General features: G+C 43.7%; 4 protein-coding genes and 2 long non-coding RNA genes across 12 annotated transcripts; 3 read left to right on the forward strand and 3 right to left on the reverse strand.

Annotated features, from left to right (window-relative positions):
• Positions 1-380: 380 nt before the first annotated feature.
• LOC116430230 (cell adhesion molecule Dscam2) lies at positions 381-299,174 on the forward strand. 3 transcript variants are annotated; one of them, XM_076368698.1, is made up of 29 exons: positions 381-733; positions 125,917-126,237; positions 144,273-144,434; positions 148,929-149,078; positions 175,484-175,601; positions 188,631-188,874; positions 191,302-191,506; positions 213,837-214,133; positions 216,380-216,490; positions 217,550-217,708; positions 239,012-239,362; positions 252,128-252,247; positions 258,817-258,996; positions 260,137-260,284; positions 264,111-264,409; positions 273,846-273,994; positions 274,181-274,335; positions 275,689-275,870; positions 280,685-280,990; positions 284,855-285,151; positions 286,224-286,356; positions 287,210-287,337; positions 290,387-290,815; positions 291,278-291,562; positions 294,826-294,962; positions 295,038-295,112; positions 295,635-295,866; positions 295,978-296,068; positions 298,033-299,174. In XM_076368698.1, exons 1-29 carry the CDS (start codon positions 598-600, stop codon positions 298,448-298,450), a joined length of 6,018 nt encoding a protein of 2,005 aa, XP_076224813.1. In that variant the 5' UTR covers positions 381-597; the 3' UTR covers positions 298,451-299,174. The 3 variants fall into 3 exon arrangements, with proteins under 3 accessions (XP_076224813.1, XP_031839913.2, XP_031839912.2); XM_031984053.2 differs by having other exon boundaries at positions 294,826-295,112; XM_031984052.2 differs by having other exon boundaries at positions 294,826-295,112; positions 295,635-295,870; positions 298,033-298,180.
• LOC143174647 (uncharacterized) lies at positions 246,211-302,119 on the reverse strand. Its single transcript, XR_012998863.1, has 3 exons — positions 301,990-302,119; positions 247,197-247,357; positions 246,211-246,880 (listed from the first exon to the last, which is right to left on the reverse strand). It is a non-coding gene; the product is annotated as an uncharacterized LOC143174647 (long non-coding RNA).
• Positions 300,459-333,358, forward strand: REPTOR-BP (REPTOR-binding partner). Of its 5 annotated transcripts, none has more exons than XM_076368699.1 (4): positions 300,459-300,497; positions 317,950-318,055; positions 327,812-327,933; positions 331,050-333,358. In XM_076368699.1, exons 1-4 carry the CDS (start codon positions 300,495-300,497, stop codon positions 331,152-331,154), a joined length of 336 nt encoding a protein of 111 aa, XP_076224814.1. In that variant the 5' UTR covers positions 300,459-300,494; the 3' UTR covers positions 331,155-333,358. The 5 variants fall into 5 exon arrangements, with proteins under 5 accessions (XP_076224814.1, XP_076224815.1, XP_031839915.1 ...); XM_076368700.1 differs by having other exon boundaries at positions 300,478-300,497; positions 317,950-318,043; XM_031984055.2 differs by lacking the exon at positions 300,459-300,497 and adding an exon at positions 300,746-300,978 and having other exon boundaries at positions 317,950-318,043.
• Positions 333,359-336,786: 3,428 nt separating this feature from the next.
• Positions 336,787-371,028, forward strand: LOC116430179 (uncharacterized). Its single transcript, XR_012998764.1, has 5 exons — positions 336,787-336,938; positions 337,249-337,390; positions 340,831-340,898; positions 341,006-341,074; positions 369,910-371,028. It is a non-coding gene; the product is annotated as an uncharacterized LOC116430179 (long non-coding RNA).
• Positions 345,400-469,007, reverse strand: LOC116430178 (dipeptidase 1). Its single transcript, XM_076368288.1, has 11 exons — positions 468,700-469,007; positions 465,862-467,658; positions 433,351-433,504; positions 422,299-422,431; positions 410,249-410,399; positions 405,496-405,565; positions 382,381-382,557; positions 381,908-381,992; positions 371,380-371,455; positions 356,596-356,731; positions 345,400-348,124 (listed from the first exon to the last, which is right to left on the reverse strand). The coding sequence occupies exons 2-11, from the start codon at positions 465,984-465,986 to the stop codon at positions 348,008-348,010; spliced, it is 1,224 nt and encodes a 407-aa protein (XP_076224403.1). The 5' UTR covers positions 465,987-467,658; positions 468,700-469,007; the 3' UTR covers positions 345,400-348,007.
• A 20,502-nt stretch (positions 469,008-489,509) lies between these two features.
• On the reverse strand, positions 489,510-493,051 carry LOC116430208 (uncharacterized). The gene is made up of 2 exons (XM_076368372.1): positions 493,040-493,051; positions 489,510-491,297 (listed from the first exon to the last, which is right to left on the reverse strand). Exons 1-2 carry the CDS (start codon positions 493,049-493,051, stop codon positions 489,510-489,512), a joined length of 1,800 nt encoding a protein of 599 aa, XP_076224487.1.
• Positions 493,052-576,716: the final 83,665 nt, after the last annotated feature.

Genomic DNA, 576,716 nt, shown 5'->3' on the forward strand with positions numbered 1-576,716 from the left:
ACGAACACACACGCTGGCCTGTGGAAGGGGGGTTAGAGGTAGCGGCCGGTGGTTCCCTGGTTGCGCGGCCTGAGCTGCGGTCGGAGAGGTTCCTCGTAACCCCACGGATAACCGTACTTAGGGGATAGGGGTGGGCTGGGGCGGCGGTGTTGGTGGTGCTCGCCGTGTATCTGCACGCGCTGGGCTGCCCGTGGTGGCCCCACGGGGTATATCGCGAGGCAGGATGTCTGTGAACCGACGCGGCGGCGGCGGCGGCGGCGGCTGCGGGGCGAGGGTAGCCGAGGCTGCTCGAGGACTACCGGCTGCGCACGAGCCGCGAACCACCGCGGGAACCTGTCGCGCGCCGCCAAAGTCGAACCAGTCTCTCACTGGCGCCCGACGCGGCGAGTGCCCTCGAGAGACTTGGTCGGAAGCCGACGATCGGGTCGCGACACGTCGTTCGATCGAGAAAACACGTACGCCACCGGAAGGGTACACGGGACCCAGGTGCGAGTTAGTCGAGATAACAGGGTGCTAGCCCTGCCGGGGGCTGGCGCGGCGACAGGCGTCTGTAATACTGGTTGCAAAGGACCCGGACCGATCCACCGGAGCCGCGCGATGACTGGAGAACGACTGGACAGTGGACGGTGCGTGCCGTCGCGATGGCGGCTCGGCGGCCCTACGCGCCACGTGACTACGGGATTCGTACACCTGCGGATCGCCGCTGCTGTGTGCTTGCTGATCATCGCGCACGGTGAGAGAAAGCGTCTTGTTTTTTGGTGAACCGTTGATGTTGCGTAGGGATTTGGGGTGGATTCTGGAGGGTGGCGGGTATGTTATGTCTCGGGACTGGATCTCGGGGTGGAATTGATGTAGCTGTTGATGGGTCGTTGAGTTGTGATTGAAGGACTAGAAGATTAGTCGGCTGAAGAGTTAGATGATTAGTCAGCTGAGGAACAATGAAACAATTGAATAGATAGGGGACTAAATGTCTGTGTAACTGAATAAGTAGAAAACTAGGTAATTAGGCAACTAGGCAACTAGCGAACTAAACAGCTTGATTACAGCTCGTTCCAACAACCCTCAACTACCCACTATTCGCTCTAAGTATCAACTCTAGTATACCAGAAAATTCGCCACTCTATGTATACTTTCATTAAGCATCATTAAAGCTACTTTCTGCCATGCCACACATCTTGAACACTACTCTTTCAGTAGACTCGATGTTTTCACGGTCCAAGATGTAGCCATTTATACTTTCGAGAATGAAAAGTTCAAGAGGAACGTCTTCCCAGCGTATAGTCGTTGCAACTGGCTTCATCAGGGATCAAAGCCGTACCGTTACCGGTTCCAGTTTTCTCCCCTTGATTCTCGATTTTCCGACTCGTTCCTTTTTGATTCCGCGCAGCTAGCGGAGGAATTTATTCGAGGAATTTATCGTGGAAATTACGTGACTCGGATGCCCTGGCTATTTAGCGAAGCTACCCGTGTTCTTCTCGTATTCCGGGGGTTGCTGGGGTGGCAGAGGATCGCCGCGAGAACGGAAGCGTGACGAGTAAGAGCGATCAGGTGGAGGGTGTTCGGAAACGATGTCCCGATTCGCTGACTGTACCCGTGTTCCCCGGCAGAAACTCTGAATTAGCGTTACTGCGAACTTGGCTCCTTAGAGATCCTTGTTCTCCCTGATCAAGCTTTTCGAATAAAAGTGGCGTCCTCGTGGTATGTCGTACACCTTGGACATAGAATTTTGATTGGTTTTAAAGGGGGGTATCTTCTAGTTCTAGGACCATTGGTCTTCTTTGAAAATCTTCCACTATTGGATTTCGTCTGAGTGATTTCTATAGCATTTGAAACGAGAATCGGGGAATCTTGATTGGTTTTGATGGTAAATGTCTTCTAGTCCTAGGACCATTGGTCTTCTTTCAAAATCTTCCACTACCTGATTTTCTCTGAGTAATTTCAAAAGCATTTCAGATGAGGATCGAGGAGTTTTGATTCATTTTGAAGGCAAACGTCTTCTAGCCCTAGGACTATTGGTCTTCTTTCAAAATCTTTCATTATCCGATTTCGTTACAGTAGTTTCTAAAGCATTTTAGATGAAGATCTAGGAATTTTGATTGGTTTTGATCGCAAATGTCTCGTAATGCTGAAATTGTTGATCTCTTTGGAACTATTTCATTATCTGATTTTGTCTAAGTGATTTCTATAGCATTTGATACTAGAATCGAGGAATATTGATTGGTTTTGATGGCAAATGTCTTCTAGTCCTAGGATTGTTGGTCCTTTCTCGAAGTCTTTTACTACCTGATTTTCTCTGAGTAGTTTCGAAAGCATTTCAGATGAGGATCGAGGAACTTTGATCGTTTCAGGTGACTTCTTTTTACTTCTGTTTCGATTTCTACCTTTTTCCATACAGCGTTTACCTTGCGGCTGTATTTTAGTTCGATGATTTATACAGCTACTCTACAGTTTGGTATCACGCGTAGCATCCATGTTTTATGGGAGAATATAAAATGGAAAGCAATATGGAGGATTGACTTTACTAGATTTATTAGAGGCTTTGCAGCGAGTAATTATGTTTCACTGCTTCCTCTGTCCGTTTCGTATAATCTTCTTTGAAATCATTTTAATTGTATTAATACACGACAAGGATCACCGTGCTTCATCCCTTTAGTTGATGATTAACAGATAGAGGATTCCTTCGCGGAATAAAATTTCACTACTGTTAATTTACAAAGGGTTGAATTACCGGGAAATCCACTTTGCTAACGGTTTCAATGTATCAACACCGATGTAACGCGAGGTAATTCCTCTCTCGCGTTTAATATAAAAATTCACCGGTGATCAAAACCTCCCTCGCGGAATTCTTAATAAGAAGAATCGAGATGAATTCAATCCAAACGTGAAAATCGCCCTCAGCGATAACTTTAAATGAATACAGATTTACAGCTGTAATTTCATTCGCTCGCTCTATCCCCGTCGCATTGAATATTCTATAAAAATTGAAACTTTATTACCGCGTTCCTCTACATTCGTCAATTCGTGTCCCCTTTTCACTGAAAACAATTGATCTCGGACTTTTTAGCGAATAGCTGGTATCGGTGGCATCAGCGAAATGCGCGTTTCCAAGTTATAGGTTTAAAAAGCTTTAGGTTACGACTCCGATAAATCCGGCATGTTAGTTACTGACACATCCGGCCCAAATGCGTTTTAAATACAGGTAAAACGTTTCAGTTTTAAATGACAACTCTCGATGATCTATATATCCCCGCATTATTGGGAGGATTAAACTGTAACTCACTCGAAACTGGTCTTTGACCCTGCCGCACCGTTCCCGTCCTTTTCCACTGAATCGGTCATTCATTTTACAAATCCTCCGAATATTCAATCAGTCGTGTTGCTTAAATAATATCGATGCTTTTAAAAACAAATTCCGAAAACGTCCCATACAAAAATTAGTTTCGCACGCGGCATCAATGCATTCCGAGCGATCAAAAAATTGCGCGAACTTCATTATTGCGTTCTATTCATCGTACAACGAACTAATAAACACCTTGCAAGCGCAGAAACGTCGGTCAAATACTTTTCTCGCCTGTTTAACGCGCTTCAATCGCGGCGAAATTGATTCAAAATTTTACCTCGACCGTCAATTTGTAATTTTTAATCAACAGATGCGACACTCGTACGCGAACGTTAATCAAAGTTTCAACGTCGTCGCGCGGGTTTCTAAAATTGTTATCAGCGGAAAAATTGGAAAACTGCGAAACCGGGGGAACGTGAATTAATAACGGATAGTTATTTATTCGCGCTCGCGAGATGGAAACTCGATATTAAACATACTTAAACAGTCGTTTTCCGAAGAGCACGCGTTCTAATGCTTCCGCACGATTCTTTTTAATCAGAAAGAAGAAATTATTCATTTCATTTTTGTTTGCAGCAGCCTTATTACGCGTGGCCTTATGATTTCCTCTTGCGCCGAGGAATACTTTTCTCGTGCGTTTCTCTGCGCAAATTAACACATTCGCGAAGTATTCTTCGTTAACGGGAAGTTGTTCGTCTCGAACAACGGTTACAAGACTAATATTCCAAAGCAAATTTTCTAATTATCGTCCTTTCAACGTCAGACATTCACGGCAATTAGCTTAACATTTTCTTCATTTCCATCGGCAACGAGTATTAGAAAAGCAATAAATGTTGTAGACGCGAATTCACATTTTTGTAAATATTCTTCGTTAATGAAAAGTTGTTTGTTTCGAATAACAGTTACAAGGCTAATATTCCAAAGCAAATTTTCTAATTACCGTCCATGTTTTGACGTCTGAAATTCGCGGCAATTAGCTTAACGTTTCCTTCATTTCCACCGGCAACGAGTATTAGACAAGCGAAAAATTCGCAGGTCGCGAATGTGTTAATTAGCTCCGCGTGAATCCAGTCAAAGGACACAGGCCGTTGTTCATTAAAAGCAGACGAAGGCGGATGCACAGAAAACATTCGCGCTCGCTATTATGTTGTTAATAAAACGCACTGTAATTCCTGCTCTTTCATTTTTTGCGTACAGCTATCATTCACGAGGGGAATGCTAGTAATAACAGTGTGCACCGGGAACATATCACGTCGGGTAAAGTTGTTAAAAGCGGCGGCCTTTGTTTGAACGATTAATAGCTCGACTGACATGTCAATAATGAATTTTTATCAGCGTAAATTTCCATAAAAGACCTAATTTCGTTAGAATACATCGCTGCCGAAGGACCGAAAGATAAACTGTTACGATCAATCTCGATGTTTCGCTTCACGTTTCGCTGGGCGAACTGCTTTAACCCTTTGAAATCGATGGGTAACTTTCAAAGTTATTAACCATCGTATGTAACATTAACTTTCCCATAATGCATCAGTGTGGAAAATATTGAAACTAAAACAGTTTCTTAATTTCCACATGTTCTCTTATTAGTTAGTTCCAAAAAACTCATCGTAATAAATAGAATACTATAATATTCTTCCATTGATAATTAACTCATAATTAACGTACCTTTACTATAGTCTACACATAAAAATACAAATGTCCTATTCCCTTCGACTGTGCTAGCACTAAAATTACCAATCACTTGATTCACTTCTCACTGACTTCTCCAAATTCCTCAACAGAAACTAAGACTGCACTTATTCAGACTTTAATTAATTTACAATCCACCCGTATTGGTAAATCTTCTTTAACAATCTCTCCGAGAAACGTCTGCCTTTTCAATAATTACAGAAAGAAGAAATCAGGAATCAATCAGTTCGACTCGTCTGTTTCAGTGTTAATTTCGATTACTTGGGACTTGGTTAGGTTCGATGAAGGGATTGAATGACGATAAATGACAGAAACACATCAGTGTATTACGTGTCACTTACCCTTTCCATAAGGATACAAAGCAAGAATGATTGATTCTTTGATAATTCTTATATAACCCTATTATCTAGTTATTACCGTCACAGAAAATTTGTACTCGAAATCAGTTATCTTCCAAATCATAATTATTTTCTTATAATTTGAAAGCTCCGGTCATCGGTGACCATGGCAGTCGAAGTGTCAACTGGCACGTGTTGCATAACGTCTATTCTTTAGACCGCATTCCGAGTCGCTTTATCGAATCGCCGGATTAAACAAGAAGGCGAAGAGGGCAAACCTTCCGCGGGAGACTCTGTAGCAGGCAAACGAATCCGCCTTCGCCGCTGATGGGGCAAAACGGCGCAAAAAGCTAACGAACTCGACCAGGAAGTCCGTGACTCGGTTCCGAATTGGTTTCGGTAACTTCGTGGGAACGTTGAAGGCTATTGGACGTGCGTTCGTAGTCGCGTTCCTATTTTCGCGGCTCGTTACACAGTCCTCTGTACAGCGGCGCGGGATTACATCGGCCAGCTGAACGTGCCTCCTAATTGAGCCGAATGACGAACAAGGAATCGAGGCTCCGCTCGTTTCCAACTTACTTCTTGTTAAGCAACCTTCCTTAGACACTCGCGAGACCTTTCCTTCATATTACTCTTTCGGATCATTACTGTTAGTTCAGTGATCATCAACAAGCTTGCTAGATGCTTCTGTTTTGGAGCTGTTACTGTTATTTCTTCGTCAATGGAATATAATTAACCGAATAGTTAATTAGATTTGAATATGTATAGACTAGTCGTCTTATAGCTTACACCTAATTGTCCATTTTTCAAATGGAATAACTTAGACTAAATCTTTTAGGAATAATAGCAGTTGTCTTCAGTTTAGGAATAATAGCAATTGTCTTCAGTTTATCAATAAGAGAAATCTTATCAATCTTTGATCCAAGCTCCAGCAAACCCAAATTCTCAAAAGAAAAACGACGATCCAAGTTTCGTTTATAAGTATAGAAAAATCCAAAAGTCCCAGTAAGTAATCGAATACCTCTGCAAAGGTCTTCCAAACCAGAGTTCCGGCTAACCGAACGTTGAAAAAAAAAAAAAAAACGGCCACTAAAATCGTCTAATTGACCAGGCGCAGTAACGAACCGTCGCTGGCGCGGGATCGTAACGCTCCGAACGACGCCGTTGTTCGTCGTGCCGGCGGATGGTACACGGCCGACGTTGTCGCCCGTTAAAAAAATAATGATCGGTAACAATACGCGGGGAACCACGCTGAAAAATATCGCCGATAAACCGGCCGGCGCGCAGTATTTCCTTTCGACGCGCGTTACGCACGATACCGCTGACGTGGTTTATCGCGTGCTCCTCTAAAATTTAAACTGCCGGCCGACCAGCCCTCCGCCCCCGCCCCTAAATCGCCGGCTAGATTTACAGCGCGCTGCGGCGCGGCTTGTACGAGTTACTCATTAACGTCGCTTTCGTTTCGATTCATCCTTCCGTGAATCACGATTTTTGGGAACGCTGGGAAGCTCTTTTCCAGCGAGCTGCATCGAGTACGTTGCATCCTTGGAGGCTGGAGGAGGAGTCCAACATAAAAAACACCTGATATTTTCGACAAAATATGATTATACATAATCAGACACCACTGTAATCAGTTATAAAGTATTCAACAAATTCATATATTCATTATATAGGTGTTTTTCATGTCTCCCGGCTAAAATGGCGAAATCCGCCACTGCTACAGGGTGTCTCTCTTCGTTCAGGAGCCGCGTCCGACACTCTATCAGTGTCGTGTATCGGGATAAACCGGGAACACTTGGTACAGGAGTCGCCCGGGCCGAGAAGAAGAGAAACGCGGCCCTTGGCGCGGGTTTAATGGTCGATCGCCGATGAAAATCCTTCCGGGTCGCCGCGCCGAGACGACCCGGTCACCGCTGATCCGGCCCGTTCCTTTCGTTACGACGGTTTCCGTTCGCTCGGACCGTGTTTACGTCGTTCCCGTCGGTTGTAAAGCGACTAACTTGATCTGCGGGACACGATAAATTCTGCCCGAACCCTTCGACTCGACGTCGGGAAAATTGTTTACAAAGAAAAGGGGATTTTAGGGGCTGCCGACGGCGGCGCGGACACGATCGCTGTAAAACTTACGTCGAGATTGTTCGGCCAGAGCTGGGTTTCTTTATTCCTCGGGTCGGGGATGAAGCGGCGACGGGGATGATGTTCCCTGCAGTTGAAAAGGGAATGAAGTATATGGAGAGCGAAGTTGTAATTGTATTGGGGATTAGGCGGGATGAAGATTGGGCGAAATGGGGTGAAGGGAAGGAAGAGTGAGGTCGTTGTATTGGAGATCGAGCGAGGATTAAGTAACGGGAGGTGAAGTCGAAGTTGTATCGCGAATTAGGTGAGATTGATCGGTCTGCGGTGTTTTGATTGATTCGATTAGTGTACTCGATTCGTTGCGTTGTTTTGTCTTATAGAAGCTTCTGAATGGAGTCGGATATTCGTTGATGGTTTTTAATTATGAAGTTTGAGGAGGTTACTTTTTAGTGGATTACGTAGTTAGATCGTGAGAAAGGAATTGGGTTAAGACACGGTTTTTAGGCGATGATAAAGTGACCTAGATTAAGGATAGGTACACAAGGTGGTTCAGGGAGTCTTCTGAAATCTCATTTTTCGCGGTGTTTACGTTATTAAGATACATTGCAAATTCATATCCTTTGCATGAAGTAGTCAGGTGTCTTTGTTATCATTTTAGCTGTCTATGGTGATCTTTCTTTCTCAGTTTACAATCTACTGTCCTTATCTCAGATTTCTAGTTAAAGAGTAACATAAAGAGGAACGATTAACAAAATTCTTATCAATTCCCAAATTTCTCCTTTTTCGAAAGTTAATTATCCACACGCGACTCGACACCAAAGCCAATCAAACAAACTAGGCAAGCCGCCAAATGGCACTGTGCTACGCATCTAGAGATTACCAGAGGATCAAGTAGCGACGCAATCATATATTCCTCAGTTAATTATTCCACGCACTAGAGACATCACAGTTTGAACGTCCACTATCAAGCCAGTAAAATCGTCGATCGCATACAGGATAATTCCGAGAGGAATAGTCGCGTTCCCTTTGAAACACATTTCAACGAAAACTGGAAGAACGATTACATCGTAGTCAATTCCCAGACAAGCTTCAATCACTCTTACGAAACGATCAATTAAAATGAAACTTACAAACGAGACATCAACTGTATCGATTATTCACGCGAGATAATTAAACTAGTCATTCACCTCGAAATCACTTGCTCCATCCGTCTTCGTATCGTTCAACTCATATCAGTTTCAACAAAAACTACAACTAAACTACATCTGGTTCGTTCTACGCGAACGAAAACAAAACAGAGTCTGTCGGCACAAGAGAAAACAAAAAGAGAGAAGCTGCTGTCAGTTTTAAAAATACATATTTCGCATAGCTCAACAAAAGAAAGAACAGTGACATTTCAGAACACAAAAGTATATATCAAGAAATTCAGAGATTTTTAATTCAGATCACGCAAATTGAGATAACGCGTAGAAACCACCGCGTAAAAAAGATTCGCGTGGAAAGAGTCCGCGTAAATAGAGGGTCAGGTATAGAATCACCAGTGTTTGCCCTGAAAAAGAATCCAACCCCCGAAGACGTTCATTTCCCGTGCAGCCCATAAAAATTCTCCGACGAAGGAGAAGAGTTTAACTCTAAGAGAGGTCAAAAGGTTGGACAGCTCTTCAGACGGACATATCGGGCCCCGAAATCCTCTATCGCCTCATCAGCAGACGCTGTCTAGCGTCTAGCCTGTAAGTCAGCGACGCGGGCTCCGCGGTGCGAGAAAACGATAACGTTCCAGGGGCGCGTAATCGCGCGATAAAACGCGAGAGGGTTGGTCCGCGACGTCGGGTGAATCCCGGCCAGCTAGAGATTGCCGGGATGAATTCCGCGATGGTGCCGGGAGTCACCTTAAACTTTAACTGCGCGGGAACCAACCGGGATACGTCGGTGCGCGCGTATTACGCGGCCGCCTCCTGAAATTAGTCCGCAGCCGTGGGCCGCGGGGGTGGACGGACGGGGGCCGCCTCGAGTGTAAAGTTAACTTCCGGCCTGAACTTTCGAATAGTAAGAACCGGGTCACGACTCCGTCAGGCGACGACCGCGAGGGGCGGGAAGACGAGAAGCCGGGGCCGAGTTTAACCCTAGAACTCCCGGGGGGATGGTTCGCCGAACCCGCACCTCGAAAAACACCGAACGAGAGGTGCTTCTGTCCGCCCGCGTCGGGACTTCTTGCAACAATTATTTTTACCATTCTTCCCTTTCCGTTTCTTTCTTTTCTACCCTTTTCGCGAACTTTCAATCTCCTTGGCTGTGGGAACGACGGGGTTTAGCTGTTCTTTGAGAATCGTTTTTTTTTGGGATTCTGCGAGGTTTACGCGTTAATTTGACTGTATTGGATTTTGTGAATGTTTGGTGAATGTTTAGGTTGATTGGGGATATGAATGTACGTTGTAATCGACTGGTTTGTAACTTGTGATTTTTTAGATCTGAGTGAAGGGATATTCATTCTGCTGGGAAGAATAGAGTAGATGACAATAGAATAAATAGAATTAATAGAATGGAATTAATATTATATATATAAATATATAATATCTCCAGATTAAAGATATTTGCATCTTCACGAGAAAACAACGCATTTCAACAACCCCTTAAAATTTACCATACACTATTAATTCTATTGTTCTATTGTAATCTATTATATTAACTATTAATAGAATTAATAGATTACAATAGAACAATATAATTCATAGTATATGGTAGATTGTAAGTTGTTGAAATAATGCGTTTTCTTGTGAAGATGCAGATATCTTTAATCTGGGGATGATATTTTGATTGGAAATGGAAGTATTCGGTAATTATGTACCGAATTATTACTAGTATGAAATTATATTAGTATTGCCAAGGAATTCTTATTACTGTTATGAAGTTAGGTTACTATTGCTAGTAAATTGTTACTAATATTAAGACGAAAGACCTTTTCCTCGCATGTTGCTCTATATATCGATGAAAATTAACGATATGCGGGACGATAAGCAATATTTGCTTGAGAATTTTTGGCACAAGTGGATGTCCTTTAAAGTCCCCTGATCTGCGGGTTTGACGAGCCCTCACCTGAGGAGTGGTAGAGTTAATGCGATCTCTAAATACACATCGGGGTGTCTTCTTTTGCCCGACAGAGCTCCGGAACGACCCGGTTCGCGTTTCAACGTGGCGCAACGGCTGGGCCTCTAGCTTTAATTTATCTTCTTATTTACATTAACGAATCGGGTTAGCGGGACGTTTGCGCACGCGGGAATCGGTCCCGTATACCGCGCGGATTTTTCACGGTTTCCGGCGAATGTTTGTTTATTCCCGGGGAATAGGGGATTGATAAACCGAACGCGAGAATGTTATTCGACAATCTGGCGGTTGCGTTTGGTGGCTGTTTAAACCATGGCGTAGTGCACGGGCACAGTGCTCGAGATTAGCTGTTAAGCGCTTGATCTATTTGAAGATAACGAAGTAGCAGGAATTTTGAAATATTGAAATATCGAAATATCAAAATATCAAAATATTGAAATATTGAAATATTGAAACGTTGAAATTTTGAAACTTTGAAATTCTGAAATTTTGGAATTTTGTGATCTTGAAGCTTTGAAATTTTGAAACACTGAAATTCTGAAACATTGAAATATTGAAATTCTGAAATTTTTAGATCTTGAGATCCTGAAACTTTGAAATTTTGAGATTTTGAATTCTGTTTGCACTTACTCTATAGTTTGCTGTTACGAAGCGTGTTATGCGATGCATGCTGCATAAAGGTCACGAGAAATTAATTCATCATGGCATTTCATTCAGTGTTTATATTCGGAAATTAATGAGAACGTACGAGTGACTCGGTAGTTTCAAGTTCCTCTTAAAATCTTGAGGAGCCGGACGATTCCGCTGACTCCGGAGAAATCGATAATTGGATCCGTTCGGACTTCCACACGTTTTTCTTCCTAAATAAATTTCCGAGCACGGTGCTGCGGAACACGACGATTTTCCAATCGGGGCTAATACAAACAGTTTTCCACCTCAGGAAGTTATTAACCGAGAAGTTAAATAAAGTTCTTATCCGTTTGGCTGGAAATAAACTCGACCGTCGATATTTAAGGGCTACAAGACGAATGTTTCCTACCATAGGGGCGTGTTATCACTTTTATGTCTTCCTGCTTCTAGCATTTATTTATAACACTAAAACTACCACAGAGATCAAATGACACATGCCTGATGTCTTCTTTTTGCAATTATTAGAAAGGTAACAAATGTTTCTCTGAGAAATTATTAAAGAAATTCATTCAGCACCACGCAAATTGAATTGTAGATCAATTAAAGTCTGAACAGATGCACTCTAGGAGTTTCTATAGCGAAATTTTCAAAAGTCAATTGAAGTGCTCGGTAGTTTTAATGTTAATGAAGTAAGGAACATACGTTTGAAATCTTACGTTTGTAAAAATATTCTTTCGCGTAGGAAGCGTTTAAAGTAATTGAATGTTTGACCATTAAGAAATAGAATAATTTAACATTTTATTGGAGAATTTGATAAATTTCTAATCATATAAAGATGATTTCGCGATTTCTCGTTACGCCACGCTACTTTCCGTCGAGTTATAAAAGTGACTCAGCAGACAGCACGTTAACGCGTGAAATCTAGCATTGAAAAGTATGCAATTCTTCGTTGAACCTTCGACGTAGGTATTTTTCGAGAAAATTTGTTCGTTCTCGCGAGTCATCGTAAATCACAATAGAAACTGCTTTTCTGTGTTACTTATCCGGGAAAGTGTGGAGGTTTTCAACCTAGGACCATATTATTCTCCGTACATCCTGTAATATATCTACGGATGTTACTATATACGTAATATATGTATAGCACAATATACGAGTAAAATATTTTCCTCGTTCACCGTGACATTTTTCCAGAAATCATATTTCAGAAATCCTTTCGGTTTGAAAGCGGTGTCTTGTCCCCGTCTCGGCCAATATATCTTTCGGTTCGGTCGCGTCACGGTCCTCGGACGCCGTTAAATCTCCTATGGAACCAATACAGTTACGTGACTCGGTCAAATCTATGCGTGACTTGGTGCAATAATGGTGGGAGATTATTTGAGATTTTGCCAATGAACGTTAATATCTGTGGCGTTAATTGGTGCATTTCGTTAGTTCTATAGTTCTATGGTTCTATGGTTCCATAGTTTCATAGTTCCATAGTTCCATAGTTCCATAGTTTCATAGTTTCATAGTTCCATAGTTTCATAGTTCCATAGTTCTACAGTCTCACAGTTCTACAGTCCCACAGTCTCATAGTCCCATAGTACCATACTTCTCAGTTGCATAATTCCATAGCTTCATGGTTCCACAGTCTCATAGTTCTACAGTCTTACAGTTCCACAGTTCCACAGTCCCACAGTCCGATAGTTCCATACTTCTCAGTTGCATAATTCCATAATTTCATAGTTTCACAGTCTCATAGTTCTACAGTCTCATAGTTCTACAGTCTCACAGTTCCACAGTCTCACAGTTCCACAGTCCCACAGTCTCAAAGTCCCATAGTCTCATACTCTCACACTTCAACATTTCTACAGCCACATAGTCCCATAGTTCTGCACTTCCGCAAGCCCGAAATGACACAACAATGATTATTTCACTCGTAAGTTTGAACGAAAGACTCCGTTTAGTAAAACAGCGTTTATATTTCCCTGAAGAGGTGCGTACCGTCAACAAAGTATTAAAATATCAACGTGTCTCCGGCTCCTGCCGGTACCATTATGAACACGATTTGCGATACATAAACTTCCGGCGTAATCCCCCGGAAGTTACCGCGTGTCGGGAATTGGGAACGGTCGACGGGAGAGATGAAGCAAATTTTCCATTAAAATTAAATAGAAAAGCCGCGCTAATAACGCAGTGCGGCAACTTGACCGTCTATTATCGCGAGTTCGAGCCTCGGCCGGAATTTCGGGAACCGGCCACGCTAATTGGCCGAGGAAAATTGAGGGACTGGCCGCGGAGACGATGAATAGCGGATAAAGGACTGTATTCGGTCATAGGGCGCATCCGAGGTTAAAGGTAACGAACGAGCATCTCTTAAAGCACGATTCTCAATACGCAAAGTATGATTAATAATATAATTAACCTTTCGGCTACGGCAGAATGTCGCGTCAACGCATTTTTAAGCAAATGTATTGAAACCATGGAAACACTGGATTGAGCTAAATTAAAGCAATCTAAAATAGATGAAGTGATTTGAAACTTTGCATTGATTATATTTATATATATATATTGCATCGATATTTTTGCGATTGCTCATTGATAAGAGAGATACAGCAGTTTTGATACAAGCGATTGATTAGATGAAACATAGAAAAAATACGAGGAACGAATACGAGAAAAAAGTTTCAATGGAAGTCACGCGCCACAAATTGCGATTCTTTTCGCGTGTTATTCGTTTAGGGGACGCGACGATTCGAGTTCTGTTTTGCTCGTAGGGAACGGTAGATTTTTGTTAGTTAATTTTTGAGTTCGTTCGAATGCAAATCGATGAACCGCGTCGTGTTCATTGCTCCGTTACACGGTGAATTTGTTTCGAATTTAAAAATATTCGTAGCTGCTTCGGGAGACCAATGTAAATTGATCGGGCGTGGACTTCGTTAAAATAAAAGTGGGTCAGCTACATGAGGAATTTTCGAAATAGTATGAACCTACGAACTCCTGCGCCTTCCATTATTTCGCAGATTATGCAAAATCCTCGTCACAAAAATACTCAAAATACCCTAAATTAATGACATTATTCTCTTAATCATTCCACAATTATCTTCGTTCTCCTTTAACTCATTCAACTGCTATCTACTTCTACTTTATAAAATACAACCGATCAATCTATCGATCATTCGTCTCAAACAATTCATCTCCGAACAGACAAAAAGCTAAAAATTATGTCACCTTCTGGTATATATTCCCACTCTGGCATTGTTTAACAACTGACACATACCTATCCTCGAATCGTATCGCCGCCATAACCTCGACGTCGACCGATTCCCCGTCAAAGGCGATTAGAGTGGAAAGTTGGTCGCCGTTGAAGGGGCGTTCCTCGAGTGCCTCCGCTGCCGGTTGCCTAATGTCACTAATGGAGATGGCGGTGGCGCTTTGCCCGTACAGGAATAATTGTCTAGGTGAATTAGCCTGTTAGACGCGTCGATTTCGCGAGACAGTTTCTCTACGGAACCACGTGTCCCATTCGCTTTTCAACGGAAACCGTTTCCTATTTCCGAGAAGTTTCCCCGATAAGTCGCTAACACGGTCTTCGCTCGAAGAATCAGTGCCACTACCATTGGTGCAACCTATTCAAGATGCCATCATTGAGAAGATCAACAATGAGAGTGTTTTGTTCATTGGTCACCTATGGCTGGTTATTTTAATTTCTCTGCAGTCGAAAGTTTTTCACTAGATATACTCAATATTTCATGCTGATGCGTAGACGACTTTCTTTGAAACTAAGTAACGAGGAAACATATAAGTTAATGAGTATGCTTCAATATTTCACGACGCATTATACAAAATCTAATGTTATTTATACGACTTTATAATTTTTTTTATATCAAACCTGTGAGAGTCGCCTCTCGAGGGTTAATTTCTTTGCCTAATTTTCTGTACTATCACGACGAAACAATTATTATTAAATTACTTATTACTAAATCTTGCGAGACGAGAGGATTAAAGCGTGAGTGCCAGTGGACACATTATTTATATTCCTTTTTTACTAAAAGAAGATTACGTTTTGGACTTCTCCTACCATGATTAGCACAGAACACCTTTAAAACTAAACCCGGCCCCACTTTCTTGATTAGAGACTGTGCAACACGTCTTGTATGCAAATAAACAAGATCGAAATTTGTATCAGACACCCAAGAAAACTGTTTTAAACCATGCATGTCCCTAACTTCTCGATCAGGAACTCCGAGTCATCTTGTATCCAAAACGAAACGGTTGAAACGCGAATGCCAGCGGATACTCAACATTGATATTCTTTTCCTCCTGAAACGGAGCAATCGCTCTTCCCTGCGAGCCTTTTGATCGAGACTCCTTATCGTTCCCAGCTGCGACGGACCTTCGGACGACGCCTTTCCCGATTCCAATTCAAGTGCGTTCGAACACCGAACCTCGCTTTCATCGTTATTGGATTAAAGGATTAACCAGCGGATGTACGAGGAATTATAAAGTCATCGGGACCCTTTCAAGGCTCGATAACTCGGTATATTTCGCCGACCGATAAATCGCGACTCCTTTAATCTGTCCCGGGGATGGGCGAAACTTTTGTCCGGATGAAAGCTTTTCCGAATAACGAACGGAAGTCCCGGCAACTTCTTTGATTTATCGGGCCGGGGCTGAAATTAAAATTCCCGGTGATATTATAATCCGCGCGGATTCGAGTTTGTTTCGATAGTTGCAACGACATTTCACGATTCCCGTGATTATCCTTGTGGTATCGGGTGCACCGAATTATTAAGATATTATAATATCATTTTAATTACACGTTAACCCTTTGCGTTCCTATGTCGATTCGACATCAGTTTTATTCATATGTGTGCTTTCTTGTGGAGATATTTTTCAAATAGATTATATTGTTATGCTATTTTCAATATTATTACTAAGAATCGTTTACTAAACTATCTGTTTTTTCGAATGCGTTTCAAATAAAATGTAATAATAGAGTCATTGAGGAAAAAGTGATCGCCGAATGATTTGACACAGAAACATCGTGAAAATTGAAGTTTAATATTACACTTTGCGTGATCAATATATGAAATATTAGAAGAAAATATTTTTCCCCTAAAAACTATCATCTGCATCTCATTAGAAAATATAGAGTATTTCCAATGAAAAGCTTCCGTAGTGCAAAGGGTTCATTTTATCACATTACGCAGTAATTAATTAATTCAAGTTAGCCCAGAAACGTTGTGTTCGAATAAAAACATTTTTTGATAACAAACGGACGCGCGGTGCTCCGTCCTCGAAATAACTACGGTTGTATTAATGTTTATTCAACAGGTACATCCGTTCCCGTAGGCACAGCATTTAGAGAATAAACTCTGGAATATAAATTTCCCATGAAATTCATTTGACCGAGGGTATTACGCAACGGCGATGTCTGTAAATTCCGTCGGTACAATAAACACGTACACACCGTCGACGATACAATTTATTTGCGCATGAATATTGCAAAGTAATTAGCGCTTTTTAATTGTTCCTGTACGGGGGAATTAAGTCGCGAGAGCGGATTACCGCGCTAAAGATAATGAAACGGAATTCTTGGAATGCTCCGTACGTCCGCGCCTAAACGCGAGTAAATTTAAACGGCAGACGTTACAAAGTGGTTACCTGGAATCCCAGGGGAACAAACTCAACGGCGCAAAATTAGAAACAGCCTTTTCCCCGCGGGAGAGCTCGTCCCGGCCGCGTCGCGTTTACCAAGACGAATTCGCCGGTTGCTCTATTTTTCAACATATTTCCCGGCCGCTTTGAAATTTCGCGGCGGGGAAAAGAAATCGCTTTAATACGCGAGCCGCGTTTCCCGGTCCGGGGAAAATTGTGAAATATTCTAGGATCTGGTCGCCCGCCGCCACTTCCTTCTCATTAGTCCTGCGCGTTAAGCTTAAGTAATAGTCCTCGCAATATTAATCTTACTACGAAGTAAGTCCTCTAATCATAATTTAATATTATCACGGCGCGCGAAGAAACGCAGACCGTCTGGAATATCGTTCTCTGAAGCTTGGTTCCGTGAGAATCAGGCTCGACGCGGCGAGTCGTATTGGAACGGGTTCGATCGAGGTGTCTGATCTTTGCTCGACGTTTCTACTTACGGTGTACTCTGATTCGAACAGCGTGCTATATTATTTCTGTTATACACAGCTATTTCTGAATTTAACAGGTTGATACTAGTGTGTACCAGAGGTTACAGACGTGTTGTTGAATTAGTAGATGCAGCAACTTGTTGAAAATTAACACTAGAAGTGCTGTACCAGTAAAAATAACTGGTTTCGATTATTTTGTTTCGCAATTATTAGTATCTTAAAAGCATTGGATGTTCGATATGATCTTAATTATTATATATGATCTTAATAATGATCTTAATGATTTTTATAGGGATTACATATCAATCGTATTAAATCCTCGGTGGTTCTAATGTTAATTTACTTATTAACGCTGTCAATAACAGAATTATAATGTGTACTCGTACGGAATTAGATAGTAGTATCTGTAATATAGAAGTGTTTACAAATAATCATCGTGTAATTGAATGAACTGTAGTCATTCGATCTGATTAGGGGTCACCGGTGACCCCACGGCATCCAACGTAACACTTTGACTGCAAAGTAGACACTCATCGAAAGCCCTACGCAATCAAAGTAATTTTCCGAATTCAGGTGACGTGGCGGCCGAAGTTTGATCTTTCTCGTTCGGAACTTTTCCGTCCGGCGATATTCGACGTTCCCGCAGGTATTCTTCCGTTTATCGTGCCGCGGGATGCTCGTTGCCAGCTGATTAGGTGTACTTCCCCTCTGAAAAGGGAGGAACAAGCGGCGGTAACGAGCGGCTCATTCCGTGAAATACATTTCCAGGGATTACGATCGTTCGCGGGGGCCGCGTTATCGGCCGGCGACGGGGCTAATTGATGGAACGCAACGGCGCGACGCGACGCGACGCGACGCGGCACAACGGGGATCGCTGGCCTCGCGGAAGTCGTTCGCGCGGCCCCGTCACTCGTGAACTTTAATTTCCTGCGTGACGAGCGATGAATGCGTGCACGGGCCCCGGCCACGCGCGTCCCTCCGACGATTTACCGAAGTGCAATCGTTCGACGTCAGAAGTTTTTATCAATGGCGTCAGCGCGGCGGATCGAACGCGTGCGCGTCTGTGTTCAGTCGTTGGCTAGTGTGTCCTGTTGCGTTTTGGTTCATAGTTCACAGCTGGAGTGTGGGTTAATGAAAGGTTCTGTGATTAAGGAAGATATTTATCTGTTTGGACATTCGTGTTTTCGTGGGCACATATGATGATTCGATTGCTTATTAATGCGCTTAATTATTCATCTGTTCAGCTGTTGAGTTGTTTATATATTGATTTAGGTATTTGTGGCTCTACTTTTCTATTGATCTCACTTATTGATCTAGTAATCTATAGACTTACTGGTCTATTTATCAAATAAAATATCTACTCCTCTATAGATCTACTGATCTATTTATCAAATAAAATATCTACTTCTCTATAGATCTACTGATCTATTTATCAAATAAAATATCTACTTCTCTATAGATCTACTGATCTATTTATCAAATACAATATTTATTCACCTATAGATCTACTGATCTATTTATCAAATAAAATATCTATGCCTCTATAGATCTACTGATCTATTTATCAAATACATCTATTCATCTATAGATCTACTGATCTATTTATCAAATCCATCTATTCACCTATATATCTACTGATCTATTTCTCAAATACATCTATTCATCTACAGCCCTATCGATCAATTAACAAACATTGGAAATTCACTAAACAAATCTAATAAAAAAATTGACGTTAGTCCAATCACCAATCCAAACAAAACTCGACGCTACTATATCTCTAGCCACCATTAATCACCTGTTTATCAAACGTATCGAATCTTGAAGATGAATAGCCGAAGAACGATGAAAGTTCGGAAAACAATAAGACGCGGGTTCTCCCGTGACCTGTTACATCGAAATTACTGTTTTTCCCGGAGCGATGAATTTCCAGCGGAAACTATCGATGTGCCGCGCGCAATATCGCGTCACGAGAATTTCGGTCGACGAAAGCAATACAGAGAAAAAGAGCCAAGGAATGCGGTTCACAACGGGCCGGGCCAATGAGAATTGTTTTCGCAAGCGTATCTCGCGATTGCATTTCGTAACCGCAGGTATTTACACGGGACCGGTTGAGCCAGGGCGCTCGCGTTTTTTCTCCCCCTCTATGTTTACGCGTCGAGATGATTTGATGGAGCAGTGGAGAAATATTTGTCCGCTACATGAGCAGCGGGAGCTGTGATCGTTATACGAACGGCGCGGCGGCGCAAACAACGCCGGAATGACGCAATTATAGCCGATACACTTGGCCAATGTTTATACGCTCGTTCGTATTGGCTCCGGCCTTTTTTACCGCGGTATCGTGTCGGCCCGATCGAAAAGCAATTTGTTTAATTATAATAGAAAAACGATCACGTTCGTCGCGACGAACTGGCCGGCGATGCGACGCGCGCGCGTTGTTCCGGAACGCGAGGGATGGGATCGGTTTCCTGGGTCACGTTTATTCGAGTGTACGGAAGGAATGTTTTAGGCGTGATCTAATGATTGGGAAATATGTATTATAGTGGTACTACATTATAGATGATGAATAAATATATGTATTTAACTATTCTGTAACTTTCAAGTTGCAATGACATTACACTTTCTCGCCTGAGCGTATAGTGCAAAACTTATACGACACTAGAACTACCGTGCCACTCAAAATGACTGGTTTTGATTTTTCTGTTCCGTAATTATTGATACCTTGAAGGCATGGAATATTCAAAATTACCTAAGTCAATAGTTTCACTTGACTATTGTAATGAATGTCTGAAGAAACTGAAAATAATCTATTGTTACAATTTTTATGGGAATTGCATATTAATCGTATTAAATTCTCGGTTCTAGTGTTAATTTATCTGTGAATTATCGTCAGATTAGGTTCAAACAACGTCTGTATCTCGGAAAATCTTAAATATTTCCAGTAATAAACTTTCGAGTGCAAAGGGTTAATACAGTATTGATTACAATATAGTATACTATCTACCACGATATTTACCAAGGTATTTAGATACTAAATGTAATATACCCAGTGAAAAAACACTGGAACGAAAATACTGCTCCAAAGCGAACGAGAATTTGGGAACGTCCCAGGTCGCGTCGCGCTCTTTTTCACGTGGCTTGCACGGCGCACGGAATAAACACTCAAACATTACGGCCCCGGTTTTTCGGAATCTCGGCTACGGTCGTTTAATTAACGGGACGATATTAACCGGTCGTGTCGGGGCTCGGCGGAATTTATGCGACCACCGGCTGGCAATCGGCACTCGTTAAAACAGTCGGCCGTACGAACATAAAAATCAGCCGGCCGGCGGCCTGCCTCTCTCATTGAATTTCGTAACGCAACGAACGGCCCGAATTAAACGGCCATCTAATCGAAATTCATATTACGCGCGGCCGTTCTCGCTTTTTCGGGAGGAATCCCCCGCGCTGGCCGACTGACACGATTTATGCGGATCGTGCGTGCACTTGGCAATGCCGGACAACGAGACACCCCTTTTTCATTGGTTTCCAGTCGCTTGTCCCTGTGTTGCGATCGCTGATACTGGGATTAGTTTCGTTTGGATAAATCACTGCTTCTAGCTTTTGACTATCAATCATTTTTCTGTAGCATATTGTTTTAGAATACTTTGCATAGAGAACATAGGAATTCATTTTTGAGTTACAGTAATGTTCTCGGAAAGATATATTTTTAGTTTCTGATCAGTTAACCCTTTGCAGTCGAGAGGTGACTCACCATTTGATTTCACACAGTAAAACTATAAAATTTCATATACAATATTAAACTTCAGATAATGCGCCAATTTGAGAAATATTCAAACAAAATATCTTTGTCCATCAATGTAAGTATGATTTCTCGTCGATTTAGTTTTATAAAATATTCTATCTCATCAGAAGATGTTAAAATATTTCTAACCGAAAGCTTCTGAGTGCAAAGGGTTAAGTTTCAATAGGTTTAAATAGGTAACTTTCGAATGACATATAATGAAAATAACATTAGTCTTCGAGTATTTGCATTACTTTGATCGAAAAGAAAAGATTCCTCATAAGAATTTTGATGGTAGAAACATATCAACAAATTTACTATATCCAACAGTAAGAATGGAAAACAATAAAATTAACTGACTTCTGAACAAAAGGAGACGCGAAAATAATGAATACGTTAGTCTTCCAGTATTTGCATCACTGTGCTCCAGATTCCTTTCTCGCAATAATTTTCATAGCAGAAACATATCGACTAATTTACTCGTATCCGACAATAAAATTGCAAAACGGTAAAACGAATTCACCAACGCTTCCCTCGTGTCGCGATACAGCTGTGCGCAAGTTGGTTCATCGCGAGACATTAATTCGGCGATTTCGTTGCGCGCGGGGCGCGACACAAGAAAAATCCCCGACGCGGAGTCCCGTGACTGAACTCGGCGGATCAAGCGGGACGGAACTGGCAGATGCAATAAAAATTCGATCAATCACGAGTAAAGCGATCCTCCCCCCGCCGGTGAAGTTGCTGCAACCGGGAAGTAGATAAGCTCTACTTATGTCAGGCATGCAGTCGAGCAGTAGATAAGGTCGCCCCGAGTCAGACACCCGTCAGACTAATAACGGCTTCAACTACTTTGCCTCGGAAGTTTAAGCGTCGAGTATTATGCGTATTAACGTTGAAGCGAAGGTTAAGAAGGAGACGTTGAACCCTGGCTGGTTCAGGAATTATTGTTGAACGGTTAATCCGTAATTCATTAGCGGCGCCCGGTCCCCGGATCGTTCTAGAGAACGCGGAGTGTGCATTCGTAATTAATCCGGCGGATTATTATTAAAAATTCGTCGGGCTATTATGCGTTCAAACGATTTAGCTGATCGGTTATACTGATCCAGAAGAATATCCGATGAATAGTTGTTATTAGATTACTCGAGAATAGTTTTATAAGGTTCAAACTCGAGGAATATATTCTAAATGGTATAAACAATTACATTGTGTCGTTAGCGAATTAAATTTCACGATAAAACCGGGTTTCCTCGACTACAAAGGCTTCGAAGTATGCGTTTAATGGTTCATTTACAGCGACCCACGCACGCGTCTGTTAATTATCCTTTCGCAATGGATTATCGTTTATCGTGAACCATGCTCGCCGTACAAACAATTCTGATCAAAGAATATGAACGAGCTCCGCGGTTATCGGGACAATGAAAAATTGTTTCACAATGATTTATTGCGAGTTGCGTGACCAACAGGTGTGTAAATCGTTTGTGCCCGAGTTTCTTTTTTCCCTTCTGCTTCAGACGACGGTCGTTCTGTTTCTGATTGAATAAATATTTACACTTAAACGGAATCCTTTACAGATAATAAATACACGGTGACCCACAAAGTTTCGGAACCGTAGAATTTTCTCCATTTTAATTAACCTTCGTCCATCCTCAAGTTTGTAGTTCCATTTATCACTGTTTAATCAACGCTCGAGCGGCAGTCTCATATATCGATCGATCGGTTGACCCGTTGTTCTATTTCCCACGGACAACATCTTCACGAAGAACCTCCACTTCGTTATTCCCACGAACCATACCTCTATCGACCGCTCCTTCAATTCCGCGATCGGAATTCGAACTTCACTTTAATTCCACTCGGTTCCCGCCTCGCATAAATTATATTTCCCGGCAGTGAGTACACGCCGCACACGCTGCAAATTTGAATATTCATTATCGGTGGCATCCAGTTCGGCGGGCCAGGTGGGAAAAATACAATGACGCGGCGAAACGCCCGTTTTTTGGACGAAACTCGATAACTTAGAAATTATCAGTGATGTACAAAGTAATGAGTAAGGTACAAAGCTATGCATGTGGTGGTTGTATTCTTTTTAACTAAGTTTTGTCAATGACAATGGATATTTTGCGTTTCGATCTCAACGTTATATAGGGAAACAGGATTTATTTGTATAAAATTGTTATCTTTCAAATGACAATCATTTGTATAGCAAGGACTACTTTCTAACACATTGGTAACCTTTAATTTTTGTTATTTGAATAGTCGAATAAGGGAATTTTGTTCACTGTGCAGTGAAGAGCGCGTTTTCTGGACAAAACTCGTTTCTCCAAGTTTCTCCAATGACAAAGGATACTTTGCGTTTCGATACCAACATTATATAAATATAGAGACTTCATTGTTTCGCAAAATTTGTATTATTCAAATGAACATCATTTAATGGACATTTTGCCTTTTGATCGCAACGTTATATAGATAGAGCAACGGGATTTATTCGTATAAAATTGTTATCTTTCAAATGAAAGTCATTTGTACAGCGGGGACTACTTTCCGACACATTGGTAACCTTGAATTCTCGTTATATGAATAGTCAAATTCCGGGGTTTCGTCCCCAGGCGAGCGTGCGGCGTGCCGCGCGTGAACGAGTAAAAAAGGCGCGACGCGGAGGGCGCGGGAGAATAATAAAACGGAACCGGGAGCACGAAGAAACAGATGGATACATTAATCAATATGGGATAGCCCGTGCAACAAAAAGAAACCGTCGGAAAAACGAGGAGAAAGTCGGAAGGGAAGGTAATGCGGGATGATGAAAATTCAATATCGGCGGGCGGCGGAAGAGCGAATGGTTAAAAAGGGCGAAAAAACGGGCAGGAAGAAGGAAAACGGTCGCGCGCCGTCGGAAAAATAAAGTGGCCGGGAAAATAATCCGAAGAGGACCTGCGCGCGCGATGCTCCACCTGGAAATTTCGTTTCGCTCTATCTCGCGTTGCGAGCGAAGGTTCACTTCTTAACCTCTTGCCCTAAAATGACGAGTCAGACTCGTGATGAAGATTTCTAAACTAATTTAACAATCAATGTTGTTCATTACCCACGGATCAAAAAACAACTGTTTTACTATTATCAGTTTTTTATCTTGAAACGAAATTACTTCAAGTAGAATGGAAAATTTTGCTGCATTTCTTCCGAATTGATGATAGAAAAATGTTACGAGCTTAGTAGCGGAAGTAAATAGTACGCCGTGGGGTTGACACTAGAGTCGCGTCAGTGTGTGTTGAACTTGAATATTTGAATATTAGAAATTAGATGAGCATAGAATTTTTAAAAATTTGATTGAAGTTAAAAGAAAATTAATTTGAATAAGTGAACTTGAAATGCTTCTGGTCTTTTAAGGGTTAATAGTGATAATTATGTTTAACAATTTTAATAACGATAATGATGACAATAATAATGAGTGTAATAATTACGACGACAGTAAGAATAACAATAATGATGGTTTGCAATTAATTGTTCGTGATTTTGTAATCGAAGATAATAGGATGTATCATCAATCTGCTTTCGCATTGCTTTTCATAGAAACGAGGTTTCGGTTTTCCATTGCTGCACCATTTCGTCAAATATATTCTTCCAAACAACTCACCAAAGTCCTCCAAAAAATATTCGGTCGTTTCAATTCAACAATTTTCTTAGCAACTAGTATATTTAAAAAATATTTTAATATCTTAATATTTTTTAAAATATACTAGTTGCTGAGGGTTAAACCGGAAAACGTCGCTCTGGAAATCACCGCGGCCGCGTTACACGGAATATATTTACAAGCGTTATTTTATGCTCCAAGGATTCTAGTCCGCGGAGTAGAAGAGAAAAAGATGGGAGAAAAACGGTTCAACGAGCAACGACGAGTCGCCTTTCGCCCGTTGGCTCGGAAAAGTCGTTAAACAGCGTCCGCGCGTGCCATTTATGGACTTCTGTTTTCCGGCGAGGGGCCGGCCGCGCGTTCTGCGACGGAACCGCATGGTAATCGTGTTTATGAGACACGATAAATCGGGGAATTGAATGAAACCGTGTTGCGCGGGCATCGAGCAGCCATCCGCGAGCAGAACGCTTCCTGCCAATGAGTTTTCTCCGGGAATCGCGAGCTTTCCGGATTTACTTGGTTCCGGTGTTCGGCTTGTTTCACTCGTGAACCTTCCGAATGCTGATTGAGATCTTTGTATGTCCTCTGAATGGGGAATACTGTCTGAAAGCGTGGATACTGAGAATTGACTGGGGAAACGAATTTTTTCTGAGACGCTTTCTATGGGCTGAGATTGATCCGAGGTACTAGAAGTGTTTTGCTCGTTTATCTGGTCGAAGGGTATTTAGCGAATGTTCCATTTTCACTTTGAATTATATCGCTTCTTCTGAATATCAAGACACTTGTGATATTAACCCTCGGAAGCTTTTCACTAGAAACATTCGACACTTTCCTATGAGACGTAGACATTATTTGAAAGGAACTAATTAGAAAACATACGTAAATTAAGAAACCTATTTTATAGAAATATTTCGAAAATGCATTATACAAAACTTAACATGATATACAACACTTTGTAATTTTATTGCATTGAATCAAGTGACTGAGAGTCACCTCTCGAGTGCAAAGGGTTAACCCCTTGACCTATGATTTCTTTCCTCTCGTGTCTATTTTGTCGTTAATGATTTATTGGAAAAAGAGAAAAATTCTAAGCATATGTTATGCCTATATTTCCTTTTTCTTATAATTCCAATTCTATGTAAAGTAGTTCAAAATATGGGACATGAAATGAAAAGAGTCTGCTTTCAACTACAATCAGTTACTTGTTATTATTACCCTCGTCTGCTGACGTAGTCGAAGTAATATGGATCACCTGAAATATACATAATTTAGGGTGAACGTATACCTTCGTTCTGAATAATTCAGCCTTTTAGAGCAGATGAGGTTAAAACTAGAATCACAGACAATCAGGGAGATATAAAACTCATACTTTTTTCTGTAACAGTATTTGTCGCACACATTGCATTTTTTAATTTACATCTCACGATTCCATGTTACAGTCGATAAGTCAGCGAGTTTAATTTATTTTAGATCTTGAAGTAGGTTGAAACTGGGTTGGTACCTGATTAGTAGAATTCTCTTTAAAATTGTCGTCTAATTTGATCGTAAAATCCTTGATGGAATCAAGTATAGATTTTCGAATGGCAATCTATTTAGTTAATTATATATCTTCGCAGATGACAGATTTTCTTTAACCTTCTGTTTATCAGTATCAATTATAATTTTCCTATATTCTTCAAGAAATAAATCAAATTTATTTGAATAAATGTTATTTTTTGATATTTCTTTGTAATAACACAATATCTGTGATCTCATTAGATAAGTACTTTTGTTAATTTTTTAGCATACACACCCAATCACTTTTTTGGTAAATATCCACAAAAGTTGTTTAGCATCCAAATTGTCACGTATTGGTACCTTTCCATTCTCATTCTTATGGGAATCGTTCCGTTCACCGCGCCCTCTCGACCCTTTCCAGCCGCCATGCTTCATTACCCGGAGGATTTATTTCGCGGAATAATTCCCCGTTGAAACCACGCGAATAAATGTCTTAATTTGTGCGCGTAAGCGGAATCGCGTATCTCGCGTCGCGAGGGGGGAACGAGCGCGTTTATCGCGGCGGATTTTTGTTGCCCGCTGGAGAAAAAAAGCGGTTCCGCCCGGTGAAATTGTCATAATCTCTTAAACAATCCCTTTTGCCGTGTCGACGCTGTTAAAATAATTCCTGTAATTCTCCGTTCCCCCGGAACAGAGGAAATCCCGTGCTGTATGGGGTCACGCGTTAAATCGGGTTTCCGTTGGAACTAACATTATACCGCACAACAGGATTAGTGAATTGTTTAATATCGTACAAAAATCCCTGATGAACGTCATTGCGTTCAGCAAAACGTATTCATTGTTTTATTCTCGATGGAAGAAACTTGGAACCCCTTTAACCAACCACTAATTACTGAATTTGAAAAGCGACTAGCACAATGCAGAACTCAAACAAACATTCGACGCCTCTCTACGTCCACAACTAACTTCGAAGTCTGAAAACTACAATCAGTTACTAACCAACCCTTTCTCCTCAGTCTTTCACTACAATGGAACATTCTCTATAATCCAAATATCCCAAACAATACAAACCCTCTACAATATCCTCAAATCCAAATCACCCTTCACAAGGACACGATTAATCTAGAAGAAACTAACCAATCGGAATACTGCAAAAACGAGAACTCAAAACTAGAATTACGTACCAGTCAAAATGACTGATTTCGATTTTTCGTTTCGCAATTATCTTTCAAGCGTTAAATATCCAAAATGACTTAATGAATACTTCGACTTGAACATAGTGAATGTCTCAAGAAACCGAAAATAATCTGTTACAATATTTATAGAGATTTATTTATTCTAGTGTTAATGAATCAAAGGAACCCTAAAATTATTCGATTTTCCACACATCCAAATTTCCTACTGAGAAGGAAAGTAGATCGAAGGAACGTTATAGCATTTGTCATTTCCACTAGAGATACTATAAAAATTAGTTGCTGATTACAAAAGCATCTGGAGTGCTAAGGGTTAATATAACGGCACTAGTGATGAGTTTAGGTTAGATTCAAAGATCACAAAGACCGCATCCAACCGTGGGACCGGAAAATAGGGGCTGAAGGATCTATCAGCATTCGAAATCTTCAAAACGAACGCACCTAGCTGAAAAATGTGAAACACGGTTCGCCGTCGGTGCATCAGCTAGAGATGCATAAAGGTCCCATGTTCGCCTAACCACCGAAACATCATCGGCCGACGCGATCCCCGATCCGCGAGGGGCCAGACATGCGTCAGACCGATCCTGGCTGTTCCCTCCCCCGTTTTCTAGCGGCGCGCGTTTGATATCCGTTGTCTGGGCGCACAGGCGTGCCGTTGCAACGGAACCGTGTAATAACCACGTACACGGACCGCGATACACCATTGAGGGGCCGGGGAGGGGCGCGAGGGCGACCAGCAACAGAGATAATTCAGCGAGCGTGTACGGGGTGCACACAGGCCGCGCGGAGCACGGTTTGCCAGCCGGAGGATCCGGGATATCGGGGTGGGGCAAAGAATGGGATAAACACGGGTAGACGAAGACAAAGAGACGGAGCTGGATACACCGAGCTGTGTAACTGGGAGGCTGAGAATGGGGTGGAACGGCGGGAGCTAGAGAGAGCCTGGGAGCTAGGGATGTACGGGGTGTTCTGGGTTTCCCTAAATGTCGATAGTTTACTCATTTTATACTCGATTATTTGGAACCTATGTTGTCCTTTTAATAGTTGCATAAAGAAGATATCTGGAATGAGTCGTTTAATATGTTGGTTGTAGTATTGAATAATATTTAGTACGTTGTAATCTAGTTGCGATTACTGAAGCATAGTAATTGGTAACAGGATTGATCTTGAGATATGATTTAAACAGATTAATATCTAGAACTTATTCCTTCTTACACCTTTCAATGCTTCTAATATGTTTCCATATTTTATCTGATATCTACTTAAAGACAAATTAATATTGTCTACATTTTCTTCTTCACACCTTCCAACACCCCCATATCATACGTTTCCAGTTTATCTTACAGCCACATTGCTAACAAAAAATACTCTTGATCTTGACATACAATCTAGAAACAAATTAATATCTACAACTTGCTCCTTCTTACACCTTTCCACACGTTTCCACATTTTCTCTTATACCCACTTAAAAACAAATTAATATTATCTACATTTTCTTCCTCGCACCTTCCAAAACCCCCATACCATACCTTTCCAATTTTCCTTACACCCACATTGCTAACAAAACACACTCTTGATCTTCAGATACAACCTAAAAACAAATTAGTATCGCCTACATATTCTTCCTCACACCTTCCAATATCCCCACACCACAGTTTGTCTTATATCCACCTGCGGAATACGCTACTAATTAGTTACCCAAACCCGGGACACCCTGTATACAGAGGAAAGGGAGATTTACAGTAGAGGGAAATTTACAGAAGCGACCAGAGGATGGTGGTACCGGTTGCCGGATTGTATGCGTTGAGTGCACCGATGCAGCCTCCTCCCGTCGGTCCCTTACGCTCGTCCCACCGCCAGGATCGGTTTATCCTTATGAGGTGGGATGAGCGGATAGGGGGGAAGGGGTTAGCATGGCACATAAATCAAAGTGTTTACTCAGCAACCGGACCGGCCGCGCGGAGGATGGAAACGACGCGAGCTCACGGCTAATAATGAGTACCGACGCTTCCCTCTGACCCGTTCAGGGGCCATCCATTCAGCCGAACCGGCTGCACGACCTTTCCGGATCCATTCACCGACCTCGACGGAAAAGCGGGACGGCCGACCGCATCCTTTCCCTCCTCGTCCGACGGACGCGCCGTTTTTCTTTGATGCCTCGCCCGGGACCGTATTACGTCCGAGGGTTCGCACTTTGAAAAGGCGGGGCCCTCGTTCTCGCGCTGTCCACGCGTGTATTTAGCAGCTATGCTGGAAGCCAACGGGGGAATCGAGAGTTACGGGCTCGACGATTCACCGGCGGATTCGACCGATTTGTCTGCGGCTCTTTCGACCTTTGTTTTCTCGCCTTTGTGTCTTGCTTATCGACTGCGCGACTGGTGTGTCTTTTATGGGGGACCTGTAGCTGGGGCGACGTGGATTCTTGGAGGTCAGTTGAATAAGGAGTCCTCGGGTCTCTGTGATTAGGGAGATGATGGGTAGCTTATTTTATGCTGTTTCCATGGCATGCGTTTGCTGGACTGGATGGTTAGAGTATAACAGACTCGCAGAGAATAACCGAAGGGATTTGTTTCCTAATTAGGGGTTCTAAAGATATCCTGTGCTCTATAGGTTGCATAATTCCCATTCACTGATTTCGGATTCATTGCGAATCCATAGAAGCTCTTGAATGAAGTGCACGTTGCATTCGTCTCGTTCCTTCGTAGTGTCAACTGGAAATACTTGTAATGTGTCCATATAATGAAGCCGGAGTATCTATAACAGATTCTCAGAATTAAGACAACGTGACAGAGATCCGATTCGTAATAACGGATTCCAATGAATACACCCCTTCTTCCGTATCCATACAATCCCATTTATTGGATTTCGTCTACAAAGCTCCCTTCTAACAGACACAGAAGTAACAATCTCGCTTTGCCGATTCACCCGCGAGAACCGTCGATCCCATAGCGCCCGTAGCCTAGTCATTAAACCGAAGCATGTGATCTATTCGAGGAATCCCGCTAATGGCGGGCGCGTACGTTAATCCGACGAGAAAACCGGGATCCACGAAACGACGTTGTAATCCGGTGCGTCGTTGGACGGGTTCGACCAGTTTAAAAGGCTCAAAGGGTCGCGTCCCGGGATCCGCACGTCTTTGACGCGTCCCGGCTTCGTTTTACCGCGCGAAATCCATAATGAGCGGCGCCCGGGGAATTGGGCGCGGAAGTCGAACGCCTCTTAACGAGCGGCCGTGTATTGTTGCCGCGGAACTGTGTTAAATTGATACACCGCAGACTCCCGGCGCTCCCCGCGACGCCGTTCCCCTTCGTTCTGCACCTTCTCGCCGGGGCTTTCGCGAGAACAAAGTTTAAGCCGCCCGGCGGATGCGGGGAAGCGCGTTGTTTACCGATCGGAGAGACTTCCGGGATCGACGAGCATTAAACGAGTTCCTTGATGGAAAGAACCTGACGCTGGCTGATGGACCCATCGAACGGAAATTGGTGTGCCGTGGGATAAATGTGTCGCGGTCGGGTCTTGCGCGAAGAGTCAATTAGTCTTCCGAAGGCGAACGCTGAGTTTCGTTTGATCGAAGTCTTTAGCTCTGCTTTAACCCATTGGTCTGTGATCTCGTTCGCAACTCTGATCGATACGGCTGCTTTGTCGTTAATAGTTTATTGGAAATATAGAAAAATTCTAAGCATTTGTTATGCTTATGTTTCTTTTTTAGTGTAATAGTTGATTACAGAGGAATATTTACTTTGCATTCGAATGAACTGAGTAATATATATGAGATCAAAATGTCTTCTTCTTGATATCTTGTTTTCGCAGTTATTAAAAAGGTGACAGATATTTCTGGAAATGATTAAAGACGTTAGTTCCGTGCAATGACGCGTGAGACTCGCGATGAAAATTTCTAGAATAATTTAACAGTCTGTTCATTACCCGTGGATCCAAGCAAACTATTTTGCTATTGTCACTGTATTCTTCAAATGAAACTTCCACGTGAAGTAGAATAGACAATTTTCTTACATTTATCCTAAATTATCGATAGTAAAATGTTATACGAGCTGAGTACGGAAGCAAATAGTACGCCGAGGGGTTAATTCAGCAGTACGCACTGAATTCTAAATTACTTACCATTCGAATATCCGAAAATATTAACTCACAACGCGTTGAACCTAAGGTTCACAATCTCAGTTCGAGATAAAACCTACATCCAACTTGCATACGTCTCCTTATTAAGCTGAAAAATTAACTAAACTTCCTACAATTATTAAAAAGGTAACAGATATTTCTCTGAGAAACGATCAAAGAAACAAATTCAGCAACACGCACACTGAATTCTAAATCAGTCACCATTCGAATACCCGAAACCCACAACGCGTCGATCCCAAGGTTCGCAGTCTCAGTTCGAGATAAAACCTCCGTCCGATTACGTCCAACTTGCAGACGTCTCCTTGTTATTAGGCCGAAAGATTACCGTTGAGCGATGTTTAATTACCGTTCCCCGGTTAATACGAGGACCGAGCGGGACTACCGCATAGAACTGGATCGGGGGAACGGCCGTCCATTGAACCACTCGGTAATCCTTCGGGCCACAATGGATCCACGACACGGAATGCAGTAAACCATCGCCTACACGGCCCCCAGCATCTATCGGCCCTGCCACGGATGGACGGCCAGAACACGCCTTTCGAGATGCCGTTTCCGCGTATCCGTGATTCCGGGCATTCCCTCGGCCGATTCCACCACGAAAGCTCCACCCGCTGGCTTCCAGCTTGGAAAAATATTCGACGTCGTTCCTCCGACTCCCTGATGCTCGCTCGAACTTCTGTCGCGGTGTTTGCGAGAAAAACACACCGCGAGAACACGTGCGATTCATTCGTGGAGAGAGGGAATCGCTATGGGTTTGAGGCTTTTTCACTGTTTTTCAGAGCAATATGTATCATGACACTTTGGGAGACTCGAACCCATCGCTTGTGGTGATGTCTGTGTCGTAGCATGTTGCAGCGTGTATGGGCACCTTAACTAGTTAACTGTGTTTGACGAGTATACACGTCATCGTGAAGCTTGACACGATACTAAATCTTTCAGCGATGAATTCTCTATTTTTTCATATAAACATGTAATTCTTTGTTTTGCTTTGATCTTTTATTAATCCATTTTTTTATTTTACTGCGAGAACGAGAGATTTTTCCAACTAAATTCCACAGTTAACTGGTTAACAATCGTACTTGTCGGATGGTTTTCGAGTAATTAGTACCGGTTTGGGGAAGCATCGTTTAAGAATGCAATGTCCGAGTGGATGTGCAATTGGAGCTCGTAGTAGACAGATTGGGGATGATGATGTTTAGAGGTTCCTAGTTCGCTGTTTTATTATTTTATTGTGTTTGAGTGGATGTGTAATGTTCCTCGTTTATGGAATTATTCTTTCTTCGTGAATTTTGTTGCGTTTCACAGTGATCGACGAAGAATTCAGAAATACACGAATGATCATCGTACGAAGGTAGATCGGAGGCAGTTACTAATTAGGAATTAGCAGAGGCTAATTAGGTATTTCATCTGTGAAGAGAGCAACGGATCCCCTTCGTTAGACTAAGCTCATTGATCCGATAAGTTTCGAATCGGTTTATCGCTCGTTAATTGCTATTTCAAATAACTCTTAGCTGTTCGAATCACCGTATTTCCATCGGAAGATCAGGAATCTACTAATTTTCCGTTTCTTCGCTCCCATCTCTAATTTGTATTCGAGAAGACACGCGTGTCCCATAGAATTTCACCCCGAGACCGATCAGAATCATAATCGAACACGCGTCAATTATTTGCTATCGCGACGTGTCCGCGTTCACCGGCTTTTACAGAGCGGCAGTTGCATTGAAACGGATCGGATCCGATCGCCGACATAATACGTACAAGCGGCACGCGGCGCATAATGGTTGCGCATTAATTAGTAAATTAACAACAGCATTATACAATCGCGGCGCATTGTTAAAAGCTGTTTTGTAGGGCGCCGATGTGAATCGTAATTCATCCCGGTTAATAAGTTCCGCTAACTAGCCCCGCTGCGAAGTTAATTCGCCCCTAACGGCGACGCTCGTCGGGAAAAAATCGGGAGACCGGCGCGGCTCGACAATTTACGTAACGAAGCATTAACGTTTCGTTTATTACTCCTACAAGTGGTTCACGTGGCTTTTCCGATGTTTCATTAGGGACGCACGCGCGAGAGTTTTCTTCGTTAAAATCGCGCATCGGCCGGATTACCGTTTCGGCGGGTTTTAATGAATTCCGCCGATAGCCCGCGGATGTCCGACAATCGACGATTTTCGAAAACGAGTTTCTAAAGGTTCGAGCGCGATTCAAATGTTATTGTACTTAATCCGCGGTGGTATAAGTGGATATTGAATCGCGCCCGATTTATCGGACGAAACCGGGCCAAATTTACTGCACGCGGTATTTCGGTTTGAACTGTTCGGATTGATGAGAGCCGCCTTTTGTCCCGAGCCAGTGGAAAAAGTTGGAGTGATCCGAGTTGTGTAATAGGATTTGAGATATATATATATAGTACCGCCGGTCGAGATTAGATTGACGTGTTTGCGCGTTGCTCGAGGTTTCCCGTTATGCTAATGTTTCCGGATGCTGGCGTTAGTGTTGTCCATTCTTCGCGATTGCCTGACGTGCACTGACAAGTCGGGGCGGTAGAATCGATTGGGTCAGCGAGAGGTATAAGTGGCATTTGCAATTAGCATCGTTGCCTTGTACATTCATTACTGTGTACTATTATGATCAATCCACTTATTTCATCACTGTTGCCATTCACGAATCTCTGATGATGATGAAACCTTCATCTCAGATATCCAAAAACTACCCTAAATTCTAGATAAAAGACGTTTATTTCACAAAAAACGTTCCCTCGGCTTTACAATATTCGACCAGTGATCTTGATTAGATCTCAGTGAACTCATATTCATTCTCTTATTCACACTTCTCAAAAAATACCCTAAAACTACCCTAAATTTTAGACCAAAAGCGTTCATTTCGCAAGAAATGGTGCAACGTCCTCAAATGTCGATCAGACCTCGATCACGTCACTCATTCCTTATTCACACCTCTCAAAAAACCCCAAAACTACCCTAACTTCTATATACCACAATAAACATCAGGCCTTGAAATAACGTAACAGCTCATTGCGCATAACGAGAGCCCGCAATCCGAGTCGCGCTCATTTGCCTCTCGATCATAACCAGCCCCGATGGTTTCCTTCTGGTTCCTTCCCGCAGCGAGCGGCCATTCATCCGGCCATTCCACGGTCCGGCCATTACGGAAGCACGTTGTAAAACGTGTCCGCGTTATCTGGCTCGCCGGGCCGCGGCAATGGCCGCCAGCGCGGGTCCAAAAGCGATCCGGGCATCTTTTCAAGCGGCCAGCGCCCCCGGAGTGGCACGTCCGTTCCTTAAATTCGCGGGTTAATGGCTGGCGCGGCGCGACACTCTCTGAAAGCCTGCTCGCAGCCAGCAGCGACGCGCGCGCTGGAAAGTCTCCCTCCCCGAGCGTAATCCCGTTTAAAGATTTCAAGAATCCCCGCGGTTACGAGCGGCATTATCGCGCGACGGTGCGGCTGCTCCGCGGGGCGAGCCGCATCGACGGACCGTCTTTCAGACATTTCCATGCGGACCGTCTCCTATTGAGCGTGTCCTCTCTCGACGCCATTCGGACCGATTGAAATGGGCCGGGATGAGTTTCCAGGGAGAAAAGGGAGTGACGTTTTCTTCGGAGCTTCTTGTCGCGGAGCGGCGAGGGCAGGGCGCGTTTAACCTTCGGAGTGTAATTAAAAATTTTAATTGAGCGCGTGAACTTGCCGTGGGCTGTTTGTTTTGGTGTGTTTCGTGGAATGAACCGATCTGCTGAGAATTCTGTTCTCTCGTCTTATATCGTGGTAGGTGATGGAAATTATCAAGCGACTTTGATTAATCGAAGTGTTGTTTGTTTAGTTTTATATTTTTATTAATATTTGATGTAGTAGGCGTTGGTATGGAAGGAGCATCGATTTTTTGACTTGTATTAAATTATTGAGGGTAAAGTAGCTTTATATTCGTGAGAATTGTAGGACAATTATTTGCGATTCTTACTTAGTATCTTATTATTCGCATGGGTGAATTGATCTAATTGTATCCTGTAAATGTAGTCAAAGTAAACGTTGGAAGAGTATTTTATAACTGGAAACAAGCTTGCCGCGTAGAGAGTTGAATTCGAAAATGGTGTCTGAAATGCAATTATGAACTCTGATAAGTGAATTAAGGAGACGTCGATGTGATAATTGAGTGAACCTAATGATTAATGTAATAATTCCATCAGGGATTACACTGCTGGCTTGACACATCTTTTATCCGTGCCCCCTCATCAGCTGGGCTCCTTTTTATTGGGTTCGCGACTGGGACGAGGGGAATACCCGGGATAAAAGCGACCCACTCCGCTGTTTTATCGTTTCGCGGCGATCACGGCGTTTTATTGACCCGATCCAGATTTTATTGTGCATCAACTATATCGGGGGGAATCTATTAAACTTTATTCCGGGGATTACTGTAGTTATCACGTGCTGATATCGGCGAACGCCACTGTTCCTCCCCTGCGCCGGGGTTTCTTTCATTTTTTTCGCGTTCAGCGGACTCCGGTCGCTCCATTCAGACACCGCGACAGTTTATCGGGGAGAGTAAAAGTTAAGGGGCTTGTTCGTTTGGAAATTTCGAGCGTTGATAGTACTTTACGCGTTTCCGTGGACTGATATTATCTTACGAAACGTGGGACAGTTCGCAGCTCTGACAGTAACATTGACAGTAGATCACGTGATATCAAAAACAGTTGAATATTTAACCCTTCGCACTCGAGGGGCGCCTTACAGTCGCCACCTGATTCGACGCAGCAAACTTATAAAATTTTCAATTCAATATTAAACCTTGTGTAACGTATCGACACATAAAACATCCAAGTAAAATAGTTCTGTCTCTTACTTTATATAAGATACTCAATTGTGTTAGTTGCGAAGAATATCGTTAACATTTAGTCAAAAAGTAATGAATATTTTTCATGAAAAATATCGTCGAGAGCAAAGGGTTAAATTACTTATGATACAAGTATAATTTCTTTGTGATTATTCTGATTAATACTGTACTTATTGACGTGATAAATTTTAAATAACGAATATCTAAAAAACTATTGAGTATCTGCCTTATAATGGTATACATCCATAAACAGGCGAACCAAATCTACCAATATGCAAAGTTTCAACGAAATCGGTGACCCGAAGGCCTTGCACTCTCCTTGTAAGTGTTAACACTTACCGCAATGGCCGCTCATTTCTCGGATCGCCATTACGTCGGCGAGATTCACGCAGGTTCTACTCCTCGCCAACGGTGATATTTACGCAATTGTTCGCAACATAGTTGCAACGATACGTCCGCCTATACAAACGTCGATACGAAGCATCGTCGTTGACGAGAATAAGTCACGCGTACGCGGCAGCGGCCGATAACGGTTGACAAAGAGAAGTCACGCGACAGCGGCTGGCGATGTGTTAACCTTCGACTCGCGTTTCCGGTTCCATTTGTCCCCGAGCGAGCGCCGGGTATTGCGAAATCGTTTAATAAGTAGAATGTCGGGTTCGCGGGCGGCACTCAGTCGATCCGACCCCTTTTCTCGCCGAGTTTCCCACTCGACTGCAGCGGAACTGCATAAAACCGGCGCGCCGTCGGTCGAACGAAACTCGCCACCCGGTTTCCCCCCTCGGATGCCGGTTCTTCTATCGGTTTCCCTTAGTTTAAACGTGCCGCGGCAAATATCAGTGGCCCCGGATCGGGCCGCGAGCGCAAGATTCCCTCCGCTAATTCCGTCATAATGGTCAGCCGGATTATAATAACCCGCCGGCCCCTATCCACCGATCGCGCGAGCCTTTCTGAAAAGGTGCTCCCGCCGGAATTAATTTATCGGGCTTCCGTCGATTAAAAGGTTCGACAGGTCCGCCGCAATCGGGGCCCGGGAATAAGTGAAATCGCGATCCGTCGATCGGGACAGTTCTCCATTATCTCGCGCGTCTAATTGTCGGCCGATCGATCGGCCCTTGAAACGCAACGTTCCCGGAATACAGGGACTGTACGGGGTGGTTCTGAATTAAACGCCACCATGGCGTCATTCTACGCGTTTGATTTGGTGGTTGATTTAACCCTTCGATGATCTCACCCATAAAATATCTAGCATTACAACTAATATATTATTGTGCGGTAACTTATTATATAATGAGTATTATTAAGCAACGTATTTAAATATTGATACCCTCTAATAATTCATCGTTAATCACTCGATGTTTAAAATCTACGTGTCTGATACGTTATTGTAAGGCGAGGGGTTAAGGAAGCAATCTGAAAATTCGCCGTGACCTTGAAAAAAGGGTTGAAACTATTTATTGGTACATCGTATTATACTTATCATAGTTTAAAAATATGTCACTATTATCGTAGCGTGATTATACTTCGATTTTATAGATACTAATTCCAAAACTGAACTAATTCGTTCCCTCGCAAATTGACTTTGAAGTTCGTACAATAAAGTGACGTCACATAACCGCGATATACAGTGTCTACAAGTCCTTAACATTTTCACAAAACAAATTCGTATAATCTACAATGAATTTTCGCACAAAAAAAATTCGTATAATAGTCTAGTAACTCATTCTGTAACAGAAAAGACACCGAAGACACTTCCTTGCATCCTTCACCATAAAACGAAAGCCATAGAATCACAGTCCAGTGGCGGCGACCCGTAATACAGGAGCACCCTGTACACACGAAGAATGTTACGAAAAATTCTATGATTCAGTGGCCGGTTGAACTCGTTGAAATCGATTAGTCCTTTCCCCGAGTGCTGGTAAAAGCTTGATTGCGGTTTCCGGACGGACGTATCACGCGCACCCGCGTTCCATAATTTCCCGGCGTGATTAACCTTTGTCCGCGAGCGCGGCTTTTATTGTGCACGCGTAAGATACCCCGGTATAATTAATGACACAGAAAATATAGATCGCCGCGGCGCGGAGGATACGCGTGTTTCATTAAAAATTCCTGGCTCCCGTTTCAGTTGTTCCGCCGGCGTTCCACGCTCCGCGGCGCGTGTCTTCTAATTTGCAACGATTAAATTAAATTAGCTGCGCGCCGCCTGTTTTCGTCCCCTTTTTTCCCCGCGTTGCTTTCCGAATTCATTCGCGGGCTCGGTACTCGTTCGAGCGACGGGCTCTTTTGAATCGAGCGCGATTGGATTGTTGGGAAACGAAAGGGATTATCTTGATCATAACGCGTTGTTTACTCTTCGCGCGGCCGCCTTTGATGAAATCAAGCCGAACGGCACGGAGGAAAGAGGAAACTTACCTGGAACGTTGCCGGAGGAATTCAACTCACGGCTGGATGTAAAAAGTTATTCTTTCCCGGCGATGGCTGGGTATTTTTAGAGGCAATCGGCGGATTTCGAGACGATGGCTTGGAAATGTAACTGCTGAACGAATCTATAGTCTAGCGACTTCTCTTTAATTTTACAGGTTATCGAATTCAATGGAGAATCTTAGGAAAGAGTTGAATAAAGGGATTTTTTCGTCGGGGGAAACTAGTTTATGCAGTTTTCTATGTATTTTGTGTATAGATGTGTTCTAGAAGAGAGATCGAAGGAAATACAAGGTTTAGTAGTGTTAGAAGTAGTGTTAGAAATTTTAATGTTTCTATCAGAATGTTTATAGATTTTGATTAGATTTCATGATTAACGCCAGCTTTACGAAGCTCGTCAATTTGACGACCAATTTTCGTAAATATTGTTTGCTAACGGTTTATGTCAGTTTTGATTGATGCAACTGCAGGGATAGGGATTTATTTATAATTACACGGACAGGAACTACATATAATTACGGGAATATTAATTATATATAATTACAGGAGTAGGAATTTATTCATAATTACAGGAACAGAAATACTAATTCCCAGTGTCTATATGAACAGACCTCTATTATTCCGAGAACATGCTACAACGCGATACAAATCAAAGTTAAAAAAACACAATATTCATTATCAGAACATTTATTATTCTTTTAAGTTTGTCTACACTTCAATAAGTCACGTTCACAGTCAAGACTTTACTCTTTGCACTTAATAGCTGACTCTCAGTCACCACTTGATTTAACACTAGAACTACCGAGCATTTAATACGATTAGTATGCAATTCCCATAAAAATTGTATCAATAGATTATTTTCAGTTTCTTCAGACATTCATTATAGTACTGAAATGAAACTATTCATTTTCAAAATCATTGCGAATATTCAATGCTTCGAAGATATAAATAATTGCTAAACAAAACAATCGAAACCAGTCATTTTGACTGGTACAGTAGTTCTAGTGTTAATACAGCAAAACTAAGTTGAATATTTAGTGTTTTAAATTAAGCTTTGTATCGCTATATGGAATATTCATATAAAATAGCTTCGCTGCTTAATTTATCCGTGAATTATTATTAAATCAGTTTCAAACAATGTCACCTGTATCTCATCAGAAAATATTGAATATTTCTAGTGAAAAACTTTAGAGCGCAAAGGGTTAAACACGCAATCGTAATTTGATGAAACGACAGAATCCTGTTACATCGAGAAGTCATTCATCCGCTTCGAGCGAAAACCAAAACGATCGTTTCCACGGAGTTGACGATTAACAGCTAAACAAAGACGGACGATTTCGCCAGTTTCTGTTGGTCGTTTCGCGGCGGAATTTTAACCGGCTCGTTCGATCAATGCGCCCTTCGACACCGGCTCGGACACGACCCGAGATCGCATCGCGTGCAAACAACTTGTAACGGTCCCGGGCCGCTCGCCGGTAATTTACTGAATTATTATACCGTCAATTTTCATTATCGTCCAATTTACACGGGCGATACATTATTCCGGGGAATATAGCGGGGCATAAATTTCCGCTGAACCATCAATAATAGAAGTGCCGCGCGACACTGCGCTGGCCGCGCTGCGCTGTCGGCCGCTACGGTGTAGTTAGGGTGTCGGTGAATCACCGATCTTCTCGTTTTTCCTCCTTTCTTCTGTTATCTTAACCGTTGGATGCTAAACAACTTTTCTGGACGTTTACCAAAAATGAAGTGATTGGGTGTGTATGGAAAAAAATTAATAAGAGTAGTTATCGAATGAGATCACAAATATTGTGCTATTACAAAGAAATATCAAAAAATAACATTTGTTCGAATAAATTTACTTTGATCTATTTCTTGAGAAATATAGTAATAAAATTATAATTGATACTGATAAACATGAAACGGAAGTTCTTTTTTACGGAGAGATTTTATTATTCGAAGGTTTTTGTTTATGATTTTATGAAGCTGTTTTCAAGAAGGCTCGTATTGGAGTTGTTTTCGAATATATTGTTACATAGGGAAATTGTTAAGTTTATTGGTATGGTTTTTGGAATAGTGTTGCGATTATAGTTCGAGATGTTTGGTGATTTATTTGATACATTATGTCAATTGTAAGTGTTTCAATATTTATGTCGTTGCTTTTGGTTCGTTAGTTTTTCTTTTGTTTCGGACACGATTGATTAATTCTTTTCATTGCAATGTAAACTATTTCACGGTTATTGTTTGCTCGCGTTTGTTTGTAAACCGCGTTTGGCGAATTCCGACGAGTGGATAAACATTATGGATTACCTCGAGTTTGTTTTACATGCGTACACATACTGCAAGTGAAAAACTGTTACCGCGATTGCAATGGAAGTCCAATTAGGTCAAATAGTTAATGGACATTTAATGCAGAATGTACGTTGTGCTCGGGGAATACAGAATCAATTATAAGACTCCACCGACACAATGTAAATATTGGACGTTATAAACAATACAATGGATTCGGTAATTTGATTGTTATTGAACCGGTGTATTAACCGAGCTCGAATGAAACGGAAGAAACCGATATTGTGTGTTAAGCTAATTGAAGCAGAAAACGCTGGACAATCACTGGGAAATCACAATTCCATGAGTTTATTGGAAATATATTCTTCTTACTTGTTCCAAATCAAAACCAACCGACGGTTTCCTTAAATCGCTATTCACAATTTACATCTGCATTAATTTTCAACTTTCACGAAAACCAACAATCGATGATATATTCCCTAATACCAATGAAATCCACCCTTATGAATTAACGAGTCATGAAACACCATGAACCGCAACAATCAATAATCAGCTGAAAGCTATTATATAAATTACTATTATGCAAAGAATAATTAGAAAAATTCGCAACACAAATCTACCATAAGCTCGCTAAAAAAAGCTTGCTCAATTCCCCCTGCAAACCCAATGGAACACCATGAACCGCAACAATCAATAATCATCTGAAAGCTATTATATAAATTAGAAAAATCCGCAACACAAATCTACCATAATCTCGCTAAAAAAGCTTGCCCGATTCCCCCTGCAAACCCAATGGAACACCGTCAAACTGAGAATCGCAACGACCAGGTAAAAACAATCCATGGGAATCAACTTGGTTCAATTCAATCTCTCAATCTGCTCCCTTTTCACGCGTCAAACAAAAACCACCCCTGTATCGCTTTACGGATGATGGGGGAAATTACATGGTCCGCGCGAACCGGTCAAAATTAATTCAAAGACAACCGGGCGGGCGGGTGTCGAAAGCGTAACGAGGCGGAAGGGTCGAGGCGTGCGCGAGCGCGCGCGTGCGGTTTGTCGATATTAAATAAAACCGGGCCGCGTGTCTGTCGGCTGAATGGGGGACGCGTCGCGCGGCGTGTGCCATTCGTACGGCCGTTAATCGGAAAAATGTAGGAAGGGTGGCGCGCGGCCGCCTGTTGATTTTCTCGCGATATATCTGTCGATACGCGCGGCTCGGGGGTGGTAAGTCGGCGCGGCCGGCGGTGGGCGGCGCGACGCGCGGTAACGGTTTCCTGGACGAAACTCGATAACTTGGGAAGTATCGGTGATACGGACAAATGCTTCGGACAAAAGTTGTACGGTATAAAGGTAAATGTATGGTGGTTGTATTATTTTTCACGTTATGGCGATAGGTAATGTTGTGTATATTATAGAAGTGTCTTCGAGTGATTGTCGTTTAGTTGAGTGAGTTATGGAGATTGTTGGTAAATAGAGAAAGGGAATTTGTTTGCAGGGAATGTGTAGGTTTGAAATGAAAGTCATTTTGTAGAGGAGGTACTACTTAGAGATATATTGGTGATCTCCAATTTTCGTTATGCAAATAGTCGAACTTCAGGGTTTTGTCTACAGGCCGCATTGTGCTGCGTGCTCTCCCGAAGCGAGCTCCGGCAAAATGTAATCTACCGAATTGACGATCTGCATGGGAATTTTCAATTTTCTAGACCCTTTCATAAAACCGTTTTATCAAGGAAAATGGATTTTATGGATTAAAAGGTTCCCGGCGATGCAAAGAAAGTAGAAACCATTGTTGGAGCTTGGTATTCGAACGATATTCCGGTTACTTGCAAATGCACGATCAAATGAGGGCTGCGTCCTAATGATATCAAAACGTAGCTCTCCTTTTCTCTGATATCTCTGAATTCTATATATAATTTACTTTGTTCTACTAATGTTATAATGCATTATAAATATTCAGCTTCCAAAAACTGCTTAATAGTTGAGTTCCGTGTGATACATTTGGAAACTAGAATACACGCGAACCTGCATCACATGATTGACAACGGTAGTGGATTATATACGAAAATATCAGCGAATGACTATAGTCACCAGTAGGACACAGTGAGCGTGCGTGGATGATTGTCACCGACAGCATCGAAATGATTAATCCTTTTAAATGAAGTTAAATTAAACATCCATTACTTAACCAGTTAACTATGTTTGATGAGTAAACTCGTCATGGAGAAGTTGCAGGATTTTGTGTCATGACGAGTATACTCAACTGCAATTTCCTCATGACGTCAAACACAGTTAACTGGTTAATTAATAGGGAGAAAGGAAACTACGAGCTGATCTCTTGCTGTCAAAGTAATTAAATCATTTCTCTGCGACTCAGCCTTCCAAATATGAATACACCGTCTCTCCAAAGTGTCATTCGTCCGCAAAGGGTTAAAAAATATTAATACATATTTTGACAAAGATACTTAAGTTAAATTAAACATCAATTACTTAATTAGTAGGAAAAAAGGAAACTACTGAGCTGATCTCTTGCTGTCAAAGTAATTAACTCATTTCCCTTTGACCTAGTCTTCCAAATATGAGCCCTCCGTCTCTCCGAAGTGTCGACACTCAACATTTAAAAAATGTTAATACATGGCCGAGCCTTGTCCCGAAATCGAGCGATCGAACGACGTACGCGCGGTATCTAATCGCGTAGCAATTACGGCCGAGGCCGGTCAGGATCGAAAACACGGGCCCCGCTGCGGTTTCGCGTTGTTCCCGGGCCGCTGTTATTGTTATACCGACAACGGCCGCGCTTAAATTATATTCACGTCCCCCGTTAAAAGCGTTTATGCACGCGCGCGACGCGCGATGCGCGTGACACGTGTTGACAAACCGCTCGGCCAGCGGAGATCCGACCGGACTTCCACTTTGATTGAATTATCGATCGCCGAGCGGAATCGTTGCCCGCCGCCCGGTAGAAAAACAAGGGACGACGCGGGGTAAATTGCTACTGCACCATTTTCTCTTCGGAAATTAATTGAATCAGAGATTCCAAACGACGAGCGACATCGAAGCGATGCTAACGATTTTTTGGGAAATTATTTTTTACTATTGTTCTGACAGCCGATTAACAGGTTCCGACGGGCTTTTCATTCAAGTTTGTCGAAACAGTGCCTTTTTTGGAGTATTCTGATTGCTTTGGAATGTTAAATGTTTGAATTCCGAACATTATGCAATTTTAACGGAAGGATATTCTCGTATATTAATTTTAACTGTTGTACACCGATGAAGAATGTTTTGAATTAATGTCAGTTTTCAGAAATGCTTGGTGATATATATTTTTGTGACATAGCTTTTTATTCAAGTTTATCGAAGCAATGATATTTTTTCGAATATTCTGATTGCTTTGGAATGTTAAACGCTTCAATTCTGAATATTACACAATTTTAATGGAAGAAAATTCTCGTATAATAATTTTAACAGTTGTACCTTGAAGAATGTTTCGAATTAATATTAACTTTCACAAGTAGTGTTACTTGTCGGTGATATCTACGTTCGAAGTTGATTGTTTTCATTGGATGTCGTTTGTGTTAATTACACGACGATTGCCGCGTAACGTTGGATAATTGATGCAATTACGCTCACCGTTACGCGTTGAATTCTATTGTGTCGATGAGAAGGTCGATGGAGAAAATTGCTGAAAGTTTGAATTCCTGAACGTCGTGTTCTTTGAAGGGGTGGCTTCACGATATCGATGTCGTTACAACTTCATCGTGATTGCGTTTACGTCATGGCAGTTTGGGCACAGAGTGTGCAGCACACTCCGCCTCGCCTCGGGGAGCAAGAAGATCCCGTGACCATGAATCGATTAGTTGGAGATGGTTTATGATCGCTGGAACTTGTTGTCGCTTCGAAGTGTCCCTTAAGGACTCGGCTAAGTAATGATAAACGCGATTGACGTTTCGAAAGTCGGGAACTAAGGTTCTCTCAGTCGACTATTAGAGACCTTGGTAGTTTGACTATCCTATTCCACTTTGGATTTCATAGTCATTGCAAAGGAATGATGGAAATAACTAATTTTCAAGTTTACTGATTAGTCACATACTTTCGTAGTCAGTTATCGCTGCACCTCTTTGTTATCAAATTAATTGAACCCATCGTAGACTGAAATTTTTCACCCTTTGCAGTCGGAAGTTCATTAGAAATATTTCAAGATAATATGATGCATTATACAGGGTATAATATTAAGTAACAAACTTCATAGTTTTACTCTATGAAATCAAATGGTGAGTACACCTCTCGAGTGCAAAGGGTTAAATATCTATAGAACAGATGATTCGCTCAAAATCGTACTATACAACATCATTACAACCACAAATCCTATATGATAACACAACGATAGATATACAATAACCATAATTCAAAGTCTACAGCAAAACAATCAACAAAGTCCACACCAAGAGAATCAACTCGTCCATCAAACTCAAAAAACAATGAACCTCTCAGCCAACACCCCACACCTCGCATCACCAAACTAAATTCCAACGGTCAATTCCCCATGATCCCCCTCGCAAGCTAGTTCTCCGATTCGCCTGACAATCTAAATAAACCTAAACCAGTCGCCTGCCCACCGCGAGCTGAAATTCCTCGCAACAAACGATTACAAGCATAATCATAGCACACATCGCCCTGTCCCTCGCAGTTGCGCGCAGCCAGACAGTTTCGTGGATCGCCGACGATCCCGTGCTAGCATGAATTTCACGGCGCGACACTCGTAACGCGAGCTGACGCGTAATGTGACAAGAATCATGGGGCTGGCTCGCAGAGAGCGGCGTCCAGGGTCCTTTCGCCGGGACTTCCCGCGACGGGGGGAAGATGGCGGCCGCAACAATGCTATTCACGTCGCTCCTGGGAATAGTTCGGCCCGCCAGGTATTGTTCCCAGGGTTCTTTCGCTCGCGAGGAACCGCGCGCGCTGGCCCAAGTTGGGCCGGGAGACGCGCCGCGGCGGGCGGATTCCGCTCACGCGCGTCCTGACAAACGCCTGACATAATTTCGAAGTAAAAGGCCTCGTCTTTTGCGCCGCGAACTTCGCCGGGATCACGTTAGAGCGCGTTACGCGGGACAAAATGCAGATTCCGTTGCGAATATAAATGGAGGAGCGACGGGGCTGTTCCGTGCACGCCGAGAGGGCGAAGGCAGACGCTCGCGCTGCTGGTTAGGTGGTTTAGCGGTTGCTGGGCGTGGAAGCCTGGCTGCGAGGCTTAATGTATTAGAGACAATTTTTTCTAATAAGGGGTTGTGGGATGGCGTTCGGCTTTGTGGGGTGGGTTGGGAAGGAGGGTTCATTGATTTGGAGAGGGTGGTTGGAGGTTGCGTTAATAGTGATATTAATGGTGTTGAGGGAGCTTTGTAGTTTGTTCTAATTTCTGGTAATTTTTTATCGTTTCTTCTAACTAATATCGTCTAGCTTCTATTTTCTCTAGTTCAGTTTTCTCATGTTCCTGTAATTAATTTCAAAAATATAGATATAGATATGGACATAGTTACAGATATAGCTATAGATATAGATATAGATATAGTTACAGATATAGATATAGATATAGATAGAGATATAGATATAGCTATAGCTATAGCTTTAGCTACAGATATAGATATAGATATAGATATAGATATAGATATAGATATAGATATAGCTACAGATATAGCTACAGATATAGCTACAAATATATCCACAGATATAGCTACAAATATATCCACAGATATAGCTACAGATATAGCTACAAATATAGATACAGATATATCCACAGAGACACGGATATAAATTCAGATTCGTATTAAATTTCTGCCAACTCCATTCGCGGCGAATACACATCCGACAAATCATAACGATCGCAGTTAAACAATACTGCATCTAAATACTTCCGAAACCTTCGAAGAAACAACTACATTCCCAACGTCCCGAGCAATAGCCATTATCTAACGTTTCAAAAAACCATTCGCCATTATCGCGCCCCTCAATTTCGCTAAAGACACGGCGGAACGGCGCCGGCAAAAGTTTCCCAGCCGCCGTCCTTATTACGCCCGTTTCATCGCAGCGGAACGAAGAAAAACGCCGACCACCGGCAACACGCTCAGACAGAAACTGCCGGGGAAATAAAGAAACATTAACTACATTTTTACCGGGCTATTTGTCCGCGTATAACGCAATTAAACAGTACCCCGGAAATTATTCTGCACACCCGAACGCTACCAAGTAACGATTCCATTACCGAGACTCTTAGACAACGACGAGCCAAGATCCTCGCCGGGACATTCTAACATTCTATCGTTCCTCGTAATTCCGCCCGCCCGCAATTTTCGGCCGTATTGGCCGTCGAATCGCGGTAGCTTTGAACACGCCGCGGTATCCTTTTAATGACGCATAAAATTCAATTCAAGAGAAGAATAGGGAGGAGCCAACGGAAGCTGAAATTTCATTCCAGTGTTGTAAAAACTGAGTCCTCGAAGTTTCAAGGCCGAACTTTAAAAACTTGCGGTTCTGTAAAGCATAGTTTGAAGCTTTTGGGATGAACCTTAGAGGAACCTTTGAAATTCAGAGGTTGAACCTGGAGGGCTGAATCTTTGGGGATTCTTGGAATAATCTTGAAGACTTCGATGCTTTATAACTCAATTTTGAAGCTTGGGAAACTCTATTTGAGTCTTCGAAGCTTTATAACTCAGTTTTGAAGTTTGGGAAACTCTACTTGAGTCTTCGAAGCTTTATAACTCAATTTAGAAGCGTGAAAAACTTTGAGTCTTCGAAGCTTTATAACTCAATTTTGAAGCTTCGAAAACTATTTGAGTCTTCGAAGGTCGACATTCCGGCGAGATGAAATTTTCATATTCCGAAGACTAAGTAACAAAAAGATGCTCTAATTACTCGAAAAGCAAGAGATCAGCACGTTTCCTTTCGTTCCATCAATTATACAATTGATATATAATTTAGCTTCATCTGAAGGTTTGGAACATTTCAAAGAACCTTCGTCCGCGAAAGGTTAAAATCCTGTGTCTCGAATCAAAAGCTAAGCTTCCGCTGCTTTCAACGCTCCAGACTCGAAGTTCACTTTCACACTATATTATCCCACATGTTTCCGGTCTGAAAACGGAAAGCAGACCGCGCCTGCGCCCCGTCTGGCGCCCAGGGAGAATGTGTTTCCATTACCGTGGGAAAGAAGCTTGGCTCTCGGTGGACGGGCCATCGACCTGAAATCTTTGAGCAATTCTATCAGCATCGATCTCGGCCGGGACCCGCCGTAACTTTCGCGAACCCCGTTAGGGAATTGGAAAATACGCTCGCGGACGAGCGTGACTGGGCCGGATCTCGAACTCACTCCCGGGCTAGCGGGAAGTTAGTCGCCGCGAGGACTCGCTGATACACGTCGAATAAGTTGTAAATACAATTTCAGCCGTTCCACGTCTCCGCGCCAAACTAATCGCAGCGAGTGGAGTTTCCGCGCGACGGCGATCCGCTCGAAATTTTTCGAACGGAATTAGCATCGACCCGCGACCGGATCGTCCACCGAATTCCAAGAAGCGGCGCTCGACGGCGGCGCGGAATTCGAAATTAGATTCGATCCGAATCGTGGATTTTATTGGTTCGGAAAGACGAGGGGTTGTATGGGGTTCATTTTTTTTTATATGAAAGCCGTGGGATAAAGAATTTTTTCTTTTTGCTCTCCGGTGGTTCGCGAGGATTGTTTTGGACAGCGGGCATTGTTTATGGGCCGAGCGTGCTTGGGAGCGTGTTTTAGGGATTAAGGACTTGCGCTTTAAGAATTTATTTTTCGATGGGAAATACGATTTTCCAGGGTGTCGCCGTGGAACGGGATTTCGGTGTCTCCGAACTGAATTGCGGCGACAATGGGGATGGATCGGCGGATTCGGTGATTAATGGGTTGGTGAATTGAGTGTGTGATTATTGGTAGATTGTTATGGAATACCGAATTAGTAAATTTGGACGTTTGCGAATTTAGGAATCTGCGAAGTTCTAAATTAGTAAATTTTCGGGGTATTGAGTTACCAGGTTACTAGGTTATTCAGTTATCAAATTATCAAATTACCAAATTATTAAATTACCAAATTGTTAAATTACCAAATTATCAAATTAGCAAATTATCAAATTATCAAATTATCAAATTATCAAATTATCAAATTATCAAATTATCAAATTATCAAATTATCAAATTATCAAATTATCAAATTATCAAATTATCAAATTATCAAATTATCAAATTATCAAATTATCAAATTATCAAATCACCGAATAACTGAATAACTGAATCCCTAAATCACCAAATCACCAAATCCCCAAATCCCCAAATTTTAAAATTCTCAAAACCCCAAAACCCCAAAACCCCAAATCCCCAAATCTCCAAATCCCCAAACCCCCAAATTCTAAAATTCTCGAATCACCAAACCACCAACAACCGAAAGAAAACCCGTCAAAATCCGGCTTCCCACCACCACCCTTACTCGACTCGCAAATCAACTCGAAATCCGCGGATGGTCTCACGGTTCTCCACTGAATCACATTCAAAATTGCCAAGAATCCCCGATAATACGGGAGCCGACAGTCGAAACAAGGTGGCCGCGTGTTATTAACATCGATTCGCGCACTCTCTCGATCAGGTTTACCGTCCAGCGGCCCGGCAAAATACACGGTACAATGGATATAACGTTTCACGCTATAGAGGTCCATTCATCTTGGCCCATTCCAGCCGGCGCTGCAGCTTTTTCGTTGTTCCATTAACTCTTATTTTTCCCCGGGACCCGCCCACAAGCTATCCCGTGCCAGCGTAGCCGGCACGAAGAAAACCAAGAACTTTAACCCCCGGGCACCGTATCAAGGCATTTCCTTCTCTTTCTCTTCTCCGCCAGACTTTCACCGACCGAAACCCACCCCCCTCGCTCTCCAACCTCCAGCCACCCTCTGGCTCCTTCCGCAGCAGCCATCAAAAGACAGTTCTTTCACCTGCACCGGGCATTGTGCGCCGGATGCTGCCGCGGCTTATCGCTTTCTCTCTCTCCTTCTCTCTCCCTTTCACCGTTCCACCCTCATTTTCTCTTTCTTGATCTCTCCTGCGTCTTGAGTCCCTCCGGCGGAGAGGGATCGCGATTTTAACAGATCGTAAATACGTTCGGTGTAATTAATTTTCATTCGAGGGAACGCGAAGTGCCCCGGCGCGATGAACCGGCGCTGCAAGGGAGATTGCACGGGGAGCGGCAACTATATTCGCGAGTAATTATGGCGGACGGCCGGCTGGTTGGTAATTTATGTTAACCTGATGTGCAATCACGGGGTCGCGTACACCGGCGAAAACATGAATGGGATTATATAGTGAAAAATTGATGGCACGCAGCCTCGGTCGGGGTAATAAACTCGATGGCGCTGTTGCTCGCCCTTGCCGCGCCGTGGATCACGGTGGACCCATTTCCTTTGTGCCTCCGCTGGAAATTCTGCTTTGTCACATTGTGGTTTCGGATTTGTTTTTGTCGGGATTTTCGAATAGGTTCGTTGAAATATTGAATTCTGTTTTGGATTGTTAGGCGATAAAGCTTTGTAGGGGTCTCTCGTTGGGTATTTATTTCTAATTGAAATTTTCTGTGGATTTCCTTTTCAGCCGCATCGATCGCCATGAATTTGTTACGAAGAATGATGGACACAATGTTGTTGTTACCGTTTATAAATATTGACGGCGAAAATAATCCGTTACGAAGCACCGGAAACCAGGTATCTAAATTAAATCATTTCTGGAATACGATTGTTACGAAAATATGGAAAATCACGTCCTGCGATCGTTGTTTTTACCGGAGTTCCGGAAACCGTTAAATCAACGATTGATATGATAACATTAGAAGTTTTAAAATGTTGAAAGCTTTCTCTGTTATGTTCTATAATATTTCATGTTTCATCTTTCCATCGCGTTCATAAAAATATCAGTTTTCACTATTGCTTTCCGTCCGCTGCCTCTGTTCGGTAATACGGGAAAATTCCGAAAATCCTCAACAACCGCCGGCCAACAGTATTATATTCGACTTTTATATGAAAAATTGTCACTATTACTTTCAGCCAACAATCTACCACTGAACAAGCAGCAAAAAACATTGCGCAAATGCTACGCATCGTCTCTAATTTCCAGGGATTTCACAAATGAACTGGTTCATTAACGCGTCACAATTAACGCATCGCTACACGACAGCGAGAAACATTGTTCGACGCGTTTGCGTAAGAGAACGTCAATAATTTGCTCCCAATTGAGGAAAAGATCAATGTTAAACTTTCAAATCAGAAGTTGGGAAAATTCAGGAGTATAAAAAGTAGGTTAGTCCGATGGAACACCACGAACGTCAATTAACTGTCAATATATAATGAGAAAAGATAGATTCATAAGTTCCAAGTTTAAAATTGACAATATTCATAATTATATAACTAAACTAGTTTGATTTTTAAAACTACAAGCACCAATCAACCCTTAGCAACTACCAAGAACAAGAAATTCACAAGTTCCAAGTTAAAAACTGACAATATTCATAATTATCTATCTAAACATTCATTCGTAATACCAAAAGCACCGATCAACCCTCAGCAACTCCCAAAAACAATAAATTCCCAAGTTCCAAGTTAAAAACTGGCAATATTCATAGAAAAATTATTCACCGCGTTCCCATAAGAGCGCAAAGCCGCGCGATTCTTTCGTGCGCTCGCGTTATTGTTATTTTCGGCAGGATGTTTATTATTTCCGGCGAATATGATTCGCGGGCGGCGTGCAGCGCGGCGGGACGTTATTAAAACGGCAACGTTATTTTATTCTACAATTAAAATTCTCATCTTCGCGCGATCGATAGCCGGTGAAAAGCGGTTAGTTAACCTGTACCGGTTTCATACATATTATATTAAACATTAGTTACGGTCCCGTACATCGGCGGGAACACAATTTCCTTCCGCGATCTATAACCGGCGTCGAAACGCGGCGGAATCGATTTTTCGATTTATTACGGACCTGTCCACGCCCGCCGGGGGTTCACTTGTTAATGCAGCGCGGTAGGTCGCGCATACCGTTTGATGAACAATTAATTAATATGGCAATGCCACGCATCGATGCTGAAACATTACTGAAATTTAATAAATACGACCCGTTTCGATTCCCGAACCCGTTTACCCCGCGCTAATTACGCCCGTATCTTCCTCTTCCGGGCATCGGTCCGATGATTTTCATTAAACTCGTCCCGGCGAACTTAATAATCGGTTCTCCCGAACTGGGACATTTCCATGGGCCGATTTGCTACGGGGAGATCGATTAAAATTGAATACCGGCACGCGCGTCGATTATCGCTTTTCTCGACGAATTTTCGATGTTCTATTTTCTGACGGACGTTCCTCTGTTTCTATTTAGTTCAGTGGTTCTAGTATGCGAATTTGTTATTGCAGTTATTGCAGTATCGAAACTATTTGGAAATTTTGCGAACGAAAATGCTGCATAGGAATTTTTCGTGATTGATCGGTAATTTTACTAGAGTATCGTTTAGTAATAGTGATAGTTTGATAGTAATTCTATTAATATAAATATGGAATAGTAATTTTACTAGCAAAATGGAGTTTTAGTGACTGCATATTTTCACTGGGTCTAATCAGTAAGGCTCGAATATTTGTTTCCATGAAGTGCTTTCAGACTACCCCGATCCTTGCCACTATAAAGTCGATATTTATGATAGTCCAGCAGAATGTCTGAAATGTAAATGGGAAATTTATGAAAATTACGCGAGTTATATGCATAATATATGCAAAACGAAGTACAACGTAACACAAGAGTTATACAAATTTTCTATTATCGAGGTAGTTACAGTGTCGCGTTACGTAAAATGACGTGAATTATAAATTACAGTATGACGTAAAATTGAATTCAATATTTTCGATGTTAATGGTAATATATTTAAATTACTGACGGGAGGGTGTAGGCGTAACAGTCTTTGTTAACCGGAGGAAGGATGCTTTGTTTTGCATAAAGATCCGCAGTCCACTCATCAGTATATTCGAGCCTTAATAGAGTATATTCAAATCATTTATGAGTGCCTCGAGTGTTTTCGTTTCCCGAGCATTCTCGTCCGCATTAAATACGTGTGCAGATAGAGGCGTAATTTATGCGCATACATTTTACACGCGTACGTACGCTTTGAAGCACATGTAAGTGTACTCTTGAACATTCTGTCTACCCGCCGCGAGTATCGAGAAGGGTTGAAATGATGTATCGAGTACTTGGTAAAAATTTAATATGGCCACATGCCTTTGAATATTAATCGACAAGAAGTCTTCGACGAAACAACCTCTGCGCTTGTTGGAAACAATTTTATAACAAAATGGTTCTAGAAAACTTTCCATTCAAATTAATTTTTCCTCGCGCGTTAATGAAGCTTGCACTATTAACTACATTTTAATAGTAATTACATAGAAAACGTAACTTTGAATACTCCAATTAGTGTTTAGTAGAGCACATCTGTGCCATGTGTATATAACATATATACAATTAATTGTAGTTTAATATATTGATGATGTTCCAATAGTTTCACTGTCGAGTCTATTACAAAGGTCATTATATGGACAAAACTCGATGACACTATTTCTACCGAAGCTGTCACACATTCCAAATTTTCACAAATTTACAACAATTACAAAATGGTAGGATCTATTCAAAATTCAATCGAGTAAACAATTAACTCCCAGTCGCCAGACGATTTGATACAGGAAAATTATAAACTTTGCACCAATGCGTGAAATATTGAAAGGAAATAACTTTATTCCCTACTTTCTTTGTTACATTCATTTCAAAGAATCTTCTCATCTAATCGGAAAGTATAGAATCGTTCAAACGAAAAACTTTCGAGTGCAAAGGGTTAAACGAAGAAAATATAATTTCAAGTCTTCCGACACCTTCGACACAGAAACAGCGTCAAGTTATCGAGTCTCGTCCAGAAAACGTCCGGCGGCACGTCGCAGATCGAAAACCGATCGGCGTCGTTAAATGGCGCCGGCGCAATGTAAATAATCCGCGGCGACGCGCGGTTCGATCGTCTTTTTTCGGTTTATCCGTTGAAATCGAAACGGCAATGATTGACCGTATCATCGGAGTTTTCGGTTGATACCGGGCTGCGATCCTGACAGCCGGAAATTCGCGCCGCGCCGCGCCGACATACGAATCGCTTAATTAATTTCCCCGCGGCACTCGCCGGTAAACGGGCCCGCCCCCCGCCCCCGCCGCGCCGCGCCGCGCCGCGCGACGAGCGCGTCGATGATGCTCCCGTGACGGACAGGTATTTTTCATTATTATTTCGCCCCGCGGTTTTTTAATACGCCGCGGAAACGCCGGCGATTGTTTTAACATCGAACGCTTCGAAACAATCCCGCGATAACGATATGCTTTGTTAGCGGCCGCGCCATTGAATTCGGATCCCCGCGCCGCGCGGCGCGGCGAACACGCCGAAGACAATGGGCAGCTCTAATAAATGTTGCGGCTGTCGCGCCCGGCGAAGGTGATTGAAAGCGATACACGGTGTTTCGTATTTTTCGAATTCCAACGAGAATCGCGCGCGAGTCTTTATCGTTCGGAACACTGCGGAATGTTTATTCATCATTATTGGGAACTTCGACCGACTTGGGCAGTGAATGTCTGATTTTATAATCTTGTTGGTTCCCTGTGTTTTGTTGTAGTTTCTTATCGCCGCTGTTGAATTGATCGGCTATGAGTCGACTTTGAAGCTTCGAAAGCTCTATGTTGGTCTTCGTGGCGTGTACAGCTTACGGGATTCTGTAAAGAGTATTTCTAGCAGCAAAGAATCTTTTTCGACTGAAAGTTGAGCTCGAAGTCTTCGATTTTTAAATATAGGTTTACAGCTGTTTAGTTTATTCTCTTGATTGTGAATTGAATTTTCTAGCAGTTTAGTTGCGAAGTCAAGATTTTCACGTTTATTATTCTACGTGTTTCTGATATGGAAACGGAAATCCTTGGAAATGTTGCGGTGTTTTCGGTGTTTGTTACCGTTGGGAATGTTTTGTGCATTCGTTCACCATTCATTTATCATTATTGGAAACATTCGGTTTGCTTGGGATTATTCGGGATATTGTTTTAACATTTTAATGAAGGCGTGAAAGTTAATACGACGGATTAATATTTATTTTACGATGTTTTGCGCTTCGAGCTATCCTGAAATTTGAGATTCGCGATGTTAGCGGAAAGGATGGGGTGTCCGCGGATTGTAACGTTCGTTTATTCGACGCCGGGCGTTGCAGTTGGATCTTAAAATAAATTTAGTAATATTCCGAGTGCGCATCTTAATGTGCAACAGCCGTCGGCCACGCCGAGGAGCAGTGTGTTAGAACGCGTATCCGTCGCCGTGAATGGGATGAGCAAGAATAATGTGGAGATTTGGGAAAAGACGGTGACAAAGTGCGGAGCGCGGAGTTCGGAGGTCGGAGAGCGGGATTCTGGAGTGTAAGCGCGGAGATCATAGTCCCCGGGCTCGTTTAATTCGTCTCGCAACCGGAAGTGAGGCTCGTTTCGATGCATAAAGGCAAAATTAAATGAGACCGTTCGTGTATTCCGCGTAGATTAAACTCTTTAGTCTAACCATTCTCTTTTATTGTTACGGTTCTGTTGTAAATGTGCTTATTTACAATTTCTAAACATCATAACGAAGATTCTCCAATAATTTGTTCACAACTGGGAAAAGAGAATTTTAGAGATTCAAATTGGAAATTGGGAAAATTGAGGAAATTCGGAAGTATGAGGTTAGCTCGATGGATTAACCGTCAATAAATAATGGAAACAATAGATTTACGACTTCCAAGTAAAAAACTGACAATGCTCGAAACTATACGGCTAACCCAGTTTCATTTGTAACACCGCGAACGCGAATCAATAACGGGAAAAATGGATTTATGAGTTCCAAATTAAAAACTGACAATATTGAAAACTATAGAGCCAGACTATATATGATTACAACAGCAATGACCTCTCATTAACCCCTTGCTGTACAATAGCGTACAATAAGGTTCGTGATGGAGATTTCTAGACCAATTTTACAACAATCAATGTTCATTACACACGGATCAGAACAACTATTTTGATATCATTGTATCATCTCCAAATGAAATTTCCACTTCAAGTGGAATGGAAAATTTTGTTGCATTCCTTCTACATTGTCGATAGCAAAATGTTACACGAGCTTAGTAACGAAAGTAAATAGTACGCCAAGGGGTTAACACTAGAACTACCGTACCAGCCAAAATGACTGGTTTCGATTTTTTTCTTTAGCAATTATTGATATCTTCGAAGCATTGTTGCACGCCGAGCTTGCTGACCTAACCAAGTACCGCAAGGGGTTAACCAACAAAACAACTTAACTCTCGCTTGTTCACAATCACGTTGACAATCCCTCATTGATCTGCCATTACCGGAACGCCAATTACCTTCGACCCTCCCGCGGCTCGTCGCAGAATTCCAAAATTCTGCGACGCGGCCGGCCAGCGTCGAAGTTCATCGGTTGAGACACCGATCGATCGGTCGTTAACCAATTATACCGTCCCTGTATTCGTTAGCGCGGTAATCACGGATCCTCCTCGGAGGGTGGGTATCCGCAGCCGGAGGTTGGGCGAGGGGAAAAAAATCAATTTGCAGATTTGCTCGGTCGACCGATCAAAGATCCCGGCGTAATTACGTCCAGTGCTATCGGGAACCAATACGCCTCCGCGCGGAGGCAATATCGTTTCCTCCGCCGCGGCGGCGTTACAGGGCCCGCCGGTCGTGCCGTAATATTACCAAGATCCCCCGGACCGTTTTGTCCGAGATAAACGGGTGAAAACCGGCCGCGCGTGCCGCTGACAGCGTTTAGTTAAAGCGACGAGATATCCGGGAACGTCTTCGGCGCCTGAAGAGGCAACAGGACGCGAAGAAAAACAGCCTCGAGAGGGGCGGCGGAGGGTTAAAAAGACGGGGGCGGGCGAGAGGGGAGAATTAGCAGTTCCGAGTGGTTGGATAAAGTTTGATGGCGACAGGTATTTCTCGTCGACCGAAACTCCGGTTCCCGCGACACCGTGGCACGCTGTTAAGGACATAATGAGATATCTCGTCTGAAATTTAATTAACTTTCCATCGATTGGGTCGACTGCGTATTTACCCGTGTATGTACGTATCGTATGCGAGTGTGCGTGCACGGGAAATAAATATCGTCCGAACGATTCGGGATTAATAAAATGGAAACGTTTAATTGTTCGATTGCGTTGCGCCCCCGTTTGTATCCGACGGTTAACGTAATTTTAATTAATTGTATTGTTAATTGAAATCATGGCCCGGCGAGAGTACGCGACGCGAATTCTGCGTTGAAAATAATGAGGTTTGTCGAGTATCGTTGCACGCCGCGGGTTTTTCTGTTGTTTAAAGGGGGTTTAGCGCGCACGGCCGGGTTCGGGATTATTCTTAGGGCGATTTTCGAATCGGGTGGACCCGATGATTACGAATTAATGGCCGGCGGTTACGGTGGAACGGAGTATACTTCAATCGCCGATAATCGATAACTTTCCCTGTCGTTAACGCGAGGCGATGCTCTTTTTCCGTGCTCGATGCTCGGTTTTTAGAGTAAACATGTGTTCATGGTGGGGAAGATCGCAGCTTGATGCGTTCCGCGGGAACGCACTGGATTTTAGGGGTAGAGAGACGTCGACGGGCTGATTTCCTGCAGTTTCCTGTTTAACACTTTCACGTGGTGACACCAACGTGGTGCCAGTTGCATCACGTTTATTATTTGTGGTGACAACTTGCTATTGGAAATTACACGTATTACACGTATCATTTAATAAAAAGCAGCTAAGTTTATGTTGTAATGAATTCTATATTTTAACGATCAACTTTGCAAAAGGTTCCAGCAACAGAGAAGAAAATTTTTGAACCGTCAGCCAACTCTTGATGAACCGGTGACTAGCTAACGAAGTCGCTAACAATCTATGCAACTTAAAATCCTCGCACAAATTCCTCTCGCTCGAAACGCTGAACGAAACAAGCCTAAAATTCAAAGCACAGCAAAAAGCCCAGCGTCCCCCGCTAGTCAAACGCCAGTGGAATAATACGAAATTCACCGAGAAACCAACAACATTATTCCCGATCTCTGAACTCGGAACGAAACGCTGACCAGCCACTGGAACGTACACTCGTCTCTAGTGGGTCTGCCGGTCCGCCGGAGAATTCGCCGGTCACACGGACAATCAGGATCGTAGCGGCAATTACGGTTCCCGTGAGCGACGCGCATTGTCGTCGGCCGACGATCTTTATGCAATCGCGGTCTATCGGTGGCGCGGGGTTCCGACAATATCCGTAGAAAGCGACGGAGAGAGGCGAAGGAAGAAAGACGGAGAGAGAGAGAGAATCCCTCGTTTATTCTTCCGCGGACGATAGTAGGAGCCGGGCAGCTGTCAGTGGCAGCATTTAGTTAAAGGAGAGCGGGACAGGGGATCGTGGGCGAAGAGAGACGCGAAGCGGCCAGAAGAAAGGCGAGCCGGAGAGAGAGAAAGAAAGAAAGCGGAGCCTCGGGTCCAGGTACAAGAGCGAGAAAGAGGGAGAGAGAAAACAGAAAGAAAAAGGGGAGCGAGCTTAGAGGAGCTTGCAAACGCTCCACGGGTCACCGCCGTCACACAACAATACAACCCCATCACCCTTAGCTGCAACCGCACGCCCCCTTCCCTCTGAGGCGGCGTTCTTCCTGCAACCCGCGCCTTCACCACTGCTCGTTTCCACGCTCGTTTCCACCGAGCATCCCGCCATCTTTTCTCCGGCCGCGCGGCCTACAACTCACCGCCGGCGACCCTATCCAAGGTGAAACTCACCCCTTTTTTTTCCCCCTTTCGCCGGTCGTCCACCCTCCCGCCGCCCCCTTTCACGGATTTCTCCGGCACTCCTTAGCGCCGCTCGTTTCTACCCCTTCCTGCCCGACCGTTTTCCTTTTACTCACCGCTACTTCTCTCTTTTTATTTCTCGTTCCGCGACGCCCTCGTCTCGCGCCCTCTCTCCCTCGACCTCGTTCGTTCGTTCGTTCGTTCGTTCGTTCGTTCGTTCTTTCGTTTTCTCCCGCTCCTCCTTGCCGAGCGCCGGGCTTTCTCGCGAACGTCGTCGCGGGTGTTCCCGCGCGTACCGCGGAAATAAATGAGAAGCACACGTCAAAGTGAAAAAGGAAACCCTTTTTCCGCGGCTAGACGCGGGGAGGGCGGCGTTCCACCGTCTTGCCGATGCGACCTCCGACACCGGGGTGGACGCGTTTTCACGCGGAACCCTCTGCGAGCTTTTCTGCTGGGAGCCGATAATAGCGGGAGGGTGAGGGTGGTCTGTTAGGGTGAGCGGTGGCTTTAATCCTTCGGCTGAGAGATGTGTTAACGTGTCTTTGGATGTTTCTGGGGATGTTTCGGAGGTGAATGATGATGTTGTGATGGAGTATTGTTGGGAATTTTATATGTTGGTGACGTCAGGTCACGTCCTCGTCTGAAGAGTTTACTTTTTTTAGAAAAGCAGTCGGGGAAAAGTTAGTCGCCGTTCCTCGTTAGAGCCACATCGCGTAATAAATATATTTAACACTAGGTTTACTGAACCCGTCAATTTGACGGATATTGAATTCTTTAAACATTATGCGAATACGCATTGCAATACTCTGATTTTGAAGCTACAATTTTTGCGATTTGTATGAACGAACACGTAGTTCTCTAAGACAATAGAATAAAGTAGAATAAACGTCCGTAAATCTAGCGTTAACCTGACTACGGACTCAGTTTTTATTTTACTAGCCCTACAGTAGGTATCAGAGAATCAAGGAGTCTGTTCGTTTGAGACGAGTCACTCGATTCGCACACGAGTTATCGGAAGAGGAGTTGCCAACGTAAATCAGGTCGACCTTCCGATGCGGTAATTTCTGAAACTCGATCCCGGAGTTCGTCGGGAAATATTGTTCCCGAGTAAATTTGAAAAGTCACAGATACCTCGGACCGCGGAAACATGTTTGTAAACAGGTATCCCGAGTTCCAGCGGCGGTATAATAAATGAAATTTCTGCGTCGGACCGCCGACTCTAATTTAAAGTCTTCAAACCGTCGTAACTTCGTTGCTAACAAGATTCTGCGAATGAAACTTCGCTAAAATAAACCACGAGACCCCGAGTTTTGAGACCCGGTAATTTTTCCGAACTCCCGGTGTGCGCAACCCCGGAAATCGACGGTCCGCGGCAGCCGAGCAGAGGCCGGGAAATTCGTCCGGCCGCTGAGAACGCTCTTTGTAATTCGTCTAGGGCCCTCGGACGAATCATTACCGGCTGCCTGTTTCGCACTTGCTACCCGTCTACCCGCGTCTTGAGCCAACTCCTGCCCGCTGCACGCCGTCGCCGTGAGATTTCTCCTTTTTCCACCTCCTCTCTCCTTTTTTCCGTCGTTCTTTGAGCTTGTTGCTTTTCTCGCTCCTCCTTCTCCCCTGCGCCGCTGGCGCCGCTAATGATTGCCGTGATTTCAGCGAGCCGGCACACACGCTTGACACTTTGAGCGTGACACTCGAATTCGGCCGACGACTTCGCGTGCATTTAGAAATGATCTTCGTGTAGCGAAGGAATAGAATTTCGTAGGATCCGATGGGAGAAGGTTGAAAAAGAAAACGCTGTGGAGAATCTTGACTGTTTAACGCTAGAACTATCGAGAAAGTTGACTTTTGGAAATTTCTGTATAGAAAGTGGAAGAGTGATTGCTAAATTTCTTCAATCATTTCTCAGAAACATCTGTTATCTTCTTAATTACAGAAGAAATCAACGGGTTTTGACTCGTCTGGCAGTTTTAGTGTTAATTTTGTATTTGTTAAGTCTACTATGCGTCTCAGTCACTCTATAATATATTAAAAAACTAGAAATACGTAGTCTAGTCTATTCTTGACGAAATGAGAGCGCGAATGTATCAAAGAAGATCAAACAAATCGATCGATGTCTTGTCACGAACTATTGCACTGATGTTTAGCAAGATACACGTGCAATATCAATCCTTTTCGAAAGTTTTTCACCGGAAACATTTAACATTTTTCGACGAGACAGAGACGATATTGTTTGGAACTAATTCAACGATAATTCACAGATAAATTAAGCGACAAAGTAATATTATTTAAATATTTCCCATAGCAACACAAAGTTTCAAAATACTAAACATTCAATTTCATAGTTTTGCTGTATCGAATCAAGTGGTGACTGAGAGTCACCTCTCGAGTGCAAAGGGTTAACAACGCGATCCAATTAACACTAGATTTACGGAACCCGTCAATTTGACGGATATTGCATTTTTTAATTATTTATTTAGTATCAGTTTAAGTCTGGTTTTGAAGTTATAATTTTTGCGATTTATATAGACGAACATGTAGTTTTCTAGAAACAGTAGAATAAAGTTTAAAATAAATATCCGCAAATCTAGTGTTAAACACTTCAATCTCCTACTTTCCTCGTTTCACGTGTTCCTCTTCGCGAAATCGTGCAACGTTCAACCCGTTAATGATAGCTGATTCGTCGGTCAACGAGATTAACGTGTCAACCTCCGGTCAGACTTCCCAGAAAAAGTTCTCTCAACAGTCACGCCGCTCCTTCGGGAACCGCCGTTGTTCCCAGCGGATTTCTGTTCGCCCCGGTTTCTCCGCGGCAGCGTCACGCCGGGCAGCATTCGCTGAAAGCTTCTTTGCACGGGAAACTTTTAACGTGCTCCACCGCGCGGATATACAAATTGGGGCGGCTAAGTCGTCGCGAGGCAAGAAAACCGCCGGTTTTCGGCAAGACATTCTTTTCAGCCCGCGTAGACCTGTTCAGGTGTCGCCGGGAGATTTCCAGAGGTTCTTTCAGCTCTTCATAAAGAGAAATTTCCGAGACAACATCTGTTTCTAATAGGAAACGCATTTTTCTAATTAAAACTCGAGCAGCATCCTCTGCGTTTCGAATCTTCGTAAATAATATAGTAATCCCGATGAGCCCACAAGTTTATAGTGGGGCTACTATTATTATAGACATTGAAAAGGAGGATCTTCGGTAAAAAGAGAATTAGGAATAAATATGTATTTAACGAGATAAAGAAACAATATGGACGACACGTAAAAATACAACTTAATACCACGAGGGTGATATTTATTAATTTCGTTACATAGATTTATTAAATATTAATAACGAAGGTTATTAATTTTGCTACATAGATTTTGTTATAATGAACAAAAATTCGGCCCATAGAGGGTTAAGTCGCGACCGGAGAATCTTCTGATTAGACTCATAAAATTTCACCGCTGAAGTTAATGCATTCACTGTGGGAATAAGTCCATTGGATGCATTAAATATTCATAAGCGGGAAGTAATGTTTCCCTTGAATTAAGGCGAACCGGGTAAGATTCGTATTTATTAAATTCCCGGCGGAATCTTCGCGCCCGATATCATAAGGCGGCGTGGCGGTTTAATGAATAAACTGTTTAGAAATGCGGCGTGCACCGAGAATTCGCGGAATGTCCAATATAATGAACTCGCCGGGGGCGGGGGGCGAAAACAAAATCCGGTTGACGTCACCGGTAACTACGTTGACACCGTTTTACAAGGAATTTTACGCGGGGAAGTTAACGAGTGACGTTAATTAATGAGTTTCTTTACGCTCGGCCGGCGTCCACGGAGAATGTTCCGAACTATTTGGAGCGGGATGGAACCATTCGACGTCGCCGATACGTTACACGCGCGAGGAATTTATCAAGGATCGAGGATCGTTCTTTCAGTTAACGGGTAAATAACTCGTTACTATTATTTCTTCGGTCGGAAACGGCCCTGTTGTCCGCGGAGACGTTTCTTTTAAAACAATATCATTAATCCTCTTGCAGACGTCTCTTGACGAGCTAACTCTAGATGCTTTGTATTCAGTTAAGTCTGATAGGATGATAATTGTCTTCAATATTAGTTATATCTCGTTGGAATTGTCATTCTCTCCGTTTCACGTGAGAGTTATTAACCCCTTGCACTCCAAGGGTGCAGTCACCATTGGTGCGTCAAAATTGTAAGATTTCGTATTTAACATTAAGTCTCGAGCAATCTGTCGATACGTGAAATGTGGAAATAAAGTACCACTGTTCCCCTTATTTTGTGAATAGATCGTTAAGTTAGTTTAAAAAGTCATCTATATCTCATAAAGGTAGATTGAATATTTCTAGTGACATTTTTGGAGTGCAAAGGGTTAACAGTATAACATATTGAATTTTACATAGTATTAATGTATTAAACTTGATAAACTATTAACACTGAATTTTATAAGCATTCAACAGACTTTTACGTTGATTTTGATAGATGCACGCAGCCATGAAATTTTAATATTGAATTATTAATATAATATAATCGACTCGATAATATTAAATTTCTTCATATCTAATTTACCCGATTCGACGCAGGAGAATTATAAGTTTTAATATTTCACATCAGAACCACCGCAGCTGTTTAATAACCGTTGGACATTTCTGACGGAATACCTTCGAGGTCAAAGGGTTAAGCGTTGAAGAAGAAACGATTACGTCCGGTTACGTCGGCGAATATTTCAGTTTTCGACGTGACGACGGTAGTTAGACGCGAAATTGCACGCGAGTACGTGCCGCGCTAGACGCACGTGTTCTTTCAGTGGCCGGAGCCGATAATATGACCGGACGTGGCGCTGATTCAGCGCCGAAATTCGCGACGCTGCGAGCTTTAACAGCCAAGAAACGATATTAACGCGGCCGCCTGACTGCTGACTGCGAGAACATTTTCGCGCGGAGCCCCGGTTCGACGCGTATTCCCGTCGCGAGAGCCCTCCGCTCTATTTCCGCCGGCTGCGAATTGCCGGGAATTATTGTAATTGCGTCTAGCGCCGCGGATAAGGCCGAGGAATTCAATCCCGAGATGTTTTATTGCGACTATTCAATGCGAAATGGAGAGTTCGAACGTTTCGCCGGGGACAAAGGTGTTCGGGATTGAGTTGGACTGCTTCGTACGGAGGCTTTCGAGGTTCTTCGTTGTTCTACGTTGCTTATTAACCCTTTGCACTCGACAATATTTTTCATTAGAAATATTCATTACTCTCTGACTAAATATTAACGATATTTTTCGCAACACAATTGATTATCTTATATAGATTAAGAGACAGCTGTTTTACTTGGATGTTTTATGTGTTGATACGTTAGACAAGGTTTAATATTCAATTGAAAATTTTATGAATTTGCTGTGTCCAATCAGGTGGCGACTGTAAGCCCCTCGAGTGCAAAGGGTTAAAGGCTGTGGTTGGCAGGATTATAAGAAGTTATATTTGATAGGTATAAGAAACGTGACTCGTCAGTTCTAGTCACAGGTGTGCTTCGAAAGATATTTTTCAATTTGAAAAAACTTCAATTTTCCCATCTGTTGAATCTCTTAAATCCACGCCAAAGAACCACGATATCATAAACTCAGTTCGCAATTAACGACGCTGAATAGTCCCCATTACACTAAAAAATTCACTCTAATAATCACCAAATGATTCAACACAGCAAACCCATACAATTACCACAGCCATCCAACAAACAAACCGATCTCTACCCTTCCCTGCTCCCACGAGCCAGAATTCCCCGATCTCCGAATCTGCTCGTAAACCCCAGCCAAAGAGCCACGATATCGTAAACCCAGCTCGCGAGTCCGAGCACACCGTCCGCGCGATCGATAGGCACACGTTCGCCGTTCGAATCCTCGAAATAAAGTTATTTCAATCCGTTCGGAACACGGAACCGGCGGGCGCGCGCGAGAACGGGGAGGGGGGTCGCGGCTCAAAGGTTATCGATCCCGCGGTCGATTCCCAGCGGAGGCCTCCACTAATCACGTCCGCCGCTTTTCTCTTACCTCGCCAAGAAGCTGGAGAGCCGGGCCTCCCCCTCCGGGAACCACGGGGTGGTTCTTAAAGTGACTGCAGTCGCGGCGCGCAGGAATGCATAGCGCATTCGCGGGGATAAATAAATTCCGGTCATGGACGCCGGTAATTCGTGTCGGCGCGAGCGGGTCTAAATCACTGTGAAAAGCCTGCCAGACGGTGAACTCGCGGCGCGAGGCGTGGGGCGACGACGGGGACGAAGAGGGGGTGTGTGCGAATCCAACGGGGAGACGGCTGAACCGTAAGGAACAAGCTGAAACGATACCGAACAATACTTCGCAACTAATGCGGAACGTTTGCCAAATGAAAGCTCAGCAGAGATCGCGGGGGACCGAGAGAGCGGTCCCAAGATCCTAGGGATCTCACTAATCACGAGGCTGCACGTGTCTGTCTACGCCGAGACGATTCTCCCGTGTATCTTCCCTTCGGAGACAGCCGGGAGCATGTCGGAAGGGTTGCGCGGAATTAGGCAGCGCGTTCGGAGGCGTGCAGGCTGGTGTATTGGGATCGAGGGGAGGTTTCTTCGTTCTACTTTGTGCGACGTGGGACCGAGACTGAGAATTGGTGTGATGGGGTGCTTGCTAATTTGTTTGGTTGCGCAGAGGTTTGTTTGAGTACTGTGATGGAGGGTGGATGTTGAGAATTTTATAACGGTGTGCTTGCTAATTTGTTTGGTTGTGCAGAGGTTTGTTTGAGTATCGTGATGGAGGGTGGATGTTGAGAATTTTATAACGGTGTGCTTGCTAATTTGTTTGGTTGTGCAGAGGTTTGTTTGAGTATCGTGATGGAGGGTGGATGTTGAGAATTTTATGACGGTGTGCTTGCTAATTTGTTTGGTTGTGCAGAGGTTTGTTTGAGTATTGTGATGTAGGGTGGAAGTTGAGAATTTTATGATGGTGTGCTTGCTAATTTGTTTGGTTGTGCAGAGGTTTGTTTGAGTATTGTGATGGAGGGTGGATGTTGAGAATTTTATGACGGTGTGCTTGCTAATTTGTCTGGTTGTGCAGAGGTTTGTTTGAGTACTGTGATGGAGGGTGGAAGTTGAGAATTTTATGATGGTGTTCTTGTTACTTCTTTTCTCGTAGGAAGATTGCTTTTGAGATTGAAGTGATGAAATGAGTACACACATAGATCACAACATAACGCTATAACAATATTATTATTATTTAATATTAATACCACAAAGTAATCGCACGATAGCATAACAATACTATAGCCTAGTAGTAATAACGAAAATAATATAATCGAACTACTAGTGTACACACAACCAGAGCTCAATCTAAACATAGTTTACCAGCGCACATATGCATTCCGGTTATGGAATCAAAGTAAATCGAGCGTATACATGCGCTAATGGAACTGGCTTAAACGGGTTAATGCACATTAACATGCTTGTAATACCGTAATTAACTATTGTGCACTGTTTCAACCGATCCAACGGGAACGAACTACTAAAACCTCTGTAAATCCTCCGAACGTCTGCAGCCCCGCTTCAAAGTTCCCCCTGAAAATCCTCGAATTAAAATCCCCCATCCTCGGCGCCGGCACGAAACTTCGCATCATCAAAATAATTTCCATCCCTAAATCGCCAGAAATTCGTCGGCCGGATCCGGAAATTAGCCAAGCCTCTACTTACTTCGATCCCCTCGGCAGTCCATCCGATGCTCTCCAATGAAGCTTGCGCGGAGGATGAGAGCCTTTTAATTCCTCGCGGCCGCAAACACCGTCGGTTTCATAAAAATCCCCGGCGGCCGGCCGGCTAACTCGCTCGCAAACAGCCCGCGAAGTTTGCCGATCGATTTTCCGCCGCGAGTTATCAAAGAGCCGTAGGATCGAATGCACGCTTCCCGGGCTAATCGTTTCCGCGTCCCCTGTCTCCTCCCTCGAGGAGGCACCAGGAGATCCAGGCAAAAAACCAACGGTCTTTTGTGCCGTTGGCGTGCTCTGGCAGCCCGGTAAATGAGTTCCAGTCATAAGCGCGCTAATACGGATCGCTGTGGGGGCTAAATCGCCTCGAAGAGACAACAAGCCCCAGCTAGAGGGGGAGAAGTCGGAGAGGAGTCGCGCGCCTGTACTCGAGGCGGAAGAACCGTTGGTGGGCAACTTTTTTCTTAACGATAAGTTTATTGGCAGTCGGAACAGAATTTGTGTAGGCTAATTTGTTGGCTTCACACGTCCAACGTTTTCTGGGTGAAACTTAGTAACTTAACCCTTTGCACTCGAAAGTTTTTCATTAGAAGTATTCAATGTTCTTCGATGAGATACAGATGATGTTCTTTGAAATTGATTAAGGAGGAAACATATATAAATTAAGAAGGAAAGTTATTTTATTTCAATATTCCATATATTGATGCATCATACGAAGGTTAATATTGTGAATAAGACTTTATAATTTTGCAAATCAAATCAAGTGGTGACTGAGAGTCACCTCTCGAGTGCAAAGGGTTAATACTCGATAGCCCAGAGCCTTCGTTCCACTTATCATTGACCTATACTACTAACTCACTTGGGCAATCGCCTAAAAAGAACTCTTCCATTATCTTCAATTGAACTCGTTCAATTAATTTGACTGAAAACTTTGTTTTGTAAAAACAGGGTTCGTTGATAAATTGCAAATAATCCCACTTCAAGACTTAAACAAAAGGAAAGATAAAATAAAGGCAATACGTTGCTAGGTGAAAAATGGAGATCTCATTCAATTGGCTAAGTGTTAAGTATGAGTGATAGAAACAAATGCTTCAACCCGTAGCAGACCTATGTCGAGTCAAACTCGATCTATTTTATTGCAACCTCTACCTGTTCTAACAATTTTTTCTATATTTATTTGTATCACAATTGTACCATTTAAAAGTAACATTCCGATAACTCCTAAATATTCTTGAATGAATAAATAGAGCGTCATATTCAGCTGTAATTGTATGAACTAACGTGAACGCAAGGTGAGAAACCAAGAGCACTTCGGACCGCAAAGGGTTAAAGGTTGTAAGTTATAGAGCTAGACGTATGGTATATACGTTTACATTACGGAGATATGAAGTGTCTCGAGTCATTGGTTCACATATTACCTCATCGACAAACAGCAAAAACAGCCACATAAACATCAACTTACCAACAATCCCAAAATCCCAAAACCAACATCCTCGCCAAAGAACTATCAACAATTTCCCACGAATCCCCTCCCGCCTCACGAGCTACACATTCAAACGACACATGACGCCTCCGTTGTACGCCCAATGGATCACACGATTCCCAGCCCACAACCGTATCAACTCTAATCCACGAACGCGATTCTCCCAAGCTTCCTGTAACTGCGCCCAAGATACTTCCCTTTACAGCGCTCGCTGTAATAGAGACGCAACTCGGAGAGGAGCCGTTGTCGAACAATAAGGAGAGCCCGAAGGTAGGCGGCGGGGTGTTTGCCAAGTAAAACTCGCCGGGGCTCGGGCGAAAAATAGGAAGAGCGGAGGCCGCAGCCGCAGCCCCGTATCCACCGCGTCAGCCCCTTAATCTCTGGCGGCGTGATAACGTCGACGCAGCATTTTGCATGCTAGACTGCCAGCCTGCTACATCCATTCCTGTCCTCCAGCTCCCTCCCCTCGCCGTTAGCCCCGAACCAGCTACCCGACCTCATCGGTGCCTGTCCCTCCCCCCGCCTCGCCTCCTCCCCGCCCGTTCAACCCTTAGGCATCCATCCACCGATTCTATCCACCCCCGTCTCGCTCGTCCTTGTCGTTCAACCGCGTCACGGTTCCTCGCGCCGACTACGGACGCAACGTGGCAGCCACGTAATCTACCCGCTACCATCTTACCCTATTCCTCTGTCCCTCACCCTTAGCGGGCTGGTTGGCTGCTTCGGCCGGCCCATCGTCTAGCTTCCTCTCGGCGCTCCCTCTCCGTATTTCGCGCCACTACCGCGGGGCAACCGGAGCCTCATCAATTACCGAACTCCCGGCGCCCGTCCCCCAGCCCCTAGAAATAGGTCTATCTCCGTAGGACGCGGAATTTCGCGGCGTGATCGGTTATCGAGGCACTTGTTCCGACAGGGTCGTGACCCGGTCGGCCGGGACTCCGATGCGGATACCCCGAAGGCCACGAATTCCATCAGGGTGAAGTGGACTGCGCCAACGCGACCGCTTTGATTAGCGGGGGATAATAATGCTGTCCGGGAACTGCTTAACGCGTCTACGCGGCACGCGTTTTGTGGGTCACCGGGACAATGCAATGACGTCGACGGTTTTCTGATCGCGAGTTACGGGCTGGTTTTTGTTGGACTCGTTTCCGTGTTTGATTTGACTTGATTCGAGTTGAGTTGAGTTGATTTGATTTGATTTGATTTGATTCGCCCGATCGCTGAGGGTGTCTTGCGCTGTCGGGGGATATTTGGGATTTTGGGGTTGATGGTTTGTCGATCGGATGGTTGGAGGATCTTCGTGCCGGTGACGAGGGTTGATTGATTGTTAATGGAGCTGCTGGTTCGCTGTTGGCAGTGTTGCTTGATTTGCTGGGATGTTTAATTGTAACTGCGTTGGTAGTTTTATTATTGTAAGTTGTCGGATGACTATGGAATAGAGATGAACAAATTGGATGATACATTGTTTTCAGTGGAAACAGAAGCAAAAGGGAGGATGAATATAGATAGTTCAGTATTAAATATTAAATTTCCTAATTTTACTGAGTCAAATCAAATGGTGACTGAGAGTCACCTCTCGAGTGCAAAGGGTGAAAGGTGGTTCGTCTGATTCGTGGAATAGTTTATGCGAGGAATAGATGTATTCGTGATATTCTCATTTTGTTCAATTTTTTTATAAATGGAACGAACTGTTTGGTTTCAATATTCCATATTGAGTTACATTGCGATGAATATGACGTTGGATGTAAAATTTCACAATTTTGTTAAATTACACGGCGACTGTGAGTCGTCCCCGAGTGCGAAGGTTTAATATTCTGAATACAAAGGGTAAAAGTCTTTCGAATTTCGGTGCCCGCAGAACGAGTTTAATGGAACTTATTTGACAAGCGCAACGAGAGGGTTATATACTAAGCCGCACGGAACTAATTCCGCCTTCTTTATGCAAAATAGGAGATTGCGGTTATAGCGAATTTGTGGCTCAGCCAGCGAACGTGCTAAACACTGTTTACGTTTGTGAGAAACGCGCGCATCCGCAAATAAACCATGACTTTACGCGTTGCCCTACCGAGCTAACAGCTGTTGATGTACCAATGATCCATAAATACAAAACTGCACCTGACACTTAGATTGTTCCTTCAACAAACCATTGCAATCTCCCAAATAAATGTCAACCCTTGAAGAACAAGAATTTCTCAAGTACTGGAAATCTTTTCCATTAAAGAACTAGATTACACATCAAACACTTGAATACTAAAATAAGAAAACCATAAATTCAGGTATATCTTTCACAAATGCTTCAGTTTTAACAAAATAAACTGTAACCAAACGAAAACGAGTATCATCTGCGTTTGTTCTCAACAAGAATTCTAAATAATAACGCTAAATGCTAATAATGCTGAAAAAAGTACCATCAGCGATGTCATTTGACCGGAAGGATGACTCGAGCCGGAAACCAGACATTTCTGGAACCATTATCCAGTTCCGCCGTCGTTTCCTCGAACCGAGCTGCAATTAATTTTCCCCGTATTTACGTTCCCGGCTGTCGAGTTTGGCAGACGAAGCGCGCACGTCGCGTCGGAAAAATAATTTCCTCCGTGGAAGACGGCGGGAGTGAGGAATAGGTGACAATTACCGGTAACAAATTTCCGATCGGCGAGTCAGCGGAACGTCGCAGCCCGCGGAGTTAGCTTCTTGCCGTATAATGACTCGCCGAGCTCGCGGCGAAGATTGTAAACAGATTTCGACTGGCATAAGCATTACTCGATTCTGTTAACCTTTGCACTCGGGAGGTGATTCTCTTGGTTTGACACAGTAAAATTATATATGACTCATTCCTGGTGTCCCCTTTTTGTAATTATTAAGATGAGACCGTCGGCTCATAAAAAAGGAATGGAAAACCTAACTTGGAAGGAATATAGAATCCAATGATTATTTTATGAAATATCCTTTTCAATTTAGTTTGTCGACGGTCAGCAGAGAATTGTTCAATGAAAAATACTGATTATAGAATATTCCTAATCCCAACAGTCGTACGTTTCATAGGTCGCGACCATTCATTGGTCACAGCCGAGGAATAAGTCATAGGACACGGGGTCAACGGTTCCAGCGTGGCGTTTAATTGGCCACCGTACGATCGCGGCCGTACGGCCGTTACGATAAGAATGGGAGATTAAGATGGCCGCGGACGCAACGCGGGCTCACGGTTAATTTATAGCCGTCGTTTATACGTCCTTTCCAGGGCCGGCCGTGCTCCTGACTCCCGTAATCCTCCCGACCGCGTATTTCATTGCGCCCTCTCCCTACAGTTTCTTCCGCGGCCGCGTCTTCTACGAGGGCATAAAAAGAACTGGGACCCACTGCTTCGGCTGGGGGAGGAGGGGGCGGGGACGTCGGAAGCAACGCGAAAGCCCTTGCGAAAATAATGACGCTTTTCGCGGAGAGATTACAACATAAATCACTTTGGAAACTTATTACTTTTCTAAGCCTCCCGGCGCTGTCCTCCTGTTTATTTCTTCAGCGCGCGCTTCGTGCCTCATCGATTGCCGATAAGCCTGTTTATCGAATTGTTGATCGCAATGATGGCGCCACCGATTTTAAGCTGTCTTGGAAGGTTCTGGTTGAGTCTTTATCATTCGACGATTTTCGCTGGGATTTGAATGGACGTTTGATCTCTTGCTTCGTTTTTGTATTTTTGGAAACCTCTTTTAGTAAGGATGTGTGGAAGTTTTGGAATTTTTTTGGATTTTAATGGAAACGTTTTTGTTTTCGATTAGTTTTGAAGCTTAGCTTTCGAGGTTTGAGAGATATTGTAAGATAAGCTGAACCTCCGTTTTTAATAAACAATTTTATGTATACGTGTTTGTTTTAATGGCAAAGCAGGATCTTCAATTTTTCACTATTGTAAACACTAGTACAATAGCTGGTAGCTTATAGTAAAAATGACTGGAGTTGTTGAAAGGTTATTTTAAAAATTGATCAGAATGCAAAGGGTTAAGTTAACGTACAACGTACCGTGTTAGCGTATTACGACGCCGAGCACTTCGGTCTCCCACAAATTTTCGAATTCGGGGAATTATGTAAAGCAGTGTGGAGGGCGCGCTTAAGGGCGCAGAGATTGCGAAAACGTAAAGAAACGATCGATTCTTTTTTACCCCCTAGAGCAAGAGGCACCCTTCGAGCTGTATGCTGACGGAACTTCTTCCGGTGCCCCTTGACCCTTAGAGTGCGGGGCGGGATGCAGCTGTGCACTTCAAAGGCCGATGTTTGCTGAAAACTAACAAGCGTTGTAATCAAAATCTGTGCATTCGGCCGTCAACCGTCGAGTCGCGCGATATAATTAAAGCGTTAGTTTCTAATTCTTCAAATGAGCAAAATCCCGAGTGAAAATAATTTCATTTTCAACGCTCGAGCGGGAACGGCGGCGTAAAACGCTGTAGAAGCAGCACTCGGTTCGTTCTACGCGATTACGTCTCTTTGCATCTTCATTTGAACTTCCGGGAAGAGATATACGAAACTAATTTTCATTATATTCCTCTCTGTTTAATTTTCTGCAGCATTTCGTTAAAAAATGCACGCAGACCCGGCTACGGGGAACATAGGAATGTACTTCGTTTGGCAAGCAGAGGTAGCTCCGCAGCTATTCCGCGTGATCATTTTAAAAATGGAAGCTTGTTACACTGTTGGCAAAGTAATATCAACCGTTCCCTTAAGCAACGCCATTTTTACTAATCAAAACATCCTTTCTCCGGCAGAGACTCTTCCCCAGTTTGCCCTAACCTAACCTCTTACTCCGTCTCGTATCGCAATTACTTCACATAAATTAAATCTAACTCCATCGTACATCCAAACGAATAACCATAAACTGATCACGTTCATATTCCGTTACAAAAATCGCTTCCAGCGTCACACATTCAACAAAACATTCCCTACCTTACATAAATAATCACAAAACCACTATCAGCATCCAAACTAACAAACTTGAAATTCCCTCCAATGTCATTCGTTCTCTATAAGGACAGCAACCACCAAGCCACCAACACTAAAACTTAAAGGTAGCATTTCAATGACTCCCAAATATTCTTGAATAAATAAACAGATCGTCATATTAAGCTGCAATTGAATGAACTAACGTCGACGTGAACCTCAAAGTGAGAAACCAAGAGCACTTCGGACCGCAAAGGGTTAAAGGTTGTAAGTTATAGAGCTAGACACATGGTATATTTCTTTACATTACGGAGATACGAAGTGTCTCAAGTACCAGTCATTGAAAAAAGCTGCCACACAAACATCAACTTACCAACAATCCCAAAATCCCAAAACTATCAGCTTCGTATCCCCACATCCATGCAAAAACCGATCAATTACATAGACTCCACCCCCGATTGCCCCGCAACTCGCGTGAAACGGTCGTAGAAAGGTCCACAAACGCGTGCCATTGTTCCCGGTACGCTCTCCGAGCGTCGGCTCGCGCGTAGACGCCGCAGGTTCGAGAATGGACAATTCCTCGCGGTAATGCGGCGATGGAAAGCGTGTTAACGGGCTGCGGATGTAGCCGCGGCGCTCGCAGGGGCGCACAGTCACGCATTAGGAAGTTGCTCCCCTCTAGGCTCGTACGTTTCAATTTGTCGCCGGCCTCTGATGTAACCGCGCGGTCTCATTAGTCGAGGGGCGAAGGAACGACAGCTCCTGCGCCGCCATCGCCTTGCTCCGGGTTCTGTCTCTCTTTACAATCAACCTTACCGCCGCTCCGCTACCCTCGACCTAACCGCCCGCTTCGCCGCCATCGACGGAGCCGGGTGTGGCGGCCGAAAAGCTGCCTTACGCCACTGGATTCCCTCGCTATTCTTTCACCGTTAACGCTGTCCTTCCGCGCTAGTCTGTTTCCTGTCATCGCACATTTGGCGACCAGACCGCGCGGGCCTACGAATTTTCCGTAGGTTTCCCAGGCCTCGCTCGGAACTGCCCAGTTCGAGGGCAGGCCCTCGCAGACCTGGAAACTTTCACCTTTCTTACAACACTCCTGTTTACTTGTCTCTTCACCATTATCCTTCTTCTTCTCTGTCTTCTGGATCTTTTCTCTCTTTCTCGATCTTCTCCTACTTTCCCATCTTTGTCTTTGTTCAGACGAGTACATATTTTCCGAGGAGAGTTTAGGAGCCTTAACGTCATCACGAACCTCCGCGACACCGACCTTCGGCAAACTGTATTGAGGGCCGTATTCTCAGCAATCATTTTCGGTTTAATTTCACCGGCCCCTCCACGCGGGCATCGCCGGGCCGCAACCTCGCCGCTCGCCGACCTATCCCGCAGCGCGAGGTACGAACAAACAATTACGGGAACTCCGCCGGGCCGATTGGTATGCCGGCAGCGGAGCTTCCATCCACCTGTCGGCCGGCTCCTCTATCTCAGACTTCCACGGGGAAACTTGAACTGGCCGGTGCCGGGTGCACGGGGTCGGAGAGGAAGACGGAAGAGGGAACGGGAGGAAAGGGGAAGGAAGAAGAAGTAGGAGGAGAGAGAGTTTTCTCCGGCGGAATCGGAATTACGGTTCGAACGCTCGCTCCTTTTTCCTCGCCCCCGTTTTTCATTTTTCCCCGAGCGATAGAGACGCCGCGAGGCCGGGAACGGGAGCGAGCGAACGGGAATGAAGTCGTGTCGGGGGAAATAGGAAATCCCAGGTTTGATCGCGATCCGATCGCGGTGTTCCGTTGCTATTGTGCGGGGTCACCGGCGGCCGATCGCGGCGGCGAGTTTTCCGGCCGAGCCGGGGGAGCTCGTTTGCATCTCGCCGAGATTGAGACCGGTTTCCGGCGGAACTTAATCGGGAAAAATTCGCTGGGACTCTTGTAGCCCGGTTGCCGGGTAATCAGGCATCTGCGTCGTCTTCCCGGGTTCTTGCTGGATTTTTCTTATCGCGCGCTCGCGAGTTTCAACGAGGGTATCTGGCGAAGTTCAGCTGGCTTCGGGGATTTGTCGTTCTAACGAGATGGCAATGATGTTTCGGTCTGTGGTTCGGTGCTTTTGGTTTTAATGGAACGTGGAGGATGCTTTTGCGGGGGATACTAATGTAGTTACTCTGGGATATAGTGTATTTGTGGGGATTGACTTTGGGGGATTTGTATTTAGGGCTTTCAGTGATGAGCTTCAGTGGAATGTTAACGCTTTGCGCTCGAGAGATGACTCTCACTACTAGATTTGGTGTAGCAAAGTTATAGTCTTATACATAGTGAAATATTGTAATAAAGCCTTGTTGATTTACGCGTGTTTTCTCGTTCATTAGATTCAAAGAATGTTCATATCTCATTAAGAAGTGTCGCACGTTTTTAGTAAAAAACTTTCGAGTGCAAAGGGTTAACCTTTGGACTCGAAAGTTCTTCACTAGAAATATTTTAACACTTTCCAATGAGACAAAGACCATATTTTGTGAAACTAACTCGAAGAGAAATCACACGTACATTGAGGAACAAAACTACTTTATTTGAATATTTCTAAAATTGATGCATTATACGAGGTATAATATTAGATATCAAATTTTATAGTTTTACGAAATTAAATGGTTAGTGAAAAGGTGAGTGCAAAGGGTTAATTTCCCCAACGATTCGATGTTCTCACGTGTATCATTACAATATTTACAACGTACCTCGCACGAGTGTGTTCAACGATTCATCGCTGTTTCTCCTACTACAATATTGCTACAAGCATAAATGATTTGTGTGTAAGATATTCGATCCATTCGAACGTCTCTACTAGCTTCACGCCTAACTCGATCCCTCGCCTATCGATCCTCTTTCCTCCAAGACGTACTACCCCGGGACTGCAACCGCGCCAAGCAGAACGCGCGCTGTTTATACAGGTTTACGGGACTGCACAACCGTTCCCCGGTAATTACGTCAACTGTAATTGTCGCGCGAGACGCCGGATCCGAATTGTTCCCGCGGACGCGAAGTTCCCCCGGCTGGGGAGCGAGAAGTTAATCGAAGACGGGACGTTGATGGATATCAGCGAATAGAGCCCCGGGAGCCTTCTGTTGCCTTTCGTCTCTGAGGTGATTCCGTGGAATTTATCATCCCGCCGATCCGATCCTATCATCGTAAAATCAGCATCCGGGGGCGACCGTGACTCCCCGGCAGCCGCTCTACCGGGTGTCGTATTCGAGGAATTGATCGCCTCCCGTTCGTCTCGCCTCGAGAATCATCCGGAAGCTGCCCGTTCGCTGGGATTCAATCTTTGACGAAAACGAAGTAGCGTCGAACTGCGCGGCCTAGTTATTTTTACGTATAACTTAAGTATCCCGCCCGAGGAACTCCGCCGGGGAACTTAGATAACTTCGCTTGCCTTTAGTGCCGGATGAAAACGTGCTTTACGCGCGCTTTCCTGTATCGGGATAAATAAGTTCCTTCTTCTTCTTCTTCAACGTGTTTTGCTTTCTTATTTCTCGTTGTTCTTCCCCTTTTCTTATCTGTAGCTTACACTTCTGCCTTCCCTCTTTCTCTTTTTCTCTTAACCTTGTTCATTCTTTGTTTACTCTTCTCTTTCCTCCCTTGATCCTTAGCTTGCTTCTTTTCAAACTTTGTCTTTCTTTTCTTATCTGTAGCTTCTACTTCTGCCTTTCCTCTTTCTCTTTTTCTCTTCTTAACACTAGAACTACCGAGCATTTAATAAGATTAATATACAATTCCTATAAAAATTGTAACAATATTTTCAGTTTCTTCAGGCATTCATTATAGTACTCAAATGAAGCTATTCATTTTTAAAATCATTTCGAATATTCAATGCTTCGAAGACATCAATACTTACTAAAAAAAAAAATCGAAACCAGTAATTTTGACTGGTACGTAGTTCTAGTGTCAACCTTGTTCATTCTTTGTTTACTCTTCTCTTTCCTCTCTTGATCCTTAGCTTTCTTTCCAAACTTTCTTCTCCTTATTTCCTTCTCATCGATTACTTTTTCATCTCTCACTTGTTTCCTAACTCTCTTTTCCTCTTAGTCTCAGTTTTATTTCTTCTCTTCTTTTCTCTCTTCATTTCCTTCGGTTTATCATCTCTCCTCTCGCTTCTCATCCTCCTTTTCCCCCTTTTCCTTCCGGTCAGCTCCTTTTCCCGAACGTCCATCCGTGTATCGATTTCGAAACACCTCACCACTGCGCCACCATCAGCTATAACTTTCACGGAACGATCCCGGCCCGCGCGAACCGCCCTCTTTCCCTCTTCAATTTTATTCCACGCTGCGCGAGTGTTCCCCGAAACTGCCGGCAAACCGGTCGCGACTTATTTCGTTTGCCCGTGCTTCAGAAAGGTTTACGGGCCCCGCTGAGAAGTCTACGTCACACGGTTCCTGTTTACTAGGTTCTTTAATCCTTTGGAACTAAATCCATATATTGATGCAACATACAAAGCTTAATATTATATGTAAGATTATCTATTATCAAACATTAATAGATCCATTAATTTCTGTACACGAAGCATTAACATTTAGTATTCATTCGTCTTTCACATCCTACCCTATATAACATCGAAATGATTACAATGGAATCCACCTTGACACATCCATTTAACACTAGAACTACCGTACCAGTCAAAATGTCAGGTTTCGGATTTCTCGCAATTATTGATATCTTCGAAGCATTGAATATTCGAAATGATCTTGAAAATAAATAGTTTCACTTGAATACTATAATGAATGTCTGAAGAAACTGAGAATAATTAATTGTTACAATTTTTATAGAGATTACATGTCAATTGTATTAAATGCTCGGTAGTTCTAGTGTTAAAACTAATTAATGAGAGAACACGTATAAATTAAGAGCGAAAGTTATTTTATTTGAATATTCCATATATTGATGCATCATACGAAGGTTAATATTATATATAAGATTTTATAATTTTGCAAATCAAATCAAGTGGTGACTGAGAGTCACCTCTCGAGTGCAAAGGGTTAATACTCGATAGCCCAGAGCCTTCGTTCCACTTATCATTGACCTATACTACTAACTCACTTGGGCAATCGCCTAAAAAGAACTATAACTCTTCCATTATCTTCAATTGAACTCGTTCAATTAATTTGACGAAAACCTTACAGCCCTCACAACATTTTTATCTCGACGATGTATAAGCCACGATACAAAATTACAATCCTGATGGAACTAAAAATTCCCCGTTCCGGGAACGCGTCTAACAAACGGGCGACTCGCCACAGCTCGGAGCGATAGATGACAACGATATAATGAGTAATCTTCTGTCTTGCGTGGGAGAACCGAGCGAGTGAACGATTCCTCGAGGCGATTTGTGTTCTTGGGTTTGCAGGGAATGGGAACTCGCAGTTGATGTTTGTGTTTGTTAAATGCGCGCCGCGTTGTGATAGCCGGTTGAATAATACGCGCTCAAGTATGTACCGAATTGCTTCGGATAGTTCATTAGCCGAAATTCTACGGCGAATTGATTAGTTCGTCGGACTTTTGCTTTAAACTACCACTTCAGAACTGATATTGTTAGGTAATCGATATTTAACCCTTTTCGGACGAAGATTGTTTTTAGTACACAAAACCTTTCGCGGATTCTGCTAAATTAACACTAGAACTACCGTTCCAGTCAAAATGACTGGTTTCGATTTGTTTCGCAGTTATTAACACGTTGAACGCCGCACGATTTCATAGCGCAAAATACACAGAACGGAAAGAATATACTATTAAATCATTTAATTGAGCTGAATATCGCCGCATCAGGTAGCATTGTCTATAATACAGAAATATCTTCAAATAATCGCCATTTAATTAAGTGATCTACAGTAATTCAATTTGGTTGGGGGTTACGTGTTGACATAAAGAAATATCTTGCATAAATTAAGTGACTATTTTACTTCAATGTTCCATGTGCATTACATAAAATTTAATATTGAATTTTTAATTCTAAAATTTTCTTGGGTCAAACCAAATGGCGACTGAAAGGCTCTCGAGTGCAAAGTGTTAACCCCTTGGCCTATGATTTCTTTCTCAACTCTGATCGATACGGTTACTTTGTCATTAATAATTTACTGGAAAAAGAGACAAATTTTAAGCATACGTTATGCCTATATTTCCTTTCAAGTATAATAGTTGATTACAGAGGGATAATATTCACTTTGAATTCGAATGTACCGAGTAATAAATATATTTGTTGAATCATGTTGAAAATCTTCACCACGAGCTTCACTCGGGCAAAGTGTTAATTGAATTAGCAGTACGATGCAAATCTTCGAAAAATCCACGTGACCCCGCCGTTCGACGGCATTAATATTCAACAGTGAAAATATTCGATGCACCGATAGTCGACGATTCAATCCACGATCCCCGAGATCGTTACGGCCGAATACCGAGGCAAATCGAGCGGCGAGAATCGCGCACGTTAGATCGAAGATTCCCGAGCGATCCGCGTAACTCGCGAAAACTTATTTCCGGCTGGGTACAGAGCAGACGTTATTCGGATTAAATCGTCGGCACGGTTTCGAAGGAGTCGAGCGTTCGTTCGGGGCCGGGGACAAGCCGCCGGGCTCGTATTCCGTGGGACGATCGCCGATTTATTCCTGACGGACGAGGCAATTGCCGGGAAACCGGGATAAACGTCTATCCGAGCACCGGCTCGACGGTCGAGCATTTTTGATCGCTGGATATCGGCGGGTATTAATTAAACGAGCGCGCGATAGGTATGATTATCCTTTCGCATTTTACGCCGAGACGAACGCACCGGCCGATCGCTCGATAATTAATACACGTCGACTTTTATGGAATTCCCGCGCGATACGAGATTTCGGGGAGTGCTGTTTGTAGTGTATTAATTATATTAAGTCAGTATTGTGTTACTGGTGATTACTGTCGTGTGGATTATTGTAGTATGATTGTATTATTAATTATTATATTGTTATTCGTACGTTGGTTCTTACTTTGAAATCGGTGGTGGACGGAAGTTTTCTGTTAATTACTCGATTCTTTGAGAGTTCGATGAAAATTTTATAGCTTTAGAATATAATTATTATATTATTTTATTTGTAACTCTCCTTGTTGATTCCAAGTTGTGTTGAAGAAATAAGCTCCTTCAAGCTGGACTCAAAATTGTATTTCTCCGATACTATTTCTAATATTACTATTCAATACTTGATATTTCTCTATCGCTATCAATATTATAAATGCGCTTTATTTTCCAAGAAATATTAGCGCCTTCATGGCGAAGGCAAATATATATAATTATTTGTCGATGCAGCTCAAGATGCACGAGTGTCAAAATGTTATCGTGGCTATAGAAATATAATAACATACAGTAAGAAAAATAAAAATACATAAAAAGGGAAAGCAAACAGAAGAAGGAATGAAAGAAATAAATCATAATAACTAAATAAATAACTAAATATATAGATAAATAAATTAAATAACTTAAATAAACGCAGAGAGACGAAATAGAGAATAGCATAGAATACACAGACGGTTAGAAAGATACATAAATAAACAGGTAAACAATAAAGTAGATTACAATCATTACTACAATAATTCTCAAGACAAACCACACGCTAAACGAGAAAGTGCAATTTCACGTGTCTTATCAACGTCCCATAAGATCCAACCACCGTAGGCTGCGCGATCGTTTAACAATTCACCGTTTGTACAATTAAATCGTTAATGGGTCGACGCGCCCCGTCGGTTTCGTTGGTACGACGTCAAACGCATCTCGCGAGACAGGCGGGTTAACGCGTGAGCGCGTGCGCGCGCGCGAAAATGAATACGGCCGCCGCCAAAGGGGCTAATCAGAGATGACGGTCCCGTCATCATATTGGATCTTCGCAATGCAGGCAATTAAGTGCGTAATTATACGAAACCGCACTCACCTACGGGCCGCGGACCCACAAATTCATTCGGCGCGGACCGCAAAGCAAATCACTGTCGTCCATTGCAACCGGGCCGGCGAGCTGGCTTGTCAACCGTCATTGAAAACTACGCCACGCCACGGTGATTGCGATCTCTCTGTTTGCTGCCGAATGTCCGCCCGTTTCTGCGCGCGTTCGGTCGTTGATCCGCTGGTCAGTAACCTGAAGCCAAGTTACACTGATACGGGATCACGTGGCAGTGACATATTCTAGTTTTCAAGAAACTTTGCTAGCTGTTGAAACAATATACCGTGCTCGTTCGAAGCCTACAATTAACCCTTGTTGACGGACGTCGACGTCTCGGCGAGATGAAATGTTCATATTTGTCGCGAAAAAATGATTCTTCTAACAATACGCTTTTTCTGATTTCTTCGGATATTTTTTGCGATAGTTAACACGTTCAGTGACACGTGTGGTATATGTTAATTTTCGTAACAAAATATTTTTAAGGGACGCATGGTCAAGAATAGCTGTATACGTTACAAAGCACCGAAAACATCAAACAACAAAAATCTTGAATATAACTTAATATTTTATTTAAAAAATCAATACAGTTCATAAGCAAAACGTTTTGGGTGTTGAATGCTTTGGGAATAGCAGTAATTGCGAAGAAAAATAAAATGTACGGTTTCTAGTGTTAATTACCTGAACAGTAGAGGTTAATATGTAGCCTCCTCTTTTTATTGTTTAAGCAATTGATGTATAATTTAGCTTCTGCTTTTGTAAATTTCATCTTAGTGAAGGGTTAAATAACATTGATTAGAGATCGCGTAGAAGTGCCATATGTACTTAATGGAACTCAATTATTGCAACAATGTATTATACTTGTCCAAAGCCCAAAATTAAGTATCACTCATTTCCTATCGTATATGTCCAAATTATATTATAATCGAATGTGAATAATCCTCAATATACAGAGTGCAAGGCACCTTTACATCAAATTAAAAGAAACTACCTTACCATCCTAAAAAACCAGAACTAAAAGAATATTATACACAACAAAATTATCTGCTCCCTCTCCAACAATCAATTCCTCAGATAGTTCATAGATCACAGAAAATCATGGCTTCAAATGGAAATTATAAAACAATTTCCCCGTTAATACTCAATAGCCCAAAGCCTTCGTTCCACTTATCGTTGACCTATACTACTCCAACACAAACGCGCCATAATCCCCAAGCAAGTGATCGAAGTCAACGTAAACCGTCACATCCGAAAGTAACCTGCATTCGCGAATTCCCAAGAGAATTCAAAGCTACATCCCAAGCTCCTCAGCGATGATTATCGAAGCGGCGCTCGAAGGTTTCAAGTTTGAAAAATACGTACGCGAGGAAATATTCCGTCGGCCGTCACGGAATCCTACATTCCGCCGCGACGGACCGTCGCTTTGACCCAGTTCCCCGCTCCTGAAATCCCGGGTACTCATATTTTCAGCGGGATGGCCGGGGAAATTGATCCGCGCGTCCCGCGGGGAACGCGGCGTCAACGATCGTCCGGAATCCCGTGGCCACGGAAGAATCGGCCGCGCGGCGGTCGCTTCGGTCGCGGCTGCGGCACGCGCAATTTATTTCGGTGCACTCCCCGCCGATTGAAACAACCGCGGAACGGCTGTTTGTTTTATGTTTCCCCGATGACGATCCCTTGGCACGGCGTATGGCTCGCGCTGCATGCGCTGTCCTCTTTCCTGTCGACTTTTTGCTCCCTTCGCCGTCCCGTGTACTCTCTCGTGTAACGGAATCTGCGTATCTCTGTTCGTTTATGGTTCTTTCGAGGATGGAGTACTGTGTTCGAACAAGTTCTCAGATTTACGAATTATCTTTGTTGAACGTGTCCGTTGGCAATGTATCTGTAGTGGAGAATTTAGCGTGGTTTTAGGATACTTTTGAGAGAATGAGTGCGAATGGAGAGATAAAAGGGAGTACACGGTGCAACCGTTTTTTTGGAGGAAATAGAATTACTTAGAAAGTGTGAGTGATATTTTGTTGTTAATGGACTTCGATATTTTGCTATTCTATTCTTAGATATTTTGTTTCTGTGTTACTGTCTATGTTATTCCTATCAACGTGCTTTACAGTATCTACTTAAACTTTGTTTTTGGGATAGACTGAGTTACTTCTATAGTATTAGTAACTTCTAGATTAATTTATTATATTTTCACTAATACATTATGATTCAAACGTTGTTTCTTCAAACTAAAATGGAACTCAACACTAGCTTAGAATACTGAAACGATATAGACTGCCTTATCGCCAACTCTCAGCTAATCCTCCAAACTGCACCACGCAAACCTACAGTCGCAAACTGCGATCAAACAATCCAATGAAATAAACAACAGAATATTGTAAGAGCCTGCGAGAACCGTGTTCCGTTAGGTAAATGTTTATAAAATTCAATCCGCGTAAAATTGACGCGTTCCGTAAACCTAGTGTCAACGTTCCCAAAAATCGTCCGCATAGAATCAAGCAGTCGACGCCAGTCACGTAGGTTTCCGAAAATCAGAAAACTCCGAGCGAATCGCAGGCGACGTCCGTTCGACGGTCCCGTTAACCGTTCGGCGCTCGCGGAACGCTCGAGTCTCGGGCGTCAGATTCTTCCCGTGGAGCTCGCCTCGAACCGGGGGGTTGTTTGCAGTGGTCGTGAAGGTTCGAGCCGGCGAATTTCTATTTGCTTTAATCGCGCCGGGGGAAGACGGGATCGTAATTTCCCCCAGTGCGCGCAAACACTCGTGCTCCTTGCTGTTTTCATTGCGCGAGCAGCGCCGCGCCGTTCCGACAGGTGTGCGTGCGCGCGGAGAACTGATTTCTGTGTCAAGCACCGCGCAGATGGACTGCTTTGAAAAATTAAACGAATCGCGGTGTTTACGCGGACGAGGCATTTCGATGGCCCTCGAACGGCGGATTTCCCATTCGTCATGAGTTTTTCTTGTTTACGCCGCGCGGGGTGTGCCGGGAACGCCGGGAATGATGTTGCTGGGATCGTTTACCGTTTAATGGTAACTTCGAGGTTTCTTGCGCGATGATTTCGAGTTTAGGGCTGGATTATGGATTAAGTTACTGATCTTCTTGTGGAATTAGAATCAATTTTAAATTGCTTTGTATTGTGTTTTAGTGTGTTTATTGTGTGTTTTGTGTGTCATGGAGTCGCTTGATGGAAATATGGAAATATGGGGGAAATATTTGGAATGGAAGGTTCATCGAATTTTGGAACGAGATTCATACGTGTATTTGTGTTTGTTTGTATCTGTTGAAAGTTCCACGTTGTTTTAGTCGAGAGATCGAAGCAGCCGATTTCCTGCGTTCGGTTGTTCGGTGTCTTCGTTCTCTTAAGCGTAATCATCATGAATATTGATCACTTGAATAATTCCCGAGGCGATTTCTTCGGATCAAGCTACATCTGAATGCTGAAAACTCTGCGAACTCAACGTTTGCATTGCCTTCATTCCACAACTTCTAACTCCATTAACTTCTTCGTTACCGAAGAGATTGCTGAACACTGCTACAAGTTCACCGAACTTCTTCATTGTTGAAGAGCGTCTCATTAAAAATTCTCTACTATCAGTGTACACTTGCTTCTATATTACAAGCACAAAACGAATTTTTCTAGGAGTAGTAGAATAAACCGCACAGTAAATGTCCGTAAATCTAGCGTTAACACATTGCCTACCAGTAACGAGAAATCTTGTTTTTGTGTAAAGACTCTTACCTATGCAACTTCCCTAATTACCACATTTAAAAAAACATTAAATTTAAAATACATCCCATAACGTTCTCTGAGTTTTTGTAATAGCGACATAAGTTGATCACTGAAAATTGCCATCAGTTTTCCGAATGTTATCCGGTACGCAGTGTTAATTAACCTTCATCCTACAACCATCAATTTACCCATTCACCGTACAGTCATTCCCCTCAACACCAATTCGATTCAGCAATCGCAAACCAAAAAACTCAGAAACCAGCGTTTCAACCTGCACGGTGTTCCCAGTACGAAGCCACGCTTAGTTTTTATCAACACGGCTGTCTCGCTCGTGCATGTTCATTAGCATTCAACGTATGCAAATTCCGAATTTCCGGGGAATTTTCTAAAGTACAAGGTAACTCGCAGGATGCAGGGGAGCGCGGTTTCGCGGGGCGAAACGGAGTTTCAGACGGCCGCTTGACGGCAAATAGACATTTCTGTTTGCGAGAGGAGCGTGTCTGCTCGTGATAGACAAGAATACCGTCGTTATGACGACGGCGCAGCCACGTTAGAGCCCGCCCGGCCCGGCAGCAGATGCGTAAACGAGATAGAACCTCCACAAAAGGCGAGCTGCCGCGCGCCAGCTCTTTTTCCCTTCTCGCGCTACCTCCCCCGCTCGCGCGCGCGCGCGCGCACGCTGTGTGTTTCGCCCGGCGAATCTTTAAAGAGTAATTGAACGTCAACGAACCTCGACGCATTCTAAAAAACACGCGCTGCCTTTTCCCGACCCGACTCGACCCGCGTCACTCGTTCCTCCGCGGGCTATTCGCGTTACCCGGATCGTGAACGCGTTCAATTAATCAAACGCGTCCGCGTTATTATGCACAATTGTTTGTGAACGCTGGAATTCTGAGTGCTCGTCCACTCGAGAACTTTCTTTTACAGCGCGCACTCGTTTTCTAATGAAATTGCCATCGCGTGTTCTATAATTAACCTGTTTCCCCGCGATTTCTCTCGCTGCGCTGGTTTTCTAATGAAATTGGGATCGTTTTGTAATTGACCTATTGTCTTGTGATTTGTGCCGCATCTGGGCTCGATGAAACTATATTTTTTACTGAAAATATAATAATTTGATGAAATTGGGATCACGTGTTTTGTAATTGACCCGTTGTCCTGCGATTTCTCTCGCTGCGCTGGTTTTCTAATGAAATTGGGATCGTTTTGTAATTGACCTATTGTCCTGTGATTTCTCTCGCAAACGGGTTTGATGAAACTATATTTTTTACTGAAAATATAATAATTTGCTAAAATTGGGATCACGTGTTTTGTAATTGACCCGTTGTCCTGTGATTTCTCTCGCAACTGGGCTCGATAAAATTATATTTTTTACTGAAAATATAATAATTTGCAAAGGTCTCTCTCTAAGATCAATTCAGAAAAATTCAGATCGATTTCGAATCCATCCGATTTCCAGATTCGCATAAAAACCGATCGGAATTTATATCACCGATAGAAATAATCATTCTCGTATTATTTATCTTGGCGAAATTACCAGCAGAGGCCAGACTCGCGCCTCGAGCATCGGATTCTTTGACTGCGCGTAATTCGCGGATAAAGCTCGCGGCGGATGATTAAATTCACGAGAGGAATTGAAGGAATAAAGGTGAGCAAACTGCGAGCCCAATGATTTGTTAAAATTCTCCGTAAAGAACCAGCTTGATTTACTCTCCCGCCTGCTTCTGAACTTTCGCCGACTATCTTCTTATAGACTTGAAGAATTACATCGTAATTCATGAATTTCTGTTTCTTCCTCGTTTGTTTATACTCGTAGAAAATATAAAAGAATTACATCATTGATTCCTGTAGATTTTTCTTTTATATAATTATTCTCTTCTGCATAACACCTTGACGTAAATGAATAAAACAGTATAATAATTTTATTCTGAAAATATGAAATCTTGAACTCCAAGAATGACTAAAAAGAATTGCTTTTCACCAAAGTGAGCGTCAATGCGTTAATTCTACGTCCACAATAGAAGAAACAATGACATTGTCGTTCATACATCTTTTGTACATTCAGTTCTCCTTTCTCAACGGATTACAAGTAAAACTAAGTGAAAGAATTACATTGCAACCGGCGTATATCTGTCTCATACCCTTTCCTTCTTTCTTATTCCATTCCACGTGGAAATAGTTCAAAGAATTCCATGATAATCCACGTAGGTTCTCCCGTTATCCAATTTGTCTCTCTCACTTAATTCTACGTCGAGGAAATACGTGAAAGAATTACACGGCGATTCGCGTGCATTTCTCTTTCATTCGTTCCTTATCCGCTTCAATCTGCATGTAGAATAGATAAAAGAATTACACGGTAATTCGAGCGGGTTCTTCTTTGATCCGTTCCTTCCTTCTTACCTCGTTATACCTCGAAACAGGTACGCCGGTTTTCCAGCGTCTCTTGATTGGGTTTCTGTTTCGAAATCCCGGGATCCGCGGTGAAATTACCCGGCCGGTTTTTAGGATCGGCAAGAAGCGCGGGGATCATTCAGCGACCGTTTACCATGGAGATTTCCTCGGTTCCGCCGAGAAAAGTGGTAGAATTACGGAATATTCTACGGTGTATCGATACCCGGAGCCTGGCCACGGCACAGCAAGTCGTGTAACATCCTCGCTGAATTATTCATGGGAAATATGAAGGGATACTTAATCGATCACGGTACACGCTGCAGGGCGAGCGGGTGTCGGCAATTAAATGTAAATTAGCATCGGGGGCCGGTCCGCGGGACTAGTTTGGACTTGCTAGACGTTGAGGATTTGCGAAGCTTCCACGAGGGCGACAGAGTGTTTCAACAGTAGACTTACTTTCGGTAATTCACTGTGAAGAACCTGTGCCTTGATGCAATCGTTAACACTAGGTTTACGGAACGCGACAAATTGACGCATATTGGATTTCAGAAATATTATTTTGTAAATGTTTACGCCGATTTTGATTGATGTCACACTGTCATGTACCCCAATTACTATCAAATCTCCAGTTTCCACAATCTAAATAAACGAGCATCGATTCTTTTAGGAATAATAGAATGAAGTGTGCAATAAATGCTCGTAAATTCATCGTTGATTACAAGCTTTCACCTTGTATGCTTGATATTTTTTACGCACCTCATTATAGCAACCATTTTCTACGATTCGTCTAATTGCATAATATACAATCTAATATACAGAAATATATAATTTTCCCGGAATAAATTTACCACTTAAAATACACAGTACAGAACTTACTGTATAACTGGAACTTCAAACTTCTAACGATAAATATTCCAAATGTCCCAAGTTCCTTAGATACTCTCCGTCGCAGCGAACTTGTCACTCTCATCCAAGTGGTCAGACCCAAAGGTGCACGCCTGATTGACCGAGGCGCTCGCGACGGAGAGTGGGGAGAGCCGTTCCCACTCGCCATTGGATCTCCCAAGCCCCTGTCTCCGCCCCTATCCGCCGCGAGCGCCAAGTTCCCAGCAACCAGTGACGCTCAACAAACCTCTCACTCACTTCATACTTCGCAACAAACTCATTCCCACTTCCTCCATCGCACCCCCGAAAACCAGCTTACATCAACGAAACACCCGTCCATAAAAAAACAATCCACCGATTCTCCACCCAACCATCAAACACACTCTTCCATAAAGAACCAACCCTCTGAGAAAACCGCTCCTAAAGACGGCGACCGAACGTGTCCGTTGTTCGAGCCGAAGATCAGATCAAAGGTCAGGTCGAATTCCGTGCGGTTTCGTGCGCGATCCCGTCGTCCTAAAACGCGCGTCGAACGAACCTTGAGAGGACCGGCTGGACGAAGACACACGCAGGGACGGACAGGCGGAGAGAGGAGGAGGAGGAGAGGAGATGGAGAGCGAGAGAGAAAGACAGAGGATCGCCGGATGAAACAGGCTCGCCGGGCGGCATGGTTGAGGGTCGATTTTACACGGACACCGTACAATCTCTATGCATGAGGCTCACTGGCGCTACAGCTTCCTAAGTACACAGAATACGTATTTGCATTTCGGTCTTTGTACCGGTGTGTCCCTGTTAGCGTCCCGGCCTGTCTCGCTCCGGCTTTCCCTGTTTCTCCGTTTCGATCGGCCGGCCCCTACCCTGCTTCCGGTCCTTCTCCGCGCCGCGCCGGCACCGATCTCGCTGTCTCAGCCGCCGGTGTTTCTATATTCCCACGTAGACCACCCTCGCCGGAGTTTCAACGTTGACCCGCACACCCTGCGAACCCACGGGCCGCGTGTGTGTTGGGTATAAAGGACACGCTCGCGTCCCGTTAACCGCACTGCGGTCCCGGCCTAAGTCCCCGGACTACCCTGCGAGTCAGTATTTATAAACTTCGGATTAAATCATCGTTAAGGCGTCTACTCGGGACACTGCGGGCACTGGGATCGGTGTAATAGGCGATGAATGCTGGAGGGAATATTGAGCGCGCGTTTTCTGTTTCGAAATTTTAATAGTGGAACCCGTACGTCGCGGGATGATTTAACTTTGTGCGACTGATTGGAAGTGGACTGTAGGAGGTTTCGTCGATAGCCCTCTTAAAGCGATTCAGCGGCGCGACGAATATCATAGGTTGATTGGACTGAGTATTCGACTTGTTTGTTGATTTTTTGGAAGCGCGGAAGATGTGTGGAGGTTTCAAATGATCGAGAGGTTTAATCCTTAACAGTCCTATGTCGAGACATTCTGTTTTATTGCAGCGTCTACTGGTTTTAACAATTTCTTCTATATTTATTTGTAGTATCACAATTGTAACATTTAAAGGTACCATTTCAATGACTGCGAAATACTCTTGAATAAATAAATAGAGCGTCATATTAACACTCTGAGCGCCGGCGTCTTAAGAGACATTTAAAGCCTGAGCGCTGGCAATGTATCGGCCACTTAGCCCAAATGATGGCGGATGTTTCTCTGAGAAATGATTAGAGATATTGATTAGCAATACGCAAACTTGTAAATCAGGTAAAGTCTATTCTTGAAGTTGCTATAGAGGAACTTCGGAAAGTGAATTCTTGAATAATTTTAATTGGTATGGATAGTTCAGGTTTGAATGGTAGAATAGGCTTTGATTGGAATATGGCATTATAGGGAAGTGAGGTTGGGAAAATAGAGAAGAGGAATGAAGGTTTATTTAATTAGGTTCATAAAGAACCTGGAGGAGGATATAATTTGTTAGGATCTAGTTAGAGATGTTTCATCTCATAGTTCCATTTTTAAATTTCATCCTCCATCGGTTCCGCAATTTCTAATTAACCAGTGCTCAACAAACATATTACAGTAACGGATTATCCAAGAACATCATTAAATTTCCAGACTCGAATTTTCCTTCGCTGTTACACCTGTAGCAAAGAGAATGGAGTAACAGCGTCTTAGTTCCTTAAAGAAAAGAGAATGCAATTTTTCTCGCGAGGCGGATAGTTCCAAGGACTTGTCGGTATTTCACGCGGACAAATATTCCGCGCGGTTGTTATTACACAGCTGCGTTCGTGAGACTGCACTGCGGGTCCGTCACTAAGCCCCTGGCGACCTACTCGCGAGAGTTCAGGAACGTCGGGGATTAAGACGTTAAATGTGTTCCTCCGTCGCGTTTGTTAGAATTATTGTTCCCGAAGTACTTGAATTGGCTCTCCGCCGCGGCAAGACGAGGCGGAAACGAGACTGGATGAATAGCGGGATCTCGGGAAAAATTTTGCCCCATTCAGCTAACAACGTTTCGCTTTTCCCGGCGCTCTAACAGCCCTCTGCGTGCGCCGTTCGAGTCAACAGTACCGACAGCTTGATAATAGACTTATAATGAACACTTTGTCCACCGGCGGTTAATCAATGATTTCTCGAGGATCAATCATTATAGTGGAGCATTTCTTACGGAAGTTTCTTATCGCGATAATAAGGTGTAATTCTAAATCGGTAAACCATCTTGTTCATAAAAAATAATAAAATTCTTATATAAAAGAAATAGAAATCCTATTTGATATACACGAGTAATCGAGAAGCAATAGACAATCAAACATTAATAGATCAATTAATTTCTGTGCACAAAGCATTAACATTTAGTATTCATTCGTCTTTCCTACCCTATGTAATATCGAAATGATCACAATAGAATCCACCTTGATTTCCATTTAACACTAGAACTACCAGTCAAAATGACTGGTTTCGATTTTTTTGTTTAGCAATTACTGATATCTTCGAAGCCCTGAATATTCGAAATGATTTTGAAAATAAATAGCTTCATTTGAGTACTATAATGAATATCTGAAGAAACTGAGAATAATTTATTGTCACAATTTTTATAGAGATTACATATCAATTGTATCAAATGCTTGATAGTTCTAGTGTTAAAACTAATTAATGAGAGAACACATAAATCAAGAACGAAAGTTATTTTATTTCAATATTCTATATATTGATGCATTTAACACTAGAACTACCGTACCAGTCAAAATTATTTTTTTTGTTTAGCAATCATTGATATCTTGGAAGCATTGAATATTCGAAATGACTTTGAAAATAAGTAGCTTCATTTCAGTACTATAATGAATGTCTGAAGAAACTGAGAATAATCTATCGTTACAATTTTAGGAATTGCATATCGTATTAAATGCTCGGTAGTTCCAGTGTTAACGTTCGTTCGACAAACTCGTCAAACTCCGACCCATAATCTCATAAAAAGCTACAATATTTGCCCTCCGTGAAATAATATTCTCCGTTTTACGACACAGCGTTACAAAAACTACCGAAAAAAGGGGACGCTCGAGGTTCTAATACCAAAAAACCGAGGCCGCGCACGAGAACCACTCAACCGACCGAAACGCATTACCCGAGCACGGTTGTTCATTTTCGAGCGCCCTCGTCGGCCGCTTCACGGATCGGAGAACTCTCTGCACCCGAAGTTTTTCATTACTTTAATGTACAGGATCGATCCTTGGGAAATATCCCGGGTCCTTCGGAATCATCCGTCATGTCCGCGTGAAACCGCCTGTTTATTTTCGACGCGTCCGCGTTTCTATTCGAATCCGGCGAAAAATCAACTCCGATACAGTTTTCATCGACTCGACGTTATATTCCTCGGCGACTCCATCGGAACGGCGAGTCCCGGCGTGCCGTTGACGTCGTTCCGTCCACCTGCGCCTCATAAATTCCCCGAACGTTCATTTTCGAGCGACCGAACTTCGCTTTCCGGCGTAATCGAAACAGAGGCACGGAGGCGGGCCGGAAACTTCTCGGCTCCCGCCTCCGGTCGCGCAACTCCGGAGACTCTTGTCCTGCTCGCCGGCGAGAAAAATATTGAATTTCAGGGAATTAAACTCTTTGAACTGCGAGGCGTTTGCCGATGATCGAGTGAAAAGTTCTCGGCCGGGCTCCAATGAAACTTGAACATCCCCTATCCGGCTGGCTGGCTGGCTGGCTCTCCGGCTTCCCGACGTGCGCCGACTTTCGAAACGTCGATCCGCGGCGGATCTTTGTTCGCCGAGTGTACCGGAGGCGAGACCCATTTGGTTTGCTTTAATTTCGACGGGGAAATTGAAAGTTGAAATTGTTGCGCTGTGTGGCCGGGGATATTGCGGCTCGAAGGCTTGAAGTCGCTTTTAGTCTTATTTGTGTTGCGCGGAACCGCTCGGTTTCTTGATTAGTCGCGCGTTTCTGGAGGAGTAAGATTATTTGGTAAAAGAGTAATCTAATCTATTGTTCAGTCATTCACAGACTTTCGAAGTGGAGAGATAAATACGTCGAATGCCGTACGATTTCGAAAATACACAAAATGGAAGACATCAAACATTAAAAAGCTCCGTTTCTTGATTAGTCGCGCGTTTCAAGAGGAGTAAGATTATTTGGTAAAAGAGTAATCTAATCTATTGTTCAGTAATTCACAGACTTTCGAAGTGGAGAGATTAACACGTTGAATACGATTTCGCGGAAAATACACAAAATGGAAAACATCAAATATTGAATTCGGTTGAATTGCACAATTGCACGTCCATCTAGCTGATCGTCGCCGCATTACGTAGCATTATTTGTAATATAGAGATATTTTCGAACAATCATCGTTTAATTGAGCTAAATAGCATTCGAGATTCTAGGTTTCATTCAGAAAGCTACCAATTACCCGTGATTTATGAAGTAAGCATCGTTTAGAAATTCTTTTAACGGAATCTATGGCTACGAATTGAAAAGGGAGGCTAAAGGGGTCATTAGCGCGACGTTACAGGGGTGTACCAGTGTTATACTCGTTGCTCCGCAGTTTTCCGGAGTTATCCCCCCGTTATCGAGTATCTCGGAACATTATTCACCGCTTCCGCGTCCAATCGATCGTTATAATCCGTGTCTCAAAGAGGCTGCCGCTGCTCGCGGACGTTTCATAATGGACTTTCTATCCCATTAGCATCGGCGGCTGGGTCCGCAGGATTCCCCGGATCCTTCGTCTCGCTCGGCGGGAGCCGTGGTATTTCGCGCGGCGTCCCCTAAATCATCGTTAAAGCGGCCGAGTTCAGGACTCTCGGTACGCGCAGCTTTCCGCGGCGGAGTCCGCTAAATTAATCACGAAACTGGCGCCGAAATACTCGCGAGGATTCGCCCGGCGACTCTACCGCCGGCGAAACTTTTAGATTGAACAGCTTTTATCTATTCCGTCCCCACCTAGGGCCTTGCGAAATGGCCCCGTAATTTCGCGGAGATTTTTCACTTGGCCGTCGCGGCTGACGCCTCTCTCTCGCGCCTCTCCTCTTCTTTATCGTCCCGCTCCTTTGTCGTCCTTCATCCTCGCTATCTTTTTCTCCGGCGGACGCTGTTATAGCTGCTTACCCGTTGTAGCAGGAATTTATGTCGACCGTTAGAAGCTTCGAGTCCCATTTGGTATTGTGGAACTGTGGATCAACGGATAGTTGGGAGGGAATACTTGCATCTGTTTGAACTTTAGGGTTAGAGTATTTCTGTGTATTTGTGATATTGATAGTTTTGATGAATGGTTAATTAGGATAAATGAAACTAGAAATAAAAATATTAAATGTAACGCTTTGTATTCCTAAAGGATTTTACTGGAAATCAGTTTCTAATGAGATAGGAGACGCTTTTGAAACTAACTTGACCATAGATCGAATATAAATTTTATTTCAGTATTTCATACATCGACGCATGATGCAAAGTTTAATATTAAATATCAAACTTTACAATTTTCCCGTGTTAAATCGATCGGCGACCCACAGGCGCCTCCGCAGTGCAAAGGGTTAAAAGTTATAATTGAATACTAAAATTTAATAACCTAAGGCTATCGTTCTGTGATCACTGCAAGAACTTACGAGTTGCTGTTTAACGATAACAACTAGAGTCTACATAATAACACGTGAAAATAATTTCCTAAGAAAGATCAAACTAATACCATAAGAAAAATCAGGCTAATCCAATCACTGTCGACACCTAAATTCACGTGAAATAATTTCTCAAGGAAGATCAAAATAGTACATCAAGAAAAATCTACCTAATCTAATCACTACTGACACCTAAATTCATGTAAAATAATCTCCCAAGAAAGATCAAGCTAATCCAATCAATATCGACACCTAAATTCACATGAAATAATATCCCAAGAAAGATCAAACCAACACCCCAAGAAAAATGAAGCTAATCTAATCACTATCGTCACCTAAATTCATATAAAACAATTTCCCAAGAAAGATCAAGCTAATCCAATCACCATCGACCCTTAAATTCACGTGAAATAATTTCCCAAGAAAGATCAAACCAGCACCCAAGAAAAATCAAGCAAATCCAATCACTAACACCTAAATCGAGAACATTCCAGAAACAAAAATCCTTACTCCAATGTCGCCGACAACGCAACAAACTTTATAAAGGTAAGCGCAGAAAATGATTACCCAGTCGCCGGCCGTCGACGTGAACGTTAAATCATCCGCCGAGCGAGCCTCGAATTCCGCGAGTTTACGATCCGCCGGTGTCTCGAGTAGTTCGCGAAGCGGTTAACGAAGTTCGCCTTGTCATAAACCGGCATCGATTCCGGCCGGGCGGCGAGCGGAAACCGAAAATTACTGGGGATATTCGGGAACTTTTTCCCCCGGTTCCCGGACTCGGATCCACTCAATTATAATTGCTTAACCGCGGCCCGCTCCACGGATAACGCGGCTCGCGCGGAAATTATCCTGACTATAGAGTCCCGCCACTCTCCGAAGCGGACGGATTCCTTTCTTTTTTTCCCCGCCCGCCCCCCTTTCTTCCCTTCTTCCTTTCGTTTTTTCCTTTTCCGTCCGTCGACCGGCACGAGAGAACCGTTTGAAAAACGGTCGCGGTTCAGCGGCAATTCTTCCCGGACGGTTATTCTTGAATTAATAAGTGAAACGGCTGGGATATTCAAGGGACCACTTGCCGGTGACAAAGGAACACGCGGGACAGCTTTCAAAGAAACATTTTCGTGGCCGTTAATCAGCCGGCCCGAATTTTACGAGATAATTCAGCGGCCGGTTACGCGCCGCTTGTGCAACCGGATTCGCTTTTTTCCCCCTCGTTTCCCAAACGAACCCGCGGCTCGCGCCGCTCATTTCATGGTCACGGCACCCTCCTCGAGATGGTCTTTATGCTCTCCTTTTTTCCGACGCGGGTACCGGCCGCCGTTTAAACCGCGACGAAGCTGCTACGCGATAAATCTCTACGAATTTCGAACGTAATCGCCGGCTGCCGCTTTTAACCGGTCTACTGTGGAATTTAGGTGGAGGAACCTCTCGTTCTGCGCGCAATGAAATCGAAAATTGGAGCGCGTACACTTCGAACGCAGGATTAATGCGCGTAGAGTATATTTTAATGAAAGATCGAACGGAAACAAAGAATTACATGTTTATTTGGAAAGATAAAGAATTCATCGCTGAAAGAGTTAGTATCGTGTCAAGCTTCACGATGACGTGTATACTCGTCAAACACAGTGAACTGGTTAACCAATGCGTGATTGTAATAAAATCTACATATAATGAGATGCGTAGTAGAATTTGAATGATGATCGATCTTGGAGAGTTGCTGGGTTTGAACTCTTGAACTTTATGAACGTAGTTCTTCTACAAATACAAACTATTTGTTACAATGATATAATATAAGTAAATAGGAACCTAGGAATACGTTAAGCTGTAGGGATACGATTTAAAAATCTGTAACATAAAATTATTAGCTATGTTACATATGTAGGTTAACTCTAACGAACAACTTATAAGCTCTCTGTTAGTCGCTAATGACCCAAGTGTCGATGCGACTATAACTAAATATAAATAAAAAAAAACTATTTCTATTTCCAACGAATCAAATAAACGTTAACTTCTCTATAAACAATAGAATACAATGCAACATTCGAAAATCTAACACGAATAATCTTCTCATTTCCAATAAAACAAAACGATCGAACGCGATACAAAACCAGTAAATAGGAGTCACCGTGAAGAATGAAAAGATGAAAATTCGAATAAAGATCCGAATGAAATGTTCGCTAATTACAGGTATGGTTAATGTTTAATACACGGACGAGCTAATAATCGAACCAAAAGGAGAGTCACGTGAAATCAAATAACGCGATCGTATGCCATTTATATATCGCTTTGTGCGCCGACAATGAAACGCCGTTCAAAGGACTCTATTTTAATATTCTCCGGTTACAATGGCGTAATTGTCAGACACCGGCAACAATAATACGTCTTTAAATTCGCGAGTGTATTTACAATCGCTCCCCCAGCGCAGTTCACGCGGGCTGGCCGGGGTCGGAGGGTTGAATTTCATTTACGGAAACGCTTGGGCAATCAATGGCGCGTGGCGTGAAATTATGCGGGACGTGTATGACCGTAATCGCATTACCTTCTATCGCATTACAACAGCGACGCGTTAAATCGCGTTGTAATACTTCGTTATAACGATTCTCGTGTTACGCCCGGCCCGCGTATTTTTACTTGGCGCGCCCCGATCGAACCGCTCTGCTCTGTGTAACGGGAAGCAGATCGCGTTCGCCGTTAGGCGAATATCTGATAAAAGTGTCGCGGAAATCGTACGAATGGAAAATCGAGCAGGTTGTTATTCGTTTTTATTTGTTTATTATTCTTAGAGTTTCTACGAGATAACTTGTAGTTGGCAGTCGACGTGGTAATGGCGGAAGAATAATATTTAATTGAAATCTGAGAAAATCGAGTAATATTTAGGCTTATTGTTCGTTAGGCGAATATACGACTGAAAAATCGAGCAGGTTATTATTTATTTTCAATGAAGAATTCGTTTACAGTAAAGATTGATGAATGAGAATAGGAGACGAAATGAATGAGCAAAGCAGTGTGGAAACATTGAGGAATTTTTCAATGAAAGGATAATAGAATAGTAGGATGAATCAGTAGAATGATGTGTTTTATTGTGTAGCCGTAGAAAACTATAGCTTTCCATTGTCTTTGATAAACGACTCGTGACAGTAATAATATTCATTCTCATTTGAATAATATCATTCTTGAATATATAAAATTAGTGTTAGCAATACTAATAATATTGATATATTATTAAATAGTATAGTAAATGACATGGTAGAATGAAGTGACTTTTATTGTCAAAACTATAGCTTTCCATTGTCTTTGATAAACGACTCGTGAAAGTATGAACATTCATTTTCATTTCAATAACATCATTTCTCGACTAATAAAATTCATATTGATAATGTTTATAATAAATTTAGATCGCTGTTTTCCAAGAATCTAATCTGTCTGCAATCTACTCACCCGATGATGTTAATTATAATGCGAGATACGTAAATAGTAAATGAATTTACTGTTCGATCGAGCAGCTTATCGGTTCGGTTAACAGAATATACGGAACTTCCGAGGGACTCTTCTCTCAAACAATTTTCCACGGTGCCTTGCATCTCATTTTCATGGTGCGACGTAGAAATACACGCCCTTGCGCGCACGTGTACACCTGCAGACGACGTCTATCGTAAGCGTTCCACGTTTCTGCCCGGGAAAGCGGCGAACGACCCTTTAAAATCAATTCTGGGAGAAGTTACGGTATCACCGATGGCGTTACCTTATCGCGTAGAAACTCGACGGTTCTCGTGTTCGAGTGTAGCGGCGGCGCAGTTTCAAAGGAACTCCGTAGTCGCCCCGACGAAACTCCCGTTGAAAAATGGGAAAAGAAAGGGCGTTAACATATTACGGACCGGTAACGAGACACACCGCGTTTCGCTTGCTAGTTTTAACACGTACGAATTTGTAAGCGCCGGATATATAGTTTAGCGTAATGTGGAACGAATTTAGAATGGGTTCGTATTGTTTGGGAATAATTTAGAATAATTTCGGACTGGAAAGAATTTAGAATATGATAGAACTGAATTGGAAAATTTGAAACTAATGTGGTACAACTTGTAAACAATTAGAACTAATTTAGGATAATTTGGAAGGAATTTAGAATGGGTTGGTATTGTTTGGGAATAATTGAGAATAATTTGAGACTGGAAAGAATTTAGAATAAGCTGGAAGTAAATTGGAAAATTTGAAACTGATGTGGAGCAACTTGTACAAAATTGGAATTGATTTAGAATAATTTGGAACGAATTTAGAATGGGCTGGTATTGTTTGGGAATAATTGAGAATAATTGAGAATAATTTGGGACTGACTGAAAAGAACTTAGAATAAGCTAGAATTAATTGGAAAGTTTGAAACTTGTAAACAACTTGTAAAAAACTAGAACCAATTTAGAATAATTTGGAACGAATTTAGAATGGGTTGTTATTGTTTGGAACTACTTTAGAATAATTTAGTTCACTATTTAATTTACTCTATCCACAGTCTATTCTATCATCATTCGATCCACCATATTTACAGTTTACTTTATAATAATTCAATTCAGTTTATGAATATTTTTCCTCGGAAGTTTCAACAGATGAATTTTCCAACGGAGAGCACATAGCCCGAGGGGCGGAAAATCGAATTTTTTCCGAGGAAAATGTAACATCAGGAAGCGCTGACTCCATCAATCAATAAACGTTCGTTGCAGTCGAAAGCTAATAACTACTACATTGTATCGCGGAAATTCCAGTGCATCGAAGATATTAATGGTTTCGGTTTAATTTCCCCGTGTTTACTATATAACCGATAGTATCATTAACAATCGAAGATTAGATTCGCTCCGAAGAGTTGCCTATTCCGTTGCCCCCGTGAATCACGGCCGCGCTCTAACTATCCGCATTGTGTATTGCGTTTGTAAATTTCCTGCACTTTAGGTAAATACACGTTGCGCACGCACGCACTGATATAATTTTATTGGCCAATACCGCGCCACCCCCGAGACGTGAGTTTAGCGCAACGCGAGCTGTATTGTTTGGCGTTCTGTTCGGGACTGTCCGTCCAAATTCGCGTTTGCGCGTGTTTGTGAGCACGGACGTGCACGTATGATTGACGTTACAGTGGATACCGAACGCGTTTAACACTCGAAGGGCATTGTGTGCGTGAAATTCCGCCTCGCGTCAAGTTTGTTTCGATATTATTAATAAACCGGGCGAAGGAAACGTTAGCTTAATAAAGGTGACGATAACTTTAATGCCACGTAGAATCGTTTTCTCATATTCCATCGAGTATCTTGCTACAAACGCGATGACGGTATTAACCCTTTGCAACACTTTGCAATTTTTCAAGCTCCTTTAACCCCTTGCCCTACAACAAGTGGGACTCGTGGTGAAGATTTTCTACATGATTCAATAAATATATATATTACTCAGTTCGTTCGAATTCAAAGTAAATATTCCTCTGTAATCAACTATTATACTTGAAAGGAAATATAGTTAAACAAAATAGCCGTATCGATCAGAGTTAACCCTTTGCACTCCGAAGTTTTTCACTAGAAATATTTCAACATCTTCTGATGAGATGTCAGTTGATTCAATTCATAAATAGCAGTTAAAGAGTTAACGCGCTTTCCTTTGAAGATAGATGATAAGAATTGACAAGATAACCTGAAGTATAACTGACAAGATAAGCTAATTAAGTTTCACTCGTTGAATAATTAGTTTCGCTTAAACTCCGACTGATCTCCGTTCCCGTTTCTACGTATTTATTATTCTAGGTCTTGAGAGATACAGCTCGCGGATGCTACGGATGCACAAAGTATTCGGTTCAATTAGAATCAACGAACTTTCGGATTCCCCGAGTAAACTCGCAATCGCCCCGCCGTGCCGAGTAACAATTAACTGACCGTAATCTTCGGACGACACGAACTCCGCGGTCCGGCCGTTTCCGCGTTCGGAATACAGAATGACAATCGCGGGGATCCCGGAAATGGTCCCTGAACCGATTGGATTAAATACCGGCCGCCATCGTAAGCGGCTACCTGCAGGACAAAGGGCTGACTGGTCCTAGGTAAACGCGAATGATTCATCATTCTGATACTGAATTTTATAAACATCATTTGGTAAAGACAAGGGACTAACTGATCTTAGATAAACGCGAATGATTCACGAGTCAGTTCGACTGATACTGAATTTTATAAGAAGTTTTTGGTAAAGACAAAGGGCTAAGTGATCTTTGGTAAACGCGAATGATTCACGAGTCAGTTCGACTGATACTGAATTTTATAAGCATTATTTGGTAAATATTCATCTCGATTTTGATCGATGTAGTTGTGCCAATGTGTGGGGCAATTAAATCATTAGTTTTCAACTTAGCACCCCAAACATGGAACTTTCACCTCATCAAAACATCGACATTCGTCCACAAAGAATTAAATCTCCAATCTCCAGGACCTAAACGAACGAATATCAATCTTTCTATCGGTAGAACAAACTGCACAGCAAATGTCAATGTCTATTCAAACCGAGGAATTAGTTTCGTAATCAATAGAACGATGTCGCACCGATTGATACGCGATTCTTATCTACTACTTAACACGAATGCACGATTCCACATAGCAAAATCTACAAACAGTAGAAAACATAATATTAAATCATCTGATCGAATCTCATTATTAACCTTGTCAAACAATCACAGTAAAACCGAGTGATACAATAATTCGATTTGGTTAGCCATGGTGACCATGACATTCAATCTGTCAAGAACTCAACACCAATTCTTCAATAAGAGTTTCCAAAAGTTCCACAGTCCAAAGAATACTCGTCCGCAAAGGGTTGATCCATCTTCAGTTCAGTCGAACGAAAGCATCGCGCGCTTGTCATTGAAATCAGCGTGGCCAAGCTCGGTACGCGCGTCGTTTAAATATTCGAGAGACGGCCGCGCGCGGCCTTTTTTCCCCAGTCGGCGCAGGACGTCGTTTAACTCCGATACAAGTGTACGTGGCGGGCAGAAAATTGGCTGCGCAGGGGCGGCCCACCCCGGGCCACCATATGAAAAGCACCGAACCCCAAAGCGAAAAACTTTCCGCAAGGAGGGAGAGGATTAACGTTCCGGCCGGACCGGGGAAATTTCGTGCCGCGTATAAAGCGACATCGTCGCGCATGCGGAAAAATGGAAGAATTGATTTTTTCCTCTTTTTTTCCGCTGCTCGGCCACCCCCCAACCCTTCGCGTTTTCGTTTTTCCATGAAATAAACTCCGCGTCCACGAGGAATTCTCCGTGTGTCCCGCGCGCCGTTTGATGCCCCGCGAGCCGCCGAGATCGCTGACCTTCCAATTAAAATCGGGGATGCGATTATGCGCGGCGCGAACTTTATTTCGCGGGGGTTGTAATGTGTGGCTTTTTTGTGGGAGTAACGACGTTTCCTTCGTTTCGCGGTTGTCGCGTTAATTCCTTGTCTTACGATTGATTTCTTAACCAGTTAGCTGTGTTTGACGAGTATACGCGTCGTCTTACAACTCTTAATGTGTTTCAACGATGGATTATTTGTTTTTTGAGACAAACATGTAATTCTTTGTTTCGCTTCAGTTTTTCGTTAGGATATATTTTAAGTGCATTTGACCCGCATTTAACGAGTATACACTTCATTATTTGATTTTATTGACAGAAAAGTAATGTCTAATTATAATTCAGAGTGATTGAGGAATATTTAAGCTTATTAAATTCTGTTTATCGTCACGAGTCTGACACGTTATTATGAGGCAAGGGGTTAATGAAATTTAGTGAGTATCTCTGCGACGCGCAGCTTCGTTCAGGGCGTTCTTAGATCGTTGAAGGCTGAGTTATAGGTTTTTCTGCTCTGGTTCGTAATTATTGAAATTATTTTAGCATGTGTAATGATCGCCGGTTTTCTTCCGTCGTTTTAATGGGCGGGTTGCGGTGCTTTGGGATCGTTTAGGCTTGCCGAGGTCTAAAATTATCGGAGAGTGTCTTTGAATCTTTATCATTCTCGGAAAGCTTTAAGGGTGGAACGTGGCGACATGACGCAATTGAAGATGTGTTAATGAAATCACGAAGGAATGAGAGATTATTTATCTTATCTAGAAATTAATTATATATTGAAGTGGGATTATTTATCCTAATCTATCCTAATCTTGTTTATCCTACCTAAAGTAAGTGGGAGATCACAGTTCCTAACTTTTTAACCCAGTTTAACACAGTTTTAACCCTTTGAACTTTGTAAGCTCCAATATTTCACCAGTTATAACATCAAATATTTTAATGAATCTTAAACTACCCTAAAATTATTCGATTTTTCACTCATTCAAATTTTGTACTAACAAGGAAAATAAAAGATCGAAGAAATGTTGCATCATTTCTATTTTTTGCTAGAAATACTATAAAAATCATTTGCAGTTGCTGATAGATAGAACAACCTAGAGTGCCAATATTTTCATATTATCTCCTTACGTTCCTGTTGTTTCTTTGACATTCTTTGACACGTGTCACCTAAAAATCTCTTACCAAAATTGCGCGTATAAATGGCGGCACGTGACGCGTTAATGTACCAAAAGAAAACTCGTTTCCGTTCGCCGATGTGTTAAGCCGAACAGATTCGCGGCCGCGCGTATGCACTCCCCGAAATGCATTGCTTCCTCAGCTGGGTAATACGCATCGATCGGAACAGAGGCGCGGGATCATTCGTGACAAGTGTGCTGGATCACGTTCGATCTGCAGTAAGCATGCTCGCTCCTCAGCTTTCCGTACTTGTCACTAGCGGATTTATCCGGCCACCCCTTCGCCTCTATTCCTCGATTCCTTATCGATTCCTACGTCCGCGAGGGAACTGTGAACGTGTCTGGATCCGACCTAGGATCTGGTAAGTCTCTTCCCCGCGGCTGCACCGGTGAACCATGGATACTGCGCCTTCCTCCCATTTCTTTCCATTTTCTGGCTGATCATAGAAAATAAGAACCATCCTGCAATCTTCTGGAAATCAACGGTAAATTAACTCTTAATGGTTAACCTATCGGACGGGTTAAATTGAGACACTTTAGAATTTTCATGTTGCAAGCATTTAAATATAGATACTGTGTCTTTCGTTTCCCTCCCATTTCTTTCCATTTTCTGGCTGATCATAGAAAATACCATCCTGCAATCTTCTAAAAATCAACGGGAAATTAATTCTTAATGGTTAACCTATCGGACGGGTTAAATTGAGACATTTTAGAATTTTCGTCTTGCAAGTATTTAAATCACGAAGGCATTATTACTAAAGATATTCAACTAAGTTTGTCATTTTTCATAGAATTATTCGTAATCTGCATCGATAAGATTTCACTTAATTTTACTATACTTCCATATGTTTATCACATTCCATAATCTCCACATTACAAACAAATCACTACACGATATGCATCGATAAGGATTTGATCACTTAATTTTACTATACTTCCATACGTTTATCACATTCTATAATCTCAACGTTACAAATGAATCACTACACGAAAGAAAATATTAAAACACGTTACAATACGTCGCGATTAAGTAGTGTACGAACTACTATATCAAATTACTGGAGCACGCTGGAATTCAGTGGAACACAGAATGGTAAGGTACATAAATCGGCGCAGTACACCGCAATTGACGTAAAATCGACCGTCCAGTCCTCGGAGCGGGAAAGGGTTAGGTTCTCAAGACCGGAGCGCGCGCGTTAGGAAGCGTGAGTCGATCCTTCCGAATCCAACGGAGCATTATCGAGCACGCCGGTGGAAGCAGTAAACACCGCTTTCAGCCCGAATCCTCCTTCAATCATGAATGACCGCAGTATCATCCTTTCTAATCGAGCCAATATCGTAAACAGATTCGACCCGTGATCACGTGAAAGCACCGCCGATTAGCCGGCCAGCTAGAAATCATGCTGATCGCGGAGACATGATAATGAACGGCTAATACGGCACGGCCATCCCGTGATACGAAATAATTAGTGGCGAATCGCGGGGCTACGGTTTAACTAAATCGATGGGAATCGCTGACGAGACGCGCACGTGTTACAACTTACGGTTCCAACGAGCCAATAGGCGGCTGATCATCCAGCTGATGATCCGTTGCTTGATCGTTTATACCGTTTCTAATAGCTTTATGGTTTCTTGTTATTTTCGTGTTGTTTCGGTTTTATTCATTGTACGATTTTATTTAGGATTGACGAGGCGAATTGGAGATGTAAATTTTTTAAGCACTCGGTGACTAGGTTTATGTAATTGTTAGAATATTAGAATGAGTCCGTAAAACTAGTGTTAACAGTAGAACTACTGAGGATTTGATACGATTAATATGTAATCTATATACAAATTGTAATAGATTATTTTCAGTTTCTTTAGATATTCATTGGTGTATTCAAATGAAACTATTTATTTTCAAGATCATTTCAAATATTCAATGCTTCGAAGATATCAGTAATTGCTAAACAAAAAAATCGAAACCATTTTGACTGGTACAGTAGTTCTAGTGTTAAAGATAAATGTTTCACGAGTGGAATTCAAGAAGCTTAAGATTAGAATGAATCGAGAGGAATTAAACTTGAACTGGAACTGATAGAAAATTGACACTGCAAGCGACAATTTAAAATGAATACTGAAAATACACTGAAATGAAGAACTTCGCGCAACGAAAACTAAGCTTACCAATACATCAGCTCAGAATCAGTTCAGTCAAAATCAGTACCAGTTCAGTTCAGAGCCAGAAGTAGTTGAGAATCAGCTCAGCTTCAATCAGACTCAGTTGAGAATCAGCTCAGCTATCGGTCAATCGGTCATTTAGTCCCAACATTGGGTGAGAATCAGTTGAGAATCAGCTCAGCTATCAATCAGTCATTTAATCCCAACATTGGGTGGACCTTCGAAAAACTCAGCATATACTCAAAAGTGCTCGTGACAATCGGAGTACTTTACGCATCGAGTTTCGTCCAGAAAACGCGCGTTCCGCGTTGCGCGGCGAGCAAGTTGAACCGATCCGAACGGTTGCGTGGCCGCGCTCGCCTCGATTTATTATGCAGTCCGAACTTTTTCGCCGTTCACAAAAGCGCGGCATTGAACGGGAACGGGCTCGAGTTGAACGCGAAACAGCATTAACCGGAATCGATGATTTCGCCTTTCAATTACTCGCCTTCTTTCGCGTCCCGGCCGCGCGGCCGGGCGGCATGGAAAACTGTTCGCCGATGAATTCGCGCTCGCTCTACAAAGACTCGGGGTCGGACGCAATCTGCACGCAATTAAACTCGATCTATGGCTCGCTATGACCGTCAGGCCGTCGGCAGATGCGATGCGATGGTTTGAAATTCACGGAGGCATCGATTCTCTCGTTAAACAGCGACCTCTCCCATCGGAAATATAGAATACATCGTGCCGGCGACTCGCTCGTCTTTTATTAAAAACGCTCTTTCATTTGGGGGAATTGTAGCTCGAGCTCCGGGATTCGCGCAGTTTCTAATTGAAAGTAAATGTAATCGGAAACGAACGGGTCGAGTCGAAAATCATCGATCCGCAGCCGATTCGCGGAAATGGATTTTTAGATAGCGAAGTCGGATTTTGCGTTCTTCGTGAACAAGTTTCTGTGTAAATTATTATTTCTCTAAACTCTCTAAATAGTTAAACTTAACTTTGAACTCTGTAGGCTAAAATATTGCACCAGTTAGAATATTAAATATTTCAATGAATCTTAAAGAAACTACCCTAAAATTATTCGATTTTCCACATATCCAAATTTTCTACTAAGGAGGAAAATAAAACATCTAAGAAATTTTATAGCATTTCTCATTTTCGCTGGGAGTACTATAAAAATTAGTTTACAGTTGCTGATGTCAAAATGACTGGCACCGGTTTTTTTGTTTCACAATTATCGATATCTTCAAAGCATGGAATATTCGAAATAACTTTGAAAATAAATAGTTTCACTTGAATGTTACACTAAATGTCTGAAGAAACCGCAAACAATCTTTCGTTAAAACTTTTGTAAGGATTGCATATCAATCGTATTGCTCAGCAGTTCTAGTGTTAATGATTCAGAAACTAAAAATCCAAGGTTCATAAAGATTACTCTATCATCTTTCCTACACCTTAACCCTTTGGCCTATGATCTCTTTCTCACCTTTGATCCATACGGCTACCTTGTCATTAATAATTATTATGCCTATATTTCCTTTTAAGTATAATTGTTGATTAGGAATAATATTCATTAAATTCGAATGAACTGAGTAATATATATTTATCTGTCAAATCATGTTTAAATCTTCACCATGTGTCTCATTCATTATCGTAGTGCAAGGGATTAATCAACAAAATTCAGTTCGATTATTCACGACTCGAATATTTAACGTTATACAAAAATAACGCTGAATACCGGAATCGCGACAGCGAACGTGTCGAGTCGTATAATCGAGATTCCACTGTGGTGGTGTTCTGTCCGAGGATAACGTGTGACTTCGGTCGGAAAAGAATTGCCAGTGAAATTTATTGTTCGGAGGATTTTAGTACGGTTAGATGAAATGTCTTGAATATCGCGCTCGAATGTCGAGCGATCAGATACGCGTTTCTTTTCCCGTGCGCGCTCTATGGCGCCATCCTTTATCCTGGCCGGTGCTTATCGCGTTGATCCGATATATACAGTGTTTCCCGGTTTCAAAGGGGAGGAACAATGAATATTTCCGACGCCGCTCGGTCCCCTGATGTCCCTCATTGTTCCGGCGGAGGATAAACAACGCGTCTCGCCGGAATGGCCGCCGCGGCGAGCACAGTTTTAATTCAATCCCGAACAAAGGGGAAAGAAAATCGGCCACTTCGAGTGGCCGGGTAAAACGACGGATCAAGACTCACCCCCCCTCGCTCGCTGCCCAACCCTCTTTCCGCCGTCGTCTTTCAACAAGTTGGCCGCTTGCGCCGCGTCCGAGTCGAAACATCGTTCGGCGCTTGTTGTGCGGCCAATTCATTAGGGTACTCGTTAGTAGACTGCGGATCTTTGTGTACTTGTCGCTGGTAAACGTTTTTGGGAAGTCATTGAATGCGAGGTAATGGGAATAATAGAGTATAAGGCAAGAGAAAATAATGGAACGGGAAATAATGGGATTTAAGATGATAGACAGTGATGGAATATGGAATAATAGGTAATTATAGAATAGCAAATAATTTAAGGGGCTGTAGGGAATAATGGGGGATGAAATAATGGGATTTATGATAATGGAGAATGATAGAATGTGAAATAATAGGTGATCATGGAGTGGTAAATAATTTGGTGTAGGGTAGGTAAATAATGGAATGCGGAATAATGGGATTTAAGATGGCAGAGAATAATAGAATATGAAATAATAGGTAGTAATGTAATAGTAAATAACATGGTATAACCCTTAAAATGCTGAGTGGGGCCCAGAAAGTATTTTTTCTTAATAATTTTGTAATTTTTCATATTTCATGTATTTTCTCTTTTTTCTATTGGATTTGTCTATTCTAAAAACATTACCGTTATTTTGTTCTTAGCTATAAATATACTGGGGTCTCCTGGAGGAACCACTCAGCATTTTAAGGGATAAGATAATATAAAGTAATGGAATATAAAATTATAGTGTATTCTACATAATTCCTCTACACAAAAATGTTATCAAAACATTATATACAATCTCAGCTAACTTATTTACTCAACATTTTAAGGGATAAGATAATAGAAAGTAATGGAATATAAAATTATGGTGCATTATTCTTCATTACTTTGTATTCTACATAATCCTCTACACAAAAATGTTATCAAACGTTATCTATACAATCTCCCCTAACTTATTCATAGAAATCATCATTAATAGTGGAATAGTATTACCACCTCCAACTTCGCCCATCAAAGTAAAGGTTTATGTAACCTGCAATCCGCTCATTAGCACTGCTCATCATTCCTTTGAGTACTATGGTATCAAACATGTATTCAAACAACATGTCGCCAGTATTACAATTTATTTCATGTCTCCCATAGCACTGATGCATCACGATTAGAGTGTATTCAGTGTATCAAAGAGGTATAAGTTCGTAACGCAACACGGTACGAATGTTACGGAAACGATTGGTATTCACAGCTCGCTGATTCTTAAGTACCACTCTGACGAGCGAACGTATAAATACAATCAATGAATCCGAAGCCCTCGGAAAAATCGTAAGTTCGAAAGCCCTCGCGAATCGATGGCCTGTTAACCGACGAGAACTTTACGCTTGTTAATAATTCCGGCGAAAGCGAAAGCGAATTTAGCGATTGTTCGGGCTGGATTATGCACGTGAATGCGAGGCTCGGGCTCGCGGTTTACCCCGGCTAACTAGTCATCGCAGTTTCGCGGCCTGACCGGAGTTGTGGATTATTTTACCAGCGAACGCTCGAGTCGCATCTCGTTCGAAAGGCTATAAATCCTATGTTAACGGAATTCACGCTAAAACTACCGGCAGTTAGAGTGACATATTCCAATTTTTTATGAAATTTGGAATAATATGTTTAATAGTGATTCAAAGTAATCTAGGGTTCAGTGAACTAATATTGAACAATCGGGAATGTAGTAACCCTTTGTATAGAGACAGTCGCCAAATGATTTGACACAGCAAAACTGTAAAGTTTGATATTTAATATTAAAAGTTGGAACAATACGTTTAATAGTGATATAAATTTGGTTATCTAGGGTTCAGTGAACAAATATTGAACAATGAGGAATGCATTAACCCTTTGCACAGAGACATTTAATATTAAACTTTGTGTAATGCATCAGTAAATATGAAATATTGAAAGAAAATAATTTTCTTCGTAAAGGCATGCGATTTCTTAACTGACTCTTAGAAAATGTCATCTGCATCTCATTAGAAAATAGTTTCCAGTGAAGAACTTTTGGAGTGCAAGGGGTTAAGTAATTGATTAATCAATAATTTATCTGACTGTATAACATTCCCCAAGTTATCTGAAGATCTTTTCGACCTTGCTTTCCTGTTACCAGACAATCTGCCCCAAATTTGTTTAGAACACTCGGTAACTTTCGCGGAAATTACGTCCCCACCATTTTCTACGGATGGCCCATCACGTCCGTACTAAACTGCATGGTTAGTGTTCGGCTCGTCGGTTGAGCGTCCAATGATGGACTACGGCGCCATGGAACCGATTAGACCATGGCTCTATATTCAGTTTGGACCTAGATAGATGACCGTTTGGCGCCACGGCTTCGATCGTCCGTGTCACAAGATATTATCGTGGTCCTCACAGTTCATAAACAATTAATTGAACGGTTTGACAGCCGTTGTCGCGTATGCTTGATTTCACCTAGCGATCATCAGCCAGCATCATGCACTCGTGACTTCGATTCACTAAAAACTGTACTAAGTTTGTCGAAAAAGAAACAAAACGTGTGTACAGTCAAATATTTCTTTTTATACTTGAAAGTCGAACCCTCTGTTCGATGATTCGATAATGATACTAAGGAAAATCGTGAATAAAACCTTTGCCATTTCTATAGAATTTTTGTTCTCCTTAGATGATGATTTACCTCTTTATTTATTTACTTTACTGTGATTCCTTCCTCACTTCTAATCGACACTACTTTCTCATGAATAATTGATTAGAGAAAGAGAAACATTCCAGGCATCTTTTACGTTTCTTTTTAAATATAATAATTGATTAGAGAAGAGCAATATTTACTGTGACTAAGAATTAATCGAGTAATATTTCTGTGTACTACATCACATTGGAAATTTCCGCCACGAGTCTTCGATATGACTATTTTCTCATGAATAACTGATTAAAAAGAGAAAAATTCCAGGCATCTTCTACGATTGCTCTCAAATATAATAATCCATTACAGAAGAGCAATATACACTTAGACTTCGAATGAATCGACCAACATTTCTGTTTACTAAATCATCGAAAATCACCACGAGTCTAACACGTTATAAATCAAGAGCTTAATTTCTACTAGCGTGTAATTTTCTACAATTTATACCACACCGCATCCTCTTTACCGAACAGAAGTTCGCTCACACTTGCTCATTCGAGTGAGCAAAGCTCGCCGCGTCTCGCAATCGTTAACGGTTTTTGCGAGTAGTACCGGTGGGGATCGATTCCCATCGGCAAAACAGCGGGACCGCAAACACGTCGCCGCGCGATACGCGTTCCCGGTGTTCCCCGTCGCGACACGATGTCACGGATCCCCCGGTCCCGGCCGCGTGGAACCGACGGATTCCCGCGCGTTCCTGTAATTTCATTAGCAATTGAAATTCCTTTACATGCGACGAGCGCCGCGTTGCGTGCGGCCGATTTGTAGCCTCGGTTTACGCGCCCGCCGTGATTCGGGCCCCGTTTCCTCGCGAGTTCCATCGAAACGCCCGCTATTCCGAGGCGGATTCGCCCGGAGGACGATACAACCGTCGAGATGGGAATTTTATCGAAATACCCTGTACTTTCGCTCGATTATTCCATTTCAATTTTGGAGTTAGCTGGCGCGGAAACTCTCGCGCGTTCTGTTTAGCTTTTTACGCGTGGATTTATTTTAACCCTCTATGGGCCGAATTTTATTTCGTGATTACTTTCGTGTACGAAAGTTCAAGTTGGTGAATTATTTAATGTCGTTTGTCATTTTGCAATAAAAAATTAAATACGTCAATTTAACTTGGTATATTGATGTGTGACTTCAAAGTCACACGAGTATATAGAGGGTTAACGTTGAATTCTTTGGGGATCATCGGTGAGCTAAAGCGAATTACTGTGGTATCAATGGAATTTAAATATGTTTTATTTAAAAAAACATAGGAATAGATAATTGATTAAAATAGAAGTAAATAGAAATTATATAGCAATTAATTAAGCAATTGGTATATAATTTATCTTTATCTCTTGAAGGTTTGGTATATTTCAAAGAATCTTCCTCCGCAAAAAGGTTAATATCAAGATTCTCCTGTGCTGATTGTTTTGTAATTATATTATTGATCGATGAGACTATAACTAGTGATCGAGAGTTAATTGGGCAATTAGTTCAAAGGTTAATTGGACAGTCTAGATGAATGGAAGTTTAAGAAATTGTAGAGAGCGTACATATATAGTTTAGGTATATACATTCCGACATCTGCTCAAGAATTGAATCGATCGAGTTCTACTTTAACGGAGATTGAGAACAAAAGACCGCGGAAAATGTCGACTCGGTCGATCGAGTTTCTACCGTGCTAGATACACCGGTTCGTTATTCAAATGATAATGCGACGATCAAGACGGAGGAAGAACGAAGTCATCGTATTTTTAACGGCGACCGCAAATTGCAACGTGAATTGGGGCAAACGAACCGGTGTTTTCTTAAATATTAATGCGCTGGAACCTGATGCGGCTCCTGTTATCGTTCTATCGGCGAACAGCCAGGCCGTTTTCGTCAGAACGGACACGCTAGGGTCTTCAATCGGTCGTGTCGGGTTTCGGGTTAACATCCCCGTACGATCGAGCGACGAAGTAGGCTGCGCTCGCTGGAATATCGTCGAAGGGAAATTTGATCTCGTTTTCGTATCCACTCTCGTTTGCCTGCAGCATTACGGGGACTCGATGAAAACAGTTTTCGTGTATTTACCGCGGAACAATCTTGGCAAATGGATGCCTGGAGATTGGTTAGCGTACGGGGTCGGAGTTGAGGCTTGTCTGAATTTCTGCGGGGTCACCGGCGACAGGAAGTTAATCTTCATTGTTTCGAACAGTGAATGACATAGAGCAGATTTTGACAATGGTAAGAGTCGGTTAACTCAGTGGTTAAAATTAAGTTACGGTGAGTTACCGACAGGAAGTTAATCTTCATTGTTTTCGAAAATATAGTAAATGCACTAAAATATAGTAGAATCTTGAAAATGGTAAGGATTAACTCAGTTGTTAAAACTAAGTTACCGCGAGTTACCGACGACAGGAAGATTAATCTTCATTGCTTTCGAAAATATAAATGCAGTAAAATATAGTAGAATCTTGAAAATGGTAAGGATTAACTCAGTGGTTAAAACTAAGTTACGGTGAGTTACAGGAAATAGTGAATTACCGACAGGAAGTTAATCTCCATTGCTTTCGAAAATATAAATACAGTAAAATTTAGTAAAATCTTGAGAATGGTAAGGATTAACTCAGTGATCAAAACGATAGAAATCAATACCAGTAATCGAATAATCCAATCTAACAATCAATTAACCTACTATAATCAATCTAACATCAGTAACTTAAAACACTTAGCAACTGCAACCAATACAAACATCTCACCAGTAACTCCTAATATCATTAATCAAGCACGAAACGATCTAATCCACTTTTAAACACTCGAATCCACTCTAAGGTCAATCTAATACCTCAACAATCAACAATCAATCATTCAACACGATGCTCCGCGAAGCATCCGAAACTCTCTCTCGCGATCACTTCGCCCTATCGAGCACCGCGGTCGAAATGGAAAGTCCAAGTGTCCTCCCGTCGGAATCGAGGCCATGGGAAAAATCGGGACAACGATGGTCGTCGTTTAATTGCAGTCCAGATTTTATTATTCCGGCCGACAAGTAATTGTAATAAAATTCATTCGTATACCCGTTGGGCGGGCCGAACGACGTGCAGGCCATTAAACACGCGACCGTCGACCGGGTTAAACGAGACAAAAGAGAGAGAGAGGGAGAGAAAGTCGAGCGAGAGGGTCGAAACGAGAGTCGAACAGAGAGAGGAATGGTTCGGCAGAAGCGACGCCAGTGGCAGCGAAACGTCCCGACGGCGTCGGCGCGCAGGACGAGTCACTCGTACATCCTGGCCGTTGGATGCCGCCGCTAATGGAGCACAACGAATTACTACTAATTAACGGCGGGCCGCGTGCCGGCCGCGTGACTCCGCGTCACGCGACAAATCCCGGGATTTCCCTTCGGCCCTGCCACACCAAGAAGTCCCGGCAGCATAATTAGAGTAATGCAGCCGTTCCCGTTGATGGGATCAGGCATTAAACGCCCGTAACGCGCACTTGTGCACTTATCACGCACGCTGCACGCGATGCGCCTTCATGGAGTCCCCGCCCCGCCTTTCAGCGCGGAATGGACTCGACTGGGAGCGTTGCTTCTTCCTCTGGAAGAGGAAGGAGGAGTGAGTTCCGGGAAATGGAAGGATGTTCGAGATGTTCGTGTCGGATGATGGTTGGATCGGTTTGGGATAGCCTGGGTAGCCCGAATGATTTCGCGAGCTAGTTTAAATATGGTTTTAACACGTTGAACTCTGTAGGCTGCAATATTGTACTAATATTAAATATTTTAATAATCTTAAAGAAACTACCTTAAAATTATTAGATCCACACATCCAAATTTTCTACTGAGAAGGAAAATAAAAGATCGACGGAATGTTGTATATGTTCTTTTACTAAAAGTTCCTAGATTAAAGGGTGGTAAAAGCAATATTAGCAGGTATGCTAAGGACACGACAATTTTAGGCGAGAATTCCTCTGGCCGGCCATTTTGCAACCGCCACACCCGCGTTGCGGTAGCTTTAGAGGCAGACTGTTTTATTGGTCGTAAAGAAACTCTTTGTTCCTCTGTAAGCTGAATCTTAGATGTACAGAGAGCGAGGGTTTTAATCCTTAACAGAATGCCTTGATGTGTTCGCTGTATAAAACATTCTCTGGCAACCGTACGCTTTCTTCGAAGTTATTTCCAAGATTTCCAGAGATCGAACGGAATTCAGAATAATTCGGAAGATTGTCAAGCCGCGCGATGTATTCGGAGCGCGTCCCTATTCAGCGAATAGTATTCATCAGTACACACCTAGCCGAATGATTCGCGAGTAGTCCGATTTCCCCCGTTTCCCGAGACAAAAGCAAAGTACTTAATCCGCGTGTAATAGAACTATCCGGCTCCGAATCTTCTTTCCTCTTGCCTAGGGTCCCGCTCCGCGAAAAATGTTTATGTCCACCGTTTCGAGATAGAGTCTTGGCTTTTTCCAGGCAATAAACTTGCACCCTTAAGAGCAGTTGTTTTGCGCGCTACCAGTCGCTAGCTATGGTCCCCGCCCCGCGAGTGCGCCACTTAAGTCTGTTTTTAAAACACGAAATCGGTTCGAAGTATAGTGGTACTGTATTATAGACAATGAAAGAGTGGATCATGAGTAATCGAGAGCTAGGAATAAATGATGAATTCTCGATTTTCTCACATAAACATGTAGTTCTTCATTTCGCTTTGATCTTTCATTAAAGTATACTCTACATTCGTCCTGCGTTCGAGTACACGCTTCATTTTTTTATTTCATTGCGAGAACGAGAGGTTTTTCCAACTAAATTCCACAGTTAACTTGTTAAGGTTGGCGATTCTCGAATTCGATTTCGACCAGAGACCACGGTGACCAGGATTCTTGTGATTTATCTAGTATAATCGTTTATCAATCGAGGCAAGTACCTCTGGAACTTCTAGATTTTTTATTTGAGAGGAAAGAGTTTCTAGTGAAACTTGAGTTCTTAGAATAGAAACAAAGAACTTTGTTGAAAGTATTTCTCATCTGGTTGGAGGGTTCTTATTTTTAACAGATCAGTGAACCGTTGTCATTGATTTTTGATTTATCGAGTTCAATCTTTCATTTTTTGATGCTCTACTTTGCTGGACTCTTTAAAACTGCAACAACATAAAAAACTGTAACCACAAATTATTTTCAGTTTCTTCAGACACTCATTATAGTACTCAAATGAAACTATTCTCAAAATCATTTCGAATATTCAATGCTTCGAAGATATCAATAATTGCTAAAAAATCGAAACCAGTCATTTTCACTGGTACGGTAGTTCTAGTGCTAAAGACAAACCTTAGTTCTCTAAGAATACCTTTTCGGTAATCAACTTCAAAACAACCCTTATCTCAACAGTCCCCGTATTCATAATCTTCGTTCATCAATCCTCCACCCGCACCAGAAAGTTCCATCAGTACCCACCGAACTCCAAAAACCTTCAAACTACAGTCCCTCACAGTATCCACATCAAAACCCAGATTCTTGAAAAACCATCCTCCATTCTAATTCCCTCCCCAAAAAATCCTCCCTTCACCCTTCACCGAGAATCACCATCCCCGACCGTCCTTTACCAACAAAACTCCGACACACCCTACTAATCTCTCTCATTAGAAACTCGCGACCGCGCCAAATAGCTGCCGAGCGAAGTTCCAAAGACCTTCCACCCCGAAGCGCGGCGGCGGCGGGGGCGGCGGAAAGAGTTCCCGGCGAAACTTGGGCTGTTCCAGCAACTGGTCGCGCGCGATAGTCGTCGTTGAAATTGTTCGTAATCTCCGGGAAGAGCTGCGCGGGAGGTTGCAAAGGTATCCGGGGCGTCGGTGGCGGCGGGCCGGAGGGGGGAAAGTTTCGCGATGACGATCGGCGTCGGAAAGTAGAGGCCGCGTTCCAACCCGCAGCGCGGAGTCCTCGCCGAGCCGCCACGGCCGAACAATGGAAACAATACATTGAAATGAGAAAGTTGGTTTGCATTGTCGGACAAGCGGGCAGGGAGGGCTCGGCTCTCTTGCTCCCGTGGATGTTGGCCCGCGTCTGTCTGTCCGTCTTCGTCCCCGCGCCGGTTCATCCCCGTTCTCTTTTCCGCGCGGCAGATTTTCCCCCTCGCCCGTCCTCCCGCCGCGCGCCTTTCGCCCCCTTTTGTTTGTGAGCCACCGTGTATACGGGTACATGTGTGCGCGCGGCTGATTCTGTCCTCCCTCGCAGGTTTTTTTCCCCGGGAGTGGGAGAGAGACGCGGCCCCGTCTCTCGTTTCCCATCGCCCGGCTGAAAGAAAGGATTGTAAACCGCCGGATGAGCCGCGGATTCCGGAATGGGGACTGCTCCATTCGCAGGCTCTCCCTCGGCCGCGCGCGGCCCGTTGCGGCGCGCGCGCGTCAGCAATTAGTCGGAGAGATATCTCCGCGCCTATCGCGCGCGCCTATCTTTCTTTCCTTTCGTCGCTGCGCTTCGTCCCTCGGTTTTTAATAAGTTAACCCTTCGAGGAGGACGTCTGTACGGTGACTGTGATGATACCCTCCGTGCTGCTCTCGTGTCCCTTTTTTTTTTCATTATCCGCGCATCGGATTTTTATGGCGAGTAGTTTCTGTGTTTCTGGGATTCTCGTTTGTGGAGCTCTTTTTAGGGTTGTATGTTCTGTAGTTTGGTTTTGATGTAGTTATTCTGTGGCACTGCTGTATTTCTATAGTTCGACAGTTTTCTGTAGGTTCTATAGGTCTACTATGGTTGTTCTATAGTTTCTATGGCTTTGATATAGTTATTCTGTAGCACTGCTGTATTTCTTCTATAGTTCGACGGTTCTCTATAGGTTCTATAGGTCTACTATGGTTGTTCTATAGGTTCTATAGGTCTACTATGGTTGGTCTATAGTTTCTATGGTTTTGATGTAATTATTCTGTAGCACTGCTGTATTTCTTCTATAGTTCGACAATGTTCTGTAGTTTCTATGGGTCTACTATCATTATTCTATAGTTTCTATGGTTTTGATATAATTATTCTATAGCACTGCTGTATTCTAAAGTTCGACAGTTTTCTAGTTTCTACAGGTCTACTATAATTATTCTACACCACTCCCATAACTCTACGATTCTATCCTACGGTCTCTATTTCCTACATCAACTTATATCAAACACAAAATCTAAAAACTACACAACTATCAAATTCCCATTGCTCCTATTTAAAACTTCAATTTCATTATGACCAAAAGATACATGCCACGATCAGAAATAATCCAAGGAAAACTTCAATACGAATAACACTTCGAAACAATTTCATTCCATTATACTCGAAGCTCCACGGTGCTCCGACAGCTATCAAAAACTCTCGACATCACATTACAGCAACGTCCATTACTAATTCAGCGAACAAAACAAAATGAGAATAAAACGAAAATAAAAAAACGAGAGCAGAAACTCCGCGTCGTTCCCGAAGGGTTAATCGCCAGATCCACGAGCAGCGGACCGTCCGCTCGTCGAGGGGATGGAATTTTTAAGATGTTCCGCTTATCGGAGGAATTCGAGCAGAGATACCGGACTCAGACAATGGCCGGCCCCGGGAACAATGCCACAGGATACAATAACCGTGTGTATCCTTTTTTCCCTACTCTCCGCCGGTTTTTTTCGAGGCCGCCTCTATTCACCGGTCCCGGCCGTTTGTTAAGTTAACGACACCGCCGCGGACATTATGCGCGCGCGGATCATTTCGGCTTCGGATGGAAATTATGCGTGTTTCCTAGGAGTCGCGTCGCGCGGCGCAGATAAAAGCCTGTCGCGCCGTAAATCATCCGGTGAATTATGCCCGCGTTTCGGCCACTGTTTTGTCCCACCCGGTTGATAAGGGTGGCGCGTTTTTTCCCTCGCCCGCACCGCGGGGGGGAACGGGTTATGCTAAATCGCGGGAAGTTACACGCTGTTTTTTATTACCCCGCGCACTCGATGGGAAATAAAACTTTCCCACCGAGTTTTTGCACTTTTCCGTCCGTACTTCCCCGTGCGAGACGGATTAATAAAAACTGGGGATTGACTGGTTCTATTATAATTCTCCCATGGCTTCCGGATGGTTTTTGCGGAGATGGGATTTTCGGATTTTTGGGATTTGCGAATTTGGAGGAATCATTGGGGATTGTTTGGAACCTGTAGGAACATTATGTGGGATGTTACGTCTTTAGTGCGGGAGATTAATTTGTTGTAATTAATGACTTATCAATGGAATTCATTATGGAGGGATAGAATTCAATCAGTTGCGGTTTCAGTGAGAAGAGAAGGAAATTAATAATACGGGATTTAGTCTATCGTTTAATTGCTACGCTCATGTAACATTTTAGATATAACACAAATCCAAAGTAAAATTTACAAAACTGAATTTCTTATTCTCTTCCGTAAGTTAGAAATTTAAAAATGTATCAATTCAATCATCGACGCTCGCATTTAGTATCTGAAATTTAGTGTTCAATGCGTTAAGAAGGCAGTGTATTGTTTCAAGAATAAGTTACTGGTTCAACGTGTCACCAAGAACGTTCAAACGACGGCGAACAATAATTAAACCAAAAACGACGAGACCACAGTCCGCAAAGGAGACTGTTTCCCAAATTCAAGCAGCGAGAAAGCCCGACAGGCGCATTACGCGCAAAAACGGTGGTAGCGTCCACGCCATTCGAGCGCGGAAAGATTTCATTCAGCATTCAGTTTCGCCGAGCCAGTCTTGCTCACAGTATCCCCGAAAAATCCCAGGCGTCCCGCCAAATTCGTGGGAAATTCACGAGCTCCGAAATTCGCGCGAAATTATTCGTGCTGGCCGTGCGTGGAGCTGGGGCCGCGATTACGGAAATTTACGCGGGCCGATAGCAACGTTCCAAAAAACAAAACCGACACACACCACACAACCACACACACACCCACATACACACAAACCCAAAAAAATAAGGGGCAAGGTAAAAAGGGGTACAAATCAGTCAGGCAATCCGAGCGATCATCCGAGTAGCCGGCGGCCGCGGCGTTTCATTTTTCACGCGCGCGTTAATATTTAATTTTAATTCGTCGCCGCTTTTCCCGCCGGACTTCGCTCGTCGGTCAAAAACAAAAGCGAGAAGCGCGGAGCAAAACGAGCAGAGACGAACGAGAAAAATCGAGGGAGAAACTCCTGGCCACGGGGAAACGTCGCGGCGGCCGGGGCCGAAACGAGAGAGCAACGGATGAAGAAGTCGAGGAAGACGAGGAACAAGAGGAATCGCGTCCGGGTGGGAAAGTGGCACGAAAACTTTGATCACGAGCCATTCATAACGGGACGCTCGCGTGGAATCGCGAGTCTTGCGGGGCTTGCCTAAAAGGTTGGAAGCGGAGTGGTCATTCGAGCACGCTTAAAGAAGAATCGCGAGCGAGGGGGATCCGGTAGGGCGGCCGGTCGTTAGAGAGACCGTCGAGAACTCCTCTTTCTGGCGTTCCCTCGCGGGGTAGGGGGGGTGGTAGGGGGTGAGTCGAGTTTCCGAGGGATGTTGACGCAAAGCATTACGCAGATGGTCGATGGACGGCTGTGTGTCTCGCGTCTCTCGAAGAGCCAACAGAGAAACAGAAGTGTACAGCTTCAGAGGCTCTCCCGATGACGTCGAGGGTTGACTAAGGTTAGGCCACTCGGCGTATCGCGTACAACTCCGAGGGGGTTGGGCTGGCAACAGACACATTCACCTACACGCCCGGACACGCGGACGTTCGGCATGCGTGACTGAGTGTGCGCCGGGGACTGTGTGTCGGCTGTCTGCCGAGCAAGAATCCGTTCCTCTATTCCTCCCTTTATTCCTGCTTCTTTTCTAGCTTCCCTCTTTACCCCTTTCTGTGTCCCTATTTATCCTCTTCTGTATCTTCCTTTAGTTCCTCTCTCTCTTGTCTTCCTGTCTATTCCCTAGCCTTCCCTCTTTACCTTTTGTCTGCCTAGTTCTATTAGTTCCATCTGTTCCTTCAATTTCCCTTTCTATTGTTTCTTTCTATCTCTGTGCTCCATTTTCTTTGTTTCTCTTTATTACTTTACTTCTACTCACCGTTTCGTATCCATTTATTCCCTAGCCTTCTCTTTACCTTTTGTCTGCCTAGTTCTATTTCTCAGCTCCATCTATTCCTTCAATTTCCCTTTCTCTTGTTTCTTTTTATCTCTCTGCTCCATTTTCTTTGTTTCTCTTTATTACTTTACTTCTTTCTACCCACCGTTTGTATCCATCTATTCCCTAGCCTTCTCTTTACCTTTTGGCTAGTTCTATTTCTCAGCTCCATCTGTTCCTTCAATTTCCCTTTCTCTTTTCTTCCTGTTTGCTCCCTTTTCTTTGTCTCTTTATTACTTTACTTCTTTCTACCCACCTTTAGTTCCTCCTCTTGTCTTCCTTCTGTCTATTCCCTAGCCTTCCCTCTTTACCTTTTGTCTGCCTAGTTCCATTCCTCAGCTCCATCTATTCCTTCAATTTCCCTTTCTCGTTTCTTCCTGTTCGCTCCCTTTTCTTTGTCTCTCTATTACCTTCCTTCTTCCTACCCACCGTTCGTATCTATTCCTTCCTCGTTCTACTCCTCCCTGCGCCGGCCGCAGACCGTCCTTCACTGTTACGGCCGCACCGCGAGAGGGTACGTCCAAAGAGGGAGGCTCGTGGAGTACCAGGCATAGGGTAGCGCGGAACCGAACTCACCCCGTCAAGGGTGGGCCACGGGACGGCTGGAGAGGGGTTAGTAGAGGCCCTCGTTCGTCCCGTCCTCCAGCCGGGCGTCTATTGTTTAGTTATTCTGATGAGCCAGTGCATTTCAAATACACTCGAGCGGCCCATTATATCGGGGAACGCTTCCTTTCGCGGAATCGGACGTGCGCCACGTGCTCCGCGATCGCCGAGCATCTACGCTCGGCGGTTCGGTGCGCGCTGGTGTTAATTGGACGCGACCGTCGAGACAAATCGCTGGCGCGTGTCTCTCGTGCCTCGGGAAGCGCTCTCGCGAGGGTCTTCGGCTGCACGTCCACTCGAACGCGGTTGATTCTTCAACGTAAACGATCGGCGACGCGATCACAAAGGAGACGTGCGGAATTCGAGGCTCAGATCCACGGAAATAACGAGACAGAGAGTCTTTCTGCGCTCGCGGAGCCGCGCGCTGTTCGACGGTTCCGCTCGTCCGCGATAATAACGCGGCGAAGGAACGCGCGCCGCGGCTCTCCAGCCCTTTTCGCGCCTTGTCTTCCTCTGATGTCTTCCTTTTAATGGCTCGCCGGGCTTTTTTGTTCCGCCGGTGATAAAGGCTCGCGCGGCGCACGGATGGAACGCGATCAAAAGCGTGTTTTCGCTCGTTAGCGCGCGATTATCCGCTGCGGTGTTCGAAATTAAAACTGCCGCGGCCGCGCCGGAACGATCCTCCTTTACAACCAGCCCGCGAACGACCGCCGGGGAATGGAATTATCGCGATTCTCGATTTTTCGCCGGCGCTAAGCCGGATTACGTTCACTTCGGCCGGGAAAACGGACTGCGGGGAATATGGAAATTACTCGTAAACTTCGATTAACGGGATGTCGGACCGGACCGTCTTCCCTTGCTCGATTTTCCTCCCTTCGCGCCCGGTTTTGCACGTTTTTCTTTCGGAATATTCGACGCTCATTGCGCCGGGCTATCGATCATCCTCGAACGTTGCGGGGACCTTTTTAGCTTCGGAGGAAAAAGATGCTTGAGATTCGAAGTTTGAAGTGACGACAATTAAAGATTCTATTTTGGTACAATGAAGTCTAATTCTCTTTACTGATATTACGATTTCTCTTGAATCGCTAATTAGTTTCTTCGAATTTCTACAACCTCCGATAATCTCTTCAAAGAACAATTCAAGAGAACAATCTCGTACACTTCATAATCTGTTGAAGCAGACAATCCAATGCAACATCTTACATCCCAACAACCACTAGCTCCCAGATCTACAATTGTCCAATAATCTCTTGAAACAAACGATTCAAGACAACATTTTCGCAAGCTCCAACGAGCAATACTTCTTTCCAAGATCCACAATGGTTGTAAAGTCCGCTGAAGCAGACAATCCAATACAACATCTTACATCCCAACAACCACTATCTTTCAGATCCACAATTGTCCAATAATCTCTTGAAACGAACGATTCAAGATAACATTTTCGCACATTCCCACGAGTAATTCTTTCCAAGATCTACAATGGTTATAAAGTCTGCTCAAGCAGACAATCCAATGCAGCATTCTTACATTCCAACAACCACTACCTCTCAGATCCACAATTGTCCAATAATCTCTTGAAACAAACGATTCAAGATAACATTTTCGAGCAGTACTTCTTTCAAGATCCACAATGGTTGTAAAATCTGCTGAAGCAGACAATCCAATGCAACATCTTACATCCCAACAACCGGTAGTTCCAAGATCCGCAATTCCAACGCGGAGCACCTCAATCCTCGCTCAATAAAACCTCGAATCGTCGACGCAGGAGTAACGAAGATCCGCAACAGGAACCGGGAGAAATCACGGGACGTGCGTCTGACTTCGGAAAATGAAGTTAGCTTTGCGACGCGAAATGGACCCTCCGCCTTCCCTGGAAATGTAAAATTACGTTTATGAGCCGAGCTCGCTTCGCTCTTTCCTTCGGGGGAAAAATTGTTGCGGCGCCGCGGCGGGGTTGGCCAGGTATCTGGGTCATGAGGTATTACCGGAAACGGGGGCGGAGCGGGGGATTCCTCTGAAGGAGGAACGGCGCGGGATAGAGAAATCTCGGAAGAGAATGTGGCTGCCGGTCTGTCTTGGAATAATACAACGGAAGACGCTACAATTTCCTTCTGGGCGAGGGCGGGAGCGAGGGTGGCGTCGGGGGTCACGGTTCTTAAGTTCTTTCGAGAAACAAGCGCAGCTAAAGAATTCATAACGGAATAGAATAAGAAATTAAATGAAAAATATTGTTCCGCGAGGCAGTTTAATCTCGCGGAACGGTTAATGGTGAATGTTGTGGTAACGGTTGGGTAGTGTGATGGTTAAAAATAGTGTTATGATGTAGATGGTAGTTGGAAATAGAAATAGTTTTATGATATGACAATAATTATGAGAATAGATATAGTAATAGTTAAAATAGGGTTGTGTTAATATAGATAATTATCTATAATCTTAACTATTATCATACCTATTTTCATAATCATTGTAAATATAAGGAGTTACAAATGCTGGTTTAATTAGTTTTCTCACAATGCTATTTCTAAGTATCACAATTATTATAATAGTTATAATATATGATATAATAGTATTATAATAGTTGTGATATTTAGAGATAGCATTGTGAGAAAACTAATTAATATAACAGTAATTATTATAATAGTTATAATATATAATATAATACAATTACAATAGTTGTGATATTTAGAAATAGCATTATGAGAAAACTAATTAAACCACAAGCATTTCTAACTCCTTTACATTACTCTCTGTCCCTAAAGTTTTCATTATCCTCACTACAATTCTACCTTAATTATCCAAGGTTATCAGTTGATACACACTGACCATTTCAAACAATGAAACAAGAGATAGAATTAAATATGGAAATCGCCGAGCACAGCGATTCTTAGTTGCATCCAGGAAAAAATCTTCCGCGTCTCCGGACGAGGATCGTCTACGTCGAGGCCAGAGCGAGCCAGTCTAGGGGTAGTTAATTAACGGCGGCTCCACTGGCGCGGAGACACGAGTGTGGGAAAAAAGGGAAACCGGAGAAACAACGGGGAAGAATTCCGAGAGAAACGTCCCGTGATTCCCTGGAGCGATCGATCAGGTTCTTGGTAACTTGATTCGGCTTTTCAGGAAATTCCTGCTCCCACCCGGGACAGGATGTCTCTGGGAGACTGGTAAACGCCGCTGCAATATTTAACGCGCGGCCACTTGATCTTCGAGTCGGAACGATCGCGAAACTTTTTCAACGGAATGCCTTTCTCTCTTATCTTCTCTAATGGAAGATATATTCCGCGAATGAGGATACGTGACTGCTGCACGTGGGACAGGGCAGTTAACGCGTTGAATCCTCGAAGAGTCTTCAACTATTTCGTTCAGACGTGTCAGCATTCAATATTAATATTTTACGTTACTAACTTCCGTCTCGTGGATCCAACGAAACTCGATTCCTTTCATTCCTTAAATCACTTACATGTCATATCTCAATCTCTTCGTGCATGCAAGAGTTAATTTCGTAAAAACATCTGTAAATTTCAATTAAAGGGTCCCTAAGAAAATTCGAAAACTTGAATACAACTTAGTATTTCATTAAAAAAACTAATACAGTCCATAAAAAAAATATAACCGAAATTTCCGTGGCATGGAAAGTGTCAACCCTATGATCTCTTCCCCAATTGTGCTCTTTTTGTCTCTAATTCATTAGAAAAACAGGAAAATTCTACATGCATTCTATACGTACATTCACCCAGAAACATTAAAATTATAAAACAATATTCAATTTGAACTTAGAAGAGTTAAATGACATTTATATTCGTCAAATTCCATTTGAAATCTTCACCGAGTCCGCCATGATATTCCAGGGCATGAGGTTAAGCGTGAACGCCACACCTAAGCAAATTTTTCAAGCTCTAATCACCGACAGTAGCCGACGGGTTAATTGGACATTATTTAGCGAAGCATCCTAACGCAGGCCTCCCCTCGCACGCGCGTTCGTCGCGCGTTCTCCTGCGGGTATTCCCCGATGCCTCGGGCCCTGGCTCGCCAGATAGGCAATGCCGGACGGAATGCGGAATACATCCGCGCCCCGGCATTCCTACTTAAATCAACATAACTCGGGTGATGAATGGTTAACTGGGTTCACCGGGTAGGGGTTGGCGGAGGCGGCGAGCGGGGCGGGGGCGAGCTGGGGCGAGCAGGGGCGCAATGCGCTCCGTTTATGGAAGCTATTACGGCCGAATTTCAGCGTTAAATGTGTGATTTATGGCCGGCCGTATTATCTTCGTTCATGTCCCGTCGACGATACACCGCTCCCCCCTTCCCCGACCCTTCCCGCCACCGTTCCCGTCCCCCGTTCGCCGCCGGCACCGTCCTGTCCCGCAGGCTCGCGGCCTCCGCGCGTAACCGAACGCCCGGCGCAGCGCGGGCGGCTCCTATTCCTGGGAATTGCTTCGAACCCGGCGAGCCAGGCGAAAAAATTCATCAACCCGGTGTCCACGGGCTGCGACCATGATTAATGTCCTTCTAACTGCCGATTGAAACAGTAAGGAAAATTTATTTTCCCGCCTACGCGCGATCGAACGCGCCCCCCGATTGGAACGCTCGGCCAGCGGATTCGCGGGGACGGCCGCTGATCGCGTTTCATTAAACGCCATCGAATCGCCGTTCGACTTGTCACGCGATACCCGATCGCTGCGAGGTTTCCTTTGGCCGCTCTCCGTGTTTTATTCTTGTCGGTGATTGATGAATTCAGAGCGATTCGAACGGTACCGTGGATGGAAAGCCGGGACGCTGTTTGTTTCGACGACGCGAATGTTGGGGTTTTATTTGGGCACTTTGCGCTCGGTGCTCGAAGTGTGCTTTGAAGTCGATTGGAATGATATTCGGTGTTTACTCGGATGGAACGAGTATCGGACAGGTATCGGAATAAATCGAAGTAAACGCCGAATCTCGAAAGTACTTCCCAATATGTATATCATAGTTACTTCGATACTCAATTTCTGAGCCTCGACGCAGACGAATCGAAACTACCCACAGTTGAATCCTGAACTTGTAGCGAGTGAATGTTTAAATTAGCACGAAGATGAATGTATGAAGAATGAAAGAATGCGAGTGTGTTGATAAATACGAGTGCGAGGAGAAGACGAGCGTCAGTTGTTAGTTGACCAGCGAAAAACAACAGAATAACGTCGAGAAGAGATTGCGACAAACCGAAGCTAAAGAAATCTATTCTCAACACTTTGACTGCCACGTCACCCGAATTCGGGTATTATTTTTTACAGAAACTTGGATTAATTCTTTTGATGGCATACCGAACAAACCGAATTTTGTCGGATACATGAAACATAAGAAAGATAGTGGTGCAATTATTAAGAAGAATCTTAATTTCTCAGTATCTGGTTAGTGAAAAAAACTGTCTCGAGTACACGGTAGTTTCGACGAGTGTCCACGCGTCAGACAAAGGGTCAATCGAAGAAGCCCTCGACCAGACGTTCGAAATTTAAAGAATTCATCAAGGCGAACCGCCCCGGCCAGCGGTAGCTCGAGATAACCGTGGCCCGCGGCGATTCGCCGCAGAAATCCGAAATATTCCCGTCTAAATTCCCAGCCCATTATGACGATGTCTGTCCCGTGTGTTTCAGGCGGCGACGCCTCGTACGAGATGCAGGGCCCGAGTTTCGTGTCGGAGCCACCGTCCCGCGTCGAGTTCACGAACGTGAACGGCGGCCGCGTGGACTGCATAGTCCGCGGGAACCCGGCGCCCACCGTCGACTGGCTGGCAGCGGATGGCGGCAGCATAACGAGCATCCCCGGAATCAGACACGTCCTTGGCAACGGGACCATCCACTTCCCCGGGTTCGAGGCCGAGGTGTTCCGGCAGGACGTCCACTGGGCCATTTATAAGTGTTCCGCCGTGAACAGCGTCGGCGCCATCGTTAGCAGAGACGTCACTGTCAGAGCAGGCACGCCAACGCAGAAACTTCTTGCTCGTTATCTACATTATGTGTTGTCCGCGCCGCCCCGCCGCTTTCCGCGCACCTTTCCCCCGGGTTTGTAGCGTCCGACCGTGGCCGATGGAATACATTTATGCGCTTCCTCCGTTGAATCCAGTCCGAACGTTCGGATCTTTGGGTCTCCGTCGGGGACCACTAACGGGTAACGACGCGTTGTTCTGATCGATGGTTCGGTATGGAAGTATTCGTCGTTCGCGCGGCCGATTGGTTCGGCAGAATGAGTTTCTCGGAGGTGGATCCTTCTCCGGAGGGTTTACATTAAACATCGGCCGGCAGCTGGCAGCTTGAACAGCCAGCCAACGGATTCTTCTTAGACGGAATAATTCATCCCCTCCACCGTGCGGAGGGCGGTACGTCTACGACGATATGAAATATTTATTCCCGTCGAGCCCGTGATTTGCTTCGCACTGTCGCCGCGGCCTCCCGATGCACCTGGTCGCCCTCTATTCCCGCTCCTCCGGCCCGGCGCCCTGTAATTCATAGTTTCTCGATAGTTCGTCGCGCCGGGACGGGCCCGGATGCCCGCACCCTGGAAATCGAGGCGTCTCTTCCTCCGCGGAACGGAACGCCGCTCGCGCGAGATCGATCGCGAGAATTATTCAGACCGGTGTTCCGCCGCGGAACGATTCGTTTTCGTACTCTTAGGATTGTCATTTTTTAGCCGCCGAAACTTATTCCCTCGGCCTCGGCTTCTTTTGCCAGGCGGGATCTCGTATTCTGTGTCGCTCAATCTTTCGATAACGTTACGCGGAACGCGTTTAACCCTTTGCGGTCCGAAGTACTCTTGGTGGAATATAAATAAATTCTTAGAAATTTCTTCGACAAAGAAAGCAGTTTCCATTAGTGTAAATAGGTTCTCGTTGATCGCGTTATTCGAGTTTCCAATGTTCAAATATTTGGGATATAAGAATTGGTTCTATTTTAACCCTTTGCGGTCCGACGTGCTTTTGGTTTCTCACTTTAAGATTCACGTCGACGTTAGTTCATTCAATTACAGCTTAATACGACGCTCTATTTATTTATTCGAGAATATTCGGGAGTCATTGAAATGTTACCTTTAAATGGTACAATCGTGATACTGCAAATAAATATAAAAAAAATTGTTAAAACAGACTGCTAAGGGTTAAACCGTTCTCTAACCTCTCTGTTCTCTAAATTTCCTTAAACGTTCTCATCAAACTACACTTTTAATTTCCCATGAAGTTCGTCAAAGAAAATCATCTTATAAACAACGCGTTCTACGAATAACCCGGTTCCATCTCTATCATCGAACAACCAAAATTTTCAACGAACCCAGAACCTACTATATACCGTGTCTCAACCGCTTCCTAATTCGCCGTCAAACACGAAAACCAAGGAGCCTTATCTCGAAGTTCTCCGGGTTCAGCTTACGGGGTCACGGAGTATCCACGGTCTCGTTGTTTCTCGTCGATGTTTTATCGTCGGGAAAGCGGACCTCAAAAACGGGTCTCAATGACAAGATCCATGGCAACACGCGGGCGGAGGGGGTTTCGGGCGAGAAGAGATACCGAAGCCGACGCGGCGCGGCGCGGCGCGGCTCGCCGGAACGATGGATGGGGGCAAAAGGTGGCGGTGTCTCCGCGAGGCGCCTTAAAAATAGAGCTTCCTCCGGGTCAACGAACCGGAAGATATCTTATCGACCTAATATGCCCGTAAATCATCGTCGCGTGAACGCAGCCCATACCTTTTCAGATTCATGCTCGCTACTGCCTCTGCCGCGTCAGCTTCTGCTCCCCGGTTCTCGCATCTGCCGGTCTCCTTTTTGCTCGATCGCTTCCATCTTCCGCCCCGCGCCCCCCGGCGGCCGCCCTTTGCCCCCGAGCAGGGTGGCGGCCCCCCTCGGAACGACCGGCATCGCTGATTCCGTCGTTTTCCGGCCGAGGAAAGTGTCTCCTCGAACGGATACACGCACGTACACACCGGCGCTCGCGCGCGCGCGCGGCGCTGTACAAAATGGAGGCGATTACGTGCACGTGCTTCGCCCGTAGGCTTACGTATGCACCCGTGAATATGTTGCTGACTACGTTAGACGCGCGAACCGAACGGCAACAATAGGGACGCCGACGATTCACGGTTTCCTTGATCCTCGCGGATGCAATCTCGACGGCGCGATCGATCGCACGTACGACGGCCATTCGTTCGGACGTGTCGCGGATCTTTTATGGATTCGTTTCTTGTCTTCTCTTATCGGCGCGCGGCTGCTTTGTTCCCTGTCGTTTCGTGAATTATTCGCTTACTGTCTGAGATGGTTCGTCGGTTGAGTCGAGTTTCGGTGAATGAGGATTTTCATAAGGGTTTCACCTGGATTGGACTGGATGTTCATTTAGAACCATCTCGGTTTTCCTCTCATCATCTTGAACTCTCATAGTTTATACTGTTGAGTTATGAATTCTATGAAGTAAGAGAGATATTCAATATAAATAATCGAATTGATTTATTAACGCGTGTTTAGTGGTATAAATCGAGTGAATCCTCAATCTTGGAATCTATTATATAAAAACTAAAGACAAGAATACCCCTTGCACTCGAAAGTTTTTCACTGGGAATATTCAATATTTTCCAAGATATAAACAACATTGTTTGAAACTAATCTGACGATAGTTCTCAGATAGTTTAAGCAACGAAGCTATTTTATTTAAATACTTCACATAGCAATACAAAGTTTAATTTAAAGTACTAAATATTCAACTTCAAAGGGTTATTTGCACTCAGAAACTTTTCACTAGAAACATTCGACATTGTTAATTCTCAGTAGGACTACCATCAAAATTGGTAGGAGTTCCTGACACGTTATGAAACCATCTGGAGTGCAAGGGGTTAATTCTCATTCACCTTCTACTCAAACCGTAAACGTACCGCAAAAGGTTCTCCAAAAGGTTGCCCAAAAAGTTCCCCAAAAGGTTCCCAAAAGGTTGCCCAGCTTTTCCAAAATCCATATCGTCATCCAGACAGAAAGTTCGCGGAGATCATACGAAACAGCCCTCGTCCTCCCCTGCGTGTATCTCCTCCGTCTCGAGATTTTATGCAGGGCTGGAGCCGATCGAGCGAAACTCGTCGGACCGTTGCTTCCGCAACCTCCGTCGGATAGCCGGCGCGCACCGAATCTCTCAGAAAACAAGGGTAACTGGGCTGATAAAGGGGATCGCGTCGGAAGGGTGGCCGTGTTTAAACGATTACCCTCCGCGGCCGCCTCGAGTGTGTCCGCGGAGGGAGAGCATTAATCGGGGTGTTAATTTCCAACGAATTATCTCTTTTCGTTGAGCCCGAAAGGCGCGATTAATTTCGAGGGCGACGCTTTGATTGGAACGAGTGCACACTTAAGTGCACAACGATTCTAGAAATCGTGCTCGATTGTATCGGATCGCGAGGGGCTGCCGGTCCTCGATTAAAATGCCACTGTAGCATCATCGATTAACTCTTAATAGGGCGCGGCTCTCGAGACATGGAAACCGCTTTTCTCTTGTTTCGAATGTCGTTGTGATCGATCATCGTTTATTCGACGACAGACGTTCGATACATGTTTTTTCGAGATATCAGCTCGATAGGAATTCGCCATTTTTCGGTTTTATCGAGTGCGCGACCGGTTGATCGTGCTTATTCGACGTCTGATTGTTGTTTCGGGGATAGATGTTCGATAGAGATACTCGATGGATAGTAGATAGTGACGAGGATAGATATTCGAGATCTCTCGTGTCTATTGGATATTGTTAACACATTGCCTACCGGCTAATTTTCAGAAAACTGAATTGAATGGCAATTTTCAGTGAGGTCAACTTACATCACTATACATGGGAAAATTCAGATATATTATTATGTAATATATTTTAAATAGATAATCAATTCGAATGAAATTTTATATTTTCTTCAATGATAATTAGCGAAGTAGCTAAGTGTCTCTATAGAAAAACGAGATTTCTCGTTACCGGTATGCAATGTGTTAATCAATTTAATCGAGATTTAGCTGTTGAAGATTTTCGATTCTGAATTGAGTGTTTCATTTGTATTTGGAGAATTTATCGTGTGCGATGGAATATAATTGTTATAATCGTGTATTCTGCATTGTATGTAACTTGTGATTTTTGCTATATCTAGAAGCAATATCCACTCGAGGCTAGGTTCAGAGAATCATCGTATTTATTATGTATCGCTTGTCACACGCAGCTCGTTCTTACGTCTGCCGGAGCTCAAGGATTGCCTCGACAAGCAGCTTTTGAATGTCACATTCGTACATCCTTTTCACCTGCTCGGATCTCGAGTATTATTTATTCCGTGCCCCGTTCTTCCGACAATGTATAATTCGCGTAGAAAGACAGCAAGCTCCTTCGCAATAGCGTAATTCCTGTAGTTTCTTATAAAATAGACTCGCATCTTCTGTAATTACTTAAGAAATTACAGTTCTAATTACACGAATCAGAACTAGTTCAATATAATTAGATTACACTTTGGCAATTCAATATGTTTCAAGTTTCCTTAATTAATATAATCTACTATATCTCAACATTTTACCAATACTTGATCCAAGTTTATACAATCAAACACTACTAATTAAAAACAGAAAATTCCAGTGAAGAGCCTGTTACGATCACAGCAATTAGCAGACGTAGAAACCTAGAATCATTCCAATCTACCTGACTCCTCCGAAGCGTGACTCTTTTTGCAGCTCGATAATGAGTTACATGATATACAAAAAGTCATACAGTAGAATATTCTATTTAAGCTTCCTCATCCAGTTGGCAATACTACGAACTAAACGAATGCATAAACAAGTGAAAGTAAAAATGTATACACGTAAAAACGCATTAGTAAGTTGTCGAGACTGTAGCGTTTAAGGTTGGCGAATCGTGGTGAATTCCATGCAGCGTGTGTTGTTTTCTTACTCAACATTGCACGCCTCAAAGAGTTAATCGACGCAGTTTCTAATTTCCCCCGAAGACGCATCAAACGAGGACGGGAAGCAGCAAGAAGCTCAATCTCATTCGTTTCGTGCACACGCTAACCATTCTCGCCGTCCGCGCGCTCATCCCGACGCCATCTCTCCTTTCTTTGTTGCCTTAATCCGGCCGCGGCGTTCCCCTTTAACGAACTATTTAAAGTACGTCCACTCCGTGGCCAAAGAACTAAATTAAGGTCCTTGGCCAAGGAAATTGCATCGCGCCGGGGAAAGAAGTAACGGCGGGTCCCCGATAATAAAGTAAAAATTACGTCTGCGTCCTCTCCGACGGCTCGCGGCATTGTTAATCCTTCGAGACATCGAGAGAAACGTCCCCGTTGGTTTAGCTAGGCAATCACGATGTTTTTTGCGCGGCCAGATGGAAGACGAAAGAACATCCTCGCTCCGGTGGAACTCTGAACGAGAAACGTCGGGCTTGTAAGAGTTATTTGCACGTGCGTGTCGCGAATTGAAGTTATTCGGACCGTTCTTTTATCATCGTCCGCGTTGTAGCTTCGCGGGGCGTCTTTTTATCGCGAGTGCTGTTTTCTTCAATATTATTCTACTGCGTGGAGACATTCTCTTGTTTTCTTCGTAATTTTACTAATTTCTGTTCGCGATGCTCTGTGATTAATATCTTTTTATTGCGATTGTTGTTTTTTTCAATATTATTCTACCGCGTGGAGACATTCTTTTGTTTTATTCGTCGTTGATAACTTGTTTGTTATGTTTACGATTGGTTAATCTTTGCAATTTTACTAATTTCTATTCGCGACGCTTTGTGATTAATGTCTTTCTATCGAAAATGTTTTTCAATGATTATCTTGCGTTATGGAAACTTACTTTATTCGTTTTTATCGTTTATTATCCTACGTTTATCTTAGATGATTATCAAGTCATTTTTTTATTTTTAACAAACAGACGGAATACAGAGTGGTCTAGTTACGTAGAAGCGTCGGTTAACTCCGAAGGTAACAGATGCGTCAAAATGGCCGATCCTAATTTCTTTCGCAATTAGAGGAAAGGCAACAGATGCTTCTCTAAGAAATTACTAGATTGATTCGGCAACACGCGAACTGAATTTTGAATCGACTGAAGTCGCATGGGAGTTTCTATAGAAAAATTTTAGGAAGTCAACTTGACTGCTCGGCAGTTTTAGTCTTAATAAACCGTGTTCTCTGTGGGAAATCCACCTCTAGGATGCACTCTCGAATAAGCTGCAGGAAGTTTAACGACGTCCAACAAAAATAACGACTAGCCTTATTGTTCGCGTCCGAAGGAGGGACGGCCGAACCCAGCTGCGATTCGCTCTAGTCGATTTTCACGAACCGTTCGTTTCCTTTCATTTACTCCGCGCAATATAGCGGCAGCCATTTTCCCGTAAATCTCGTCGTTTCTGTTTAACGCGACTGTCATGTCAATCCCTGCAGATCACTACCAAAATCTAATTCGTGTGTCATAATATTCTTCTTAATTCATATTTAATTATCTATTTCTATTTTCTTATTAATTCACATTTAATTATCTATTTCCATTTTCTCCTTAATTCACATTCAATTACCTATTTATATTTTCTCCTTAATTCACATCTAATTATGTATTTATATTTTCTTATCAATTTATATTTAATTATCTATTTCTATTTTCTTATCAACTTTACAAAGATAATACACAATTACCGATTTCCCGTCAATATTTACCTCAACCGTGTAAATAAGCAAAAATCTTTTCTCGCTCCCACAGATTTCTATTCTAATTATTTGTTTCCGGACAACGTGTTAATTTCGAGGCTTCAGCGACCGGTGGTTAATGAGGAATCTTAACGACCGCAACGAACAACACTCCGTGCTCGTAATGTTCGTCGATTCCGCTTTGAATATTTCGTCCCGTCGATCGCGTCCCCGTCAACGGTATTCGATCAATCGCGCAGATTTATCTTCAATCCCGTTCCGCTTTGTAACCGTCCCCGTGACTCGTTTTGTGGGTACACTCCGCGACAAAACGGTACACGCCCCGGTGTTTGGTGTTTCCGGAGCGCGGTGCAATATGTAGAAATTCTGTGCGCAGCATTGTCCTTCAGGAATTGGGTCGGTTTTCTAGTTTTTGTTTCAAAACAAATATACATTTCGTTTTAGATTTTGTAATATTCCGTTAGTCGCTGATGAACTATTTCTTTTCGAAACTGCTGCGAATTTTCGTTCGAATTTCATTCCAATCAGTAGTTTTAATTCTTTAACATATTCGATTTCGATTTTGTTCTCTGTTTAAATATGTCGAATCATGCTGTATTTAACAAATAACAATACGAATAACAGTCACAACCAAAACATCATATGAAATCAACGCTCGCATGATTTCTCTCGAAACTATTTCTGATTCTTCGAAATATTCAATTTTTCTTTTACTCTTCTTCAAAACAGAATCACACTCTACTCAACCTTCAACAATTACAACAACACAGTCTCCATTAACACATCATATCAATCAACAATTTCCCTTTCACTCTTCAAAACACAGAACCACACTCTATTCAACCATCAACAATTAAAACAACACAGTCTCCATTAACACATCATATCAATCAACAATTTCTCTTTCACTCTTCAAAACACAGAACCACGCTCTATTCAACCATCAACAATAAAAATACAGACACCATCAACACATCATATCAATCAACAATTCTCTTTCACTCTCCGAAACACTCAGAATCACGCTCCAATCAACATTCAACGCAAATAGCACGTACGCAATCGAAGGATCTCGGCGAACCAACGCTCGCGCGAATCTTCCCTGGGAACGATGCGCCCGAACGTTTCGCGCTCAAAGGATCACGGAGCATCGGATCCTTTTCACGGAAGAAATTCAACGACCGGTCGAGTATTTTCCCAAGAATTTCCCGCGCACGTGCCCGGCCGGCTGCGGCCTGGGACGGGGGGTGGATAGGGCCACTTCAATTATGCAATTACACGGAGGCTCCGCTGATCCGACAACAGCGACCGATTGGCAATTGAAATGATTATTTCCCGGGGCACGAGCGCCGCGATCGAATCGTTTGAATATACATGCGGCGCGGATCGCGAATTCATAGAACAACGCCGCGGGTGGATGTTCGCGTTTTCGAACGGCTCGCGAAGCTTCTACGGAATTTTCGTTCAACCGCACGTACGACTGTGCTCGGCGTCCTCGAAACAAGACGCTCAAAGCGATCGCGTCGATCTGAAATTTTCTCTAATTCTAGAAGGAAATATTGTTAACACTCGGAAGTATTTCGTTGGAATCATTTTCTAGACAGCCGACATTTTTTAACCCTTAGGACAGATGGTTTTGTGATCAGCAACTGCAGCTAATTTTTATGGTATGTTAAGAATACATACAATTAAGCAATAATCCCGTTTGCATTTCTATAGTCAAGGAATACTTAGTTTTTACAACGACAGAGAAAAAGGCCCGGACACATTGAATAAAACCCTAACCATTCGACACACCATAAAAAACGAATTCAGACATTTTCAATGCACAAAGGACGACTTAGCTTCACGACACTCTAACGGTACTCCTCGCTCCTACCGACGGTACCTGACTTGACCTGTCCGACTTACACTACAAGGCGTGACCACGAGACAGCTGATTCAACCCCCAACAACTTCATTGGACGAAAATATTTCCCGGCGCTGATAGACGACCCGTTAAAAACAATATTTCGCTTTGAATCTTGCATCGCGTCGTTATCATCTTTGTTCGCCGTATCGCGCCCGAGATCCGGCGGTCTGATAATTATTTTTAATTCAGGGTAATAATTTCGTTGTTCCCCTTCGACCCCTGTCGCGCGGCCGGTCGGCGCGTTTAATGAATCGTGGCGACGCGGGCGGGCCGCGTTTTTTCCCGGGTCGCTGCATGCGTTTTCGAAACTCCCGCTGGAGCCGAAATGAAGCCGGGATTAAAATTAAACGGGGATACGCGGACTGCTCCGGAGTATATAATTATCCGGGCCCGAGCGTCGAGGGCTTGTTTCGTGTGTTCCGGTAATGCGGATTGACGGTGTTGCCCTTTTTCGGGGCCGGCCGATGTTATTCCGCAACGCCCCGGCGCAACGGCGCGCCGCAACAACTGCATTCGACTTTCCACGGTTATTTCCTTGGTGAAATTGTGTCCTGAAATATCGCGGACAATATCGCGCAGCTAGTGACTGCGCCCTTTTGTAGCCGGTCCCGTTTCTCTTTTTTCAAAACGGAAACTGCTATTGCTGCTTTTATTAGCGACATCGTTGATTATAATTCTTGCGGTCGTACTCTAAAGAGCTTCAACTGAAAATCCCGTTCGGCGCTGGTTCCGCGCGTTCTGAATTGATTCCGGGTGGAACGACTTTTATAACTTTCCAGTTAGCAATTCTCCAGTGAAAAGAACGTGATTTAGAGGAACGAACTCTTTTCTTGCGATTTCTACTTGCGCGATCTTCCGTTTGAACGTTAGTATTCTGTTAAAATGATTTCAGTGCGTTTCCACCCATTGCCAACCGCAATCAATATCGCCATCTTAATTAAATCAGAGTTTCATAGTCTTACAGCTTAATTCTCATAGTATATAAGTATAAAGCTTCGATGAATATATTAATTGATCAACGTATTAACCCTTTGCACACGAAGATTCCTTGAAACGTACAAAACCTTCAAGAGATAAAGACAAATTATATACCAATTGCTTATTTAATAGAAAAAAGAGAAAATTAAATGATTTGTCTATGACTTAGTCTTCTAAATATGAACATTTCATCTCGACATTCGTCCGCAAAGGGTTAAACCGTCATAAAAAACGCACGGTGCTTACGTATTATACAGAGCACTTTGTCTTCAACAAATAAAATATTAACCATACCAGTAAAAACAACAAAAACAGTAATAATAATAATAATGATATTAACCCTATGCACTTCAGAAGTTTTTATACCGGAAATATTCAATATTTTTCTAACGTAATAAGAAGATGAAATGAAGATGAAAAAGAAATCTCAGATGCATTGAAGAGAACTATTTTCTTTCATTGATGCATCATACAAATTTTAATATTAAATATCGAACTTCACAGTTCTGCTGTATCAAATCATTCGGCGACCGAGAAGCTCCTCCAGAGTGCAAAGGGTTAAATTATCCACATAGTATTACATGAAATATACACCATCGCAGACCTAATCAAAACGACAAACCACCATGACCGTCATCTAACAAGCATCCTCCGTATAACACGTAAGCATCCAACGAACCTAATTGCACCGATGACATCCAGAGAAGAGGTCTCGGCTCGGTTCCGCGTAAAATTCGAGTCGCCGAAAGGGTGTCGCGTGCCGGGAGCTCTCTTTCCGGCAGGTGGCTGCGGACGGGACGGGTCAGAGGATTGCCGGCTAGGATTGGGACGAGCCGCTCGCTGCTCCCGTAGGTTTCATGGGTTTGTAAATATTACCTGCCACGATACGTCTGCCGAGTTTATGCTCGGCTTGGTTGCCGCGTAACCGAGAGCCGTGTGATACGGGGCGAGCGAGCACGTAGGGGGTGGGCGAGGCCGGAAGAGGGCTGGGAGGCAAGGCACGGGCGAACTCACCGAGTTTTTACCCCATTCTGGAGTCTGAGTGCCTCGCTCCGCTGACTCTCGAAACGGGTTGCAGACCCGGGCCCTACACACCACCGCATTTTCCTTTAGCCACCCCCCGCGCCCTCTCGCCTATACTCCGCGACCATCGCAGTCGCTCCCCTTGGTCTTTTTTTCTTTCCATCTTCGTCCCTTTCGCTCGCCCTCTTTTCTTATCTCCATCTCTCGTTTCTGTTCTCTTTGTTTCTTGTTTCTTTCTCCTCTTCCTCTTTCCTGTAGCTCTCTTTTTCTCGTTCCTCTAGTTTCCTTCTGAGCTCTCCGCTTTTCTGTTCCTATGACTCTCCGCATTCTGCACTCTGCTCTTTTACTCTATCTACTCTTTGCTCTGTCCTCTGCTCTTCTCTGTTTCACTCTTAGCTCTCAGCTCTCTACTTCTTTCTTTCTCTGGTCTATGCTTCTCTCTTTGCTCCGTCCTCTGCTCTTCTGTTTCACTCTCTGCGCTCTGCTCTTCTCTGTTCCTCCCTCTACACTCAGCTCTCAGCTCTCTACTTCTTTCTTTCTCTGGTCTATGCTTCTCTCTTTGCTCCGTCCTCTGCTCTTCTGTTTCACTCTCCGCGCTCTGCTCTTCTCTGTTCCTCCCTCTGCACTCAGCTCTCTACTCCTTTCTTTCTCTATGCTTCTCTCTTTGTCTGCTCTCTGCTCTCCGCTGTCCGCACTCTGCTCTCCACTGTTCGACTCACTTCCATCCTTCTCGCGACTTCCGGTTCTGCATCCTTGCCCGTGCTCCTTGAAGCCGGAGCTCTTTCGGCGCTTCAGCCAGGACCATCAACGCGCGAGAAACGCTAGTTCATGGTCGGATTGGGATAGCCTCGAGATTTCGGATAAGATGCCGCTACCCTTTCATCCCCCAGTAGGTCGCTCGGAGGACCCTACGTTCCTCCGGAGGTTTTTCCTGCGTCGATTAACCCGATCATGCGGGTGGCGAAAGGGCGATTCGAGTGGCAACGGAGCGAGAGGGTGGCCTTTCGTCGATGGGGCTGCAATTACTGGTTTAAATATTGAGGTCGCCTACAGGGGAGAGTTTCGGAGATAAGAGTCGAATCATCCTTAACCCCTTGCTCTATGATTTATTTCTGATCGATCTACGCTGTTATTAATAATTTATTGGAAATAAGAAAGTTTCAGTTTTATTCTATGCCAATATGTTCTCCAAGGTATAACCATTAATAACAGGAATAATTCAAGCAGATTGAATATTACTTACACTTGTTAAATTTCATTTGAAATCTTCACGTGTCTGACACGATATTGGTAGACGCCATGTCAGTCACTAATTAACGTCTGAATTACTTGGAAACAATCGTAACAAGATAATCGACGTCGAATCAAAATGTTCAATAACGTAACTAAGTTGATAATAATAATACAAAGATTGTAGGACAGAAAAATGGTCAAGATTTCCGTGGCGCTTAACGTAACTAGTTCGACTCATAAAAATTTTCGACGAAACATAAGTATCATGAGTTTAACTGGACGTGACATCGGTCGCCATAATTATGGTCCGGACTTTGACCTGCAACTATTCACTGGAAGGATAAGTTAGTATGCTGCGCTGGCGGAATGGAATAATAGAATTATATTCTCGGTTAAATCTACTCGCAGCTGTTCTCTGTTTTAGTGTTAATACAGTACAGTGCGATACTCTCTGCCTCTCTCAACATTTAATCAATATTTCATTCATCCACTGTGCCTCCAAGAAATAATAGAAAACCCTGTTGAATTCAATTGTTTTCGCCTCCAACGTCACGGCCGGGCGGACCTGTTTATCTCGCCAACAATAAAAATTGAAACAACGTTATCTGCACCCCTAAGAATTCTTCGTGGAACCTGGAAACACCCCCCTGGCTCTCTTTCCTGTGCTGCTGTGCACGCGCCTCTTATTCCTGGCCGGGTAGCTTATCTGTGTTGGCTAATTACAGCGCAACGTTCACGTAAACACTTCGCTGATGCGATGTGCCAATTACCTTCGTCAATTTTCATTAGAACCTTTTCAAGCCTCGCCAAAGATGGAATCCAACAAAACAGGATGTAGGACCATTCCCTAAATCTCTATTTTTGCAATTATTTTCTGTTCTATATTCGCGTCATTCCAGAGGTTAACGATTGTTCCTAGAGAAATCGATGTTCGTTCATTCAAACCTCTAAAATTAGACTTCAAAACACAACATTTACCAAATATCTACAAAACCCAATTAACTCACAATTAACCCCTTGGCGTACTATTTACTTTCGTTGCTAAGTTCGTATAATATTTTATATCGACAACTCGTAAGAAATACAACAAAATTTCCCATTCTACTTCAGGTGGAAATTTCATTTGAAGATAATACATCGATAATAGCAAAATAGTTGTTTACAACATTGATTCTTGTTAAATTAGTCTAGAAATCTTCATCACGAGTCTCACTCGTCATTGTACAGCAAGGGGTTAACGTCAACCTTTCAGAAACGAATTCGATTTAGCAAAGTCTAGCGCGAAGAACATTCATTTCACCCCTTGTATGTCGATATATACTCTAACTTTGCTTCCTAATCAATAATCATAGAACCATACACCTCAAAACAACTAGTAATCCTAATTCAACAAGACTACCAACGCCTAGAACTGACAATTACCAATTTTGGAACAGAAACGTCCAAACATGCGTGGCATCTTCCCATCGCGAGGTTTAATTCTAACTTTCTCGATCGCAGGAGCTGATTACCACCAATTATACTCGCATTCCTTTCGATCCTCTATCCGCGCGCATCGCGGAACGAGAGCGCACAAACGAACGGAGGCGCGAGCTATCGAGATGTTTTTAATTAAGGGCTCCGCCTCGCCTCATTTCGAAGGCCGAGGCCTTTTCATCCGCGTTCCGCCGGTTACCGTGAAAGTGGATTCCGTAGACGGTATCAACATCTTGTAGTTACGGCCGCACAAAGCCTACCTCCGGCTGGATTTAATCCCGCGCCCTCCATTTCGACCTTACGCCCTCGGCCGCGCCACTCGACTGCTTTTTCCACCCGCCTCCCTTTCTGTCTGTTTTTTTCGCCTTCGCCCCCGTGCCCTTAGCGGGGAGACAATTAAGCCGCGCAGACTGCGGCCAGGAACGGATCCGAAGAACGCATTAAAAATCGTTCCTTCGTCGTGCCCGACCCGGGAATAATAATAATTAACCCGTTGCACTCGGGAGACGCCTTTCAGTCGACATTTGATTTGACCCGTGGAAATGATAAAATTTAGAATTCAATATTGTAGGAGTTATTTTGTTAAACCCTTGGCCTATGATTTCTTTCTCGACTCTGATCGATACGACTACTTTGTCATTAATAATTTATTTCAAAAAGAGAAGGATTGATTTCATTGGAACATCGAAAGAAAATGGTTCTGTTACTCAATTTATGCAAGGTACTTCATGTTAGTTGTAAAACATATCATTGATATTTCATCAGAAAATAATATTTCTTGAGAAAAATATTCTCGACTGCACATTTTTCTGGAAATCCAACGGTTCCCGAGCTAACGTTTGTTTACGGGAACACGTTGGTCGGTTTGCTTCGCGTTGATGAATATTTCAAATCGAGTTTCCGCGTCGTAAACACCGCTAATGGCTCAACTTTCGATAATTCTCGATTTACGAGTGGAGTGCGTGTTTCGACGCGAAGGGAGACTGATAGAAACTTGGAGCTTGATAATGAATTTGTGTTTTCAACGTCTCGTTTGTATGTCTGTAACGGGGCATTTGAATAATGGCGAAATTTACGGAGGAAATTGCGATAGTTTATGGTTTATACCTGATCATTTATCGTTTATAGAGGAATCAACGGTACGATCGATTTTCTTCTTCAGTTTCGACGTTATTGAATTTTTTCGTTCGAAAGCGCACACGAGAGATTATTAAAAATATTCCCCTAGCTCGCAGTGCGTTAAAAAGCGGCACGTTTGAGAGGGAACTATTTTAATATGTCTAAAAATGTTCATAACACACGTTGAACTTTTCTGTCCTCCGATTAAATCTCGCAAATCTATTCTGCGCTCCGCTGGCATTGTTCGGCCGGTCCGTTTCATCGGCTGCAAACGACGCGTTTAAACATACAGGAATTCCTTCGTTTACTGCCTTATATGATGTTAATTCCGCAGGCACGGCGCGGGTATAATTACAATTTCATATCGGCTAATTTAAATTGCCTCGCAACGCGGAGAATTATGCGATATTTGAGATTCTATTTGTTAACAGAGCGCTTGATAATCGCGCGCAGCGGCCGGGCTTCATTGAATAATTCAATATCGATACGCTGACAATGGAATTGCTAATAATTGACAGTGGCGATAATAAAACTCGGCTGAAACATATTCCTTTCGCTTCGGGAGCGGCTCGTTCCGATCCGACCGGTAGTTTTAGTGTTAAATAAGCTCGCCGGAGGACACGTTGTATCGATTCCTCGAAATAATTCAGTCTCCTTCGCTAAATTTGGACGGTTAAACGACTCGGCACGCGGGTCAATAAAATCTCGGGTTCGTGACATCGAATCGTCTCGCTATGTAGACTAAATGATTTCTTCGTGAAAAAGGGCATCGAGGAGTATAATCATTAACCCTTTGCACATTTAATTTAATCCGTGAAAATGATAAAATTGAAAATTCTGTGTTAAATTTTTCTATAATGCAACACGTGGAACATCGAAGTGAAATAGTTCTGTTAATTTAAGCAATTTCTTTATGTTAGTTGTGAAACATATTGATATTTCATCAGGAATGAATATTTCTTCAGAAAAATATTCTCGAGTGAAAAGGGTTAAATGGTCGGAACGTCCTTGAACCAGATTAAGGTTTTTGCTCTTGCCAAGAGAGAATATTTTGTGCCAAGCGTCTGCCCACTAATAATCACGATAATATAATGGTCATAAAGAAAAATTCAATTATGAAGTTCAGTGCAATTCTCTTTATTTAACAGCAGCGGAAATTTGGAAAACAATGCAGTATATTTCCATCAATTTTTATATAAAACAAATTTGTTCAGGTTATAAAATCGATGCGTTTAATTGGGAAAACAGAGGCATAAATTTATATATTTTCAATGCAAAAATTAATCGCAGTGAAGATACTCGGAAAATTTCCAGAATTTTATCATAGCGGTTAGATTTTCTTCGAATAATCGATGGCAGAATCGAAATTTTGTTAACGGCGAAAGAAACACCGGGAATCTTGCTGTTACCAATGTTTCAATTAATCGCAGCAAACATTCTCATCCGAAAAACCATCGAAATATTCCGCAACATGTATTCCGCTACCGGCAACGCGTCAAATTTCCACGGAATTCCCGCGTGCACCGAATACGAGAAACGAAAGCCCGATAATCCGATATATCCCGGCAACTACCCTCCCGTCGAAGGCAGAGGATCGGAACTTACCGTGAAACGCGTTTTCAAAGTCGGCCAATGCGAAGAATGATCCGCCCTAGTGCGCAAAGTCGTCAAAATTAATTCTGAAATTAACCCTTAGCACTCCAGATGATTTTCTAATCTACCAACAACTCCAAGCCGTTTTTATAGTATCCCTAGCACAAATGAAAAATGTTATATTGTAACATCTCTTAGATTTCTTTGTTTTCCTTCTTAATAGAAAATTTGGATGTATGGAAGATCCAGTAATCTTAGGGTAATTCTAAATTTATTCATTAAAATAATTAATAGTATAACTGGTGCCACAGTGGAGCCTACAGAGTGCAAAGGGTAAACAGAACCTAATTGCTACAATTCTATCGTTCCAAACATATAAATACTCGGTAGTTCTAGTGTTAGACTTTAACAAACATAAATATCAGTTCTTGTGAATTCAAATGAAACATTTTTCTGTTATCAATTATTACAGAGCAAATTTTCACGTAGGATACACATAGAATTTTTCTCTTTTCCCAATAAGTTATCAATGACAAAGTTACGTTGATCGCCGAGTAAAAAGTCAAGACTCCGCTTAATGACTGCTCTAATATTCTTCTTATATCTCACATCCAACAGAATTCCGAATTCAGATTTTCACTGAGAGAATCAATGTTCCAGTTTATGGAAAAAATACTGTCACCCGAATTTGGGTGACATAGCATTCTTACACAGTGGATTCAGTGGTCCGTCGCATTTTCTCCAAATTCCCATTCATTCCGGGAATGATATCGCGAAATTGGGCATAGCTGCCGGTACTGTAATTGATACCCCGTGAATTCTGCGGCGCACAGTTCGGCTTCGCTTTAACGTTATTACGTTTACCCGAGTCGGGTTATTAACGCGGCGCGTTTGCGTCGGTGCTCCATATAATATCGAAACAAAATGCTCGTGCCATAATTAATCGGCGGGCGACGTCGATATATTCGTCGCTGCCTCAGGCTTTGTTCATAGCAACAATCAACTGTACGATTAGATCAGAATTAGTTACGATTGAGGATGCTAATGAGGTTCTTGAGTCAATAATTCGCTCAGAAGCTGATGCGGTTGAGTAGATTTCTTCTATTTTCTGATTTCTGTAAGTTTCAGTCGAATCAATGACATTCGTTTCTTTAATAATTTAAGTCATCAATTCTCCCAATTTTTCTTTCCTAAACATAACTCAATTCCTGAGCAAACGAACAGAAATCAAAAATAGGCTGTCCCCTAAATAACCTCGTTTCTCTGCCAACTTCGTAAAAACTTAATCCTAATCTTCTTTCAAATCGTCAACATATTACCAATATCTCATCTTTTCCAATTCTTCATACCCAATGCCATTCACAAAACACCATCTTCCTCCATCATTCAATAAATTCATCAACACCACTTTCCAAATATTAAAAAACATCCTACAAAGCAACATAAACAACATCATTTCCTAAACAACCCAACATACAAAATTTAATTAACTGCGATCGTGTAACGCCAACGTTTCACTTAAACCGTCGACGATAACAGCTGGCCGGTTGCCCGCTTCGTTGTCCGTTAGTGTGAACGAAGCTTAAACCTGCCGAAGTCTATTGAAATTTCCGGCGCGTAGACGGTCGTATCTGCCTGTCATAATTCCGCTCGTCAACGCGGAACGGTCGACGCGGCTCGTGGTTCGTCGGATGGCTAGGGAGTTAACCAAAAGAGGGTTAGGTGTGTGTGGGGGGAGGGGGTGGATGCAACCGGGTACAACACGGGAGGTTACCGAAAACGAGTAAAACGAAATTTCCTACGGCCGTCATTAGCATACGAAATTTTTCCCGAGTTTGTTCTCGCGCGGCGAACTCGAGCTTTTTTTCTGGACCAGCGAATCCGAGCCTGGCCTCGCCGGAGAAGGGACCGGGGGGCGGCGGGGGCGGCGCCGGTAGAGTTGGATGGTAGGGTTGCTAGTGCTTTAGCCTCGCAATTCGAGCGGCCCGCCGTTGTTTGTGTGTTGCAGTGGTGAACCAGCGTTACGATCCGGAAGTGCAATGTCCCGGCGGTTTCCTCGGCAACAACGTACTTATGCGATGCAACGTACCCAGTTTCGTTCGTGACCACGTCACCATTACGTCTTGGCTGCAGGAGCCGTCGTTCAACATCTACCCGTCGACGATGGGAGGTGAGTAAAACCGGCCGACGAAGATGTAGCGTTAACCTTTTCGGTGGAAGATGCTTTTCTTGGATATACGAGTCGCTTGGAGACCAATGCAGTAAGATTGGAAGAGAATTATTGAAAATTCTTGTTTTGGATTTTGAAATTGTACGGTGGGAGGTGAGTAAAGCCGGTCGATGAGGATGTAGCGTTAATCTTTTCGGTGGAAGACGATTTTCTTGGATATACGAGTCGCTCGGAGACCAATGCGGTTAAGATTGGAAGAGAATAATTGAAAATTCATATTTTGAAAAACCATCGAAATATTCCGTATACGAAAATTCATATTTTGGATTTTGAAATCGTTGGACGATGGATTTAGAAGCTATACGAAAGGGTCTTTGATGTAGGGAGAATGGAGCATCGAGTAAATTCTTGTAACATAGAAAAATGAGGAAATATCGAAGAACGAACCGCATTGGGTTTCGAGTCGCATAAGAACGTTAAAATTCTTGTTTTCCTCGAAAGTGTGGAAGCAATTACTTTAATCATGTTTCAGTGTCCTAGATTTTTTATATACTTTCCGAGTCTTTTCTATAGAAAGACAAATTTGATATCGAAATCTTAAGTAACACGAATAGGAGAAACCTATCTGAGTTCACATTGCACATGTAATCTTTCAGAATTTCTCTTCAATTTTCCATTTTCAATTTCCAATTCCCAACCGTCAACCCTCAGCTCCCAATCCCCAGCTCCCAATCCCCGATCCCCAATCCCCAAGCCGCAAAGCGTCAACCATAAACATACTGCGCGTAAACGAGTTTCCAACAAAAACAAGCCGCGTATTATTAAAAACCACAATTGCCGGGAACGCGAGCCTCCGCGAGCGCAAAAATTATACTAACAAGCAGCGCCGCGTTTTCGGCGCAACGCGAGAGAACCGTGATCGCGCTGCACACCGCACTCAAACGGTTAATGACGCGGTCGCTCATAAATACGAATGAGCCGGCGAAGGAACTACCGTAGAAGCATGGCGTGCGGGGGGGTTGAGTTTAGGGGTGGAAAGTGACGGGAGATCCTCTCGCGGCGACCGAGGAATATTTCCGACGCGATGCCCGCGCCTCGCCTCGCCTCGCCGAGACGTTATTTCTTCGCTGCTTGAATTTATTTGACGTCCGTTTTCATCCCCCTCGCCGTACGGTATTTCCGCGAGCGCGGCTCGAGGATCCCGCGGGTAAACGGGTTGCCGGGGCAGAAATTTTCATTGGGAATCGCGGCGCTTTGAATAACGCCACTCGGGGAAACGCGGCGAGAGGATCGCCCGCCGTGATCGTGACTCGCCGGTATAATTGAACGAAACCGAACCGGGTCGAGATACGTCTTGCGCAGATAATGCTCTCTGTCTCGCGGTCCCGGTGCCCGTCCTGGGAACCGCCGCTCCGGTGTTCGACGGTCACTTGAGCGTCCTGCTCGCTGAACGGTCGCACGGTATTTGTTGAAAATTTTATAGTAATCCCGGAGCACCAAGTTTATAGTGGGGCTGCTATTATTATAGCTATTGAAAAGGTGGAGCTTCGGTAAAAAGAGAATTAGGAAACAATACGGACGACACGTAAAAATACAAGTTAATGCCACGAAGGCCAACGCACGACTCTCTATCACATTTTAAGTTACTCGATGAAACGATGATTTTCACACATTTCTATATTATAAATAGTGCTATCCATTGCGGGGACATTCAGTTTGATGAACGTCCAATGATAATAATCCAATTCAGTCGAATGATTTAATATTGTACTTTTTCCATTTTGTGTATTTTGCTCTATGAAATCGTGCGGCGTTCAACGTGCTAACTGAACTTCGCGATGATTAATTATTTGTGTTAGATCTGGGTTAGTGTTTAGTTAATATTGTAACAGATTGTTAGTACTATATTGTTAGTAGTATAATTATTAACATCTTATTCACCAGAAATCGAAATATTCTCGTCCCAAATATTTCACTTCAATCGAGAATGGCCGATAAAACTGCCTCGACGAAAGTCTGCCGTTCGATTCCGAGTTTCACAGTCGAGAATTCTAAACACCGAGGAATTAGGAGAAGAGAGCGAAAGAGATTCACATCCGCCGTTCGATTCGGGGAAAAAGAAGGAAAGCGCGGCGCATTGTAGTCTCCTCCATCGACGCGAGCGCGCAAAGTTTCACCGTGAAACCGTTAACGAGGCAAACTTCATTAATTATAGGGGAGTTCGATTATGGTATGCGAAGCCGGCTTGAATGTGCCCACTAATAATCCAGACGGATTTGTTAATACACTCGTCGATTGGAGGAAGACGATCGATATAGCCGGCGAAACTTTTGCCATTGCGTGCCGCGAACTTCGGGCAACCGGGACCGAGCGAAAGAACGGAGCCGGTTCAACTCGATCTTCCGTGCTTCGATATTTATTATCGCGCTGTGTACGATCTCTTTCCTCCGAGCGGTTCGGATCGAGTTACAGTGGAGTGTCGATTATCCGGAAGAATGAGAAGACCAACTTGTTCCGACAGTGGATTTTTCGGGTAATCGAATAAGGAGAACGAACTGTGTAAACACACGGTGAAATAATTAACACTTCGAGTGCCGAGTTTCTTGAGAATCGTTCTTTGATGGTCGTCTATTCTTAACCTGTTAACTGTGGAATTTAATTTCAAATATTTCAAATGAAACCAGATAATAAAGTGTATACTCGTTAAACGCAGGCCAAATGCGTCTATAATATATTCGAAGAAAAATTATATGTTTATCTGAAAAAATAAATAATTTAGCATTGAAAGAAGCAGTGTCATTTCGAGTTTAAGATGACGCGTATACTCGTCGAACACAGTTAACTGGAAAAACTCAGAATTCAGACAGCAATCAGACAAACGTTTTACTTTTATAACATTTCAATCTTACGTTGTTCATTTTCAGTTAGAATTGATTGTAAGAAATACATTCGTACTCATTGAAAATAGTTAAAGAAAATTTGTATTCTTCAGTGGTAAATTTATTAAATTTCAGTGGTATAATTTAATGATAATTCACAGATAAATTAAGCAACAAAGCTATTTTATTTTAATACTCCACATAGCGATACAAAGTTTAATTTAAAATACTAAATATTCAAATTCATAGTTTTGTGTATTAAGACTGGAACTACTGTTCCAGTCAAAATGACTGGTTTCGATTTTTTCGTTTAGCAATTATTGATATCTTCGAAGCATCGAATATTCGAAATTGTTACAATTTTTTAATATTAAATGCTCGGTGGTTCTAGTGTCGAAGAAAATTTGTATCCTTCATTGGTAGAATTTTACAAATAATAAGTCATTAGTACTGCAGGAATGAACTCAGTTAAACGGTCAGTCGTTTAAGGGAAGAACGTTTCGATTTTCCGTGTCCTGTAACGTCACCGCCGGTTGCGCGCGGAAAAATGAAGTCCGAGAAACGGGGAATGAAAATTTCGTTTCGTTTTCGAGCGTGGCTTGCTTGAATTTCACGCAGCTCCGGCCGTTATTTACATTCCCTAGTTACTGCAAATACAGGAATATTCATTCGATTAATTTCCGACATTGATTTTCTCTCAAAGTTTGAATTAATATTTTATTTGCACCGTGTACAAACACGTTTCTGTTTATCCGCGTCATGTACGCTGATTATCATGCGCGTGTAACCAATTTTTTTGTTCGCTCGTATCGCCGAACACACGGAACACGCGCCGCGCGGCTACTCGAACTAGGTTTAATTACGTGCAACTTTAATTACCCGCGATACGCACTCGAAACTTGCGTTCGGGAATTCTGAGAATGAACAGTAAATTTCGAGAACATCAAATAAACCTGCAGTTCCCTTATATTTTTTATACCAACGGCTAAAAAACACCGAAAAGTTGAGGCACAAATAAAATACAATGCCACCCCGAAATATCGAGCAACATTTTTTCCAGTCGCTCCGAAAAACGGACAATAAAATCCCCCGAAACGTGTAGTTAGTTACCTCGCTAAATACTTTCTCGATATCATTTTTTATTGCAATTGCTTCCACACAATTTCGACGTTCCAATTACCGATAATCACCACGGCAGTTAACATGTTAACACCGGATTCGCCGAATCAATTCGGACATTGAATTTTTCGATCGCAATTCCGTAATAAAATAACTCGATCGTCGTTGCGGCAATTATACGAATGCGATAATTATATGAATCGCGATAACACGATTATCGTAACCGATATCGTAACCAATACGATACCGTAAACAATGGAGATCGTACGGACGCAACAATGCGAGTCGAGCGAAATTGTTACGCGTCCGAAACGTTGAATGCCCGTCGAATTGACGGGCTCGATAAACGTCCGAATCGTCGCGTCGCTTTTTCCGTCGGCGAACATTCGCGAAAGTGTTCGAGCGATCGGTGACTTTCGCCGGACAGGCGGCAGAGCGGCGAAAGTTGCCCGCGCGGCTTCCCGTCAGGATTGAAATCCGATGTGTCTGTTCTCAGATGGCAAGTATCACATGCTATCGAGCGGCGAGCTGATGATACTGAATATCACGCGGGAGGACGCGGAACAGAGTTATCGGTGCAGGACGCATCATCGTCTGACGCAGGAAACGGTCGTCAGCAGCAGCTCCGGGAGGCTCCAATTGACTGGTGAGTGCATTAAAATCCACTTCGCGTTCCGCCACGGATAAGATAACCGGCCGCTCCGCGGTTTAATTGAAAATTCATTCCGCGACTGGAGCACACTTGTCCGGCTTCGCAAGATAATTAGCGTGGCACCCTCGGGCGTTTTCTACTGTTTCTCCGATCATTTATCGGTACGCCGAAGGGAACGGGGATCGATCGTTTCCGTAATCGTTGCGCGAAGCATCGGAAGCAGAAGCTAGAATTGGATCGAGTCAGACGGGCAATGGACCGTTTGACGTGGTTTCTCGTCATTGGAACCAGGATTGATTTACTGAAATGATGAGAAGTGAGGAGTACGTGGTAATGTTGAGAGAGTGAATTAATCGGAGTGTGACGAGCTTCGATTTATAATTTTGGTCTGAGTTTGAGATAGGTTCAATGATTATAGTCTGTCATTTCAGTTAGATTACTTCGATTTGTAATTTTGGTCTGACTTTGAGATAGGTTCAATGATTATAGTCGGGCATTTCACTTAGATTACTTCGATTTATAATTTTGGTCTGACTTTGAGATAGGTTCAATGATTAGTCTGGCATTTCAGTTAGATTATTTTTATATTTAAATTACACCTTTCTATGATGAAACAGTTGAACTATTAAACTAACTGTAATTCAGATATTTCCACGAACTTATGTTTCTTAACAATAGAGAAATTAAACTATTGGAAATTGATTTCTAATTCCTTCTTTTGCAAGTATTAAGGAGTTATTACAATCAATTGATATTATTGATATTATTGACTATATTATTGATATAGAACTATTGTAACTATGAATGGTAGTTATAAAGTGAGATATGAATCGATCAAGCAAACGCGCTCTGACAATCTGCAAGAGACACGCAGTTCATTTAACTGCTGGATCCAGTGTAAAGCGTTTATTCGTCTTCGATAACACGAAAGAAGCAGCTGCTCGATAACAGCGAGGTAGCTGTGAACAGGGATGTTTACGTGTTCCTCGCGAAAAGGAAGGAAGCGAGTAAAGATCAAATACTACGGGAAAAACGTCGTTGGTTCGCGCGGAACGCGAACAATGCTTCACGGGCGGCTCCGGAATCGGCGTCCGCGGCATCCGACGCTGTTATCGGCGCGAGTAGCTCATAAATATTCAACGTTGCTCCGGAGAAATTTGTAAATATCGTATCGGCGTGTAATAAGTCTCCGCCTCCCGAGACTCGACGAGGCGGAAAGGAGTAACGAAAGACGTTATTCATCATTTATTACCTTTACGTTACAGTATAGAATCTAACAGAAAGAATTCCAGAAGAAGAAGTTTACAAAGTTGTGAATATTGATGCATGCAAATGTAAGATGTTTTTGAAAGTTACTCGAGTATTATCGCATTAGAAATAATCGTCGATGGAATCGTACGAAAGTTTATTACCTTTGCGTTACAATATAGAATCTAACAGAAAGAATTCCAAACAGACGAAGAGATTTACAAAGTTGTGAATATTGATGCATGCAAGTGTAAGATGTTTTTCGAAAGTTACTGGACTATTAGAGCTTTGGAAATAATCGTCGATGGAATCCTACGAATGACGTTATTCGAGATAACAACATCTCGTCCATAACATCTTATGAAAGAAAATGAGTCTCGAGGTATCTCGTCATCGGCAGTTAACGAGCAACCTCCGGCAGTTAACGAGCACGTTCCGAATTGCTTTTATACAGGTTGAATAATATAAGATAGTTGGTAATAGTGTAACGTAAGAATGGCGATGCCAATTTATTAACCGTCGTTCCTATTTATATTTGGTATAATAACTCTGGTATTATGGGAAGAACCAAAGACTACTATAATTTTAACTGTGCAACTACTTCGTCGTGAATAATTTATTGGAACAACAGAATTCTAAGGATATTCTATGCTTAGTATAAAGTATAATTATTAGTAACAAGATACTGGTATTTAATTTGAATTGAAGAGTTCACACTTGCCTGTTAACACTAGATCTACAGAACCAATTTCACGGATATCGAATTCATTAAACATTAGCATCACTTTCGAAGCTACTTCATGATTTATATATACGAACACGTTTTATAACAATAATAGTAGAATAAACCTCCGTAATCTAGTGTTCAATTCTGCTTCCTTTCGATCATGGCGTTCACATAAAGATATACTAAATAAATTCTCCGTAAATCTAGTGTTCAATTCTGCTTCCTTTCGGTCATGGCGTGCACCTAAAGATATACTAAATAAATTCTCCGTAAATCTAGTGTTCAATTCTGCTTCCTTTCGGTCATAACGTTCTCACATATACTAAATAAATTCTTGTATCTAAATTCAGTAAATTTTATTGTTTGCAACCATTGTCCTCCTACTATCTACAAATTCTACTTAACAATGGTGTCTCTCTCATCAAACTGCGTTGCCACAAAATAAAACTAAACACCATTCGAGAGTCAAAAAATCATTCCTGACCGAAAGGGTTAAACTCTTGATCGCGAATCCGACGCGTTACTGCAAGGAAAATCGTTAACACAGAAGAATAATCGAGTACTACCATCCACAATTGAGCCAACAGTGCGAAGGCGAGCCGAGAGGAGTTCGATCCAAGTAGAAATTCCGCTCGCGGATCGCGGGCTGCTTTTATTTCGACGATACTCTTATTAACACCGTCGTCGACGTCGCCTTTCCACTTAAATCAGCTCCGCTCTTATATCCTAACTTTATTAGCCGCGTTAAAAGGGGAGTTTTAAGTGGAGATTCCCGGCCTCTTAGAATGCGAGTCGACGTAGCCTTCGGAGACGGTATTGTGAACGGGGCCGGCGGGGGGTGGGGTGGGAGTGGCTTCCTCGCTGATCCACATTTATTCGTGCTCTTTTCGCGTTCGAGTGTAAATTGTATTCCTTCGAGGGATCGCTGGTACCGATACTCGGCTGAAACGAGCTGAGAGTGCTAGAAGATTTCGCGACTTTCCGTCGCGCACCGTTCGCCCGGAGTTAATTCGGTACGGTATTTGATTTAATTGGAACGATCGAGCGTACTTAATTCAACGAGGACGAAAGTCCAAGTATATTCTAGATCTCTGTGTACCCAATGAGCCTCTTTTGAGGTTATCAACTATTGGAACAACGTGGTTTTCAAATAATTAATGTATTCGCTAAATTTAAATGAGAAGGGAAACTTTTCAACCAACATACGTCGATTTTAATGAAACTTATATGAGACATAATCTTCTATAAAACTCGACACGTATCTTCTCATTAGCCAACGACCACTTTGAAGGGATGAAAACACCCCTAAAACATCAGGATTAACCCTTTGCAGACGAAGATTCTTTAAAGTGTCAAAAACCTTCGGCAGATGAAATTAAATTGTATATCGATTGCTTAATTAATAGGGAAAAAGGAAACTACGTGCTGATCTCTTGCTATCTGACTAATTAAATTTGTTTCCTACTTCGTCTTCCAAATACGAACATCCGATCTCGTTGAAATGTCGACATTCGTCCGCAAAGGGTTAAAAGGATATTATTTTAAAACACTTCTGAAGCTAGAGGTCGCGAAGATCTAAATTCATTTTCAAGCGAACAATCTAAAAAGAAAATTTCTTTTCCTCCTAGTTTGAGATAGAAAGAATATACTTTCAACAACCTGTCAAATATTTTTATTATTTATTAACAACAAACAATTTATTAATTAACAACTATCGCATGTTTCATCAATATCAGCGTATGAAAAGGTTCCCTCCTTAATTGAAGTAAATTTCCACTATCACTATTTTTCAAATTCATCTGCACAAGATGCTCAACACAATACGAAGTTCCTCAAAAACCAGAATCATTATAATTCTCCCATCCATCCATCATCGTCCTCCACTCGAATGTTGTTTACTCCAGAAGCAAAATATCACGACAGTTCCCGTTCCTACCCGCGTCATCCGTCCGTTCGCAGAAAGACGTTGCAGCAGCGTTTATTAAATTTTTTTCCAACAACAAACGCGTGGAAAAACAGAAACTCGAGAACGGGACCTCATCGCCGTGGGATATTCGCTTGACCTTTCACCGCAGAGCGAATCCCGGGTGGCTCGGCGCGCGGACCTCCGGGTACATTCGATTTCAATTAAATGTTTGCTCGCCGGACGTCGAATCAGCGGGCGGTCCGTCAATTATTATCGTACCCGCGCCGCGCGTACGACGACGCGGACCGCCCCACGGCGAAGAACGGCCGCCGCTCGCGGGAAACGCGCGGATTCTTTGTTTTCGTCGATTGTTTGCCCCGCCGCAAACGGAAAATTGGCGAGCGGCCGTTCCACGGCTTCGCTTTTCCAGGCTCTCGATGTTTATTCGCCGCTCGAAACATTTGCACGGCTTTGTGCTGGGAAATCGGAGCCGCGGATCAGTTTTCTGCGATACAAGTGTACGGGGAATATGGGGCGGCCGAGGCACGGTTATACTTCGGCTTCGATGGACAGTTAACCGTTCGCGCTCGGAACTGCTCTTGGATCTCCAAATCATTCGGCTAGGTGTGTACTAATGAATCCACTCTTTCATTGTCTATAATATAGTACCACCATACTTCGAACCGATTTCGTGTTTTAAAAACAGACTTAAGTGGCGCTCTCGCGGGGCGGGGACCTTAGCTAGCGACTGGTAGCGCGCAAAACAACTGCTCTTAAGGGTGCAAGTTCATTGCCTGGAAAAAGCCAAGACTCTATCTCGAAACGGTGGACATAAACATTCTTCGCGGAGCGGGACCCTAGGCAAGAGGAAAGAAGATTCGGAGCCGGATAGTTCTATTACACGCGGATTAAGTACTTTGCGTTTGTCTCGGGAAACGGGGGAAATCGGACTACTCGCGAATCATTCGGCTAGGTGTGTACTAATGAATACTATTCGCTGAATAGGGGCGCGCTCCGAATACATCGCGCAGCTTGACAATCTTCCGAATTATTCTGAATTCCGTTCGATCTCTGGAAATCTTGGAAATAACTTCGAAGAAAGCGTACGGTTGCCAGAGAATGTTTTATACAGCGAACACATCGAGGCATTCTGTTAAGGATTAAAACCCTCGCTCTCTGTACATCTAAGATTCAGCTTACAGAGGAACAAAGAGTTTTTTTACGACCAATGAAACAGTCTGCCTGTAAAGCTACCGCAACGGGGTGTGACGGTTGCAAAATGGCCGGCTAGAGAAATTCTCGCCTAAAATTGTCGTGTCAGCATACCTGCTAATATTGCTTCTACTACCCCTTAATCTAGGAACTTTTAGTGAAAGAATCTTCTCCTAATCTCAATATAATCATTAACCCTTTGCGGTCCGAAGTGCTCTTGATTTCTCACGTTGAGTTTCGCGTCGACGTTAGTTCATTTAATTGCAGCTTAATATGACGCTCTATTTATTTAAAGTTTGCTTTCAGCTTCTTCTACGTGGATGTGTAATGATTTTATTCATCGATGGATGATTTTTTATAGGAAAAGAATCTACGGAGATTTCAACGGTGTTCAATTTCGTTCGCGTGTTATGAAGACAATTCGTTGAAAAATTATTTAGAGAATGATTCGTTGTTTGAATATTTGAAAAACAACAGGAAATAGTCATTTTGAGCTGATCGGTAGTTCTAGTGTTAACCTTTAACGTTGTTGGTCTATTGTTTCGTTTTTTTTAGGAGGGATTAGTATTGTAGGATAATGAAGTAAAAATGTGCTTTGTTCGGCGGGATTTTCGATGCTGAGAGAGGGAACGCTGTTGCGAATGGCTGTTGCACGTGAATGGATGAATGTGGTCAAGCATGAATTGCCTCGAGATAGGAGTGTAAAGTGAATGAACATGCTTGCGGGAATAGAAACAAAGGAGGAGAATAACAGATCGATTAAAGCTCGATTGTAACCGGTGAGTGCTTGCACAGAGTCGTTTATAGTGAATTGTAATGAGTATTTTAATGTTAATATTCAAAATCGAACGGTTGGCCGTCTCTGTCGTTTTTAATAATATTGGAAATGTTTCAAATATAGTTTACGGAGTTTCAGAAACGAAATATTGTAAGTAGGAACTTCATTTTTTATGAGGGTTGCATGCTACTTCTCTTTTTAGGTCACGAATGTTTTTTTTATGCAACGGGATCATGTTCGTAACGGAAAGTTGCGAAACTAGTCAGCCTGTATGTCTAAAGTGATTTCACAATCATTTCGTAATGATTTTTAAGCTTTTAATGTTTATAACCTATAAATCTGCGGTCTGCGAATCTGTAATTTGGAAGTCTGCAATTTACAAGCTACGAATTTACAAATCTGCAATGTGCAATCTATAAATCTGCAATTTACAATTTCACAAGTTTGAAATGTGCAATCTATAAATCTGTATTTTACGAATCTACAAATTTGCAATGTGCAATCTACAGATCTACAAATTTCCAAATCTCCAAATTTCCATATCTACAAATCTACAAATCTACAAATCTACAAATCTACAAATCTACAAATCTACAAATCTACAAATCTACAAATCTACAAACCTACAAATCTACAAATCTACAGATCTCCCAATCTATAAATCTACAAACCCACAAATCTACAGATCTTCAAATCTCCAAATTTGCAATCCACAATCTATAAATCTGCGATTTACAAATCTGCAGATCCACAAACCCACAAATCTACAAACCTGAACGCCACAATGCGAACCTACTTCAATCCAAAAAACACACCACAATTCCAACCTAATTCAACACAACAAACACGCACTCCCCTTGCAACTATCCCCCAAAAAATAAATACTCCTCTAGAATCATACTACTACTCAAAATTTATGCCCAACACGAACACGCATCGCATCTAATATTTACCAAACGTTCCCCGTCTACACACTGACAGTGTGTCTTCAATATTTCGCGCATGCCACGACGGTGGCGGCGTTTAGAGCATCTCTTCGTAAAAGTGCACGCGTCATGTCGGCCGTGGGTAAACACATTCGCGGCGCATATTACGGTGCACGTGGAATTCCGCGATAAACTCACTTTGCCCCCACCGTGTGCACGGTCACACGCGATTCCGATATCGCGCGTCTCTTTCGGCCGCGAATCATGATGTCGATCGATCGGCTCGTCCACGAAGGTTGCGGTGAACGTAGAAATTTATACGTACGTGCACAGTCAGCAATGCATTCGCACAACATGGCAGAAAATAAACTATCATAAAACAATCGTACACTACATAGCAATTTAATTAAACAGCTTCCAATTATAGCAACGTATAATGACATTCAAAAGTTCCGAGCTGGATCAATTTTCGAACTTTCCTCATACAATAAACGCTTTGCGAACTTGTTATCATTCCACATGAACATATTATATGAGAATACTATAAAAAATCATCTATTCTTTATACACAAAACAAAAATTGAAAAAATTCGTCTCACACTAGTTTTCAACGTCTTTATTTACGTCGTTAAGTTGAAACAAATCTACAAATCTACAAATCTACAAATCTACAGATCCACAAATCTACAAATCTACAAATTTACAAATCCACAAATCTACAAATTTACAGATCCACAAATCTACAGATTAAGTTGAAAAAAGTGTCATCTATATCACAAAAATAAACTGAATATTTCTAGTGACTTTTCGGAGTGCAAAGGGTTAAATTAATCAGAAACGTCTATAAAGTCTTTCCAAAGGGTTCGCTCATCAACAATAGAATATCCTTTGTTCCGCGAACATCGAGAAAAATCAGGAAATATTAAAAAATCGACTCAACAGCACGGCTTCCACTCGTATAAAGCGAATATCACGCAACGTTCGACACTTTCATTACCGACTTTATACACGCGTACACACGGCCGTGCACGAAGGGAGAAAGCCAGGGTAGAAAGAAGGAAAGAGAGAGGCGAGTTTCCATCGGCGAGCGAAGTTCAGCGCCGGTTCATTAACGAACACGATGCAATTAGAGGCCTTATATCATGCGGCCGGGCCACTTATCGCCGATAACACGGCGATGCTTTTTTTCCCACCGCGTTTTTTTCCCTCCCCCTCCGGCCCTGTTTCCTCTCTTTTTTTTCGGGAAATCGTGCTCGTTGAATCACCGGTTGGCGAGAGGGCTGGTCTTTTAATAGGTACTACCGTTCTACACCGTTATTCGTTTTGTATTACGCCGCGTATACGCGAACACCGGCTGATTTACCGGCGCGTTCTTTGGAATAAAATTACTTGTTTTCACCCTTTATCGGCGCCGTATGTCGAAACGCTTTTCTCCCTTTGATTGAACGCTTTTTCAGCGCTTTGTTCGACGGGGATGGATTTAACGGGTTTCTCGGCGTTCGCGATATCTATAGGGTTTAATAATTTTTAGATAAACCACGGGCTGTGATTTTCATATATTCTCCTGTGATAAGCGTGATCGAGATTTTAAGATAAATTTGGCAGATGTATGTAGTTGCTTTTTTCGTGTATACATTAAATTTTATATTGTCAATCGTTGCTGGTAAATTCTGTTTCTTTTGTGATTAATTAACGGCGAAGTATCTTGATTATAGTTGATTATAGTAATTATAGGGCAAGGAGTTAAAGGAAAATATTTGTTTGATCATTTTTTGAGGAATTCCTGATTATTTGAATTATGATGATGGAGAGTTTCTGGTAAATGTAGAGTGAATATAAAATTCGATTTGTTAATCATGTTCGTTTCGAATAGTGTCAACAGATGACTCGATTCATCCCTGAGCGTGAGTGTCGCGATGTCTGTGTTGGTTTTTACAGACACCGATTCAACTCGTTAAACTTCCTCTAATACCGAACTAATATACTAAGATTAATTCATACCTTAAACTTGACGCTCGTGAAACGGGAGCACCGTCGAAGTATACTTTGATGCAGTTTCTTACGTGGATGCCCTTAATCATATTTATAAGCGTCTTTATTATGCTTGAAGAGATTAATCGAGTTGGAAAGCACGGCCGAGTCGTTTTTAACTAAGATCACGAGTTCCCGTAAGTATTTCGAAAGACCTCGCCACTTCCTCGGAAACCTTTCCTCATTGTCAGAGTTAACGTGGACCCTCGATGAAAACGAACCAACACAACTCTAGTGTTAAGATAGAACTTTCATTTCTATTATCACAACTCCCTGCATTACGGTATGTCTGACTTATCGTTGACTCATTCCACTGCCATCGAAGGAACCTTGTCTAATCCTTTGCGCTCCGTGGGCGCCTCTCAGTCGCCAACTGATTTGACACAGGAAAATTATAGAGTTTCACATTTAATATTAAACTTTGTACAATGCATCGACATGTGAAATATTAAAATAACAGCCTCTTTCTTTAACACTAGGTTTACGGGCATTTATTGTACACTTCATTCTATTATACCTAAAAGAGTTGATGCTTCTTTATTTAGATTGTGGAAACTGGAGATTTGATGGTAGGTAAATGGGATACATGTCAAAATCGGCGAAAATACAAAATAATATTTCTAAAATCCAATATGCGTCAATTTGGCGCGTTCCGTAAACCTAGCGTTAATTAAACTGCTTCAAATTCATATAATATTTTACTAATAATTTCCAAAACACCGAACATTAAGCAACAGAAAACAGTACAATCTATTTCTCATTATACTGTTCATTGCTTCATTTCTAATCCTTATCACCTTTCCTTCTTCAAACAAAACACAACTCTAAGCCCAATATTTCAAACCACAATCACAATTCCACAGTAAACATTCTCAACAAAATTCAAACCACACAGAGCTCTGTAAACATTGTTAACTCGATACATCGAATTACATACAGATTCTAATTCCCCAGTGCTCCACTCTAAACCTCGTTACCCGATGCTTTCAGTTACATTCACATCATAATTCCCCGATACGACTCTGCTCTCTAAACCTCGTTAACCCGATGCTTTCAATTAAATCCACGTCATAATTCACCGACGCGGAACACACGGAACGCTATATGCACGAAGCAACAACAAACCCGTGTGTATTTGTTGTTTTTTTTTCTTCGTCGTTTTCGGTACGAAACAGGAGAAAAAGATAGAGAAAATTCAGGGGTCACTCGAGCTAATTAAATGAACCCCGGTATCCGGGGCTGCTCGCCGGATTCCACGGGCGACGGTCCCTGTGTCGCGGCGAATTCCGAAAGTACGTGGAAAAACCGCGTGCGCGCGGTTTAACGAGCCTGCGGATGATCGACGCTCGCGATCAAAGTAAAAATTCCCCGCGCTCCGGTAATTGCCAGACTCTCTCCGGGCCGGCGGGAACCGCGATCGAGAGGTCGCTCGTCTGAAAAGGTTCCCCCCCGTCGTTTTAGCCGGGCACCCAGCCGTCGCTCGTTCCTGGCGCCACGCGTAACGTCTGCTTCGGGGTTAGACGCGCGATGAGATTGGATGGGAATGGGGCGAAACGGGCAAATACTGGGTGTTTCTGAAATCGCGGCGCGGCAGGGAACGCGACGGGCAAATGCGAGTCGAGGGGAAGCCAATGCGGTTGTCGATTTTTTATATTGTTTGATTCTGATAGGTTTTCATGGGATAAATGGTATTCTTTTTAGTTGTTCAAGCTTTAATGGAGAAATATGAGTCGCTTGGAAGCCAATGTGGTTGTTGATTCTTTTACATTTTCTGATTTTTGTAGGTTTTCATGAGATAAATAATATTCTTTTTAATTCAAGTTGTAGTGGATAAATATAAAGTACTGAAAAGCCAATGTGATTGTGGATATTCTGATATTTTCTGATTATTTCTAGAGCAGAGAAGTCTTTTTCTAGCTTCAGAATATATTCCATAATCATCTCGTAAGCTAAGCCATTAACTTCCTCAGTTTCCATTTCCTAGACCCACATCATCGAAAAGATGATTTCAAAATATAGAACAGCTAAAATCCTCCTTCACAAAACCTTTCAACAATCCCTACCAATTCCCAAACTCAATAACCACCAAACACCAATGAACATCGCAACCACCCCTAACCAAACCAAAAAATAACATCCCCATTGCCCAACTTCCCTCCCATCGAATTTCGAAAGCACCACGTATGCACGCGAACAGAAGACGCCAGAAGACGAGCAAGATGGCGAGAAGAAGACGCGGAGGCAGAAGAAGAGTAAAGGGGAGAAATCTCTACTCGAGGCTCGGCTAACTAATGATGCTTCTCTTCACGTGCCACACCTACCCTCCAGATTCAGGCTGAAGCCTCAGACGTGCCTATACGATGCGTACGAGCGCGAGGCACGAGGGGGAGCGGGGAGGCGAAAAAAGAGGAGAGAAAAAAAAGAAAACAGTTCGAAGACGTTCCGCACGTTCCCCGGCGCTCCTCCTCGAGCTGCCGCGTTAATCCGCCACGTAGCCTGGCGTCATAATTCATCCGCCGCCTTCCCGTCCGCTCTTATCCATATTTTTCCCCCGGTTTCCCGGTCTCACCCTTTTTCCTCCTTCGTTTCCCGTTTCCCCCCTCCCCCCTCCGCCGCGTTCTCGCTGGCTGCGTCGCGCGGGATATCGGCGACCTGTCAACCAGTCGATAAGCTTCCGGCCGGGGAATAATTAATACACCGACCGGCTTAATCGTAAACCGCGGAGCCGAGCCGTCGAAGGTAAACGAAACCGAAAATCGGGCTCCACGGGATCGAGCTGCCTTAGCGGAGGAAATTAGATTTGCTTTTATATTTGCTGATGGAAGTTCGGCCGCAGAAATTGTTTCTCCGTTTGAAATGCAGAGCCTGTGGTTCTCGTGAGCTTTGGTAATGGAAACTTGATAATTGGATGAGGGAGCAGTGATATTTTAGTTTTGCTTCTGTTTTTCGATTGTTTAGATTTGTGTTCTTTGAGTTGAGATTTGAAGCTTGAGGGAACCTTCGAGTTTTCGGAAGGGTTGTATGTTTAATTACTGGGGAATTTAGTTTGTTTGTTTTCTTGTTAGTTGTATGGATAAATTGGTGATCGTTAGAACAGTAGATTTTATAATGATTGTATTCGTGTGTAACTACTAGTAATTGTAGCTGAGTATAGTTTTCTCATTAGTTGTAATGGAAACTTGATAGTTGGATGAGGGAATAGTGATATTTTAGTCTTCTTGTTTTTGTTTTTCGATTGTTCAGATTTGTGTTGAGATGTTGAAAGTTTGAGGGAAGCTTCTTCAAGTTTTTAGAAGGATTGTATATATAATTACTGGGGAATTTAGTTGCATTGTTTTCCTATTAGTTGTATCAATAAATTAATCACTAGAAACCGTAGCGAATGAGAAACTTATATTAAGTACTAAATATAATTGTTTAGAGTAAAAACTAATCTTCGAAAGATCAAAATTTCTTCTCCTACGATTCTATTCTCATTTGGTCCAAGAAGAGCTTTCAGTTCCCAGTACAATGCAGCTTTAGTATCGACGCGTGACCGAATGTAATTCAGATTCAAGCAGCCCCGCGGTCCAAACTACAAATTTAATCATTACCGTGGCCGATCCGGTAACCGAATTCGTGCCTCGTTTTGATCTAAGCAAGTGTCAATTCAGTTCCAACTTACGCCGCGCCAAACTGTTACGCGATTCCGAGGTAACTCGATTTAACTCGGATTCATCCGGTCCGGATCGAATCCAGTTACGATTTTCCAAACTTGATCCGCACCTAATTGAAAGCTTCCCTGACATTTGCCTAACCGAATTCGAGCATTCTTTCCTCCTTCTGCCTCCGCCGCCCGCTGTTTGCCGAGTCTCTTGGCATTAACCTTTTCGTTGCGAAGAAGTTACAGGACAGTTCTGCCGCGATTCTACGGTCCCCGGTGAACCCGGCGGCAATACTTATTCATGTCGTGCAATTATTCATCGTTACAGTTCCCCATCCGCAGAATCTGTAGAATTATGCAAATAAAATAACTTTCGGTGTACTCTCCCATCCGATCTACTTCGAAATTCGAGGCGTCTTCAACGGTATCCTACAGCTCAGAAAGAATTCTTAAACAACACAACATTTGAATGAGTAATTCTAGTGTAGACGCGTCGCCCTTTCGCGTGTCGATACTTGGGGGCATTGACAAATTTATGACCAAGGGGACCACCGTGACCTGGCTCACGTACGCCCTCGTTTGAAGAGTTTTCCTTTTTAGAAGGAAACGCTAAGCCACATCGCGTAATAAATATATTTAACCAGTTAACTGTGGAACTTAGTTGGAAAAACCTTTCGTTCTCGCAATAAAATCGAAACATGGAGCGTGTACTCGTCCAACGCAGGACGAATGCGTAGCTTATAACTTATTTTAGTAGCCCTACACTAGTAATACTTAGAACTTGAGAATACTTGAAGCTTGATGATTACAATAAAACAGAGTAATATATAATTGAAGGATTCCTTTAGATTGGAAGATTTAGATATCGATTATGTGAACTTCAGTATTCACCAGATAAATATACAGAAATATTTTACAAATAAAGAAATCACTTAGAATTATCATTATACATAAATATACTATACTACTACACTACCACATCATCCCAGCACACAAACACTACGAACAAACCACACCAGCACAGAAATATCAAACTAATAGTCCAAACATCGCAGAAGCACAGCTACAAATCCCAAACAATCCTTAACGAAACACCACGCCATTCTTCGCGCAGGAACTCATCAAGTTCTATCAGAAACGAATCCGAACGCTCCGCGCCGCCGCTAAATCCCCCATTATTTTCTCCGGCGACGCTAGTCAAACCGAACGAAAGCGTTAATAGCGTGTGCGTCGCGCGAGCGTTTGAACGCATATTCCGTCGCGCGAAGTTCCGCCGCGAATCGGAACGGAGATTCCGTTTTAATGGGATACTGCAATTCGCGGGTAATCGTTTATCCGACGAATCCGCGGCGCCGGTTAATGTTTGCTCGACGAATTCGACACAGAAGACGGTCGCGAATGGCGACGAAGTGGGGCGGGGGGGTGTGGGGCGAACTTTCAAACCTCGAAAATTCACGTTATAGGAATTGCTTAGAATCGCTGCGTATTCCGGCCGAGTAAACGCTTGGTTTACGCCCGGCAGTTGTTATCTAAATACAGATTACCTCTAACGGGATTGCAAATTATTATTAGCCCGCGCCGCGCAGCTCGCGCCGTGCCCTGCCGTACGATTCACCGTGTACGATGCCGCGAGTGCAAACACCGCCGGTAATTGCTGGCTTTACGCACACTCCGCCGAAGATTTGTTTACAATAACCGGTTTCTTGTTTGGCCTGCTGCGTCCGCCGCGAGCTTCCGTAGCGCAACACCGTGCAGCCAGGGTTTAATGATTTTCGAAGAGCCCATAGTCGCTGTTGCATGGCCCGGGCCATGGGAATTCTGGTACGGGATACGCTGGCATTTTGGGCTCCTTTAACACGTTCCGTGCGATGACGAGTGAGACTCGCGATGAAGATTTGTAAACTAATTTAAGAAGAATCAATGTTGTTCATTAATTCATTGCTCTTTTTCCAATAAATAACTCCTTGGCCTATGATTTCTTTTTCTACTCTGATCGATACGGCTACTTTGTCGTTGATAATTTATTGGAAAAAGAGGAAAATTCTAAGCATACGTTATGCCTATATTTCCTTTTAAGTATGATAGTTGATTACAGAGGAGTAATATTCACTTTGAATTCGAATGAACTGAGCAATATATATATTTGTCGAATCATGTTGAAAATCTTCACGAGTCTCACTCATTGTTGTAAGGCAAGGGGTTAATGACAAAGTAGCCGTATCGATCAGAGATGAGAAAGAAATCATAGGCCAGGGGGTTAATCATTTATTGGAAAAAGAGGAAAATTCTAAGCATATGTTATGCCTATATTTCCTTTTAAGTATAATAATTGATAAGAATTCGGAAAGAATTCTATGAGGCACCAAACCGTAAAGAGTTAACATTAGAAGAAAAATAGAATCGAGACACTTTAAAGTTTTTGTTTTACAAATATTTAACAGTAACTGTACAAGCACCTTGTTCTACAAATATTCCTATCGTAACCAGTGAAGTAGCAACAAAGAAGGTGAAAGTAATATAACTAATAGAATCTATGAATAACAGCTAACCTACGAAGTATGAAGCAAATCGGTGATGTCACATTTCGCATGCATTCTAGTTGAAATTAAGAGTTACGTCAAGCTCAATAATGTTTTCATTTCTAAGTCCACGTTCCGAGAGAGCCGGGAAGATGTGAAAGTCGAAAGTTGCCGACCCGGTTGTTCCATTTTTCACGTTCAATTTGCGCGCGAAGCGAACTTCCAAGACAATTATAATCTGCGCGAGGATATCGCGCAGACAGCACGATCTGACAATCATTTTTCACTCGCGCCGCGAACACGGGATCCGTTAATTTCGAGACTTCGCCGCTAATTCCTCGAACGCTTCGTCTCGTCTTCCCGCTGGTTGCGTCGAGTTTGGCCCGCCTACCGTTACCATAAGCACGGCAAGCCGAATATCCGTCTGACGGGGAACACGATTGAACCACTTAACTGGAACTCTTAACGAAAACAAGGTGAAACTTGGTCGTCAGACGTTATCTCGAGGTGTTTCCGGTTTCCTTTCGTAATAATCCACCGGCGGAAACGTGTTCCGTCCCGTTTGCAAAGTCGAGATTCGTTCGCGACGTTCTTACCGTCGAATAAAAGCATCGCGGTAGATAGTGGACGATAAAGCGGATTTAGAATTCGAAAGTTTCCTCGACGTACTAGGGATTAACGCGACGACGACCATTGAATTTTCATTCTCCCGGAAAATGACTTTCGGATGTAAGTTCTTGCGAGCGTTCCTCTATCGATAATAGTCTCGGATTTATGAAGGTGTTTAGTAAATGTTTGATCGATGATTCGTGAAACTTGAACACGGTTCTGTTGAGTTTATGTTTAAGTTGGACTATCTGTGGGAGGAGGGTTGATGGAATTGAGATATGGAGGAAGTTACTTTGGAATAGTGTATCTTTGGGAAATATTTATGTGCAGTAATGTGGTGGATAGTAATATAGTTAATATCATAGTATGGTAGTATGGTAATATGATAGTATGGTAATATGATAGTATGGTAGTATGGTAGTATGGTAATATGGTAGTATGGTAGTATGGTAATATAATAGTATGGTAGTATAATAATATAGTAATATGGTAGTATAATAATATAGTAATATGGTAATATGGTAGTATGGTAATATATTAATATGGTGGTATGGTAATATAGTAATATGGTGGTATGATAATATAGTAATATGGTAATATGGTAATAGGTTAATAACGCAATGTGGTAATATGATAATGTGGTTTTATGCTAATATGCTAATATGATAACATAATATAGTAGTACAGTGAAGTGGTAGTATGATAATTTAGTGACACGATAGTATAGTCGCACGACAATACGAAAAAACAATAATATAATAATATAAAAACAGAAATACAGAGAAATAAATTCACCATACACTCCCATAATACACTCCTCATCACAATACACAGTTCACTTCCAAAGAAAATCGACTACACGATCTCCTCGCTCCAATTTCGCCAGTCCGGATCGCTTCACTAAAATGGCGGTGTCTTCGGCACCGCTAAGAACCGACGCTAAGCGTACTTACACGCTTATCAACTCAACAACGAAATTCACAATGTTTTGAGAGCCTTCCGGCCCCGCGGGCGCTCATCATTCCCATCTCCGCGTAGGATACGGCGAATTAACCGGATATGCACAGGTCGTGTCGTGAGTAACGAGCAAACTTTTCGCAATTATACGTCGCGCTGCTGTTCCGAAAATTCTCGGATCGACGGAAAGTTCGGTTCCCATTGTTCGAGACGGCGGACGGCGTGTTTACGCTCCCCGCAATAGGTTTTCGCGTTGCCGATGCAACGATCGCCGCTGTAAATTAGTTCCGTCGAACGCGTCGCTGTGCTCCGTCCGTTTAAAATCAAAGGCTGTCGCGCGGGGTGTTCAATTTCAATCGGTCTTCGCAATTAACCCGCGAACTGCGTTATTCCGAGCGAAGCTTCGAATATTCCGACGTATTTCGGGCGAATGTTTCTTATTTCAAAGATGAATTGTCCCTTAAACTGCTAACGATCGACCTGTAATTTCGAAAATGATTCTAGCCCTATATTGATAAATCATTGAAATCGTAAAAGTACTTATACCTGACACCATTCCCAAAAATAGTACTTCAACTTTGTAATGCAACAAATTTAAACTACGAAAATTATATTCCTACAGCCTTCTCAATTATAAAATTCTAATTAAAATCTTAATCATATTTCCGACCTCTCAATACCCATTGCAATCTTGCTTCAATTATACCTTTTGATTACTAAATTACAATTGAAACCCTTGTTACACTTTCCAAGTTCTAATTAAAATCATCGAACACAATGTCCAACTAATATACCTAACACTAAAACCACAGCACACCTCAGAACAACTCATTCCTGGTTCCTTCTTCCTACAATTATTCAAAACAACACGGAAACTGTAAATCAATTAACACGTCGAATGCCGCACGGTTTCATAGAACAAAATGCACAAAATATAAAAGATATAATATTAAATTTGATTGAATTGCGGTATTACTATAGCACGCTGTTCTTGCTCAATGTCGCATTTGGTAGCATTGCTCATAATACAAAAAATATTCTCAAATAATTTCAATCAAATGAACTATAGTAATTCGATTTGATTTCCACTGACCCCCATGACATTCAACGTGTTAAAGTCTCGATAGCTGCACTCCTGCAGTTTCCATAACGGAATTCCAAAATGTCAATCAGCTGCCGGTAGTCCAGCGTTGAGCAAACTCATAACACCGGTCCAAGCTTCATTCATTAACGCCACGATTACCCAGTTGATTGCGTAAGAAGCCCCGGCTTCATCAGAAACAGCAATTTCATATGCGCCGGGCCGATGCATTGTTCCCGTTGCAAACGAAATTTCTTCTTCAGTCGGTGGACCGTCAAAGGCGGCCAAGATATTTCTATGATAATAATTCCCCATCCCGCGCGCGCTCGCGCGCATTTATACTCGCCGGCGTTCGCATCGCGGCCGCCCCGAAAACGGAATACACCGTATTAATATACAAACTTTATTAGTTCCATTCGCGAAAAGAATTTGCAAACATAATCGCCTATACGGCCGACATCAAAGGCAGCCCGACGCGAGCTAAAGAGAAACTTTAATACGGTTCGAAATTGACCCGGGCGCCGCCCGACCCACCCCACTTCAGCGTTCAAGGCCAACTTACCCTCGCCGACACCCGCTAAACGAACATTATCGCCGCCAGATTTATTCCGAACATCGATAGGGTCGCGAACTTCGATTTATTAAGATCTCATCACCAATTATCTAGCTAATTAATGATATTTCTATCGAATCTGTCGAAAGACACCGGAAATTTCAACTGAAACCTGTTTCCTCGGTTTAATTGTCTTCAATGGAATTTTGGATATTCGTAGCTTATTTTATAGTTATTGGAAATGTCGAGAAGTCAATTCGGAATATATGATTATCCCTTTGGCCTGTGATCTCTTTTTGAACTCTGATCGATACGGCTAGTTTGTCGTTGATAATTCATTGGAAAAAGAGGAAAGTTTTAAGCATGTGTTATGCCTGTATTTCCTTTTAAATATGATAGTTGATTACAGAGGAATAATATTTACTTTGAATTCGAATGAACTGTGTGCAGTAATGTAGTAGGAGTAATATAGTTAATATGATGATATGGTAGTATGGTAATATGGTAGTATGGTAGTATGGTAGTATGGTAATATAGTAATATGGTAGCATGGTAATATGCTAATATGCTAATATGGTAGTATGGTAATATAGTAATATAGTAATATGATGGTATGACAACATAGTAATATGGTAGCATGGTAATATAGTAATATGGTAATATGGTAGTATGGTAATAAGTTAATAACGCAATATGGTAATATGGTAATATGGTAGTATGGTAATAAGTTAATAACGCAATATGGTAATATGATAATGTGGTTTTATGCTAATATGCTAATATATTCATATAGTAATATAATATATAGCACATAATATTACACGAGCTTAGTAACGAAAGTAAACAGTACGCCAATGGGTTAAGATAATCAGTTTTTCAATTACAACAGAGAGAACCAACGATTCATTTCGATCTATTCAGTAATTCCTACACCAATACGACCCACGTCCCATCGAATCGGCAACAAACACGTAAAACCCATGACACGTCGATTCCCCCAATTCCTCGTATCGCGGTGCCGGTTCGCCGGCCATCGATCCAACCGATGAATTCGAGCCGCATATCCGATCCCGCTCCTCGAGCGTCGACGCGTCGCTGGCGAACCTCGTTTCCGCGAGGGAATTTAATACCGAACGTAGCATTACCGCGCGCGGAGAGACGCCATTGTCGCGCGAGTCCGTGCACCCTCGAAAGAAGACACTCGCGGACAAGCTGCCTTTTAATCGTCGGCGAACGCGAGACACGGAAAGAACGCGCGCGTGCCGCGGCTGTCGCGCGCAGATCCGCACGGAACGTGACACGTTGCCGGCTCGTCGCGACGATTCGCGCATTCAGCCCCGGAGTGGCTCGAGATGTGCGGCTGACGTTTCTATGCGGCTTTCGCTAACAAGATTCCCGCGTCCCCGTGTAGCGAAACTTGCGGATCTTGTGTACGCAGACGGCACCGCCGTCGGCTGGCTGGCGCGAGTTACGTTCCGACGGGTTTTCCGCTTCTCTACGACGCCGCACTGTACGCCTCTGGATAAAACCTGGAAATTCGACTATTCGCGTAACGAAAATTGAAGGGTGCCTATGCGTTGCTGAGTAGTCTCTGCTGCACCATGATTTTTAGTTGGAAAATTACAATTTTACAGCTTTTGACTGAAGCTTTTGTATCACTCATATTTTTGAAGTTATCGAATTTCGTCCAAAAATGGCCGTTTGATCAAATCAGGGAATTCAACTATTCGCGTAACGAAAATTGAAGGTTACCGGTGTGTTGCTGAATAGTCTTTGCTACACGATGATTTTTAGTTGGAAAATATCAATTTTACAGAATTTGACTGAAGCATTTGTATCACTCATATTTTTGAAGTTATCGAATTTCGTCCGAAAAATGGCCGTTTGATAGCGCTGTGGATAAAACCAGAGACTTTTACTATTCAACAATTTTCAAATGATTGAAAACACTTCATAACATCTCTATAGTGTAACAAAAATTTGACTACCATATGCTTAGCTCTATAACTTACAATTTTTGACTGAAGCATTTGTTTGTATCACTGCTTTTTAAGTTATCAAATGTCGGTTATAAAAATTTTGTACCTAATAAAATAAAGTTTGGGTAACGACAATAATTCCATTGAGTTTGACAGGGATTTCTTAAGAAAAGTATGAACAGAAAAAATTGCTTACATATAAATAGAATAAACTAGAACGGCGGAGTATTAAATAATCTCTTGCTGCAGACGTGTAGGTTAATATTGATGTAAACTTCATGGACGTGCGTGCATACGTATGGGTCTAGATGCGTTGTTTTGAATAAACGCGAAAAAAGGAAAAGATATTAAAAGAAAAAACGAAAAAAAACGAAGTTTGTGTTGACAACGAAAAATATATAAAAATTGTCATCGTTTAAATAAACGTGTATATTGCCTCGTTCTATTTCTCTCTGTTTCCCCTGTGCAGTATACAAACCTTAACGATCTTGCTCGAATATCAAGGAAAAAGTAGTCGCAACATAATGGCATCGCACGCTTAAACACGTCTGGCTATAACCGGGTTATACCACTGGAAGTTTAAGGAACGCGGAGAACCGTACCGTCGAAAAACTCGAAAACAATTGCGCCCGGAACGACTAAATCTGGCAATGAACTGCCGCGAAGGAAATTCTCGGGGAACTCCGAACGTAATTGCGCATCAGAAATTTTCTATATAGACTCTCGTGACTTCGAGCAGTTTGCACTCGTATTAAGGAACTTCCGGAAGAATTGCAGCCTCACTGTTGCTATTTTACGACGCATTAAATATTTTACTGGAGTTCGCGGAACTATCTTACAGAAAATGGAGGCTGTCTACCGCAGCACAAGCTTCCCCCGAACTGTCGAACTTATTACAACTCACTGCCCATTTTTCAACCCCCTACGTGACCTATTTTTGAGTAGATGGAAACCTGATTCTTCGATAGGCAATTATAGAATTCGTTCGAAAGAAACCGTTCCAGTTCCAAATTTCAATATCATGCTTTTGCATACGAAATAGTAATTCTTATAACTATATTACAATGAAACATTTTTCTTATTAATATTTATACCGTGCTCCTTGCTGTTGATAGCTATTTAACCATTATTACTGTTTCATTGCGAGTTAATAACGTATCGATTAAATAGTCATAGCCTACTTTACCAAAGCCGTTCCCCGCACTGTCAAACACAGACCTACACACTACTGTAAGCTCGATCTGTCGTATTCCGTCATGACTGATTAATGTTTCATCATAAACCGAGAATCGATTGTCTATAGTTCATCGATATATCCACTGGCGCGGAAGTGGCATGGGTTATTGATTCCTACTTGAGACAAAGCAATAATTTTCCAGTTAACTATTATGCACGAGTTTGACAATCTTGCTATAATATATGTGGGCCATTGAAAATATCTTAATATAATTAGACTAATTAATCAATTATAACACAACACATTATAAACTATACAGAACATATGATACAAAATCACAATATCGATCAAAATTTCCTAAAAACCAATCTCAAAGAAAAATTGTAATTATCATTTCTTGCCTAATAAACCTACCTCATAAATCATAATTTCGTAAAGACATATTTTCCCAGAATCCTTAGCAACAGAGACACTTAAAATGTTCCACGAACCCAGTAATCTACAAACAAAGCTACTTTAATAATAATATTTTAATAATTTAATCTACAAACAAAGTTATTACCATTTCTCGCCTAACAAACTCGCCTAATAAATCATAATTTCGTAAAGATATACTTTCCCACAATCCTTAGCAACAGAGACACTTGAAACATTCCACGCACACACATTTCCACGAACCCATTAATCTACAAAGCGTACCCACGCCCCCATTAAATCCTCCTCGCCGCGTTAACGACTAATTATAACATTTCCACGCATCTGATCCTCTAAATTTCTACGGCGCCGAACATCTTGTACCCGTATCAATCGCGAAAATAATCTCCTTATTTCGAACAAAGCCGTTCGCTCTCCTCCTTCACTGCTCTTTAAACTCCTACTCAATTTTTTACGGCGACGAGACAGTGCTCGAAGTCTTTCGACGGTTAACGAGTTCTCGCGGATCGCGGCTTGGCGTCGGGCAACTTCGTTTCGCAGATCCGCGAAAGTTCCGGCGCCGTCAAGGTTGTCGCGCGGTTAATTTACATCGGGAAAAAAGAAACAGGGATTGCGAAGCTCGCGAAGAATCCGGCCGTCGGTCTCGGGGGGCGTCACCAAAGGGTTCGTTGAAAATTTAAAGCGAAACTTGCCCTCGTATTGAAGGAGGCGGGCGCGGAGGGGAACGGCGATTCTTCCCAGAGAGAAATTCGTTCCGAGATGGCGGCGAGCACACCCGGAATTTCATATCGCAGTTGCGTTTTTAAAGTAGACCTCGCTTTAACGGTAGAACTGCCGAGCAGTCGAATTGACTTTGTCCAAGTTTCCTGCAGGATCTCGAACAGCGCAGCCACCGAGACTACAATTGACTCGTGATACAGTTTGCGCATTACTGAATCCATTTCTTCGGGAATTCCTCGGAGCATCTGCTACGTTTTTCACCGTTGGGAAAGGGGAATTTAAGAGTGGGTCGATTCGAGGAATGATTCTTGTGGAATTGTATAATTAGGTTTACTAGGTTAATTGTGATTAGTGGGGGAGATTCACTGAGGATTGAGGTGAATTTGAACTGATTGTAGAATAGGTGTTTGATTATTATTAAGTAATATTTAATATTTATAATTGTATTAGAGATTGTGGGATATTGAAGCTGACAATTCTGAATACAATGTTTATGTTATATTGTAAATAAGCTTACTTACAAGTGCAAATATATTCTAACTTAAACTTGGTTACACTGTAGTTGAATTACTGCAATTGATTATGATTAGATCCAGAAATTAACTTACTACCAACACAACCTTATATTGTAGTTGAGTCACTGCAATTGATTATAATTAACAAGATCCAGCAATCAACTACTAATACAACCTTACATTGTAATTGAGTCAGTGCAATTGATTATGTTTAACAAGTTCCAAAAATTAACATACTACCAATACAACCTTATATTGTAGTTGAGTCACTGCAATTGATTATGATTAGATCCAGCAACTTACTACCAATACAACCCAAAAACCCCTAATTTCCATCAATCTCCCTTCCAATACTCATAAACAAAATCAGAAATACATAACGTTAACCCATGCAATATCAGAGTGAACCTTCCCCTGCGACAATCCCGCAACGATAACAGCGAACCTCAGCCGATTTCAACAGCAAGAACACATCCGTTCCGGCCGAGTAATCCGAATCACGTTAACCGAATGCCGATTCCCGGAAATTCGGAAAACCGTGTTCACTATCCGTAACAAAAGCAACGACTTCCCGCACGACTTCCAGTCAAACTATCCCGAACCGCGCTCGCCGGAACTACAGCGTGAGCTCGGTCAAAGGTCGAGCCCGTGCTTTCGTCGAACGAGGGTTAAGTACAATTTCCAATGTTCGCGTAGCGGCAACGAGATACCGCGGCGGTGGTTATCTATCCCTTTATGGTACGCCACGCCGTGAGACGGAGCCGCTATCTGCGGCCATAATTCCCCATTAAACGTCGCGGCTGATGCGTCGGATCCTGTTCGCTGTTCTCTCTCCGTAACCTTTGTGCTGGGATCCCTTCCTCTTCCTCTTCATCTTCATCTTCCTCTTCCTCTTCTTCTTCTTCTTCTTCTTCTTCTTCTTCTTTTCCAGCCCTCGCAGACGCGGCACGCTGCGGAGAACCCGTTGTTCCTCTTCCTTTTTCAGCCGGCGGCTATTTATGACGCGCCGCGGAAAACATTTCCCGTATATCATGGAACAAACTTACATGAACTCGTCGTGGGGAAAGCGGAGGGCGCGTCGGAGCTGCGAAGTAACCCCCGGATGCTCCTCCTACCTTCGTTACAGGGTGTTCCAAAGTTTGAACTTGTTGATTAGTCTTGCAACTGGGGATGAGGAGTTCGGTCGGTGTTGGATGAGGATTTTTGTGTTTTGGATTGTAATGTTTGTGTTAGTTTGAGATGATATTCATTATGTTTGAACTTGTTGATTAGTCTTGCAACTGGGGATGAGGAGTTCGGTTGTTGTTGGATGAGGATTTTTGTTTTGGTGGATTGTAATGTTTGTGTTAGTTTGAGATGATATTTATAGGTGTTTGATTGTTGATTAGTCTGGCAACTGGGGATGAGTTCACTTGTTTGATGAATGATTCTTGTCCTGATAGATCGTAATGTTTATATTAGTGCAAGATAATATTTAAACGTGAAAAAGATTGGAAAGATTTGATTCTTCTCGTATTGTATATTCGTAAATATTTACTCATTGATTATTCCTGCAACTGGGGATGACAAGTTCAGTCATTGTTGGATGTAGAATTTTTGTGTCTTGGTGGATCGTAGTGTTCCTGTTAGTTTAAGAAGATATTCATAATGTTAATACTCTTGCAACTAGGGATGAGTTCACACGTTCAATGAATAATTTTCATTTTAGATCATGTTACTGTAAGATCAAAACGAAACGCATCATAATATAAATAGCATCGAAACGGTTAAGAAACATAGAAAATATTTAATTCCGTATCAATTCCAAATTCACTACTAACCTCAGTTTTGAAGCACCTTATAGAACCGTACGCGTTCCCGTTACAGCGTCCGTTTCACCGAAGAAGAACCACGAGGCAGGATCACGGAGGATGTATTTCCTTTTCCTCGCTCCCTATCCTTCTCCCTTTCGCCGGGCCCTTTGTTGAGTCCGCGGCGATATTGTCACTATCAATTTTCCGAACAATGTGATCCAATACCCGGCTCCTTCGCCGGCTGTTTCCGTTATTTTTCCGGGGGAGCGTGCTCGCAGCGGAGCAACAATTCCGGCCGGGTACGATCGCGGCCAACCCGCGAACGCCGGATTTCATTTTGTAATTTACAACGGACGGTTTTTAATCCCGCGGCTGTTTTATTAAAACCACACCGCGGGCGATCTTCCGGAGTTTCGTTTGTTTCTTCGTCTCGTCTCTGTTTCGTCGGAATTCGTTGCGCGTCGCATGGCGCTAGCCTGAACCTTACGGGGTTTCATCTGCGCGGGGGACGGTCCGGGTGGCGACGCGGCGAGGGGTGCGTCTAGACGCGCAGTTTTTTTTTTTTGAGAAATATTTCAGCTTTTTTGTCTGCACGGTTGAATGAACGTGCGTTCCGTTTTTTTGTGCGTTTGCGCGTGGTCTTCAAGCTGGGGAATGAGTTTTGGATTGTATGGAATTTTTGGTTGATGGAAGTTTGTAGTATTGTAGTATTAATAGGGTATGGGACAGTATTGTTAGTGACTATGCTGTAGGGATGATACAATATAGTGCGGTATTGGTAGGAATTTTAGTGTTATGGTGCTGATATGGTGTAGTTTAATATTGGTGGTAATTATAGTACTACAGTGGTAATATGGCATAGTTCAATATTCTTAGTAACTATAGCTCTACAGTAATAATATGACATAGTTCAATATTGACAGTAACTATAGCTCTACAGTAATAATATGGCATAGTTCAATATTGTCAGTAACTATAGCTCTACAGTAACAATATGGCATAGTTCAATATTGATAGTAACTATAGCTCTACAGTAACAATATGGCATAGTTCAATATTGATAGTAACTATAGCTCTACAGTAACAATATGGCATAGTTCAATATTGATAGTAACTATAGCTCTACAGTAACAATATGGCATAGTTCAATATTCTTACTAACCATAGCACTACAGTAATAAAATAGTACAATTCAATATTCTTATTAACTATAGCACTACAGTAATAACACGTCATAGATCAATATCACCAATAACTACCAGTAATTACATGGCTTCGACCGAACGCCCATTGCCCATCAAACCACTAATTACCACTACCATAGTCTCATCTACTAATTACCAAGAACCTCATTTATCTAAACCCAATAAAAAGCATTCCAAACTCCCCGAACTACATCAACAACTAACACAACGGTACATAAATCACGTCCTCTCATCCTTTCACGAACTGTTGCGCTAAAAATTCGATGAACAAGCCCGGAAGGAAAGATTTCATTATTATTTCACGCGGATGCGATCGCCGATCTATATCACCGGACGATATTGTCGTTAGAGGATTTATGAGACCCCTTCGTTTTTCTGGTTGCAGAGATACGGAGCACGATGCCGCCGATGATAAACGAGAAGGTGGTTTATACGTCCGCGCGGCTGAAAGACACCATTGTGATACCGTGCGTCGCGTACGGCAATCCAACCCCCACCAACAGGTAAGGACGCCACCAGACGAGATACGTATGAATTTGTATGCTTGCACGTCCATTCCCGGACGACGCAATAATTCATAGACGTTCCCGCGAAAATTCCGACGACGATGCTCGTCGCTCTTCGCCCGGGTTTTCGATCTTCGGAATCTGTATAACGACCTGATTCGAAGTTTCATTGTACGCCACCGGATATTTATGGTTCGCCGTTTTATTTTCGGGATATACGCGTTATTTCTAAACTCTGGAAACTTATATGAAGATCATTCTCGGAATAAGTGGAAAAGATGTAAAGATTTTTGTTATACTCATATATCTTTTAACCCTTAGCAGTCCTATGTCGAGTCGGACTCGACATTCTATTTTATCGCAACCTCTATCTGTTTTAACAATTTTTTCTATATTTATTTGTAGTATCACCATTCTACCATTTAAAGGTATTTCAATGACTTCCAAATATTCTTGAATAAATAAATAGAGCGTCATATTAAGCTGCAATTGAATGAACTAATGTCGACGTGAACCTCAAAGTGAGAAACCAAGAGCACTTCGGACCGCAAAGGGTTAAAATAGAACCAATTCTTATATTCCAAACATTTGAACAGTGGAACAGTGGAAACTACTTTCTAACTTTGAAATTGAACGAGTATCCAAGAAATTTCTAAGAATTCATTTATATTCCCCAAGCAGCTCACGGATATTCTCAAAATTACCCGAACCATTTAAACGACTTCCCTAAAAAATATCCTTCGACACACAACAGAAGGCGAAGCGTAAAATCGAAAACTCCGATATTTCCTTTCACCGGGCACGCAAACGAACGTAACCTCGTTATCGCGGCGAGCTCGAAAAACGGGCCGCTGCAAACGCTCCTAACAAGCTTACGGATGAAACCCGGGCAACGAAAGGTTTCGCAAAAGTAAAACTTCGCGCATCGGTGACTTTGATCTTGCCCTGTCCGCGGAACAAAGGGGAAAACGGAAAATCCGACGCGGGAAACTCGCGGCGGGGGAGAGGAAATAATCAAAGAATTCCAGTCGGTGGGTCAGAGGGACGCGCGGCCTTTAATCGGCTTGTTTATCCCGTCGCGAGCGTGTCGCCTCGACTCGGCGAGCAACCGTGAAACGCCGGGCGCGTTACGCCTCGCGCGAGCGCGCGAATGATCGCTTTCTTCGGAAAGACGAACGCGCGCCGTTAGGGGGAGGCTTGAAAACTGTTATTCCCCGGTCCATAAAGCAAACGAGCGGGGAGTGTTCTCCATGAGCCCGTGGCGTGCGTCGTAATTGCCAACTTTTGCGAAACGATGCTCGAGCACGGTTCGCTTGCTTGCCATACAGTTTTCCGATACAACGGGGGACGGACGCATTGGCGAAGTTTAATTTAATTGGCCGCGGGACCGGGCTTTCTTTCCCGCGTGAAATACGGCGTACGTTTATCGGTTCCAACGATTCCACTATGCATTGCACGCGCAAACAATATTCTTGGCGAGGGTTGAATGGAGTTCAGTGGGTTGCGGAATGGAGGAATGACAATGATTTTGTGAATAGGGTGACCTTGATTTCAATGGATTTTGGATCGTGTAGTGGTTTCTTTTGGAATTGGGTTTGATGAAGTTTGTGGTTAGTTGTTGATTTGGAGAAAAGGATTTGATACTTGTTCTGTGTTTAATAATATGGTATAGTTCGATATTTTTAGTAACTATAGCTCTACAGTAATAATATGGCAGAGTTCAATATTCTTAGTAACTATAGCTCTACAGTAATAATATGGCATAGTTCAATATTGATAGTAACTATAGCTCTACAGTAATAATATAGCATAGTTCAATATTCTTAGTAACTATAGCGTTATAGTAATAATATGGCATAGTTCGATATTGATAGTAACTATAGCTCTACAGTAATAATATAGCATAGTTCAATATTCTTAGTAACTATAGCGTTATAGTAATAATATGGTATAGTTTAATATTCTTAGTAACTACAGCACTACAGTAATAAAATGGTATTGTTCAATATTCTTAGTAACTATAGCTCTATAGTAATAATATGGCATAGTTGCCATAGTTTTGATACTTGATCTATGTTTAGGTTCACTTTAGAGGTTAAAGAAAAAGTGAATAATATAAATCAGGATGTCGTAATATAAATATACTAATTTCGAAACTTCTTTTGATTAGGTGTGCGTTACTATAATTTAGTTTTAGAACTACAATTCTATGGACCAGTGTACGTGGAGGGTCAATGTAAAGGGGTAGCGTTTGAGTTTCCTCTGTTCTATAGTTGTACGCGATGGTAATTCGACTTTGGAGTTTCGTGCTACAGAGTCGTCTTAATAAATTGCCGATAGCGAGAATATGTAATTATTCGCTGGCTACACTGTTTCGAATGGTCTAAGTTCAAATTGATATTCATCCTTACGTTTAACTAATTCTTGTGATATAGTAATCAAATTATCCACCATAACATAACCAAAAAAAAGCAAAATCATCCAAAACTATTACTTCCTCAAAACTTCACATTAAATTATCTGTACATGCTTCGCTGAAACTCCTCGAAAATCCTCAATATGATAATCAAATAATCCAACAATCACATCGTTCGCCATCGACTAACGGAATCACCGCAACGAACCGAGCAAAGAAGTTCACGGGATCGTATCAAAGATTCGCGTCATCTGTCTGCGGTATCAGCGCGAGCGTGCCGTCAGGCGGTTAAACGTTAAGCATCCATTTACTTTCCGGCGTGGCCCAGTAATCCGTCGTCAAAGTAGAAGGCAACGCCCGCGAATCAAAGGGAGAGCTACGGATTAATAAGACATCCAGCCATGTCCCGGAATTACCGTCGAATCTCCGGCGCCGCTTCAGCCGGAGCCTCGGTTAAATCATTCACGATAATCCCCGGCAACAACCGAACTCGTTCCGCTCCGGCCGTGCCACCGGATTATCGCGAGCGCGTCATTGAAATGTAAAAATTTCAATTCCGCCCGATCTCTCCGCTCCCCGCACGCACGCGCGATTTTTATTCTCGCTGTTGGCCTTTTAAAATATTAAACGACGTGCCGGGAACAACGTTATCTCGAGGAGGTCCTCGGCTTCCGGTCGGCTACCGTCATTTACCGTAAAGTACGTCTGCGCACGTGATTCTGGAATATACACGGTGTTTCTGGGATTCTGGGGATTTGGGGATGTTTCTTGTGGTTTATTTGTTCGTTGAGTCGACGAGATAGTTTGTTTAAGTGTTTTATCTGTGGAGTTGGTGGAATAGTTGATTTGTTGGATATTTTATTGTTGCGTTTGATGAAACGGTTGACTTTTACATATTTCATCGATAGAACTGATAAAATAGTTAATTTCTAGATATTTTGTTAAAACACTTGATAAAATAGTTGATTTATTATCTACTTTATTAACACACTTGATAAAATAGTGGATTTATTACATACTTCATCAACTCCACAAGAGAAATAAATAACCTCTACAAAATAACATTAACAAACCCAAAACTTCACAATATTTTTCCCTAGTATTCCATGATCCTACACTTTCTCATCCAAAAATTACTATAATATACACCCTACAGATCACAATAATACTCTACAAACACCTCAAAATCTATCTTCAGACTTCCATCTAAAAAACTAAGAAGATCCACATTAATATCTTAGAAACAGCAAACACTCAGAACTCTTTCGAAATCCGTCTATCCCCTAGAACAAACCAATTAACAGTCTTAATTACTCCCAGTCGAATCGAAGGTATACATTGAATAGAGTCTTCAAGCGATCTAATAATCAACCCGCCTATTCACGACTGACCTACTTCCCACTTTCAATCGCTGAATCTCCTTTCCAAAACGTTCCCCGTGAAGATTCAATCGAACGAACCTTATTCTGCATTATTTATTCTCCGCGTAAGTAGATTAACCTTCCCCGGGTCCCGCGGCAATTTCTGAACCGCCATGCACACCGAGTCCTCTTTCCCTCCGGCGACTTGTATTTTCGGTGCGTGATTTCGCTTAGACAGAAACGGGGCGGGGGGTCGGTGAATGATAACAATGACGAGGGAAATGAGATCCCGCCGCCGTACCATTTCCGGCAGCCGAGTAATGCACGCTCGCGGGAACGCCGGCTCTCTGTTTTTCTTATATTAATGCTAATTTCAAACATAGCTCGGGATAAGGCGCTCCGCGTGACGCGGCCTTTCCGGGAGCGAACAGCTGGAACGCTGGCTCATCGATGCATGGGCGTGCATTATACTGCAAAAAGAAGAAAAATAAGAAAAAGATCCGAACAGGTCGACATGGTACGCGGCTCCGTCTGTTGTGTACGCGTTTTCCATTTCGAAATGTTATAGGAAAACCCGTACGTCGCGACTTAACTTTGCGCGAACTGATTAGAAGTGGACTGTATAAATATTCACTTTAATGAAAATAATTTGCTGTTTATTTTTGGGAGTTCAGTGATACTCGCCAGCGGCGTCTATATACTCCGTCTCGTGTGTAGTTCAATTTTTTCTTATATCCGCCGTCTCCGTACCTTGCATGGGTTTTTATAAACCTTTGGCTAGGCGTGTGCAAAATTGGAAGCTTCCTGATTTGTGGCCTTCCAGATAGTGGGCGCGTACGAACAAAAATTCGTTCGAGTGGGACTCAACCGGTGATCCTTTAGGGGTTACCGATTGCGTTCTTGGCACTGACCATAGCGAGTGATAAAACCAAGGATCGCCTCGACTTCTGGCAAACAGATGTAAGGCAAAAGTTACGGTAAATCTACGAAACTGGCAAAACGTGCCGAAGCAACTACGACTAAATTATCGAAGTAACGGTTCCTTGGGCTTTTGTTTCTGCTATGGTAAACATACTCAGGGCTCTAATGTGCCTCGTAGAAGTTTTCGTCGATAGTCCTCCTAAAGAGATTTAGCGACGCGACACCGTCTTTGATTTCGAGTTCTTTGAGCCGCGGATCGTTCAGTTCGAGAGCTATGATTAGACGTTGTATTTTTCATCCGAGTCAATAAAGATACGAGCCACCAAGAAGCCGACGCGGTTAAATCCGGAATAGGAAAATTGAGGAAGTTAATGGTTTGGCTCCTGAAATTATTATGCGACGAATTCGCAAGCTAAAAACGGGATTTCTGACCTGGAAGGAAACGAAGGAACGAGTGACTTCTTTAATAACTGAGGAGAATATTAATAATTATGGTAGAATTTACGGAATCAGAATATCGAAAAATGGACTTATGTGTGTTGAGATATCAGCGACATAATTATCTTATTAAATAATACTATAATCTTATTAAATAATACTTCGTTTCACAGTAATTGGTATTATATATGAAGGAAGAATATTTGGAATTTCAAATTGGAATTTAACATCGAAGATAATTGATTTCTTAATCTTATTGTTTATATAGAATTCTAAATATTCATCCGGTTTTTCCTGGTTATATAGGGAAAATTTATCTTTCGTAGCGAAGGATAACAGTGCAGACAGTTTTTCCGTTTAGAAACGACGAGGAGACCGATATTAATATTTTTCGGGACAGAGAACGTGAAACATTTTCGCGTATCGACCACTAGTCGCGAATAGACTCCGTTTATTTTGCACATTAGTCAAATATCCGATGAAATCGTGGATTTTTCCACTCTCTCGAAACAGGTCGGCCGTGTCGACTGTATTCCTTACGTACACAATGGAGCGTCGAGTTAAAAAAGCAGGCAGCCTCGTATTCCAGATGGTCCGCCGCGAATAGAATCCGGCGAGGGTTAAAACAACTGCGAGATCGAGTTCAAGAAATCATAATACGCAGTCGCAGGAAATACAAAGTGTAAGGATTCGGAAAATTCATTTCCCGTGAATCGTTTCGTTCCCGCGAGCGAAGCGGGAGGGAACGCTCTATGGATCACAATGCTCGAATAAACGACAAAGAGACATCATATTAGAATCTGAATGCGTTTATTATTCCATTGTACGCTCGGGATGGTAACTAAAGCTACGAATTCCATGGGACTTAAGCTGCTTCGCTGATTTATGATTTTATTTAGATTTTTCTCCGAGCGACTCGTGTGCGTCGACGAATTTCATTGAACGAAAGAATAGAAATTTTAATGAACTCCTCGAAAGAGAATTGATTCTGATTTAAAAGAAGTGAGAAACTGCGAGACGATAAAGAATGAATTTCTAAACCTAATAGTCTCTGCAACCCTTATAATACTCACTGCCAAATAAAATATATCACATGGCAACGGTCTATCTTGCCAATTTTAGCCATCAATCCCAATTTCTGCAGCCAAGAAGAAGAAAACCAGCGTTGTTCACCTCATAAAAACACGATTATTAACTAAACAATGAATTTCTGAACCTAAAGGTGTCTTCAACCTTTACAACAGTCATTACCAAATAAAATATATCACATGGCAAAGGTCTAACACGCCAATTTTAGCCATCAATCCCAATTTCTGCAGGCAAAAGGAAGGAAACCAGCGTTGTTCCAGCACACAGAAACAAAATTATCGCTCATAGTAAGCGTTATCGATGCGGCGCGTGCTCAACCTCAATAGAATCTCCGTTGACGTGACCGAGAATCCTCGCGGATGATCGTCGATCCGGGTTTACACGGGCCAGGCCGGCCTGTCCCTATTAAAATCAGCCGCGGACGTTAACGACCGTAGACGCGCGGCCGTATTGCGCGGCAGCTATCGGCCGCTGTCGTCGCCGGTATCAAAATTTTAACAAGCGTAGACCCGGGGCCGTGGATAATTCGATACCCGCTTTATTAACAATTCCCTGTCGCCGATGTTTGACAGCTGTAATTAATTTCGTCGGTTCGAGCGACGCGCCCCGGGTTTTCGTCTCCGCGATCGATCCGCATCGCGCCGACGGATAAATGGCGCGATAGATACCTGCAAAAGAAGAGCCTTTCACCTGCGAAAATTTCTTAACACTAATCACCGAACGAACAAACTGCCTGTTCGCACGAATTTCAGGGAGAATTTATTAAAACTTCGGTTCATTTTAATTTGAACATTAGGGAAACTATGTAGCAACTTCTCGAAAAATCATGTTTCAACCATGCTAAAAGAAGTCATCCTAAAAGACTTCAAAACAGGTTTCGAACTATCAGATAGTTCATTACGATTCATTTGCTGTTTCATTAAACTGGTTTACCAGTCAACGTACGAATATAGTCACGACCCGATAGCTCGAAGTTGAAACGCGCCGCAATCAAAGGACTAATTTCCCAAAGTCAATTGCATCTCCCTTTCCAATAATTTCAAAGAAAGGAACTCAAAATGGCTGATCTTGAGCCACTTGTTAGTTCTTCTTTTAATTTTAATATTCTTTTCAATTCAGTTTGTCGCATCGACGGTCAGCAGAAAATTGTTCAATGAAAAATACTGATTACTATAGAATGCTCCTAATCCTAACAGTCGTACGGTTCATAGGTCGCGACCTGTCATTGGTCATAGCTGAGAAATAAGTCATAGGACACGAGGTCAACGGTTCCATTTAATTGGCCACCGTGCGATGAAAATGGGAGATTATGATGTTAGTTTTAGCGTTAATCATTCCCCAGAGTCAATCGGCTTCGCTCTGACCTCAGAGGAACGACCGCGAGACGAGCCGTTCTGACCTACCTAGCAGTCGCGACGTTAAGATTCATCGCGGGATCTATTACGTAAAAACGTGGACGCGTGCCCCCAACAGACACCGCCACCCCGCGTCCCCCTCCGTCCCTCGCGTCCTCTCCTCTCCGCCATTCGTGCGTCCGCGATGCAGCGGGGACGAACGAAGGCGGCTGGAAGGTATATAGACGCGAGGAGTGTATGGGTAGCGCAAACAAACCGACCGCTGATTACAGAGACTGCTTCTGACAGCCCATCAAATATTCCGCATTTACGTGTACATCGACGTCACTGAGTATTCCGTGGCCGTGCTCGTCGTCGCCCTCTCGCTAACACGGCCCCGTCTCTATCCATCTTTTCCTCTATTTCTGCGCCGCGTCCCTCTTCCTCCGCGCGCTGCAGTCTCTACCTCTTCCGCGGCTCGACTGAGTTGACGGAGTCGCGAAGAGAGGGGAACCGCCGAGAGCGACGGAGAAATGTCCGACGGATAAGCTCGACGGAGAAAGTAAAGGTCTAGAGGCTCTGTGTGCTAGAGAGAGAGAGAGAAAGAGGGAGAGAGGTAAGGAAGAGAGACAGTCTGAGGGTTTGCCAACGCAGAGGTTCCATCCTCTGGGTACCCTCGCGATGCGCCCCTATCCCCGAGCTTCCTTCCCTCGCCAATTTCCCTCCGTAAATTCGATTATCTATAGGTATACTCTACTCACCGGTTCCTCTCTTCCTTCTGCCCCGTCCCCGGCCCCTCGTGGATCCCCGGCGCGCGTCCTGCGACTCTTCAACCTCATCGGCGTCGTCCTTCTGCAGCTTTCAGCACATCCTGCCCTACGAGACCTACGGAGACTGCTCTCCGAAACCGAATACACGATCGATCGCGGAGCTTGTACCTATTTGGCCGTTAATGGATTTCCCAGGATTTTTTCCGCGCCGGGTTTTCGGAGCGATACTTTTTAATAGCCTCGAGCGCTTTTTGGGGATGTTCGAATGCTGATGGGAATTGGCTCGCGGGGCGGAGATGAATAGTAGTTTTGTACATGTTATTCGAAGAGGTCTGCGCGCTTTCGGTGCGGATTTTATTAGCGAATTGCGGAAAATCTCGATGTTGCGGGGATACTGTTTATTGATGTAATCACTTATCTTTTTAGTTGATGCGATCGTCTTCCAGGTGAATAACTTTCTCAATTTCTCAAGCGAGAATTCTATTGAAAAATGCAAGCTTTGTTTCCTGATTGAAACGGTGTATTAACCCTTTGCACTCCAAAGGTCGCTCAGGCACCACTCGATTGGTGCATCAAAATTGTGAAATTTCGTATTTAACATTGTCTTGAGTAGTCTGTTGATACGTGAAATGGGGAAATGAAATACCATTGTTTCCCTTATTTTGTGAATAGATCCCTCGTTAAGTTGAAAACAAATCTACAAATCTGCAAATCTACAGATCCACAAATCTACAGGTCCACAAATCTACAGATCCACAAATCTGCAGATCCACAAATCTATAGATCCACAAATCTACAAATCTACAAATTTACAGATCCACAAATCTACAGATTAAGTTGAAAAATATCCCATAAAAATAAATTGAATATTTCTAGTGACAACTGTTTGGAGTGTAAAGGGTTAATAGAACTAAAATATCTAAATAATAAATATCTAAATAGTAAATAATAATAGAACCAAAATACCTAAATAATAAATATCCAAATAATAAATAATAACAGAACCAAAACATCCAAATAAATATCTAAAAGCACCTCATTCGTTCGCTTTGATTACGCGCCAGCCTCTCAAGACCCAAGGATCCGCAAGAGCCGCGGAACTCAAAGTTAAAAACCTAATACGATAGAGACGCGTGGAGCAGCGTTAGAGCGGGGTCGAGGATCATTTTTGGGCGAAGTTAGAGAAGCTGCTCCAGCCGCGGGTCTCCCGCGGGAGGTCGCCGTAGCCTCGAGATTGCCCCGGCCAGGAAATATTCGACGCTCGAGACCGTCCGCGGCCTAGATCTCCGCGAGTTTCTCGGAAAAAGCCTGGAATATCCTCGACTTTGCGCGGTCACGTTCATCTCCAGGCGGCCCGCTCCGCGCCGGCGGAGAGGGCAACGAGCTAGAAGAGCATCTTTCATCCCTCCCGCCGATTGTACATTGTCCGGCGCCGATGAAAAGGGACTTTCCCCGGGAATAAGATTCGAGTTGATCCTCCGCGACACCGGCATCGATGGCGACTGCGACGGAAAATTGATTTTGCTCGCCGCCACGGGCTCGGTGCACGTGGACCGCTCGGCGAAACGAGAACACAGGTTCAGGTGTTCGTTGAAAACGGATAAGGGCCGAGGAGAGTGTGATTGACAACGGTGTCGTCCGATGAAATCGGCTGGGATGTAGGCTGCAAAGGGAAAAACTTCATTGCGAGGCTGGGGACAATTACTTTGACGATGACGAGATTATGAAGTGTCCTTGATAGACTTGGAATCTGGTTGTTAACGCTAGGTTTACGGAGTGCGTCAATTTGACGCATACTATTATTATTATTATTATTGTTTCGTTATTATTTCGCTATTGGGATAAAGGTGGTTTCGTGAGAAATTTTTCAATGAATTCCTGCATTCGTGCAGTAGTAGGAAGTTCGGAGAATCTCAAGAAATATGCTTTTCTAATTGTTATGATCAAATATAAACAGCTGTCATTGTTTGGTAGTTCTAGTGTTAAGATAGACTATTGAAGATCGTTTAGATCGATGATCATAAAGGATAGACGTTAAAATTGGAGATGGAGCATTGGATTTACTAGAACTTTCATTTCTATTACCACAACTCCTTCCATTACTATATGTCTGACTTATCGTTGACTCATTTCACTGCCACCGAAGGAACCTTCTCTAACCCTTTGCACCGTAGCCTCTCAGTCGCCAATTGATTTGACACAGGAAAATTATAGAGTTTGACATTTAATATTAAATTTTGTACAATGCATCGACATTGAAATATTAAAATAAAACAGCCTCTTTCTTTAACACTAGGTTTACGGGCATTTATTGTACAGTTTATTCTATTGTTCCTGGGGAAGTTGATATTCGTTCATTTAGATTTTGGAAATTCTAGATGTAGAAATAGACAATCAGGATTCATATTCGTGCAATTTACCAAATAATGTTTATAAAATTCAATCTGCGTCAAACTGACGCGTTCCGTAAACCTAGTGTTAATTTACGTAAGATTTCTCGTTAAGTCAGTCTGAAAGGTCGTCGACATTTCATTAAAAAATCTTGAGTATTCTTAATGAGAAACTTCTGGAGTGCAAAGTAAAATCCAATCTACAAACCATAAACCTTCAACCATTCCCCCGCGAAAACCTCAAAACAAGCTCCAAAAATTCTCAACAATTTCCCGCAACTCAAAAATCCACAAAAAACCAACACCCAATCCTCAATTCCCAACCTCCAAGTCACGAAATCATTGAACCCTCAAAAAACCGAAACAAAACCTCTCTCGAAACCCGATCAACTCCGCGGCTCGTCTCTAAACGAAGGGGCCGCCCGAACCGGTCCAATTCCTGCGGGTCGGTTGAATCCGGCGAGGTCAAAGGTCGCGCGTGCCCGCGAGAGATCGATTCGATTATCCCGTCTGCCGAGACGCTTTAAATACAGCGGGCCGAGAGCCGTTTCGGTGACGAAACGCGGGTTTCTCCCGTTTGAAAACCGGTATCGACCCGGCCCGCCTAGGGGAACGGCGCGGAACCGATGAGGATAGAGCCACCGACGAGAAGGGGGGGGGGGGTCGGGGGTGGCGGCAAAGGGACGCGCGAATAATTTCCGGCGAACGGGCTCGATCCGGTCGCCCCGGCTCGTCGGCCGCGCTTCTTATTTAAAGATCCGACGGTGGTATTAACGATTTTCGCCTGTAACCGGCGCTGCTCCGCGGTTTATCCGGCTGCTTGTTCAACCGGGGAGTGTTTTGAAAGCGTGCCAGTACAGCCGGCGTACCGTGCGCCCTCCTGAAACGGGGGAAAAAGACGGGGCGGGCGAACGGTGCATGGCTGGAACACGGATAGAGGAAGAAAGGGTACAGACAGAGAGAAAGAGAGAAAGAGGGAGTGAGGGGAAGGTGAACAGAACGTACGAGTAACGCAGCACAATTCACGGCCGCGCTGTGTATTCAGTCTTCCCAATGAAACAGTTGTTATTTTGTGGTCGCCGAGTGCACTAGAGAGATACACCGGCGGAATGGAAAGGCTTGCTCGGATAGCGGAGCAGCAATATCGGCCTGTGTCCGACGCCCGGCCGCCGCGGTATGCGAGCAGCGTTTTCGCCCAGCCAGCAACGCCGGTGAATCTTGAGCGCTGATCGGACATAATGCAACTCCGTGTATCGCGGGCAACGCAGCGATGCGGCCGCACGATTTATCGGGCCTGGCCAGCAGCGGGGCAACCGACGCTTCGGCTGACATTAGTTTCTGTCCCTGCGCTAGGGCTTTGTAAGAACGAGAAATTTTCTGTTGTCGGGGATCAGCTTGGTTTGATGGGATACGGTTCGCTTGGGGATGTTCTGCTTGTTGGGAATTAGGGACTTTCATTTGGATGGCGATTTGAGTATTCTTTCGTGGTTGGAAGGTTAACGGGTGTTACCCCTTGCCGTACAATGACGGGTAGACGAGGAGATGAAGATTTCTAAACTAATCTAATAAGAACCTATGGTGTTCAGTACACGCGGATCAAAGACAACTATTTTGCTATTACCAATGTATTATCTTCAAATGAAATTTCTACCTGAAGTAGAATGGAAAGTTTTGTTGTATTTCTGACGAATCGGAGATAGTAAAATATTACACGAGCTTAGTAACGAAAGTAAATAGTACGCGACCGTAATCTTATGTTTTACGTAATGAAATTGTATCTAGGAACTCAGTGACTCATTTCAGTTTCATTTTTCTGATATTCCGTTTAGATTTATTGGATTGAAGGAAATATTATAATTATAATTGAGTGTTAATTTGTGGACGAAGATTTGGAATATAGAAAGTCTTCAGCACATAAAGCTAAATTATATCAATTGCTCGAATAATAGAAAACTTAGTCTTCGAGGTTACAACTCTTATTAGCTTCACGTACCTCAAAAACATCCAACAAAGCAGCATTACTCTTTCAAACGTAACCTGAAAATTCTAACAAGTCCACGTTACCTATTCCCAGCACGAGGAACATTTCCACCAGTCACGTGACGTCTGTTTCCCGGGTTCTACCACGAAATTTCTCGTTGTATCTTTAAAATCCCCAAACGCGAGTATTCAGAAATTCAGTAACTAAAAACGACAAGCAATGGGTCCCCGGGCTTCATTGCTGCTAGGATAGGCTCGCGAAAGGGTTTTTTACATCTAAACGCCTACACCACGATACTACAGATACTTCCGTTGTTTCTGCCGCAGGTGGTACTACAACCGGAACCAGAGGGAGGAGCCGATCGAGGACTCGGCGGGCCACTACGTGGTGCGCGACGGTTCGCTGATCATACAAGGTGTCCAGGAAAACGACACCGGCTCGTACATGTGCACCGCCAGTAATTCGGAGGGCAGCGAGTCCATGGAAGTGAGGTTAACGGTGTCCGCGCCATTGAGCGTGCACGTTCAGCCGTCGATTCAGACCGTCGATCTCGGGAAGGCCGCTCATTTGGTAATTGACGATTCTCACGGCTGGCAACGCGATTGATAGGGCTGGTTTTATAACGGCAATTAATGCCGGGCCCCGTGTGGCCCATTTGTCTCGGCCGTTTTACCTTCGCGTCAGTTACCGAGCTGCCAACGTTATTCACCGTTCGCCGGTGTAACTGTGCCCCATTATCGCGATTATCTTTGTTGTACGGGGAACGCTCGCAATTGCCTCGGATATCAACGGGCTAGGCACTGTTCCGCGGAAAAGTTATTGATACGTTACTTCGAATGATAGATTCGCCGTAGTTTAGCCTCGATGTGTATGGCGTTTCGATGTTAACCCGTTTTCCTACGATATCGTGTCGGACTCGTGATGATTTCGAATAGAATTTGACAAATATCGTTTGGTTCCTCGAAGTCTGAATTGAATATTAGTTTATTCTTTACAATATATTATAGAAGGAGGGAGATTCTACGCTTATTCTACATCTACGTTCACTTGAACACATTACAATCAGTAGAAAACTAATACTCAATTCGGAGATTCTTTATTCTTTACAATCTGTTACAAAAGGAGGGAGATTCTACGCTTATTCTACATCTACGTTCACTTAAACACATTACTATCAATAGAAAACTAATATTCAATTCGGAGATACTCTATTCTTTAGAATCCGTTACAAAATGAGGGAGATTCTACGCTTATTCTACATCTACGTTCACTTAAACACATTACAATCAATAGAAAACTATCTCTGTTACTCGTAATTGTGAAAGAAATCGTAGGTCAAGAGGTTAATGAAACTACAGTGAAATTGGATTCTGTAATTGTAGACACTCCAAGAGTCTATCGAGACTTCAATCGACTTACAATTCAGTTTCCGTGTTGCTGAGTCAATTTCTTTAATCATTCCTCGGAGAAACGTGCCATCCGTTACGCTCTCTGCCCGACGCTCCCCAATTACATAAAAAAAATCCTCCTTATTTCCATAAATTCCCGATGCAAGGTCCAAACCTAGCCGGACCGAATCTCAGGCAAGATGAGAATCCATCCCGGTGAATTTTTTGTTCATTTCCGTCGCGGAGTTCCGGGGTAATCCGATTTTTACGAGAACACGGATAGCCGGCCGGCGTTCTGAGGACCGGCGGGCGTCCCCCGCGTTGCAATCTTATTTTTGGAGGCAAGATGGCGGAGGGACGGCTGGGAGGTGGAAGATTCGAGGTCATTCTGTTACGGGCGGCCGGAAACTTGGCCGGTTCTCATCAGTCCCGTTTCTCCGAAGGAACTGATGAATAATCCACAAAATGTCGTTAACTCTGATACGTTTTTCGAGTCTCCTTCGACTCGGCTACATTCCCATTTCTCCCGAACTCGTCCAATTTACTTAGTCTTCCTTAACAAAGTCGGCGTGACCTTTCTCGGACGATATATGAATCTTAGAAGAGCAAACGAATATTTTTACTGAGGTGAGAATAGAATTTTCCCCATTTTCCAGGTGGTTGTGTAACCTATCAGCAACTGCAACTAATTTTTATGGTATCCCCAGCGAAAATGAAAAATGCTGTAACATTTCTTAGATCTTTCATTTTTGTTCTTAACGCAAAATTTGGATTTGTGAAAAATCTAATAATTGTAGGGTAGTTTCTTTAAGATTCATTAATCTAATATTATTTCTGATGCAATATTAATGTGTACATCGAAAATTGTAGCAGTATTACAGTAAACATTATTCTAGATTGTTACTGAAGCAACTGTTACGAAGAATTCTGACTTAGTCTTCACTCTATTAACACTAAAACTACCGAGCATTTCAGTGATCCAAAATCATTTCAAATATTCAATGCTTTTAAGGTATTAATAACTACGAAACAAAGAAATTGAAACCAGTCACTTTGACTGGTACGGTAGTTCTAGTGTTAAGAAAATTGTTTCGACTGCATGGGGGCTTTGACGAGTGTTTACTTAGCAGTCAACGTGTTGATCAACAGCAAAGGTCGCTTCGAGTCTCAAACATACCGCTTTAACCACTCGCGACACGGAATTCTAATTCGATATTTCTAATTCGATATTCAGAACTAATTTTATATATCAATCAGTTGTAATCATTACAAAGTGGTCGATTTTCAAACAACCTGTAATCACACAATTGACAATTTCGGAACAAAAACACGTGTCTAGCTCGTCTTTCGCGAATAGTTAAATTCCATGCTGTAAATAATTCCCTGATTAATCAGTAATTCCGACAGTAATATTTTCGAGGAAATTTTGTTCGTTAATTGTGATTGGTGGAGGATTAATTCGTGGGGATCTGGAATAGAAGTGATTTGAATGGGGAATAGTATTTTGGAAGATGCAAATGTTGTCGGTTAATTAGGACTGACGGAGAAGTAATAAAATTCACTGAGCGACCGACCCGTTTCGTTGGTGAATCCGTGAATTATTTTCCAGACGTGCAGCGCCAGTGGATTTCCGCAGGCAGCGTTGTACTGGCTGAAGGACGGACAGCCGCTGAGGACAGGCGCTCGCGTGAGGGCGGTTACCAGGGAGCGCATCTCCGTGATGTCGGTGGCGCGCGAGGACCGCGGCATGTACCAGTGCTTCGTGAGGAACGAGTACGAAATGGCCCAAGGAATCGCGGAATTGCGGCTCGGCGGTGAGTCTTTTGTTTGCTTAGGCGTATCCAGCGCCGGAACGGACCGGCTGCGGACCCGCACAGACCAGATATCACGTTCAATGTGTACCTGGGAACCCGAGACAAATTCCGCGCGCGGTTTCGCTGCTAGGATTATAGAATAATATTTTCCGGCGATGGAGTTTCGCTGGTTAACTGGGATTGATGGAGGGTTCAGTTGGGAGGATCTGTGGATCGAGTAATTCGAATGTGGGATAATATTTTGGAGGAAATTTTGTTCGTTGATTGGGATCGGTGGAGGATTAATTTGTGGGGATCTGGAATTGGAGTGATTTGAATGAGGAATAATGTTTTGGAAGATACGAATGTTGTCGGTTCTCTGTTAGTCCCTAATGACCCAAGTGTTGATGCGACTATAAATAAATGTAAATAAAAAAAAATGTCGGTTAGATAGGATTGATGGAGAGTTCAGTTGTGAGAATCTGTGGATCGTGTAATTCGAATGTGGGATAATATTTTGGAGGAAATTTTGTTCGTTGATTGGGATCGGTGGAGGATTAATTTGTGGGGATCTGGAATTGAAGTAATTTGAATGAGAAATATTTTGGAAGATACAAATGTTGTCAGTTGATTAGGATTGATGGATAGTTAATTTGTGGAGAGCTGTAGTTAGAGTAATTCGAATGTGGCATAATATTTTGGAGGAAATTTTGTTCGTTAATTGGGATTGGTGGAGAATTAATTTGTGGGGATCTGGAATTGAAGTAATTCGAACGTGGAATAATATTTTGGAAGAAATTTTGTTCGTTAATTGGGACTGGCGGAGAATTAATTTTTGGGGACCTGTAATTGAAGTAATTCGAACGTGGAATAATATTTTAGACAAATGAAATTCCGTTTAATTGAAATTGATGGACGGTTACTTTATAAAGATATAGAATAACATATTAGAGAAACGAAGTGCCATTGATTATTTATAATTTACAAAAGGTTAATTAATAGATATCGCTTCTCGAAACCATTTGTATTATATTCTGATCAAACGGGAGTAATCATAAACCGCAGAAACGAAGAAATTAATTGTTGCAAAAGTTCATCGTTGGCTGCTGAAGTTTCTCACGACCCAGGTTTCCATGGAAGAATTCTAGCGAGCCATTATGAAATGAAATTTAATACTCGGCCTGATTAATTCCCGGGAATTGAAGTTAAAACGAGCCGGTGTACATGTCTACGAACCTGTTCGTTTCGCTATTCTCCAGACATTTATGCGTATTAATTCCAATTAAGCAACGTCTCGAACAATTATCCCGGCATTCTTTCGCTAGAAATATCCCCGCAGTGCGTCCGTCAAAGCAACGGGCAAAGAATTCCGCGCGGCGGCGTACGCCGTTCCCTTCATAATCGACGCGAAACGGAACGGTCTCGTTAAATCGTCGTCTTGCGTCGTTAAAGGATATTCAAGATTGCCCATTTAATTCAGTTCCCCGGCTACATAATAATCGTTCCTTTTTCTCCGCGGCGGGGAGCCCGACCCGCCCCGTTCCGCCTCGTGTAATATCCATTATGCCGTTTAAACGATTTTAAGGAAGCCTTGCCTGTCTCATTTCTACCGGGGCCAGTATAACTCGCGGGAGCGGTTAACGAACGTTCCGCGGTATGAAACGTTTAAGACACTCCGTCGCGGCGTCTAATGACATCTGGCCGCAGCCGACGGTCGCAATTGCGTCTGATACGCCAACCTGCTATCCCCTTTCCCTGCGTTCACGATCCGGACGATTTAATCCTGGACAGTGCGGAAACCGACGACTCGAATTACTCGCAGAAATAAGTAAACTGATGGACAAATTTGATTTTTAACACTAGATTTACGAAACGCGTCACTTTGATGCGTATAGAATTTGATAAACACTATTTACTAAATGTTTACGTCGATTTTGATCGATGCAATTGCAAGAATATGTATCGCAAATGTCTATTTTAAAACCCCTAATTTCTAAGATTTCAACGAATGAATATTCATTTTGCTAGAAACCTAGTGTTAATGTAAAATACGAAAGCAAATTTTCAGTTTCACTGTATTCACCCTTAATGGATTGGAATATTTCAAGTTTACTTACGAAATATAGCAACAGATAAACGAATGAGATTCACAGAAGTGACGAAGATAATAAATTGATTTTTGCCAGTATATGCGCGGCTTGGATCTAGTAACTAAATGCCATGGTGATATGACATTGCGTTAAGGGTAACATAAACTATAAAAAGTTTCACCTATTCCCCGCCGAACCATAGAAACTACCATTTCCCTTAATGCACTGCCACAGAGTCGATTAATAGAACTATTTCCCAAGACTCACGACTTTCAAACATTCCATTTACAGACGTTTATTTGAACGATGACAATTTATTAATTTCCGTTGTCAACACAAACTTTTTTATTTATCTTTCCTTTTTTCGCGTTGATTTTACACATCCATGAAGTTTACATCAACATTAACCTACGCGTCTACACATATCCTCTTCAAACATGAATTCCTCTCCAAAAACTCAAGAATCCCCAAAATCTACAACCTATCAAACCCCAACCCTCAAACACCAGAGCAAATAACACCCAAAAAACAATCAACCAACCCCCAACGCGAAACTCCCTAGAAATCCTCTCAAATGAACCGGTCAGCCTCTGCAGGTAAATCAACGAACAGGAAAGTAATTGGAAAACGTCACGCGTACGAGAATGAAGCTTCTTCCTTCCATTACAACGTTCCTTTCGTTCTCCCTTCTCCTTCCCTCTTTCTCTGGAGAATGGCTCCTTGGATGATGGAAAACCGCGTCCGAGCCGGTGCGTTCGGAAGACAGACCCGCGGAGAACGGAGACGCGCGGGGCGAGGCGGGCCTGTTTGTCGAGCGAATGGTTCCGCGGTGATAGGTTGCCGGTGGTTAATGCAGTGGAACTCTTCCCCATACGATCCATTCCCGGTTTGCGTGCCACTCCATCGTAACGCGTTTTCCATCACCGGCGGCCGGGCTTTCCTCCGGGGGAGGGTACGCTACGTGCTATTTTCCCGCGAAATTTTCCACCCCCGCGCCGGTTCCCCGCCCCGCGACTCGTTCGTGCCGCGAAAATCGGTGTTCGCCGCACCGATAATCGCCACCGATGGTTCGAGCCAGCGGCGCTTTTAATTATGGAGCCACTCGCAGACCACCCCAGCGGCCGTTGATCACGTACTTTTCATCGGCGCTGATCCCGCGGGCTGGAGCGTGGATGCGGACCGCTTCTCCGGCGCTCTTCGATTCTGCTTTTTTCCTCCTGTTTGTTTGCTTTGCGTGATTTTTCATCGTTTTTCGGCTCGGCGGGGGTTTACCGATGAAATGGGCGTGTGGTATTCGTTCCTTGGGAGTGTTTGTTTGGTGGGGAATTAAGGTTTGGTATTTAACCCTTAGGGACTGATGAATAATGCGCGAAATGTTAACTCTGATACGTTTTTCGAGTCTCCTTCGACTCAGATCTAACTCAAGTTAACAGAATTCTTTATCATTAGAAAATTCTAGGTATCTGTGATGAAGGATTCGAGTATCTTGTTAACCCATTAGTAAAATTATCCAGAAATATTACAGTGTACTTCTGCAAATTTTAAACGGAGATCCAAAGTAGGAATTATTAATTCTTTAGTATGAAAATCCTTATATCACCCTACTATCTAGGTATTAACTTTACAGAAAATTTGTACTCGAAATCAATTATCTTCAGTCATCATTATTTTCTTGTAATTTGAAAGCTCCGGTCATCGGTGACCGCCGTGGCAAAGTGTTAAGGGTTAATATTAAACTCAATTTAATTTAAAAAATCTTTATCATTAAAAAATTCCAAATATCCGTAATGAAGGATTCGAGTATTTTGTTAACTCATTAGTAAAATTATCCAGAAACATGACAGTATGCTTCAAATTTTAAACGGAGATCCAAAGTTCTGTCGTTAGAATATCTTATACATTATTCCAATAAAAATCTCCACAGAATTAACTGTATCGTTTCCACTGAAAATTCAAAATCGTCACGAATAATAATCGAAAATGTTAACGCACTTCCGATCACATGTTTCCCATTCCCTTCGGTGATCCCGCGAATTGCTTTTCAATTCGAGCACACTTCGATGTTTTCCTTTCTCCCCTTCTTCCCTTTTGTTTGCCGGTTTCGCGTCGTCGTTTTTTCTTTCGCTCGGTTTTGTTTCCTTTTGGAGATAAGGTAGATAGGTACATACGATTAACGGAGCTCTCCCTCTCTCTCCCTCTCTGGGGGCCGTTCTAGCGGTCTCCGTTACGTTGACGAGGTAATTTTTTCGCGAACGGAAGAAGCTTCCGCCGGGGAATATTACCTTTTCCCCTATCGCTGCGGCGAGCAGTTGCGGTACATTAACTTCATTGTTTGCCCCTCTTCTTTCCCCGCCGCATTTCTGATCGCTTCGATGGCTGGGTTACGTAAAGCGGCTACCGTGCGCGTACATCAAGACGGGATAATAGTCGCGGTATATTGTAAATTGATGCCGCAGACGCGGGGGCTGTCTCTTTTGCGTCGGTGACGCGGCATTGTTTTTTTTTCAAATGGTTATCGTTTGAGGAAAGGGATCGCTGTCGGCCGTGCTCGATGATTTTCAATGACTCTGGACGACTTTCAATGACTTTGTGCGACTGCGAATAACATTGAACGACTCTGAATCACTTTGGATGACTTCGAATGGCGTTGGAAGACTTTGAATCACTTTGGAACAGCAACATGTTAAACAAGTTGTTCTTGATAGATATAGTTAAGGGAAAATATTTAAATATTTTATATTTTTAATATATATATCACTTTGGAACAGTAACATGTTAGAAAAGTTGTACTTGATAGATATAGTGAAAGGAAAATATATAAGTTTGAATTGAAGAATTATTGGAAATAATTCAACGTTTAAATTGGATAATTAGATTAGATTGAATTATAATTAAAAATGTAGACAGTTATAGGGGATAGTAAAAACGGAATTTTACATTTAGAAATTTGATTTAGGAAAAAATGGACATCTTAAAATAGTGGAAATGGGATATAACAATTAAGTGAGAATTGTATTTACTATCGATTCTATATATATCTGCGTAAGATAATGCTAGTGGTAAATGATTCGTAGATATTATTAAAATTAACGTTTGAAAGGAATCGTAGAACTGTACAACTGTAGAACGCGAAGCCTAACATGCACGTTTGCATAGAAGTTCCCATCTTGATATCCTTTTTAGAATGTTCTATAAATTTTGAATGCCGCACCGTTGCCTGTCTGAAACTTTTAACATCCGCCGACCAACTTTCCGGGTGTACATAATACATAAATGTTAGAGAATCCAATGGTGTTCTCATCAACGTCTAGACGCTCGGCCACGCTATCGCTCACAGTTATTCGAACAACTTCGGAACATTTATGAGACGAGTTATTATGCAGGATTTAATTTCGAATAGAAACTACATTACCGAAGAATATTACTTAATGACAGCGTCCTTTATTAATTACTATTTAAACCCTGATCAATATATTCAACTTCTGGAGTGCAAAGGGTTAACCTCTGAATTTTTTCTTATTACACTCGTGTCACTAAAGTGTGGCAACATAGTAAATATAATAAATCAAAGCAACTGTTGGTTGTAATGGAATAATGAATCAAGTGTCACTGAACTAAGACAATACGTAGACCGCATTGTGTCATAAATATTGTCACGGAGATCCGTTCTTCGTAATCAATTCTCATTTCATCCAGTCGAATCTCTACTACACTAACACTACAATAATACCATTAACTTCTCTATTCATTAACCTTTGCACTCGAAAAATTTGTCACTAGAAATATTCAATTTATTTTTATATAGACACATTTTTTCAACTTAACGAGGGATCTATTCACAAAACAAGGGGAACAATGGTACTTTATTTCCCCATTTCACGTATCGTCAGATTACTCAAGACTTAACGTTAAATACAGAATTTTACAATGTTGATGCACCAATCGAATGATCACTGGGAGGCACATTTGCAGTGCAAGAGGTTAATAATCAAACTCCAAGATATACATCATCACCCCAAACACCCACAAACCATCATCCTCTCCATTCCCGAAATCCCAAATAAAAATCCACCCCTCCCCCACAATACACGCCCACTATCCCATTTCCCAAGGTTGCAAAAAAACTTCAGCGAGTTTACAGCGTAACCCGTTGTTTATCGGTTTTTCGAGGTCCGTTTCCGGTATCTGTTGCTCCGGCGCGCGTCATATTTCGGCCGGTCGAGCGGCCCCGGCGCTTTTTCCATTACCCGGGACATCGGCGGTCGATGGTTTCGAGTTATGGCCACGAAGATTTCAATTAAAACACTTTTATCGAGCCAGATTGGGGCGCCGGTCGTCCCGCGGCCCCGTTACAAGCCCACCGTATCCCGGCCGTCGGACGATTTCGCGCGCGAGAACCCGCGTCGTCGGGTCCCCGGCGCTCCCTGGTAACGTATTTTCCATCACGAAGTCGTTTCGCCCCGGGGCGGAGCGCTATTTTTGCTCGAAAATGGCCTCGTTTGCCTCCGCGCGCGCTCTCCGGGCCCGCTTGCGTACCGTCGCTCGATCGAAAACCACGCGATACGCGAGCTTCGACCCTCGCCGCGCCGCCTCCGGCCGCCCCGGATATAATAAACTCGATTCGTCTCGCGTGCTTTTCCGCGAACACGACACGGTCGACGAGACACGTAGCGAGCCGGCTGCTTCGACGGCGGACGTTCCAATTTTCGAATCGTTCCGTCGGACGTATCTTTGTCCCTCCTTTCCGGCGTCGCTTGAGATCTCGCTTCGGTTTCCTCGGAGAAACACTCGCCGCTGTTTGCTGCTGGCGTTCGATTTTTACGGTGAACGGTGTTCGCTTTGCGTGGAATTAGGGCGGCTTCGCTGAGTGCTAGCCGCGCACGCCGGGATTTTGTTTGAAATGGAATTTGTTGCTGTATTGAGAATCGCCGGATTTTGTCTGATACCGAATTTGTTGTAGTTGCGGAATTCCCTTTGAAATTGAATTTGTTGCGTAGGCGGGCTAGATGTTTGAAATGTGTGTCAGTGGAATGGAGTTAGTTTGGTGGAGGAACTTCCTTGTATACTCGCATATTAGGGGAATCGTGTAGAATTTATATATATATATATTTATATTTATATTCGTATAGTATATGAAATTAGATATTATCCAAAGCAACATTCGATATAGTACACAAAATTAGTTACCAATTACCATTGCGTACCGGCTGATTTTCAGAAAACTGTGATGGCAATTTTCACTGAGTTCAACTTATATCACTATACATAGAAAAACTCTGATGTCATATTATTATATAATATATTCTAAATAGACAATCAATTCGAAATTTTACATTTGTTCAATGCTGGTAATTAGCAAAGTTATATAGCTAAGTATCTCTACAAAAACAAAATTTCTCATTACCGATACGCAATGTACTAACCTCCTAAGAATCCTAAAAATCCCACAATACAACCTGAATCTCAAACTCCACTCGTTACTCACATCCACATTCCAATTCCCCCAGAAAATTCCTAGACCCCCAGCAATCGTCTGAAGTCGTTCGAAAAGGCTCAACCGAGTAGCGCCGGGAAATCCCGCGCTCCCCAGACAGCCTTATTAACGAAGGTAAAGATAATTGAAAGCTGTCGTTGCCGGCAGCAGCAACTAAGCACCGAGAACGTTTTAATAAGACGCTGAAGAAGCTTTCGGTGTAAGAGTTCCGCGAGGAGAATTCCTCGGTGCGTCTCAAATATTGATCCAACAAATGGGACGGATCGACGTGACCGCCTAATGCATTCGAGCCTCATCGCCGATTCCCTTTTCGAGGCCGGCGCGCGCGGGACCCGCAGGTTTATATTCCGAATCGCGGCATCCGGTGCATCCGTTTCGTCGCAGCTACTTACACGATCGCGCAAACCCGGCCGCCCGGCGTAGCGAAAGGGTTCCGCAAGTCAATCACACCGCCCGTTACAGGGCTAGTTAATTATTCTCTCTTCAGCCGTCCTCATTTATGCCTGACCGGCACAGAGCCCGCTGGAACGTCCCGGAACGGTTTTATACGTTCTTCAAAGTCGCCGGTTTCATGGCCATTAAGCGCGCAACGGGCTTCATTGCTCGTCGGAACTTGGACATTTTTTCTGGAATTGTTTAACCCTTTCCGGGCGAAAGTCGACGTCTCGGCGACATGGAATTTTCGGATTTGGAAGAGTGAGTCACGGAATGATTTAAGCAGTTGAGTGAATTTAATTTGGAAAATCTCTCATTGTGCGCGCAATAAAATCAGCTTTGTCTCGTCGAGTTAGTTTCGCAAAATACCCTCTCTATCTCATCAGAAGCCGTTAAAATATTTCTAATGAAGAACTTCCGAGTGCAAAGGGTTAACCCTTAGTCCTATGTCGAGTCAGACTCGACATGCTACTTGATTGCAACCTCTACCTGTTTTAACAATTTTTTCTATATTTATTTGTAGTATCACAATTGTACCATTTAACCAGTGCGGAATTTGATTTGAAAAATCTGCCATTGCGCGCAATAAAATCGAATAATGAAGTGTATACTCGTTAAATGCAAGTGAAATGCACTTAAAATGTATTCTAAGGAAAAACTAAAACGAAACGAAGAAGAATTACAAGTTTGTCTCAAAAAATAAATAATCCATCGTTGAAACAGCATCATTAGTTATAAGATGACGTGTATACTCGTCGAACACAGTTAACTGGTTAATTACTCGAACAGCAAGAGGTCTGTGTATAATTTCTTTTCTTTCTATCATTTAAGCAATCGATACGTAATTTAACTTCATCTGCTGAAGCTTTAGCAAAGGGTTAAGCCTCACGTTTCCTGTTTGCAGCTAAAGGAAACTTTCACGAAACTCATCTCCATTCACTCCAGTTTCCTGCACGTAGTTCCCTTTTTTTGTATTAATCAAGCAGTTGATAGGTAATTCAGTTTCATCTGCTGAAGCTTTTGTTTCCAAGAAATCTTCGTCCGCAAAAGGTTAACGCATTCTTGGCTGGTTATTGGCTTTGATACAGTGTCGCCTGGGGCTGAGATTATTAGCGTGGTTGCGGTGATTCTTTCGGGAGGAATGAGAAGGGAGGTAATACTGCTGAGGGAATATTCTTATTCTTCGGATAGAACGGGAATGACATAAAGCAGTAATGATATGTCAATGAAATTTGGTTGAATGAAGCTTGATGAAACTTGTTAGATTTCCTCTAACGGAATTGACGCTAGAATCACAGAATAAATGGGTTATCTGTTTGATCTCTTATAGAAGTTGGATGACATTTGTTAACACTATATCTACCCAGTAGTTACACTTTTCGAAATTCCTCTATGGAAACTCTAAGAGTATTTTAGATATAATAGTTACTTTATTAAGAATTTTATTAAGAATTTTATTAAGGAGTTATTGTATTAAGAATTTTATCAAGAAATTATTTTATTAAGAACTTTATTAATTCGCATATTATTAATTCAATATCTTCAATAACTTCTCAAACATCTGCTATCTTTTCAACAATTATAAAAAGAAATCAGAAGTGAGTCACTGATTCTATCCACAGACACAAACACTCATTACTTCTCAGATTCAATTCCAATGGCAACCCTCGAAACTTCCAAATCATCTTCGCGATTATTCATCGAATAACTGCACCCTCGACTCCATAAATCTCGATCATTCGCGTGTCTTCAATTATCCACGAGCCTGTCACATCGCTTTCCTCGATGTACACCGTTCTTTCGCCAGTTTTCCCTTTTCACGGTGATATTCGATCCGAAGACCGTTATCAGAAACGAAACAGTTTCCAGCGTCTCGGCTGGCTACCGGGCGCAGTTGCCAACGGGTAATTGAAGAGCCGCAGGAGAGAAGGTACTTAGTTGGCCGGCTCGCGGCAGATAGAAACAAGAACAGGAGCAAACAACGGTAATGGATTCAACCTTTGAACGGTTCACCCGCAATTGCATCGGGCCGAGCAATAACTCGGCGGCCGCGAGTTAGCCGCGGTAAGCGATTTTTCATTAGGTTTAAACGGGACGATGATTGCGCGCTATTTCACCGAGCCCGGGTCCTCGACTCCCGGCGAGCCGAGGGAGGAAACCGAGCTGGCTCATTTTTCCGCTCAATGGGAACCGCTTCCCGGGGTTTCTTGTCGATTTCGAGGCATCCCACTGTTGCTGATGCGGCTGGGAAACTTGCGGAGCCGTCGCGCGGTGCGGTCTGTAGACAAAACCCGGAAATTCGACCGTTCGCGTTACGAAAATCGAAGGGTACCGAGCTTTCGCTGAGTCCCGGCTATACGCAATGATTTTTATTTGGATCATTCTATGCATTCTGCTTCTATGTTTATGTAACGCTCGAATCGAAACGCGAATGCTTTGTTATTGAGAAAACTGTAATGTGTGCATAATGTAACAAAAATATGATGAAAGTATGCTTAGATTGAAACACTTGTTTGTATCACTCATACTTTTTTAGTATAAGATGATTTTTATTTGGAAAATCATTCTGTGCAATTCTGCTTCTCTGTTTATGTAACGCTCGAATCGAAACGCGAATGCTTTGTTATTGAAAAATCTTTATAATGCATAATGTAACGAAAATATGAGTACAGTGTGCTTAGACTGAAACATTTGTTTGTATCACTCATACTTTCTAGTTATTGAATTTTTGTCTAGAAAATGAGCGTTTGACTGCACTGTGCACACGCAGTTTCGTTATTTTTATTATTGTTAGTTATTTAGTTATGTTGTATTTATTATATTTATTATTTTTCGTTATTTAGGGAGTTCGATGGTTGGAGACCGTTCAGGTGATCGTCTTTATTTAGATTTGGTGTTGGTTTTTATGTGATTATTGAGTTTGGAACTGTTGGAAGAGTAAAATCGGTGAATCTTGGATCTGTACGTGATTAAGTTTCGTGGGTCGATATTTTTGGGATTATATAGTTTCATATTGTAGCAAGTTTCGTTGTAGCTTTATAGGAAATTACGAATTTTGATTGCTGCAGCGTCGGCTGTTATAGAATCTTTTCCCCGAGGGGACGTCTGGTATATTTTTGAGATATTAAACGTATTCTGCACGTGACTATCGATTCTCCATAACGAAATAACCATAACCCAATGATTCTTCTCGTCTTCCACAATTGACCACAGTGCTCCACGTTCTACTTTTAGTTTACTGACGCTAAACGCATTTGATGCTATGGATACTGTATTTTTGATCAATTACTTCCTTAAACAAGAAACATGACACGGCAATTTTAGTCCTCGAACTCATCGCATAAAAATTGCATTCGCGCCGCTTGATTTAGAATGAATGTCAATATTAAAATCCAGTGAAAAGCTTCGCGTTCGTCGGTGATTGTAACTGATACGACGTCACTTGAGGCAGCGGAAAGGCGAGGAAGTTTCTGGCTGTCAAGTCAATCACGCCAGAGGATTTCACCTGTTAAAAATAAGATTCGAGCTGGTGGAATGCGCCATGTAATTCTGTTGCTGCAATGTAAGAGGGAAACTTGGAATTATTTACAATAAGGGAATTAATTTCGATCGATTAACTTTAATGGATAACGTCAGTCAACTTCACTCGTCGAACATGCGAGTAAAATTTTCCTGATTTCTGTCAATCAATAATAATTCCAGACGTTCAACTTGTAAGACTAACAGGCGAGACTTGTTTAAATTTCTGAATACCTCCAGAATTATGTAGACGTCAATAATTTGCTGAAAACAAAGGACTCCGTGTGTTAAAGCGTAACAATTGCTACCAGAAAAATAATATTTAACTCTTTACACTCGAGAACTGACTCTTGGTCACCACTTGATTTGATTTGCAAAATTATAAAGTCTTATATATGATATTAAGATAACATAATAGATATTAAGACAATTCCTTCTTAATTTATATATATTTTCTCATTAATTAGTTTCAAAGGACATCGTCTGTATCTCATCGGAGATCTGAATATTATTATATAATATTTATTATATAAGATCTGAATAATAATATTCAGATCTCGAATCCAGTTAAACAATGTTCTGACACCGCGTAACGTGTTTTAATCCCCCAATTCCCATCGACACAACGGAGGGAACTTTCTGCGACGGATCGAGGAACGGGAACACCCGAGGAATAAACCGAAAGTCGTTGCACGGAACTTGCCGGATCCTCGAGACCGTTCGGTTAACTTAAACACACTGCATTCGGCACGGTGGAAACGCATTCCGCAACTAGTTGCAGCGCGTGTTAACGTTCTCCGGGCGATTCTCTGTTGCGCGGCTTGTCGGCCGCGCTTTATCACGTTCCCTGTCCTCCTCCGTTGCTCTCCGGAGGCTGACGTGCCATCTTGCCTGACGTATCTATGACGCATAATAAATAGACGCGGCTAGAGCTGCAGACTGGGGCGGGATCGTGCTCGGCCGGCATGCAAAGCATCGGCAAAACCACAGGAATCTCGTTAGCGTATGCAAATCCAAGGTGGCGGTACTAACTATCTCGTCGTGCTGCGGGCAATCCCCACCTAATGTACAGTGTATGCCCTGCAGCTTAGAAATCATGCAACCGAGAAGAATCCTAACGACAGGCCAACCGGGACGCCGAACTTATCGACCCCGGAATTCACTGACCTGCTCGACTAATTGACGATGCGGAAATTTTGTTATGTTCTAGGTTAGGTCGTAGGTTAGTCTGACGTCGTGTAATATGGCGTTGAGAGGGAGATCTTGGATGTAAGCTGAGAGAAATGAGCGGTAGTCGGATTTTTGGTGAATATAGGGAGTGATCTTTTCTTTGATGTAGCGATTAATAATATTTTGTTTAAGTTTTGTTTTATTGAGTTAAACAATGTCGAGTACTAGTTGAAGAACGTTACAAGAAGATAATCAGATTGAATTAATGATTTACTTCGCAACAATGCTTGATGAAGCTACTTTATCGTTGATAATTCATTGGGAAACAATTCGATACTGTCTATTGTGGAGGTCACTCGAAAGATTAAGGATTCATAATAGAAGAGTAATATTTAATTTATATTCAAGAGAAGTGACACGATACCACAGAATAACTGGTTAAGAGAACGTTGCTTCGGGTAACCATAACGCGAGACTTTAATAACAGTATTTCGCGAGCCGGATGAATAGTGAAATCTGTATTATTCGTATAATTGAGAGAGCAGAATTTCGAACGATTGTATTCTGCGTGACAGTTTGATTAAACGATTCATGATTGGTTCCCGGCACAAAGGGGCTTAAACCTAGTCTCGTTTCAATTACCCTAATTTCAGGGGCGAACGTGAACGTTTATTATATTCTGTTTTAATATAAATATGCTTAGCTGCGTCCAATGTTTCTCGATTCGGAACGGTTTCCCATTCATACACGGAAATCGATTTACTCGTTCCCTAACCGAACAATACTTTTCTATTCGACTGGCTATTCGCTCAACAGCGAGGAATACATTATGCGAGCCGAATTCTTTTGGTCTTATTCATTAATCCTTTATCGAAACGAAACTCCGCTCTACCCTTTCATCTCTTTCAGCCACGGACTTCCGGTTCGTTCTTTTTATTAGATACAAATAAAGATTACTCCAGTTAATGGGGACATGAGCTGAAAGCTTCGTCCGTCGCTGATTAAACCGATGTATTCATTAAACGCGGATGGAACGGTCTGCGTCTTGAATTCACGCGAATTCTGGGATCGTCCGGTGAAAATTTATTCGAAACGCGGGCGGTTCGGAATATTCGGATTTTTCTTGCTATCGCGGCGGGGTTTATTAACGTCGTCCGTATCGCTCGGTCGCGGACACGTCAAACGAAAAATTGACGTGGCCCGGCGTCCGGCGAAACTGGGTCGATTTGTTCGAGAGACACGCGATTAATCCGGCGGAATAAAATTTGTTTAATAGCGGACGGCCGTTGATCACGGCGCACCGTCGTCGCGACGTCTCGTCGACGACTGCTGAAAGTTTCGTACGGGATTTAATTGTATGTTAATAATCCAATATTCCGTGATTAAATAATTAAATTTCTTAGTACTGTTTGATATCGTGGAATCGGACACTTGATTCACTGAAATTTCAATTGAGTAATTTGATTAAGTTGTTAATCGAATTATTAATAGTTGACTATTATAGTTGACAGTTATCATTCAAGTATTCTGCGTTTTTTTAACGTTTTATATATGTTATTATTATATTACTTAATATATTATTTCAAATGAAATATTCCTTTTATCAGAGTTATTGATTTTTAATCATTCGTTAACACTAGAACTACAGTACCAGTCAGAATGACTGGTTTCGATTTTTTGTTTAGCAATTATTGGTATCTCCGAAGCATTGAATATTCGAAATGATTTTGAAAATAAACAGTTTCATTTGAGATAAAATCGATATTTTGTGAAACTGAGTCGACGAGAAATCATAGAGTACATTGAGGAACAAAGCTATTTGAATATTTCTCAAAATGATGCATCATAGAAAATATAATATTAAATATCAAATTTTATAGTTTCACTGTATGAAATCAAGTGGTGAGTGAATCACCTCTCGAGTGCAAAGGGTTAACCTCTACAGTAACTATAGAATCATAATACGCAAGACGTCTCCCTTATTAGAATGAATTATCGCCGACGAAATAGTTCTAACGACTGCAATTACGAAAGAAATCGCGGAGCGAAGGGGTTAAAGAGCGACGAGCGCGTTCGTCGGGGACACTTAAAAAATTTGTCTCCGTCTAATGCACGGAATTAAGTTTCTCGAGGGCGGCCCGCCCCCGGGGCCGCCTCCGTTTCCGCAGATTTTTAATTTAAATTGCGACCGACTGCTCGCCGAGAGGAGACCGTCTAGATGTAGTGTATATATTTGCCGAGGGACTTCGCTATTATTTATAAGAGTCCGCCGGCTTTACTTGCCGCGTTGTTACGTCCTGTTTAGCGAGCGGCGCGCCTCCTTTTCATCGGCGCGGAGCCGTTCGCCCTGGGAATTCCTACGGAACGATCGAATTTTTACGCCGGACCTCTGTATTCCGCGCTGTTAGAATTTATCGGAGGACAAAGAGCGTAATGAGGACAGGGAGGATGCTTAATTAAGAGCGGGGTATTAAATTTAAGTACGAAGAATCACTGCCGCTCGGAAATAAGTAGAAACAGAGTAGCGAATCTGTTTGAAGGGGGGCTGTTAATGGAATCAGGAGACGCTTCATTAACAATTGCGTATCGAGATTGAATGGGGAGATTAATTGGCATGGCAAAGTAAACAGGGGAAGATGGGAATGGCTGTTTAAGTGAAACAAGTCAATAGAAAGTCGGACATAGTGCTCGCGGAATGTGAGAGAGGGAATAGATGAGACAGGAGAATGCGGAATAAAATATGAATTATGGAGAATGGGATGTCTAAGGAGGAATATGAAGGATAGACGTAAGAGAAATACTTGGTAATTAGTCGGGAAATAAACTGGTAATGGATTTTACGCTGAATCTATCGAGCAGTTAAATAGAATTGGAATTTCTCTATAACTTCAAGGGTGCATCTATCGAGACTTTAATGATAACTTTTAATGATTAATGAGTAAATTAATTCTCAACTATATGGCAATGTTTTCTAATTACCAAACCATTTTACGAGCCACATATTTGATGCAGGGGAAGATGGGAATGGCTGTTTAAGTGAAACTAGTCAATAGAAAGTCGGACATAGTGCTCGTGGAATATGAAAGAGGGAATAGATGAGACAGGAGAGACATTAATATTGAAATGATCAGTAAGTTAATATTAATTCAATAAGTTAATATTAATATTGAAATGATCAGTAAGTTAATATTAATTCAGTAAGTTAATATTAATATTGAAATGATCAATAAGTTAATAGGTTAAAATTAATTCTCAACTATATGGCAATATTTCCTAATTACCAAACCATTTGACGAGCCACATATTTGATGCTGACGCCGTCTAACGAGCTATCAATGGTACATTGTCTAATGAGATATCTTACTGTGAGCCACCAGTGGTACACACCGTGAACGTGTTTGATTTACAATTCAGTTTATGTATTAAGTTAATTTCCTAAATAATTTCTCAGAGAAACATCTATCTTTTTAATAATCGTAAAAAGAGAAATCAATGAGTCATTGTGACCAGTCTGGTAATTTTAGTGATCAGTGAAACGAGTCAATGATATGTCATACAGAACTCTACTTTTGTCTCGTAGAAAATGTCCCAAATTTCAGAGCTCGATTATCACTGACAAACTCAGGTGTCTCGGTAAACAGAAACATCGGTGGCCACGTCAACTTCAGTAGTACAGGTCAACGATAAATTACACGCATCCCTTCGCTCATATTCAAATTCGCCGATGTAACGCTTCAGGGTTACCAAACAACGATTGAATTCCCGTTCCGAAAATTCGCACAATTCCGTCTCTGTTATCGGCCATGGGGGAGCAACTGCGTCGAAAAGATCGCGGTAGACGCTTTCATATTCGCCGTGAGAGAATTGAGAACGGAACCTATACCGCCGTTCGTATCTCCTTAATCTGCATAATTTCGCAATAAATATCGAAGCTCCGGGGAGGTCCGAAGAAATACGGGGTGAACAGGTAATAATGCATTTCGTTCTTTCTCGTCCACTTTTCGAAATATTTTAACCACCTCCGATGCCGTGTTCACTCTTGAAACGAAGTTCACAGAATTCAAACCTTATTTTATATCTTCTGGTACGCCATTTTGAAATTTTCTGCTGTATAATTTATTAAAATTCATCTGAGTTTTTTCAACGATTTTTGTTTTGAAGGTAAAATTATGGAAATATTGGAATATTAAGATTTGATAGGCTGACATTTTGGTTGCTAAAACAAAGGTTAACCCTTAGCACTCCATGTTGTTTTGTAATTAGCAACTGCAACTAATTTTTATAGTGTTCCTAGGGAAAATGAGAAATGCTATAACATTCCTTCGATCTTTTATTTTCAGTGCAAAATTTGGATATGTGGAAAATCTAATAATTTTATATTGGAGCCTACAGAGTTCAAAGGGTTAATTACTCGATTCTTTTGAGTTTGAATTAAATGTTATTTTGTCAATTATTATACTTTATAGTAGACGTAGACATGGAATATGCCCAGAGTTTTTTCTATTTTCGATCAGTTATTAGTGATAAAATAATTCTATTGATTATACTTGAGAAAAAGTTATAGGGCAAAAGGTTAATCCAGCGAGCAGTGAAAAGTATTATTATATACGCTGTCAGCGAATCTTCGAATACGGATTTTCTTGCAGCGACGACGAAATAAGACAAGCCAGACTAAATACGTAATTGTACGGGCGAAATGGTTAATTCACTGGCAACTTCCTTCTTCCCGCTGTCTCTTAATTATACACCAACGAAAATAGTCACGGTGGTTCGCGCGATTTAAGGTTTTCATTAAGAACTTTCTGATTTGTCTTTCTTTCTGCCTGGATATAGGATTCTATATTTCATCTGCATTTTGGATCTTCCTTGTTATTAAGGTCATTTACGTATTTCCATTAGGGACCTCGCTCCCTAGAAAATCCCAGAGAAAAGTCGAGTATTTTTTGCCAGTTTATTCTCTGAGACACAAGATTTCCATTAAAAACTGAATATTCTATACATCGCGTTTATATTTGGAATTCACTTTGGAGTGGAAGGAAACTGAATTTAACTCATTTAATATTTTACTTAGCGACACAGTGGATATGCTTTTATACTGCAACTAATTAGTAACTAACCGGTAACGTTATCACTGACAAATCCTGAATAGAATCTTAAAATAAGATCATTTTTCCTCGTGATATTATCGAAAACTGGAATCTGCACGAATTCAAATAGGTAGTAATAATTATTCCAAACACGATAATTACTATAAGAATTACAATTATTATATACAAGTAATATAGTCAACAATCGAAGAACGCACAGTCAACTGACATAATCTCAAAATATTAATTACAAAAATTGCAATAGTAATTACAAGCAAATAATATACTCAATATAAAATCAAAGTGTGCACAGTCAACTGACACAATCTCAAAATATTAATTACAATAGTAATTACAAGCGAACAATATATTGAATATAAAATCGAAGAACGCACAGTCAACTGACAATGTAATCTCGTTAAAAGGTAAGTCGCAGGTTCGTTCCGGATAATTATCGACCCCAGCCCCCTTATTATCCGCGGATCGATTTTCCCGGGTCGTGTTCGGGCATCCAGGCGTGCCGGAATCACGGTATGCATGCGAAAAGTTGCAGAATGTTATTTCGTAGCCGGCGTGCCCGCGCTTATGAACTTCATGAATTCATTACCGTGGGCCAGGACTCGTTACGCGAGCCGGCGCGGCGCACCGCGTTCGTTTAGAGCCCTTCTGGAACTGGAACGCATGCCCGCGAAAGCGCCGCGGATATTTTCAATGTTTCTTCGTTAGACGCAGGGCCGCTCACTTAATCCGGCCGGATCTATTAATCGTCGGGCCAATTATTTACTACGGAGTCCCTTGGGCTCGTTAAAGTCCGCTTAATGAAAATGGATACCGCGTAACTCAGCCGATACGGAGAACCTCCGCGTAACACGGTCGTTGGCTATCTAAAAAAATACTTTTCCATGCGGATTCGCGCTACGAGAAACTGAGAAATTTAAATGCGAGAAACAGGGTTAGGTTCTACGTGTCGAAGGAAATTATAGTGTTTTATGAGTTAGGGATGTGTATTAATCCTTAGCGCTCCAATTTTTATAGTATTCATAGCGAAAATGAGAAATGCTGTAACATTTCTTCGATCTTTTATTTTCCTTCATAGTGCAAAATTTGGATCTGCCGAAAATCGAATAATTTTAGGGTAGTTAAGATTCATTGAAATATTTAGTATTATAACTGGTGCAATATTGGAGCCTACAGAGTTCAAAGAGTTAAAGGAGTGATTGATGGAAGGTATTAGGTTTTCTTCTGAAACTGATCGATACTGTTATAGATTATTATTAATCGATCGAAAGAATCACGTGCTGTTCCCCAGTTGATAGAAGACATTAATTCTTCGAAATAATTCCATATTGTTCCATAATTGAAATGATTATAACCGAATATTAATTCCTCAAAGGAAACATGTTCTCCTCCAGTTGATAGGAAACATAATTGATCATTAACCCTTTGCGGACGGACGTCGGCATCTCGGTAAGATGAAATGTTCGTATTTGGAAGACTAACTCGCGAACAAATGACGTTATTACTCAATCAGCGAGAGATCAGAACGTAATTTCCTTCTTTCTATTAATTAAGCAATCGATATGTAATTTAGCTTCATACGTTTCAAAAAATCCTCTGCAAAGGGTTAATTGCTCAAAAGAATTCTATTGTCTCAGTTCACCAATTATTACACTTCAGTACTAATTCCTCGATGGAATCATATATTATCAAGAACATTGTAGTCAATTATTAACCCTTTACACTCGAAAGGTGACTCAGTCACCACTTGATACAGCAAAACTATGAAGTCGAATATTCACTATTTTAAATTAAACTTTGCATTGCAATGTGAAATATTTAAATAAAATAGCTGTCGCTTAATTTATCTGTGAATTATCATTAAATCAATTTCAAACAATGTCTTTACCTCATCAGACAATATTCAAGTATTTCTACTAAAAAACTTCGGAATGCAAAGGGTTAATTGATCAAAACGATCTCATTCAATTATTAATTCCGCCACAATTCCACCGCAGTATTAAAGCGAACCTCTATTTCAGGAATGCTTCGTTACACAGAAATTGCCCGCGCCGGTTAATCTTTGTTGCCGGCAGTCAAACATCCGCGAACATTTCCGCGAATTCCACGTGAAAATCCGTCGCTGAAAAGGACATCATTAAAAGCCGGCGTTTTTCGAGGGGAAAACCGCCGCTGAAACGTCCGCGAATTCGTGGACGTTAACAGTATGAGCAATCGTTGACGAGTTCGTTCCGGGTCGAATTCGTTGTAAACTCCCTTTCCAGCGGCGACGAATTATGGAAAAAGATTTCCGCCTTCCGCCGTGCCATTACTCTTTATACCCGCCGCGGTATTTCTCTTTTCCGCGGGAGGTTAGGAACGCGTGGCGCGGACCCGGTTTAACTAACCTCTCCCGGCTTTACGATCAAGCGGACCTGTTTACCCCGCGATTTTGATAGGCGTTCAGCTTTTACGCCTTGTACCCGCCGCGCGGCGTTTAAATTACGTTCGCCGTTTGTCGGGAACTTTTACGGGCCGAATAATCGCGGTACCTGCGAAGGAAATGCAGTCGGGTCGAAGGTCGCCGCGGCCCGGAGGAATCGGGCTGCAGTCGAATGACGCGTGTAATTGTCTCGGAGACGATTTCCGTTCCCATTTAGGGCGCCGCGAAACTCGTCGTGAATGGTAACTGGCTATTATCTTTCTTGTCGCCCGGTAGGGGTCATTAGTAATCTAACCGATTCGATTACCGTTTTTACTTTTGGATGAGGGATTGTTATCGGTGAACTTTCCAGTGTTAGTATTTAATACTGTGGAATACTAATATAATATATAATATATGGAATAATGATATATAGACAGATGAGTAATAGAATGACAAAAGTCGATCAAGTCGTTCGATGCATCTCTAATGAGATTTTCTTGGATGGAAGATACAATTATCTGATACAGTATGATGAATCATATGAATTGTGATAAATTGAGTCAAATGAGATTCAATTTTGGAAACTAATTATTATCTCCATTAGAGATACTATCTCTATTGTCTACAGAAATCTATTCCAAGAGCAAAAGCTCATATTCCTATAAAACCACCCCGATGAGATGAGAATAAAATGAAACTAGTAATCTAAATGAAACTTACGGTAACCTACATAATTATCTCCATTAGATATACTATCTCTATTGTCTACAGAAATCTATTCTAAGAGCGAAATCCTCTTATTTTCCTATAAAACCACCCTGATGAAATGAGAATAAAATGAAAGTAGTAATCTAAATGAAACTTACGGTAACCTACGTAATTATTATATCCATCAGAGATGCTATCTCTATTGTCTACAGAAATCTATTCTAAAAGCGAAAGCTCATATTCCCATAAAACCACCGTGACGAAATGAGAATAAAACGAAACTAGTAATCTAAAGGAAACTTACGTTAACCTACATATTTCCTATACAAGCACCAGTGTCCACGGAACGGTGGTGAAACGAAACAGAGCGAACAAGCATGTTTGATTCGAAGCGAAGAGATGGGTGTAGAAGCGTGTCGACCTTTCGTGACGGGGAACACGTTTCGCGGTCCGTATGCTGCGGGTCACGGTGCGCCGGGCGTCTAGCTACAGCCCTGGGTCGAGTATAAATACTGCTGCGAGCTGACGAAATTGGACCCGAGGGGTATCGCGAAGCGAGGATGCGCCGCCGGTGGAAATAGAGGCTCGATTCACTTGGCAGCAGTGTACATTGTACACCGAAACCCAGTGCCGTATTCGATAGACGACACGCCCTTTGCCCCGCAGGTCAATTGTTTATGCCCGGCGAACTGGGGAATGATATTGCCAACTGGCGTTCATTATTAGCGACTCGGTTGGCCGGGGGATGATGACAGATGGAAAATCGAGGGCCAAGTGGCTGTTTTCTGGACGAAATTCGATAACTCAATACTTTTTATATAGTTAAGTCTGTCGAACGGATGATTCTACTACACAGCCAGTTAACACTAGGTTTACGGACATTTATTTTACGGTTTATGTGACTGTTCCTAGAAAAATTCGAGTTGAGAAATATATCACAGGCCAAGGGGTTAAGCGAACGTAATGCATCGTTAATAACGTAATGCATTGTAAATATTTGGATTTGAAAAATTTTTTAACACGTATCATGGAATTTCAGTTATATTTTGCTTCTGAATTGTGATTTTTTTAATGGAATATTAAATTATATTCAGTTTGGTGATTTCTATATATTTTGATATTGTTTCCTCATGCTTTTCAGGAGCGTGAGACATAATAACGTACTGTATTGTAAATATTTACATTTGAAACAATAGTTACAACATGAAATACAATTAGCTAATTAAAATACAGTACGAGTATTTACAATCACATTACAAATACACAATCACCAATCCAAAATTAACACAGATCATCAATAAATCACGTCCTCCCAAACGAACACAAACTGGACAATACAACATAAGACGTCACCAAACACCGTTCTGCCCGACAAATCGACAAAACGACCGTGCCCTAATGATCGTATCGTCACGTCTGTTAACAGAGATCGCGCCGCAGCTGGTGTACAGGTTCATCGAGCAGACGATGCAGATCGGGCCGTCGGTTTCCCTGAAATGCAGCGCCGCGGGTAATCCCACGCCGCAAATTTCCTGGCTGCTGGATGGATTTCCGCTTCCGCAAAACGACAGGCTCCTGATTGGCCAGTACGTGACTGTGTACGGGGACGTAATATCGCACGTTAACATCTCGTCGGTGAAGTCGGAAGATGGGGGCGAGTACGAGTGCATCGCCAGCAGCCGGGCCGGCGAGGCGCGCCACTCGGCCAGGCTCAATATTTACGGTGAGTCCTGCGGCGAGATCGAACCAGGGGGAACCAGGGGGAACCAGGGGGAATCGGAGAGGGAACTAGAGGGAGCGGAGACTGTTAAGGAGAAGAATCGCCGGCCGGTGTCGATTGAAATTGACTGGAAACCCCGGGGAATATTACGTTTCTCGCGGAATCGATCGGCCGGAATAACGGCTTGATGAGGCCCCTTTTGTCATTAACGCTCGTCCTGCGGCTCGCAGGACCACGGGTTCCTGTTAATTAAAAACCCTCCCCTCTCGACGAGTTGCCGCGATTCCTCTGCTCTAGATGGGGGTTACAGCCAGAGGGTTCTGTAAGAATTGCGGGGAATTCTGGAGGATTCGGTGATTTAATGAAAGTTCAGTTTTTTAGGAATTTGTACAGGTGAGTTCGAAGGACTGTGGTTGGATGTTTGTTTTTGGAGTGTCGGAGGAATACTAGTTTCTTTTCTCCTGTTAATTAAAAACCCTCCCCCCTCGACGAGTTGCCGCGATTCTTCTGCTCTAGATGGGGGTTGCTAGCAGAGGGTTTTGTGAGAATTGCGGAGGATTCAGTGATTTAATGAATTTTTAGTTTTTTAGGGATTCGTGTTTGTACAGGTGAGTTCAAAGGACTGTGGTTGGATGTTTGTTTTCGGAGTGTTGGAGGAATATTAGTTTTGATATTTTCTTTGACTGAAGGTAATAGAGATTATTCGCGAGAAATTTTATGTAAAGCTTAGAAATGTATGTTTGCTAATTATCACAGTACTGAAGAGAATATTGAATTTGATTCGAATTATTTAAAATATATTACATAACGTTTCGATATCTCAGTTTTTCGGTATATTAGTTGATCTAATTAAAATCATCCGCGCAATTTAGTTATTTGAAAATTAACCGAAAGTGTGCTCAATTAATGAAATAAATGTATAGATATCTTAGATGCATAGGAAGCTCCTGAAATTATATAGGAAAACGAGTTGAAAGGATGTTGCAACAGTTGCGAGTCTCTGTTCGCTAAGTAAATATTATTTATTTTCAATAGCGTCGCTGGGATATACTACATTACTATTAATCCGTTGCACAACTCGCGAAACATCAACGTCTATTTATTCCCGCCGTGAATATTCTTGTACATCACCATGCTAAACGAAGTAGAGGCACGCCACCCGGCGGATGGAGCTCCATCCTAGTGTAAATGGATTCGAACGAAATTAGAAATGCTTTCATCCAGCGGGGGCGGTACAGTGCCATAAACTTCAGTATAAACTCTCAAAGCGTCAGCCAGGTGGTTCTTATTTTCCCGAGAGCGGCAAACTGGAACGAAGAGAAGATAAAAGGTAGCCTTCTTCGTCCTCGTTCCTCCGCGGCTGCCGAATCGATTCCACACCGGTAACCTGTAAAAAACCGAATCCGAAAAAAAAGGAGAACTGTATACGTGTATAAAGACAAGTGCTGCTGGGAGATCACTCGATGGCTGGAATTCGATTGATTCGTTTTTTCTATTGTTCTTCGTTGATTTTATTTCTTGATTCTTGATATCTTCGATCGCTAATTAAGTCACTTGGAAACTAATGCAGTTTAGAAAAGAAAAATTCATAAAATTAATGTTGTAAGCTCTGGAATTATTGTTGAACGTATTTAGAAGTCAAAGGAAGGAGTGAATGCTTTGGTAACTAAAAAGAATATTGTTTATTCCATTCAAAACGAGAATCAGAAAATATCAGAAAGTCTACTAAGTCTAACCAAGACCTAAACACTGGCTTAGAAAAAACGAAGAAACGAGTAAATTTGATAACTGAAGAGAATATTATTTATTCCATTCAAAACGAGAATCAGAAATATCCATCAGAAATATCAGAAATATCTAGAAATTATGAAATTATAAATCAAAAGGACACCTCTTGCTCCTGCGCTGTTCCATTAAACATCAAGTCATCTTCCAACTGCATTGTTAAATCACTTGGCAGCCAGACTGACAAATTCTGATTGATCAGTTCTCATTTTATCTTACCCCATTTTCTATTAATGTTTCCTAATTCCTGAGATTTTCCATTATTAATTACTATTCATCGATAAAGTGACACGTGACCGATGAAAACTACAAGACCGTAAGCCGAACAGCTCATCTGCCGATTCGTTCAATCGGTGATCGGGTCGCCTCTGAACGGAACACGGAAGGAAGAGGAGAAAACATTAACTTGTGCGGCCGGGAATTATTTATTCGAAACACACGTATTATTTGCTTGTCAATTGCAGGCCCGCCATACGTCAGACCCATGACCACGGTTTCGGCGGTCGCTTGGAAACAGTTTCACATCAAATGCCCGGTCGCCGGGTATCCCATTGAATCGATCATTTGGGAGAAAGGTGAGTAAAACGGGTTTTAGTTTCATTGTGCGGCCGACGTTACCTCGCTCGCGTTTCGGTGGTCGGGCCGAATCATGAGGTCCTTTTAATCGAAGGTAATATCGATATCAATTATCGCGGACGACCGTACGGAGCATTGTTTCTCGTCGCGTGTTATCATCAAATAAATTGCATTCTGTAGTATTCTTAACGTTCGTTAAAAGTCATCTTCGATCGCTTGACTCGTCAAAATTAGGAAGGTTCATATTTAATGTTAAACTTTGTACAATGCCTCAGGAAGTATTGAAATAAAATCATTTTCTAACTTATGTATATCAGGAAACGTTGAATATTTAATGAAAAACATTGAGTGAATCCAACTCAAATTATTTATAATTTTCATTTGTTTGTTTCATTTCGTCTTGACCTCTAAACATTTTAAACATATTGAAATTTACGAGTATAATTTAGTTTTCGCCGGAATTACAATTTAAATATCAAATTGTGACAAAATTTTACGCGTGACGGATATAATCGTCATGACTTAACTGGTTAACCCTTTGTACTCTAGAAGTATTACACCAGAAACACTCAACATTTTCTAATCAAACATTACCTAAAACTTCCCAAGAAATCACACAAATCGAATAGAATCATTTCCTCTCAATATTTCACCTATTGATCCACCATACAAAGTTCAATACTAAATATCAATCTTTATAAATTCCTTGTCCAATCAATTAACAACTGACAGACGCCTACACAGTGCAAAGAGTTAAACATTGAAAACAACATATCAAAACAAAGCAGAATTACAAAAGTATATATCTAAATAAAGAAGTAATCATTTATAAAACTAATCTAAACTTAACGAAAAGCTTCGCGCAGCAATTTCCCGTTCGCAGTGAAAGTAGCTAGAGGCGGCGGCGTATTTAGTCTATTAGGTGAGAGAAATTATCGCGCCGTCCGGATTAACCGGAAACCTGTCGTTTCGGCCGGGCAGCCTCTATTTTCTCTGCAATTTTGATCGATCGCGACTGCCATTCCCGTATACTGACGCATTATTGTTGTTGTTGTCAGACGGAGTGAGGCTGCCGACCAACATGAGACAGAGAGTGGCGAACGGCAGTCTGTCCATCGATAACGTGCAATCAGACGCGGATCAGGGCACGTACACGTGCACCGCGAGGGACAAGCATAACATCACCTCCCAACGGTCGGTCGAAGTGCGGGTCCTAGGTGAGTGACCAGAAGGCAAATATTTCCCGATACAGGTATTTTACAGGCTTCGCGGGCCCAGGCCGATACGATTTAACCGGCCGTGTGCGGACTCTGTCGCTCACGTATGATTAACCATGGAAAAATTCTTTTCTGTCTCGCGGAATGTGTTTGGAAAGTCTCGACGATCGTCAGACGACATTTGTATCTTAGTGTACTCGTTAATTCATTTTCTTAGTAATATATATTCCTAGATCTTTGATCTAATTTTGTGTAATTAAAGTTTGATAGGTTTTATATGAAAGAGGATAGGATTTGTATTCCGAGGATTCTGATCTAATTTTCTGTTTGATTAGATAATATCTTTTAATAGAAGAGATTTATGTTTCTAAATTTGTGATCTAATTTTGTGTAATTAAAGTTTGATAGGTTTTGTATGAAAGAGGATAGGATTTGTATTCCGAGGATTCTGATCTAATTTTATGTGTGTGGAAAGTCTCGACGATTAGACGACATTAATATCTTAGTGTACTCGTTAATTCATTTTCTTAGTAATGTATATTCCTAGATCTTTGATCTAATTTTATGTGTAATTAAAGTTTGATAGATTTTATACGAAAGAGAATAGGATTTGTATTCCGAGGATTCTGATCTAATTTTCTGTTTGATTAGTATCTTTTAATAGAAGAGATTTATGTTTCTAAATTTGTGATCTAGTTTTGTGTATAATTGAACAGTGACAGGTTTAATGGAAATAGAAAATGATTTATATCCCGAGTATTCTGATGCAGTTTTATATAATTAGACTTTGATAAAAGGTTTGAATAAAAATAGAAGCTTATTTCCTGTTTTCCTCCAATTTTATGTGGAATCGAAGTTCGATGTTTTCGATAAAAATAGAACAGGGATAGTTTTGGATTCTCGAATGAAAAATTGCGTGATGATAGAAGAGAAAGTGATTCATTAATTATATTCAGGCAGTTATAACAAATGATAAATTGAAGGAATATAGGATATATAAAGTGGAATCCAGTTCTGTTTCCGTTATAATCGAATACGAACATACTCGAATCACTGTCGGAGGAAATAAACTTTCCCTTAACCCCGGCGTTCCCGAATTATACTAAGAAAATTGAATTCCGTATAAAGATCCGCAGTTCGTTGATCATCTTGTTCCGCGCAGAATAAACTGCACGGTGTTTCGCAAAAGTATAGCCGCGAAACTTTCCAGACACAGTTCGCCGGAATAGTTCGAATCCACCAGAGAGACTTACAGAGGCTGTTTCAGAAGTTGCCCCCTACGATTTTAATGAAATTTGCTGGGACGATAGGTTTAGATCCAGGATAATCGTAACCATAATTACACCCGTAGATACGCGGCCAGTTTAGAAAGCTGTACGTGTCCAAGTTTGGCAAAACTGCGAAGCTACGCGCGTTCGTGCAGCGAAGCGTCCTTGTAGCAATAAACATTAGCTGGAAGGAACACGCTGCCAAACGAATGCACCTAACCGCACAGTATTCCCAAACTTTCCATCTATATTCGAAGAGTTACTTGTGAAGAAACATTCTAACTGTCAAACGTCAACTCTTCTAGAAAAAATTTATCTAACGCTACGTTGAACGTTGCACTATTTTCTAACAGATTTACGAAACCCGTCAATTTTACTGATACTGAGTCTTTTTATTTCGTAGCAATTTTCGATGTTAATTGCAATTACACATTAGAATTCTATTCTTCAAACCCTAATTTCCACGATGTATGTGAACAAACATGTAGTCTTCTAAGGGAGATAGAATAAAATATAGAATATCTGTAAATGTCAACCCTTTGCCATACAATGACGAGTGAGACTCGTGATGATCTCTCGATTAATTTAAAAATTACCAATGTTGTTCATTACTAATTTACTCATTAAAACTATTTTGCTATTACCGATGGGTTATCTTCAAATTAAATTCCCGCTCAAAGTAGAATGAACAATTTTATTGCATTTCTCCCAAATTGTCGATAGTAAAATGTTACACGAGCTTAGAGAAAGTAAATAATACGTCAAGGGGTTAATATTATCAATCTTAGACGACTGTTTACAAAAAGAAAATTCCACATACTAATACTAAAACCATCTTCAACGTTGGTATTTAGAATGTTCCTCACAATAGCTCTAAATTTCTGAAAACTGCCGGCTTATCGACGGCCAGAATCATGGCTACACAGATCTGAAGCCCTCAGCCCGTCAAATTTCATGGAAATCAAGCAATGCAGCATCCCCTATCAGCGAGCCGTCTCGAAGACGCTCAAAGACGGCGCTGCACGTGAAGTCACGCGAATCCTGTCCCCTACTAACCGTTCCCCGACTCCCGTCATCCCCCGCGCCCGACCACCCCCAGCAATCGCGTATTAACCCGTTCGCTACCAGATTCTCAAAGGAAAATCGACCAGCGCGAAGCAGATGTTCTATCATTCCTGACCTAATACGACGAACAGCCACGAAACTGTATCGGAATCAATTAACCCTTTGCACTCGAACATTTCGCTAGATATACTCTTCATTTTCTAATGAAACATCAATGGTAAGTTTCATAACTAACGTTAATACAAATAATATAGAAATCAAGGGATAGAACTGTTCTATTTTAACGTTTCATGGATAATCATGTTAACCCTCTATAGGCTCATGTAACTTTGAAGTCACGTGTCATTATAGTGGCATCTGGTTGATTTATTTCATTTTCAAAGTGGTGAATAAAATGAAATTTAACGTCATTGTAACTTGAAAGTTACGAAATATATTCGTTTGAAATTATTGAGACTATTGAATATATTGTTCATTCGTATTCATATGTGGATATTTATTAATTTTGCACTACATAGAGTTTGTTATAATCGTGAACAAAAGTTCGGCCCATAGAGGGTTAAATGAACTATAATATTATACAACACACTGAACTTTGTAAGTTTGCTAGTGTTAACAACAATCAATGCTAATCATCACCCACGGATCAATATTTTGCTATCATCGTATTATCTTCAAACAAAATTCCCACTCGAAGTAGAATGAACAATTTTATCGCGTTTCTTCCAAATTGTCGATAAAACGATACACGAGCTTAGTAACGAAAGTAAATAGTACGCAAGGGGTTAATTAAGGATACAAGTGACATCTTCCTTGAGTCCAACAAGGAGGCCACCCCGTCGAACGCGCGTGGCGCTGGTAGCGTAAGGGTTAATTACAATTCGTGTGTGCACAAACGTCCCTGCGTGTTTGACGCGCGCCGCCCAAATTTACCTTCATGCAAAATGTTTCTGCATTAGGTTTACGGACCGGGCTCCGTGTACATTGCACATTGTTTACCGCGAGGCGGCCGAGGGTGGCGATCATCGCCGCTCCCGTGTTTCCGGTCGATCGGCCGCGCGAATATTCGCCGCGACCGCGAGCAACAAGCGTTTATCGCGCGGAAACCGACCTTTATCGTCTTCCAATCGTTATCGCGTCAACGGTGATCGGGGCTTACACGGTGGAAAGCCCCGCTCGGTTATAAATTCCTGTCCGTGAGCTGATCCGGCCGAATTCTCGATTCTCTTCTGTTTTTTCTCGTCTTTCGGTTTCGCTCAACCGTCGTCCCGATTTCCTGCGCGGAGACAGGATAACCCCTTGCCATACGATTCTCTTCCGTGTGAAATGGCAGAGTCGCTTTCTTGCCACTGGACTGCGGATTTTTATGCAGTGGGAATAAGTGCGATGTGTGCGATGTGACACGGAAACGTGTAAGCGAATTTGTTAGGGAAGATGTGTTGTTTGGATGACAGTGTTAGTGATTTTTAGGTTTGGGAGAAATCGTTTTCTGTCGATTTCAATCTGCTTAAGGATCCGCAGTCGAATTATTCTCAGGAGAGAATGATTTGTTCGTTGTTCAGTTACGATGATTTCATAGGTGAAGTATTGAGATTTATTCAACTGAACTAGAGATCCTCGTGTCTCACGCGTCGGTATATGACAAGGGGTTAATGTACGTGGAATGTCCGGTGGATATTTTGACTAATGACTCTTTTGTCGCTCTCTACGTGGATGATAGTGGTGGAATTTCATTCTATACAGAGATGAGATTTCTTTTGAGGTTTCGATGCTTTAACACGTTTCGTCTTGTCTGGCGTTGGTAATTAATTGTGTAATATATATGAACATTTCAGTGAGGGGATGTATGAGATGTTATTAAAGTTCAAGTTGAAATTTTAGAAATTTCAGAAAGATACAAAAGTTGTGAAATTTGGAACGATAGTTTACTACTGATTATATTGATACATTTTTAACCCTTTGAACTCCGTAGGCTCTAATATTACACCAGGAATAATATTAGAAATTTTAATGAATCTTAAAGAAACTACCCTACAATTACTAGACTTTCACGCATCCAAATTTTGCAGTAAGAAATGTTACAGCATTTCTCATTTTCGCTAGGAATACTATAAAAATTAGCAGTTGCTGATAGATCACAAAACCATCTGGAGTGCTAAGGGTTGAACGTCAATCAAACCGAAATTTGTAACTTACGAAATAGAGTAAGGAATTCGGTTTTATAATTTTACTTTGGATTTGTGTTCTACATATCTAGAATGTTACATTAATTTGGGACTAGCAATTAAAGGATAGTCTAAAAATCCCTCATTATCGGCACTCAATGTATTAAGGTATCTCCAATCCGGGTTTTTCAAAATTTCACTTACATAATCAATATCCCATACATCCGGACGACCACTCTAAAAATATCGGGCCGAGAAATATTGTCTCCCGGCGAATGTTTCTTTCCGCCGATGAGAGCCGATGAAACCGATCCGAGGTTATTCTATGCAAAAATAATTACCACGGATGCTGTATAAAACACATCGGTGTATTCCCGTCTCGTTTGAATGAAACGTCTCATTTCGTTCGTTCCTCATTCGCTCGGGGACAAAAGTTCTCAGCCCGTTCCGCTGAATTCTATATCCGGTGGTGCAATTTCGCGATCCTCCCGATGAATCGCGGGAGCAACGCCAGCGACGCGGGGTCAAAGACGGGCGTGTTAAAGCAGAATTCTGGTAGTTCGCGGAACGGGCTCGGGTACCGGGTCGAACGGCGCTTTAATCGGCGAAGAAACGCGAGGAATCCAGTCCTCTGATTACGGAGCCGGGAAACTACGGCGGAACTTCGAAAAATTCGGGATCTTATCGTAAGTGGTCACAAAGGATCCTCCAGCTAATTGTCCAGTGGAGTAGGAATATTCATCCGAGCCGGCGAGCTGCATTTCGCGGATATACAGGGTGTCCCGTCTAATCGAATCTTCACTTGAATTTCGATCTTTCTCGGCGACGAAGTAGATACAGTACACTATGATTTATTTTATAGAAACGAATACAGTCGAGTTTGTATTTTTCTATATCTGAAGATTACATTTTGGACTTCTGTAATTAGTGACATTAACAAAGAAATCGCAGGTGTTCCGAATAATATCCAGCGAGTTTAATCAATTTTACGATAATTGGAAGATTCTCTTTTTAAATTGTGTTCCTAAGCTTTGAAGCTTTCCTCTGTCAATCGTCCAACGATCGAAACACGTTTATTTGATCTACCAGAATTCCAGTAATTAGGTTTCTGTGCTTTAACACTGGAACTACCGAGCATTAAGACCGAGCTATTTATAATTTGCTATGATTAGGAAATCAGATTTCAAGATTTAACACTAAAACTACCGTACCAGTCAAAATGACTATTTTCGATTTGTTTCGTAGTTATTAATACCTTAAAATTATTGAATATTTGAAATGATTTTGGAAATAGTTTCACTTGAGTACTATAATGAATATCCAAAGAAACTGAAAATAATCTGTTACAATTTTTATAGAGATTACATATCAATTGTATTAAATGCTCGGTAGTTCTAGTGTTAAAGAGCTTATTGCTTGCACAAACGCAGGAATTCCAAACCTCTTACAAAAGCGTCATCTCAATAACGAAATAAGAATCTCGAAACCGGTCATTTTAACCCATCCGACAGTTCTACAATTAAAACATAATCAATCAAACCAATATAACAAGATTTGAAATTAACTTCCAAAAACGACAAACCTATACAACCACAGTACCAATCCCACAAAATACCGAAACCCACATCAATCATCAACCTCGATCAATCCCAAAGACCATCTTCTCAAAAGAACAACTCTCGTTTTCTCAAAGAAACACATAAAAGTTAGTCCCAATCACAAGCATCGAGCAGTTCCTCAAACCCCCATCTCACCGACACCCTGTATATCCGGTACGCGAGAAGACACGAACGGCGGGCACAATCGCGAATCCGCTTCCTCGGGATCAGTCCGACAAAGACGTAATCCACTCGCGGCAAAGATAGAACAAGCGACGATCGGGAATCCGCGCGCAGCTAATTAATCCCTGAATGAACTGTCGCCGGGGCGCAGACCGGCCGAGGGGTGGGGCGGTAATTATTCAATTTCGTCGTTTCTATTTACCGCGGTGACCGCGTTCGAGCGTTAATTACCGTGAACGAGGCCGGGTATCCGTCTTATTCCTACCCCGCTGGATTCGCTTTGCGCCGAGGCGAAGCAGGAGACAATCAAAGGGACCGGTGCGCGAGAGTGCACACGCAGAGAGACTCGCTCGATCCGTCTCTCTATCTCTCTCTCTATCTTTATCTCTATCTCTATCTCTATCTATCTATCTCTCTATCTGTCTGTCTACCTCTATCTCTACTCGATTTCTCTGTCTTTCTCTAAATCTATCTGTAACTCGCTCGTTCACCTTTCTCTCCGTCTCCGTCCGTCATTCGATGAGAACGCGATCATCCGAGGTCCGCAGTCACGCGTCTCTCTCCGCTGCTCTCCAGGCATAATCGAAAAGTTTCGGAACGGGACTCCTTATCGGAGAACCTTATTGCGCGATAGATGGATGTGTGCGCAGTGTGCACTCGTTACACTACCGTGTACGTGTGTGCGTCTCTTGTGTTTCTCTTACTCTTCCTCTGTGTCTGTCTCTGTCTCCGTATCGTTCTATGATTCTGTCACCGTCTACGCCTATCCAACTGTGTCTCTCTCGAACACTCCGTTTCTCCGACTATATATACATCTCTCTCTCTCTAACTCTATCTCTCTCTGTCTATCTATATATCTATCTGTCTGTCTATCTTTCTCTCTCTGTCACTCTACTTCTCTCTGTCTCTGTCCGTCTTTCTGTCTATGTGCGTCACCGGATATCCGTGCGTTTGACAACACTCGCGAACGTACCCCAAGCACCAGAGCACAGCACTTCACTGCATCGCTCAAGCATCCGTCCTTGCACGCGCTCGCCTAAACTGCTCTGTATATTAATATTCCGTACGTGTCGACTTTTGTACAGATGAATACCACATCAAGCGGGGCGGCCCCTTATCCGAGACGGTAACGGGGACCGCTGTGCGTGTCACGCGGGGCGGAGCGCTGGGTCTGCTCGTTTCGCGATGTGTGTCGCCAGTCGTAGGATGTAATAGTAATAGTAACAATCCTAGACTTTATTAATGCAAAGAATAACAAGTGATGACGAAGGATGATAAGAGCTTGATTAAATTGGAACTATCCAGTCAAATTGACTTGTATTTCTGGAGATATAACGGTGTATTCACTGAGATTTTCATTGGCCTATATTTTAATTTCTACATCGAATCAGGATATTTAGTGATTTCTCTGAGAAACACTCGTATCTTCTCGATGATTGCAAAAGAAGTCAGGTAAATTTTGGTCTCTGATAGCTATTGTTAAATCTGCCCTTTCACTGAGACTAACAAGTTCGAATTATTAATAAAATTATCTTATAGAGTATTCAACAATTTTCTAAATTTCCTTGATAATAGTCTTCAAAATACAATATCCTTAGAATACACACTTTTCAATCGCCGTGTTATAATACTACGCGAAGTAGATTACCGAGCCATAAAACGGCTATGAAATAAAAATAAGCCACAGGCAAAAATTGAGTTCCCAGCAAAGCGGATTAATCCAATGAGAAGTTCGTAATTACTGAAAATGGAGGGTATCTTCCCGCGATACATTAATACTGTAACCTCTATCATCAATATTGCATCGTCCTTATTACGCGGTGCTGAAATATTCACGTTACAGAGATCTTCGAGCATTATCCCATTCCAAAGAAAATCTCCGGAATACTACGTTATTCTGTCTCCAGAAATTCCAAGTGTCTCGCTGATCTATCCGAATTTGTGTAAAAATTCTGATTCGTCCGAACGAGAATTTGTCTCGCTATTCGTTTAGCTCGTCGCGCGACGGGTCACAGGGGAGACACTCTAACGAGACCGCTGCTCGCCGCGATCGAGTGGCTCGATACGTTTTAAAGACGAGCAGCCCCGTGTTCGGGCCCGTGTACACGCACTTGTACATAAACACGCTGTTGTCGAAGCATCGATATTCTATTACGTGACACAGTCGCCCGCCGTTTCTTTACGCGCTGTGTGCACTTCACTCGAGGCTGTGTTCCCACCGCAGAATCCCGATTTTATCGGCGATCCCTGTAATCGAGGGGCAGGAAGCGAACGCGAGCACGCTGCCACCGAATTATGCTCGCTACACGCCGATAGGAAGCGATGATAGATTGTTCTCACCTTCGCGGCACGATTTTCCATTTTTTCAGCGATCATCGACGCTGCTGTCGATCGCTGTGTCTTCCGTTGGAAACTGACGCGTAGAATTACACCGTTGACCGATTGTTTGTCCTTCCGATGGAGGATGTCCATGGAAAGTTAATGCATCGAAGTTTATTAACGCAGTATCGATTGACCCGTTTTTTCGCACGGAAGGAAAATGTTTGTAGAACAGCAACGCGAGCGAAAATTTGTTCACATAGAAAAATATACGGTCTCCTCGTTTCAAAGGAAATTTTCCGTAGAATAGAAACGGGATTAATGAACGCTTTTTTCAGTAGATTTTGCAACGATTTCTTCTGGGAAGTAATCTTAGAAATTCAACGCGACATCAATGAAAACTTAGGATTCGTCAAGCTTCTCTCTTCCCAAGTGAAACCTCCGTAAAATCAAGGTGATGTCAGTAATTCGCGAAGCATCAATCGTCGCGATTAAACTTTCCCGAGCGTCATTTCAGTGGCGACTCGATAACGACGGAATCGGCTGAAGGAAACACGCAGCGTCGATCGACGGTTCCACTCGACGGGAATTTCCGTGGAAGATAATCGACGCGGCGCCGATCGATCATATCTCCATACGCGAGAAAATATTCGCGGAGTTTATCGGCGCGATGCGCGGCTCCGCCCGGAGCGGGAATTAATTGCGAAAGCTTGTCGGCGGAGCGGAAGTGGGATCCTTAACGAAAAAATGCGGTGGAACGGTTCGGCTGGCGCGTTCATTAATGCGGTCCGAGCGGAGGGAGCGTTTTTCGAGAATTTTCCGCGGCGTTCGAGTGCGAGCGCCGTGGAAAACCGGGATGGGGAGGCCGATCCGACGGGAGAATTTAACGCCGTGGTTAAATATTAATCGCCGGTTCGCGTAACGGTCGACCGGTTTATCGCTGAACGGATCAACGGGCGAAAGAAGCCGCGTTACAATCGTTCCGAGGCTCGGCGGATGGAAAACGCGAGCTAAGTGGGACGAATATGATTACCGGCCGGAACGCGTTCGCGAATTGCGTTTAAACGATCCGGCGAGCTCTTTGATTGGGCCGCTCGCGTACCGCGGCGAGCATAATTCCGGAAGGTATGCGCGGGCTCCCAGGGATTCCGCCGGGAATTTCGTCCCTGTAAGGAAACACGATTATTCTCGATTAATTATTAATCGAGCGTTCTTTTCGCGGCGCTGCGCGACCTTTGATGCTGATTAATGGACAGCGGATCGGCGGCAGATTTATTAATCGAGTCCATTAAACCCGGTAATATATTACCTTCGACTGGCCGGACGGAACTCGTTACACGCGACCCGCGGAGAATGATTCTCGTACTGTTGGACAAATATGCACTTTGTATTCCGGCGCACACGCGACGCGGTAATACGCTGTGACACTGCAACGGGACGCGATCCGCGCGTTCCCGTTCGACGTTTCTGCCTGTGCGCGCATATTTTTCAACCGGTTATCGCGCGGTAGAGGAAGCACGCGTTTCCCGAGTTTCCGGGGAACTGGGCGAGCTGCGAATTAATGGGCGTTTGTTTTTGTTATTGCGGTTGGTATTCAAACATTCCGACGGAGGCGCTCGCGAAGGGAAGCCGGGAGCGATAGCTCGGCGATTTGCAATTCCGATCGAGGGAAGAATCGTAATCGACGCGTCTATGCTGTCACTTGAGATTCGAGGGAACGTTTTAAAAATCAGAGGTCGACGGGCAGTTAGTAACTCTAGTCGATGAAAAAATCATTGATTTTTCTATTCTCCATACTGTAGATAGAGGCAGCTAGAAACGAACAAGCTGCTAGTAACTCCGATCAAAGAAAGTATCATAATTACCGTGTTCCCGTGCAGCCGCTTGGAGGTTTACACTAATTTCCGAGGTTCGCTTCCAAACACGCTTTCCCGGAAGCAAACTCCTGGCAACAGAGGATCGCCGTCGCGACCGACTCTTCCAGCGGCGGAACAAACAGCGCGAAGTCCGAGTGAAGTCCGCAACCGCGCGTCTCTCTGGATCTCTGTCCGTTTACATAGAAAACCGCAATAAAACGATATCCTTTGTACCGCCGCGTATTAGGAAGCTCCGGAGGCCGAGGAGCGCGCCCGCAAAAGGGTTTTCCCGGAGCAAGAAAATATTCTTCCGGTCTCTTTGCAGCGCAGCTCGGACTTGGACGCTGCCCGGCCGCGGAAATTTAATTAACGCGGCCGTAATTGCGAGCGGCACGGCGCGAAAGCTCTTTGAGGCTCAGCGGCACGAGGCGCTCCGTGGAATAATTCGGTCCAGGTATCGGTGTCATCGAGAATTTTCCTAGGGAAACGGATCTCTCGCGTTCCTCGGCCTGCGGAGCGTCCTAAAACTAGCTTCTCTCTGGACCGGCGCCGTCGGACTCCGCCGATGCCCCGGGATTAACGAACTCCATCCGGGAACAGCCTAAGGCGGCGCTCACCTCCGAGGAACTGGGTTGAAACTGTTAAACGTTCCGATAGCGTAATCACGGTTAATATCGAATTAATTACTCCGGAGGGCAATTATCGGGTCCGACGGCGCCGGTGGACGATTACGACCGTCCGTTCGACGTGCGTGCTCTTTCTCTTCCAATCTTCGTTGTCCCCGAAAGAGTCTTCGCCTTTCCCACGCACACGACGAACTCGAACCTAACTTTACAACGATTAACCCCTGAGATCAAACCCCTTGACCAACTACCACCCCCCCGCCCCACACCCCCGAATACCCCAATTTGTTTTACTAAACGCGATTCTCTAGCGAATCTCAAACCGCTTTTGACTGGGAATGCCACCTTTTGTCTTTGTATTGTTCTTTCAGTGCCACCTAAAATCACGCCTTTCAGTTTTGCTCGCGATTTAAGCGTAGGGGACCGTACTAGCGTACAGTGCGTGGTCGTGACTGGCGATCTGCCACTGACGTTCACGTGGCTCAAAGATAACGTCCCGATAGAGACGATCAGGACGTCGCTGGATGCATCGTCGTCCAGCTATAGCCGCGTGCAGGCGCCGGCCAGCGCTGGGGACGCGGTTAAGGGGCCCAAGCGGGGCCCCAGCGCCGACGGCCACGGCGGCGAACAGTCCCCGAGAAAGGCCATTACCGTCCGGCAAAATGACGCTTTTACCAGCGCCCTGAGCATTAGCACGATCGCACCCGCGCACAATGGCACGTACACCTGTCGCGTGGCCAATGGCGCTGCCACCGTCGCTCATTCTGCACTCCTTCACGTAAACGGTAAACGCACACCGTTCGTGGACTGCCTCGCGCCAAGCCGCACGCCGACAGAGGTGACCGTCCCACGTGGGAGGTGACCTTTCGTATCCTTGCCCCAGGTTCGCCACGTGTGTCGAAATTTCGATCATTAGGGGTCTAACTTCGTGTAAGACGAAAGCTTCAGGATTCGCTGCGATTCTATCGAACACTAGCTTGAATTTGAAGATTATTTCTGTTGCTCTTGTTAATCAAATAGTATTCCGTACACACGTGGAAGCCTAGTTTCCTCCGAGAGGATTCTAACCCATTTTTCTATCGATCCCGTCGAAGCAATCCCGGCGCGCCCGCATGCCTCGGCGCGCCGCGCCGTTGCACGTTCCCCGATCTATGCTCCGCGACGAGATTAGTTCGTTTCCGTCCACCCTATCGGCGCATTGATTGGGCATTAAACGGCATAACACGTCTCGCGTGTTAATCTCGAAGCGTGCCGGGCCCGATCAATGCTCCGATGCCTCGCCGGCCGTGCCGAGCCTCGAGAACGGCGAGGAAAAGCAACGCAACACGCCCGCATATCGATCCTCAGCCATCCTCTCCCCCGCGCGGCTTCCGATTCCCGGGATGTAATAAAGACAGACCGGCAATTTTCCAGCCGGCAGGGTTATACGCGGCCGGTGGAAAAGCGGCTGATTGATCGGCCCGCGGAACAGCGGCCGCCGCGAATCGGCGTGATCGATCAGTCGGCTCGCCGCGGCGTATCGCGATGATCGATCCTCCTCCCGGCGAAAGGAGAAACTTCCGTTCGACCGGAAGCCCTCGAGGAACCTGTTTCCCGCGCCGATCGGGAAACACCGAACGATCTTTGACCTTTTTTCTCGCGCGTCACCTCTGTCCTCGTCGGCGGGCCGAGTTTCTTAAGCACCGAGTACACTGGAGAGATCGTTTTGGATGATTTCGCCGCCACCTCTGGCAACCGGAGTCATTCGACGCGACCTGTTTTCTGCTACATGCTAGTCCGAGATGCACGCCTGACGGGCACGTTCAGCGGGCGACAGCGGGACGCAGTTCCTTTTTTTCAACCGGTTTCGAGCGATCCTTCATGGAGGAATTTCCTTCGGCGTCGTCGCTGCCGGGCTCGGTTTTTCCATGGATTTTTGCGTCGTTTTTCAAAGTTCACGCCGGGTTTCGAGCGCGGCGATACGTGCCTCGCGTCGCCTCGTCGCGGATTATTAGATTTCAATTTAGATCGTCGGACACGATCGCGGCGACGGAACGATCCGCTGGCACGAGTCCTCCGCGGTGTCCGTCCCCCTCAGCTCGCTGGACGTGCCGCGAATTTTCGATTCTCTCTTTTACTTCCGGTTTTGATCGTTCTCCGGTTTTACTCTGCCTTTCTCTTTGTCTACTTCTTTGTTTCACAAGCTGCCTCCTTCTGCCTCTCTGTCTGACTTTTTCTGACTATCTCTCCCCCTCTGATCCTGTGATCTTTTCTTTGCCTCTTTTCCCGATCCTCTAACTCTCTCTTTATCCTCTTCTTATCCTCTAACTCTTCCCTTGCGCTTCTCTGATCCTCCAACTCCTTCGTCTCTCACTGATCCTCTATTTCTCTATCTCTGGCTTTCTGAATCTACCATGTTTGATTGATTCTATTTCTCTGGCCCACTGTACACTTCTCCGTCTGACCTTCTGTTTCTCTGTCAGACTCTCTTCGTTGCTGCCACTCTTCCTCCCTCTGACTCTCTTGATTTGTCTGTGATTCTATCTTTCCATGCTTGATTCTCTTTCTCTGCCTGGCCCTCTATCCCTCTCTGTTTCTTTGCCTGACTTTCTCTGTCCCTCTTTCTCGCTCTCCTCTATCTCTGTCTCTGTCTCTATCTACTTCTATCTCTGTCTCTCTCTATCTCTATCTCTTTCTCTCTATCTCTCTCTCTTTTTCTGGACCTGGACACACTCAACGATCCTGCACGCTGTTTCTCTCTTGCACGCCTAATTTGCACGCTTCGATCAGATTTACTATACGGATACCATATATAACTCTTGACACGTGTATCATACATATATATGTGTATCTATATATATGATCTTCTATATGTACATGTAACGGTATATATACCACTTTTGCCAGTGTTTCATACTCTCGTTTGTGCGAACGTAATTTCTTTTAGTGTGTATCGAAGTCGACCAAGTATGTTCCGTAGATCGTACTTTATCTGTGACATCGAAGCGCCACGCGAGAGACGTTTCTAATTCCTCCGACCCCCTCCACGCCGGTCGCAGTCTTTCTCTGTTCCGACAAAATGGCGCTCGCGAGCCGTCCTCGACTCCCGAAATGACATGTCTGCTTCCAAATTCAACCGGAAACCGCATTGAGACTTCTCGTTTAACCTTCGGAGGGTGAAAGTATACGTAACTTCGATATAATTAAAGTAAAATACACGCGTCGAATTCGCGCGTCTCTCATTTAATGAAAATTCAATGATCGATCTCGTAGCAATGATAATTACAGTGCCGTAATCCGACGGACAAATATTAAACATTCAAGGGAAAAAGCGTCACCTCTGAGAGATTAATTTTTAATTACATCGCGCGTAAATTTCAATAACGACGAACGGAGTAATATTATCTGCATAATTGGCGGCGTCCGTTCACAAAGGGTTAATAGAATTTCAATAATTACCAGTGTTGATTTCATCGCCGCGATTTTACCGGTACCGCGAGTCGATCGACATTTCGAGAAACGGAAATACTGATTAAAGTCGCCTGCTAATGGGGCCGGCACGGACCCAGCCACCGTCGTCCGAAGGTTAAAACCGCGCGGCGTTGTCATGGCTCGATGTCACAGGCGTGATACCGCTTCCACGTAAAAGTAACCGTTCGTGACTGGTTTTAATCTTCGCACAGAGCCGTGTATGCATCGTTCAGCATTACCATACATACATTATATTCGAGAGTTACCTACACGTAATGTCTTTCTTTTTCTATGATTGAGTATCGTGACACGTTTCTCCATCTCTATGGTAATTTTTTGTGAACCGACTGGATCGTAGACGCGGTCCGGTGTAGTAGGACTCCATATATCTCTTTTTGTCCCGTTCGAATGAACTTCACCGTCACCATTGTTGCTCTCGATATATACGGGGCGGCGCATGGTGGTGTAGATTTTCTAATTAGGAAAACGAAAATTCGAAGATCCTTGTTAATCGGTACTTACTTCATTCGATTTTAATTGGTATATTCTCGTGCATTATAGACTGAATTTAGGCAAAATCAAATCATTAATATATAGTAATTTTCTAATAGTATAATTATACCTTAATCCATGAATAATAATAAATATTTAAAGAAACAGATTACATAGTAGGAGGATTATATATTAATCACCATTTACTTTATTCGATATTAATTTATATATTCCCATGGATTATAAATTGAACGCAACCAAAATTTAATTGATGAGGTTATAGTAGTTTTATAGTAGGATAATTATATTCTAACCTATAAATAACGATAAATAAGTAAAGAAACAAATTATATAGTAGATATATATTTAAAAGATTCGTAATTTATTAATATATTTGCAGTGGTTAGACCTGTAGCACTTGTCATTGTTGATTAATAGAACAAGTATTTCTCTATCGTGAATCCTGGACGTTTTCCCTCCTAATTATACAATCTAGACCGCCGTGCTGCGGGAAACTTCTTCGGCGGCGCGATTATTCGCGGAAGAAACCAAAAAAGAAAGGAAAATCAATATGAATCGACACCGATGCCGAAAACACATTCAATCTCGCAATTAATTCGAATAATTCCTGACCGTGCGCGTTCAATCCCAAGGAAGATTTCCACCGGGACGGCAATCAAATTCCATATTTACGAGCGCAACCGGTCGTATCGGTGGATTGCAACGGTTTCAATTGAATTCTCCGCAAACTCGGTCTCGGAGAAACACTTCTTCCGTCGCGATTCCGCATGCAAAACCACCCGCACCGTCCGCGATTCGATCGAAACCCACCGTTGTTCCTTTCCAAGCAATAATCGAGTTCGAATTAACCCTAGAATTACCGAGTAATTAACCTACAATCCGACCAGATATTACTACGAAATATCTAACATCACGAAATAAAATCAATTCGATATTAACATCTGACTCTAAACATCGGAAAATCGATTTCCTCTATTTCTACCGATATTTAACACTATCATATCACTCCCGAAATCAAAGTACCATTTAACACGGCAATTCTAGCGTAAAATTCGAAGTACGCCCAACGATTCCGTCTCTCCCCGAGAATCTTCCGAAAGCAACGCGTCCCGCAATTCTCCTGGCCCATGCGTTCACCGATAACCGTGCTGCCAAGAAACTTCTCCAACGCGCTGTATCTGTGTTGTATCGTACGATCACGTTTTTTGACCGATATATTCTGACCGAATTTCATTGTCACTATTACACTAGTAGTGCCAGTACCTTGTTCTTCCTTTTCTCGTATACATATACGTATACATACTGTATACACATATAAACATTATATACATACATATAATTTATATACGTATACACAGTATATATACGTATATTATAGAGACTATGCTATGTTTCACGCTCGAGATACTCTCTATGATTTTGTGTAATAATCACCATCATCATCATTGCTCATCGTATCATCCGCCATTGAAAGTTTCACCATTGGGACCGTAGTAAATTGTGCCGCGGGGGCGGGATCGATGCGAGGGACCTCCGGACGGGTTCGTTACTCTCCGCGAGTCTATTTCCGTGTTCGATCTCTGTTCTACCCCGTGTCCGGGCCATTTAAATCCGACCCGCTTGCGAGATTCATCGATCGGCTCGAGATCCCTCGCACTCCCCCCGCCCGGCCGCCGGCATTCCCGCTCGTTTCGGTTTTATAATCCGCTCGTCGTCCTATAGAATCTGGTAAGTAACTCAACGACAACCGGATCGCGGTGCCATTCATAATTCGCCGGGCACGAGTGCCCGTAATTATGTGGAAATTAACGTCGCTCCGTCCGTTAATATATCGGGCAAACTGAATCGAGCCGCGTAACGCGACTCCTTTCTTCCGCGACACAGTTCCGTCTTTTTCTCTTTTATTTCCCTGATTATTGGAATTTTAATACTGTTTCTTTCTGTGTGTCTGTGTGTGTGTCTCTTTTTAGGTTCGCCGGTTATATTTCTGCGATGGCTACTGGATTTTAATTTTATTTTCTGTGTATGTGTGTTTGAAGGTTCATTGATAAATGGAGTTGATGTTTTTATAATGATTTTTCAGGATGAATTTACACGTTTTTTTTCAGGGTTTCCGTTTGGTTTCCATAGGTTCTTTCCGGTGGTTTATTTATTGCCGATTGGAGTTTCCGAGCGTGGTAACGGTCGCAAACTATGGCGGCCGCAGGATGGTTCATTAGGTTGCAGTGAAATTAGCAACATGAGTACCACCGGTATTGTTTTGGCCAACAAGAATTTAACCGAGTTTAACCGACGTCGGTGTTAATCGACAATATTGATCGACTCCGCTTCCGAAATACCGCCGCAACGGTTTTAATTGCATTCGCAATTACCTTGTTCCTTTATCCGATTTTCAAGGTAACTTTGTTCTCGGCGGGATTTTATCGATCACGCGGGGGAACTCAATTAATTTCTTTTTTCGAACAATTCCGGCGTTTCCATCGAGCGATTCACTCGCGTTTTCTATAAATTCCGACCATATTTTTAATCTTCGTTTAATCTCCGACTCTAAACTCCTCGCGAACCTCGCGTTCCTCTATAAATATCTCAAAAACCGATTCAATCACTTCGATTCACTCTCAAAAATACTCAATCCCGACACATTCAATTCAATCTCAAAACCACTCGAACCGGGCGGCATTCAATTATTTTTTAAAAACATCTAAATAATTCAGCGTCTAATTAATCCCAGAAAACCCAATCCTAGCACATTCAATTCAATCTGAAAACCACTCAAACCTCGCGGCATTCAATTATTTTTTAAAAACATCTAAATATCCCAGCGTCTAATTAATCCCAGAAAACCCAATCTTCATGCATTCAATTCACTTTCAAACCACTCAAACCTTGGGGCATTCAATTATTTTTTAAAAACACCTAAATATTCCAGCGTTCAATTCACCCTCGAAAACCCTGAAACCTCGACACATTCAATTCACTCTCAAAACCACTCAAACCTCGCACCATTCAATTATTTTTTAAATCTAAATGCTCCAGCGTCTAATTAATCCCAGAGAACCCAATCCTAACACCTTCAATTCACTCTCAAACCACTCAAACCTCGCGGCATTCAATTATTTTCAAAAACATAAATAATCCGCGTTCAATTCACCCTCGAAAACCCTGAAACCCCGACACATTCAACTCAACCTCGAAAACCCTCAAACCCGGCAGCATTCAGTTGACTCTCGCTTACGCGGGAACCTTCGAGCGTTCAATTCACCCTCGAAACGCCTGAAATCTCGACACATTCAATTCAATGAATTCCCAAAGAGGCTCGACCGCCCGTCGACTTGCGAATGGCACCGCGCGGAAAGGAGCCACGAGTGTTCCCCGCAATTAACTCATCCCTCCGGCGCGGGGGTGAGGCTAATCCGCGTAAAAAGTTGTCCGCGCCGGGGAACACGGGCAGCCGGGTCAGGTGGGACAGCGCTGCGGCTTCGAAGTTTCGATCTCGGCCAGGCCGGCCGTCTCCCGGACGCTTTATCGCCGGCCCGGCAAGGGCTTACCGGCGAATTCTCGGCCCGGTCGCCTCGTAAAGACGCATCGACCGACATTAACAGTTACTCCGGGTCATAAATGTTCATTTTCTAGCCGGCGGCGCACGTGAACGGCCCGCCATTTTTCACGGGCTCCGGCCTTCGGAACCGAGCGCTTCGCACCTGTCCCGTGCTGGACCTGGGTCACGTAGCGAGGAGAACGCCGGGGGAAGCTCGGCGTGAGCGGGTTTCCTCGGTTAGTAGACTAACCAAACGAAATTCGACGGTTCTCGCGATGGCCTACGTGGGACAGCTGCGTTTCGCGGCGGAATATATTCCTAACGCCTTGATTGCCGTGGCACTTTCAGGTTTTAAACCTGATGGTTGAGATAAGTTTTCTGATGGAAGGTTGAAGGTAGGATCCTTCGTATCAATTTCTGTTAAGATTTGATCTGTTTAATGTAGCACTGATCATGTAATTTTCGAATTTTGTTCAAATGTTTCTAAGTTTCGAGTCTCTTAATTTCCTAATTTTCGAGTAATCTGATTTCAAGCTTCCATGTAATTTTCGAATTTTAGTGTTCACGTGTCTCTAAGTTTAAGGTTTCTTAATTTCCTAATTTTCGAGCAATCTAATTTCAAGCTTCCGTGGAATTTTCATGTAATTTTCGAATTTTAATGTTCAAATATCTCCAAATTTCAAGTTTCTTTATTTCCTAATTTTCGAATAATTTCTTCCAAATTTCCATTGGAGTTTCTTAATTCCCTAATATTTAAGTATCCATATCTCCAAGTTATCTAATTTCGAGCTTCCAAACGTCCAAACTTTCTTAAATTCCCAATCTCCAAATATTCCAATTTTGAAACCTACACCTCGCACAGCTACATTTCACCATTACTAACCCATTAATCACCACATCCGTATCACGCACGTTACATCGACGCCATTACTACCACCCGTGTCCATAAGAACTATGTCAACCGAATGCGGGTGCCGCGGCAGTCGAAGCGCGATAAATTCCGAGCCGATCGAAGGGGAGAATGTCGAAGAAGCAAACGAGATCCTTGTTCCCGGCGATCTCCTCGCTCGGGCAGCCGCGCGACGAGACTTCGAGTTCACAAAGGCCCGCGAACAAGACGAGTTTTCGCGTTGCGGTGATATTACAGGCGGCCTGGGTCGCCGGCGGCCTTTTTGCAGATCGTTTTGGACCGTTGTTCGCCGCCGAGGGAAACATTAATTACGCTCGGAGCGGATTAAACTGCTCGCGCGCGCGGCCTCTCCGGCATCCAGACGCTGCATTTTAATGTTAATTTCAGACGTTCGGGAAGAAGATTTATCAACGCGCGCCGTTGCTTTCGACGCGAGGCCGACCGTTAATTCCGCGCCGCCGAACGACTCCTCGATTCCGACGTAATTATCTCGGCGAACTCTTCCCGGCGTACGATGCACCCTTTAAAACATTATTCGCGTTCGATGCTCCGGTTGCACCGCGATCCTTCGCTGCGCGAGTATTCGACTGCGGAGCTTCGCGCAAATATGCATCATTATCGGCGAACGAGAGGGTGGAAGCCGCCCTTGAGCCAAATTAAACTGATTTCGCGATGGTTAATTATTTAGCGATAACCGATCACTTGGCTTCCCTGTATCATTATATTCTCCACCGAGCTACAGTGGAAACTCAAAACAACAAGCTATTACGTTCACCCTATATTTAATTCACTACCCAATAATGAAAATTCTGAATAATACAACAAACTTAAATTTCAACCGTTTCATACGAGCTTCGTATCCATCGCAAATGCACGGAGTTCCTCGTCTAATTCACATCCGATCGCAAACCTCGACTCACCTATGAGTATACTCGCGTTCAACGAGGTGTTCTACATCGCGAATGCGCTCGTACTTCAATTCTAACGCGAACTGTTATTTCAATTCGGAATTTACCAACGAAATCACATAATACACCCCGACAGCGAATAATTTACACATCTGAAACTTGTTTAAGCCTTTCGAAACACGTGTCCTATGAGGTTCATCCCAACGTATCCGCATCGTTGCAGCTGGCTAAACGATAACAGCCCTCAGCCAACTGTAACAATGCCAAAACGTTGATAGTTTCCTATAGTGCACAGCTCTCAGCCGAAAGCCTCAAACACGAACAGTCCAATCCGCGTTGAATCTAAACTAAAGATCTGTTCGCGATTGATCTGTTTTCTACTTCCTATCTGTTTTGCTTCGTTCAGTTTCACCAAAAAAAATATAATTTCGCGCTTAAAAGTACAATGCTGAAGTAACAGTGATTCTAACAATTCCATCAACGCAGGTTGATTTTGAATGCGTTTCTACGTTTATTGTTGAGACTGGTATCGATTACGCGAGCCGATGTTAACTGATGCTAAAAAAAAAAGTCGGCATATTTATAGGAATCGCATCTACCGAGCCAATCAGCGCGACTTTTGTTTCTCGCGCGACAGCGACGGTGTGTCATTTTCGGGCGCGTAACTGTTATTGAAAGAAAAATCGAAGTCTCGTCGCTGCACCCCCTGTAAGGCGGTTGATGAAAGGCCCCGCCGGCCGATATTCCAGCCACGTGCCCCGTAGACACCTCGGCTAGGTCGTAAGAGGTTGTCGGAGAGAGGAGGGTGTCGTCCGTTTGGTCGCGCCACGCGTTGTAGGAGTGTGCGGTTTTGCGGGCCGGTGTGACCAGGTATATGCATACTATTATCCACACGTCACGTTTATAGTTCCACCGCGGATCCCGCCGTTTTATTTCGAGAACGGTGTCACGGAGGGGATGAGGACACAGCTAATGTGTTCCATGAGCCAGGGTGACCGGCCGTTCAACGTCACGTGGTTGATGGACAACAAACCGATTCAGGTCAGGCCCGGTGACGGCGCGTCGTCGACGTCTTCGTCGGGCGGATCCAACCCGGCCATTGTCGAGACCGGGGACAACATACAGATAAGCTACTTTCCGCCGTTTTCCAGCATCCTGACGATAAATAACGTCAGCGCTAGGCACAGCGGGAACTACACGTGCCAGATCAGCAACGTCGCTGGCCTGGCCGAGTACTCGGCCAGCCTCTCCGTTGCTGGTTGGTGTCTCAAACGAGCAAGAACAAAAATCGACATGGTAGCTGTAAGAACCTGTGTACATAAGACCGTGTGGCGGCGATCCGATATATACTCGTCTATATCTGTTCCCTCGCGCCCGTGTCGCGGCGCGCGCGCGCGCGCGGCTGCTGCGGATCTCTCTGCGTCTGCCTGTTATCTTTGATGGATCGCGTTTCGGGGACACGCGGGGTGTCTGACGCCATTGCAAGCCTCGATGAGGGTCCGTTGAGGATTGGTTTGTTGCGCGATTCTTGGCTTCGATTGTTTTATACGGGAGATGAATGGAAAACAAGTTTTGTGATCATTACTGATGAGTCTGAGAAGTTCGTGTGGGAATCAGTGTCGAGGTAATTTATATCTGTTAGCGTTTGTTGGATTATTGTTTAACTTTTCTTTCGAGTTTTCGTAGAAGACAGCGATTGCAGGGAACGAGGTTTACAATGTTCTCGATTAATACGCAAATTGAATTTTATTTTGTGATCATAAAGTAAATGGACACCGGTGTTTTATAAGAATTCGATGATCTCGCGTTAAAGATTGTGAGAATAGAGGAGAGAAGGGAATGATAAGGTTAGTAACGATCTCGAGGAAGTTCCCTCGACTTTATCGAAGGTAACGGGCATACTCAGAGCGATCATTCCAGATGTTCCGCGCCGTGCGTCCGCGTACACGCGCACACGTGTATATATATGTGTATATATATACATACTACCGCACAGAACCAAAACAGCCATGAGGAGCGATCGGAGTACGGTGAGTTCCCCGAGAAGCGCGAGATCGATTCCGCGTCGCGACGCGACCCGCGCCTCTTATCTCAACGCGATCCCATCTTCCAGCAGTCCTCGCGATTCCTCACCGGTGACGCTCCGCGTCCGGATTTTCAGTTTAACAGAGGAATACTCGTAACACTTTCAATCTAACGGTGTACATGTGTTGCGAAAGTTTCGGGAAAGACTGATGATAAGTTTACACTAATGGTTTCACTGTTCTTCAAAATATTAACCCTTTGCACTCGAAAGTTCTTCACTAGAAATACTCAATATTTTCCGACGAGATATAGAAGACATTGTTTGAAACTAATCTAAGAAAATTCACAGATAAATTCAGCTACAACGCTATTTTATTTAAATATTTCACATAGCAGTACAAAGTTTAATTTAAAATACCAAATATTCAACTTCATAGTTTTCATCAAATCAAGTGGTGACTGTGAGTCACCTCTCGAGTGCAAAGGGTTAACACTCGCATTAAACCGTGCTTTCAAAAGTTCTCTATAAAAACTACAACCGTGAATTTATTAAGATCTCAGCTTAGGTATTAGCAAATCATTCTCTGATCGTTCCCTAAAGAATCATCTGTACAGCCATTGTAAAAGAAATTAGCAGTCATTTTATCCACCCAGTAGAAAAATCTACATTTACGGAAATAGTCAGCTGAACTTCTCGAAACTTTCGCTGTAACCTCCGTACCAAATCAAGAGTAGATAGAGTAAATCACTGCTCCTCAAAATCGCACAGCTGAAACCTCAACCACCCCTATCAGAAACCGAAAGCTCCCCATCCCATCCAGAGCAATAACAATAAAGACGCAAAGGCTGTTCGATCCCACCGCGAAAGCGAGTGTCCCGAAGCCAAAGGGGCAATATTTCATAAACACAGCGAAGTGGCATCGACGATGAAGACAGCAGTAGCCAGCAAACGGTCGGTTCCGAGGGAACTTCCCTCGCAGATGTTCCCGGACGATTCTTCGAGGGGCCGGGACAGCCGAGTGCTCCGCTCGCAATTACAGTTTCCCAACTACGGCCTTTCCGTGCATGCACCGAGACTTCCTGCCCGGTAAGCGCGGAACGATGAACACGTTTTTTCAACGAGCACATTCCCCAACTCGAATGCTCATTTCCTGGAACGACGGTCGTCCGCCCTCTGTTCCCATCGAACGGCATTATAAGCCTAGTTGCCCCGCGCGGAAGTTAAGGGGGACGCTCGAAGTTCCCCCCGCGGCCGGATCGCGGCTCGACGCGGCGATCCGGCCGCGCAGGGAAATTAGTTTCGAGTTCTCGAGGTGGCGCGGTAATGCGACTTTTCAAGAAGTTCCCGCCCGACGATTCCGAAAGTCGGCGACGTCCATTTCTTAGGCGGCGATCGAATCTAAATCGCGCACGCTTCGACGTACGACTGAGATCGAGCCTCTGCGACAGGAAACGAAAGAAGAGGATCAGGGCAGAGGAAGAGAGCAGTTGAAACTGACTTCTAGAATGCGATCGTGGATCGCTGGGATGATACATTTGGTTCGAGTTGTCGGGATCGATACGAGAAGACTGATGAAATATGAATAAAACGATATTGATAATGAATAAAATATTTACAGGGTAATATTAACCCTTAGCTCCAGAAGTTTTTCATTGGAAATACTCAAGATTTTTTAATGAAATGCCGACGACACTTCAAACTGATTTAATGAGACATCGTACATAAATTAAAGAAAGAGGCTGTTTAATATCAAAGTTTAATATCAAATACCAAACTCTATAATTTTGCTGTGTCAAATCAATTGGCTAAAGAACCAGAGAAATAGTAAGATGCTGAGAATCAACAGTAGCAACAGTAGCTCCTTCAAAAGAAGATTCCACGCTCCACAAACACGATCCAACGAATTTCCTTCGCAAAGTCCGCATCGCTACCTCGATTCGATTTCTCTGGAAGCTGCAAACCCCGGCGATCGCGGGAACAATTCACTAAACCGCAACAAAGCGGCACTCTAATCTCCGCGCGCGTTTATCAGGGAGACCAGGAATCGCTATAAAAATCACGGTAAACAACAATAGCCGCGGAATCCGGGAAGCAGGAAGGGAATCATGCCGCGGCTCGCGTTAATCTTCGTTAAGCTGGATTCTTTCGGTAACGATAGAGGCCATTACGGAGCGCGTTTCCTCGGGCCGGGAAGAGGAGACCGGTGTTCCAAGGTGCGCGGCCGCGAATGTCAACGGTATTAAGAGCGTGACAAGCCGCCGCGGCGTGTAATGTTCTTCCCCGCCATTCATATTCACTAGATAGCGCGAGCCAGCGCCGGCAAAAAACCCCGTAAATCCGCGTTACTCGCCTATACCGGGCCGGAATCAATGGGCGCGCGCGTCCGTCGTGATTCCGATAGCCGGCTTTTTCCCGTGGACCCGGGTCCCATCAAATAACACCCGGGTCCGCGTTTTGTCCCGCTAACGAACAGTTTTCATAGCCGCCCGCGGTCCGGCGCGGCCTCGAAAATACGAGCCGTCCGCGGAACAATGCGCCGAACGTAGCTCATTACTCGCGGAAATAAATTTCGCCGGAAACCGAGCGAACTGCACGCGTGCACTCGGATTTCCCGGATAGTTCTGGAAGCCGGGCTAGGGGATGCCCAGCCTCGGGACGGGTCTGCGAGCTATCGATTCCACCGGCGGCCCGAGCGGTCGCCGGCTCGATCTTAGCGGAACAGCGGAACCGTCCTCGTGATATTGACGGATTCGACCAGCTCGAGGGTATTAGGAGGACTCTAAATCTGAGAGGCAATGGGCTGGATACTTCGGAAACAAAGGCTCGTAAATTAAGCTGCGGGAGCAGTGGAAGGGGCTGGGCTGGACGTTCCGCGTTGGACCTCGCTTGGACGTGTTTGTGACGAGAGGCGACGCTGATTAATGATTATTGTATTGTTAGTCGAGAGGACTTTCTGGCGACCTTTGTGTGGAGGTAATAGAAGATTCTAGATTCTAGCAGATGAAATGAAGAAATTAATTTCAACATAGATATATGAATAAAAATGTGTATATCGATAAACGGAAGCAGTTTCGAGTGAAAGACCCACGGAAGAAGCTGTGTAAAGGGTAGTAGAAGATTCTAGAAGATTCTAGAAGATTGACGATGAAACGAAGAAATTAATTTCAAGCTAACATAGATATACGAATTAAAATGTGTATATCGATAAACGGAAGCAGGAGTGAAAGATCCACGGAAGAAGCTGAAGGTGAAGACTGGACATCCCCTAAACGACACGCTTCGAACAGAAGCGAAGGAACCGAGACTGTCGCAATAACTGGAAGATCATAGGAGCCCATTTCAATCCCCAAGCTCTCGAACACCGATTGACGGAAGCATTAAGCCCGATTCTAATCGTCCGAATCGCAACAGCGAGTCCGATCGCCGACACAACAAACTTCCCGGAATCCACTAGAGGGCTCGCGATAGTTCGCAACGCAGCGCGATCGACTGGAAAATAGGGTGGCGCGATTTCCGGCGATCAGCGGAACGTTAGGAGCGATAAGACCCAACGATGGCGTCCTAGCCGCGGTAACGATAACGGGCGAGTGGCCGTGCGGCGGCCGGTATCGGCCGACCGATAAGAAACACCTGACTTTCCATTTGTTTTCCATTATTATAGCCGCGGCAGCCGGTCCCGCCGCGTCGTTCCAGTATATCCGGAATACGGCCGATGTCCCGAGAATCGGACGACGATACGAGCAGGAAGTGGGCAAACGTCTGGGCGGGGAAGACGCGGTAACGGCGGCCGCGCGCAGATAAACGCCGCCGTCGCGTTCACTCGCGCTATCGGATACACGTGTCCTAATGTCCATGAAACGACCGTGCGAGCGGTCTCGTCATTTCAGGAGCGTTACAGCGGAAACTTCCCTCCCGGAGCTGGGTAATTCAAGCGTTTCGTGCTCGAGAAGGAGCAGGAGGATCGAGCATCCTTGAAAAAGGCTTCGAAATACTGGTTGAACTTGGAGCTTTTTAGCAAAGTCTGTGTACACGCTGATGGAGGGTCCTGTTGGCGTGGTTCAGAGGATTGACTTTCGTAGCTTTTTGCTGGGTATTTAAGGGAGTTAATCTTGAAGGAATAGGAGAGAAAGAGTTTGGAGAAACTGGGGAGCTGATGTGTGATGATAGGTTGATCTGGAATTGTTGTTTTGAGATCCATCTTCTTGAGACTGGTAGCTAACGAGCTAACGGCATGTCTCTGATCCCTGTAGCTCTTCGAGTTTTCAGGAGAAATGGAGCTTCTGGGATATAGTTTTGTGGGCAGTTTTGAAGACTCTATCTAGTCCCTAGCAAGATAGAAAAAGAATGGATTTTCATGGATAATGTTAATGATACTTTGATCAATCCCTAAGTATCTTAGCACTAGGTTTGCAGACATTCATCGCAGTTTCGTCTATTGTTACTAGACAAATTGATATTCTTCCTTAGAAATTAGAGGTTTCAAAATAGATGATTTTGATACGTGTTCGTGCAGTTGCGTCAATCTAAATCGATGCAGACGCGGATGATCAGAAAATTGTATGTACACGCGTCAAATTGACGACACAAACCTAGTGTTAAAACGGACACGGGAGGATTCACGACACGATACCCCGGTTAATGTAAACATTTCACGCTCCCGAAGGAGTACGAGGATCAAGGATCCTCTCGCACGTATCCGTGCACGTGCGGCCGCACAGCGAGTTATTACTGATGGGAGGCTCGTGCCCGGAGGATTCAGTGATTAAGCGACTCCCCGCGCGCGGGGAAAGCGTTTCGAAAGAAGATTACGCGCTTTGAGGACGGACGCGAATTATTAACTGCGCCGCTGCGAGCTTAATCAACCGAAGTACCGTCGTGTGTGTTTGTTGTTCGACTACACCTTGAGGATCGCGGGACCGAGTCTGGGATCCGGATGCGGTCTGTTTACGGACGGATGTGAACTTTGGAGATAAGTCACTCGTCTAATGAATTAGTGCGGATCGCGGGGACGGTCGAACGTTGACGAGTTTTGAATGCGGAGCTGTTCGGGCTTAGCTGATGGCTCCGGGACAATGGTGTCTGCGGCTGACAGGTACCGAGAATTGGGAAATTACTTCGGGAGAATGTTTATTGTACATTCGTCGCGAATTACGTGTGTTGCTGCTGTTGACCCGCAGTCGTTAACCCCTTGCACTCGAAGCTTTTTAGTGGGAATATTCAAAATTCGAGATTTAGGTGAGATCAATAGAACTACTGTGCATTTGATGTGACTAATGTGTAATACATATAAAAATTGTAATAATAGATTACTCTCAGTTTATTCAGACGTTCGTTGTAGTATTCGAGACTATTTTCATGATCATTTCGAATATTCTTTTAAAATTATTGCGATTATTCTTTAATAATTGCGAAACAGAAGAATCGGAACATCGGAAATAGATGAATTAAGCAATAGAGTTATTTTATTTCGATATTTCATATATTGATGTATTATACAAGGCTTAATACTATATGCTTAAATTATCCTAATAATAGCGAAACAAAAGAATTGAAACATTGGAAATACATGAATTAAGCAATAGAGTTGTTTTATTTCAACATTTCATATATTGGTGCATATATGAATATACGTAGCTTAATACTATATGCTTAAATTATCCTAATTTTGCTATATCCAATTAAGTGATGACTAGAGTCTCGTGTGCAAAGGGTTAAATTACAGACTATTCATCGGAAAATATTATTATTCGATTCATTGATTACTCAGACTCGTTGAAGGCTAGAGCTATTTTCAAAACTGTGTAGAACATTACGAGTGTAACACGATAAGAATCTATTCTATTCCGAAGTGGACTTCGATTTCTATTCCAACAATCGAATGCCAGCCGAACGTTACTGCAACTTAAAACGCAGTGGCTGGATTGAAAACGGGGCCGAGATTTCAGTAATGTTTGCCCATCTCGCCGAGTGGAAGGATGAGCGCGTTCGAGGTCCTCTCCGCGTTCATCAGCGACCGCCATCTTTGCTTTCTGCAACAGGTTTACGAACCAGCCGCCTTTTATCGAGAATTTTGTGTTTGCTTTTGTCTTTTGTCGTCCCCCACCGGGGGGAAGTGGCGAGCAAACAGCCGCCGCAAATCCTCCTTACCAAAATGTTATTTCTCGAAAACTAAGTCGTCGCTCGATAGTTCTCAAACGGAAGCAGAATAAGGTACTTGACAGCGTTGTATTTAAGACTGATTCTATTAGCCTCTTTCCCCCAATGAAATCTTCACGATTGTTATTGAAACAGTGCTCATAGTGAAATATTACAGTTTATTCGAATCCTATGAGTTAACACGATTGTCATCGATATATCATTTACATTTATCGTTATCAATTATCATAGGTAACGTCAATCTTCAAACAGGACCCAACAAAGAAATTTAAGTCTTCTAGCTACGTCAGAAACTAAAACTTCCAAAGAGAAACAATGATTTTCTTTAAAATGAAACTTCCAGGTGTTCCATTTATAGTCTCGAAAAAATCACGTCGAATCATCTCGTGGCCACCGTTCCATCGGACCAAGTCATCCGAGCAATCCCAGCCATCCAAATCCCCGAAAGACTCGATACCGAGCAGCTGAATTCAGGTTACTGGGTTCGAGGACTGTTTCCTCGAATGCCACGAGGTCCGCATTGCGCTCTGCATAGTGATTCCGTGGAACTGAGGCGGATGGGGGTGTCTAACCGGAAGTAGTCCTCGAGACGGTCTAAAAAATCAGAAAATTTTGGACCTCCAATACAGCTGCAATCACGGCAGATTATTGGGTCAACTTTCCTAACTTTCCTAACTTTTCTGAAATCCACAAATACTAATCAGTAGTATTTAAAAAAAATCAGAAAATTTAGTACCATTGCTTTTTGACCCCCAAAAAAGACAACTGCAATCATGGAAGATTGTTAGCTCAAATTTCCTACCTTTCCTAATTTTTCTAAAATCCACAAATACATTAGTATTTATTAGTAACCTTATTCATTAGTACTCATCAGTAGTCTATCCATTTATTTAATACTGCAATAATATACCATCATTGCCAATCGTAAGCAATCATCACCACAAAATTCGCCTTAAAACGAAAGTCACAAGCAAAGGAAACCGGCGATCCAGAAAAATGACGAAACCGGTACTCCGATGATCCTCATGGCAGCAGCACCTCGCGAAGCAGCGACGAAAGGGCTGAGAGCGACTGTAAAAAGAAATGAAATCAGACACGACCAACCCGATAGGCCTTATATAGCACACAACCGACAACCGGAAGTCCAGGGGTTCTCTTTCACGCACGAGAGCAGGGAAGGAACGTTTCCTAGGGGACGCAGGCTTAAACCGTGAATCCGTTTTCCTTTGTTTCTAATGCATGACCGACACGATCGGGTCCGTCCCGTTGATCCGGCGGACGCGGGTTTCTTTCGTTGCAAATCGGTAAACCGGGACAGCACGTTCACTCTACCGGCGGGCCGTTTAATCAGCGCCAAGCTAATCCGTCGACGACGCGGTAAGGTCACATACTCGAAATGAGAGATAAAGAAGAAAACGGCGCAGAGTGAACCAGACGTATTTTTCCTTCATCGCTGTTGCGTTCGTCTTCTTTCGTTTCGGTTGTTTACTTTTCGTTTCGTACGCACGCCGCGGGCTGTCCCGTCGTTCAGCGACGAAGCACTCGCGGCGCACGGACCGCGACGCGAACGAGAACGTCGCGGAAACGGTTCGAGAGCGCTTCGTCCGAAACTGTAATTTGCGTGAACCGTAGGCGACGTTGCATTAGACTGGTGATCATTTTTTTATTTTAGCTACCTACATACGACGGTGTCCTGATATGCGCAACTCTGCATGACTCGATCGAAACTATTGTTTTTCTTAGCGATTTTTGTTACGACACTCCGGCGGAACGTTCTCGAATATTCCGGCGAACGTCGGTTCGCCGCGTCGGTGCGCGCGAGCTCGACGCGAAACTTCGGGACCGCCTGCGAGCCGATACACCCTCATGCGTATCATCTCAGCATTTTCGAAGGGAAGTTCGGACGCAGATGCCGATAGTTCGAGCTGATTTTCAATTAGACTTTACAGAAGTTTTTCGTTTTATTTCGAGTCCGTCGTTCTCGTGGCATTCTCACGCGCATTTGGTTCGGAGCGTTTCGTTTACCATTCTTCTTTTACTTTCATTCACGGCGCGTTGTTCATTAGCTAGACAGTATCATAACTATCTTATTTAACTGTATTAATTGTAGCGGTTTCGTGTACCGAACAGATTATTACTTTAATATTGTGCTCGTGCAATGCAACCCGGTATGTCTGTGACAGATCTGTAAGAAGCATGCGATCGCGTAGTTAAACGTTTCTGGTTCATACGTTTCTCGTAATCAGTTTCTTTTCCCTCGTTCATGGTTATATTTATCTTCTGTCTCTATTATACGTATAATAATATATACATATATCACATGGCAAACGTGTGCACGCGTGTAGAACGGACCCGAATTCCGCACGTGTGCACGCCTTTCAAGAGCAACTTGGAATGACGATGGAAGAATGTTGGAAAGCAAACGTTTTTATTATATCCATATATTTACTGTGTGCCTCGAGTTTTCTGCGTGCCTTCTTCTCCACGAGTATACATATATACATATCTATATATATATATATATATATAACAGTAACATTGAGAAACCTAGATTTGCGTTGCTCGTGATGTTGTTTCTTTTCATTCGATCGAACGCAATCACCATTATGTATTCTGGATCTTTTTCATTACTTGGAATGATGCCTGCCCGTGTTTCTTATATTTTTCCAATAATTCGTGCATGCGACACGTTTACTCCCCCACCCCCCTCCCTTCGATCATCACCGCGGTGTATACTTTGTCCGAGCAACCGGGAATACTCGTTACCGACGAATGCTTCTTATTTTACCGTTACACCCCTGCGTTCTCGATTCTCGTTCTATTCATTTCCACCATTAACGCACATTATATTCTGACCGGTAATGAATACACACTCGGTACCACGCGGCTCCTCTTTAATTTCATTACCAAGCACGCCCGCCTGTTCTCTCCCCGCGTTTGTTTTTTCGTTCCCCCTTCCAAGGATGCACGACGAGTCTTGTTGATTCCTCCTCTCAATGGTTTTATTCAGTGGTTCGTTCGTTATTTTAATTGCTGCTCGAAGCCCCCTGTCCCAGGTAATTAGTTGGAGCCCCGCCCACGTTCGGACGACGAGCGAGCATAAAATATTTTTCATCCCTTCGATATCGACATCGTCAATTCAAGTAGTCCAAACATCGTCACACGGAAACGAGACACGCCCGTGTACATATACACACATACACACACATACAGACGTGTCAGAACAGAGAATACTACACGTTGTTGTTTCACGCACACACTTAGCGACCCCGTAAGTATGCAGTAAATACAATCGAACCCGTTGGACATTGCATGCGAGTAACGGACACGCACACGAGTGTGGACCTGTGAACGCACCGACACTCATGCGCAGAACACATACACATGCATACGTGCATACACACACGACACGACACGACACGACACGCGACAGTAGAGACAATAGTAGATCGGGGGCCGGTCGCGACGATCCCCGTCGCCGGAAGCCGACGTTCGATCTTCCGGCTCTGACCGACGTCCGCGGGAACAATGGCTAATTAGCGCGACGGAAAATCTTTCGCGTCAGTCGACGTCAAACGACGCGACGCGCGTCGATTGGCCTCCGCGATTCTGTCTCGTCTTCGCCGGTGTCCGACGTTTCCCGCCGGGATAATGGAAGGAAACGATCTAACGTGCTTCTTTTCACAGATTTCGTGGATTGTTCGTTGGGGAATTTTAATTGGAAATTGAATTTGGGTATGTATGGGGCTAGAGTGGGTTAATGTTACGGGGAAATTTTGTTCTCATTTTTGAGGAATACGGAACGAAGTTTAACCATTATGATTTATTTCTTAGCTATGATCGATACTAATGATTAAGAAAGAAAAAATTCTGATGCTCATTTCATGTCTACGTTTACTCCAAAGATTAACAGTTGATAATAGGAAAAACAAGAAATAACTTAGCTTTCTCAGTTTCATTTTCGTCACGATTCTGACACGATATAGGTCAAGGGGTTAACCCTTTGCGGACGAAGATTCTTAGAAATATACAAGACCTTTAGCAGATAAAGCTGAATTATATATCAAACGCTTAATTAATATAAAAAAAGGAAACTTCGTGATGATCTCTTGCTGTTCGAGTAATTAAATCATTTGTCTGCGACTTAGTCTTCCAAACATGAACATTTCATCTCGTCGAAATGTCGACAGTCGTCCGCAAAGGGTTAATTCTGAGATCGAATTGAGTTTAACGAGTCTTAGCGAATCAAGTGTAATAAATGAAGATTCTTATGAAATTGTTTAACAAAATCGTTCGTTAAGCTTTTGTCTATCGCGACTGATTAGTCTCGGAAACGTGAATCTTCTCAGAAATCGGTCTATCGATTCAAGTTAAATAATTCCTAGCGCGCCGAGGCTACCGAAATAAAAGTTCTCACGGAATTTCTCGGTAAGTCATTCGTTGATCTGCGATCTAGTTTCAATCGCGATTGACTAGCCCCAGAAACCTAAATTCCGGCGGAGCATCCGCAGTCAAATCACGAGCCCGCATTTTATTTACAATTCACGGCGCCCAACGAATTCATCGATATAAATTCTGTTCAATATCCCCGGCAATCCGGCGCGCGATTCTATAAAGGTGAGGCAAGTCCGCGCAAGTGGAATGCAGCCGTACACGAAACGAACTTGGCATTTGCCGCGCGTTTCGGCGTAAAAGGATCAGATGTTTCGGGACGAGGCATTGTCGACTCGGCCGGAATACGTTCCCGCGGACAAGGCGGATCCGGATCGAGATCAGGACGTGAGGTGACACGGGAAAAATGGCGGACAGGCGAGGTATACCTGCCAGGGAGCTCAGGAGATGGCGTTCGGCTGTGATTGCTTCTAGTCTGTTCCAGTCTATTGGAACGACCTTTGTAAACGGATAAAGATACAGGCATTTTTGGGATTGCTGGAAGTTACGACAATTAGTGACTATTCAAATTTACTGATCGTAAATTAGTCCGACAGCTGAAAGGTTGCAACAAGCTAAAAGTATTGAGGACAAGGAGAATTAGTAGCATTTGGTTTTTCCAAGCGTAGGGTTTCGTGAATATCAGAAACTAACGAAACTTTGTGATAATATTCGATTAATTGATATTCGAAATTTTGTGCTAATATTAGATTAATTGATATTCGAAATTTTCTGCCAATATTAGATTAGTTATAATTCTAACCACCCTATAATTCACTGAGAACCCAACGCAGTTAAGTCGATCTCTGGATATTCTCTGATTTTTATAAATTCTAATGGAATAAATAAAATTCCTTTCAGTTATTAAAGGATTCTCTACGTCAAAAAGCTCTTTTTATAGCTTCTGAATCCTTTCTATAACAATTTCTAAAGCCACAACATTAACTCCAATTTTCCTCTTCTGAACTAAACTACATTAGCTTCTAAACGACTCAGTTAACACAACCATGATAAATAAAAGAATTCCCTGTAACTTTAGCTTGCGGCTAACTTACGATCAATGAAATAGCTAACTATCATTCAATCGAAAACAAGAAGACAGGGACGAAAGAGGTCTTTCGGCATGCATTTTATTCATAGTTTCGATTGGTTACGAGCAGGTGTGCAAACGAATCTGAAATCGACGTCATAAACGAGACGAGAAGTGAACGATCATCAGCATTCCTCAGCCTAGCCATCGAGCGATCTCCCGACGGTAGCTAGCCGTAATTGATGGCGTTCTTCGAGTCCTCGGATCCTGGAGAGGCGTCGCCGACGGGGATCGGTTCGAGATCAGGCCGCGGATGAAACGCTCGTCCGAAGCGAATCGGCGAGCCGGAAGATTTTAAGCCAATTGGATCGTATTTTTAGTGCCGCCGCGGTGGACGGTGGAACCTATCGACCAGAACGCCGTTGTAGGTCACGGCGTCTCCATCGCCTGTCAGGCAGAAGGATTCCCCGTTCCGACCGTGACTTGGAAGCAACCGATTGGTAAGTCATGACTTCTTCAACGATCGTAGCGTAGCTCGCCAGAAGATGGCGGTCCCTTTTCAGACCGCTTTTTAATTAATAATTAATACGGTGGAACCTCGGATACCCGAACCAATCGTTTACATTTCTACTGTTCCGTTTTATGGTTCAACTATGGGAAATTTATTTGTTCATCGGAATCATCTTGGTTGTAGTTTAGGTAACTGAGGTTCTTGTATTAGGATTCTTAACCCTTTACAGACGGAACTTCGGTAAATATAGTCTTTTAACACGTTCTGTGCCTTGGAAATTTTTGTCATATTTTGCTTATGAAGTGTATTAATATTTTATTTAAGAAATCAATAGTTTTTAAGGGACACATGGTTAAGAATAATTGTATACGTTACAAAGCACCGAAAAAACCACGAAACGATATCAAAATATATAAAATTAAAAAAAACTTGAATATAACTTAATATTTTATTTAAAAAATCAAGTTATATTCAATTTTTTTTAAATTTTATATATTTTAATATCGTTTCTTGTTTTCAGTGCTTTGCAACGTATACAGCTATTCTTAACCATATGTCCCTTAAAAATATTTTGTTACAAAAATCAACGTGTACCACAGTGGCACTGAATTTGTTAATGAACTGAATTCTTCATAAGTTTTACATTCTAGGGGAAAGATATTAATATTTTGTTGTTTGAATAAACTACCGGAACCCAGATTCCGATTTTAGATATTAAAGCTCGAAGTCGTTATGAGAACATTCGACTGCGAATGGTCGAAGTAAGAAATGAAATTATTTATGGGTACTTGAATCTTGTAATGCTCGAGCGCGACGTGGATTTCCATAAAATTCTGCAGCTTAATAATGAGCGATCGTGTACTGTTCAGAAATGGATGAGCTTTTGCTCGCGTTCTGTTTTTCTTCGTCGGGTGTAATGCAGACTGATAAGGGTGCTTTGATGCGGTACATTTTAGCAGTCGATTTATTAAAGAAACAGAAAATTCTCTTCGACGAAAGGAAGATAAAGTGGCTGCTCAGGAACACCGAGTGGCCATTCCCACAACATTTCTCACCCGTCCCCCCATTTTTCTCCCTTCGCCGTGCATAAATCTACTTTATGTTTCTCGGCCGTTGCATGAAGGCAGCGTAACCTATGGTTTAAACCAACGAGGTGTGTGTGGATGGAGTTCGTTTACTCTACAAAGTGGAATATCCTCTGGAAACGATGTCAGTGATCATCCGAATGAACTCTCAAAAACATATATTTCCATATGTTATTCTCCATTCTTAAACCCCGATATCTCTGCACTTCGTCCGATCCACGTGAATCCCTTTAAAACACCAATCTCGAGCTGCCATTCTCAACAAAAATATGAATCTTTAACCCTTTGTACTCGACAATAGTTTTCATTAAAAATATTTCATTTAAAAATATTCTTCATTATAAATATTATACAATTGATTATCTTCTGTAAATTAAAATTAGCATTACAAGCGCCATATGGTGTCTCTTTCTAAAATAAAACTCGACAAAAGAACTTCGAACCAATCAATCCATGAAACAAGAATCGTTTGCACTCTCTACAAACTATTTCTTTAAGTGCATTTCAAATCGAATATCCTAATAATACAGTTATCAAAAAAAGTGTAAAAGACATTCAGAATACAAAACATTAACACTCAATGCCTGTTTAACTAATTTCGAACCAATCAATCCATGTAACAAGAATCGTTTGCACTTTCTACAAATCATTTCTTCTAACCAATCAATCCATGAATGTAACAAGAATCGTTTGCACTCTACAAACTATTTCTTCAAATGCATTTCAAATCGAATATCCTAATAATACAGTTATCAAAAAAAGTGCAAAAGACATTCAGAATACAAAACAGTAACACCCAACGCCTGTTCAACGAACTTCCACTCACGGTTTCTCCCCAGGAAACTGTTATTCCCCGTTCGACGAAGCTCTCATCCCCTTCGTCAGACATCAACCCCCGAAAAGACGAGGTTCCGTCTCCGTTCCCGTCATCGTCGTCCACGTTTATGAAGTACAGCCGGATCGAGTCGCGCGGAACGACAACGGTGCTCGCCGCGTTCACGATTCAACTTTATTTCCCGTCGCAGCCGCTTAATAAGCGGGATCCGATGCTTCCGCTTTGACGGGCCCGTCCCCTTTGCCTCCGTCGATTTCACGGAGGACGCGACTGCTGACGGCTGATCCTTATTACTAGTCCCTGCTCGTTTCGCGCAAGTGAGACGTGGCTCCTTTCCGGCCCGGTTTTTCCCGGGCCACGAGAAACTCTGAGCACCTTATTCGCTCGGTCCCCCCAACCCCTGCCCAGCACGCCTAATCCTGGGGTCTTCCTCTGGTCTCGTTTAATTGGCGAGATCAAGTTGTCCTCGTTCATGCCGTCGCGACTCGTCGACAGCGGCAACGTGAAATTCATCGAGACAAGAGCTCGAAGGATGCGCAGTGATCTTGCTCGCGAATCGTCGCGATTATTCGTTGATCGACGCGAGGAACGAACTTCTATTTCGAATATTATCGTTGTAGTAATCTATAATGGGGATTACTATGAATGGAATTTATAATTTTCCAGGTTTAATAGATTTTAGGATTCTAGTTAAAGGTCGTTAAAGAATCAAGGCAAAGGTTAATCAATAGTCTCTATTCTTCTGTATCTCGATGACTTTCTCTGAAACTTAGAACTTTTCCATCTCAAATACTAGGACTCTACATTGCATTGGTCCATAGGAAATCGTTGCAATAATGTATAACAGGGGTTCCCACGAATTGAATTTATAACTTTCCAGGTTTAATGGATTTTAGGATTCTAGTTGTACTTCGGTCGTTAAAGAATCAAAGCAAAGGTTAATCAATAGAGTATTCTTCTATATCTCGATGACTTTCACTGAAACTTGGAACCTTTCTATCTCGAATATTAGAATTCTACCCAAAGTGTGCACAAAAACGAACACACGGAAACTGCATTAAGTATAACCTAATTAAACATGAATCTTCCATTGAAGTTCATTCACGATTTATTATCCCATTCTCAGCTCTATTACCCAGCAATAATTCTACACGATACGACTATAAAACTGTTGAAATACGCAAGATGTTCCTATTATCCCCCACCCCCTCTGTATCAGCGTTCATCGATCGACGAAGGGATAATCCAGGGAACGTTATAATTCGAAGCATCTGTTCCCGTGGGTTATTACGGCGTAGCTCCAGCGAGGGGACACTGAATCGTTTCGTCGTGGAAACCGTTCCTCGCTCTCTACGCCTTTGTTTCCCCTTTATATTCCGTTGAAGGGGACCAATAACTTCGGACGACTTCGAGCGTCGATCGCGATGCTCGTCGTTTTCATTAAGTTACACCTATCTGGTGTATTTAACCCCGGGTAGACGGATCCCGCCAGAAATTCCGCTGATCGGACGTATTCACTGGCACCATTCAGCCCGAAATGAGCCGTCCCCGTCGGAGGAGCGCCGGCGTAATTAGTTCCATCGGCTCGTTGATCGTGAACATTATAAACCTTCGATCGGCAATGAATTCTTTCGCGAACCGTTCTCCATCCGTGAACGTGCTTGTTTCGTCTTGGTTGCTTTCGACTTCGTAATCAAACGTTTATTGCCGAGATAGATGGCAATAATCTCAAATGGTGATGCACATGCTGCGACAAACAGCGAAATAGTTGTGCGAATGATTTCGTGTGTGACATTCTTGAAGATAGCAACCTTTCTTGAGTCTTGTATTTGATAACTGGTGAGCTAGATTTCGATTGAGATAAGTTTTTCTTGTGGATAGTGGAGTTTAACCCTTTGCGGACGAAGATTCTCTAAAGTATAAAACCTGTAGATTCTATCAAAACACATCGAATGCTTAAATAATATAGAATAGGGAAATTATGTACTGGTTTCTTACTGTTCGAGTATTTGAATCACTTGTTTGCAACTTAATACTACAAACATGGAAATTAGATCTTAAAGTGTCGACGTGTTACAATGATGTGTTATAATTTTAATATTCTTAACACCTCAGCCAATTGTTATCTGTCTCTGTTTCCATTTAGTGTATTTTCTATGAAGTGTAGCATTGAACGTGTTAACCCCGTACAATGACGAGTGAGGGTCATGATGAAGATTTCTAAATATTTACCAAGACTCAATGTCGTTCATTACCCACGGATCAAAGCAAACTATTTCGCTATTATCAATGTATTATCCTCAAATGAAATTTCCACCCGAAGTAGAATGGAAAATTTTGTATTTCTTACAAACTGTCGATAGTAAAATATTACACGAACTTAGCAACGAAAGTAAATAGTACGCCAAGGGGTTAAAGGACAACGTTTGTTTCGCTGAATCAACGTGTTTCACCAGAGAGATAACATCCCCAACAACCACTCGATCACGAAAGAGATCATTCCGCCGGCTAACAAAGAATAATAGCCAGTAAAGGGTAAGGAAGAAGCGAAAGAATGGCACGGCGAAATTCAATTAGACGCCGGGGATCGATTTCATTTTTTACGAGGGGCTGATTCCCCGTTTGTTCGGGGCGTGACAATACGACGCCGCGAAACAAGGCTGAGCAGTATCTTTTCACGCAGCAGCGAGCTTTCTTTGGGCGTTCGCTCGTTTCCCGGTGTTTATTGTATCGGAAAGAATGTCGGGTGACGTTGATCTGCCGCCGCGGCGCGACGCTCACCACCGTCGCGAAAGAGGGAAACGCGACACCGTGAATTCCGACCGATACTCTAATACCCGGGGAAATTTAACGTCATAAACGCGTATTCCGCGACGCGGATTCGCTCTCGCGTAGACGGTCGACGGCGGAGTCGCGATTTACACGCTGAGAAATCTAAACGAGCGACTTTTCGCGGCGTTTCGGAGCAACGTAAATGTTTCGCGCTCGAGTAATGCCTTCGTTCGGGGTGTACGCGTTGGTAGAGACCCTCAATAAACTGACTGCAAGCTATTCTCCGCTTAGCGTAGTAAACAATATACTAATAAACAGGTTGTAATTTAGTGCAATAGGTTTTTGGATGTTCTTGCAATGTAAATTACTGGTTGAAGATGGAGTCATGAGCCAATGAAGTCTAGAAAAGGTTGAGAAAATTAGTTTGGATTCTGAAATTGTAGAATATATTCAGAAGCTATAAGAAAGTTCTTGCAATGTAAATTGGTTGAAGATACGAGTCGTTTCGTCTCGAATCGAGAAAATTAATTAAGAAAGCTTTTGAAATTATAGAATATATTCGGAAGCTATAAGAAAGGGCTTTCTGACCTAGAGAAAACGAAGCGAGTAAATTAATAACTGAAAGGAATATAGTTTGTTGCATTAAAATTGACAGAAATCAGAATATCCAAAAATCGACTTAATCATATTGGCTGAGTAATTAGTATGATGATGAACCTTCTTTAACAAGATTTCCCCGCAACGCGAAGTGCAATTGCTAATTATTGATTAAAGGTGTAAATATTTTCCCAGCTTAGATACCGAGAGAACTATTTACAGCGAAGATCACGGAGATTTCGGTTGAGTATTTAATAAGGTTAGAAAGGTTAAATACTAATAATTAATATTCCCAGCGTTACGTGCGATTTATCTCGAGAACGAGGCGCCAGAATGCGTACGTGGACGAAGGGACAATTCGAGGAAGATTTGCAAGGAACTGTTCTCGTGTTTGCTCTGCGAGAACATATAGATCCCGACGTTTCTTTCTCTACTTACGTCTAGCTGTCGGCATACTTAAATATTTGCTTACATTTTACCCGGCCGTCCGCGGTTCCCATTTCTCGTGTCAATATTCCTGCGAGCGGGATCTTCGGACAGAATTTTATCCTATGCGAGGAGGATTCGAGTGGTTCGGTTCCGAGGTGGCATCGAACCAGCTGAATTTAGGTTTCGAACCTTTTGTGTTAACCGGTTGTTTGGATATTGCATCGCTTCCACGTATGCAGTCCTCCGACTGCTTTGTCCTCTGCATACTCCAGCGGATGGAAACGTTTGCCGTCTTCTTCAATCGTATCGAGGGATAATTCTAACTAAACACAGATTAATATTAATCCCATGCTTCTTCCACCGAATACAAAAGCAACGATTCTCTGAACAGTACACGGGGACCGAGGAAACAAGTTTCCCTTAACGAAACCATTAATTCGCCGAATCACGTAATATCCTAGAGTATCAATAATTATAAAAAACAATACGTGTCATACAACAATATGTGTCAGAGAGAAAGAGATAGAGTATAGGGCAACGATCTTAACCATTTGGATGCTAAACAACTTTTGTGGATATTTACCAAAAATGAAGTGATTCGGTGTATGCAAAGAAATTAAGAGTACTTATCTAACGAGATCGCAGATATTGTGTTATTACAAGGAAATATCAAAAAATAAAATCAAAAGCCGGTCCATGCGGGCCTGAACGAAAAGTCTGACGCCGGTCCCTACGGACCGGCGTGGCGTTTAGCGTGTTGATAACCGGAACACAGTCGCTAGAATTAGCGGAACAGAGTCCAGTTTCGGATAATGGAGCACACTCCCTTGGAACGTCCAGGTGGCACGCCGGGCGACTACAGAGAGCTGGGATACAGCGGCACGGAGGGCGTCGGTGTCGCGGAGAACGGGTCCTTGGTGATCCCGAGGGTGTCCAGGGAGCATTCCGGGTTCTATCTGTGCCAGGCGAGCAACGGGAACGGCCCCGGCCTCAGCAAGCTCATTCGGCTAACGGTCCACGGTAAAATATTCACGCAACACGGGAGTTACCGCCGGCTGGATCTGTGTCAGCCGCGCGGCCCCGCGGACTTGGGATTCCGACCACGAGCGGCTGGCCCGGAATTCTTCGTTTCCTGGCCGAATTTCTCTTCCCCAGGCTACTATACGTTCCTGCTGGGAACGCCGCGGGATGAACATTCGTCGGACGACCGTCTGCTCGCTCCGCTCGAGCACGTGCCCCGGGCTATCCTTAATCTTTCCTGTGAATCGGGGCCGGGATCGGGATGCAGCCCCGCTGCATCTTAATATTCCGAGCTCTCGCGCGGGGCGTTGTGAATCTTTCCCAAAGCTGTTTGCCTTTTGCGTGTTTTAGTCGGGGATTGTTGTTAATTTGACGCGATTAACGGCGTCTGAGGGCGGTTTAGTGGCTGTTGTAGAACTGATTTTATTATTCTACTTATTCTACTTCTGCTATTATTTCCTCTGTTTCTAATAATTATACTTTGTCTGCTACTACTTCTGCTATTATTTCTTCTGTTTCTAATAATTCTACTTTGCTTGTACTACTTCTGCTTTAATTCTTCTGTTTCTAATAATTCTACTTTGCTTGTACTACTTCTGCTTTAATTCTTCTGTTTCTAATAATTCTACTTTGCTTCTACTACTTCTGCTTTAATTCTTCTGTTTCTAATAATTCTACTTTGCTTCTACTACTTCTGCTATTATTTCTTCTGTTTCTAATGATTCTACTTCGTCTGCTACTACTTCTGCTTCAATTCTTTTCCTTCTACCACTTCTTCGTCCACTTCTACTCCACCTACCGATCCTCCCTCGACCGGGAACCCACCCCCTCACCGACACAACCCTAAATTCGACGATCGATTCCGAGCCGCAACACGAAAAGTCTGAAACACGCGAAATCGCGAGGCGAGGCACGAACCAGTTCAACGTTCCTTCGATTCATCTGATTAACATATCACGGTCTACAGGCCGCTCGTTGTCTCGCGTTTCAGAAAACAGTTTACCTCCCCGGAATCGATAGTCGAACATTGTCCGCTAAAATCCCGGGCGCAACGGCCGCCGACAATGACGACGCGCCGCGGCGTTCCCCGTCGGATGGGAACCCGCGCGGCCGGAAATTAATGCGTGATTCGTGAAACAGCGGGCCCCCAGGTATCGGTGAAAACCGAGCAGAAGTCGGTGCGCCGCGGCGAGAACGTGAGGCTGCGCTGCGAGGCCGAAGGGGACGCTCCTCTCGATCTGAGCTGGCGTGCACGTGACAGCCGGATCGATCCCAACTACGACGTTAGGTTTGTATCGAAATTAATCAACCGACCGAACGACCGAACGACCGTTTCACGGCCGTGGCATCGATCCGACAGGCTGACACTTCGATCTCCTATCGGGCGCATGTTAATTACATCGGAAGCCGCTCGAGACGGACTGACCCGGTAACGTGACTGCCACCCTCCCGTTTGGGGGCCGAGGGGAAATTAACTCGTGGCAGGCCGTTTGCGCGCCTCGCACGGGTTTCTTTGATCGTTGTCTTAGCCGCCCGATACGGCGGATGCCTCGGGATAGAATGTTTTGGATATCGCGATCGCGCGGAAATTGGTTGAACCGTTTGAGCGCCGCGTCAGTCACCGATGCTCGACGCTTTTGGATTACTTGGAAGATCGTAATTTGCGTGTATTGTGATAATGTAATGGGAACTTTAATTCTTTGCGACTACCCTTAACCCCTTGCCTTACAATAACGTGTCAGACACGTGGTGTGGATTTTAAATAGAATCGAACTAGCTTGATCATTCGATCCCTTTGAATTAAAATTTAATATTATTCTTGTATTATTAATTGTTATACTTTGGAGCAAAGATTGATATAGGATATGCTTCTAAGTCTGTTATTTTTCTTAATAAATTATTAATAGTAAAGTAGTTGTATCGATTATAGTTGAGAATTAAATAAGGCGAGGGGTTAACACTAAAATTACTGAGTTAAACTGACATTTGGAAAGTCTATAGGAACTCCAAGAGTGCAGCTATCGAAACTTTAACTGATTTACTAAAAAATATAAAATCGAAAAATGGAACGTCAAATAATTCATAATTGTTTGTTTCCTTTGATATAGTGGAATAACTAAGGGAAAACGGAACGATCGCGCTATTTATTTTTTATGTGAAAATGGGAAAGCGTCATTCAGTCTCTGAATGACCGGGATTTAGAGACCCATGGCACTGAAACGGTTAATTGGCAGAATTTGTGAAGGAAAAGGAATTGAGTAGATGTGAAGTTGAAGTTTGAAAGGAATATAGTATTGACAGTGATGCTGATAATATTATTGAAGAGTGTTATCGTTAATATTATTAATATTCTTATTATAGTGTATTGATAATAATACCTATTAATTATATTATTTAATAGTATTATAATATTACGTAGCAAGTTTATTATGCAAAAGGTTGTCGGGAAACCGAGCGACCCTTTTGATAGTCTTACGGTTTAAGAATGAATTTCCTTAAAAGTGTTTCAAGTCATTGTGAAATAACGGTCTGTGCGAGTAGGTAAGGGAACTTTGTGTACTTAGTGGGCCACGGTAATATCAGTAAGTTAGCGGAATAGAAAATTCGAGAGACGTTTTACGCAGCCTTCTATTACAGTTATGCTTGCGGAGGTATTAAGATAGGAAGTAATATTTCCTCGAACTTTATATCCGGTAAATTTATCTGCGCAGCCGCGGATTTACATAAACATCTGCAGTGTAGTCGTAAGTTGCCCTTATTCAACAAGATATTTCACGGAAATGCGGGATATTTTTATTCATATGGCAAACCTGCTGCTGCTGCTGCTGCTGTTGCTGCTACTGCTTCTACTGCTTCTTACTTCAAGTTTATTGATTTATGTAGTTCAATAAAGCGAACTTGGCACAGCACCTGCTTGCCAGTGATGTATAGATGCACTATGAACATAGTCGTATAGTCGCTCACCATTCAAGATCACAAATCACTCGATACAAAGGAGATATTTGGTGTGTATCGAGCGAACTGTTTACGGTGACAAATTGCTGACACGGTCTGTCAAGTTTTCTGAAATTTCGATCCCTTGCTGACGAGAGGTTTTCAAACGTTTAAACACAATTTCCATACGAAATCTAATTATGTACTGAGATCTTAAATATCGGGTGAAAACACCATGTTTCAATCTATCTTTTGAATAATTGAATTACTCATTCGTAGCTGATTTTAGATGTGATAGCTCGAAGTCGTCATGGCGACGTTCGACTGGAAAGGATTGATAGAAAGTCTTTCGATTGAATATTTTTTAAATTCAACGTAAGCTGTCTTGATTATTTTTGTGTCAAGAGAATCGTCAATTGTTTAATAGAAAACGTTTTTAAAAGTCAGCAGAACCTAGATTGTTAACAAAGACAACAGAGAACATCTATCTCTGAATTGATCACAGAATAAATCTAAGTTACACTTGAAAATCCATGGTTCCCGGGTTTCGAATATTACAAAATGGAAACGAACGAATAAATACAATTCGTATTCGCTGCTAACTGTATTTAACCATGCAGCGAGCGAGAGATTTACAAAGTACACGCAGGATTTTATAGAAGCGGGCAAATTCTTATCTCCCAGTTTCATCTCTCGAAATAGAGTGGTACGCTCTCAATATTATCACGTCTTTCGGTTCAAATATTTCATTCCTTCAAATTGCATTTACCGTCCAAATTGAATTCTGTAAATATTCTTTCGTAAACATCTGCGCCAATTTCGATTGATGCAATTACACGGATGTATATCTCAATCACCAATTAATCGATCTCTCCAAAATCTAAATAAAACATCAGTGTTTCTAGAAACAATGGAATCAACTGTACAATAAATGTGAACTAATGTTGACACTAGAACTACCGTACTAGTCAAAACGACTGGTTTCGATTTTTCTGTATAGCAATTATTGATATTTTCGAAGCATCCAATATTCAAAACGATTTTGAAAATAAATCACAAAAATTTTAGATAATCTATTGTTACAATTTTTACGGGAATTGCATATTAATCGTATTAAATGCTCGGTAGTTCTAGCGTTGAACGACGCGCAAGAAGCAGTGTTCGAAAAATGGAGGATCGAAGAATTTAAATTAGTACCATTGAAAACAGTGGAATCAGGATCGCGGGGAGCGAAGGGAACTCAACTGGCAGCAGCGTGAAAATTATTCAACCCCGTATCCCGAAGTTCGCGATCCGACATCGAGTTCGACGAGTTTCCCCCGAACATTTTCCCACGGACCGCGCGCTCCCTCATTACGGAATTATACCGTTGATCCGTGGTCAGGTTTCCTCGGGAATTTTGCCTCACGCAAAATTACCGGAGTATCGTGGCAGGTGTTCATCAATAATCCGGTGACGTAGCCCTCGTCAAATATCTATCAAATCCGTTGCGTCTGCCTCGTTGCTCGTCCCACGGAGTCAGAGCTGAGTAAGGGGTTGAGTGTCGGATCGAATGAAAGGAAAGGAATCAGTGAAACAGGTTCGAATCTAGAGACGATCCGGACTATTTACGCGATAAAGTGTATGCTTTGAATTTCAATTCTACGCACTGGAAGTTGAAGAAGTTCTAAGGTGATCGATTGAAAAATTATCCGCTTCTAACAGGTCACCTTAGACAGGTTCTTCTTTATTTTGATTATTTCCACGTTAAACAGTATACGTTGAACTTCAATTTAATATATCAGACGTTGAAAAAATTCCAAGTTAATCAATAGAAACATCGATCTATTCCCAATAAATCAACTTCAACGTCACCTTAGACCTTCGATCTCAATTCTCAATGAGTTCTCTTAACTCTCTTTCATTTACGCTACTCACATGTTGAACTATATACTTCAAACTTCAATTTAATACATCCAAAGTTCAAAAGTCTCAACCTGATTAATTCAAAGATCAATTCAAACCCGAAGCGGACCAATGTAAGCCGCCAACAAAGTTCCATCACAATTTTCAATCTCTAAACATAATTACTCTCGATCTAAACCACTTGCATCCAAAAATATACACTCGAAGGTTCACTCTCGTGCATCGTAAATCGAGGAATGTTCGATTCAATCAATTCTCTACATGCTTCCCGCCAGATACACGATCGACAACCAGAAGATCTCCGACAAGGTGATCTCCGAGCTGCACATCGTCCAGGTGAACAACATCGACCGCGGTGATTACGTGTGCATCGCGACGAACGCGTACGGCCACGCGAGGGCGACGATCCACCTGCTGGTGCAGGAGCCGCCGAATTTCCCGCGGAATCTGCACGTGGCCGAGCGAGGCAGCCGATCGCTGTTGCTCGCTTGGTCCTCGCCTTCCAGCGAGCTGGACCCAGCGCACGCCAGCACGCCGATCATCAACTACATCGTCCAGTACAAGGAAGCGCAAGGTACGCCACAACAGGTTCGCTTTGCACGGTGTCCGGTACACGACCGCCGCCGATGTATTCGGTAACGATTATCGATCCAGGAGCTGGACCGTCTATCGAACGTCAGATGTTCGGTTCGCTTGGTCGTGGAAGCTTCTTGGCCTTTGGTGCATTGATACGCGATTCGGAATTATTTTCTGGAATTTTGGTGTTTTTTATTGGTTTGTTGTATCGAGGAGTGTGGTGTGAATAGTGTTTATATAAAAGTAATTAATGAATATGTATAGAGGGAATATTTTTGAATTATTGGAAGGAAACAATGATTTCTAATAAAATTATTTTCAGTTTGATTTTTCAGTATAATATTGTAGAATATGTTACAAGGGAATCTCATCATTTTGTACAGAAGTTGCTTTGGATGTAGAACAGTTTTATACTGGAAATAATGAACTTTCAAATATTCCAGTTTTTGGCTGTATCGCTCGCAAAATTCTGAAAGTTAATCCGAAAGAATTCGCCCCAATTTCCAAAAGCAGTTATGGAATAATTACAATCTTCCATGAAGCTATATTATATTATATTACATTATATATTATACTACATAACATATAATATACACTATATTATATTACATTATATAATATATTATACTACATAACATACAATATACACTATATTATACTATATTATATTACATAACTATAACTACTACTGTATTCTACAAACACTATATTTCATCAAACTACACAAATAATAGTCTCACCCTAATGAACTCAAAGCAGAAAGAAAAGAAAACTATATTACACAAATATCCTATTATACAAAAACATTATATAAATACTATATTCTACAAACACCACCACGTCGTAAACAACAGTCCCACCCTAATGAACTCCAAATAAGACTCCCAAAGCAAATTAACGAACAAGGAGCTTCCACGCGAGCCGTCTCGAGGCGGATAGGCGCGTCACGTGTACGCACGCTGCGGCTCCGACAAATGGCGAGCGGATACGCGTATTCCGCGCGTGTCGCGGCAGCTGAGCGTGGCAGGGATCGCTGGCACGTCTGCGGCTTTCGTTTCGGGATTGTTAACCGGAGCCAGATCCAGCCGGGACGCGCGTAGATAACGTTAGATCCCATTCTCACTAGCCACGCATATTCATAGCGCACTCGTCGACGTTCCTCGCTGCGCGTTCATGCCACCCACGCCTCTCCATGGGACGGGCCGGATGGAATTAGCCGGGAAAACCCGCCGCTGTTTTTCGAAACCGCGAAGCTCGGAATCGCGGCTCTCGCGCGAAATTACGGTCCGCGCTCGTCGCGGGGCGGTTATCGTTTTCAAGAATATAGGACAACGCGGCGTGCATCAAGTATCGCGCGGATCATCGGGAACTGTGTCAGTTATCGGGAATTTTTCACTTCATTCCTGCGATCCGCTGGATTTTTCGACTCTTCGGTCGCTCGGTCTATGAATGATTGAGCACCGGTAATGGAGTATGTAAATATCTTATCGTCTGGTTAATTGCTAATTTCTGGGCAAGCGAAATTGTATTCTGAAAGACGAATTGGTAATAGCGAACGATTGCAAATATAGAATTTTTCTATATCAGCGTTTGCTCTGGATATCTAAGGATTCGAAGGTGATGTAGGAATTCGGTGTACGTTTGCAATTATTTTGACTCCATCGTTTAAAATTTAGTTGCTTCTCGAAGAGAAGTGTGACGATATCGTCTGGTTAATTGGTAATTTCTAGGCAAGAGAAATTGTATTCTGAAAGACGAATTGGTAATAGTGAACGATTGTAGATATAGAATTTTTCTATATCAGCAAGTTTTAAGTTTTAAGTTTTCAAAGCTGATATAGAAATTCGGTGTACGTTTGCAATTATTTTGACTTCACCGTTCAAAATTTAGTTGCTTCTTGAAGAGAAGTGTAACAGTTTCTTATTATACGACTACTCGAGTAGCTTCGGAGTATTAGAACATGAATATTATAGTTCTATTACAGTTTCTACATAATTTCTTAGACAAATATCGAGAATGAAAGACTCAAGGCTGTTTGTAGTTAGCTACCATCAAGCTTCACTCGATCTCCCAGAATCTCTTTTCCCCAACGCATCCTCGCGGTCCATTATGCGAATTCCGGGAACTGCAATCACTAAGGGCGCAGGGGAAGGTACAATGACTGCGCCATGTACTTTTAAACCGTCCCAGTGAATCGTATTCCACGCCTCGGGCATAATTAACTGTTGAAACACGGTTTAGCGAAGTTCCAGGGTACCCGGCCGTCCACGTTAGTCGCGGCAACTTCCCGGGGATAGGACTTAGCAATTACAAGGATCGTCGTGACTCCGTTACACACCAGCGCAGGTTTATTTTGACGGCGTGACGCGGAGGTCGGGCGGCGGAGCTGCCAGGAACACCGGGCGACGCTTTAGATGTTGTTTTTGGGGGTTCCTTCGCCGGGTCTTGACTCGTTTCACGCAGCTTCTGGCCTTTACGTGCCCCGCAACGAGATGAAAGCTGATACGACCGAGGAAATAGATATGCCAGAGATCCGGGATTATAGTCAGCTAGTCTAACCCCTGGCAACGGCATACCAGACGCGAATATCGTCTTCGGAGACGCGCCACTTCGAGATACACTTTATCCGCTGAGACCGTGACAGCGCAATTTTAATCTGATCTCGTGCACCGCGCGAGTTGCGGATAAGTTGGCTAGTCTAATGCCGGATTCTTGACGTTGGCTTATCAGCGTGTTATTTTGTCTACGTTATCGTTTGTAGCTGTTGAGTAAAGTTTGGGAATTTCAAGCTGCTCTTTGAACTTCGAGGTGAAGTGGATGTCTGATTATAAATTGAAGATTGAGGTTCTAGTGGAGGAAATGGGAAATGGGAGACAGAAATTTTTAATGTTGAAAATAGAGCAATTTTAATCTGATCTCGTGCACCGTGCGAGTTGCGGATAAGTTGGCTAGTCTAATGCTGGCTTATCAGTGTGTTATTTTGTCTACGTTATTGTTTGTCTTCGTAGCTGTCGAGTAAAGTTAGGAAATTTCAAGCTTCTCTTTGAACTTCGAGGTGAATATCTGATTTTACTGAAGATTGAGATTCTAGTGGAGGAAATGGGAAATAAAGTTTCAATATTGAGAATACCGCAATTTTAGTACTAAATAATTCAACAACTTCAGTATTCAGAAATGGAACAGTGATAATATCAACGAACAGAGCAACTTCAATATTAGGAAATGGCATAATTTTAAAATTAACAAATACCACGACTTCAATATCAAGAAATAGAACAGTCTTAGTATTACTAAACTCCAATATGGTCAGACAGAACAGTCTCTATGAAACTCTACTAAGGCTAGAAGCGTCGTCGGAAAGGCTACTCAATGTTTCTAGATGTCCAGATAAAAGTGTTGGCCAAGTGGCCGCACGTGTCTCGAGCTGAATGATCTTCATGGTTTCCCCGAGCAAAGCGACCGAGGGGCCGGCCGGCAGTCCGTCGAGACTCGAAATGGGGGTTAAGATTGATCGGGAGAAGGTGTTACAGGCAGGACCTCTGCTCTCGCTCGCGCAGGATAAGCGAAGATAGGTGACTTATTGCTTTGACATCCGCGCCAGGAAAAAGACTCTCGGTGAGATGCTTTGGAATTCAAATGGCGACCTATTCCGCGGCGTCGGTGTTATCCATCGCATTCGACGGCGTCTCAGGTATTTCCAGGCGTCCTTTGACCCATTCGCGATCACTCCTAAAGGAAATACTTGAAACGTCGACTCGCTGATACATCCTAATCCCTTCGAAAAGTATGTCTACGTCTCGACCCACTTCCTCTTTATTCTCGCAGCTCCCAGTTCCTCTTCAATCACGATATCTCTATTTCTGTAATCGGTTCCAGAGATAAAGCGATGAAAGTGTTCGAGATGTTTGAACGTGAACTGCGACTCCTGTTGCGTTTGTGGTACATGTGAGTCGAGGGCTAGAGTGTAATTTCAATAGCAGAATTTAATGTTATGAAAGTAGGACTGGTTTGGTATTGAAAAATAGAACATTTAATATTGAAATGTAGGTTACTTTAGTATTGAACGGAAGATTAATGTTAAAGAGTAAAACAAATTTGATACTGAAAACTGGAGCACGATTGATACTGGTGACTGGAATAGTTTTAATATTGGAAAATAGAGCAGGTTCAGGTTTGGAAATAGAACGAGTTTATCATTCGAATGTAGGACACTTTAGTGTTGAATAACAGAACGAGATTAATATTGAAAAATAGAACAGATTTGATACTGAAAAATAGATCAAGTTTCATATTAGAAAAGAGAATAGTTTTGCTATTCAGAAACACAATATTTTTAATATTAGAAGCTAGAATAAATTTAATTCTGCAGAATAGAATATCAATATTTGAAATCTCAAGTTCAATTTCGAGAAATAACAACTTCAATATTATACAACCGAACAAATTCTAGTTTGAGAAATAGAACAACTTTAATATTATACAACGGAACAAATTCTAGTTTGAGAAATAGAACAATTTTAATATTATACAACGGAATAAATTCTAGTTTGAAGAATAGAACAATTTAAATATTAAAAAAGCGGGATAGTTTTACTATATGAAAGCACTGTCTATTGATACCGTCGATGGTAAGCTTTGAAAAAACAGAAATCTAGGATTGCGACCTGAAATTTTCGGGGCGCCGAGGCACACGTACTCTGAGCTAGGCGCGATCGATCCCTTGCCGGCACGTAGCATCGAAAAAGTCCTTATAGATTTTTGGATATTTAGGGCAATATTACAGCACGGAGCAGCCGACCGTGCCGGAGAACTCGGCAAGCCGAAGACTCCGCTCGACTTCTAGACCTACATATTTCACGGAAGCAAAGCCGCCGACTTTCACGGCGATTTTATACGCTCCGCAAACATTTCAAGGGAGCGGCGGGAAGAAAAAAATTCGCCGGAGTTTCATTTGATCCTGTGCGCAGGATTTCCAACGAATTATACTATAACTCGCGCAATGTAAAAGGATACCTCGGAGTAATTGGCAGAGCTCGCTGATAGCATGACGAAATTAAATAAGAGTATTATTTCATTGGAACGTGTCGAGCAACTTTTTATACTTTAACGTTACCGAATTCCTTCCGTCGTGCCTCTTCGAAAGAAATAAATAATCTACGAATATAGTTTCTTCGTGTAAAATTCTTCTTTAATGTTACTTTGATACTAGAACTATAGAATTGTCTCTTTCTAGTCTTTGCTAGGAAAATCAAGGAGTGCCATCGAGATCTCAACTGATGCATAATTCAATTCGCGTGCTCCAATTTCTCTAATAATTTTAACTCTTTACGGGCGAAGATTCTTCGAAATATACAAAACCTTTAGCAGACGAAGCTAGATTATATATTGATTCGAATAACAAAGGAACTCACTAGTCTCTTGCTGGTCGAGTAATCAAATCATCACGTACTGTTCCAAATAAGAAAATTCTCACCGAAACGTCGATATTCGAAAATTAAACAGAAACCGATCCGTATCGAGGCATCCAGTGTACTAGCGTTAACAAAATCGAGTCGAGCAGAAAATTTAAATCACACAAAAATTCTCAAGCATTTCCAATAAAACCCGTAATTCAATGATTATCGCGAACCCAATGCTTATGTCCAAGAAGCATCTCTTCCCATATTTAATCTGTCCCTGCATCATTCGTGCAGCATCATCAACCCCTAAACACACTATACAATTTCAATCGAACCCACCAACGAAGCTTCCACATCGAACTTTCACCATATTTTAATTGCCTCCGACCCCATCGCGATAACCGTTTCATTAGAGCGGTCCTGTCGGACGGAGTTTGATTAGTAACATCTCGACGAGGCCGCATTAAGACTCCATAATTGGACTGTCAGCCTCGATCCGCAGCCGGATCGATAGCAGCGGTCGGGGGCAGGCGGGGGCAATCGAGGAGAATGAAATTACGGCTCAGCATGGCAAACAATATATAATCAATCCACGTAGAAGCGGCGCGCGGCACGGGATCATTGTTTTTTCGGCGTTTCACCGAGAGCCAGGCTCGATTCGCAGCTTATTGCCCGTCCTATTCTACCCCCAACCCCGCCTCCCCTCCCCTCTTTCCCCTCCTCACGCAACGTTCCCGTTTCCCGTTCGATCGCAGCTCGATGGACGCCCCGTAGAAGCGGAACAGAAGGGAAAAACCGGCGGAAGAACAAGAAAAATCAGTCGGAAGGAACGAAAGCGATAAACAATCCCGGCGGTCTACGCCGGCGAAGCCAATTCGCGTGGCACTCGGTTTTTACATTTTAATGGAAAAATTAATTTCCTCGTTCCCGGTGCTTCCTTTCGTCCCGCGAGTCCTCCTGCCCGTATCTGCATAGCCCGGCCGGGAAAGTTTTCCAATTTTCGCGGAGAGCGCCGGCTTCGATGCTCCGCCGTCGGATCGGAACCTGTTGTTCGAAGGTCCGAAGATCCCGGGGAAACCCCGTCTATTATGCTCGCCGATATTTAATTACCGCGGCGTCGAATGACCTGTTTCTTTCGGTCCGCAGCGAGGGAGAGCCGGCGAGCGCCGGGGCTTCCCGGGGTCGCGGGGTCGGTCGGGTTACTTTTCATAAAAGCCTCGAACGCCGGCCAAGGAAGTCGAAGTTCGCCCGCGAAGTCGGCGCGGGGCTTCCCCCGACCTGTCGCCGGTTTATTTTCGCGCCGGCAAAGTTCCCTTTGAAAGCATCGCGTCGCCTCGCCTCGCCTCGCGCCGCGCGGGGCGCAACGACCCTCGTTAACTTCGGACGTCCTCATTTACGCCTAATCGACTCGAATCGCCGGGCCAGCCGGGCTGAATTATCGGAGTTAACGCGTGGAGAGGCGTCGCTGTGGTGGCGTTAACGCGCGAAACACGTTTCCAGGCGAATCATCCTGCCCGGGACACCTTTTTTTTAACGATTCCAGCTGGCGCTTCGAACGGCCGCTATCGAATCGATCGTACGGTTAGAGTCGCTTTTATTTCCTCCTCCTCCGCCCAGGATTCCTTCGAGCGAATATTTTATTGATTTAGGATTGCGGAGGTGGGAATGTGCTCTTTTTTTGTTTAGACGCTCGGAGATGCGAGCGTTCTGTTGGTTTAGAGATTCGGGGACACGGGTGTGCTCTTAATTTCGGGATCTGTAAATATTCTGTTGATTGGGAATGGTTTCTCCGCGCGAACCTTCGGAGACGCAGATCATTGATAATACAGAAATCTAGGATTTCCGAGCTTAATCTTGTATAACTTCATATTTAATGGATCAACTAGTAACGACGTTAATATATGAAGCGACCCAAATTTCATAATCTGGAAATGTCACTGAAATACAGCTGAAACGCTCGGATCTTATCAATCGCCAGTGAAATTCTGTTTCGCAACACTTGAACGAATCCTGAGTCATTCACCGGGCAAAATCGCTTTACATCGGTTTTTCACAGGGTGACATTGATTCGTCGTCGATGATTAGACGCGATCGCTCGACGAGTGATCGTAGGTTGATATTAACGAGCATTAGGGGCGGGAGGGTGTAATAGAAACCGCACGGCCGACGAGTTTTCACTCAATCGGAGCGTAGCATGCTTGATTAAACTTGGAGCACTTCCGTACGGCGCGCGGGAACGTCGAGCTACGTGGCTCGCAGCTTTCGAACAAGTTGCCCGTCCTTCACCCGCTTGAACTCTGCCCTTTCGTCGAGCGGTCGCGCCCCCGGCAGAGCCGACGTTCGCCCGGTAATTCGGTTTTTCGCTCTGACTGCGGTACGATCGCCGTACGTTCGATTCGAGACGGATCACCGATGTTCCGGGCAGCCACGGTCGCGATGAACTGATTCTTTCCGCCGGGATAATCGAATCTCGGGGGCACCTAACCTCGTCGTCCCCGGAATCGCCGATGCTTCGCGCGTAACTGCGTCCGCAGATTCGATTGTTTCGGGCAAACGATGATTCCCTGCGAACTACATCGCTGTTCCGACTGCGGCTCACGTTTCGCTTGAACAATGGGATGTTTGTATGCTTCGATTTTAATTGCTGCCGAAAAACTCCGGGAGTTAAGTATCTACGAAATGTTGCACACTCGCGCTGGAATTCAACCGGCGACTGCGGCCCGCGTTTCGCTTGAACAATGAAATTTTCATGTTTATGTGTCTACCTTAACAATGGGCAACATGTTCTAGGAATTAACCATCCACGAAATTTTATTTAATTCGCGGCTCACGTTTTATTTGAAGAATGAAATGTTCATGTTTGTATGTTTCTATTTTGGTAGGCAAAAGATCCTGGAAATGAACTGCGTGCGAAGTTTTATGAATTTCTGTTGTATACTTCTGTTTATGTTTCTTGTGAAGATGTTTATACATTTCTGACCGAATGGCGAACAATTTAGTTAAATACGGTATTAAATCCCGTTGTATACTTGGGTTAGAATTTAATTGATTATACAGCTTCTATTTAATTTTGCGATGGTCTAGAGATCTCTGAGTCCATTGAAGTTATTGATATTACCTTTGCTTACTCGGATTTCTCGAAACCGATGAATAGGTTTCCATAAACGACTTCGCTGCATTTTAATCGATCGATGGACCGGCTGTACAGATCGTGGGCAACGATAAGAACGTTTAATGAGGCAATTTAGAAGATACGGCTTTTTCCGCGGCAACATGTTTCATAACTCGACCTCTCGGACTAATGGCGAACGGATATTAAATTAACGAGTACCGTCTAACGAGGTGATAGATGTACAATAAACCGTAAACGACGAACGGCAGACGGTAACAAGACTATCAGAACTGTTCCTTCAACATCGCCGGTAACTTACTAAAACTCGAATCGATCGATCAAACTAAATGGTTCAATCACCTAAATGGTTCAATCACCTCGAGCAATACGCATTCAAAACACTATTCCAAATTTCCTCCGAAAACAGATCCCCGTCGCAGGAAAAACATTTCGCGGATAAAACGTTGGCAAACTCTCATTACATCGATACGAATCAAACCCGCACGACGAAGCACGATAATCAATTCGAATGATCAACAAAATATATTCCACATTTTCCGAAACACGCTAAACCGGTGGAAGTTCGAAGTTCCAATTACGTTTCCGCCGGGCAACGCGAAACGCTGAACGCCAGTCGCCGGGGCGCAGCTCGAACTAATACATCGATCATCGAAAAAATATTCATCCCGCAAAAAGCGCCCGAAGCGAAACGGTTAATCGAGCCGCGGTCGAAGCGCGAGTGCAATCCCGATGAAACAGCGACCTAACCGCGAGGTGAACGAAGAGAAGGCGTCCGCGATTAGTGAGCGTCACGCGGGAGAACCGTGCGCCATGAATTCCGCGGCACCGTAACCCCCCCAAAATCCACAACATCTATGCACAACCAGCCATCTAAGCGTTGTCGTTGCCTTTTGCTGGGAAAGACGTGTGGCATGAGCACAACTCGCAGAAGATGATGGCCGGGAACAACACGGTCGCGCTGGTGTCGCCGCTAAAACCGGCGACCTCCTACGACTTTCGGGTGCTTGCGGAAAATCACTTTGGAACATCAGCGCCAAGCGACATCCTTCATGTCAGTATCAAACATATCAGCATGCCTCGAATCAAATCGAAAGTGTACGAATGAAAGAATGAAACGAGACTGTGCCATTCTGTCGCGCGTTCGTTCATCGCCTAGCTGCGCCGGAGCGATTCACCTCGATTGACGGGAGTTTTTCTTTCTATCCCGATCGGTGCGCGCGCTCCGCGAACACCGTAGGCCCAGACCGACGGCGAGATACCCGGTGGACCGCCCAGACACGTCGCCGTGAAGCCCCTGGGACCGCAGCAAGTGAAGGTCACCTGGCAACCACCGGATCGATCCCTCTGGAACGGCGAACTTCTCGGATACACCATCAGCTACGCCAATCTCGGGTATCGTTATCCGTTCACGGCTGTTTAGAATAGTTTCCAGTGCACTCCGGGACCGTAGAATCCGGCGAGGAATCGCCGGATCGTCGATGGGGCTCGAATCTTCGCCGATTATCGCGACAATGGGCCGGCCCGCGCGCCGCGAGCGGAAACGCGGACGGTCGCGGCGCCACGGCGATTATCGTGGCCGCCTTTGTTCCGGCATCCTCGAAACCGATGTCGGAACGGACGCCCGATCGTTTTTCGCGTCTCTGTATCTCAGGGGAGATTCCGCCGGGATTTATTGTGCCGCCGCGCGGCCGAACTGCGCGCGCGGTGGACGGACTCCGTCGCGGTGCTTGATTTGATGAACTCGTTACGGGGGACTCTATTGTCCTTCGACTGGCAGATTGCTCGCGTTGCTCTCTTTTGCGCGCCGCGGTTTCATGTCGGAACTGCGAGAATATTTCACGCATCTTTTCTGTTTCTTTTTTCTATTGTTCCAGTCTCCTTGTTTGTGTCGATAGTCTCCTGCGCCATCGCTGAATCTGATTGTAATTTTCAGCTTCGGACTTTAAACTTCGAGTTTCAACTTAAATTGCAGTTCGAACGCGAGCAACCTGCCGAAGAATCCTCAAAAACAGTCTCCCACTCGCGAACTCCCGAATCGCTACATTATTAATTCCAAAGTTTAAAGCTCCCAGGAAAATCCCAGCAGCCCGATCCCTTCCAATTACCCTGCAACAATTCGACTTCCACGATCCGAGTCCGAAGAGAAGACGGACGCCGAGAGGGAAGATCTCCGAGTCGAGGAACCGATAACTTCTCGAACGGCCGCGACTCGGGGCTAACAAATTCCCCTCCCGGGCACAATGGAAATTAATCGGTCGATTTTAATATTCGTCAGAGCCGGCGGACCCGTGCTCGTCAGTCGGTTCCGTCGAAGTTTCGACGTCGCGTTTCCAGTCGGAATAATCGGATTCCGCGAAGTCCCCCGATCCGGCGGATTCCTTTTTTGATCTTCTGGCTGGTAATTCGGGATGAATCGCGGCCGACTCGTCAGGAACCGGCGGAAACGCGGCGCGACGCCCCGGGATCGGTTGCCTCCACCCCCTTTCTTCGTCCTATCCTCCGGACGATCGAACTTCCGGGGCGTTCTCCGGGAAAGAGAGAAATGTCATATCGGCGGAACGACTGGCAGGGGCGGGGGAGGGGAAACACGAGCGAACGGGGGGGAGGGAAAAGTTTCCGGGAATCAGAAGACCATTTTTCGCTCCAGTTTGCCCGGGATGGCTTTAAGTATCGTCAAGTTCCGCGCGTTCCTTCCCGAGCTTTATCTTTCCGCCTCGTGGAGCATCGGTCGTGGCTTTATTTCAGGGGGAATGATCAATCGGTGAACATCACGAGAGTGGGAATCACGGGAAACGGGGACGGCTCGTACGATTACAGGCTAACCGGCCTCCGAAAGTACACCCAGTACAGCGTGGTGGTGAAGGCGTTCAATAATAAAGGCGACGGGCCTGGATCCGACCCGGTTACCGTGCAGACCTTCGAAGACGGTGAGTTACCGATGTGGAATTATCTCTTGCTTGTGCTCTTGTTCGGTAGTGTAGCATCTAGAATTTTCACTGTAGGTTAAGGTATTCTTAACACTAGATTTATGGACGTTTGTTCTACACTTTATCCTATTGTTCCTAGAAAACTACGTGCTTGTTTATATAAATCGCGAAAATTGTAGCAAAACCAGAGTATTCCAGTGTTTGCATAATTGCACGAATCAAAATCAACTTGAACTGTTACTATATAATGTTTAAAAAATTCAATATCCGTCAAATTGACGGGTTCCGTAAGCCTAGTATTGAGAAGAGTGAATGTAAGAATTGACGGAGACGTGTGCTACGATTATGCTTGTAATCGTTTATTACGAGAATTTGAGTTCGCGGTGGGCAGGCGACTGGTTTAGGTTTATTTAGATTGTCAAGCGAATTGGAGAACTAGTTTGCGATGGGGATCATGGGGAATTGATCGTTGGATTGGGGTCTTCGATATTTGTGGAATTTAGTTTGGTAATGCGAGGTATGGGGTGTTGGTTGAGGGGTTCATTGTTTTTGGACTTTGTTGACTGTTTTGCTGTAGACTTTGAATTATGGTTATTATATATCTATCGTTGTGTTATTGTAGTATCTAGAATTTTAGCTTGTTATCTATGTCACGGTACTTTTTGGTAAGTGAGATTTCCTGTCTGTTAAGGGTTGTTTAGTAGTGGGCTAGTTTAAAATTAGTAGTAGCTTTAACTTAATTTCTGCTCTAGATATTGTGAAGTTAATGCTGGTGAGTTTATCCTCTTGTGATTTACATGTGCAATTTATACTTAAGTCGATTTTCAAAGGAATCAGATAAAGGGTTTGATAGAACTTGATTTTTCATGAATTTTTGCGTTAAGTTCTTAAGTACATTTATTATTGCTCTAAAAAAAGCGCTGCTTTCACATGAATTTATATTTCAGATAACTTAAACCGCATATAATCCATCCCTTACAATTTCTATTTCTCCCGTAATAGAAAATTAGCAGCGAAACTCGCATGCAGAAGCTCAAGAGACGGATTACAAGAATTATACTATTGTACATAGAAGTCCTTCAGCGGCGCGGGGACAAAGAAAACGAAACAAAGATTGCAACACGTTCCCCGAGGCGGAGCAGCAGATTTACAATCTCCGCCATTCGAAATGATCTGCCATTCCAACTCGCCTGGTCCCCGGAACAAACATTAACGCTCCGTTGACACGCGTGGCTCCCATTTGAAACAATTAAACCTACCGCACGCGACCCCGTGTACAAAAACTACTCCCATTATACACAGTGTCTCCCTCGATGCCAGAAAGTTTCCGCGGGCTCATTCATTCGTGTCCCGCCGTATGACATGCACATTTCAGGGGTGCGGAGTTGTTGCATTATCTCGCGGAGGGAACGAGCAGCAGCTGGAAAATAAATTGTCGATCTATTTAGCCCCCTCGTTCGCTGTTCCATCGCGCACCACCATGGAAAATGTATCTCGCGTCTACAGCGTATTCGGAGCATCCGAACGATGCTTAACTTTCGACGTGTTTTAAAGTAACCCAATTAAATTTTCTTAAGCAAAACGATGAAACGTATTTACGTATTTCGAACGATCATTAAAGGAACAATGGAAACATGAATTCCCAGCGAGTACGTCGTTCCCTTCGCGAACTTTACGTCTCTAGAACCATTCGATGTTTAATCTCTATCTCGAAGAAAGTTTCTCGAACGACGGAACGGATCCGCGTATTTCCGAACTTGATCGTTAAGGCAAACGATACATTTTCAATTGAACGGGGAATCTCCTCGAGACAAATGACCTCCCCGTATCATCCATAAACCGCATTTAAATAACTCCCAGGGACAATCCAGTCCCATTGTTTCATAGGGAATCTCGTTACTGCGTTTTCGTCGAATAAAACTCTCCAATCCAATATCGTTCTGTCTCCGAAAAGAGGAGATCAGCCCGATAACTCGTCTTCGTCGCCGGGAGACACGCTGAAAGACGCGGCGAGCTTCTAAGAAGTTCGCTTGCATAAACTGCAGACACTCGACGGAGGAAGAATTGCGCCGGGCAAAGATGATCCCCGGGCTTAACCCATTTCGACCCGTTTTACTAGTGGTTTACTTCCTTTAATTCGGCCGTGTTCCCGTTACCCTCGAACAGACACGTATAGTCATTAACGCTTGAACACCGAGGAATTTAGGGTTGCGAAATACGCGGCACGTTTCATGGAATTTTTACTGAAAATTCATTCTCTTTCGATACGCTGGAAACGGATCGGTTTTGCACCAGATTCACAGAACCAGTCATTTTGACTGATCAATATGTATTGTTCAAGTTGATTTTCAATTTTCTAGCAGCTTTCTGGGAACAACAGAACAAAGCATAGAATAAACCTCCATAAATCTACTATAAAAATTGTAACAATTGATTATGTTCGGTTTCTTCAGACATTCATTATAGTACTCAAATGAAGCTATTTATTTTAAAAATCATTTCGAATATTCAATGCTTCGAACATATCAATACTTGCTGAACAAAAGGGTCAAAACCAGTCATTTTGACTTGTACTGTAGTTCTAGTGTTAAAAGGTACACGAAATATTACGATCGCAACATTAAAAACACTCAACTCCCACTAAATCAAGAAATCTCTACAAAAAGGAAGACGTTACTCTTAACCAGTTAATTGTGGAATTTAGTTAGAAATAAAGTAAAAGAATGGAGCGTGTACTCGTCGAACGCAGGACGAATGCACGCAGAGTATATTTTAATGAAAGATCAAAGCGAAGAATTAATATCGTGTCAAGCTTTACGACGACGCGTATACTCGTCAAACACAGTTAACTGGTTAACTTTCCAGAACAACGCTTCGCCAGCAATCGGTATTTCCGAAAAACTTCCGCGTATTATTCCCAAAAGATACTTTCAACAGGGAAACAGCATTCGCTTGGAACGTTCAAACAAGAATATATTATTCTCCGCGGGTGTTTTCGATAAGGGAAGACGATTTCCCCGAAATTCCCAGAAAAGAATATGCTCGCGAGGGCAAAATGGCTTAAAAATATTTCCACCGGCGGAACACTGGCCCGTCACCCAGTTCTCGAGGAAGCAGAGTGCATTTGCCGGGCGCCGCTCGACGAGGGGATGCCTCACGACCGCGTTCCACTTTCCGTTCCGCTCCGTTCCGCACCGTTCCGTTCCGTTCCGCGGTTCGAGGGGCGGCTGGGCCGCGATCCGTCGAACGAGCTTCTTCGCGAGAGGCTTTTTCGCGACGCGCTATGCCCCGCCAGGAGAAAGTAGATCCCCTTTGTCGCGGTAACGTCGATCGCGACGAGTTGCTCCATATCGCGGCCGGCTCGACGCTCGACCGAGTGAACGCTCCTCGGGGGACGGGGCTGAAAGAATCTCGACGGATCTCTCTACCCAGCGGACCTCCAGCGCGTTCTCGATTGTTCCTTCCGCGGTGTTTACCTCGTTCCCTCTAGACGAACCAGCGTTCGGGAAGAATAATGTGTTTCGACGTTGAACCTTGTAGTGGATGTCACTGCACCGCGATCGAGAGCGATTCATCGAGCAATCTCTGATTTAGAGGGCCTTTGAGCAATCTTTCGAGTCTTTGTCTTTGCGCGGCTTTCGCGACTGTAAGCGCTTTGATCAGTAGCTCCGAAATGGATTTGGGTTAGTCGCGATTGCAGTGCTTGGATGATTATCGAAAATATTCGAAACGATTTTGAAAATTAATTGTTTCATTTGAGTACTATGAATCGAATAATGAAATTTCTTAATACTATTTGATATCGTGGAATCGGACACTTGATTCACTGAAATTTCAATTGAATAATTTGATTAAGTTGTTAATCAAATTGTTAATAGTTGACTATTATAGTTAAAAGTTGTATCATTCGAGTGTTTTGTGTTTTGTTAACGTTGACAATGTGTCTACGTCGATGAGATGAATGTCTGAAGAAACTGAAAATAATCTGTTACAATTTTTATAGGAATTGCATGTTAATCGTATTAAATGCTCGGTAGTTCTAGTGTTAAACATTGTTACTTAGCTGGTTTCGGTGTAAGTTCTGAGGTAGATGTATTTGTACCGTATTATTTTAGTATATGTAATATATTATAGTTTGTTACTTGCTTGGTAGTTGGATGGTAGTGTAAGTATTAGTATAATAAATTTATTTCTATACTCGAGATCCACCCTTTCAGTATTTATACTGTAGTAACACTATATTATTAATAATAAGTTAACCCTTTGCACTCAAAAAATTTGTCACTAGAAATATTCAATTTATTTCTATGAGATATAGGTGACATTTATTTCTAACTTAAAGGAATTCACAAAATAAGGGGAACAATGATATTTTATTTCCCATATCGACAGATTACTCAAGACTTAATGTCAAATACGGAATTTTACAATTTTGCACCAATCGATTGAGAGGCACCTCTGGAGTGCAAAGGGTTAATATAACTTCTCCCTCCTGTTACTCCGATAACACTTCAAACTCCAGTCCATCCCTCGCACGCCAAGCTAAGTCCCAAAAAACCTCCCTCCGTCGCAAAGATCACACAAGAATCCTGTAAGAAGCACGATTAACATTCACCCTCCGTGAAAACATCAGCTCCACTCCAAGAAGCACCCTCGAGAGGCCAGCTCCTCTGTGGCGTCCCGACGAGAAGGGGTTTCCCTCGCCGGTCAATCCTCTCCCGGCCCGGAAAACCGCGAGAGTCCTCTCGCATGCGCGCTCGCGTGCGAGCTGCCCGTCCGTTTTCCAAGCGAATTTACGATACGTTTTGACGCAGTTCCAAGCGCCCCGCCGCAGAACGTGGCTTGCGCCGCGCTGACCGGCCAGAACATCCAGGTGACCTGGAAATCGCCGCCTTCCGACAAAGTTCACGGGGTCGTGCAGGGCTACAAGTTGCTGTACGAGGCCGGCAGCGCTGTCCTGGAGCAGCAGGCCGGCAGAGAGACGAAGATCAGCCATGCGTTGAGCACGGTCCTGCACGGGCTCAGCCCGTACACCAATTACACGGTGCAGGTGCTCGCCTACACCAGGGCCGGCGAGGGTGTCACCAGCAGCCCGGTGTCCTGCACCACCGAAGAAACTGGTAAACTACGAGCCGCGGCGCATCTGTCGGGGACGCCCGCCAGGCTGCGAGTAAATTTCGAGCCGGCGAAGTCGTTTCAGACGCGGGCCAGCTCCTACGGGCAGTTTGCCCACTGCTTTACAGCGGACCCGTGCTGTTGATGTTTCGATTGGCCAATACGTTCCGGCGATTGTTCCTCTGCTCCTCTGCATTATGCCTTCTGGCCGCAGGCACGGTATCGGGACTTTCGGCCTAGATTCTTCGCGACTCTGCGCTGAATGCCACTGAATTTTGTCTGATAACGGATATTTTGGGCTCTGGTTTTTAGTATTCGGGCTTTGTTTCGGGTTGGACGATGAATTATGGGTTCGGTAGCTTGGAAAGATTGGTTTGTATGGGGTGGTTTGAGGGAAGTTGAGTTGTTCGAGTTGGAAATGTAAAGATATTGGACAGACTTTGTTTCGGGTTGGACGATGAATTATGGGTTTGGTAGCTTGGGAAGATTGGTTTGTATGGGGTGGTTTGAGGGAAGTATTTTGAGTCGTTCGAGTTGAAAATGTAAAGATATTGGGTTTTTAGTGATCGTTTTCATTGTTTACTTCAGTTTACTGGTACACATGCCAGAAATCGTTCCTAATTCCCGTCGCGATTATTGAATGGTTCTCTAAGGAATTACTAAGAAAGTTGATGTAGCCATGCGCAAAGTAAATAGCAAATCAACCGAAATCTTAACAGCACTTCGAGTTTCCACGGAGAAACTCTAAAAAATCAGTTTGCTCGGCAGTTCTAGTGTTAGATTCGAAGATTGCTCGCGAGCTGAGCAGTGTTTACGGGCGGAATAATTAAAGAAAGTTGGTCGTTCCTTTGAGAAATTACAGTCCTCTATTATCAGGCAAGCACGGCTCCATTGTGCGCAGTCTGAATAACCACTCCTTGCTCGGAGCAAGAGACACGGTACAAGGCGGACCCTCATACGCTGGTATTATAAGTATACAAGAGATGTGTTTGAAAGCAGCATTGTACTCTCGGTATAGTTGTACACCAGACACACTGGGAATCGCGAAAGTCTCTTCTCCCCGGCGCTGAACACGGCCAATAAACCACGTCCTCGAACCCGCAGTTAGACGGAGAACCAGGGGAAATAATTAAACAGGGAAACGCGTCACGTCGGCCGATGATTCGCGTTCGTTATTCGCCATTTAAACGAGCCAGTGTTCTCCTGTTAACACGTTAAGCACTGCATCGATCGTCGGCGAGCAACTACTCAGAGCGTAAGACACGCTTTGTTGTTATTACAAAACTCTCTCTTGATTCTGAGATTGTGGAACGGTTCCCTATTTTCACCAATGCTGCGAATCGGAAGCCAATGACGTTAAGTGCAGAATTAAAAATTGAGAGGATTCATATTTTAATTTCTAACGATTATATATATTCAGGAGCTGTAAAAACAAGGGCTTCCTGACCTATAAAAATTGAGTGAATGCTGGAATAACTTAAAGGAACATTATATATTCCATTAAAATTCACGGAGACCAGAAAGTATCCAACAATCGAGTTAACCGCGTTGGCTTCTGAGCGACTCGTATTCCTACCGATGAATCATTAAAATTAAACGATCAAAGCAATCAAAGTATTCCAGCTATAGAAGATCCAAGGAAATTAAATAAAAATCTATATTCAAAAATCGGAATATAAAGGAACAAGAGGATAATCGTACAATTTTCTCAAACGCTTTGCAGCAATAGTACGCAGCAAATGAGAGTGCAATAAAGTTGGTCAAGTTGAGTCATGTGAAATTCCATGGTGGCCACTTTCCGCGCGAATTCCGACGAGTTCGGAGAAAATCGCCGGGGGAGACGGAGCTGAAAGAGTCAATGACGGAAACTTTGGCGCCTTTGAAGTAACATTATGCCAGCGCTCCCGTTCTCCGGGACACGCGGACCGTTTTCCATTAAACGCGGCTCGCAGGCCTCCCCAGAAACTCCGTGAAATGGGTCGCGAATAATTGCATGGTTATCTCGAAATTCATAATAATGCCGCGACCGCGGCGGAGGCGGCGTGATCGAAATTCCGTGTATCACAAAGAAAACGCGGACGGACGGCACGCTGCTGTTTGTCAACGGTAGAAACGTCCGGCTACCCTCTGACCCGCCCGTCGTTTCGCTTTGTGCCGAGCCGCGTGTGAATTCGCTCGGTGACGGGTCATTTGCGTCTTGTGCAGCCGATCGTGCTGCGCGGTGATTCTTTGTCGGTCGTCGGGGAGTTCGGGGATCATTTTGCGGAGATTAATTGGGGTAAGTAATATTCGAGGTTCGACGCGAATGAGGGTACTTCGGGATAAAAGAGATGAGAGTTTTCTCGTGAAAAACAGGTAGAATATATGATCTTTGTGAATTGTTTCGGTTAATTGATAATCGGTTATTGAAATATGAACGTTGAAGTGCTGTGTTCAGTGTTAATGAATGAGATGTAATTTGTATTTACATTCGAGGTTTCGTTGTATTGAACGAGTTACGTCGATAAGTGAACGAGCTTTTATCTCAGCGAGAAATCGCTAATAACGGTGTAATAATAATAAAGTAACAATTGATCGCGACTGAAATTGTAAAGCAAGAGGTCAATTGTATACATTAATACACGGAGGCCCGATAAATTGGATTTATGTGGGTTTACGGAGGTCTTCACGGGGCATCGGCAGGAATTAATTGGTCCTTGCTGAAAGCGAACAATGGGCAATTGTTCGGAAATCTCTTATTACTTCTACCATGGACGAAGGAACTTTTGTTTTTAAATTTCCGCCACGGTTTCGAGGAAATTCGCCATTGTACGGTGTAAAAGTTTGTCTCGGAGTGTTCTTCTCCGCGAGTTTCTCGCCAAGAGACGCTTTTACTTTTGATAAATGTCCCACTTCCGAGATGTGCTCCGCCGAGATCGAATCATCGAAATGAAAGGTTCCGAGAAGTTTATTTGCGGGACGGCCCTGGGAAAGTTCCTCGCCCGCCATCCTTCATTTCTTTTCATAGAAAATTGAACACGGAGGGGCTACGTAATCGACTCGGCGGTTTAATGAAATTAATTCACCGTTCATTTATTCGTTAATCCGTGTTTATGGCAGTCGGCGAGTTCCATTCGCGCTCGGCGGCCCTCGTTATCCTTCCACGGGGAACCATCGATTCTACGTAAGATCCTAGAGTCTACCCCCGCACCGTGAACTCGCTCGATTTTCCGAAATTTCGCGAACAATGCGACAACGAACTTCCGGTGAGACGTTCCTCCCGATGGAGGCTCGAATCGGTCCTCTCCGGCGAACCTCTCGATCGATACAGTGCTCTCTCGTTCGTATGATACACCAGACGCCTCTTACACGACAAAATCCAACATAATATCTGCAATTATATTGCAATCCACTCGTTTGCTTATATATCACAATCAACTCCACTTCGCAATTCAGTAGAATCTACAACTCATTACAATCTCCTAATATTAATAATCCCTAATCCATACATCTTCAATCAAACCCCAAATTTCATTCAGTAACCAAATTTTAAATTCCATTCAATTCTAAAACCGAGACCAAATTCCAAACGTCACTTTCAACCCGAAAGCCTGCATTAAAAAATTGCAATAAACCCCAATAAAAAGATCCTCCCCGTTCCATCGACTCTAAACAAAGAACACCCAAACTACGCACAACAGCGACCGAATACCGCGTTCAATCGAGCATCCCGAGCAGCATAATTCATATCAGGAGCGCATTCCGCGATAAAACAGCTCCGCGGAACGGGGGCGTGTCGCGCGAGCAAGAAAACGACTTCCATCCGGGCGAGCTCGTTCCCCGACGCTCTCTCCGTGTCCTGGGGATGACGTTGCCCGTTCTGATCGCAGTTCCGGACGCGCCGGAGCGTGTGAAAGCGGTGACCAGTAACGAGGACGCGGTGGTGATATCCTGGCTGCCGCCTCGGCGGCCGAACGGCGTGCTCACCCAGTACACCGTGTACATCCGCGTGCTGGACCAGGGCCAGGAGGTGAAGATCACCAAGAGTATGCTGCCCGCGCAGAGCCTGCACCACGAGGCGACCGGCCTGAAGCTGCGCGAGTCCTACGAAGCCTGGGTTACGGCCTCGACGAAAGTGGGGCAAGGACCGAGCACCCCGGTCATCAAACTCCAGCTGAGCAACACCGGTCAGTAGGCTGAAACGCGAAACTTTCCGGCCACCCGCGGCGACCGTCCGCTCCTCCTCCCTGTAGAATTGATCGCACAGGATCGGGTCGGTCGCGCGAAAATCGAGCCGATGAACGCGAAAGTTTTATGAAAAATTCGCGGGAGGACTCCCCGGGGAGCGCCCCGTGATCGCGAGCCGAGCAATTTTTGCTCGCCCCGTCTCTGTCTTCCTCGTGTTTCGGTTTCCCCTTGTTTCGACCGCTGCAGCTCTGCATGGGAATCCGCGCGGCTCTTTTTCCGCGTTTTTTCGGGAGATTCGGGCTAGCTTTGATGGGATTGCCTGTTGATTTATGTACGATTCGTGTTATTGTCTGGGGTTCTGTGTATCTGGGAGGTTGAATTCGATCGAGGACTTGGTAATTGGGATTTCGTTACTAGGGATCGTTGAGTTATCGTTTACGCGCGAAATTCATCGCGAGTCCGTTTCTGCGTTAATCAAACACTCCGCACTCGGTTGTCCCGACTGGCAACGAAAGAGCAAAAACTAACGATCGCGTGAACTCTCGCGAAGCCGATACTCTATATACAGCGAGAAGTTAAATCGACGCGCCCTTTACGATTCCCGTTTAAGTTGCGACGAAGTTCGAAGTTCGCGGATCGGTCGCCGGGCGGGTAACAGGAATCGGAGCCAAGTTTCCGATTACCTTTCCTCCCCCAGCGAGGGGCGCGGAATTATGCATTTTAATCGCGACCCCGCGGAAGTTTTCGCCCTCGCGCGGAAAGCATCGCCGGTTATTGAAACAGTCGCGGGGCTGGATCGTCGAAGCGACGTTCGGCCTCGTTCCCAAGGCATCCGGGAAAAATTCCCAGCCGTAGCTCAGCCGGAGCTGGAGCGGGAAAGGTAAAGAGGGAAAAATAGCGATCGCGAGGAAGAGAAAGATGGAGAGCGAGAGAAATACAGGGAGAAGGAGAGAGAGTTTTGCGAAGCGAGGAAACGCGCAAGTGAACTTTCGGAACTGAACTCAAACACGGATCACGGCTCCGGGGCGGAAGTTTAACGAAGAGCGAGGATAACCGGGACCGTTTAATTAGTTCCAGCAGCTATAATATCGTTCGGAGTGGCACTCGTGGTGCCGTGGAGGGTGGACGTCAATATGGCCTGCCTGGCCGTTGGTAATCCGCGGCCGACGGTCGAGTGGCGACGCGGGGACGTCAAGCTGCAGAAGTAAGTGACGAGACCAGTCAGCTCGGCTGCATGCTGTCAGTCTGCTGGGTACTTCTTTGGTTTCCTTTCGTTGTCCGTTGTCTTTGATGAACGAAGACAGCGGGGTTGAGTTGAGATTAACACTTCGCCAGCCGAATGGGGATCTTCCACTTTTTATTTAGCAACGTGTTTGCCTTTTATTCTGTTTTTCTTTTCTTTTGTTGTTTAGTAAGTATTGATGTGGGACTATTCGCGATTCATCGAATATGTTTCTTGTTTTTACGAACACAGTTTATAACCGAATTAATTGGACGAGTTCAATTGAAGATAATGGAGGAGGTTGTAGTTGTTCTCTTGAATGTTAAAAATAAAATTAAATAGTTTTGAACCAGTGCTGTGATGAGTCTGGAGCCTTGAGTCTTGAAAGCTGTAGAGGTAGCTTTAAGAGATGCAGCTTAGAGTTTAAGCTTCGAGCTGCAGAAGTAAGTCTTCAATGCTTGAGTCCTTGTGATTGACAATTGAGTATTGTTAAGAGTGTTGTATTGTGGGATGATTGAGTATTTGGAGTTTTGAAGATTAGGTTTGAAGAATTAGAGTTGCTGGAGTCTTAGAGGATTCAAGGATGAAGTTTAAAGGCTGAGTGTTGCAGTTTATATGTAGGTTTTATTTATTTGTTGTTTATTTATCGTGGGATGATTGAGTATTTGAAGCTTCGAAGACTTAGCTTTTATGGTTGAGTCGTGCAGCTTCGAAAACTCCAGTTTTTCGGAACACTGGTGTGAACACTGGCAGAGAACCAAGAGCAGACCGACAGTGTGTATCGAATTTATGGGAGAACGAGGTTCGGGGATTTAATGTGTGGATTGATCGATAGATCCGACGTCGGAGTGGACAACGCGCTGACGCTGAGGAACGTGCAGAGAACCCACGAAGGGAACTATGTCTGCCACGTGAAGAATCCGCTGGGGTCGGACGAGATCGTGTACACTTTGCAGGTTCAAGGTATGTGGACCAGCGATTGTAGACTTTGGAATTTTTCGATTTGAGGTGAATATGGGGGTTCGTAAACATTGCTCGTCAGTTTGGATGTAATTGTTGAGTAGTCAGTTGTTCAGGGTGGCTTTGTGGAAGCTTGGTTGTAAAAGGTTTCATTATATTTCGACGGAAGGTTCGGCTTAGGAAATTGAATGCGCAGGGTTTGCATGGATAAAGCGACTCGTGTTATCTGACTTCTGAGCGGGGACAGCGATGTAGAACACAGACTCTCGTAATTACTCAAAATCCGTTGGTAATCCTAGGAAAATGGAGCCTCGGGGCGTTACGTGGAAGATTAAGGGCTGGAGAGCTACAGAATCTCATTATAGTAATCACACTTTTGGTTAGGAATATTTTATACTGCATTTGCGAAAGAAGTCCTTTATAACTATGAATCTAAGTAATCTAAATTCCTGGCAACCGCAAAATACATCTAAGATACCACATTCATCTCATAATAATCCATACATTCAATAAACAGTATTTCCTTAGTACGTCTGACTATCGTTGGTCTATTCTACTTACAATTGAGTCGCTCGGAAGTTGCAGTTAAATCCATTTTTCGATGATTTATAATTATTGAATATTTCAATGGAATAAATAATGTCCTACCAACGCTTTGATATTTTCTGATTTTTGTAAACTTCAATAGAATAAATAATATTTACAATTATTTACTCGTCTCCTTTTTTCTAGGTCAAAAGCTCTATAGCTTCTGAATATATTGCACAATCATTTCAGAATTCAAAGCATTAATTTTCTCAATTTTTGTTTTCTGTACTTTATTGATTTCTCAACGACTCAATTACCAAAACCCTAAAAATCTCCAAAAAGACGCTCGAGACGTAATTCTACTAATTTCACTGAACTTCCCATACACTATTTCACCTCTTCCTCCATTTCCTTTCCTCCCCATTTCCTCCATCGACGAGCCAACAAATAATCAACGTTGCCACGTCGTTTAGCTCCTCTCGCCCGATCGCAGATCGTAACATCGCTCCCAGCAGACGTATACCGCCTCTGCGATGACCGCAACGTTTACGACCCCACTGATTTTTCAAAAGCTGCACCCGGTCACGTTCGCAGGGGAAAAGTTTCGCGCCGGTATAATCGGCGACAATGGCCGGCGTGGCTCGACAGGAAAAAGCCGGGTTCGTTAAAAGTTGCGCTAAACTATTTTCCGTGTCGATGCTCGCCCGTTATTTTCCCCGCGAATTATTCGAAACGGCGCGCAGCGCGGTCAAACGGCCGTTTTCTCGAGAAAACTCAACAACTTAAAATGTACGAGTGATACAAACAAATGCTTCGAATAGAAGTAGTAAGATACAACGCTAGACATATCATTTTTGTTATATTCTATGGATATTAGGATTAATTTTCAGTGACAATAGATATTTTGCGTTTCGATTCCAACATTAAAGTAAAATGTTGAGTTTTCAAATGAAAATCACTTTGTTTAGCAGAGACTATTTAGCACATTGGTAACTTCAGTTTTTTACGTGAATAGTCGAGTTTTGAAGTTTCGTCCACAGGCGACGCATTGAATCGATATAACAGTAGACATATGATTTTTGTTACATTCTATGGATATTGGGAAGCTTTTTCAATGACATTGGATATTTCGCGTTTCGATTTCAACGTTAAAATAAAATGTTGAGTTTTCAAATGAAAATCACTTTGTTCAGCAGAAACATTGAATCGAAAAATGGGAAGTATGTTATCTCAGATCAAACGTTTTTCAGACTAGTCTTAGGTAGATCATAATTTACCGATACGTTTCGCGTCACAAGCGAAAAATTCGAGGAGCACGCGTCGCGCGGAATCTCGTCCGGGAATTCCTTTGGCATGGTAATCGAACGAGATTCGGGAATTCGAGCAGCGAGCGGGGAATTATGTATTTTAAGGATTGCGTTAATGCCGAACAATTTAATGCCGGAGTTCCGCATCTTGGGAATGCTTTTGCCATTGGCTCGCGTTGCGAGCCTTTGACGCAGGTGCTCCAGGAACGAGTGGCTGAACGCTCGCAGCCCGTTCTACTCGCTTTGAAGACGAAAAAGAGCGCACGCTCGGCTTCTACTGCGGGATCCTTCGGGGATACCTGAGACGTGCTTCTGCAGGATCCATCGTGCAATAACGGGGATCGTTCGTCGGTGTTTGTTTAATATAATTTGAGAGAGATTAATCCTGAGAAGGGAATCCTGTCAACCAACGTACGCCGACTTTAATACTAGAACTACCGTACCAGTCAAAACGACTGGTTTCGATTCTTTTGTTCAGAAGCATTGAATATTCGAAATGATTTTAAAAATAAATAGCTTCGTTTCAGTACTATAATGAATGTCTGAAGAAACTTGTTACAATTTTTATGGGAATTGCATATTAATCGTATTAAATGCTCGGTAGTTCTAGTATTAATGAAATTCATTTGAAACAGTTCTCAGGAGAATATTTGACGCGTACCTTTTCTTATCCAACATCCATTTTGAAAGGATGAAAACACCATCAAAGTTCAAGATTGAAATATTCTTTAAATGAACTCTTAAATCAACTCTTCGAAATGAACAATTCAGATTTGTCTCGGAATCCTCAAATTTAGCTTGAAATTGATAGCATATCAAACATTAAAAAACCTACAAGGAAACAAAATAAATCACACATTCGTACCATCTCCGATCAAAGCCACCCCTAACCAGTAAGAAATACCATTCACAAAACGCAATGTTAAGAATCAGCCAACGAAGACCTTCCTCCGCAATAGAAAATAAAACGAGCACGCCATCAACCTACGAAACTAACCCCTGAAATCAAACCCTATCAAGACACAACATTCAGAACTCCCGTACACAATGTCCAAACAATGCTGGCGGAACACTCGAGCAGCCATCATCCTCGCGACGATCCTCGCGCGGCCCGGTCCGCCTCGTTGCTCCACTTATCGCGGGGCGGCCGATTAATCAGCCGACCAGACGTTTTCAAACAGTCGAGCCCGCCGCTCTAATTGACAAACTTTCCGCAGTGCCGCCGACACCGCCGACTTTGCTGGCGACGGGCACGACGACCGACGCCGTCCAGCTGCAGTGGAAGCAGGGCGACAATGGGGGCGCCCCGATAAAGGGATTCCTGCTCGCTTATCGCCGCGAGTTCTCCGAGTGGGAGGAGGTGATGCTGGACCGCAAAGCGAGCACCCATCTGCTGGAGGGGCTGCAGTGCGGCACCAGGTACCAGTTCACTCTGGCCGCCTTCAACCGGATCGGCAGCGGGAGCGCCAGCAAGATCGAGATCGCCAAGACGAACGGGACCAAACCGGTCTCGCCGCCGAAGCATCAGCTCGTCAGGGTCAATCAGACTTTCGTCACTTTGGAGCTGACCTCCTGGCAGGACGGCGGCTGTCCGTTGTTGTACTTCGTCGTCGAGTACAGGAGGCTTCCTGGAGACTGGTTGCTAGGTAAGGTACCTTTAAGTAACGTCCACGTCGATGTTACTGTGGATGGAAGTCGATTTTTCAAACTTAAGGGAATTACGTGATTTGTTTGATTAAGTCTACTAATATGGGTGTGAATGTATAGTGCAATCACGTGCAATCGATGATAGAATGAATTGCGCGGCTATAGATTCTTATTGCTCCTGCTGGAATTTTGTTTGCATTGCTGGATTCCCCTATGTTCGATACTTCGATACTCCAATATTTGAATATTTTAATATTTAATATATTATAAGACGATTAAGCCTAGTTTAATATTCTTGTTAAAAGATACATTAAGATTTTCATCGCATTTTTAACTCTTCAAGGCCAGATACTCGTTTTTGTACCGGAATGTATGGAAAATGCTTGTTCGCATAATAAATGAAGCATTCCGCGAGAATATTGATTCGAACGAATCACATGGGAAACGTAATTCGGTTCCAGTGTCGAACAACGTCCCGCCGCAGTCAAGATTTCCGATCGTCGACCTGGAAAGCGGCACCAACTACGAGCTCCGCGTGACGGCTTACAACAACGCCGGGTCCACGCAGGCCGAGTACCTGTTCACCACGCTGTCCCCGAACACCGGTAATCGAATGCATAACGATCCGCCGCCGGAAACCGAAGAGTCGTCCCTGTTTTTCGACGCGCACGTGCTAGCGCCGAGCGTGATCTCGCTTCTGGCTGTATTCCTGGCAGTGGCTGGCATCTGCTTTTGTCTCAAAACACGTAAGTAATATTAATACCATTATAACACCATGATCAAGATACAAAGAAGATGGTTCTACGTGAAGCAATAAATAGAATACATTGTATAAAAGTTCACGTGACACTTCGTTTTCGAAACAATTCTGATTACTGAACAGTATCCAGCTTCGTCTGACTATAGTCTGACTTTTCTACTTCTATTTCTATTCCTTCGAGTTTCCAGATGGTTGAATGAATGCAAACCATCAAAACAGTTCGTAATATTCCAGTATTATAGTAGTACACTCTAGTCGACATCAAAAAATTCCATTCCAATTCCAATCGCGCATACCTCCATTCACAGAGCAACATAAAATGGAAATAAAAGACGTAATATCAATCTATTCAATTGAACTTCGCTATGATGACTCAACGTGTATCTAAAACGTCGCTTCAAGCTCCATCGCTCGTAACGCATCGAACTTCCCAAATGATAATTAAATTCAATCAATTCTATTCTATTCTATTCCCAAAAATCCCAGTCAACAAAATTTCCTGCGAACTGCGTTCGCCGAGACTAACCAGTGCAATCCTCGATCAGTTGACACTAGAACTACCGAGCATTTAATACAATTGACATGTAATCTCCATAAAAATTGTAACAATAGATTATTTCCAGTTTCTTTGGATATTCATCATACTCAAGTGAAACTATTTATCTCCAAAATCACTTCAAATATTCAACGCTTTCAAGGTATTAACACGTTGAATGCCAAATCGAATTACTACAATTCACTCAATAAAACGATGATTATTCGCCACATTTCTATATTACAAATAATACTCCCCATTGCGGTGACATTCAGTTTGATGAACGTGCAACGATAATAATCCAATTCAGTCGAACGTAATACTGTACTTTTTCCATTCCGTGTATTTCGCCCTATGAAATCGCGCGGCGTTCAACGTGTCAATAACTGCGAAGCAAACGACTGGTAGTTCCAGCGTTAAGTGAATCCGGTAAACATCCCGGGCACGGAGCCCCGATCAAAGTTAGCAAGTCGGAAGGATCGATCGGCGGGCAAGGGACACGGGGTAAACGATCGATCGAAATTTACGGGGATAAGACCGAGCGTGGATCGAGGCTCGGCCGCATCGGCGTCGTTCCTACGGTGTAGATAGGATTTCACCGGTACCGGCAATTTGCATTAAGCCAGAAGGGCGTGACGGCGCCGCTACTCGCCGTTATTGAGTAGCTAAACGTCGCAGGATTGTATTCCAATTACGGGGGCCGGCTCGGGGAAGCCTCGGTTGGCCCGTCGTGCCACGAAACATCGCTCCGGGGACGAAACTTGATATCCGGTCTTCGATCTCTCGCCGTCTCCGTGCTCGACACCTTCTTTCCGCCGCCTCCCTCTCGACGCCGCTCGCGCGCCCCTAAGCTCGGCAAGCACTCGCGCGAGGCACGTGCGTTTTTATTCCGGCGAGCTCTTACCGGCCTCCGATATATCAGCCCCGCTGAAATTCGATTAATTAAAAGCTCCGCCGACGAGGCAGCGGGACTCCGCGCAATTATACCGCGCGCCGTCCGCGCTAACCGGCGCGAAAGCACGCCCGGAATCCGAGCGCAAGCGAGGAATGACACGAGCAACAAACATTTACGCTCGTCCGTGCCTTTCAGTTTCTACGCTTCGTTAGTTGACTTCCTTATGCAGTCACCGGGATTCGTGCTGTGGGAGCGTTCGCCGCTTGAACTGTTTGTTGAGATTTGTCCGGGTGAATATTTTGTGGCTCGAGGTGATCTTGGTTTTGGCTTGGCTTGTTCCGAGTTCGGTTCGTGTGGGATTTTAATGGGTTGTTTGAGGATTATTCGTGAAATAAATAAATGGAGAAGAGAATTTCGAGACATTGGGTCTATTGGCATTGTGCTGTAATTTTATAGTGTTGAGACAGATAGAATCTGACGATGGATGTGCTAAGTTTAGGGGGTGATTCTTGGAAACTTCCGCTTGAAGTAGAATGGAAAATTTCGCTACTTTTCTTCTAAATTGCCGATAGTAAAATGTTACATGAACTTAGTAGCGAAAATAAATAGTACGTTAAGGGATTAATCTATCGTACTTCGAGATGGTTCGAGAGAAATTACGAGTTCCTTTGAATTCATTGAGATTTCCTTCGAATTTCACGAAGCTCCGGGGTTAAATTCACGAAGCTGGTTTTCTATACATCGCGGGAGTAGAAAGATTCTTCGAACGAGACGCACGCACGGTTCGATTAATCTCGCGCGTGCTTTAACGAGGTTGTAGCTTTTCGACAGAAATTGTCTGCGCGAAATTCCCGTTTCGGCTAGACGGAACTACAGCCGACGTACCTTTGTGCGACGAAATTCTCGTAACACATTGTCAAAGGCGAGACACGCGTTGAAATTCTCCCAATAACGCAATCTAGAGTCACGTCAAGGCTTGAACGTCTGGAAAGCGGTTCGGAACGTATGCTGCACTTTCCGAGATCGGTTCAACCGCGTCGGGAGACGTTAATGTGCGCATCGGGAGTAGCGACGGCGTTCCACTATACCTCGTGCAACAGATAAACATTAAAATGCCACGGCGCATAGTACAGAAAACTTTAATTCTTCGATGAATCTCGAAAACAACGTTTCTTTATCGTAATCGATCACAGGATATAAAAATTCTAAATAAAAATACGAGCTACATCTCTAACTGCTTCAACAGTTATCAAAATAAGAATATTCTTGTTTCTCATAACTCAACTTTTATCAATATTCAACTAAAATTGACACTAGAACTACTGTACCAGTCAAAATGACTAGTTTCAGTTTCTATATTTCGCAATTATCGATACCTTAACACTAAATCTATCAGATGGGTCAAAATGACCCATTCCTGATTTCTTCTTTTTGCAATTATTAAAAAGATAATAGACGTTTCTCTGAGAAATTATTCAAGAAACTGATTTAACAATAAAACTGAATTGTAAATCGATTAAAGTCTCGATAGATCCATGAAGTTGCTATAGAGGAATTTCAAAAGGTCAGTTTAACTGCTCGGTAGGTTTAGTGTTAAAGGCATTGACTATTCGAAATTTTGAAAATAGTTTCAGTCGAGTACTATAATTATTGCCCGAAGAAACTGACAATAACCTATCGCTCAGTAATTCTAGTGTTAAGAAATAATTCGAAATATCGAGTTAGATTCACCCATGAAAACATCTTCCGTTCTAGAAGAATATTTCTACTTCGAAATCAGCTTGTAATTAAATCAAAGATCGTTTCCGCCTAATTTCAGACGCAGAACGAGCCGGCCGAGCGAACGATCCGAACTCGCAAACGCAGGCCGCTCTAGAGAACAAACACAACATGGAACAAAGGGAACAGTACTATGCGACCGTGAGGAAGCCCGGCCAGCAATCGCCCTGTCGCGAGGTGAGCGCGCTGGAAAGAATTCCCGAATATTCCGAAGACATTTATCCGTACGCCACCTTCAATCTGTCCGAGCAGGAAAATCTCTCGGCGAATCCGATACGACCGGCGTTCTACTACGAACGCAGCGAAACGATGCTGCAAGGCAATCAGGTATCAGGATCCTCTGAACATTCACCTTCGTTCAGCTTTCGTTTATAGTAAACTGGTCTATCAAGGTTCCGCGACAATCGAATTCCTTCTCTCGCATTAATCCGAGGAAGCGTGAATCTCAATGGAAACAAAAATGTTGAATACATACATTCGAATTCAATTGAATTGATGTATATTATTTTGACTTATTTCTTTCTCAGTCTTGTACCGTTGCTGGAAACTTGGCACTCGTGACGTCATAGGGCGGAGACAGTCGCTCCGAGAGATCCAATCGCGAGTCCGGAAACGACTGCGTCGTCTGTCGCGCAACTCGATTGGTGAGCTTGAGCGTCTCAGCCAATCAGGCTGCGTTTTCGAATCTGCCACTCAGACGAGAGTGCCAGGTTCGCTGCAACAGTATTCAAACTTTGATAGACTAATGTCGTTTCCCAGATTGTCTTTGGTTCCATTGAGCGATTGTCGTCTCCAGTGTCTAACGCGATTGCACCGAGGACGTGTGTTCTAATTGGAGAAACATTTCAGTGCGATATGGACCAGTACACGAAGGTGCGCGGCAGAGCGCGTCGCAAGCTGAAGTCCTTCAAGTCGGAATCGGAGGAGTACGACACCCTTGGCTCCGACACCGAGACGGACGTCGGCAACAGCAGCCGCACCGAGTCCTCGAACCACCAGGACGATTCCCGGCCAGCCTCGAAGAACTCGATCGGGCAGAGGAAGCAGCTACTAGCCCTGGTCCCGAAGCAGGTTCATCATAGTAAGTTAGTATTCGATTTTCTATGTCGACGCCGCCAACAGCCTTAAACAGCATCCGGTCGCCACTAACGACTCACCTTTCTCGCATCAACGTCTCGCGTGCACCTTCCAGATGTGATGTACCACACGAACGAATCGAGTACATCAACCGAACCGTCACCAATTTCTGAGAGGAAGACTTTCCCGAGGCTCGAGAAGCAAAGGTGAGACAGTTCAATCCCGTGTAATCGATATTTATTGATTCCTTGGGAATTAGTGGAAATGACACTTCGAAATCGGCGATTCCTATGTCGGATAATTTCGACAATTCATAGAAGATATTGTAAACTTTTGTTTAGTAAAATATAAGCGATTAGAGCGAGGATAAAAATAATGTGATTTCGTACTAGAACTATTGAGAAATTAACTTTTCAAAAATTTGAGACTTCGATCACTCATAATTTGGTTCACGTATTACTACAACAATTTCTTTAGAAACTTTCGTATAGAACGATCTAGTATCTTTTCAATAATTGTAAAAGAATTTATTTAATTTGGTAGTTCTACTGTTAATATTTCTCGTTGCCTGACGTAACGTTGGAACGTCTGCCACTTGGTAGAAAAGTTGTTCAGTGGTCTATTAAAATGGAAGCCGTAAGAAAAAATGCGAGGAATATTCTTGTTAAATTAGTTAGTAAAAGTTTAAATCCCCATAAAAATCCAGCGGTAAAAAATGTTCAGGATAAATGCAGAACGATCCTGAGCGAATAATTTCCTTATCTTAATTATGAATAATATTTTACGACTCCTTGGTCCGTTGTGCTAGATCCCTAGCCTTTATCACCCACCACACTATCCCTCTATCTTCCGCGTACACATCTTTCCCGATTCATTTTTTTCATTTTCTGGTTATACACGATATATTCGACATTTGCATTTATATTAAACTCTGGACATAGCGCGCTCCGTCCTTTCGCGGAAGCTTTGAACTTCAGAAGCCGCGGAACGGTCCCCGTGAACTTGGAATGAAAAAGCTTAGCCGAATTAGTTATCGATCGCTGGAATCCGTCAAACCGATTGATTTCAACCGTCACTCTCAATTTTACATTTCTATTCTACACTTATTCCTACGAGCTTAACAAACCATTAAGAAACTATCATTGTTCAATAACATGCGCTTTTCGAAACTAGACCGAACTGCGAAGATGAAAAGTTAACTAGACGAAAGAGAAAGAAACCTCAAATCTAGTAATCCTACCTCCCATCGCAGATTTCCAATATTTCACCGTGCCATCCGCAGAAATTAAATTACGAACGAAGCTCCACGAAGATCCAAAAAAACCGAAACGAACCACGTGAATCCCACCATTTCTCTTGAATCAAAAGTCTCATTTTACAGAGTAAGATGAAACGATACAAGTTTCATTTTTCCAAGAGAAAAACCGGTAAACAGAAAATTGCATCTTTCGCGAAGAAGTTGAAGCAATAATATGAAAGTTTCATTTCCTAAGTAAAAGATGAACCGATAAAAAGAGTCTCACCTCTCGAGAAAGGCTGAAACAATGACAATTAACCGTTTGAGTGCTGAGCTGTATTGTGCAAAAATTGCGGAGAGCGCGGAGGCGCTTCTGTTTATCGGTATTAGTTATAATTTTCTTACCATATTCTTCAAGAAATAAATCAAAGTAAATTTATTTGAATAAATGTTATTTCTTAATATTTTTTTTGCATTAACAATATTTGTGATCACATTAGATCACCGGATTAATCATATTTACGCTGTTATCGGTCCGGTTTGCTTCTGCATATTGAAAAACAGAAACTAAATATCCACAAAAATGTACCATCCAAACAGTTAACCTCTTAGGCACGACGCGCCACTATAATGGCTCCGTCGCTACCAATACGTCATATATTATACCCAATTGTATTTCTAATTATTATTCTAAACTGTTAGAGTTAAATTATGTGTATCATATCTTTAAGAAAAATTATAATTTAAAAACTTCATTCCAATGTACTAGAGAACAGCATTGTCCGTACAGAACTCTGCCGTACAGAGAAACGGCCCCTAAATTCAGCCGTGCCTAAGAGGTTAAGATCGTTGCCCTATACTCCCTCTCTCTCTTTCTCTCTGACACATATTCTGACATGCTCTCGCTGACGGAAGGGTATTGGGAACTTGCAGGAATCATGGAGCAACGCCCGACATCGGGATAGATGGTCGCGTGCCGGGCATCTTGCGGCCCGTGATGAAGCTCTCGGAATCCGGGATGCACTGTTACTCAAGGGGAGCGTCGCCGAGCCGACCGGCGAGGCCTGGCTCCTGCGACAGGTTGGTCAAAGAGCCGAGCCCGAGGAAATCCGTGGAGTCGTTGTGCCTGCTGGAGGAGCCCGGGTCGTTCAGGCTGGCAAGACGGGAAGAGGACTGGGGCAGCGAGCTGTCTACGTTGGAACTGAAGCCGCCGACAGGTTTCACGGACGCGCACGAGACCAGCGAGGCCGAGTGCGACATCGACATGAAGCTGAAGCTCCACAGGAAGAGGACGGGTTTTCCTTCTAACTCGCTCTCGAAATCGCCTAAAGACTTCACTATCACTGTCTAAGTGTTAATCAAATATCGAGACGCAAATGAAACCGAAAAGAAGAAAACGATGACGATGAAGAAGAAGAAGAAGAAGAAGATGGAGGAGGAGAAGAGGATACACGAACGTAAACGAAGCGAACGCGAAACGAAATGGTAACTATAAGAAGACGAAACGATATACGCACGTAAATAAAAGAATAAAGAAAATGCATCAAAAAAAAAACATTAACGAATATAAAGCTGCCAAGCATGATGAGTGTTAATTCAAAAGAAAAAAAAAAAAACAGTAACACGTAAAGTAAAACGAAACTCGAGATACTTCCTCGCCGTTGAGATTGTCGGGATCCCCCAACGCTTCTCTGTGGATGGATGACTGTCTTTCCGTGTAACTACCGTCGACGATCCATTTACAATAAAGAGGTATTTTTGTAAGAAAAATAAACGTGACTCCTGATTGTTCTTCTTCGTCCTGTACCTGTCCTGTTATCGCTGTGTCGTTGTATTGTTACAGTTCCCCGATCGTTGAACTCGTATTTTTGTGGTTTAAAGTGATCGAGAGTATAGGAATAAAGAATAGAGGAGTGTATAGCGTGGGAGGATCGATTTCCATGGAGTATACGTAGTAAATTGTCTTTAGAGGTCTCCACGGACTGCACGGTCGCTGCGTATCGTCAGCGATCGATTGCATTTCCGGTTTCAGCAAGATGGTCGTACGTTAAAATGACAATTCGTGGCTATAGACACGGCCATAAACGACACGTCAATCAGCTTAATTGCGAACGCTTATCAGCTGCACGTCAGTCGCACTTCCGTGAGGCAGAAATACGATCCTGAACCGAATCTAGAGGCAGCGTTGCTGTACACGGTGGTCGATATACAGACCGCTAGAATAATTTAATATTCTATTCTAACTGGTATTCCGAAATTATAACAATTCAAATAGCATGAAATTAAAATGATCCTAAACAGAGCTGCATAAAAAGGCAATTCATCAAATTAGAGTTGACGTGAAATTGCATTAAAGTTACAATGAAATCAGAACTGAATTGAATTGATTAAATTTTAACTGATTCTTCATTAGGATTGTATTATATTAATGGGATGGTAGAAAGGATTCAATGATGTACACGTCTTCCAAAATTAACCCCTTTACATTAACCCTGTTGAAATAAATATCTCATTTTAAGACCACAATATTTTTAGTTTTGGATCAATGGAAGTGCTTCTGTATTGAATATAATTATAATCATATAATTTATCCTTACTATATTCATTTCTTACGAAGCCAGTTCAACCCCTCAAGGACCACGACCTTCCAAATCAAATTTTCATCTTTATATAAATATGTAGTGTATACTTTAAATAAAAATGATAATCCTATATTCCCACATCCTATATAATAATTTTCTTATGTTATTTTTATAAATAAAAACCGTCCTCCGGGGCGAATCGGTTCAAGAATCGCAGAACAAATAAAATAACTAATCGCATTCCCACTGTTAAGCAGGAATTCGCGATTAATCGATAATGTGGAGCACAACCCCAAAATGCTACAGGGATTTCCCGGCTTGCTAGAGAATTCTGGGACTCCTGAGGATTCCCCGAGGTATACACAATTCAAATACATGCACACGTGTACGGACAATAAATCTGTAACACTGCACCCTCTAGAAATATGGATTTTCAGCTATTGTGGCTCCCTCCTATACTGGACGCTGAACCTCATGACCCAACGACACAAGATAACAGTGACCATTCGATAAAAGTAATTTCTGGCTGATCTGAAACAGGTACTGTACTGATTATCATCTAAAATTTCAATACTCTTCGCTCTCATTCCCATCGCTTACAGCGCTGCAATGCAAAACCACCCTTAACCGATATGACAGAGCGTGACATGAAAATGGTAAGGGGCACTAGAACCCCTGAGAGTCTGCGACAAAATTTTCCACTGCATGCTGTGTCTATACTTCATCTGTGGTCTGTGTTCCTAGTGTCCTACATTACCCTGAGAGTAAGATTCACCTGAGACAGGATAGACATCTTATGAGATCTGTTGTCCGATGGTGAGAAAAATTTAATATCACAATAAACAAAAAACAATGTTCTCCATTTAATCATTTGTATTATTCTATACTCTGTTGGTAAATAACGGGATTGGTAAGAGAGTCATAACCTCTCAGTCTGACAAAATTATCCAATCTCTCATCGGTGCGTATCAGGATTGCTGCGAGTCATTAAGATCCTACCGTACCTCGTCGGTGGCCAAAGTTCAAAGTGTTTCCGGGTTCCGCCGTTAGGGGCGCGACGTTCGATGGTCGTGACGTAATACGATATACTCGACAGTCAGAGGTCTGGGGGTCTGCTGTATGACCTTGCAGTGTTTGTAAACAGACACACGTTGTCGTTCGTAAAGTCTCGAAGATAGGAGTAAATCCGGATCGAACGAGGCCGTGTCACCGAGGATCGGACCGGGAAACTTGACGAAAAGGCCCAGCCACGGAAAGGATGGAGGTAGAGCCCGCGTGTATCGCGGAAAACGAGATGGTGAGTCGACAATTTGTGGGTGACGAGGAGGTGACAACGTGCTCGCGTGACGCAAACTGGCATGGGAGACGGGCAACGAGATTACGCGCGTTAGACGGATTACACCATGTTGTGCAAAGGGGGCGCGCGGGCAAAATGTCTGCCTTTTCTCCGCTCCGCGACTCATCGTTACGGGCTCGAAAAACAAAGGGCGTTGTTTCGTCGCTTTGACGTCAGGACCTGTAGGATCGAGGGTTCGCAGGGGGTTATGGTGGGGGTGGGGAACGTCACGGACCAACAGGGTAGCTGTTTTCGCCTCTCTCCGAGCGTTGTTAACGTGCTGTTCGTATAGTCGGTTCGTGTCGTCCGATGTCGCTGTTGTTTTCCGAGCAGTTTCGCGTGTTTCACGGTTGATAGCGCCACGCGGTTTTAACTCTAGTTCCGTCGATCGCCGCGCGAAGACGCTGGCATCTCCATGCGCGATCACATGATCGTCAGGCACGAACTCTGCGGGAGCTTGCTTTGGTAAAACATTATTCGATGTTGAGCGTTGATAAGCAACGCTGTTATATGATTAATACCATTGAATACGCGATTCAATGGTTATTTGTTATAGTTTGAAAATTATATAACCCTATGATTTATTTTTCTCTTATGATCAGTACAACTCTATGATTTATCTGTTTCTTATGATCAATACAACTTCCTCAGCAATAGTTTATTAGACAAATTTTATTCATATTCTATATCTACGTTTGCGTGCAATATAGTATAACAGAATATTTCATTAGAATCCCCAAGAACTGAGTAACAGTTTAAATTCCGTTTAAAATGTTTACTATTCCAAGGCAAAGGGTTAACTCGCCTACCGAGATTAACACAGAAACACCCAAAAGAGTATCATCTTCAGTCATGCACTAACTAGAAGTACACGATAAATAAATATTTATATCAGTCTCATTTAACTCGTTAATTAAATTCAAACAATACAAGATCCCAAGCTACCTCCAACAGTAAAAACAATATACATACCTCCAGAGTCTCTGCCGAAACAATAAAAATTGTTAATATCACCGGAACGCAACCAAACATTCGTATCAACCACCAGTCACCACTCGCGCATAGAAATCAATGAACAAACGGGACAAAAAGTACGCGCACTTCGAACCGCTCGATCAGGTGCTTGATCGCGCTAGTTCCCGCGGTTCACCGTCAGGTGCCGCCGCGGTTGTTCAGCGCTACCGGTCCCACTGTTCGGGCACCGGTACCGCGGCACCACGTCCCTGAACGCTGCGTTCTGAGCCCGTCAACTGCGCAGTTGACACAGCCCGCACGTCGCGTAGCACCGGTGAGTTTTCAGCAGAGACACTCTTCTTTTTTCGTTTCCTCGTTTTTCCTCGCTTTTTCAACACCCGCCGACCCGTCCGCTGGCCGGCTGGGTCGCGTGTGCACCGCGCGGTTCGTTCACCTCGAACCAACCCAGTCATCGAATTATAGCTGTCCGTCCCGGAACCGTGTTGTTCCGTGCTGGTACGCACCGCGATATATTACACTTGCATTGTTGATTCTCCACTGACCGGCTCGACGTGCCGCGGAACACGGTATCGGCGGATCAAATCGCCGAAAAAAGGCGATCGAGGAGCCACTGAGCTATCGCGAATTAACCGCTTGAGTACCAGGCAGCGCGACACTGCCTAAAAGAGCCAGCCTATCGGTTCGTAGAGTCGAATTAAGTTTACGCACTTACGTTTAACCGCTCAGTTTTGCTTTCTTTATTACTTGAAATGGAACGTGTTCGTATTCAGCGTTTCTTTAACCCATCGCACTCCGAGAGTTTTACTGAGATACTCAGTACTTCTGAGGAGGTGTAGTTCAGATTTGTTGAGACTAACTTAATGAGATATCGTACGTAGATTGAAGGAACGAGCTGTTTTATTTGAGTATTTTACATATTGCATCGTACGAAACTTAACACGAATGCCGCACGATTTTCAGGTGCAGAGTATCGAAGGAATACAGTATCAAATTGTTTAATTGAATTGCGTTGTTATCGCAAGTGTCTTGCTGAATATCAGCGCATTATGTAACGTTATTTACAATATAGGAATGTTTTTTAAGAAGCTTCGTGTGATTGAGGGAATTTTGGCGGTCACCGGTGACCCCATAACGCTCAACGTGTTAACACATTGCGTACTGACAACGAGAAATCTCTTTTTCACATAAAGACACTTAGTTGTGCAATTTCGCTAATTAGTACTTAGAAAAATATGAAATTTGATTCAAATTGATTACCTATTTAAAATACATTATATAACGATATGATATCTGAGTTTTTGTATGTATAGCGATATAAGTTGATCTCACTGAAAATTGTCATCACAATTCAGTTTTCTGAAAATTAGCCGGTACGCAATGTGTTAACATTAATTATACTTCATTCCGTACCAAATCGTGTGGCGACTGAGAGGCTATGGAGTTAAGGTTAAATGTGAACTTTTCTCAGACTCGAACTTGAACGGTTCAATCTTTTGAACTGTGGGTAGATCGAAACTGGCGTTGAACCTTTGTTCTTAGGCTATGACGCAGATACTTTGTCTTCGTGGAGACGCCAATGTTTCGAAAGTATACGTGGTATTCTTCATGGGAATTCTTAGACGAAGTTCTTATGAAACTTGCCCTATATCTTTGATAACTGTCCGCTAATATTACTTGGTCACTAATAGTTTGCTAGGATCGAAGAACTATTGATCTATGTTCACGTTTACTTTAGAGCATGATAATCAATAAATAGTAAATTAATGATTGAATTGAATTCAAGGTGATTGACTTCTGGGCAAAACTAATGGGTAGAGCTAACTTATAACGAGATCATGTAGTAGGGGATAATGATTGATTGGGAATAAGGGAAAATTGTATTTCCGACGGAGGATGTGTAAGATACCGGGTGTCTATGTTGGAAAGTAATTTTACGATCCCCCAAGAAGATTACAGCGATCGCCCACGCGCCAGGCCACTGCGCAATTCGACGATTCAGCGTTCAGCGCTAACGAAAACGGTGTTCCCGATTGGGAGAATTTGGAGCACGTCTTTCGGATAGGTTCTATGGTGTACCGCAGCCGAGTTTGGTCAGGAAGTTTGCGGCTGAAATGATGTCTACGTCTGTGGCCTTCGTTGCACGCGAAATTACTATAAAGAAGACATTCTGCTCTATTCAACTAGTTAACCGTTCGACGAGTACAGGTCGTCTTAAAACTCAAAAGGATACTAACCTGCTCAATAATGAATTATTTATTTGCAAATAAACGTGTCATTGTCTTTCATTTCGCTTTTCGTTTTAATATGCATCGTATAAATTTACACACTTTCACGTAGCTTATAAGAGATTATTGAAGCTAAATTCCACGGTTGACTGGTTAACAATGTACAGTATTACTGGCAGTGGCTCAATCGACGAATTAACCCTTTGCACTCGGCAATTTTTCACTAGAAATATTTTAATTGCCGATGAGATGAAGACGATATTTTGTGAAATTAACTCGAAGAAAAATCACACCTCCATCGAGGGACAAAGCTGTTTTATTTGAATATTTCCAAAATTGCATTGCACGAAGTTTAATATTAACCCTTTCACTCGAGAATATTTTTCTCGACGAATATTCATTCTCTGATGAAATATCAATATTTTTTGCAACACAAGGAAATACCTTGCATAAATTCAGTGACAGAACTATTTCATTTCGATGTTGCATGTGTCGATACATTATATAAAATTTAATATTGAATCTTAAATTTTATCATTTTGCTCGGTGAAATCAAGTAGTGACTGAGAGTCACCTCCCAAGTGCAAAGGGTTAAAAGTGTACGGGGATCGACGCACCGTTCCGAAATATGATAATGAAAGGAACGCGTTCGAGAAGGAACGATTCTGCTGTGCAACGTTGGCCTTCCGGCGATAAACGCTTCTGCGTTTCAGCTCTCGGAGTTTTCGCATGCCTTCCCACGACACGGTTGAACCTGTATCTATTCAGTACTCCAGTTATCTATGAACCGCGTTGCTTTAAGTTCCCGCATAATTTTCGTTATCTATCGGCTCGAACTTTTGAATCATGTTCCTCTAGTCCTCTTTCTCTTTGATCCTATTCGTTTTCGTTATATTCTCCACTTCTTGAAATTATTTACCTGCACCGACGTGGCAAGACGTAGTTCGTTATGTTCATCACGTTTCGCGATCCTGAAATTTATTGTCTGTTGATTTGTGTCTCCACTCGCTTCATGGCTGCGCGAGTGCCTGTTACATAGATAAACTGATGTTTTGCGTATTTTATAGATGTATACTAATAGCTCGGATGCTTTACAGCGGCATTAGTGTCGTAAACCCATTATAACACGCATAACTATCTCGGTTACTTTATGGGTGCTTCGCTGGCTCGAGTACTTTAACCCTTTGCACTCGGAAATTTCTCGCTAGAAATGTTTTACATTTTTTGACAACACAAAGACGATATTTGGAACTAAATAAGAGAAATCACAAATACATTGAGCAACAAGCTAGTTTATTCCAGTATTTCACGTATCGATGCATTATGCAAAGTTCAACGTGAAATATCAGACTTTGTAGTTTTACTGCAAACCAAGTGGTGAGAGTCACCTCCCGAGTGCAAAGGGTTAATCTTAGAAAGTCTTCAGAGAGAGGGGGTGGTTACCCTTTCGAAGATCATCGATTACTAGACACTAAAGACGCATCGCTTCTCTCGCGTAGAATATTTCCAGAAAATTCTTTATCGTCGCTTATTTTAGCCCTCTGCACTCCGTTGGCTCCGCTACAGGAACACTCATAATTAGATCACGGACCTTAATGCGATCTCTCGTTCTCACGCGTTATAATATACGAATCGAATCGCTTCGTCGCGTAAGATTTGCAAACCTACTAATACCATAAACCAACTCTTTGACTTGAGAGGTGACTCAGTCACTAGATTCGATATAGCACAATTGTAGTTTTATATATTATACTCTATAATGCATTATTGAAATAAAATAGTTCTTTCTCTCATTAGTTTCAGAGAGTCGTTCATATCTCACTAAAAACTGTCGAATGTTTCCAACGAGAAACTTTCGACTGCAGAGTTAAACACTAACTATAAAAATTTAGTCTGTACTCTAAACCTTCGTAAAGCTCACAGGAAGAGAATTTCAGAATCACATCTCCATTAAATGAACTTCAACCCTTAGCACTCCAGGTTGTTCTGTAATCTATCATCAACTGCAATTTTTGTAGTATTCCCAGCGAAGATGAGAAATGCTATAACATTTCTTCGATCTCTTATTTTCCTTAGTACAAAATTTGGATGTGTGTAGTCTCTTTAAGATTCATTAAAATATTTAATATTATTCCTGGTGCAATATTGGAGCCTACAGAGTTCAAAGGATTAAAGACGTTTGTAGCTTCTAAAAGCTGCCAGTAACATAGCATCAGGAATCTTTTATAATACAAATGCCTGTCGTTTGCTTTGAATATAATGAAGATAGTCTGTCAGAGAATGAGGTATCAACGATGAATTGTGATGTGCGCAGATAATTTACGCGCGGGCAGGTTCAATAATCGCTGACAGAGGTGCTCGAGCAACGACGATCGATATAGTCCGCTCGTTCCCGAATAAGACGGGCCAGCTGTCTATCCGTTGCATAAGAAGTACAACGGCGAATTCGATCGGTGGATGTATGACGCCCGAAAGAATCAGTCGCAGCAAGGTGTCTCGCGGCGGACGGCCGTGGCCGCCGCGGCGTCTCTATCGCGGGCACGACACGTTTCTGCGGGTGCAATCGGAGCGACATCGTCGCGACAGATGTTCCGCCCGCCGTAAATCTCTCGCGGCGGCTGCTTATCGATACGAGCGCACGCCTAGCCCGACACTTTCTTCTACTCCATGCGTTCGTTCCATAAATCCTGCGTTCAGACAGGGATACCGTGTTACACGTTCGGTTATCTCCTTGCGACGCGAGGTGTTCTCGGCGTTCACTTCGAAACTGCCATCGACTTAATCGGTTCACTGTGGAATTCACTTCGAAAAATCTCTCGTGGGCTTTGCAATCGAATCGAATATGCACTTCGAACGTAGGGCAAATGCACTTGACACATGTTAAAGTAAGAGATTAAAATTAATGAAGTAGAATTGTTTAGCTGAAAAGATAGGTGAGATACGGTGTACTCGAATACACCACTTGATTCGATATAAAATTGTGAAGTTTGATATTTAACATTAATCTTTCTATAATGCATCAACACGTGGAATATTGAAATGAAGCAGCTTTGTTCTCTGATTTATGTGTAATTTCTCTTTAAGTTTCCAAAATATCGTTCCTATCTCGTTAGAAAACGTGGAATATTTCCAGCGATAAACTCTCGAATGCAAAGGGTTAACTGGTTAATAGGTTTGGCACTTAGCAACAGAGACTTCAGAATTAAAAGAAATTGAAGCAAACTGAAATAGAATTACATGTTTACTTGAGAAAATAAATAAGGAGACATCGAAATCGAAACGTTTCTTCGAATAAGACAGACTCAAGTTTCACCATTGCTGCTGCTCCTTCAATTATTCAGCAGTTCCAGAGGTTCTAAGTGAATTTGGTTTAATCGGATACGTTAACATTGATTTCCAAGTATAGATACGGTATTTGTGCCACTCGTGTATGATTGATGCCAGTCGAAATGTTCGTTCAGTTATAGTTTAATACGGTACTTTAGCAATTCATTGCAGAACATTCGGGGAGCACTAAAATTGTACTTGCGTACAATGCGATTACATTACGAATGATACAGTAGTAATTGGTAGAATACATAATTAGGGGAATGAAATCGAGCGTCGAGTCAGCCTCGACATCGCCGCAAACGGTTACGCGAGCCGAAAATCGTCGCGACGCTAATTTTCACGGCCACAGCGACCCAGAAACGCTCGGTCTTGTCACCGGATACTCAAATATTTGTACGAACTTGTTATCGGCGAATTGAATTGACTCGTTGTTGCGAACAGCGACATTACCCTCGACAGACGTGTACTTTTCTCCGACTCATCCGTTAGCGGAGGTTCGAGTTCCACGCTGTAAACGTCGGCTAGAAAATAACTCCGTATTTCGCGGACGTTCCGAGTCTGATGTTTATCGTCCCTGCTAATTAGCGAAGAACATGCCGCGCTAATTTTTCGTTCGCGAGCAACTTTTATATAAAGTTTCGCTGGTTAATTGCTGGAACACTGCGCGCTGAAAACTATCTCTTGCGATATTCTTCGGAGCAGTTTCGTTATTTACTATTCTGGGTTTAGAGTTACTAGAAAAATGTACGGAGGCTGCCTCGCGAGGCCTTGCGACCTCTCGAGAGTTAACTCTTCAGCGTTCTTGCTCCATTTTCTCGCAGTCTCAGTCACGCGAGTTAAAAATGTATTCTACGTAAGGTTTCATATAAAATTAGTTTCACAGTTTTATGTTATACAGGGTTAATTTTATATTCGAATATCTTCACGGTTTTATTACCTAAAAATTGCTCGGAGTGCAAAGGTCTCTCAAAACTCTCAGTCGCCATTTAATTTCATATAACAAAATTACAAAGTGTTACGTGTAATATTAAGATTTGTTTAATGCATCAATATATGTTTCATCGAAAATTCTCGAATGATTCTAGTGAAAAGCTTCCGAGTGGCAAGGGTTAACATTTGTCTTCAAAATCGTCACCAATATGGCGGCGTTATCTTTTCTAGGTAGTGTTATTTCCCTGAGCTATTATAAGTACTTATTATTCTCTACAGTACATATACTTAACAAAATACAAACTTAGAAAAATAATCCACAATTTTTAACTCTTTGCACTCCAGAAGTTTTTCATTAGAAATACTCAACACTTTTTAATAAAATACCAACGACATTCTTTCAAACTGACTCAACGAGAAATCGCACATAAATAAAAGAAAGAGGCTGTTTTATTTTAATATTCTACACGTCGACGCATTGTACAAGGTTTAATATTAAATATCAAGCTCTATAATTCTCCCGTGTCAAATCAATTGGCAACTGAGAGGCGCCTATGCAAAGGGTTAATATCCATACATCTATTATAAATCTATAGAAAACTAACTTAAAAAATATATATTTGCTTCGACTAGTTGATACCAGTTGGATACATCATTTAGCTTCATCTGCTGACGGTTTCGCATGTTTCAAAGAATCTTCGTAGACAAAGAACGAACATACGTCGATGAACAAATTCGCGAAGTCCTCGCGTTATTCACCCTCCAGTCGATCCTTCCGCGCCGCTGCCGGTGTTTATCGGTCCCGGACGTAAAACCGCGGCGGATGTGTCGCTGCTCGAGCGCAAAGTTCGGCGCAGGTCGCGGATTCGGCCGCGTCCGCGCGAATTTACGGGATTTTCGCGGGTGTGCGATGATTCCGCGGCGGCGCGGCCTTGCCATTGTGTCCGCGGGACCAGCCTCGCTCATTGTTACACGGCCGGCGTCGGGTGGCGCGGCTGGAAAATTACGAGGCTCCCTTCGCCTCTTCCTCTTTCGCCTTCCCTCATCCGGCCCGGCTCGGCATCCGCCGAACAATGACGTAGAAAAGCCCAAGGAGGCTCCGACGCCGCGCGTCCGCTGCGTATTGCTTCCTCGTTTTCTCTTCGTTCGCGGGTTTTTTGTTCTTACTCCCGAAGAACGGAGATTATCTTCAGTCATGGATTACCCGGAGGTTAGTTAGCAACAGTAATTGGATATTTATGTAACACCCGAGATTTATGAGTCTCGGGAAATACATTTTTTTCCTCCGTGTCCTCCGATTTATGCATCATTAATCTAATCGATGGTTGTCCCGTCAGTACTGATTGCGGTCTTCTAAGTGGATTATCGATGGTACTCGTTTACTCGCATTGAGCAACCGCTAGAACAAATGCATACTTATTGCCTTCTTAACCCATTGCCCTAGGATTTATTTCTCAAGCGTGATCGATGCGACTTTGCCATTAATAATTCATTGACGATTCTAGGCTTCTGCGTCCACATCTGCTCTCGGGTAATAATTAGTATCAGGATGATTTGATAATCCATTTGTGAATAGTATTCTTGTTAGTTGGATTCTGTTTGAAATCTTCGCCACGAGTCGGAGGATTAAAAATTATCTTAGAGTTCAAACGCGACCCAGAATCAGTCAGTTGGGTTCTGTTTGAAATCTTCGCCACGAGTCGAAGGGTTAGAAATTATTAGAGTTCAAACGCGACCCAGAATTTGTTGGAAATGTGTTTAAAACTTCATTGTGCAGTTCTGAGAGTATAAACACGTTCGATCAGTATACAAGGGACACAAAGAGGGCCAATTATCCTAGATCTCCCGAGAAAGAAGGGCTCCGTTCTGAAAGAAGAATCGTTTATCGAAGATGTATCTCGCATCGCTCCGCTTCAAAGCCCCGGGTCCAAAGCATTGCTCCATTTCATTTGAAATACACCTCTAAAAGCAACATTCCCATCGCCGCGACAATCAACCGAACAATCTCCCGGCTGCTCTTCCGCGACGCGAAGCGAGAGCGAGTCGCCGGATCCTCTTGCGAGACTCGGTTTGTAGGTCATCGCTGAAAGAGCGGCGAGGATCGTGCAACCTTCGCGGAACGCCGGTAATAATAAGGTTGCACGCTCGCCGGGCCCGGTAATCGCGGCGCGCATCCGCGGAGAATTTCCATCGGCGACGAGTGCCGTCAGCCCGGGAAAAAGAGGATTCTTCGAGCGGTCCCGTCGAGTGGTCTCGGCTCGTTCGGCTGCGGACGAATTTCGTCGCGGATCCGCGAGATTTCTCACTCGCTAATGAAGTGTTTGCGCAACCGTTCGATTCCGTTCGGCCCCCGAGGTGAGTCGACTTCGTTCCACCGTTGTCATTTTTGTGGGATAAAAATGTAATTGACCACACATGAGAGAACGAAGAAAAAACGAGTGAAACTTGTATTTACAAGAGAAATGAGTATACAAACAGGGGAAATAGAGGAGAAACTCTCTTTTAACTTTGAACGCACCTCGCAGGTCGAAGTTCGCTTATCTGCGCCTTTCTTTCGACTGTCCTCGTCGTAAAAATGCGTCGAGCACGCTCATTTATTCAGTTCCTTGAAATTAACCAGTCGAACTCTGGTTTTCGTCCAAAAATGAACGAACTTCGCTGTACACCACGCTTTTGGCGCAGCTATTTTCTTCATTTCGACTTTTTAAAATTTTTGTAGAGGAACTCCAATTACCCATTGAGACAATTGACGTATGATTCAGTCTGCATATTGCTAAATCAATTTTTTCAGTAATTTCTCAGTGAAGTATCCGTTATCCTGCTAGCAATTGGTAAATAAGAATTTAGGAACGAGTTAATTCGATCCGTTTGGTAGTTCCAGTGTTAACCAATAAATAAACTTTAACAGGGAAATGTAATATTTCGCGCTGGAACGCGATGCTCGAACTTGGAACATCTTTCACGAAGGCTTTGAACTCCTAACCTCGCGCGATTCGCGTATTCCGTTCCTTCTGCTATCGCGGAACAACTTTCGGACGATCACCTCTCGAGTGGAAAGCCTTTAATTGCGAAAGGTACCGGGGACGGTCTGCGTTTTGCTACCGAGCTGGTCTGGTCCACGGTTACGCCCTTAGACCGCTCTCACGTTTCACGGAAAGAACTCGTTCGTTCAATTAATTTTCATTATTAACGGAATTACTCCCGGGTTCCCTCAGCGAGGCCTCTCCCTCTCTCAAACGCTTTACAGTTAGCATTCGTCCTCTGATTCCTATTATTTCCCTCCGTTTCTTGCCCTCTCTCTGTGCCTGCCCCTTTCCGCTGTCTTTTCAACCGTGTCGACGTATTTTGAGTCGGGTGGCCGGTCGCTCTCGGTACCGCTCCCTTTTTGCGGAATGTCAACGCACGGTGGCCTGCTTCTTTGACGCTTAGGGAATGTGTAATTAAAGGGATGAGTGCGCGGTCGTAGCCCACACATGATACTAAATGCGCTGGATACCGAACATTTATATCCCGAAAGTTAAACATGGACATTGCAACGATAACGCGGGCATCGGACGTAAACGTTAATATTCTCCAGAAGTTTAAATCAGTTGCTAACGAAATTAACGGGTCTCCGAAAAAATCAGAAGATTGCTTCAAAGATTGTTACTAGGATAAGTAAACTACTCATTCCACTTACACTCTCAAACACACCTCAACAAAAATACCAAACCATACAAAACCATAAAAAATCGCCTTAATCTCCTCAGGCTTCCACACATCCAAATTTTCTACTAACAAGGAAAATGAAAGATCGAAGAAACGTTACAACATTTCTAATTTTCGCTAGGAATACTACAAAAATTACAGTTGCCGATAGATCACAAAACAACCTGTAGTGCTAAGGGTTAATTCAACGTTAACGTCCATGGAACGGACACTAGAACTACCTCCGTCATGCGAACCACGTCAATTCGATCGAAATAAACTGCAGCGAAACTAAACTCATCTGTTCTCAAAAGGAACTCGGCTCCAAAGAGGCAATAAAACCCGACAAATCCGAACTGCCCATTACCACTACCATCCGCTGCTCATCCGAACACATCCGACACGCCGTTCCCCAGCGGAATCATCAAACCTCGTGCAACCGGCAGCAGGAGTCCCCTTCCAGCGTCCGCGGCACAGTCGTAGAGCTGGCTTATTGACCGCCGCAGCTCGACCACGAATCCCGATCGTCCGTGGAACGCGTTCCCCGGAGCGTGGGATCAGCTTTGTCGCGATCGGGCGTCAACAAGCCATCGCGCCGCGTCGCCTCGTTCCGTATCAAGCAAGCCGTGCTGCCGTGGCGACGAGTCGCGCCGCGCCGATTAAATCACGGTCGTCCGCGCGGACATCGTGGACGCCCGGGGTCTGAGCGCGATCCGCGTTAACGCGGCCTTTGCGCCCGAGGAACACGCGTAAGAGGGAACCGGCCGCCGCCGGAACTACAAAGCCTCCTCTCTCGATTGTGTGCCGTGTGGTTTACGAGCTTCCGGGCCCAGCCCGAGCGTCCGGCCGCGTCGATGGAATTTCTCCCGCGCCGATCGCCGCCTCTCCTCGCCCCGTTATCTCGTCCGAGAATGAATCAGGCTGGCCCGACGCTAGCCCCGAATCCTCTGTACACCGGCCTCGTTGACAGGATCATTGTCCTTCGTCCTGGTATTCTAAAATGGATACACCTTCCAACGGTATCGGCATTGCTGGTCGCATAGAGTCGCTCGTAGGAGTTGCTATAGGATTCACAGCGATTTCCGGATTTCGTTTGTCCGCGGCTGATGTCCTGGAAGTCATTGGCCGCGTTTCGCTTCTTCTGGGTTCAATGTTTGCCGATGCTGGACTGCTCTGTACTGCTCGCTCGATTTCCCCGTGTTGTTTGGGAGTTCGGGTCTGTTAGGTAGCCTGCTATCTGTGACACGTTGGTGACGAGGGTTTACTGTGTTAGGATATGTAGGGCGGTTTATAAGTTTGCTAAGTTCTACATTGATCGATGGACTGTTGGGCTGTGGGTTTTTGGCGGTTTTCATCTTGGGTAGGACTGCCGGGTGGGTTGAAGTGATCAATTCTTAGTTTTTTCTTTTAGAATGATCGTAATGGTGCCGATGCTTCTTTGAGGAATGATCGAAGAAGCTGATTTGGCGATACCAAAATTGAAATCTTAATATATTCACGCTTAGAGCTTTTATCGGTTGTTCTAGAGTTAATATGCTTTGCGTCAAGCCATCGACTTAAGGGAGGTTCTGTCATTTAAATCAGAGTTTGATTTATACGATTTACCAATGCTTCCGTGGAAAAATGTAGATCTACGTGAACGTCCGTAGCTTAGTGTCTATTGTTTCCCGCGCAAGAGTCCCGTTTGCCTAGAATGTCACGGGGAAGCCGGATCAACGCGTTTGATCGCTGGTTCTAATATTTTGGCGAGTAGACAGCTGACAAGAGCACTGAAACCAAATGTTGACTGCACGGATGCATCTTGTGTACGTTTCAAAGTCAACGCTCGTGCCAGCATTGGATTCAAGCTTCAACGTACAGTTTGTTGCTCCCGATTATGACTTGTAGTAAAGAACAACCGAATGTCTCCTTCATTTTAACACTTAATTCACTAAATTTGCAAACTTCTATCGTCATCCATGCATAACAAGTATTCTCAGCAATTATATATACAAAAAAACTGCGATGAACCTTGGAAAACATGGAAACTAGTCCAAAAACTCGAAGAATTCGTGTAATCATTATCGAAAAAAAATTGCAGTTATTTGCCAGTTAGTGCCTCTATTAAATGGCACACATCACAATCACCTTAGATTTAATTATACATTACTGAAAATTGAAGATTACAGTTGATATTTCGTGGCTGAATCAACACACCAAGAAATCACAAACATACTTACTCAATCATCCCCTAAAACATTCATTAACCCTTTGCGGTCCGAAGTGTTCTTGGTTTCTAACTTTGAGGTTCACGTCGACGTCGGTTCATTCAATTACAGCTTAATACGACGCTCTATTTATTTATTCAAGAATATCTGGGAGTCATTGAAATGTTACCTTTAAATGGTACAATCGTGATACTACAAATAAATACAGAAAAAATCGAATGTCGAGTCTGACTCGACATAGGACTGCTAAGGGTTAAAATCTGCCCTTTCACGTCCCCGTGGCGAACCCGTTCCGAGGGAAACAATTACGATCGTCGACGGCAGCGATTCTGGAAATCGACAATTCTTCCCTTCGTCGATCAAAATTGTCAGGCGCAGAAGGAGGGGCGGCAGCCGCCGCCGGTGCCGCGTATCGCCGGCCATGATACGGGTCGGGGCCAGGGAATCGACGGAAGTGTCAGCGTCAGTAGTCGATCGACGCGGGTTCCCCGGCTTCCGGGACACCGGGGACACTCGGTGTTCCATGACCCAGATCCCGCTCACCCGGAAGTGCCGCCGCGGAGCAGCTTAACCCCTTGTCCCATGATTTCTTTCGCATACGAGTCACCCGGAAGCCAATACGGTTAAGTTCATCTTTTTACATAGGTTTTGCCACTGAAAATTCACCCTTTTGCATCTCAAATTCTTCTCCGTGTTCCATAAAGTCGCATAAAAGTCGTTCACAACTCAACGCAATTAATTCCAAAAACAAAACACATTCATAATTCACAAAAACGACTTTCCGACCTAAAAAAAAAAACAAAGAAACCTAAATCCTCGAATACCTAAACAGAACATCATTGCGCTAAAATTCCCAAAAATTCGTAAATATCAAGAAATCGACTTAACCCTAGACCAACCGAGCATTTAATACGATTAACATGCAATTCCTCTAAAAATTGTAACAATAGATTATTCTCAGTTTCCTCAGCCGTTCATTATAGTACTGAAATGAAACTATTTTCAGAATCATTTCGAATATTCAATGCTTCGAAGGTATCAATAATTGCTAAACAAAAAAATCGAAAGCAGTCATTTTGACGGTAGTTCCAGTGTTAACCGCTTTGGCTTCTCAGCAACTCGAATAATTCTCTTGCTGCCACGATTTCGGAAGCACTCTGTATAGAGTAAGATGCAGCGATAGTGCGAGAGAGAGAGAGCGGTAGAGAGGGGGGATGGGCAAAGACGTCGGAAGCGGCCGAGGGAAAGAAAGAGGATTCGAGGAGATTTAATACCAGATAGGATTGAGAGGGAAGGATAGGGCCGAAGGTAAACAGCTTCCCTAAAAGGGGGCTGAATTTGTATTTTGTCACCCGCGAGCACATGCATAGCTAAGCCTGCGGCCGCCTCTGCCTCGCCGTAACAACCGTGCCCCAGGGACGTGTAAATTTTAACGGGTCGTGTGTGGGGTCGCCCGTGGACACGCCCACGTTCCACGAGCTTCTCCGCTTTCTTTCCCTCCCGTGCGAGTAGATCGTTTCTTCGATCATCCCCCTATGGATTTAGCCCCGGCATCTCCGCCGCCTTCTTTTCGGTTACTTTTCCAACGGATCGTGCTCGATGATTCCGTGCGAAGTTTGTTGTAATGGGATGACAGGCGGAATAGCATTTGCCAGCAGCGCCGAGCACAATCGTATTTGTAACGTTACCGTATTACCGGAGTCCGGCGAGTTGCGTCGGTGTCTGTTGACTCTGAGCGCACCGGAGATAGGGATATTACGTGCTCGGACCTTACCGTTGCAGGTGGTTGGATAACGTTGAACTGCTCGGCGCGATTGGCTCGAAGTTTTAGGAAATAGCAGTATCGCGATGGTAGTATCGTGTTCTTTCGAATATCGATTCGCGCTGCGAACGGGGCTAGTTTATGTCTATAAATAGTAGTGGAATTGTATAGTTCATTATGCGGTTGCTTATTCCGAAGTTTCAAGGCTCGCTTCGAGATATTGAATCTTTGAAGCGGTCCTAGTTTCGCGGCTCTGCGAAATATTCAGTTTCAAGCATCGGGGTATCAGGTTTAAAAGCTTCCACTGTTATTGAATTTGAAATTGTAGTGTTTTAGCTTGACGGGTTCGTCAAATATTCAATTTCAGGCATTAAGAACTGTAAGTTTAAAAGCTTCTACTGTTATTGAAGCTTTGAAACTGCGTTCCGCGAATCCTCTGAAGCTACGGTAGCATACGAACTGAAAACTCATTGTTTTTCGAAAACAGAACCGTTGTCGAAGCCACGAGGGTTTTTCTCTCCTTGTTAGTTTAAAGACAACGATCTCCGAGTCAATTACAAGTATGAACAGCAGCTTCTGCGCGGAGCGAATGAAAATTCCTCTAAGCCTGAACGTCTCCGTGATTCATCCACTCTATGCTTAGAACGCACGAGCGCTAACGAACGCGACGGCAACACGCCGTTACGGGATCAGCTGAGCGAGGACCGCGAGTCTCGACGTATCTTCCGCGAGCGTTATTCGACGCGCGGTTATCCGTCGTCGTATATTCGCCGGCGTTGATGGCTGCGAACGCTCAGCCGGCCCTGATAGAAAGCAGTCCCGCGCGAAGCTTTTAACGGATCCCGGGCGGGCTGTTCCCCGTGACTCGATAAGCTTTTGTTCCCATTGAAAACGTCGGCTGTTGTTCCGCGCGAGCTCGAACCAACTCGGTCGAGATATTAATCAGCGCAACGGGAAGAAACAACGGATTCGGCCGGGTGTTACGTCGCCGTGGGGACTCGCGTCATCCCTTTCCCAGGGGGATGAACGTCGCGGATGGTCTTAGCGTGCGGACGGCTGTCGACTCCGAGATCCGGAGATTCCTGGTGGCGTGTAGAACATGGGTGTGCAACCTTTCGGCTCGTTTCGGTGGCAACGAGGAAAGGGATAGTTGTCTTGGGTCGCGTGTAACATGCGTTAGGATGTATCATTGATGATGTCGTTTCTTATTTTATTTTGTAAGACATTCTTCAGTGCAATTTTGCATATATAGATGTGCAACCTTTTGGCTTGTTTCGGTGGCAATGAGAGAAGAGACAATTTTCTTGGGTCTCACATAACATGCGTTAAGACATATCGATATTGTTGTTTCTTATTTTATTTCATAAGACATTCTTTAACACTAGAACTACCGAGCATTTAATACGACTAACATGCAATTCCTATAAAAATTGTAATAATAGATTATTTTCAGTTTTTTCAGACATTCAGTATAGTACTGAAATGAAACTATTTTCAAAATCATTTCGAATATTCAATGCTTCGAAGATATCAATAATTGCTAAGCAAAAAAATTGAAACTAGTCATTTTGACTGGTACGGTAGTTCTAGTGTTAATTCAATTTTTAACCCTTAACAGTAAGTAAAAGTTATTGTTGTAATATTTACAATTAACGCGTTAAGCATTGTGCTAGGTCACTTCAGCGAATCTGTTTCTGCTTGTTATCTGTGTCACGGTATTTTTTGGAAGTGGACCGTTAAATGTTAAAATGAAATGTTCGAGAAACTTGTTATTAAACATTCTGTGTCTATTAACAGTAATTTTGTGTGATTGCAGGAGGGATCTCGCGGTGATCGGAAAGAGGGGGGTAAGAGGGGACGCAAGCCTGGAAGGAAGGCGTCCGATAAGACGGATATGAAAGCCAAGCTTGGTAAGATCCTAGGTAACACACTTTCATAATCTTACTTACTTCTACTAATCCTTATTATTAATCCTTAAGCACAGCTCGGTGTTCAAGATGAGACTCTTGAAATTACCATTTTGATTAACACCATCGTTTACTCTGAAGCTGGCCGCCTACTAGCAACTTCCAGTTAATTGAGACAGTTGTTCAACAACAGCTTCCAGTTAATTGAAACAGTTGATTCCATCGTATCAATCGTTCAACAGCAACTTCGATGTCCATAATTTTCAAAATACATTAAAGTAGCTTACAGTCTTCTAACAGACGATTTTTCAAATATTCTTCAAACGATGAAAAACAACTGTTATGCTAAATAGACAGCGGCGCGCGTCCGACCACAGGATTTACAAGGCATTGCACCAGACAAATAATTCTAAATTATCGCGGTAGATAGTCCCTTCCTCTCCCGATACCATAATATCAGCATAAATCAGGGTTGCGATATTCGTGGACCTGATCCTGCATAAACAGGGGATTGCCGAAGTGTTCCGGCGAACTTTCCCATTATCCATCGGAACGACATGGGCCGGGGCTCGTTACGGTTGTTCCGGCAGGTCTTAAAGGGCTATAACTCGGAAGAAAAGCATTCGGCGAGCCGTGCCGCAGCCGATTAGCAGACCGCGTCGATGTAGCTCGGTCTACCACGCGAAAAGGGTCACGGGGCACAGTTCCTGTTCTCGTTTCGAAATCAAATAGTATTAGCCTATTGCGACCGAGGAGTCCGCTCGTACCGCCGCCGTCGTATTAACTCTGTCTATGTTGGACAAATTTAGTGTCTACGATATATCTCGGTTACTCTCAGAAATGTCCAAGAAACGATTCCAGGAAATTTCCCAAGGCTCCGCCGAGCATCCTATAAACGTGATAAATCACGCAGGGAAAAGTTCAACGAAGGTTGATATTTGAAAATAAATTGAACCGTGACAGCACTCTGGAAACATTAACGGGAGACTGTCGCTTGATTCGACGCGGTGAAACTATAAAGTCGGATATTTAACCCTTTGAACTCTGTAGGCTCCGATATTGCACCAGTTATAATATTTTAATGAATCTTAAGGAAACTACCCTAAAATTATTAGATTCTCCGCACAACCAAATTTTGTACTAAGAAGGAAAATAAACGATCGGAGAAATGTTATAGCATTTCTCATTTTCGCTGGGAATACTATAAAAATTAATTGCTGATAGATTACAAAACAACCTGGAGTGCTAAGGGTTGATGTTGAACTTCGTAATGCCTTGATACGTGAAATATTATAATAAAATATCTTTGTTCCTCAATGTACTCGTGATTTCCCTTCGAGTTTCAACTATCGTCGTTGCTCCGTCAAAGAATATTAAACATGTCTAGAAACTTCCAAGTGCAAAGGTTAATTCTCTCAATTCATCGTTTCCAGACTTCACCGCGTCGGCTTTCAATTATAACAAACATTACATAGTATTCCAGTAATCTACTCAAACCTGACGGCAGACTCTTTCGTTAGAGGTGATAGCTGGATATTATCCGTAGACACTGATGAACATGTACACTTGGCCGTAGCGCCAAAAGGGCTAAGCGCGAGAACAGGATGTAACTGGCCGGGTTACACGGAGCCACGTGAGAAATACAAGTCCGTTGATTGCGGTGCGTCGGCCGGTTCATTCGAGAGCGGCCCGGCGCCCGTGATATCCTGCGAATATTTATCTCCGACGCGGAATGAATATTTATGCCGGGTCAACCTGCCGCGGGGAACCGATGCTCTCGATCCCGGTGGCCGAGGACGGAACGTTCCGCGTGTTTTGCAATTCCGCCGCGGTCCCAACCCCGAAGACGGGCTCCGAGGGAAGCGTGGACAGGTCTCTGCGACCTGAGACCGTCCGTCGTCGCGGGCTGCTTCAATTAAACATGGGAAGGCTGTAACTTGCTCGGCCGAATAATCATTTATTCCTGACGCCGTTCCTGATGAGCGGCGTTTTTAGTCGGCTCGAGATGGTTTTTGAATAGGGATTTTAGCGCAGAGTTCAAAGTGCCAGAGCAGTTTTGGATGTGAGTAGGGTTAGTATTGCCGGTGTTTCTAATGGACTGATGAGCTTTTGAAGAGGAATTCTGTCCTGTAGTCGCTGAAACGGAAGTGTCTTTGAGTAGCAAGTAGAATTGACCAATGTCGCTTATCTAGTGATGTTTCTGATAATTTTTGAAGAGTTCACTATATATTTGTTTAACCCTTTGCGGACGAATGTCGACATTTCGGCGAGATGAAACGTTCATATTGGGAAGACTAAGTCGCAGGCAAATGATTTAGTTACTTGGACAGCAGGAGATTAGCATGTAGTTCCTGTTATCGCTATTTAAGCAATTAATATATAATCTAGCTTCATCTGTTGAAGGTTTTGTACATTTCAAAGAATCTTCGTCTGCAGAGGGTTAACTATTGTCGTACCAGAGCTTCGAAATTGGAAAGAATTATAATTCATAAGACAGTCGAATAATTCAGTAACGTAAATAAGATAATATTGTAACGTAAATATTGTGGTAGCAGATAATTAATAATTATTCCTATTTATCTTTATTACGAAGGTAGCAGCACGTAAAGCGCTGTTTTTGGCAGTCGAGTTAAAAGAGTATTCCAATTTATAATCACTACAAACGTGAAACTACCTAATGCGCAAGTAGAATGAGTACTAGTCAGACATCCGAAACACGGCAATTCAGTCCTCCGTTCTTCCGGTGAGCCCAGACACAAATCCACCGTCACCCAGTTCAAAAGCCTCGGTTCAAACAAACTTCCTCCTCCATTGTCCTCCGTCCTGAAATGATCCACAGCCAATCTGTTTCATCCGTGTACCCAAGAAAACCGTCGAACGAAACTATCCACCGGATAGTCGATGTCGCAGTCAGCTCCCGCACCGCTCCACCGCCATCATCCCTCCCCGGTTTCAGTCCGGCTACATCCGAACTGGTTTCTAACGTCACGGAGAAAGCTCCGTGGATGGTCGGAGGGCTCTAAGCTCGTTTTACGACCGACGAACTTTCGCGTCCGCAATCCAGCGCTATTCCCGGCTCTGCGGCCGAACCGCGCCGCTCCCTCTTATATTCTTGTTGTACGCGATTCCGTAATTCCCCGTTCGCGAGTGCTTCCCACGCCCCCGTTCCTCATGCGCGCCTCGTCGAATCAAAGTACAGCGGGCAAGATCGCAGTTCTACCAGTCGAAAGCTCGAACATGCGAGGACGAGTTAATTTTCTCGTAACAGTGGGATGCTCCTTGGAAATTTAGAATGATAATTATCTTCTATAAGGTGATTACTCGTAACAATTAACCTTTCAGCTACTGTACGTCATTGCAGTGGCTCTCGTGTACATCGTCTTTTTGAACGGTGAATTGAAATTTAATATGGAAACCCTTTGCAGTTGAGGGCTGACTCACCGCTTGATTTCTTACAGTAAAACTATAAAGTTTGATATTTAATTCTTTGCACTCGGAAGCTTTTCACTAGAAACATTTGACACTTTCCTATAAGACGTGGACGATTATTTGAAACGAACTAATTCGAAAACATACGTAAATTAGAAGACAAAGCTATTTTAGGTATCTCACATATTGATGCATTATACGAAACTTAATATTATATATAACACTCTGTAATTTTGTTATATCGAATCAATTGGTGCCTGGGAGTCGAGTGCAAAGGTTAATATACCACGTATAACGCATCAATTTGAGAAATATTGAAATTGAAAGCTTTGTTTCTCGATGTATCGTCTCACTATCAAACGTTAAAATATTTCTAGCGGCAAACTGGCGAGTGCGAAGGGTTAAAATGCCATTATAGCAATTCATTGCGTCATCGATTGCACGTAATTGCACTGTACATTCATTTCCCATATTAGTAGACGTTGCTTAATCAAACAAATCATGTAATTCCATTAAATTTGAAAAATCGATTTCCGGCCACAGTAACATCGATATTTCCCCATTGAGCGACGGTGTATACGCCCGGTGGCCGTTCATCGGCAACTCGAGCCGCCGCTCCCAACTTCTCCTCGTATCTTGTCGGTCGCAATTTCTGCTGTTGCGCCCGATCGATCTGTTTCCCGGACCGGCGTGTAAGAGTCGTAAATCCAATTTCCTCGTAATTTCATTCGCGCGGACGGACGGACGGGATCCCGCCGGGACCGCCGCGGTTTCGTTTTTCCACGAGCGGACAGACTTTGTTTAAGCCCGGCGCAATTCCTCGGCCCCGCGCGGACGACGCAGATTAGCTGCGAATGGAGTTGCAAATTCATCCCCTAAGGATGTTAGCTGTGAAGGGATTGAAGACTGGTGTCGCGCTGTGATTCCGTCAAGCTTGCGGTCCACGCCGGCGTGGATGTTACTTGACTCGAGCTTTCTTCCTTTTCCGCAGCTTTCGATGCGATTTCACTTGCGCCGATAGTGGATTGTCTCTCGCGCGTTTGCTGAGCTAGACGATGTAATATTCCTTTTCGATGATTCTTGAGTATTCCGTATGGATTCAGCTGGGTTAATAGATCTCGTGTTTAAGTTTGAGATTAACATTTCACTTACGTCTGCATTCATTGGAGTGGAAGGACGTCGGTGATACGTATCACTTTGCTTCGATGCGATCGCTAACAAGTGAACAGTGACGAGAAATATTTCGGAGTGTTTATATTTGACGTAATTAGGACTACTACTGTTCGAATCCTAGTAGGTTAATGAATTGAATAATTGATGTCGAGAAATATTTCGGAGTTTTTATATTTGACGTAATTAGGACTACTAGGTTCCAACTTCTAAGTTCGAATCGAAACATCTAAGAGTATTTACACAAGATCTAAAATCATCTGCATCCTTCAAGTAATTCCGTGGCCAAGATCTAAACAGCATCAGTCATCTCCCACGTATAAAAATGAGAATCTCGGTAAACATCCTCGGTCTGCCGATACTCTATCCGGCCGGGGGATCACGCGAAGCGTCGGAAGCAGTCTACCACGCTGCTTCCCGGGAAAGAAGGTCCGCGACGGATAGGAACGTTTATTGGCGCGTAAAAGGCAGGCTTAGTGAGCCGTAGACGCGATAATAACCGCGACACTTGATCGTAAAGGGCTTTATCGCGCCGCGGTCCCGTGCCGAGCTGGGATACGCGATATACTGCCGCGGCGGGTTATTATCATCGATTTTGTTTCAGGCTTTCATAGCCGGGAATACTATCGTCCATATTTTTCGGAGATTCTGGGTGTGAGTCGTTTGCATTCGGAGGAAATGTCGATCTGGTAGTCAAATTAAGAGGAGAAACTGAGAAACGAAAGAAACGAGCGAAGATAGGGGAGAGAAATGGGAAGAAAGAGGAATCAGAGGAAAATGTGAAAGATGTTCTTTGAGAATGATTTCATGTTTCGATGGAATAGTAGAAACTTCTAGCTTTTCCTGACATTTCAACCCTTTGAGATGATTGTTTAAAGTGCGCCAAAATTAGATACTGAATGCCTAATTAATAGAGAAGAAGGAAACTGTGTACTGATTTCTTGCTGTTTCAGTAGTTAAATCGTTGGTTTGCAATTTAGTGTGCTAAATATGGAAGTTTGATCTAGTAGTACATTTTGATTCTATGAGAAGATTAAGAGACTAATCATTAAAAACCTTTTTAGCGTCTATTCCATTAATATTGTCTATTATATTGTCAAAAGGACAGAAGACTTTCTTCTACAGAATTTCGTTTCGTTCTAGTTAAAATTAGCCGATATTGCTTTCAATTTATATTTTCTCGACACTGTCACGTCGATTTTAGCTTCGAGAATAAACGATTCATGTAAGAATGTCATAATAATGAAATTCCTATGGATTCCGACATTTCGATTGCCGACACAGGGGGTAAGAAACTAGTTTCAACTGTACGGGATACCGATGAATATCGATTCGGTAGTGGACGCGTTAATGGACACGGCTCGCGGCCGGAAACTTCGAAGGAAAATCATCGATTTCACCCCGTCGCGCGTCTTCCGGCGTACCAATGACACCCGCCCCCATTCGTCAGGGTCCGTGCACTCACCGTTCACTCGGCCGCCGGTGAAAAATCGCGCGTCACATTTTGAGTTACGCGAATTTATCGCCCGATAGTGTTACTCCGCGCCCAATATGGCCGTTCGCATTTGCCCCTCGGCTTCGTTTTTTGTAATTTTCGCGCGGGAATTTATGGGAGTTCCGGCGGACGGGCCCGTGAATATTTACCGAGGCTCGTTTTTTTCGGTATCGAACAATTTCCGGTGCGTCCCGCCGACGGGCCGGCCCCGTAATTTTAGTTAATGAACCGGTTGTTTAATTGCTCGGTTGATTATTGGGCACTGCGTTCGCGATACCAAAAGTTAACTGCTCTTTACCGAGGGAACAATTGAGATTTATGATTCGGAACGTTGGTTTTTTAACTGAGAGATTTCGAATGTTGATCGTGGTTTCGAAAATGAAATGAGAGTGCAGTGCAACGTTTTTTCTAGGTGTCTTCAACCCTTGGCTTTTGTAGTCGAAAGTTTTTTGCTAGATATTTGAAACTAAGTAATGAGAGAACATCGTAAGTTAAAAGGACTTTTATTAAAGGTTAAGGGAACTGAACGAAAGAACTTTCTTATTGTTTCGATATTCGACGTAGTGATGTATTTACTAAATTTAATATCGTACATAGGATTTTATAATTTCGTTATATCAGATCAAGCGGTGAGTGATCATTTCCCTGGAAACCGATCATGTATTTTCAAACGCGAAGGTAGATTAATGCAAACGAGAACAATCATTGATAATCATACACGGGAACGAGCGAGCGTCCCCACTAAATACCCGTCAAAACTCATCTCGACGGGAATAAATCCTGCTCCCGTTAAAAATTTTTATTCCCGCGCAGAATTACGACCTATCTGTTCAGTACCATCTGTGGCTCGGTTTGTGTATTCATTTCACGAGCGTCGCATTAAATTACCGTCGTTCGTTTCCGCGATAAAAAGAGCAACAATCATTTCTAAAGCTCGTTTCAATGCCTCCGGGCGAAGTCGCGCGCGAACTTCGACGAAGTTGGCCCGCCTCGTCGCAGAAATACGCGGCGTTGTTGCGCTCGTTTGTTTTCTATCTCAAACAAGAATTTATGCAGCGTTGCGCGTAAGTATTTAATCACATTTGCGCTGTTCAACATTCCTGAATATTACGTATCTCTTTGAAACTGTGACAGGTTAACAATTTCTTGAGCGGATCTAAAAATTCATCCTCTCGGCGATGTCTCGGGCAAACTGAGTTTTGCTGAATACTTCTGCGAGCATTGTTGCTAAGTAGTCCTTGCCATACAAAATGAATCTTATTTCAAAAATACAAATTTTCAAATATATTCTGTTTCTCTATTTACACAGCATTGGAATCGAAGTGCAAAATATCCATTGTCATTCAAAGTACTTGATAATATCGTAAACAAGAATAACCACCATATGCTTAGCTCTATATCTTACAAGTTTTATTTAAAACATTTGTTTCTATCGCTCATTCTTTCTAACTTTTTAAGCTCGAAAATCACCACTAGATTCGATGTATCAAAAACTACCGTCTTATGTATAACATTATCCTCCATATAATCCATCGATATGTGAAATATTCATATAAAATATCTGAGTTTCTTAATGTACATACGTTTCGTCATTTGTCAGTTTGAACATTATATCTCTCTGAAGATATCTGTATCAATCTCTCTGATAGTTTATATCTCCCTGAAAAACGTTGCATGTTCCTAAAGAAAAACTGTCAAGTGCAAAGGGTTAATTATCGAGTTTTGTCCAGGAAATGGCCGTTCGGGTGGCTCAGCCGGGTTTCCGGGTATCATTAACCGGTGAATTTTTACAGCCGCGCATTACGCCCGTCGTATTTCTTGCGACCCCGCCGGTTTGACGTCGAGAACCGCGCCGCGTTATTTGCGTTTCGCGCGGCCTGCGAGGATCCGGCCCCGGAAAAATGCTCTCCAGTTTCACCCGTATTTCCCATTCTACTTATCGCGCGACGCCAGGGTCCACTTTTGAATTATTAAGTCCGCGTTATTGACTCTTGGCCCGTTGCGATTCGACTCCGCTTGAAAAATTCAGTAGGAGAGACTCGCGTGACGGCCTCTTGTTCTGTTTCACTTACGTTTCTATGTTGTAGCTGGCAGGAATTCTTCTTGACACGTTCGCGACCACGCGTCGCATACAATCTGCTTAATCGATTCACTCCAATGTATCAATTTTTAAAGATTTCATCGTTAAACAGGTTCATTCTTAACGCTAGGTTTACGGAACGCGCCAATGTGACGCAGATTGAATTGTATAAACGTTATTTGGTAAATGTTTCAATCGGTTTTCGTTGATCCAGTTACACGAATGTGAATCCTGATTGTCTATTTCTACATCTACAATTTTAAAATCTAAATGAACGAATATAAACTTCCCCAGGAACGATAGAATAAACTGTACAATAACCGCCCGTAAACCTAGTGTTAACTCTTCGGTGTTTGAAAGAAATGTCCTTGTTATCCAGTGTGGTGGCACGAAGCAACAAATATGCTGCGAAACTTGCGATAATAAAAATGACTTCGAAGTTGCTCTGTTTTATATGATCTTTGCGACCGTTTAATGATTGACGGTGGAAAATGGAAAACGCTTCTGCGAGCGGGAAAGAGTAATGCGAGAATATTTCTATGATTGGAGGTCATAGCACAATCGTCTCTGCGATTGTGGATTTTATTAGAATTCGTAGTTTGTATCAGATATAAAAACCGTAAGGGTCCATAAAATTCCCGTTGACGCGTACGACGCCGTGAATCAGATTCTCTGCTTGAAATTGAATTTTAGAGCAGACAGTAGAGTTCTGTATTAAAAAATGCCTGCGCGACTGCAGTAAACAATCGTTGTGAACGTACAATTGAAACGGAACTATCAAGCATCGATATATAAAATACAATTCTAATAAAATGCTACAGATTTCCTCACTGCACAAGTGCACGTCGTTATGCACCTAATGCACATTCACACGTTTTGCAGGTAGAATTACCATGCAAAGTATATGTAGCATCAAATGCATACTGGGTTTATTAAAATCCAACAAAATTCCTTTTAAAAACAGCGCACGCGCGTGCATCGCCAACTGCACATCTAATAAAGTGCCAAAAAGTTTCTTCCTGCAAAAGTGCATGTCATTAACACGACCGAGTCGACTTTATAAATTTTCCCTGTGAAAACTAAGGCTACATCCGTTCAGATTTCTAAATTAATTTCTTAGAATAATCTCTGCAACAATATATTACGTATTCCCTTAAAATTGAAAAAATCAGACATCAAAATTCGACTCAACCGTATTATCGTCTAAACAATCGATCTATCGAGTGCACATGCATTTAAAAATTGAATTTAAGAGAAGCGCACTCATCAGACGCATACCGAGTTTATTAAAGTCCAACGAAACTCGTATCCGAGAAAGGGCAGATCCGTGCACGCAGCTTCTACGTTTCACCGTTATAAGAAGCGTGGGATTAGAATAATAAATATTCCGCATAACGTGAAGTGGAGTCGGGGCATAATGAAACGCTGAGAAATTTAAAATTCAAATGCTCGTACGTCTTGGTGTACGTGCCATCGGTGGCACGAAATTAGAACGGCGGCGGGGGCCAGTGCGCGCACGATCAACCGCGCGAGATGTTCTTAATGGAAACTCTCTCAGCCCTCTCACTCGCACGCGTTGCCACGTTTATTTTCGCAGAGCGAAGTCGGCAGAGTGCGAGGGAGTGTCGCGCTCGGAAGAAGCTGAGGTATCAATACCTGGAAGAGTTGGTGGCCGACCGCGAGAAAGCAGTGCTCGCTCTCAGGAAGGAGCTGGAGATGGTGAGTCACGTTTGGAAATTCTTATGTCTCCTTTATCCCACGTCTCCCGCCATTTTCCACGGCGGCTCCTTCTTCTTCATTCCTCGCACGATCGCATCCTGCCCTTTACTCGGCTCGCTCTTCGCGGAAATTGTTACGTTTTAAAGAATTTCTTAATCCACGGTCGCTGTTCCCATGGCTATTGGGAAATTTGCTTCTTGGCTTTCGGAGCGCTGAACTTTTCTACGAGACTAGTCGCGAACCTATACCTCTAATTTGTCACTGTGTACTTATATCAGATGTGAGCACTATAATGTGCATCGATGATTGAAAGAATGAATGAAGCTGCTGGTGTATCGTTCATACGATATTCACGAAAGCTATAGTGGCATATAGTAGGTAAAATTAAGTAGTTTATAAATAACTACCAATAGTTAACCCTTTGCACTCGAGTGGTGACTCTCAGTCATTTTATTCGATATAATAAAGTCACAAAGTGTTATCGTATTAAGTTTCGTATAATGCATCAACCTGTGGAATATTTTTATGAAATAGCTTTGTTTATGAAAATAGCGTCTGTCTTATTGGAAATCGTCGCATTTTCTAGTAGAAAGCTCCCGAGTGCAAAGGGTTAATGTGATCTCTTTCGTCACAACTGAAATACAACGATTTCCTAATTTCTACTCAAGGTAAGATTCCCCGTTTAGAAAACCGAAAGATCCCGAAGTATCGATTGCTCTCGAATGATTCGGCAATAAGAAAACCGTGTCCCTGATCGTCTAATCCTTATCTTTGCAATCGTTAGAATCCCGCCTCCAGAACGCTCCACGCGAGCTGGAATTCGGCCATTGCACCTCGGCCCGCTCGCCGGGCCAGACATTCTATTTGTCCCGCATGTTCCCGATTAAATAACCGCGCCGCCTTCTTCCTCCACGGTCCCGGAGGAGAGTTACAGTTTCCAGCGGAATGGTAGCGTTCCGTCTGCTATTTTCTCCGCGTTAATATCGTAAATTCCAAACGCGGGGCAGCGGGGGAACCCCGGGACCGAACGCGAAGTTTTTCCCAGGGAATCGTAAACCAGCCGCGTTTTACTATTTCCCTCTATCCTTTTTTCCCTCCCGCCGTCCTTCCGCCGGTTCGCGCGGCCCGAAGTTTTCCGGAATTAGCTCTGGCACCTAGGACACGCTGGAAGACGCGCCGCGGCCCGCGAATGTAGTGGAAAATCGTGTAACTTCCGCCCGCCATTTTTCACCCTTACGATTGCATCGCGTTTATCCTGTCACCGGTGCAAATTTCGCGGCGACCTTTTAAACGTCGTCGTCGTCGCTCCTAACGGTGATTTATGGAGGGCCGTATTAATGTCTTCCTCGGAATTATCGGCAGCCCTCTGGCCGCCATTTTGTTCCGTGCACGCGGTGTCTCGATGGCGCGGGACAAATGCTTTTCTTGCGGGTTCTCGTGCCCAACGCGGGACACGATTCTTTGTGTTAACGTAAAGAGAAGATTTTAATACTAGATCCAAAGAACCTGTGAATTTGACGGATTTTGAATTGTTTAAACATTATTTAATGACGGTTTAAGTCGATTTTTCATCGATTATATAGACGATATGATTTAAAATTCTGCGTTTTCTTCGGTTCATTTAACTGTTTATTAATTGAATGATCAGTTTCCGAATTGTTATCGTTTATTTCTGTTCCTACTATGAAGAATTCATCGTTCCACTCATTTATCTATATTTTACAACCAGTTATTTGACTGGTTGCGGTAGGAATTGGTATGCATAAAGCGCCGGTACGTTTAGTGAGATGTTTTCCTATGGCGCCGCGTCCTCCGCGAACGAGAATTTGATACTTTATAGAACGCACGTGCTTTTGGACATAACTTATTACTGTCTTTGATCACGGTTCGCCTGTTCTACTCGCAATAAACACGGGTTGCGGTATGATATTACATATTACCGGTCTCTATCATGTTATGGTACACATATTGCGTCGTGTTGCAGTAAATATTTGCGACTGGAGTACGAGTGTTTATTGAGATTTTTATTTTGTATAGGCTACCTTCTAATAGCTCAACACTAGAACTACCGAACACGGCAATTTACTTCTTCAAACTTTTCTATAACACTAGAACTACCGTAACAGTCAAAATGACTGGTTTCAGTTTTTCTGTTTCGCATTTATTGATATCTTTTAAGATTCGTTCCATCTTCCGTAACTTTTTCACGAAGCCCACAATAAAATCCGTTTCGTTACCAACGAATCCAGTTACACGCCATTCTTCGCCGTTCAACGAATCGAATTTCACCCGACGCAACCAAAAGTAGAAACGTTCAACAAAGCCGAATACGCGAGTCGGATGCTTCATCAGCCTCCTGTCAAAGTAATCAAAAGCAATCCGAAAAACGAGCCCCGGCACGCGGCAGAGAGAAAAACACTCTGTTCCCTTTCGATTTTTATTTTCCCATGGAAAATCCCTTCGTTTTTCCAGCCGCAGATTCCGTCGCAGCGGAACACCCGCTCGCTCGCTCGCTCGCGAAATTCGTTCCCGCGACCCGACCGCGGTGATCCCGGTTTCCCCCGGTGTTTGGCTTCGATTCCCCGCGAGCCGGGCATTAAAAACTCAAACCGAGCAAACACTTCAAAGCTGCCGGCGGCGGGTCGCGGTTATCCGTCAGCCGGCGGAGCCGTGTAACAAATAAAATTTAAAATAACACCGGCTCGCTTTGAACTCGTTACCACCGTCCGCTCAACGGTATTATCGAGGAACGTCTGTCCGTGTTTGCGGTCCCCGATCCCGTTCCATTTCAAGAGCCGGAAGAACCCGAAGCCCTTCAACTGCCGCCGGCCACTCCGCGCCGTGTCCCGGACCTATTTCCTGGATTCCCCCAGGTATAACCTGTAGATTGTCACCTGGAAGCAAGGCGGGAAATGTAATCCTGTTACGCGTCACTGGCGATGTTACGAAATTCCGTTGGTCCGACACCTAGAGAATGAACATTTTACATAAATAATGATGACATGGCAGTCGGCGACGATAGGCTCGCGGTAGATCGTTGACGCGTAATCGGATTACATCGCAGCCTCTCTGCTCGAAAGCCGTGTAACCGGGATCCGTTGCTCTTCCTTTTCCAGTATCGACAGTGGGGACAGGAATTGGACGCCGGACGAGTTCCCGAAGGGCTGCAGGCGATGCTGGAGGACTTCGGCTCCCTGAAGCGGGAGAAGATGGTCAACTAACCCGGAGAGGAGAGGAAGACACGAGTCATGAACGTCGAGCCCCCGCCATCTCCTTCTTTCCCTCGCCGTGTGCACTCCCCTTTTCTTTTTGTATTTTTACCGCTTTCGCCGCGATCCTCTGGTGGTCGGTAGCTTCTTCTTCCCCCTACTTCTGTACAGTGTCTTATATCGAACGAATTTGCCGGGGGCCAGTCCCCGCGGCCCGAATTCGCCGCCAGCGGCTCGTTCGACGGCCGCCTCGCGTCTCGCCGACGGTCGATCCGTCGGGACGCGATCGACACGTTCGCTACCCGACGTCGCATACCTGTGGCTGCCACGGTTGCGCGTCCATTCGCGAAGGAAAATGAAATTGCGCGAATATTGTTACTTAAAATTGTAAGACGTTGCATTTAGGAGTTTAGCGATTAAGCTTCTAGCTTGATTCTTTTCGATATTTTATTTGGAAGATTGAAGTATATTGTTATTGGAATATGTACGATGTTGTATTTGGGAATTCGATTATTTTTATGGGGTTCAGTTCTCTTTGAATGTTTTATTTATTGGAGTATTGCAACTGAGAGAATAGTTAACGAAACGGACGGTATCGGTATTGTTATTTAAGGGTAGAGGATACGACTTTATGTTTAAGAACTCGATAACTCTCTTTTGGTTTCAGTTTTGGAATAGTTTATTTATGAGATTTGTTGGACTTCGTTGGGTATTGGGACTGGGAAGATTACCGAAACGAATGGTAGCGAACGTGTTACGGAGAGAAAAAAAGGAAAAGTGAAATGATCATTGTTCCGTTCGAACCATAGGTTCGTACTTCACGCCGGTTCCCCGCGTTTCTGTCGCCTTTTTTCGGCTATTACCTGTTTTTTCCCGGAGAAACTGATTTGGCGTTGTTGTTTCTCCGATCGTTACCTCTATATAGATATATATATATATATATGTGTATGCGCATGTCGTTTTTGTTTTGCGAACGGAAAAAACGAAAAAATTAAAGGAACGTTGTTTGTATCCCTTGTTATCCGCGACAACACGTTGAGTTGACTTTTTTTTTAATTAGTTTGTGTGTTTCGACGACGGCCGACGATGAAGCTTCGCGCGCACCGCACGGTGCCCTCGACGTACTCATACTTACGTATGTACCTAATACACGTACCTTTTCGCCGCGCAGTTTATTAGAGAGAGAGAGAGAGAGAGAGAGAGAGAGAGAGAAAGTTTATACAAAGAAATAAAGAAATAAACAAGCATTGTTAACCCTTTGCGGACGGAGATTTTCAAAAGTATTTCAATTCTTTCAGTCTTCGTAATTAAAATAGAAATCTAAATCGGAACATGTGTTATACAAAGCTAGGTATCAATAAAACATTAAAATAGAATCAAAATAATTAAAATTACAGTCACAATTACAATTGAAATTAAATTAAAATTGAAATAGAATCAAAATAATTAAAATTACAGTTACACTTACAACTGAAATTAAATTAAAATTGCAATAGAATCAAAATAATTAAAATTACAGTTACAGTTACAATTGAAATTAAATTAAAATTGCAATAGAATCAAAATAATTAAAATTACAGTTACAGTAACAACTGAAATCAAATTAAAATTGAAATTAAATTAAATACTTTAAGGAAAAGGAAACCGTATATCTTTTATTATTTGAACAATGAAATTGTTTCCAACCTTCTGTATTACACTTAACGCGAGGTGTCCGTGCGATGACATTCGTCCTCAAAGGGTGGCTATATCAATGTTGAAACCACCGACGACGGACAACGACGATTCGTCAGGTGTACGTAAAAGAGGAGGAAAAGTGAATACGTTGAACGCAGTATTCAGACCGCCCGGTGGTCTCGTTCGTGCGTGATTCGTAGAGAAATAGAGAGAGAGAGAGAGAGAGAGAATTTCGAGAATCTCTATTCCGCGGACAGATATCACTTCGTAGGAGCGTCTCCGTTCTTTCCCCTTCGTTCCGCGTCCACACGTTCGCGACGCGACCGGTCGCCTCTTTACCAGAAACGGTATTCCTATACTGTTCGACGCTGATCGCTAAACTTTGTACAGATATCGCCGATATAGCGCGTGCACTCGATTTTATAGATATATACATATATATTGACACAGGACGCGCAACTGGAATATATATATTTATATATTTATATGTACCTGGAAAAGTATCTAGAGACCGAATAAAATGGATATTTTTCAAGAAACCTTACCTCGTTATTCCTTGCATCGATTGTATATTTTTAATATCAGAGCCACTGTGTATAGGTCGAAGCTAACGTCGAGGTTTATATATTACAATTTTATTAACATTACTGCGAGAATTTCTCAATGATACATTTATATAGGATCAATAATAAGAAACGCTTCGAGTTTCAAGAAATGTATTCTTTCAATTGTAATAACAAACTAGTCACTCGTACCGTTCCGTACTTCTAATATTAATAAGCGCGATTGAAACCAGATTGCACCGTAAATATCGACAATGAAATCTGTTTCGATTCGTGCTGCGCAATCTCCATTCGTACGTTCTAATGAAACGATATTGTTATCGGGCAATGGACAAAGGAAACTGAAAAAAACAGAGCGATACACGGAGCACCGGCGATCACTCGCGAAATCTGGGGTATCGAACTGCTGACCTGTGCCCTTTCGACTGTTCGCTGATCCTTTTCCAGCGAACCGGGCCAGGGCGAACGGTAGCGTTGCGGGTAATAATAATTGAACGACACAGGTGACCCAGTAACAGGAATAACTTACTTTTTCTTTCATTGAAGTGATGATTAAAGATGAGATGCGAGGACAGTATAAAAATGTGATTAATGCATCGCAGGTTGAACGGTTGATTTGTTGTTTCCGTAGCGGGGTATTTGTTGTACGCTATTAGCGACTATAACGGCGCACTGCCATGCGCACAATGTACGCCGGAAACGGTTGTAGTCAGCTGACAGAATCGCAGTCGGGCAACAATTAATTATACCGTCGGGTCAAGCCAACCATCTTCTGTTTAACCCTCTCGCTACTGTGGACGCATATATACGCGCCGCATGAAACGCTCTTCGTGTACCGTGGACGTATATATTCGATCGCTGCGATGCGTTGTTCGTGTACCGCGCGCGCGTGTATGTTGCGGGAAATATTTATTGCACCGGCGGACTGTAGAACGCGTTGTTACGTGTACTCCTTACTGCAAATTGCGGGAGAATATTGTTGTGTCACTCTCTACTGCGAATTCGATGCTGGTTGGTTATTTAACACTTTGCACTCGAAAGTTTCTCAATGGAAATACTCAACATTTTCTGACGAGATATAGGTCGTATTGTTTGAAACTGATTTGAGGATAATTCATAGATAAATTAAGCAGAGGTGTTTTATTTAAATATTTCACGTAGCAATGCGAGCTTTAATTTGAAATATTAACCCTTTGTAATATTAAAAACTTATAAAATTTTCAATTGGATATTAAACCTTGTGTAATGTATCAACACATAAAACATCGAAGTAAAATAGTTCTGTCTCTTAATTTGTAGAAGATAATTGTGTTAGTTGCGAGAAATATCGTTAATATTCAGTCAGAAAGTAATGAATATTTTTCATGAAAAATATTGTCGAGTGCAAAGGGTTAAATATTCAACTTTTTAAACATTGGTTACAGTTCACATCAGTTTCGATTGATCGGTAATTACGAAGTTGTTTTATACGTATAAATATCTGTTCCTTTAGAACCAGTAGGAACTAGTGTACAAGAAATTCCCGCAAATCTAGGGTTAAGCTCCCAGTAAATTAGTCACGCTAAGTTTCCACTTAATTACTTGAAAAATCGGCGAAGAAGCCCGCGAGTCACTGTAAGTCTTCCAAATTGGAGCCAGACGGACTAAAGATCGTTCCGCAGTTCTAAAGTTCATCTAAAGAGGATTACCAAGCCAGCCGCGCAAAACATTAGCAGCACACGCGACGATCGTAAAAGCGGAGTCGCCGTTGCACGCGTCTCGCCCGGAGGATAACGATACAGAATTCCTCGCGCCATGAACTGCGCTCATTCAATTTCTTTTTCCCGGGAAATCACGTTCCCGGGGAACGGTGGTGGCCACCGTCGCGCCCACGTGTACAGGGTGTCAAAAAATATATTCTGACCTTGGAAACAAATACAGCGATGTCCAGTGTCCATGAGTAACTAAATAATTGTGTAATTTGGGAACTGTGATATCGAATCAATAATTCATTCGGTACTTACATATTTTACGAACTATCTTTGTGTTTAAGGAATAAAATATTAACCCTTGAGGGATCGATGTCATATAAGCGTCATATGTATGGCAGCAAAAATTATTTTATTATTTTTATCACCGTTATTCTAATATTTACAATATTTACAACACGTGTACAGTAAAACTACCCAGTAGTATAGATTGACTTTCTGAAATTTCTTTATAGAAGCTCCATCTGTTGAGACTTCAACCCTTTGCACTCGAGCGGCGCCTTTCAATCGCCATTTGATTTAACCCAACGAAATTATAAAATTTACAATTCAATATTAAATTTTCTATAATCTACCAACACATGGAATAATCACAAAATGAAGAAATCAGGAATCATTTTGACCCGTCTAGTAGCGTTAGTGTTAAATGAAAGCTAACCTGCGCCGTGATCGTGACATCTCATTTCGGGACACCCCGTACACGTGTGTACGCACGCGACATGGTCGGGGGAGGGAAATAAAAGCCTGTTGGCGAGAGGACACGGGAGCGCCAAGGAAAAGTGTATGGTAATTCGATAATCCGTACAATGGTTGCTCGCCGGCCCCGCGTTCGCGCGGACATAACTCGGCCGCGTTATGAATTTAAGGTGTTTCAAGTAGATTAAAAATTCCCGCGCCCTTCCAGCTGAATCAAGCCGGTCTAACGCTATTAAGCGAATATAACGGACCTCGTGAATACCCCTGAAATGCGTTTATTAACGGAGTAATCCCTTTCATTCCGCTAATGTTGCGTTTCGATATGCAAAGAGCTCGGGGATTAAAAATGTCTTCGGTCCGACTCCGGGAATTCACTTTCTTACGGTGTTTAACCTTTCGGCTACTGTTGCCTAAAGGCGTTTTAAACGTTTGCGGACGTGGATTTTTTGAAGTATTAAAAACCATTCGCAGAGGCAGTTAAATTGTATAACAAATTTCTATATGTCGGAGACAGAGAAAACTGATCACTGATCTCTTGTTATTTCGCATTCTAAGTATCAGAGCTTGATGTCGCCAAAATGACGACATTCGTCGTCAAAGGGTTAAGCATTTGGTTTTAGTGTACTGTTGGCTACCATAGGTTGTACAGTGTTATTCAGAATAACTGCATCGAAGCTTGCTTAGACTAAACGTAAGTGAATTCTAATTCAATTACACCTTCTGTTGATCGTGTGTTATATAAATGTGATTACTTTAGATCGGTTTAATTTTGTTCAATTCAGTCAAATGAATTAATGTCAAAGTCGAATCGAAATTGAAGCGATTTATTTAGTCGAATAGAAATAAGAAGTAAACACTTCTTGTACTTGTTTTTTAATAATCTAAATCGGAAATGTTGGTTCAACAGACGTTCTAGGTTCATTTAAAATCATGACTACACCCTCACGAGTCTACGCCATTTTCCGCATAACAATTGCTTGTTGATGTACTAACCGAGTATTCTGTTTTCAGGAAACAGGAAGTCCCCGCGCAAAGCAGACTTCGGTACACTGAATAAACACAATGGCGTTCAAAAGTTCCCGGACAGATTTTGGATCTTTCCTTACACAAAGGTTTAAGAACTTTCTGTCATGATATATAAAGAACATACTGCATGAGAGGATTACAAAAATCAATCCCATCTATTCATACATATTTTCTTAGAAATAAATAATTTATCACTTTCAAAGGTTTTCTCCAGAGAGTTGAAACAAGAAAATAATCCTTGTTTACTATTACAATAATTCAATGTATAGTACTTTGCATTAATCACAGCATCGATGTGACAGATTCAATTAACCAACAACCTGGCCAAAAACCTTTGACCACTAGCATTCGTTGCATCGAACCTGGCACTCTCGTCTAAGTGGTCAAATTTTAAAGGCCACGCCCTATCCACACGGATTCTCTCTTCTGGAAGGTGATTCGCTGCGACAGAGTGGGGACAGCCGTTTCCCGACTCACAATTGGATGTCTCTTATCCGCCCCTATGACGTCACGAGTGCCTGATCCGCTGCAACGAACGGTACGTATCCTACCTGTATCTAGTAACGCAAAAAAGAAACAAAATGGCGGGTCGCTTTCGTAGGTACCTTGACTGATATTGCGGTGGGTATTACGGGGCCGGGATAGGTTGTTCCATTTAATTTGTGTGATAATGCCGTTACCGTTACGAGCGGCGCGACCGGATTTGCGTTTCATTTACTTCGTAATTTATTCAATGACCGACAGTTTTGTTTCCCGATTCAGCGAGCCGGGCTAGTTTGTATGCATCCACGCCGGCCGCAAGAAAGGAGGCGCCGTTTAAAACTTCCGCGAGCTGATCCTGTTCCGCTTTGCATCCGTTCTGGAATCTCCCCGTGGCTATGCGCAGATCTCGAAACACGGGAACCTCGAAACCCACGCATAATACTCGGGGACAACGGAGAAGGGTTGTTCGCAGCACTGTTCGAGCGGTGGAAAATGTTAACGCGTTCTTTGAATTGCGCGAAGCAACGTGAAAACTTGAGACAATTTTACGATTATTAGATTCTTTCTCTAAATCACGATGAAACGTTTAACCATAAGTGTTTTTACAGGAAAAAATACGTTAACCCTTTGATCTCTATAGGCTCCAATATTGCACCAGTTATAATATTGAATATTTCAATGAATCTTAAAGAAACTACCCTAAAATTATTCGATTTTCCACGCATCCAAATTTCGTACTAACAAGGAAAATAAAAGATCGAAGAAATGTTATGACATTTCTCATTTTCGCTGGGAAAACTATAAAAATTACAGTTGCTGATAGATTACTAAACAACCTGGAGTGCTAAAGGTTAAATGTTGCGTTGTTCAGTAGTAAAGGTACCAGCCGGATACGCGTTAAGACACCGGATTCCAGAGTGGAAGGCTTATCTCTCAAAGGCCGGGTGCGCATAAATATTTCAGTCCGTTTCGGATCCCCGCCGTTTGACTGGCGCCATGATCGGATTCGTCAGCGTGAGATAAATTCTTGAGTAGCTTAAATTCGAAAGTTGGGGCGAGGGAATGATGCCTCGTCGATAATTTAAAGCCTAGAAACGTGGGAGGTTTACGTATATTTACGAATTTTTCCAACGAAAGCTGATACACTCTTCCCAATACACCTTGTTCCATTTTGAAAAACACAGTTCCATGATATTGCATGATTTTTTCACGCAAAAAGAATGGAAAACGCTCGTGAAAACGGAGGATGTATGCAAAGCCCCTTTTCGATAGTGTTTTCCGGTGATCACGGTTGCTCGGATTTGGATTACTCGAAATAAAAAATTCGATATTTTCAGATTATACGTTGCATCGTACAGGATTCGCGAAGCCAAATATTTCAAAACTGCATTCCCGTTAAAATAACAGGAGTCAACAATTAAGGTATCGATTTCCAGTTACGAACTTACTCGCCTCTCCAACTGCCAACTGAAAATTGATCCCAGAACGAAATGAAAACCTTTCGCGCGCTAGATTTTCGCTTCGGAAATAAACTTGCAATCTCCATTACTTTTATTTCCAGATACTTCAGCCATGCGCCCTGAAAATGTCGTTCATAGTTGTTGCACCGAATACTTTAAACCCTTCAAACTTCGTCGATATCGCATTCACTCGGAACTTTCCGAAGTTCCGAAACTATAAAAATAGAAAATTTCAATACTTCCATGCTGGCTCCTAAAGTTCACCCTTAAATTCACCCTTTACCAGTAATTTCCCGAGTCAAGATACCGACGAAACGAGTCAAAGAGCGAATACACCGCGACGAAGATCGGTCGACGGAAAAAAGAATTCTCATTCCCGCAATTCGTCTTTCCCGTTATCCTCTCGTGTCATAAATCTGCCGTTCTTGTTCCACGGCCGCTTTTGTTTCTTATCGTAATTCTTATTTCTGTGTTTGTTGCGCGACAGCTCTTGTTCCTTATCGTGATTTATATTTCTGTTTTTATCTTGCAACGGCCATTGTTTGTTGCCATGATTTTTATTTCTGCTCCTCCTTCGTTATTCCTTTCTCCTTACAATTCCCATTCCCGTAATTTATCTCTTCCACTTCCCTTTCTAAACATAATTACAACCCTTATTTCTGTTTTCGCACCGCGACAGCTTGTATCACTTATCTTGACTCATATTCCGTGATTGTCTCGCGACAGCGTTTGTTTCTTGCTACAATTCCCATCTCTGCAGCTTCTCTTTCCTATTTCCTTCCTCGCTGTAACCTTTATTCCTGCGATCTCTTTCACACTTCCGTCCCTTATCAAAACCCTGCCCCTCAAATCCATCTTATTGCTACGATTCCTCCTGTTCGTTCCACAAAAAAAATATGATTTCACACTTAAAAGTACAATGTTGAAGTAATACAGTGATCCTAACAATCTCATCAACACAGGTTGATTTTGGATGCTTGTTTCTACGTTTGTTGAGACTGAGTGGTTTACGCGAGTCGATGTTAACTGATGCTCAAGGAAAGAAGTCGGCATATTTATAGGAAGGAGCATCTACCTAGCGGCCAATCAGCGCGACTCGCCGGACACGCATACCGATTGGCCCGGGGTAGAGGCTCCTTTTGTTCCTCACGCCATAGCGACGGTGAGTGCCCTACTGTCATTTTTGGGCGTAACTCCATCCCCTCCCATCATAATCCTTATTTCTATCCCTCTTCCTCGTCAACGTTTCCTTATTACAATCTGTTAAGGCCACTCATAGCCAAAGCTCGATCACCATTACGGTAGCCCGAGTACCACGAATACCTAACAATCCTTATTGCCACGATTCCTCCAATTTCCCTGTCTCATCGCAATTCTTATTTCTGTTCGTATTTCAGAACCACCTACTCCACTCTTCCTTCGGCAAAAGGAGCCCGGAATCCTTCGACCCTCGTTCACCGGGGTTAATATCGAATCGAATTCCTCCGGCGCCGGCATTGATTCAATCACGTCGGCGATATAATATTCACGAAGAGGGATTCTGTCAAACGTTGCCGCGGTCTTGCGGTCCGGCGCTGGAAATGGTTTCCCCGTGCGGCCCTCTCGCTCCCCCTTTCTCTTTCTCTCCGTTTCGCACACTCCCGGTCCACCCTGTCGCCGCTGGACCTGGATAGCACGGGGGCCAAGCTATCAGGGTTTACGATTGACCGAATCGTAAAGCCGTCCCGGCCGGCCGGCCTGCCGGCCGATATTTGATTCTTGATCGTGTAAGCCGGGACCGATCCCGACGGCGCAGCAAATTCCACGCAAATGCGGCATTAATTCACCCTCTGCCGGCCACCGCAACCCCTCCGGCTACTTTTCCTCCTGCGCGCGGTCATTACTCTGTCTTCCACTTGATGCCTCATCTTCCTGCGGCTCGAGGACCGGTATTCAGGCCACCGATATTCGATGCTGACCGCTCGGACCGCGCGATTGGCTCGTTCGATGTTCCTCCGACTGATTTTACTCGTTTTTCTTCTCTGTTTAAATATAGCGGCCGCTGGAGTCCTTGAGAAGAAGAGCTAATTGCCCGCGGGAACGGAAGATGCATTCTTTCTCGAGGTAAGCGCGATTCATTCGTTGGATGCAGTTGGAAATTGTTTTACGCGATTTATGAGTTTGTGATAATGATGATATTTTCCTCTTATTTTCTTTTTGCTTGAATATAGGGTTGCTGAATTCTTGAGTCCGGGAAGAAGCTAATTGTCTGAAGAGGGAAAGACGCGTTGCTTTTGAAAGTGAGTTTAATCTAGTCTCCTAAGATCAACAATATTCTTCTGTGTTCTATTACAGTGATTCTCATTGAAGTACAAAGTACAAAGTTGATTCTCACTGAAGATTTCCTATGGAAAATCGTTAAATCGTCCATGATGTTCTTTCTCAGTATTCCTTTATTAATGTTAACGTCCAATCACAGAAATTGCGGTCACTCGGTGTTGCATAATGTCCTTTACCTACCCGAAGTTTATAACGGCCATAAAGTTTCCCTCGCCGCGACTCCTTCTGAGTTATCGCTCGCCGGAAGTTTCCAAGTGGCCGGCACTGTCGTTCCGCAGTTGTAAGAATTTTTCGGCGAAGAATCTCGCCGCGGCCGAAAAGTATCGCGCGTATCCACGGCGTCCCTTGGAGCTCGCGCCCGCGAGATATGACCCGCCACTTCCGTATAATACGCGGCAGCCCCGTATTAAGGGATGAAATTTATAGGTCGAGTTTCCACCATAAACCCGACCGATATCTCGCCGAGAGAGAAACAATGAGTCTAGCCCGGCGAGCTGGCTTCCACTTTCTCGCGGCGCGCGTTGTTCCGAGATTCCTCTTCCTTCCACGACTCTTATCCCGTGTACTTTTCTCCTCTACCGGGTTGTCAACCTCTTTACGTCCTCGCCGCTTCTCGGGCATCGCAATCATCGGCCGGAATTCATCAGTCACGCAAGAATGTTTGTTCGAGATGAATGTCGGATCATCCTTCATAGGTTCATCTTGGCCTCAAGATTTTTCATATCTTCAACATGTGAATTTTGGGTCACCTGGTATTAGTATCAATGAAAATCTTGGAACCTAAAATTGCTTCAATATTGAAGTTATTAAAAATTTTAGGGCTGACGAGTGGAAGCTTCAAAATTGGAAAATTTTCTGACTAAAACTTAGGTGATTCTGGTATTAAATGATATTAAAAGAATAATATTAATCCTTTGCACTCGAGAATATTTATCTCAACAAATATTCAGCATTTTCTGATAAGATATCAATGATACTTTTCACAGCTGACATAAAGAAATTAATTGTATAAATTAAGTGACAAAACTATTTTATTTCGATGTTCCATGTATTGATGCACTATATAAAATTTAATATTGAATCTGAAATTTTATCATTTTGTTGGGTCGAATCCAGTGGCGACTGAAAATGGAAACATCATCCCTCTCTTATTCAAAATTTAATTTAAAATTAATTCTCGAAGATACGCACTTTTAAGTCACTTTTCTTCATATCATCACCGACGAAAAGCAAGATGCTAATGTCAAGTGACCCTGCGTTTGCAGCAAAGTGCTCGGCGCCTAAATAATAATGGCAATAATTCAAAGCTGCGCGACGAAGTATATCTCTGACATTTGGCAAGCAATTATTCCGGCTAGGCACCCCTTGGAAAGGTCCTGAGTGCCATTGACGTCCCATAAAGCCAAGCTTCCGAAGTGGTAACGTGGCACCTGAGTTTAACGATTCTCCAAGTTATCCGAGCGCAGTTCACACTCACACTGAAGGGTTTCCGCGATCGTTCCCCTCAATGTGCGCTAAGAATGCGCTGATGACGCTTCCGCAGTTTTAGGAAAGAGCAGTATGCCTCCGACAATCTTTGTCGTCGATGAAAACATAAATCAAAGAGCTACGAACGATAAAGCTGGACGCAATGTTTCGAAAAACCTCCGACGTTTGCACGGACATAAATCACAAAAGAGCAAATGATCAAGCCGGTACTTACCCTCGATCAGTCAGCATCGACTTAAGTGTCTTTTTGCGCGAGCAATCGGACTCTTCGTCTGAGACGAATATTTCCTCGACTCCCTGTAAACTGAAAGCCGCCCGAAGAAACGTAAGTTCGAAGCCGATTGCTGAAAACTTTTGTCATTAACAGAAAGATCCGAACGATAAACTTCCCTCCGAAATATTACCCTTAATACCGTCACTCGGAATTGCTCGAATCAACTTTCACGTTTCGCTCGCATAATACCTACACCAAATACCCGTTCCGAATCAGAATAATCTAAACATTAGCAGGATTAACTCTCCGATATCCAAAATCAAAGGCCGCCGCTGAATAATTGAATCATTCGAATAACGAGCTATTAATACACGTTCTCGTTCCACTGCTCAAAACGTCGATGCATAATTCAGCGTCGTATAAAAAGACCATTGAAAATTCATCATTTCTAAGCGAGAACCCGTAATTATGTCAATGGCCGGGACTTTTGAACCAACAATATTCTATTCCGCGTGGAGTCAGCTTCCCGCGAAGAGCGTCGCGCGAGGCTGAAGTCGCGACGCGAGTGAAAACGAAGCGGACCGGCCCGTTCGCGAGGGAGAGGCGATCGACTGTTCATTCAGGAAGAAGCTTAAATGGTTTTTGCGCGGGTCGAATCCGAGTCTAAACGTGTCAAAACTTTTTAACGAGCTCGTTAGGGAGTCGGCGAGGGGCGGAGAAGTAGGGCGACGGGCGGGGCCGAGGGGAGGGAAATTAATTATCACCGCAGGAACGTCGGCTGCTCCTTTTTCGCCTTTCAAACTTCCGCGCGACACTTTTGTCCCGGCCACTTTTAAACGATTAGAAAGGGAAAACTCGTTACCCTTGCCGGCCGCGAATCTGATTTAAACTTCCACTTTGCGACTTCGGGGGGCGACGTTAACGCGCGTTCTTTTAGGAATAACGGGCAGCCGGCCGGCCGCGTGAGCGCGCCCTCGATGTATCGGGCAATAAAGAAAAACTGGTAAGTATTACGGCGGGAGGGCGGTCTAAGTCAACGTAACGTCCAGGAATTTTTTACCCGGACTTGCCGCACGATAAACTTGCTTAGGAGTGATTTACGGGCGCTGGAATTGAATGGAAGTGTCGTTTGAATTGAATTTATTAAGTACTCCGCTCGGATTCGTTCGGTGTCGAGTGTGTTTAATTAACCGTTTGCACTCGGAAGTTCTTCGTTAGAAATGTTTTAACGTCTTCTGATGAGATAGGATATTTTGTGATAAATATCGATCGCTGGAACAGTAGAAACGGGAACGTATCGATCTCTTGCTTGAGTCATTAAATCATTCGTTTGCGACTTGGTGTTTAAAATATGAAGACTCGATCTCGAAATTAGAAATAATAGGTAATGAATTATAATAAAAATTATAAAGTGATAATCTATGATGAATATGTTATTAACGAAGAATGTGAGAAATAGATTGCTCAAATCAATTGTTTTGCTCCATGTTCGTTGCGCAATTTAAATTCGTTCGTTGCGATCGTTGCGGAATCGTAATTTAGTAATTTTTAATATTGACGAAGAGCGATCGAGCCTGTCGCAGTGATTGAGGATAAAATTTGACTGACCGATGGCCCGGTTTACGGGAAACTTTGTACTGGGCTCGATTGATTTAACCGATTGATAGGTAATCAGCCATTATCAAATCCACGGGACGAGAATCTAATCAAGCCCGGTCGGAATTTACAGCACGTACGATCCCGAAATGCCAATAAACCGGGTACGCGTTTACGATTTCAACGCGTGTGCTTTGCACTTGATTGGCTTCTACGCGTTGCGTGAATCAGCAACGAGCGAGGCCCTTTGTTGCTCCTAAATTGGAGAATCGTTGCGCTTCATTTACAGCCCGCCCGTTTATTCCGTTTAACTGCGACTTCCGCTTCCAGCATTGTCTTCCCGATAATTATTACTTCGAGCGCCGCGATCGACGATTCTCTGCTCTAGCATCGTTCGTTATTCCTTTCTAAAGAAAACTACAAAAGAAAAGACACTTTACCTTGTCTAAGAAAGAAAATTCCACTCGATACATCATTAATTCATATTAATAAACTATATATTAATACTTCATATTAATAGTAGCATTATCAACCCTTTGCACTCGACAATATTTTTCATTGAAAATATTCATTACTTTCTGACTAAATATTAACGATATCTTTCGCAACTACACAATTGATTATCTTCTATAAATTAGAAACTATTTTATTTCAATATTTTATGTAATATTGAATTGAAAATTTTATAAGTTTGCTGCGTCGAATCAGTAAGGCGCCCCTCGAGTGCAAAGGGTTAAAACTTTACTATATGTAAAGAAACTAATTATATCATTCTCATACTTCATAGTTTTATCCTTCAGCTAAGATGAAAATTATCCAAATTATCTAAAACTAGTAGATATTCCAACAGAAACAGACAAGGATCAAGCACCATAGTTTCATGAATTTCATTGTCTCTACTATATAGAACACGTCTTAATCTTTCAGCACAATATTAAGATAACACGCACAGGGCAAGGTGATTGGAATAAAAGAAGTAGACAAGCGTACAGTTGAACAACGACCGTAATTCGATTAGTCGTCGAGTTTATTTCGGGTATCAGTAACGTTTGAAATGTTAGCATATACTCACACGAGGCTGGCCGCTTCGTTCATCACGACTACTTGCACACGAAATGGTCGTTATTAAATCGATCGACAAACGAAACAATAACTCACCGTACATTTCCTTCTCGCCTTCTCGTCTCGGTACCGTAACGGAAAATAACGCGAGTCGCTCGAGTGAAATATCAACGACCGGGATGCATCGACGCCACGAGGGAAGTCGACCATTCATCTCTGATACAACCGCCACACCCCTTCCGTTTCCCCCGCTCCCACGCTCTCTTTCCACCTCTTTCTCTCTGTTCGTTCCCGACGCGGCGGTCCTTAAAATTTCGGCTATATTAAAAGTTCTCGAGTGTAAAAACATTCGTTAAGAAAAGGATATTATCTGGTGCGTTTAATACAATATACGAGTCTTAAAGTGGTGGTTACGATTAACGAGACGCGTATCGGTGGCTCGTCGGTCCGTGAACGTGATATACGGCGACGCGCCTGGTCAGCTTCCATCGTGCAAAATCCGTAGGAAAGTACGTTCGATCGTAAGCTCGCCGACTACGCGCGCAAGCTGGACGCTCGTGGGATCGAAGCGAATCTTCCGTGAACATCGGAAACGAAATCGCACTTCGTTCTTCCGTCTGCTTCGTTCTCTGCGTAGAAGTCGCTGCTGTTCTACATAGTGGACATTGGATAATCGCAACATAATTCGGGAGATTGGATATTGTAATTAGGAAGTGATCGAATCGATTCGATTATATGAGCATGGCGTAAGAAAGGACAACGCCAGTGAAGGAAGACAATCGAAGCGTTCGGTAATATTAACACTAGAACTACCGAGCATTTAATACGATTACTATATAATTCCCATAAAAATTGTGACGATAGATTATTCTCAATTTCTTCAGACATTCATTATAGTAATGAAACTATTTTCAAAATCATTTCGAAGATTGCTTCGAAGATATCAATAATAAACAAACAAATCGAAACCAGTCATTTTGACTGGCACGGTAGTTCTAGTGTTGGCTGACAATGAACTTGAGATTTTTCACTCGAAAGTCACACTTTGTTACTTTGCACCTCCGAAGGAAACTTTCACGATTATGTTTTTCTTATTAGAGTGACACCGAAGAGGATAGAATTAGGATTCTAATTACTTATGCGATAGAAGTCAGATGTAGAACGCAACTGTGAATAGGAGAAACATTCTAATCGTCTACTTTGAGAATCATCTGTCGACAATAAACGATTAAATTGTGATGCTGATAGCTAATGTTGCAACTATGAAAAGGTTCCTTGCTGCAATTATCCAAGGTTTACACTATTAGCGAAACAGTTTAGCTTACGAGAAATCGGCCAACTCACGATCAGCGAAGTACACCAGCAGCACTCGTTCGCCAGTCATCAAATCCTCCCTCGCTCTTCGCGACAATTTCCCCCGAGACTGGCCAAGCGAACAGCTAGCTCGCCGCTCCGATCCGCGGAGACGGACGATCGACCCGTCGCGCTGCTCCCCGAACGAATTCGCCACGCGATTTGTTAAAAGCAACTCAACACTTCTCTTCTTTCGGTATCACCCGCCAGGATCGGTGATTCGCGCGAGGATCAAGTAATTCGTTCTTCGACTTCAGGTACCGTATGTACAAGCATCGTTGCTCCTCACTCTCTCGCACGCACTCACACACGTCAACAGCTCCCATTCGCACGTGGACCGCGATCGTTGCCGGTCGCTCGCGAGATCGGTCCGTTTTCTGTGTACAGTCCTCCCGTAGACGAGGCCGAACGCGCGCGAGCGGTTCGCGACGCAGTTGCAGCGATCGTTCTCAAAGAATTCGAATCTACACACTCGAGCGACGCGATCCCGATTCGCCTGAATCGCGCGGCATCACTGCTCGAGTGCATAGGCCGAGGCGAAAGCAAGAGCGATTTGCGAAACGTCTCGTTTCGGGAGTAGCAGAGAATTCCGTCCCAAATTGTTTCAAAACGAATCCGCAAATCGCTCGTGCGTCCGAATACGAAGTCTCGCCAGAAGAGTGAAAGGACTTCTCTGTGAAGGAATCGCAGCTGCGACGTGTCGTCCGTGAACCGGTCTCGCGCGTTCGGCCTGAACGTAATCGTTATTGACTAGAACGGCCTCCCCGGGTCCAGCGTTCGAGGAAGGCCGTTCGAGAGCTTCGAACGGCGAAGTCTCGCGTTGGTCTCCGAGGATCTCCGATATCCCCGGCTCCTCCTCTCAGCCTTTCGTTATCCGACGCGAACAGATCCCCGGGACTGTCTTCTCGCGGAACGTCGTCCCCCGGTTCCCCCGTGTCGCGGGAATCATCGGTGAAAATCGAGTTTGCCTATCTACTTACGGCACGCGGAGAAAAGGCCGGAGAGAAAAGGGACATTCGCTGACGCGGGGCTGCGCGAATCGAAACGGTTCTATTGGGGACGCCCGTGTCCTCTCGCCGAGACAACGATCTTTCGATTCTCGTGCTGTTCTTCTTCTTCTTCCTCGCTCCTTCCGCTTTCCCCTCCACCGTTTCGTCTAGTAGGACACCCTTCCGCCGTGCTATGGAGCTATCAGCCGCTTCACGTTGTAGCGGCAGTAATCCCGGCCTCTTATGTCTCCGTATGGAATCTCCTCCTCGAGCGGCTCGATCCCTTCCGCCGCCATTTCGTCACGAACCTGCGGATTAAACCAGTCGTTTCTTTATTCGTTTGACGCGACGTGAGTAATGGCGGGTGGGAAGTGGCTGGCGGTCGGATGACGTTTCGGTGCTTGGAATCGTGAGTGGAATTAGGTTCTCTTGGCGGAGATTGTGATTGGAATTGAATCGAAGTTTACTCGGATCTGTCTTAAGAAAGAAACAGAATTACAGGAGAATGAGGAATATCTCGTGAGGAAAGGTTAGAGTTTTAACACTAGAACTACCAGTCAAAATGACTCGCTTCGATATTTTTGTTTATTATTGATGTCTTCGAGGCATTGAATATTCGAAATGATTTTGAAAATAAATAGCTTCATTTCAGTACTATAACACTAGGTTTACGGACATTTATGGTACAGTTTAGTCTATTGTTCCTAGAACAGTTGACATTCGCCTATTTAGATTTTGAAAATTATAAACTTAAAAATAGACAATTAGGATATATATTCGTGTAATCGGATCAACAAAAACCGACCGAACCATTTACCTAACCTAGTGATAATGAATGTCTGAAGAAACTGAAAATAATCTATTGTAACAATTTTTATAGGAATTGCATATTAATCGTATTAAATGCTCGGTAGTTCTAGCGTTAAGTGCATCATCAATATTCTATAGATAAAGTATAGAATTCCCTCGGAACTTTTATTACTAAAAACACAACTATTTTCCATTCGACAATAACAAGCGTCCCTTACGATTCCCATATCAAGAAATCCACATCGCCAAGATTTCCAAGACTCACGAAGCAATACGGAGTCCAACCACTTAGAATTGCGTATTGGACGTCGAGAAGACCGGTGCAATAACAAGGGACGATTTTTTAAGCGGAAATGTCCCCGATACTGACGGCGCGAGGAAAAAGTCAATCAATTTCCACGGTGGTCGCCGTGAACTCGCGTAGAACCCGTCCGGCCGTACGGGAACTCGTGCGGCGCACATGGCGTCGCGAATATTCTCAGGAAAAATCACGCTTGCTCGGGAAAATGGGGGAAACGCGAGGCGGACAGGGAGAAAGTAAGGGGGAGGCGAGCGAGCGAGCGAGCGAAATTGTACGGCGAAAGCCATCGGCCGGAGGGAAAAAGTTCGCGGTGCGCGTATTTCATGCGACCCTGCACAGCCACCATCAATTTTCGGTAAGCCCATTAACCTTCCGCGGCCATTACGGTCGGCCCGAAGCTTTCGACGCTCGGCGAACGCGTAACCGATGTTCACAACCTTTTTTCCCCGCTCTTCTGCTAAGCCCGCCTTTTTTACGGACCCTGTTTTTGCTTTTTAATCGCCGCGCCGCGCGCGCGCTGCCTCCGGGCAGGGGGATGATCCTAACGCGCGCCCTCGGGCGGATATTTCTTTCGGCATCGAGTGGCGGCTTAAGAGAGACGAAGGTTTGCGAAGATGATGGTTGATGGTTATTGCTTTTTATTCGACGCGTTCCCGTTTCTTCCGAGTTTCCTCTTCGATGGCTCGCGAAGAGTTTACGGGCCGCGGTTTTTGCGCAGGGGTTGACTATGGTTAAATGTGAACGGAGGATGTTCTTCATGGTAAATGGCGATGTATCGTAGAGGGATTGAAGTTAATTGTTACAGAGGAAAATTCCTGTAAGCGATGCGTAATTGGAGTAGAAGCGACGTACGTCGGATGCATCGAGAGAGGATTGCCGTGCTCATTCTCCTCGGGATAACTTCACGCGGAGATACATCGCGTCGAAGCAAGTTAGATTGCTTAATACCAACACCGTGCAAAATGGGAAATCGATTGCTTTCGAGTTCCAGCGAAACAGACCGGGAGAAACGGCAAAGAACCGGGGTATCGCGCGGCGGAAGCTTCAAACTCGCATCAAGACTTAACTATATTACAGCCGTGATGGGGTTGATACACGGTAAAAGATGACGCTATCACCAGGAACGATCCCGGAGACCATTAAACCGTAGAACAAAACCCGATTGTGGTGGACAAGTCGCACGGCTGATGCGGCAATTCCAGCCGTAATCAAATCCACCTTTATTGCCATCCTCGCGAGTTTCGCGAGGCTCCGCGATAAAGCATCGCGCGGCGACCATTACAAACGTCTCCGCCCCGTAATGCGTGCTCCCCCGGGGCCCGGTTTTATCTTTAAATTGAATTCCTCCTTTTTTCGTCTCCTCTCGCTTCCACTCCGCCTGTTTATCCGTCCCTCTTCCTCCGGCGACGCTCGCGGCGGCAGCGCGCGGTACGCTGCGAGGAATCGTCGGGGAAATTAAAATGTTAATGGACGCCGGGACGATTCCCGGGACACCGACGCACCGCCGAAGATATTGTCCATAAATTCTGTACTGTTTTAATCAAACACGGCGGCGTCTTGCTCTTTTTTCCCGCCGCAGCCGTAACGAGGCCCTTTATTACGCGATGGCGCTCGTCATCGGTCATCCGGGCCAGGGCTTCTCAAAGCGTGGCTCGCGACGCTGTGCGCAGTCTAACTGAATACCGTTCGTTGCAGCTAACCTGGCACTCTCGTCTGAGTGGCCAAATTTTTGGTCCTTCTGTATGATTCGCTGCGGCGTTCACGCATGGTAGTCGCGTTGCGCGTCAGAGTCTCTTCCAGACTCGCTATTGGATGTCTCGGAGCAGTAGAAGGGGAATAGGCGGAGCTACCGAGCGACTGTCTCCGCCCTATGACGTCACGAGTGCCAGGTTCGCTGCAACGCACGGTTATACAATACCGTTTCACAAAAAACCAAAAAGTTCTTAGACTCGCAACGATCGAAAACTAATTGCAAACCAATTTAGCAACACTTGTAAAGCGTGTAAATTTAATTAATGATGATTTTTAGCGTTTCCATCCGCATTCCTAGTGTGTATACCTCCATAGGCTAAATATTGTAGAGACACGAAGTTTCTTTAGCCATATTTTTGTAAGATTAAAAAACTTTACGTCTTCGTTCTTCGAAAATCGCCGCTGCGCCATTTTGTCGCTCGCGTGCATTTGGTCGAAAGTGGGTCGCCGAGCGGAGAAGTTTGAGAAGCCCTGACGCAGGGTCGTTCGGGACCGGTCGCTAGATAGCGCACGGAGCACCGCGTATTTTTTAACGCGCCGCTGCGTTCTATCTGTTCCTGAAGACAGCGCATATTTCCCCGTGACGAGCGACAACAGACGCGCCCCGTAAATTACCGCGGTCGACGCTGCCCCGCGGTTCACACGGCAAAGCGTATTATTTCGCGAGACCGGCTGACTCTAATTTTCTTCGTGACGAGAGACCGTAACGAAGTGACATCTGTACATTTTAGGGTGACTCCGCTGGAAGGTGGGTGGTGTGAAAATATTTGATCCGCGCGGTCCGTTCGTTCTCCGTCTCCCGTCAAACCTTTTACGGGTCGTAAACTCCTTACCTTGACACGCAATAGGTCAACCCTTCGCGGGCGAAAATTTAATTTTCTAAACACTCGTTTTATGGACAGTTAAACTACACGCGGAGACTTCATTTCTAGAAAGTAGAAAAACGTATCTCTGAATACTCTAATCGAATTATTCCTTTGTAGCTTACTATTTTAACCCTTTGCACTCGGAGGCGCCTCAGTCGCTAGTTGATTTGACGCAGAAATACTATGAAGTTCCATATTAAACTTTGTATAATCAGTGCGTGAAGTAATCAGAGAAACTAGTGCAGTTCGTTAGAAAATTGGGTATTACCAGTGAAAGTCTAAAATGCAAAGAGCGAAACATCGAAGCTTGAAGTCATTACAACATTCGACTTAAGGAGTTAAGCAAGACAATTAGACTTTAAACGAGATAATAGCTCACGCAGAAGTACCATGCACTGACTCAGCTTCGCACCCTTATCAGAAGCTCAGCATCGACCAACCACCTGACATTAGTCCCATAAAATTCCGCGATTATCCCATTAGAATCTCGCAACTGCATAATGATCCTCCACGCAGTCTTGCTTAAATCCATTACGCCGTCATCAACGTCACAATTCGCAGCCCTTCGGCTGCTCGCTTCGAATCAGCCCTTGGTCCTCGCCCCGCAGCTCCGCCCGATACAAAACCAACACGACTGCCACCACTCGAACACGATTAAAGAGTTTCAATTTTCCGCTGAATTTTCCCGGCGAACGTTCTATAAATATTCAATCTTTAACAGGGTTTCGTTCATTTCCCGCGGTAACCGTCTTCGGCCGAAAGGAGAGTCCTTCGAGTTCCGTGCTCGCGACGAAATTTAATTCCGCCGGCAGGTAGTTCTGTCATCGTTCCGCGGCGAACGGCTCTATTGTTTTAACAATTACGACGTTTCCCGGCCGCCGGTAACGAGCAGTCGGCGGCCAAGGATTCTAACGAGGCCGGGAATTAAAATCGTTCAAAGGCGTTCCGCCGTCGCGTCGCGCGCCGAATGGAGAGAAACGGCCAGGTGTGCGCCAGGTAAGGCGCGTTCTCGTCTTTGAACCAGAAAATTCGCGCAGTCCCCTCGACCAGAGCACTCGTTCGCGCAAGAGAAACGTTTCCTTTATAGGACGCTGCCTCATTGGCTCCACGGTGTCCAGTGCGAACTTCCAGGGTGATATTTGTTACGGAGCTCTTAGCGGAATTTTTCTCTAAGACGATTAAAGCCCTCTTTGTAATCTGCTTACCTGCGGTTACTCGTTCCGACGGTGTTCTAGATTTAAATTACAACACCCGCGGCTGCGGACTTATGAAGTTTGAAGTTACGCGGATTTCGCGGTGGGATTGCGGGGATAGGACGCGTCACGCGTACGCAAGTGCTTCATTTTACGAGTTTATTTGGTGGTTATTGAAACTTTTTGAACGGTCGAATCTCTCTGGAATTGTTTGGATTGTTTTGAAATTACCTCGGAACTTCCAGAATATTTTCGAACCGTTTAAAATCTGTAACCTTCTCAAATTTCTGCAAACCTCTCCAAATGCTTTTAAAAACTTTTCAAATCTGTCCAAATCTTCCCTAATCCTTTCAAATTCTTTCTGAAATTTTGTTTGGAATGTTTTGAAATTACCTCGGAACTTCCGGAATATTTTCGAACCGTTTAAAATCTGTAACCTTCTCAAATTTCTGCAAACCTCTCCAAATGCTTTTAAAAACCTTTCAAATCCGTCCAAATCTTCCCTAATCCTTTCAAATTCTTTTTAAAATTTTTAAAATCGTTTCGAATACTCTCTAATCATCCCAAATTCCTTCAAACATGTTCAAACTTTTTAAATCCTTTCAAATCCTCTGCTATCTTCGATAAAACAAATTTAAACCAGCTTCTAACTACATATTCATTCCACATTTTCCACCGACACTTTCACACAGTCACACCTTCCATCCCCGACGCGAGTCACAAAACACCGTACACAATTGAAGGGTTAAAAATATACATGCGCGTTAACCTCGGAGTTCGTTCTATTGAGAAGCAAACGGCGCGGCCGTTAATTGGATCGATCGAACGTGGTCCGGCCATTGTCACGCGGAACATCGAACCCCGTCGATGACGAGTAGACTCGAATTTCTTCATGGATGGTGGCGAGCCCAATTACAAACGCGACCCTTCGCGTCGCGGCTGCTCTCGTTACCATCGCGCGCCGATAAACTCGCCCGCCGCGTCTGTCATTCGCACCTCGGCTTCGTGATTAAATTATCGTAGCAATTTCCGGTGTTTATAGCCGAGGATCGTCGCGCGGCCGTGCAGGGCTCGGTGTTTACGCGCGTAATTTCAAGGGATAATAGAATACGCCGGCCATCTTCTAATTTTCTTCGCTAAATAATTTTACGGTGAACTCATAACGTCCAACGGTGACGTTTTTGGTCGTCGCGAGTGTTCAAAATGACATTTCGAAATGGGATGTTGAAGATGAATATGAGATTTCAGATTTTATTGTACTGTTCACTGTTTGAGTTTTTAATATTTTCTGAGTTTAATGAATTGTAATGGAATAAATAATATTCTTTTTAGGAATGGAGGATTTACTTGGCTCTTCGTTTTGTTGTCGGTCAGAAAGTTCTTCGTATAGCTTCTAAATATGTTATAAAATAATTACGGAAACGGAGACAATAATTTTCTTTCCTGTAGAAATTGCTGCCTGTGATTATTAAAAGGGACTCATTGTAATCACTTCAATTTTGTATATTAGAGGATTGCTTTGATTTTAATGAACTTTCTTTCATTCTTAATGAACTCTGTTAATGAATATTGGCGATTACAGATCATTTGCGATTTCAAACTATCTCCATCGATAATAGATTTTAATCATTTTCACGGGTAATAAGCAAGTACATTACATTTCCCACAATTCTACTTTCATCATTGCGTCTCGTAACTGACTGCCTATTCTACAATAATCCCTTGGCGATGCGAGGTACACCCAGTTGAAGTCATCCGCGCGATTCCCTTTTGATTTCGCTTGCCAAATGGATATTTTACGACGGGCAGCGATGGGGGATGCTTGGGGGGGCGAGGGGTGGCTGGCAAAAAGACGCGCTGAAGCGACGGACGTGCAAAGCCCGGCAAGTTTAAAATTAATGTTCCGCCGGTAAAAACTGTGGGTTTAAATGCAACGTCACGACGCGATACAAATTACTATTCGTCTCTTATTCGGCTGCTTGTCAGATCCAGGAGACCCCGCGCCTGCAGCTGACCAAGCACGGCGCAGGGAAAAAAGGAACGGGCCGCCGGAATATTCGGGGCTGTCCTGGAAACGGTGATTCAATTATGTAGAGCATTCTTACGCAAGTTTCTTGTTATCCCTCATATTACACCACAGAATACCAATTTAGAATATCACTGGTTTTAATTAATGAATGTTGCAACTCGCCACCTCTCGTCGAGCAAATAAAAACTACAATTACGTGAATTGTACCGAAGATTATTTATATTACTATTGTAGGAGAAAGCGAATTTGCTTTCATTTGCATGCATTAACTTTACATATATTTGGAATATCCTAGATTCATAAAAAACGAACATTATTAACATATAGAGAAAATCAATATAATCTAGAATATTCCAATGCTTTGAACATTCAAAACACGCTCACACACAGTCGCGTCATTAGTCTATTGCACACACATTCACCACTCATCAATACATCTATTCACACACTCAAATACATCCATTCCACTATTACCATTTTTAAATTTTAGCAATTACAATCTTCAACCCCAAGAGCTGTCATACATCAGATATAAAAATTTTTGAAGAATGCTCGTCATAACCAAAAGAAACTGATTGATATATTTCCCAACCGAGTCTTCACTAATTAAACTAACATCAGTCCAAATGACATTGACACCAATCTAAACTTCAGCTAAATTCACCAGCAATATCAATACTGAAACCAGAAGAAGAACCTCGCGAAACTGAATTTTTCCTCTTTTAATGAAGTTCAATCCGGGAATCAGTCAGCCTAGACCCAGATTTGATTATTTTGTATCGCGCTTGCTTCCAATAAACCAGGATGAACGTAAACACCTGCTAGTCCGCGGTATTAGAGGGGGTGCGGCGACGGTGCACCGTGGAATTGCTAGAAATCATGGCAGAGGGATGACGTAGGTGGATCGAGCCAGCTGGTCCCGGCCGGGATTGGCAGGGATCCAAGCGGACAAAAATCGCGCGACCGTCTCGCTCGACGATGCACCGGCGGATGCATGATTTGTGTGCTTTATTAAATCCGATATTGGTCGACTCGGCTAACCTGGTTCTCCCTGTACCGGGCATCGGTTATTTCGCGCCGGGAACTACGACGTCTGGATGATTTTTCGTGAATCTGTCGCTTTTCAACGGCGACAGGCCCGCGAGCTGGAAATCAACCCGATCGCGCGTTCGATGCGCCGCAGTTTTGCGTCGTTGGAACTTGTTTAGCCTTTTGATGTCTCGTGTACGCGACACTTGATCTATTTAGTAGTAACGAGACGGTTGAAATGTGGTTCCGGAGGGTTTTCATCCTTATTTCTCTATTAGGTGATACTGTTTATTTCTTTTGTAGATATTAAAACTACTGAGTACTCGTATTAGTGTTTTCGTTTATTTTCTATTCTTTTAACCCTTTGAACTCTGTAGGCTCGAATATTGCACCAGTTATAATATCAAATATTTGAATGAATCGAAGAAACTACCTTAAAATTATTAGATTCTCCACACATCCAAATTTTGCACTAAGAAATGTTATAGCATTGTTCATTTTCACTAGGGATACTATAAAAATTAGTTGCAGTTACTGATAGATTACTATACCATCTGGAGTGCTAAGGGTTGAACATCCATCAAGCCGAAATTTCTAACTTACGAAAAAGAATAAGGCATTCGATTGTGTAATTTTACTTTGAATTTGTGTCATACATATCTACAATGTCACATGAATGTGTTAATTATAAAAAGGGAAGGATACCCAAGGAAACTTACAATGTTCGTCGAACACTTGGTCCCCAGTAATTGTTCTAGTACTAGAATCTATCAGAAACAAAGCTGATTTCAATATTCACCTGCTCCACCGCCTTGAACACCCGGATCAGATTGAGGCCCGCCAGCTTCTGGATGTCCTCCTCCGACCAGCCGCGCGCCAGCAGCTCCGCGAAGAGCTCCGGGTACTTGCTAACGTCCTCCAAGCCTGACGGCGTCCTGAAACACCAAGGTCGTAAACCGTTTTTATGAAAATGTCCGACCGCCATCTGCGCCTGGAACAGCACCCGCGACTAATCGTACGTTCTTGCTGTAGACAAGACCCATCCTCTCCCTTCAACCGGTTGTAAAATCGGTTTTATGGTTCACCGGTCACCGGAGCTGCGGTTCCGATAAAATCAGCCCTTGCTCGCGAAGATACTGCCGCGTGACCCGAGGGTCATCATTCTTTGCATCGACATTTTTACGCCTGGAAATCAGCTTTCGATAAACTACCAGTCAGAAACGGATTAGAAAACACTCTGCAGCTTTCTACACCGGTTGCCTTTAACTCTTTGCGGTCCGAAGTGCTCTTGGTTTCTCACTTTGAGGTTCACGTCGACGTTAGTTCATTCAATTACAGCTTAATACGACGCTCTATTTATTCAAAAATATTTGGGAGTCATTGAAATGTTACCTTTAGATACAATTGTGATACTACAAATAAATATGGAAAAAATTTTTGAAAGAGGTAGAGGTTGCAATAAAATAGAATGTCGAGTCTGAGACATAGGACTGCTGGGTTAACTATCGTCAACCCTTATCGACTTATGTCACAGATAAATCGAAGATTCTACCATCTAACTCCCAAATGATTAACCAGAAACTTCATTCCACTCGCAATCACTACTTTCCAAAATATTTCATCTCGAAATCGTCTATCCTCTCAACCCTAACTTCTCACGTTCCCATCACCCGTACAACTGTTGGCATCCACAGTGTTCAAACCTATCTCCGCACAGCAGAGTCTACAATGACAACAGTACTAGAAAAAAATTCCAAATTCTCGCGAGCGGTTCGTGAAATTGCCGAGAAAGGGTTCTCGCGGATGCCAGGCGTTTTTCTATTCGAGACGCAAACCCGGCGTACAATGACGAGCTTGTCGGGAGGAGCAGTCACGGATAAATTATGAGTCTCCTCGGGCGGTTTATCCCTCATTACTTTAATTACTATATAGCGAGGTGCCGGGTAGCAGCGCGACTTCCATTCTGCGGAGGCGCGCGGCAGACGTTAGAATGCGACTTCGCTTTTCAACGGCCTCCCGCCCCGCCGCTCCGCGCCGCGGCGCGCCGTTCCGAGCGGGTAAATGTGCCACGAGGTCGAGCCCCCTCTCCCTGTCGGGCTCGTTTTAACGACCCCGCCGCTGGAGCACGGATAAGCGAGAAGATAATGAGAATTAACGATTTCGACTACTTTCGTTCACCGATTATTAGCGACGCAATTAAAGCCGACTCGCGATCGCTGCTGGATATGATTCGATCTTCCACGTTGCGCGATCGATTTCTGGGATACTCTAGATCGATACAATGACGATTGTAATCGCGACATGGGAGAATTAACGATTTCGACTACTTTCGTTCACCGATTATTAGCGACGCAATTAAAGCCGACTCGCGATCGCTGCTGGATATGATTCGATCTTCCACGTTGCGCGATCGATTTCTCGGATACTCTAGATCGATACGAGTGTAATCGCGACGTAGGAATATTGTGTCTATCTAATTGGCGAAATCTTTTTCTTGGACTTTCAACGGAATGTTGAGTGTTTGAGGTATGAACGTGTACGACGTCTCGTAAGTTTGTACACTAATGCAATGATAGAGTTAGCTAATAAGTTGGGAAGGTAGTAAACTGGTAATCTAGCAATCTGGCAATTTGTTAATCTAGAAATCTGGCAATCTAGTAAAGTACTAATCTAACAACTCAGTCTAGCAATCTATTAATCCATTACTCTACTGCTGTATTAACACTTTGGCTGCCAAGTAAACATTCGTAAGAACTGCTACGTAGTCGAAACAGTTCTCTTAATGAAGTAGAAACTATAAAATCAAGATTCTTCGTAACGATTACTTTATCTCATACATCGAATGAAACTTATTTCACCAAGAACACGTTCAAGTTAATTTAAAAACGGTGTCACCCAAATCCAGACAACTCGGTAGTGAAAGTATTAATGGAGCAGTAGAGTAATGGATTAATAAATGGACTCGAGAATTTCCCATTAACATAAACAAATCGCAACTTCCAACACCCCTCAAACTCTGCAGCTCGACGATGGGAATGATCAGCCATAGTTCCATCCAGCATTCGCCTCCATCAAATTAGGTCGCGGGTGTTAAGTAATCAAATAAACCATCCCAAAGTCGAGGATACATTGTCGTTATCACGGCATCACCACATACCGCTTTATCTCATCTGGGGATCGTTAAGTAGAGATCCTTTCCTAGATTGCCAATCTTCCGCCTTTTCTCCGAACCCAAAACAACCTCCTGCCTATGCACCTAAATCACGTATCCAGAAAATCCCTTTTCCTTTTATCTGTCCAGTTTCCCTTTTAGATACCAAACTTATGCATCCGATTACAAACTTCATCTTTTCCAAAAATTCAGGGCCGCGATGGAATTCGGAAAATAACAAAACTACGCCTTCAAATCGCTGCAGCCAGTTCTCTCAAATTCCCTTTCCCCCACTGCTTCACAAAATCCTTTAAACACGGAGGAAAAACGGAAAAGAGGCAGTTTTCTTTAGACGAGCGACACTTCGACGTACTCAAATATTATACTCGGTTCAACTAAATAAAAACTTGCGCTACAAAACCAGTGAGACTTCCTCCCTTGAAACACTCTCAGAGTCACCTCGACATCGAGTATCTCGTTCCGCGACTCGCGATACAGCATCGGCGTCGAGTCTATCCTCGGCGGGAGACATTCACCGGCGAATTAGAGGGACGACGAGCGAGTTGAGCGTTAAAAGGGATCAGTCTGAATTTCGACGTTCTCATTACGCGCGTCATAACGAGCGTCAGACGGCGCGCGGCGGCACCGCCGACAACGAGCGTTGCAGAACCGTTGAAAGCTACCTGCTGACAATGTCGGCCCAACAAGAGCGGTTAGGAGACTTATTCATGGCGCGTCATATCGCGGCTGAAACTGGCAGTTATGCAGCCGGTATACTACGCGCAGGGTTCGGCCGGCGTTGTTTCAATCTCGGGAATTTCCAAATCGAGTGTGTCCGTCATTAAGCGGCGACCCCGCGTCGCGTCGTCGCACGCGCGCACGCACGCACGTAGTGGTGTCCTCTTGGAACGCGTTGTACGCGTCCATTGATTTCGTATTGACGATAATGCACCGGGTGTTCAGGCTAATAACGCAGTTCGAAATATCTTCGTTATTAACCCGTTCGCGCTGAGTAACGAGCTAGGCTGCGTCGCTGTGTAATTGATATTAACGCGTTGCCTTGATGCAGGTGTCGGACGTGGTCCACTTCGTTTGCTTCCGTTCGAATTGAATTTCACGCGGTAACCGACAGAATCTTGTGCGCTTCGCGTGACACTTATTCTTGGGAACAATGACTATGTAGGAATTTTGTGAGAATATTGACACTACATTGACACTAGAGCAAGGACAGGTGATAAACTAGGGCCTGCGTTGGGTCACACGATTTTCCTCGATTCCTGAGTTACCGTTTTGTGAACGGACGTTTAATACAGCGCTCTAACGTCTCCGTATATCGATAGATTGAATATATAGTGTAACGTTTAACCTTAAATCCTAGAACTAATTAATTGACGATATTAACCCTTCGCACTGGAAAGTTTTTCACTGAAAACATTCCACATTTTTCGACGAGATACAGACGACATTGTTCGGAGCTAATTTAATGATAATTCACAGAAATCAAGCGACAAAGCTATTTTACTTAAATATTCCCTATAGCAGTACAAAGTTTAATTTAAAATACTAAATATTCAACTTCATAGTTTTTCTGTATCAAATCAAGTAGTGACAGAGTCACCTCTCGAGTGCAAAGGGTTAAACACTTCGATCCATCAGCTGCCTCGTATCACAATACTTCCCGAGAAATTCCAACGACTATCACCGATCGGCAACGTGTTAACACGAATACCAATCGTTTCCTTTATACTGGCATTCAGCATTAGTTCCGTTTAGAACGATACGAATAAAACACTCGTAGACGATCATACGTTCCGAGCAGCCGCGTATCGATTCATCCGGCAACATTTAAACTCCTCTTAAACTATTCGCACCTCGATTTTTACGGTCCATACATCACCTTCCTTATAACCGAATACGTCCGCAATTCCGGCGAGAACGTTCGAACACGGAAAATTCCCCGATACCTTCATTACCGAAAGATCTCTATCGGCGAGCGCTCGCCCCCGCGTTCCTTCGGCCGCGTCCACTCGGGACTGAATAACAATTACGCGCGCAGGCGGCGATCGGCGAAACTGCGGCCGCGGGCGGAGCGGAGGTATATCGCGCGTGATAAAATATCGCCGGCGGAAAATTGGGCCGAGCAGATTTATCGGTAGCCGTTCGATCCGCTCTGGGCCAAGTTGTCTGGCCGGGACGCGACGCTGCGCCGCGTTATTCCGACTCGCGGGATTTCCGGTTGGCCCGGGATCCTCGCGGAACCCACGGGAGCTGCACGGGAAAGGGATGAGTCCGTGCCACGGCGAAAACAGCCGAGCAAAACCCCGTAGAGAGGACGGGGGGGACGCGGCACAAAGACTCCATTCGACCTGGACAGCAGTGTCGCGCATCATTCCGCCATCTTTCTCCATTCTCTCGCGCCCGGCGCATCGGCGAACGTCGAAAACCGAAAATCCGATTCCAACGGGAAGATACATTTCGTCCAGGCGCCGTTGACAGTGATTTATAGGCGGGAATGAAAGGCGGCGAGAGGAAAAACCTCGTTGCGCATCCGAAGGAACGCGGCGGTGATCGATACGCGGAGGAAACGCGAATGGGGCGGAGGAACATTCGCCGGGCACCGTGGTTCCGAGTGTCTCAGATTCCTATGGTTTTGTTGCTGATCACTGCGGACTGTCGCGGAATTACCGGATTAACACTGGAACTGTCGAACCAGTCAGTGGCAGATTCCTGATTCCTTTTTGCGATTGCTCGAGCGTGGTAGATGCTTCTCTGAGAAGGTACTAAGGAAGTTTGGGAATATGGAAAATTGTGAATCGATTCTTTGTGCTCAGTGGTTCTAGTGTTAATGGTAATTCACACATTAACACTAGAACTGTTGAGCCAGTAAATGGCAGATTTCTTTTTGCGATTGTTCGAGCGTGGTAGATGCTTCTCTGATAAAGTACTAAGGAAATTTGGTAATATGGAAAATTGTGAATCGATTGTTTGTGCTCGGTGGTTCTAGTGTTAATGGTAATTAATACATTAACACTGGAACTACCGTACCAATCAAAATGACTGGTTTCGATTTGTTTGTTCCGCAGTTAATACCTTAAAAGCATTGAATATTTGAAATGATTTTGGAAATAAATAGTTCCACTTGAGTACTATAATGAATATCCAAAGAAACTGAAAATAATCTATTGTTACAATTTTTATAGAGATTACACAGCAATATTAAAGTTAGTTGAAAACGTCATCTATATCTCATAGAAATAAATAGAATATTTCTAACGACAAATTTGCAAAGGGTTAAACCTCAAACTTTACAATTCAGCTGTATCAAATCAATCATTGGCGACTGAGAGGCTCCTCCAGAGTGCAAAGTGTTAATTACATCCGTAAGTTGACTGCTCGCTGCACGCTGATCGGTCGAAACGAACACCTCGGTCTACAGGCGACTCGCATTTCCGGTGAGCCTCGGCCAATGCCCTTATTCCCTTCTCCTTCTTACGTTTCCTCGAGTATCGATGCGATCGGGTCTCCCCGGTGGTCCGAGATACCCTCTCGCGCCCGGCCAGGTACTCGATGCGGGTACTCGACAGTGATTTATAGCGATGCCGTAGAGAACGGCAGCCCGTTCGCAGATATAAAAAAGGAAACGGTAATAGGAAATTTCCATAAAAATGTTCAGCAGCCGGGAACGAAAATAGTGAGCCAGTTTTAAGGAAAAATCCCGTGGAACTCCTTCCCCTTTCTCTCCCTTACTTTTACCGCTTTTTTTTTCCTTCTGATCCGGGATGTGAATGTTCGAAAGAAACGGGGGATAAAAAATTGATCCAGGATTCCCGTGCGCTCGAGGAACGTGAAATAATGTTACGCCGGGGGCCCGTTGGAAATTAAGCAGCCCTCGTTCGGTTTAAACGCCCCGGTAATGGGAATGTTAACGTTCCTTGCCGGGTTCGTGCACCCTTTATCGTCCACTTTGTTTTACTGGCCTCGGAGAATCATAATGGATGTTCGTTTACGTATGTTTGCACATCGGACCATTGCGTTCGGAAGTTTTTCACTGGAAACACGAGATTTTCGATGTACGAAATGATTAATAAATTAGAACCATCTGGAGTGCCAAGGGTTAAGTTAGCGTGAATCTGAGATGCTCGTTAACCCTTTGTCGAAGGTTCTGTGGAATGTACCTTCGACGGATGCTGAATTATATATTAATTGCTTAGTTAATAGAAAAAGGGAAGAATTCGAGTAACTAGATCATTCGAGTAAATGTCGACATTCGTCTACGGTCAACTTATATAGAACTAGCTTTCAGTTAGTTGTGAGCGAGACAATTGTTTGTTCAGTGTTAAGTATCTAGATCGGTTCTGTCTCTTTCTACTTATCTATGTTACGATATCTTTTAGTAAGTCAACTTGAAATTCCGGTCCGTTAAGAGTTAAAACCCAACGAGCCCACAATATTTCGTTCTACAATGCATCATCGATCCCCGTACAACAGGAAAGATTACAGTACACCGTAACAGACATTTTAATTACGGCTCGAACAATAGAGAATTAAGCTGCTCACTCGTATAATAGCGTGAATGGAGGAGCGGCATAAAATTTTCGCGAATAACGTTTGCTAGATTGAATATCCGGTAAATCGTCGGGTTCCGTGAATTTAGTATTTCGTGTTTTCCATTCCGTTCGATCGCGCTGTACACTATCGGCCCCGGTCGAACCGCGTTCCACTCGAATCTCCGTGTTTTATCCGGTGATATTTCGACCCGACCCATTTCTTCCGCGTGGAACTAATTAAATAGGAGCTCCCCGGCTCCCTCTTCCTTTTCCCCCCATATTCCCCGGCCGAACGAAAGAGGATTATTCGACGCAGGAAACGGTTATTCAAACATCGAACTATAAAATGGGACGCTCTCGCTGTTCACCGGATGAATATTTATTTAAAATTAGACTGTACCGGGCTCCCCGCGACTTCCGCACTTTATTCTTAAAGGGGCGGATCTATTTGCGCGCCATTAAGGGGGCCGTTCTGTTCTAGACGGACGCTTTTAGAACGGTTCTCCGAATTTTTATTGGAGGAATTCAATGAACGTACGTACTCAAACGTTCTCCTCTATGAAGCGGAGTGCCGAGTGCCTCTTTCCCTACCTCCCGCCCCCCGGTGAATTTTTGCGCCTTTGATCGAGATCTTTCCGGTCGGCGAATTGAATTTAGTTTCCTTTCAGCGGAAATCCTATCAATAAATTTAGGTCGTTTAGTCTATCGTTTAGCGCGACAAGTCGGCGTACAGTTTATGTAACAATTATTTGATAGATTCTATGTGTTCGTGCGGCGTTTTAGGGACGTCATCGCTTTGAGCTTCTTTTCTTACGAATTAAGCGATATTCTGGTAATTAACTTGGCCTATGATCTCTTTCTCAATTCTGGTCGATACTTTGTTATTTATAATTTATTGGAAAAAAAGAAAAATTCGAAGCATATGCTATATTTCCTTTCAAATATAATAGTTGATTACAGAGGGATAATATTTACTTTGAATTCGACTGAACTGAGTAATACATATATTTGTTCAATCATGTTGAATTAAGTGACAATTCAAAAAAAAACTATTTTCAGAATCATTCTGGATATTGAATACCTTAGAAATATCAATAATTTCAAAATAGGAAAACTAAAACCAGTCATTGTGACCGGTAGTTCTAGCTTTAAAGTGTCTATAATATAAATCACATTTACACTGTGCTCCAGCGACAAAGATAGATTTATTCAATATTTACGGAAAAACAAAACGAACTGGATGATGTACGTCGTGTATATCAACACTGGTACCATGCGAAAGTTCCGTTAATTGTGAGTTTTGCGAGACAATCCACGAAACCAACAAATTTTTCATACACGTAGAAAAGCTGTAGTTCGCGGACGAACGGTTTAAAAAATACTGGAACACAAGGGGTCCGTTCACTGATCATCTCATGAAAAATCGCAGCCGGTTTCGTAACACGTCATTCATTCTAACAAAAACGGGAACCTAAAAACCGAACCAAACAAGTGCTTCCCTCGAACGACCCCCCGGATTGGAAGTTTTTAACGAAACGACTCCCGATATTCGTTAAAATTTTCACGGTTCATTGTTATCGAATGTCCCGATTTTCCGGTCCAGTTAATGGCGTTCTTTTTCCTGTTCGGCCGCGCCGTGACGAATGGAAAATACGCGCGGAAGATAAATCGTTCCCTCTGTTAATTGATCGATCATTGCTAACTCCCCCGCGCTGGCCCGCGTACCTGCGCACACCGCGCCGCCGCAGCGGCGCATTTATCTTCGCCGATTGCCGGACGCGTTCAACTTTTTCCCATCAGGAGTCGCGCGGGAAAATGTTCGAACAGGTTCGAGTAGGGTGAACTCGAAACGTCGGAACCGGGAAGCCTGTCGATACCCAAGGATGTTTCGAGTCTCGAGGACTCGACAGTGATTTAGAAGTTTTGAAACTTAGATGGGAAAGGTACGAAGTTATGGTGTTCTTAGTAAATAAAATTACCGCTTCAGGTTTCAAATGTTTTAAACTGTCAACGTTTCAAGTTTAGGAAACTCTAAATTTCAATTTTAGGAAAATTCAAGTTTCAAGAGTTCCATGTTTGAGAAGTTTCGAATTTCTATAGTTTCAACGATCGTAAGTTTCAAGTTTGTAGAGTTGCAATTTTTTAACGTTTCAACTTTTAGAAGTTCCAAGTTTCTAAAGTCTCAACTTTCTACAGTTTCAATATTCATAAATTCCAAGTTTCTAAAGTCTCAACTTTCTAAAGTTTCAACATTCATAAGTTCTAAGTTCCTAAACTTTCAATTTTCTAAAGTTTCAATATTCATAAGTTCTAAGTTTCTAAAATTCCAACTATCCAAAGTTTCGGTTTATTAAAGTTTCAACATTCATAAGTTCTAAATTTCTAAAATCTCCACTTTCCAAAGTTTCGGTTTCTAAAAGTTTCAGCTTTCTAAACCTTCAGTTTTTTAAAGTTCCAACATTAAAAGGTCTCAACGTTCAAAAGCTACATCCCCCGAAAACATCAAGCTCCCAAATCTGCGAACCCTCAAACACTTTCATTTCGAATTTCAAAAATTAAGTTTCATCCCCCGAAAGCTTCAACCTTCCGAATCTTCGAATCCCCAAAAACTTTCATTTCAAATATCAAAAATTAAGTTTCACCCCCGAAAGCTTCAAGCTCCCAAATTTCCGATCCTCAAACACGTTCATTTCGAATTTCAAAAATTACAACCGTTAATTCCAACCAATCTCTACGCTCAAGTATCGCTTGCCACTGGCGCGAACGTTCCCCCTAGTTTCCCAGTCCCTCCCGTTCCGCGCGAAACCGGATCGTTCTCACGGAAAAATTCCTGGGGTTCCAGCGAGCTGGTGAAATTTTTAATTTCGCCTCCTCCTCGCGATTACCTGCTGTCCGCGTCGCGCCGCTATCTCAGCGCGAACGCGACGCCATTCCGGAACAAGGAGATCGGACATTGTTTCCATTCCAATGGGAACTTTCTCTCCCCCGTGGCATCTCTAGCACCCCATTTTTTTCGCCAGCACGCGTCGCCGCTGCAAATGTTGCCATCCGACGTACCAGGGGACAATTACAACGCGCGCGCGAATTTTTTAATTCACGGCCGGATTGTCAAAGCGCGCGCCCGACAAAGAGAGCCGGAGTGCGGCGCGGCCGCGCGCGATCGCTAATTATACGAATTTGCGCGCCGAGATCAAAGCCGTCGCGACGCGCGCGGAAAGTATTTGAACGGGCGTGCGCGCGTTTGTCATCGAAACCGGTGGTAGATCGCGCGACAACGCAAACATTTGTGAAATGAAATTATTCCTGGATTTTCGGGACAGCTGTTGGCGAACGAAATACAGAGATATCTTAATGGCACTCGGAATTGCTTCCTCGAGTATCGCTTTCTGTTCCCAAAGTGTTTCGTGTGATTCGACTTTAACTAGAAGGTTCTTGAGTTTGTCTCGCGATGTACATAGATATTTACTGTAGAAACTGAAGCAGAATATCATCACTTTCATCACCATAATCACGACTTTGTCAACGTACGCGCACAGATTCACGTACCAATTAATAAACACTGGAACCATCCGAAAGTAAAAAGAAATTTAACAATTCTACGAGTCCTCCAAGCGAAAGAGGAATAAGTTACAATCGTTCACGAACGAACGAATAAAACAGCCGCGATCTATCTAAAAAGGCCGATTGAAATCGTCGCGTGCGCGTTCGTCACAATTACTTTTTCCCCGCGGAAAAAGGGGACACTGTTCCAGTAATAATCATTCCTCGCTTAGTCCATAGTGTTCGATCCTCCCAATAAAAATGCGCGAACGATGCGATCGGCGACACCTTTTTCTTCTGTCTCGCCTTTTTATTGCTCGACGTGCAAATGCGCGGTTCGCTGCGTGCGCGTTGTTTTTCATCCCCCTCGCCCGCACGCCGCCGCGGGTCCCGCGATGCGTTGCCACGCCCACGCGTGTTTTTCGCGCTGCTCCGAAAAACCCGACAACTTTTTAGCAGCTGCTGTCCGCGTTCTTTTTCCCTTTTCCCTCGCTCCGTCGCCCGTTTTTTCCGCCGCGCTTTTTTTTTCCCCCAGGCGAGCTTAATGGCGACCGCTCCGATTTCAGCCTCGGGCAGGTGTAACGTGTCGCCGTTTCGCAAACAGGGGAGAACCTTGCTCGAGCGTTTCGTTCGATTCATCCGTTCACGTCGTTCCGCGCGCCGATGGTATTCTATTCGATATTCTTTTCACTGTGATGGTGCGAATCTGTGTGTGGCAGAGAGAGAGGAGGGAGGTGTTATAAAAGTGAGCTAATAAATGGGTAGCTGAGTGAATGAGTGAATGAGTAAGTGAGTAAGTGAGAAAATAAGTGAATGATTAAATGAGTAAATAAGTGAACGAGTAAGTCAGTAAATAAGTGAATGATTAAATGATTAAATGAGTAAATGAGTAAGTGAGTAAGTGAGTAAATAAGTGAATGATTAAATGAGTAAATGAACAAATGAGTAAATGAGAAATAAGTGAATGATTAAATGAGTTAATGAGTAAATGAGTAAATAAATAGATGAGTAGATGATTAAATGAGTAAATGAGTAATGTGAGTAAATGAGTAGATGAGTAGATGAGTAAATAAGTGAATGAGTAAATAAGTGAATAAGTAAATGAATAAATGAGTAGATGAGTAAATGATTAAACGAATAAATGAGTACATAAGTAGATGAGCAGATGAGTAGAAGAATAGACGAGTAAACGAATAAATGAATGACAGAACGAGTAAACGAATAAAGGAGTAAATAAATAAACGAATATATGAATGACGGAACGACTAAATGAGTAAACGAATAACCAAACAACCACATGACTAACCGAACGAGTCCATAACCGAGTGAACGAGTAAATAAGAGAATGCTCCACAGATATAGAGCAGAATAGAGAGGAACAACACACGAATCCAACAAGTTCATATTCGAGAGTTTTCGCGCCCGCTGGTTTACGACGCACAATCACTTCCAATACGATTGAAATGGAAACATCGGTAACGGTTCGAAGCAAAATTTAAAGCCGCACGCACTTCCCCTCTCTCTCTCCTATTTTCACCGGTAGGATCCGGTTCCCATCGGCGACGATTTCCCGTGAATTTAGAGTGCGAGCGGCGAGATACACGAGTTAATTTCCCGTCGGCACGTTGACGCAACAAATTGCTTACCGGATCCGCCGCGTCTGAGGTTCCCTCCCAGCATTTAACCCCGCGGAGCGCCCGGCCTCCCGTTTCATCGCATATTAATAACCTTCACAGGTGGTAGCCACCCTCTCGGTGAATTTGTTACACTTCTCGAAAGTTCTTCGGGCTGTAAATTCCAACGCGAGCGGCGGCTAACGGTTCTCTCCGCCTCGCAGGCTTTCCCGCCTTTGAGCGAACTATCGTCGCCTAACTCACCGCCGCGACCTCTCTCGCTGCGCGCACATTTCGTCGCATTAACCTGTGCAACGTCGAACAGGGAGAGACGATTAAGAATTGAAATTCGGCTGCGCGTCGCGAGGTATTTGATGGGCCTCGATCGTTTCCGAATTCGAATTCGACTTTACTTTCCCGAGAGAAAATATCGATTTCCCAGTTTGAAGGGGAAAATTGTTTATCGTAATTCAGTTGAAATATGGTGACAGTAGTAATATACTTTAGGAAAATCACTAAATGTGAAAATTGTAGCTTGTAGCTAAGTTCGGTAAGAATTGGATTTATGAGATGAAGGTCATCTGAAGGTCAAAGCGTCTTAATCATAGAGTAGTTACCTAATGAGATCACAAATATAGTGTTATTACAAAAATATATCAAAAAATAACATTTATTCGAATAAATTTACTTTGATTTATTTTTTGAAGAATATAGTAACAAAATTATAATTGATACTGATAAACAGAAGCGCCTCTAAGTCGCCAAATGGTTTGACACATGGTTTTACCTCATTAGGAAATATTGAATATTTCCGGTGAAAAACTTCTGGACTGCAAAGGGTTAAAATATAAACATTGATGTGGAAAATAAACATTGAAAGGTCCAGTTGAATTCGTTTTTTAGATTTCTCTCCGCTGTTAACGGGAATGGAGCACATTTCGATATTCGAGCTGCACCGCAGAAGTAAAACATCCGTTTTCTCTTATTTTCAGAAGGGAGTTTCGAACAACGGTGCGTTGCGCGCGGAGAACATATTCATTATACATTTCCTTTTCGCGATACTTTCCCCGGCTGTTTATATTATCCGAGCGTTGCATTGTTTGTTTGAGGCCAGCTGAACAGGAAAATTAGAGAACTCCGTTCAAAGTCTCGAATCTTTCCTTTCATTTTGCCAAGAACACAATTTAACGCAGCGGAGCGTTGCGCGCGGGAAACGCGCTGATTGTTTGTTCCGTTTATATTCTAGTTCTTTCTATTTTCAGAGCCTGTTTATATTATCTCCACGTCGCATTGCTTGTTTTCGTTCCGGACAGATGAATCGGTGTGCGTTCAAAGGGGAAACATGGAGCTTAAGAGACTTCCTGAAGAGTTGAGACAGTATCCGTTGCGATTGATGTTATCGATAGAAATGATCGTGCTGAAGTTTCTCGAATTATAATGACAATTCGTCGATCTGTGTTGAATATTAACCCTTTGCACTCGAGAGGTGACTCAGTCACCATTTGATTTAATGCAGCAAAATTATAAAATTTGATTAATATTATTAATATTTTTAATTTCATATTGAACTATGTGTAATGCAGTGCGTGAAATATTGGGATAAAAAAGCTGTTTCTCAATTTACCTGTGATTTCTCTTTGAATTCATTTCAAAGATCGTTTTTTTCTAGTTAGAAAATGTTAAGTATTTTTCAGAGTGCAAAGGGTTAGAAGACGTTCGAATTCATTGTTGTGCATTAACTCACGAATGATTAAAGACATAAATAGATTCCTATTAGCAACGCACTCACACTCGATCGCAATCGCACAGATATACCTCCAGCAGACAAAGGCTCTTCAAGATACTCAAAACTTTCAGCAGAGGGAACTAAATTGAAATTATTAACTTCCAATGAACTACTTTCAAAATACTCGGAACTTTCAGCAAAGGAAACTGAAGTAAAATTATTATTAACCTCGGATTATTCGAAACTGCTGCAATATTCGAGCCTACAGAGTTCAAAGGGTTAAATTCCGAAGTACCAAGCGCACGTTAACACTAGGTTTACGAGCATTTATTGTACACTTCATTCTATTTATTTAGATCGTAGAAACTGGAGATCGGCGTAAACATTTACAAAATAATATTTCTAAAATCCAATATGCCTCAATTTGACGCGTTCCATAAACCTAGTATTAACTCCTTCACCGTTCACTTCCCGTCGAGACATCGAATCGCGTTCCCGTCGAAACAGCACGGGAATAAATTCATCGGCGAACAGCCCTAAAAAAGTATCCCCCATGGAACGGTCGCGCAATCTCCTCGAGGAAGACGCGAGTTAAGAACCCTCGCGCGGCGCGCGAGCGGGCCGCGTCGTACGTTTTACTTCCGTCGTATTACAGTTTTATGGGGCTCTGGTCAACGCTTCGGGCGAACGTAGAAGCGAGAGGAACGGGTGGGGGAATGCATGCTTTATGGCTGTTGCACGGCGGACCTCGTAAATCGCGAGTATAGAGAAAACAGAAAAGTCGCACGAGGAATTACACCGTTACGCCCCCTTTTTTCCAGCACTAATTCACCGTTCCGCGTTAGTTAAAGCCTGCCTCTCACTTGTTTGCGCCAGCCCGCGTGTCCTCGTTAGAATTTATCGCCGGCAAGCGGCGCTGTGGCCCGTATAAGCATATTTTCATAAGCTCCCGCGGCTGGATAAGCCGCGCCGCGGAGGAACCGCGCGGATGAGGGGGCATACTTACAGGTTGATCCCGTCGTAGCCGGCTCCTATGCCGACGTGGTCGATCCCGGCGATCTTGCGGATGTGATCGATGTGCGCTGCAACAGATCGAGTTCGAGAGATTGTTATTTTTTATGGTTGACTGGTTAGAAAGTTGTTTGAGTTGGTTTCAGTATGAGGGGAATGAGTAGTGTGGCTTTTTGGTGGTGTTCGTTGGTGGAAATGAGTTTGAACGAAGGATTCATGGGAATTATTACTTTCCTGGTTAGGTGATCTTGCGGATGTGATCGATGTGCGCTGCAAAAGATTGGTATTTTTTATGGTTGACTGGTTAGAAAGTTGTTTGAGATGGCTTGGGTATGAGGAGAATGAGTTGTGTGGCTTTTTGTGGTGTTCGTTGGTGGAAATGAGTTTGTACGAAGGATTCATGGGAATTATTAGTTTTCCTAGGTGATTAGTAAGTTCTTTGTAAGCTCGGTTAGTGAACGAGTGGATTTTTCTGGTGATTGTTAGTGTGAGGAAATGTACGAAGGTTTCATGGGGATTACTTTTTATAGCTACATCATTAGGAAGTTGAGTATTTCTTGGGTTTACAATTAGTTAGTAATGGGCTTACGTTATAGCATTAAATATCTGCGATTTATTGATGATTCCGGTTAGTGATGAAGTTGTAATGCAATTGCAATGCATTTTTCTAAGAATCTAATAAAATTGGTCTAACGATTGTACTATTTTGAAGCTACAATTTTGATTATTAGTACCAAAGTTTGATATTGTTTATGGGAGCGCTGTAATTAACGAGAAAAGGACTCGGATGGTTTCTAAAATTATTATGGAGCTGCGTCGAGAAACGTGGCAAGATTAGACTGATCACTGTACATTATTAAAAGCTACGGCAGCGTACAGTTTTATCCTGTCGCTCCTGCCGGAGTAACTTCCCGTGTTCTTAACGAGGATTTTACCATGGAAAGCTAATTTCCGAACGAGGAGATGAAGTAGATGAAGCCTTTTACGATGCAATCAAATCATTTCAAATGGGGAAATCTCATAACCCGCGAAAGCGCTTGGGATTCATGAATTCAACACGAGGACAATAAAACATTCATGCTCCGGCGAGATAAAGGATAGAACGCCGGCGAACGCGATAGAAAACAAACCTCTGATAAACTCGCCGAAGAACAAACCATGGGAACCGATTAAACTTTAATCGTTCGCTCGGAGTAAATCAGAGGATGCCGGAGCAACAATTATGAATAGCGTACAAGTCGAGGGGGTTAAGATTAAGAGCAAGGGTCAAAGTGTACTTAATTCTGTATTCTTTGCGGTACGAGAGGGGAATTATGAATGGAAATTATAAGAGATAAGAGCGACTGCCGCTATTCATGAATTTTAAACGCTATCTGCAACAGCGCCTCGGTAATTTTAATAATTATGAAACACGAAACTCGAAACTTATCATTCCCGTTATTTTCATAGCTTTACCGCCGATAAACCTATTACATCGGTGTAACCAAACGAAAACGAGAACTTAAACGTGCCTTGAATCAGTTTTCCATTCACAAGTCCTGTTAGAATTCAATTATGACCTTACTCATCGAATAACCCTTTGCACTCGAGAAACTCAGTCACCACGTGATTCGATACAACAAAACTATGAAGTAGAATATTTAATATTTCAAATTAAAGCTTTCATTGCTACGTGAAATATTTAAATGAAACACCTCTGTGCTTAACTTATCTATGAATTATCGTTAAGTTTCAAATAATATCACCTATATCTCGTCAGAAAATATTGAATATTTCCATTGAGAAACTTTCGAGTGCAAAGGGTTAAACACTGTCTATCACACTTTCTAATGTCAATAACCACAGAAACTTGGAACTTATTTATCTCATCCCATTCTCGTTAAAAATCCCAGCAATGATTCACAAGCGTCTTAATAATTCAATCAAAAACCTAGCCAAATTTTAAACAATCTACAACGTCCCGGTAACTCTAATAATTCTTCCGTAACGAATCGTCCAATTGTAACCTGAAAAAACGCGCGTCGCAATTCATCCGAGCGGGAACGTCACGTTCAAATACACCGTAAGAGACGAAAACGAACGAATCGTCGAACTATATTTCATTTCCAGTCGTTCCCGGTGGATATTTACATTTTAACTCGATCGCGAGTGCAATCGTTGGCATCGCCGATTCATCGGACCGAACAGTCGGCGCGTCTTCGGCGTGCAATCGACGTTCCGCGCCGAGCAAAGGGGTTGCGCGTCTTCCGCGCGTTAAGTGCAAACGTCAGTAACACGCGAAATGTAAACGCGTTGCTGTTGACGCGCGGCGCATCGAACGCATCGGGAAAATTGCATTACTCGGGGCGCGCACGAAAACTCCGCTCGAGCCGAACGGTTAGGGCCGTGTGTACGTAACGCGTCGTTATTAATTAGCCGGTAATTGTTGCACCGTGCGACGAGCAATCAATCGCGACGAGTAATGTCGCCAATGGATTGAGATGATTCAACGCATACACGCGGCAATTGTCGAAATTATTATTGCGACTCTGTTTAACGCGGGTCGCGCTGCCGGCGAGCGTGATGCTCTCGTTGTTCGCGTCTCGAGATGTAATTCGCGGAAGTGGACCGTTGGAAATGACTCTCGTTCCGTTCGGCGGACGCGTGATTAATGGCAGCGAGTGTTTTTCATTGGCGAACGTTGTCGTTATTATGTTTTTGGTACCGTTGCTTGGTAGGATGAAACGTGTGGCTGGTGAAGTTTTTTAGTTGAGTGAGGTGATGTGTGATGATATATGATATGGTATTGTAGTGATGCAATGGTATGGTGATATGGTAGTATAATGATATGATGATATGGTATTGTAGTGATATAATGGTATGGTGATATGGTAATATAATGCTATAGTATTGTAGTGATATGATGATATGGTGATATAGTATTGTAGTGATATAATAATATGGTGATATGGTGATATGGTAATATAATGATATAATGATATGGTGATATGGTGATATGGTGATATGGTAATATAATGATATAGTATTGTAGTGATATAATGATATGGTGATATAGTGATATGGTAATGTAATGATATAGTATTGTAGTGATATAATGATATGGTACTATGGTAATATAATAATATGATGATGTAGTACTGTAGTGATATAATGGTACGGTGATATGGTAATATAATAATATAATGATATACTAATACTGTAATATAGTAATATAGCAATATAGTAATATAATAATACAGTAATACAATATCATAACAATAGTACTGCTTGTAATTTATGATAACAACGTCAAACAGAAAGAAAAACAAATCGAAATAAAATCAGAAGAGGCAGAGTAATGGCAGCGCTAGTTATACTAGCGAAAGGCACGATGTAACATTGTTCGCAGAAAGACAATGGGAAAAGAATTATTTTATTTATTTCAGTACATTTCGTTCCCGCGGAGATGTAATTTAAATTTCACCCGGGCACGCGAATTATTGAATGGGTCTTGATTAACGCGTCTGTTCATTACACGCCGTTTCTACTTACTACGAGCACGCGTGTGCCGGACCAATTTACAATGTTGATTCTCCTGCAAACGGGGCTTTTCACGAAACAAATGTATTCTACACTTTCGACTTATTTTTCTTCCCATGGAATTCCCAACGCACGATTCGGCACAATGATTAATTGTCATTCTACCTATGCAACGCGCCGCGCGCATAGTCGCACCATTTTATGCGAAACGTGGCCGCGATGAAAAATTACAAACACCACTTTCCCAGTCAAAGATTTTTCAACTCAACATGAACGCGTTAATGTCACCAAAAAGAAATATCATAAAAATATAAATTATATTTTATGTAAAATATAATTATATAAAATGTAAAAAGAAATATTCCAACGAGAAAAAAGGAACAAAATATTCGCGTGTCCGCTAACACCATCGTCCCAGCAAAATCCATAACAGCCCAAGGAAATCAAATATTCCATCACCATATACATAATAACCATAAATCCGTAAAACACAAAACGAGAAATTCCCGTCCACAAAATTCCCATAAGAAACGAAAGGAAAAGGGGTCCCGTAAAACGCGATTATAAGAGGAGAATCAGCATCGCTCGCGGAAGGCTCGAGATCGGAGATCGCTCGAGCGGGGATGTTCGAGCGGAATCGTCGCTCGTAAAATGCGTTTCGCTGTCGCCGAGTTGCGTAACGATAAACCAATCCATATCACTTACGAGCCCCGTTTCCATCATTGCCCGTTCTATTCGCGTCTGAAAAGGAGGTCGCGCGGTCCATTCTTCTCGCCCTGTACGTCTCGTCTAAATTCGAGCCGGCTCGTTATACAGTCCAATAAAACACGGAACGCTCGGCGAGCGAATAAACGAGAAGACCGGAGCACACTCTCCGCGCGCGTGTGGGCGGGCCAGAACTTCGGAACGGACGTTACGATTTAATCAGGCCTCGGCCGTGCCCGTTCGTTGGCTTATTACTTATTTCATCGGCCCTATCGACCCGCTTTCGAGTCACGGACCATTTTTATCGCTCGATATCGCCGCGAGCGACGGTCCTCGATGCTCGCGGAAGAAGATCGGCTCCCCGGAAACGCGCGTCCGTCCGCGTCGACGGCGTCCCGATCGAATAAAATTTTATTCGTGGCTCCTGCGGGAGAGCTTGACGTTTTCAACTGTTCTGTTTCCTTTTTCACTCTGTTCGCCGTGCGCGGTTCTCCTCTTTTTTTTTTTGTCAGCCTTGTCAGCGACGATACGCGTCCGGTCGTGTTCGAAATTCCCAATGGCGCCGCGGGACGGGACCCGCGCGAAGGTTAACGCCGACGGATCGCCGGCGTTTCACTTTGCGGGGTGCGAAAATCACCGAGCAAACAAACCCTTGGGATGGCACGCGCCGCGCGGGGAGTTTTCGCGTCCCCGAACGTTACGTCGCGGGGCTGGTTTCCGGTGGGACACGCTGCGTGCGACTGTTTGTTTCTTTGCATTAGGAAATTTTTAACCAGTTAACACATTGCGTACCGGCTAAGTTTCGGAAAACTGAATTGTGATGGCAATTTTCGCTGAGGTCAACTTATGTCAGTATACATAGAAAAACTCAGATATCATATTGTTATGTAATATATTGTTGCGATATATTACAACAATATGAATGTTTCGACATTCTCTGATGAGATAAGAGCGATATTTAGTCATTGACCATGCTACGAGAAGATTCAAGTGAGAAAGGTGTAGAATTCCTGAAGGATATTGGATTATACCACCTTCTGTAGTCTCTATCATTAAACAAATATATTGTGGTCACTAATAACCTCAGAACGTGTGTGACCTAAATCGTTTAATAAAAAGGACGATATTTGAAACTAACTCGAAGAGAAATCGTACGTTGAGGAACAGCTATTTCCTTTCAATATTTCTAAAATTGATGCATTATACAAGATATAATATTGAATATCGAATTTTACAGTTTTATCGTATGAAATAAGGTGAGTCACCTCTCGATGCAAATTAACTCTCTGATGTCGATGGCGACGCGTTCAATCGAAAATCCAGTAGTACGAGTCAATAATAACGTCTCCGAAGGAGCTGACAAGTTTACGAACGATTCCAGATCTTCCTTCAGGATTGTATTTAGGATATTTATATATTATCTATATATAGATTGAGTTCGATAGATAGATGAATTAACGCTAGATTTATAGAACCGTCAATTTGACGGACATATAATCTTTAAACCTCATTTACTAACAGTTCCTATTTTGATTCGTGCTATTACATGAATACGTATCGCAATGATCTAGTTTCAAAGCTACAATCCTCGCGATTCATACAGACGAACCAGAAACAATAGAACTATAGAATAAACGCCCGTTAATCCAGCATTACTTCACCAAAATCATATCGAAAGCATCAAGCACGAACCCTCTCGCTGAACTGCCGAATCTCCTCGCGCGAATTCAGTGGCACGAGACGACGACAGTGCGTCAAAGACTGTTCCTCGCAAAAAGGAGCATAGTTGAGTCTGGAACGCGAGCAGCGCGCTCAAGGAACGCACAATCGGAAGTTCGCCTCGCAGACGATAATTACTGGGAACGCGGCGTACATGGATCCCAGTTATTCCAGTGATCGGAACATTCCGCCGTGCTCGCATCGGAAATGCGAACGACGGGAAAGAGTATCGCGGTAAGGAGAGTTAAGTTCCGCGGCGTTCGCGTTGGAAATTCTAAAGTTAGCCGGGTTCCCGTCTCATGAATCACAAAGGGTGCGCGGATATGAAAGTGCAATTGCTCCCCCCGCGTTCGATGAGAGGTCCTCCCACTTTTTCCCCCTCGCCCTCTACTTTCCTTCTATTTTCCGGGAAAGACTGCCGCATAAATTCCCTTTCGCCCCGTATTTCATTTCAGGCCCGAAAAGCCTTTACGCGCATCGAAAGAATGATCGGAAACAAATCAAAGCGCGGGCGCACTGCCGAGGGAACGTGCAATTTTAACCCTTGCCGGCGAGGATTTTTTGAAAGAGAATTTTTGGAAGGAGGGTAAGTTATGCGTTAATATCGTAGATGCTAATGGAATGGTCCCTTGTTATTCGAATAATTAATACTAAAACGAGCAATTAAATTGACTTTTTGAAATTCGTTTGTAGAAACTTCGAGGATGCTTCTATCGAGGATTTAATTAACTTACAATTCAGTTTGAGTGGTATTAAATGAATAATAATTTCTCAGAGAAACAACTGTTATATTTTTAATAACTGCGAAAAGAAATCATGTAGGAAATTATGTGATTATTTTGTATCTCGGATGTGAAGGTTTGATGTCTCCGAAATCACGATATTCGAAGGAACAGACTCGATTCGCTAAGCAGTCATTGAACCCTTTGCACTCGAAAGTTTTTCACTAGAAATATTCAATATTCTTCGATGAGACGATGTTCTTTGAAACTAATTAACGAGGAGACATATATAAATTAAGAAGGAAAGCTATTTTATTTCAATATTCCATATTGATGTATCATACAAAGCTTAATATTATATATATTTTATAAGTTTGCAAATCAAATTAAGTGGTGACTGAGAGTCACCTCTCGAGTGCAAAGGGTTAATGGGAGTAAGAAAGAAAATTTCGTTCATTCCCGAACTGAAGCGTAAATCGTACGAGTCGTAGGAGTACTTCAAATCGAATTTTTTCCAAGAGCTCTGATCGACTGATCTCGCTAATCCAGCGAAGCCGGCAATGGCACGCTCATTAATGGTGTTACAGCGGCGAGTATCAATCCCCGGGCGCCGCGTCGCGGAATTAAACGGATATCGAAATAAATTGTGACTGGTGCAGGGTAAAATACGTTTCGTTGATGTCCACGTTGTAATATTGATGGATCATAACTGCAAGGTAATCACGGAAATAGCGACGTGACAGAAGGCAATTTACAGTGTCGCGGGGGTTTCGTCATGTAACGATCCGTGTTCCCATCGCGCGTCGATGGTTTAATCAACTATTTTGCGACGGTTTTCCGTGATTTCCGGTGACAGATGTAATAATGCTTGTCGTTGATCGATCAGTAGGGAGCTTGATCGTTGCTGCGCGATGATAGCTATCGAGAATATCGATAGAACTATCTACCAGTTATACCAATTATAATCTCCCATGAAAAGTGAGAATAAGTAGAATCAGCTTTCAAGCGACTGTCATCGTTCTATCTGCAAGACGAATAAGGCTACTTTGTCGTTAATAATTTATTGGAAAAACAGGAAAATTCTAAGCATACGTTATGCCTATATTTCCTGTTAACTATAATTTTCCTTTTAACACAACATTCGAAGTGAAAACAATTTCACTTACAACGAATATTCAAGGAAACAAAATTATCTATTGTCACGGTTTCTATAGACCTTAATATAGGGAAACTATTGGGAAAAGAGAAAAATTCTAAGCATACGTTATGCCTACATTTCCTTTTAACTATAATAGTTGATTACAGAGGAATAATATTTACTTTGAATTCAAATGAACCAAGTAATATATATATTTATTGAATCATCTTGAAAATTTTGATCACGAGTCTCACTCGTTGTAAGGGGTTAACCAACACTAAAAATTCTAGATACAATTTCTACAATTCATTTTGTTCGCCTTCGCCAATTCCTCCACGCTCTTTACGATCTCACCGCGAGAATCGGTTCATCCGGCCGCGATAAAGTTCCCGGGTTAATTCCTCCCCTTCCGTAGGGCCGCAATCAAGTCCGCGCCCTTCGCGCATTGTAGCTTTGACCGTGCCGCTATCGCCGTCCCATATTCCCGGATAAAAGCTAATTGAAGGGGACGCCGGAATCACGTCTAAATTGTTCTTTTTCCTCCGTTCCGGCGGGCCGCTCGCACGGGTCCGCCGTTAATATGGTTTCCTACGGCTAAGCCAAGGCTTTCAACCGACGCAGCTGGCTGCCGGTGACGTCTCCGCCCTCCGGGACGCGACACCGCAGGAGAAGATCCCCCGGATAACCGGCAATTTTCTTATACGCCGGGCTTGTTCTCGCCCGGGACGTTCGGATCGCGGGAACGGCGTATAAAGAGCAATCGCGAGCGAATGAACCCGCGGAAGACTAATGGCTCCGCAGATAGAGCCACGGGCGAGAAGAGGGTAATGCCTCACGTTCCGGCGAATCGATAGCGGGAATGTTTTCTTCGTTTCGCTCGAGTGCCGGATTAGCGATTGAGTAATTGGCAGTTCTACGGTGACCGGGCAGCCGGGGCTGCTCTTTTGGTGATTCACCCTTTCGATGGAATGATGCGTCAACGCGTAATCGACGTGAAATCGAATAATTTTGGGGTAGTTTCTTTGAGGTTTATTGGAATGTTTGATATTGTAACTGGTGCAATATTGGAGCCTAAAGAGTTCAAAGGGTTAATGTATTTTCCCTCGCAAAAACACTTATGGTTAGTAAACGTTTTATTGTGATTTAGAAAAAGAATCTAATAATCGAAACTGCAACTAATTTTTATAGTATTCCCAGCGAAAATAAGAAACGTTGTAACATTTCTTCGATCTTTTATTTTCCTTGTTAATATGAAATTTGGATGCGTGGAAAATCGAGTAATTTTAGGGTAGTCGCAATAAGCATCGTCTATATTTTATCAGTGTTGAATATTTCTAGTGAGAAACTTTCGAATGCAGAGGGTTAAAGAGGTTACTTAGAATAATTTGTGCCTCGATCTCAATGCTCCACAAATGGAGGAACAGGATTTATTTCTGTAGAATCTAAATGCTTTGCAAAGTAGTTTCTGTTATCGAGGATACGAATATGTTTGATTTACAAGATAACCAGAGATAAGAATGCAATGACCGTATTATTCATTGATTTCTTTAATGACAAGCATGTTTCATACCCAGCGACAAATGGATTTCTAGTCAGCAACGAAAAACAAGCTATCCTATTCAATCGAACTCGAATCGTTCTAGATATCGATCTCAACCGCCTGCCAACGTCGACGATCGCCACATCAATCATTAACCACCGTAACATAATTACAAATTACATTTCATCCCGTCTCCGACTCGCCGAATCGAAATTACGTTCAACTTTTCGTCTGCAAATTGACTTTCGTCCATAAGCGCCCCGAACTGATTGCCGGCCGTGTGCGCGAAGTAGAAGGCTCTACCGGGTGTTCATTTATTAGCGGCTCCCGGGGACGACCCGGCTGCAACGGAACGAGAAGAAACGGCCGCGTAAACTCGGATTCCGTTTGACTTTGATCGCTGTTTCTGGTCCTTGGATTTTCTCGCGCGCTCTAAAGGGATCTCCGCCGGAGCCCGGCGCTTGAAAATTAGGTTCCTCCCGGGTCTCCCCGTGCTTTTTTGCAGCCGCGGCTTTTTCCCCGGGAAAAGGAAGTGTGCTTTGCATGTTTTCTAATTCCCTCGGACGCGAAGTTGCGCGGCACTGTTTCCTTTTGCGGGCAAGCTGGCCGTGCTGAACATTCCGTTCTAGGGTAACGAGCATATTGAAGTTGCAGGTAATCGATTCTGCGTCGTCGATATCGGTTAAATATAGCCTAGGCGGGAGTATCGAAGTTCAGCGCGGCGTTCTACTAGACACGCTGAAACTGAAAAAAGAAGGCCGACCGACGGAAAATGTGAAACGCCGCTGTGAATGGATTAAAAGAATGCCCGCGTAAAACACACAACGACCGCGCGAAGGAACGGGGAAAATTCGCGTTTGCCCGGGATAACGGGAATTATAAAAATGTACGCGCCCGTGAAATACAGAATACCTAAATATTGAAATTAAAACAATTCACGCTCGTGGGAAATATCAAATATCCGCGCGATAACGGCGAAAAAAATTCCCGTTCCGCGCGAACGGGGAATGTTTACGGACTCGATAACGCAGAATTTTCGTGATGCCAGGATCGTTCTTTACCGAGCGTATCGATAAGTATTTCAACTGCCAAAGCAACTTCGACCGAGAATTACCGCGATATTTCGAGGAGAATGTGTTCGGTAGTGTCGCGTCGAGGGACGAGTTTCTAGAGCTCTTACCGGCTACGTCCTCCAGCGTCGATTTCTCGCCGCAGCTGATGAAATGGGGGTAGAAGGACACCATAACTATACCCTTGGTATCCGCCTGGAACGGAGAAAAATAGGGTATCGTTACAATCCTTTAATAATCACGAAGAATATCATTTATTCCATGAAACTTTACAGAAACCGGGAAATATCAGATCGACCGCATTGGATTCTGAGCGACTCAATTATAGCAATGAAGCGAAACTATTTCTCAAATCTTTTTATTCAATTTCACAAATTTGATAAGTGTTTCAAGATATCGATAATTAATAAGAAAAGTGAAACCCGGTATAATTATTCTACCGTTAATTCACGCGTGATCGTTCAGTTGCTATCAAAGAGCATCCCATCGGGAAAGGTTGAGCATTTCTAGCGGAAAGCTTCCGGTGTCTGCGGTGTCTTTGAATTCGAAACGACGAGGGAAAATCGATGGCCGGTTGACTCACCAAACGTCGCAGCGCGTGGTCAGGCACATTTCGCGAGGAATTGCAAAGAGCGTGGGCGCTGCTGTGGCTGAAGATCACCGGCGCTCTGGACGTCCTCATCGCGACCAGCATCGTCGGCACAGACACGTGGGACAGGTCCACCATCATTCCCAGTCGATTCATCTCTAGCACGACGCTCTGGAAGTGTTTGATAATTTTATGTAGTATTGTACGCACGTCGAGACGTTTCTGTCGCAGAATTCTCAATTATGTCTTTCACACATTGACAATCTTGTTGCATCACCATTAGATTGTTTCGAAATGCATCACTCTATACAGAACGATTAACAAAGTTGGTGTACATAGCGTAAAATAGGTAAAAATAAAATTCATCGCGCGAGACGTAGGAATTGTGATACCAAGTAATTAATGACTCTTCATTTTTTTTCATAGGAAAAAGATTAGTGATATATAAAACGCTGTTTTCCGTGGCAGTCAACGTGTCAAAGGAATATTCTGTAATTCTCGCAAATAACGTAGTGATATATTTGTAAAAATTATGAAGATGAAGTGTAATTTGTGTAACGAAAGTTGTAAGTTGATAATGAAACACGTGTGCGTAGGGAGTTTGAGAGATACTTATTGGAGGATTGTGTAATGTAGTTAATGACGTAAAACTGAGAAACCAGCGAGGGAAGCAGCTTATACTTTAAATATATTCCGTCAGACTAATTAGAACTGCACGAGAGTTCGTTACATCGAGATCTAAGCAGCTTTACACGTGTATTATATATACACGACGGTCACGTGAGCGTACAAAGTTCACGATCCAATAGCCACTGTTTCATTTCATGTGTATCAATCACGTCCAATTCCATCTAGCCGCACTATATTAATTACTACCAATTAGTGCTCAATATATTTCGAGTGAAATTCACCGAGCCGTCCGGTTAGCGTGGTTCCCGCATCAATAAGAGAGGTCTAAACTGAGAGACATTTAGATGCAAAGTAGTTCCAATGAAATTCAGTCCGATGGCTCTCGGGGAATCGATGATCTGGGATTAACACAGCTCATAAAGATTCCTGCTCAAAAGAAAGTGCCGATAAGAGCAGAGTATCCTCCGGAGACTGGATTATTACTGGACTGCGAATAGAAGATCTCACGATTTCACACGGAAAGTTATTACATATAAAATGCGAGTCGGCGAATTCAATTAACATTCTTAACCCTTTGCACTCGGAAGTTTTTCACTAGAAATATTTTAGCATTTTCCGATGAGATAAAGACGGTATTTTGCGAAACTAGAAGAGATATTATACGTATGTTGAGGAACAAAGCTATTTTATTTCTATATTTTTTGAATTCATGAGTTATACAAGGTGTAATATTAAATATTAAATTTTATAGAATGCAAAGGATCAAAATGACTGGTTTCAGTTTGTTTGTTTCGCAATTATTGATATCTTCGAAGCATTGAATATTCGAAATGATTTCGAAAATAAATACATTACTACAATATTCATAGCGATTAGATTTCAATCGTATCAAATATTCAGTAGTTTCAGTGTTAAATCAGCGAAGAAAAATGGAGAACTCTAAATCAAATTTCCAAATTAGTCATTTGACCCTCCACGTTTACTATTAATCCACTATCGTTCATTACGACTCGCTCAGAAGCCAATGCTAAGTCGATTTCTTAATATTCTCTAATTTCCGTCAATCTTAATAGAATAAATAATATTCTTTTCAATCATTTAAGGATTCACTAGTTCCTTCGTTTCGCTCTAAGTCAGAAAGCCCTGCTTCTGAAAATATGTTGAGCCAGAAATAGCTTAACAAACATTGATCTCAATTCTTCTGTCTCGCAGCCGCATTGTCTTCCGAGCGGCTCGTATCGCGCAGCGCCTCGTAAAAGTCAAACGAACAGCGAGCGCTGTTTACAGGCGGAGAGGGTGCTCGGCTCGCGGCGTTCTCGCGCGCGATCCGTGACACTTATTGCCGTTGTCGTTCAATCAGATCGAAAGTCGCGACAGACAGTTCCTTGATGCGATCGGGGGAATTCCTGATCGCAGGAAACAGGAAGCCATTGACTGACGCATGACGAGCATCAGGGAAACGCTAATTCACCTTCGAAATTCGCGTTTCAGCCTGGAATGGCGTATCGCGGATATAATGGCGGGCACAACAGATGTATCGAGCACGAAAGTAGTCCCGCGGAAATCGAGTCCAGAGACCTGTATTTCGCTCGGATAAGAGATTTCCGATAGGTCCTGCCGGGAGAGGCTGACTGCCGCCCGGCGTGACGTGAAATATCGTCCTTGATGTCTGCGCCGTCGGGCTCCCGCGATACGGCTGCTAATATAAAATTCGATTTCACCGTTGTCACTTGTCATTTCGCTGGAACAAAACAGCCATCGACTGCTCGGCTCGCCGTTCCTTCGGGGTCTCGCGGCACCGGCTCGAATCATCGAAATTATCTCCACGCTCGGGATGAATCAGTTCACTAACACTAGATTTACTGAATTTCGTAAACATTTGGTGGAATTTTTGGGTCGGTTTTGATTGGTGCAGTTGTGTAATTGTGTGCAATCAAAATTATCTGCACGCTCAGGCTGAATCAGTTGAGTATCACTAGTTTTACGGAAGCTAATGGCAACGTGTTGGATTTTATAAACATTTGGTGGAATTTTTGAATCGGTTTTGATTGATGCAGTTGAGTAAACATGTAGTCTAATTATATACTTTTAATTTCTAAGATCTAAATGAACCTCTAATTTCTAAGATCTAAATGAACGAGTATCTAGTTTGCTAAGAATTGGACAAACTATAGAATATCCGTTGATCTAACAAAGCAGTAATTAAGAGAAAGTATTAACGAAACAGATGATCTAAGATTTCAGTAGAAATATTATATAAATTGAATATCGCAAATTTCATGAACCGACTATGTTACCTAAATAAAGAGATAATCTACGAGTTTCCTCCACCAATAGCTAAAAAGTCACGAACGTCTATAACTTAATTACAAGAACTGCTAATCAAGTCACCACCAAAAAATCATACTTTCCATATCCAAGGGATCGCAGACAAGAAATCGACGAAGGAAGTAATAAACGCGGCGCGATTTCAAGAAACTGCGACAAACTCCGCGAGAGTTGGGAAGAGCCGACGCCTCTGGATCGCACTTACCGGGGAACAATCGCTAATGACAACGTCACGCGAACAATTCATTCCCGGGACGACCTGCAGCTTGCCGGAAACAGAGTTATCGTTTGCATTCCAAGAGCATTCCTCTTTCCCGAGAGCGTTGCATCCATTAAACAGGGAGGCTTTGTTAAATCAGCGCCGTCATGGACGCCTGAATCCCCGCCGCCTTTCTCTCAAGATTCCAGTTTATCTCTCGCCGGAACTTCCCGGCCCCGCCGTTTTCATTTCCCGTTCGTTCGTTCGCGCGGGGGAATCCGCGTCGCAGCCCGTTCCCTCCTCGAAACAGACGTCTCGGGATTTCTTTTCGCCCGGCGGCGCTCGTCGAACGCACCCACCGCGTCCCCGAATTCCATGGGAATTAGCCGAAGTACGAAATCGTCGCAAACTGCAGCCGCCATTATCACGAAATTAGCGAAGTTACAATATCTCTCGGCGAAGTGGCACTCGTTAGCAGCTCCGGGAGGAGCCCGGAGATAGCGCTCCCGTGAATTCCGACTGCCACGCGCTATCTTCGCGCTGAACGTCGCGCGTTCGTTGAACGGGGACGCTTCATTAAAGTAACAACGCGATAAACTTCACTTTTCGGAATCGCGTCCCCTTCTGCGCCGTGATTCTTATGCAGCTCCTCGGCGCGGACCGGTTCAATCTTGCCGTCACTCCGGCACGGAGATTTCCAGCGGATACGACTGGCCATTCGACGGAATACGATTGTTTGGCGCGAGGACATATTTTTTGAATGTTTCCGCGACGAGCGCCGGTTTACTGCGCGAGCAGATGGGACTTCGACGCTCTCGGGATCTTCGGAATGATCCCTCCTAGACGCTCCGTCAACTAGTATTGAAATCAAGAGTCGAGCGACGAAGTTTCGGGGTTCGACGGCTTTAGAACTTCATTGAGATTTAACCCTTTGCACTCAAATTTCTCAATAGAAATATTTGACATTCTTCGACGAGGAGAAGACGATATTCTTTGAAATTAACTCGAAGGGAAAACAAGTATATTAACACTAGGTCTACAGGCATTTATTGTACACTTCATTCTATTATTCCTAATAGAATTGATGCTCGTTTATTTAAATTGTGGAAACTGGAGATTTGATAGTAGGTAATTGGTCAGTGTGACATCAATCGAAATCGGCGTAAAGATTTACAAAATAATATTTCTAAAATCCAATATGCCTCAATTTGACGCGTTCCGTAAACCTAGTGTTAAGGGGCAAAGCTATTTTATTCCAATATTTCACGTATCGAGGCGTCACACAAAGTTCACCATTAAACATCATATTTCATAGTTTCACCGCGTCAAATGACAGAGTCACCTCTCGAGTAAAGGGTTAATTTCTTCATCTCTCGTTCCGATTCTCGTTCAGCGCCGCGTATCCTCTCTAAGCTTCCGAAGTGTCCCAAACGAAACTCCTATCGATCGAAGAATATCTCAGCAATCCAAAGCAATCCAAGGCAATCCAAAGCAATCCAAAGCGATCTATTCATCACTCTATGAAAGCCATGCCCGATTCACAGCGATCATCTCGCGCCGGTGCCTGTAATGAAGCTCGTGCGCGGTTCGCTCATCGTCCGACTTACAACTCGTCGAAGCTAAGCGAAAGCGGTGAATAAGATATCTCCGACAGCGACTCCAACGCCATAAAGCATGCCGGTTCGCAACGGCGAGCGGACGCAAAGGATCCGCGATGAATATCCCGGGGACCAGGCGGAGGAGGAACGTAAGATTGTATCGCGACGCGCACGCTTGCCTCGCAATCGAGCCGCTCGATCGAAACGGAACGAAGAACGAGTGTAACTCGCCGGCACGGGATCCGTTAAAAGCCGCTTGCAGGCGATGGAAAACCGAATGAAAGGAATGTCGTGCACCCGTTTTCCACCGACGACGTTCGCTGGTTAAATTAGTACGTCGCGCGCCGATTAACTTTGTGCGAATTTTTAGTTTCGTCGAGTGGACTCTGTTCGCTTGTGGAAATCAATGTGACTCGAAATATGTTATACACTTTTTGTTCGCTTGTCTAACTAAGTTATCTAAGCGGTAAGGCTATAAGTGGCCTTAACAATATTAAATATCAAATTGTTTAGTTTTACTGTATGAAATCAAGTCGTGAGTGAGAGTCACTTCTTGAGAGCAAAGGGTTAATCTTGAGTGACCCGTTCACGCTTGATCTTTTCCTTTGTGAAACTAACTTGCAGTTATGTACCATTTCACTATCGACAGTTTGGAAGAAATGATAATGATAATAGCAAAATAGTTGTTTTTTGATCCCTGGGTAACGAATAGCATCGATTATTGTTGAATTAGTCTAGAAATCTTCACGAGTCTCACTCGTCATTGTACGGCAAGGGGTTAATTCATCTCGATAAATATATAATTACTGTTAGTTTTATGCGAGTGTTTACTGATTCGCAGACAGAAGTAGTAGGCAGCAAAGTATATAATACAATAATTCGTAAGCAGATGGATCGCGAGCAAATGGAAATAGTTTAGTCATTGCTGATCACAAAGATGAGCTCAACTGCTGCTGGAGAAAGTGTAATTAATGGCGCAAAGCGTTCTCCTTGGTTCTTTGAACATTACTTCGTATAATACTTTAAAGAGCCACATGTACACAGAAACTTCGTCTGGCACAAGATACCACTGCGGTCGGACTAAGTGAAGAGTTTCGTTTATTCTTTCGCAGTATTCACATATTCTATGCTTCTTGCGTCTCAGAAATTACAGAGAGCTACTCCTGGACCGAGTTAATTCTTTCTTTCAGTCACGATACACTTACTTTTCTTCGTTTTCATTATCTTACAGGGCAGACCCTTCAATAACGAAGGCGTTGTTATTTTAGTGTGGCTCTCCGTTTATGCTGTGCGGAAGTTGGTGGAACCGGTGTTTCTGTAACTAGGAGAACACACAGATACCTGCGCGAGGTGGAGGTATAGTTTCACGCAAACACAGTCCTTTAGTCACATACGATACTGCAAAGAGAACGTTTACAAATTTGATACTCTTAAGGTAAATAATCTCTTTCGAAGTGAATGGAAATTTACGCAATCGCCATTTCTGGGACATTTCGAATTCCTGATCTGTAACACATAGTCTTTCCTTGGGTTTATAAGAGTTTGAAATTTGTATAGTTGAATTTCAAAATTGTTTGTATTTGCATAGTTGAAATTTAACATTTCTTAAATTTGTATAGTTGAGTTTAAAGAATTTGTAAATTTCTACAGTTGAATTCCAAAATTCCTGTAATTTCTACAGTTGAATTCCAAAATTCCTTCAATTTCTACAGTTAGATTCCAAAAATCCTTTAATTTCTACACTCGAATTCCAAAATTCCTTTAATCTGTACAGTTAAATCCCAAAATTCCTTTGATCTATATCTCCAAATTCCAAAATTTCAAAAATTTCCTGCTTATAGTTCCATTTAAAAATGTTTTACATCCTCGTAACTGACTCTCGGAACTCCGAAATCTTCGATAACGCTATCTATTACGCGCGATGATCCACAGTAGAAATCCTATTTCTATCCCGCCGCAAACCGCAATCAAATTCGATAACAAGTTCCGACGTAGCTTTCGCCGCTCCGAGGATCACAAGCTCTCCAGATAGAGTCAACAAGCGGTTGGTTTCATCTCCCGCTTAGAAGTCCTGTCGAAAGTTGTTCGTCTCGCGGCCGGTGTCCTTTGTTTCCAAGTTGCCCGCGGAGCCACTTCGCCGGCAGATGGTCGAGCGCCGGCGTATAAAACAAAAGGCTGAAGGCAAAACTGCCGAGCGTCTTTTGTCTTTTTATTCGTCGCCGGGAAAACAGGACTCGTCAGGACTTTTGATCGAGGCGAGGAGTCGCGACGAGTCGGCCATCGCGTGTCCATCCGGTGATCTTATTCTTTCCGGACGGAGGAAACTTCTCTGTACCGATGTTTGTTACCAGTCTGTCTCGCAGCGCAACGAGTCCACGGTGTAGTCAATTTTCCGTCGACTCTGTCGATTTCATTTAAAACTTAGTTTTTAAGGAATTATATCCTTGACATTTAACCTTTGCAGGGAGGCGACTTCCAGTCGCGATGATTCGATAGAAAAAAATGATGAACTTTGGTGTCTGATATTAAGCTTCGTATAATTCATCAATATGTGAAATATTGAAATAAAATAGCTTCGTTGCTTTATGTATTTTTCCATAATTGAATTTTTAATCGTCACATGATTCTATAGAAAAAAATTATAAACTTTGGTGTCTAATATTCAGCTTCATATAATTCATGAATATGTGAAATATTGAAATAAAATAACTTCGATTCTTTATGTATCTCTTAATAATTGTATTTTCAATCATCGCATGATTCGATAGAAAGAAATTATAAATTTTGGCGTCTAATATTAAGCTTCGTATAATTCATCAATATATGAAATATTGAAATAATATAGCTTCGTTCCTTTATGTATTTCTTAATTAAATTTTTAAAAGTGTTGTCCATATCTTAGTAGAAAACGTTGAATATTTCTATTTTAGAGTGCAAACCTTATCTTTCAGTAAATAATCTTCTAGAAGTGATTGGGAATACGAAAATTAATTAACGACAAGCTTTTACGATTCTATATTAATCTCCTATTTCAATCCTGAAGTGACGAATAATTTCTATTTCTATTAGATAGAAGTATTGGCAGATAAGTTAATCTATTGTCTCTATTCTAGCTCGCGAAATTGTCCTATCGAGTTCAAAGTTCTTTCGCCGTTAAACTAAACACAGAATTTCTAGTTCACTGAATTTTCAGGCCCAAATGGTGAGATTGCGTGTTCGCGATGTCAACGAGTAACTTCGTTCTCGCAAAACTGTCGATGCCCGGCCGCCTATTTAGTCCGAAACTTTCCGAAACAAGCCGGCTAGCAGCTGGCGTCAAAAGGCCGACCGGTCATTTCGCGGGACAGTTTTCGAAACTTATCGCCCGTGTGCGGCCGAGCGCCGCGAATTTCGTGGCGCGCAGCTTTTCGCAGCGAAACGATTTCGTCGCTGAATGATCGGGCTTCGACCCATTCGACGCAGCGTTGTAAACAGCTGAAATCCTCGAAGTTTCTACGTTCGAGCTTAAAGCCGAAGTTTTGAAGTTGAATTTTAAAGGCTGGCTTTTCGAAGCATCGTGCCTAAACTTTGCAATCTAATATTCAAAACTTCAGGACTCAATCTTGACGCTTCGCAAGCTCGATATGAGCCGTCAGAGAATCGAACTTAAACTTCAGCTTTCACCGTTGAGCCTCAAAGCTTTGAACACTCGAGCTTTTCCTAAATAATTCGCAAACTTACGTTCAAAGTAACACCATTCTCCCTCGATTCAATCGTAAATTATTCTGTAGAACACAGCCAGATTGAACAAAATTAAACGTTCATTTCCTTAAAGTCAATCAAACCAATCCAATTCACATCGTATTTGAATGTTAACACGTCTATCACGGTCACCGATGACCAGAGCTTTCAAATTACTTGAAAACAATTATAACCCTATCTTCACTTTAATAAAGCGAATAACTGGATCGTAGTGTCACCGAATTGTATACTAAATAATTGATAATTTTTTATTTTCACAGAACAAGTGATGCATACGCTGAAGTTTTCCGTCTTAAAAATACGTTAACCTACGCTAAAAATTCTAGATGCTGCAATATCGTCGGCTTCCAAGGCTCGTAACTGGACGTCGCTTTGACGAGACCAACGCGACGTTCCTCGGCCGATGACGAATCGATAGGCAAGCTTCGGACGCAATCGGAGCCGCGCAAATCGTTTAATCGAGTTAGCGCGGTTCCAAAAGCTCCGATACTTTCGGCCACGACGCTTTTCCCCGATGGGAAAGTTTCGCGGGGGGTCGTCGCTCCGTCCCGGCTATAATGAGGGATGATTCGGAAGAGTGGGCGCGAAGGGGCGGGTAATGGGTTTTAACTGCGACGAACTGCTTTCTGGAAAGTTTGTTGGTTTACAGTTATCTAATTCCGCGTTAATCGACGTATCAAAGTGATACGATGGGGGTGGGAACCGGCAGCGTGGGGAACGGTGAGCAAACCGACAGCGGAAAGTTTGTCTCGCGAATTGCTTTTCAAGATATTGAAACGCGGAGTGACATTTTCTGTGGCACGCGTGTTAGTTTTACGTGGGTTCATCGTAGAAAGAGCTGTGTTGAACAGATGAATATTTTTTAACGCGTTAACCATGTCAGTCACTGGTGACGCTTCTGAATGACTAAAAAATAATCGTAACATACAAGACAACCGATGTGAAATATGAATGTTTAATAAGGCGACTAAGTTGATAGTAGTGTAATTGAATTTTCGAAAATGTTGTCCACATCTTGATAGAAAACGTTGAATATTTCTATTTTCGAGTGCAAAGGGTTAATAAACGACGTTGAACATTATCTATTGAAATAAAATAGCTTCGTTCCTTTATGTATTTCTTAATTGAATTTTTAAAAGTGTTGTCCATATCTTAGTAGAAAACGTTGAATATTTCTATTTTAGAGTGCAAACCTTATCTTTCAGGGAATGATCTTCAGGAAGTGATTGGGGATACGAAAATTAATTAACGACAAGCTTTTGTGATTCTATATTGGATAGATTCGGAGAAGTTTGATCTTCTACTTGAATCCTGAAATGACGAATAATTTCTATTTCTATTATATAGAAGTATTAGTAGATATCTATCGAACTCAATCTATATATAGATAATATATAGATATCCTAAATACAATCCCGAAGGAAGATCTGGAAACGTTCGTAAACCTGTCAGCTCCTTCGGAGACGTTATTATTGACTCGTACTACTGGATTTTCGATTGAACGCGTCGCCGTCCACGTCAGAGAGTTAATTTGCATCGAGAGGTGACTCACCTTATTTCATACGATAAAACTGTAAAATTCGAAAAGAATATTTTTTAATACTTCATCTTCTTCGGAGTGCCTGTTTGAAAGGAGTGATTTATCGGCACGCACGTATTTGACAGCGATATCGGAGGAGCTGAATTTATGTCTGAATCTATGCGGTAATTTTAAATTGCGGAAGCTTTTAGAGGATACCCGGAGAGCGGAAGGAGAAGATAATAACGGGAAATGGTACGCAGAAGGAAGATAAGCCCACGGCACGATGTGTTCCACGTAAGTTTTTACATTTTAAACAGATAGCTACGCGCGCGAGATCAATATGTTCGTTTCCCTTCGGTTGTACCGCCAATTCCACGGCGTCTTGCGCTATTGGACATCGGTAGCGAACCACTCGATGTAACTTCCAACTAGCTTTTCCTTCCGTTACTCTGGATTAACGTCTGCTTGGTATGCAAACGTCCTAAGCGCAGCATCGCCGCGGAATACCGCTCGCGCCCCTCGATAACCACGGGGTCTTTAACCGGCTTAAGCCGATTTTGACACTGAAAATACTGGACTTAATTAGGAATTCAGATAACCAGCTCGTTTACATTATGCGCGAGAACCTCGGGAATATTTCGAGCTGTATATTAGATGCGAGTTGATACATTCATTTTTCCTCGAAATGTTTTCCGTGTTCCTCATTAAGCGTGGAACAGATCATAATTGAAAAATGATCTCGAATACTGTTTGCCTATGTTTGCCTATGTTGAAGTATTACTTTAAATTTACAAAGCAAATTATTTCGACAATTTGCCTATACTCTACATAATAATTTACGACTGAATCAAGAAAAAATAGTATTACTTCAAAAGTTCACAAATTTTGAAAACATATTAACCCTTTGCACTCGAAAGTTTCCCACTTGAAATGTTCAATGCTTTCCAACTAGATGTAGATGAGATTCTTTAAAATGAATTTATTAAGGAATCACACACGAATTAGGGAACTAAAGCTATTTTCTTTCAATATTCCACGTATTGATGTACACAAAACTTTTAATGGTAAATACCAAGGTTTATAATTTTGCTGTGTCAAATCATCTAGTGACTGGGAGTCGCCCCTCGAGTGCAAAGGGTTAATCAGCTGTGCCCTGAACAGAATTTTCAATCAACTCCAGAGAAAATGACACCCTTTTAACTGAAGGATAGCAAAAAGAATGACCTCGAGCTAAGTTCAGCTACGTTTCGAAAAAATGGCGGCCGCGCGAAGAAATTCCCGCCCGTAGAGTAAACAGTCCCGCGGAATGCGCGTCGTCCGCTTTGGAACGGGAATCGATTCCGAGATATTTGCCCGGGTGAAAGGTTGCGCGGCTGGCGGTGGTTAATAAAGGAGCCGGTGTTTGAAAGTTTAGCGGCGTTGATGAGATGGTCTATAGATTCTTGGAATGACGACCGGGTCCGAGAGGAAATGGTAATGCAGTTTTAAAGGATCTCCGCGTGGCGGTCTAATACTCGCTTAACGCGGGGGAAACTTCATGAAATTATGGGGAAGCAGGGGGTCGGAAGGGGTGGTACGGCGTTTAAGAACTGAGCTAAGTCGAGACGTCGCGGGACGTTGCCATCTCGCTCGTAATCCGGGGAACCGTGTCGCGGCAATTAATGTTTCGCGGGATTCCCATTAAACGGGTGTAATTGGCGACGCAGTCAATTCTTGGTACTTCTTTGTCAATAGTGGAAGAGAGATTTTTTGAGTAACTTGATAAGGATTTGTACTCGTGTCTAATTTTTAATATAACAAACGAGTGAGGATTATTAGCTAATTCCAAAGGACTGACTATGAGAACCTCGATCATCAAATATCCAAAGCTCAGAAGATCCAGAAGCATCCTCATCCAGCACTAACCGCTTGCTCTATAATTTATTTTCCAACCATAACCAGTACAACTACTTCATCATTAGCAGTTCGTTTGCCAAACTGTAATAACCGCTAGCAAAAGAGCAGTACTTCGCGCCGAAAGGCATCGAGTAATAATAATCTCGTTAAATTCCGTCGGAAACCCAGGCCACGGGCCCGACGCGTTATTCTAAGGCAAGAGGTTAATTACCCGATTGCCTGCTCAATGTTCCCTCTGAAACATCGCTCAGAGGGTCTCCGTTTCCCGCAACACTCGCCGAAGAACAATATTTCCCGCACACTTCCGCGACTGAGCCCGACTGCGATGGAGTAATTGCGCGCGACATTCGCGGAGTTAGAGCACATTTGGCAACTAGCAGCTAACAGGGTATCGCTTTAACGGGCTAGTCGAGTGCCTAGCGTACGCTAGGCTTCGCCGTGCGATACAGGCATGAATTTCCGCGGGATGGGGCGTCCCGCGTATCCGCGGCCGGCTGCGCAACCCCGGCTAGACGTCGGTCTCCAAACAAGAGCGGTTGGCCCGGAAGTCGCGGCGGATCCAAGAAAACATAACTCCGCCGCAGCAATTAGAACGGGGGACCGGTTGCCGGAAATGCCTCGCGCACGGCGCGCGCCCGCTCCGCGAGGGCGATCGAAGCTCTCGTGGCTTTCCGTGTCGGCTGACACGAATATTTTTCCAGGGGACGCGTGAACTTTGCTATTGATACTGCTCGTCGAATGAAATATTAGGGAGGATATATGCGTATGATTTTCGGTGTATAAGTTGATCGACGAAATGGCAGGTACATGTAACTTGTTTCGTATGAGGAATTATATTTCTGTTGATATAACTGTGTAGTTTTCTCGATGGCGCTTCATTACATGGCGATTTTATCAAATGTTCCAAATATTTCTAGTGAAAAACAGCCGAGCGCAAAGGGTTAATAGGGGGAAGAAAGGTAACGAATGGATAGGAGTAAATATCGTAGCATTCTGTAAGGAGAGAACTCGTCAATTAACTGCACCCTCGTAGATCAACGAATTACAATTTCCACCGCGAAGGTGCTTACAAATTAAGTACCGGGCTCGTTGAAAAAGGTGAACGCAATCGAGTCGAGGGCACCGGTTGAAGCTGATCGATTATTTATTTTCGTGATTAATTACCCGCCGGGGGCTCGCCTGAATCGAGCCGGCCCATAATAAGCGGGACAAAAGAGTACGACAGAGTGAGTGGGAACAAGAGGAACATGATTTATTATGTCCTAGACTCTGGAACAATAGGATAATATCGTTATGAATAGAAAAAGAAAGGAATTCTGAAAGAGAGAGGCTAGAAAAAAGCGTCGAGTGTACAGGTGTGATGGATACTTTCTTAATGGGTCTTTCCAGTCTGACGGGACGAAAAGATCGAGACTTTCCTGTGTTTCTTATAGTCCAACGTCTGAAAAATATAATCCTAAAAAGATTCCACTGTATCTGATAAACTAACAAAGTTGTAAGATTACGAAGCGTATCAGATTTCAATCTAATAGCAAAAATGGTCCCGAAGAGCATCCCTTCTTCAAAACACAAACCTGGAAACCGACATCTCGTATCATGAATGTTATAATTGGAAAATAAATTATAGAGCAAACGGTTAATGAGGATGCTTCTGGATCTGAGCTTTGGACATTTGCTGAGGTTCTTTCATAGTTCTTTGGAATTATTAGCTAATCCTCACTCGTTTGTTACACTAAAAATTAGACACGAGTACAAATTCATATTCCACTCAAAAAATCTCTCTTCTTCCTATTGCCAAAGAAATACTAAAAATATAATTTCATCCAAAGCTATGATTCTATCAGTCGTCAATAATGAAAAACTAACAGCGAAGATCTAAACTCGATCGAGCACTGAAAGAATAAAATAAGTCCACAGGCGAGCAGCTCGCTTGCCCGAAGAATCGTCCCTTTTTTCGGCTGCGCCATTCCGAATGCACTTTACGCCCCGCCCATCGACCCAGGCCGCGTTTAAGCGGCCACGGGCCACCGGTCAGACGGAAATCGACGGGAAAGCCCGGTCGATGCCGGTCACGAATGAAAGAAACCGATGGAAATTTCGGCTCAACGAACTTATATTTACCTCACGTATCATAACGATTCGCGACCCGGAATGCGAACTCTTTCCGCCTGTCCGAGCCGCGCAACAAAGGGAAGCTGCTTTTCCTCGCGGCTATCCGAGCGTTGTTGCCCACGCCACGCTGCTCCGGCCGGGGAGAAAGGAGTTTCTGCGTCGTAACACAGGTCGATTTATATTCCCCGATCAAACGCGGAGTTGTTACCGCGCGCGCGGAACAGACAAAAACATCCACCGTTCACGTTATTCGCTCTGACATTGTGTACCAGTTATGCCCGGAACGTACTACAAACGGATCCGTTCACGCTAGATTTACGGAACCCGTCAATTCGACGGAAATGGGATATCTTGAACACCATTTCGTAAGAATTTCAGTCGATCTTGACGATTATGCGAATTCGTATTGGAATTCTCTGTTGATACGATAATTTCTGGTATCTTTGTGAAGAAATATGTAGTTCTAGGATAGAGGTGTTTCATATCAACACTAGTAGTATTAATTAACACTAGAACTACCGAGCATTTAATACGTTTGGTATGGAATAAGTATAGAAATTATAGCAATAGATTATTGTCTGATTCTTCAGACATTCATTATAGTACTGAAATGAAACTATTTATTTTCAAAGCCATTTCGAACATTCAATGCTTCGAAGATATCAATAATTGCTAAATAAACAAACCGAAACCAGTGATTTTGACTGGTGCGGTAATTCTAGTATTAACACTGATTCGACGCAGCAAACTTATAAAATTTTCAATTCAATATTAAACCTTGTGCAGTGTATCAACACATAAAACATCGAAGTAAAATAGCTCTGTCTCTTAATCTATACAAGATAATCAATTGTGTTAGTTGTGAAAAATATCGTTAATATACAGACAGAAAGTAACGAATATTTTTAATGGAAAATATTGTCGAGTGCAAAGGGTTAATGTCGACCACCGTCGCAAGACCACAGTCGCGAAGTCGAAGGCAGATGCCACTCGATCTGTCTGTTCTAGATAGACCATTATATCGGTCCCGTACGAAAGCCAGAGTGAAAAAGGAAAGATTTTCCTTCCGACTCGAGCTGTTTTATAAGAAGAGAGTCCCTAACTTTTCCTCCGATCGAGGGCGGAAATGTTAAAGCGCTGCCCCTTCCGCTCGCTCGAAGACGGCGAACCGCGGGGAACGCGAGAACAAAAGGTGCAAATTTTTCGGAATCATCGAGTAGAAGTGGCTTTCGCGGCAGCTGCAGCTCCTCGATTCCCCTCGAGCGTCACCACTCTCCCGGATACATTTTTCCATTTCGCCCGGTCGTTCGCCTTTATTTCCATCCCGCGCGGTATCGTTTCCGGGCTCCTCGGAAAACGTTCCGCCCCGCGCGAGATACGAGCCGGAAAAAATGATCGCGCCGAAAGGAATCGCAAAGGGGACGCTGCTGATTTCTCTCGCGGTGGCAGTCCGTTCGGCAAAGAGATTTCGGTCTTTCACTCTCGTAATACCGTGGAACCTCTCTGCCGAACGGAGTTAATGGAAATTCAATGAAATTTCTGTGACAGAATTTATAAAGGTTTTCCAGCTGTTCGTGGATCAGCGTGTTCCAATTTCCTTTGAGAATTTGTTTCATTCCAGCGAGAAAAGAACTTTGGAATTTGAAATTAATTACAACTGTGGTTACCTACGTTCTTAGTATTATAAATAGAAAAATGTAATTTTATGGAAGCATGAAATCTTGATCGAGCTATCAGAAATCAACTATTAATCAAATTCCTGTTGTCCATCGAGTGAAATGGTCATAAGGTAATTGTAGATGAACTACAGTGGGATTAAATAAAAATTGTGTTACAACTTAATAATGTTATCAATGTCAAAGTAAAGTTAGGTTAAAATTGTATTAAGCACATAAGCAAATTGACGATAGTAAAATGTTACACGAGCACAGTGGCGAAAATAAATAGTTCGCCAAGGGGTTAAGCGGACGAAACGTCACGTTCGCTGATTATTCCACAGTAATACGACGAAACACGCGGAGATCCACGAGCAAAGCCGCGAAAGAAGACGGAACGGCGGCCAGGTAAAGGTGTCCTGGCAGGCTTGTGTCCCTTCTATTTCCGGCGAGACCGCGCGGAATTTTTATTGAGTACTTGAGAGAGCTGTTTATTACAGGGCCGCGCGAGTGAGAAATGGCGCAGCCGCCGGATGAGGTATAAAAGAAAAGTGGAGGATCGTATATAAAACGTCTCGCTGCGCAGATGAGGCCGAGCGGAAAAAGAGCTGATTCTTCTTGGGGTTGGTGCATGTATTGCCGGGAATTCATGCAGAGTGAATTTAACACGTACATGTGGGGCGAATCGGTTCTTACGGGGGATACGGTGGTCCGTACGGTTTACGGATCTGTGGCTTGAATATAAGCGAACGGAGCTTTGGCCACCCCTCACTCGGGGCGGAACCCTTAAATAAAGGGAAAAATAGAATGATACTGACGCTGGGTTATAGACTGTGATAATTGACAGAAATCGATTGACACTTGATTTACGAATTGCTTCGATTTGATGTTTCGATAATATTGTTTGGTAAATGCTTACGACGGTTTTGATTGATGCGATTGTAGGAATATTTATGTTCTAATCTTTGAGATCTGAATGAACATGTTTCTAGGAGAACAGTGTATGAATATGTGTAAATAGGATCGTCTTAGACATTAACTTTTAGCACTCCAGGTTGTTAATCTATCAGCAACTGCAACTAATTTTCATAGCATCTCTAGTGAAAATGAGAAATGCTGTAACATTCCTTCGATCTATTTTCCTTCTCGGTACAAAATTTGAACGTGTGGAAAATCGAATAATTTGGGATAGTTTCTTTGATTCATTCAATATTACAACTGGTGCAATATTGGAGCCTAGAGTTTAAAGGGTTAACTCTTGTAGACGAAGATTCTTTGGAATCTAGGAATCCTTCGGCAGATGAAGCTAAATTCTAATCGCTTGAACAATAGAAAGTACTGATTTCTCGTTGTTTCTGTAATTAGCTTAGTCTTCCAAATACTGACATCATCTCGCCGAAATGTCGATCATTCGTAGAAGTTTAATATTAGACAACTTAAACCCCCAAGAATGCAAAGGGTGGTTTCTGGAAAGATAATCATACGAGGAAGGTAGAGAATACTTAGCTAAGGTTTAACCCTTTGAACTCCGTAGGCTCCAATATTGCGCCAGTTCTAATATTAAATATTTCAATGAATTTCAAGGAAACTACCTTAAGATTATTATATCTTCCAAGCATACAAAGTTTGTACTAAGACAGAAATTAAAGATCTAAGAAATGTTATAACATTGTTAATTTTCAGTAGGACCACTATCAAAATTGCTAGGTCTTGCTGACATATCACAAAACCATGTGGAGCGCCGAGGATTAAAAACGAGGGAAAAAGTAAATGGTCGGGGTTCGGCGATCAATTATAGGTGGTGGAATTGAAAACAACCCCCAGCACTCGGTGGACGTTCCGTGTCTCGAGGAAAACTCCTCGGCCGAGGAGAATCTCGTTCAACTCGGGAACTCCACGAAATAATGCTCCACGGAACTCTTAATTCGCGCTCGCGATTCCGCCCTCCCCTCGAGTGCAACTGGATACCCGCGGAGCTTTCTCCCTCGGTCGGCGTCCTTTTATCTCCGGCATTCTTTTTTCAACCGTTCTATACCGCCCCGAAACGGCGGACTTTTCGGAGGAGCTTTTCACCGTCGAAGGGCGCGCGAGGTCTCGACGTCGATCGTCGCTGGCTCGTTGTTTTCTTCGCGAGAATGGACCGGAAGTTTCGCGGAGAATGCGGCGAACTTGCGCAACGAAGTCGGTGACCGACGAACGGACGGACGTCGCTATTTTCCGCGGTTATCGAGAAGGAAACGCGGCGTTCCCCGAACGAGCAGGTATAAAACGGAAGTTCCCTCGAGTCGATAAATCTTCACCGTGGAAACGAAGAGTTCGTAAGCATCGAAATAGTCCAACATAAAAATCAACGTTCCATAATGTAAACGTCGTCGATCTCGACTTCGCGTAACTGTCGGGACGATCGGAACTCGCGGTGCTCCGAAGTTCGAAAGTTCACGGGAATTATAGCTAACTAGGGGTCGAGAGTCGCGGCGGTAAAAAGCAGCGGCGCAATTCGCGCGGAAGCGCGGCAGCTTCGTCGAATTCGAAAAGAATCGCTAACTACGCGGCGAGGTCCGATACGGAATCAGCCCGCAGCCGAGCGGAACGCTCGGAGGTTAGACTCTAACGATGCTAAAACAATCGTAGGAGGATCTTCACTGAATATTTAAACGACCCGGCCTTATCTTCGCCGCGCGTCGCCCGCGGAATCGCGGTTGCCGGGTCGTTTCTCATACGTTCCTTCCTTTTCCGTTGGCCGCTCGTTCTTTTTCATCGGCGCGCCGCCCGGAGGAACGCGAGCGGAGCTTTTGTCCCGGCGGTTCCGCACAAAGAAATTGCTTATAACTACTTGACACAGTACATTTTCGCGGCGTAACTTATGAACGTCGTTCCGGGCTATCTGTTCCCCGAGGTTCTTTCTTTTAAAGGAGCGAGGCTCGTACCTTCGCACGAACAAAACGCCTCTTTCGATGGAAGTAATTGGATTACAATGGAGCAGGCCGAACGCCGCGGGAACCGAGGCGAGACGCTGATATTTTCTGTTCGGTTCTTGCCCGCGGGACGTGCTTCTGGCTCGTATCGCGACCACGGTCGCGAAGTCGCTACCGTACATCCGCGACGCTGTTGGAAAACACCCCTCGGGGCTGTCTCCCGTTTTTCTGACGTTCGGTAAATAGAACGCGATGCCGAGCACTCGTAACTTCGCCCCGGGTAAGTTCTGCAGGAGAGGAACCGCTCGCCTCGGATCCGGGGAGCCTAACCTTTAATCGATTCGGGGCTGATGCCTCTGGAGACGGGGAGTTTCAACCCTTGAGAATGAATTTTTCGAGGCACTGAGAGTCCTGGGTGGTGGAAGATGAATTATGTTGATCTGCTCGACGCGGGGAACTATGAGGAGGATATTTTGGTGGTTTGGTCATTGAATTGTTCGTGATTTAGATGGAGAAGCCTAATGTTGATGTGTAGCAGTACTAGGGGTTGTTCGAGGAGATTCTATCGTCGCTTTATATTTTTCAGTTTAGATGAGGTTATTGGGATTTGCATCATCGATGTGTGCCTTTTTTGAGCAGAAGTGTAGATGATATAAAAGATCTTTGAGCAGTGCGTATATTTTTGAAGCTCCCAAACGTGGTAGACCATGTTACTAAAATTCGTAAACTCTTTGTTAGCGCAGAGTTCCCTAAGATCCCATCTATTCCCGGATTACGCTCCTATGATTTACTTCCTACTCTCCGGAATCAACATTAAGCTAAAAGGGATAAGATCTGCTGATGCCGGCGGAATTAAGCTTAGGTTCTCCGTGTTCCCCTAATGTACTCAAGGGTAGCTGAGACATAAAGTATGTATCATCATCGGAATAATTTAATTAAGTCGCAAGACAAGGGACGAATGCTTTTAACTGATTCCTAGTAAACATCGAGTATGTTCAATACAGAATCCTTTTAACCCTAAGCACTCCAGGTTGTTAGTCTATTAGTAACTGCATGAATTTTTATAGTATTCCTAGCGAAAATTAGAAATGCTAACATTTCTTCGATCTTTTATTTTCCTTAGCAGAAAATTTGGATGTGTGGAAAATCGAATAATTTCAGGGTAGTTTCTTTAAGATTAATATTAAATATCAAACTCTGTAATTTAGCTTGTCAAATCTTGACAATTTAGCTGTGTCAAATCAAAGGGTTAATGTTATAACAGATGCAATATTGGATTCTACAGAGTTCAAAGGTTTAATAAATTAATGACAAGGTAGCTATATCGATATTCGAGAAATAAATCATAGAAGAAGGGGTTAAGCGATCTAATTGATTGAGAATGATTCTCAATCGATTCATTGTTATCAGCTTTATTCGAGCCAGAAAATCTTGTTACTCCAATATCAATGCTCGCATCGGTGGAAGAATCAAGGAAATCTTCAGGAAACAGAAATTTTGTCGCCGCACGGACACATCTCATCCTGGGAATATCTCCGGAAGTGAGATCGCAGGCAGCCCTTCAGCCCAATGGAGTTTAAACCCCGCGCCCCGTCCGCCCAGCGTGTCCCAAGATTGAAGAAATACCTCCCCGAGCAGCTGCCCGTCTGAAACTTTCACTTTAAAAAAGTGGCGCTTCCCTCCCGCGAATGCGAGAGCAGTTACATCCCCCGACATACACGGGGCCGTGTCGCAGCGTTACTTTGAAAATTATTTATCATGCACTTCCAAACATGAAACACGCCTCGGAAGCTCGCACACTTCCCTTCGCTTTCCCGGGGACGAGCGGAATTTTATAGAATATCGCGCGGCATTTATCATCGCGGCGAGGACTCGCCGTTTTCTATGCTTTTTCATGTTTGCGAGATTAATCTTCCGTGAGAGCGGTGTGTAAGTGATTCAGTGATCATTGAAATTAAGAGGCAAAGAAGCTGTTTATTTACCGTGCAATGCGAAAGGGAAGGTTTTCCTGTCTTTTGAATGTTTTATGTAGTGCACGGTAAATGCTTCTAATATTGAATAATAATAAATGTCGTTCTAGTAACAGAGTAAACATTGGAAACAATCGTTTTATAGTTTTAATTCAGTTCTGCTGGGAATTTACCATAAATCCAAATTAAATTACTCACTTTCGTATTCGGCAAAATGTCGAACTTATAGTTTTCCCTATTCACCATAAGTTCTCCATTATCCCTTTGCACTGGTAGTTCTAGTGAGATTCTGTCGAATAGAAAACATGGGAATGATTCTTCCCGAAACGATATTTAGAGTGTTCGTGATCCGACGACGGGACCAGTCGAGTCACGGCTCGAAACGGCGCGGCGGCCTTAGCATTCGAAGTATGCGCGTTTAAAACGCGAACGATTGTTCCGCGGGCTGATCGATGCGGCCCATAATTTTCTTTCGCATAAGCGGAACGTCGGCCCGGCAATTCATGAATACTCCGACGGGAATTCCGCGGATACCGACGGCCAATTTTCATAAATAACTCGCAGTTTGAATTCTCGTTTCGGGAGCCGGGCATCCAGCCCGCCACGATTTCAGTCCTGTTTTCAATGCGTCCGCTCGCGCGACGCGAAAAGAGTTCGGGAACGGACGGCAACTTCGTCGCGCTCGCGCTGGGAAATACAGGCATCGAGTCTCGAAGTTTCGTGTTTCGTTTCAGGAGAAGCAGACGTTTCGCGAATTGAAAACATATGAAATCACAGCGAAGAAATTCGAATTTAAATTGGAAGATCCATCAAAAGCATGGTTAGATTCAAGTTACAATTTATCGTTTTTTTTTAGAAAGATTGAGGAACTATGTATTTTACTCTGATAATTGTAATCATAAGTATGTAATATCGATGAATGTTTATTGGAAGAGAAATGACTACGAAATTGCGAATTGTGTATTAACCCTTTGCACTCGAAAGCATTTCACTGGAAATATTCAACATTTTCCGATAAACAACATTGTTCGAAACTAATCCAACGATAATTCACAGATAAATTAAGCAACGAAGCTATTTTATCTAATATTCAACTAAATATTCAACTTCATAATTTCCCTGCATCAAGCCAAGTGGTGACTGTAAAGGATTAAGATCTACAGAACTCGATCGAGAGAATACAATAACGAAACATAGTGAAATCTAATAACACAATGAAACGATAAACCAAACAGTCGTATTGAAGAGAACAAAAAACGAAGGAACACGAGGTGAAATCGGAGAAATAAAGGTCGGGAGCGCAAAGGGCGTGGCTGTAGCGCCACAGCCGGCCCGCTATTCCGCCATTTTCAAAGACACGGGCGTTCCAGCAGCTCGGTTTTCCGACCGACGTCTGCTCGAATCCATGTAATTCATTAAGAACGTTCGGCAAATACGTTCGCGGCGCGCACACACGGCGGGAACGCGATTCCAGGCCTCAGCTCCGGCCAAAGGAATTCACCGGAATTCCTTTTTCGAGGCGGCCGAGACCACCTTTCCCGCGTAATGGATACATAACAGTAGGTTCGAATGAGACCATTCAGCGAACGGCTCCGTTGAAAATCTATCTTTCCCTCAAATTCCCGTCGAACTTCCGATATTTATGGTCGGTCGATTCGACGGGGGTTAAAAGGCGGGCTGGATTTACGGCCCCTCGGTCGCGCGGGAAGGGGAACGCCGATTCCGCGACGGAATCGCCGGAGACGGACAGCTGCTGCGGCGCTTTAATCCACCGTGTAAAACACCGGTGTTCACCGTGGCCCCGGCTAAATCCCGGGGCCGACGTCTTCTTCGTCGCCGATGAACAAAAACCCTAACTAACCTAACCCGGGACGCCTCGGATGGCTGGCTTGTTCTTGCGCCACCGGCAATTCGCGTCAATTACGCCGGAAGCATTGAAGATTATTGGTTTGGAAGTGGTCGCAGCATTGAAACCGTCAATGAAGGTTGCGCCGACACTGCTTGGAACGTTAATAATTGCGATTGTTCAGGGATTTTCTAGGGAACTCGGCGTTTGTCAGTCGACTTTGGGAGAATGAAAGTTACGTTTAAGGTGGATTTCATTCGGAGACATTCGATAGCTCGTTCTTGAACACTTTGCTAGATCTGAAGTATACGAAACCTGTAGATTCTGTCAAGTTTAATGTCGAATGCTTAAGTAATAGAGAATAAGGAAACTGTACTGATTTCCTGCTGTTTGAATAGTTAATTCGTTTGCAATTCTCGGCAAAATGTCGTCATTATCAAGGGTTATATTTCGTTTAGGACAATTGAACCTTACAGCTGAAATACATAGATTTATTATTTCATCGCAATGGTTGTAGTTGAGTGTCAAGGTTCAAATGATTTCTCGTCGATTGGGTATCGATATTCCTGCAAAAAGTTGGTATTGTGTAAAGCTAAAGTTTCCACTCGCTGGTTATTTACATTATACTGTTAACGTGTAGCGTGTGGACAAAGTTTGTATATAAAATCGAGTAACAAAGTTGGTTTTCTGTACTCACCTTGCCGAAATTGGAGAGGCCACCGATGTGAGACACTTTACCGGGTTCATCCACTGTGCTGCATTCTGCCCTAACGAACCAATAGGTCAGTAACTCGATGGCGACAATCCTCAGTATTACTGTCCTACAATGCCCTTTAATCATACAGTCCCATGTTCGCAATGCTAAGCAACGCGGACGGAATTGTTCCCCGGACTAATGACCGCAGAGATTGCCGCGCGGGCCGCACAAACGCCTTGATTTGAAACGTTAATTCCTTGGAATGCGCAATCAAAGGCGTGCCAGATCGTAGGCTGCAAACTGTTTACAAATATATCGCAAACTATTGCTTCCAATCCCTTTGTAGGCGTTCCCGTTTGTGGAGCATCGGTTCGTTCGAGTTCATACGATCGGTATTGCTAGTTCGTGAAGCAATGCCATGGGAAATTCGGTTTTCTTCATCAAAGGAATTAAACTAGATACTTTAACGTTCTCACAGTATTGTTCCTCCTAACATTTTACTTTCGAGACACTTAACAAACGATAAAACATTAAGATAAGCTACAAAACTAGTTCAAACCCATCATTATTACCCATTAGCGCTTCAACGCGTACCACCAACGTTACTAACGTTAAAAATTCTGCATTTACTTTCATTAAACTCCCTATGAATTCCTATTTCCCGATTAATCTCTAATGTCCATATTCCCTTCCGTTTCCTTCCACTAACCAAAACTCATCCAACTCGTTCGCCTTTCCTTCGCAGCTAGTCATTTCGATAGAGACACACAAAATGCCACTACAGTTAGTGTTAATGCAATACCATCAAAGACAATCTCCGATATCAACAGACCCACTTCCCAAACTCGCGTCGCACTTACAGGTTACATGCCCGATGAAACCGAATTTCGCGTTGACTCCCGGATGCCCGAGACCAAAGAAAAATCACCAACACGCGGCCACGAGGTAAGCATCCGGCCGCGCAGCAGCGTAAACACAGCAGACAGTCGGCCGCGACTGTAAATGGGACCTAAACGGGTCGAACTCAAACAATGCGACGTAACTGGCGACGTAACGGGCATTAACCTTGGTACACCCTGACCCAGTCGACGAGGTCGTACGACGGTACGACGTATCATATCCGGCCGAGCCGGCGGCGACGGGGAATCCTCGGATTAAATTATTAAAATCGACGCGTCAGCGGCGCGAGCCGTTATCGCCGGGGAAATCGGCCGACGAACGATCGCGTCACGGATCCGTGGCCGTCAGTTGTCCGGCGAGCTGATACGATTACCACAGACGCGGACTACAAACGGAGCTTCCGAGGAGTCCGAGCAATTCCGGGACGATGATCGTCCGCGTTAGCGCGATGTTCTCGACACCGGCGAACAGACCGGCGATACGACGTCGCGCCCGCCCTCCGAGCGACGATAATCGATCGTTTCGATTGGGAAGGGTGCCCGGGAACGCGTTTCCATGCGGCTGGCGACGAATTTTTGCCTCTGCCGCGGATCCGACGGAATTGACGATCGCTGATTCGATCGGGCGAAACGAGCCCTCCGCATCGATATTTATCGGCGTATCGCCGGAATCTATCGGACTCGTAAAACGCGCGGTCGTTCCCGGAAACGCCGGAACGCAGATAATATTGTTACGGTTCCATTAATCCGCGGATGATTTATCGCGCCGCCGGCCGCGTAATTTCGCGTATAAATATACGCCCGGATATCCCGCGAGCGACGAGTCGACGGTTAACGAGCGGGATTTCGATCTCTACTCGGTGCTGCTTAGGTTGAATTTGCTTTTGACACTTGGACGCTGTTCGGGTGTCTGGGATGTGACTTTCTTGTTGATGCGGAAGGTTTGGAAGTATTGAGTTTGAAATGATTGTATTTTAAACATGGAGTTTCGTTTTTTAAGGTGCACGCACTTTGCAACTGCTTCGATGAGATTATAAGAAAGCTAGTATGATAAAGATTATTTAACCCTTTGCACTCCGAACGTGCCTCTCAGTCACTACTGCATTGGTGCATCAACATTGTAAAATTTCGTATTTAACATTAAGTCTTGAGTAATCTGTCGATACGTGAAACGTGGAAATAAAATACCATTGTTTCCCTTATTTTGTGAATAGATTCCTCGTTAAGTTAGTTGAAAAAATGTCATTTGTATCTCGTAAAAATAAGTTGAATATTTCTAGTGACAAATTTTTGGAGTGCAAAGGGTTAATAGTGCAAAGCGTGAGGAATGGAGTTACAGATTGTCCTAGTTATTAGACACCCCATATATCCAATAACTGCATTACTCTGAATGTACTTTGGAAATGAAACTAATGAAATATGATCAAAATTGGGATTGAAAACTACGTTCCATAGACAACGTTCTACCTAAAAGGTACTCGTTTCAACCAATCACCATCACTTCGCGTTAATTAAGCACTAAAATAACAATATTCCATGAAACCAAGGAAGCTATCAGAGTCCTTCAAACTTCAAACCATCTTCCAAGTTCCAAACAATTCCTGATTCGAATAGACAGCATCGCCAAGAAGCACGTTCCTCGTGATTGGTCGTCGAACGAGGAACCCAAGAAAAATCATCCCCAACGAACAAGCGCACGCGTGCCGAATGCGCTCGCACGAACGCGTCGAACGCGACGGTACTTCGAGTCGCGAGAATAAATCCACGTCGACTTTACAAATCACGAGTATAAACCGGAAGCTCCGAAGTTTTCGGTCAGAGTTCGGAACGTATTAACCAGTGGTAACGAGTCGAAGTTAACGTGCCGCGCGTGCGCGCCGCGGAATAAATTCGAAGTTTACGCCGCGGGGTCGTGCCGGCGACGACGTGTCTCTCGCAAAAGCCGTCAGCCCGTTCCGCGACTTTTTTATTGTTCTCCACCCTCTTTTCCGCGTCGTCAGTTTTTCCGCTGCCTAGTTGCAGTCGGCGTCGCCTCGTAAAAGGGAATTCGTCCATTGTTTGCCCTAGAATAATATTTCTGTCGACACCGGAGCGCGCCAGCTGGGTCGCGACGCCACCGGCAACCCTTGCGTAATCCGCCGGCCCCGTTTTTTCGCCCGTCCGTCGCGAGCTTCAAACTGCGAACGGTCGGCCAACGATGTTCGACGGCCGGCTGCATTATCGGGGAAATCCCGACGCGAAAAATACCGCCGGCTATCCGGCCGGCGCTAACGCACGGCTCGAGAACTTCTGAAAGGACCCCCGAGGGAACGACGCGAACATGATGGCGTCGCGTCGCGTTGCGTCGCGTCGTCGTGTTGGGATCGTCGAGTTCCACGCGATTTCCCTGAAAACATCCTGCAATCTAACTTCGACGATTTTAGATTTCGCGTTTCACCGGCTCGTCGCGCTGCCCTCCTCTAGAAGTGTGCACCTGAATCGCGTGTACAGCTTTCGCGGAGGATGAAGCAGTGGATTTGTAGAGGTTTGTTCAGAGATATGGTGGCATTTTTGAAATTGATGATCGAGTGTCGGTTTACTGGCAGCTTGATTTTCATTGCGAATGCTGGCTGGTTCTTGGATGGCGAGTGCAAGAGATTGTTTCAAGAGAGTATTCTCCGTTGTGGATAATTGGTTGTAGCGACGTTGACTCGAAGCTCAAGGAATTTATTTACTTGTTTATGGAAAGGTATATTCTGGAAGTTTCTGGAAATGGAGTGAGAGGTGATTGTTTCAGCTAGTTCCGATGGCAAGGATGTCAGAATGAATATTGAGAGGAATGTTCTAAGATTTTACGAAATATCGTGTTCGTTTCGCCGAGATCCGATGGCTACCGATACGCTTTCGAAAGAAGTTGTATGCGTTGGTTACCGTTGATTCCGAAGCGAATAGGAATGTCGGGAAAATTGTATTGAAGATTCCGTACGAAGACGCACGAAGGAAGAAACAGATATTCAAAGCTCGAGTTCAAGGCGATTTGCCTAAACTTCGAACGGCAGCTTTAAAAATTTACGGCGTTCTATCGCGCGGAAATGTGGTCCGGACAGAATAGAAGACTTCCAGCGGAAAGAGATTTTGAAATATGGAACGGCACGTTAAAGCATCGGGAGATTTCACAGGAATATCTAGCGGGAGGACCGTTCCTCAATCGCGGCGATCTTTTCAAGTTTGCGGGGCTACACATGCTCCTGAAACGTTAGAAGCTGGTCCACTTTGTGGCGAACGTATTTTCAATGGAGCCCCCGATCCCGTTAGGACATTCACAGTCGAGCGAGCCCGGTTTCAGGATTGGATACAATAAAATCGAATTTCCGGGGACGATAATTTCGAATTGAAAGTTTGCATTCTGCTCGATGGCCGCGCGAACGTGTTCGCGATGTATGCGCCCGAACGACACGGGAACGCTTGACGCGAACGTTCCGAGGCCATATCTCTCGCCGCGCTTTTATTGCATCATTTGCAGTACATTTTTCCCGCGGAGCGATAAAGTTTCGCAGGTATTCAGTCCGCGGTGTGCGCGAGCCGACTATCTGGCACGTCTCTATTTCATCAGTTTCAGCGACACCGGGCGCAGTTTGTCTCTGGCTTATTTTTCGACGTAACGGCGGAAAGAACCGTCGACGGTATCGCGGTATTTTCGACGCGAAGGCATTACCACGAAGCGTTGCGATCGATGGACGAATTAACACGCGACGATCGAACGAAGTTAAGAAAGATCCGGCGCGCGAGTCGGCCCGGGTGTACGATTGCGATGTAAATTAGTCGTGCAAACATGGTCATAATTATAGAGTGACTATCTCGATTGGTAAACTCACCAAGGTATGTTACAGGTGTGCGTGAGGGTGAGATATCTGGCGCCCAACTCGTACAACATCCTCAGAACTGCCAGACTCGCTCCGACGGCATGGCCACCCTCGACCCCTATCAGGCTCGCTAATCTACCCTCCTTATGCGCTCGCTCTATACCTGAAACGAAACGTCGCGTCTTGAATGAACATGTTCGCTTGTTTAATAAAAGTGCAATAAAATCAAATAATGAGGTGCGTACTCGTCGAATGCAGGGGAAATGCACTTGAAATGTATCCTGACGAAAAACTAAAGCGAAACGGAGGAGAATTACATGTTTGTCTTGAAATATAAATAATCCATTGGTGAAACAGTTAGCACCGTTAAGAGTTTTAAGATGACGTGTATACTCGTCGAACACAGTTAACTGGTTAATAAACTCTTTGCTGATGAACTGCAGAATTTAGCTGTTCGCAGCTGATCCATTTCGCTTTCAAATAATAGACGGTGAAACGGTCATGATTTTCATGGCGCTTAACGTAAGATCATCGAAATTATAAATATGGTTTCACTCGGTAACTCTAGTGCTGGTAAACGATGCTATTGTGATAGAAAAATAATTAGTTCATACGTTTGCAGTACAGAACTTCGTAAATGAACTAACACAACCGATGTTGATTAATCAGAGGACTTCGCGAGAACTCTTCAAGGGATTTCGGAGATTACACAGATCCATAAACCCTTGGGAGGACCCATCGTAACCACGAAGGTTTCGGAGAATCAAGAAACCCTTGAAGAGGTCTCCGAAGGTCTTCAGGCGTCTCGAAGATCCCGAAAGTTTCTAGAAGTCTCCAAGGGACGTGGAGTTCACGAGGACCCAGAAAGTCCTTGTATGAACCATTCCAAGGGATTTGGAGGACTATAGGGAACCGGAAGATCTTGGAAAAAGTCCTTCATGAGAGGTCGAAGATCCCAGAGACCCTTAGAACCCTCGAAGAAACACTTCTGCAAGATCGTAACAAACCTTCGGACTTGTTGATTCTCTAGGATCTAGACCCAAATTGCTAATGAACATAACCTCTAATACAGTTCTCATTTCATCCAAAAAACCATAAACCTCCAACTCGAAAGCGTCTCACTAAAAATTCAAGTTCCCCATGAGATACAAACGACAACAAATTAATAAGAAACCATCCAAAAATGAAGAAACAAATCTATTATATTTCAATATTTCACATATTGATGAATAGCTTAACGTTACATATAAGACTCCATAATTTCGGTACACTAAATCAAGTAATTACCTTGCAATCAACTCTCGATCGCAAAGGGTTAACGCCGGGCAGCCCCGAAATTTAAACACCGTGCACAAAGGGTATCGGGAGAGTCGATCGCTTAATTAAAGTTATCTGTCACCTTCGGCCCGATTTAATTAAATCATTTAAATTGCCTGTCGCTGGCCACGGGTGTTATCTCGCGGATCATTAATTACGAAGCGTAAACGGCGTGGTGCGCGGGGGCGGCTTGATTAATCCCCGATCGGAGATAATGAAACGACGGCTCTCCCGAAGAACATTGTTAGCCACTCGGTAAATCCTCCTTGCGGTCGGTATTTTGTCAGTATTTAGTCAGCGCGCCGCGAATTCGATTCCGTCCGGCGTTTAATCGTTTTAATCGGGCCGGGCCGTGTAAAGGCGTGCTATCGGGGCCGCGTGAAATCGGATTCGCGGGCTCGGTGTCGTTCGGATTCGATTAAAACACCGCGTACAAATTGCGTTAGGTTCGGCGCTTCCTGAACACCTACACAACGGACCCGTTTGTCGGCGTTGCCAGCGCTCGCGCTTGTGTGGGGTCGCCGGTCCATCGAGAAACGGGACCAGCGTTGAAATGCCATTTGTCGCGGGGACTCGAACTTTTCCGCCTTTGACCGCCCCGCGATCGAGCCCTCTCGAGCTCGCGTTAATGGAGGGCCCATTCTGCGGCCGCGCGAATTTACCCGCGGCCGACGCTCCGACCGCGAATTGCGACCATGAAGCGCCGCGGCGCCAGCCGCTCCTTCCTTCCTTCGATCTATTGAAACTTTCCGCTGTTAAAATCCCACCCGTAATTCAATTTCGATATGCACCAGGACTTCGGTAATGGCCCGCTAACTATGGCCCGAAACTCCGTTCCGGCGCGCTCGCATTGCTACGCGGCCGAGCTCGATTTGTGGTAATGTATTTGCGATCGGGAATTTAGGGCGTAGTTCTTTCGCGCGATGATTTATCGGAAGAATGAAATTTTCGTTTGCGAACTGCAGATTTTTGGGGGTTATTGGGGATGAGAGAAATTTAACTGATCATTGACGCGGAAAATGTCTTGGAATCTCAAGTGCGTTTTTATTGTTACGCGTCTAGGATCTGGAGCGTAGATCTATATATTAATTCATTAACGAATTGTGATTGGAATTTTCGTTTGCGAAGTGCAGATTTTTAGTTATCGATTAAGGATGAAAGAAATTTAACTGATCTTTGACACAGAGAATATCTTGAAATCTCAAGCCCGTTTGTATTGTTACGCGTCTAGGATTCGAAGCATAGATCTATATATTAATTCATTAACGAATTGTGATTGGAATTTTCATTTGTCCAAGGTTCTAGATTCGTAATTCAATATAAAGATCAAGAACTGCACCGATCCCCAAGCCTCCGAAAATAAATTCGTCAATAGTCTCCGCAAAAGCGAACAGCTTCGAAACATCAATCATTCATCCCTTATTCCCAAAGTCGTCGCCAGAGCCAGCGTCAGAATCATCGATAACAATGCCCAACAATCCTCCAAACCGACGGAAATATACATTTATTTCCAGACTTCAAAATGCATGAATATTTAAGAAAACCCACGGACGGGTCAGCCGAAAGCAGATGTCTCGATAAATCTCTCGGTCACTCGGGGGTTACGTATTTCACGTGCCCCGACACGTCTCGGGGTCTTATATCGCGCGAAAAGTTGGTCATAACTCGCGGCGCGCGTTGAATGACTGTCGGCGAAGTTAGCGCGGCCGGCGTTCTTCGGTTCCCGAAGACGCTCCCATTCGGCGGGCCCGTTCGTGCGCGAGCGCTGAGGTAAATCGAGCGTGTCCCTTGGCACCGCCATTTGTCCCGGCAACTTTAATTCCTCCGTGGGGGTCGTGGCCCGCCGATTGCGCCGTATTAAGCCCGGCAATGGAACAACAAGCGAAAAAGGAACGTCGATGAACCGCGATTCGCCTGGCTCGCTGATTTGAACCGGGGCATGTGAAAGTTAACCCCTCGCGCTATGATTTATGTTTTGCGATCGACACGACTACTTTATGAATAATTTACTAGGACATTTGATGCTTGTTTTATGTCTATGTCTACTGACATAGGTGGACGATTGATGAAAGAAAAGTAATATTTAATTTATATTTAAGGGAAATGACACTTGGATGTCTGAAAATTTACAATTTTCAGTACGAGTCTGATACGATATTGTAGGTCAAGGGGTTAAAGTTGCGTTACGTTGAACGTCGTTTCGAGTGACACTTACCTACTGCGTCCAATATATAGGAAACTCATTATTTTTCTCAGTGATATTGTTGTATTGACAATGAACACGTTAAGCATTGTGCTAGATCACTTCTTTCGCTTGTTATCTATGTCACAGTATGTTTTGAAATGAACTTGAAATACTTCCGGTTCGTCAACAATGAAATGATATCTTCTGTCTGCAATTATTACAACTAACAGATGTTTCTCTGAGAAATTATTCAAGAAACTGGTTTCTATAGTTGTATAATAGACCCACTCTTGAGGTTTCCATAGAGAAATTTCAAAAAACCGACTGCTCGGTAGCTTCAGCGTCGACTGTTAATTCTGTTCCAACGAATTTATGCTGAAACAGACGTTGTTTGGCACGGGAACGCACGTTCTGCGTCGTAGACAAACAAATGTACCGGGGCACACCGGTACGCCGATTACTGCCCCCGGCAGAGGAAGTTTCAGCGTTATCTGCCGATTCCGTAGTGCACCCGTTTCGCCCACGGTTTTCCATTTCTCCCGGAATTCCCTGATCTTTCCGCATTCATGCCGCTTCCCTTTCTCCCGCGCGGCGAATCGCTTCCCGCGGCTGCCCCCGCCGTGAATCGATAGCTTTATATGCTCGTTTTATAAGCAACTTCAATTTCCTTAGATATTCCTGGGAAACTGAACCGCGGCGACCTATTTGCGGAAGGACAGACGTCTGGGAATGGTTCTACGTTTTTTTCAATGCGACGCTGCGAGCGTCGTGTTACGTTTTTTGATAAACCGATGGTTTCTGCCGGAGATCGTCAAGTGTTTTGCGTTGTTTCGAGGCTGTAGAGTACCTTTGTGAAACTTATTAATGACAAAGTAGTCGTATCGATCAGAATTTAGAAAGAAATAGGCCAAGGGGTTAATATGTAATCTGTAGAAACTGTAACAATAGATAATTTTCAGTTTCCTTCGATATTCGTTGTAAGTGAAATTGTTTTCACTTCGAGTGTTGAATGCTTTTGAGATGTCAATAATTGAGAAAGGAATACATCGAAACCATTTTGAGTGGTACAGTAGTAGTGTTAAATAAGTTTATGTTTAATGAAATTCTGGAGTATCAACCCTTTGTATGTTTAATGAATATTTCATTAGAACAGCGAATATATCTAGTGAAAGATCCGTCGATTCTGAGAAATGGATTTTCTAGAACCTCTCAGGAGCGGAATTCGAATATTTTACTCGGCATCGATTGTTAGTGGCTCTTCCGTGAAGTTTCTTTTTAAACGATCAAACTATAGATCGTTCAGCCGTGCGAGGGGAACGTTTACGTCAGTTCAGAATCAAAGGAATCCTCGGTTCCTCGAGGATTGTAAACAGGAGCACCAAGTTCGTCTCTGTCCGCCATAAATCTCGAACTCCCCGAGCGTCTCGAACTATTGCTCCGCGGAAGTAACGCTGCCGAAGTACGCTTTACGTCGAAACTTTGCCCCGGGAAGCGACGATTGGCTCATGTAAACATATCTTTGCCTGTTGTCTCTCAGAAATTGCTTCTTACTGGATGTTAACAGCGGCTCGTAAACAAAGGTCTTCGACCTCCGCAAGTACATCCGTGGATTAGGTTTGCTTTAGAAAGTTATCGCGCGCATTGTCCTAGTTCTTGGTATCTTCAGTTAGCACTCCGCCGATTATGTTAAGAACTGGATCACTGTTCGCGTAAATTCCAATAGGAAATCCATATTTCTTAGTTTCTATTTACTACAAAATCCGTTATCATCAATTCCGCAGAATAAGCAGAGATCAATAAAATAGAGTTCAACCATCGAATCAATAACTCTGCTTGTAGATTGTATTGTTCCTCGATTGAATAGCCATTGATAGACTGAAATGACTTATAACTGAATCTTTTCGAATTTGAAGGTCGAGTTATTGATTCGATAGTTGATACTTTCGAGATAACTGAAATAACTTATAACTGAATCTTTTCGAATTTGAAGGTCGAGTTATTGATTCGATAGTTGATACTTTCGAAATAACTGAAATAACTTATAACTGAATCTTCTCGAATTTGAAAGTCGACATCGAAAGTATCACCTGTAATTTACCTATTTCAAGCAAACCGAATTTCAAGACAGTCTTATATCCAAAATGCGTTTAAATATATTTGACTTCTCGCAAGTTCTATCGAGTTCATCTAACATCATGATATTCGATGCTCGGAGATTGCGTGTCCGATATTCTTCCGATACCATAAGTACCTTCCACTCTATAAATGGCTGCGGTCCATTCAGCGAATCGAAGAGTATCTTCTCGCGATGTCTCCGACAATAGGCCGAATTCCATCGGAGCTGCTGCTCGCATTAATCGCTCGGAAGATGGACAGCGCATCGGCGGGAAGTAGTTCGCAACTTTCGAACGATCTTCTCTTTATAAGCTGCTGCGGAGTACATATATGTTGTACGTATGTACGCGGCCGCATATCGCATGTCTGTTTACGTATGCATGTGCATGCCGACATGCAGTCGCCGGCGTTCGGCTTATCGAACGCGGCGGAACGGTCGGTATGGCTTGACATTTTTCCATTTCAGCCGGAATTTACAACTGGCTGCATCTTCCCGGCTTCCCCGGCGTTTTCTCATCAGATTCGCGGCCACGTCCCCGTGAGGACCAAATTATTACGCCGCTGCGTGAAATCCAGCTTCGATCGTAAGAACCGACCAAGCAACTGGACAAGGTTCGACGGTGATCGCGAAACGAGTTAATTAGAGAATTGAGTTTCTTCATACCTTAATGGTACTTTATTTTTTTTAAGTAGATTCTTTCAAATGGTAGTGACTGATTGTAAGTATCGTATTTTCTCAAACTTCAGTAGTGTCTAATTGTTCGAATTGAATTTTTGGAAAGTTCAGTAGTGACTCGTACATTTTGAATTCAGTGAAAGTAGTGAATAATTTCACGATTGGAATTGTTCGAAATTGTAGTAATTTTACGAATTGAATTTTCTCAACTTAATGATTTCTCAAGAATTCTAATATAATTTATTTCAGAGACCATTGTAATTAACCATACGTTAACATGATAGGCAAATTGCTTTAATTCAGAAAAAAGAAATTCTTATTAGATTCTACATGTTTCAGGTATAAGTTAAGGTGAAGCGGTAATTCGGTTTCACTTTCAATGTAACGTGGTGGGAAGAGTATAAATTCAAGTATCACCGGAGGCTTCAAAAGTTTAATCTAAAAAAAGGAACGCTCTCGTTTCCCTCCCTCATTTTTCCCTCGACCTTCCAGCTGCGCCGACGACGCAGGTATCGAGTTTAACGCAGAGACAGGCGATCAAGCGGCGGAGCACACTGTGTCCCGCTTTTGTGAAACTATTTGCTCTTTTTCCTCGTTTCCGTCAATGTCGTCGACTCGTCGCGGCGCCAACTCGCTCGCTTTTTCCCCGAGTTCTGCTTCGATTTACCAGCTTCTTGTCTCCTCCGCGAGCGACGGCGGATTACGGGTTTGAAACGAAGGACTGTATCGACGGTTCAATCATCGCAATTTCAGTTTCTTTGTCGAAGCAATCCACCATGAATCTTCCGGTGTATAATTTATTGAAAGGGCATAACCGTGTGTCGCCGAATCAATGATTCTTCGCGGGAAATACAAACCACGTTAAATTTAACAATGGAACTACCGAATGGGTCAAATTGTCGAAACATCGAATTGTCTGGGTTTTTGAGTTGATGGAATTGAAAGTTCTGTTATTTGAATGAAGAAATTCGTTGGACAATTTAAGATATGTAATCTATAAAAATTGCAGTTTGTAAATGTATAATTCAGAATGATTCCAAATTATATATGTAATAATTCATCAAGATTTCAATTTATAAATGTATAATTCAGAAAGATTCCAATTTACATATGTAATAATTCATCAAGATTTCAATTTATAAATGTATAATTCAGAAAGATTCCAATTTATAAATGTAATAATTCATCAAAATTCCAGTTTATAAATGTAATAATTCATCAAGATTTCAATTTATAAACGTATAATCCGCAGAAATTTCAATCCATAAACGTGCAATCCACCCAAGTTTCAATTCGACGTTCAAGAACAGGTTCAAACGGAATTCCTCGTATTTTTTCCCCGCCGTTGCTGGTTGAAATAAAACGGACAAGCCGTAAAAACCGGTATACACAGCGCTCTCGCACAAGTGGGAGCCACATCAGCGGCAAAATCTTACGGTTCATCCTCCGTTCGCATGCTTTCAAGTCATCAAACTTTACAACTCTTTCCGAATTCCCTTCGCCACTCTAAATTCTACCGAAACTTCCACTGTTAAAACGAGGGTGCCAGAGAAAATCGATCTCGCACTTATACAGCTTTCCTCCGAAACGTCTGTCCTTTGACGTTCGAGCGAATAATCACGGAAATACGTTACGACGTACAAGATCCTAATCAAGTACTTCACCAGTGTCCCTCATTACGTATTCAACGACTCAAACTACTAAAAAAACAGGAAACACAATCTGTATCCACCATTAAACATCAAATCGCTGCTTCACAGACTAAATATCCAAGCGAGTCAACTTTCCCATCAATTTCTAAATTCTAATAATATTCTACAATATTCCACAGAAAGATAATAATCATTTCTATATATATCAAGCAACAGTTTCAATTAAGCTGTCTCCACACTGTCAACCTATCGACGAAATCCTTCAGATTATCGAAATCCATAAATGAACCCTTTGCACTCCAGAAGTTTTTCACCGGAAATATTCAATATTTTCTACTGAGATACAGACGACATTTTCTCAAATTGAATTAAGAAATCTCATTGCTGCATTATAGAAAGTTTGATATTAAATATCAAATTAAATGTCAAATCATTCGGTGACTTAGAGGCGCCTCCGGAGTGCAAAGGGTTAAATATCAGCCACATAGAAATTCGTTCCATCCACCAAAGCAACGTACCGATCAGCACGTCTGGCAAAGTGCGAGCTATCAGTGCTGTCTGTGACATTCAAATGTGAGCCAGCAGCGCACACAGGCGTCGACGTGTTAAATGAAAGAAAAATATTAGGAGAGCTCGCCGGCTCGGAGGTCGCCGGTTACGGGCGGGAGATGACGTCCGCTGGCTGATGGCGGAAGGCGTTCCCGTTCGTGAGTTCGAATGCACTCTAAAGTCTCCAAAGAGTGTCTACGGTGACGATGATGACGACGGAACGAGGGGAAAGGGGCTTGGCCCGATTTTTCTACTGGCGTCCGTCCAGGGACGCGCGACGTCGAACGGCCCACCGGAAGCAAACACGGCCCGGCAAAGTCTCTTCCGCCCCGATAGAACGTCTCCTAACGTTCATGCGTAAATTCCGGCCGGCGGGAGGGGGAAGACACATCCAATTTATTTCTGGGAGCTCATCGAATGGAACAAATTTGCGCTGGCGCTACTCGAATTTACCGCCGGCCGACTCCTAGGCTGATACCTTGCCCGCGGCACTTTTCGAACCGATGGGGAATTCTGTTTTATCGAGTTTTCCGGCGGCTCTCGTTTATTGCAAATGGAATATTGAGACGAGAACAATCTTCGCTCGTAGGCACGACTCAAATGGAAGCGAAGCTTCTGGCTCGGCGATAAAGGGGCCGCGATCGCTGGTTGTCCAGAGTTATACCAGGCCATAATTTTCAAGTACTCGGGACATTAAATAATGTTCCCGGCATTAAAAGGCAGCTTTGTCCTCGGCTACTGTCTATAAACATGGCGTGGAAACGCGACAGCGCTGAAGTCAGGCGGAAGCTTTAACCATGGGCTGAAGCTGTGTAGTTCAACTTAAATTCTAGAGTATCCGTACTCATCGCGGGCTTTCAGCCGAAGCTACAATTAATTTACGTCAAACCCAGGTACCAAACTACTCACTGAACTCAGAAGACACTGTGTTAAGTCCAGAAAATCGAGGAAATCAATGTTTCTTAATACATTTGTTTCAAACTTCTCGGTTTACTGATTTGATCACGAAAGTATACAAAGTTTTCTTCAAAGGATAGACTCTTCAACAACAGAATATTACTGCTTCCATGGAAATTCCCAAAAATCGACTTCACCGTCAGCTTCCGAGCGGTTCAACCAGCGCGAAAGCAAAAGGAAAGATCGCGCCGTCAAGGTACATATTTTCAAACTCCTCGAACGCGCAGTTTCCGCGAGACTAACGTTTAACGGCGCAACGGGGCGCGGGTCTATCGGTTATTCCCGAGCGACGAGAAATTAATTAAATCCGAGGAAGGCGCGGCCGGCGAGCACGAAGATTCACTCGGCGGACTTTCTTTCTCAAAGCGGAAAAATCGCGGGGGGCGGGAATCTTCGCCGCGAGCGTGCCAGCAGCCAACCCCCCTGACATTGGCATTCCGCCAGGAATTCTGGCGGTGTGTAACGTCGGCCGGCCCATTCTCGGAACAAATAGAGGATGGTAATTCCCGACGTTCGTCGACCTCGAAAGCTCGATTTCATATTCTTCGCGTGTGAAGCTCCCGAGGATCGTCGTCCTCCGTGATCTCGAGCGCGGATCGACGACCGTCGAACACGCCGCCGGCGGTGTTACATCTTCGAGAACCGCTGACTCGATTCGTCCGGCCGCTCGGCCGTCTCGCGTGCCACTTCGAACTCGAACTGCGAAGACACACCGGAAATGCAAGTCGCCGGTGCATCCCATCGACGGTTCGCGCGGTCTGTTTACGCCGTGCGAGAGCTGATTAGCAATTGACTGGTCGTGTTTGAGTTCCGCCGCGTATTCTACTGAACTAATTTAACGCAGGATTTAAGGATTTCGATTTGACGGAAATCTGAGGGAAATTCAGGATCTTAGACATTGTTTCGTAAGAGTTTCAGTCGATTTTCATTGATGCAATTTGTGCGGATTCAGACAATCCTCTGCTCTTGACGTAATAATTTTTAGTATGTATATGAAGCAATGTCTTCTAAGTGATAGAATAAAGTGTGAATATACGTCCGTAATTCTAGTGATAATCTCTTGCTGCGCGATATTCTTGGGACTGTATTATGTTCGTTTATTCTAGTGTCAGTAGTTTTAGAGGCTGCAGACATATTTTGTTTTGAATATGAAATATCGATGGTATTATCTCGCGCAGTGAATAATTTTGATTTATCTCGAATTAAAATTCAATATTTCAGCTTTGACTGGCTTGTTGTTCCAAGTCGGGTGACACAATTTTCGGGTGAATATTCAATGCTTCCAAGATATCAATTGTTAAATAAAAAAATCGAAACCAGTCATTTTGTACAGTAGTTCTAGTGTTAATGACCTCTTTCAGTTTTCTCTTCCCAAAGTTTGATTTCAAGAGTTTATCGAAAGTAGTAGAACATTGAAACCGAAAAGATCGCGACGGAAACAAGTGGCAGCGATGATGGAATGTAAAGTGAAGCAGCGAATGGTGGCAAAGTGTTAATGATCGACCAGAGTTGGCCTGTCGAGCGTTATACCTCTTCGCGTGTCGTTCGTCTTGCGTTTCCCTTCGGCGACGATTTAATGCGAGCATCGAACGATTCATTCGACAGGACAGGGGCACAGTGGCGGGTACATAAATTTGTTTATGCGCAAACAAAAGCGAGCCGGATGATCGATACCCGCGGAGCTCGTACGCAACGATTCGGGCGCGTTAATCGCCGTCGGTTTCTTGCCCGCAGCGAAGAAAACTGGGACGCGCAGCTGGCGAAAATTTCTTTTAACGAGCCGAGGCCCGCCTCGATGACGATCCGCCTCGAATCGAATCGGTTTGGCCGTGTGCCCGGCGACTGCGCATGATTGAAATTTATTTTCTGGGATCGTTGTACTTAACCGAATATTGCGAAGATCGGATTAGAGAAATAAAATTGGAGGAGGCTGAAGCCGGGGGTGGTTCCAACAGCTTTTATATTCTATACGCTTTCTGGTTGTTAGGTTTTTCGGTCTACTGAAAATGGTTTATACTTTTATGCCTCTTATTAATATTATGATATTATTGTTAGCTACAGACCATAGAGAATTTAGTATCTATTACTTAATAGAATTACCGAGCATGCGATTTTAACACTAGAACTACCGAGCATTTAATACGATTAATATGCAATTCTTATAAAAATTGTAACAATAGATTATTTTCAGTTTCTTTGGATATTCATTATAGTACTCAAATCAAACTATTTATTTTCAAAATCATTTCGAATATTCAATGCTTCGAAGATATCAATAATTGCCAAACAAAAAAATCGAAACCAGTCATTTTGACTGGTACAGTAATTCTAGTGTTAATCGTGCAACAGAATATAATTTTATTGAACGGAACAAAAACGTTTCGAAGTCTATTCTACGATCGGAATTCATCGATTTTAATTGTATGATGATATTCTATGATCACCGCATTAATCCCGAGAGAACCGTATTTTTCGATCGCATGAACGACCGAGGTCCACGACAGGATTATCGAAGTACAACAGCAGACGTTGCAGTGTAAACAGGGAAGAATTGAAAGGAAGAAAAACATGGTATCGGCGAGGGGATAAAGTCGCAAGGAAAATGGTCTACCTTCCGCCGTAGTAACGAGGACCATGCTTCCAGGATGCTTGTTGACCAACCGGCGAATCAGGTCGATCTGCTCCAGGGCCAGCTGGACCGAGTCGAGATACTGCGAGGAGCAGGGCACGTACGCGGACCAGAACTGTAACAGAGAGAACAAACGAATGTCAGAACGAGCCTTGGGATCATAAAGTAGCACGGTAACACCTCGTTCAACGTTGCAAAGAAATCAAGGGTTGAATGGAACAGCGTTGAACGAGGTCGTCTTGACAACTAAGTAATGAGTGAAACGGAGTGAAGATAAAATATTTCTTGTTACTTTGTTTTATACCGCGTTGAAAACGTATGAAAGTTAGTCAATGAAAAATTGATCATTCTCAGAGACTTCATTTGTAATTACGATAGTATATAAATGTTGACATCAAACTAATTTAACGATAATTCACAGATAAATTAAGCAACAAAGCTATTTTATTCAAATATTTCATATAGCAGTACAAAGCCTAATTTAAAATACTAAATATTCAACTATATAGTTTTGCTGTGTCAAATCTCTCGAGTGCAAAGGGTTAATTTCCTTTCATTCTGTTTCAATACTTCACATATTGATGTACCATACAAAGTTTAATACAAGACTAATTCTGCATCAAATCAAATGATCACCTATCGATTGCAAACGGTTCGACAAACACAAACTCCGACAATTTCAAAGCAAAAGTCTAGTTCTAATACGTATAACCACATCATCGGTAATGCAATCGAAGAACCATACGTTAACGTCCAAGCAGTCGGCACCCACATAAACCAGACACTCTCGTAAAAGGCGAGAATTCTCCTAGGTAGCGTGACTCGGTGTTTAAAATAAAAATGGCGCGCCTTAATTTACCTCCGCTGATTATCTGAACGCACAGGAATAAACACGGCAGTGGGAAGCGGTAACGAGGATCGGGAGCAATTTCTCATCTCGATCCGCGTCGTCGAACAATAGTTTGGAAATAATTAGGGGAGCATTAAGGGAGCGGCTGGAACGCCGGCGCGGCGCTGCGCGGCGTCGCGAGCCGGTGCTTTGAATTTTAAATGCCGTGGATATCGGCGCTCGTAAATAACCGAGTATTTATCCCCCGGCCGGCTGGCAGCGCGCGCCACCTTAGGAAATATATATTCGGTTACTCCAAGTAAATTAAACCGACGTATCAGATCCCAGGATTAAACGGCCGGCCGTGATATTTCATTCGATTTGATACGAGCGAACGTGAGCCCGCATAAAAATTCCGGCCGCGCCGCGGCGGCGTCTTTATCGTTCTTAACCGGGGAACCGAGCCGTTCGATACGGTTATCCCTGACGAGAACGGCCGGAACTTGGAAATCAAACTCGTCGATTCTTCGTGGCAATGCGCCTGCGATTTGCCTCGACAAGCGCTCCTTACGAGCAATTTTTCAACCCCTTCCCGAGATGCTCCGAGAAGCGTTACGTTGTTCAGTTTCGGTTTCGTAGATTTCGCAGCACTAATTTGTCAAAAGGATCCTCGATACTGAAGGATTCAATTTTGTTGGAAGACTAAAAAATTGTAAGATTTCATGGGACCTGTCAATTTGAGAGACGAATTTTGTAAATATTTAGTAATAGTTTCAGGTGGTTTTGATTGATGTAATCGTGCTAATTGCAATATTCTAGTTTTGAAGCTAGAATTCTCAAGATTTATCGATGAATAGTTTTCTGGGATCAATGGAATAACGTCCGCGAATCTAGTGTTAGGGTGATTAAAATGATAGCTTCTAATTGTTATTTGTACCTCTTAGAAAGTGTGCATAATGAAGTTATTAATAGCAGTATTATACGTTGAAATATTTAATTATTCTATGTAGTATTTCGATGGGAGTTAATTACTAAGTTCGTTGACCTCCGCAGATTCTGACGTTTAAGTCGGAATCCGTAATACCGGAAGATCTTACGTTGAAGGCTTCGCGAGCGGGCAAACAGGTGTTAGGATTTCCTCTTTTCTTGGCCGTGTCAAGCAGCTTAATTCACTGGCAACAGTTTTTCCTGCTTCTCTGACCGTCGCTTTGCCTCGATCCTAGGGGCCGACGGCGGCGCGGCGACTTCATTACCTTTCCGTCTGGAATCTTTACCGGCACAATTTGCTTTACGTCGCCGCGGCTTCAAGTACCTGAATGTCGCGCTTTTTGCCCGGGCTAATTGCGACCCGACGATAATTTAATCGTGGTCGCAGCTTCCTTTGAATCCCGTGTCAATTCCTAGGAACGCTTAGTCGACGCCTGCCGTCCCGTTATTTCGCCGCGAAATTACGTAGCAATTTGCTCACTGTCACAGGAATTTATTCCTCATTAACGGATCGGGCACGGGAAACACGGAATTTGTATGCCATCCATCCGGCCGCGTTACATCGTTTTTAATACTCGCGTTAGGTTTCGGTAATTACCGTAGAACCCTATATAACGCGGTTAAAATAGTCCGCGACGCGCGGTTTCACGTTTACGAATTTCACGGGAAATTCACCTTTGGATATTGCAATCTGTGTTCAGTTGCTCCACTATATGCATTAGTTCCTTATCAAAGATATCACTTTTATGGTTGTTTTCTAAGTGATCTTCTAACCCTTAGCACTCCAGGTTTTTTTGTAATATATCGGCAACTAATTTTTATAGTATTCCTACCGAAAATTGGAAATGTTATAACATTTCTTCGATCTTTTATTTTCCTTAATACAAAATTCGGATGTGTGGAAAATCGAATGATCTTAGGGTAGAGTCTTTAAGATTCATTAAAATATTTAATATTATAACTGGTGCTATATTGGAGCCTACAAGTTCTAAGGCTTGATAGTAATAGTAATTATACTCGTTACTTATTACGTTATCAAAATAATTTTGTTTTTACTAGTGCTACTTGCTTCTAGTACATACGTAGAAATGTCAATTTCTCAACTTTCAAATCTTTGAATCTTCAAATCTTCAATTCTCCAGTTCTCCAATTCTTCAATTTTCAAAATTTCATACACTCGATTCATCGCATGTCGAGATTATCAACAATTCTAAACGCACCAACGTCTGTACTCCGATGTTCAGCGCTAAATTACATCTCCCGAATGAAGTTCTGCTCTTATAAAAATCCTCCCGAGCAACGAGACGATCTTCAGTACGCGTCATTAAACGCGCATCCCTTTTCGCCGGAATTTCGAGACTCGCGTCTCCATCTTCCTCCGCGTCTCCTCTTCGCGGCGAGAGGAAGCGGCAACTTCTAGCATACGGCGCGTCTTGGTGTCGGTCTCTCGTTCGATAAGCGTATTCTTTTCGGTGCGCTTTTATCGCGGGGGATACCCAATTCCCCGAAGATCGAGCGTTTTGAATGGAACACACACAGGTTATTTCGAATCGGTCGGAATTCACTTTTGGGATGCAGCCACTGGGAAACGCGGTAGATTGCTCGCCGGCAGGACCGCCTCCCGCGGGCACAATCGAAAACGCTTGTACTATGCGCGCCGGATTTTCGATGCGTTCCTATGCACCTACATTCCTGTTCTTACCGGTTTCTGCATTTTCGCGGTGTGCGGACTGTCCCCCTGCTTTCTCGTGGATACAATTATTGGAATCGCGCGATAAGAATGCATGAAGTGCAGCGAGTTCACTGCCGTTAACGCTCGAATAACGAACTTTTCGGTCGGTCTGTTCCTGCATATAATGCATCAATCTGAGAAATATTGATCGTCATCTCATCAGAAAATGTTGAAATATTTCTAGTAAAAAACTTCGGAGTGCAAAGGGTTAATACTGAACTGTTAATACATCGGCGTGTGAAATATTCAGATAAAAAAGCTCTCTCAATTTACTTGCGATTTTTCTTTGAGTTCATTTCAAAGAATATCGTCTTTGTATAGTTAGAAAACGTTATTCCCAGCGAAATACTTCCGAGTGCAAAGGGTTAATTACCTCATTATTCACTTATGATGAATTAATCTTACACTGTACTATACTGCTTCCTTTCAGAACCGAAAAATACTTACAGAATCCATAGGACATCGGTTCCGAAGAACCGGAACCGACACTGTCGACGAACCGATACCGAATAACACTCACGAGTCAACTTCGGTTCTCCGTAATCAGCCCATCGGGCCGATATTATAACTGTTTTCAGCCGGTGGGGCGATAAGGGACGATGACTCGACAGCTCTGTAACGCGATAGCGTCGTGTCCCCTTTTCCTGCGGGACGCACACGCTGTCCTAACAGGGATAGGCCGTTCCCAGTGCAGGAGGTGGCGTCGCGATCAATGTTCGCTAACCTTTTCGCGACGGATGCCTTCTCCACCCGTTCTGAATTAACCAGGACAGTGATGGATCGTGGCGGGACCAGTTTGTCGGTTCCTGTTCACCCTCGCTGTCTACGTATATTATGCATACATGCATGCATACGATGTCTCCGTGGACGTTGCCGACCAGTCACTCGATGTAAGCAAACCGAATGCCTTCAGGGACGCGTTGACAGCGCCAGACGACTGAGAAAATTACCGGTGCCCGTTGACATCTCTGTAATCACGTGAAACGTCGTCCGCGCTCGCGCTCGATCTTCGGCTTTCTTTATCAATCATTCTTCATTAAAGCTGACGACTCGTAAATTTTGAATCATGTACATTCATGGGAGATGTATTTTTTGAACCATCAAACTTCATTAACTATAAGTAATCGTGTTATATTGTAACATGTAAGAAGTTTCCTTAGTTACTCTATATATTAACTTTGATTTGATTATCCATAGCTCTACCTTTCTCAAGTAATTCGTAATTAACCCTTTGCACTCGAGAATATTTTTCTCAACAAATATTCATTATCTTCTGATGAAACGTCAGTGATATTTTTGACGACTAACATAAAGAAATACCTTGCCAAATTAGTCTAGAAATCTTCATCACGAGTCTCACTCGTCATTGTACCGCAAGGGTCAATAGCCTTCTCCACTATTATTCCCTTCCAACTATCAACAGCCTCCTCCACTAGCAGACTTTACCAATTATTAGCGTTCTCTTCTAACCATATTAATTAAATTCGCTCCTACGGCTGCCGATCGCCGTCCACGCGGACACGCGGTAAAGTAAGAAGCTTACTTCAATCTTGATCCTTGTTGCACTGTTGGTACTTCGATAATATCGTGGCCTCTTACCCGAAGAAGGCTACTCCGTTGCCTCGAGCGTACTTCACTGGAACGCCATCGAATCTGACTTCCCTGGCGAGCCAACTCCTCGCTCCTCTTTATCATGTGCCACCCTGGCTGGCCACGGCTGCCATAATCGCGTCTAGACGAGCTTCTAATAGATGGGATCAACCGGCGGACTGTTTTACTAACGAGCCAGCGGTGGCCGGGTATTTTCGAAGGTCTCCGGAGCTATTTTCTTCAGGCGGAGCCTCTCCATGGATTCCCGAGTATATTCACTCCCGAGGGAGGGAACAGATGTTGCTCTATTGGATGAGATTCCATTTCTGACGTCTTAAAGTTAAACCCCCGCCAGATAAAACCCGACTGCCGGTGTTTCAGACGATTCCACTTCGAAAAGTCGGAATGGAATGCCGCGCGCCGGTACATCGACGTCTTCGCTCGCGAATCCTCGGGAATAATCCAGGCGTTAATCAAATCATTGTTGGGACTTGATACGGAGGACTCTTTCTCGTTTTAGATTGACGTTTTATTCGTTTGTAGTTGATGATCCTGCAATAGGTTCTATTCTCTGTAAGGTATCTTCGATTTTAGTCTCTTGAGACCAGAATTCTGTTTGACCAACTCATTTGTTCTAAAACGGAGGACCATTGTTAAGGAAGCCATGGTTTTTTATTTTTAGGCATATACTACATGCATAGGGTTTCATTCAAAAATAGGTTTTTATGTGATCAAGAACTAGACGCGATACAGCAATGACGATCGTCGATCTCAACGCCGAGGCAAGCGTAAACATATTTATCCGTGAACTCCATTGACTGACAGGTGAAAATCAATATCCAGTCAATACTTTACGCACTTCATAAATCGGACAGATTGAAATCGCGTCATATGCGACGCGCAGAAGTCTTTTGAAAAGGATCGACGCCTGGAGTGAGTTTTAATATCGCGCCGGGGCACGGATTTGTAGCCGGCTCCACGTTGCTTCTATGCCCAATACAACTAATGCCGTTTCATCGAGTCACATCGGTTATTCAGAGCGAGCCAAGTCTCGCGGCTGAATGAAATACTGGGCTGTACAGGTGTGCGCCCTATCAAAATTCGGCATTCAGCCTGATTCCAAGGAACGGCTTCGGTCCGCTTCGCTCAATGACGTCAAAAATATTCAACGTCTAGACCAGAGGTTCGCAAACTTATTTAGCCTATCACCCGCTTTTCAGGAGAATTACTCGGCCTCTTTCTGGAGATCCACCTTCTTTAATACTACCTTTACGGATGTATATTGTACAGTCTACTTTAATCTTCGTAGAAAATGTTCATTCATTTAAGCATTAAATTAGAGGTTCCAAAATATAAATTGTATCAATCGAAAGTTTAGTATATAAAATTCAGTATCCAGTAAATTGACGGGTTCTGTGAATCTAGTATCAAAGGAATGTTAAATATTCAATCTAATCTATGTATTCTAATGTCTAGTATCAATAGCTAGAATTCACCCTTTGCTTAAATAATTGCAAAAAGGAAACTACATACTGATTTCTTGCTGTTCGAGTAATTAAATCATCTGTTTGCACATCAGCGTTCCAAATATGAAACTTTCATCTCGCCGAAATGTCGACATTCGTCCGCAAAGAGTTAAAGTTAACGTACAAAAAACATAGGACCCCTAAGATACACTAAGATGGTTACTGAAGATTTAATCGAGCAAACAAAGAAATGCTGCTACTTCGTTCCTGCTCATTAGGGGTGGTATCGCTTATTTTGGGAACCACTGGTTCAGACCAGTTGCAGCTTACACTGCTCACAGTATGTACATTACGAGGGTCGCCGCGATGGCCGCGAACTTCACCGTGAAAGCAATTTCGCAGGTGGGAGCCTTCATTACAAGCCAGTCGATTCGAGGAACCTTAGCGTCCATGCCGAACACTCGGCTTCAAAACACGCCGTACCACGACTGGGTTTCATGGGACATATTGTTAAATCGTTTAGTTATCATAAAGTTCCTTAGCAATTAACCCTTTGCACTCGATAGGTGACTCTCAATTACTTGATTTAATTCAGTCAAACGATAAATTTGAATACCGAATATTAAACACTCGAGAGGCGCCTTTCACTCGCAATTTGATTTAAGCCAAGGAAATTATAAAATTTAAAATTCAATATTAAATTTTCTATAATCTACCAACACATGGATCATCGAAACAAAATAGTTTCGTCGCTTAATTTATGCAAGGTATTGTTTTATATTAATTGTAAAAAATACCATCGATACTTCATCAGAAAATAAAGAATATTTGTTGCGAAAAATATTCTCGAGTGCAAACGGTTAATATTCAATATAACTTTATAAAATATTCACCAGAAATATTCATCCCAAATGTACATTTTCCAAAACCAACTTACCGAGGAGTCACACGTGAATTAAGCAAGAAAGTTATTTTATTTCAATATTTGTACCGATGCATCGTGCGAAGTTCACCATTAAACCTCATGACTTTCCTGCGGCAAATCATGTCGCGACTGCAGGTCACCGTCGAGTGCAGAGGTTAATACACGCCGTCGAAATTGTATTCCACTTTCCCGACGTCGCGCGTGCGTTCTTCCCGAGCGTTTTCCTTTCGAACCCGATTTCGCGGCGTTAACGCGCCTCGAGTATATCCCCCCGCGGTCGAGGATGCTTTCATTCGATTTATGAAGCAAAAATACTTGCCACGTAACGACCGTTTCGTCGAGAGCGGTTCTTTTCAGGCGGCCGGGGGAAGCCGGCCGCGGCAGAAGCGGGAAAATCCTTTCGTTCCCGGATTTACGGAGTGAAAATCGTGCCGCGAACAATTCCCGACTTCGCGGGGCTCCGTTACACGGGGGCGAAGGGACTCCCCTTGTTTTCGTTGAAATCGAAAATCGATATTCCACACGGACCGCGCCTGCTGTTCCCTGGGATCGGGAGTTAAGGGTGGCGGGAAATGTTAATCTCGATAATGAGCTTGCTTGAGTTTTGCCACGGAGTCCCTTTGAATCAAGTGCCATTTAATACGGGGGATTCGTAGGTAAACAGAGATTTCTTTCGTTGACTCTTTCATGAACTCCATATGCACTGTATTCGTAATCCTTCGGTTGGGTTTGCAGTGTCGTTTGGGGTAAACTTTGTCACAGTTTTATCGAACAATCTCCAATTAAGTTTTTAATGAAGCTAGACAGTTAATGCTCTCCTTTATCTAACAAGAATATTTACTGTAAAGTCCGATCTCACATATATTTACTTTAACATATCATTTCATATCTCCATTGAATAATTATTGAAGAATTACGATGTACCAGTTCCTTTCAGAAAACTGCGCCATCTCTCCTCAACATACATTAGTACTAAATTTCTACGTTGCTATTATTCTTATCAAGTTCAAACGTACAACTAAAAATTCTTAAGAAATACCTACAAAACCTCCGCAGAGAACAATCGTTCCAAAGACGCGTATTTCCTAAACACGAAGAATCCCGACAAGACCATTCCAACGTACTCGAAGGGAACAGCGGCAGAGATTTATTTGATCGGCAAGTCGGAATGGGCGTTTCGTTCTCGAGTGTGCGTTCGGTACGCGAACTTCTCGACGTAACCTTTTCATCCCCCGCCGTATCGTTTTTCCCCGTGTTCCGGTGAAAGGTGGGCAAGAGGTCGTGACCCATCGGGGCCAAGTTTTTCCCCGTCCCACGAGAAGTTACGAGAAGGGATGGACCGTAATGGTGGTCCGAGATTAATCCGTCGGATATCAGCGGCGGCGGCGGCGGCGGCGGCGGGGTAGGGGGGAAGGGGTCAGCGAGAAGACCGCGCGATAAATTTTCGTCAGCTCGTAATCTCGGGTAACCGCGAGAAATTAATTGGCAAAGTTGGCCGCGATTCCGCGTCCGGCGGGTCGGTTCCCCCGTTAATTGAATCGATTCCCGGCGATTTTTTTCGGCCCGGCGATCGCGTGCTGCGAATTAATCATCGCGGTGTCGACGGCGGCGGCGGAATGAACGTCGAAAACCGTTTCGGTCTTAATTAATCGCGGGATCCGCGCGGCCGTGAAAAAACGGCCGGGACCGGGACGCGGCTCTGCTCCGCTCGGTGTAATTGAAACATCGCGGGCACTCGAAGAGATCGACCGGTGACACGCGATCCTCGCGTTAACGTTCCTTCCATTTAAACTCTGAAGGAGTTCCGCGCGCGATCACGGGAACTTTAAATACCGGTGGCAGGCGAGACTTTATGGGTGAGCTGATGGGGAACGAATAGGACTCCGTTATTGGTCGTTACGATCTGTCTGGCAAAAACCTGCGCGGATCGCGAGATATAAATCGGGAAGCGTTCAAAGTTTCTCGGTAAGTCGTATCTGGGAATGATCTTAGGAATGAAATCTAATCGGAATGATGATCAAGGGTTTGCAGATTTCCTGATACTGGTATATATTACTACATTTACTGTTTTAGAGGGGGAATCCCTTTGGCCTGCTTTTGGAAACTGTCCCTTGTTTTATGCCTGCATGGCCGTCGAGCTAATTTTACCGTTTCGATAAGTAACTTCATTTATATTCTGTTTTATGGGATTCTTCCTTGGGCTACTCTTGTTCCTCTCCATTAGGCGTTGCCTCGCGTAAAAGGAAATAATGTTTCGGTTGGGTGTCCCAGTTGAAACACCGAAAATTCGAGGGAATGGAGGCTTGTTATTAAAGCTTGAAAGTAACGTTGTTCGCTATGGTACCGACGGGTACTATTTGAAAGCTATTTAAAAAATGTGGAAAAAGTATTTTCAGTTTGAATGTAATGTAGAATCATTCGCGAATGTATCTGTCAACAGTCAGAGTAGCTCGTTATCAGAGTAAATCGTTATAAGGACGTCCGAATGAAAATGTTACGACAGGGTACATCCGGCGAATCGGATCTGTTTGACAAAGAAGAGATAAAACTGCTTAACCGTTAATAATGAAAAGGTAACAGAAGAATTTTCAAACCTTTTCGATCCGATTTGCCTCGGTCTACATCGCAAGCTTTCGCTAAACTGACTGCGCCGCCTTATTCCCAAGGAATCGCGTGTCCCAGACAATTAATCGATAGTTCGATCGCCGTGACAACAAATGGAAAAGCGAAGTTTCATCCGTGCGAGTTTCGATCTCCTTCCGGCCGGCGCGGACGGTTCCATCGATTCGACGAAAGGAACGAAAGGGTGGCTCGTAATTCCCGTCCCGCCGTAAATCGCCCCGGGGAAATGGAGGACTCCCACGGAAAAGTGTTTCAAATGGAGCATCGGCTCTTTCTTCGCGAACTTGTTCGCCGCGAGAAAATTTGCAGCTGAACGCCTCCCGTCCGAAATTACAGCCGCCAGTGACTCGGCGCTGTCTACACGGGGGAAATATACCAGGCCGGGTCCCTATGATCCGTGAAATCATAGCTCTGCATCCATTCATCCGCGAATTAAAGCTTTTCTTGCCTATTTCTACGCGCAGAAGCTTTCCCTTCGAATCGTTAACGTAACACATCAAATTCCACCGTAACCAAGTTAAGTGATTATAAAATAGAGGTGAACAAGTTCGACGTAATTTGTTAGTGGAAATAGGAAAATTGCACAATATAAGGGTCAATATCATGTTGAATTTGAAATACTGAATTTTGAATCAAATGTTTGAGCCGGTCATTTGAGTCGTGGTACATTGAGGGTTAAGAAGATTCATACTTTAAAAACAGTATGAATATTCAGAAGAAAATCTATTCTATTTTCTTCCTACGGTAACAAATGATAATTTCTCTCTATTTCAGACTGCATTGCAAAGGAGAAACGCTGGTACGTGGATGTCGACTACGGCCGGCGCCGATATTGAAAGGGTCACTGTTTCTCGCGTGTTATTGCGGTCATCATCGGGCTCACCTGAGCTGCAACCATGCCCTCCTTCAATCTTCTGAGGTCCGTGTGGCTCCAGGCGCTGCGGGACCAAGGATGGGTGTCCCTCAAGTCATCAAACCTGAACTCCCTCAGCTGATTCTTCAGGAACTTGCGTATGTTCCACGGAAGATCGTTGTGCCTGCAGCAAACCAAGAGAACCGTCGGTTAGATTATGTTTGTAGGATTCCATTCTACAATGGGGGCGGCGGAAATTGCGCCACGTGTTTCTTATTCATGTATCGCTTTAACAGTAACCTTCTGTGTTATTGGCTTTCAAAAATTTCATTCAACCAATCTCTTTGGAAGATTTCTTTCATCGAAATTCTGTTTCATGAAAACCGTTTCCCGATTTAACCGTTTTAATCGATTAAACTCTATAATTTTGAAGTCCATTTAAACCATCGACTCGAAATCAATTGAAAAAAGTGCACACTCTCGTTGTTCTCGACATTTTCCGAGGTGGCACTTTCGATCAAGACAGAATCCTCCGCCATAAAGCGCTACATACGAGCGCAAACACGTCCTGGAAGGCTATCGATCCATCGAATGGTCGGAGGAGATCGTGAAATAGTGTGTTCCGAAGTTGAGTGGCCGGGAGCGGACGGGGGAAAAGAAGGGAAGCTGGACACGGGTAAACTTTGTCCACACAGTGGCATTAGCCGGTGTCCGCGAGCTCTGGCAGCGGTTCGGTTGTATCGCCCGAGGTCAGCCCAAGTTATTTCGTTCGAGTTCCTTGATTTCTTTCGCGGGGATTTGTGCGCGCGGAACGCTGGGCAAATATTGTCCGCCGGTTTCGCCGGAACGAGCGTCAACATTGTTAGCGGGACGCGGACGGGATCCGCGAAAGAAATCCTCCCGCGAGAGCGCCATGTAAATCCCTGTGTTTGTGACGCACGCCGGAAGAGAACAGTGGACGCGTATAAATATTAGCACGCCGAGCGTTATTTGCTCGCCGCTGACGGGATGCCGATTATTGCGCGCAGCGTTGCTGCGTCTCGCGTCGGAAGGGACCCGTTCCGTCGCGCCGGCCCGCGAACGGCGAATTTTGATCGCGACGGAGCGGATAGAAGGATATAGAGCGCGGCTGGGCTCTAGAGTTCAAGTTTTGATTGGAGTGGTTAAATTGCAAGACTTGGATTATCTTGGAACACGTAGGTCTCGGTTTATCACGCTCGACAGAGATTTCGTTCGGTTGTCTAAGAGCTGCGCAATCGGCAAATGTCTGCGTCGATTTTCGTCGAAGCAGTTATAGAAATATGCATTCTAATTGCCTGTTTTTAAACCTCTTTCGAGATCTTAATGGGTGAATATCAATCATTCTAGGAACAGTAGAATAAATACGATTAACGTCCGTGAAGGTAGCGTTAAAAACTTCAAGTTAAAACTTAACGAGTTTCTATAATTCTTGACCCGTTCCTCGCTCAATCCCGCGAGCAACAACTTCAGAGCAAAGTGGCGCTGAAGAGGGCGAAATCGTTCTGGCGACGGTAATTCATTTCGAAAACAATTATCCGTATCCAAAACTATTCGCGGGAAAGACGGGCCCGCGCCGCTTACGAGAATCGTCGCCGACGTTAAGACCCGGTATTCCCATTTACGCCGCGAAATAATTTCATTCGGAAGTGTAACTCAGCCCCGAGATGCTCCGCACTAATGCGCGACAAAGTCCGCTAGAGCTGGAAGACGAACGTGCCGGAGCGGGACGCATCTACGAGCCAAGAAAGTTTTAGCCTCGGTGAGAGGCATTAGCCGACGTCTAACTTGCCTCGTAGTTACCCGGCGCCGGGGTCTCGTGTCTCGTGTCGCCTCGCGTCGCGTCGCGTCGCGTTCAGCCTCGCAGTTTCCTTATTCCGTGTTAATTCGGCCGTTGCCGTGCGCGACGCGGGTATCTTGATCTCCGGTAGCAATCGATGCGACCGTGCGTCGAGATAAAACTGGAGTCGCTTTAAGTTACATTCAACGCAGCATTATCTCTAGCAACGTAATGGAGGCGTGTGTTCGCTTTAATGCGGCGGCGTTAAGCTTATTCAAATTAAACATTAACGCATTCAGGGCGAATGCAAATTATAATTCCCCGGAGCGAATCCAGCGGTCGCCTTGGAGACTCTAGTATCGCCTTGGGAAGTACAGTCTTGGGAATTGCAGTATCATCATGGGAAATAGTCTTGGGGCCTACAGTATCGTCTAGGACTTGCAGTGTCACTTAGTGCCTTGACTATCGTGTTGCGACCTACTGTATTGTCTTGGGAACTATATCACCTAGTTTCTCGTGTTGGAAGCTACAGTACCGCCAAGGAATTGCAATACCATCTTGGCAAATAGTCCTGGGACCTAAAGTATCGTCTAAGACTTACAGTATCACCTGGTCGCCTCGACTATCGTGTCGCGACCTACAGTATTGTCTTAAGAACTATACTTGTTCACCTAGTTTCTCGGGTTAGAATCCACAACACCGCCGTGGGAACCGCAGTATCGTCTTCAGAATTACAGGACCACCTGGCTACCTAGATTATCGTTTAGACACCCAGAGTATCGTCTCGGCAATTACAGTATCGCCCAAGAACAACAGCAGCGCCGTAACCTACCATTAAAAACAGAGATTCGCTCAGTTCGCCGGCTAAGCCCTCATCCGTGCTAACCGTGTCAACCAACCGTTTACTATAATTAACCATTACTTGAATTCACCGCCCATAACGGCCATACAGTAAACAGGAATGCTTCGAACCGCAACGGGAAAAATAAAAGGAACCAGCGGAAACGGTTAGTTTAACCGAAACGACGGCAATTAAGCGACTCGCTGCGGTTACGAGGCGCCCGCGTCGCGTTTCCGCACCGTAGTTCGGCAACCGTGTTCCGCCGGCAGCCAGTTAGGGGACGGGATAATTCTAAGCACGCGTCGCGTCCCAGCCGCGCTTTATTTCGTCCGCGACGCGCGAATTAACCCGCAGCGACGCGGGAACGCGCACAGACAATTTGAATAATCGTGCTCTTGGCGACGGATGACGCGCGGGATAACGCGACCGGGAAAGTCCCCGGCCCGGGCGCCTCGCGACGTCGACGAATGGCTAATTGAGCGGGACGCGTGCGAGCGCTGCTGCGTCGCGTTTCCTGATAGCGTCGCGATTACACGACGCCGCGCAATTACTCCGGGAAACTTGCGACTGCGACTCGCCGGCCGCCCGAAAGTTCGTCCCCGTTCGTCGCCGGCGCGGGAACTTTAAACGCTTCCATGCGCCCCGCACACTTGGAATACCGCCGGGAGTTTCGCACGGGAACTCGGTGCTCGTAGTTGTAAGGGGGATCTGATTTTCTACGGCGCGTCGCGCCGAGTGTACTAATATATTTGTCTAAGATATGCTAATTCCGGGTAATATATACTTAGACGCGACGTTCCACGCGCAAACTTTGAGGCGGCTAGACCATGGATCCTCGCGTAGGTGCGCGCGTATCGAGGCCTTTGTGTTGCTGTTGTAATCAACTGGAAAGTTATGCCTCATATTGTGGTATCTTGTAAATATAGGATCTTGTAAACATAGCTTTTGACGTAGGTTTTCGATGTAAACTCCTATCGAAGAGAAGCCTGCATTGAGAGGACTGTTTTAGGGTATAAGGTCGATTGGCCTACGTGATGAAGTTCGTCTAATTATTATCAGAGTCGCAATTGAAGAGAGACAGAATTGTTATTAGTAAAGTCATTGTTATTTATTAGTGAGAATTGTTTTGTTGTTCTTTAGTTCTAATTGCTGATAGTTCTGCCTTGTATACAATTAGCCATAGTTTATTACGTTTTTGATACGCAATCGTATCTGCACAGTATCGCTAATTTTATTCGCTTGTAACGAGATGAGGGATCGATGAATAAGTTACGGCCGCGTTTTATCGCGTTCGTCGTATTTTCATGAATAATAAACGCATCGAGTTTGATGTTTAGAAACGACCATGCGTGTAAATATCTCTATATAGCGTATTTCGCGACGGTGATGTATATTCGGGGCGTAGTTGTTTTATGGATTCGAAAAACCAACGCGAAACTGCCGAGTGAAATTTTATTTTTCACCGAATGATCGCATTGGCGAAGCCCTATTCCGTGGCACGCGGATCCGACCAAAATTGGATGCCATATTTTTTTCGAAGACGAGGCGAATTTATTTCATTTCATATTTTCCATGTATTTTTCTATCGCGAGTCTTTGACGTTTAACTCGCCCCGGGAATGATGAAACACTGCGTTTTTCGCGACGAGGATTTCACGCGTTTTTCGAAGCACGAGAAGCATGTCGCTTTTCGAAAGTATTTTATGAAACGTTATTTCACGGTAAACGGTACGCGATCAAATATATTTTTATCAAATTGCTGGAAATATAGGAACGCGTGCACTTCGAACGGTACATTTGATTTATTCCGCGATCGCGTCACGTGATCAGTGATCCAATATGGCCGCCAGTGCGGAGCTAGTGACGCGCGTTCCCGCCAGGAAGTGCGTAAAGTGCGCGAAAGTGTTGGCCTGGAAGGTTCGCTCCCAGTTGCAGTGATAGAATAAGCGTCATTGTTGATCATAAGTCTTGTAAATTGGTATATAATTGTGTCCTATTGTTCCTTATCACACCATTATAGCGTGAGAGAGTTAGATTGCATTGATAATTGCTGTGAGAGTGAACGTGAGCGTATGAAAATTCCTAACCTCTTCCAACGTAACTTTACCAGTACCCTACCGACCAGTCGAAGGTATGCATCACTATTTCCAACATTTCCTTTACATAATACTGAACCTATTCATGTATCCTTTACCAATAAGACTCTAAACATCGAATACTCGACATATCTACAAACCATAACCACGGAAATGTTCTCAGTTTAGTAATAACCTGAAAATAACGGTCCAATTCAACTCAGCGAATTGATCCACGCCATAATGGCACCCGGAATGGGAATCTCTAAACGTTTGTCCCTTTATTTGTACAACGAATTCGGTTGTCCCCCAACAATACTCGTTAATTCTCCGGTGCCCCATTGTTCCCCATGAATATCCGAAACCCGTGGACTCTTTGTATCCATTGGTCGTGGCGTAATTATCGAATCCGTTATGAAAATATGCCACTAATTTCGAGGCGGGCTCTCGGCCGGAAATGGTGAAAGGATCAGGGGTTAGATAGAATACAGTGACACAAAGGAATTTTGATGCACGACGAAACAAGTGAATGGAACTGTGCGAATGGGCTGCACGCGTATTGTTACACCAACAAATCTGACCTGAATCGGAGATGGATCTCGCCGCGAGTCGCAACGCGCGGCTGGCTGAATGCACTTTGAACCGCGCCGCGACGGGGGAATTTAACTTCGAACGGAATTAGGTAACCAAACGAGCGCAGGGCGGCGCGCTGCTCCCGCCTCTGGCGTCGCGTCGCGTCGCGTCGTTGCTCGTCGACCGACGGTTTTGAAAGTTCGCATAAGGATCAAAACTCCTCGGCTAAATATTCGTGACGATTAACACTTTGCCAGCCGCACATTTATCGCATCGCCGTTAGGTTGGCGCGGGCGAGATGACGCAGGAAGGCGGCAAAAAACAGTTTCAAACTATCAGAAGAAGCAAAGAAGAAGATTTAACTGTTTGGAGCTAATTCCACATTAATGTAATATTTTAGATATGCATAACACATATTATTGAAATTACTCATTTACAGCTTTCGAATTTCCACTTGAGGGGTGACTTTTAGTCACCATTGATACAGTAGAATTACAGATATATAAATAAAACATAAAACGATGATGAAATTTTCATTCACTAGTTAGTTTCATAGAATATCTACATCTCATCAGATGTCGAATATTTCCAGTGAAAGACTCAAAGGTTAAATCCAAATCCAACGTCAAACTTAAAGATCTAAATCTGTAAGCAGCTATAGAGTCATCAAGAACATCGTACTCATTCTCTAGTAGGTAACTCACGCCACGTCGTCTAAATTATTCGTCCAACTTCCTCACCGAAGCATCCCCTACTCCGATAGCAGTGACGATAACAAAAATAACTAAACACGATTACGAGGATTATGATGATAACACAGGGTCGACTCACGATTCGTTCCGAGAACGAAATTCCAAGTCGAGCGAGCGTTCGCTCGCCGGGACACGGAGACGAGATACGTTCCCTTAACAGTTCCTTAAATTTGATCAGAGCCTGTCGGGCTACTAACTGATAATAAGGGTGGGTCGGCGAACAAGATCCGCGATATCGATCTTAACGGGTGCTCGTTGAGCTTCAGCTCGCAGCATTAGCACACCGCGCTGTCTCTGCGCAAAGCCGTTCCCGTAATTCGTTCCAGGCCGGTCGCCGGCTGGGTCGTTACACTATTTTCCGTCCCGCGGTTAGCCGCGTCGGCTATAAAACATCTATTTGCCAATTAGAATTGCGGATTAGAGTGGCGGCTACTTTTCCTAATTAACGGGGAAGACGGGGCGAAGGCAACGCGCCGCGGGAAAGGGAAAAAACCGACGACCCGTGGACGTTGATGTCGAGCGACACGGGGAAAAATTGTTTTATTAGATCGTTTCAGCGTAATTACGTGTAACCGTGAATGCGTACTCTCTTTATTGCCCATTCGCCGCCGAGTGGTGGAAAGTAATTGCTGATGTACGGTTGGCCTGGGTCTTTGCAGTATGGTTGTTCCTAGACCGCCGGATATTCGCGGAAATGGACATTTTCCCGTGGCAAATATGACAGTTAAGTTTGAATGAATTTAGTTGCCTCTGGTTTTTGCATGTTACGCGTCGCATGGAATAAAATGTTTAGCAAATACCAGCAACAGGCAGCAGTTAGACAAAGCTTTTATACTGCATCGACTTATAAATCGCGAGCACAGAAAGTAACTCCCCAAGATTCGTGAGTTCAGTGTAACATTACTGAATCTCCTGTGCAAGGTACAGTAACCGCTGTTTCCTTCGTAGCTTCCCTTTTATTCATTCTTCCTTCCGTAACGGCGCCCGGCAACTTATCGATCGGCCCGTTTAATTACCTCAATTATTTCTCTAAATCCCGAGCAATTGCCAGCCGAAGGGATCCGGGTCTGGAGACCGGCATCGATTCCTCGCGGAGAAAACTCTCATTGTCTTTCCGGGCTACCTATTTACCAATCTGTATCCAACGGGCGCCGTTCCGGCCGACCCGTTCCGAACGGTGATCGCGTTTTCAAGCTGATCTGCTTCGAATAGACACTTTGAACCGGGCGCTGGATCGATTCTAATTTGCATCCTCGAATCCCCGCCGCGTCGATCTTCGTCCGACATTCTGACCCAGACCGAAACGATAATACCGGCGGCCCAATTAATGGAGACAATACGGCCGAGTAATAATTAGGAAAAGCAATAAGCATTAGCCCTCCCCCCACCCGACTATCCTCTCTTCGCTTCGCGCCGAGGACGTTTGATACGTGCACGCGCATTCGAAATTGAATTGGATGGAACGAAGTGTGCTCACGGCGGAAGTCCCGGGCCTTCGCGGTACGTTTGCTCCCAGCCGGCGTAATCAAATAGCGGTAAAGTCGTTCGCGTTAAACAGTCTGACGAGGCTGCTCGAATGTCGAACCATTAAGGCGCTCGCCGTAGACGCGCCATGAACGTTGCACACCCGCGGGACGCTGCACGACCTACGGGAAATTGTTATTGAGACAATTAATCGCGACGATTAATTGTCCCGCGAACGCTTCGACATAATGGGATTTAGTTGGTCGTGCTATAATGCTGCAGTTCAAGGTTATTCGCTTGGTGTCTTCGTCGTGGAACTAGGTCATAGGCGAGTTCGTTTCTTCGTAAGACACTTTTTAACGGCATCTTGAAAATTGGTTGGAAGAATTACTCGGGAAATGGAGGGCGTTGTATACAACGGTGTAGTTTTAGTATTAGTTAGTTAGTATTAGTTAGTTAGCATCGCCGTTAGGTTGGCGCGGGCGAGATGACGCAGGAAGGCAGCAAAAGACAGTTTCACACTAACAGGAGCATCTGCTTAAAAGATTTTGGCAAAAGACGATCTGGTAAATTGGGAAGGGAGAACAGTGGAGGCGATTGTTTCTCTAAAAATAGCATCGATATGTATTCCTATGCAAGCATCGGAATGATAATCATGCGTATGTGACAGCGACCGGTAAAGTGGTAATAAAAGAAAATTGAAACGATCGTATGCGAATTGTAATATTGCGACCTACTGTTCAACTGCTTTATGGAAGAATGAGGAATAGCAGCATATCGCGCGAATAACAATAATTCCAGCAGTAATTGGCGGCGAAAAATCACAGAGCTCCCGAAACAAAAATTGCCCGGCACACTGAAATGAAAAACGAGCTAGCAGATTCCCATCTTTTATTCCCCGCACGCAACCCCCTATATGGCTAACGTATTTGCCCATCTATGCATACCGGAGGGTGCAGTTTAAAGCTCAGGTGAGAACGCGCGGCCATTGTACGTCCAATTTGCAGTCTATTCAATGCCGCTCGTCCTCCCAGGGAAAAAATTATTCATCGCGTCGCGCCGCCGTCGAACAACTTTCCCCTGGCGAAATTTCCTCGCGCGTTACACGCGTGTCCGACCCCCGCCCCCATCGGAAACACAGTCGACGTGGGGTTCCGGCGCGCGCGTGCTCCCCCCATTTTTTACACGGGTCCAATTAAACCAGCCGGAAAATGGCGCCTGCATTACCCGCGCGGTTACTCGCAAACACCGCCGATGAAAATGTTTAATCGAATAACACGCGGGATTCGCCCGTATTCCCAGCACGCTGGCCTTTCAATTTTTAATCGATCGAGTTCTCGCGCGCCGCGGTGCGCATTGGGCAAAACCCCAAAATTCGAGTTCGCATAACGAGAACTGAAGATTACCAATGTGTCGCTAAGTAGTCTCTGCTATAGAAAATGATTTTCATTTGAGAATTAAACATTTTGTGCAGATAAATTCCGTTTCTTTGTTCGTATAACGTTGGTACAGAAGCGCAAGGTACCCATTGTCATTGGAAAATCTCTATGGTATCCCCATGATGTAAACAAAAATGTAACCACCATATGCTCAGCTCTGTACCTTACAACTTTTGTCTGAGGCAGTTGTTTGTATCTCTCATTCTTTTTAAGTTCTGCCGAGAAAACGGCCGTTTGGCCGCAGCGTGCGCCGTTCTCTGCGAACGAGAGTCGAACGGGGAACCGGAATATGTGGAATTCGGCTAACGCGCGGGACAACTTTTCTGAAGTTTGTGCTTTGTGGGTGTGTTATAGTTTGTTTAACCCCTTCAATGGCGGGGTAACTGTAGTCTGTGTCCGTATAAGAGGATTTAATCTCTGTATTGCATCGTGAGACAGAAACTCTGATTTGCTACTGTGGAAAGATTAGTGAAGGTTTCCAGTGGAAATTGGTAGGAGACTTCGAGAATAGAACACATGGCGGGTAATAATTTAAAGTTTTTATGAAGATTTATATAGAAAGCTTTTCCCCGGAGAAGTATGCGCGAGGATTAATCGTTAATTTCACGGAGCAAAATCAACAAAACGAGAACAGTATATCAGATTATTTAATTGACCCGCGTTATTATATCATGTTTGCCTTTCCGAATACCAGCGCATTCCGAATTATTTATAATTTAGAAACGCTTTCGAATAATCATCGGTTAACCAAGCAAACTGTAGTAGCTCGTTTTAATCGGGAATCACCGTTCACTCCCGCAGCACTCAACTTGTTCAAGATTATTCGTATAATCACTTGAAAAACAAATTGCTTATATCAAAAATAAACTTGAAAAGATCGAACTTTTTCCCAATTTTCTCTCGTTTCAACCCCAATTCAGGGGTAAGTGGCATATGCGCGATATCGAGTCACGCGGGCTCGTTCCGCAAAATTTTGCAAACGAAGGGGGCCGGCTCGTTAACCACCCCCTTTTCCAGCCTGACTGCCGTCTACCGGCGCGAGAGAATTATCTTCCGAAATGACCATCAGCGGACCAGGTCCGACGGCGCAGGAAAGTGTCCGCGGAGGGTCGGTTGGCCGACGGCCAGGCTCGTGTTTGCACTCATCGATAACAGGGTGTCGTAAAAATTCAGCCGCTTATTGGTCATACGCCGCGGCGGCAGGGAATCATCCCCTTTTTTGCCGGGGCGAATTCCCATCGATCGGGAGTCGAGCGGAAAAAAGACCGAAAGAATTCCACCTGCTCCCGTTCCTACGTTTTATCGTTCTCCATTAAAGCGGCATTCCCGTCGCGATTGCCCTAATTACGCGGCGCCGTGCAAAGACCGCAACGAAATTTCACCTCGGACGAAATTCTTTTCGCCGATCTTCGCCGCCGTTCGACGACATTTCACGTGGACGGTCCGTCCTTTATTTCCGAATTCGTCGCCGGATATCGGGGAGAGGACGCCGGGGGAAGGCAATTTCACGGGACAATGGTGACTATCGAAAAATAAATCTCTTTCGTTTAATGAGCTGCTCGTCGCGTCGCATTCGTAATTGTGGCCGTAATTGCTGAGCGGTATTTATGCTGTCGATTTAACTGTTTCGATACATTAGCTGATTGTAATGTACACGATGCACGAGGTTTCAGGGTATCTGTGTATCTGCGCTTGGGTAGGGTACTCGATTTGTTGTTCGAATTTGAATCGCGTTCGGACAAGAATGGATATTTTTTGGGGATATAAGGGTGGATGGGTATTTTTTTTATTTTATGGAAAATGAATATATCGATGTTACAGAAATTTATTGGAAATTCCTAGGTAAATTCTATTACGTATCGAGAGTAGCAACAGTATCGTTTGTAGGATCTACTCTTGCAGCCGAAAATTCTATATTTCGCGAATGAGGTGAAAAATATTCTTCGCCGTTATCAGTCGGTGAATCAACCCTGAAACATTGCCCACGTGTTGCAGCACATCCCTTATTCTATATACGTGCACACAGTATTCAAAGTTAGCAGCTAGAACAAGTGTGCTGAATCTCGCTTATGCTATCGTTCTACGCAACAATGCAACTGTAATTGTTTTATACGCGGAACGCATTCGAAACTTCTATTAAAGAAATGGCAGATTTTTTCGGGCGATGCTCGACTGATATTCCATATAACTTAACGATTGTTCGGTAGTGAACGATTGTATTCGCCGGCGAAACTACCAAAGAATTAAAAACGCATTAAAAGTAACGACAGCACTTTCCACGTCGAAACGTCCGCGTTCCGAGCTTTATCAGCATTTCCGGCGAACGATTTGTCCCCGGCTCGAATCTTGAAGCTTAATGCTACGAAACGGGAATGCAATTTCCGCCGAAAGTACTTCCACTAGTTGTTTCTTGGGCGTTGCGTTTTAGCGTCTGATTGTCGAGCTTCCTAAAGGACGTGGAATAAGGGCGGCCAGTTTTACTAGTGGCCAAAGCTCGGACGAAAATTGGCTCGGTCGATTTAAATCCGTGGAGAGCTCGGTAGACTGAATTCAGCGAGAAACAGACGATCATTTGATAACTTCAATGGACAATCAACGTTTTTCGGGAAACTGTACTTTAGAAATGTACAAGGAGCATTCAACAAGTTCCTGGAAAATGATTATTATTCGTAAATAGAGTAGTACTTATAATTCACCAGTATATAACATAAATGGAATATATATTGAGAAACAAAGTACTCGATGTAATTTCGTATCTTCTTCACATTGTCGGGGAACATTTCGAACGTTCCGCGTGCTATCCTTTCAGCCTGACACATATTGCATCCCGTAACCTGCTAACCGCAGAATTTAGTTTCAAAACACTCGCGGGGCGCGTAATTAAAATCAAACAATGGCGAGTATCGCGTCAAACGCAGGGCACAGGTATATTCTAATGGAAAACTACATCGCAATGAAGATGAATCGTCCGTCTAGTTGGAAGATTAGGTAATTAACTGTTCAAGAACTCAATATCCCTTCGGGTTTCAAAACGTGAACTCTTTCGAACTCAAAAACAGATTTCAATAAACCTAAGTTCATCCCTAAATGTTACCAATAAAAGTAACAATGTCTACAATAAAATAGAATAAAATAGACTATTATTTTAACTCCGTATTTCATCTAACACAATTCCACAGGAGAAAAACACATCTAATCCGATATTTCCGAGTTCTCCTCGAGCGCAGAGCTCCGACGTCGTCCATCCACTTTTGACGTATTCTCGCGTTAGCCCTTCATGAATATTCAACGGAAGCAACGTGCGTCTAAGAGCCGGAGATATATCCGGCGGCGTCGATTCCGCGCGAGCGTCGCGTCGCGTCGCGTCGCGCCGGTTCGGTGGATTTTCGCGTGACGAGGGAAAGGGTTGACGGGGGCTGAAACCGCAGAGCGGTCGCCGGAAAGGGCGCGTTTTCAGCGTAGAGGGTTAATTGGCAAAGCGCGATAAGGTGGTTGGCCCCGATATGCATATGAATGGCGAATATTCCGTTTGCTGGCGGCCGAGTGACGTCACTCCGTATGCAAATACTCGACTTCCGGCTTCAGCGGCGCGGCGGCTTTCAGGCCTATCGCCCCGGCCGAAACCCGGCGGGGCTTTAACCGCTTTGATCGTTTCCAAAATTTAACCACCTGCTTCCCGCGCAAATTGTCCATTAAAAATAATTTATTACCGGCCCGAGACGTATACACCGGCACGGAGTGAGCCCGTGAATTAATTCCTGACTAGTTTCGGGGGTTTATTGTCGCTGGTAATTTGTCGGTGAGGGATGGGCTGTCACGCGACGCGGCTAATTATTAATAAAACTTCGGGAATTGATTTTGTCCCGCGGAGATAGGTGTGAACATCATTTTGGTAGAGTTTCTGCCTAATATTCGACGGTCTAGCTTTTTGGGCTTAATTCGAAGAAGCCCTTCGTTCGGAGGTAACTAGGAGCTTTTGTATATTATATTGAAGATTGTATGTTTGTACTGAATATAGAAATTGTATAGTATTCTGTATGTAGTTTTTAAGCTGTTAGCTTTTAGGCTGAAGAATGATCAGCATGGTAGGTTTGTTGTAATCAGCCGAGTTCAGTTGTCAGAGTTAAGCAAGAATCATCGGTGGTCGAGTTAGTGTTTGGTAAAAGTTTAATTCAGGTTTGCTATTAAATCTTCCGGGATCCACAAGTGACGCACAAAAGCCTCGAAATTAGTTATTCACCGCGATACAACGGAAACCCGGGGAAAAAAGTCCTTTATAACTCAGGCTCGCGCGAGACTCGATTAAAATCTGGCCGCATTAACCCGATGTTGTCCCTTGTCCCGAAAAAATACGAGCGAAATTGAATTTTTCGCCGGGCGGCGCAGTAAACCCGGCCGGGGGGAACATTGCCGGCCGCATTAACGTCGGGTTTTCTTTTCCGTTTTAATTTGTTCGCCGATTAAGCGGAGCCCACCGCCGCGCCGCGCCGTTTCGGCCGGGAATCATAAAATCTAATCCAGCATAAAATCCGGTAAACTTTGTTACTGCCTCTTTAAATTTGCCCCGGCGCACTTTGAACCGGAACTTGGCCCGCCCACGGCCCGGCGTAGGGTTAATACGCGCCGCGACAATTTATTTTGCTCGCCGAGCACGCGCCGCGCGGCGGCTATCTGCGCGCAGTGACTCAATGAAGTTATTAAAGTTCGCCCCGAGTGCCGGAAACCGTGTACCGCAGACGTTACCGTTACATCTGCGTTACATTATAAGGGTTATCTCACCTGGCGGGGCGCCGGTAAATGAATTGCGCGCGATATTAATACCCGCGACGTCGAGTTCCACGCGTTCCCATGAATAATCGAGCAATTACCCGGTTCCATTAGGCGCCTCCTTACAGATAAACGTCCCCGTCGCCATCTTTGATCATCTTCGCCCTCGGAAAGTTTCACTCCGCCCTGCGCCTACTTCTATTTTCCATGGAAACTAATGTTACTCGGAGGAAAGATTTATGAGCGCCTTCGTATGCGAATCAAAGTATTGACGATCTACTTCGCAAACATTCAGTTTGGTGACAAGTTTATATAAAACTACGTTTCAATCTGTTGCAGTCAATTTTTCTCTAGAAATCTTGACGATCTTTGAAACTAACGAGAAAATCCAAAGTACACGTTTCAGAGATACTCAAAGAGCTTCAGAGTCCCTAATTCCCTGTATTCGCTATTGGCTGGAATCGATGCAACCGAACGCATCTGATCGATCGGCAAGTCCTTCCAGATTCCCCGTGAAGTTCCCATAGAGCCGGTGCACCGGTCTCACCTCGGAATCCCGGGGCTTCGGGACACACGCTCAATCGAGGCTGAACACGCTCGAGTTTTAAGTCACGTTTCGGGATCCCGGGATCCATGATCCGATTTCCGACTCGCAGTCCCCGGAGGGCGGACTCGCTAAGACAGCATCGACGCCTTCGAGTAACTCCGCGAAATCTAGTTACGCGTTGCAGCTACATTAACTCTGCCGGAAGTTGGTGTCCGCTGCGGCCCGCCTTCGGCTGTGTGCGCAGGTGTGGGGACGTGTTGCGAACACAATCCCGGATAGACGCCGTGCCGCGGGACTCTCCGGCGCACGTATCGGCCAGACTCGGTTACACCCGAAATTAACCCCTGACCCCCGCTATTTGCTATTGGCGACCGCGTCTGCAGATTGCCGAAGAACTCTCGCCCCGGTCTTGTTACCGTTAACGACCGCAAACACTTTCCACACCTCCCGAGCTATTTTATCGCGCGATCTTCGACCCGGCCGCGCGCTGGCCGGCTGCAATCTCTGCGGCCGGGCGCAATGAACGCCGTATATTGTTATGTTCCGAGGAAAATTCAATTTTCTTTTTTACCGTCATTTTATTGGTTAGCCAGCAATGATGTTTATGGCGTTCCGCGAATTTTTTACGGGCAATGCGCACGAGTGGCTAGCGGGAGAACGTTGAAGTGTCGGTTGTTTTCGACGAATGGAGACGTATGCGTTTTTGCTCCTTCCGCGAGACGAGGGAAATTTTTATACTCTTTCGGAATGATTAACTCGAGTGAATTTGAGGGGATACGTAGGGTTGTTGGGATATTTTAATGATAAATTGATGATTCTCGGAATTTTGCGATATTTCGTATTGCGACGTTTGTTCGTCAGGTTTTGTGTAGCATTTTGTTCATGGAAACTGCGATTGAATTATATTTATTATACAGATATATTATATCTACAGTGGGGTAAGCTTGATTATCTCGGTTTAATTATTGGATAGCAACGATCAATTTCCAAGGAGATATTTCCAAAATGGAATCTCGTTAACGATTATCATTATCCATTATCATTTTCCAACAATCAGTAATTATGAGTTGAAATAATCGGGCAAAAACATTTACGCGGTATAACGATGCCGTGTAATTATTAATCGCGAGATAATTACATTTTAGTCGTGCTTCGGTTATTATGTTAATGGTTTACTGATGAATCTTCGAACCGGTTTTTAGGGAAATGCGTAATGATATTTGAAAGTACAGCAATACATCTCTCTACTACCGGCAGACGCTTTTCAAATTGGGCGCAGCGAAGTCGAATCCTGACCAACATTTTCAGTTAAGTCTAATTAAGTGCTCTCCACCCTGTAGGAGATGCTGCTCCGCTACCTTTGACGGAGAAAATTGGCACGTATCCCTTTGCCTTAAGCCTGTACCCAATTAGAAGCTGTAATATGGTAAACCGACCGCTATGAAGTGCTCAATCGAATCGATTCTCTAATTTCCTCGAAAAACACTCCAATTCTCATCATGCAATCCTTCAAACCTACTTCGTCTCAATCTACAGACACGTCTAACCACAAACAGCCTTCCAAACAAATCGTCAACCTTCATTCAAAAACACAAAATCCTTAAAAATTCACAACCTACTCCGAACATTCCAAATTTCCGCAGAAAAATCACCAGTTCGCAGTTCTCCGAATTCGTCGAATGTCGTTATACGTTCCGAACAGTCGCAAGAAACAGAAAATTATCACCTCCTCCTCAAACTTCCATCCGGCCGCGTTCGAATCGCGTTGGAGCGTCCGTGATTCGCGCACGCCTCGGTTCGCCGTGCCCCCACGTGCGCGTCGGGGCTACATTATTCATTAAAAACGTCCGGAGCGTAAATTTCACGGTTGTTCATTCTCTCCCGAGTAAGATAATATCGCGAGGTTCGAAGTTTCGCGGATGGGACGCTCGCGGGGGCGGTTCCCCGATAACGAAGGGGCCGGTATAACGCGATCTCACGGTGACCGGTTCCTTAGAATCTTCGCTTTCCTTACAAATGGATTCACTGGACGGTGCTAATAATTCGCCACGTTTCCCCTCTCCGTCGGACGTTTCCCCCCCTCCGCGCCGCCCTTCCCCTTGCAGCCTCGGCCCGGTACAATGGCGAGCTTAAACCGGAGACTTGGCTGGAACTTCGATCGTTATCGTCGTCCTTCTTTTCCATTCGTTCGCCTCGCGAGCCTGTTAACGAACGTCCGCGGAAGTTCCCGCGTGCCGGCCGCCCCTCTGTCGAGGCTACCCTTCCCGCCCCGGCATCGATGGTTTCAGTGCTCGTTAATAAAATTAATTATAACGCCGATGAAAAGAGTGACAAAGCCGCAAGAAGCTGCCGGGCCCCGAGTTTCCCGGCGACGAAAGCACCCTTCGGAACTTAGCCCGGCTCAGCCGAGGCTAGCCCCGGCGAAAGATAATATCGGCTGCTATTTTACCTCGCCGGGGGTAGTAACTCGTTGCATCGACTACTTCTTTTCGTCTCGTTCTTGTTTCGTAGCCGATCGACTTTTTAATCATCCCTCCTCGACGCAATCTCCCGGGGAATTACGTTCTCGAGTAATTATCTGATAAATAGCGGCTAATCTTAGGTGATAGTGACCTTGGGGCGCGACGAGGAATATAGGAAGATGGGAGATATGGAATATTTTATAGGCTACGCGTGTAGGAGGTCTTAGAAACTAAGCAAATGCAACTGAAAATTGCGGAAACTAACTCAACTCTGAGGAACATTGACAATTCCGATTGTTCGACTTTAGCTAACCTGTTCATTCATGTTAGTAACCCTTTCGACACCTAACAACTGCATCGTGTCTTTCAAGACTATCTCATGAGCTACACTTAGAAGATATAATATTCCAGAATACTAAAATTCTGATGCGAAAGCTTTGACGAAAAGGAAATTGTACTTACACCTAATCTAGAGCTGATTTCAGCTCTAGATTATTTAGCTGATTTCCGCGTCTAGACAAGAAGCATTTCCCTCGAGAGCTTCCCTCCAGTCTACGTCGAGAATTTGGCAAAATTATAGTCGAAAATTGGAAAGCCTCTTTATTAGATAATTTATCCTGGCACTAGGAGAGTCTTCCGTCCGAAAGAAATGGGGTCACGTATCAAAGTTTCATCCCCGCCGGACTTTATTAGACAGGTCGAATTAACGGCTGGGTCAAAGGTACTCGTTTATATTTCACCTTCAGCCGTTATCACGGGAATGAAGTCGAGGCTGCCGCGACCTTTAACCCGGTGCCGGAGAGCCTAGCGCCGCCAGACTGCCAGACACGCCTGACCCAGCAGGCTGAGCGAAATTAAACGAACCTGGCTGCCATGCCGTGTCGATAACGAAACAACCGACGCTTGTTACTATCTCGGGAAAACTCGGGGAGGGGGTGGGGGTTGTAGCACGTGTCGAGAACAGATACGCCGTGTTTGCTTCGATGCTAAACGCTGCGAGAATTCACGTTCCTTCGGTTCGTTTGTGTTTCTTAAAGATATTCTGCTCTTTTCTTTTTAATCTGATGATGGTGATCGTGGTAATTATGAATAGGAGCGTGGATTTTGATGAACTTAACACTGGAACTACTGAGTTATGATTGATATGTATAAACATTGTGGCGATAGATTTTTTTTCTGTTCCTTCTGATATTCATTATAGCAGCGAAATTATTTGTTTGTCTTGTTGAATTGAAGATAGTGTTTTTGTCTAGCTAAACTTTAACATATTTTCTTTCGGTAATGATGGTTCCTTCGCCAATAATAACAGGCAGACGACGTGTGATAGACAAAGGAGTCCATTGCTCAGAACTGAAAAATACGCTGGCGAAGGGTCGGGCAGATTGAAAAAGTTGGGTCGATCGACCTCATATAACTCGGCTCGTTCGGGGTCACTTGTTTTTTATCGGGGACTCTGACAAATCTATGAACTCAATATTGGGTAATTCGGCCATTTATTTCTCGCGCACGATTAATGGTGTAAAAGCGGGAAGAGTTACTTTAAATGCTCTACCTTCCGCAGTAGAATAAATCTGCTATGATCAGACGATAAATACGAGGAACAATAAATCCAATTTAAAACCTTCGCCACTCGTTATTTACTCTATGATTATTTTATTTACTAAACATCTGATTCTATCGTAACTCCATTTTCCTCTAATTAACCCTTAACGAACCGGAAGTATTTCAAGTTAACCTACCGCTAAAAAAAACTGTAACACAAATAACAAACAAATTCACAGAAGCGACCTAGTACAATACTTAACGCGTTAATTGTAAATAACACACTGAAATGATTCTGAAAATAAATAGCTTCATTTGCGTACTATAACGAATGCCTGAAGAAACTGAAAATCTATTGTTACAATTTTTATAGTAATTACATATTAATCGTATTAAATGCTCGGTAGTTCTAGTGTTAATAATACAATTTAGAATGTCCAGTAACAAGGGAGGGACGCTTAGTACGCCGTGATTTACTCGCGGCGAGGATGTAATAGACAGAAAGAAGCGATTGCATCGAATCGAAGGAGCCACCGTCGAAAGAGAGGGCGGATCGAAATAGCTCGGTCGATCGACTTGGCAGGGTTCCTCCATCTTCGAGCGAAACAATCCGTGACAGTGTCCCGCAGCAGCTCCCGGACCGATACTTCCGGCCGCTACTTTCGCGAGCGGCGTTTCCCCCGTCCGCGTGCAGTCCATTTTAATTTCCCTTCTTCCGCCTCTCTTTTTCCCTCCTACGGCGGCTTCGTCGGAGCGGCGAGGAATCAAAGGGAGGGAAACTTGCTCGGCTGTTTCCTAATTTCTCCGTTCGATAGCGGGGAGGCAACTGGAGCGCGCCGGCAGAAAATCGTTTCGAATCGACACACGAATGACTCGAAGTAGATTGAAAGCATCCCCCTACCACCGCTCGCCAAGTAAATCGAGCTTCAAACGTTCCGAGCGCTCGGCCTCGGGGCGGGGGGAGGTTTCGGCGTGCGGGTCACGTATGAGTATCGGCTCCCGAAGTAGGACGACCGGTTCCCACGAATAATTTTCTGCCTCGAGAAAAACCCGAGTGCAATTACGAATGTATCCGCGACGGGCGAAGGGGCAGGCCTCCGTGCGAACGATTAGTCGCGGTTTTAATAACTCACTGCAGGTTTTTAATGTGTTTGTCGAATGTGTGGCTGTGCGAGATTTTTCTGGTACTATTAGGAAAATAGAATTTATCATAAACATCTACAGTCTAGTAATGACTTCAATATGCTGTATGGATTTAACCCTTTGCGGACGAAGATTCTTTGAAATATATAAAATATTCAGTAGATGAAGCTAAATTATATATCAGTTACTTAAATGATAGGAAAAACAGAAACTACGTGCCGATCTCTTGGTGTTTGAGTAATTAAATTATTTGTTTATAACTTAATCTTCACATGGAAACTTCATCTCGCCGAAATGTCGACATTCGTCCGCAAAGGGTTAGCTTCGAGAATTGTGTAGCAATGGTATTATCTTATTATTACATAATAAGATTTATCAAATATTTATAAAGATTTATAAAGATTTATAAGATTTATTAAGTATTATCTTATTAGTACATAATAAGACTTTCCACCCGCAAGAATTTTCGATTCAACGTTTCCTGTTACTACTTCGTTGAACTTAAGTGAAAATGGGACGAAAGGACATAAGGACATCCGTCCATGAGATACTTCGCAAAATATTGTCCTTGCTGTTACGAAATATGATTCTCCCCGCAATGCATAGGATATAACGGAACTTAGAACCGCGAGTATTGTTCCGTCTCCGCGCGGAACTCGGACGAGGAAGAGGACCCCGATTTTACGTGGCACTTTTAGTGGGAATCCTGGAAATCGGGGAAAGCACTTCTCTCGTATTGCCGGCCGGCAATAATCGTACGTCGAGCAGTTTCACGTGCCGCGGCTTCGATAATCTTTCTCTACGGCTATTGCGATCGTTATCATTGCCTCGTAGACCGCATTCTTTCCGAATACGGTTACGAGATCCCATCGGACGCAGTCGGGAATATCAAAGCGTGCATACGCCTCCTTCCACGCCTGCGCCCGCTATCGGGTTTCGTATCTCTTTTTTGCCCGACTGAATTTTTGCGGTCTTTCCGATCTCTATTTCGCGCGAGGGAGAACGACTCGCGCGGCCGTATTTAACGGAGGAATTACGCACCGAAAATCTGCGGCGATGTGAATTTTGTGTAACATTCTCTTCCCGATCTTGATTTTGCGGAAGGATAAACCGACCGTGATTGTTGATTCGAGCGGGAATTATTAACAGGGAAATTATGCAAAGGAAAAGTGCACGGACGAGTGAATTTCGTGTAATATTGTCTTTTCGATCTTTATTTTTGTGGGGAGATAAACGAACCATGTATGGTGATTCGAGCAGGAATAATTAACAGAGAAATTACGCAAAGGAAAAATGCGGGGTAAATTTTCCGTGTGTGTATCTCGTTGTAAGTGAATACTGATTAAACGATGGACTGAGTGTTGTTGATAAAAAAACTGTTTAATGAAGCCCGACTACTACAACAGAGAAATGTCCGTGGGATCGATTCCGCGCGATGTATCCAGCAAAATGCGGCGTTTGCGTGCAGAAAGATATAAAGATTTATATCTTACTTACACGGCGTATGCATTAATCATTATTTCTGTGCATATCAATTATTGTAACAGTCGACAGTAATTTAAAACCAGGAAAACGCAAGTTACGAGACATTAAAACTGATGAGATCTATAGCTGCATCGTAGCATCGGCGTGATAAGTTCTTTAATTTCGATGCAACGTTTTAACGCCCATCCTTTCTGGCAACCCGATACTTTACACGTTTCAGACAACCATTGCAACAACTTCTCATTACGATTTTGAATCAGCACCGAATAAACATCAATAATACTCCTTTCAGCTCTAATCGAGTTACGGTTTCCCTCTCATCGATATTCAAACTCCGAAACCATAGATTCCCAAAGAACACAAATTAACTCCTTCCACTATAATTTCTTTCTCAACCATTTCATCGCTAACAATTTACTCAAAAACAGCACAGTTCTATGCAAAATCTGTATTCCCTCTAAACTACAATAATTAACAACAAACCAATATTTAATATTTAATCAGATGTCGAATCAGACTCGACATTCTATTTTATTGCAACCTCTACCTATTTAACAATTCTTTCTATATTTGTAGTATCACATTTGTAGCACTTAAAGGTAACATTTCAGTGACTCCCGAATATTCTCGAATAAATAAATAGAGCGTCATGTTAAGCTATAATTGAATGAACTAACGTCGACGTGAACCTCATAGTGAGAAACCAAGTACTTCGGACCGCGAAGGATTAACAAATTACGCGAGAAACCCTCGTAACTCCAACACAATCTCCAAGCTGTCGAAACCAGCTGCAATCAACGCCATTACAGAAGAAACAGAAATACACTGTTCAAATCTTCGATGTTTCTCAGAACGTAGCAATTCGTGTGCGCAACGGCACTACATATTTCCCCGAGGAAAATTTCTTTCTAGTTAGCGTTACATTTTGCGGGGGTGGAACCAGTATATACGTATCCATAAAAGCCGCCCCCTTCCGAGCGATCAAGCCACCATAAAACGGCTCGAGGGACCAGGAACAAGGCGCACCGATCGTTTTATCGGCTCTAAAGCGGGGTAAATCAGATTGTCGAACGGGCGAGGGGTCGCGGGGGACGGCGGGGAGGTCGTCCCAGTCACCCTGGATGACTCCAGCAGAACCGCGAAAGGTGTTCTCCCGTTCCATCCATTTCCAACGGAGCGGTCGGTCGGTCGGTCGCGCTGAACTCGGCCAACTCAGACCTCGGCCTAAATCTCCTTTTCCGCTTTTAAGGGTGGAGCATCATCGTGGACGCTACTCGCGCGTCGTTCCGCGTGCGCGTTACCCGCCGCCGCGATTATATATTTATGCGCCGCTGAGCGCACGCGAGGAGCACTGCTGCAACTTTGCGCGCGGCGTACTAAGCCTCGAGTGGAATGACAATGTGCAACAGGGGTTGCCAACTTTTCTTTAGTTTCGCGGCCGGTTCGATATGTTTTCTTGAATTGTTACACGTTTGTTTTGATGTAGAACTACTGTAAGGGTTGAAATGAGCGGTTTTAGTTTCCTTGTTTTGTAATTATAGGTATTCTTGTGGTATTCCGTATCCGAAGTGATCTTGAAAATAGTTTCGTTTGAATGTTATAGAGAATATCTGAATCGAATGGAAATGTATTACAATCTTTGTAAGAATTTCATATCGATTGCGAAGATGGTGGTTGTAGTGTTAACTTGACTTCGATCGGAGTGCATTTTAAGATTAAGAAAATAAACTTGAGTTATCTTTAACTAGTCAACATTTTGAAGAGAATACTTCGCGAGAGAACTCTCTTATTCTTGCATTGTCCCGTTAGTTTTCAAGTGGTAGGACAGTAGCTCGCGACATTGTTTTAATAGGCTCGCGCAAAAGGGACTTGGTAAAGAAGGCCCAAGGCTATCGCTGTCAGTGGTTGTCATGTATAGTTTCTATTGTAATTTTTAGTTGCAATTGTGTTTAATTTTCAGGACCTTGTACACACTTAGCCTACAATACATTTTATATTTCGTATCTCACTGATATCTACACTGTCTTCTACAAAAGAGAACAAAGTAGACGAAAATAACTTAATCAATCCAGAGTAAACATCTTCAGTCACCTTTCAGGAATCTACCGAATCGGTGTCCATATCGATCTATCGTTTCCTCCGCACACTTCTAAATGTTTGGCACACAGCCCCAATTCGAGAACCACTGACACGCAACGAGCAGCCATAACCCGTGCCAGTTGCATAATAAAGCGGCGTTCCAAGAATCTCGCGAGCGTTTTATCTCCAACGATTGCGTTCCTCGCGTAGACAAAGCATCAGGAAGCAAAGCCGGATGACCGAACTTGGAGACTTGTTGCTCGAGGGGTGTCGAACTCCGTGACATTTTCGTGGGTGGTTGACTCCAGATTTATAATCGGAATCTAGTGCTCGAGCCGTGGCTTCGCGTCAAAAGAAAAATGATCCATTGACATCGGGAAAATCGAGATCTCGAGTAAAAAGCTGCCAGGGACAAAGCCGCGAAGCTGACTTCAATTAAACTGGGGAAACTTCTGAATTTAACCCCTTAGCTGTCAACGACGAGATATCCCGTGATTCATTTCTGTTCGTAAGATGTTCTGGATGAGACACCTCGTCGGATAATGTCATGGGTATTATGAAAAATATATCTTACGTTGACGTACTGCAATATTTACAACTAGTAATACACTATTACTTAATTTTCGCATTCATAGTTCATTTACTAACAATTACAATACCGTGTTAATACATTTGTAGTATCAAAATGAAGCCGTTTATTTCTCTTATTCCTAACAATCGCCACTGTTAAGATACCAACAATTGCGAAACGAGACACCCGAATCCTCGTTATTTCGATGAGAATTACCTACTGTCAGAGGACGCGCGGAGCTCAAAGTTACGGAGCACATTTTGATCGCGTTTCCTCGTTACCGCGATTCCTTCGAGCTTTGCCTTCGAAGCTTCGCGGCGGAGACGCTTAGTTTGCCGCGAGCTTTGCTCTCCACCTTAATACAGCCCGTGGGCGGCCGTTCGCCGCGTCTCGGCCTCTCCCGGGATAGGTAATTAAATATTTCCACGCGGCGATGAGCGCTGCAAACGGCGCCGTTCAACGACGTAATTACAAGCCGACTGTCCGGCCGCGTTATCAGCTTAGCGCCGCAGCCGCCGCGCGCGCGCGCGCGCAATTTCCCCGTGAAAAACGCCTGGAAATGTCTGTTTGCCCGCGCCACGCACGGCAAACAACGGTAATTGCCGGGTGAATGTCGTTCGCGGTCACGCCCGCGCTTCCGAATTTCCCTGGGCTACATGAGCTCTAACCGCTTTGTTCAACGGCCGTGCCCGTTTTTAACCCTTAAACTGTTGCGGCCGGATATACAGTGGCCGGCGAAAGTATTCCGATGCGTGTGTTTAGGGGTTTTCGACGGGCAGCTGTGACCGGTGCGCCGATGGGTTTGCAATTGCTCGAATGTTCGAGGCAGGAGAGAAACTTCAATATGTTGGTCCAATTAGGATATAGAATTTACAGAATTTGGGGTAGTTGCGTGCATTGCCCATTGCAAAATCGATGAATTTTTCTGATCACTTCGCTATGAGAATATTTAGCGGTTTGTAAATATAAGTGTGTGCTAGAAAAACTAAAAATCTTCACGACTGAAATAATTAATGAGGACAATGAGGATTGAGCGTGTGAGTGAGCGACGGAAATTTAATTTTAAAGCTGATTAATCTCGATTTTGATCGGAACAGAACCTACAGCCTGATCAAGGTTAAGTGATATTATTATCTATTTATCGAAGTTGCCAAATCTTTCCGTTCGACATCAATATTCCCATCGCACCGCGTGTCCAAGCGATTAGAAGCCCCGCTCGCCGACGACCGCCCCAGCGAGAGCGATAACTTCGGAGCCAGACATCAAAAACTTTCAATCTTCCGATCCAAAAGCTCAATTCAATTTTATCGGACGTAAACCTCCGAAAAAGCCCTCAGAACGCGGAAAGTTTAAATGAGAATCGACCGCGCGAAGTGCTCAACCGCGTCCAGGCCGCGCTCGCGAGCGTATAACAATCGGAGCGTTGCCGATTCATCCGAAAAAAAGGGAAACAACGGCAACGACATAAACGCCTATGAAAAACGTTCCTATTTTTCCCTCTGCTCGACGGATGGGAGAGGTCGCTCGTGTTTCCTGGTCGCTTCTATTTTTATATTTTTCCCGATTCGTCCATCCGTCCGTGCGGCCGTGCGTGCGCTCGCTCCTTGCACCGAACGGGACGCGACATTTTTGTTTCGTCACGCGTGCCCGCGCCTCGCCGGCTCCGAGCGAATGGAGTTCGATTACAATGCGCGCGGATTGGCCGCCCCGAAAATCCTGTCGAACGGTTTCATCCATTTTTACGGTTTCACGGACAACCCGGCGACGCTCGTCGCGCGATTGTCACGTAAGCTCTCTCCGAGTCCCCGTTTTTAGTCCGGGCTGGAGAGCCCGGCCCGACCCAGTCCGGCGCGACGCGACCCGTCCCGGGTCTGCACGAGAAAAATGCAAACTATTATGCCGGTCACAATAGGCTCGACGAGGCTTTCACTCGTTATCGGTAACGAATCGCCTTCGGGACGCCAACAATCGGGCGAAATCGCTCGTGTCCCCTTCCCTCCACCTCGCCTCGCCTAGCCCCCGGTGCCTTTTATCCCCGATACCTTCGAGGACTTCTCGAATTTCTATCGCGAGCGAGCCAAGGGTGAAAGGTCTCGACGGCGCGCGGTCGCTGAGAGGCCGAGCGGGCGGGCAACTGTAATTTGCAACGACAAAAGGGTCATTCTCGTCTTTATCGGTGACTAGAAGCTTATTCTCGGCACGTGACCGGGGACAGGTCGAGCAACCAGGCCTTTCAGCGACGCATTGCTCGCGGACGGTGCTCTACTTAACTCTGGAGGAATTGAAGGTGAATGATACTGGACTCCGTATACTCGCTCCTCGATACAAGTTCATTTAGAATGCTTCGTTGTATTCGTCATGGGCCAGAAAATGCGTAGTGTCGATGGTTCGTGGTCGATTGACTCTGTCGATCTTCCTCGAAGAAAAGGTACGGAAAGAAGAAAGATATGGGTAACCTAGATTGAGACTGATATCGGAAGAACATAGTGAAAGAGAAAGTGAAGAGGTTCACAAGTGACACTGAAGGCCCAGAACTGGCCCTAAAACACTCGTAAGCGCTGGAGAAGGTAGAAGTAGTGCGCGTCTGTTCGCCAAATATGCACTTGGACAGACCAGGCAGAAAAGAAAGGAATATGAAACAACAGAAGAAGAAATAGTTTTTCGAGAAAGCGTACCGTGGCCACATAACCATCCACGGGTGACTTTCAGACAGTACTTGCGGAGGATATTGAGTCAGAAATGTAACTTTCAATATGAAATTTTGGCGAGGGCAATGGAAACTCATAGTCTACTATTGAAATTCCGTTCGCAAGAGACGAAACAGATATTGAACTATTCTAAGCGAAATATTAGGAGCAGTCGTAGTAGCAAACAGGCAACGAAAAGAATAAAAATAAATAATCCAAAGTAAAGTAAGTAAATAAACTCAACGTTTCTACGAACCGGCTGGCAATTTGAAACATTCCAAAGAATCGTTCAAACAAAATAAGTCTATCGTCCAAAGCGCCAGCCCAAAAACCCTGTCATCGCATCCATAGTTGATAAATTTCCAGCAACGCGCTCGTCAGCCCGCGAGTATTAATAATTCCTCCGCCGTCTGCCATGGCAGGGCATCGTTTCAATGCCAGCAAGAATGCTAAACACTCGCTGTATGTTTAACAGAGCCATCAGTCGGCGGAAGTGTGCCGTGCAGTATGCATTCGGTTTTTAATAAAATATCGCGTTCCCTTCGTCGCGTACACAACAGGTGTCCCGAAACACCGGTACACGTGTTATCGCGCGGACCGTTAGCGGGTTGACACGTAACACCGTGTCGCGCTCGTTCGAACGAGGGGCTGGCCGAAGCGAACTCGATCTTTCGGAAATTCTTCTGGGAGGGCCGTGGCGCCGCTCCGTAACGAGACGCGGCCCATTGTTGCCTTTCGATCCGACAGGTTATTTGGTCAGACACCGATACAGGACACCGTAGGGACGCCGGCGTCCGCCGTACGTGCGCGCCTCGAGTACGTACGGGGAAACGTGTACTCGCTGGACGGAAGCAGCCGGAAGAGACGCACACTGGCCCGTTCGGAACGGGAGAGCCGGAAATTCGTATCCGTCGGCCAGTAACCTGAGAAACTGGAGGACCAATAGCCACGGGCCATCCTCGAGCTAAATTCTATCCAGCCCCTATTTTCTTCCAACGTCTCCTCCCCTGTTCCCCTCCTCGCTTTATCTCTTTTACTCCTGTTCCCTCTGTGTCGTCGCTCTTAAATTACCATCCCCTTTTCTTCCTTTTTTCCTCCTTTTTATTATCCCCCTTTTACTCTGGTTTCGTCGATCTCATCTTCGCACCCTGTTCCTACCGTTACTTTCGCGTTGCATTTATTTTTGCCTTCTTTTAACTTCTTTCTTTTCCGTCTTTTATTCTCGTTTTTATTCTTGGTTTGCCTCCGTCTTGTTTTTATTATCTTCCTGTTAACCTCGTTCTCTTGGTGTTACTTGCGCCCTCTACGTTGTTACCCTCGGAAAGTCGTTATTGTTTTCTTTTTCTTAGTTTCTTTCTTTCTTGCTTTTACTGTTATTCCGTTGCCGTTGTTTCTCTCTTTCGCCTCTTTCTCTCTCGCTCTGTCAGTTCTTTGAAGTCGCCGTTCTCTTCTAACCTCTCCTTCTCCGTGCTCCTTTTTCTCTCGTTTTATAGAGCCTGTTTAATTCTCTTGCCTCCATTACTGTCTTCCCACCCCATTCCGCGAAACTTTCTCATTATCCCTCAAGGAATGCGCATCCCAGAGTTTCGCCGAATTGGAACGGCCTTCCCCGCCCCGCCCCCTCGCGGGGAACACGTGGCGATCCGATAGATACGATCATCCCTCGATTACCACAGACCAAGCACCATATGCATTTCTTATGAATCCGGAACAATGGTAATCGTAGAGATGAAATTGAGATCGGCACATTCCAGACGAGTCTCGAATCGAGAACGAACACTCTCATTGCAGTCGAAATTTTTAGGAACACTCGTATTCTCGTATAATTACGTATAAACAGACGCGAAAAAACATCAAACGAACAGTTTAATGAAAACACGAAACACCAATAGACCCGTTTTTCAATTACCAAAGCGTGGAAATACACGGTATAACAGGTTCAATTAGCAAATTCAGCTTGGAAAAACAGAGTTAAATTAACAATGTTCCCCATTAGACGTCTGACAAATATTGTCAATCAACGTCGCGTCGAAAAACAAAACGAATCCATCGTTATTCCATATTTCTATTATAACCTTCCCGTAAAGCGTTCTAGACTACTATATCTGCGCGACATTTATTAACGGAACGTGCTGACAACATTCTCCATAAAAATTGCCTCTTACCGTCCCGAGATGAATACCGTTCCTCCATCGCAGACCGGGAAACAATGTAATCGAACTCGCCCGATGCTTTCAGCGACATCCTAACAATATTTCTCTCAAATTGTCCCCGACTGAACCGCTGTCTGCGTCCATTATTCCACGATCTCTCCGTAATACCACACATACTTGTCTCCCCCAAACAAACGATTTACATTGTTCCTTGCCCGCCGGATTCCAGCCGAAACATTCCCTCATTAAACATTTCTTTTCTCCGCGAGCCTCCGACGGAATCCCCCGACGTCGACCGAAAGCAATTAATTTCTTCGCTCGCGCGCAATTTACACGAATCCCCGCGCGAACGTTTCCGTTTCACGATTATCGGAGTGCTACGGGTTCCGCGGGGGGCTGCGTATAAAAACCCGTATTCGTGTTACGCGCGTGCACCCGTCGAAACAAATTTCCAAGGCTCTCTGTTCTCCGGTGTCGCCTCGCCCAGGCAAATTTGATTTCGCGGCGGCCTTGATAAATGCCGCGGAATCGATACCGCCGACGGAACGACGGGGGATGAAACGACCGGAAGCGGGAGGAAGGGGGAAAACGAGAGTTACGAGGTCGGAGAGTTCAGCTGCCGATCGAACGCGGAAAAACCGAACGTTTGCTACCGTTTCAACCCTTTGCGGCGCCGAGTGTCCTTGGCTTTTCATTCTCAGGATTACACCGGCTTCGTTTAACATTAGCTTTACGCGACATTCTCACGCGTACTGAATTTTACGAGCTTCATTTGGTAAATGTTTGCGTCGAGTTTTATTCATGCTAGATGAAGGGATATCAATTTCTTTGGGAACGATAGAATTAGTTTCCCCATTTTACAGTTATCGATATTTTAAAACTATTAACCTTTAGCAGTCCTATGTCGAGTCAGACTCGACATTCTATTTTATTGCAACCTCCACCTGTTTTAACAATTTTCTCTATATTTGTAGTATCACAATTGTACCATTTAAAGGTAACATTTCAATGACACTCAAATATTCTTGAATAAATAAATAGAACGTCATATTAAGCTGTAATTGAATGAACTAACGTCGACGTGAACCTCAAACTAAGAAACCAAGAGCACTTCGGACTGCAAAGGGTTAAATATCCAAGGCGAAAATAAATAGTTTCACTTGAATACTATAACGAATACACGAAAAGATCGAAAAAGTATTATTGCAGTCTTTACATCGATCACGTACGAACGCTGTCACATCTTCAGTAGTTCTAGTATTAAACATAGTTGATCAGTGATTTAAGTGATACAATTTTCATTGACAGAAATGTTTCAAGAATTCAAATGAATTCTACTATAACTTTCGTATTTATCGATATTCTCTTATGATCATCGTTATTGCTAATATTACGAATATTGTATAATACATACTAATTTAGTAAAATCCGAATTTACTAGTTTTCGATCGTTGACTGTGACCGATCGCGACCGTACCGTTTAAGTCCTGCGTGAATCGAACCTATCGCTGCTCGGACACCGGTGGACATTCCTTTCGAGTTTAATTCCGGCGTAATTAGAGGCGCGCAGAACGTCGTCCGCCGGTCGTGTCGTTACGACGACATTGTTCCAGGCCGGCAATAAATTCGTGCCTTGCGGTTCTCGCGTTTCAACGACACTCCCCGTTAACGATTACACGGACGAAGGGAGCGAGCGGGAGAGAGTTTTCCAGTTATTCATTAAAATTTCAACGGATTTTACGAACGTCACAATGAAGGCTCTCGAGCACACCGAGATCGGCCCGGGAACAGTTTCTCTCCGCTACTCGGACGAGTGTTACGTAACCTATAAACGTGAACTCGTCGCTATCTGTTAACCCCTTAAGGACCAAGCCCCGAGTGCCACTCGGGCACGCTCCACTCGCGGAATGGAACGAAGTCGGTGTCTGACTTGGGCATGGCTAATTTTTCTGTGAATGGAATCTAGGTGGTGCATCGACGTATTGGAGTAATGTGACACTAGCTGACTAAGTTGATAATATTTTTTATTGAATTCCTGTGTTATCGCGAGAGAAATGTTTCGAGTAGTTCGCAAAGTGTCGATTCGTTTGAGTTAGCATTCAATGGTATTTTTCTATTATCTATCTATTATCCTCCTTTTCCCTGAATCACTAACGATGGAGTAGTGTTAGCGAACACAGCTGTAGAAGTTAATTAGAAATTCGTTAGAAATTATCTAGAGGGAATACTTTGGGGATTGGTTCAGCAGAGTATACATGTGTCTGATGATGCATCGAGTTAAGCAATTCTCGAAGTACGGAACTGTGCTTCAGTAGTTTACTTGTTATTCGTGCGAGATAATAGAGAATCGGATGAAACGCGACGATGAAAACAGGGGTAGCTGATCTACTAGAAACGAGGACGCCAACCTAGACGATACCTAGGTGCAGTGTTCTTTGTCAGTGTTGGCGGCACGAGTGGATGGCTTACTGATGTTGGAATTGTAACTAGGTACGAGTACTCGAGGCTAAGGACGCTTTCCCGTTTGAAATTCCAAGGCAAAGACAACGATCCCATCGGAACGTGGATCGATGCGCGAACGACCGCCGCGCGATCGAAAATCGCGGCGAGCACTTGAGCAGGAATCAATCTCAATCTGCAGCCTCGAAACCGCGGAGTTACGCCGGACACTTTCCCTCGGCCGGAATCTGCAATCTACTAAATCAACTGACTCCCGCCTAATCCGAGCCTGACCCGGGCGAAACTCAAAATCGCGGGAATCAATCTCAATTTGCGAGCGAACTTCGAAAAGCTCAAGTTGCCTTGTTCACTTTCCCTCGCGCGGAATCTTCGATCCGCCGAATCAATTCACTCTCGCCTAATCCGAACCTGATGCGAGCATATCCAAAACCGGCGAGAACAATTCGAGCAACGATCGATCTCCATTTGCGAGGAAACTTTCTAAACCTCCGAGTTATCTTGCTCGCTCCCGGGAAAAGGAATCTCCGGGCGAATCGATCATAACGCGGCGAATGAATGATTGGTAGTGCGTGCGAGTGGTCTACGTCGTCTTGCGACTGAGAGGTACGCTCGGGGCGACGGGAAATTCGGCGTGACTGGAGAAATACGAAAGAGTGTTACGAACTGGGTGCAGGATCGCGAGACTGAGGCGACTAACGCGGCGTGTACGTGGCCGCGTGAATTTCGACTATGAACGGAAGGGTCAGAGTGCAAACGAGAAGGGTGCGAGTGGAAGGAGGAAAGAACGAATGGGGGTGAATGGTAAAAATGGAAATCCGGCTGGCGGAGAGCGTGATAACGAGAAACTTTATTAGTTTTTCATTTGACTTTCATTAACCCGTTGGACTTAGGTGACTCACCGTCACGTGACCTAATATACCAAAACTGTAAAATCTTGAATATAAGATTAAGCTACTTATGATGCGTCGATATATGAAGCATTGAAATAAAAGCTTCTCGTCGGAAGTAATAACATTTCAAGCGAAAAGTTCAAGATTCTTCGGAACGATTACTATCTCGCTTATATCTCACATATCTAACAAAATTCGATTAGTTCGATGCGTTACCAAGAAAATAAGTGTGTAAGTTTACATAAAAAATGATGTCAATTCGGGTGATGTGGCAGTGAAAGTATTAACACCAGAACTACCAAGCAAATTGATATTTTCAAATATTTATATAGGAACTCTAAGAACACAGCTATTAACATTTCAATTAACTTACAACTTGCATATTAAGAAATCAATTTCCTTAGTAATTTCGCAGAGAGGAATCTGTTATCTTTTCAACTCTTAGCACTCCAGGTTGTTTTGTAATCTATCAGCAACTGCAACTAATTTTTATAGTATCCCTATCGAAAATGACAAACGCTATAACACTTCTTCGATCTTTTTCCTTCTTAGCACAAAATTTGGATGTGCGGAGAATCGAATAATTTTAGGGTAGTTTCTTTGAGATCCACTAAAATATTTAATATTATACCTGGTGCAGTATTGGAGCCTACAGAGTTCAAAGGGTTACTAACTGGGGAAGAGGAATTCAGGAATGGGTCAATCTGACCCATTTCGTAGTTCCAGCGTTAAAATTCTGAGTTCCGCGAGCCAGTTAAGCCGTTTACCCAGAGTAAAATCGTACAGTGATCGCAGTCGCGATAGAAAAACTTACCCATCTATCAGCGGCACGTCCCTGAGTATCCTGCGAGCCGCTGCAAGTCGATCCCCAGCATGGGCGGCGAGCAGTATCCTCGTCAGTAGCTGACCAAGGATCATCACGCCCACCACCATCCTCATCCTCCTCCTCGCTGGACCCGCAGCTCTTCCTTACTAATGTCCTCATGCCATCACCGTCGGCTGACCGGCTCGCCCGCAGGATACCTTCCTCGGCAGCGATTCTACAATTTCCCGTCTGTCCTATGCCAGTCCCTTGTCACTGGACACGTTAGCCCCCACCCACATTCACTGCTCGCGGATCCCCATCATCCCCGCGCTCCTTCACCGTGAAATATCGTCCGCCGGACCGGCGAAAATTTTCAATCGCCCTGCAGCCCTGATCCCCGTGAGACTCCTACCCCGGTTCCACGCTATTATCCGAGGATCCAGCCAACCGATCAGCCTCCCACTCTTCCGATCTTCCTCTGTTTCCGGGACATTTCTCTTGCCACTCGCTACCGGACTCTAACGATTTCTCGGCTAGCCAGCTCCTCTGGATCCCCTATCGGGCTACCGCCGGCTCAGCCTTCGGGCATCGTCCTCGACTTCATTCCGAGCTGCCCGTCAACGAACGTCGTCGAATCAAACTGTCGTTGATCTTGACACTTTTGCGTTCCCACATCCACAAACGTTGGCCACACTCTCCACCGTCGGATAATCCCTTCGGAGCAGAGCCGAAGGCAGCAACCGAGTATCACGCACGTCCCCAAGACAGAAGTTCACCGCCGAGCGTTCGGGTTCCACCGACGATTCCACTGAATTAGCAAGGAACTCCCCGATCGAGATACTCCTCGAGAGGATTCCCCTTTTCCGGCGAGCCGGGATCAGCCCGGCTAGCTGATCCTCATCGATTCGATCCCCAAAGGTTCCCGACGTCTCCGGCTCCCCGTTGATAGGCGGAAGCCGCCGAGAGCCACTCGAAGGATAGAGTGTCTTTCGGCTCCGCAACTTCGGGCCTCTTTGATCAGTTCGAGGGGATCGACTCGCCGTCGCGGAAGCACTCCCGGGCTGGGACTGTTTTGCTAATTACGCGGTGGCTCGGGGCGGTTCGCTCTTGTCCGAATTATTCGGCCCCGCAGGACGGCAGCTCGTTATCTTCGTTCGCCGTCCCCTCTCGGGTCGCGATTTTATTTCGCGCAGGCCGGGCGTCGTTGCACGCCAGGACACCGTCGAGCAGCCGGAAGATTAATTAGCGGCTGTGTCAAGAGACAAACACGACGGGCGAGGGAACGAGTGGAGCTCGCGACGAGAAAGGACAAGGCGGATAGCCGTTTCGAGGTGGAAGCTCGTTTCGCTCTCGGTCGAGCTGGAATCGACGTGTTCCAGGTCAGCCGGTTGACGCACGATCGGTCGGCCCGCCTCTAACGTCCGCGGTCTCGCGCGGACTTTTTCATCAGCGGGCGGCGCGCGATCATCTGCACGCGCCGGTGATACTTCATGATCGCGGTATCGGGAGGCCGTACAACGTGTCCCGTAAATCTGTCCCGATTAATTCGGCTCCCGGTTAAGTCTGCCGATTAATTACGCGGCCCAACCGGCGGAACGCGGCTCCTCTCGCGCTTTGGCGACGCTGCCCGGCGGAATGATGGATCGACCAATCCGACCAGTCTCAGCCTCCTCTCGCCGCTCGCCTCTCTTTTTGCGCCTTTCCTCGTGCTGTCTCTTCCTTCTTCCCTGTTCCACGGTCACTGTCCGTGCGAGAACGGTTCTCATGAACTTCCGCGGCCACCGTAACGAGCGGCCCGACGCGACGCTGCAATTCAAACGAGAGGAACGGATTACTGGCGAGTGTTTTTGCCGTCTTCCGCCCGCGGCTGGGAATTTTCTAATCCCGTCTGCGGCTTGGGGAAAGGCCGAGGGAGGGGCCGGGAGGCGCGCGGCCGGGTTCTAATTACTTTCGCGGGCAATTACCCGGCGGCTGTGCGTTCTTTCGGACTCGCGAAACACGGTTAACAATCGAACGGCTCGAAGCGGACGCGGCCGCCGTTAACGTCGGCTGCGACTAATGAGTTGGCGTGTTCATAATTATCGGCGGACACGGCCCCCGCGTCCGTGCGCCGCTTATCACCCCCGATACACGATATTTATCCGCCTGCCGATGATTAATTAGCGCTAACGACGTTAACGATCACGCCCTTTGATCCTTCGCGGCCGCGGCCCCGGCGGGACACGTCTCTCCCGATTTCCAGCGGTGATTAAAACACGCCGGTCGTCCGCGAATTTCGATCCGGTGGACGTCCACCGCGCAGAGGGATTTTAGCTACGTTGACATTGGAACAATCAAGTTGCGGCTGGCTCCCGTTTCAAATTGCACTACACTGCGACGACTGTCGGACCGAGTATCCTCGTCGAATAACTACTTTCGTTAATGCTTAATATTGAAAAGTCTATCTTTAATTAATCATTCGAGTCGTATAGAAATTCCTGCAGTAACTACTTCTACCAAAATCCAAGTTCCTATCTCATGGAACACATGACACTCGGAACCTGTTCAGCTATGTCGCGACCAGTCGATTCGCCAGGCCCAAACAATCATTCAATTACAATCACGAACAATCTCTCGAATCGCAAACAGAAAATACCGTCCAGCTCCGAACTGTCAAATCCATTCAATTTCCAATTACGGTACCGCGAACCGTCCGCGGTTTAAATCTCTCCGCGACTCGACGCTTACTCGCAGCCCCGGTGTACCGCAGGAAAAAGCGACCCCCCATCGGAAATACCGCGGCGAGTGAAGAGTTCGACACACGGAACCCGGAGGAACCCGGGCCAGGTGATGCGGACAGCCGCGTACCTCGTGGAAGTCGCAGCCCGTCGAGTGCGGCGTTAAAAATCGGCCGCGTGGGAGTACGCGCGCGAAGTTTCAGCCGCTCGGAGAAGTTCTCGGTTCGCCGGCACGGCGATTCCGGCGGGACGGGGGTCGGGGATCGTGGGCAAAGGTGGCCGGGAGGTTCGTGAACATTCGCGGGACCGTGGCACGGTGACTGGGATCACGCGGTCGCGGGGTCGTCGGTTTCCGCTCGCGGAAACACGTCGCGGCAGGGTGTTCCCACGGGTGGCGGAGTCGCGCGGCCCCGATCACTGGTTGTTCGCGGTCCGGAGTTGAAGACCCGACTGATGGAAACGCACGCAGAAACCCGGTATAGCCGAGGGCGCAGGCGCTCCCAGTTCCTTCGCGCGATCCTCCTCGCTTCCAGCGGGACCCCCGCCAGCCTCTGTTGCTCGTCCGGCTATCTCTCATCCTCCCTTCCGGAAACGCGCGCGCTATCCCCTTCGACGCTCCGTACTCCGATCTCGCCGAAGGTCCTCTCTGCGGCCGACTCGGAGACGACGCCGGCCCAAGGAACAGGCTTTTGTTTTTCGAGTCGTGTTGTTCCGCGATGCACCGTGGGAATGTCATCCGTGTGTAGGGGGCTGGAAAGGTTGCTGGCTGGAACTGTGTATCGGTTCTGAGTGGAACTGTTATGGGACTGTAGTAAGTGGGATGTTTGAACGTTTATTCACACGGTCGAAGTATGTAATCAAGTTAATCGTTTACAAAGATTCATTAGGTTTTTATCTTAATGCGAAGTCGATTTTTATATTCAGGCCAAAGAACTTACCTTCGTCATCTTCGACGTGGACCTTGCCATACCACTTCGCAATATTGAAATTGAAATGTCTCTTACACTAATAGCTTCTGGAAGCAAGTAGCTCGATATTGCAAGTCGCATCGATTAATGCATGAAGCCTTATATACGATGCTTACATTTCGTAAGAAAATTACTTTCATGGCAGGTTCTCGTATCTTCTGTACTGTCTCAAAGACATCCCTTAAATCATTTTCAAACTTCCAGTATAACACACTCTCGAGAAAACGTTCCATACAAGTGCAATAAACAACATCGAAACGCTGCACACGCGACAATCCATAGCTGTCAATCTCACTATCCCCGCGTATTACCTAAAACACTGCATCGCGGTTCAATAAAATCTAGGTTCCCCTTCGACCCTTCTCCGAGAATACTGAAAAAACCACTTCCCAACAATCCCTCGTCCCCGTGATCTTCCGTTTCTCCGATGATCCAAACTCTCGATACCCTATCAATCCCTTCCACTCCCGTCGAGCGTTCCCGAGCGGAGATCTTGATTCGCCGCGGGAAAGTTTCCATTCCATCGGCGGTCCAGGTGACCGGGTAGGTCTCGAGTCGATCGTAAAACGCGATAGCCCGCGCGCAGTCGATGGAACTCGATTAAATCTCGGCGCGGGGATTGCGCGTCGCCTCCTGGCCCGGCGTTGATCGCCGTGGCTCCCGTCGTTCGGCAGAAATTTTTCCTCGCCGGGCTCGAACTCGTCACCGGAAACGCGGCAGGGACACACGGGCAGCCCGTGAAACGAACCGGACGAGATGTTTGAAGAGGACGAACGTAATTTCGCGCGGTAATAGACAGATCCCCCGGCCTGGACGTCGCCAACAGCCGGGAGTCCTCCATCAGGACACGCTATTGTGCCTCTTCTATCGAGTTACCTTTGATTCCGTTCGCCAGAATTAATCTTTCCCCCCGTCCTCTTCGAGTTTCGGATCCTTTCCTAACTCCCCCGCCCCGGCGGCACCGCCATCCCGGACAGCGGGACGTTCATTCGTCTCGTGGCCCGGTCTAATGCAAATTCCGAAAACGCTCCGGAGCCACGGCCATAAATCAGGTTAACGTTTTCCACGTTTGCCGGGTACGCTGGCCCCCGTGTGTTTCGCGCGCGCCGCGCACCAGCCGCTTCATACTGCACCTACGTCCCGCTCCACCCCGCCGCCGCAGCTTCGTTCCTCGCCGAGCAACATCCCCCGCCCGATCCACAGCGTGATTATGATGACGGCGTGCTCGACGAAATTGCGGTTCGCCCGTTAAACACTGTGGTCTAATCTCAATTTCTAATTCTATTTCGAGATGAAGCGTGGAGTGTCTTTGCAGCGGCCCGCCGGATGTCCGCGACCGGCTGAATGACTTTTTTTTTATTCTTCCCGCATTAACATTTTAATTATCCGCCTTTTGATTCGCTGCGGCTGGATCCTCGTTGAGTATGGAACGGAGGTTTCGATGTTAGACCTGGCCTCTTGCGATTTGCTGCATAGTCTGTTTATGGTTTAAATAGGATTTGTATTTTCAGTTGTAGCTCGGTTGAGCTCGGTTTGTCGAAATGATTGAGTTAGTGGGTTTGAGAAACTGTGTCTGGAGTAACTGTTAGGAATTCGATTTGATTTTTCATCTGATTTTACCTCCTAGGATCGTTTCTTATAGAGTTCGCTTCGCATAATCGGACTCGTAAGGTGACGTTCCCTCTCGGACAACGGTCTATAGACCCGATGATCGAGGGAAGACAAATTCCGGCGAAGTTTAGGCCGCGTTTGTTATTCTCATGGTAATAAAGCAATGTCGAGAGCACTTTGTTCCGAAAGCAGGAAGCCCTCAAGAGTAAACAGAGCTCGGTTCAACGCCGGTAACAAGAACGGAGGACGAAACAACATCGATCCGGGGCCGGAAAATGAATTCTAAATGAGCCGTGGAAACGGCTCGGCTTCGATCGTTATTTCAAACGAGCCCCCGATGTATTTATCGAAAATCATTAAGACTCGGCGGCGGGGGCAGGACGAACGAGGTCGCGTCGCGCTGAAAAATTTGTATTGCAGATTTTTCGGGCTGACCCCGCGATCCGTTTAATTACCGAATGGAATAATTATCATCGTGTCGCGTTAACGAGGAGAAACGATCATCCCCGGGCAAAATAACATCGACAAATGGCCGGCGCCGTTGCGCATCGGACCGATCACGATTGCCGATCGATGTCAGGTGTTTCGATGACTGTGAAATACGTATCGCTTCTCACGCGAAATGAAGGTATTTAAAACGTTGTTTCAGCGGCACTAATTTCTTTTATAAATAGAGCAAAACACGCGGGATAACGTGGTCTACGATTAAATTTCAAGAACTACACTCTCTCGAGATACGCGAGCCTGTTAAATCGTTTCACCGGTTTCTGCAAAGTTGCTTGTAGTCCGTAGTAGATCGCGTGAATGCGAGATTTCGTTCTCGTTCCTATCGATTTTTCACGTTTCTCGAATCGCAGCCTTCGATCGGTCAATTTGGCGTAGCCGAGCGGAGCAATTTGCACGGCTCGCTAAACGCAGGCGATGTCTTATGTTGCGTTATTAGTGAATTCCTCGGTTGTTAGTACACGAGTTCAATTTTCGAACTACTGTTCAGCGTTATGGTGATTGTAGAATTCTACTGGAGCGAAGATTCGAGATATGAACCTTGAAGTTTGAAGTTTGAAGTTTGAAGGTTATTTCACTAAGGCGACACGCCTTTTTAATGAGAAAGTAAGAATATTCTCTGTCGCGTCCAGCCTCGAGACAGGATCTTATCCAATGAAACGTCTCACAGTCGACGATGCTCGATTATCGCGAAGCTCGGCGCGAAAAGTAGCGAAGATCCCGAAAACGCAACCACGGTACACGGATCTTTAAATAGTAACAGATTCCTCGTGGACTTCGATCGGTTTCGTAGACGAAATTTGCGGTGCTTGTCCTCTGAATAATTTAGCTAGCTCGGTCTGAGCTATTTCCGTTCGATTCAATTTCCATCGCGAAACTCTTGGCGCAATGGCCTCGATTTTTACGAGTTTAGACGGTGCATTAACTTCGCGTGAATATTTTAAACTGTACGCACACGTGACGCGAATTCTGTTAAACGCTTCTTTAACCGTTACAATCACTCTTCTTGTTTATTCAATTTTTCTATGTACACATGAATAGACAACGTTCGAAAGAATTCCTTTCGAATAGAAAGTTTTCAGTTCCTCCCATGCGCGTTTCCGATAAAATGAAATTTCATGAGCGTATTAAACCCGTCGATGCTGGTGAGCATTTAATTAATTTCCTATAACAGTAAGATAATGGGAAACGATTGTAAACCAATTAATAATCCGTTCGAGGCAAAAGTCAAGCGGCATACCTCGGAGCTAAACGAAGTCGCAGGCGAGCGAGGCATGCCGGTGTACGCGATCGGTGTACAGAGGAGCCCGGAGTTCGATATAAACGGCGTTATGTTGGAATAGCTGCGCGCTATGCTAAGCGACACTCAATTAATGGGAGAAATAGCGCGCGAAATACGAATAAAGCGGAACGTACCCCGTACGCTCTGTACAGCGCGAAGCTGTTGGACCGTGTGATTCTAATTAGAATTTGCCGAACCGAACGAAATCGGCAAACGCGTCAACGGTGTTCCACGTCAAACTGAATTTTTTCACAAAGTAACCCCCCGTTAGAAGCCAGATCGCAGATCGATAAGCCCGCCGGAAAATTGCTACAGACACCCGGCCCGCGTTATTCGCATTTTTAATTAAAGTCGCTAATGAAATCTATCGATTCGATGTTTCCCAGCGCGACCGCGGCACACTCATTTATTTCTCTATTCGTTAATCGACTCATTCGAATCGCAGCGACAACGTGTCGAACACTTTTGTCAAACCTCTCCAGAAGTAACTCAAAATTCTAAAGTCTCCTATACAACATTAACCTCTATAACACCTTCGTTTCTTAATTTACGCACGTTCCCTCATTAAGCTAGTTTCAATACTATCTATATCTCATCGGAAGACATTCAATATTCCTAAAAAACTGTCGAGTGCAAAGGGTTAACTGCTTCGTCCACACCGCTAACTGTATATGAATAGAATCTGAAACGCTAATTAAATCGAAACTTCAATATATCCGAAACGTCTAATTACAGGCTCACCCTTTGATACCTCCTCGAGCCGTTAACGCAGCTTCCATCTCCCCGTGAACTTCGCCGTTGGCAAACATTCGTTTCATTCCGATGAAACACGCGCGCGGGTGCGTGCGTCGCGCTCGTAAACCAGTCACGGAATAATCCTAGAAAAAGGATGAAGCGTCATAAACGGCGCAGGAACGGGTTTCATAACCGAATTACAGGGCCAGACGGTGAAAGTAATTTGTCTGTCCCCGCGATGATCAGTCGCGTGACTGGCACGCCCTTACGGCCTCGTCGGGATTTAGACGTTTCCACAACGGACTGCGACGGACGCCGCTTCCTCCTGCACTCTCACCCCTGTGTTTTCCTCGCGCCCGGCGCACCCTTAAAATCAGGTCCAACGGCAAGTAGCGGCCGCCGGCGTAATAACGGCAACATCAACCGCGTTAACGCGATAAAAAATTTCACCGTCCGGATTGCTTGCTTTAGGCATGCAATTTCGACGGAGGAAATTACCGGGTAGACGGCCGGTTTACAGTTTTGAGGAAACGCCGGTTCGCGTGACAGTGTCCTCCCCCGCTGTCGTGTCAACTTTTCAATCTCCCGCGGATAAATTGAAAATTGAACGACATTTGGAGAAAACCTAAAGTTGCTTAATATTACGTTGAACTGTATCGTAACATTGTATTTAACACTAGAACTACCGAGAATTTAATAGGATTAATACGCAATTCCTATAAAAATTGTAACAATAGATTATTGTCAGTTTCTTCAGACATTCGTTATAGTACTCAGATGAAACTATTTATTTTCAAAGTCATTTCGAACATTCAATGGTTCGAAGATATCAGTAATTGCTAAACAAACAAATCGAAACCAGTCAATGCGCATCGATTATGAAGAGTTAGGTTCTATTTGAAAATTGGAAGCTTTGCTTATTATTTACCTATTGGTAGCGAAGCGTAATGGGAAGTATAACACTTATTAATTAGAATTCTCATGTTACTATATGATTACTTAAATATTGTTTAAATATTGACCAGGGATCTCGAAAATTCAAATTTTTAAGAACATAGCTGGGAAACTATATGTTTTATGTATCTTCTCGTATCGCGTGCATTTATATAGTCTAGTCGTCCATATTCCTCCTAGTCATATCTAAAATTCACAAGCCAAATATCGTCGTTACAGACAACTTTTATAACCGTTCACAAAAGAAAAATCACTCTTAAATTTTATAGTACATAAGAGTACAACAGAAATCTTCCAGTTGAGCACTTACAGTTTCCACCTACGACCCGAACATCCCGAATATTTTTCGAATACTTCCGCGGCGACGATGTCCCGGAAAATCCGGCGTGGCGCGGGAAATTCGAAACAAAGTTGGTACTCACGAAAATGCCTGCGGAAAATTGTTTCGCAGAGGTATGGAGATGTTTTTGGCGACGAGGCGGGGGTGGGTTCGGGCGCGCGGAGGTATCGCGTCCCGTTTAAATTGCGTCCACGCCCCAAAGTGGCGATCTCAGCGTAATAACGATATCAGCGACGTTACGCGATACCTGCCATTAGCTGGGACCGGTCGGCTATCGATTTTATTGACCCGTCGCGCCGCGGCGAGGGAATATTCGGCGTATTCCCCGCGGGCGGCCCTCCCGGCGAGGACTGATTGTAATTGAAAATTCTGAGCGACGATAATTTTTCAAAAGTTCTCCCGCGGAGCACGCGCGCGCGCCGTACCAGCGGCGGATGAATTATTTTCTGGTAGCCAAGGGCCGACGGCCCCTTTCAATAATTCTCCCGTCACGGTAATCGAACGTCGTATCGGCAAGCGGAGCGCGCCGGCCGCGGGAAAAGCGAAACAGGGTCGGCTAAGGTCAAACTAATCGGGACGAAGGGTTTCTTAACGGCGGAGAGGAAAGTTTCGTGGAGGGAAGCACGGGGGAAAATGTAACTTGCGGTCGAATTGAATTTGAGATGGTGAATTTGAGAGTGGGCGAGATTGCTTTGAGCAGATTGCGATGTTTTATTGATTGCGCTGCTTCGAGTGATTACTTTGGATTAACCCCTCGCATTGCGACTACCCTCCACCGAATTGTTTCATTGTTTATGATTCGGCGGACGGGAGGGAGTTATCGTTGGTTCTGTGTTTATCGTGGCGCAATGAGATTGATCGTGGGAAAGTGTAACCTTTAACGGAGAAATAATTTCATTATTTTTCTGACTATGGTTGTAATATTCACGATTAACACGTTAAATACTGTGCTAGGTCACTGCGAAATTCGAAGTAAACTTAAAATTCCGACGCGTTAAGGGTTAATTTAGACTCGGAGGAGTGGAATATTTGCGAAACTACGTTTCAGTTTGTTCACATTACAGAGCAAGGGGTTAAGTAACAGTTGTAGACGGTGCGTCGGTGATCGCGTAACGCGGAATGATTGTTTAACGCGTGAAAGGAAAAAGCTATTAATCATCGTCAAGAAAGTTCTCAGTTAATGTCAGCTAGCAGCTGGAAATGCGATGGATCATAGAGCAATGGAAATATAATTTCAGACTTACGGACTGTCGCGAAGTATTAGCCGATAATCAGTTCCGTTCAGAATTCCGTATTCCATCGCGCGATATTCGAAGGAAAAACTCGCGTGACCGGTCCGCCGCCGCTCACCACCACATCCACGCGACTCGGCCCTCTCGTATAACTTAACAAGACAGTATATCACCCGATCATACTTTCCAACATTAAGAAGCCATTAACACGCCATATAATATATCTTTATTTCAGCGTGCACACCGTCCCATTATCTGGAACTAGGTCCCCTCCGTACCCGCCGCGCGCGCGACGGTATCTCGGTTCAATTTCCCTTAATAAAAAGCATATCACGGCAATTAATCCATGACGTATCTGAACAAAGGCCAGGCGGCGGCCGTTCTTTACGCGCATGCGAGCCGTTCAACCAGCGAACAAGTCGTCGAGTGGTGTTATTAAAATCGCGAAACGCAAATACGCGACGCGCCGAACAAAGACCGCTCCGAGGCAGCGGTGGACACTTGACAGCGGTGTGTCCGATCGGCACTGATCGAACGTCAACCCTTTGACCTTACATCCACCTGTAGTCCGATGGAAAAGACTTCGCTTGTCCTGAAAACTAAAAAGTCAGTATGACAAGGAAACTGGAAGGATCGAATATTCAGCTAAAAAATATCATTGATATTTAATCAGAAAATAATGAATATTAGTGAGAAAAATATTCTCGAGTGCAAAGGGTTAATCGGGTCGCGCGGTAGACAGTAGGAAGAGCTGTTTCTAGACTTACAATTGAATTTTTCAAAGCGACCACTTTTGTCCTGTGAAGTCACAAGGTGTAAATCAGTGGTCCTCCAGCGTGTTAACCCTTTGAACTCTGTAGGCTCCAATATTGCACTAGGAATAATATTAGATATTTTAATTAATCTTAAAGAAACTACCCTACAATTATTAAATTTTTCACACATCCAGATTTTGCGCTAAGAAAAATAAAAGATCTAAGGAATGTTATAGCATTTTTCATTTTCGCTACTATAAAAATTAGTTGCAGTTGCTGATAGATTACAAAACCATCTAGAGTGCTAAGGGTTAAATAATATTTAGCAAAGATCCTGCGGTAGATTGCTATTAGTCTTCCTGCAAAATTTGCTAATTCCTTATCATCGAGACATTTTCAGCGACTTCCAGAAAAATCTCCCATTCAAAAAATATTACCATTGCCCGGGTTGGTTCAAGTAATTTGATTACTTCCGATGTTAGGCCGGTGATCACGCACAGCACTGTCAAGTGTGCACTGGCCTTTATCCTGGGCGCGGATCGCGAAAACGAGAGAGTATAAGGCGTGGGCGGGCAAGCAAACACGCGGCAGGCCGGTTGGTCCTTGTCGCAGGTGCCAGATTGCGTCGCTGCCGGGATCGACGCGCCGCACCTGTGAGGAATTACCCCGAGGCACGCAGTCTAGTTCCTCCGGTACCTGTACCGAGTCTGTGTATACACGGAACCGCCCCGTGTACGACAAGGGGAACGCGGACGGATGGCTCTGCCTTCGAGAGGCGAACCTGGGAACAGGTCTCTCGGAATTCGCCGGCGGCAGCGCCGCTCGCGGATGGATCCTTACCCTTTAAAAGGGTCAGAGGGTCGTCGCCGGATGGGGATAACGACGGGGGGAGGATTGGGGAAGGTAAGGGATGTTTTGTGGAGACGCCGAAAGGAAGTTGACCGACTACCCTCTAGCTAGAATGTCGCCAGACAGAGGGGAACCGCGAGGTTACGGTGCTTAACCGAGCAATTGAGGTAATTAATGATGATACATCCTTATTGGCGCATCGGAGGAAATGAAACGATTTTTGGAGTTCGATGTAACGATGGGGAAAAGGAAGATTCTGTATCTGAGGGTTTCTGAATATTGTTATCTACGATAGTATTAGTATTCTTTAGATGTTTGGCAGTTTATATTGTCTGTTATTGTTTGTGTTATTTTGGAATGTAAATGTTTGGAATTTCGTAGGGCGTTTGGAGGTATGCAGGTATAGTTGTAGAAGAATGATGGGGTTATAGTTGTAACTGGAGACTGGTACGTTGATTAATGTTTGCCGAGCACCGCGACATATTAATTATTTCCCAAGAACAGACGGGAACCTACGGGACACCAAGGCAAGGACAAGCTCGCGGAGAATGTAATCGTCCACGATTCCTCGATCGATTATCGACAAATACCCCCTGAATTGCTTCCGATGCTCACAGATTGTTATACGCATTCGCCTTAGCTTCGCTTAGCCGGAATATCTCTGGCAGGAATTAACCATCTTGAACAGAAAACAACCCTGAAATGCATAATACATAGCGGAACGCGGAATCGATCGGATAACCTGCGAAATGAACGGTGGTACTCGAGTTCGAATAGGAAAAATGAATCGGACTTGCTCAAAAATCACATTAAAAATTGCCCGGAGTGCAAAGAGTTAATCGTTTGATACAGTAAAACTATAGAACCTGATATTTAATGTTAAACTTTGTATAGTGCCCTGATACATAAAATATTAGAATAAAATAGCTTTGTTCCTCAATATACTAGCGATATCTCTTCGAGTTAATCAAAGAATATCGTCTCCGCCTTATCAAAAAATGTTAAATATTTCCAGTAAGGTTAACATTCCACATTAAACTTCAAAACTTCCACTGAAAGTCGCTTCTCGAACGCAAAGCGTTAACGAGCGATCCCTTATATCACCGGCAGTTCTACCAATCCCTCGGCCGCCACCCGAAATCCCACATTAAAGGAAAAGAAGGCTCCGCGGGTTTCACTGGAGGTAGCTCGATGGAGAGAATAATTCGTTCGCAATTGCACTGGGAGAGCAGCAGCTCGGTTTTACGATCGCCGCAGGCGTGGCGGCGCTCTTCCCCACGAACGGCGAGCGTTACGGACAACGGCGAAGAATTTGCTTTGTCAGGCGTGACGATTTGTGTACGGCACAAAAGCGTGTCTATCGGACGACCATTCCGAGGAAAGTGACCGTTCAACGTCGGCCTCCGTCCTCTCCACCGCGTTTTCTCCGCCGATTGCCCCGCTGTCTTTCTCCTAATGCCGTTCCCCCGCCCCTCCCGCCGCGCTCCGCGCCGTGACAGTCGGTAAAGCGCGGAATAAGAGTGTTCGAGGCACAATAAACGCGCCTCTAATTGTTAAATATCGTCCGCCATTCCGGATCCGCGTAACGTCCGCCGCGGGGACTTCCGTTTCAGCCGGCGCCCCTTCGCCGGCCGCGCCCGCGGCGAGCTCTCGGCCGGGGAAATTTAAAGTACGCGGAATACATTAAATCTTACGGCTGTTAAAACTGCCGGCCGTCCCGCGGCTTTTTTTACGAACTTCATTATTATAAGTGGCCCGCGGCTCGGTCAACGGCTGACTCGAATGGTGTCCCTGCGGCGCGCGCTTCCGCCCGGCCTTACTCTCTTCTAATGATCGCGCAAGGTCGTTAGTCGAATAACGGCGAGCGATAAAAAAAATTGCGGCGAGGGGACGGTATTTGCAAATGCACGCGGCCGCCCAGTGATTTATCGAGCAACGCGACGCACCGGAAACCACGCGGGGAACGCTGACCCCTGGAAACGCCTGATTTGAATGTTTCTGGTTTCGGTTCGGGGAGGGGGCGCGAACGATGGAGATCTTGACTGACTTCGTTTAGATAACGGTTCAACGCGCCGGTTTTCAAGAATTTTCTGTCCCTCGCTTTTCATTCATTATTGAGAACAATGGATATTTCTCGAGTATTTTTAGAAACTTGATAATGTATATGGAGAAATGAAATTTAATTTGAATTGGTCTTTTATCTCGCTCTTTCTATTTATTCAGTGACAGTCATTCGAACAATTGATTCAAATGTAATCAATTATTTCTCATTATCCTACTACACTAACGAAGTTTCCAACAATTACATTTGGAACTGTAATATCTAAATGGCAATGATTGCACAATGAAACGTTCTTCAAATATCTTCAAATATTTTCACCCTTAATACTAGAACTACCGAGCGTTTAATACGATTAATATGCAATTCCCATAAAAATTGTAACAATAGATTATTCTCAGTTTCTTCAGACGTCCATTACAGTACTCAAATCAAACTATTTATTTTCAAAATCATTTCGGATATTCAATGCTTCGAAGATATCAATAATTGCTAAACAAAAAAAATCGAGTCATTTTGACTGGTACGGTAGTTCTAGTGTTAATCAACCGTATATCGAATCGAATTAGATCGCATAAACACTGCTGCATGCGTGTAACCTCCCAAAAATACAACGGAGAGTCGGCCAGAATCAGAGCGACTGCGTCGCGAGTAACGAGACTAGAATCTGTTCGGCACCGGCGAGTTGATAGTTGAACAAACGATCGATCAGATCTCGCCGCTATTGCCCGCGCAAATTCAATTGGCCACTCAAGGCCATTCAGGGGTTAACTCCAGTGCACCGTGTAGTTACTCTATTGCGCTATCTCCTGACCGCTCTAGTAACCCTGCTCGGTCCGCTCCCTCGGCCCCCACGAATATGGATGCCGGGTTACCAATACCGTAAGACTGAGGATGGTTCTCGACGTCATTCGTATTCAGGCAGGCGGCCTTGAACAGCCGATTAAATTCACCTCCGCCGCGGTAGGATATGCTTGCTCCGGCTGAATGCGACTCGTTGAAACAAGAGAAGCATTGTCCGTGAAAAGACCGGCAACTCGAGAGTCTTTAAGGCTTCTGTGCGCGCGAACGCGCGAAATTAACCCTTAACAGACCAATGCCGACGTATAAGCGGCATGGTACTCTTACTGAATCACTTTGATACCGATAACATGGCGGAAGAAATCAGTTTATTATTTTCATCACTGTTGTTCTTGTAATATTTATAATTTTCGCGTTAAATATCGCGCTAGATTACTTTGAATTTTTTTACTGTGAGTTTTTTGGTAAGTCAAGTTGAAATACTTCTGGTTCGTTAAGGGTAAGGACGTTGATAAAAGTATTCCGAATTTATATCATATCTATACGTTACTCTAAGTATTTTTCATCATTGAATATTGTAGTTAATCCTTTGACTGAGAGTCACCACTTGATATCCTACAGTGCAGCTATAAAGTTTGATATTTAATATTATACTTCATATGTTTACACGCGTAGCGATTACAATTCAGCACGGCAATCAATCCTCAAACTGAAATCAGCGTTTTCCTCCGACCCTCTTCCGTATCACCCAACTGTAACGCGTTAAGTATAACACCCTATACATCAGAGTCTCTGAACCCGGTATCCAGTTACGCTTGAACGCGGAGCTCCCTTTTTATTCGCCGCGCGAGGGTGTATTAAACTCCGGCCGAGCAAAACGACGAAAGGAACGCATTAAGTAAAAGCGGGACACGAAAAGTTCCAGTCGGAAGTAACGTTATTTCGTCATAATCCCCGAAAAAGTTGTGTAATTCCAGGCCGGGCGAACGACTGCCTCGTCTCTCCAATTCCATTCCGCGTTTTTCCCGGGAAAGCCACCCTTGACATCGGGTTAAAGTTGAAAACTGGCTGACTGTCGCGGCGCGGGTTCGTTCGCGATCGTCTCTCCTCTGCGGGGAGGGGAGGGGAAGAATGGTCGGAAAAAATGGAAGAAAAAGAAGGGTGGAAGGAGAGTCGGGGGCGGAGCGGGGGGTGGAAAGAAAGGGGCTTTACGGCTGAAAATTGCAAATGTATGCGCGTCGCGACAGCTGACGAGTCGGCCGCGCGCGCGGTTCGGCGTTATCTCGTGGCGTCGTTCCAGCGTGCTTAGCGCAATTAAAGTATTTGCCGGCTGAATTACTTATGAACTCGCGGAGGAACGGGGACGGGGCGCTTGAAACTTGACCATCGTAGCCGGTTTGCGCCCTCCTTGCACAACTATCGGGCCCAGCCCTCTCGCAGGGCTCAACTTTCCTCCGGTTTTCCTTCACTTTCCAAGCAAACTTCGCCTCAAATTAATTTTGCAATTCTAACTTCCGCGGGCTTTCTCGGTCGCTCTCGACTCCATCGCTCAGAATCGATCTGCCGGCTTACAAATGACTCCTCGGCGAAAGAGAATCGCATCCGGTTCGAGGTATGCGGAGCATGCATCGGATCGAACCTTTTTTTTTCTACTCCTGTTTCCCTCCGCGCTGCAATATAAATGTAACTTTCAATGTCTATGGAAGGTATTAATCATCGTTATCTGAGCCTCTATTAATCATACTCCAATTATGCTCTCTGCTAACCGTGCGCCTCTATTAATCATACCTATTATCGTCTTTTTATTGTGCTCCGCAGTGTGTGAGCTGCTATTGCGCGCGGACGTATTAGTACCTCGTCATTGTTCAACCACTGCGCGAAATGGAAATCCTGTTCGATTTCGGTTTCACGCTTTGTGGTAGTGGAATCTGAACTTTCAATTAGAACAGACTACTGACCGACTGTTTTCTTGCTTCCAGGAAATCGCGGAGGAGGAAGATGGCCGAGGGGTCGATGATGAAGGTATACAAAGACTGAAATACTAATTAATCCAGCAATATAAGAACTGATACAAGGTTAACCCGTTGCAATCACTTTCTGATACAGACGACCTTCAAAACTAATAACAGAACATACATAAGTTAATCATTTTCTTCCAATATCCCACATACCGATGCATCACACAAAATCCAATATCCTACATCAAACTTTACAACTTCATTACATCAAATTAACTGACAAGTCACCTCCCGAGTGCAACGGGTTAAACAGAAAATAGAAAACGCAGAATGTTCATTGAAATTTCAACACACGCCTAACGCCAGAGTGACAAAGCATCATTCACAGTGCACACTAACAACTAACGGTGCCAGCGAGCTCGTCAAAGTCTCACGCCCCATTCAATCCACCGGCTCCGCAGCCGAACCGCCCCAACCCCTCATTTGTTACGCTTATTTCCGATCCCGAAAGCGCGGCGTGCGCCCCCGCGTAACGCGATTTTACGAACTCTTAAGTTCGAATCAGCCGGCGACAGGTTTTTTCAAGCGTGACTGCCCGCCCGTCCGTCCGCGAATGCATTTCCTCTCGCGGAAACGTTCGACGGACGCCGCGGCACAAAGAGCGCGGGGTTGGCGAGACCGAGCACGGGTCGGGCGGCAGAAACTTCCGGTAAGTTTCTTCCCGTGGCACAGATCCGATTTCCGGACTGTACTTTTCCCCCGTCCTGCCGCGTGTTCCGCGCTTCCCGTTCCCAGGAAAAATTCTCCAACGGCGCGCGCCCCGCCTCGCCGTGCCTGACCCCCCACCCGCGCCGTTGAAATTAGATTGGACGGTATCAGCAGTCATCTACAGCTCCATCTGTCTCTTCGTTTCTGTTCCCCGGCTTCTACGAGCTCGTGCTCCCACGGGGAAGTTCGTGGAACTCGATATTTGGCGAGCGAGCGGGCGAAAAAACGAAAGAACGGAGGAACGGAGGCACGCTTTGTTTGCCGGCAATAACGAGTACACCTTACGAGGGGAAATATAAAAGTGAACGTAGAATTTCAGGCTGCAGAGTAAATTAGGGAATTGTAGATCCTCTCCTGCCGCGAGCTGGATCGCGGAGGAATTTTCTTGGATCCCCCGTGCAAGCCTTGCGAGCTCTTGCCGGCGAAGTTATTGGATCTGTCGGTGATTTCGGGAGTGTTCTCGTGGCGAGGGAAATTTCGGAAGATTCTTGTTTATGCAACGTCTGCGTGATGGACGCGATTTGCGGGAGATGCTCCGGCTTTCGCAGTCGAGGAATTCTAAGTAATGTTTGATCTAGTCGACTCGTAGGCGTTCGTGGGTCAATTCAGGTCGAGAATAAAGCTACCGTGGTCTTCGAATTTCGTGTATTCCCACGAAGAATTGAAACAGTTAATTGATGAAGTAATGTTTTGGAAAAGGTATCACCTTCTTTCCTACGTTTCTCCATAAATTGACGTAATATTTCTCAAAATCACCTTAACGTTGTCTTCCGATGTTTCTCCATCAACACTAGAACTACCGAGCATTTAATACGACTGATGTGTAATCTCTATAAAAGCTGTAACAATAGATTATTTTCGGTTTCTTCAGATATTATATTATTCAAGTGAAACTATTTATTTTCAAAATCACTTGGAATATCGCTTCGAAGATATCAATAATTGCGACACAAAAACCAAAACCAGTCATCTTAACTGGCACGTTCTAGTGTTAAGATAGAATTATTCTTTCAAACTTCATTTCTTCCTCCCGTATCGATGAAAGTAATAAGACTGCAAGGTCGAGATCAGCAAGGCACCGAAATGTCGGAGCCGAGCGTAATTTCAGTTTTTAACCACACCTCGGCGGCAAGAAGCAGTAATTACCTTCGGAACGAGAGGTTCCAGTGGCCGCGGCTTTTTTCCCTTCCCTTGAACGGACGCGCCGGTGCCGAGTGAACCCCTCGAGGACTCTCGGTGTTTCGCGAGCAACGGTCCGTACTGCATTCCGGGGACGATTAAGTAGCCTATTAACGACTGTCGAACATTTGCATGCGACGCCGGAACCCTTTCACGTTCCGCGCCTCCATTCCTCTTCCCCGTCGACATCCTATTTCCTGTTTTCTTCGTCCCGAACGCGATCCACCGTCTTGTCTCTCGTTAACCGTCTGAGAACGCGGCCGGCCCCGCTGGAAAAACTCCTCTCCCTTTAGCTCGACTGTCGCCCGCTCGCTGAATTATGGATGCAATGCTTTCCCGTTAACGAACACTTGCACCGCTGCGCCATCCGCGGGAGGACACTTTGCGCTCGGGATTTGCATCAATCTGCGGGAATGCGGGCCGACCTCTGAACAACTTTCATATGATTCCGGTCTGATTACTTTGGGCGTGTCCGGGCTGCTCGGGATTCTTTCCGAATCCACGCGACACTTTACCGGAACCGCTGCGTCGCCAATTAACCCCCTCGAGACCGATTACGCATCGGTTAATCGAGTAGCTAGCTGGAAAGACGCACACCGTGTGTGATGATTATGAACTTGTGTTGTCAGTAACTGAGTAAATTGGTAAGCTAGTTTTTCGGTAGGAATTCAATCGATCAGAAGTCAATATCTAGGGAAGACTCGTGCGTGTTCGACTTTCAAAATTCAGTTGCCTTTGACACTTTTGCTGCCATGTCACCCGAATTCGGGTGACACCATGAAACGAACAAACTGAATTCTGTTAGATGTGAGATACTAGAAAGATAGTAGAACAATCGTCATGAAGAATATTGACTACTTAGTTTCAGTGTCGTTAAGAAAATTGTGTATACTTGGCAGTCAAAGTGTTAAAGCATTGCGTTCTGAAGGAATAATCATTTCTTCCAGTTCAAACTAGCAAACCTTCTAAGGTAACAAACATATCCAGAATTTAACACTAGATATACAAACGTTATTTTATACTTTATTCTATAGTTCCTAGAAAATTCCCTAGATAAATCGCGAAATTGTAGCTTCAATTGGACGAATGAAAATCGACTTAAACGTTTACTAAATGATTAACAAATTCTCCATCCATCCCATATTCCAGAGTTTAATCAATAAATTTCGGTAATCAATCCTTACATTACCGCAGTCTTTTCATGTCTATTAATGGCGCACTGCCGATACTCGAGTCCCAGTAAGATCACCGGCCTCGAGACGTCTGGATCGGCGGATGCAAAGATGTTGGTAGATCCGTGGAAAAACTGGAAGCGGTAAATTGGTCGAACGTAACGCGACGCTCGAACGACCCGAAACTTTTCATTCCGGCCACGATTTACTCGACTCCGCGGGCATGGAATTCACCGTATCGGGCGGCGGTTTCTCCGGATCCAGCTTATCTTCCGCGTCTCTAAGCGTCTCTGCGGGAGAGAACTAAAACTGCGAAAGGAGCATTGCCGGCGGAGTACTTTCCAAGCGCCGGCCAATGCATGCTGATAAACCTGCCGGACCAATTTAAATCCCAAGATGGCGAGCTCTGCGGCCTTCCATCCTACCGCGCGCGCCGCCCCCTTCTCCCTCTTTCCGCTTCGTTTCGCCGAGGATCTATCGCGTCAAGCGATTTATTAACCCATTTCACCGTCAGGCATTCCTGCTTTTTTCGAATTTCCCTGGAAAATCGATTCCCACGCTCGCCTTCTCTGTGATCTTCGCTGTTCTCCTTTTTCTCCTTATTCTTCGGTGGAGCCGATCATTGCCGGCCATTATAATTTTCCTCGGCCGACTCTCCCGAAGACGCGAGCCTCTTATTCCTCGTTCGGCGCATCGCAGTCTGTTGCAACCATTTCAATTCCTAATCGAATCGTCGATAGGGAAATTGTTCGAGGGATAAATGTATCCTTTATCTTTAATCGAAGAGTATTCGCTGGAAAGCTTGTAAGTGCCGATATTACATTTTTCTGGGGGAGGAATATGGTTGTTTGGCATTACTTTGAATTGTGCTGGCAACCTGTTGAAATTTTCAACATTTGAAATTTTGAATCTTTGAAACTTTGAAAGTTTGATAGTTTGAAATTTTCAAAGGTTGATAGTTTGAAATTTTCAAAGTCTGAAACTCTGTAACTCTGTTAACTTTGTAACTTTGAAATTTCGAAGTTTTCTTCTATACAACTCTATACAATTTTTAATCGAATCAGCGACGTCTCTTAATTACCGTTCGAGATTTGCATAGTTTCTTTTATTATTTTAATTGAGCCTCCTATATCCTATATTTGACTAGTTAATAGTAGAAACAGGTTACGATGAACTATCGGTACGTTTAGCGTTGATCGATAGCTGGATCGCCAAACAATAACGCAATTCTCGAGTCAGGATTCGCGGCAATTTCCCAGCAGACCGGATGTCCGGCACCCCGAACTCGTCCGCGAAGAGAATATCGCGGCGGAAAGTTAGCGACGCAATAAGGCGTCCGACCGAGGGACGGATATCGCGAGGAAAATAATCTGCGAGCTCGGAATTAGTTCGAGTTCCGTGATTTTCGATTCCATTCCGAAAGTTTCCTTTGTCCGGACGGGGGGGCCGCCGCGGAACAAGATCAAACTCCGTGGAAATATTAACGTTTCCGTATGCCCGGTGCTCCCGATAGGCGTCCGCGAAACTTCCCCGCGCTTTTCGACATGTCCAAGCTGCCCGATGTTACGCCACCCCCGTTCGCCCCCTGTCGACCGCTTATTCGATACAATAAAGTCGTCCGCGCCGCTCCGGAATTATTCCGCGCGGCGAACTTCGCGATACAAATAATTTCGTACTAATACGCGCGTCGAGTGTTCCGCGGCGAGCTATTTAGATTTCTCGTATTTCATATTATTTTCATTTCTATCGCATTAACCCTTAGCACTCCGCATAGTTTTTTGATACGTCAGCAACTCCTAGCAATTTTGATAGTAGTCCTACTGAGAATTGTTATAACATTTCTTAGACCTTTAATTTCCTTCTTCTCAAAGATTCTTTGAAATCTAGAAAATCTTCAATAGATTTTGTTATATACTTTCCTATTGCATAGGGGTTGAATATACTGTAATAGCAATTTTTATTTTGAATCATTTATAATAGAACTAATATTTCGAGAAAGGCCAATTTGTTTGGTAAATTATATAGTGATAGAATTCTTGTTAAACAGCAAGTGTCAGAGTTTTTTAAGATATTCAGGAAATTTAGTAAAACATGTCTATTTCTCTATGCAGCTAGGATCTAAATTTGACTTTCTATATCCGCATTCTAATCGTAAAGATCTTCATTCTCGGGAATGAGCGAAAGAACGCAATTCTTCGCGCAATTCTATCCAGCCTGTTCCAAAATCCTCCGTCCCTTAGAATTCGCAATCCCCCATTTCTCCAGCGAACAATCCATTGCAAGCCGTAGCCAACGATCTCGCCTTATTTTTCCCCTTTCCGAACCTTCCTCGAGACGGTCCGTTAATCCGGATCCTGCGCCGATAGCTCTTCGTCACTTCTAGAACGAGACTTTAAGTCGACATTATGAACCGAAGAGCCCTGGGATTACAACTCCTCGTCGCGAGTTCTTCAAATCAGCTATCGAAGGGAGCAAGCCGTGTCCCGTCGCATTATAAGATTATTCCTCGAATTTATTTCGAGCTATCCGGCAGCGTGTTCTTATTCGACGTCCATTGTTAAACAGTTAACCGTGGAACTTTGTTTCAAAAATCTCTCGAGAGGTGTGTAATAAAATCAAACGCACCTAGTGTACATTAAACTAACCTACAGCAAACTAAACAGTAGTTACAAGCTCTGATTCGTTAAAATATTTGATATTATAACTGGTGCAATATTGGAGCCTACAGAGTTCAAAGGGTTAATGATTCAACAAATATATATATTACTCGGTTCATTCGAATGCAAAGTAAATATTATTCCTCTAATCAACTATTATACTCAAATGGAGATATAGGCATATGTTTAGAATTTTTCTCTTTTCCCAATAAATTATTAATGACAAAGTAGCCGTATCAGAGTTCAGAAAGAGATCATAAGCTAAGGGGTTAACGATCTCGAACAGGTTATGCTCGTTTCATGGCCGCCGCGGTCGCCCGTCGAGATACCGCTGCTATCTCCGCTGGTCGGCCATCAGACGTTTCATTAAATGTTGCTCTCACATCCTCCCAGTGTATTTCCCCTGCGACTTCACCGCGGACCGAGGATACCCCGAGATCCCGAATATCTTGGGACCCGAAAGTTTAAACGCTGTCGCGAGTTGGGAACCGGGGGCTGGCGGCGAACCGTGCCGTTCCTGTCGGACTTCCGCGACCCGGCTTTCGGAGGGGGCGGGATTAATAAAGGGGGGAGGGACGCTGCGGACGTAAACTTGTGAAAACTTTATATTTCAAAGGTGTCAACAAAAGATACAACTGAGGCTGGCTAACGAGAAACAGTTTGCGATTAACGGGCCCTTGTCGGTCGGCGCAATCCGGCGAAGGAAATAAGTCTACGGAACTTTGGATAAATGTTGCTAGTGGAACCTCCTTTGTTCCTTTGTCTAAGTACTTTTATTCTGAGTCTGCTGATTGCGATCGAAATGTGGAAAGTTTGATGGAGTTCAGCTGGATGGATCGTTTTGATAATGGCTCCAAGTAATCTACACTTCGAGTGAAAGTTTGATTTCTTTTTCAAAAGAATTGACTTAGATCTGCGGTGATTATATGATATTCAGCTAAGTCTGATTAATATAAAACAACAATATTCCACAGAACGATCACCAGTTATCAAATGATCAGCGAATCAGGTGAATAATCTCCAGGAAAACGGAGGTTCCATTACCTTAACGCGTCTTTCTCTATCCCATTCCCTTTCAATAAAAGCAATTGCATAACATTTCTATCGACATTCGATCTAAGCCTGAGTCGCCGTTGGATTATCGGCGGTCGCCGCGACTTCCGGTTCCTTCTTGTTAATCTTAAGTATATCTTCGACTGGCGGCGTCACAGCCACCGCCTCGCTCTCCTCCGGGAACACGTACTCCTCGTGGTTCTGCGAGGCGTCGAAGTAATGGCCGACCGTTTTGAAGTGCTCGTGTCCGTGTTGTTCGAACGCCGCGTGATGATGCTCCTCGTGGTGCTTGTGATGGCCGTCGTGGTGATGCTTGTGGTCGTGCTCGTCGAAATGCTTGTGACCCTCCTCGTGGGAATGCGCATGCTTGTGCTCGTGCGACTCGTGGTGTTTGTGATGCTCGTGGTGGTGATGTCCCTCGTGATGATCGTGGTGATGCTTGTGATCGTGGCCGTGCTTGTGCTCCTCTTTGTGCTCGTGCCCGTGCTTGTGATCCTCGTGGTGATGATGTTTGTGGTCCTCGTGATGCCCATGGTGATGATCCTCGTGATGCGCGTGGTGATGGTCCTCCTTGTGACCGTGCTTGTGGTGGTGTCCGTGTTTGTGATGATGATCCTCGTGGTGATCGTGCTTGTGATCCTCGTGATGTCCATGGTGATGTTCTTCCTTGTGACTCTGCTTGTGCTCGTGACCGTGCTTGTGATGATGGTCCTGATGGTGGGCGTGCTTGTGGTCGTGGCCGTGTTTGTGGTGATGGTCCTCGTGATGTCCATGGTGATGCTCCTCGTGGTGCCCGTGTTTATGCTCGTGTCCGTGATGATGCTTATGATCCTGTTTGTGAGCATGCTTGTGATCCTCCTTGTGCTCGTGTCCATGGTGATGGTGATGGTTCTCGGTCTCCTTGTGAGAATGGTGATGGTGATGCTCGTTAACATGGTGATGCTCGTGATGGTGGTGATGCTCGTTGTGATGGTGATGCTTGTGGTGGTGGTGGTGCTCGGCATGATGCTTATGCTCCTCGTGATGCTCGTGCTTGGAATGATGCTGATGCCCGTGGTGATGCTGATGTTCACCGTGATGCTTGTGATCGTGTCCGTGTTTGTGGTCATGCTTGTGACCGTGCTCGTGCTTATGCTCGTGTCCGTGATGATGCTTGTGATCGGAATGGTGCTTGTGTCCGTGGTGACTCTCGTGTCCATGGTGATGACTATGATCGTGATGTTGCTTGTGTTCCTCGTGATGTTTATGCTCTTCGTGGTGGTCGTGCCCATGTTTATGCTCGTGTCCATGGTGATGCTTATGCCCGTGTTCATGCTTATGCTCCTCGTGATGCTTGTGATGAGCGTGATGTCCATGATGATGAGAATGCTGATGTCCGTGGTGATGTCCATGTGTGTGATGGAAACTGGCCGATTGGTGACCGTCGTAGCCGTGGATCCTCCTGTTAGCAGTTCCGATCTGCGGCGTGATGAACGTGATCTGCGGCGCGGAGGATATCCGAGACTCGATCCCCTGTTTCACCGGCTCCTGGATGCTCGAGACATCGTTGGTCTTGGTGTTCCCGCCGAACGCGGCCCGGTGCAGCGGCAGCGCGGCCAGCGGGAGCGGTTGGAAATTCGCCGCAAGATCAACTAATTGTCGTTTCCGGGGATGCCTCTCGGCGTTCGGGAGCTTGTCGGCGGAGTTCCGAGCGGGCAGCAGCCCGGACGGCAGCAATTGTCGCGGGATCCTGATGCGATCGGGCGATTCGGCGTCGCCGGCCGGTGGTCGCGGTCGATTCCCTTCGGTCGGTGTCAAATCTTGGCCGGCAGCCGCTGCTGTCAGTAGCAGGGCGACGGCCGGTAGCCACGCCTGCGGACAAACGAGAAAAAAACCAGGGAAAAAGGGAAAACGAAACGGCGCGCACCTCATTATCGAGACGCGACGTCGGGCGGAACGGTGTTGATGTTATCCGAATCGTGCTCATCGGGCTTTATAATTCGATCATTGACACAAAAGCGGCGCGGCCGGGACGATACTAATTTTCGAAAATCGCCTAGCCGCGAGCGAATTCATTGTGACACGGTGCCCGTGCGCCGGACATTGGCTCGGCTAACCGAAACAATAAAGCAACGTCCAGACTCGCGCGCCATTTCGGCTCGCGTTTCACGCGTCGCTCACGAAGCGGGGCACGGCAAGCGGAAGACCCGGGAATAATGTCCAGTAAATCGCGGTCGGTTCGTTTTAAGGGCTTTTCTGCTCGCGCGATGATTGAAGCTTTTCGGTTTTCTACTTAAGTCCCTGAAAATTTGAATTCGAATGGAGATCCACCGTCTGGTTATAATTCAAATTACGATGAACTCATTACATTCTCAGTTTCTCACACGGACACAAAAGTATTTCGTACACAGTCCACTCGAAAATGAAAGGAGTCCATAAAAATCGAAGAGGTCAGCCGTGCCGCGTTTGCGGCGCGCAGCGAACGAATACACGCCGGCGATCCGCGAGAATGATTTATGCGATTCGCGGCGCGTCGAACGCGAAAAAACTGCAGCTGCCCGCCACCGGGACTCTCGAATTAGCATTTCATTTTAGGTTTAACCCGGTGCGAGATCCCGGGCGCGATGAGAACGGAGCCGGCGCCGCTGGCGCAGAATGCAATCAGAAATTTTATTTCAGAACGGAACGAATTCAAAACACGAGCGATATACGCCCGCTGAAAGATTCATCTGGCTCCGAGCGTATTTAGAGAGCGGCCGCGGAACGGTCTTCGTCTAATTTTAATGTTTTCCCGGGTGCAATATTTGCTAATTTCGTCTGATAACGTTGCCTCACTTCGTGGAGTTCGGAACAGTTGAATATTTTATAGAATGAACTTCGATTCTCTCGGTTAGCTAATGCAACGATATTAGTCCGTTATTTTTGACCGTCTCAAAGATGTACGGAGTTTCATTGAAATCATATGAATCGTGACTCTGTTTCATTCAGAGCTTCGTAAGATGAATTAACTTTCCGAGGTTTCGTCCATTTAAATAGAATCATCGCTGATTCCGTTCAACAGACACTTCAGATTCAGTCTGATCTTTACCGACGAATCTACTAGACTCGAGGAAACCGGTAACTTCAACTCCTCAAATCTAACACATCGTACCACGCGAAATATTGAAACACGAAACAAATATACATCAACCCTTAGCAGTAGAGATACAGTGCAAATATAAAATACAACATCTAACATTAAACTTTACACGATGCATCGCCGTGTGAAATATTCAAACATCTCGTTCTTTAACTGGTTGCGGACGAATGTCGATATTCTGGCGAGATGAAATTTTCATATTTCGAAGACTAAGTCGCAAACAAATGATTTAATTACTTGTATAACAATTCAAGTAGCTAATCATTATTCTGTCAATTATACAAGTGATATATAATTTAACTTCACCTGCTGAAGGTTCTGTACATTTCAAAGAGTCTTCGTCCGCAAAGGGTTAACTCACGTGTGATCCATCGTTAAATTAGTTTCAACAAACACCTGTATCCGATCAGAAACTGTCGAACATTTCTATCGAACACTTTCAATGGGGTTAATCGCAACGATAAACAATACTCACCATCGTCGCCATGTCGCCGTTATTTCGGGAGTAGCCCGCGAACAACTGGATACCGATGCTAGTTGACAAGGTACTTTTATAGAGAGCAGTCCGCCGTCGTCGCTTTCTTCCGTGCTTTGCACCGGTGTCGTTTACGACGAGGGCCTAATGTTTTAATCGTCGTCGTAATACGCGCCGGACCGCGACCGGGCCCAGTCGCCTGTCCCGCGCGACCCGTCGAATTTCCTTCGCGATCGCGGCTTCCGGCCGACCGACGAGAAGAAACGAACGCCGCGGCGGGGAAAAAAGGGAAACGTCCGGCCAGATGAGTCGAAATTGATGGATGGAAACGACCGATTGATACCCCGACCGTATAATTCGCCGGCCAGTTTTACGAGCACTCGCCGGTCGCGCGCAGAGCTTCGTAATAACGGCCGCCGTGATTTCCTGTCTTGGTTCCGGGGTCTCTGGACTCGAGATCGGACCGGAATCTTTCTGTGGACAAAACCCTGAAATTCGACTATTCGTAACGAACGGAGGTTACCAAGTAGTTCCTGCTATATGGAATGATTTTCATTTGAAAAACAGAAATGTGCAGGTAAATTCTGGTTTTCTTTATATAACGGTAGAATCGAGATGCAAAGTATCTATTGTCGTTGAGAAAACTTAGTAATATCCACATAATCTAAGAAAAATATGAACATGTGTTTATACCTTGCAACTTTTGTCTGAAAACAACAATGTCGATTGGTTGAGGTTAGTGATCTTTTCAGCTATTAGCTGAGGTGCTGATATTGGTGTTTCGAATATTTTTAAGTAGAATTGCACGTGTAGGAGAAGACATTGAGTCAGTAATGAAGAATTGCATGTGTTCTGTTTGTTGAAAAATATAATTCGATGTCGGGCTATCGTTTCATGCGTGCAATTATCCCGCGGTCCGACGACTCCGCGTAATTTCCCTTTCGGGCGCGCACACTTGCCACGCCGATTAGGTTACGCCGGATGGTCGGTCGGCCGGACGCGGATCAATCGATCCGTGGATGAGGTTCGTTTATGACTTATTATTTCGTTACTCGGGTACCGGGATCGTTGCGCCATTTCTACGGAGTTTGAATGCTATCCTTGATGAAGTTACAGTTGGACGAACGTATACGTGGCTGGTTCTTTTGTTGATTAAACTTTGTATATCATCTGTATAATATAATGGTAGTTTCCTTGTTGGTTAATCAAAATATAGAATTTCAATATCGTAGCAATATTGAAACATGGTTACATTTTATTTTTAGGTATTTGTAAAAAATGCAATGATCTATATAATATGACAGTTTCGTATAAATTCTATACAAAATTTCGTTACATTTTGTTCGAAGTGTAATTCTCTATATCACTGTTAAACACGTTCGTTGGTGTTTGCAACATAGCGGTCAGTAGATGTCGTGTATCTAATGGAGTAATGATTTCGTGACAGTCGCGTTAAGGTTCTTACTTGGCCAACGTCCAGCCATGAACATAATTTTATGGAGAATGTACAGAGATGCCTTGCTAGACTTTACGCTGATGGAAACAGTATGGAAGTCGTTTCGACCTGTCTAACGATACCGTGTGACCGAATATTGCGTGATCATATGTCTATGTATTCAAGAATATTAATTTCAAGTATTGTAATTAAATCTTAACTATTTTAGCTAATAAATATTAATACATTCCGTAACCCAACATTAATTTGCAGTGACATTCGAAAGTGTAATAGAAACTTGAACTTCGAAATTCGAAATTTCTTCGCTACATCCGCGGAATATTTTATAAGCAGATAACGATCATATTTAATGAACTATCGCAACTACAAATTCTGTCGCCAATATAAGTTGTAGAAGTTATCGAGTTTATCGTTCGAGTGGCGCCCGAACGCGTCCGCGTTGTTCACATTTCGCGTCGAAACAATTCCGACCGTTCATTGTTTGAAGCGGTTTATTAAACTATAACTTTTCCCCTTGTAATATTCAGACCGGCTAAACGGCATCTACTCATCCGAACTATAAGTACAGCCGTAAATCTAAAAACCGATGGGATCTTGGCACCGGAGATCAACGGCATTTTGCCACTTCTCGGTGTAATGTGAGAACTCCATCGCCACTCTTGGCACTTTACTACCAGATTTTAACAATGAGCGGTGCTCAAACGTTTAATTGCTCCTTATCCTGTCCAGATAATATTTACGGCAATATTAAAATCTTCTGACTACTTGTATCGCGCATTAACTGTTACTTGCTAGTATCTACTTTACATCAAACAGTAACACTGAAATATTTTATTGTATTAACACAGAGACTCCTCCGATTACTCTAATAGCACCCATTACATTACAATATTTAATCAATTCATTGACTTTTATCGAATCGTATTATTCTCTTAAAAATAGGTGTTCACATAGGTCATAAAAATGAAAGCTTCACCCTTAACCCTTTGCACTCGAGAGGTGACTCACTTGATTTCATACAGTAAAACCATAAAATTTGATATTTAATATTACATTTCCTACAATGCATCATTTTAAGAAATATTCAAGTAAAATAGCTTTGTCCCTCAATGTACGCGTTAATTATTTCATCCAATTATCTCATCAGAAAATGTTAAAATATTTCTAGTGAAAAACTTCCGAGTGCAAAGGGTTAATAAAACTTAATATCCGAATTGGTAGGTCCCATAGATTTAATGTTGATTAAAACATGTCTACGAACTTTCTCGAAAAGTGGAAGATATTAGTCTCTAGAAAAATTCTTATATTTCAAGAATTTGTAGAAAACTGTCTGGAGCAAAACATGTTGCTGAATTAAGGTCCAGTCGGTCAACAAGGGTCGGTAGGTCGTCGAGCGGGTGGATAATTGAGGAGTTGTCAAACGGTCGTGTTGAACGGTCGCCGAGAAGTCGGGCTCGTTGATATCCGAGGAACGAAAACCTTTCCGTTCGGGGGGTAATTCAATTTCATGAAAGGCCTCCGGCCGCGCAAAGGGGCTAACGTTCCGAATGTAAAACGAACGCCTTCGGAGCGCCGGTACTTTATTGGAAGGAACCGTAAACGTCGTTCCTCGGCTGCTGAACTTTTTCATTTTCGCGAGGACCAGTGGATAAAAGGAAATAAAATTGGGTTTCCTGTTTGACGCGGACGTCGATAGGGAAATTGTTCGAGGGATATAAATGTATCCTTTCTCTTTAATCGAAGAGCATTCGCTGGAAAGCTTGTAAGTGCCGATATTACATTTTTCTGCAGGAGGACGATGGTTTGGCATTACTTTGAATTGTGCTGGCAAACTATTGAAATTTTCAATGTTTGATAGTCTGAAACTTTGAAACTTTGATAGTTTGAAATTTTCAATGTTTGATAGTTTGAAATTTTCAAAGTTCGAAACTCTGTAACTCTGTAACTTTGAAATTTCGAAATTTTCTTCTACACAACTCATGTTCTAGAGAAAGTTCAGCAAAACTGCTTGGAACCTCAATTTTTCTAACACTCTCGCATTAATTCTGGTTCGAAGACACTGCAATATTACAGTTCGAACAAACGCGAGCATTCCGATTGGTAATACAATTGTTAATCACTAAAAACCGATTATAGCATCGTATTCTGTTATACTTCAAGTATTCAAATTCAGATGAGAGTCGTTTACGATGAAAAGCAGAATGTATCGTTGCTATTGTAGCGTAAGCGACGCCGTGAGAGTCTGTTCCGCGGCGTTCCCTAGGACGAAAGAAAGTTAGGGGACCCATGGGTCGTCCTGCTCTCTTACCTTCCAGCTGCTCGTCCCTTCTATTCACTTCACTTTATTTCGGAGTAACTACGCCATAAATATACATAATGTACGACGAGAGCAAACAATTTTTATCATAACTGAAAGTTTGCATCTCCTCTATCGTTTCTCTGTTACTAGCTCGTATTTTCACTTTAGAACAATAGCTCCGCTTAAAATTCTACTTCATCTCCTATAAAATCCAGTAAACATCCACCCCAATTCAACCTTTACTCTAAAAATTAGTTACAACAAAATAAAATCTTATTCACATATAAAACAGAACGAACGAGAAAATGAATCTTAATATAATCTTACCTAATACAATATAAAACACAAAGTATCCACTTCGTCGACGCATCATCTCCCTTAACTAACGAACAATGTCAGAAGGCAGATGTTATTACTCGTCGCAAGAATATTGTCTCCTAAGCTTCCGAGATTAAGAAGAATACCAGCCTTTCATCGGGTCCTTGCCATCTTTTATCGCGCGTTTACGTCTCCCCAGGAATTTATATCCTAGCGCGGCGCGGCGCTCCTCGCGTGTACGTTAACGTAACGCAGTCGCTATCATCGCACGCGGCGCGCGTTAGGCTGTCGCGAAATGGTCTCCCATGGCTAGGAAATTCTTCCTCCGGGGCTGTCTCTACATTCTGGCTTATTAATTCGAAAATAGGTGGCGGCCGCCCCGTCACCGAGGTGTTCTTCATTAAATCGAAAGTATACGCGGTATTAACATTAACGATAGAGTAACAGGGCGCAGTGCTCCGAGGCCTCATGAATTACATACGAGCCCGTGATGGCTGCATTATGATGCAACTCGGAACTTGCCAGTTGCTCGAACAGTCACTACCCTCGTGCTCACGGCTAATGTATAATAGACCTTCCGAGTGCGTCGCGAAAGTATTCCAACTTAGCCTCGCCTTTCTAGCTCGGCACTCGTGGGAAATATTAACACTGAAACTACCAGACAAATCGAAATTGTCATTCCTGACTGCTTCTCGCAATTATTAAAAAGACAGATGATTCTCTGAGAAATTGTTATAGAAACTAGCAACACGCAAACTGTATTATAAGTCAATTGAAGTCTCGATAGATGCACTTCGAGTTTCTATGGAATTTCAGACAGTGAATTTAAGGTGAAAAAGTGGATACGAGAAAAATATGACTTCTTGCAATTATTAAAAAGACAGATGATTCTTCGAGAAATTATTATAGAAATTGGCAACACAAACTGTACTGTAAATCAATTGAAGTCTGGATAGATGCACTTCGAGTTTCTGTAGAATTTGAGGCAGTGAATTTAAGGTGAAAAAGTGGATAGGAGAAATTCGAAAAATATTCCAGACAATTCCACCGACGGGCACGAGCGTCACGTGACTCCTTACCCACGTAGAACATTTCCCGAATTTCTGAATCAATTCCGAGTGATTTCTCATATGGAGAATATTCGGATCGATCGTTTCTCCCTTGCTCGCGCGAACGATCGCCTTCCCGTTTGACGGGAAAAATTCATAAAAAAAAAGGCTGGGAGGAGTCGAGGGAGGGAGGATTTCCGCGCGCCATGAAATAGCGGCCCCTCTGATGGAGCGGGCAAATGAACGGTGATTTATGAAATCGCCGGCCGAGGATGAAATGGCCTTTCCATCTCCACGTCAGGACTGATAAAGCACGGTCAATGAAGTGACAGAATAATCGTATTGTGTACGTATACGCGGGAACGATAAAATTCCGGCTGTCGCTAACGCGGCCGACGCGTGCCGTTTTATTATTACGCGTATATATATACGCACGGGGAAACGGTCGGCCGGGCCGGGCCGGTACGTCGGCAACATTCGTTTAACGAATGTTTGAATCAATCATCGCCGACCATATTTGTCCGTTCGCCGGGATGAAAGAAAATTAAATTTAAATTTAAATCGCCGCCGATCGAGATACGGGCGGCGCGGCTTACACGGGCAAACGCGATAACAAAAATCGACAAACCGTGCGCGAGCCTCGCGACCGGGAAACGTCATCGAGCGACGGTAATTTCGGTGGTACGTTTTACGTTCATTTCGCTTCTCGTCCCTTTCATCGGAACGCTGGCTTGTCGTTATTCTTGACTTTTAATGAGATCAAAGATTCTTTGATACGTCCGCGACGAAGTGCGTTTTGGAACGAGGTATTCGCGTTGAAACGCTCCTCGCGCGATAAGCAGATTTAAAACGTGTAACATTGCATTTTGATAGTGTCCGACAACACGCGGCAAGACTGGTCCAGATTAATTTTAATTCTCCCAGATCTCATTCCCGGCCGTTTGAATTGCAAATGTAATCAGACGGAACGCCAGTTTTCGGGTATGGACGATATAAAGATGCGACTGTGTTTACCCGTTGTACTTCAGTGTTCCGCTCTGTGTAGTGATATCGGAAATACGTATACCACGTTCAGAGACTCGTACATTCGAAATCTATTTCCAAATCGAGCTTCCGAATGAAATCTTGACACTTGCAATGGAACAAGATAACCGAGAATTCTTCAAAGATAAAGATTACCAGTCTCTTTTCAGATAAAATGATCGAACTCTATTGAGAAATGGAAATCATCAAACATTCCTTATTGTCCTCAGTCCTCACTCCAAGAAATTCAATAGAAGATGTTTTGGTATTTCAATAATTGCTCAATTAACTCGCAAACTTCCCCGAAAAATGGATTTTTGAAGTATCCGAAACTGTTAACAAAGGAAGCGACATTATACAACTACACTCTTATCATTTGTCCCAATTATTCCATTGCCACTCCGCCTTCCGAATATGAAAATCCGACGACCTCAAAACGGCGGAACTCCCCCTTAAAGGGTTAAACGCCGTCGATCGTGAACGTTCCCACGAAAGGCGGCCGCGATTGATATTCCGAAAGACGGCGCGAAGGAAAGATCAAACTGCGGCGGCGTTTGGTTAACGAGGAGACCCGTGAAATCGATTCGAAGGGGGTCGCGTCGTCGACAAAGGGTCGACCGTGCTCCTGTGTTTGCGCTGTAAACTGTGAATCGCGACGCGCGTCTATCTTGTATCACGAACCAGTTACCAGGCCGAACTTGCGCGAAACTTGCAGCCGCCTTTAGCACCGAAGTCCCCGCGATTAGCGGTCGTAATATTTGTTTAACGCGCAGCCAGATAGCGGAGCTCGGTGTCGTCGTGTCGGGGGATGAGTCCGAAAGCGAGCTGATGGAGCGGGCGAACGAGAAAGAGGAGTTTTCCCGTTCTATCCTCGGCCCGGCTGCGCCTCCGGCTCGGCTCGGCTCGGTTTCGTTCCGCTTTCGAAGCTCTTTCGCATTAATGGCGAGCCGCCGCGCCGAGCAATTATTTCCGCGCGATTTTCTTCGCGCAATTCCGCGCGGACAATAAGAGAAACCTCGAATCGATCAGACGTTTAAGCAAACCGACCGACCACGGACGTTGCGTAATGCTGCTCGTCGAGCGAATTACAGCGGCAGATATAAAGGTGCGCGGTTTATCGGGCGCAACGACTGTTCCGACACTTCCGATTACGCTACGAAATAACGCTGGAAGCAGAAGTTAAGCAGTTTCCAATAGATTGTAATTCGCGATAGAAAGACGTCGGAGATATTACTTTTTTTAACGAGACTTCAGAGCGAATGTGTCTTGATAAGTAACTTCGCGATGATCGCTGAAGTTTCGTCTTAATCCGTGACGTGTGACATTTAGAAAAGGTCATAGATAAACAGCAAGGTTCTGTTATAATGATAAGCATTTCACAATTTTCAAAGAAGTCGCAACAGCTAACTACGTAGCTAATTCTCCGCGATCATTTCTTTCACACAACCTCCATCCTCGCGGAAACACCGTTCCCCGCCGTCAGACTCGTTCCATCAAGATCTGAAACTTAATTATAAAACCAATTTACATGAATAATCCCCGACACGTCTCGGAGGCGTTGCTCCCTGATTACGCTAAACGAAGTTCGCATCGCGCGCCTACCGTCGGTCATTCATTTTCGTCGCGGCCCGTTTCGACGACTTATTCAAACGAATCACCCGTAATCATCGTCGCCATCGAGGCAGCTGAGGAACGGGACTCCCGCGGCCCTATCCATGGAAATGATGCATGCACGCGATACGTCTCTGCCGCGCGGCCGGCGAAGAAAAAAATTCTTCCACGGCCTTATGGATCACCATTTGTTCATTGCGACCGGTTATGTATACACGGGCTATCTGGATCGCGGGGCGGCGGCGTGCGGCCCATTAAACCGGCTTCCGCCATATTTTTCCTACGCCCCACCCGACGCGCCGCCGGCCAATAGGTTACTCGCGCCGAGAGCGCCGTGACGCATCACTGGCCCAGGCGAATTAATTCCCGATAATTCGTCATCCCTTTCGCCGGCGATTTATCCGGGAGAGAGCCGGATAAAGTTCCTTCGGCGACCGCGGGGAAAAAAGGAGCTTCATTAGTCAACCTGCCCGTAATAAATGCAACTGCAGGTGCGATGATAATTATGGTCGTTCGCGGGCCCCCGCTTTTAGTGGATTTTTATGTTCACCGCGGTCGATTCCACCGCGAAATACTAATTACTCACGATGATGTATGAATAGAAACCTCCCCCCCGACAAATAATTACGCGCTCTTCCGGCCTAGGCCACGGTTTTTCACCGTTTACGCGGCTCGAGTTAGGTGTGCGAGCGTGATAAACGCGGCGGAGGGTTTTACCGGGGAACAGTGTTAATTATGGGTTCGATGCCGAGCTTCCCTGTGATTCGGGTAATTCCGAATTGATGAGGGCTCTCGGGATACTAGATTTGTTTTAATGTCCGCGATAATGTTCGCGAGGCGAGGTTCCATTGAAATTTTATTTTGGCGAAAGAAGCTCGGCGTGGCGTTGAAATGATAACGAATTTATTTTCAATTAAGATTCGGTAAGCGTTCTAGACGCAATCGTTTTTGTTTAGGCTTCTGATATGATACTGTTATCTTAGAAATTTTCGATTATTTTGTCTTATCTTCGAAACGCCATCGCTCGAAGGCACTTGATTTCTATAGTTCTAAACGACTATAAAAAATTTTTGTGTGCTTCGATTATTTATAGTTTGAAAAGGTAGAAACTGATCACTTAGATCCGTGTTCCTCAGCCTAGCCAAGTCGTAGACGGATTATGCCTTAACGAGCAAACCGAAGTTGCTCGTCACATTAATTGCCAAAAGAAACGCGCTCGTGAGAACGGACGTGCTGGAAACCCGCAAGGTGCGGCTCAGACGTGTTTGATGAAAAACAAGCTTGCTTTAACGCAAAGTCCCGTGCAACATTTGAGCTGTCCATTCGCCAAATCGATGAAGTCCACGAAACAGCAGGAGATCTTATGTCTTCGTTGTACCTCCGATTCAAATCGTTGGATAAATTATAATATAATAATAAACAATAGAACATTCCTTGTCCTCAACATTAAAACATAGAACAGTGATCATCAGTTAACTCGTACCCAATTCAACACAGCGAAATCATAAAGTTTGACATCTAATATTCTCATAATGCATCGATGCCTGAAATTTTGAAATAATTGAAATATTAAACCGATTTCTCGTTAAGTGAATGTCAAAGAATGTCGAGTGTTTCCACTGAAAAACTGCCAGAGTGCAAAGGGTCGTGTTGTAGCACTAGAAGCTGAAAAAGTTCGAAAAGTAGATTAATCGATTCGGCCTGAGAGCGACTCATTTGTTTCTCGGCCGCGCGAAGGGTCGCACGCGAGCTGGAGGGCCGAGACTAGCCGAAGAAGTCGAGTCGTGGGAACACGATAAATAGATGGCTTCCAGATACGGTCCCCGTAAAACAACTGGCACGGAAGCGACGTACCTCCGACCTTTGGTACCTTCCATTGTCAGCTTCCGTCGCGTTAAGGGGTGGAGCTGCCTGCTCCTGAGGAGTGTTCGGTATTTATTGAGCGTCGCCCTGCCCCGGGATTCCTCCGGCGCGAAATAAAGATATTAGGTGGTTCCCTCTGTTTTATTTCAGTCGATCCTTTTTTTTCGCCGAGTCTCCGAGGCGTCGCCGAGAGAAGAAGTGGATGTTCCCTGAAGCTTCTTTTTCTGATTACGTCGGTACGTCGTGATTTCTCTGGCACCGGGTATATCATGGCTGGTTATTTTATTTAGGACGAATCGTCTTCTCGTGTGATGAATTAGTTATATAGTATTGTTATAAATATTCCGTATCAACCCCTTGGCGCAGAATGTTAACGTGTTTCTAAAATAGAAATCATGAAAACTGAATTGAACTGAATTAAACTAATATAAAATAACCGTATTTATGTAATGTATGACTAACGAAGATGTAACTGTTCAATTAGGCAAGGAGTTAATAGGAGTTTACGGAGAAGTTTAGCTTTCTGTAATTGTTACTCGAATTTTCATCGGAAACCGCGTTAAATCATTTCACTGGGATCGTAAATAGAAGACCGGTGTAACGAGAAAAATTGTGGGAAGTAGAACGCGGTGGATACATACGGAGCGAAATGAAATGGTAGATTAATGTATCAATAAAAGGAGCTTTCCGCCGTTAAATTAGTGCACTTTGTTCGATCTCGTGCAGGACTTAGAACAAACAGGGGACAACGTAACGGCGAACTCTGATATATGTGTCGGCTTTATTGCGCTGTGTTTAATGAGCATGAAATTAAATCTCGGTTGCCGGGGTATTAGTGAATTATTGTGAACTACTTACAGCGCACTTGAGACGGTCTCAAGTTGTTTAAACTCTTACTGCCACGGTACAACTTGTAAGACCGAAGATTTACCGTGCAACGGGAAGTTACGATGTAAATTTATTTAAGGGCAAACGGGGCCAGCACTCCGCGTCTAATGAAAAGTAGTGGCTTAGTATAAAGCACACGATGAATGATACGGAAGTCTAGTGAATTGTACAGCATTTCTGGAGTTATGCGACGAGACCGGAGTCTTGCCAAGAACGTGATGGTAAAATGAGAAACGCGATAGAACCGCTACAGTCGCCAAACCATCGTGACACTTGTTATATAGACACTACACTCGTTTCATTCGATTCGGAAAATCTAAAACAGTATGCATCAACTATTATCTTTAACTGTCACACTCCCTAGTATCTCGTTACTCAAATTTAACCCTTAACACTCTAGATGGTTTTGTAATCTATCAGCAACTGCCACTAATTTTTATAGTATCCCTAATATTTCTTAGACCTTTTATTTTTCTTCTTAGTGCAAAATTTGGATGTGTGAAAAAGGAATATTCGACACTCTTTGATAAAACCTAGACGATGCTTGTTGCGACTAATTTAAATAATATAATCAATAAATTAAGGCATAAGAGTATTTTACTTTGATACTTCACATAGTGATACATAAAATTTAGTATTAAACATCAAATTTTATAATTTCACTGTATCAAACCAAGTGGTGACTGAGAGTCACCTCCCGAGTGCAAAGGGTTAATCCAACTTCGATCAAAAGAATTCAGAATCTGAATACGTCACTTCTCAAAGTTCAACAAGACACCATTCCAACGAAAGTATCAATTCAAGCAAACATCAAGCTCCTCTCAAAGACACAGATGTCCAAAGACATTCGTACGTCCCGAATGCATAAAAATTCAGCATTCCACTGATTACCATGCCACTTCTTTCCCTTTCACAATTTAACCAGCCGCGTATGCGTAATTCCTCGAATTCCGCGGTGCCGAAAGCAAGAATAAGAACTGCTCGGAATGCAGCTCGCAACATGAGCTCGGAATTCCTTGGAGCGGCGAGAGGAAGAGTGTCAAAGCAGTAGGATCCCGTGTCCCGGCGTGAAATAAGAAGCCAAAGGTCGCGAGTCCTTCGCCCGGCTGAGATGAGGAATTTGCATTCCAAAGCCGGAGGACCCGGCCGTTCGACCGCGAACAATTCGTTCGCTCTTTGACGGGTATCGCGATTCCCGGCGCGGCTCGCGCCGTGGCTCTCGCCGCAGTTATGTAAAGCGGTGGAAATTTGCCGCGGAGTTTCGGAAATTACCTTGCCCGTGGAATTCCACGGATCGCGGCGGTGCGTTCGTACGTTTCCGGCGTTCCGGCCGCCGCGGTGCACGAGTTCTTACGGATTCGCCGAGCGTTTCGGCCGCGGAACCGGTCGCGCGATGCCGGGCTTCGGCATCGGAGCTGCCTGAAACATTCACGGTACCGCCGAACCGTCCTAAAAAAGAATTTCGGTGAAACATTCATCCATTCCGCGCGAAACCGCGGCGAGGACGATTTAATCTTCCGTCGGGGTCGATATGGAAATTTCACGTCACCGCGCGCTTTAATTTATTCAAGCAGACTGAAATGAAATCTTGCGCGTTTGTATGGATACATGTAGTGTGAGAAAGGAAGTAATCTTAAAAATACATTGCTACGTATTGAGATGTAAAATGTTTCTCTGCAACACGAGAGAATTCGTCCGATTCGGTTCTTCGGAGTTTTCATTTCTTCTATCCTTTATTTTCCTTCTTAGTACAAAATTCGGATGTGTGGAGAATCTAATAATTTTAGGGTAGTTTCTTCAAGATTCACTAAACTATTTAATATTATAACTGGTGCAATATTGGAGCCTACAGAGTTCAAAGGGTTAAAAGTAGCTTTAATATTTGTAATTTCTTGGGATAAGGGACCTTGAAAATGCAGCAGTGAAATAATGGAAATAAGGTTAACCTCGATAATAATACTAATAGTAACAACGACAATGTAACAATAACGAGATATTGTCTACAATAACATTCATCCATTATTCATCAAGTTTAACCATCCCAAACTGCTACAAACCAGTTCAAACACAAAACACACCAATCCCAAAATATCACCAAAATTCCTAGTCACATTCCAAACCCAAAAAACCACCCCTAAACACTCACGGTCCAACAGTAACCACTGAAACACAAACTCTTCAGCACTCAATGCCAAAACGCAGCCATCCAGCAGCAACGAGCCATCGAGCGTCCGAAAAAAAGGAGGAAACGGTGCGTCACCTCGCCCGATATCTCGATAAACGTAACCCCCGCGTCGCGTCGTTCTCGCTCCATCTACTTTCCCACCCCATTTCCGCCGCGTTCCATTTCCATTCCCCGAATTTTATTTTAAAACGTTTAACGTGCCCGCCCGGCCACCCTCCGTCCACCCTCTCCTCTTCCCCCTTCCGCCGAGTAAATCGTCCGCCTCGATCCGGCCCGCAGAGGAGAGACGGCAACCGGCGTTTAGTGGTATTGTACGAAGCGTGATTCTCTTAAAACCATTAGCCACTCGCCGAACGAAAGGAATCCCCTGCCTGTTTCGCCTTCGAGAACCCACCCCCGCCGCGTTCGCCGGGGCCGAGGAAGGAAGAAGTTGCCGGGGAGGGCCGGGGATCGAACGACTAAAACGGAATGCGAGATCTCGATCCGGCACTCTCGAGTCCTCGCGAGCTTATTGACGAGGGGAGACAGTCGGTACACGTCCGCAGGGGCACGTGATCGTTATCCAGCTCCTTTCCTTCCTCGTCCTGGAAGCCGCGCTCCGCTCGTTCTCGCCATCCGACGGAGTACCAACCGGAAATTACTGGTAATTCTCTGTCCTCTCGCTCTCTGCGACTGCATTCTTCGTCGCCGCTGTGGCTTCCCTCGTTTGCTCCGTCGCTACGCCGCTGGCTTTGTCCTCCACGCCAGACGCCTTAGCTCTTCGCGAGCTTCGATTAAAAAAACCGCGCCTGGGATGGTAACAGCCTTGCGGTTGGGTAATTACCTTCGTTTGGTTAATCCTTTCTTTGAGGTGTCTTCGGTTGTCGAGTGGTTTTAGAGTTTTGAGTGTTCTGGGTTCTTTGGGGTTGATTGTGCATTTGAGGTTATTGAGTGGATTAAGAATTGCAAGATGGAATTGTTTATTGTTAGGGTCGGGAGAAATTTTCAGATGCAGTTAAATATTATCGAAAGGTCCACGGGAGTAGAAATTTTTATCATTCAGCAACCAATGGAAGCTGAAACGTTCGAACTTGATACTTTCATTTGCTAAAGAGCTCCAACTAATTAAACATTTAAGTGGACCGTGGGTCGCCTAATCCCCTGCGAAGGCAGGCTATAAAAACTTGTACTCTATGTTACGATATAGCCACTGGCTCCACAAAGTGCCACGAATCTCAAGGGGAGAGCCCGGCGACCCCACGTTGTAGGCTCGTTTTAACTCACACTGGTCCATAGTAGGCTATCGTTATCCTCCGAGACTGAGGTCTCTGTCCAGCTGTTGATTTACACGGCCGCCGAAGTTTTACCGGTCCATCTATCACACTGGTCGCCGGGATCCCTCAGGAAATGAACAGCGTCCTCCTTGATTTCTGATTCTTATGAATCTGGAGGCCTGTCGAGGAATCCGTGTCACTTTTAACCCTTTGCACTCGGGAGGTGATTTTATTCACCATTTTCAGTGCAAAATGAGATAAATCAACAAGATGCAGATATATTGGTATGTGACTGCAAAGTCACACGAGCCTACAGAGGGTTAATATACTTGTTTTCCCCTCGAGTTCATTTCAAAGAATATCGCCTCGTCAAAAAATGTTAAATATTTCTATTGAGAAATTTCCGAGTGCAAAGGGTTAATTTCTACTTGAAGTTACTTGATACTAGTGACTCAGTGGAATATGTTACAATTAGTCTTCTAAGTTCGTCCTCTAAGCACTTTTCTAGACAAAGCTCGGATTACATAGTCAATATCAATTCTAACCTACAAAATCCAATATATCAAATGATCAGTTCAGCAAAGCTTTTCATCTTCAATACAAAAGAAACGAAGCAGGACACATGAAACGACTGCGGTTCCCCTGATACAATACGAAGAATTTATATCGTTTCATCGCCTAGAACCTCTTATGAAATTACTCACGCTTCTTGCACACCTCGTATACCATAAAGACGGATTAAAGAGAACTTTCCTCTTACAGTGTCTTTAGCACAACAGACTTTGTCTCCGAATGGCCTATAAATCGCAGGAAAAACGTAGAGCGCCGCGGCGCTTTGCGCAACAATGTTTCTTGGCCGAGTCGCATAAATTCTATGATATTTATTGCCCCGGACCGATCCCCTTTCTCCGTAAAATTGAGAACGAAACGGATCGCGGGTTCAATTGTTTAGAACTGATACGTTTTTGGAGGGACGGCGGGCTGATTCGGATCGTGTCTAAATCATGCCCGTTCCCCGTTTCCGTCTGTTTGCCGCGACGTCGTATCAAAAGGACGGCCATAAATTCGTCGGTGGATTCGGGAGGAGTCACATTTATCATTAAACCGAACTGGTATTCGAGTAAATTCTAATTCGCGTCACGCAGCCCCCTGGAAAGTCTCGCTCCCGTAGCCGCCCTCGCGGAAACTTCATTCTTATGCGGTAATAAACTTGAATGATGTTTACCGTCATCAACCGTGGAACTCATTAGCGAGCCGCGCAAGTTTTTGCGTTCACGGCGAACTACTAATCCTGAAGAACCAGTGAACTAAACATTTTGTTCCGACACTTCTGCCGGAGGATACGAAGGCCTGCTTAGCTTCTTGTATTCTAAATTACCGCCAGAAACCCGGAATTTGCATAAACTTCGATCCACTTGATCATTAAGGTCGCTATCTTTCTTCTATCCTTTCTACACTCGGTACACAAACTTAAGGTGAAGTCCAACAACAGTACGCTGCCTTTCAAGACTTCCTGTAATTTCTATAAGTTAGAGGAAATCAACTTGACTACTCGGTAGTGTCCTTTGCAGTCGGAAGTTTCGCACTAGAAACATTCGACACTTTTCAGTAAGATGTAAACGACATTCTCTGAAACTAATGAGGAAATATACATAAATTATGAAACAAAGCTATTTTATTTAAATATTCCACATATCTTCATTTCACAATTTTCCTATGTCAAATCTAGCGGTGACTTGCTTCCTTCGATTTCCTTTACTTATTACACCCGAAATATATTTCAAAGACAGTTAGTTAATAAGGAACACTGTAAACAATTCCTTCCACTACGATCGAAAATATTCCAATAACATGATACAATTATACAATATCTCAAGCACATCGAATAAATCCGACGTCGAGTCACATTCGAGACAGAAGTGCGAACAGTTAAATGTACCGTCCGCCCGTTCGACCAGTCTCTTTCCTCCTTCTAATTAAGAAGAAGTTTCGAGCGGCGTTCGTTTTCGTCGCAGTCGCGCGATCTGCAATGCGGAATGCGACGGCAAAAACAGCCGAAACGTTTACGGGGCAACATGATGCGGCCGTAGGCAACGGGCGCAGGAGTCATCCAATCCGAGGGAACGGTTCGGCCAATTAAATCCGCCATTTGTCTTCGGTAGCCGTCTCCTTCGGTGGTCCGTGAACTTTTCCGCCGGCTACCGGATGCTTAGGAGTCCCTAGCAGTCCTCGCTCGCTGCCGCGCGCCACTCACTCCCACGGGAATAAAGAACCAAAGTCGTTTTCCTCCGGCTTCAAATTGACCTGGGACCAGCCTCTCCACCCCGGCCTCATAAATATTTAAATCTAATGAACTTTACAGGCCGTGTAGATTCAAATCAGGGCTTCGTTGTAGCCGCTGCTTATATATTATTCGGCGGTCGCGTAACGTTGATCGAGGATCCTCCTCTTTCTTCTGTCATCCGAGTGTCGCCGTCAGGCTTCCCTTCGGATGGAACGAGAAATTTCAATGGATTCAACCCTTAACGGACCGGAAGTATGTCAAGTTTACCTTTCGTCAGAAAATACCGTGACATAGATGACAAGCGGAAATTCATAGAAGTAACCTAGCGCAGTACTCGACGTGTTCATTATAAATACAAGAATAATAGTAATAGAAATAAAACGATTTTTGCCACTGGCAGCATTTCTCCGTTAAGGGTTAATAGGTTCAACAGATTCGATCGTACGATAAGTTTCCTTCACTTCGATAGATTTAAACTTGTAATAGGTTTTCTTTAGTTTAATAGACTTAATCTTGCAGTAGGTTTTCGTTACTTTGGTAGATCTAATCTTATAATAGGTTTCCTTCGAATGAACGGTTGTCAATGCTTGATTCGATATACTGAAATTATAAGCTCATATATAATATTAACCGTTAGCACTCCAGATGATTGTCTAATCTTCTTAATACAAAATTTGGATGTATAGAAGATCCAGTAATCTTAGGATAGTTCTAAATTTATTCAGTAAAATATTTAATAGTACAAATGGTGCCATATTGGAGCCTACAGAGTGCAAAGGGTTAAGCTTCGTATCCATTGATACGTGAAATACTGGAATAAAATAGATTTGCTCCCTGATTTATGTAAGTTTTCTTATTTGTCGCTTTCAAACGTCGGCGATATCTTATCCGGAAACGTTGAATATTCCTAGCGGAAAGTTTTCGAGCGCGAAGGGTTGAAGGGCGAACTATCGAACGCCTCAGCGAGGACAGGAGTGTCACAATTCCGATCCATGCTGTCCGATGCAGCGGCGCTGCTCTGTAATTCGAGAATCAAGGATATCGGTTTCGACGGATCACGCACGGGATAATCTTTTTTCCAATTTCCGTGACCCCGTCTCGAGTCCTTTATTTGGCAACATCGGCTCGCCGATTTTCTCCCCCGGTCCCTGTCCCGCTGTAACCCGGCGCATCGAGCATCCGTGTATTCTTTGTGCAGTCGCGCCAGGAGCCGCTTGTTAGAGGGCACACAAGACGCGGATGTTCTTTTTATTAGGGTATTATTTGAACCAAACAGTGCGCTGCAGTTTCGGTGAAGGGTCCGCGTCGAATAGGAGGCATTCAGCGTCTGTTTCGTGCTTGTTTGGAAACTGAAGCTCGTTGAAAATAATGCAACACCGACGTAAAGCGGATTTTATTGATCACAACGATGGCTAGCGCCCTTTGCTTCTTTGATTTTTTGATGATAACGTAAAGACCTATTCCTGAATTAGCGTATGTCAACTACTTCTTGATCATTCTTATTCTTCAGTTCGACGATTACGATTGTTCTCGGCATTTCATGGAGCATCCATTTTTTTTACAGATCTGTTGCGCTACTTGTTCGTCAACCTGTACCTAGGATTATAGCAACTACAACCATTACAAGGAAGCTTTCAATTAAAGGATAAATAAACATAAGGTATGTTCAATATTAACCCTTTGCACTCTAAGCATTTTCTACCAAAAATACCCAACACACTTTCTGGTGAAATATAGTCAACGTTTCTTGAAGCTAACTTAACGAAAAATCGTGGACAAATTAAAAAAGAGACTGTTTTATGTTAATATTTCAGATATTATTGCATTATACGAAACTTAACATGAAATATTATACTTCATAATTTTGCTATGTCAAATCGAGTGGCGACTGAGGGACGCCTATGGAGTGCAAAGGGTTAATACCCTAGAACCAATGAAAATGCAAGTTCTTACAGGTCTCGACAAGAAACTGAACGCACCAATGAAGCGTCAAAGAAAGCCGTGAAAGTCTGTCAGCGCGCAACACCAAAGATCATAAAAATACGCACGGCGATTAGTCACGACGCCGTAGAATCCGTACCGGAAGTGCCGTAGACTTTGAGTAACGGTGCACCGTGATTGCACCGGTTGCCAGCAGCCCGGTTCACGCTTATTAAGGCTGGCTTTGTAAATAACGGCTACGTCGAGGCGGGCCCGGGCGAAACGCCGAATTCAGAAGGGGTTTCCGGGCGCGCGCGGCAGAGTTACGGCGCGTCGTGGAAATTTTGCTTTATCGGCCGGCGGAATTACGGCGTCCCGAAACCGCGCGCGAATCCTCGCCGTGGCAATAAGAAACACAATCTTCCGTGACTCTTAAATTCATTTTTCGTCCACACGCGACCTTCCAGCTCCTAATTTATCGTTCTCGTTTCGGCCGCCCTTGCGCCCTCGTTCGTCTTCTTTAACGGCTCCGAAGCTTCTTAGTTGACGGTGTTTCGGTTGCTCGCAGGCTGTACGCACACGTTCCCACGTGGAATGGTTCTTTTAATTTTACCTTTGCCTTTCGCACACTTTTACATCAACCAGTTGATGTTCTTTTAGTTAGAAAGTGACTTGGAGTGATAGTGGTTTAATTGGAACGTTTGCGTTGGGTATTTCAGAGTTTTCATTTTGGTTGGTTCTGAGATGTTAATGATGTGACGCTTCATTTTGAAAGTTGAATGTTCTTCGTGGTCGATCATTGTGCTATGCAGAAATTACCAGACGTCTGGATTACCGAATTTTCTTATTGACAGTTCACTAACGTTTGAAGTACTCGGTACTTCTATCGTCAATTTATAAATACCTATAGTAGGAACTTCTATCATAAATCCTTGAATTACTAATATATTGTAATATTAGTATAATTGCAATATTGCATAGTTTGAAGTACTTAGTACTTCTACTGTCAATTTATAAATACCTATAGTAGGATCTTCTATCATAAATCGTTGAATTACTATAATATTATATATCAATATTAGTATAATTGCAATATTGCATAGTTTGAAGTACTTAGTACTTCTATCGTCAATTTATAAATACCTATAGTAGGAACTTCTATCATAAATCGTTGAATTACTATATTATATTGCAATATCATGTCACATAACTACATTATATCGCAGCACTGCAGCATTCAACATTACAACACAATACTTCTAATCCCCAAAACTCTCTCCTCCAACGCCCAAGCGAACCGATCATCAGTCCCCGACGAAACGGCGGGCATAATTCATCGGTGAAGTGAACACGCCCGTAGAAGAAAGCATTCGGTCAGAATAGCCTCGCCGGAACGAATTCCGTCGAATAAGATAACGTGTTGCCGAAGGAAAAGGAATTGTTCGCGGGCTGGTCGGCGAGCGGAACGAGGTCAAACGCCGGCGGAAAGTTGCGCTCCATTTTCTTGGCGCAGGCTTGCAACAAATACAGAGCCACTTCTAACCGACTGCGAGGGGGCATTACCGACAGGTATGCCGCACCGGTTGCAATATTGAGCTACCCTCCGGGTCCACGTCGTAATTAAAGCACTGAATTATTCGTCGGCTCGCTGAGGCTGGTGTGAACGTCGTTAGCGTCGACGACCGGCGCGCGCAGTAAACACCAGGCCTCCTCTCGTGAATTATATGCTCGCCACTCTTCAGCCAGCCTTTCGCCCAGTGTCAATATTGTTCTAAAAGTGTCTCGGGTGTGTTCCTCCTGGGAACACGGGGAAAAATAAGCCGAGCCGTGCACCGAGCCGCGCGCCCGTGGCTCGGACAGGGTCGGCGGAATTTTATTTCGGCGTGGTGAGCGGAGCGCGAGGAAACATCCCCGAGCTTTGCTTTCTTATTCATGTCTTCGCGTTTACTTTTCTCGTTAGGGACGGATCGCTCGATACAGATGAATTTCAGTGGTTCGTGCGGTGTTGGTCCATTAGCGTGTTAATAGGTTTCGAAGGGATGATTTTAGGAGTTGGGGTGTGTTTTGTTTGGGCTTTAGATGATTTGAAATTGTAGGTATTAAGTTTTATTGTTAAGATTGGTATAGAGGTTATAGTTTCAGTGATTTATGAGATTTTTGAAGCATTTGCTGTTGATAGTTTGATATCGTTATATTATAGTTTGGTGTTTAATGTTAAATGATACGTATATTATTGAAATAAAATAGCTTCGTTCCTTAATATTTCTTATGACTGCAGAGAATTGCAGGAAATCAATTTTATATCCCCTCGTTCGCACTGTGTCAACTGCTGAATTTTGGCTCAAAGACAGCGACTCTACGATGTTTGACGTTCAACCCTCCCTCATTGAAAGACACCCCATTGGCTCACGGTTGCAACGGCGACTCACAAACACACGCGTTTCCTCGGTCGCCACGTTGATCCATCGGGTCGGATAGACTGCGCTCGGGTAATAGCTGTCATTTTCGGAGCCATTAAATTGGTGCCGATCTCATAGCCGCTGAGGGAATAATACCGCCGGAACCGATTACCGTGAATGATCTACAATTTTATTAGCAACCCGTTCACGGCTCCTTATTCATCGCGTTTAAACGATCTGTCTGAGGTGGTGGTTATCGTAATTTAATCCGTCGAGGTCGATGATGCTTCCCACAAAAGTTCCCGCGAATTTCACGTAGGTTTCACAACTACTCCACTTTGGTACTTCAATCTGTTATCTATTATCAACGCGCAATTACCTTGAGAAAGTAAATACAGTTTTCTCAAATTTCAATTTCCACCCCAATTGCGAAATGACGAAAGCAATATCAAAATATTTCGAATTACACACTGAAGAACATTTTGAAGCTATTTCTTTCTATTCCAAAATTCAATTAAATCGAGAAATATACCGGTATTATTTTCTATTTTCCAATAATCATCGACCATTACCTTTCATTTTCAGAAGATAAACCGATATATCCTCTGTTTTCCAAAAATCATCGACCATTACCTTTTATTTCCAAAAGATAAATCGGTATCATCTTCTATTCTCCAAAAATCACCGGCCATTACCTTCTACTTTCAAAAGATAAACCGGTATTATCTTCTGTGTTCCAAAAATCATCGACTATCAAGCGCTCGCTGCGAACTATCATAGATAATACAACAACAAGCTCGGTATATAAATATTGCGCGACGCGTACGACAGTTCCGTTGAATTTATATTTACAATTTCGCCGATCGCCGGCGGACACGCTCCTTGATTGATGCGCCGGCCGATTTCGCGTCCGAGGCGACGCGCGACGATACTGGGTCGGCGTGGACCGAATTTTCGTCGGCGGGATTATTTTCGCCGGCAACCGCAACTCTTCCAGCCCCGTCCGCGGCGGCATCAATATTAATTCATATCGTTGACAGGCCGCCAGGCACGACGTAAATACACCGGCGAGGTATAAACGCGCGGAGCGTATTTGCGGCAGCCTTCGACGTCGATATTACGCGCGAGGCGAGCGCCGGTGGAGCGAAGATAGTCCCAGTTACGCGATTTATCGCGTAATAAACGCACTATCGCTAAAAAATTCATTATCCGCTGCCTCCACTATTCAACGAATGTAAATCGAGCATCATTTATTAAAAAACTTCGCAGTACGCTTCATCATCGTACCATGAACCTCCACGACAGTTCGTGTTTCGGTAGATTTAGGGCGACAGAGATTGCTGAATTTGTTTCTATCGTTGCAATTCCACAGAAATCTATAGATTTTTCTTCTGAAAATGAATTCTAGTAACATAATCATCATCCACTCGATACATCTTCCGCGGATAACGTCCAATTTCGCGCGCACAGCGAGCGGAGCATCGAGTCTCATTAAAATTTTCAATTATGCCGCCGTCGTGCTTCATCGGAACGGAGCCGCAAATAATCCATAAACTCCGGCCGAATCGGAGCATCGTTGTTCTTCGACGTATAATCGCGCGCCGAACAATTATACCCGTAACGTCGAGGCGAACAATGGAAAAACAGTATTCTTCGCGAGGCCGGCCAGAAAATCAATGATCAAGGTATTTATTCGCCGACGCGCAGCACAACGTACAATTACGCCGGCCCGAAACGAAACGGAGGAACCGTAAAAGTTACGCGGCCAATCTCGGCCGAGCTTAAAGCGCCCGTTCGTAAAGCGGTTCCCGTTTGTCCACTGTTCCCGCGTGTCCGTCCCGCGAGTGTCGCTGTTTGCTCGTCGAGTAACGGCGCATTAACATCGAATAATTAATCAGCGGACCCAGTGTAATCGTTCCCATCGAGTTACTCTAATCCAGGCTGCTTTACATATTTTCCGCGGACCGCTGTGTTACCCGGTGTCACACGCTTTCAGCCGCGTTTCACGCCGCGGAGGACAGTTCATCGATGCCGCGAATCGATCGCGCCGCCTTTTCAGCCGATCCAGCGGACCGGTGAAAGGGAAAAATCAACTGGAGACTTTTTCGGGATTTTCGGCCGCTCGACGGTACAATGGGGCGCTGTCACGGCTTTCAAAGACAATGTTGCCCGATGCGTGAACAGAGATTTTATTAGGATATCGCGGACTTTTTATGTGAACGAACATTTTCAGAGTGGAATCGGGCAAGTAGAATTTATTAGATATACAGTGGCGTGGAGTTCTCGGCTGGATCGCTGTTAACACTTAGCACTACAGATGGTTTTGTAATCTATCGGCAACTGCAATTAATTTTTATAGTTTCCCTAGCGAAAATGGAAAATGCTATAACATTTCTTAGATCTTTTATTTTCCTTCTGAATGCAAAATTTGGATGTGTGGAAAATCGAATAATTGTAGGGTAATATTGGAGCCCACAGAGTTCAAAGGGTTAACCCAATTCAAAACTATAAAATTTGATACTTAATATTAAACCTCGTATAATGCATCAATTTGAGAAATATCCAAACAAAATAGCTTTGTCCTTCAATATAAGTATGATTTCTCCTCGAGTTAGTTTCACAAAATATCCTCTCTGTCTCATCAGAAAATCTTAAAATATTTCCAATGAAAAACTTCCGAGTGCAAAGGGTTAAAGCGTTCTTAAATCCTGTATCGTATAAGAAAAGTTCGAGATACACAATAAACAATATTCCCGAAAGAAGCTAATTTATCAAACATTCTGAAAACTTCACTAACCCTCGAAACATTCTACACTCCACCACATCGCTTCTATTCTATGCAACATTGCGCGCCAAATTTCCCATAAGCGTACAAAACGGTCACACTGTAACAGTTGCTTCCATCGCGGATTAACTCCCACGATCTCCAATCGTCGCCTCCGCGCGATCGAAATTGCCGCGATTACATCTATCCCCAATTAATAATCACAGCGAGGATCTGGCAATCGGAGGAAAGTCGCGTTTCAATCGTTAGTCTTAATGCGTAATCAGCCCGCATCTCGGTCGATTCAGCTCGAAGACACGTAATTGCGGTCCCCATTGTTATCGAGCGAAGGCTCGTCCACCGTTCGACGACTTAACGCGACGCGGCCGGGTAAACCCGGTCCCCGGCCCCGAGTCCGATTAATTAAATCGGTAATTACATTCCCAGGGGCGTCGCTACACGACTCGTTCCTTCAATACGTTTTATCCCGCCGTGGAATTTCCCCGCGTCGTCTATTAGCCCCTCGGAGCCGGTGAAAGGGGTTCCCCGTTCGAGCTTTGTTTTTATTTAAGGGCGAACGACGCAGAGAAACTTTCAAACTGAAGGCTAATAACATTGAATATTAATGAACCCCGGGCACCGGCGGGGTCCTCCGCCCTCGCCCCCGTTCGTTCCGGAATTTTTTCCCGGCGCGACGGCCCTTCGCGGAGGTGCTAATGAACCGGAGAGGGAGGAATAAGACTATTGTGCCCGGGCAACAATGCCCCCGCCCACGGTTCTTTCTCGTTAAGTCGCGAAAGGGAGCCGAAACGCTTTTATCCAGCGGGCCGGCAGCTCGCCGAGCCAAACAGGGCTGAAAATCGGTAAGGGAATTGGATGTATCGAACGGCATTATGAGATTCGGGGCGCGGGGCGTTCTGCGCGCGACTGATAGGGGGATTTATCTATTTCGTTTCGGTTTTGTATTTCGATTTAACGCGATAATTAATTTACTGCTTTCCCGACCTTAAATCGGATGCCGCTGTTTTATTTGGGCTCGCGTTCGGTGTTATTTTTCACCGATGCGATCGTTTCATGGGTTTTAAGCCTGAAATCGAGCGGAGTTATTTATCTATATTTTTGTGCTGGTTTGTGTTTGGAGTGATTTTTCATTTCGTGGCTTTTAAACATGAAACTGGATGAGATTTACTTTTTTATATTTTTGTTTGGGTTTGTGTTTGGTATTATTTTTAGTTAATGTAATCGTTTGGTATGTTAACATGAAATTGAGCGGTAGTTTCCTTTTTTATATGATTGGAGTATAACGCGCAGCGTGTTCGCAGGAATTTTTAGATAATGAATGCATAATTCCTAAGTAGATTGTCAATTAGCTTCCGCGCGCGGAACAAGCGGAGCGTATGAATACAGAATTTTATACATGAAATTGCCGGTCACCCAGTACATATGTTCCAGCTGACTGTTCATACAAATAAATACCCGTCATCAATTTGCATGTAGATCGCTCAACGCGCGCCGCTAGACAGCAAGGGGATGATTTCACGTGGAAATACAAATTGAGATCATAGAATCAAATTCCGTTGCGGAAATTTATATTTTCGTTAGAATTGATCTTAATACATATGTATGTATCGCGGTATTGCCCGTCGACTCAAATGATTCATTCCGCGAAGCAGAACCTCGACAAATCGAATTCATTAGAATCGGACCTGTAATCAATAAAACACCATCAAAATTCACTCCTAATTCAATATAACTAATTTTATTATAACCATTGGAAACGTACTTTTTCAAACGTGATGTCCTCTTTAAAACCTATTTTCCCTATTCCATCATTAAACTAGTCCAAAATTAATTCTAGTATCAATTATAATTTTCTTATTATATTCTTCAAGAAATAAATCAAAGTAAATTTATTTGAATGTTATTTTTTGATATTCTTTTGTAATAACACAATATTTGTGATGTCATTAGATAACTACTCTTATTAACATTTACGGGCATTTATTGTACACTTCATTCTATCATTCCTAAAAGAATCGATGCTCGTTTATTTATATCGTGGAAACTGGAGATTTGATTTGAAACATTTACAAAATAATATTTCTAAAATCCAATATGCGTCAATCTGACGCGTTCCGTAAACCTATTATTAATTCTTTCCCATACACACCCAATCACTTCATTTTTGCTAAATATCCACAAAATTTGTTCAGCGTCGAAACGGTTAATTCCAGTAATCCTTGTAAATTCGTTTTCCAAAGGTTCCGACGATTCCAATCATAAAATCCCCATCGCGCCGATTCTAATCAGGCAAATTGAAACGCGCGCGGCCCGTGGGCCCGGCTAAATCGTTTCTTCCCGCGATTCGTTTGCATTCATTAGGCGGCCGATAATTATCCAGGCCGTTCGAAATCGATGGCAACGAGCGCCCGCTTTGCCGGTCGCGTCGCGCCCATGAATATCCTAACATTTATTTGCCCGGGACAAATATGGATACCCATCAAAGCGTTTGCGGCGGAAGCGGGTCGGACTCTAATTACCGTGGCCGCGATCTACGGCTCCGCCGGACAAAATTAGAATACCGGCGCCGGGGGTGGTGGCAGATTACACGTGTCCGATATTGAACCAATCACCGGCCGTGGACAGCGATTAATTTGCTTAATCCCGGATAGATTAGCCGAGGAAGCCGGAACCCCGGCAAGCAGTTTAGCGCCGGCGATAATACCGGGTAACAATCTTAATCGAACCACGGCGTTCCGGACTTTCCCCATAACGCCGCGCCCGTCTCCATATCTGCGAACAATTAATTGGATTCCTGATCTATCGAGCCTGTGGACAATTCCTCGGGCAGCGATCATTTCAGAGTAAAACGAGGAGTAAAAGTTGGATGAAATTATATAGAGATTATTCGCGTTGTTTGATGGGGAGTATTGGATTATTTGGTTAGAGGGCAGTTCTGGGAAGATTGAATTGGGTAATTAACTTTTTGGGGTTGCGCAGGAGTTTTACTTTTGTATAAGAGGTCTGTATATTGTATAGGTAATATCGTTGGGAGTTGAGACTGATGGAATTGAGTGATTATGTTAGATTAGGGTATAGCATAATTATCGATGATAGAGAAATTGTGTTCAAGATGAACACGAAAGCTACTATAGCGTTCAGTAGCTAGTTCAATATTTTTGTTTCTTTGATGAGGTGTTTGTAGAGGAAGTGAAATGGAGCTGAATGAATTTACAATCACAGATTGACTAATAGAAGTGGTAAAACTAATAAAACTAATAGAACATTGAAAAATTCGGAAGCTTCGTCTGTTGCTCCAATCACTCACAATATTTAGCTGTGCATTGCAGTATATAAACGCCAGTGTTTTGGATAGTCTAATTAAATTAAGTAGTCAGTCACAGATTTAGTCAGCCTGTACGAGGGTCAGTCGCTAGAATTCAATAGCTATAAGTTCAACATTTTTGTTTTTTTGGTGAGGTGTTTGTAGAGGAAGTGAAATAGAGCAAAATGGATTTACAGTCAAAGATTGACTAATAGAAGTGGTGAAACTAATAGAACTAATAGAACATTGAAAAATTCGGAAGCATTGTATATTACTTCAATCATTCGCAATATTTATCTGTGCGCTACAATATATAAACGCTACGTTTCTGGACATTCTAATTAAATTAAGTAGTCAGTCCACAGATTTAGTCAGCCCGTACGAGGGTCAGTCAATCACCGACCACCTGAAAAATTGACGAAACCGTGACACCTGGATCCGAAGCTCGCCGGACATTCGCCGAGCGGTGATAGGCCTCGCCTCTGTCCGAACATTAATTTAGATTAATCCGAGGCGAGTGCCGGCGGGGCAAAACTAGCGTCGAAACTAGTTTAGTCCCGGTTTCCCCGCGAGGGCCTTAAAAACCAAGCACCGCTTGCCCGCAGGTTATAATATATGAGACGAGTGCCGACCCGCGAATCATTCATCAGCGTTCCGAGGTTCCGAGGCTCGCGCAGCTCTCCGGTTTTCGCTAAAATATACATTCCGCGGGATCGCTTATCGAGACGGACGAACCGTGCATGATTAATGGGACACGGCTCGGTTAAAAGATTTCGAATCTCGTCCCTTGGCGACGCGCGAACGGGACGTTCATCTTTCCGGATGTCATCGGGGCATGTCGGTTCTCGTTTGAAAATAATGTTTAGCACGCTGCACAGTGCGGAAGTTTTTGGACAAAACATAGTTTAATTATTCGTAACGAACATTGAAGGTTATCAATGTGTTGCTAAGTAGTTCCTGCTATACATGATTTTCATTTGAAAAATAGAAACGTTGTGCAAATTCTGGTTTTCTGTTTATATAACGCAGATGAAATATTTGACGCCGCTCAACTAACAACTAACTCACTCACTCACTCACATTCTTTCATTGTTCATACAAGCAATCTTTCGCATCTTTCACCTGTCGCTCTATCCCATTCTCACTCATTCGCGGATCTCGTACTCATTCAAACATTCACTCGCTACACTATCATTCACGTAAACTTGACTATGAACTTCCTTGGTAACGTATCGAACCGAATTTTGTTAAATATATGAGATACAAGAAAGATAGAGCAATTATTACTAAGAATCTCGACCTGTCAGTTTCTGCTTAACAAAGGAAACTATTGAATACATGGGAGTTTTGAGTGTTAAAAAAGTACGACCACCGTATATTTAGCTCTACCCCAAGCTATGTCTGCATTTGCTTGTGTTACTCATTTTTAAGCTTCGCCGAGGAAAGAGGCGTTTGGCGAAGCGGTTTCAGTTTCAATCAGGCGGACCAAAGGACGCGATCGTGCGCGGCGAAATATTAAATCTCGCAATATTCTGAGCGGCGCGGTGTGTTTGCCGAGGATGTTCCGCGGATCCTTCGAGTCGGCGGACCGGGATCTTCCACGGTTACGCTCGCGGGGAACGGGTGATTGCACCCGGTTAAATTTGGCCGAGGTCCCTCGCCGGAACGAGTCCCAGCCACCCGAAATTGAATGCTACGAGTCTGCGAGCCCGTTCCCGGTTAACCGTGATCTTGCATGATATTGCTACGTCTCGCCGCTGAAAGACAAATAACGCGGGTGTACCGAGAAACGTTATTTCGACGGAGCCGGCCGAATTACGTGTCTTCAGACGCGCTAGGCCTCGGAAGGAAATCAAAAGGGGGAATCGTGGTACGTAACCACCGTTGGATGCAAAATAAACTGAAGTCATTCTTTCTGTAATCTCCAAATGAGGAACACTACAGTAAGAAGATCACTGTTTGAACAAGTCCTCGCCATTTTTATTAACTCCTACAAAATCCTGTGTTAGGCGCCACAATTTTCGCGATTTATATGTGGTAATAATGGTATTTAACCAGTTAACTGTGTTTAATTCTTTTCCATTTCGCTTTAGTTTTTCGTTAGGATATATTTTAAGTGCATTTGGCCTGCATTTAACGAGTATACTATACTTTATTCTATTCTTCCTAGAGAACTACGTGTTCGTTTATACAAATCTTGAAAATTGTAGCTTCAAAACCGTATTGCAATGCGTATTCGCATGATTGCGCGAATCAAGATCGACTCAAACTCTTACTAAATAATGCTTAAAAAATTCAATATCCGTCAAATAAACGAATTCCGTAAACCTAGTGTTAATCAACTGTTTCTAGTCTCCACTGTCTTAAAACTACGATACTATATATATAGACTACCACGTAATTTCCTAGAAACAATAGAATAAAATATAACATAAACATGCGTAAATTTAGCGTCAATTCCATCTCTATCCATAGTTACTTAGGTTTTCATAGTGTCGACGTTGAAGGTTATAAAAATAAACCTACATCGAAGGATCGACTGCATTCCTAGTATAAAGCGACTGCTTTTCCAAAGGACCTTTACGTAAGAGCTAAATCATTGACTGTCTATCGGGCACGTTGTTTACGCAGTTGCCGGGTCGAAAGATGGCGTCCTTGATACCCCACTCACGTCGTTGATCCCGACGGTCACGGATTTACGAACGAAGAAAATCGTCCGGCGCGCAACGCTGCGACGCTCGACAGGAAACGATTACGTATTCTATACCGGAGCCGCCCACGCCTTTCCATGGACCGCCGGCCCGTTCCATTCTCCCGTCATTCGCTTTCCGTCGCAACCCTTTGTCGGCCGTCGTGTCGCCGGCTTGTCCGGCCGGCGTTAAGCTACGAAAACCCCCGTGAACACGAGGAATCGACGTTCCCCCCGACGGCGGGACGTGTTTTCGACTCGATTTCACGCCCGGTATCGACCGGAAAGCAATTAGGGCTACCGTTTATTAGTTCCGTGATTCCTCGCGGACTACGTGTTGCATAGAAACGCGGCCCATCTTCCCACGGTGCATCGACTTGCGTTACACGGTGCGTTGGAAGCTTGTGTCGCTGTTATAGTGGTTACATAGATAGTGAAAGAGAACTTCTTACAGTTTAACTTCCTGTAGCTTTTACAGGCGCTGCTACGAGAAATTCGTTCTAATATAAATCTACCGCTGGCAAGAATTGGAATCTACACGAAGAAATTTTGTAAACGGTGCCTCCAGTTTCCTGAAGTTTTTCTATACAAGCCGTTGCGGGAAATTCGTTCTAATCTGAATCAACTGCTCGCAGCGCGAATTTAATTGAATTGAATTTTGGAAAGTTTCCTGTTAAGCTGAATCGGATAGTTCCCTGATATTATAGTGTTGGCTATTATAGACAGTGAAGAGGTGGATCTTGAGTAACCGAGAACTAGGGATAAATTGTATGTATTTAATGAAATATGGAAACAGCACGGACAACACGTAAAAAATACAGCTCAGTGCCACGGACTGAGGCCAGCTCTTACGACTAACTGTTATGCGAAACGCTGGAGATCTTCATGGTTAACGTGCTAACCGTAGAACCCTTTGTGTATCTCTTTTTGGAACGACAGACATTTCTGAAATTTCAAGTGCGTCGTACATGCTTCAAAGCAGATACTAATTGGAGAACTAATTCGACGGGCGAATCTCGAATTTCACGCTAAAACTCCCATCGCGATGGATATTTAAAATTGTTGAAATTTCGAAATATTTGTTTCGTGCATATTTCGACCTATTAATGAACGCTCGTAAAGTAATTCCACCGTGAAGCGGGAAATTTTATCGGCGGATTCTCAGGATCCCGGGAATACGAATTGACTGTGGAATTTTGATATTCTTCAGATACATTAATCAGCATTTCATTCTTAGAATGCTTGAAAAATTCCATTCGTCAGATACTACTGTTCATTTATGAAATACCTTCACTTCATTCAAACCAGCAGAAATTTGTCAAATTCTAGAAACAATGACCATCTCACTGTCGATTATATTCTTAATTCAATCAACCATCATATCACATTGTCAAAAATACAAGAACAATTATATTAACTGCTTAATCCATTCGTCATTCCATCAGTAATAATCTTCGATATTGAAGCAACGATAAACTATAAAATTTTCATTTCTGAAATACCTTCACTTTATTCAAACCAACAAAACTTTATCAAGTTCTAGAAACAATGACTCATCTCACTGTCTATTATATTCTTAATTTGATCAACATAATATCACATTGCCCAAAAATACAACAATGATATTAACTACTTAATCCATTCATCATTCCATCAGTAATAACCTTCGATATCGAAGCAATAAACCAACATTGTCGGCAACTGAGGAAATCTACTGGGTCGTAATTTATTTCGCGGTCTCTCGTTAGAGAGCCGAGGTTTATTAAGTTCGCCAGGGAAGTTGCTAGAGAGGAGGCGACACAACGATGAAATTATTTATCATATTCCGCGGAAGCGCATCTTGTCAGGCGATAATAGAGCGTTTGGTAACTCGATCGTTATTGATCGCCTCCAATTTCCGTCAACATCTTCGGTTAGCAATTTCGCGATCGATATTACGGCGCACTTTAGGCTCGCTCGACGAACTTTACACCTGACATCGCCTCGTTGCTTCCTGACATTGGAATTCTTTATCGTTTCGCTGTCGAGCGTTGTCTGCCATAACCCTCCGCCATAATACAAACTATATTATCGTTAAACTGGACGGTGAAGTTGAATTATCTGCACGGAAACTTTCAAGTGGCTCGACTCGCGATAGAACCACCAGTCACATTGACTTGAAATTTTTCTATAGAAACTTTAAGACTGTATTTCGATTTCGATTAATTTGTCAATTAGTGTATTACTAAATCAATTTCTTTATTCATTTCTGAAAGAATCATCTATTTTTTCTATCATTCTAAAAGAATTTATTTTCGAAAATATATATTTCACTTGGAATGTTTTTAACACTAGAACTACCGAGCATTTAATACGATTAATATGTAGTTCCTATAAAAATTGTAACATTATTTTCAGTTTCTTCATTTATTACAGTATTCCAGTGAAACTATTTTCAAAATCATCTCAAATATCCAATACACTTAAAACATCAATAATCTCAAAACAAAGAAAAATCGAAACCAGTGATTTTAACCGAGCTCTATTATCAACCCATTGCACTCGAAAGTTTTCCACTGGAAATATTTAACATTCTTCAACGAGATGTAGACGACGTTGTTTGAAAGTAATCTAACCAAAATTCACAGATAAATTGAGCGACAAAGCTATTTTATTTAAATACTTCCTATAGCGATACAAAGTTTAATTTAACCTCTCGAGTGCAAAGGGTTAACCACCACCAACAACCAACCAGTAAACGACAAAATAAACGTTGAACAGTGACCGAAACGGACAAATAAACCAGCACATACACCATAGGAGTATCTATCAAAGCAGAAATCGACCAGACGTGTTTAGAGCCAGGGAATAAAAAGGAAGAGCGGGATCAGGAGCAGGTAGTGTTCAGTGGGCAGGCGAAAAAGCTGGATTATGCAAATCCTGTGGAGCTGTGGTAAGCTGGAACGAGATGAGCTCGCGGGGAAAGTGGTTCCCGCGCAGGGAACGTTGTACGGTTCGTCCGCGACACTTAATGAAATCCGGCGTAGTCAACTCGATCCGAACTGTTAACACGGCTCTGTTAAAAATGTGAACAGAGTAACGGGAGATTTTACGGCCGCTTTAATACGCCGGTAGACGGCGGGGTCGCGGATCCGGTATTATTTCCTCGCGGAATTGTCCGGCCGGTTCGAGAGTTTCAGTATCTCCGCCGACGACGCTGGCCGCGCCGTAAATATTTTAATTCGCTCCGTTGAGCTGCGTTATTCTATCGTTCGCTTATTTTTTTTACGCGAGCGTAAACCGGCCGGCAGAATGAAGACGTTCCCGCGTGGAAAACAGCATGATCCGGTATAACGCGAATCGCTCCGACATTGCCGCGACGCTTAAACGAAGCTTTTATCGTTTACCGAGGTTAATTAACGGTCACCGTTGGCGCACGCGATGCTGTAAATGTTTCACTCGCCGTCGATTTAACGCGGAATTTTATTGGATAATCTATGGAGGGCAGAAGTAAAATAGAAGTATCGTTGCGCGCCGATGGATCGCGCGTCCTAACGAGCGTAAATCAGCTTTATGGAGTATAAACGTCCGAACCCCGCGATTTATTCGTGACGTACGGCCGGTGTTAATCAATGCGAAAACGTTGTTGATTAAATATGCATCCCGGACAAACATCAGACGTCAATCAGCCGGACTATCGCTCGATCATGCCGGGCAAGCTTGGACGGCAATTAACGCGATCGAAAGAGATCGCGTTAAATTTCGATTACTGCGCGACCCCGCGCGTCCATCCACGTTCGGACTTATTAAATATACTGGATGTTATTAAGTCGGCGTGCTCCGGAAGCCGTATGTGCTCTGCAATCACGCTAGTCCCTGAGATTACTTGAGACCACATCGGGATGCCAGCGCCAATCTGATCGTATTAGAATCAATGTAGGCGTACACCGAGTATAACTGACAGTTTAATAATCTACATTTTCATACTGGGATTCTAGGTTACTAGTGATTCGTTAGTCATGGTATTCTAGAAAATATTCGTATATTAATTATGACATTCTGGGAATATTCAGTTCATACAACTAGCCTTTATCCGTTTATTAGTATTTTATCTATTGTCTTTCCTAGAAGATGTGGTATTAACCCTTTGCACTCGGAAATTTCTCAATAGAAATATTTAACATTTCTTTACGAGGCGAAGACGATATTCCTTGAAATGAACTCGAAGGGAAAACACAAGTATATTAAGGAACAAAGCTATTTTATTCCAAAATTTCACGTATCGAGGCATTACAAAGTTTAACATTAAATATCACATTCTACAGTTTTACTGTGTCAAATCAAGTGACTGAGAGTCACCTCTCCAGTGCAAAGGGTTAATGGTATTCAAATATGTTTTATTTAAGAAAAACACAGGAATAGATAATTGAATAAAATAGAAATAAATAGAAACGATATAGCTCGCAGTCTACAGGTTTCTTTTCTCAAGTCAACGCAACTCTCTAAAAACTCTCGCTATCACTTGAAAACCATTCTCTCCCCCACAAGCATTCTTCTTACTCACACTTCCAACAAATTCTCGAGCACACCCCACTCTCACCACCACGCACTCATCATCCTCGCTTACGAATCCCTCGGAAAGAACCCACCAACCCTTGGGCTCAGTCTCCGTGAGTCCCTTTCTCTTTTATGGTCCTTAGAGCACTCGCTGTCCCACTGTCTTACAACTACGATACTACAGTTCCTTTTTAACACTAGATTTACGGACATTTACTCTATACTTTATTCTATTGTTTCTAGAGAACTACGTGTTCGGTTATAGAAATCTTGAAAACTGTAGCTTCAAAACCATTGCAATGCGTATTCGCATAATTGTGCGAATCAAGATCGACTTAAACTAAATAATGTTTAAAAAATTCAATATCCGTGAAATTGACGGGTTCCTTAAACCTAGTGTTAATCAACTATTTCTAGTTTTTGAAGTGGATTAGACTTGGTTCATTTTTTTAACGCTAAAACTACCAGAGGGGTAAATGACCCACGCCTGATGTCTTCTTTCTGCAATTATTAGAAAGGTAACAAATGTTTCTCTGAGAAATTATTAAAGAAATTCATTTAGCACTACGCAAATTGAATTGTAAATCAGTTAAAGTCTGAACAGACTCTTGGAGTTTCTACAGCGAAATTTTCGAAAGTCAATCGAAGTGCTCGGTAGTTTTAGTGTTAATTATTCTGCAGCTTGGCAATGTGTCGGAGCACGCGAGTGAAGATTTATAAATACGCAATGCAAGGAATAGAAGTAAGAATCGGGAAAATATTTTGTTAGCCAGACAAAAGGAGGAGTGATACGAAGAAACGAGAAGATCGTGGCTCAGGGGGATTGCACCTGTTCAGCCGAAGGAAATCACGTCTGCGGTGTTATTCTCGTCGAACGAGGATCCCGCGGATACTAATGGCCCAAGGTATCGAAACGTAATGATCGGTGGCAAATATTTCACCGCAGAATCAGATACGTTGCGCGCAACTGGTCCATCGATCTCGCTGATCCCACGTGTACTCTTTGTCTTCCTGTTCCACGAGGAAACACCAATTACGCGCGGGTGTCAGCGAGAAAGATTATAAATTCACCGTGGCCGGAGCTAGAATTGCTGGCAAGAGTAGAGTACTCCGCGAGTCTACTCTTAAAAGAACGGTCCAAGTTTCGGACAATTAACTCATCGAGTTGTACCTAACTTTCCAGTAATCGTTTCTCTGGAACATGGAAATATTTCGTACAAGACTTGCTGGTCACTGAATCATTCCGCGTAAAACTTGCTGGAAACTGAGTACAATAATCTGAACGTAGAACTATCTCGCCTCAAAGGAACAAAGCGAACGTTCAACGCAGTAAACCCAGATTCTTCCAATGACAGACTCAGATCCGCGAACTAAGTTGAAACTCTAATCTCGCGTTCGTCCCGTGAGAATACACCCCATTTCACTCTATACGTACAATTAACCGGTTGCACTTGATAGTTTTTCAAAGGAAATATTCAACACTTTTTGATGAAATATAGGTGCGTTCGACGAATTTTTCGATTTTACTGCAGAACCAGAGGTTTTTCTCTATTATAACGAAATAAATAACATCCTTCTGAGTTGTTAAAGGATTTACTCGTTTACTCTTAGAATCCCAATAGAAAAATTTGAAGTCAATTCCTCTGCTCGGAGAATCTTCCTGATTTCTCTCGATTCTGAAATAAATAATATTCTTAGTTATTAAAGGATTTACTCGTTTCTTCTAGGTCAGAAAGTCTTTATACCTTCCGAGTATGTTGCATAAGAATTGAAATATTGAAATATTTCATTAAAATATACTCTACTTGCATCCGTCCTGCGTTCGACGAGTACACGCTCCATTTTTCGATTTCATTGCGAGAACGAGAGGTTTTTCCATCTAAATTCCACAGTTAACCGGTTAAACGAAAGGGACAGCCGCGTTCAACCGAACAAATCGGGATTCTTCCGATAACGAACACTTCGGACAAAGACTCCAAGCTCGCGTCCGCGCCGCGAACGACGCGGAGCCGGGCGAAAGGGAAAAGACGGCGGAAGTGGCGGGACGATCCTCAAAATTCCCGGAGTTTCTGGCAACGAGCGAAACCACTTTCGTCGAAGCATTCGCCGGGAATGGCGGTGCGTCCAGCGGAAGCCGCAGGCTGCTTTCGCGGTCGCGCGCGGCCTGCATCGCCGAGTATGCAATTGCAGCCCGCCGAGGGGAGCACTTTCGTCCACGGTGCCGTGGAATTTACATCGTTCACGTCCGCGCACACACGCCCGCGCCCGTGAAACGTCGCCGGAACGACGGACTCGTCGCCACTTCGCGTCCATTGCAACCGGCGGACCCGCTGCGACCGGTTTTAGTGTCACGGTCGTAACGAAACTCCAGGCCGTCGCGTAAAAACTCGAACGCCGCGCGGGATTTCTCGTTTTTCGGTTCGCGCGAACGAACCCCCGGCTGTCTGATTAATTCTACGGCGGGAATCGCCGGGATCTGCCGAACAGTTACGGTTATTACTAGTTTTCGAGGATCGTCCGAGGCGCGCTGCTTGAATTTTCGTGTTGCTCTTGTTTATGGAAAGCAGTTCGAAAGAGTTCTTTCTGGGGTTGGGTAGGGCAATGGAAATATTGCAAAGCAAAGTTAGGGTATGGGAGTCTTGAATTTTTCGATGGAGTTTGAAATAGAATTTGAATGGAACTGGAGAATAGTCTGGTTATAATGCATATCGTGAGATACTGATTGTTTCACTGCTTCTGTTAAGGCCACTTACAGCCTTAACGTTTCCTCCGACCCCTTAGAACCATCGTACTTTTTAGTTTGTATACACCTTTTATGTTTTCTACGGCTTATTGTACATTTGGTAGTTTTTTCGAAATAATAGGAGCCTTCGTCCCGTTCACAACTTGCAATCGTCTTTACGGTATTACGAGAAGGGACCGTGGCAGCCATAAATCCCTGAACCCATAAGGCCCGCGATTATTGCTGTAGATTTTCTTTGCCTGTTGTTTACATCTGGTGTCCAGTCACCAGTATTTTTAACTCTCTTGCCCGTCCGTTAGCATGTGTTTCTAAGGCCAAGCGTTTCTTGCTTTTTACCTGCCACGGTCGGCGATTGCAAACGGGACGAATTAGTTATTAACTTTAGCAACTAGGAAGACTAGAAGGGAAGGGACTGTGTCTCCCTTCCACAACCATTTTCAGATCGAAAAGGGCCAACCAGAACGTCTTCACCCCCGTGAAGACGACATTGCGGAGGTGTCGTCGAAGACGATTCTGGGAGGCCCAGCGAGTCGAGAATAGTGAGTGGAGAATAGCGAGTCGAGAATAGTGAGTCGAGAATAGCGAGTGGAGAATAGCGAGTCGAGAATAGTGAGTCGAGAATAGCGAGTCGAGAATAGTGAGTCGAGAATCATAGTTGGAAACAAATAGTCAACCAAGCAAATAGAGAGCATCGATCATATTTCGAGTCACTACACTGATTTTCACAAGTAAATACAGTCCACTTCACAAACCTAAAAATTCGCACAAAGTTAACTCGGCGTGCGACGTACTAGTTTAACTACCGAACATAGTCGGTGGAAAACAAGGTACACGACAGCTTCTTCAGTTTAATGCTTAAATTGCTGTTCAATAACTTTATACTATTTAATACTAGAAATGCTCTCTAAGAAATTCTTTATACTAATCAATACTGTAACTGCTATTTATATTCCATTAAATAGCTTCTGTGTAATTGACTATTTGTCGTCGTTCATTTCGAAAACTGCGTCCATTCTCGTACCAAGGATAACAGCGAATTAGAGATATCCTATCGAACATATTTTACAAAAGCTATTGTACTTTCTACCGAAGTCTCAGCAAAATCGGCGATCGCCACTTGGCTGCCCGAGTTATCAGAGGGCAGTTTGTAATTGATCAAACGGGTCGTTATGTTCGAGAGAGGTTTTGCCAGTGACACCCCGGCTATTTATGGTCCCAGTATCCACTACCAATCCCCTTGAAACAGAGCCTGGCGAGCCTTCTTCCGGCCGCGACAAATATCCGGCGCGTTTGTCCGAGACACGGCGAACGCCGGCTTAGAAAATCTGGAGAACTTTCGCTAGCCGCGCCTCTCGACGGCCGGGAAGCCCTTCGACACATTGCCATTTCTTCGAATCGAAGCTTCTCGCGTCCTCCTTGAGATTTTCCGTGCGATCAGCAACCGGGAAACTTGTTTCACTCGGTAACAGGCAAACTGCGATCTGATTACACGTACAAGGATTTAAACGTAACACATTCAATTACAGATTCTACACTATAATCTTCAAACATCAACAATCTTTAATTAAGTTCTGATTAATCAATACGACCAGCAACATGCAATGGAATAAAATTGCATTTCAATGCTTCGATCCCTTCGCCAGCCGAGTTTCAGTGACAAAATGATCCTCGATCGATCGAAACAAACAATTCGAACTTCACTGAACCCAAAATCACTGATTGCGAAGAACCTTCATTCTTCGATTCGTGGTTCGTTAGAAAAATAGCTCCGATTCTATACTCAACCCGAGTTCGAATTTGCTAAACTTTTCGAAGCGAAAAATTATCCTCAAACTCCCAATTATTCAAAGCAACCGACAACCTACTGTCGCATTAAGGTCTTTACAACTCTTTACTTCAATTAGTTAAATAACTTTCATTAACTTGCGTCTCTCTCACTAACCATTCGTCATTCGTTCGTTCGTTCGTTCGTGGATCCTCTTTATATACATGCACTCACCTCATTCGCTCGGCCATACACTCACTCATGCGCGCTAATTTCGAACGCTCCTACGTTACAGTGAAATGAAGCTTGCATTTTAATCATTAGTCTTAATACGCGATCAAATTACATTCCCCCGGCCCCAGTTCGAAGTTTCCCCGAAGACGCGACAGCCGCGAGAGTTTCTGGACCGGAGGAAGCCATTTCCGCGGCGCTGTCATAATTTACGTAAATGCATAATTCTTCTTCCCTCCACTTATGCAGTAGGAACAACGGGTGCGGCCGGCTCGTAAAGATAAAAAATTGTCACCGACCAGGCTGAGATTGCTCGCCGGCCGTGCCAGTATTTCACTTTTACGGAGGCCCGCCCCTTCCTGCCGCCCCCCGGTTAACAGGCACACTTCCGCCGCTTTACCTAGCGCCCCGTCCTTGTTTCCTCTTACTTCCTTTCGTCTTGACCCCCGACGTTTCCTGTTAAGCGACGATTAAGATACGACGATGTTTCCATTCTCCCTTTCCCGCCTTTTTCCCCGTGTGTCATGTTTACGTTTATGCCCACCCTATTCAAATCAGGAGATTGCGTTCTGTTCGCACTTCTCCCGTGAAGTCGTTTGTAAGAAACTTTATGGATCTATTTAAACGGGGATGATTAAACACTTCGCACTGGAAGCTTTTTCAGTGGAAGTGCTCAACGATTTCCGAGACACTAGTTTCTGGAATTAACACTAGAAGTACCAGTCGAAATGACTGGTTTCAACGTTTTTATTTCGTAATTATTGATATCTTGAAAGCATTGAATATTCGAAATGATCTTGAGTAAATAGTTTCACTTGAATACTATAATGAATGTCTGAAGAATTTGATGGTTATCAATTATTTTTATTTCGTGATTAATTTTTCGTATTATATTTTTATTTCGTAGTTATTGATATCTTGAAAGCATTGAATATTCGAAATGATCTTGAGTAAATAGTTTCACTTGAATACTATAATGAATGTCTGAAGAAATTGATAGTTATCAATTATTGCAATTTTTATAGCAAATGACAGTAATGGCTATCCTATAATAAATATAAAATAATTTTATTCCGAAAGTATGGAATCTTGATCGAAGTCTCCAAGAATCGACTAATTAACGACAGAAAAAGAATTGCTTCTGTCGTCCGTCACCGACTCTCAACATCCGTTCGTTTTCGAAACTCCCAAACTTTTTAATTGGAAACAATCGAGTTCAAGAAGAAGAATTTTAGATTTCATGTTTCTTCGGGTCCATAGTTGGAATATATGAGAATACTGGGAAAAGTTCTTCGGCAAATTATCTTGGCAAGTCCCGGGAAAGTTTAATTTGCCATCGGTCTCCGTCGAGGCTGTTTCAGCCGCGACAGTTTTCAAAGAAATCTTGATAGATGCGCAATCGCCCCGCAGACCGATGTCGTCCTCTCCTCTCCTCGCGAGCCGTGCAGACAGCGTCGAAAGAAAAGGTAATCAAGTTTGCTCGTTGCTTCGAAAATCGAAACCGATCACATTTCCATCGTCCATTCACGAAAGTTCCCCGGGCACTGTTAAACGAAGAAATCGCGCGGAGAAATTCGTAATGGTTTACAAGCGCCAACTTTCTTCAATGGGAAATTCAGAGAATAGGCACGCTCCGCGAATCGTCCGATAAAAGATAATCCCTTTTCCTTTCGATACGCAAATATTTCGAACTGAATCTAATATCGATTCACTTCTCCTCGAAACAAAATAATCTTCCTTTAAAATTCCGCTGAATTTCGAACGGAAGTTTTTCACTAGAAATATTCAATATTCTCCGATGACGTAGACGATCTTTGAAACTAATTAATGAGAAAACATATACAAAGAAGGAAAGTTATTTTATTTCAATATTCCATATATCGATGCATCATACGAAGCTTAATATTATATCAAATTTTATAATTTTCCAAATCGAATCAAGTGGTGACTCACCTCTCGAGTGCAAAGGGTTAATCAATCTCAATCTATCGTGTATAATAAAGGGAAAAGCATAGAGTAAGAGTCCAATAAACGAAATTTACGAATGAATATATCAGATAAAATATCACAAGAAATTATATGTTACATCGTATTAAAATATGAAATACTATTACGACCTTAGATCACTACAATATCAATCTCAATCTATCTCGTGTATAATAAAGGGAAAAGCATAGCGTAAGAGTCCAATAAACGAAATTTACAAATGAATGTATCAGATAAAATATCACAAGAAATGATAATATTACATCGTATTAAAATATGAAAGACTATTACGTCAGGTCACTACAGTATCAAATCTAATATTTCATCCAACAACGGTGTCCGACAAGACAAAGCGCGGTCAACTCGCAACTCAGGGTCGATTTGCAGCGGCGAAGGGTTAAGTTAAAGTCAGGAGATTAAACGCAACGGCGAGCAGAAATGAAATAGAAGTATCGGCGGTCGGCGGAGGGAGAGGAGGCCGATCGCGGGACTTCGATTTTGTGATTAAACGCCGCTGGAGTGGATCTAATCGGCGCGGGTAGCAGAAGACATTGTTCCGGGTGACTCGAATTGATTGCATTGAGTGTGAGTTCGACTGTTTCGCTATCGGGCACCGCCGATACGAAGTTCCCCGGTTAACGGGCGAACGTTGTTTCCACTGCGCGAAAGTTTCGCTCGAACGGTAAATAACGTCGATTTGATAAAGCCTTGTAAACCGGCATCCATCTCGTCGCAGCAGGTGAGGCAAACATTAATTCTCGTTCCGCGAGAACGATCTCGTCGGCGAGGAACCCGTTGACCCTATTCCCGGCGCCGTGTACGTGCTCACTTACATGTTTCCACTCTAGAAACACCGTACGCAATTGCAGAGCGTAAACTGCGGAATACAATGCCGAAGAAAATTACGCTATCGATGCGTAACGGAATAAAACACAGAGTTCCGCGCGGAACTCGAGTCTGCGAAAGTGAACGGAATAAACCGTGGATCATTCTTACGTGACCGTTGCTCATTTAACGTGTAGGGCTACTAAAATAAAAACTAAGTCAGGTTAAATATATTTATTAGGTTGGTCATTCGGTTAGTCTAAAAATGTCGCCTATAACTCATTGGAAAGTGTTAAATATTTCTAGTCGAAGATTCGATCTAACTAACAAACGTTCAGTCGTTTCTTGCTAATTATAAAGACTAATCGACTCACGAAGAAAATCATTTATACTTGAAATCGCAGCTCGGTTTGAACGAAATCCTCAAATCACAGGAGACAAAACGATAAACCGTGCAATATGAAATCATACCGCAACAGTGTAATCACAAAACCATTACCATCCCATTGATCAGACAATGTATTCCGTTTGAATCAGAATTACCCGGAATCAGCGTGATCCACGATAGCCCCGCGCATTACCGGACGATTTATCGGATCATAGCGAGTAATAACACGAGAACAATGTTTTATCAGCCCCCTACAATTACCCCGAGCGAAAAACATCTGGAATTCGTGGGACGGTCGAACTTCCGGCTCGATCGTCGTGCTCGGACCCACTTACACCCGTTATTTCTCGTCCCCCATAACCGATCCGGCGATTCCGATCGTGCCTGCCCCCCCGAAGCCGAGTCGCAACTTCAAAAATAGCGGAACTCCTCGGTTATCGTCGTTATCGGATTCCAGTTTACCGGCACGTAAATCGGGTTACTTTATTTCCGGCTTGCGAACCCACCTCCGCGACCTCTCTCTTACTCTCTCTCTTTCTCTTTCGCCGCAAACCCCTCGGGTATTCGAGTGCGCCGCGTCGATGCAATTAAACTTGATACCAGCACTTCCCAGACGGTTCCCCGTAGACACGGTCCGTGGCCCGGTTAGTTAACAGTTTCGGTCGCCGTTTGATTATTTGCACGGCGACAGGAATTTTGATCGAAACTGTTATCGCGGCGGGAGGGATATTCGATGGACAGATGCGACGAGGAATGCGGGGGGGATCCTTAACGGTAAATTCGTGGGCGTTCGCTGTGCAGTTCGTTCTGTCGCCCTTGGAGAAATTGATATTCGTTCGGTTGGATCTTGGGAATCGGACGTTCAACGGTAGGCGATTAGGATACTGAGATCTGTATCGATTGAGATCGATGGTATTATTATTTTGTCAGTGTTTATGAGAGTTCATGTGAGTGGAATTGTTAAATGGTAGTTGCTGTGAATTGATTTCGAAGGAATCGATGTTGATGAATAGAGAAAAGGGAAATTGAAGTGTTTCGTAAGAATGTACAGAAATATAGGTAAATATTGACACTGATTCGATTTGATTAAGTTATTATAGTTCAGAGATTCATAAAATTGTAGAGTTGGTTTGATACAGTGAAATTATAAAGTTTCATGTTTAACACTAAACTTTCTATAACGCGCCACTATGTGAAATATCAAAGTAAAATAGTTTTGTCCTTCAATTCATCGATTAAATTATTTACATTAGTCGCAGAAGCATCGTCTATATTTTATCGAAGAGCGTTGAATATTTCCAGTGAGAAACTGTCGAGTGCAAAGGGTTAATTGATAGTATCCGCGGTGAGAATCGATTGTCGACGTTCGATCGGAGAAACCCGAGTAATCTCGGTATCGAGTGCACGGAAAATATCCCTAGAAAGTCCAAATATATTCTCACGCGCGTTCCTCGCGAACTTGCAAACACCGTGCGCGTCACGCTGCGTTTCACATCGATCTCGGTCGCGTAACTTTTCCTCTCGAAGCTCCCGGCGCTCGTCATTCACTCTTCTACGAACTCCCACGGTTATTTGCGAAGCGAGGGGAGCTCGATCGAGACGAATATCGGATGAACGACCATTCGCGTCGCGACGAATCCCGAGGAACTCCGAACGCGCCGGTTCTTACGTGTTTAACCCCTCAACGCACAGTTTTCTTGAGAAAAACCGGCCAAAAAAATCAATTTTGATGTACTGCGCCTTTGTTCCGTGGAAAAAGCCTATATTTTATTCTTGAATAAATAAGTGCTATAGCTTACAATCCCATGTAAATGATAAATATCAATAAAACGATTTCTTTCTTTGCTTTCACATTGTTATTTTCGCAGTTTGTTTCGTAAAATGACTCACAAACTCGCAAGGAGTCAAAACTAAAACAAGATGTAACGAGCAACAAAGCATCTGTCGAATTAACCAGTTTTACATTCCCATCTAGCGAAGTTCTAGAAATTTTTGGAAACACTAACAGTATCAGTAAGTAAATTAATTTTCTACACAACAAACTTCTATTCGCCAGTTTGAAGGACCACGTAGCGTGACATCTGAGCCACCGGTGGCACGCGTCGTGTCAAAGGAAAGTTCGTAGCCTTTACCATGAGCAAGCAATTCGCTCGAGCATCCTGCGAGCCCTGTGTCGCTGCACTGCGAAATAACAACTGTCCATAACGTCGGAGCAATGTCCACGGCGTTCTAAGAGGTGCAGGGCCCAGGAACTGGTTCTTTATCAGCATCCAATCCGAGAACGAATCGGCTCGTGTCCCGCGATAACTGCAATTCCGAGAAATAGGGAAAACTGTAATGTTTACAGATCGGGATCCTTTGCGCCGTCGATGCCGCGGCGGCTTCCCCTCCCGCTGGCCCACCGACTTCCGGTTATTGTGTATATTCCACGGCGCCCCGCCATTTTCTTTATTACGCCGGCTACGTGCCGGGCAACGCGATTACCGCATTACAGGACTCCTGGCTTCGACCGCCAGCCGCGCAAACAGCCGCTGGTTAGGATCAAGTTGGTCGACGACGAAACATTGATAAGGCTGCCCGCCGTTCGTCTCGCCCGCGATATTGAGCCACGGGATAATTGGTGTTGTTTATTTGCACACGCGATTAACCCCTTGTGGCTAGTATTATAGGAAGTATTATACGAAGTAATGTTCGAAGAACCAAGAACCCTTTGTGCCATTAATTACACTTTCTCCGGCAGCAGTTGAGCTCATCTTTGTGATCAGCAGTGACTAAACTGTTTCCATTTGCTCGCGGTCCATCTGCTTATGAATTATTGTATTATGTACTTTACTACCTACTACTTCTATCTAATCAGTAAACAACCGCATAAAACTAACAATACCTATATATTTATCGAGATGAATTACTGTCAGCTTTGAAACTTTGCATCCTTTGAAGAAATATGAATTTTATATAACTATGAAGATTTGCAACCTCTAAAGGCTTTTCTAAAGAACATAGTAATTTTATATTGCTATTTCAGATCTTCGATCGAGTCATTGAAAATTTCCACCCCGTAGAAAATATTACTTTTATATTACTATCTGTTTTATCTACAACGTGGTTTCCGAAAATCTCCAACCCTAAGACAAATATGAATTTTATGTAAATATAAAAATTTGCAACCTCTAAAGGCTTCTCTAAAGAACATATTAATTTTACATTGCTATTTTAGATCTTCGATCGAGTCATTGAATTTTTCCACCCCGTAGAAAATATTACTTTTATATTACTATCTGTTTTATCTACAACGTGGTTTCCGAAAACCTCGAACCCTAAGACAAATATGAATTCTATATCGCTACCTTTCTCGTTTACGATCGTGTCTTCGAAAGTTTCCACCCCTTGGAAAAATACGGATTCGGTATTCTTATGACACGATATAGAGATTCATCCCCTAAGCGTACAACCCACCGGAGGTTCGAGTTAAACTTTTTCACGCCCCAATAAGAAGGAACCGGGAACAAAAGTGCGTCGGTCGCGTACACAGGGTGCACACGAGGGGACGAACTTCTTTTCCTTTTTTTTTCGTAACATGTAAGGGTCGAGGCGGAGCATATTCCCGACGAAGAAGCGAACAAACGACGGTTCGCAAACTCGATAGTCATTTGCAAGAATTGCTCAGGATTCCGAGGATTACCAGAGCGGAGCAATCTCTATACTCGTTCGACGGAATTGCTCTGATTTCCTGGATAGAGTCGCCGCTATAAGATCGATACAATATGTCTGATTTAGTTATCGACGGCGGGAGGGGGGACGTTTCAAGGAAAATAAGTGGACCGCGGATTCTCAGGTTAATGAAAACTTTCGGGGAATTATAAAGCACGAAGTTTAGCCGAACTTCTTACGGCGGTTTAACTTCCTGTAGCTTTTACAGGCACCGCCGCTACAAGAAATTCGTTCTAATATAAATCTACTGCTGGCAAGAGTTGGAATCTACACGAAGAAATTTTGTAAACGGTGCCTCCGGTTTCCTAAAGTTTTTCTATACAAGCCGTTGCGGGAAATTCGTTCTAATCTACATCAACTGCTCGCAGCACGAATTTAATTGAATTGAATTTAATGGAAAGTTTCCTGTTAAGCTGAATCGGATAGAAGTTCCCTGATATTATAGATATTATACCATTCTACCTCGATTCAATTGTAAATTATTCTGTAGAATATAGCCGGATTGAACAAAATTAAACGTTCGTTTCCTTAAAATCAATCAAACTAATCCAATTCACATCGTATTTAGATTTTAACACGTCTATCACAGTGGTCACCGGTGACCGAAGCTTTCAAATTACTTGAAAACAATTATAACCCTATCTTCACTTTAATAAAGTGAATGAACTGAATTGAATTTTTGATATTATTGTTTGTTTTATGATGGTATTGTATGTAAGTGCAATTTCAGTGCTTCTCAGAGGAGCTGAAATAAATGATTGGCATGCTATATTAAATTACACGTGATACAAGTGTTGATGACTACAATATCTATTTCTAAGAACTAAAATGTGAATTGAACGTTAATTCGATATTCCACGATTTTCATGCACAGTTCGTCCCTAATTGTCGCGGTGTTTTTCGATCGAAATGTCGTCTCGTTTCTTGTCCAGGCTCCGTTGATCGTTATCCTGCCTGTAAACTCCGTTGGTTATGGGATATTTTTTGTCCCCGCATTGTTCGAAAGTTCCGATGGGCACCGAATGCAAAATCGAACCAGAACTTTGCCAATTATCACAGAAATCCTGGATAGAGATCGGCTTGTTAGCGATCGAGGGAAGAAGAGTGGTCCCGGAGTAGGGGATCTAACCGGGGTAGGAAAGAACACGAGAATTGTGGCTCGTGACGCGTGATAACTTCGCACAATGGATGGCTCTGGGTTATCTGGGCTGAGCGTCGGAAGCTTTGGACGGTACAATGAAAAGTGGTTCGGGCGTGCATCGCGGAAGGAAATTATTTCGAAGATTTCTCGAGCAAACCGAAGTCGCGTCGCTGAATCAATAGTATTACGTCTGTCGATAAATCGCGAACGCCTCGAGTTCTCCGAAACAGGATTCGACCTAGGAATTTGTGTTTAACCCCTTAACGCACAGTTTTCTTGAAAAACTTTCGTTCCATGGAAAAAGGCTAGGATACGATACGTATAAGGAAAGGATACTATAAAAATTAGTTGCAGTTGCCGATAGATTACAAAACCATCGAAAACGATTGTTAGATATCAATCGTATTAAATGCTTGATAGTTCTAGCGTTAATATCTACTGTCTCCATTGAATAGATGGAAAGCTTTGAAAGAAGCATTCTCAGTTAATAGTTGCAAATGTATCTTTGAAAATAGATTCTTTCAAAACTATTGAAAAAATAGCGAATGCTCGGTAGTTAAAACAGTGGAACAATCGCGAAGCAATGAATTGTTAACCGTTGAATTCGAATTCGTTCGAAGGTGTCCAGCGCATTATTAAAACGAAATGATTTCAAATCAAACCGGATTATATAAAACGGAAAAATCGAATCTTCCTGTTGGAAAAAAAAGTCCACGGTAAAATCGGGTATTTCCCCGTGTTCCCGGTTATATACGCTAACAACGGGTAATGGATATTTAAATTCGACCGAGTAACCTGAATACATATTAGTACAAAATGCTTTATCAGCCGGGCTACACGGGAATGCCATTTAACGGCGCGGAAAATGGACGCGCTATTGCGGGATTAACTTGTCACCGGTGAACAAGTTCATTCCGACGTAATGAAAATCGAAAAGGCGGCGAAATGCATTCAATTACCGAGCTGCAGGGGCCGCCGGCGAGCGGAAGGTTACAAAATCGCCTGGACATAATCGCGTTCCCATCGAGGATCGACGCCTCCATCGGCCGCAAAAATGAACTCGCCGAAGCGAGAACTAATCGCGCTTCTCCATCGACACGAATCTTGCTCCGGCTACTTGCTGCTTGAATATTAATCCTTCATACTCGAAAACCACTTCGAGTCTGAAATTAATTACGCGACAAAACTACTTGGACTTCCGAAAATATCTTTATAGAACCTAACCAAGGCATTTATTAAGATTCTGATTTATATTTCAATTTTAATATCACCAAATTCACTTCTATAATAATTACTGAAATAAACGTCGATAAATTCTCAGTGATTGCAAAGGAAGACTACTTGGACTTCTGAAAATTTCTTTATAGAACCTATACAAGGCATTTATTAAGATTCTGATTTATATTTTAATATCACCAAATTCACTTCTATAATAATTACTGAAATAAACGTCAATAAATTCTCAGTGATTGTAAAGGAAGACTTAGACTTCCGAAAATATCTTTATAGAACCTATACAAGGCATTCATTAAGATTCTGATTTATATTTCAATTTTAATATTACCGTTTCACTTCTATAATAATTACTGGAATAAACGTCAATAAATTCTCAATAACTGTAAAGGAAGAAATTAGAAATAATATTATAATGTAGCTTTGCTCCATAATTTATACACGATTTCTTATATTAACTGTGAAAAACACAGTCGATGCTTTATTAGAAAATGATGAATGTTAATAGTGAATGAATTCCCCGGTGCAGACTAGAGATGTCTATAACGTTCCATTACCCTGTTCCTCCCGATGAAATCATATTCAGGGATCGTCGCCAAAAACAGAGCGTATCAGCGTTCCTGAGGCATTCGTGCCCCCCGCAGCTCGCCGATAATTGAAAAGCGAATCGAAAGCCTCGGCCGTTCGGCCTTCGTTCGAGCCGCTGATCGAAAGAACTCAGCGCTGCGTCGCTGCGGGATCGAGCCGAGGAGATCCCGCGATCGTTGTCTCCAATGAAACAGAACCGACTCGATTCGCCGCGGACAAAGGTTCGACCGGGGAACTCTCGATCCTCGTGAACTCCGCGAACAAAGGGCAGCTGGGTAAACAGCACAGCAATCTGCAGATGCTTTTTTTTCGAATAGTTGGGAATTGTTTACTCGGAAAATTTCGTGCGACGAAAGTTCGCGAGGTTGGTCGTTTACTCGCGGACCAAGGAGCTGTGATATTCTTCCGGCAGCTGGAGATATTCCAAGACATCATCCGCGTCATCAACGTAATCTGGAAAATGTTCGGAGCGCGGAGGGCTCTTAGAGTAGCTGGGATGGTTGAAATTTAAATGAATTTTATTAGCTGGTCGGAGCAAGTTTAGAGCAGGGAATGAGAACAGATGGGACTTAGGAAATGTTAGCTGGCTGCTAGCATTATTCTTAGCCTCCTGCTATAGCAGCTAGCTAGAATCTTCCAAGTCCCATCTTTCTCAGTATCTTTCATACGTTCCTGGTCCAATTCGGGGCGGAGAAGCGAGAGAATGTAGAAAGTCTCGAATTAATACCATCGTTGCGCATATATCCTTTAAATTCCTTGTAATTCGCACGTTTTTATAATGACAGAAATATCCTATGGAACTGCGATTCGCCGGGTATCCAGTAACCAATAGTTTCAGAATCCCACTGTCCAATATTCAAACAACCAGTCAGCCAGTAAAGATAGATGAAGAAAGCCGAGGGATATATCACCGTCAACGCACCGCGATAATGTCTCTTCTTCCTGTAATAAATCAACCGAATTCCCTCCAGTCGAATCGCAAAATTAACGAGTGTTACGGCGATTCGTACGATGGAAACTAGCCTTTCCCCCGCTCCTTTCGGACGCTGCTCGCCGAAGGGGTTTCTCTTGGATACGCTGTCGTCGCCGTTCATCCTCTTAATCAAGTACGCGAGGAAATGAAATGAAACACAAATGAAAATAATCATACATAAGACAATAAACGACCACGATAGTACAATTGATCGCGACGTAACTACAAAGTTATAAAGACAAAGTTGTAAGACATGTACCTGAACATATGATTATATTTTGTTCGTATTACATATTTACTTCATTGTCATGAGGTTTCTTCAATGACGATGGATATAACGTGTCAATTCCAGCGTTACATCGAGAAACGGAATTGATTCCCAAACGTATTTTCAGATGAAAATCATTGCGTATAGCAAGAACTACTTAGCGACACAGATAATTTCCAATGTTCGTTACGCCGATAGTCGATTTTCCGGGGTTCGTCTGCCGCGTCGATCAGCTGCGAGAACTCCGGCCAGCGCGGCGGGCGGGTTTCCAACGTACGGTCCATTTGCCCGGGACGATAGTAATTTAGTAACTGGCCCCGGCACGCTGGTGAGCCGCCTTAAGCCGCACGATAACCAGCCCCGGATCAGAACGGATTTCTCGAGGTAACCCGTTCGTCACCGCCCGTGTATACCGCGCCGCGCTCTTCCGGTCCTCGTAAACCGTTCGTCGTCCATCTCGCCGCGGAAAATTTATTTCTCGCAATACCGGCCCCGGGAAACGGGGAAGAACACGGGAATCTCGGCGTCTAATGACTCGCCACTCGTTGCTCGACGACTCGGGGCATCCAGTTTCCGCGGACGCGTAATTAAATCGCGTTTATGAAACGCTGCCGTTCCCTTTTGGCCTTCTTCCCGCGAAACCGAGAGTTTACCGTCGCGTTGTCGCGTAATCTCGATCGCTCGCGAAGGAAGAGGGAATCGTTCTTTCCAAGGTTCGCGGAATTCCATTCGCTAATGGAGATCAGCCGAGGGACGCGCGACGAAGGATTATTCTTTGTTCAGCGACGCGCCGAGGAGATGATATTAAGTTATTGGAATTCTTTGCGAAGATTTCGCGCTGCAGGAATTTCGCTGAGCGAGACTCTGCGGGGATGTGCTTTCCGAGGTTTCCTTTGCGTACGATCGCGCATTGTGCTTGCTGGGAGATTGCTTTGCTGGAATTGGGGGAAATTGGTTAGAACACTTCGTGTGATTTATAGGTTGTTACGGGCTCTTCGGATGTCTGACCGTGTGACACTTGTTCTACTTGTAATATGAAGTTCAAGGGAGTACTGTCTTTGCTCTGGTAAATCGTTAAGAATAATGGATTCCCAATGAATACGGTTATGGAAATGGACGAGAATTGTGTGGACTTCATTTTTCACGTAACTTAATTTACAAAAATTGAAAATGTAAATTATGACACTATCTAAGTGTGTCGAATCATGAAAGATCTACTATTCCAAATGAATATTCCAAACTAACGTATCAAATGATCGAACACCTACTATTCAAACAATCAAACATCTATTCCAAACAAAATTCCAAACTAACATATCAAACAATCAAAAATCTACTACTCAAAATAAATATTCCACAGCAACACGTTGAATTACAAAAGATCCACTATTCCAAATAAATATTCCACAGCAACACGTCGAATTACAAAAGATCGACCATTCCAAATGAATATTTCAAACGCATTGGCGTACCATCACATCCCCACCCTTCGCTCACCCGAACACAAAGCAGTACACGCGATGAGTCTCACAAACGCGCGTCCCATAAATGGAACATCTTCCCCCATCCGCCATGGAATTTTCAGCTGACTAAACCCATCCCAATTACCAGGCTTCCCCCGAGGATCCTCGGGAAACGTCCCGCTCGTAGACGTTGCGTCGTCGCATCGAAACGCGGCCCGTTTCCGCGCTCATTATTCACCGGCGCGGGACGACGCGTGCACGCGCAGCCTTTTCGATCGCCCTCCGGCCGTATCTCGGTCACGTTTGTCCGAAATTCTCGGCGGGGACGAGACCGAAATTTGTCGCGGCAGCCAGTTCGAATGTTTATTCAATTTCCGAGACGGCGCACGCGTGCGCACGCCGCGCCGAGTTTCCTCGAATTAATTCGCCCCACTTCTCCACCGCGCGACTCTCCGGGAGGAATTTCTGATTTTTCTTGGAAAGAGAAATCTTTTAATTATCGCGACGTTCTCTTTTCTCGAGTTGCCGGAGGAAGTTCCCGCGACTTCATACTTTTGCGGACAAATTTCAAGGGACTGCAATTAGAAGTTTCCTGGCCCCTGCTTTCGGCGGAGTGAAAATGAAACGGAACTTATTAATCCCTTCTGATATCTATTTCTCTCGTTCCATGGAGGAATACAAGGATTTCTCAACCGCTGCTATTTTTCTGTTTCACGATTCATATCTTCTGTTCGTGCACGCTGTTTAGGCAGTATTAGTGGACGTGGCGTAACACTTTCACACGAATTAACCTTGTGTGAGATGTGATGAAAAAAGGCTTCTCCTTTTCTCGTTCGGAAGTGGACTGTGTTTGTTTAATATCGAGTGAAAGGAGTGTGTATGTGTTTACAAAGTTGAAGTGTGCGTGTTGTCCAGTGAGTACAGTTGTGATTATGTCTGTCTCTCAATGTCTCTCTATATATATAAAAATACTGATATGGGGCTCGTCAAATGGTTTGGTAATTAGAAAACATAGCCACATAGTTGAGAATTAATTTACTTACTGATCATTTCAATATTTTTATCAATTTTGAGAATTTAGCCACATAAAGAGTGAAAATTACAGCGCCAGTGTGAACTGTTAAAATAAAACATATTCAAAATATACATATTAATACCATAGAGCATTGATCAAAATTGGAACATCGGTCAAAAAGCGAATGCTTCTTATTCGACGCAACAGCCTCTCCTCCCAGAAATCTCGTGATGACCCTTGAACCTTTCCTGAATCTTTGAACAGCAGTCGCGAGCAATAGATCCCGAGCGTCTGCATAATGCACCGTGACTTCCCAGCGAGTCGACCCGTTAATTTTTCAATTTTCGATAAAAGCGCTCCCGAATCTCCGCGCCTTTTCCCGTCGGTGTCCATTACTAATTTCCAGGCCGCCCTCCGCGAGACGCCTGCAGCTTTAACGAGGATCCCTCCCGACGTATTCCGCGTCCGGGCCGTAAGCCACGAAATCCTGGCTCGCGCCGGCCGGCGCACGTGCACGCGCGATTAAAAATTCATAGAAAATCTTCGGGTCGCCGGGATTTTACGGGCGCGCGGCTCCCGTGGCCGGACTGTCCGGCAAGATCGCGTCGATCGCATCGCTCCGGCTCGCAAGGAGCACATCCGCCCGTGGAAATCGATTTTTCCATTGACACCGTGTGTGTGGATGCTGCGGCGCATAACTAGGAACGGGGAACCTTCAGACCGCTCCTCTGAATAAGCTTTCGTTATTCCAGAAATATACATTTCAAGCTTCGCTGCGTATTATCGAATAATTTGTTTTAAATTCAGGAGGATGCTTTGGTTTTTCTGTGTGAACGAGAGGTTTTTGTTACTAGAAATATAAATTTCAAGCTTCGCTGCGTATTGTTGAATAATTTGAGTCGATTCTTAGATCTATTATTTTCTTCGAATTCAGGATGCTTTGGTTTTTCTGTGTGAACGAGAGGTTTCTGTTACTAGAAATATAAATTTCAAGCTTCGCTGCGTATTATCGAATAATTTTAGTAGATTCTTAAATTTATTACTTTCTTCGAATTCAGGATGCTTTGGTTTTTCTGCGTGAACAAGATATTTTTGATACTAGGAATTGAATGGGAACAATCTTTGCTTTTATAAGCTTAACTCTTCGTCCTATGATTTCCTGCGCAATTACGCTTGATGGAACTAGTTTATCGTTAATAATTCAGTGGAAGAACACAATCTGATGCTCAGTGATGCTTAAAAATTAGTAATAGACGATACAGCATTCATACTCAAGTAACATCGAAATATGTCGAATTCGATTGAAGATTTGTCTCGAGTCTGACTCGATATAGGTCAAGGGTTAATCTACTGCTAGGCACTTAGTGTTCCTCATACACATTCATGTATATTCATTCTTACATTCTCTATTACGTTAATTCAACTTCTATCGTACAAAAACTTCTTCGATACCACAGATAACTTTCCAAACCATTGGCCACTGCCAAATCTCACAGACCGTCACCGATGGAATTGTTTGCGGTACGTAAACTTCAATTTGATTTTCCTCGAAAAACGACGGTTCATTTTGACGAACGTCACGAGGGCTCTTCATTTCTAGTTGTATACTAGAGCATACACACGGTGTCATTGAAAAATCGATTCCCACAGTTGAGTGTTCTCCTTGTCAGCCGACCTTCCTGTACTCCTCGATCCGTTTGATCTAGCCGCGGCGTAGGCGGCTCGCGGAATCACAGCCGGGAATAATGCAACTTCCATCCATACATTTGCGCCGCGCGCGAAGCGTAATTTATGCACTCCGCACACGTTTGCGCTCGTGGCTGGCTGGGATAACGCCGCGGAGCTAGAATTAATATTGATGCACGACAATATTCCGTCTGCTGAGCTTCCGATAAATATTTCGTTGGTATACAACCGTCGATTGTAAGTTTCGGTCTACGTTAGTTTACCTCCGTAGATTTCTTTGTTTCGCGTCCTTCCGCCTCGCGCTGTATTTGTAACATGTTTTCCCCAACCTTCCCCTCGCGTTTCGAACTGTCGTCGAATGATCGTTGAAATAGTTTTCAGGAATTTCGATTTATCGGACGATTTTATTCGATCGTAGCTTCAGGTTTCGAACGATTCGAACATTTCAAATGCCTTAACAGTCCATTTCTATACAGAAACGTTCGAGAACCTAAAATTTCCCTTTGAAAAAGGAAAATCACAAGTATAGATGGATTCACGTTCCTTAATTTGTTCTGTCAATTTTCTATATTCGAACAGAAAGAAGAATTCTATGCAAATTTTGTCTCTGTAGGAAAGCCGACGGAGTGCAAAGGGTTAAGTTCGAAATGAATGCATTAAATATGCAATTCAATCGTGCAGATTGCAGCCAGTCGCGTCATCGTGGGCGCAATCACTTGCTTCGTTGTAGAATCGAACGTTCGACTATTGAATTCAATTAACATAATTAATGTTTCACGATCGAATAACGGTCTACAGCGAAACTGGGAGCTTGTCGTGTTGATTCTACTCTTGACGTTCCAGTCGGATGAAAATCGAAACTTAATTCACTATCGAAAACTCGAGCTACCCGGTGTCTGGGAGAAAGAAGATGAAGAACACTTCAGGTTCTATCCAACTCCTTTTCTTCCTCGTTCAGCGTTCGGTGCACGCTCGAAGAAAGGCGTCCGACCGACAATTCGTCGCGACAAATGTTCTCAGCGGTCAGTTCTCGAAAAACTGTGCCACGGAACACTGTCCACGGACAAGGGACAATAAACAGACAGGTTTCCTGATGCCTCGGGCGCAAACGCACAGAATGTCGAGCGTTTCGTACGATTTTCGCTTCATCGATCCAGCAATTTCGTTTTCAACATCTTTTATTAACGCGTTAACTGTCGTGTCTCTAGATAAGAATTTTTCTACGCAAGTGCCATAAGGAAATTTTCAAAATTTATCTAAGTAGTATTGTCTTTGTTTATTTTTTTAAATTACAGATTTCTTATCAATATTCGCGTTAATTGTAGATGAAGTCAGCTAAACATTTTCCAACAATTTCCAAAGATTTCCTCGTGACACTTGACGTGTAGGAAAATCCTTTCCGCGAATAATTCAGTTCCCGAGTTGCGTTAACGATAATGACGGTGATAACACGATAAAACGAGTCTCCGTGTGAATTATTCGACGGCGTTATTAAACTGATTGGCGCGGCGAAAACAATTTTAATCGAATCACGCGTCACGCGGCCAGCTGCGCGATAAACGTGTTAATCGCATGCTGGACGAGTCTTTAAACAACACCGGATACCGTAAATTACTCGGTAATTGCTGTTACGTTCCCGCACGGAGCCCGCTCGCCGTGTATCGGTTCTAGCGTTGATGTTACCCCTCGAGCAACGGATTGAGTTCCTTTTAATTGGTTCCTCGAGATGAACGCCGGCGAATCGTGGAAACAGCACCTTGTTGGTGCAGTGTACGGTAATAAATGTTCTCAGCGAGTCTGAAGGCGGAATAATGGATGGAGATCGTCGTGAATACGAATAGAAGAACACTTTGCTATTTTACAAAATGAAAGACTCTCGTATTGTCGCATTTGTTTCTATCTATCGCGTGCACTTTTCTCTTTCTATCGTATTACCAAAGTTCTTTCTGCTTTCCTATCATATTGCCACATTCTTTTCATCTTCCCATTACTTCACATTCTCTAACAACACAGCTGTTCTTTTTCTGACTTTCCAATAAGGAGAATCCCTTTCAAAAAAATTCCGAAAACATTTGAGTCGCAGAAGCCACTGCAGTTAAGTGTAGAAAAGAATTGAGGAAATCAATGTTTCTTTACCCTTTGCACTCCAGAAGTTTCTCATTAGAAATACATAATATTTCACATGTCGATGCATTGTACAAAGTTTCATACTAAATGTCAAACTCTATAATTTTGCTGTGTCAAATCAATTGCCGACTGAGAGACTACGGAGTGCAAAGGGTTAATAAATAATTATTATATAATTCAGAAGCTATAAAAAAGGACTTCCTGACCCAGAAGAAACGAGCAAATCCTCCAATTACTAAACAGAATATTATCTACACATTAAAACTCACAAAAATCAGGAAACATGAAAAAATCGACTTAACAGCATTGGCTCTAAGCGACTCGTTTACCAAGGAAATCGAAATTCCTCCGCTCGTCCGCGAAAGAAGCCCGAAAGCTCAAAAGACCGTTCACTTTTCGCAACGGGCCGACTTCTTAAATTATTCGCGGCGACGTCGAGCGTGGCGCGCGCTTCAAACAACCATTTGTCCCGTACCATCTTCCGCGCGCTAGTAATTGGGTCGTTGCGCGGCGCTAGTCGGCGTCGAGATCTGATCCGATAGAGCTTGTTCGAGACGGTGCCGGCGGAAACGCGCGGTTAAGAGGGGCAGAGGGGAAAGGAGAGGGTGGAAAGACTGGGAAAGGAAATGCGGACTACGGCCGCGTCTCGACTGCAGGAGTAGATAAGAATAACAGTGAATAACGTAATAACACAGCCTCTTAAAGCTTCCGTCGAGCTTTTAGAGTCCCGACCACCTGACGGCATCTTGCAGCCATCCTGCGCGACGGTTCTGACCAATCAAAAACGACGCTGGACGATACTGTCCGTTGCAGGGAACCTGGCACTTACGTCTGAGTGGTCAGACTCGACGAATCTTCGATTCTGGTGGTTCATTGGCTGAGGCGCTCACGCATACTATTCGGGTCGCGCGACGAAGAGTGGGGCAGCCGTCTGCGGACTCGCGATTGGCTCTCTCGGAGCAATGTCTCCGCCTCTGTGACGTCACGAGTGCCAGGTTCCCTGCAACTGAGGGTACGTGTAACACACTAATTTGAAGTGGATCTAGCTTTAACCCTTTGCGGACGAATGTCGGCATTTTGCTGAGATCAAACTTCTATGTTTGGAATACCAAGTTGCAAACAAATGATTTAAGTATTCGAACAGCAAGGAATCATTACAGTTTCCTTATTCTTTATGGTTTAAGTGTTCAGCGTTTAATTTAGCAGAATCTGCGAAAGGTTTTGTGTACTAAAAACAATCTTAGTGCGTAAACTCTTAAAAATCTCTGGCTCTTTCACCTTCTCTCTCTCTCTTTCTCTTACTTTCTTACATTTTCGTGATGCAGATTATCAACCTGTCACCACAGATCAACTAGGATATAGACAATAGAAAAACTCGGGCAGTTTACATTTTAACGACGCTAACTTTCCGCGTTTTTTACTTTTTCTAAGCGCTCTTCCGAAGGCCACGTCCGAGTGTGTTGTTACCTATTACTTCTGTTATTAACATTTTAATCACCCCTTGCAGTACAGTTGCATACAACTAATTGAAACTGCAAACGAAACGCGTAGCGAGTTTCACTAGCAGTCGAGCAGGCTGACAAGACTATCGAAGCTGCGACGCGAACGCAGTCTTAGCCTCTTCCCGTCTGCCATTCATTCCAACTCCCTCGCGACGAGCATAATTCCGTTCTCCTATCCGCGTGAAAGCGTTGTACAATTTTTCACGTCTCTCTCCTTCGCTCTCCCTTATCGCCACTTGTTTTGCGTACTTTCCGCTATCTCCCGCGCCGCTTGTTCAGCCGCTAAACGGAGCAAAATTACGACAACCGGGCTCGTTCGGTGAATTCCAGGTAGTTCCAGCAGGAAGCTCTCGACACTTGTTGTCCCGTCTGCTCCAGATAGTGCCCGCTTCGACGAGAATCGTATTCGCGCCTGATTTATACGAGAGGACTCGAGGGCACCGACTGTTCGCGCCAGATAGACGCTGGATAACTGTTCGATGTAAGGATTCGAGGATGTTCGAGGTATCGGCTGCTCGAACTAACGATCGAAGGTGTACGATTCGAGGAATATCTCTCATCGGTGAGTAAACGATATTTTATTATAAATATTTATGCTACAGTGTTAAGTTCCAGGCTTGTGTCTGTTAATTCGCTGACTTCGTTTTGCTCGCAGGAATTCTTCAATTATTTGGTACAGCGTATGCTAATTTGTTTTTCTATTCATATTTTTAGTTAATTGTTGCACGTAGAGTGTTTTTAATTTAAGAAATAGAATATTCCGTTGGACGTGACGCAAAGCACATGAAAAATTCAGTCGCAGATAGGGGACGGAATTTTGACCTCGTTTCCCGGGATATCGATATTAAAAATTTGTAGAATGCCCGCGAATTTGGCTGGCTCGAGAGAACACAGGTGGTGTAGTGCTCGCGCGGTACTCGACAGAAAGTTAATCTACCGAAAAATAAGTCAAAAATATAGAATAAAGTTTTCTCGTTTCCGCGGAAATTCGGTTTGGAAATTTGTGCAGCGCACGTGCGCTCGGTTTACTCGAATGAAGAACGGTATAGTCGAGGGAAATTTTTGGCTATACCAAAGAGATCAACGAGAACTGCGGAACGAAGTTTTCAGAAAATTCTCGCGTAATTTTGTCATCGCCCTTTCGGAAATTTTCAAAATTCGTAGATGGATCGAGGATCGGAACGAAGTTGCGAATGCTTCTACGCTTCCCTTGGGAAAACACATTGTAACTCAGTTCAAATTTTCTTCAATCTTAAGAACTTTCAACACTTCCACACGTAACAGAATATTTCCCATTTCCATTTCTACTTCAACATCACCCAGTTTAAAACTTCCACATATAAACCTTCAACGTTCCACTAATCTTCTAATTTCAAATTATCCCAACATCTCATAAACATTCAACGATTTCACGAAGCACCTCATCAGAACTCCCACCAAAACCCACCGAAAATATATCAAAAGATTATTCAAAATATCCATTCGTGAAAAATCTAAGTCATCAGCGAAGAATCAATCGAACAGGAGAGGACTCTCGCGGTAAGCTCTCCTCCGAACAATAGAAATGAATATGTCCGTTCGATCCGCAGATTCCAGGGTATCTGGACTCATTCCGTGGAACGACGCTAATCCCGGGGAACAATCTCGGGAAGAAGTTTCGTTCGTTTCGCGGCTGCGTTTCATCCTCGGAGTACGGCCGCGTTCGGTCGCCTCCCTCCGTCATCCGAGCTCTTTAGCCTGAACGGGCGCGTGCACTTACGCGAACATGAAATTCCACGAGCCACTTCTTCCCCGATTGTTTGCGCTAACAGCGGAAGCCCGGCGCGACACGCCGACGCGTCTTCCCCGTGAATCAGTGTCCTTATTACTGATCATTCTCCGTTCTCTCTTTTGAAAACACTTTTTGGGTTTAGTTCTTCTTACCTTCCACCATCGCACAGTGCTCTAGACATCCGTTTTCTGGAGAAAACTCGATAACTTGAAAAGTATGAGCGATACGAGCAACTTTAGACAAAAGGTTGTGAGGTACAGAGAATTACGGAGATGTTAGGGAGTTTTTGCAATGACAATGAATATTCTGCGTTTCGATGCTAACGTTATATAAGAGAAACGGAATTTGTTTGCAGGAAATGTTTTCAAATGAAAATAACTTAGCAGCATTGGTAACTTCCAATTTTCGTTATGTGAACGTCGAATTCTTCTTTTCCTTTTCAAAGGAAGTAATACGTCTTAGAGTCCATAAAAATTATTCATTTATACGCAGCGAATAACCTTCAAAATAATGTTGGTACTACTGTAACAAGGTTCTTCAGTCCCACAAAAAGGCATAAGAGAACGTTACGCCCGCGTTCTTCCAAAATTGCAGAGCGTCACACGCGATCTTCGTGACACGAGTCTGTCTTTCCACGGATCGGATGGGTCTCCCGGTTCTTTCGTGACCAGACGGCTCGTTAAGTTCTCCAATCGATATCTGCATCGTGGGAAACGTTTGTGGTTGGTAGCTGATTGCAGTTGCCAATTGATACATGACTTCGGATGTTGTTAGAATAATTATGGCGAGCCTTCGTTAATATCGCGAAGCTGAAGGTACGTTTGTAAAGCTTGCAACTGGAAGTTCGGCGAGAAGGAAGCGTGGATTTCGAAGGAGAAACGTACGAACGATCGCGAGAGTTACAGAAGCGATGCCGCGGTTATTATTATCCAGGATAAAGCAAATTTCATTGTTATTTACGGTTCGAGAGGATGAATAATCCGCGGAGTGCGTGCGAGAACGTTGCCGAGGCTCGTCCCGGAGAAGAATAGCTCCCGAAACTTGAATTAAACTACACTCCGCCGGTGAATGGATTCACGGGCGCATTCTGCATCTACTGCAGATCCATCGCATTTCAAAGCGTAAAGGTTAAATAGACTTCCCAGGCGAACGTGTCGCGATTCAATTTTCTCCGAAGCTCCCGCGTTTGTGTATGTTTGAATCCGTTTGAGGACGTTCGAGAACATTGAGCCGTGTTTGAACTGGCAACCGTCGATTCTTCTGTTCGCTCTCCTGCGTCGCGGGCCTCCTTTTCATCCGTTACAGTCCTCGATAAAAAATCATCCGGAGAAGAGAACGCGAGGACGACAGAAGAATAAAAAGAGAACTGGAAAGAAAGGAGGAACGAGAAACAAAGGAATAAAGAAAAGAGCGGGATGTTCAAACAGCCGGACACATCGCAATCAATAAATTACTCCATAAGGAACAAAACCAAACAGAAGGAACCAACATCTATAACCGAACAAATCGAATAAATTTCCCTTAGAAAAAAGCGTAAAATAGAAGAAACCGAGGAAAGAAGAGGGAAGATTCATCGAACCAAATCGCGTTCAATAAAACCCAAAAGAACGAACTCAAAGAGCAAAGAAAAGCGCCAAAACCTATATAACTCAACAAATTCCGATGAAATCATTTCCTCCTAAGATGAGAGTAAGAACAAAACCCGAAGAACAAGAGAAAAATCCGTCGAACCGGACGAATCGCGATCGAACTCCCGATTTCAATTTGCCCGATTCGAGGAAGACGTTCGGCCGTTCCACGTTCGTTGCTTCGCGACGTAAAGCGAGACGGGTGTCCCGGAAGTTCTTAACGAAGCTCTCGCAATACCCGCGCAATGCGAGAAGCGTTGGAAGAAACTATCCGCGCGGTTGGGCGAGCCAGGAGAGCGAACCGCTGCGCGGAGATCTCGGCGCGACCGGATACGACCGGTGAAATTCGAACGTCGGCTTCCAATCTGCTCGATGGCCGGCGGAAATCGAGCAGCGTCGAACCCGAGGGCACCAGGATTTTGTTTATCCCGTTCGGGGGAGAGTCGGCGCTCGGCGACGCCCGCTTCCGGCGGATAACGCGCGGCAGGATGAAAGTGATGCATCAAGAACTCGCTGGGAATAAGCATTCGCTCGAGATTCAGGGATATTAAGCTCGGGGAACCGGTGATAAATTACGAGGGGTCGGGGCCGGGGTGTGTACGGCGGTGGGGGGAAGCGTGTTGTACCGTTCAGAGTTATTAGCGCCATTTATAACGGTAATATACACTGTCCGAGGAAAGTATAAAGCAAGGATTCGGAACGGCAACCCTTATAACGCGGCCGATCCATCTACGCTCGTCGCGGGAATATATTGCATCCCCGCCGACGCGTCGGGCGTCTTCTAAATTGCCTGTTCTGCTCCGCTGACGTGTATCTTCATAAAGTGGATGTATGAATTTGTTGTTCGGCCGGTATTGATGAGGCGGCGCTTTCTTCGGTTGTTTTCTCGGGTGCTTCTGGTCTCGTTTCTGGCAGTGATTCAGAGATTTCGTGGGATTCTTGTGACTTACTCGCTGTGAATGGGAGTCGTGGACTGTCACTGTTTGAATTTTGTAGATTTTGAAGCTTGGATGCAATTGAATTTGATACGATTTGGAGAATCGTGGGAGTAATGTATTAAACTATTCGTAGATTTTCGTTTCTGCGCAATATTTAATTTTCATAATTCCTAAAATGACATAAGGTCATAGTAAATGGTTTGATATAGAGACGTCGCAATCCCCTAAAACTGACAGCCATTGGTTCTTATATTGCATAGAAATTTTGGAATTTACACGTTTAGCAGTTGTTAGGGTGTGTATTTTAAAGGGTAATATAATTGTCCTACGAGATTCTTTGGAGAAAATTATATTAAATAGAAATGTAATTGTCCTACGAGATTCTTTAATTTACTTATATTAAATAGAAATTTAATTTACTCCAAAGAATCTCGTAGGACAATTATACCCTCTAAAATACACACCCCAACGACTGCTAACCGAGTAAATTCCAAATAAAACTCCGGATCCCTAAGAAGCTTTGGAGTAAATTATATTAAATAGAAATTTAATATACTCCAGAGAATCTCGTAGGACAATTATACCCCCTAAAATACACACCCTTACAACTGCTAAACCAGTAAATTCCAAGATTCCAAATAAAACTCGGGATCCCTAAGAAGCTAACGCAAGATCATCCAGCAGACCTCCCAGGAACCAAGACGTAACAGTTCCCTAGAAATAGAGCAGCCCTCCCATCCCTTCCGCGGCAGCTCGCAGCGAAGAAAGTTTGATCGAGTCTACAGCGGAAAAGTTTGATCACTTTGTAGCTTGCTGGCACGATTTCAAGACCGTCCCGAGATCGTTACGCCGGCCCGTGTTGTCCGCGAGCATTCCCGGGGCCAGACTGCAAAACAATCTCCCGAATGGAATCGAAGGGAAACAACTGTTCAAAACTCGGGCGAAACTGACGACCGGTCCGCCGCCCTTAATCCCGGGACTGGATCAGCCTCGATCTGTCCGATCGATAACTTACTCTCCGTCCCTAAACTCGACGATCCACCGGGATCGGCAGCGGCCACGTCGCGACACAGATATTCGATCAAATTTGCCCGGACGAGCACTCCGTCCGGTTATCGTTCGCGCTCGGACGGAGACTCGCCGCGATTTCCGGGCTTATACTTTCGCTGACTGATTCGAGTGCTCGTCGAATCCCCGATCCCGCGAGCTCGATACCCCGCGCCACGTGTAATTCGTCGAATGAACATTTTTACGGGCCGGGGAACTGCCACTGGCACGGGCGAATCGATTCCGAGGATAACGATATCCATCGAATATTCCTGTAAGGAAATCTCCGGCGTGTATTTCTGGAATTCTTTGGAAGTGGAACTTACGATTGCGCCGTGGGTCCGCGCGAGTTAAGCTTCACGAGAAATTGGAGTATTGTTCTTGGTACTCGTTCCGCGAGGGTATGTCTCTTTGCATTGGGATAGTTTCGGGGAAGTTTCGAAATTCGATCTTTGGTAGTAGATGTTTTTAGCGTTGGACTGGATATTTTTGTGAGGCAGGTTTCAGAGGAAATTGTGTGGGTTTGGTACTGTTGAGTTTTCTAGTGTAGAGCTACTAAAATAAAAATTCCGTAGTCAGGTTAACTGTGTTTGACGAGTACACGTCATCGTAAAGCTTGACATGATAATTCTTTCAGCGAATTCTTTATTTTTTCATATAAACATGTAATTCTTCTGTGTTTCGCTTTGATCTTTCATTAAAATATTCTCTACGCGCATTCGTCCTGCGTTCGACGAGTACAAGCTCCATTTTTCGATTTTTTTCCCAACTTTTTTAGGTTTTTCCAACTAAATTCCACAGTTAACTGGTTAAACATATTTATTACTCAACTGCTTTTCCAAAAAGGAAAATTTTTCCCCTTGGTAAATTTGTCAATGGGCCTAGACTATCTCTCAGACCCCCAAGTATCGACAAGCAAAATGGCGAACCGTCTACACTAGATTCTAGGCTAAATCGTTTATTCCCCCGATGATTAGGAGATGATTAGAAGTTCGGATGTCAATTCGCGATTTTCGAAGGAAATAAAGCGATGATATTTGTCAACGTTCTACGCACGCCTGTAGCACACACGTTCCTCAGAGTTTACCGTGACGGATCTTAGGATGACAGTGTTTACGTGCTCGCAACCGAGAGGCAGAAGTTGCAGGAGGTGTCAGTTCCGCGGAACGTCGTAAGGAAGATTTGCGCCAGGAAACGTGAACGATAATCCCTTCAGGGAAGCAGCTTTCCTGCACTTCAAACATTGCACGCCCTTAAATCCAGTGGAGAATAAAACGGGAACAATAATTGAACGGACGTCCAGACAGGCCTGAAAGTTTCATTAATTTTCGAAGGACAAATTATTTGTCACCGCAGTGGCAACAAAGTGTAACATAATACTGTTTGTCAAATTTCAAACTGAAAATATCAATTTTATAATTGGAAACTAATTTCTCGTTTATTGACAATTAAGTCCTTTTCCAGGAATTTCAATTTCGAATGACACATGGAAATAATTTCACTGTAAATATTCTATTACTCTTTACAAATGCTCAATGCAAAATTGTAGCGAATTGTTTCTCTCATTACTGCAGGCAAAACAGTGGAGAATTTGTAAATTATTGGAACACGGCGTCGACTGAAATTTGTCGCACAGGTCATTTTTCCATGTCATTAATGTTCGCTTTATACTGAATTCCAGGCATCCAAATTAATAAATCAAATGCAACATTTTACATCACATTCTGTCCTTTCGTGTCGAACGAACAATTCTCGAGAAATGTCTATAAAAGGCTCTTCTTCGTTCAATTATCCAACGATACTAACATTTTTCCTATGCACTCGCCAGAGGAAAAAGGAGAATCCGTTCGCAGGCGAACGAAAATTCCGTCGGAGCGCTAATCAAATCGCGCAGCCCCTTGATCCCAACGTTCTCCGGTGAAATTCGCGCGATTCGAAATTCGCGGCAGATCGTGTCGGGGCTGTTGAAAAACTGTTGACGTTCAATTAGAACGCTCGGCTGTTCCCCGCGCCGATCGAGAATCTACGCGAGACCTAATTATCCTCGTTGACCGCGATGCTCGAGCCACAGAGGCGCGGGATTTTTCGAGTACGAGCCACGATCGTGTGCCACTCGACCCTTCTCCGACGCTGCTGGTTCGCGCGGCGATCGATTCCGCCTATCTCGATTCCCACCTGCGATCTTGAAAATCTTTTTCCCATGCACCCACTGGATGTTCCATTGCGGGCTCGTCGGTGAAGCGACGGTGCGACGTGTGCGATTAATACATCGTGGATTTTATGTGATTTATATGGACAGTGAACGAAATGTATCACTTTTTTCTGTGGTAATGAATCTTAGAGTTCATCTGTAGAATGTGAAACGATAAAATTCAATCGTAAGATTTAATTATTTTGTGTGGTTACTTGGGTTCTTGTACGTTTGATCGAGTTTGTAATGGTTTGCGATGGTTTGTGATAGTTTCTGGTAGTTCGTAGTAATTCGTAATAGTTCTTAATGATTTGTAATAGTTTCTGGTACTTCGTAGTAATTTGTAATAGTTCGTAATGATTTGTGATAGTTTCTGCTACTTCGTAGTAATTCGTAATGGTTCGTAATAATTTGTAATATTTTCTGCTACTTCGTAGTAATTTGTAATAGTTTAGCTCATAAAAATTTGTAATAGTTCGTAACGATTTGTAATAGTTTGCGACAGTTTACGGTTTACGAGTCAACTGCTCCCAAAAGTTTACGTCAAATTGATGAATTTCTCACATAAATTCTTACCAAATCACGACGAATCTTAAAGCCACCAAGATTCCACCCACCAATAAATTTTTATTTGGATACCGTTCCTGTTTAACCAACAAGAGACAGAATTATTGCCGCACCCTGTACATGCGCCGCACCGTTCGAAGGGTTGGAACGGAACAAGTGGCACTCGAAGCGATCGGTTCCGTCGGTGGAATTTCACCGGGACCACTTTCGTTTTCCACCGGTCTGGGAGGAAATAAAAGAGAACCTGGTAACGAAGGGAATTAAAGAGAGAGGAACGCAGACCACGTTTTTCCGTTCGTTACCCTGCCACCGCTTTATTTCTTCGAGAAAGACGACCTCGTTCGCGGAGTTCATGAAGTTTTACGAGGCTCGAATTCGTTGAATCCATCGCGGAATCTCTAGCGCCCCGGTGCCGACGGCCTCCCGTCGTCGCCGTGAAATCTGCTGGGATTGGGTGAAGAGGAATCGACCACGTAGTCGACACGCCTGGGATTCCTCTCTAGATAAACCTCATATTCCGAATGCCGGGTCAACTTCGAACAATGGAACACTACTCGGACGCGAGGAAAATCTCTTAACTACCGTTTTCTCGTCGCTCGTCTTTTCCTCGCGCTGATTAATCAATCTACTACGAATTATGTCTTTATCCGAGTTTAGTACTTTCGCTCGTTCAACCCTTTGCACTCGAGAGGTGACTCTCAGTCGCCACTTGATTCGATTTGCTAAATTATTAAGTCTTGTATATGATATTAACCCTTTGCACTCGGAAGTTTTTCATTAGAGATATTTTGACGTCTTCTAATGAGATAGAGGCGGTATTTTGTGAAACTATTGACTGAAAAAATTGACAAAGCTACTTTGTTTGAATATTTCTCGAATTGATGCATTATACAAAGTTTAATATTACGTATCAAATTTTATAGTTTTACTGTATGAAATCAAATTGATGAATGATAGTGAGAGGCACCTGTCGAGTGCAAAGGGTTGAAGTTGCTATTGGTGTAATGAAACTAGGACTGGAAGTGTTTGTATCATTACGCGATTAATGATGTAAGATTGCTATAGTGAAAAATGTTATAACATTCCTTCAATCTTTTATTCTCCTTCTCAGTACAAAATTCGGATGTATGGAAAATCGAATAATTTTAGGGTAGTTTCTTTAAGATTCATTAACCCTTAGCACTCGAGATAGTTTTGTGACATGTCAGCAACTCCTACCAATTTTGATAGTAGTCCTACTGAAAATTAACAATGTTATAACATTTCTTAGACCTTTAATTCCCTTCTCAGTACAAACTTTGTATATTTGGAAGATCTAATAATCTTAAGGTAGTTTTCTTAAAATTCATTGAAATATTTGATATTATAACTGGTGCAGTATTGGAGCCTACAGAGTTCAAAGGGCTAACCGTTTCCCAAACAGAGAGTTTTCGTGCACTCGTATCCCGAAAACTCGCGCGGAAAAAAGCTCGACGCGACATGAGTGCTGGTCGTTGTTTTACGACGAGCGATTCGTAATCGAGAGCGGTGCGCGTTCGGTAGCGGGGGGATTCCGGCCGGGTTTATGGAACGGAAGTGAACGGGGCCCGAATAAATGTTCGTGCAGCCTCCGGCCGTTACGGCGATCACCCCTTAAATCACGGTAATGAATTAATTACGCGATAAAGCTCGGCTGGATTACCGGCGGTCTCTGTTCGACTTCGAAATTACCGGGCGGATCGCCGGTAAAACTTGTTTCCATTCCCGCGGACGAATCGGGCGCCGCTTGTTTGCGCGGAGAGACGAGATCTCGGACGACATCGTATTTCAGAAAGTTACGCCGACGATCAAATATTTATCGGCAGGCTGGCCGAAGAAATGGGGATACACACTCACGCTGATTTCTTCGATCACTCCGAGGATCGTCCCTGTAAATCTCGGGCTCCGAACCGGATATTGTTGTCGACACTCGTTTCTATTGTGGCGGCCGACAAGCTGCCACTGGTTTTTCCTTTTTCTGTTCCTCCGCGCGAGTCTGCTTCGCACAATCACACATTTCAATCTTTGCTAATTTAACCCTTTGCACTCCGTAGGCGCCTCTCAGTCGCCAGTTAATAATACAGCGGAATTATAAGTTCGATATTCAATATTAATCTTTGTGACGTATCCATATGTAAAATATTGAAAGAAATCAGTTTCGTTCAATTTACTTGTGATTTCTCCAAGTCAGTTAATGTCGTTGGTATCTTAGAAAATGTTGAGTGGTTCTAACGAGAAACTTGTGGAGGCAAAGGGTTGAACGCTTGAAATAGTCGAGAAGTCTCGGAAAGTGTTGAACGAAGACTAGTTCGTTATCATAAGAAAAGTGGCAGAACGTTCGAGTAAAGGAAAACTAATATGAATTCAATTGGAGACACTTCGAGATAGAATATATCGCAGAGGTTTATCGTTCTATAAACTGGAGCCAGAAGTACGAGTGTTCTACGAGCGTTAGAACAGCTTGCAATCTTCTACAGCTCTATCGAGTACGAAATACTTTCGAGAACCGCTTCATAAACTTCGACAGTAACAGAACAAACGCGAGTGTCACGGTGAAAGGAGCTTAAACTCGCAATCATCGGAGAACTCTTTCCCCCGGCGAGATCCGTGACATCAAAGGAGCGAGAAGCAAGTTCGGAGGATCCATAATCTCCCGCGTCACCGACCCAATCATCCCCATTCTAATTAACTGCGCGCGGAGGAGCATCGAAAAAGAATTTCCCGGTCGGCCGAGCGGCTGGAAAGGAAGTATCATTCGGCCGATTGATCCTCACGGGGAATTCCGACTTGCGGTGCCGCTACGCGGCCGTTCCGCGAGCTATTAACGGAGCCGGCCGCTCGGGACGAGCAAAGGGCAGCCATTGACAAAAGTTCCACCGATACGTTTCGAACTTCCGAGCGGCGACTTAATTACTTCCGTCCCGATCGAGCACCGTGGGCGCCGGAAACAGAGCAACACCGGCTCTCCGACCTCTCCAATCCTCTCCGAAGTCGTCGCTTCTTCGACAGGGGTCGGGGGTCAATTCGGGACGTAGTTTTCCGCGCGATTGCATCTCGCCGGGCGACCGGAAGCGCGGTATCGCCGGGAAACGCGAAGCCTTTACCGAGAAGTTTCCTTCTTCTTTGAATATCTCGATCTCGATCCTCTTTGCCCGGCGCGGTTACCAAAGGGCGGAACTACTTTCCACTCGGCTACGGAGAAAAACACCGGGGAACCACTTTTTACGGGGTACCGCGACGAGTTCGTTCGACGGTTCCACCGACGCGACCTTCGACCTGATGCTTTCGGTGACTCGGTTTCCTAAGAATATGTTTGTCTATGGAACGTTTTGGGAACCTGGTTCGGTTGTAGGAGTGTTCTGTGTACTTTTGTTTTTTAGGTATTTTAAATTATATTATGTTATATATATTAGGGGTTGAAGATGAAACTGATGATGGATACAGTGTTTGATGTGGGTAGAGCTTGGTGATTCGGGAATTTGTATTTTGAAGATTGCGTTAGAAGTTTAGATTGAAACTGGGGTAATTGGAAAATTGATATAGATTGATGATTATAGAATCAATTCACTGATAAACTCGAAACGAATGTGTCCCCGCGACAGAGTTCCTGGATTGAGTATCTCCAGGTACGTCCATAACTCAGGTTCCGATCGATGTCCTAAGTACCCTATTTTTTCCCTGCACCCTCATCATTTCTCCCCACCAGTCCTACCAAAGGACGACAGCAGTCAAGATTAATCTTTATCGAGGCCATCTTCTGCCTCCAGGCCCTTTTACTGGAAATAGATCGACCCTGCGAAGCGAACAAAAGCTATCCTCATAATCACTGATATCCCTAAATCATAATAAAACTCTCTTCTTACTGCTGAAGACAACAATTTTAAACTTATTTTAGTTCAAACACCATATAAGCGATGTGGCAGTTTTACTTACTAGGTCCAATGCCAAGTACATAGCGTCAAAACTCATTTTATTATTTGTATCTCTGTTATTCTACTAATATTTACAATCACGTTAAATTTTGAAATACTTCCGGTATATTAAAGATTAACCCTTCTGCATCAAATATGCCTCGACACCAGATTTATTCAAAAGTTCGCTCCCTGACACATTTTAAAATATCACACAATCTTCAATAACACCAATAAAGAATAGACACATTTCCTATCATCTAACCCAGCTTCTTCCAAAATTTCAAAGCACTTAAACCAATACAAAATTATCGAGAAGGAAACACAGAAGACGCAAGTGCAAAGGGTTGAACGTCCGTTCCCAAAGCCGCACTCCGCGCTGCTCTAAAAAAATATCTAGAAAGCAATTCGCCGGTTCCATCAAAGTAAAATTACACCGTAAAAGAACATATTCTCTCCAAACAGCGGATAGAAGCAGTTTCTCGGCCGCCGATAGCATCATCCTCCGCGGGAACGTCTCTTCTCCCGCGGCGTCCTCTCGCCGGCCCTATTATCCATTTACTTTCACTCACCGGATACGTTTACGCTGGCTCCGTAAGATAAACACCATTCGGTCATCTCTCCCTCGGACATGATCCTCGTATTCTTTATCGACCAGCGCGCCACGGAGACGCCCGATCGTCGCCTCCGCGGAAAACCGCCCCGTAATCGCGTCACCTATCCTCCCCTTTGTCGGCCGACCCTGCCTCGACGGCGGAAAAACCGACGCGAGAGATCGCCCCGTCATCGGACGCGCCGCGCCGCTCTGTGCCCCTTGCATCCGATAAAGAATCACCGGCCCCCGTTGTCGTCGTTCCGGCGAACGACGCGTTTTTGCCGCGCGCCCCACCGATGATGGATCGCAGCGACGAGTAATTAGACAGCGCCGTTTGTTAATCGCGTTCACGGGCCGCTGCGCGCCGCGCCTTAATTTTCTCGCGGAATCGTTTGATTCGATCAGCTTCCGTTCGAACGAACGCGTCCCGTTTTAATTGGGTTGATCAAGTTCGCGCGAGTTGAAACTCGTTTGTTAGGGTGACCTGGTATTTATCAACATTTTCGTGTCACGATGGTAATTGAAGTGATAATAGTGTTTCGAGTGATTTGAGGAGCTGGTTATAGTAATCATTCGAATTATTTAAATGTCTTATTTAGGTAATCATAGATTAAATACCTAAATCAAGAAGGTAATTAATATTCTTACTTAGTATCTATAACTCAATTATCTCGATGCCTTATTCAGATAGTCATAAATGGAATACTTAATTCAACTAGCTAATTAATATTGCTACTTCACATTACTCATTCAATTATCTCAGATACCTAATTCGAATGCCTAATTCAAACACATCATTCAAACACCGAATTGAAGTAATTAAAATACCTATTCCAAGCAACAGTAGCTCAGAAATCGCATAATTCGAAGCATCAGTAATGATTGAATCCTTCGATAAACCATCGCACCATCCATTGCGATTCTTTTAGATGTACAGCGTTGCACTGTTGCACGGGGAACGCGAGAATGTTTTCATTAGAACTTTAGAACCGGCCCAGGCCGTATGGCAAGTCTGTGGAATCGCAACAACCTCCGGGCACGGTTCTTTTTTGTTTTCCGTTCGCTGCAATCGGTGTCGTCGATGTATCCGGTGAATCGCTTCGCTGTTTCGCTCGAAGCTTCGACGTTTCACACGGCAGTGAATCCCCGCGCCTCGTGGGACGCGCCGGATGCGCCCGCGATTGCGGATTAACGGCGGAATGGCTTCTGAAGGCGTCCAGTTCATACCGGTCTCCCTCCATCTTTCCCGCCGCCCGACCGTGGCTCTCTTATTCTCTTGTCAACGAGTTTTACGACGCGCAATTTCGCTCGCGCGTTGTTTCTCTTCCAAACAACGGCGCTTCCAAAATACACTTGTTTATTTAAAACATTGTTGCCGCCGTACACTATTCGCCCGTTCGATTTTGTATTTTTCCGTCTACCGGTGTATAATATTTTTCGCGCAGCAGCCGAATGTCGCGCACAATTTTTTGCATCGCGTGTCGCTGAAAACTCAGGAATCGTTTTATTGGGGTGGCTACGAAACACGAGGAATATTGCTTTATTACGCGATGCTTCCGATTATTGGTTGAAACAAAGGGAACACTTTCAAGGCGCGATCGACGCATTCTTCGAATTTGTACAGACGTTTAATCCAGCACGGACATTTCTCTTTCAGCGATACGATATCGTTCTACAAGGTATGACACCCAACCGTGTTCCGAACGTTTCGCAACGGGTTTTCGACGTGTTCTACTATATGGTTCCGCAGGTGTCATTTCACTTTTTCAAACTGAATAGGCTATCGAAGTAGATATGCATGTTTTTTACGGACGCCGAGAGCTGTTTCATCTCTCTGTTGACGTATTTCCAACGGCGGACGTTTTTAGACACTTTCCGTGTATCTGTCTGCGATCGTGTCATACAACTGGTAATCATGAACGCGATGAACAGCGTTTCCGTTCTTAAATAGCGTTAAAAACATTATACGATGAAATTAGATGAAACTAATCAACTTCAAAGTTCTGATTCAATAATTCGTAACTGACAGTCTGAATTCGCTAGATTAAAAAACATCACTTCGATAATCCAAATAATTTAAACAAGAATCAGAATTATATCTACACGTTCGCACTCAATGTTCAATGTTCAAATACTAAAGAATATTCGCGTTTATTGAAACTAATTTATAATATTTTATTATGCTGCAAGAGAGTACTTTGTCAATGAACAGACAATAATATCATAATTCGCACAAATGAAAGTATCGGTTGCAATTTGCATCGAACGATCCGTCATCGGGCCAACCTGTTACGCGCAGCGTCGAAGTAGCGACAAAATGGCGGCCGCCGTGCGACAGGGACGCGACGCAGTATACATCTTCGACGCGGATGGGCGTGAAGCGACAAAGAAACAAGAGCCAACGGAAACGAACGGTTTCATTTGCAGGCCGTGTTTGCTGGTGAGTGCCCTGGGTCACTCGTTAGAGCCGGCCATCTTGCTGCTAATTAGCGACGACACGGCCGAAACTCGGGCGGGCCGACTGCGTTAGCACGGCAATTTCGCTGTAACGATCATTGTACCTGTCAGGTTATAATTATCGCCCGTGTTAATTGACTTACTACTCACGCATAAATCTAAGATGTTCGCGGATAAATTTGCTCACTGAAGAGTACCAGCACTGCCATGGTACTCATCGGTCTAAGGAAAGATGTTCCATAAACGTCCATTGAGAAACTTGATTAATGTTCAGTAGCAAGAATTTCCTACAAAGTGTAGAATGAACGTAAAAAGAGTGCAACGAATTTTTAACTGAAAAATGAGGCACTGTGTCATTTTGGAGATTAACCCATTCGAGTCGGTGATTTTCGAACATGGTCCCCAGGAGCGAAATTGTCACGGGGTTTTCCAAGTTTTTTAAAATCTCTAGACGATAGTCGTAAAAACTAAATTTTCTTATTGGTGAGTATGTTTACTTTAAAAAAGTCTTATCTCGACGACTACTTTACTCAGAATAACTGATAAATGCTTATTATTATTATTGCACACCGTGTGTCGAATGGGTTAACTTCGATCCACAGAATAGTAAAAAACGAAGGTGAAAATTACAATAGCTGCGTACAGTTTGCAGGCAATAATCTCGTAGAATTCTAAAAACGAGAAACATCCGAGTCTGGGAGGAACTATCGATATCAGAGGATCATCGGGAGTAATTACTTCTTACAATTTCGAATTCCGAGCTGTTCGCTTCGGTGTTTCTTGCGGGCGTTCCTGAAATTCCGGAAGTCGTTCCGTTTCTTGCCAGCGGTCGGTTCGTTCGACAGACGATTTTCCGTGGCCGCAAAACCGGGGCTCGGCTCGACGCAGCGCAGCAAAGAAAATACGTAATTAAGGGTTAGACCGCTGAAAGCCGCTTGGCCGGTTCTAGGTTTACGAGTTCGTGGCGAGCATCCGCTCCGAATCCGCGGCGCTCCAACGCGCGCAACAATTACCCGGCCCTCCATTACGATGTCTCTCTATCTCTCCCCCCCCCCCCCCCCCTTCCGTTGCTCGTAAGCACCATTTATTTTATGGCTTTGTCGCAACAAGCCATTTTTCGTGGCGATCGCTCGAGCCCGCTTCCGGTCCCTCACCGCTCCCGGTCACGATTTCCGTTCCACGACGGAGATATCGCGTCCAGGAATGCGACGAGTCGCTCGGGGGCTTCGTGATCCTGCGAAACGTCGATAACGAACGATGTCTCCTCTCCCTCGGCTTTCTGCAACCGCTGCTGGAACCTTGATGCCTCGTATACGGGGTGCTCGTGTTTAACCTCGTATCGAACGTGCGATTATGTGGCGATGGGTACGTGAATATCGATTGCGCTTACTATTGCGATGGTTTTGGAGAAGCAAATGTAGCTTCTAACGGTGTTCGAAATTTGGAATTCAGAGAGAGGATTATTGTATATATATTTATAGCATAATGTTAACCCTTTGCACTCGGAAGTTTTTCATTAGAAATATTTGAACATCTTCACATATTTCTCAAATTGATCCATTATACCAAGTATAATATTCAATATCAAATTTTATAGTCTTACTGTATGAAATCAAATGGTCAGTCACCTCTCGAGTGCAAAGGGTTAATTGAAATGATACGATGAAACGGTAAAGAGTTCTGTCAAAAATGAAACGATAGAATATAACGAAGCAATTAAGCTTGTAACGATAAATAGTTAAATTTATTAGGAATCCTGGCAAGCTTACATAAGAGATTTGTTACGAAAATATTGTACTCTCCCATTATTTCCTTCTAATTCTAATATATCTCGATAAATACCTTCCTCTTCCGATACCCACTAACAATTCTCTTACACTTCTCTGTAAATCCTCTTACGTCTATACCTGAGAACCTGCAACCTTAACCTCTTAGGCACGACGCGCCACTATAGTGGCTCCCAATATATCATTGATCATACCCAATTGTATTACTAATTATTAAAGTAAATTGTTAAGTTATATGTATCACATCTTTCAGAAAAATTATAATTTAATCATCAAAAACTTCATTCCAATGTACTAGAGAACAGCATTGTCCGTACAGAACTCTGCCGTGCAAAATTCAGCCGTGCCTAAGAGGTTAAGGAATCTAAAAGGAAAGCCGGCGTCACGAAATAGAAAGAAACCGAAAGATCACACGAAAATCAAGCAGCGATAAACAGGAACGAAATGGGTAAACAATCCCCTGTCAGCGGCGCGGTCGCCGGCGATCGTTCACCGAGTGCCGGGACAGCGGAGGAAAGAATGACACGGAAATACCGTTTATCAAAAGCATTAATGCACCGCCGCTGGTCGGTGGTCCCATGAAATATTGCGGCACCCTCCCCGTGGCCTCGTACCAGTTCACCCGGAACCGAAAACCGAGAAACAATAGCCCGGCCGCGTTTCGTGACTGGAAACGATGCGCGAGAACGCTTACCGGCCGATCGTGCCCCTACACGTTCATCCCCGGATCCCTTTTAAATCGCCAGACGACGTCCCGACGGCTGCTTGGATATTACATAGCTTCCTCGATCCGTCCTCCGGTTTCTCGATCATAAATAGCACGATATCCGCGCCGCGGTCTGCAGCGGTAATGGGCCCGCTGCTCCCGTTGCCTCTGAACGGAGACCGTCGGCTCGGGGAGACGTGCAAAACGAATAAAACGAATAGGTCGGCGGAGGAAGGGTATCAACCCTTCTGTCTTCTTTCGCCGGGAAGGGCGAGCGGGATGCGGAAAGGTATTCGTCACGCGAGCTGAAAATACATCATGCGTCTGGGCGCGGCCTGGTAATGTAATCCTTCGGGGTTATCCGTGTATATGGGGTGTCTCGGTTGTTGAGGCATTTTCGGGTGGATTCGAGGTGGTGATTGCGAGAGAGACAGTTTTTGGATGTTGCTGGCATTTTGGGGGTTTTGAGATACTGCTGGAAGAAGAAAGGAATTTTTGAATGTAACTGGTGTTCGAAAGTTTGGTTGAAGTTTGATTTGAATCGTCAGTGATTTATGGTTACAGTTCATTACGAAGGTCTAATTGAAGTTGATCTTATAGTCTACTGAAAGTAGTCATCAATAATTGACCAATCCTCCTGAAAACTGAAAAACAGCCTTCAACGCAAAATTCTATACAACTCGCAACCCAATCTTCAATCATTCACAATGATTAGAGACACTAAACGTCACAGAAGCGAGCAGTCAACGCTTCAAAGATTTCCCTTAAAATCAACTACAAAGTAATCAACAACTCGTAATAAAAAATCTGCATACAATCCTCCACACCCTTTCTCCTTGTCAAAGCAACGAATCCACTGTTCGTACCATTCGATCGAAAAAGACACCCTATACACGATAGGCGAGCAGGTGTCGTGCCACTGCACGCCACTATTATTCCGATTAATCCGGAATTTAATCTAGCCAGCCACTTCTTCGCCTCGCGTCCTCGTCCTCGCGGCGATGAACGTCGGGCGGACACATTTCTTGATACCGCAACGCGAAACCGTTCATTTCGCGGCCGCCTTTCCTTTTTTAACGACCTCGTTGGCGGCTGACCGTTAACCGAGGTTTCATGTTTAATTGAAAGCAGGGGTGGTCAAACTGTGGCGCATAGGGTGATTACAACTAGCGCACTTCGTCCTTTATCTACTTATTCCTTCTAAATACTTCGATAAACCTGTGTTCTTTGAACTCGCGTAAACTAATTAATTTCATTGCATGATTGAGTCAATTGTTTTCCACCCTTGAACGAAGCAGATCGTACCTCTACCCCTATTTTCCTAATTCAAACGTGAAAATAAGGTCGAAGAGATGCTCGAGTTTCATGGCGCATTTGAACTCGTCTCTGAAAAAATTTCCATATTTTATTAAATACATCTATTTATTCCTAGCTCTCGATTACTCAAGATCCACCTTTTCATTATCTATACTAGAGTAACACTATACTAATTAATTTCATTGCGAGATTGAGTCAATCTTTTTCCACCCTTGAACGAAGCAGATCGTACCTCTACCCCTATTTTCCTAATTCAAACGTGAAAATAAGGTCGAAGAGATGCTCGAGTTTCATGGCGCATCTGAACTCGTCTGTGAAAGAATTGGCGTATGGTATGCAAATGCTTGGTCACCCCTGATTTAAACCCTCCCCGCTCCGTCGCGAAACGGAAGCAATGGGCGGGAAGGGGTCGCGACCCTCTATTCGCTCGCGCAACAGGCAACGTTGCTCTAAACGAGAGAATTCATTCGAACTAAGGCCGTTCGCCTTTTGACGCTGGTAAGTTCGCGCGACCTTTGCACTGTTTTACTTTTTCCGTGTTTTCCTCTGTTACACTGCGGAAACATCGCTGGACTATCTTGTTACGCATTCCGGCGGCGACCGGGTTTTGCGCCCGCTAAACAGGGGTTTACCGCGAAAAACCTGCTCCTCGGCTATTCCTACCCCCTAATTTAATTGGTCCGCGGATTTCTTTAGGGTTTACTGGATTTTTGTGCAATGAACGTGGTTTGGTAAGAAAGAGTTGCATTGTTGCGATTGGAACGCAGGTTTCTTGCGTCTGTAGACTATAAAGTTGATTTCTTATTAATTAGGTAATTGATGCTTTTTAAAATAAAATGTATAGACAATATTTATATATAAGATGATATGAATGGATTATATTTTTGGATCAGTGGAAATGAGTGTTGATTGACTTGCCTTAAGTCAATTCTAGATGAGTTTGAAGCTTATTAGAATTCTGAAATTTAATCAGTTACTTCGATGATAATTTATAGCGAAATATCAGCGACCTGTTATGAAGTAATGGGTTAGTTGTAATTCGTCACTGATATAGAAAATGGGGATTTGTCACGAATTTCATATTTTCCGCGCAAGCATTAATTTTCCACCTATTTTACTTGGAATGCACAGAGCATGATAGAATATATTTCACGCAAGATGGCGCTTCTCCTCTAACAATATAGCGCATCGCCTTAAGGGGAACCTATAAAATAACTTAACAGAAAATAGCGGTCCGGGGATGAAGGAGAACGTAAAAAGAAGAGCACTAAAAGATTCCCTTATCTCCTTCCGCCGGCTAATTCAACATTCCGCTCACTTTCGGATGAAACTGGCAACAACTTCTTTACCGCCCTTATCAGTCGACGAATTTTCCGCCAGCGATCGTTCATGTGTTCCTCTCATTGGGTGGAGACTCATGGAACAAGAAAATCCTTTTCATCTGTTCACGTAACTTTTCGCTTAAATTTCAAAGTCAATTGAATCTCACGCTGGAAGCTTTAACGATGATTTTCCAAAATCAACGAAAATATGCAGTGCCGAATTTTCACCTATAATTACAGTAACGTGTTTTCTTCAATGACAGTTCCTCAGAATTAATATTGAAGGCCATTCAATCTATCTACATTCAAAACGATTGATAGAAAATTAATTAAATTCGTTTAATTATACATGTTCGTAACAAACAAACATTGACAGTGCCGAATTTTCACTTATAATTACAGTAACGTGTTTCCTCCAATGACAGTTCCTCAGAATTAACATTGAAAGCCATTCAATCTATCTACATTCAAAACGATTGATAGAAAATTAATTAAATTCGCTTAATTACACATATTCGAAACAAGCAAACATTCACAAAGCGGAATTTTCACTTATAATTACAGTAACGTGTGTCCTTCAATGACAGTTCCTCAGAATTAACATTGAAGGCCATTCAATCTATCTACATTCAAAACGATTGATAGAAAATTAATTAAATTCGCTTAATTACACATATTCGAAACAAGCAAACATTCACAAAGCGGAATTTTCACTTATAATTACAGTAACGTGTGTCCTCCAATGACAGTTCCTCAGAATTAACATTGAAGGCCATTCAATCTATCTACATTCAAAACGACTGATAGAAAATTAATTACATTCGTTTAATTCCACATATTACAAAACAAGCAGAAATTCACAGAGTTGAGTTTTCAGTTATAATTGCTGTAACGTGTTTTCCTTCGTCGACAGCTCTCAAGGGTTAATATCGAACGACTCCGAACCTATCGAGATAAAGAAACTGAAGTGGAAATAGAAAAGTGGAAACAGAGGTGGAGCAATTGACTCGGGAGAGGGAAAATAAATGTCCTCGTTGCTAATGGGCCTCGCGCAGTTCTCTTCTGCCGGGGAGCGTTTACAAAAAGACGAGCATTCGTCTTGGAATTCTTTCTCTCGCGCGGCAGCGCAGTGTTCGTTGTTCACGCCGATTAAACGGTTCCCCATAACGCTTCCCTGGAATTCTTGTCAAAATATTAGGAGTTTATAAACGTTTCCATCGTCAACAAAGACCATTGAAATTCAAATGAACTATTATATTTAATTGATTATATATTTAATATAATAAAAGTCACAATCATCTATAGAAATTAATATAAAATCAGCATCATCGATAATTCATTTGAATGTACAAAAAGTATATACTTTGTATGAAATCTGCTCGTTAAGCAAATGAATTCGATGAAATAACGACAGAAGCTTTTAAAAATCCTTAACACGGATGGTCGGGCTAATTGAACGTTTGTTTCCCACCTTTGTGTTAAATATTTTAATCGGCAGATATAATTAATTTCTCCCGGCGGAAATGGCGACGGGAACAAACGTCACGAGGAATGAAACACGTAAAGCGTGTTTAATTATCGTTTTCGTTGATTACCCTGCCGCGGGAACAATGGTTCCACGTGACACACGGGAATTCGTTATCAAACGCGCAACTGCTTGCCAGAATTTCGGATCAAAAGACCGCGTCAATTCCGATTTCCCGGCAAATCGCGGCGCACCGGCAACGGGCGTGTGATGGGCAGCGGGTGTAATTCGCCGCCGGCGGAACTGCCGCTCCGAGGCGGCCGCTGAAGAATTCATAGGCGAAAACAATTAACGCGCGGACTGACAATCTGGCTCGCGAGCCGTTGCACCGACGACATCCTGTTGAGCGATCGTATTATCAATTATCTGAGTCACGGGTGCTCCTGAAGCTGTGGGAGATGAAACTTAGGTTTCAGGTTTTATATTTCGGAAGCTTTTAATTTTAGAATTATCAAATTGCGGAAGCTTCACATTTCGAAAGATTCAAGTTTTACAACTTTTCAGTTTCGGAAGTTTCAAGCTTCAGAAGTTTCTAATTTCAAAGGATTCATATCTTAAAACTTGAAAGTTTCAAGTTCCAGAAGATTCAAACCTTAAAGCTTCCAAGTTCCAAGTTTCAAAGGTTTCAAATTCTGGAAGCTTAAAACTTCCAAGTTCCAAGTCTCAAAGGTTTCAAATTCCAGAAGCTTAAAATTTCCAAGTTCGACGTCTCAAAAGTCCCAAATCTCGGAAGCTTAAAACTTCCAAGTTCCAAGTCTCGAAAGTTTCAAATTACGGAAGCTTAAAACTTCGAACTTCCAGGTCTCTAAACTTCCAAATTCCAGAAGCTTAAAATTTCCAAGTTCCGAGACTCTAAACTTCCCCATCCCAGAAGCTTAAAATTTCCTAAGATCAAAATTCCAAAGCTCTCAACTTTCAAAACCGCCAGGTATCAGCCCTACCATTCTCAACTTCCAAAAACATCGCGCACCACACCACATTCTACTTTCATTCTCATAAAATCTCAACCAAACCAACAACAGCCCCACACGAAACACTTTCCCACTCTTCAAAATCTCAATCACCCTATCCGTCAACTCTCGAAAATCGAATATCCATAATCCCAAGAAAAAGCAATAAACAAACACCTCACCCCACTGCGCAACAATAACTGCTATTCCCATAAAGGAAGCACACGAAATGATCGCTGTTATCTCGTCCATCATCGATTTCGGAAGTCCCATTAAGCAGCGGCGGCGCCTTTAAATAAAATGGAAGCTCGCCACATTTCCCCGATTTCACGGTGCAGCGCGACACTCGGACACGGATATTTAAACTCCATCCGGCCGTCGAAAATATCTGGCAAACGAACGAGACGTCGTTTAGCGTCGCGCGCTGGTCGGGAAGTCGTGGTAACAGGAAATTCCTCCGGATTGTCGGTATCGTCCGTAGCGGCGGCGACGATCGCGGTGCTTTCGCCACGGAAGTAACGAGCGCGACGATTTCCTCCGTCGGACCCGCTCCGAGCGCGGCTCGGGACGACGGACCGGGAGTTTTCAAGAGCGACGTCGGACACTTCCTCCTGAATTCGATTAGCATCGATCTGCTCGCCGGAAGTCCTCGATGACTTCCACCCGAGACGAAGCGCGAGCCCGTGGCACGTGGAGCGTCTTTGGAAGCTTTCCCAGTAAACCGGATTATTCCTTCGATATATTCTTTTCGACGCACGAAACCGGAAAATTCGACCGTTCGCGTAACGAAAATTGATTAGCAATGTGTTGCTAAGTAGATTCTGCTATACAAAACGATTTTCAGTTGAGAAATCAAGGTTTTGAGCAAGTGAATTCTGTTTCTGTATTTGTACAACGTTGGAATCGAAGTACAAAGTATCTATACAAAACGATTTTCAGTTGAGAAATCAATGTTTTGAGCAAGTGAATTCTGTTTCTGTATTTATACAACGTTGGAATCGAAGTACAAAGTATCTATTGTTAAGCAGGGACTAATTAGCAACACGATTTTCAGTTGAGAAATCAATGCTTTAGGCAAGTGAATTCTGTTTCTGTATTTATACAACGTTGGAATCGAAGTACAAAGTATCTATTGTTAAGGAAAATATATATTTCGCTCTATACCTTGCAACTTTTGTCCGACGCATTTGTTTCTATCACTCGTACGTTTCAAGTTATCGAATTCTGTCCAGAAAACAGGCGTTTGGCCGCACTGTCCGCCGCGTGAAAATGGTAGAGCGTTAAACGTTGAAGCTACTTTCCCTCTGTTTCCCATTTACACAACGCGCGTTCAGAATCTGTGTATCTAAGCGAGACGTCACGGGAGAAAGTTTTTTCGTTTATTATACTGCGACAATAGGTGTACGGACATTTATTGTGCGGGTTGGGTATTGTTTGCAGGAAAGTAGTTCGCGTAGGTTTTGGAAATTAGAGCTGCGAAAATAGAGAACCAAGGGGACTGTTAATTAATGAGTTTTATGTGATTCGTTGTTAACCTGAGTGCACTCGTAATTAATAATAATATAGAAATACAATTTCTGCTGAACTTCTATCGAGGAATAAGGAAATATTCAGATTTCTAACGATTGTTACATAATGTGCGCTTCACATGACAGTACTGGACAACAGTTACACGCGTCGAAGAAAACTATTTCACGCTCGAATGATTAATCGAGCTGTCAGCTCGATTATTTAAGTGTAAAACGGGAACGACGATTTCCACGCGTGCGCTGGTAATTACCAAGCCGTTTAAACGATTGTTTGCGCGATGACGATTGTAATTTTCCCGTGGCAATCGAGCTCGTCACGGGTGAAGGACCTGTTAACGGGCGGCCGGCGATAATTCATCGGTTTGTAATGTGTAATTGCACGACGGAGCTCCAATAATTACATATTTTCAGTTTCGATCGGATACATACAGAGCGAGCGTGCGAGCGAGCGTTACAGCGTCGGAATATTTAATCGGTCGACGGACAACGAGTTCGGCTCTTTTAGCGTGCAAAACACAAAATAAATTTGTACTCTTGATTGTAAGCCGTGTAATTGGGAACGGATCGATCGGTGTTAGCTTTTAGCTTGTCCTTTAGCTTTTCACGGGCGGACCGCGAGTAGTTCGGTTCATCGAATATTTTTCGATAACGCGGACAGCGGAAGCGTCGTTTCATGCTCGATTATGTGTGTGCAGCTGTGTACGTACTAATCTAAAATACATAAAACTTTGAATATTCATTCGTGTATTTCCCATCGGCGATCCCGAACTTTCGAGCTGCGGCGAACGCGCGTCCGTGCTCACGGTAAGTAGAAACAGCGCGCAGCGATCAGACGTGTTTACCGAATTCCATTTAATCGCGAGCGTGACCGACCCAAATTCAGATTAAATTCTGCGGAAAGCGAAACGAGTTACGTATGGATATTGTTTCCCTGTGTAATTAACGCGCTAAAGAATTCGCCATGTATTTACTTATCATCGTGATTTTCTGTATGACGTCATTCGGAGGAAAGATAACTGCGAAAAATATATTATGAAAGTACAAAATATTTACGGCCCAGCGTCGGTCAATTCGAGGAATTTAATAATTGCTCGGACCTGGCGATTTTGATAATGAACGCCCAGTCACCTTTGGTCTTCCGGGAAATCCTTCGTAAGAGGATTAAGTGTAGAACCCATGTCGCAGATGTGAACATAACAAAATTCTTCAGATTCTTTAGATTCTTTCAATTGGAAAATAGCCGCAGGCAATAACAGTGGGACAGGTAGCGCGACCGGAATTCACCGAAAATGCCGATAAGGGACGAAAAATCGGAAAGAGGGATGATTATTCCGAATGATTCTATATTAGTTGATCGTCGGTCGCCGTTCGCGAAGGAGCTCTCTCCTGTCTCGTCTCATAAGATAATTATCGTTGCGCAGTTATGGACGTCGGGCTTGTGGCTTCGCTGCGTTTTCTTGAACAGTGTCGGACTTTGTTGAACAATATTGGACAACGTCAAATAGTGTCGGACTTTATTGAACAGTATTGGACAATGTCAAACAGTGTCGAACTTTATTGAACCGTATTGGACAATGTCAAACAGTGTCGGACTTTATTAAACAATATCGAACAATATCAAACAGTGTCGGACTTTATTGAACAATATCGAACAATATCAAACAGTGTCGGACTTTATCGAACAATATTGGACAATGTTGAACAGTGTTTGTCAGTGTTGGACTTTATTGAACAATATTGGACAATGTCAAACAGTGTCGGACTTTATTGAACAATATTGGACAATGTTGAAGAGTGTTTGCCAGTATTAATCGATACTGGAGGATACTGGAGGATACTGGAGGATACTGGAGGATGCTGAAGGATGCTGAAGGATGCTGAAGGATGCTGAAGGATGCTGAAGGATGCTGA

The sequence above is a fragment of the Nomia melanderi genome, chromosome 6, assembly GCF_051020985.1.
Source record: "Nomia melanderi isolate GNS246 chromosome 6, iyNomMela1, whole genome shotgun sequence".
Classification (NCBI taxonomy): domain Eukaryota; kingdom Metazoa; phylum Arthropoda; class Insecta; order Hymenoptera; family Halictidae; genus Nomia; species Nomia melanderi.

Excerpts from the sequence above, each read along its gene's own strand:
- LOC116430230 (XM_031984053.2), top strand. The coding sequence starts at position 598 with ATGACTGGAGAACGACTGGACAGTGGACGGTGCGTGCCGTCGCGATGG. Across the intron at positions 188,875-191,301 it reads TCGGGAAGGCCGCTCATTTG|ACGTGCAGCGCCAGTGGATT; the intron begins GTAATTGACGAT and ends ATTATTTTCCAG. Across the intron at positions 287,338-290,386 it reads GTACACTTTGCAGGTTCAAG|TGCCGCCGACACCGCCGACT; the intron begins GTATGTGGACCA and ends AACTTTCCGCAG.
- REPTOR-BP (XM_031984054.2), top strand. The coding sequence starts at position 300,940 with ATGGAGGTAGAGCCCGCGTGTATCGCGGAAAACGAGATG. Across the intron at positions 318,056-327,811 it reads CAAGCTTGGTAAGATCCTAG|AGCGAAGTCGGCAGAGTGCG; the intron begins GTAACACACTTT and ends TTATTTTCGCAG. Across the intron at positions 327,934-331,049 it reads TCAGGAAGGAGCTGGAGATG|TATCGACAGTGGGGACAGGA; the intron begins GTGAGTCACGTT and ends TTCCTTTTCCAG.
- LOC116430178 (XM_076368288.1), bottom strand. The coding sequence starts at position 465,986 with ATGAGGATGGTGGTGGGCGTGATGATCCTTGGTCAGCTACTGACGAGG. Across the intron at positions 410,400-422,298 it reads CCTCGTTACTACGGCGGAAG|GTATAGAGCGAGCGCATAAG; the intron begins GTAGACCATTTT and ends GTTTCGTTTCAG. Across the intron at positions 381,993-382,380 it reads ACCACGCGCTGCGACGTTTG|GCGGATACCAAGGGTATAGT; the intron begins GTGAGTCAACCG and ends TCTCCGTTCCAG.